Source organism: Bos javanicus, chromosome 11 (assembly GCF_032452875.1).
Source record: "Bos javanicus breed banteng chromosome 11, ARS-OSU_banteng_1.0, whole genome shotgun sequence".
NCBI lineage: Eukaryota > Metazoa > Chordata > Mammalia > Artiodactyla > Bovidae > Bos > Bos javanicus.
In genome coordinates, this window is record NC_083878.1 from 18711585 (window position 1) to 19254172 (window position 542588).

Here is a 542588-nt window from a genome sequence, read left to right on the forward strand (position 1 = left end):
TGTGGAAGGGACTTATAGGCAAGACCAAACTATGAGCAGACTCCAATATATTGATATTATTTTTCAAAAAATAAACTTGTTTTAATTCTACAAATATTGTTGTTTAGTGGCTAAGTCATGTCTGACTCTTTTGTGACCCCATGGACTGTAGCCTGCCAGGTTCCTCTGTCCATGAGATTTCCCAGGCAAGAATCCTGGAGTGGGTTGCCATTTCCTCCACCAGGGGATCTTCCTGACCCAGAGATCAAATCCATGTCTCCTGCATTGGCAGGCAGATTCTTTACCACTGAGCCACCTGGGAAGCCCTCTGCAAATATGAGAGCATCTTTATATGCAGACACCACTTTTCTAGATGCTACAAATACAGATGGATAAATAAAGCTCTTGCCTTCATGAACTTGCTTTCTGGGTTGGGGTGGGTGTGGAGAGTGAGAAGAACAAAAAAATGATTAATAATATATCTTACAGTTGCAGCAAATAGATGCTAGGAAAAAGAGAGAATCCGAGTAAAGAGAAAGAGAGCAATGGCAGGAGGTGGAGGGGCTGCTATTTGATACAGAAGTCAGGGGGGAAAAAAGACCTTTCTAAGGAAATGACCTTCTGGGCAAGACCTGAAAGAAAAGAAGCATCCCTGTGAGGGAAAAATTAAGCATGATAGAAACAAGGTGGTTGTGTTTGAGGAACATGGGAGGGGCTGAGGAAAAGATAGTAAGAAATGAGAATCATGAAGGATTAGCCTTGCCATGGGAATTTGTTTTGGATTTTCTTCTAATTATGATGGCAAGCTTTGAATGCTTTTGAGCAAAGAAAGTGACTTGATTACATTTTTTTTAAATGTTGGCTGCATTGGGTCTTCATTGCAGCATCTGGCCATCTCCAGTTGTGGCGCATGGGTTCAGTTGCCCCTCAACATGTAGGATCTTGGTTCCCTGACTAGGGATGGAACCCACATCCCCTGCATTGGAAGGCGGACTCTTAACCACTGGACCAAATTTTTAAAGGTTATTCTAGCCATTGTGTAAGTACTAAACCTTAAAGCTAAGAGTTGAAGCAGGAAGGCAATTTTTCCAGCTACAGCTGTGATCCAGTTGAGAGATGATGGTGTCTTGGACAGCTGTTGTGGAGATGATGAAAATTGGTTGAATTCAGGATAAATTCTGGAGTATTGCTAGCAGTGCTTTCTGGTAGACCAGATGTGGGATTTTAGGGAAGGTGTTTGAAGTGTTAGTTGCTCAGTCATTTCTGATTCTTTGCAACCCCATGGACTGTAGCTTGTCGGGCTCCTCTGTCCATGGGATTCTTCAGGCAAGAATACTGGAGTGGGGTGCCATTTCATCCTCCAGGGGATCTTCTCAACCCAAGGATTGAACTCAGGTCTCCCCTATTACAACAAGATTCTTTATTGTCTGAGCTACCAGGAAAAGGAGGACTCAAAGATAACTCCTCATTCTTAGGCCTGATTCCTTTGTTTATTATGCTATTAATTGGATGAGGAAAACTGAGGAAGAGGCAGTTTATAAGAGCACAAAGTACAGAATACTTTTTTGGACATAGTAAGTTTGCAATGACTGCTAAATATCTAAAGAGAGACATAGATGTTGAACTAAAGGAAGAATTTGAGTCTAGAAATATTAATTTTAACATCATTAGCGTTTACTTAATTCTTAAAGCCAAAGGAGTAGCAAGACAATTCCACATAGAATACACAAGGAACGAGTCCCAGGACTTGCCAATGTTTAGAGGGCTGGAGAAGAGGAAGGTCCAGCAAAGAGCCTGACAGAGAGTATCCATGGAGAGAGAACAATCTGGATACTGTGTAACCTAGAAGCCAAGTGAAGAAAGGGTTTCCAGAAGAATTAATGATGCAAAAATTTGTAGGCGTTTTAGTAAATTGTTGTTCAATCACTAAGTCATGTCCAACTCATGACCCCATGGAGTGCAGCATGTCAGGCCTCCCTGTCCTTCACCATCTCCTGGAGTTTGCTCAGACTCGTGTTCATTGAGTCAGTGATGCCATCCAACCATCCTCTCCTTCTCCTCCTGCCCTCAACCTTTCCCAGACTCAAAATCTTTTCCAATGAGTCGGCTCTTGGCATCAGGTGGCTAAAGTATTGGAGAGTAGAGATCTCAGAACTGACCAGTGGATTTTAATAGATGGAGGTACTGATAATATTGCCAGGAACAGTTTTGATTCAGGAGTGGGGAAGAAAACGTGATTGGAATGAATTTAAGAGAGAAGAGATTAAGAAGTGAAGATAGCAAATACTGGCCACTCTATTAAGGAAATGGACTATTTTTAAAGATGGGAAACATTTCAACATGCTTGTGTGTGAAGTAAGTAATCCAGAAGAGGGGTTCATGTTGAGGGAAGATATAACCACAAGGGCCACACCTTGGGTGGATGAGAGTACACAGCTCCAACATACCAGGTGGGACAGAGTTCTCATCAGGAAAAAAAATGTTATATTTTTTCATTTTGTATCTATGTGTTTGTATGAGATGGTGGATGTTGAGCAAATTTATTGTGATAATCATTTCATGATATTTGTAAGTCAAATCATTATGCTATACACCTTAAACTTATACCCTGTTGTATGTCAATTACATCCTAGTAAAATTGGAAGAAAAAAAAAAACTACAACCTTCACTCTGCCCCAGAGTCTCTCCCAGACTTAATTATCTCTAAATTAATCCATCCATTCAGTGAGATACAAACCTTCAGAGGAGCTAGTCAACTGTCAGGATATTTAGACTCTTCTCAACTCCAGCTGTTTCTCTTTTATCCACACATCTAAATGCCACCATCCTCATTTGCCTCCAGCACTGCTGTAACATCCTCACGTGAGGTGTTCCTACCTGTCCCTTAAGTTGTACAAGCTATATACCATGGTCAATTAAATTCTCTAAATCACCATGTTGATGTCGCTGATGAAAAACATTCATTAGTTCCCCAAAACTTATCAAATAAAACTCTAATACACCTTTACAGGCTGTTGAATTGTTAGTACCTGGAGCTCAGACCTTCTCATAGATTTTAGGACCCTACTTTCCACCTAACAGGGTGATTATAGAGTAGGTACGTAATAAGGGTTTGAAGAATGAATAACAAATAAAAAACATTGCTACTAAACCATCAGTGCATAAAATGAAAATAAAGCTCTCTTCATTAATTATTAATTAATAATTATTTTAATCAGAATTTCTTTATGTGATCCAAAACTTCATTTTCATAAATGCTAAAAAAAAAAGATGAGATCAGTTGACATTATATTCTGAACTAACTAGATAAATGCCATCCAATTAATGTAATATACATAGGAGCATGGCTTTAAAAATGAGCAAATGGATTCATTTGTATAAACAAATAAAATGACTTTTTAGGCGATGACACTAGCTAGCACTATATAGATTTTCATTAAATTATTTAAGTTAAAACCATGGTTATTTCTAAAAAGGGTACAAAAGCAGGAGCTTTATATACGTAAAGAAGTTAGACTGCTTGAAACAGATAGTTCAAGACTTTAGATATTTCTTGTATATGTGTCTGAACTTTGAGAAAAATGATTGACAGGATGGCCTCAAATTACTTCTACTCCCATAAAAAAGCACATATTAAACAATAATGGGAAAATAATCTCAATGCACCAACTCTACATGAAAACTAAGCTGAAATCAAAACTGACAGCTCAGTCCCAAAATGCACATTCAATCTAATGGGAGAAAATGTCAGCAGAAAATAATTACCCATTACTTTCACTATATTTTCAGTAAAATTAACATGAAAATGTTTCAGGTTGTTGTTGGAGGAAAATTCAACACACAGGTTAATCTTATCTTTAATTATAAAAAAGCAGTGCACACATTTTTTTAACATGCAAATTCAACTGTATATTATTCGGTGTGGGGAAGGTTTGCCATCAGGGGAAAAAAAAATCTTTCTTTCAGAACAATGGTACCAGGTGCTAACAAATGCATTTCTATTTTTGGGTGTAATTTAATTCTACTCACAAAGAAATGTGCAAGACAGAAAACAATGATAAGAGAAAATTATGTCTACGTTCTGTTTAGTTTTAACATTAACTAACTAGACAGATACACCCGAACATTTGTATAAAAAAGAATTATAATTTTAAAAATAGGTTATAATAGGATGTTTAATGTTAACATTGCATTTTGCAGTTTATATAAGCATTTTAAAGATATTGCCACATTCTCTTTTATGAACTTGCAGAAGTTTTAAAGTCTATTACTCTGATATGAGACATGATGATTCATCAAAAAGGATGTTGTGAAAAATAGTTAGGGCAGATATTGAAATTAAAGTCAATCACACAGAGGTTTGGGGCTTTCCAGGTAGCGCTAGTGGTAAAGAATCCACCTGCCAATGCAGAAGTAAGAGATGCAGGTTTGATTCTGGGTGGGGAAGATCCCCTGGAGGAGGGCACAGCAGCCCACTCCAGTTTTCTTGCCTGGAGAATCCCATGGACAGAGAAGCCTGGTGGGGCTACAGTTCATAGGATCGCAAAGAGTCAGACATGACTGAAGAGACTTAACAAAGCACAGCACAGAGGTTTAATATTAATTGGAGTAGGGATGATATTGTAGAGTGGCAGAGAGCTCTTTAGTTGACTCTTTCCCAGCTTTTTCTGCTGCCTGCCCTGACAGTATCTTCTCTAAGAAGAATGACAAGGCAACACAAGACAATTGCAGAAGAGTTTTGTTGTTGCGTTTGCTGTTATTGTTGTTCCTCAACTAGTTTTCATAGAGTAAATTCTGTGATTTCTCCCCAAACTCACAATTTAGGTAACTGTTCCTTGAGGAGACAACATAGTACAATGATCACGTATTCCAGCTAGAGCCATGATGCCTGAGTTGAAACTTAGCTCTACCACTTACTGTGTATCCTTGGGCAAGTTACTTAACCTCTCTCTATAAATATTTGAAATGGGGATGAGAATATTTCCTTCCTCAGTGGATCGCTTAGAGTATTAAATAAAATGATGCACATAAAATATTTAGTGACTGGAAAATAATAAATAGTCATTTGGGATTTTTCTTTCCTTCAAAGTACAATGTCAAATCTGTTGGTGGCCTCATAAATCATGGATTATAAAGACAGACAGTGCTCTTCTGTTAAAGCAACAAGGAACCTCTCCCCAAGTCCTTCTTGTTCTGGGTGTGTTTAGGAGGGGCACAATTGCACAGAGTTAGGAATAAATGGAAGTGTCATGAACATTCCAGTTCAGTTCAGTTCAGTCACTCAGTCATGTCTGACTCTTTGCAATCCCATGAATCGCAGCCCGCCAGGCCTCTCTGTCCATCACCAACTCCTGGAGTTCACTCAAACTCACATCCATCAAGTCGGTGATGCCATCCAGCCATCTCATTCTCTGTCGTCCCCTTCTCCTCCTGCCCCCAATCCCTCCCAGCATCAGAGTCTTTTCCAATGAATCAACTCTTCGCATGAGGTGGCCAAAGTACTGGAGTTTCAGCTTTAGCATCATTCCTTCCAAAGAAATCCCAGGGCTGATGTCCTTAAGAATGGACTGGTTGGATCTCCTTGCAGTCCAAGGGACTCTCAAGAGTCTTCTCCAACACCACAGTTCAAAAGCATCAATTTTTCAGCGCTCAGCATTCTTCACAGTCCAACTCTCACATCCATACATGACCACTGAAAAACCATAGCCTTGACTAGACAGACCTTTTAAAGATCATGAAATCCTTATTAAAGCTTCTCTCTTTCACAAGTGGAATGAGGTTTGGACCAAACCAAGGCCAGGCAGAGCCTCCCTCTCATGATATGATAAATGTCATATGGCCAATACAGTTTGAGATTCTGCTGACCAATCAGTGTCCCTCTAAGTAACCAAAGGATCTCAAAGAACCACAGTGACTAGGAAGAGGCAGGTGTCTTTCATGGTTCTTCCAATGGAATAATGTCCTAATATGCTGACAAGTAAAAAACCTGGTGAACCAAAATTATAGGATTTAATCTCACTTTTATAAAATAATTTTTAATGTGGACCATCTCTAAAGTCTTTATTCAATTTTTTACAATATTTCTTCTGTTTGACGCTTTGATTTTTTTGGCCATCAGGCATGTGGGATATTAGCTCACCAACCAGGGATCGAACCCATACCTCCTGCATTGGAAGGTGAAGTCTTTACCACTGGAACGCCAGGGAAGTCCCTCATTTTTACAAAATATTAATAGCCATTTTCAAGCAATGGGATTATGTGAAAGGCACTTTTTTTTTTTAAATTTTGGGACAACTTTAAATTTGTAGAAAAGTTGGAAAGATAGTCCCATGTACCTGTCACCCAGCTTCCCCTACTGTCAACATCTTTTGTAACTGGCACATTTGTTAAAACTGAGAGATTGATATTGTTACCTTACTATTAACTACAGTCCAGACTTCATTTAGATTCTACTAGGTTTTTCTAATGATGTTTTTTTTCTTTTCCAGGATTCCACTTTGCCCTTAGGTATCATGTCTCCTGAGTTTCTCTGGTCTATGACAGTTTCTTGGTCTTTTCTTGTTTATCAGAATTTAACTTATATGCAGAGTACATCATGAGAAATGCTGGACTGAAAGAAACACAAGCTGGAATAAAGATTGCCGGGAGAAATATCAGTAACCTCAGATATGCAGATGACACCACCCTTATGGCAGAAAGTGAAGAGGAACTCAAAAGCCTTTTGATGAAAGTGAAAGTGGAGAGTGAAAAAGCTGGCTTAAAGCTCAACATTCAGAAAACGAAGATCATGGCATCTGGTCCCATCACTTCATGGGAAATAGATGGGGAAACAGTGGAAACAGTGTCAGACTTTATTTTTCTGGGCTCCAAAATCACTACAGATGGTGACTGCAGCCATGAAATTAAAAGACGCTTACTCCTTGGAAGGAAAGTTATGACCAACTAGATAGCATATTGAAAAGCAGAAACATTACTTTGCCAACAGAGGTTCGTCTAGTCAAAGCTATGGTTTTTTCTGTGGTCATGTATCGATGTGAGAGTTGGACTGTGAAGAAGGCTAAGCGCCGAAGAATTGATGCTTTTGAACTGTGGTGTTGGAGAAGACTCTTGAGAGTCCCTTGGACTGCAAGGAGATCCAACCAGTCCATTCTGAAGGAGATCAGCCCTGGGATTTCTTTGGAAGGAATGATGCTAAAGCTGAAACTCCAGTACTTTGGCCACCTGATGCAAAGAGTTGACTCATTGGAAAAGACTCTGATGCTGGGAGGGATTGGGGGCAGGAGGAGAAGGGGAAGACAGAGGATGAGATGGCTGGATGGCATCACTGACTCGATGGACGTGAGTTTGAGTGAACTCCGGGAGTTGGTGATGGACAGGGAGGCCTGGCATGCTGCAATTCATGGGGTCGCAAAGAGTCGGACACGACTGAGCGACTGATATGATCTGATCTGATCTGACATTTTTGAGGTATACTGGCCAGACAGTTTGTACACTGTGCCTCAATTAGGATTTTCCCGATTTTGTTTTTCAGGCTGAGACTGAGAATATAGGTTGTTAAGAAAAATATCACAGAGGTAAAAGTGCCTTTCTTGTTGCATCAGCTCAGGGTGTATATGACAACAACATGACTTTTCACTGGTGATGTCAACCTAGACCTTTTGGTTAAAGTGCAATCTGCCAGGTACCTCCATTATAAAGTTACTGTTATTCCTTTTTCATACCAAAGTCTGGGGACAGGGGTGCTTATTGCTTTTGGGATGTCACTGCTTCTGGACCTGCTCAGAAGATAGAGTTGGGAAATAATATGAATGACTTTTACTTTGTTTTATTTTTCAGGTCCATATTTTCTAAATTTCCTGCTAAAAACGTTATATTAGTTTTCTGTTGCTATTGCGACAAATTATCACAAACTGAGTGCCTTAAACATACAGAACTTTTATCTTACAGTTTTGTAATTTATAAGTACCTAATGGAGAAGGAAATGGCAGCCCACACCAGTCTTGCCTAGAAAAAAACTCAACCACCAATGGGTCTCACTGGTCAAAATCAAGGGGTCAAGAGGGCTTGTGTTCCTTTCTGGAGACTCTAGGAAAGAGAGAATCCACTTTTTTGCCCTTTCCAGCTTATAGAAAATGCTTACATTCCTAGGCTTATTGCTGTCACTTCCTTTCTTCATCTTCAAAGCCAGCAATAATGAGTAGGTTCCTGTCATGTTGCAACTTTCCAACTTCTTGTTCTGCCTCCTTATTCCACTTTTAAGGACCCTTGTGATTACATTGGGCACAGTTGGATAATCCAAGAAAATCTTCCTATTTTAAGGACAGTTGATTTTAGCCATCTTAATTCCATCTGCAAACTCAATTCCCCTTTGCCATGTAAGGTAACATATCCTCAGGTTCTGGGAACCTGGACATTTTTAAGGAGTTGAGGGAAGATTATTCTGCCTACTACAAATGTGAATTGTTTAGTAACAAGAAAAACACATAAAGTAATGATAAATTAGTGTTTCATAAAACTTTGATCTAACCAGTAGCTTTATTTACCTCTGCAAATTAGAAAAAGTTCTCAACATCTATGAAATGTTGTCATAATATATTGATTTAGTTACTTCAAGACAGTAGTATATAAAAAGCTACAATGTCTGTCAAATTGTAATAAATATAGAAATCCACAATGACTATTACACCAATGGCATCTCCTGAAATGTGGTACCTTAATGCTGTGTATGACCTGCTCCAACCTCCACAGGGGCTAGCAGAGAATTAGGAGGACTATTGCAGACCAGGCCCCACATTAGATGCTTTTCAAACATTAACTCATCCAATGTTCTTAATACCCTGCTGCTGCTGCTGCCACTGCTAAGTCGCTTCAGTCATGTCTGACTCTGTGCGACCCCATAGACGGCAGCCCACCAGGCTCTGCCATCCCTGGGATTGTCCAGGCAAGAACACTGGAGTGGGTTGCCATTTCCTTCTCCAATACATGAAAATGATAAGTGAAAGTGAAGTCGCTCAGTCGTGTCTGACTCTTCACGACACCATGGACTGCAGCCTACCAGGCTCCTCCATCCATGGGATTTTCCAGGCAAGTGTACTGGAGTGGGGTTCCATCGCCTTCTCTATAATACCCTGCTCAATCTGACAGTCAGTTCAGTTGCTCAGTCGTGTCTGACTCTTTGCAACCCCATGAATCGCAGCACGCCAGGCCTCCCTGTCCATCACCAACTCCCAGAGTTCACTGAGACTCACGTCCATCGAGTCAGTGATGCCATCCAGCCATCTCATCCTCTGTCATCCCCTTCTCCTCCTGCCCCCAATCCCTCCCAGCATCAGAGTCTTTTCCAAAGAGTCAACTTTTCGCATGAGGTGGCCAAAGTACTGGAGTTTCAGCTTTAGCATCATTCCTTCCAAAGAAATCCCAGGGCTGATCTCCTTCAGAATGGACTGGTTGGATCTCCTTGCAGTCCAAGAGACTCTCAAGAGTCTTCTCCAACACCACAGTTCAAAAGCATCAATTCTTCGGCACTCAGCCTTCTTCACAGTCCAACTCTCACATCCATACATGACCACAGAAAAAACGATAGCCTTGACTAGACGGACCTTTGTTGGCAAAGTAATGTCTCTGCTTTTGAATATGCTATCTAGGTTGGTCATAACTTTCCTTCCAAGGAGTAAGCGTCTTTTAATTTCATGGCTGCAGTCACCATCTGCAGTGATTTTGGAGCCCAGAAAAATAAAGTCTGACACTGTTTCCACTGTTTCCCCATCTATTTCCCATGAAGTGATGGGACCAGATGCCATGATCTTCGTTTTCTGAATGTTAAGCTTTAAGCCAACTTTTTCACTCTCCTCTTTCACTTTCATCAACAGGCTCTTTAGTTCCTCTTCACTTTCTGCCATAAGGGTGGTGTCATCTGCATATTTGAGGTTATTGATATTTCTCCCAGCAATATTGATTCCAGCTTGTGCTTCTTCCAGTCCAGCATTTCTCATGATGTACTCTGCATATAAGTTAAATAAGCAGGGTGACAATATACACCCTTGACATACTCCTTTTCCTATTTGGAACCAGTCTGTTGTTCCATGTCCAGTTCTAACTGTTGCTTCTAGACCTGCATACAGATTTCTCAGGAGGCAGGTCAGGTGGTCTGGTATTCCCATCTCTTTCAGAATTTTCCAGTTTATTGTGATCCACACAGTCAAAGGCTTTGGCATAGTCAATAAAGCAGAAATAGATGTTTTTCTGGAACTCTCTTGCTTTTTCCATGATCCAGCGGATGTTGACAATTTGGTCTCTGGTTCCTCTGCCTTTTCTAAAACGAGCTTGAACAACTGGAAGTTCATGGTTCACGTATTGCTGAAGCCTGGCTTGGAGAATTTTGAGCATTACTTTACTAGCGTGTGAGATGAGTGGAATTGTGTGGTAGTTTGAGCATTCTTTGGCATTGCCTTTCTTTGGGATTGGAATGAAAACTGACCTTTTCCAGTCCTGTGGCCACTGCTGAGTTTTCCAAATTTGCTGGAATATTGAGTGCAGCACTTTCACAGCATCATCTTTTAGGATTTGAAATAGCTCAACTGGAACTCCATCACCTCCACTAGCTTGGTTCATAGTAATGCTTTCTAAGGCCCACTTGACTTCACATTCCAGGATGCTCTAGGAATGTGAGCTCCTAGAGCTCACATTGGCTCTAGGTCAATGATCACACCATCATGATTATCTGGGTCATAAAGATCTTTTTTGTACAGTTCTTCTGTGTATTCTTGCCACCTCTTCTTAATATCTTCTGCTTCTGTTAGGTCCATACCATTTCTGTCCTTTATCGAGCCCATCTTTGCATGAAATGTTCCCTTGGTATCTCTAATTTTCTTGAAGAGATCTCTAGTCTTTCCCATTCTGTTGTTTTCCTCTATTTCTTTGTATTGATCATTGAGGAAGGCTTTCTTATGTCTTCTTGCTATTCTTTGGAACTCTGCATTCAGAGGCTTATATCTTTCCTTTTCTCCTTTGCTTTTCACTTCTCTTCTTTTCACAGCTATTTGTAAGGCCTCCCCAGACAGCCATTTTGCTTTTTTGCATTTCTTTTCTATGGGGATGGTCTTGATCCCTGTCTCCTGTACAATGTCACAAACCTCAGTCCATAGTTCATCAGGCACTCTATCTATCAGATCTAGGCCCTTAAATCTATTTCTCACTTCCACTGTATAATCATAAGGGATTTGATTTAGGTCATACCTGAATGGTCTAGTGGTTTTCCCTACTTTCTTCAATTTCAGTCTGAATTTGGCAATAATAAGTTCATGATCTGAGCCACAGTCAGCTCCTGGTCTTGTTTTTGTTGACTGTATAGAGCTTCTCCATCTTTGGCTGCAAAGAATATAATCAATCTGATTTTGGTGTTGACCATCTGGTGATGTCCATGTATAGAGTCTTCTCTTGTGTTGCTGGAAGAGGGTGTTTGCTATGACCAGTGCATTTTCTTGGCAAAACTCTATTAGTCTTTGCCCTGCTTCATTCTGTATTCCAAGGCCAAATTTGCCTTTTACTCCAGGTGTTTCTTGATCCGACTTTTGCATTCCAGTCCCCTATAATGAAAAGGACATCTTTTTTGGGTGTTAGTTCTAAAAGGTCTTGTAGGTCTTCATAAAACCGTTCAACTTTAGCTTCTTCAGCATTACTGGTTGGGGCATAGACTTGGATTACCGTGATATTGAATGGTTTGCCTTGGAAACGAACAGAGATCATTCTGTCGTTTTTGAGATTGCATCCAAGTACTGCATTTCGAACTCTTGTTGACCATGATGGCTACTCCATTTCTTCTGAGGGATTCCTGCCTGAAGTAGTAGATATAATGGTCATCTGAGTTAAATTCACCCATTCCAGTCCATTTTAGTTCACTGATTCCTAGAATGTCAATGTTCACTCTTGCCATCTCTTGTTTGACCACTTCCAATTTGCCTTGATTCATGGACCTGACATTCCAGGTTCTTATGCAGTATTGCTCTTTACAGCATCGGACCTTGCTTCTATCATCAGTCACATCCACAGCTGGGTATTGTTTTTGCTTTGGCTCCATCCCTTCATTCTTTCTGGAGTTATTTCTCCACTGATCTCCAGTAGCATATTGGGCATGTACTGACCCGGGGAGTTTCTCTTTCAGTATCCTATCATTTTGCCTTTTCATACTGTTCATGGGGTTCTCAAGGCAAGAATACTGAAGTGGTTTGCCTCTCCCTTCTCCAGTGGACCACATTCTGTCAGACCTCTCCACCATGACCCGCCCAAACTGCGACCTGCACATTTAGTGTGGGCGGCTACCCAACATCAGAGGTCAGGAGCAGAAGCCGGGAGGATCCCATGCCCGAGAGGAGAGACCAAGAGGAGTTACCCCACGTCCGAGGTCAGGGGCGTCAGCCGAGAGGAGCTACCCAGCGTCTGAGGTTAGGGGCAGCTGGCAGGAGGAGCTACCCAACGCCCGAGGCCAGGGGCGGCGGCCGGGAGGAGCAACCCCACCTCCAAGGAGTGGTGGCTGCGCAGGTGCAGGAGGGCCTAGAGGAGCTATTTCACATTCAAGGTCAGAAAGGGCGGCGGTGAGAAAATACCCCTTGTCCAAGGTAAGAAGCAGTGGCTGAGCTTTGCTGGAGCAGCCGTGAAGAGATACCCCACGTCCAAGGTAAGAGAAACCCAAGTAAGACGGTAGGTAGTGCAAGTGGGCATCAGAGGGCAGACACACTGAAACCATACTCACAGAAAACTAGTCAATCTAATCACACTAGGACCACAGCCTTGTCTAACTCAATACCCTGCTAGGTGAGGATTAATATCACACTTAATTTAGATTACACTTCAAGTCATTTGCCCAACACCATACAACTACTGAATATCAAAATTAGAGTTAAACTGGTAGACCTAACACCAAACCAAAGTCTTTATTCTTTATAGAGTGCAGGGGTGCTCTTTACAGCCATCACCCTATGTCCTTTAAAGACAAAAGAAGGCAAAAACACTGGCCTCCTACAGAGCCTGGAAATGCAGGTTCGGGGAATTCTTGGTCTTTCTGCTAAAAGGATTGGCAACCTACTCCAGTCTTCTTGCTCAGAGAATCCCATGGACAGAGGAACCTGGCCGGCTACATACAGTTCAGGGGGTCACAGAGAGTCAGACATGACTAAGCGACTTTCACATGACTGCACATCACTGCTAAAACAGGAGCCTCAGCACCTCTCTTTCCACATCACCCACCATGCCACCACCATAATCTTAACCTTATTCAAAATAAAGACTAGATTTTTTTTTTCTATCACACAACAGAGCAACTGTTCTAGTGATGATGCTGCTACTGCTCAGTCACTTCAGTCGTGTCTGACTCTGTGCAACCCTGTGGACTACAGCCTGTCAGGCTCCTGTATTAATGGGATTCTCCAGGCAAGGATACTGGAGTGGGTTGCCATGCCCTCCTCCAGGGGACCTTCCCAACCCAAGGATCAAACCCAGGTCTCCTGCATTGCAGGCAGATTCTATACCACTTAGCCACAAGGGAAGCCCTGTTCTAGTGATAAATGGACATAAATTAGAGAAACCAAAACTATAGGTGGTTGGTAAATAAGCTTTAATAAGGAAAAGTTTAATAAACAGCAGGAGGAAAAATATTTACCCTTACTATTTCAAATATACATAAATTACAGAAATATTTATGAAGCATTTTAGAATTTTTTAAAAGTTGGGGTTTTTTAAATAGCTCCCATCATTTGGAGTATTTTCCCATGGAACTGATATTTTAGTTTACTGCTAGTGGCAATGGAAATTAGTACAACGTTTTTGGAAAGCAATGGAAAAATAGCAGGAACCACATGAATTTTCATTAATCTTTTGATCCAGACAATCCAGGAAGTTAAAAAAATAAATAAATTACTCAGCAGTATAGAAAACCTGGCTTCCCTGGTGACTCAATGCTAAGGAATCTACCTATAGTGCAGAAGACCCATGTTCGATTCCTGGGGTAGGAAGATCCCCTGGAGAAGGAAATGGCAACTCACTACAGTATTCTTGCCTGGGAAATCCCATGGACAGAGGAGCCTGGAAGGCTACATACAGTCCATGGTGTCACAAGAATTGAATACAGCTAACAACTAAACCACCACCACCACCACCATAGAAAATCTATATGCACAAGGTTCCCTGCTAAGTCGCTTTAGCTGTGTTCAACTCTTGTGACCCTATGGACTGTAGACCACCAGACTCCTCTGTCCATGGGATTCTCCAGGCAAGAATACTGGAATGGGTTGCCATTTTCTTCTCCAGGGGATCTTCTCAACCCAGGGATGGAACCCACATCTCTTATGTCTTCTGCATTGGCAGGTGGATTCTTTACCACTAGCATCACCTGGGAAGCCCCACACACATAAGGTAATTATTGACAAAAACCTAGAAACACCCTAAATGCAGAACAACAACAAAATGACTTAGTAAATTATAGGACATCAACTTGATGGAAGACAATATAGTTACTATAATAGTAAATTTAGAATGTTCTCAATTCTAAAAAGCACATTTTTAACATGTCAACAGCTATAAAATCAGGATGTGTCTTATAATCAATATTGTCCTGCATTTCAATTAGAAGCCCCTCCTTTTTTAGAGGTACATAAAATAATGATACATCTTAGATGCAATAAAATATGAAATTTAAAAAAATATGCCAGTATGAAACTATTGTGCTAACATGGAGAGATTCTAAGTGTTTCATTTTGCCTATGTTCAAAATTAAACAATTTTTCAATAATAACTTTAAAAGAACAACACATTACAAGAGCTTTGATGAGTGGTGGAAAATTTCTAGAGTACATTCATCTATAAGGAATTTTCATATGCAATGAATAATCCATCTTTTATAAAGAAAGAAAACTGTGGAAGGACCTCTGACAGAAAGAAACTACTTTTTGGTAAATATGAAGGAATGAAAGGGAAAGGGGTTCAAAATGTTTCCTAATCTACCTTATGATTTGTGGGATGCAGTTTTCTTTTATGTCTAACTTCAAAAGGATCAGGAATTTGGTGCCATGGAGTAAAATTTAGAAACTGAAAATAGCTAAGTAGCTGTCTTTCTTATCATCTTTCATTAAAAGTTATTCTGAATTAAGACATAATTAAACTTGGCATGGAGAATTTGAAGGTAAGTAGTTTTAATCTTACACAAAAATTCTTGCCAAAAGCAAAAAAAACAGTGATATAAATTCACATGAGATTGGAAGGAGTCCTCATTTTCCTAAATACAAGTAAATAATGATGATTATAAATGCAAAAAATGGGAAGCAATATTAGGAAAGAAATAAATATCATAATACTAAAAGCAGAATTTACTATAAGCATTCTGAGAATTTTTAAAACAACTATCATTAAAGAGTTAACAAAAGAAATGAGATGTCCATTGGTTCTTTTTCCTTTATTTTTTTCTATAAGAACATATGAGATTTATTTAGATCTGAGATGAAGAGTAGATGCAACCCAAAAAGAATGACTTAAGTGAGAAATCAATGTAAGTTGGGAAAAAACATCTAACTTTTTTTTCTGCTGATTACTTTTGATGTAATCATCAGAAACTAGAAATTCTAATTACAATAATTGACTCCAAATCACTTGTGGTATCTTCCCTTTGTTACTCACATGAGAAGCAGAACTTCCATTTTCAGTAGGGCAGAAACAGCCAGAAACAGTTCCCACCTCCAGCCAGGAACAGCCTTAGTTTTTCAGCTCCTCTGCAGCCTGTGGTCAAGCTCTCTGCAACGCAATATAAACCAAAGCTACCCACTTTATACTACACACTGGATTCCTCTTTAAGACCATTATTTACAAAGAAAAATGAGATTTCCATCCTCCTTCAGTTCCCTCTGCTGCCAGTTTCACAGGATATAATGAAGGCCTGGACACCCAAAAACAATCTCAGTTCACAGGCTGACACGGAGACTAGCAGCCAGTACTAGATTGGTGAAGCAGGAAGAATCTAGAATCTGATGACACCATGGGTCTGCTCTCCCAGCTTTGGAGGGCCAGTCCTAGATATCCATTGTACATTTTCTATCTTTCCTGTACATTTTCTTTCTACCTAAGCTATAATTATTTCTGGTGTTCGATATTTACAACCATACCTAAGTTGTAACTGATATATCAGGTAAGTATATGTCACGTGCTTCTTGCTTTGTAAGGAACTGTTGTAACATTCTTCAAAAAATAGGCTTCCTTACCTCATTCCCCAAATTGAAAAATGAATCTGTAAGTACCTACACACACTAGACATTCTCTCTTGTGCTCTACTTTTACAGACTGGCAAGAAGGAAACACAAATGAGAAGGAACTGCCAAATAAAAATGATATAGCTGGATAAGATGGTGAGGAGGAGGAGAGTTGGCAAGCGGAAAGTTTGCTCTTCCTTGTCTAACATTCATCAGCTTATAAATATATCTTTAGCAGACTTGAAAGGCAGAAGATAGGTCTCTTAAAGCTTTGGATGTGAAGTCAGAAAACATTCTTAGTCCTAGTCCTGTGAACCTGAGATCTTCATGTAGCCACTCTGGTCTCTTTCCATACATCGCTATATACTAACCTCTACTACGTAGAGGTCCTCTACTACATAAAGGACCCACTACGTGGGACAGTTTCAATTAAAATAAAATAATCATCATAGAAATGTCCATTTTAGCCATTTTGTGGGCTTAAGCTTCTGGAAATAAGGTTAAAATTGTTATTCCATACTAAATCTTCTCCAAAACATACACATATATATATAGACAGAGATAGATTAGAAGATTTTCTGACCATCCCTTCATCCATATTTTAAAACTTCCTGAAGTTGTACCTCATGGATACAATTCTTAGGATCATTTTACCACTGGCTTCCAAACTAGGAATTCCATGCTGATGCATTTGATTATGGAAAACTTTTATCTGTGATATATCTTTCATACTTAATGGTCAGTTTCTAAAGAGAAATAAACCTGGGGGTTATTTTCAATTGGCTGCTAGCACAGTTAATTCAAATGTTCATTAGTCACCAACTGTGAGCATCACCGACTCCATGGACATCAATTTGAGCAGCTCTGGGAGATAACAAAGGACAAATGTGCTGCAGTCCATGGACTGCAAGAGTCAGACACAACTTAGCGACTGAACAACAACAAATGTACATATTGCTGTGGGCATTAAAAAGATACTTCCTGAGGATGGGGGTGAGGTTGGTAGAAGTGGTAAAAATAAAATAATTCAATATACAACATGACTAAGGGCCACTCAATAATTAATAATGTACCCTCAATTAATAATAAAGAATCCCTCATGGGATCCTTGCAATCATAAACTCTATGGTTTTACCTCATGTCCAAAGCTCACTTGAAGAAGGAGCTATTTATGAAGGAAATTTTTATAGTCTTTCCATTTTTCCTAGCACTTCAGGTTTTACCCTCAAATTAAGCTAATCCCTCAGAAAGGTCTACACTAGTCCTGAGTTATATTGGTTCTTGAGATGAGCCTTGGATAGAATTATGCCTGCCATTTACTGAGGAATGATGCTAAAGTCGCACAGCTTTATATAATGTTGAGAATTTTTTCCACTGCCCTTAATGGACGTCCCATGTGAGCAGTTTAGTTTAGATTTTAATGTAATGAAATATTTGTTTCTCACCAAAACTGATATGATTATTTTTCTTAGACATCAAACCTATGTTCCAGACCAACTTTTGTTTTTACATTGGTTGCCAACGTGAGCCCAATTTCTTGCTCATCTTTGCTGCTGCTGCTAAGTCATAACAGTCGTGTCCGACTCTGTGCGATCCCGTAGGCAGCAGCCCACCAGCCTCCTCTGTCCCTGGGATTCTCCAGGCGAGAATACTGGAGTGGGTTGCCATTTCCTTCTCCATGTTCATCTCTAGCAACTATGAAAAAACTCACATAATGTGAACACTTGTGCTTTTCTCATTCCTCTCATGTTCCAACCCCCCAGACTTAACTTCCCTCTGACTCCAATTCATATTCACCCTGGTCTTATCACTTTTCTCTCCCTCCAATAGCTCACTGCTTTGATATATGAGTTGGCCATAAGCAACTTAAGATGAGTTCTAGAAGAAGACAAAGAATAGATAATAAATTAAATTAATAAATAAGGGTCCAAATTCAGGCAAAGAATGGATGTCCTGAAGTATTCTAAGGACATTCTACATCACACCTGCCTAGCCAGCTACACCAGTCCTGAAGGCGTATGTTCTTCCCAAACCACAGTAAATAAGATCCTCTACAATACATGGTTGGTAGAATCTCCCTGACTCCATGGAATTAGAAACATTAGCCAGAAAGAAAACCCTTTTTCTCCCAAGGAAACTGGCAGAATCCCATAGAGCTCTTGGAGGTTACTGACCTCTGGCTTCACCACATCACTGCAGCAAGAAAACAAGTACATTTGTACCTGAGCTTATTCCAGGAAAGTTGCCATATACAATGTAGGTAGCAGATTATAAAGTCACTTGCTTAGTTTTCAGTTTGTTAAAGACAATTGAAAAGTTGGCAACTGAATTCAAGTCAGTTAATAGCTGACTAAGGCCAACTTTGCCATACAACTGTGTACTCAATCAGCTAATAATTAATAAAAAATTAAATAAGCAACAAATATTTGTAAACTAGCTGCTATAAGGACAAAATATGAATTAGTCGATGTTGAGAAGCTAGAAAGCATTGAAAATTCCTACGGCTGAGAAGTATGCAAGTAAGTGAGAAAGACTAAATTAATACTCAAAAGTCTATCAACCTAGATGTCCATTGACAGAAGAATGGATAAAGAAGTTGTAGTACATATATACAATGGGATATTACTCAGTCATAAAAAGGAATGAATGTGAGTCAGTTCTAGTGAGGTGGATGAACCTAGAGCCTGCTATAGGTCAGAAAAGAGTCAGAATAAGTCAGAAAAGAGAAAAAACAAATATTATATATTAACACATACATATGGAATCTAGGACAAAAGGTACTGATGAACCTATTTGCAGGGTAGGACTAGAGACCCAGATATAGAGAACAGATTGTAGACACAACAGGGGAAGGAGCGGGTGGGATGAATTGAGAGAGTAGCATTGAAACATACATTACCATATGTAAAATAGATAGCTAGTGGGAAGTTGCTATATAACACTGGGAGCTTAACCTGGTGCTTTGTGATGTCCTAGAGGGAAGGGATGGGGTAGGTGGTAGGAGGGAGGTCCAAGAGGGAGGGGACATATGTATACTTACGGCCGATTCACATTGTTGTATGGCAGAAACCAACATAACATTGTAAAACAATTATCCTCCAATTAAAAATAAATTTTAAAAATTAAAATAAGTCCCAATTCAGAAAAAAAATAGCCTAAACTTTGAAAAATGGTCTTCTGCAGATCTTAGAAAAGCAGCCTATCTTACCCAATTACGCAAGTCAAAATGACTTTTTACAAGCTAACCATTAAATTTTGGCTTTGAATGTCAAAAAAAAAAAATTCATCAATATTATGCAGATAACCTATTCTCTAAATCCTATATAGGAAATACAAAGTGTTCCTACTGGAAGAGGCCACAAATTTTGAGATAATTCTCTCTAGATCATATTGGCAAGTGAACAGAAGAAGGAACAGAAGTATGAATGGTTAGGAAAAAAAGAATGAGCAAACAGTAAAAAATAATCAGGAATGATGCCAAATGTAAAACATTTGGACTGTCTCAATAAAGTTGGAATAAGAACAAAAACAAAACCACTTGGCCTGGCAATCTGTAGAATGGTGGAGAATAACACTAGGGAAGAACATTAGCACAGGCTGATAAATTTGTCCTTAACTTAGTGGAAAGGGAGACATCCTTGAACATTTCCAAAAAAGGGAGTGATGGCATCAGAGATTCCTTGACAGACAGAATCTAGAACCAAAATGAGGAATGGATTAGAGCTGGGGAGGAAGACATAGTTGAAAAAGAAGTAAGTAATCCTATTCTATTTAACACCTCCTTACTGAACAGCAAGTGTTGAATCTACTGATACATCGGTTACGTACGCTAAAGACAGAATCACACACAGAATTACTGCAACAACCTTTGGAATAATTTACTAGCGAGACTTAGCTTTACTGATATGCAACCATAAGGGATTCCTGGATAGAAAATCTATGATCACATCATAATTTAACTATCTCAATCACTTCAGTTTAAAAGAAATCAAAGAGAATGTCCAGCAGAGTCTCTGGATTTCTTTATTCTAGCAACTGAAGCAACAAGGGGTCTGGTTTTCTGAACATTATTGAGTAGAAATGCTTATTTCTGCAAATCTTGCCTTTGTTTTCAAAATTATAAGTGTATTGGTTCCCCTCTAACTCATTAAGTGTTTTTGTTCCATGGCTCCCATTTGAACAGCAGAAAAACCTTCAACAAGACAATTTCCATCACAACTGGGATCAATCTGAAATCTAAACTTAATGTAAAAAAATAATTTATTTCCTGCTTTTCAACTTCCTTTTCCTAGACACCAAAGGATAATTCTGTTAAAAATGCAATTAGCTGTGATCATCATGCATATCCAATTCAGCAAGTGTTTATTTAAAATCTTCTTTGGGCACACTGCTTTTTGAAAAGCTTTGCAGTTCCAAATGCATTTGAATGTGTTTGGCAAAGGGGTCACTTCTGGACATTGCTGCCCATTTATATCTCCACATTATATACCCTTACATGCCCTTATCCCAAATTCTTCTGAAGCCAACCCTCTGACACCCTTTTCAGCTCAGGGTACTCTCATCACACAAATACAGGAAGGTAGATTTATGATGTTTCAAATTCCTCCAGTTGTTATGAAATGGTGAACTTCATTCATATTTTTGAAAACTTCTGAAAATCTCAAAGGATAAAATAAAAACCCTATTCCCACCTCATACACACAAAAATTGATCATATGTTGACATTCTAAATTTTTGTGTTTTCTAAAGAAATAAGTCAAGTTAATATCTCCTTAGTCTCTTACCCTTTGACCCCGTTTTCTTGCTCTGTCTCAGGAGCAATTCCAGCACTTTGCTATTAAACTTTCCAATCCATTATAATACTTTGATACATATATATACACCTTCCCTGGTGGCTCAATGACAAAGAGCCGGCCACTCAGTGGCAAAGTGGTGTGCCAATGCAGGAGACACAAGAGATGCGGGTTCAATCCCTCAGTTGGGAAGATCTCAATATAGTTGGGAGAAAGAAATGGCAACCCACTCCAGAATTCTTGCCTAGGAAATCCCATAGACAGAGGAGCCTGATGGACTACAGTTCATGAGGTCACAAAAGAGTCGTATATGACTTAGTGACTAAGCAATGACAACAACATCCATAAATAATACAAACTGCTATTTTGTGTTACTTTTCACATTTAAATAAATTGCATCATAAAATCATATTGTTCTGTAGTATTTCCACTTAGCATTATATTTTTGAGATCTATCAATATATAACCTCTTTGATTGTGTCCACTCTTTTTCACCACTGGATTGTGTTGCATTGTGTAAGCAAACACAATTGTATTTTTCTATTTGGATATTTCATTCTTTTTTTTCATGTGGGCTGTTTCCAATATTTTACTTTCATAAACAATGCTGAATGAGAAGTAGCTTTGAGCAAGCAGGTCTGCTTATGCAGTTGGAGAGTTATCTCTTTGGGGTTTAAAAATGAGATGTGTATGCACTGTTAGTTTTTTGGGAAACTGCCAAATTGCTCTCCGAAGTGGCTATATCATTTATACCCCTCTGATTATTTCAGTCTTTTTAATTTTTACCAATCTGGTGGTGAAAATTGTGACTAATTGTTGTTTCCATTTGCATCCTCAAGATTACAAGCAAGGAAGGCCGAGTGAAATTCTCCAGGCTGTGACACATGGGGCGGGGGTGGTTGCTGGCCTTGGGTACAAGAGGTGACAGCACCGTCAGCAGCCTTGCCTTAGGGGTCTTATATTATGCTAGGGCTCCAAGCCACCACTTACAAGGCTCAGAGAAAGGCCTGAGTAAGGTCATCAGCTCCCCGCAAAAGGCCTGCAGTACACCATGCTTAGCAAGCCCTCCAGTGTTGCACAATAAGACAAAGCAAAATGCTCCTTGCTTCCTATGTAACATGGTAAAGAGCAGCCTAAGTGTGACAGAATGTTTATCCGAGAGTCACATTTTTTAAAGTAGAAACACTTTGTTCAAAGCAGTAAGGCCCACTGAGCGCCCCACTGAATGGGTGAGGTTTATAATTAGGGGTCTTATCATTGTCTTTCTCAAGTTCCTCTCCTCTTCCATTTTTCTATCCTCCTGAAAGCTCCTGAGTCCTCCTCCAACCTTAGTCTAGCAATTCATGGCAAAGTAATAAAGCACAAACTGGAAATCAGAAAACGTCAACTCTGGGCCCAGCACTGTTGATAAACTAACACAACACTTTGGGCAAATCATTTTTCTGCTGAGTCTTATCTTTCTTTGGGATGATGAAGTGATGCCAAAGGCCATAACCTAGGATTTAAAGCCTCTCACTTTCTAGCTTTCCCTTCAGAGGAACCAGAGATCAAATTGCCAATATTCACTGGATCATCGAAAAATGAGAGAGTTCCAGAAAAACATCTTTTTTATTTTTTTATTCATTTTAATTTTTTAATTTTTTAATTTTATTTTATTTTTAAACTTTACAATATTGTATTAGTTTTGCCAAATATCAAAATGAATCTGCCACAGGTATACATGTGTTCCCCATCCTGAACCTTCCTCCCTCCTCCCTCCCCATACCATCCCTCTGGGTCATCACAGTGCACCAGCCCCAAGCATCCAGTATCGTGCATCGAACCTGGACTGGCAACTCGTTTCATACATGATATTATACATGTTTCAATGCCATTCTCCCAAATCTTCCCACCCTCTCCCTCTCCCACAGAGTCCATAAGACTGTTCTATACATCAGTGTCTCTTTTGCTGTCTCGTATACAGGGTTATTGTTACCATCTTTCTAAATTCCACATATATGTGTTAGTATACTATATTGGTGTTTGTCTTTCTGGCTTACTTCACTCTGTATAATAGGCTCCAGTTTCATCCACCTCATTAGAACTGATTCAAATGTATTCTTTTTAATGGCTGAGTAATACTCCATTGTGTATATGTACCACTGCTTTCTTATCCATTCATCTGCTGATGGACATCTAGGTTGCTTCCATGTCCTGGCTATTATAAACAGTGCTGCAATGAACATTGGGGTACACGTGTCTCTTTCCCTTCTGGTTTCCTCAGTGTGTATGCCCAGCAGTGGGATTGCTGGATCATAAGGCAGTTCTATTTCCAGTTTTTTAAGGAATCTCCACACTGTTCTCCATAGTGGCTGTACTAGTTTGCATTCCCACCAGCAGTGTACGAGGGTTCCCTTTTCCCCATACCCTCTCCAGCATTTATTGCTTGTAGACTTTTGGATCGCAGCCATTCTGACTGGTGTGAAATGGTACCTCATAGTGGTTTTGATTTGCATTTCTCTGATAATGAGTGATGTTGAGCATCTTTTCATGTGTTTGTTAGCCATCTGTATGTCTTCTTTGGAGAAATGTCTATTTAGTTCTTTGGCCCATGTTTTGATTGGGTCATTTATTTTTCTGGAGTTGAGCTGTAGGAGTTGCTTGTATATTTTTGAGATTAGTTGTCTGTCAGTTGCTTCATTTGCTATTATTTTCTCCCATTCTGAAGGCTGCCTTTTCACCTTGCTAATAGTTTCCTTTGTTGTGCAGAAGCTTTTAAGTTTAATTAGGTCCCATTTGTTTATTTTTGCTTTTATTTCCAATATTCTTGGAGGTGGGTCATAGAGGATCCTGCTGTGATGTATGTCGGAGAGTGTTTTGCCTATGTTCTCCTCTAGGAGTTTTATAGTTTCTGGTCTTACGTTGAGATCTTTAATCCATTTTGAGTTTATTTTTGTGTATGGTGTTAGAAAGTGCTCTAGTTTCATTCTTTTACAAGTGGTTGACCAGTTTTCCCAGCGCCACTTGTTAAAGAGATTGTCTTTAATCCATTGTATATTCTTGCCTCCTTTGTCAAAGATAAGGTGTCCATAGGTGCTGGATTTATCTCTGGGCTTTCTATTTTGTTCCATTGATCTATATTTCTGTCTTTGTGCCAGTACCATACTGTCTTGATGACTGTGGCTTTGTAGTAGAGCCTGAAGTCAGGTAGGTTGATTCCTCCAGTTCCATTCTTCTTTCTCAAGATAGCTTAGGCTATTCGAGGTTTTTTGTATTTCCATATAAATTGTGAAATTATTTGTTCTAGCTCTGTGAAGAATACCGTTGGTAGCTTGATAGGGCTTGCATTGAATCTATAAATTGCTTTGGGTAGTATACTCATTTTCACTATATTGATTCTTCCAATCCATGAACATGGTATATTTCTCCATCTATTAGTGTCCTCTTTGATTTCTTTCACCAGTGTTTTATAGTTTACTGTATATAGGTCTTTAGTTTCTTTAGGTAGATATATTCCTAAGTATTTTATTCTTTCCATTGCAATGGTGAATGGAATTGTTTCCTTAATTTCTCTTTCTGTTTTCTCATTATTAGTGTATAGGAATGCAAGGGATTTCTCTGTGTTGATTTTATATCCTGCAACTTTACTATAATCATTGATTAGTTCTAGTAATTTTCTGGTGGAGTCTTTAGGGTTTTCTATGTAGAGGATCATGTCATCTGCAAATAGTGAGAGTTTTACTTCTTTTTTTCCAATTTGGATTCCTTTTATTTCTTTTTCTGCTCTGATTGCTGTGGCCAAACATCTACTTCTGCTTTATTGACTATGCCAAAGCCTTTGACTGTATAAAGTGAAAGTGAAGTCACTCAGTCGTGCCTGACTCTTTGCAATCCCATGGACTGTAGCCTGTCTGGCTCCTCCATCCATGGGATTTTCCAGGCAAGAGTGCTGGAGTGGAATGCCATTTCCTTCTCCAGGGGATCTTCCCGACCCAGGAATCAAACCTGGGTCTCCCATATTGCAGGCAGACGCTTTACCATCTGACCAACCTAAACAGCATATTTATTTGACTGTATGGATCACAACAAACTGTGGAAAATTCTTAAAGAGATGGGAATACCAGACCATCTGACCTGCCTCCTGAGAAATCTGTATGCAGGTCAAGAAGCAACAGTTAGAACCAGACATGGAACAATAGACTAGTTCCAAATCGGGAAAGGAGTACATCAAAGCTGTGTATTGTCACCCTGCTTATTTAACTTACATGCTGAGGACATCATGAGAAATGCTGGACTGGATGAAGCACAAGCTGGACTCAAGCTTGCCAGGACAAATATCAATAACCTCAGATACACAGATGACACAACCTTTATGGCAGAAAGCAAAGAAGAACTAAAGAGCCTCTTGATAAAAGTGAAAGAGAAGAGTGAAAAAGTTGGCTTAAAACTCAACATTCAGAAAACAAAGATCATGGCATCTGGTCCCACCATTTCATGGCAAATAGATGGAGAAACAATAGAAACAGTGACAGATTTTATTTTCTTGGGCCCCAAAATCACCTCAGATGGTGACTACAGCCATGAAATTAAAAGACACTTGCTCCTCAAAAGAAAAGTTATGACAAACCTAGACAGCATATTAAAAAGCAGAGACATTACTTTGCCAACAAAGGTCTGTCTAGTCAAGGCTATGGTTTTTCCAGTGGTCATGTATGAATGTGAGAGTTGGACTATAAAGAAAGCTGAGCACCAAAGAATTGATGCTTTTGAACTGAGGTGTTGGAGAAGACTCTTGAGAGTCCCTTGGACTGCAAGGAGATCCAACCAGTCCATCCTAAAGGAAATCAGTGCTGAATATTCATTAGAAGCACTGACACTGAAGCTGAAGCTCCAATACTTTGGCCGCCCAATGCAAGGAACTGACTCATTAGAAAAGACTCTGATGCTGGGAAAGATTGAAGGCGGGAGGAGAAGGGGATGACAGAGGATGAGATGGTTGGATGGCATCACCGACTCGATGGAGATGAGTTTGAGTAACCTCCGGGAGTTGGTGATAGACATGGAGGCCAGGCGTGCTGCACCCCATGGGGTCGCAAAGAGTCAGATGCGATTGAGCGACTGAACTGAACTGAACAGATCTCTACCCCATCCCCCTGTGTCTGTATCTCGGTGTCTCTGTGTCTGTCTCTGTCCCCATGTCTGTCTCTATCTCTGTCTCTCTGTCTCTCTCTCACACAAGCACACATACACCCTACCACTATAGACACTAAGAAATCACTGTTTTAATTTGCCTGTTTCATTTTATTAGCACATCCCACAGGAGGGGGATGACCCACCAAAGGCAGCAGAGCCAGAACTCCATCCAATTCAGCCAGTGCCTTTTCCCACCCCAAATCTGCTTTCTCCTGTCTTTAGAGCCAGGTCCCCTGCTCCTCCCTTGGTGTCAGTCTATCGACCTCATTGCTGATTCCTTTCTAGGGGAAGAAGGGTGAACTAGAGAAAAACCTCATCCATCCCCTCACCACCCAAAGTAGCTGGTGCTCCATCTGTCATTCATTCTACAAGGAATCAGGCTAGGGGATTTCTACCAAGGGAATTTCACTTTCTATCAGGCTTCCAATGTTACACTTATGTGGCAATCAAACCATATCCAGAGGTCTCTCTGACCCAGTGATCCAGGAAGAATACAAAATTCACCCAGGCATTACACAGGCAATCCCTGAGAATATGTGTGTGATGTTAAAGCATGAATAGCGTGGCAGATAGAATGGTTTCACGATCCCTGACTCTTGGTGTTCATGTCCTTGTAATAATCCTCTCCCTCTGATTGTGGACTGGTTACCTGTGACTTTATTCTAACCAGTGGAATATGGCAAAGATGATATGATTTAATTCCCAGGATTATATTATTCTGGACAAGACTCTATATTGCTAAGCAACTTGCTCTACCTTGCTGCCTATGAAAAAGCAAGCTGCTTTAAGTCCTACAGCCACAAGTAAATTAATTATTCCAACAACCAGCATGAGCATGGAAGCAAGCCTTTTCTCAGTCAAGCCTCCTGATGAGAATGCAGCCCTGGTCGACACCTTGATCAAATCCTTGCAGAGGACTCAACTAAGCCGTGTTCAGACTCCTGACCTAAAAAAGCTGTGAGATAATACATATGTGTTGTTTTGATCTGCTTTGTATATGGTTACTTGATACACAGCATGTAAAACTAATGCAGGCAGGTATGCTTCATATGGTGTTTTACACATTCAGTACATGGGAGAACTATCTCGAATCGTATGTACAGAAAGAGAAATGTCTTCATGAAACCAATTCTTTCTGCCCCATGACAACAGTTCGGGTCATGGCCTCTCTCCTCTGCTGAGGAGGAGAGAACCAGAACTCTCAGAGTTCTGACGTATCAGAACTCTGGATACGTCAGAGTATTAAGTCAGAGTAGCCAACGACAGACAAGCATCAAGGCTTTCCTGTCACCTTCAGCATCTGGGCTTCACAGCAGAGGTGAGTGGGAAAAAATCAAAGTAGAGTATTTAAAGGGGCAAAGAACCAAAGCATGATTCTACCCTTCAAGCTAGAGAGACTCCAGTCACTTGTCCCCAGCTACTCTTTCCGATTCTGATGCAACTCAACCAAGTTGGGCTACTTCAGGTGAGTCCTTTCTGTAACTAGAATTGACAGAATATTCATTCTGGGCTACACGAGACCTGCATAATCCAGATTCTTTCCCATATTTCTACACTCCCGTTGTGACCTTCTTTTAGTGCTGGACTTCACCTTGCTTCCTCTTGCCGTGGGGCATTTGCACATGTTGGCTCCTGACACATTATTTCCTCCAATTTTCACATAGTTCATTCCTTCTTCAGATCTCAGCTTAGGTGACACTGCCACAGAGAAGCCTGTCCTTAACTTTGTGACTGAGCCTAATGCCTAACGACAGGCCCTCAGGGTATGATAACTCTTACCTCCTCGACATTTGTCACAGGCTAACTGTGCATTGGCCTCTTTGACTATTTGCTCAATGCAAGACTCCCCCACTAGCCTGTTTCTGAGCCACAAGGACAGAACTAGGACAAGTTTTGACTTTTTGTTGACTTGCCATTATCTTATTGGCACTGAGCCTTGAACATAGTATGTTTCAATAAAAATTCATTCAATAAAGAGCTGACTAAAACATATCTGTCTAAAATAATTGAGGGGAAAAATGAGCCCTGGCCTGAGAGTCAGGACACCCGGTTGTGAACCAGCTTTGCACTCAATTTCAGCATGACATAGAGTGGGCCATTCCGATGCCTGTGAGTCTTCGTACCCCTGACTCGCTGAGAGCATCGTCAGCGCTACTGGTTGCTTGTTACTGACTGTGCTTTTTCACTTTGCCTCTTCAAGGAAGCAATAATGGGAAGACCTTTGAAATCCTGCTTCATTTCCTCAGAGCTCCAAAATTCTCAACAAAAAATTCTCAAAAGGAGTACAGGCTGCATGTAAACCAGAGAGTCCATTGGGGTCTGAAGTTAAAAGGTCATATTGTGTGGAATGGTCCTCATAGTCATCTGGGAACAATAACTGAAACATATAAATTACAGAACTGAGATGGCTGGCTGCTGTATCCATGGAAACAGATGTTGGCTTGGCCAAAGTGCTTTATAATGATTATGATTAATCATCCTTGAAATCACTGTTATTTATTGGTGTATAACTGATGGAACCATGTTGGAAGGGCTGTATTGTACAGTTTTACAAATTTCCTGTTGCCAGAGTTAGCACTCTGGTCATAAAATAGTAAAAATGTGCTTGAAAATATTCTTATTAAAATCAGAACAGGAAAATATAATGGCCATAGCTCTGAATAATAGTCAATAAAAAACATTGTGCCAACTCAAGTCACTAATGTTCAAATTATGCTTTCTTCCATGCTTCATATAAACTTAGTGTTAAAAAGCACTTCAATAAGTGACAACATTTCTTTTGTATGTTTTTCCTAAACACTGTTCACAACTCTGCTTTATCTGTATTTAAGTCAGAACTATTTGTTGTTGTTGTTCAGTCACTCAGTCACGTCTGACTCTTTGCGATCCCAAGGACTGCAGCATACAAGCCTTCCCTGTCCATCAGCAAATCCTGGAGCTTGCTCAAACTCATGTCCATTGAGTTGGTGATGCCATCCAACCATCTCGTCCTCTGTCATCCCCTTCTCCTTCTGCATTCAATCTTTTCCAGCATTAGGGTCTTTTCTAATTAGTCAGATCTTCACATCAGGTGGGAAAAGTGTTGGAGCTTCAACTTCAACATCAGTTTCTACAATGAATATTCAGGATTGATTTCCTTTAGGATTGACTGGTTTGATCTCCTTGCAGTCCAAGGGACTCTCAAGATTCTTCTCCAACACCACAGTTCAAAAGCATCAGTTCTTTGGTGCTCAGCCTTCTTCTCACAAAAATCTGGAAAAAGTTATGGTTCATTTATTGTTGCCCTTCCTTTAGCCAATCTTCCTTGTCACTAATATTTTTCCACCTTTATTTTCTGTTCAGATAAACTGAAGTTTGTACCTCCACCACTTAAGTGTGATTTTTTTTAATCTGGTCACATGCATGATTGAAGCATGACCAGAGTATGGAAACAGTCTTCATATAAACTCTTTTTCAGCTGAAGATAGGGGGCACTTTATGGAGACAGGGGGCATCTGGTTCTTTCAGAGCCATCTCAGCTTCCTTCTATCCTCCCATCACTGCCCATCCCCACCCTGATCTATAAGTCAACAGGCACCTAACAAAACATGCACAACATTACTCTCCCTCACATGAGACAGAGAAATACCAAGGGATGTGGCAACAGCCCACCATGGGCTTGGGTGTATTCCTAGTGCATGTTTTCTCAGAACAGATCCAACTCCTCGGATACATATGGCATTGTTTTCAGTGGAAACAGAAACAGAGGGCTGAGAGAGAGGCCAGAGCCTCAGGTGCTGTTGATACAAGTCTTTCCTAGGCACATCCACAAAGCTACTACCGTATCATTCTTGATCTAGTGCCACACATAAACAGCAACCCCTGGGCCCTGGGCTATGTTCTCTGAACAGCACCAGGATTGTTCTGCACAATGCTCTGATTGTCTGTGGGGCAGGGCAGCTGGAGAGCAATGGAGTGGGTGCTGAAAGTCTGCTCCAGCAGCCATGCTAGGAGATGTTCCAAGCACCAGGTGTGTTAGCCACTGTCGATGTGCAGAAAGGCCCTGAGATGTGAGTCACGGTCACCTCAAACCTCCTGTCCTACTCTATCCTATAGACCCAGAAAATGACCTAGAATGCTTTGTACACCTGCAAAGGACAAGGCAAATGTGGTACACAGGAAATTAATGAACAAACAATGCAAAAAAAATTTGAAAGGAAGCAATATTTATACCTATTCTCCATCAATTTTGTCTGGAGAGTCTTTATATAATACACCACAGAAGGGCAAACATGAAGCTCATATACTGTTTAAATGGGCACAAAAGCAGGGCTGCCCCAGAGGCTTGTGGAACTTCTGTATCTTCAATCCAGAGAACCGAGAGCTACATCAAAAGTTTCCAACTCTCTGCACATTACAGAATGGAGAATTACCATTCTTTATTTTTAATTGCCTCTGGAAGACTCCATGATCTTATTTTAAAATATATTCCATAGATTATTATAAAATGTAATAAAGAGAAGCAACTATTTGTTATGATCTATCCCAATGTTCTTTACCTGGGGATTATTTTGCTCAATGGGACACTTGTTACAACGTCTAGAGACATGTTTTATTGTCACAACTGGTGAGGCAGGCAGGAGTTACCGATGTTTAGTGGGTAGAGGTCAGGGATCCTACTAAACCCCTCTACAAGGCACAGGACACTGCCACATAACAAAAAACTATCCAGCCCAAACTGTCAATAGTGCCAAGTTTGAAAAACCCTTATCTAGACAAATAGCCAGTATGACTAAATTATTCCTCTCTGAAAGATTCATCATTTGAATAATTGGACTAATCATTAAAGGCGTCTCTGTATAGAATGCCTTGGTTTCAGACCACTGCATTAATTTCATTGAAGGATAATACTGGTAAGCATTCAAGTAAAATTAACAATTTCAAATTGCCTACCACGCAGGCACACTCTGCCTTTACAAGGGGTACTATTTGAGAGGTGAGTAGTCACAGGCCTGTAAAACACTAAATAGGTGTTGTAGAGAAGGAAGTACTCCATTCGACTTGGGCATCAGGGAAAATTTAATATAAGATGACTTTGAACTCTCAAGCAAATTGTGCCTTACTTTCTAACGCTATAATTTGGCCATAGTTTTGAACTCTTGATTTGAATTATACCAGGCACTCTTCTAAATACATTCATTATTTCATCACATTCTCAAAAAAATCCTATGAAGTAGGAACTACTATTCTCATCTAACAGATGAGATAGCATTCTAGTAGGGACTTGACCATCTCCAGAGTGAGTGTGCATCGCTGCAGAGCCATGTAATCTCTTAGGAATATGACTAAGTGATCTGAACCAGAGATATCACCTCCCAATGACTGTCCCCTGACCTCTGCAGGGAGGGGTTCCTGGTGTTTAAGGTCCTCACATCACCAGCATTCATTATTCTATCACCAACAGGACAATTATTTCACAAAACAATCATTCTGGGGTAGGCTCCAAACTGTGGAGGGAAACCAGGCCTTCAAGTAATCACTTGAATGGTAACATTTGAATAGCTATCAGTATATTAACTCTAAAAGGAATTTTACCTTAGTCTATATTCCCCAAATGGGTTAAAAGTTAAGTCCCTGTCATTGCCTCCCCAAGTTCAAATCAATTTTATCCCGATTGAGGCTCAAATTTACTGCTCTGTGACAACCTAGAGGGGTAGGATGGGGTGGGAGGTGGGAGGGACGTTCAAGAGGGAGGGGACATGCTGGCCAATGGCCGATTCATGTTGATGGATAGCAGGAACCAACACAATACTGTAAAGCAATTATCCTTCAATTATAAGTAAATATATTTTTTAATCACCTATTAAAAATAATTTCATCCTGACTGTACAAATATAGTCTAAATATTGCATTTCATTTATTCACTCATTCAACAAATATGTACTGATCATCTATCACATTCTGGTAAATGGGTTGAATACCTGGGATATAGCAGTAATCAACTAGACAAAAATTCCTTAACCTCATGGAACTAATCAATGAAAATGACACTTTGATATTAGAAGATTCCTAGGTAAAGAAAGTAGCCATAATGTTTCTTGTCTGTATTTAAATTATTGCCATCATTATTCAACTGAATTTCCAATTTACACTTAATCTTACCTTAAAATGTTTAGTGTTTCCCCATGTTGTTTCTCAAATAGATGTAGGCAGGATCTCTGGAAGGGATAATTAATGAAAAATGTCATCACCTAACTCTTTCTGAAATATTTAAATAAAAAAGGAAGATGTATTAAGCTAAAAGATACCAATACAATTTTCTTATCTCAATGTGCTTTATTTTCTGAGTGCTTCTAGGTTTCTTTCCAGTGTATAGCAACTGAAATATTTCCACAAATTTATTTCTGAAATAAAATATATCAGGCTGAGAGATTTTAAGAGCAATTCCATTTTTATATCATGCATCTCTTTTCCATATTCTAGTTTAGAGAGCTCAGTTGAGCAGGTTTGCTACATCATTTTTACTGTAATAACGAAGATTTTTATCAGATCCCTTGACAAAACCATTCACTTTACCTTTGTATGTCTGTCCATGTTGCTCCCTACATCTGAAAATCCCCATTTTGTCTCCACTAACCAATCTGCAACCATCCTTCATAACCTTATTTGATATTATCTTGCTTATGTATATGTGCTTATTTTCATATTTTTCTCTATTCTTGAAAAGATTTGAAACAGCCTATAAAACGACACACAGGAGATGTAATAGCAACAGTTAAAAGTAAGGCAAGAGAAGAAAGTAAAACCAGAGAGGAGCTGAAACACAGCAAGGAATGAGTTTAAAAATGCATATCACCGCAACTTGCACATGTGCAATAGGTGAACATAAATCTAGCCCTAAATTTTCTGGCAGCCAACATGAAAAGAGAAACCTCATCAGTCACTCAATTCAGTGTCCATGCCAAATTTCCCAACAAAGTGTAATTGTTCTTGGTGCTCAGAACAGTCAGAAACTTTCCCGGGGATCTTCAAAATAGATGGTGTAATTAGCAATCATTATAACTTTGTTACCATTCATACAACAAGATACACAGGACTGCTTATTAAAATGAGTCTTGACGCAAGCCCAGTGGTACATGCACAGACACAACACAGAGAAAAGCTGCCCTTCTGAGAGGTAGAAAGAGAAGGCAGGGATGGCCGACCCAACAAAAGAGTGTTCCAGGCTCACTGATCAGTTTTGACTCAGAAATTTAATTCAGAGTTTCAGGAGGTGGATGAACTTGGCAGTCCTCTCTAAATGTTGTTCCTCCCAGCTTTTGATTAATGTTGTGTGGTGACAGCAAACGCATCGAGAGAAGCATTCTGTGTGCCATTGAGTCATCCTCTGGTATCCAAGCAGAGCCCAGAGCTGGGGCTAGAGTTCGTATCCTTTCCAGAAGGTGGGGACTCTGCAGACTTGCCATCAAGACAAATGTCTGATGCACAGCCAGGCCACTTGCCCCCCAAAAAGGTGAGCAAAGGAAGCGCTAGCAAGGCAGGCCAGGATGATTCCCAGAAAATTCTTCTGAACCCATTGTAGAGCCAGATGAACAGGCAGATGATGTCCCAGTTCCATTAGCATGGACAAAATAGCATTAGTCTGAATTAGTTGAAGATAACCAGACTCCCATTTCAGGCAAAATAAAACATGCACAAAGCCCTGAAAGCATTTTTAGCTTTGAGCAGACTACTTCTGTGTGTTCCATGACAAACCATTATGAAATGCACATCTAGGAAATAGAAACAAGTTGTAGGGGATTATTATTTATTTATAAATCCGCAAAAAGATAAGACTATCCAGCAAAGACAATAACTTGTTTGGAAAGAGAAAAAAGAAGAAAAGGCCAAGTGGCCTTTCTTTTGGACAATAATTGGCCAGTGGGGTCAGAGGCTTGTTCAGGCCACTCCTTATTTGAAATAATAGAGCTTTAATATTCATGTAAGAGTGTTTGCTTGTTTTCTCTATAGCCAAGAGAGAGAGGGGTTGAAGTCAGCCTAACCGGATCATTATGAGCCAAGTTTTAAAGAAGGAAAAACTAAATACAATCCTTTATAATCCCAAAAGCTATCGTCTGCCATGTTGAAAGACTGTTCCTATTGGCTCTGATCTGAGCAGAACCATAATAGGGGAAGTTTTATAAAATTGCTCTTGTACTCAGAGCAGGCAGAAACTTTCCCTGAGATCTTCAAAATAGATGGTATAATTAGCAATCATTATAACTTTGTTACCATTCATACAACAAGATACACAGGACTGCTTATTAAAATGAGTCTTGACACAGGCTAGTGGTACACACACAGCCACAATACAGAGAGGCTCTGTCTACACTGAGCTATTCAAACAGCCAAATCTTATATACAAGGATAAAGAGCAAGGGATTTTCAATAAGTGCACCAACAATTCAATATCTCTAACATATCTATTTATCTAGGAGAGACTGAAGAGGTTAGCGGTGGTCTTTAAAGGAATAAACTTTGCTTAATGTTTACTGTTCCACATATAAAGCATTAGTCTATGAAAACTAAACTCTTAATTTGATAATAAAATACCTGGCATACAGTTTAGGGCTATTGTCCAATAAAGGATAGCTATAACTTATTAAGCAGTGACAGATTTTATTTTCTTGGGCTCCAAAAATCACTGTAGATGGTGACAGCAGCCATGAAATTAAAAGATGCTTGCTCCTGGGGAAAAAAAGCTATGACAAACCTAGAAAGCATATTAAAAAGCAGAGACATCACTTTGCCCGCAAATGGTTTTTCCAGTAGTCACATACGGATGTGAGAGTTGGACCATAAAGAAGGCTGAATGCTGAAGAATTGGTGCTTTCGAATTGTTGTGCTAGAGAAGACCTTGAGAGTCTCTTGAATTGCAAGATCAAACCAGTCAGTCCTAAAGGAAATCAGCCCTGAATATTCATTTGAAGGATTGTTGCTGAAGCAGAAGCTCTAATACTTTGGCCACCTGATGTGAAGAGCCAACTCACTGGAAAACCCCTGATTCTGGGAAAGATCGAAGGCAAAAGGAGAAGGAGATGGCAGAGGATGAAAAGGTTAGATACCATCACTGACTCAGCGGACATGAATTTGAGCAAACTCTGGGAGATAGTGGAGGACAGAGGAGCCTTGTGTGCTCCAGTCCACGGGGCTGCAGAGAATCAGATACAACTTAGCGACTGAACAATAACAAAACATAATTTAGGACAGGAAATACAATCCTCTTAGAGTACAAAATAAACTATACTATTCATCCAATCAAGTGAAGCTGTACCTATAGCATAAATAATGGTGGAAAAGTTGAGGAGAAAGGCCCTTGAATATCTTTGGAGGAAAAAAATTACTTCCCTAGAATCTAACTATACATTATTTAGTACAGTAGCCTAACACAGATTCTGATGTGAACTGTTTTTTAAGTAGTGATAAAATTTGAAATAAGTTTTCAACTGTATGAAGTTCTAATCTGTCACGTGAGATTTTTAGTACATGTGATAGCTCATTAATCTCCCTGTGGAGGTTTTAAGTTGTTCTACTCTCTATATGCAGAAAGTGGATCCCCTCTTGAGAGTTTAAATAGTTCTCAACTAATAGGATGCCACATCAAATATCTGAAAACCACTTTCAACCTGTTCCCTAGACCTGCCATAACAAAGTAAATTTGTTACCTCAGCAATGTCCCTATCTACAAATAAGGTCATATTCTGAGATACTGGGGGTTACAATTTCAACACATCTTTTCAAGGGAACACAATTCAACCCACTATACAGTCCTAACGTATTCTAACTTATACAGTCCTGAACTTATTCTACAGAATTGAAGGCTCTTTAAAACTGGCAGCTTTAAGCAGTAATGAGGATACCTTGCCCATCCAACTGTAAGTGACCTTGTACCTAAAGAAGTGACCTTTCTATTCCTCATCATGAGAAAGGGACAGCTCTCTTATTGTTTGAGGAGCCACAACATAAGCCATGGAGTGTGTCTTTCTGTTGTTCTCCACTGATGAGAGGCTGTACAGATTGGTGGTTGATTGCGCAGAGCCCGGGGCCCCACTGCCTGGGTTCAGACTCTAGCACCACCACCTCTAGCTGTGGGACCTTAGACAAGTCTTTTACTGTCTCTGGTCTGCAGTTAACTAGCCTGTAAATGGAGATAATAATAGAACTTCCTCATGGAGATGTTTTGAGATTCAAATGAGCCAATATGTATGAAATGCTTAGAACAGGGCCAAGCACCCAAGGAGCACTATTTTAATGTTAGATATTTTAAGCTGTTTCAAAGTTAAATATTTAAAATAAATGTATTGTTTTTCAATATGAGGAATAAAATGTTCACGTCTCAATAGAAAACTATCAAGGAAGCTAGGTTTCCCACAAGAACCCCCTTTATGACCCTCATTCCATATTCTCTCTACCTAGTTGTAATTTCTTTTATTTTTAATGTCTTTTCTCCATTAATAATCATGTACCAAGAAGCCTCTCAGTCTAGTGTTGGCTCCACTTTGATCACTCTGTCATGTCGCTCGATTTCACCAATGTATCAATAATAGAAGGCAATTGCTTCTTGGATAACATCTTCATCTCTGGACAACTGACCTCCTCCAGGTAACTATAGACAAGTTCCATGTTTTCCATTTCTTCTACATCCTATAAAACTCAGAACAATATAAAGAACATAAGCAGGTTCTGGATAAACCCCAAATGGTTGAAAGGTAAATACAAAGTAAACCAAGACACTAAGAAGAGGATCCTTTATTGCAGACTAGTTTGCATATCTAAAGATCATTGCTGTGAACCATTTTTGTTCACAAATGCTCAGAAAACTCCAGCAAAGGCATAGAGTACAAAACCTAAGAAGAGATTACAGCTGGGAAGAATTGGCTTCAGGCCTAACATTGCTTTATCATGGTTCTGGCAGGTAATCAATAGGAAATTCTGTTGCATAGACATAAATCATAATTGAGTTTTCATCAGTCTTGTGCCAAGTGTGTGCCTGTATGAAATCCAGGATCTCAGTGCCAAGGTGCCTTATCAGTCCATATGCAAATATGCCTTTTGATGAAATCAAAGAATAGCAGAATTCAGAGGAGACTGCACCTCGTGCTGCCAAAGTCAGGTAGACATTTAACTCTTCATATTGGCCAGTGACTAAAAACTGCCTGCGAAGGGGGAGGCATTTCTCATGCAATGCTGCTCTTTAAATGCTCAAGGGTATTCAGAAATGGGAAAAAAAAAAATCAACTCACAATGTTTATTCCCCCTAAGATAGTATTCAAAAAAATCTCTTACCAAAATCCCTAAAAACTTAATCAAAATTTATTAAAAGACCATTAACTAATACTAAAAATAAGTTTTATATACAGTTTTCTCAAGGCAAAATGGAAAAAAATAGTATTAGCAACTATCTCCTCTAAATGTCAAAAAGAAGACAAAATTTCCAGACTTTCATCCCTCTCTCAAAGATAACACATCTAAAACTCAAGATGGTTTAAATTGAAAAGCTTTAAATCTATGTTCATTTATTTTGAGAGTTGATGGCTAGATTAAATCAAGCTTATAGATTTATAACAATCTGAACTTTTAAAATTCTTTCAAACACCTTCAAGCATACCCTTTTTTTGTTTAGATCAACCACCAGAACTTTTTTTTAAGACACTAAGGACTAACTATCCGAGATAATATTTTACCTAGATATTTGCTCAACAATTCAAACTGCTTCCCATTGCTTACAACATACACACAGAGAAAGAGATTTTCTAGACCAGCACTTCAGTACAGTAGCCACTATCCATATGTAGTTATATAAATTTAAATCATTCAAACATAATTAAAATTAAAAATTCAGTTCTGCGCTCATACTGGCTACATTTCAAGAGCTGAATACCACATGTGCCTAGCAGCTACAGTATCCTATGACATAAGTATAGAACATTTCTATCATCACAGAAAGTTCTATTGGACACTGCTGCAAGTCTGTACCATGCTTCTTACATCCAGAAAGATCTGCGCTTTGTATCATGACAGAGGGAAAGGCCCCTTTTCTCTCTGCATTCTGCAGAGAATCCAGATCTCACTACAGCCACATCTGTTATGAAGAGTGTCCAAAGAAAGGGCCACTATTTCCCACCCTGAGCCCACATGCATATGGGAAGAACTAAGAGGCCTCTCCTCCCAGCATGGGAGAGGAAAAGCCTATCAAATTTGCTCTGGGGAAATACAGATGCAGGATGTCAGCAAGATGGCAGAGTAGGAGATTCAAGCCCTCATACTCCCAAAGAAACATCAATTTTAGTCACCATTCATAGACAGGAATACCCCTGTGGGAACCTGGAAGTCCAGGGGAGAATTTAGAGCACTTCCTTTGAGGATAAAATAAACAAACAAACAAGGATAGAGGCACTGAAGAATAGAAGAGTTTCACATTCCCTGTGTCAACCATCCTCCACAGCTTCACAGCTCAATGCCAGGAGAGACCCCTCAACCCATGATTTTACCCACAAGGAAAAGTAAGAGCAGAATGAGCACCCATCTTCCCCAGCCTAGTGGGACATAGGCCCCAAAGCCCACTTCTACCTTACCCTATCCAGAGCATCAAGGGGATCCGCCTGGCCGAATGGTCTTGGGGGGAGTAGGAGCAGGGCAAAAGGGCTGGGGTCACAGAAACCACTGTGCAGATCTCAAAAACTGACCACAGACCCTAGAGGCTGGCCCCCAAACCCCATCAGACACCCCACTGGCAGCCACCCCCCAAACTGGATGGCATGTGGCCCAGCAGGCTACTTGTATCCTCCCAAGACGGTGCACGTGAGCCTCCACAGACCGTGTATGGGAGCCTCTGCATAGGGCATTACAAACCCTTGCAGATAGCACACGGATATCCCAGGTTGGCTTGACGTTACAGGACTGGGAGAAAGTGTACAACCCTGAATACTCTTCAGAGCACAGACCTGGGGTAAATAACAAAACCAACCCACAGCATGAGAAAAAAATATTTGTTAAATCATATGCAGTGTGTGTGCTGGAGAAGACTCTTGAGATCAAAGAGATCAAACCAGTCAATCCTAAAGGAAATCAAACCTGAATATTCACTGGAAGGACTGATGATGAGGCTGAAAATCCACTACCTTGGTCATCTGATGCGAGGAGTCAACTCATTGGAGAAAATCCTGATGCTAGGAAAGATTGAGGACAAAAGAAGAGGGTGACAGAGAATGAAACGGTTGGATGGTATCACCAAATCAATGGCCATAAGTTTGAGCAAACTCTGAGGGATAGTGAAGGACAGGGAAGCCTGGTGTGCTGTGGTCCATGAGATTGCAGAGTCTGACACAACTTAGCAATTGAACAACAATACAGTATATGACAAGGGATATATTCAGCACCCATAAAGAATTCTTAGAGCTCAACAGTAAAGCGACTTATAACCTGAATGAAAATGGAGAGAATATTTGAACAGTCATTGCTCAAAAAAAATTAACCAATAGCAAGTGAAAACATGCTCAACATGGTTACCCGTAGTGACATTCACTTGAAAAACAACGAGAAACCACTGAGCACTCACTGAGATGGCTATCATAAAAAGACAGAGCATCAGAAGTGTTGACAAGGTTTCCCCATGAAGCAGGGTGTGTTGACCCATGGCAGAGCACACTTGCTTCTGAGGGAGAGGCATTCCCGATACAGACCAAGGAGAAAGTGCAAGTCTGTGCGAGATTGCATTATAAATGCCCACCTGAGTGTTCTCAACTTTGTCAGCATGAAAAAGGGAAGAAGGGTATTTCTGGACTCTCTGATGCTTTCGTGCCTTATCACCTGGGGCCCCAAAGAGCTACAGAATCCACAAACTTTTTAATCTCTCTAAAGAGGATGATGTCCACCCCTGTGTTGTGAGAAAGCCCCTAAACAAAGAAGAAACTTACAACCAAAGACCCAACATTCACCGTCTTGTTACGCCATGTTATGCAACGTAAACATTGGTGTATCGCTCTGGAGAAACAGCACATTAAGCAAAATAAGAAAGAGGCTGCAGAACATGCTAAACTTGTGGCCAAGAGAATGAAGGTAGCCAAAGAGAAAGACGGGGAACAGATTGCCAAGAGATGGAGAATGTCTTCTCTGAGAACTTCTGAGTACAGTCAAAAATGAGATGTTCTAAGAGTAATAAATTGTTGTTTCTTCACTAAGTTGTGTCTTTGCAACTCCATGGACTGTAGCCCACCAGGCTCCTCTGTCCATGGCATTTTCCAGGCAAGAAGACTGGAGTGAGTTGCCATGCCCTCCCCCTGGGGATCTTCCCAACCCAGGGATTGAACATGGGTCTCCTGCACTGGCACGTAGATTCTTTACCACTGAGCCACCCATAACAAATAAATAAAATCAGATAAAAACCAAAAACAGAGTGTATAATGAAAAAATATCTCTAGATAATTTTCTGCTTCTTCAATTTACAGTGTAATATGGGGTGATTAATAAACTTGCTATATTCATGGAACACAGGAGTTATTAAATTAATGTCACATTAAAAAACCAGATAAGAGGTAGCATACTTATTAACATGGAAAGCCATTTCACTGTTACATAAATAACTACTTTATAAACACTTACAAATATGTTTTCCATGCAATGAAAAGAAGTGAAAGTATTAGTCACTCAGTCACGTCCAACTCTTTATGACCCCATTTACTATGGCCCCCCAGGCTCCTCTGTCCATGGAATTCTCCAGGCAAGAATACTGGAGTGGGTAGTGATTCCTTTCTCCAGAGGATCTTCCTGACCCAGAGGTTGAATCCAGGTCTCTTACATTGCTGGCAGATTCTTTACCATCTGAGCCTGTAATGCAGGAGACCAGGTTTGATCTCCTGGCAGGCTACAGTCCATGGGGTTGTGACATGACTGAGCAACTAACACTTTTCATGTAACATCACCAGAGAAATCCTGTCTCACAGAGAAAAATCAGAATGTTTAAAATTACCAAAAGCTTTGAAGTCCAGTGCCAGGTATAGCATAAGTGTCCAATTAATATTTATAGACTGATGGGGGGGAGGGAATATTTATGTATAAATAAGAATATTGACTATAGGAATACACATGATTTTTTCACACAGTATTTCAATACCATGTTCAGTTTGGAGCCTGAAACTTAAGTGAATAGAGAACTTGGAATAGTTCCAGAGAAAAGCAATGAAAATGATTAAAGACTTGGAAAATGGGGCCTATAAATCATGAGTACAGGAACTGGGGCTTATTTAACCTGAAAGAAAAAGCTACATGACTGCACCAGATTCTTATATCTGAAAGTGAAAGATGGGTGAGATTTGCCATCACCCGTCCATACAGCGCTGCAAGCAGAAATCCAGAAGTGGCAAAGATATTTTCCAAGTATTAGTAGTATTTCTGTGAACCTCTGTCTCTTTTCTTGTGGTTTTTAAAACAACCAACAGCGGCCCTGGGACAAGCTGGGTGTGCATTGATTAAACCCACAAACATGTATCTAGTGCCACCGTGGGCCAGTTGCCTTGCTGGGTATTACGGAGAGACAAGAGTAGGGTAATGTGTGACTCCTAACCTCAGGAGTGTAGAGGATTAGTCCAGGAGACAACCATGTAAAGACGGTTGCTGGATGTCAGGGAATCTCCTCTACAGATGATACACAGTGTCTCTAAGAAAGGCACAGGAAAGTTCACTTGGGAGGCTGGGGTAAAAAAAAAAAAAAAAAAAGTTTCTTTACCAGGGTCTTAATGCTGCAAATGAGTTTGTTGAGCAGAAGTGGGCAGGAGAGCACTTAGGACATTCTGTGTGAACAGACATCAAGCACAGGAAAATCCAGGCATGTGAGATGGACACGTGAGAGCTTGAACCAGTCAGGAGGGCCGGAGCAGATAAGGGAAATGTTATCACATCCAATTTGCAGATGAAGAAACTGAGGGTCAGTGTTCTCAGTGATTTGGGCAAGGTTATCAGCAATCAAGATCAGAGTTGGGACTTGAACTCACAAGTCCTGATCTCCAGTTGTTACTCCTTTAGCAATTCTAAGGTGCCATGGTGTGTCAGATAAATATTTCTTTCCATTAGAGCTGAAATTATTATCAACAAAAAATTCATCTTGTTGAGTAATTTGAGGGGGAGATGATGTTATCATGGTCATATGGTGAAAAGTCACTGGATTCTGTGTACACACACACACACACACACGTTATTTATAAATAGAGTTTAATTTAGCCAAAATGTCATTTACTAATGAATAATGCATCTCCACTTCATTTGTTCAGTTATACCCCACATAGTAAAGATGAGAGATGTGAACTAGAATTAAATTATTTTCAATTTTTTATTTTAAACTGAAACAAAATGTACCACATACCTGAGCTGCAGGAAGACAGCTTTCTATTATCACTCCTGCTGCAGCCTCACATCTTCTCTTTTCCTCATGTTTTTAATGAAAATCTTCAGTCAATCTAACAATAATCAAAAAATGATTCTGGATCAACATACATAAAATGTGGGGAAAGAAGCAGCTTGCTGGAGTCCAGGCAAATCACAAAATAAAACAGAAGTCATTGGCGAGTTAGAGATTTAGTTTATTTGATCTGTTTTCTCTATAATTGGAAGCTAGCAAAATTACTTCTGAAGTTTTGGATATTAAGAATATAGAATTCCTGAATCTGAATGTTTCTGTCTCCATAATTGACTGATAATGAAGGAAAAGTGCACTTCCTATTCTCTTTAGTCTTTGTGTACAGACACAAGGACCTAACTGCAGATAAAAGGCTGCTGAAGAAGACCTGATTGTCCAAAAAAAATATCAAGACTCAAACATACAAAACATCATTACTTCATTCATTCTAATGTTTCTTTTTTTCACATAACCCCAAAATATAATGACTATTGTATTCATTTTCTACGTGCAAGACAGAAATCCATCTTAAACATATCCCTCTTCTAAAAATCCACTGTTTATTAGAAGGTTCCTAGATAAACTCCCAATTAAATAAGTTGCCCTAGAAAACCTCATACCAATATTCCTATGTGATCACAGTTTCAGAATGACCTTTTTTCTTGCCCCATGCCTGGAAATCACCTTAAAATTCAATATCGGAGGATGAACTTTCCTGGTTCAATTTCCCAAGTGTCCTAATCGCAATTATATCCAGTGTGTTGGTAGTTACTCTCAGGAAGTGTTCAAGGACACGAAAGCTCGCCTCTCTATCTTGGTCTTCTAGCCCCCCTCTCCTAGCATGGAAATGCTGTATTAAGTAAGGAAGATGCAACTGTGCTGGGTGGTCACAACGGCTGTGATTACCTCTATGCGCTTGCCTTACAAAGGCACTGAAAAGTCACTGAGAAGTGGGGCAATTTCTTAGCCATTAATTTGGGAGAATCCTGGCTGCCCTAATATGGTTTAAAACATGAACATCATGACCTCAATGTTCTCAAAAGGTGTTAGTCTCCCTGTCTGTCTTTCAGGGAAGTCCTGAGTTATTTTGCTTAGAAAGAGTGGATGCATTTAAAAGCAAATAGTCCTGAGTATAGCTTGAGTACATGTCTGAACTCTTGGCTTCAGGTCGAGCTAACCTACAAAAGTGAGAAATATAAGCTTGGCCTATTAGTGAGCCCTGATCGGCTCTGACACCACTGAGGAGAGTGACTTCGGGACTAGCTAGTACGCATGCACTGGCTGGGAGTCCACACAAGCTGGTTGCCCAGGGTGATGGCTGGAGGCAGAAGCCCCTCTCACCTAAACCTGCAGGTGCAAAAGCCAGAGGAGTCATTTAAGCTCCTGTCCTAAATAATATGACTCGGGTTAAAACTAGAGAGATGCATTGGCATAGGTCTTTATATTGATGTAAAGAGACCCAGAGGTAGGAAGCAGGGCCTGAATTGAAGGTAAGCAGGAAGGTGTTTGAGGAAACTGCATAATGTATTGGGTGGATGGTGGGATTTATTTTAAAGTCCATAGATGGAGCTGACTCACTACAGGAGAATCCCTCCCCTAGCCAGGCTGAGTGCATTTGCCCAGGCTACTGCTGCTGCTGCTGCTAACTCGCTTCAGTTGTGTCTGACTCTGTGCAACCCCATAGACGGCACCCTACCAGGCTCCCCCATCCCTAGGATTCTCCAGGCAAGAACATTGGAGTGGGTTGCCATTTCCTTCTCCAATGCATGAAAGGGAAAAGTGAAAGTGAAGTCGCTCAGTCGTGTCCGACTCTTCGCCACCCCATGGACTCAGCCTACCAGGCTCCTCCATCCATGGGATTTTCCAGGCAAGAGTACTGGAGTGGGGTGCCATTGCCTTCTCCGTTGTCCAGGCTGGTACACTCCTAAATCAGAGGTACATTCTCAGGTATGTTCTGCAGTCTCTACCCTTTACTGCTGATGCATAAAATGAAGCCAATGGAGCTGAGGAACTCTTTAAAGCACATTTTGGCTGTCTTGGGAAAATCAGCACTAGTTACTAGGTTCTAGTGTAGTTGACAGAATTTCAGCAGAGAGCCCAGGACTGGTATGCAGGCATGTGAGGAAGACGATGGAGTGGATCGCCACAAGTACATCCCACTGTTCTCCTCCCAGGCAGGTGGTATCCATGGGTCAGATGAAAGAGATTACAGGGTGAGCTGAAATTCTACCAACTATTAGAATAATAGTGGTACCAGGAGATGCAGAAAGAACTGGACATGGTATTTCAGGTGGAGGAAAGCAGTGGAATTTTATTTGTTTTATATCCACATTGGCTGCTGTGTGGATCAGTTGTGTAGTCTTTAAAAGATCCAGTTAAGAGTGTTCTTCTTTCAGAACAGACTGATATGCTCGCTCTGCTGCTGCTGCTGCTAAGTCGCTTCAGTCGTGTCCGACTCTGTGCAACCCTATAGACGGCAGCCCACCAGGCTGCCCCATCCCTGGGATTCTTCAGGCAAGAACACTGGAGTGGGTTGCCATTTCCTTCTCCAATGCATGAAAGTGAAAAGTGAAAAGTGAAAAGGAAGTCGCTCAGTCGTGTCCGACTCTTAGCGACCCCATGGACTGTAGCCCACTAGGCTCCTCCATCCATGGGATTTTCCAGGCAAAAGAGTACTGGAGTGGGGTGCCATTGCCTTCTCCATATGCTTGCTCTATTAGTCTGTAAATTTTCAAAAGGTAAATGGAACTATAGATAGACAGCATCCTCCAAACTGGGATTTAAGTGGTTGTGCTATATCAGATCCTAGCAGATTCCTTGATGAATAGGGAGGGTATCAGAGAATGGTGCCCTGGTGGGAAGGATCAGGACTGGGAGTAAGCCCTAATTTGGTTTCTCCTGGAGGACGCCCATATCAGTCAGGTCAGGCTAACATCTGCAAACCCTCTTTCACTCCCGTAAGATTGCTGCCCAAATGTCACCTTATTGAAGAGTCCTTTTATGGCCACCCCACACAAGATAGAAGTCCCATACTTATTTTTCTTTATTTTTCTTCTACATCATGACCATTGTCTATAGCACTATATATTTTACTGAGTTATTTATTCTCTGTATCCTCTCACTAGCACTTAAGTACCATGAGGCCAGGAACTTGACCTGTTTCATTCACTGTTGTACCCCTAGCACCTAAGTCAGCGCCTTCGTATTAGCCATTTAATAGTTATTTGTGCCGTGACTAGTACATGGTGGGAGGGATAAATTGAGAAATTGGGACTGGCATACACATACTACAATATATAAAATAGATAACTAATATGAATGCACTGTAGAGCACAGGGAACTCTACTCAATACTCTGTAATAACCCATATAGGAAAAGACTCTAAAAAGAGGGGATATATGTATATTTATAGACTTCGCAGGTGACTCAGTGGTAAAGACTCTGCCTGCCAATACAAGAGATGCAGGAGACACAGGTTCGATCCCTGGGTCAGGAAGATTCCCTGGAATAGGAAATATTAACCCATTCCAGTATTCTTGTCCTGGAAATCCCATGGACAGAGAAGCCTAGTGGGCTACAGTCCATAGGGTTACAAAGAGTCAGACATGACTGAGTGACTGAGCACACACACACACACATATCTGCCAAATGTAGCAATTTAATCATGTACTTGAGGTGTCATTATTCTTTTGGGGGTTCCTGCAACCCAGCAAAACAAATTCATTTTTGAAAAAAATTTTAAATTAAATAAAATTATTTTCTATTTCTTGTATATATATAATTACACAACCAGGAAACTTAACAATATTAAAAATATAGCCTAAACTAAAAATAAAAATAGTACATGGTAACTTCATTCATGATAACATATGCTCAGTAGCACTCTCTTTCCTATTTATCTAAGTCAATAAATTCAATCATTCACTTCCCCTCTTCCCTATCCATAATTTGAGTTGCACTGCCCAAATGAAAAAAAGATCAGATGGTCAGCAAGTTCTATCTTAGAGCATTATATCACACTGATGTCTCTTGTATGAGGGGATGAATGCCGAATAGTTAGCAGATGAGAGGTTGAATGTTTTTACTAAGTTGATTTAACATAAGTATGCTCTCCATATAGCTCTGGAAGATAAAGATAAAGACAGAAATTGGGCATGGCATGACACAAGGCACTTGACATGCATTATCACATTTAATCTGTACAGCCATCTTGCAAAATAGAGGAAACTAAAGCTATTTCACCTAAGAGAAAACTATGTCTCAGTGATATTAAGTTAGTATCACAGTAGAATTCAAAACAATGTCTGTCTGACTCCAAAAGTCTATGGTCATTTTACCACATCACTGGAGTGAGACAATGAAATACGCTTAACACAAGTGCAACTTCCTCAGAATTTAAGCATCATTTTAATGGTCACAGTTTATAAGAAAAAAACCCTAGGTTCATTTCCAAGAATACTTATTTCATGCTGTTATGAAAATACTTGACAATTAGAGTCAACTCTTGCTATTTTTAGACATATTATGCAAGATTTTGGCTCACCCAGGGCAAATCTTTGTTTAAAGCCCGTTTATTAACCAATAGCACCTACTCTGTTTAATGAATTGTCTTGTTGATATTATTGGCATTTTGTACCCTGCCTACTTAATTGCTGTGCTCTAAAATAATCGATGTCTTTTGCCTCACCAAAGCCAAAGCCAAGGCAAATTATGAGACAGAGAGATGCTTCTGGCTCCTCCCATCCCTTCCTTGTTAGAACCTCACTAGAGGAGATCAGAGAAACAAAAGAATATAGGCTGCAAGAATTGCTCACTTAACAGTAGGTCTGACACGTAAAGGTCAATAACCAGAATCCTAGTAGGCCATCCCAATAGCCAATGTTCAGCTGGCTTGGATGGTGTTTCTAATCTTAGAAGTCAACAAGGTAGTAATCACTTCTGTGTGCACCATACTGAGTGTCTTCTAGATTATTATATAGTGCTCACAATATGAGAATTTACTGTTGGCTCTAATTTACAAATGAGATGTTGAGAACCTTCACTAAACTTAGATATAAAGGAACTAGAATCCACCCAGGTTTATCTGACTCCAGGGCCTGTGTCCTTCTCCACCAAACTATGGTACAGACCAGGAGCGTTCCAGGTCAGAGAAGCCATGGGCATCTCAAATCCCAGTGCCCATCTGCGGAAGCAGGACCTTTAGCTCATGGCTAGATAGAAAAGGGTCATGGGACCAGGCTTAGCTAAGCATACCAGGGCCTGATACACATACTATTAATACATGTGACATAAGTCAATGAGGCTCACTTCAGTTCTCACGGAGAAGGTGATGGCACCCCACTCCAGTACTCTTGCCTGGAGAATCCCATAGATGGAAGAGCCTGGTGGGCTGTAGTCCATGGGGTCTCGAAGAGTCAGACACGACTGAGCGACTTCACTTTCACTTTTCACTTTCATGCATTGGAGAAGGAAATGGCAACCCACTCCAGTGTTCTTGCCTGGAGAATCCCAGGGATGGGGGAGCCTGGTGGGGTGCCGTCTATGGGGTCACACAGGGTCGGACACGACTGAAGCGACTTAGCAGCAGCAGCAGCATGGCATCTCAAAAGTTTTTGGATGGAAGCATACACAAGGACCTAACTGCAGATAAAAGGTTTCAGAAGAAGACCTGATAGTCCAACAAAAATTATCAAGACTCTTAAACATACAAAACATCATTTACTTCATTCATTCTACTCATATTTTTCATACAACCCCAAAATATGATGGCTATTGTATTAATTTTATACATGCATCTGTTATCTACAGATAACACCTTAAACATATCCCTCTTCTAAAGCTATAATTCTGAACTACAGATGAATTAATCAAGGTACTTCCCTGTTATAATCAGCTTTCATCATCACCAGATTTACCCCTGAACAGGGTACTTCTCTAGTTACTCTGCTTGGGTCCTCCCATTCCGGCCCTTGCCTCACAGGTACAGGTGAAATCAAGAGGATTTCAAGGAAAGCAAAGAAATGCTGTGATCCAGGTAGCCCTAAGAATCAATCAAGTAGTTCCCCCATGGAGCGACCCAACCCTCAGTCTGAACACTGGATAATATAGCCTAGTCAGGCCACAGGTTTTTAAAAAATATTTTATTAAGGGTCTTTACAGAGCAACATCCAAACTCCAGATCCTGCCAAGGACACCCTATTATAGTTGAGTACTGGCTGGAGCATGGTAGGTGGCTCCAGCTTCCCACTCTTCTGTTCAGAGATGGGGGTGGAAGGGGCTTCTTAGGGCCAGTCTTACCACTTGGGTCCTCAGGCAGCATGACTTCACTTTGATGCCCAGCATATCCTGTCTGAGTAGCACATGGCACACAGCAGTGTCACCATGGTATTTAACAGAGTCCTGGATTATTAGGCCATCCACAAACTTTGTGGACTTAGCCCTATGTCCTCAGAATTTCCTAGTACTGTGACCTCACAGGCTTTGACCCCACCCTTCATAATAGGCAGCACATCTTAGCAGACCCTCCTCTGCACAGCGAGTTCTTCTAGGAGGCTGTAACGGAGAGACTTTGCCTGAGCAATGGTGCACAGAACTCTTGTGGCCACATTTTCAGTTTAGAGCTCAATACTGCCCTCAGGGAAGCCGAATCTCTTCTGAACCACAGCAGTCAATTTGCAGATGTGCTGGCCCTTCTCACCAAGAACGTTCTGCATCCTGGTGGCCAGAATAATGATTTCTGTCCTGGTTGGTGTAACTCAGACCTTCCCATTCCACAGTAGTCATCTTCAGTCAGTTGCTGAATGTGAAACCCATTCGGTTCAGTTTTGAAGATGCTATCAGTGACAAACTTCTCCACCTTGGAAATCTGTACCACTGTCTTGCTGCCATGTGTCACCATAAGAAAAGGCTACTAACATTTCTTGAGCTCATACTATGTACCAGATACTTTTTTGAGTTTAGACTTTTGAGGTTCAAATTTGAGTAGTCAAAATATGTAGTTTTGTTTATCTCTCCATATTTGCACTTATTTTTAACTACTCTATCTCTGAGTTGTGTTTCCTAAAACTTCACTGCAGTAGAAGTTTTTCAAGTAAAGAAAGGAAATTCAGGCCAGGAAATAAGTGGCATGAATAAATGACTGGAAATGTGAAAGGTCTCTACCTGCTTTGGGAAAAGATGAGAAGATGGGTGAAATACAAGACAGTGGACGTGGTGGGCGATGAGGACAGTCACAACTTTATTTTACTCTGTGGGGGAAATTTCAGGAGGGAGATTATAGAGAAATAATTGGAGGTGGATAAGAACCTTGTAACATCCAGTCCTTTATAACACCTTTTATTACCCTATAACATCATACTCCTTTCGTCTCAGTCACTTCAGCACTCAGTCCATCTCATTCTCAGGAGTAATGTGCTCTGAAATCTAACCATTTTAACTTAGCATCTGTTCCACGGAAAGCTTGATTTCTGCAAGAAAAATCAGGATGGATTCCCAGTTTCTCCTTAATCCAACCTTCATTCACAGGGCTTTCCTCATTCTCTTTGATGTGAATTTTCAGAATATCATTGTGTATAATCAGTATTCAAACATAAGTTCAATAAGCCCATCAAAAATCAAGTTCAAGTGTTTATGATACTTCTTACCAAAAAGAGAGTCCTCTCTTTCTGGCCATCAGAGTCACCACCATAAAGTATATGGGTTGGCCCTGCAAAGAGCACCAGGCTGAGGGGACAGGTAGAAGCAGAAATCTAGCACCAGTCTGCTCTCAAAGTTGAGGAGATCAGTAGGAGGTGGCATCACCCTCAAAATAAAACACTTGGTTTTTCCCATTCAAATAAATTACTAAGGCTATTAGTAGCAACAGAAAAAAAAAAAAAAAAAAAAAAAAACAGGCCTATATAATACATTACTGTGTGGATCACAATAAACTGTGGAAAATTCTGAAAGAGATGGGCATACCAGACCACCAGACCCACCTCTTGAGAAACCTGTATGGAGGTCAGGAAGCAACAGTTAGAACTGGACATGGAACAACAGACTGGTTCCAAATAGGCAAAGGAGTACATCAAGGCTGTAATTGCCACCCTGCTTATTTAACTTGTATGCAGAGTACATCATGAGAAACGCTGGGCTGGAAGAAGCACAAGCTGGAATCAAGATTGCCGGGAGAAATATCAATAATCTCAGATATGCAGAGGACACCACCTTTATGGCAGAAAGTGAAGAACTAAAGAGCCTCTTGATGAAAGTGAAAGTGGAGAGTTAAAAAGTTGGCTTAAAGCTCAACATTCAGAAAACTAAGATCATGGCATCTGGTCCCATCACTTCATGGCAAATAGATAGGGAAACAGTGGAAACAGTGGCTAATTTTATTTTTCTGGGATCCAAAATCACTGCAGATGGTGATTGCAGCCATGAAATTAAAAGACGCTTGGTCCTCAGAAGGAAAGTTTTGACCAACCTAGACAACATATTAAAAAGCAGAGACATTACTTTGTCAACAAAGGTCCATCTAGTCAAGGCTATGGTTTTTCCAGTGGTCATGTATGGATGTGAGAGTTAGACTATAAAGAAAGCTGAGTGCTGAAGAATTGATGCTTTTGAACTGTGGTGTTGGAGAAGACTCTTGAGAGTCCCTTGGACTGCAAGGAGATCCAACCAGTCCATCCTAAGGGAAATCAGTCCTGGGTGTTCATTGGAAGGACTGATGTTGAAGTTGAAACTCCAATACTTTGGCCACCTAATGCAAAGAGTTGACTCACTGGAAAAGACCCTGATGCTGGGAAGGATTGGGGGTGGGAAGAGAAGGGGACAACAGAGGATGAGATGGTTGGATGGCATCACCAACTCAATGGACATGCTGCAGCTGCTGCTGCTAAGTCGCGAGTTTGGGTAAACTCCGGGAGTTGGTAATGGACAGGGAGGCCTGGCGTGCTGCGGTTCATGGGATGGCAAAGAGTTGGACACGACTGAGTGACTGAACTGACCTGATTTCAGTGAGAAAGAATAATGACAAAAGATAGATAATTTTGTCTAGAAGAAAATGAGTTGAGCCCTAGAGGAATAACAAAATGTGACTTTTTATAAAATAATACATGTAAATAAGTGCCTGTCATAGAGGAAGTAGAGTGATAATGTCTATTTGTTACTAATATCAGTAATAATATTTCACATTTATTATTTTTAGGGCATTGAGAGTGTTTATGTAATCAATTTTTAAAGAGTTACCAAAAAAATCCATGGCTAATGTGCTATCATTTCAGTGTAAATTAAATGTAGTGGTTCTGATCCATAATAGAAGACAAACTATATTATGATATGTATTTTAAAAGCTGATGCAAATATGGCAATGTTTTAAGTTTTGACAACTGCATGAGAAAGTACTCCAGAGTTATATTATTCTTGTTCATTTTCAAGATGTGTAAAATGTTTTAAATTTTTATATATTATATAATATATAATTATTCTAATCTCCCAAATAGAAAAGACAGCCTTGATACTTGAAGTGGGGGCAAAGAACCTCTCACACTAGATGAAGTGGCTGAGATGTGGTCCTATTTACTTCTTATACAACCTTGAGCTGATCAATTTATTACCTCTCTGAGCAAGCATTTTCTCACATGTAAAATACAGGAACTGAACTAGATCTCTCAGGGTCTTTACTCAAATTTTATGACCAAGTCTACTCTTTGGCAGCTAAAAAAATGGGGCTAATTTTAATGCATATTGTCTGTTCCCATATCCTGCATGTAATAACTGATTGCTTAGAAGGGTCAAAGAAGTACCATCTGCTTCTATTACTGATTACATTGTAAAGCTACCTCAAGTTTGAAAAAAAAAATTTAGTGAAAAACAGAAGTTGGCAGGAAATGTGTTGTAAACAATATCACCCCCACATATTTGCTGAATAATTCATAACCAGTACCTAGTAGAAGCATAATTTTTAAAATGACATTTCCCCCAAATACCTGAATGTTCTGACATCAGTAACAAATCATTTAGTTGACATTACTTTTTAAATTACAGTGTTAAAGATTGACATCTCAGATTTAAATTTATTTTGTTCTTATCAATTTCCTTTAAATCAACTTTGCTGTATTATATTGGAATGAAATTTTGCCATACTTGACTATCCCTCATTATTGTTCACATATCCTTTTTTAATATTCTTTAGCCAATGTTTTTTCTTTTGAAATATCCCATTTTTCCTCACCAATGAGACCTTTGTTTCATTCAAACTGCAAAAAATAATTTTGCAATCTGATAAATTAATATAAGAACATTCTATTTAATTCTGTAAGGACTAGTATGTTAGTGATTTCCAATCTGATACAATGAAAACATATTTGTTCCATCTTATCTGACTCACCATTAGCTTTTATCCTCTCTACCATTATCTTTTATCCTCTCTACCATTTTCATTGGCCTCCTCAAACTGCAATTTGCTTCCATTTGCTGCCCAAATTTTTTTTCAGGTAGGATAAGATATACTTATGTCTTCTACTGCATCACCAAATCACAAAGCACTAACAGAAAATGAGATTATATGAGAAATTTTGCATAGCAGTAGTTATACCAGTTATAATTTACAAGGGACATTAGTAACAGCTGTGTCTCCAAACTTTAATGCAATGTCAGCCGAGCCTCCCAAGTGAGCCAATCACAGCCCTTCCAGACTTTAATCACAATCTCATAATTGCCTCCCCTTGAGAATGCAAGGTGCTTCCCTGATAGTTCTCAAATCTGCCAGCACAACCTCCAACCCATTCAGGTAATATATACTTCTTAGAAGAATGCAAGGGCCCCCCAGATTTTCTGAATAGGAAGGGGTTCTGGGCAGCTCTCTGATTTGAGAAGGTAGTTGTACAACTTGAGGCCAGCATACATAGAAAGCTTGCTATTGTTCTTAGATTATATGAACATTCAGATTGTTTGGGGGTTCCCCTCCTTTTAAAACATCCCTTGGTTCCTCAGCTGCAACAGTGACTTGACTTTTCATTTAACCAGGAAGTCCTATTACAATGAAAGTTCCAGAGTGTGGGAATTGACTTTACTTCTTTATACAGACTTTCAGATGTTAACTATGCTGTGGGATACCATCTGGCTATAAGTGACTTTGTGCAAAAACAAAGTCTGCCTTTTATTCAGCCTGAAAATTTTCTACCTACTGGACAACTGTCATGATTGGCCATCCAGGATAACTCTTTTTATTGGGTCAAAAGTATAATGTGTTGAATTTTTTTTAATTTGATTCATTCTTTCATTTATTCAACAACCATTTACTGAGAACTCACTGCTGCTGCTGCTGCTAAGTCACTTCAGTCATGTCCGACTCTGTGCGACCCCAGAGACGGCAGCCCACCAGGCTCCTCTGTCCCTGGGATTCTCCAGGCAAGAATACTGGAGTGGGCTGCCATTTCCTTTTCCAATGCATGAAAGTGAAAAGTGAAAGTGAAGTTGCTCAGTCATGCCTGACTCTTAGCGATCCCATGGACTGGAGCCTACCAGACTCCTCCATCCATGGGATTTTCCAGGCAAGAGTACCGGAGTGGGGTACCATTGCCTTCTCCGAGAACTCACTATATTAAAAATAAAACCAAAATTAGTATTTTGGGTAAGGTTTTTTGTGCTTATATCAACCTATGAATTACAATATTCTTCAAAATTATAGCTTAAGAGTAAATAAAGAAGGGCTAAGTGACAGACCCATGGATAATTAGAAAAGATATCTACCTAAAAGTCTTCATTTGAGCTCACCACCCACACGTGTTTATTCTCTCTTTCTCTCTCTTTCCCCAGCACCCTCCTAATGTTTCTGTTCATATTTCCCACTCTGTGCTTAATGACAGAAACCTTCTGTCAGTGAGTAATGTGTTACCACAGATGGGAAGCACACCAGTCTCCTTAAACTCATCTCTGCCTTGGATAGATCACTCAGTTTAGTTGTAGTGCCAGCGGGTCCCCTAGAAAGTGGGCACTGAGATGAAGTTAGGAGTATAAGAGGTTTATTGGGTTGTGATTAGAGAAGGAGTAGAGTCATGATTATGAGAAATAAAAAAGGAGAGGGAGCACGATGGGACAGAAAGAAAATCAGATCACCACACAGATCTGACAAAGTTTTGCCAACCCAGTGAGGAGCAGTGGAACATAACTTATTGGGTACCAAAGGCTGGGTTCTAGTACCTCTGTGCTCAGTAGCTGGCTAGTCATTGCCCAGGAAGAGCATAGCTTCATCTAGAAAACTGAAGTGGATCCTATAGTCATTAGCAGCTGGAGGCTATCACTGACCACACTCCCCATAGCTGAATATCAAGTTCTACCTTGAAGGAAAATCCAAGCCCAGGCAACTGAAGTGTTTTCAAGCACAAAGCCCTAAGGAAATGGGGTAAGACTCTCCTCAAACTCAGTCTATGAACAGGGGCAGAGAAAGAGCTGCCTAAAAGGAATGTAGGAGGACTGGGAAGAGTAATCAAAGGAGATACCCAGAACATCTCTCCAGCACCTGAGTCACAGAGGACCCAAAAGACTGTGAGAACCCAGGATGTGAAGACACGAACCTAGTGCTTCAATCATCTGAATCCAGACCAGGAATCACTCCTAACTCTACCACTTAAGAGCCTGGTGACATTGGTTATTACCCAGTCCCTCCACATTGTAGCCCCCTTATCAGTACAATGTATGAACATAAGAGGAGTATTGAAAGTTAAAGATAATGATAAAATCACTGTAACATATTAATGCTCAATATTAATTAAGGTATGACCTAAATAAAATCCTTTATGATTATACTATAAAAGTGATAAACAGATTCAAGGGATTAGATCTGATAGACAGAGTGCCTGAAGAACTATGGAAGAAGGTTCATAACATTGTACAGGAAGCCATGATCAAAACCATCCCTAAGAAAAAGAAATGAAAAAAGGCAAAATGGTTGTCTGAGGAGGCCTTAAAATAAGAGAAGCAAAAGGCAAAGGAGAAAAGGAAATATATTATCCATTCAAATACAGAGTTCCAAAGAGTAGCAATGAGGAATAAAAAAGCCTTCCTCAGTGATCAATGCAAAGAAATAGAGGAAAATAATAGAATGGGAAAGACTAAGGGTCTCTTCAAGAAAATTAGAGATACCAAGGGAACATTTCATGCAAAGATGGACACAATAAAGGACAGAAACTGTACAAACCTAACAGAAGCAGAAGATATTAAGAAGAGGTGGCAAGAATACACAGAAGAACTATGCAAAAGAGATCTTAATGACCCAGATAACCACAATAGTGTGATTGCTCACCTAGAGCCAGACATCCTGGAATGTGAAATCAAGTGGGCCTTAGAAAGCATCACTATGAACAAAGCTAGTGGAGGTGATAGTATTCCAGTTGAGCTATTACAAAGCCTAAAAGATGATGCTGTCAAAGAGCTGCACTTAATATGCCAGCATCTGGAAAACTCAGCAGTGGCCACAGGACTGGAAAAGGTCAGTTTTCATTCCAATCCCAAAGAAAGGCAACACCAAAGAAGGCTCAAACTATTGCAAATTGCGCTCATCTCACAAGCTAGCAAAGTAATGCTCAAAATTCTACAAGCCAGGCTTCAACAATACATGAACCATGAACTTCCAGATGTTCAAGCTGGATTTTAAAAGGCAGAGGAAAATAAAAATAAAAATAAAAGGCAGAGGAACCAGAGATCAAATTGCCAACATCCATTGTATCACCAGACTTCCCCGGTGGCTCAGACAGTAAAGAGCCTGCCTGCAGTGTGGGAGACCCAGGTTCAATCCCTGGGTCAGGAAGATCCCCTGGAGAATGAAATGGTAACCCATTCCAGTATTCTTGCCTGGAAAATCCAATGGACAGAGGAGCCTGGCAGGCTACACTCCATGGGGTCGGAAAGAGTCAGACACGACTGAGAGAATTTTTCTTTCTTTTCTTTCTTTCTTTCTTTCTTTCTTTCTTTCTTTCAATGGATCATAGAAAAAGCAAGAGAATTCCAGAAAAACATCTACTTCTACTTTATTGACTATGCTAAAGCCTTTGTCTGTGTGGATCACAACAAACTATGCAAAATTTTTAAAGAGAATACCAGACCACCTGATCTGCCTCCTGAGAAATCTGCATGCAGGTCAAGAAGCAACAACTAGAACCAGACATGGAAGCACAGACAGGTTCCAAATTAGGAAAGGAGTACCTCAAGGCAGTATATTTGTAACCCTGTTTATTTAACTTATATGCAGAGTACCTCATGAGAAATGCTGGACTAGATGAAGCACAAGCTGGAATCAAGATTGTTGGGAGAAATATCAATAACCTCAGATATGCAGATGACATCACCTTTATGGCAGAAGGTGAAGAGGAACTAAAGAGCCTCTTGATAAAAGTGAAAGATGAAAGTGAAAAAGCTGGTTTAAAACTCAACATTCAAAAAACAAAGATCATGGCATCCAGTCCCATCGCTTCATGGCAAATAGATGGGGAAACAATGGAAACAGGGACAGACTTTACTTTCTAAGGCTCCCATATCACCGCAGATGGTGACTGCAGCCATGAAATTAAACGACACTTGCTCCCTGGAAGAAAATCTATGACCAACCTAGATAACATACTAAAAAGCAGAGACATTACTTTGCTGTCTAGTCAAGGCTATGGTTTTTCCAGTAGTCATGTATGGATGTGAGAGTTGGACTATAAAGAAAACTGAGCACCAAAGAATTGATGCTTTTGAACTGTAGTTTTGGGACTCTTCAGACTCCCTTGGACTGCAAGGAGATCAAACCAGTCAATCCTAAAGGAAATCAGTCCTGAATATTCATTGGAGGACTGATGCTGCATCTGAAACTCCAATACTTTGGCCACCTGATCCAAAAAACTGACTCATTAGAAGAGACTCTCATGCTGGGAAAGATTGAAGGAAGGAGGAAAAGGGGACAACAAAGGATGAGATAGCTAGACGGCATCACCAACTTCATGGACTTGAGTTTGAGCAAGCTCCGGGAGTTGGTGACGGACAGAGAAGCCTGGCGTGCTGCAGTCCATGGTGTCCAGGGTTGGACACGACTGAGCAACTGAAATGAACTGATTAATTAAGCATTATTACTGTTGCTGTCAGTTGTTGTTCTATTGAAGACCTTGTTAATTTACTTCAGATTTGCCCCAGGACAGGGCTGCTAGAATAGAGAGCATCTGGTTGAGTGGATAAGGCTCTGGAAATGAACTGCCTGACTTCAAATCCCAACTCTACTATCTATAAGCTGTGAACACTTGAGTAATTATTGAAATTCTCAGTGCCTCAGCATTCTACTCTACAAAAGGAGGGTAGTAACAATACCTATTTCCTGGGTTTATTTCAGGAAAGGTATTAGTGCAGGGCCAGCCACTTAGCAAGTGCTCAATAAACCAGACCTATTTTCACTAAAATTATTTTTGCTTTATTATAACATTACTAACTTTATTATAAAACATTTCAAAATAGATGTTTAAAACTAGAATAAAACAAACAAAAAAATCCATTTGTTGTATGTAAAAAGACAGCTTCAGTTCAGTTCAATTCAGTCGTTCAGTTGTGTCCAACTCTTCATGACCCCATGAATCGTAGCACGCCAGGCCTCCCTGTCCATCACCAACTCCCGGAGTTCACTCAGACTCACGTCCATGGAGTCAGTGATGCCATCCAGCCATCTCATCCTCTGTCGTCCCCTTCTCCTCCTGCCCCCAATCCCTCCCAGCATCAGAGTCTTTTCCAATGAGTCAACTCTTCGCATGAGGTGGCCAAAGGACTGGAGTTTCAGCTTTAGCATCATTCCTTCCAAAGAAATCCCAGGGCTGATCTCCTTCAGAATGGACTGGTTGGATCTCCTTGCAGTCCAAGGGACTCTCAAGAGTCTTCTCCAACACCACAGTTCAAAAGCATCAATTCTTTGGCACTCAGCCTTCTTCACAGTCCAACTCTCACATCCATACATGACCACAGGAAAAACCATAGGCTTGACTAGACGAACCTTTGTTGGCAAAGTAATGTCTCTGCTTTTCAATATGCTTACACAATCCCAAATAATCTATATGCAAGGTCCCAAAGTTCTCTATAGCTTTCCACTAGCACCTAGTATGTTTTCAACATATATCTAAATATTCCATACCCATTCTTCAATGATTATCTTGCAGGATACTGTAAGGAAAAACCTCCATCATCTCCACAAATTCTGAAACTTTCTTCTTATTCCAATTCAAGAAGCAAAAATGCATGCAGTGGACTGAAATGGAAAACTGTTGATGCACATCACTCCTTGGTCTACATTTTCAGTTTTGATTCTAGATACATCCGTAGACTATATAACATCTGGTTGGAAATATTTTCAGTAATCTAGGCCTTTGGCATTATGTTGACAAAACTGGATGACTGATTGTTCCTGACATATTTTTTAATCCAGATGTTTGGATTTCCTGAAGGCCTGGCCCAAGTGTTGGTTTGTTCTTGGAAAGATATTACAGTGCAAACATCTTAAAATTCAGAACTCTACTTTATAAACCTATTCAGCAATGTGCCCTATACACTTAATCCCACAAATGCTACTTGATTTGTTATTCAACCAAATTGTTAATTGAAAAGGCATTTTGGGGGGAGAATGGATACATGTATTTGTACCACTGAGTCCCTTTGCTATTCACCAAAAACTATCACAATGTTTTTAATCAGCTATACCTCAATACAAAATAAAAAGTATTTTTAAGGAAGAAAAAAAAAAGCATTGAGAGGATACTAGAGATGCAATATTCAGGAAATGTGTTAACAATAGGACACAAACATGAAAAAAATGATCACTAAAGGGCACTAATACATTTTAGGTACAAACTCCAGACTTCCATAGACTGATCTCTTGGCCTGAAAATATGTGGTTAAGTTACTATAACTTATGGGTGAATTTTCTGAATGCCCTGTTGGTAGTTAGAATGAATTTACCCATTAACAAGAGGAAACTGAAAAAGCTGGCTTAAAACTCAACATTCCAAAAACTAACATCATGGCATCTGGTCCCATCACTTCATGGCAAATAGATGGGGAAAAAATGGAACAGTGGCAGATTTTATTTTCTTGGGCTCCAAAATCGCTGCAGATGGTGACTCAGTTCAATTCAGTTCAGTTCAGTAGCTCTGTTGTGTCTGACTCTGCGATCCCATGAACGGCAGCACGCCAGGCCTCCCTGTCCATCACCAACTCCCGGAGTTCACTCAAACTCACGTCCATCGAATCGGTGATGCCATCCAGCCATCTCATCCTCTGTCATCCCCTTCTCCTCCTGCCCCCAATCCTTCCCAGCATCAGAGTCTTTCCCAATGAGTCAACTCTTTGCATCAGGTGGCCAAAGTACTGGAGTCTCAGCTTTAGCATCATTCCTTCCAAAGAACACCCAGGGCTGATCTCCTTCAGAATGGACTGGTTGGATCTCCTTGCAGTCCAAGGGACTCTCAAGAGTCTTCTCCAACACCACAGTTCAAAAGCATCAATTCTTCGGCACTCAGCCTTCTTCACAGTCCAACTCTCACATCCATACCTAACCACAGGAAAAACCATAGGCTTGACTAGACGGACCTGTGTTGGCAAAGTAATGTCTCTGCTTTTGAATATGCTATCTAGATTGGTCATAACTTTTCTTCCAAGGAGTAAGTGTCTTACTACAGCCATGAAATTAAAAGATGTTTGCTCCTTGGAAGGAAAGCTATGAGAAACCTAGACAGCATATTAAAAAGCAGAAACACCACTTTGCCAACAAAGGTCCTTATAGTCAAAGATATGGTTTTTCAAGTAGTCATGGATGGATGTGAGTGTTGGACTATAAAGAAGGCTGAGTACCAAAGAATTGATGCTTTCAAACTGTGGTTCCAGAGAAGACTCTTGAGAGTCCCTTGGACTGCAAGGAGATCCAAACAGTCAGTCCTAAAGGAAATCAACCCTGGATATTCATTGGAAGGGCTAATGCTGAAGCCAAAGCTCCAATACTTTGACCCTCTGATGCAAAGAGCCCATTCATTGGAAAAGACCCTGATGCTGGGAAAGACTGAAGGCAAAAGAAGAAAGGAGCAGTAGAGGATGAAATGGTTAGACAGCATCACCGATGGACATGAGTTTGAGCAAACTCCAGGAAACAGGGAAGGACAGGGAAACCTGGCACCCTGCAGTGCATGGGGTTGGATACAACTTGGTGACTGAACAATAACCCATTAACAAAAATTATAAAGGATGGTAAAGTTCCAAGTTTAGTCCACAAAAGTCTATTTAACTGCATGTTATTAACTGACTCCAGAGTTCTACCTTGAGTCTTCTGGGCTCTGCATGTTCCAGGACTTTAAAGCCATTAGTTATAAGTAATTCCTAACCTACTCTAAGCCAGGGTCCTCCTAAGCTGTAAACCCTGATCTCAACAAATCCATCCTTAAAAGAAAAGATTAACCAGCTGTAGAGAGTGGGCCTAGTGGTGCCTCTGTTTCTAGACAGCTTCCACCTCAGGAAAGCAAGATTGAAAACATGTGGACACACGAGTCATATTTTCCCTCCACTTTATACTTCCCAGAGTCTAATTTCATAACACTTGGTATTTCCCACTTCTAATTCTTCCTAGTCTTATTTTTCTTTCTTAGTCTTTCAGTGGCTGGTCTTTCAGAGACCAATCTGAAGAATTACCACAATGGTCCACAAATTCGATTCCTCCTTTCCTAACACCAACAAACAGGGCTCTGGAACCACCAATAATTGACCAAAAAATGAAAAATGATGGTGATTCAATATGAATTTAAAAAATTAAAAAGTAAAGAAGACATACATATGAATGTGATATCATCTTGAAAATGTACACATCATATCTTGATTCATTATCTTCTGGCTCATTCTCAGCTCAGGCATTTATTCCCAGAGCCTTCCCTGATCACACCTCCATCTCAAGCCTTGTTCCATGTCTCTCCTCTGTGCTTCTAACTTCCTTATGTCTCTCTTTGTGAGTGCCCTCACCACATTGCACTAAAAATGTCCATTTATATACCTGTCTCTCTGATTAGATTGGAACCTTCTTGAAACAAGAACTTTGACTCACCTGTCCTCTCATCCCCAGCACCAACGAAATATGTGTATGCGGTGTATGTGCTCAGGAAGTTTTTATGAACAAATTACCCTCTATCAGGCACCAAACAATATGCAAGATATTTTATAATTATTTGGGTATCTAATGTAATAGTATAAATATTTTAAAATTATAGGCATTATCACATGTAATTCTAGCAAAAACCTTATGAGATAGGGATGACTGTTGCCAGTTTAGAGGGGCTGAGTCATGCAATCAGACAGGATCAAAACTGGAACTGAAAGTTAGGGGAAAGGATTTCCAAAGCCCTGTGTCCAGCACTCTTTCTTACTGCTTGTATGAGCTATTGGCACTACAGAATGATGCATTATTCACTTTTTTCCCCAAAATAAACCATCTGCTTGTTCTCTCCCATTAATATGTAATCAAGAATTAGTAAGATTTGTTTGCAATAATTTTGTCTTAGACATTATACTTCAGAGTCTAATCAAGTACACATTTTTCTATTAATGTCCAAGTGACAGCATTAATATGCAGTGTCAATGTAATAACTGAAAGATAATGCCAGCTGAAATCTCACAGACACTGGGTATGAGCTGCATGGATTGTATATGGAAAATACTATCTTCTTTGTTACTTAGAAGATCTGATCTTTGTCAGCTGTTAAAAGGGCTTGTAGATGATGTGGAGATTCCTCTGGCTTTGTAGGCACCATATCATGAATTAATGGATGAAATACAGCCTGCACACACACTTGGAAAACACTGCTGGCTTTTATTTTTGCATAGTCTTACATTTTCCACTGACAGGTTCCAGGATCAGAGAGGAAGTCTGGAATCATTATAATCAACAGCTTTTTAAAAAAAAGGCAGAAAGACAGAGCTCACTCATTTCCTAATGGCAACAAAATGATTGAGAGAACAAGTTCAGGACCCCTGTGCCTTGCTGCAAAAAGTGACAAGATTAAAAAGGATAAGACATTGCTGCCAAGATGCTAAGGAGCCATCTCAAAGAACTTGGAAGGTGACTCCAAGACATATGGTCAGAGCATGGACTTCCAGTCAATCCACGAAATCAGATGTAAGATGAAGCCTGCCCTCAGGGATCAACATGAAGGCTCCAGATTGGCATATGAGTGTGGGACACCTGGAAAAAGTAGGGCAAAAATCAAAGAGATGAGCTTTGATTTTTGAAGTGAAGAGGAAATCTTGCATGATATCAGCTAGGGAAGGAAAGATACCCTGGATTACTGCCCAGGACAAAAGATGCTCTCATGGTATCTGAGATCAAACTAAGCACTTATATCCTCAGAGACCTAAGTGTATTCAGTATATTTGGATCATTGTTAAAAAGGGACTCACCCATGTCTAGCAATTTTAATCCCTATGGATTTTTGCCTCCAGCATTCTCTGTGGAATATCATGGCCTGTTCTGGGAATATATGGAAAATCCTATGTTCCCAGGTGACCTAGGGACCTCATCCAAATAAAAGGATACCACCCTCCTTCTCAGATAATTTAAACTCCTTTGACAATTTCTCTGCTGCTCTTATGTACATATTCAGAGCTCAGTTAAGGAAGCTGTGCCTGTCTAGTTCCCCTGCCTAACTGTAAACCTAAAACCTTACCCTACCAAAGAATAACTGGGAAATGAACCCTCCAGAAAAACAAAAATTCTTTGTCTAAAATCTGATTCTTTAATGAAAAGCAATGTTTCCTTTAGACCAAGAGTAAAAACTCACTCTTTCCTTCTGCCCCCATCCCTGTTAGTCTTTTTGCTAATGTAAGTGACAACAGGTTACAGGTATCCTATCACATATCTACAGCTTCAGTCTGTAAAAATTCAAGCAGTAGAAGAGGTTTTGTGACCACTGAGAAGCCAATAGGAAGAAATAGTTAAAAGACCTAAAAAGTCCTACAAGATGTAGATTTTACTCAAATTTTCTGAATGCTTAGTATATTATGCAAAGTGCTGACATGCTCTGATAGTTTGAGTTTCAAATCATGGCAACTAATTTGAACTAATATATGCAATGCTAGGACTTCTCTGGTAGTTCAGACAGTAAAGAATCTGCTTGCAATGCAGGAGACTCGGGTTCAACCCCGGGGTCAGAAAGATCCTCTAGAGAAGGGAATGGCAACTCACTCCAGTATTCTTGCTTGGAGAATTCCATGGACAGAGGAGCCTAGCAGGCTACAGTCCATGAGGTTCCAGAGAGTTGGACACAACTGAGCAACTAACACTTTCACTTTCATGCAACTTAAAGGGAATTCATTAGAGGATTTCTGCAGGGTTGCACCAAACCCAGAGTGAAGATCAACCTAGATTCAGGAACGGAGCTGGCACTGGGTGTCCTATCCCAGACTGAGACAAAGGCTGAACCAGAGTCCTTTAGTCCTGTAGGGAATGAGAATCATTCTGAGACTCCATCTCTCAGTCTGCTTTTCTCTGTCTACCTGATTCTTCTTTCTCACTGCTGTCCTTCTTCTGCTCATGAGTTCACAGTACAGACCACAGTCACCAGTAGTTACTCAGTTTTCAATTCTACCATACAAATACTCAGAGGGAGACATCTCCCTGTTTTCTGCTTGCCTCAATCTCTCTCCCTTAGAAAGTAAGCTGAATTAGGCTTGAAGATATTGAACTGCCAATAATATAATTTAACTGATTTCAGGTAGATACACAACAAAATTTCCATGATGTCATTAAGCATAATATAGTGCAAGAAAACAAATATTACAATAAAACCACAGGGCTTGTATCATTGAAAAGCACAAAGATTTGCAAACCCATGACTGGAATAATAAAAAATTATGAAAAATAAGGACAGTGCGAAAATAAAATGTTATTAAATATATGTGCCATGCATGAGTAAGCTGAGCACTCTGGGATGCAGGCAGACAAAATGAGGAGCTCAAGACATTTGGGGCAGGATGAACGCAGATAAAAGATTAAAGAAGGAAGCAGCATGATTGGGCAAAGTAAAGCTCAGATCACCATGCAGATTTGACCAGGTCTGAGACAAACAAAAAGCAGCTCCAAAGTAATGAACCCCTATTAGGGGAGGTCAGTGTTGGACAGAAATAGCCACGCCCTAGTACCCCTGCCACATCACTCATTGGCGAGAAGCTGCCCAGAAAGAGCAGAGCCATAGCATGAAAGCTGAACTGAATCCTGAAGTCAGTAACAGCAGGAAATGGTCTGCTAACTGCACTCCTTGCAGCTGAATAGCAAATTTTTTCTTGAAGAGAGATTTAAGTGGCACAACTCCACTTCAGCAGCGTATAAAAGCAGAATGATAGCCAGGTGGATAAAAGCCTGCATTCCCACCAGCAGAGAGAACATGCTCGTTTTCTTGTACCTTTACCAACACTGAATATTACATGTGGTTGATTCCTTTTTTAGATTTTCAAGTCTTCTGTACATAGTATTTTCTTGTAATTAAAAAAAATTAACTTCCATAACTACGGTTACCAAAAAAAAGGTAGAAAGACATTTATCATTTTTTGCTGCCTTGAATCCATTCCTCTTTGTAGAATGCCCCAATTTTATTCTGGGAGAGTCACTTCTCCTGCACGCTGGACTGTCAGTAGAAGGGCAATGCCAGTGTCATAGGCTATACTGCACCTCCCCCCCACCACACATACACACAAAAATCATATGTTGATGTCTTAAACTCCTAGTACTTTAGAAGGTAACTATATTTGGAGATAGGGTCTTTAAAGACATAAATTAAAATAAGGTCATTAGAGTTGGCCCTAATCCAATATGATGTTTTCTAAGAAGAGGACATTCAGACACAGACATGTACAGAGCAGAGACTATGTGAAGACATGGGGAGAAACTTTGCTGTTCAATCGCTCAGTCATTTCTGACACATTGCAATCCCATGGACTGCAGCACGCCAGGCTTACCTGTCCCTCAGTGTCTCCCAGAGTTTGCTCAAACTCATGTCCATTGAGTCGGTGATGCCATCCAACCATCTCAGCCTCTGCCATCTTCTTCTCCTCTTGCCCTAAATCTTTTCCAGCATCAGAGTCTTTTCCAGTAAGTTGGCTCTTCGCCTCAAGTGGTCAAAGTACTGGAGCTTCAGCTTCAACATCAGGCCTTCCAATAGATATTCAGGGTTGATTTCCTTCAGGATTGACTGGTTTGATCTCCTTGCTGTCCAGGAGACTCTCAAGAGTCTCCTCCAGCATCACAGTTTGAAAGCATCAATTCTTAAGCACTCAGTTACCTGGTCATCTACAAACCAAGGAAAGTGGCCTGGAAAAGATTCTTCTATTACAGCCGTCAGAAGGAATCAACTCTGCTGAAACATTGATGTTGGATTTCTAGCCTCAAAAACTTCAAGAAAATTAATTTCTGTTGCTTAAGCCCCTACCCCAAGCTATAATATTTTATAACTACAGCCCTGGAAAATTCATGTAATCAGGTTTCTACTTCCTACTATGAAAGAAGAGAAGAACGAATCCTTCTTCAGGATATAGCTGGGAGAAAGCTCATGATACAAGCTGCAGGGTTAGCAGTAGAAGCAGTGCTCTGCCCTGGTCACTGTGCTGTGGAGAGTATTCTATGCTCCTTGATTCTTTAGAGAGCATCCCTACCTAGCACTCGCCCCTTTTTCTCATGAGTATTTCCCTCCCCTCCAATAGCCTTGCAATAATTTCACAGTCAGGTCTGACAGCTCATCCAGGATTCCTAACTGACATAGAAAGTTTTTCTATCACTACTAAATAAATCAGTTTGGCAGCAAAACCCAGTGTGGAGAAACTGTTCATCATTCAGGAAACAAACATGTAAATATATCATTTACATCCATCCAGAATGTAGGTATAAAATCATCTTCCTCAGTGGTTCAAGAAGCAAATTTTGAGACATTACTGTTAAGATAGATTTTTCCCAGAACTGTCATGATAGAGAAAATATGCCTGCTTTTTCAAATTTTTAACCATTTCTTATAAACTAAAATTTTACTACATTCGCCTCCCTACTGTGACTTTAGCAAATCACAGGTAAAGATCTGTGAAACTAAACTACACTTTTCACAGTTTGCTGTGGCATTTAAGTGGTTGAGTATTTGGGGCCCAGGTCTTCTAGTCCTATTTTGAGAAAGAATGGCACAAATAGATCTTTCTGCACTAGCTCACAGGGCAAGGGCCAGAAAGGTAAAATCACATTATCTCAGAACCTTGAACTGATATAACTAACTGCATGATACCTAGATTTGATACTATTTAAATAACTGTGTGTTAATAATATTGATTAAGGATGGAGTAATACCTGAAGTAAATCTCTAATAGTGGAACTACCCTTAGTCTAATTCTGGTCAATATTTCTCTTCAGTGACCTCTGCAAAGGGTAGGAGGTATGCTTTTCAAATTTAACAAGTACAAAACTAAAGGAGATAATCAATATGTTAGACACAGAAGTTAAAATTTTAAATGATACTGATTGCCCAACCAGTGCTGTCATATCATCTTCATTGACAAAATGAAAACATAAACAGATGGCATTTTAAAATGTCTTGAATTTAGTACCAAAATTTTTACTCTAGTACCAAACTTTCAATAACAATGTATGTGGCTTTAAAATGTTCCAGGCAAACCATTTAACTCAGAAAAGTATAAGGGAATTAACTGAGATGTAGAAAAAAACACCCAAAGCAATATCCTATTTTTATAAGACTACAAATGTATATATATATTAATACATATATACACAAACAAGTATGTATGTGTGCATACTTAAATACATAAAATAAGGACCTAAACTGTTGAATGTTTATCTCTTGGAAAGAGTATTTAGGAGAGAGGAGTGGAAAGAAGGATCTCTCTTATTTTATTCTACATATTTATCTATGGTATAGAACTTTTACCAAAATAACTTACTCATGTATTAATTGTATAATAAAAGATTAATTAACCAAGTATATAAGGCACAGGTTAAAAACTTTGCATTTCACCTTAGGCTTCAAGATAAAATTTTTATGTCTAAATTACAGGAAGAATTAGTTCTAGGCCTCACTAGTCCAGTCAAACAGCATCACAAAAAATGCATTTGATCCTCAAAAGTATGTTTACCATAATAAGTGTACACAGGGGAGGAAAAACATAGTACCTAGTAGTTTAATATCCATTTCATATATTGGAAGAGATTGAACTGATTAACCAATAAAGAAAGAAAAATAAGAGGCAACTTAAGATTTTTAAAATATTTCAAAAGACATCAAGAAAGAGGTCAAGACATATTAAAAGTGAAAGAAAGTGAAAGTATTAGTCGCTCAGATCAGATCAGATCAGTCGTTCAGTCGTGTCCGACTCTTCTCAACCCCATGAATCGCAGCATGCCAGGCCTCCCTGTCCATCACCAACCCCCAGAGTTCACTCAGACTCACGTCCATCAACTCAGTGATGCCATCCAGCCATCTCATCCTCTGTCTTCCCCTTCTCCTCCTGCCCCCAATCCCTCCCAGCATCAGAGTCTTTTCAAATCAGTCAACTCTTCGCATGAGGTGCCCAAAGTACTGGAGTTTCAGCTTTAGCATCATTCCCTCCAAAGAAATCCCAGGGCTGATCTCCTTCAGAATGGACTGGTTGGATCTCCTTGCAGTCCAAGGGACTCTCAAGAGTCTTCTCCAACACCACAGTTGAAAAGCATCAATTCTTAGGCGCTCAGCCTTCTTCACAGTCCAACTCTCACATCCATACATGACCACAGGAAAAACCATAGCCTTGACTAGACGAACCTTTGTTGGCAAAGTAATGTCTCTGCTTTTGAATATGCTATCTAGGTTGGTCATAACTTTCCTTCCAAGGAGTAAGCGTCTTTTAATTTCATGGCTGCAGTCACCACCTGTAGTGATTTTGGAGCCCAGAAAAATAAAGTCTGACACTGTTTCCACTGTTTCCCCATCTATTTCCCATGAAGTGATGGGACCGGATGCCATGATCTTTGTTTTCTGAATGTTGAGCTTTAAGCCAACTTTTTCACTCTCCACTTTCACCTTCATCAAGAGGCTTTTTAGTTCCTCTTCATCTGGAATGTGAAGTCAAGTGGGCCTTAGAAAGCATCACTATGAACAAAGCTAGTGGAGATGATAGAATTCCAATTGAGCTATTTCAAATCCTGAAAGATGATGCTGTGAAAGTGCTGCACTCAATATGCCAGCAAATTTGGAAAACTCAGCAGTGGCCACAGGACTGGAAAAGGTCAGTTTTCATTCCAATCCCAAAGAAAGGCAATGCCAAAGAATGCTCAAACTACCACACAATTGCACTCATCTCACACGCTAGTAAAGTAATGCTTAAAATTCTCCAAGCCAGGCTTCAGCAATATGTGAACCGTGAACTTCCAGATGTTCAAGCTGGTTTTAGAAAAGGCAGAGGAACCAGAGACCAAATTGCCAACATCCACTGGATCATGGAAAAAGCAAGAGAGTTCCAGAAAAACATCTATTTCTGCTTTATTGACTATGCCAAAGCCTTTATTGACTATTGTGATCGACTGTGTGGATCACAATAAACTGTGGAAAATTCTGAAAGAGATGGAATACCAGACCACCTGACCTGCCTCTGAGAAATCTGTATGCAGGTGAGGAAGCAACAGTTAGAACTGGACATGGAACAACAGACTGGTTCCAAATAGGAAAAGGAGTTCGTCAAGGCTGTATATTGTCACCCTGTTTATTTAACTTATATGCAGAGTACATCATGAGAAACGCTGGACTGGAAGAAACACAAGCTGGAATCAAGATTGCCAGGAGAAATATCAATCACCTTAGATATTAGGCGCTCAGTTGTGTCCAACTCTTTGGGACCCCATGGACTGCAGCATGCCACTTTTCCCTGTCCTTCACCATCTCCTGGAGCTTGCGCAAAGTCATGTCTATTGAGTCGGTGATGTCATCCAACCATCTCATCCTCTGTTGTCCCCTTCTCCTCCTGTCTTTAATCTTTCCTAGCATCAGGGTCTTTTCTAATAAGTCAGCTTATCGCATCAGGTGGCCATAGTATTGGAACTTTAGCTTCAGCATTAGTCCTTCCAGTGAATATACAGGGTTGATTCCCTTTAAGATTGACTGGTTTGATCTCCATGCAGTCCAAGGGACTCTCAAGCACCACAGTTCAAAGGCATCAATTCTTCAGTGCTCAGCTTTCTTTATGGTCCAACTCTCACATCCATACATGACCACTGGAAAAACCATAGCTTTGACTATACAGATCCTTGTCAGCAAAGCAATGTCTCTGCTTATAATATGCTTTTTAAGGTAACCTTAAAAATGCATTCCAATAAATATTAGTGTGTTAGTGTTAGTCACTTAGTCGTGTCCGATTCTTTGCGACTCCACAGGCTATAGCCCATCAGACTCCTCTGTCCATGGAATTCTCCAGACAAGAATACTGGAGTGAGCTGACATTCCCTTCTCCAGGCCAACAAACATTAGGTACAGGCTTATTAATTCCACTTATACAAGGTACCTAGAATATTCAAATTCAAAGAGTCAGAAAGTACACTGGTAGATGCCAAGGGTTGGAGAGGTGAGGCTGTGAGGAGGAAGGATGAGGAGTTAGTGTTTAACGGGGACAGTTTCCGTTTAAGAAGGTAGTTGTTTCAGTCCACCTTATTTTGGTTAACATTCTTTTGAAGAGCAAATACATTTTCTGTGATCAGTTTGACTAGACCAGTGAAGTTTGAAGCTACTTCTTCCTGTAACTTGGGCATAAAAATTTTTTTTTCTTGAAGCTTAAGGTGAAATTTAAAGTTTTTAACCCTGCACCTTGTATACTTGGTTAATTAATCTTTTGCTATACACCCATCAGGAGATAGATGATGATGAGAATTGCACAACAATATGAATATACACTGGACTATACACTACACTATACACTCAATTATATATACTGAAGGACAGGGAAGCCTGGCATGCTGCAGTCCGTGGGATCACAAAGAGCTGGACATGACTTAGTGACTAAATAACAACAAAAACACTGAACTATACACTGAACTGTATAGTTAAGTATGGTTAAAATAATATGTTTTATGTTATGTGAATTATATCACACATTAAATTTTTTTAAAAAGGGGGTCAAGAATTTTAACTAAAGGAAACAACTAGAATCAGTAGAAGTATAGGAAAGCAGACATTAGGTCACTAATTCTAACAATTAGAACTTCACCCAAATGTAAGCTTTCACTTCTGGATGGGGTTAGGTGACCATCTATTCAGTTCAGTTAAGGCGCTCTGTCGTGTCCGACTCTTTGCAACCCCATAAATTGAAGCACACCAAGCCTCCCTGGCCATCACCAACTCCCGGACTTCACTCAGACTCACATCCATCGAGTCGGTGATGCCATCCAGCCATCTCATCCTCTGTTGTCCCCTTCTCCTCCGGCCCCCAATCCCTCCCAGCTACAGAGATTTTTCCAATGAGTCAACTCTTTGCATGAGGTGGCCAAAGTACTGGAGTTTCAGCTTCAGCATCATTCCTTCCAAAGAAATCCCAGGGCTGATCTCCTTCAGAATGGACTGGTTGGATCTCCTTGCAGTCCAAGGACTCTCAAGAGTCTTCTCCAACACCACAGTTCAAAAGCATCAATTCTTAGGCGCTCAGCCTTCTTCACAGTCCAACTCTCACATCCATACATGACCACTGGAAAAACCATAGCTTTGACTAGATGGACCTTTGTTGGCAAAGTAATGTCTCTGCTTTTGAACATGCTGTCTAGGTTGGTCATAACTTTCCTTCCAAGAAGTAAGCGTCTTTTAATTTCATGGCTGCAGTCACCATCTGCAGTGATTTTGGAGCCCCCAAAAATAAAATCTGACACTGTTTCCACTGTTTCCCCATCTATTTCCCATGAAGTGGTGGGACCAGATGCCATGATCTTTGTTTTCTGAATGTTGAGCTTTAAGCCAAATTTTTCACTCTCCACTTTCACTTTCATCAAGAGGCTTTGAGTTCCTCTTCACTTTCTGCCATAAGGGTGGTGTCATCTGCATATCTGAGGTGATTGATATTTCTCCCGGCAATCTTGATTCCAGCTTGTGCTTCTTCCAGTCCAGCGTTTCTCATGATGTAGTCTGTATATAAGTTAAATAAGCAGGGTGTCAATACACAGCCTTGACGTACTCCTTTTCCTATTTGGAACCAGTGTGTTGTTCCATGTCCAGTTCTAACTGTTGCTTCCTCACCTGCATACAAATTTCTCAAGAGGCAGATCAGGTGGTCTGGTATTCCCATCTCTTTCAGAATTTTCCACAGTTTATTGTGATCCACACAGTCAAAGGTTTTGGCATAGTCAATAAAGCAGAAATAGATGTTTTTCTGGAACTCTCTTGCTTTTTCCATGATCCAGTGGATGTTGGCAATTTGGTCTCTGGTTCTTCTGCCTTTTCTAAAACCAGCTTGAACATCAGGAAGTTCACAGTTCACATATTGCTGAAGCCTGGCTTGGAGAATTTTGAGCATTACTTTACTAGCATGTGAGGTGAGTGCAATTGTGTGGTAGTTTGAGCATTCTTTGGCATTGCCTTTCTTTGGGATTGGAATGAAAACTGACCTTTTCCAGTCCTGTGGCCACTGCTGAGTTTTCCAAATTTGCTGGCATATTGAGTGCAGCACTTTCACAGCATCATCTTCCAGGATTTGGAATGGCTCAACTGGAATTCCATCACCTCCACTAGCTTTGTTCATAGTGATGCTTCCTAAGGCCCACTTGACTTCACATTCTAGGATGTCTGGCTCTAGGTGAGTGGTCACACCATCGTGATTATCTGGGTTGTGAAGCCCTTTTTTGTACAGTTCTTCTGTGTATTCTTGCCACCTCTTCTTAATATCTTCTGCTTCTGTTAGGTCCATAACATTTCTGTCCTTTATCGAGCCCATCTTTGCATGAAATGTTCCCTTGGTATCTCTAATTTTCTTGAAGAGATCCCTAGTCTTTCCCATTCTGTTGTTTTCCTCTATTTCTTTGCATTGATCGCTGAGGAAGGCTTTCTTACCTCTCCTTGCTATTCTTTGGAACTCTGCGTTCAGATGCTTATATCTTTCCTTTTCTCCCTTGCTTTTCACTTCTCTTCTTTTCACAGCTATTTGTAATGCCTCCCCAGACAGCCATTTTGCTTTTTTGCATTTCTTTTCCATAAGTTGCAAAAATAATGCTTCTGCTTCCGTTTGATACTAATTATATTTTGTCTACGCTCATCTCTCTAATAAATTTTATCTGGAGTACACTTTCTTAATAAGTTCAAATTATCATGTTCATATATTAGTTTCCTAGGTGTCCCATAACTACCACAGACTGAGTGGCTTAAAACAGAATATTATTGTGTCACGGTTCTAGAGGCTGGAATTCTGAAATCAAGGCATCAGCAGGCCCATCCTCCCTCCAAAGGCTTGAGGGAAGATTGTTTCTTGTCATTGCTGTCAGTCCTTCATATTCCTTGACTTGTTGGTCCATCATTTAGATCCTGCCTCAGTCGTCACACTGCCTTCTCTCCAGTGTGGCTCTGTCTCTTTCTACTCTTCTTACAAGGCCCCCAGTCACTGAAGTTACCGTAATCCAGTATGATTGCATCTTAATTTAACCAACTACACCTGTAACGACTCTATTTCCTTTACAGTCTGAGGTTCCAGGTAGACAGTTGGGGGTTGGGGACACTATTCAACCCTGTACATGTTTAAATTATCATGAATTCTGAAACACACTAAATTGGTTTGCTCTATACTTGCAGCCCAAGTCTGTGCTCATAATTCTGAAGGTAATAAAAGAACCATACAGATTAGAGATGAAAGGGAAAGTGGAACTGCATATAGGCAAAACAGAAGAGCCTGAGGTCTGGACAGGAATAAATTAATATAAAGGAAGCAGAGTACAAAAACAATGACCTTCTATAAAATTAGTATGATTTTTTTATATTTGTAATTTTATGTTCTTAAATGTCCTGGTAGCATGTACATGGTATGTGCATGAGATATCTCTGCAAATATATATAATAGCAGTAGTTCACTTTCTTTATAATCAAAGATAGTGCTACCAAGAAAGCAGCTACCTTGTGTGTATGGACATGGACTTTGGGCCATCTCTCTGTGAACAGCCACTTCCTGGCATCCCACTGTAACAGATTATTGAGAGCTGGAATGATTCCCAAGAAAGTATATTGAAATTTACTTTATTTTCTCATTAAAGTCAGGCAATTGCAGTGTATAGTATAAATTACACCTCAACTTAAATTGCATGTTTTCCTTTAGCCAAGGGAGGATTGTTTTCAATTGCAATCTTCACAAGTATATCTATAAACCCATAAATGAAAGAGGAAACTTTTCTTTATATTCCCAAATAAATATCAGCATGAGGTTTTGCAATATGCTAACATTTAATCTTACCTCACTGAGAAATGTAAGTGATTTTTCTAGTTAATTGTCAGAAACTCCTGATAGAGTTGTTTTTCTCTGAAATTTTAACTATATTAATGAGACTACCTCATAAATGTATTACACTTGCCTGCACTGGTGAATAGAGCATAGTAGATTATATTTAGCTTTTTCCCTTATGATTTCTATTGAAAGTTACACATTTGTAATGGGCTGAATGGTGGCCCCCAAAAGATATGTTCATGTATAGTATGGGCTGAATTGGGCCCCCTCACATTCACATGTTGAAGCCCAAACTTCCAGTATGTCAATGTGACTATATGTGGGGATAAGGTCTTTAAGGAGGAAAATAAGTTAAAATGAGGCCTTTAGGGTGAGCCAATCAGACTAGCATCTATACAGCAAAAGGAAATTTAGACACACCAAGAGACACCAGGGGCACATCTGCAAAGAGGAAAGAACACAGGAGGATACGATGAGAAGGGGGCTGTCTGCAAGCGAAAGAGGGAGGCCTTGGGAGGCACAGAATCTGCCAACAGCAACTTCCCTGGTGGTCCAGTGGTTATATTCAGACCTCCCAATGCAGGGGCTGTGGGTTCCATCCCTGGTCAGGGAACTAAGATACCACATGCTGCAACTAAAAGATACTGAGTGCTGAACCTAATATCTGGCGAAGCCAAAATAAAAACAAACAAAGAAAAAATCTGCCAACACCTTAACCTTAGGCTGCTAGCCTCCAGGACTATGAAACAATAAAATTCTGTTGTTTATGTTATGTCATCTGCCATATTTTGATATGGCAACCCTAGATGTAAATCAATACAACATCCTAATCCCTAGAATCTGTGGATAGCACCTTACATGGCAAAAGAATCAGAGATCAGATCAGATCAGTTGCTCAGTCATGTCTGACTCTTTGCGACCCCATGAATCGCAGCACGCCAGGCCTCCCTGTCCAACACCAACTCCCGGAGTTCACCCAGACTCACGTCCATCGAGTCAGTGATGCCATCCAGCCATCTCATCCTCTGCCGTCCCCTTCTCCTCCTGCTCCCAATCCCTCCCAGCATCAGAATCTTTTCAAATCAGTCAACTCTTCGCATGAGGTGGCCAAAGTACTGGAGTTTCAGCTTTAGCATCATTCCTTCCAAAGAAATCCCAGGGCTGATCTCCTTCAGAATGAACTGGTTGGATCTCCTTGCAGTCCAAGGGACTCTCAAGAGTCTTCTCCAACACCACAGTTCAAAAGCATCAATTCTTGGGCGCTCAGCCTTCTTCACAGTCCAACTCTCACATCCATACATGACCAATGGAAAAACCATAGCCTTGACTAGACAGACCTTTGTTGGCAAAGTAATGTCTCTGCTTTTGAATATGCTGTCTAGGTTGGTCATAACTTTCCTTCCAAGGAGTAAGCGTCTTTTAATTTCATGGCTGCAGTCACCATCTGCAGTGATTTTGGAGCCCCCCAAAATAAAACCTGACACTGTTTCCCCATCTATTTCCCATGAAGTGGTGGGACCAGATGCCATGATCTTCGTTTTCTGAATGTTGAGCTTTAAGCCAACTTTTTCACTCTCCACTTTCACTTTCATCAAGAGGCTTTGAGTTCCTCTTCACTTTCTGCCATAAGGGTGGTGTCATCTGCATATCTGAGGTTAATGAACATTACTTAATATGGCAAAAGATGTGATCATGTTAAGACTCTTGAGGGAGAAGAAAAGGAGTTTATCCTGGATTATCTGGGTAAACACCAAATGCCATCACCAATATCCTTACAAGAGAGAGGCAGATGGAGTTTAGAGACACACAGGGCAAAAATGATGCGAAATGATGCAGCCAAAAGCCAAGGAATGCCAACAGCACTAGAAGCTGAGAGAGACAAGGAACAGTCTCTCCTAGAGGCTCTAGAGGAAGTTCAGCCCTGCCAACTTCTGGCCTCAAAAACCATTATGGCAGTCTCAGAAAACAAATATAACATACTTGGTTTTAATACAGTGATGTTCTCATGGCTCTTGGTATATGGAATTTCGAATTGACTACTCTATGATTATACTGGAAATACTTGCTCTTTTTCTGATAGTAACAAAATAAACATGCTATTTGCATTCATTCATTTAACATAACCTCATGCACCACAAATTATTTTTGAGAATCAAAAGGTATTATGAACTTCCCTATCCCCCACTACCTTTGTTTCCTCAATTCTTTTATTTTTTCTAAAATTTATTAAATAACGGTCCATATGTTCAAAGTTAAAATTAATTTGTCTTAAAATAATATTAGGTCATTAAGAGCAACTGTATGTACAAGGGCTTCCCTGGTGGCTCAGTGGTAAAGAATCTGCCTGCCAATGAAGGAGATGCCAGAGACATGGGTTCAAACCCTGCCAGGAAGATCCCCTGGAGGAGGGCATGGCAACCCACTTGAGTATTCTTGCTGGGGAAATCCCATGGACAGAGAAGCCTGGAGGGCTACAGTCCATGAGGTTGCAAAGAGTCAGACACAACTGAGCAACTGTGTGCAAAGTTCATGGCTTCATAATTATCATTTTCTTTTTCTGACATCAGTTCCTTTAACTTTCAGATAAATATTACATTATTTACCATATTTGTGAGGTTTTCAGAACATTTCCACAAGTTTGATCACCAACTGTGTAAAATTATCAAATGACTTCCTTAAAAATATATTTTTATTTTATGTTTTCCCAAAAGGAAATTTTATCCTATAACTGCTATTTTGTATTAATATCTTTGTTGAATCTTTCAGACCTTGTTTAAGATCTTGAAAATCTCATACAATCCTTTTGACTCATTTGAAGCTAAAGAATGGAGTTTGGATTACCAATAAAAAAATACATGTTCATGAAAATAAATTTGCTTTGGCATAATTTTAACTAAACACAGAATTACAGTGCTTAACAAAGAAAAACTCATTTGGAAAACATAATAGCTTAAAATTTTACTATGGTAAGTTAGTAACCAAGTTCATAACATAGTCAATCAACCTCAATCTTATAAGTATTTAATATATGGCTTATGACATACATTCTGCTAGAAGCTAAGTGCTAGAGATTCATATATAGATAGATAGATTTTTATTTATTATATAAATATTGGGTTGACCAAAATGTTCATTCAGGTTCTTCCCTAAGATCTTACAGAAAAAACCCAAATTAACTTTTCAGTTCAGTTCAGTCACTAGGTCGTGTCCGACTCTTTGCGACCCCATGAATCGCAGCACGCCAGGCCTCCCTGTCCATCACCAACTCCCAGAGTTCACTCAGACTCACATCCATCGAGTCAGTGATGCCATCCAGCCATCTCATACTCTGTCATCCCCTTCTCCTCCTGCCCCCAATCCCTCCCAGCATCAGGGTCTTTTCCAATGAGTCAACTCTTTGCATGAGGTGGCCAAAGTACTGGAGTTTCAGCTTCAGCATCAGTCCTTCCAAAGAAATCCCAGGGCTGATCTCCTTCAGAATGGACTGGTTGGATCTCCTTGCAGTCCAAGGGACTCTCAAGAGTCTTCTCCAACACCACAGTTCAAAAGCATCAATTCTTAGGCGCTCAGCCTTATTCACAGTCCAACTCTCACGTCCATACATGACCACTGGAAAAACCATAGCCTTGACTAGACGGACCTTTGTTGGCAAAGTAATGTCTCTGCTTTTGAATATGCTATCCAGGTTGGTCATAACTTTTCTTCCAAGTAGTAAGCATCTTTTAATTTCATGGCTGCAGTCACCATCTGCAGTGATTTTGGATCCCAAAAAAGTAAAGTCTGACACTGTTTCCCCAAGTATTTCCCATGAAGTGATGGGACCGGATGCCATGATCTTTGTTTTCTGAATGTTGAGCTTTAAGCCAACTTTTTCACTCTCCACTTTCACTTTCATCAAGAGGCTCTTTAGTTCCTCTTCACTTTCTGCCATAAGGGTGGTGTCATCTGCATGTCTGAGGTTATTGATATTTCTCCTGGCAATCTTGATTCCAGCTTGTATTTCTTCTAGTCCAGCGTTTCTCATGATGTACTCTGCATAGAAGTTAAATAAGCAGGGTGACAATATACAGCCTTGACGTACTCCTTTTCCCATTTGGGACCAGTGTGTTGTTCCATGTCCAGTTCTAACTGTTGCTGCCTGACCTGCATACAAATTTCTCAAGAGGCAGATCAGGTGGTCTGGTATTTCTATCTCTTTCAGAATTTTCCATAGTCTATTGTGATCCACACAGTCAAAGGCTTTGGCATAGTCAATAAAGCAGAAATAGATGTTTTTCTGGAACTCTCTTGCTTTTTCCATGATCCAGTGGATGTTGGCAATTTGATCTCTGATGCCTCTGCCTTTTTCAGCCAACCCAATATAAAATATATGAAAGAATTTCTGTTGCTTCGGAGTTCAGGAGTAGAAGTTAGCAGAAGTAACCCAATGTCTTCAATTCTAGTAAAAGAGCAGAAGTGTCTCATGAATGATAGACCGAACTAAGTCTCACTGCTTAAAGCTGAGACTGGAATGGAGGTCCAATAAATATGAGAGGGATCTGGAAAAAACCCGTGAGTGAAAACTACCTGAGGCTATAATTTAAGTAAACTTGTGATCTAAATGAGACAGACTGACCTCAAAGTCATGAGCAGGAGCAAACTATACTCTGAAATAAACTCACAGACATAAAGAATAAACTACTGATTATCAGTGGGGAAAGGGTAGGGAAGAGGGCAAGATAGGGCTAGGGAACAAAGAGGTACAAACGACAATGTATAAAATAAATAAGCTATGAGGATACACTGTACCACACAGGGAATATACTGAAATATTTTATAAGAACTTTAAATGGAGTAAATCTATAAAAATTTGAATCTCTATGTTGTATACCTGAAACTAATCTAATATTGTAAATCAACTATGCTTCAGTAAAAATAAGCAAAGAATACATTAACCTAAAAATAAATTCATTTGATATTTTTATAACCTTTATATAGACATTTCCTACATTTTAGCATCTATGATATGGCTTAAACGAGTGAAAATTCAAATATGCCTTTCTCATTCTTTATTCCATTCCTCAACATTATCCATATGTTGGTATTTCATTAATTAAAATAGAAACTGGATATTTAAAGCCTGCTGCCAAGTCTGAGATCAATTCCACTAGACCAATCATTTTCTAATCTCATGAAATCTTTTCCAATTTTATGCCTTAAAAACATAATAATCCACATTCTAGATGGCACCCAGAGACAAAAGCATTGACCAAAACGAAATAAGCCCACCACATAAAGTTCTTTTGTACTCTTATGAAAATTTTGAGTTAACATAACACTTTTGAAAAGCACAGATCAAATGGTAAAATTAGACTAAGAGGGTATCATCATAGAAATTGTAATTTCATCCTTAGTTCTGCTATTTTGACTTCCGCCCTCTTATTAGTAAGTTTTATGACTTAAAAGCTCATCATAAGATTTCAATCCCAATTTTCTTGACTTTAACATGCCCCAGAAGCATGAAGTTCTTTCTTTTTTATTCCTACTGGTTGAGTGTAATAGTTCTATTATTCCTAGTGAGTTTTCCCAATATTAGCATTCAATCTGAGTCAGTTCAGATAACAAATCTTTGTGCTACATTTACACTCAAACTAGACATTTAATTTTCAGGATACCATATTTTAATCAGTCATCGGGAACTCTTATCTGTTTTCAGTCTGGCTGTTTCAGAGGTAATTGGCATTACCAGAGTACTGAGGTTATTCCTGTTCTAATCTCAAAGGTAGAAAATTAACGTATCTGAAATTGCAGATATAAAATGACCCTGAATGTCTAACCCGAGAGGTGGTGGAGCCAAGATCCAGCTTGCATAACTTATGAAGGGAACCCTTCATAAGGACAGAAAGAAACCCAATGCTTCTACTTTTCATAGGAAAAATAACAAAGAGCCATTCATATCCTCTAGATAATTCACTAATTCCAAAATTCCACCTGTGATGAAAATACATCCATCATGGTCAATTTCAAGCTTCTAACATAGAGTTGGGAAGAGATGCTAACAAACATCTCTTAGGCCCATATGAACTGAGCTGGTTGCAGTACTCCAACTGTGACCAGGACACACAAAAAAGAAGATAGTCAAAATACGTAAGTGCCTGTGAGGTGCCGGACTATAGCTTGGACAAATTAATACAGGGACAAAGACATGTCTACTTCACTTCCATATTTTCCCAGAATGTCAACTTTAGTGTGGCCTACACAGTAGATGCTCAAAACACACGTGTGAACAGCACTAGTAAATTCACTCAAAGTTTGTGTTCAGCGTCTATTGTGCATGATTACTTCAAGATTCACCCGAGTTCACAGAAACCTCAGCCTACATTTTTCAGCATACTAATATTGATGCCCAACCAAAATTCCTGTCTTCTTCTGGTCCTGCCAGACTATTACTAAATTCATTTCCTCTTGTTTGTCAATCTGGAGTCCTTTCCTGGCTACATTTTTACCTCTCTCCCAGTTTCCTGGCCCTCTGTGGCTTCTGGGTCCTTCTGTCCTGTATGCTACCCTAGGTAGCTCCCTAGGTCATCAACACAAGCAGGAACCAGAGACTTAGAACATTCTTTTAATATTTATATTTATTTATTTGGCTGTGCTGGGTCTTACTTGCAGCATGCCGGATCTTCAATCTTCATTATAGCCACATAGAATCTTCTAGCTACAACACATAGGATCTTTAGTTCTAGCTGAGTTGTGGATGTGAGATCTAGTTACCAGGTATTGAACCTGGGGCCCCTGCACTAGGAGCCTGGAGTCTTAACCACTGGACCACCAGGGAAGTCCCTAGAATACTCAATATATCTTTTTCTGATTCTTCTTGATATTTGATTCTATCATCTTTGAGTATTATTCTTTGGACTAGTATAATTCATCTAACTTTTCTTGATTCTAATCTCTGACCTTGAGTCTCATTCCCCAAGGTTCTTGCTGATACTAACCACAACTTCTCCCTGAATTCCCTTAGCGCTCCTAGCTCCTCAAGTGCATTTGCCCTTTAATTTGGCATTATGCTGAGCTACTCTTGGAAATTCCTTTTAATTAGTTATATTTGAATCAGACTTTATGTGAATATTCCCTTAGGTGTCATACTGACTGACTCTTTTTTATGAGCCAAATTAATGAAAAAGTCCATTGATTTGATTTGCCTATATTACTTAGTGAGCCACCCAGTGTCAAATGAGGTCCCAGTCAAAGCCACATAGTTTCACATCACTGGGCTTCTTCACAGCGATTCTTCTTTTCCTTCATTTAACCACTCTATTCCATTCTTTCCCCAAAATTTAAAGAGCAAAGATGTCACTCTATCCTGTCAGTTAAAACCTTAAAAGAAAATTAGGAAAGAAGCTGCAATTTAAGTAAACCCAGTAACAAATATTTAAACTAAAGACTAAGAAAATTTCCTCTGGTTCGAAGAAACCAGAATTGAAAGAGACACATGTACCCCAGTGTTTATCGAAGCACTGTTTACAATAGCCAGGACATGGAAGCAACCTAGATGTCCATCAGCAGATGAATGGAAAAGAAAACTGTGGTACATATACACAATGGAGTATTACTCAGCCATTAAAAAGAGTGCATTTGAATCAGTTCTAATGAGGTGGATGAAACTGGAGCCTATTATACAGAGTGAAGTAAGTTAGAAAAACACCAATACAGTATACTAATGTATATATATGGAATTTAGAAAGATGGTAATGATGACCCTATATGCAAGACAGCAAAAGAGACAGATGTAAAGAACAGTCTTTTGGACTCTGTGGGAGAAGGCGAGGGTGGGGTGATTTGAGAGGGTAGTGCTGAAACGTGTATATTATCATATATGAAGCAGATCACTGGTCCAGATTCGATGCATGAGACAGGGTGCCCAGGGCTGGTGCACTGGGATGACCCTGGGGGATGGGATGGGGAGGGAGGTGGGAGGGGGGTTCTGGATGGGGAACACATGTGCGCCTGTGGCTGATTCATGTCAATGTTTGGCAAAAACCACTACAATATTGTAAAGTAATTAGCCTCCAATTAATATAAATAAATTAATTTTTAAAAATTAAAATAAAATAAAATCTAGTAAGGATCAAAAGGAGAAAAAAAAAAGAAAATATGTAGGTGTTATTGACTATACCAAAATTTTCACTCTCAGAGTTCTCTGGATCCTCTCTCCTCTGCTTTCCATAGCTTACTTTTTTAATTCCTGGATTGTGACCATAAAGGGTTTAGAGTTATGTGCTCATGGAGTTTTAGTGAAACTAGGACACGAAGCATAGCCAACTCCAAGCTTAGTCAAGTCAAGCAGTGGAAAAAAAAAAAAAGAATTCAGGTCCAGACACATGTTGACCTGGGAAATCCGGTCTTTGGGATCTGAGGTAGAGCTGATGTAGCAGTTTCAAGATGAGTATAGGAATCCTATCCTAGAAGTCTGGCTCATGTCACCAAGTCTAAGTCACAAGTACAGGATGAAAACAAGGAATTAAGAGAACACTCCAGGTCCAGCGTCAGAAAGAATTTAAAATTGGAGAATCAAACCAACTACAGAGAGGGTACCTGAGGGTCTCAAAACTTATTGTGCTTCTGGTGGGTGTCTTCTCAGCCATATACTTGCAATCAGGCTAAAACCTATTACCCATGGAGTCCTTGCAAAAACAAGAATTTCCTGAGGCTGACTGTATTAACATTTAGCTTTACAAATAAGGGTTTATATTTTTGTGTTTGAATTTCTGTGCAACATTTATGAATCAGCTCTTTGTTTTTGTGTGGGAGAGGCTTACATGAAATGATAAAGATCTGATGGAATCTGGCACTCAAAATAAATTTTCACAAGAAATAATGGGAAATCATGTCAGTAAAATGATAAGAGATTGGAGATCTTCTAAACAGGGTTTTTAGGCTTTTTTGTTAAATAGTTTAAGTTTTAGAAAAATCCATAACATTTGAGACAATGTTTTAAATCAAATAATGTTTAAAACACTGTATTTTTTACTGAATGATATTTTATAATCAAAATTTGGAACTTATAATCACATTCCAAATCAGGAGTACAGTTTTTCTAAATTTACATTAATATTTAAGCTAAAGAGCCAAGTGTTGTCAAATACCTAAAATGTACCACATGGATGTACCAGCAAACCAAAGCACCCACTGGAGGACCTGATGTTATAGGGTTCCTAAACCATCATGTATATCCCCCTTTATGAAGTCACAAAGTTCTTGGTTACCTCATTGTTCCTTCAAGTTACTATAATGATAGGGTCTTTAAGACTCTAGTTAGGAAAATTATGAATTTTGGTTTTTACCTGTCTGTTGGCATCAAAATAATACTTTCCAAAGGGTCAATATTTTACAATCAGATACAGAACATCAATAAATTAAAACTTAGAGGAAAACTACACCAAATCTTTTGATTATGGAAGTTACAAAATAAAACTTTCCCATTCTAGAGATGACATTGCCAGCCTGTATTTTTAGTCACAAACATGTCACATTTCAGCTTTTCACACAAATCTCCATTGTTGTTCAGTCACCCAGTTGTGTCCAACTCTTTGTGACCCCATGACTGCAGCACGCCAGGCCTCCCTGTCCTTCACAATCTCCCAAAGTTTTCCCAAGTTCATGTCCATTGCATCGGTGATGCCATCCTGCCATTTCATCCTCTGATGCCCTCTTCTCCTTCTGCCCTCAATCTTTCCCAGCATCAGGGACTTTTCCAATGAGTCAGCTGTTTGTGTCAGATGACTAAAATACTGGCACTTCAGCTTCAGCATCAGTCCTTCCAATGAGAATTCAGGGTTGATTTCCTTTAAGATTGACTGGTTTGATTTCCTTGCTGTCCAAGGGACTCTCAAGAGTCTTCCCCAGCACCACAGTTTGAAGGCATCAATTCTTTGGTGTTCTGCCTTCTTTACAGTCCAACTCTCACAACTGTACCTGATCACTGGGAAGACCATAATCACCCTTTTTTTCATAGAAGGACAGAATTGGTCTGCCTTCCCTTTCATAGGAATGTCCCTAAGAGGTCTACTGTGATTAGGTACTTGTCAGGAAAACAAGTACCCCAGGTGTCAGTCATGAGCAAAGCATCAGGAGAGGTGGAACCAAGGATCACATGTCAAAGACGCTGCCATTTTCTGCCAAGCCCCCGGAAACACACAAGTCAACACATCCCTTGTTCACTCCGTGACTAAGACCACAACTGCTTCAAGGACATTCTACCAGGTGATCAGGTTTGTCCCAGACTGCCTTAGAGAAACTGAAGAAGAACAAAATAAATAGACCACCTGGACAAGAGAAATTACCATTTCCATGACCATTCCTAGCCCAGAGGGTTAAATTTTTCTTGGTTAGGTAGGAACATAATATATTTAGTAATGAGATACTGTGTTCATTTAAAAATACTTGGTCTACCTCTTTTCCCACAGCCTCTTGCTTATCAACACTCTTTAGCCACCAAGTGATAACATTAACAGTGGTAGGACTACAGAAATATTCTCAGATCTCAGTATCAAAGTATGTTTCTTGGGCATGTACATGGGGGCGGACTGTCAGTTTTACTTATCTGCACCTCCAGCTCTGGGTAGGAAGTTGTTCATTCTTAAAACAGACCCTCAATGGCCCCATGCTGCCTTGCAGCAGACATCAGCTCTGTCTCAGGATTTTTTCTTGTTTTCAGTGTAACTTCAATGAGACATTATTTTTAAGCAATTCACATATTTTGAAGCAGTTTTCACTCTACCACTGTGTGAAAATTTAATGGGCTTCTATTACTAAAAGTAATTTGAAGTCATGAGGTCTCAAAAAAGGGTATGGCCCATTTGTCCTAACCTGACTCTGTCTGTTTCTCACTGGCCTTTTTTCTCATACACATTTGCTTTACTATCTATGGAGCAGACATAATGAACAAGTTCCCGTGAGCCAGTTTCAGGCAACCTGATGTAATGCAGGCAGTGAGAAGCAGAAAGTCTCTGTAAATTCCATTCAGCAAGAACACACTGAGAACTTAATTTCCCTACTCTATGCTAAGTATCTTGAGGCAAATAAATTCCTAAAAAAGATTCTTTGACTTCACATTGCTTATCATCTTGTTTCCATAATTCATACATCAATCGGCAAACAACAGGGGTAGAATGTGATTGATATAACTAAGAAGTCCCCCTACACACACATGCTCCAGCTTCTGGAATGTGAAGGAATGCCAACACTGTGAATTCCATCTTCCCTCTCTTCTTCCAAAAATGGCCCTATGCTTTCAAAATATACTGGTCCTTCAAACTCTTAAGGAAAAATGCTTAACATTCCAAAGAATTACCCCCACGTTTCCCTCACATCATTGGGCAGTTGGCATTCTTCTTCATATATGGAGGAATCAGGAGGAAACTAGAAACGGGGTCCATGTTGTGGAGTTCAAGTGAAAGGACTTTGAGAAGCATGAATTCTATGAAAGTACTGTAAGAAACTGTTGGAGAATTGACTGAGGCAAAAACACGAGAACACCAGAAGGCTCATTTTCCTGCTCAGAAAAAAGTCAAAAGAGCATGTGTCTGATGAGACCATACTGGAAAATTGGCCCATGGAGTTATAAGGTTGGTAAAATAACAATATAAAAAAAAAAAAAACTCATCTCATCTATCAATCATTCTACTTGAGCTGTACCCAGCATGCTGCTAAGTTGCTTCAGTCGTGTCTGACTCTGTGCGACCCCATAGACGGCGGCCCACCAGGCTCCCCCATCCCTGGGATTCTCCAGGCAAGAACACTGGAGTGGGTTGTCATTTCCTTCTCCAATGCATGAAAGGGAAAAGTGAAAGTGAAGACGCTCAGTCGTATCTGACTCTTAGCGACCCCATGGACTGCAGCCTACCAGGCTCCTCCATCCATGGGATTTTCCAGGCAAGAGTACTGGAGTGGGGTGCCATCGCCTTCTCTGTACCCAGCATAAGCATAGCTAATTGTGTAAAAGGATTAAACATAATTATCATTTAATCTGTAATAGTGTTTTTCATTTTACTTAGTGGATAACCATAGTACACACGAACACATTATCAACTTAAATTATAACATACATAAATGCAGGAGAGAACATTTCTAACATCATGATTTTTAATTAAAAAAAAAAATAGTAGCCATACGGAACCATCTCCATAAGCTACATCACACAGTAACTACAACCATTACAAACTTTCGTTGAGGAGAATTAATCAAAATCTAGCATCTTTAAATCACCAGAACCAGAATTTGGTTAACTGAGATGTTATGTCCAGGCTAACCTTCCAAATAACATGTACTATGAATCTATCACATAGATAATAGCTATGTAGGTAACTTAAGTATTTCATGGCAGCTTTATAACCTGATCCAGTAGAGAAGGGATATAGACGGGGCAGTGGAAGAGAAGACTACTAACCTATAGGTATAGTATATAGTAATAGGTTTCTAAAACTTAACTTCCTTGTACTTCACTTCCCTGAATCCATCCACACACATCACAAGATATGCGACATCCACACACAGAGCAGTAGATTCCTGGGCTTCCCTGGTGGCACAGACAGTACAGAATCTGCCCTCAATGCAGGAGACCCAATTTAATCCCTGGGTTGGGAAGATCCCCTGGAGAAGGGAATGGCAACCCACTCCAGTATTCTTGCCTGGAGAATTCCACGGATGGAGGAGCCTGGCGGGCTACAGTCCATGGGGTCGCAAAGAGTTGGACATGACTGAATGACTTCACTTCACTTCAGAGACTGAGAAGAGTTAAATGAGCTGCCTAAGGTCACACAGCTAGTAAATGATCAAGATAGGATGTAGACCTAAGCATAAAGTATATGCACTCCATCCACAAACACAAGCTATACAGCAGGTTGTATTGTTGTTTAGTCTCCAAGTCGTGTCCAACACTTTGCGACCTCATGGACTATAACCTACCAGGCTACTCTGTCCATGGATGTTTCCAGGTAAGAATGTTGGAGTGGGTTGCCATTTCCTTCTCCAGGGGATCTTTCTGACTCAGGGATCAAATTCATGTCTCCTGCATTGGCAGGTAGATTGTTTACTGCTGAGCCACCAGGGAAGCCCAATACAGCAGGTAACAGAGAACAAGAGGATACAGAAGTAAGATTCATCTGTAGGCCAATTTGTCCTGGATGACAAACTCCTAGAGGGCAGGGAAGCATCTGTCCTCACCTGCTTCTCCTTTTACAGCTGTGAGCTATGTAAGTAGGTCCTATGGGAATTCACTTTGGTAATGAGAACAAAGAGGCACAAGAATGCAGATGACAGAAGAGCCTAATTCTCTGTTTTGCCTCTGAATCTATAAATGGTCTTATGAATGATTTGCAGGGAACAGAAACATATCGTCTCTGAGCCTTAGTGACAACATACAACCTTCCATGCATCTACCTGTCTATGCTGCTCCATTAATGGACACATGTCTAAACAAAGGAGGCATCAAAGCACTGCAAGAGACCACTTGCCCCAAATTTCACTGCATTGTAGGAAGAGAAAGGGTAAACTTCTAAGTGTCCCACCTTCCTCAAACCCAATGTGCCTCTGCAGTTCAGACGTTATTAATCTTGGAGTTTTCTGTGAAGCAAAAACCAAAGGTAAAATAAATGCCAAACAGCTATTGCTGTCACTGCCTTCCCTGTAGTCACTTCGCTATCAGCTGTTGGCAGAGCAGACCGTGTAGGATGACGAGATCTGAGAAAGGGTGAGGGATGAGGTGTCAAGTCAGGGAACGAGGCCGCCCATACCAAGTGGCTCTGACACATGCAGCAGTGCCCGTCAGCACACTGCATTACAGATAGATAGCCAACAAACAAACCTAACTGCAGCAACAGAAAGGAAGAGAAAGCAGAATTCAAGAAATGATCAGCACACCTCCTTCCAAGCCCTCTCTTCCTCTCTCGCCCCAGACACACGTTCCTCAGTATTAACAGTGCCAGAAATTGCAGCAGTGATCAGGTTGTCAGGCCGAATATTCCTTTCCAAAGAAGATCCTGGTGGGTAAGCAGCCACCTAGGCACTCCCCTCATTGTCTACAGGGTCAGAATCTTCTCCAAGGTCAGCAGCCTTGCAGCAATGTCTTATCCTTAAGAAGTGGGAGTGCCATTTCTAGTTTCCCAGGAAAGCAACAGAACATCGTGGGACTTTTCAAAGTATGAATACACACACACACACGCAATCAAAAAAGATACTAGGCCTAGTGTATGATGTAGGGGACAGTCTCCTATTCCTCTTGCTTGAAGCCCTATGCCTGCTACCTCCGCCTTGCTTACCATGACCATCTACACAAGCATTTAATCACATCATCATATCCTTGACATGGTTAACATCAGTTTTGATGTCAGAGAAATATGTGTCCAGGCTATATTGAAAAAGCTTGAATTCCTAACCTGTTCTCAATGAGTTGTTTGTTTGTTTGCTGCATAAGGAGTCATTTATCCCATCCATGGAGAAATATGACCACCACCCACTCCCACCAGTCCACTTCCCAGGTTAGGATGGAAACATTTCCCCAGGAGACAGAGACAGAGTTCCTTCTGAAGACTGATCCATCCTAACCCTAAGGTGAAGAAAAATAAATATTATCATATTGAAATGTGAACCCCAATCTACTATCTATTGAAATTCTTCCTGATGAGTCTTCCAGGGCTGCCATGGACAAAAGGAAAGAACGATATTTTCAAGCTGGTGGACAAGTGTAGGTAGGACTGGAGGACAATAAAGAAAAATACTTGCTCAGACTCTACGATCTCTAATATCACTGAATCATGATCAGAAGAGTTATTTAGCCCCAGAGATTTGCAGCTCTGGGTCCAGGAGTGCCAGGGTCAGGGCACAAGGACTAAGAGAGGACTGCTGCCAGGGATACCACATGATGGCCCAGGACAAACCAGGGGTCTGGGCAGCCATTCAGGTTGTAAGTCTAACTGTCAGTACCCAGTACCTCTGCACTGAGAGCCTTGGGGGATGGCAAACCTCCTCAATGACTGCAGATTCAAACAAGGCACCAGAGGCAGGCATTTTTGATAGAGAAAGAGGGCTGGAAACCATTCAGGGCCTTGAACACATTCTTCTCTATTTCCTACTCTACTAAAAATAAGAGGAGACTCATGTTTCCACAACAGTGGGCTTTGTTAACAGGGAAAAACATGTAATTCTCAGAAATTTTGGCTGGAAGTAGCCTTATACATTTTCCATTCCAGGGGCTTTCAAATTTAACCTACAACAAAATCACCTGGATGCTTGTTAAACCAAATTGCTGGCCTTCCATAGGTCTAGGGTGGGGCTGAGTAATTTGCATTTGTAACAAGTTCTTTCAGCCTGTGTTCAGTTGACTCTTTTCGACCCCATGGACTGTAGCCCTCCAGGCAAGTTTCCAGGTGATGGTAATTATTATAATAGTCTAAGAGATTCCACTGTAAATTTTTTTAAAGGAGACAACTAAATTTAACAAATATTTATTAAGTACCTACGAGTGAGATTTTAGACCACCTATTAGAGACAAAAAGAATTTTACTTACTAATTCCAGAGTGATTAAAGATTTAAATGTTTTTAAAAGTTTATGAAACTGCAAGAATATAATTCCAGAGTTACTTTTAGGAAATGACAGCAAAGATAGACTCAATAAAAGAATATTATAAAATAAACCTAAAAAGGAATTTTTTTCTATATAAAATTATTAAATGTCTTGTTGTTGTTCAGTCACCCAGTCATGTCCGACTCTGCAACCCCATGGTCTGCAGCACACTAGGCCTCCCTGTCCTTCACCATCCCCTGGAGTTTGCCCAAGTTCATGTTCATTGCAATGGCGGTTAAATGTCTAAGCACCAAAAAAATAAAAATTATGATAAAATTTTAAATTTGAAAAAGAATTTGCAATTCATATGACAGATAAAATTCTATATTCTTAAAATGCAAAGAATCATCAGGAAATACAAACATCTTCAGAGAAATATTAACAGAGAAACAACTGGGCAATTTACAAAAAATAAATACAAATGGAAAATTAGTACATAAAAATATCACTATTTACTACAGTAATAATGAAAATCAAACATTGCTTTTCAGTAGTGAGTTGACATATAAAAATATTAAATGCTGGCATGGTGGTGGGGTTCTATGCTGACTGGTGGGTGGCAAGGCCTGAGAAGTCAGAAATGTCCCAAACACGGTGCATTGCAAGAGAAAAATCCTAATACCAGTTATGAATTCATCCATGAATCAAGAACTGAGTAACCACATCAGAGGTTAGAGAGAAACCAACATTATCAGGAACAATGAACAACTAGGTTCTCACTCTAGGTCTATGAAATACCTGGGTTAGAATGTAAGACTAGTATGGGGGCTTCTAATAATTATTCATGCATTAAGCTATTATTGTGTGCCTACAGTGTGCTGGGGAGAAGGCAATGGCACCCCACTCCAGTACTCTTGCCTGGAAAATCCCATGGACAGAGGAGCCTGGTAGGCTACAGTCTATGGGATCGTGAAGAGTCGGACACAACTAAGCGACTTCACTTTCACTTTTCACTCTCATGCATTGGAGAAGGAAATGGCAACCCACTCCAGTGTTCTTGCCTGGAGAATCCCAGGGACCGGGGAGCCTGGTGGGCTGCTGTCAATGAGGTCACACAGAGTCAGACACAACTGAAGCGACTCAGCAGCAGCAGCACAGAGTGCTGTGTTCTGTGATCATTACTGGCAATGCGAAGATGAATAGGGTACAACCTTTAAGTACTTTACCATGTCTATTGGGAGACACATTGAAGAGCCAATGCACTAGGAATTCAGTAAGGAATTCTTCTTAAAAGGAATGAGAGCCTTAACTAAATTTTGGAGGGCCAGGGTGCCTATAGTCAGCAGAAACTGATAACTTATTTTCAAATCTTCCTAAAGTCTACCCTACTTTGAATATAATTCTCCATTTTTAAAAAACTGGGAAACGTTAAAGGAAATGTGAATGAGTAATTGTATTATGCAAGTCAACCCCACAAACAGCAATATAAACATAAAAATATATCATAAATAGCCAAGCCCATCCGCATTTATTTTGTTTCCTCCAATAGCACGTCACAACTCTATTTCCATGGCTCAAAAACAGCAAGTCAGTTTGGTCAAGTCAGTCAAATAAAAGTCAAATAAGTTTTGAAAAAAGACACAATTGGAATATTTGATATTTTCATCCTATTATAGGAATAGCCTAAAACTTGATGTTTTTTCTGTTCATTAGCTGCTTGTTTTAATACTGATTCCCAAATCCCTTTCCACCACTATTTTATAAAATGCACAACTTTGCCTGAGTTAAATTGTGCACAGTATCTTACTACATCATCTTCCAATCATTAATTTTCATCAGAGAATGTCAGCAGGGAATTATGTCAGATTACTTGGACCTGATATTTTCTCATAAATCCATTCTAACCTCTATATACCCTTTCATTCTATCAGACATTTTCCATCTCTCTTGGAAGCTTAAATTTTTTTTCTTGAAATTAAAGCTGGCCTTATCCAAACTGTTCCCATCTTTATTTTTAACAAAGGCTTACTAAGTTCCAATTATTTGAAAAACACCGAATAAAATGTTAAGAGTTGGGGACAAATATTGTCTCTAATTTATAGTTAAAGTGGGATTTTCTGTGTAATTCTGGACAAAAGGCAGAAGTTATCCCCTGCTGACAAGGAGCTGTCCTCAGCTGGAGCTGGAGCCAGCCACCCCACAGCAGGACTTGTTAAGAGGCACAGTGCAGAGTTTTCACCAAGTGGTCGATCCCCCACTCACTAATCCTCGTATCCTGAAAGAAGAGAGGGGAGCCATGTGAGATGGGTGTTGCAGTATTTGTGAAGAAAAGATAGTGGGATCAGGGATGTTCCTCTCTCAAAAGCCAAGGTTGCCATTCATGAAGACTGGAGTTTCCAGAAAAAGCTAAAGACATCTAGTTTTCTGGCTGGAGGGTAGCTGAGCCACAGAGTCCTCAGGCCCTTGCTGGTGATGTCCTGAGAAGGAGCATCATACTAAGGGATTCTTGAGGGAGAGTTCTTTGGAGAACTCTAAAGGTTTGTTGTATTACCATTTTTGGTCTGCTTCCCCTACTGTGGAGAGGAGGAGGCGGGTGCTTCACCGATTTAAAGTTTAGAGCTTAATCTTGAACATAAAGGATGACGCCTCCTTCTGGTTTAGAGATCTGAATGATGGAGACCCCTGGAGCAGCCTATGCCATGGGAGTTTAAGGGTTTGGTATTTTAGACACCTTGTCCCAGCTCCCCACAACCCTCAGAGAAGGAAGATAAACATCTCAGCTCCACAGACAAGGGCAGAGATGGGCTGGGAAGCCCAGGCAGTTGCTGAACCAGTAGATGGGATGTCCAATCCAAAGAAGTGGTTGAGGTAGCTACTGCTGGAGAAGAAAAGATGAGACACATCTGCTTCTCTAGGGGATGCTTCAGTGACAGAGAGAGCGGGGGTAAAGGTAAATGCCACTCAAAGCAAACCAAGCACACCATCTGGATGGAAATATTTATGCCAGCAGGTACCACCAGTATCAGCTAGAACCTGTCTAAGCCTAAGGGAGGACACCGATCCACCTCCAATCTGACACATGGGCACGACAAAAGATCTGCCTGCCACAGGCTTCCTTCTTGTCCACAACACCAGAGAAATTGGATTGGTGGGAAGGGAAGACTCAGAACTGGGTGTCAACCTGAGCCTCCTCCACATCCAGCTGCCAAAGCCACAGCTGGGGAGAAGATGAGATCCCATCAAGAGTAAGAGAAAAACTTTAAATACATAAGTCTCCAACTGCAAGCCATTATTCAATAAAATAAAAAGATTTATTTTATAGGTCAATGAGGCAATATCTATACACACAGAAACTTTAACATTTGCATCAAATATCTAGTTACTTCTACACATTTACAAAGTTGGCATTTCCCCCCCTCATTAAATTGTTCATCACCACCCCCATTAACCAGTGAATACAACTTGTAACTCAGAAAAGAGCATACAGCCTATTTTGCAACTGTTGTTGCTGTTTAGTCCCTAAGTCTTGTCCAACTCTTGTGACCACAGGGACTGTACCCTGCCAGGCTCCTTTGTCCATGGCATTTCCCAGGCAAGAATACTGGAGTGGGCTGCCATTTGCTTCTCCAAGGGGTCTTCCCACCCCAGGGACTGGACCCACATCTCCTGCACTGGCAGGCAGATTCTTTACCACTGAGCCACCAGGGAAGCCCATATTGGAATTCCTAAAAATAAAAACTGATCTTAGAAAATCAATATGGATCAAAGTATTCAAATGTATTTTGCATTCAGTTTTCCAAAATTTTATGTCTTTAATGTATCCTTTAAAATTATTCACACTAATAATAAATGTTGTATATCAGGAAAAATGTATTTTCTGTAGAAGTAAAATGAAGCAATGAAATAAAGAATGTGAAAAATATTGCTTCTTGAATGCATCCCTGCAAAAGTTATTTGTGTTTAAGTAAAACAGATTGCTCTAGTATGGCTAGTTTGGCTGCAAAAAGAAGAAATAAAATTGCAAGTAAAGTGAAATGTACTTTAAAAATACAGTATCTTGAATCTCAGGACTGATGGTGTATTTTCAAGAGGTTTCCAGATACTCAAAGCAGAGAAGACCTATAATCTCTCCCTTAGGGCATCTCATTTTCTCTGTGGATGCTTGCTCCATTCTCAGCTCTTCACTGAAGAGAAGCCTCATGGTTTGTACTGATTCATATGTTTGCTCCAACTCTCAGGATCCTCACCCTTTGACCTCAGGAGTAACTGGAAACTTCCCTTTATGTTTCTTAATTCAAATAAACAAGTGAGAAAAGTGTATTGGTTAGTGTTTTTGTTCCCAACCTTGTGATAATAGCCAAAGCAGACATGGGCTATCCTTGGGTCCCCATCCACCAGTCTTTTCCAGCAAGAGGGGGAGATGTAGTACTTAAAGAAACTAAGTTTCCAGTGACATTTGGGTTCCCATGAGATATATTACATAAAGGATTCTGATTCTTTTGGTATATGATGCATGGTTTTATTGTTCACTGAATTTTTTTACAGGTAAATCAGCCTTTTAAAAATCTTATAAGTTCACTTTGAGGCAGAAATTGAAGTCTTTTTTTTTTTTTAAGAAAACATTTTCATTCATATGTTGGACCATGGCATCATTCTCATTAAAGGTCTCAAAGACACCACAGGTCATCTACCCCAACTTTTCTCACTTGCTGCTGCTGCTAAGTCGCTTCAGTTGTGTCCAACTCTGTGCGACCCCATAGATGGCAGCCCAGTAGGCTCCTCTGTCCCTGGGATTCTCCAGCCAAGAATTCTGGAGTGGGTTGCCAGTTCCCCCAATTTTACCATGGTTCTAAATTTTTTTACTTACAAGCAAATCAGTTATCCATGCTGCACTGTGCTCAGTTGCTCAGTCGTATCTCTTTGAGACCCCAGGGACTGTAGCCCACCAGGCCCCTGTGTCCATGGAATTTCCCAAGCAAGACTATTGGAGCGGGTTGCCATTTCCTCCTCCAGGGGATCTTCCTGACTCAAGGATCGAACCCATGTCTCCTAATTGGCAGGCAGATTCTTTCCCACTGAGCCACCTGGGAAACTCATGTATCCATAGTAGAACCCAGATTACAGACACTATCATATTACTGATAAAACAGCACTTAGGTCACCTGAAGAAACTGCTCGTGGCTCTACATGCTGAAAACCACTTCCCTCATGGAAAAGAGAGCCCAAAAACCACAAAAGAAATCCCAGTCAGAAGGAAACTCTTTCTGTCATCTAACCTAACCACATCCCTTCATTCTTTACTCAGAGAGAAATAATCTTTCTTGAATGAGTAAAAAAAGCAACATCCCCTTTCTTACACAGCTATCAGTTACTGAGTGCATACTGAGTTCAAACTTCTTTTGTTAAATATTGCTGGATTTGACTCAAATTGTAGAAGTCCTCTTGAGCTCAATTCTTCCCTATCTTAAACAGTGCTCAAGATCAACTACTAGAGTCCCATTGCTGCTAAGCTGCTTCAGTTGTGTCCAACTCTGTGCGACCCCATAGACAGCAGCCCACCAGGCTCCCCCGTCCCTGGGATTCTCCAGGCAAGAACACTGGAGTGGGTTGCCATTTCCTTCTCCAATGCATGAAAGTGAAAGGGAAGTCGTTCAGTCGTGTCCGACCCTCAGCGACCCCGTCGACTGTAGCCTACCAGGCTCCTCCACCCATGGGATTTTCCAGGCAAGAGTACTGGAGTGGGGTGCCATTGCCTTCTCCATTAGGAGAATCCAAAACGCCTGTCCTTTTGGACACAACCCTTTTGTTTCATGTAGCACTGTTGACTTAACCTCATGAAATAACTCTTAATAGGAAGACAAGAATCCGTGGCCTCCAAACTTAAATGTAAGTTTGGGGGTTTTTTTGTTGTTGTTTTTTCCATATGATTAGCCTGATTGTAACAGATCAACCAAAATATAAGAATGTGTTTTTATTCCTTCTAACTTTAGAGGGGAAAATGACCAGACTGTGAACTATATTTAATTAACAATGCCATATTTATTTCACAATGGTATTTACCAACTGACACACAAAATGAATACGCATCAGGAGAATATTAAAGATGATTTACTTGCAATCTGTTTGAGGTAATGAGGCTCAGTAGCAAAAAGACTGTGGGAATGAATAACACACATTCTAGAATTTCTCTACCAATAGGTAGTAGTTTCCAAGGGAAGAAAGACTGATGGGGAGGACCACATTACACAGTTGGGTAGGTTCTAGAGAAAGACCAGAAGCCAATAATCGAACTGCAGGTCACTAACTCAGTTTTAATCAATTTGTAAGTGAAATAAACCCAAAGGACAGACCAATCCAAGGAAAAAGTTGATTTTAAAAAGTGAGAAAGATTCTGTATTCTTTACATTTATAAAAGAGATACATTACTTTTCATGACTAAAATAAATGTTTTTAAAGAAAATTATCTAAGATTCTTGTTTTCCCTGGGGATACTGTTTAATTCTGAAAGGTTGTTGTTGAATCACGCGAAGACACCGGGATTCTTGGCCCCCGGAGAAGAATTCAATCCGGGGCCAGAGATGAGGCTTGATCGCTCAGAGCTTTTGTGTAATAAAGTTTTATTAAAGTATAAAGGAGATAGAGAAAGCCTCTGACATAGGCATCAGAAGGGGGCAGAAAGAGTACCCGCTTGCTAGTGTTAGCAGTGAAGTTATATACTCTCCAACGAATCCAAAGAATGTCTGGAGGTTGTAAAGACTTCACCAGACCTACTCCCATAATTTACATTTTAAGATAACAGAATTAGCCAGAAGGTTTAATCCAGAGACTGTCCTCAAATAGGATACATTATTGTTATATAATCCTAAGGAATGTAGAGAAGGGAAAAAAAAAAAGTTTGTCCTTTCTTCCTCCTTGAGAATTCCAGACCCCTCTCTCCTTGGGGACCCCTAGACTCCTTATCAACCTGCCTAGGAAATGACTCTCTCAATTCCAAAAGAATATTCAGACTGTACATCAGAAAGCATTTCTGAGACATTTCCTTCCAAGTTTAAACATCTGTGATTTTTGTGGCCTTTCACCTGGAGAAATCATATAGCTGATTCAGCTTTTCCACTTCCTATGACACCTGGCCATGTCTCAGATTTAAGTCATACTTGGGCTTCAACTATTCTGAGTGATTTCTGGTCTTATATCAATGTTACCCCTTATTCAGTCATTCTTAAGTCAAAGGTAAAGTTCTATAAATATGAGAATCAGGCCAGCATTTCAGAAAATCAAAGACAAGAAAACCCAGGTGGGCACAACATGGGCACATTCCTTCCCTGTATAACCAAATGTGCTGTCCTGTTAATTTCCCTGCTGTCACCTTCTCCAACTCCACTTCACCTCCCTTCTTAGGTCTAATACACCCTCTCAATATTGTTTGGATTAAGCAATCACTCATAAAAAGAAGAATATGATCTCTTTTCTGAATAAGAAAAAATATTACTATATATAGCTCTCCTCATTTAAAAAAAAAAAAGTATTTCTCTACATTTTTTAGACGTGCATACTTTTTTATTCAGAAAAACTGCAGCTAGGAAAACATAGAGGTCAGAAAGTTAGACTGCTACCAGTTTGCCAAACATTGCTCTATAATCTCGGGATAAAGTGTGTTCATGCACCCAGCCTACTACATCTATGGCAGCGGCCAGTCCAGGAAGCAAATAGGAAACGCTTTATGTATCGGTCTCATTGACCTCCATCTGAATAAACAGAGAACCTAAGGAAAAACTAAACCCTTTCTACACAAACACATCTTCAACAGAGAATTCCAGACCCTCATTTAAACCCTATTGCTGCTGCACCTAAACTCTATCCACATAAAAATCACAGAGCACTTGTGGCTTCTGTCCCAAGGGCATGAGAATGTCTTTCTTCAGAGCTAAAGGACCAAAAGGCCATAATAAAACAAAAGGGGTAGGATGAACCAGAGCCAGTAATCTAGACAATCAAGTCACCCAAAGAAGCAGAGTCTGAGGCAGTCCTGAGAAATGAGACCATAATTTCAAGTGATACAACAGCCAAGGAAATAAAAAGATGATGGCAAGTCTAGCGAGTAATCTGAAGCCAGTCTAGGTGACTAAAAACCACAGGATCTTCTCCAATACATGGTTTTGATCTGCTCTCAAGGACAGGATGCCCAGGTGAGGGACTTCTCTGGTGGTCCAGTGGTTAAGAATCCACCTTGCAATGCAGAAGACATGAGTTTGATCCATGGTTGGGGAACTATGATCCCACATGCCACAGATCAACTAAGCTCACACACAGCAACTACTGAGCCCCCAGCCATGAGTCCCTGCGCTGCAACAGAAGATCTTGAGCACCGCAACTAAGACCCAACACAGCCAAAAAAATAAATAATCAAAAAACAAATAAAGAGAGCCAAGTGATCCAATTGCATTTGGAAGACTATGGTTAATGCAGAGATTATCTGATTTATCTCACTATTAATTTAGACACAGTTGTTGTTGTTTAGTTGGTAAGTCCCAACTGTCCCTCCTTTAGTTGTCCCTTGTTTAGTTGGTAAGTCCCAACTCTTTTGCAGTTCCATGGACTGCAGCCTGCCGGGTGCCCATGTCCCAGGATTTCCCGGGGAAGAATACTGGAGTGGATTGCCATTTCCTTCTCCAGGGGATCTTCCTGACCCAGGGATCAAACCCTCATCTCCCAGTTGGCAGGTGGATTCTCTACCACTGAGCCATTTGGAAATTCCAGTAATTGGTCTAATTCTCAAATAATAAGAATGCATCTACTCCTGCATTTATCCATAAGCTTTTGTGTGACACTGGTAGCTGTCTATCCAAATCCTTTCCACCATCTAACCTGACAAAATGGCAAAATAAAAATACTCATTTTCTTGTCAGTCAGTTCAGTCGCTCATTTGTGCCTGACTCTTTGCGACCCCATGAATCGAAGGACGCCAGGCCTCCCTGTCCATCACCAACTCCTGGAGTTCACTCAGACTCACATCCATCGAGTCAGTGATGCCATCCAGCCATCTCATCCTCTGTCGTCCCCTTCTCCTCCTACCCCCAATCCCTCCCAGCATCAGAGTCTTCCAATGAGTCAACTCTTCGCATGAGGTGCCCAAAGTACTGGAGTTTCAGCTTTACATCATTCCTTCCAAAGAACACCCAGGACTGATCTCCTTTAGGATGGACTGGCTGGATCTCCTTGCAGTCCAAGAGACTCTCATGAGTCTTCTCCAACATCACAGTTCAAAAGCATCAATTCTTCAGTGCTCAGCTTTCTTCACAGTCCAACTCTCACATCCATACATGACCACAGGAAAAACCATAGCCTTGACTAGACGGACCTTTGTTGACAAAGTAATGGCTCTGCTTTTCAATATGCTGTCGAGGTTGGTCATAACTTTCCTTCCAAGGAGTAAGCATCTTTTAATTTCATGGCTGCAGTCACCATCTGCAGTGATTTTGGAGCCCAGAAAAATAAAATCAGCCACTGTTTCCACTGTTTCCCCATCTATTTCCCATGAAGTGATGGGCCCAGATGCCATGATCTTCGTTTTCTGAATGTTGAGCTTTAAGCCAACTTTTTCACTCTCCTCTTTCACTTTCATCAAGAGGCTCTTTACTTCTTCACTTTCTGCCATAAGGGTGGTGTCATCTGCATATCTGAGGTTATTGATATTTCTCCCAGCAATCTTGATTCCAGCTTGTGCTTCTTCCAGCCCAGAGTTTCTCATTATGTACTCTGCATAGAAGTTAAATAAGCAGGATGACAATATACACCCTTGATGTACTCCTTTTCCTATTTGGAACCAGTCTGTTGTTCCATGTCCAATTCTAACTGTTGTTTCCTGACCTGCATACAGGTTTCTCAAGAGGCCGGTCAGGTGGTCTGGTATTCCTATCTCTTTCATAATTTTCCACAGTTTATTGTGATCCACACAGTCAAAGGCTTTGGCATAGTCAATAAAGCAGATAGATGTTTTTCTGGAACTCTCTTGCTTTTTCCATGATCCAGCAGATGTTGGCAATTTGGTCTCTGGTTCCTCTGCCTTTTCTAAAACCAACTTGAACATCTGGAAGTTCACGGTTCACATATTGCTGAAGCCTGGCTTGGAGAATTTTGAGCATTACTTTACTAGCGTGTGAGATGAGTGCAATTGTGCGGTACTTTGAGCATTCTTTGGCATTGCCCTTCTTTGGGATTGGAATGAAAATTGACCTTTTCCAGTCCTGTAGCCACTGCTGAGTTTTCCAAATTTGCTGGTATACTGAGTGCAGCACTTTCACAGCATCATCTTTCATTTGTTCGTAGTGATGCTTTCTAAGGCCCACTTGACTTCACATTCCAGGATGTCTGGCTCTAGGTCAGTGATCACACCATCGTGATTATCTTGGTTGTGAAGATCTTTTTTGTACAGTTCTTCTGTGGATTCTTGCCACCTCTTCTTAATATCTTCTGCTTCTGTTAGGTCCCTACCATTTCTGTCCTTTATCGAGCCCATCTTTGCATGAAATGTTCCCTTGGTGTCTCTAATTTTCTTGAAGAGATCTCTAGTCTTTCCCATTCTGTTGTTTTCCTCTATTTCTTTGCATTGATCACTGAGGAAGGCTTTCTTATCTCTCCTTGCTATTCTTTGGAACTCTGCATTTGGATGGATAATAACTTTCCTTTTCTCCTTTGCTTTTTGCTTCTCTTCTTTTCACAGCTATTTGTAAGGCCTCCCCAGACAGCCATTTTGCTTTTGTGCACGTCTTTTCCTTGGGGATGGTCTTGATCCCTGTCTCCTGTACAATGCCACAAACCTCCATCCATAGTTCATCAGGCACTCTATCTATCAGATCTAGCCCCTTAAATCTATTTCTCACTTGCACTGTATAATCATAACGGATTTGATTTAGGTCATACCTGAATGGTCTAGTGGTTTTCCCCACTTTCTTCAATTTAAGACTGAATTTGGCAATAAGGAGCTCATAATCTGAGCCACAGTCAGCTCCCAGTCTTGTTTTTGTTGACTGTATAGAGCTTCTCCATCTTTGGCTGCAAAGAATATAATCAATCTGATTTCAGTGTTGACCATCTGGTGATGTCCATGTATAGAGTCTTCTCCTGTGTTGTTGCAAGAGGGTGATTGCTACAACCAGTGCATTCTCTTGGCAAAACTCCATTAGCCTTTGCCCTGCTTCATTCCGTATTCCAAGGCCAAATTTGCCTGTTACTCCAGATGTTTCTTGACTTCCTACTTTTGCATTCCAGTCCCCTATAATGAAAAGAACGTCTTTTTTGGGTGTTAGTTCTAAAAGGTCTTGTAGGTCTTCATAGAACCGTTCAACTTCAGCTTCTTCAGTGTTACTGGTTGGTGCATAGACTTGGATTACTGTGATATTGAATTGTTTGCCTGCAATTCTAAATGGCTGCATGACACAGTTACAGTGACTGATATTCAAACTGAGGATTTCTGTTATTGGAAAGAAATGATTCCCAACTCCATACAAGCCACACAACACTGTTTCCTCTTCATACTGCCTGGAATGCTGAAGTGAGAGTCACTTAGAGACCATACATCCAAAAGCATGATAGCAAAGCCTATACACCAAAGACGTGCAGATGGAAAAGAACAGGACTCTGCTGGCATCACAAGGGACCATCCCTGGACTTCTTGGTACCAGAGACAAATAAATCTTCATGTGTTTAATCCAGTTTTGAGGGGCTCTCTGTTGCTTGTAGCAGAACACCTTTCTCACTGGTCGTAATTAGATACCAGTGTTTCAGTAATGGCTATGATCTTTGAAGTTGCAGAAAGTTCCATACTCAGCATTTACCATTCTACCTGTGCCCTGTGAATGGCTAAGAAAACACAGTTCACTCAACCAAAGCACATAAGTGCAAATATGATCCTAGAGCTACATAGATCCTTAGTATAAGAAAAAAATCTGGAAGTTATAGTTTAAAAATGTCCCTAAAATCTCATCTGACTGAGGCTGCCAACAGTGCTTTAAAGAACCAAACTGCCCACGTGTGGAACTGTCTTTGTCCAGTATCAAGTGTTTATTAGATCCTGTGAGAGTAAAATATGTTTCTTAATCATAATACCAAAAGGGAAAAAAAGATATAAAAAACAGCATTAAGTCAATAGCAAAATTCAGATAACTAAAGCAATCTGCTCTTGCCTGGCTGAATTCTTCCAGGACTCTGGCCCATCTTCCCTCGTTCCATTTCACTCCCAACGTCTCGCCAGCTCTCATGCCCCTATGTTAGCTATCTTTGCTCCTCGGATTCCTTTCTGCATTGACATTTCTGTCTCCGGCTTTTGATCCCTCATTGCTACTGAGGCCTCAGTTTTGGAATCTTCCTTCTCTTCATATTCAGTTTCTAGTTCTTAGAGTATAATAGTTTCTCTACCATCATTCTTAGAGGTCACCTCAGATTCTGGGTGATTTCTTGGGCCCAAAGGCCAAAAGGGTTCTACTTCAGGTGCTGCCTCCCTGCAAGCCCTCCAGCCTGAGGCTTCCAATTCTATTTACACACAACCCCATCAAGGGCATTAAAATCCATCGCAAGCCCCTAACCCAGCTTCTCTTTACCTACACAACCACTGGCCACACAGCAGGCTCTGAATTTCAGTTTGATTCAGTCACTAGGTCGTGTCCGACTCTTTGTGACTCCATGAATCGCAGCATGCCATGCCTCCCTGTCCATCACCAACTCCCGGAGTTCACTCAGACTCACGTCCATCAAGTCAGTGATGCCATCCAGCCATCTCATCCTCTGTCGTCCCCTTCTCTTCCTGACCCCAATCCCTTCCAGCATCAGAGTCTTTTCCAATAAGTCAGCTCTTCGCATGAGGTGGCCAAAGTACTGGAGTTTCAGCTTTAGCATCATTCCTTCCAAAGAACACCCAGGGCTGATCTCCCTCAGAATGGACTGGTTGGATCTCCTTGCAGTCCAAGGGACTCTCAAGAGTCTTCTCCAACACCACGGTTCAAAAGCATCAATTCTTTGGCGCTCAGCCTTCTTCACAGTCCAACTCTCACATCCATACATGACCACAGGAAAAACCATAGCCTTGACTGGATGGACATTTGTTGCCAAAGTAATGTCTCTGCTTTTGAAGAAAACAGATGCATTACAAAATTTAGGCAGAAGTTACAGTGTAATTACAACTATGGGAAGTAAAAAAAAAAGGGGGAGTCAAGTTGCAGTCTGTATCCCCACCGTTCAGAATTAAGCTTTTAATATTTTATTGCATTATTAAAAGCAGGTTTAGAGTTTCACAGAAGCTCTCATATAGTTGAATAATATATCTTCAAGGTATTTCTTTGAAAAATTTGTAGAATTTTTTGGCAACTTAGAGGCCTCCCTCTCTATATCCACTGCTGAATTAATCCAAAGGGCAAGTGGTCAAAAATTTGGTGTCTTCCAATTAGTTCCCTGTGCTCAGTCACATCTGACTTTTTATGACCCCATGGACTGACTGTAGCCTCCTAGGCTCCTCTGTCCATGGGATTTCCCAGACAAAAATGCTGCAGAAGGTTGCCATTGCCTACTCCAGGGGATCGAACCTGCATTTCTTAAGTCTCCTGTGTTGGCAGGCAGATTCTTTATCACTGCATCACTCAGTAAATCAAATTAGTCCCCTGCCTCTCTCTAAAAATGAGGGCCTACAACCTTGCAGCAGTTTCTGGAGTGGTAGCAAAATTTATATTGGATTATTCTTTCTTGAAAGAGTGATTTTTTTAAAAGGCACCAAGTAAAGAATCAGCATCATTTAAGAGTCCCCTGTGTGGAAGCATTTGTCCTAGTTTATGTTGATTTGAAAGGGTGCTTGAGAAAGAATGGGAAAATGAGAACAGGAGATCAATATTCTGAACAATTAACCTATAAACAAATAAATAACACAGTTTATGGGTTACTTAATGTCACATCTCTATAGACAGACAACAATAAGTTTGTAGGTGAGGTTGACATGATGGATATCACTAGATTAGCAACACACTTGGCCAACTTCAGAAACAAAAGCACATGCATTCTTGTTCATTGTGCCAATTGTAATCGATGCCCTCTGCCTTCCCCACTCTTCAATCCCCTGACATTGATTTTCATCAATAATTTGGACATTTCTATTTATTCTCAAAGGAACAGCATATAGTAACCATGTGAATGAAAAAGCAAGAACAAACTTAACTATTGTGGCATCAGAGTTCAAGTCATCTCCTAGGACTCCAAGGGATACACCAAGAAACAAAGGTGTTGAGAACCCTAACCCTAACCCTAGTGCCATGAAGATGTTTTCACACCTGCGTGTACATCCACAGTTTATCAATCTGATGAAAAGTCAATGGTTCACAATTCCAACTGCATGTTAGAATCAACTTAGAAACTTTCTAAAATACTCATTCCTTGCCACCTCCCCCAAAGCGAACAGAAATTAAATTTCTGAGAGTTAAGCTCTGGCGTCTTAGTTTCTGATGTGTTTATGGGGGGAGTGAGCTCAGTGCACTTCTGCACCACCATCTTGATCCTCCTTCCTGGCATCTGTAGTTTTTATTTAACTCTCCAGATGGTTCTGAGGCACAGGGATAGTTGACAGCAACTACTCTAAATAAATAAATTTTTTGTTATTCTGGTCCACACACTATGTCAACAAGGTCAAAATATTACAAGTCATTAATATTACCCTTTTCTGTCTGCTGGAAAAGTTTTAACAAAATTAATATAAAGATAATTTTGTTGGATCCTAGGAAGGTACAGAGTCAACAAAATACCCAATTATGACACAAACAAGAGCTATAATGAAAACTAGAATAGAAAACCTTACTGGCCAAAACTTGTAGATAACACATTGAGATGATGTGTTCTAGAGATAACCCCACTGCTATTTTGAAAACAGATATTTTTTATATTTTAGGAAATATAGTCTAATATTATTACCACTTAAATACTTAGTGCTAAGAATCATATCAATACAGATTTAAGGCATTTCTATAATATTTGAAATCTTACACAATTGTCCTAAATAAAAAGAGAAGGAATGCAATAGGTGAAATGGTGTTCTCTTCCTCGCTTATGATCTTTCTCCATTCCTTATGATATTTTCCTTTCCTATGGGTGGTAGGAATTCACAAAATTCTGTGAATTTACTGTTTTCAACATAAAACAAATCATAGAAGAGAGAGACATTTCTTTTTAAATAACAAAGACTAGATTAATTATTAAAGGGAAATATAAAGAAATTTACAAGAGACATTTCAAGCAAAATAGCTATCTGTTCTTTGAAGGAAAGAAAAGGTGTAGCATATTCTTTATCCACTAGTTTCTCCTCTGGGGTAAAACAGAGGTGAGTGCGTTGACAATATTTACATGAGCAGGATGAAATAAAGGAGACAATGCCAGCTGCCCACAAGATCAAATTCAAGGAAAAGAAAAATACAAGTAGTAGGTTTGGGGAAAAAAGAAAGACATTAAAAATTAAAAGCCAGACATTAAATGCAAGAGAGAATTTTACATCTGAAAAGACTTTTGAACTACAGATAGTACTAACAATGGAAGATGCATCTCCGGAAAGTAAAGTAAGAGAAAGAGCCAGCTAAAAGTAGAATGAAGAGTGAAAAGGAAAAGAAAAGAGCAGAATAAAAATTACCTCATCCGGTTTTATCATTTTAATGAACATAAGCCAAACAGTAAGGTCACAGACAAAAGTTTTTTTCATCTCTGTCCTTTCATCAGTTCTCAAGTCAACAGATATTTGGGCAGACAATAAGAAAACCTTTAAACCTAGAAATAGAAATGAGAGGAAAACTAAATGCATATGTTGTTGTCAACATTTTTAACCTTTACTTTCAGATCTATTTCTAAATACTTGCTTCTGGCACCTAGTATCTTAAGCTATAGTATATTTTGACTCTACAATCACATGTTGTCCAGGCTTATCCTCAACTTCTTCAGTTCCTCGTGGCAAGGGGACCATTTGGTGTATCCTTCCTTGTGAAGGGAAGTCCAATCCGGCAAACCTTGCTCTTGCTTTCCGGGCTGCCTTGGGAAGGGGAAGATGGTGGGGGGGTGGGGGTGCGGGGGCGCTATTAATGAAAAGAATAGAAACATCAGTGGGGACCCCCTTATTCTGCAAATCAATATTATAGTAGAATTCTGCCTTCAGATAAAGTTGTTGCTAAAATAAAATGATGCTAATAAATAATACTAGCATCATATGGAAACTTGTCAGAAGTGTACATTCTTGCATCCTATTCCAGACTTAGCAATCTGGTGGTAGAACCCACCAATCTGTAGTTTAACAATCCCTCCAGATGAGTCTAATAGAGGCCAAATTTGAGAACCACTGCATTAATTCAAGCACTATGGCACAATCAACATACTATGGATAAATACTGATGTGTTCTTAACTCCCTAGGAGCTGCTGCTGCTGCCGCTAAGTCACTTCAGTCATGTTCGACTCTGTGCGACCCCATAGACAGCAGTCCACCAGGCTCCCCCGTCCCTGGGATTCTCCAGGCAAGAACACTGGAGTGGGTTGCCATTTCCTTCTCCAATGCGTGAAAGTGAAAAGTGAAAGTGAAGTCACTCAGTCCTGTCCAACTCTTAGCAACCCCATGGACTGCAGCCTACCAGGATCCTCCATCCATGGGATTTTCCAGGCAAGAGTACTGGAGTGGGATGCCATTGCCTTCTCTGCCCTAGGAGCTAGTTCCTGGTGAAGAAAAGTGCTCTAGTGCTCTTGAAGAGGCAATTTTTGAGAGGTGAAAGGTAAGGCAGGTGAAATGGAGCTTCCAGGAAAAAGCAACAGCATAAAGATCTATAAAAATTATTTTGCACAGAAGTTTTAAATGTTAGATGTTATTTAAACTTTTTTTTTAACTACATCCTTAAATCAGTTGATTTTTCAACTCCACGCCCTAAGACAACTTATCCTAGGTTTGTAGTTGTTGCTGAACAGATATATCCTATATGACAGAAGAGCAAAATTCTACTAAGTTGCCTCCATGCGTTTTGCTCAGTGGACAGCTTACCTGGGGCTGAGAACACTTCTAACTAATGAAAAGTTCATCATGATCCTAACATGCCACTAATATGCAAGCATTACACCTCTGTTATTCTCATATTTTGGCTTCTGTCTTCTGAAAAAAATAATTGATGGTAAAGGACCTCAGAATATCTGTTTTTATGGCATACTAAGTGGTCAAGTGTTAAAAGCAGTATTCAGCCAAAGCCAAGGTTGATGCCAGATATCTTATCATAGCCCTTGGATTTGAGAATAAATCCTGAACTCAATCAAAAAAAAATTACTAGTATAAGTTTATTATTAACAGCTTAGGAATCAAAACACTTGATACAGTGCATGAATAATCATTTTTTAGCCTTGTCAACTGCTGAAATGTATTTGTGGTCATAGTATTGGGAATTCATGATACCAATAGATACTTAATTTCAACTGAGATATGTGGAAGAACAAGGTATCTCATTTTTCACTAGCACTTTCTTCTTTTATTCACACTGTTTATATTCTTTACTATTCTGGATCAAAGATGATTTATTATAGCTGTTGCATCAGATTTTGAAGATTTCTTCCTTCATAAAATATTGAGATGGCCAAGTTGACATTCTGCTTTAATTCAATCTCAGATGATGTGAAAAATAATCAAATAGTACTTTTTCTTGAAAGACTCAGGACTACTTTACACAGTTACAAAGCAACAAGACAGCAGAGGTTTGTTGCTCTCACCGATGTTCCCTCCCACTTCCCAGGTGGCACAGTGGTAAGAGAATCTGCCTGCCAGTACAGGAGACTCGGGTTCGATCCCTGGGTGGGGAAGATCCCCCAGAGAAGGAAATGACAACCCACTCCAGTATTCTTGTCTGGCAAACCCCATGGGCAGAGGAGACTGGTGGGCTACAGTCCACGGGGTCACAAAGAGTCAGACATGACTGAGCACGAACAGATATTCCCGAGTATATAGAAAGTGACCTGAGCACATAGTAAATGCTCAAGGAATATTAATAAAATAAAAAGATGATTAAATAGATTTTAATAACTACAAACTAAAAATAATTCTTAAAGCTTATTTTGCTTAATGTCATAATTACAAGTACACCAAATGTTTCCATAAGTATTCAAATCATGGTATACAGCCATGAGAACTCTGAAAGAGACAAGGATGAAAACAGACCTCATTTCAAGCATAATCTAGAGCCACAATAATTAAAACCATGAAATAGTAGAAGATTATGTGGACAGACCAACAGAACAGACTAGAAAAGCTAAGATTAGCTCCAAACATATGGGATTTTGATATCTAATAAAGATTGAATCTCCAATCAATGGAAGTAAAAATGGACTTTTTAATAAGCAGAGTTAGAGCCTCTGGGTACCTATCTGGCCATTACCATACCAGGCCAAACCCCAATTGATCAAAAATATGCTTGGAGAAAACATCAAATCCCTTATGGTCTTGGAATGGAGAAAACATTTTAACTTTAAAATCTATAAGCTATAAATAAATTATAAATTCAAATGCATAGATCATGTAAAAGAAAAACCTCTAAATGGCAAAAAAAAAAAAAAGCTGGAAAATAAATAAGAAACCGTATATATTTAAGATATATTTAAAGTACATATCACAGTCAAGAGTTCATCTTCCCAAAATATAAAAAGTTCCTAAAAATCTAAAAGAAAGGTATCAAAAATCTAATAGAAAAATGGGTAAAGACAGGCTCAGAAACCTCACAAAGGAAAAACACACACACACACAAATCAGTCTCAACCATAAGAGATATCATTTTTCATCTACTACATTGGCAAAAATTCAAAAATTTGACAACACATTCTGTTGATAAGGCTTTAGGGTAACAGGAACTCACATGTCTGCATATCTTGGCCAGTGGGAATGCAGCACTGTACAATCTCTAGGGAGGGAAATTTGACAGTGCACATAAAACTTATAAAAACTTTGACCAGGCAATCAGTTCAGGGAATTTATCCCATAGATATTCCTGAACACATATGAAACATATAAGCTCATAGCATTATCTACTTTTGAAAGTTAGGTAAAAGTTCAAATGTCTATCAAAAGAAAACTGTTTAAATAAACAACAAAACACCATCCAACCATAAATAATGAGAAAGCTCTCTTTAAACTGATGTGGAAAGACCTCTAAGTTATATTGTTTAGCAAATAAAGTAAGTATGAAAAAGTCTTTACAGTATGCTACCATCTGAGTAACAAATTTAGGGAAGGTAAGTATATACTTGCATTTGCTAATATCTGCAATAATAAATACTGAAAGTATATGCCAAAAAATATAAGGATGGGACTAGACTAAACAAGCACAGAAGTAATGACATCACAAATTTGAAAACTTATTCTTTTTTCTTTTTTTTTTATTAAAGTATATAGTTGACAAACCTAGATACTGTGTTGAAAAACAGAGCCATTGCTCTGCCAACAAAGGTCCATATAGTCAAGGCTATACCAGTCCATTCTGAAGGAGATCAGCCCTGGGATTTCTTTGGAAGGAAAGATGCTAAAGCTGAAACTCCAGTACTTTGGCCACCTCATGCGAAGAGTTGACTCACTGGAAAAGACTCTGATGCTGGAAGGGATTGGGGTCAGGAAGAGAAGGGGAAGACAAAGGATGAGATGGCTGGATGGCATCACTGACTCGATGGACTTGAATCTGGATGAACTCCGGGAGTTGGTGATGGACAGGGAGGCCTGGCGTGCTGCGATTCATGGGGTCGCAAAGAGTTGGACACGACTGAGCGACTGATCTGATCTGATGTTCTTCCCAGTGGTCACACAGGATTGTGAGAGTAGGACCTTAAAGAAGGCAGAACGCCAAAGAATTGACGCCTTCGAATTGTGGTGCTGGAGAAGATTCCTGAAAGTCCCTTGGAAAGGAAGGAGATCAAATCAGTCAATCTCAAGGGAGATCAACTCTTAATATTCACTAGAAGGACTGATGCTGAAGCTGAAGCTCCAGTATTTTGGTCATCTGATGCGAACAGACGACTTGTTGGAAAAGCCACTGTTGTTGGGAAAGATCAAGGGCAGAAGGAGAAGAGGGCATCAGAGAATGAGATGGCTGGACAGTGTCACCAATACAATGGACATGAACTTGGGCAAACTCCAGGAGATGGTGAGAGACAGGGAGGCCTGCTATGCAGCAGTCCATGGGATCGCAAAGAGTCAGACAGGACTGGGCAACTGAACAACAATAGTTGATTTACAGTGTATAGCAAGGTGATTTGGTTATGTGCTTAGTCACTCAGTCATGTCTGACTCTTTGCAACCCCATGGACTGTAGCCCACCAGGATCCTCTGTCCACGGGGATTCTCCAGGAAAGAATCTTGGAGTGGGTTGCTATCCCCTCCTCCAAGGGATCTTCCCAACCCAGGGATCAAAACCAGGTCTTCTGCATTGTAGGAGGATTCTTTACTGTCTGAGCCACCAGGAAAGCCTGATTTGGTTATACATAAATATATGTACATAAATATATATCTATATGTATGTATGTGTGTATATATATATATATATATATATATATATATATATATATATATATTCTGGAAGTCAAGTAGTCTTTAGCTTACTTGACTTCTCAACAGCATTTGGCAGAATTGATCTCTCCCTCCTCCTTGAAATTTTTTTCATTAGGTTTCAGAATACACTCCCTTTCAAAAAAAAAAAAATATATATATATATATATTCTTGTTCAGATTATTTTCCATTATAGGTTATTATAAGATATTGAATATAGTTCCCTGTGCTATACAGTAGGTCCTTGTTGTCAATACAAATTTATTCTTTTTACATAAAGAACTATAAACAATAAAAAGAATTATGATATAATCTAATCTATATAATTCTGCTTTGTACTATTACTTAAATGTTTCCAAACATCTGTTGGCTCAAAATGACAACTTTTCTTAAAGTTATCCTGCTAATACACTCCCTTTAATATGTCTTAACCATGAGTTCCTCGATTTCAACTCTAAAGCAAAAATCCTTTCATAGTCATTATTAAGACTATAGTGTTTATACTACAATGACCACTATGTCAATGATCCCTATGACCCACCTTTAGTCCTCAGCTTACTTTACTTCTCAATAACATTTGGCAGAATTGATCTCGCCTGTCTACTTGAAACTCTTGTCATTAGGTTTCCAGAATACACTCCCTTTGTTTCTTCTTGCTTCACTAGTGGTTCCTCATATTCTTTTTTTTTTTTTTTTTTACTTAACTGGAGTATAAGTGCTTTACAATATTGTGTTAATTTCTGCTGTGCTGCTGCTGCTGCATCGCTTTAGTCATGTCCGACTCTGTGCGACCCCGTAGACAGCAGCCCACCAGGCTTCCCGTCCCTGGGATTCTCCAGGCAAGAACACTGGAGTGGGTTGCCATTTCCTTCTCCAATGAATGAAAGTGAAAAATGAAAGTGAAGTTGCTCAGTCGTGTCCGACTCTAGCGACCCCATGGACTGCAGCCTACCAGGCTCCTCCATCCATGGGATTTTCCAGGCAAGAGTACTGGAGTGGGGTGCCATTGCCTTCTCTGAATTTCTGCTGTACAACAATGTAAATCATCCATATATATACATATATCCTCTCCCTCTTAAGCATCCCTCCCACTCTCCCCACCCCTCTAGAAAACCTATCTGCAGGGCAGTAATAAAGACAAAGAAGCAGAGAATGGACTCATGGACACAACAGAAGGAGAGAGTGGGGCAAACTGAGGGAGTAGCATCGACGTACATATACACCACCCTGTGTAAAAGAGACAGCCAGTGGGAAGCTGCTGGATAGCACAGGTTCCTCATACTCTTTGCTGATTCCACCTCTCCTGCCCAGCCTCACATTGCTGGGACATCTATGTTCACTCCTTTTGTGATCTCATCAGGTCTCATGGCTTTAAATACTCATCACATGCCAATGGCTCCCAAATTTAAAACTGCGGCCCTAACCCCTTCTAAACTCTAGATTTGTATTCCTCACTGCCTAGCTGAAGTCTCCAGTTAGATATCTGACGTCTCAAATTTAAGCTATCCAAAACTGACCACCTAATCCTCCTTCCCAAACTGATCACCCACAGCCTTTATCATTTTAATTGATGAGGAATTATCTTTGACTTCTGTCTTTCAAATTCCATCAAGTACTGTTGGGAAATTCAGACAACTCCACTCTCAAATTCACCTGCTGGTCACCACCTTCACAATGACACTCATTCAAGACACCACCATCCCTGATCTGCATGATAATAATCTTCCAAGTTGATCTACCCCTACAATCTCTTCTCAGCACAGCACTCATTCAACACATAAATCAGATCCCATCATTCTTTTTTCAAATTCTCCAAGGGTTCCCCATCTCACTCAGAAGCCATAGTCATTCAAATGTTCTACAAGGCCCTGTATGATGTGGCTTTCCATTATTCATCTAACTTCATCTCCCATTATTCTTCTTTCATTCCTCAGTCCAACTACACTGACCTTAAACACTCTGCATGTCTGCTTGGCTAACTCCCTCTTCTTTAAATATGTTCCCAGATGTCACCTTCTCAATGAAATCTGTCCTAATTATCCTGTGTAAAACTGTAGCATTCTCCTCATCTCCAGTGGTCCAAACACTGTTTGCCTTGCTCATTTTTTCTAAACCACTTATTGTCTTCCATACAATTTGCTTATTTATTGTAAATTTTCTGTCTCCCTTCTCTATAACATAAGATCCTTGAGGGAAGGAATATTGTATGCAAGCACCTCAAACACTGCCTACCATGTGGTAAGTTCACAGTATAAAACGTTAAATGAATATATAAATTCATTTTAAGAATAGAACAGACAGGTATCCTGTTCAGAAAGGGGAGAGTTAATTATCATATAGGAGAAGTTTTTACTTGTTGTTAAATTTAATTAACTCACAAAACTAATACCAAAGGGGTAAATCTGGGAAAAATTTAAATTGAGTTTGAAAATAGTATTATCAGGAAATATTTATTTATTAGCACACTTCTATTGATAGATGTTTATGTTACCTATAGTTTAACAATGTTTCTATTTTCATATTCATTCATAAGTCTTTGTCTATACAAGCTGAAATCAAGACTGCTGGGAGAAATATCAATAACCTCAGATATGCAGATGACACCACCCTTATGGCAGAAAGTGAAGAGGAACTCAAAAGCCTCTTGATGAAAGTGAAAGTGGAGAGTGAAAAAGTTGGCTTAAAGCTCAACATTCAGAAAATGAAGATCATGGCATCTGGTCCCATCACTTCATGGGAAATAGATGGGGAAACAGTGGAAACAGTGTCAAACTTTATTTTTGGGGCTCCAAAATCAGTGCAGATGGTGACTGCAGCCACAAAATTAAAAGACGCTTACTCCTTGGAAGGAAAGTTATGACCAACCTAGATAGCATATTCAAAAGCAGAGGCATTACTTTGCCAACAAAGGTCCATCTAGTCAAGGCTATGGTTTTTCCTGTGGTCATGTATGGATGTGAGAGTTGGACTGTGAAGAAGGCTGAGCGCCAAAGAATTGGTGCTTTTGAACTGTGGTGTTGGAGAAGACTCTTGAGAATCCCTTGGACTGCAAGGAGATCCAACCAGTCCATTCTGAAGGAGATCAGCCCTGGGATTTCTTTGGAAGGAATGATGCTAAAGCTGAAACTCCAGTACTTTGGCCACCTCATGCAAAGAGTTGACTCATTGTAAAAGACCCTGATGCTGGGAGGGATTGGGGGCAGGAGGAGAAGGGGAGGACAGAGGATGAGATGGCTGGATGGCATCACTGACTCGATGGACGTGAGTCTGAGTGAACTCCGGGAGTTGGTGATGGACAGGGAGGCCTGGCGTGCTGCTATTCATGGGGTTGCAAAGAGCCAGACACGACTGAGCGACTGAACTGAACTGAACTGATACATACAAACATGTCTAGAATGAATTGCTGGTAACAGATTCACTAGGTCAAAAAGCAGATATATTATAAATTTTGAAACATGTTACCAAACTACATTTGATGAATGCATAGACACAGTTGTATATTATGAATATTGATAATATGTGACGGCGCACCAGCGGGGCCGAGAGGAGCTACCCCACATCCAAGGTCAGGGGCAGCGGCAAAGAGGAGCTAGCCCACGTTCAAGGTAAGGAGCGGTGGCTGCGCTTTGCTTGACCTGCCATGAAAAGATACCTCGCGTCCAAGGTAAGAGAACCCCATGTAAGATGGTAGGCGCTGAGAGAGGGCATCAGAGGGCAAACAGACTGAAACCACAATCACAGAAAACTAGCCAATCTGATCACACGGACCACAGCCTTGTCTAACTCAATGAAACTAAGCCATGCTATGTGGGGCCACACAAGACATACGGGTCATGGTGGAGAGGTCTAACAAAATGTGGTCCACTGGAGAAGGGAACAGCAAACTACTTCAGTATTCTTGCCTAGAGAACCCCATGAACAGTATGAAAAGCAAAAAGGATACTAAAAAAGGAACTCCCCAAATTAGTGGGTGCCCAATATGCTACTGGAGATCAGTGGAGAAATAACACCAGAAAGAATGAAGGGATGGAGCCAAAGCAAAAACAATACCCAGTTGTGGATGGGACTGGTGATAGAAGCAAGACTGAATGCTGCAAAGAGCAATGTTGCATAGGAACCTGGAATGTCAGGTCCATGAATCAAGGCAAATTGGAAGTGGTCAAACAGGAGATGGCAAGACTGAAGATCGACATTCTAGGAATCAGCGAACTAAGATGGACTGGAATGGGTGAATTTAACTCAGATGACCTTTATATCTACTACCGTGGGCAGGAATCCCTTAGAAGAAATGGAGTAGCCATCATAGTTAACAAAAGATTCTGAAATTGCAGTATTTGGATGCAATCTCAAAAATGACAACATAGCTCTGTTCATTTCCAAGGCAAAACATTCAATATCACAGTAATCCAAGTCTATGCCCTGACCAGTAATGCTGAAGAAGCTGAAGTTGAATGGTTCTATGAAGACCTACAAGACCTTTTAGAACTAACACCCAAAAAAGATGTCCTTTTCATTATAGGGGACTGGAATGCAAAAGTAGGAAGTCAAGAAACGCCTGGAGTAACAGGCAAATTTGGCCTTGGAGTACAGAATGAAGCAGGGCAAAGGCTAACGGAGTTTTGCCAAGAGAACACACTGGTCATAGCAAACACCCTCTTCCAACAACACAGGAGAAGACTCTACACACGGACATCACCAGATGGTCAACACTGAAATCAGATTCATTATATTCTTTGCAGCCAAAGATGGAGAAGCTCTATACAGTCAGCAAAAACAAGACCGGGAGCTGACTGTGGCTCAGATCATGAACTCCTTATTGCCAAATTCAGACTTAAACTGAAGAAAGTGGGGAAAACCACTAGACCATTCAGGTATGACCTAAATCAAATCCCCTATGATTATACAGTGGAAGTGAGGAATAGATTTAAGGGACTAGTTCTGATAGAGTGCCTGATGAACTATGGACTGAGGTTCGTGACACTGTACAGGAGACAGGGAGCAAGACCATCCCCAAGAAAAAGAAATGCAAAAAAGCAAAATGGCTGTCTGGGGAGGCCTTACAAATAGCTGTGAAAAGAAGAGAAGTGAAAAGCAAAGGAGAAAAGGAAAGATATAAGCATCTGAATGCAGAGTTCCAAAGAATAGCAAGAAGAGATAAGAAAGCCTTCCTCAGCAATCAATGAAAAGAAATAGAGGAAAACAATAGAATGGGAAAGACTAGAGATCTCTTCAAGAAAATTAGAGATACCAAGGGAACATTTTGTGCAAAGATTGGCTCAATAAAGGACAGAAATGGTTTGGAACCAATAGAAGCAGAAGATATTAAGAAGAGGTGGCAAGAATACACAGAAGAACTGTACAAAACAGATCTTCACGACCCAGATAATCATGAAGGTGTAATCACTCCCAGTCACCTAGAGACAGACATCCTGGAATGTGAAGTCAGGTGGACCTTAGAAAGCATCACTATGAACAAAGCTAGTGGAGGCAATGGAATTCCATTTGAGCTATTTCAAATTCTAAAAGATGACGCTGTGAAAGTGCTGCACTGAATATGTCAGCAAATTTGGAAAACTCAGCAGTGGCCACAGGACTGGAAAAGGTCAATTTTCATTCCAATCCCAAAGAAAGGCAATGCCAAAGAATGCTCAAACTACCACACAATTGCACTCATCTCACACACTAGTAAAGTAATGCTCAAAATTCTCGAGGCCAGGCTTCAGCAATATGTGAACCGTGAACTTCCAGATGTTCAAACTGGTTTTAGAAAAGACAGAGGAACCAAAGATCAAATTGCCAACATCCACTGGATCACGGAAAAAGCAAGAGAGTTCCAGAAAAACATCTATTTCTGCTTTATTGACTATGCCAAAGCCTTTGGCTGTGTGGATCACAATAAACTGTGGAAAATTCTGAAAGAGATAGGAATACCAGACCACCTGACCTGCTTCTTGAGAAACCTATACGCAGGTCAGAAAGCTACAGTTAGAACTGGACGTGGAACAACAGACTTGTTCCAAATAGGAAAAGGACTACACCAAGGCTGTATATTGTCACCCTGCTTATTTAACTTATATGCAGAGTACATCATGAGAAATGCTGGGCTGGAAGAAGCACAAGCTGGAATCAAGATTGCTGGGAGAAATATCAATAACCTCAGATATGCAGATGACACCACCCTTATGGCAGAAAGTGAAGAAGTAAAGAGCCTCTTGATGAAAGTGAAACAGAAGAGTGAAAAAGTTGGCTTAAAGCTCAACATTCAGAAAACGAAGATCATGGCATCTGGTCCCATCACTTCATGGGAAATAGATGGGGAAACAGTGGAAACAGTGGCTGATTTTATTTTTCTGGGCTCCAAAATCACTGCAGATGGTGACTGCAGCCATGAAATTAAAAGATGCTTGGTCCTCAGAAGGAAAGTTTTGACCAACCTAGACAGTATATTAAAAAGCAGAGACATTACTTTGCCAACAAATGTCCATCTAGTCAAGGCTATGGTTTGTCCAGTAGTCATGTATGGATGTGAGAGTTGGACTGTGAAGAAGGCTGAGCACCGAAGAATTGATGCTTTTGAACTGTGGTGTTGGAGAAGACTCTTGAGAGTTCCTTGGACTGCAAGGAGATTCAACCAGTCCATTCTGAAGGAGATCAGCCCTGGGATTTCTTTGGAAGGACTGATGTTGAAGCTTAAACTCCAATACTTTGGCCACCTGATGCAGGGAGGTGACACATTTGAAAAGACCCTGATGCTGGGAAAGATTGAGGGCAGGAGGAGAAGGGGATGACAGAGGATGAGATGGTCGGATGGCATCACCGACACAATGGATATGGGTTGGGTGGACTCTGGCAGTTGGTGATGGACAGGGAAGCCTGGCGTACTGTGGTTCATTGGTCGCAAAGGGTCGGACACGACTGAGCGACCAAACTGAACTGATGTTCTTTAATACCCTCTAATTCCTACAATAAAATAAATAGCTGCACATAGAAACCATTGCATTTTAATTACTGGTACTTTTACAAAATATTTCAATAAAGTATAAACACAGTGTCCAAAAAGGAAGTGAAGATTGAATGATGGATGATGACTGATTTAATTCATTAAAAATGAATTAATAGCTAGATGGATTAATGGATGATTGGATGGATGCATTGGACAGATGAATGAATGAATGGATGGATGGATGGGTACTGAGTGAGTAGATATCTAGCAAGAGATGTTTAAGAGAAGCAAATGAGTAAACAAGGGTACCTGGTTCTATAGAATGATCAAGGCACCAACTAGAAAGTAACTCAGCTTTGAGAGTAAAAAAAAAAAAAAAATTCAGGGAGACAATTGGAAATCATATGTTGTTTCTCTTCTAATTAATTTGATGAGAATAAAAATAAAAGGTTTTCTTCTTGCAAAACAAAACACTCATGATGGCTCAATAAAATAACCATCTGTGTGAGGCTGGCTGGGAATAAGATGGTAATGTTTCTGAAATTAAATTGTAAACTATATTCTAACTTCCCACCTCCAAGCATAGTTAGGACTTCAAAGATGCAGAGTAACTCAGAAGATCTGAGCGTGAAAAGTAATCTCTAATCTTTAGCACAGTGAACTCTAAGAGCGGGAATGTGTCCATAGACATCAAGGATGATGTTTCAAGTCCATAACTCACTCTAGAACACAGCAGACTCCTCCCACACTAACTGGTCACTCGCCACTGGCACATCTCAGAGTCCTTCTCCTTCCCAGAAAATCTGATCCTTGGTCTAGTGTGTTCTGATCGGGCACTAACTTCTTAAGGATATATGACAATATAAAGTCCTTTTTGTTTCTATAAAAGCCCCAGTTCTTTCTTTTCTTAATCAGCATCAGTAATCTGAGGTAATTAAGAAGGACTTTCATGAGTCCCTTGAACAGTATATATCTTAAGAGAATATTTCCTACACATTTGTTAGAAAATTTTCATGGAATTATGCACAGCTGGTAGGGTGCTTCATGCTCAGTCACTTCAGTCTTGTCTGACTCTTTGTGACCCCATGGATGGTAGCCTGTCAGGCTCCTCTGTCCATGGTATTCTCCAGGCAAGAATACTGGACTGGGTTGCCATTTCCTTCTCCAAGCTGGTAGGGTAGGTAGGGATAAAATGAACATGTGTTTTGAAGTCAGAGAGACTTGAGTTTGAATATTGACTCTGCTATTTCTAGCTTAATGACCTTAGCATCACTAGGCCTCTGGTTCTTCCTCTTTAAATGGAAATAATAATACTTATATTGATGGGTTATAGATTAAGCTAGTCTGTAGAAGCACCAATTACCATGCATTATAGCCAACACTTTTTGAATAATGGTCTTCAAGATAAAACACAAAGGAAAGATGAACAGGCCTGTGCAATCTGCCATTGTATATTGATTATTGATTTGAGGAGTTGAATAATTTGTAATTTATTCAAAGAAATTTAATGGTCAAGGAAGCAAAGTACTTATATCGGTTGTTGCATATGCCGAGAGCATTTAGGTGTTCTTTCACTGATAGGGAAGTGCAGGGTATCTTCTAAATTTATGAAACATCTGTTAAAGCAGCTGGTTCTTCATTAAATAAAAATAAAAATGTACACTTTTCCTTGGCAATGCTGATAAATGAGAACAGGTGATGAACCCAGATGAGATTATGATTATAAATGAACCTATTGAAATTCTTTGGTATTTTTATAGAGGCATCAAAATAAAAATATATGAGAAATGAAAATAGACTTCATGGAGCCCCTGAAATACACTGGGGACCACAGGAGGAGAATGGCTTTCTCATGCCCTAGTCAACTTAGATTACACTTTCTAAATGGAAATTCAATAGGATCAAAACTGATACTTTCTGGTGGACTCCCTAAATCTACCACCTGAAATTTGAATTCAGATCATAACTATACAAAAAGAAAAGGCAATGTTCCCTGAAAGCTGTGTTGAGTAGTCTGCCTTTAACAAGTGGGCACCAAGCAGTAATTTAGGATACTTTATCCTCATAACTTCTCTGTGAGATAGGAAGGATTATGCTAATTTAATAGATGAGAAAACAGATTAATTAACCTGTAGCTCTACTCGCACTTGTGCTAGGTCATGTCCGACTCTTTGCCACCCCATGGACTGTAAGCCATCCTCTATCCATGGGATTTTTTCAGGCAAGAATACTGGAGTTGATTGCCATTTCCTCCTCCAGGGGATCTTCCTGACCCAGGGATAGAACCTGCATCTTCTTCATTGCAGGCAGATTCTTCACCACTGAGCCACCTGGGAAGCCTGTAGCTCTACTAAGCATTTATTTTTAAAATTATCATATTTAGCTAAAAATTTGCGATTCAACCTCCAGCTTGCCATCAGTCAATGCTTTTTTATTAAAAGGTACATTAGAAATAAGAAAACAAATCAGGTCATCTGAAGTTGTCAGTGAAACAGCTGGGAGATGATTCTGACTTTGTTCCCTATTCGTCTCCTTACCCAAATGACCAACAAACTTTTCCAAAGCACACCACTTTCTGAGCAGGTTCCCACCATAATCACAAAACTCAAAAATCCCAAAGCCCCAGAGGGTAAAGCAAGGTCAAGAGAAGGGACAACACCCTCGTTGTGAGCCTGGCTCAACAGAGTTGCTTTTAGAATTTAGGAGCGAGACATGCTCAACTTGTTATGAGTTGCTGTGATGATGCATAATTAGATGGTGATTTAACAAAGAACTAAAAAAAAAAGAAATGACAGTAATCATGGGGGGAAGGAAGAAAAGCAGTTAAACGAGCCAAAGTACCTGGCATTTTTGTGATGTGTATCGGTTAGTAATTTGTCAGATGGTAACAATAGAGGTAATTTCACAAATAACAGGAGTTCATCAATTCACAATAGCAGTCCCTGGTATTTAAGATGGAAGAAAAGGAACTGTATTTGGCTTATCAACTTTAAAGAAATAGTGATCAGATTTAGACCTAGCATAGCAATTACAAAGTGAAATGGAGAAGTGGTTGTTGATCAGAAGCTTCAAAGCTGTACAAATCTGACTTTGGATGACTTCTAAGGTAGACAATTGCTTGGGAGAGATTTCACAAAATTAAAGAAAGGTTAATAATGGTTTTTAATGGATAGAACAGAAAGACATGAGACATGGGCTTGATCCCTGGGTCAGGAAGATCTCCCAAAAGAGGAAATGGCAACCTACTCCAGTATTCTTGCCTGGAAAATCCCCATGGATAGAGGAGCCTGGTGGGCTACAGTCCATAGAGTTGCCGAGAGTCAGACATGACTGAAGCAACTTAGCACACATGCATGCATGCACATTGCTTCCCATCACCTTTGAACTTTATTTGGCTGCTATATTTCTCTCTGGTTTCACCTGCCACCCCTCAAAGGCATCTGAAGTTTAAGCCATGGGAAGCCCACACATTATCCCCAAGGAGCTTATCTTTTCCACACCTGTGCACATGATTCTTCCTAACTGAAATACCCTATCTCTTTGTTCCACACAGTTAGCAATTTATCCCCTAATGTTACATTCAAATACTTCCCACAGGACACTCACCTGACTTGTCTCCTCAAACCCTGTAAGGCTCATGCACTGTTGCCCTGAATTCCATTCCACACCAATATATTAATCACTCCTGATCATAATACTTGGTTTGCATACAAGGTTTTGCTTGGTTTTGCTACAAGGGCAAGTTTGCATTTCTTTACTACTTACCCCTTCCTATAAACATCACAGATATTCAACAAATGTTGATAAGCAAATAACTGAATGAACAGTAGATGTAAAGCATGATCAGTAAGAAAGATATATACTGAATCTCCTTTCTTCAGTACCTATGAAATGCACAAAATAGGAGAGTCTATAAATTTGTCCTAGTCTAAGCATTGCTTCTAACTCAAGTAATAATTTTAAAAATCTAAGAAAATATTGACTCAAAATATCCCTGCAACTACAATGAATTAAAAATAAGAGAGACAGAGAAACATATGAAATATGACTTATTTAAATCTGGAATTTGAAAATATTCAGATGATACTCCAAGATAAAATGAGAGTAGCAAAGTAATCCTAGCTAGAGTTTTCCTTTTTTCTTTGTTATTCAGCTGTATGACAATATACCATACATATCCAATTAAGAGTTGCTATAATTTAGGGGGGAAAATCTCAAATGGCTTAAAACACATAAATATGAGACTTTCACCGTTCAATTTTTCTAAACCTCAAAACATTTTTTATCTTTTTGTTGATTCACAAACCTGGACAGTCTCCCAGGTGAAACCTGAAACTAGCCCCCATACAAGGAGGGCAAGGAGAAACGAAAAAGACACAGCACTTCAGATTGGTAGATGGCAATACTAATAAACAAGGGAACTTACATAGGAGGCTTGTCTTGGGAGACAGCGGGATGGATAGATCATTGAACATGCCCACCAGAATCTCAAAGGTTAGGGGCCTTAACTGGGCTCAATCACATATACTGTTCAGTCTCAACAATACAGTGCTCTCAAGGCTGCATCCTTGAAAACAATTCCCACTGCAGGAAAAAAAAGTGGATTCTAAGGATAGGGGGTAAAGAGCTCGCAGTTACCTGGGTCCAGATCAAAGATCAATGGGTACTCATATCTTCTCGATGATAATTTCAATATTCCTGTAAACCAACACCACCTTGAGTTTCTCAAGGAAAACATAACGAGATGGAAACATAAGAACCTATGTAAATAAAAATCAAAATACAAAATAATATAAATAATCTTCTTACCTTTTAAAAAGTCATAAACTAGTATGTTTACTTGAAGGGGAAAGGATATCTTATGGTGCCACTATCCTTCCTTCACTATAGGAAGTACAACTTACAATTTATCAATATGGGCCATACAGAAAGATAAACAATCCTACACTGATGCAAAATGATTATGCAAATAGAAAAGCTTTTAAATTATTGACCAAAATCTTTCAACATAAGATAATTGGCTTTTTCCCTTTGCCTTAGTCATCTACACTCAAGTAACTGTGTTTCAGTTTTTCATCTTAGTCATAACCTGTTTATCTTTTCAGGTTCCTTTTTAAGTATCACCATACTCTTTATACTCACTTAACCCCAGTGGAATGATGGGATGATTACCCAGGTGAATCAGTTTTGGATCAAAGAAATAATTTAACACTTCTTACAGGAAAGTGAGCAAGATTTTAGAGGATGGGTTGAGAGAGAACACAGATTACTCGAATAAGGAGCTGAAACTCCAGAGATTCCTTATACACACAATAGGAAGTACATAAAATTCATAGTCTCATAGAATAAACTGACAGCTTCCTGGTGCAGTAAAATGGCATTATACCACATTTACTATAACCAAGTTTCTTTTTTTTTTAATAAGGACAGAAAACTACAGTAGGGAAATTATAATGTAAGAAGATAAAATGTTTTATGTGCCATAACCCAGAAAGTACAATTTATCCCAGATTTCAGCACACAAAATGAATACTTTATATTATTTATAGGGCTTAGATAAGTACCAAAGCAAGATCTTTACAGTTCTTTATGATACTAAGGGAAGTACTGTGAGTGCTTATGTTCCACCCAAAACAAGATCAAGCAAACATTACCAAACTAGCTTTGGCCTCTGAGGAGTGTATTGTTTTTTCTGCTATTTGCAACAAGTATATCATGGACACTTTCTGTAGCATATGCCCTGCTGCTGCTGCTGCTAAGTCGCTTCAGTCGTGTCCGACTCTGTGCGACCCCATAGACGGCAGCCCACCAAGCTTCCCCGTCCCTGGGATTCTCCAGGCAAGAACAGTGGAGTGGGTTGCCATTTCCTTCTCCAATGCATCAAAGTGAAAAGTGAAAGTGAAGTCGCTCAGTCGTGTCTGACTCCAGCGACCCCATGGACTGCAGCCTACCAGGCTCCTCCGTCCATGGGATTTTCCAGGCAAAAGTACTGGAGTGGGGTGCCATTGCCTTCTCCAAGCATATGCCCACAATTCCCTAATTCTTCTCAACCCGTTCCACTCACATGGGCCCCACTGGATCTGCTATGTTCTTACATAGTAACCGTTGATAGTCCAAGGATAGCCACCTGAGCAAGTTGGGCCCCTGAACACATTCCCTTGGATGTTTAAACTTGGCACCCAAGCGAGAGCCAAAGCCCTCTCAGGAGACAGAAACTGTCAGTGCCATGTTTTTATCCACGTGGGAATAGCTGCCATGATAAGAGAGATTAATAAATGTTAAATATACAAAAGAGACATTCCTTCATTGTCTCCAAGGAGGAAAACCACAAGACGGGATTTATCTATGTAGGTCACTAGCTTTCAGATCGAAAGACAACAACAGTGGCCTTCTTTTAGGATTATTCCGTTCCTCTATCATAGCACCTGCATTCATCCAGTTGTGGTAGTCAGGAAACTGGAAGTTCCTTGGACCTCCTTTTTTTCTAATTCCCTGTACCCAATCCAATTAACCATAGATTATAATGATCTTTGGAGTCAAATGTCATCTCTATTGCTACCACTCTGATAAAGCCAGTCTATTTCTTCTTGACTTCAACAATAATCTCCTAACTAGTTTCCCTCAACCAATTAGCAAAACTGAACCCCACACTCATTATATTAACCACACACAGCCAAAGTGAGCTTTCCAAAGTATATACCCAAAATTATGAGACCTTCTGCCTATACCTTATCACTGTATCTAAAAGTCACCAGTGGCATCTTGTTCCAATAATGTAAAGAAAAAAAAATCTTTAATGTAGCCTACAACATGCTAATTTTCTGAACCCTACCTACTATTGGCACCATCATGCCCATCAACTCCACACTGCCCAATTCTACAGACACTAAGGAAATATTTCTATCAATCAGCCTTTCCAGATGAGTTAGCTACTGTTTTTTTACCTTTTCTAGCTCCTTTTGCTTCAAAGAATTGTTTAGCCTGACCTGTACGACTGACTTCAAATGATCCTCCAGTCCTGGTAACAACCTGTATCCATCAAAAGGAGAAAGGATTTATAAATAAATCCACAGTGGAATGTTATAGTGAAGTAAAACTGATTAAATTACAGCTACATGCTGCAATATGGAGAAGTCTTAATATAATGTGAGTAAAAAAACTGAGTTCTAGAAGGCTATTTAGGAAACAGTCTTTGTTTAATTTTTAAAATATTAATAATTAATATCTAATATTATATATTTCAGGCCTCCATATTTATTTGCTAAAATTTTTTAAGGTAAAGAAAACAATATGAACTATCACTTTGGTCACTTTGAAGAACTTGGTCACTTTGAAGGATAAAGAAAGCAAGGGGTGGTATAAATAAAGACCATATAGAGATTGAATGAATATCAGTATTATAGTTCACATATATTTATACTATCTCTATTATATGTATTTATTATATTATTTAAAAGTAAATCCATGGGTTTCATTTCTGGCAGGAGAACATGAAGAGCTACATGGATTCATCCCTCCCTAACTCCCAGAGAAGCTGGTAGAAAATTATGTAAAAAGAACAACATTTAAAGTTGCTGGAAATGGACCGAAGAGCATACAGCAAGTAAATTAATATCTAGTTCATATATCTGATGAAGGGTTAATATTCAAACTAAGTAAGGAATTCATATAACTCAATATCAAAAAATGGTAATAACCTGATTAAAAATGAGCAAGACTTGCATAGACACATCTCTAAAGAAGATATAAAAGTGGCCAACAGGTATGAAAAGATGCTCAACATCACTAATCACCAGGGATATGGGAATGAAAACCTCAATAATATATCCCCTCACCCCTGTTAGAATGGCTATTATCAAAAAACAACAGAAGACAAAAAATGGTGAGAATATGGAGAAATTGGAGTTCTTGTACATTATTGGTGAGAATGTGAAATGATACAGCCACTATTAAAAAAGAGGATGGAGGTTCCTCAAAAAGTTAAAAAGAGAACTAACATATGAGTCAGAAATTCCACTTCTGGGTGTATAGTCAAAAGAACTGAAATAAGTACATTCAAAAGCTACTTGCGCCCTCATGTTTATTGTAGCATATTCAGAATAGCCAAGGTAGTTCAGTTTAGCACTCAGTTGTGTCTGGCTCTTTGCGACCCCATGAACCACAGCACGCCGGGCCTCCCTGTCCATCACCAACTCCCAGATTCTACCCAAACTCATGTCTATTGAGTCAGTGATGCCATCCAGCCATCTCATCCTCTGTCGTCCCCTTCTCCTCCTGCCCTCAATCCCTCCCAGCATCATGGTCTTTTCAAATGAGTCAGCTCTCCCCATCAGGTGGCTAAAGTATTGGAGTTTAAGCTTCAACATCGGTCCTTCCAATGAACACCCAGGACTGATCTCCTTTAGAATGGACTGGTTTAATCTCCTTGTGGTCCAAGGGACTCTCAAGAGTCTTTTCCAACACCACAGTTCAAAAGCATCAATTCTTTGGCGCTCAGCTTTCTTTATAGTCCAACTCTCATAGCCATACATGACTACTGGAAAAACCATAGCCTTGACTAGATGGACCTTTGTTGACAAAGTAATGTCTCTGCTTTTTAATATGCTGTCTAGATTGGTTATAACTTTCCTTCCAAGGAGTAAGCATCTTTTCATTTCATGGCCTGCAATCACCATCTACAGTGATTTTGGAGCCAAAAAAAAATAAAGTCAGCCACTGTTTCCACTGTTTCCCCATCTATTTCCCATGAAGTGATGGGACCAGATGCCATGATCTTCGTTTTCTGAATGTTGAGCTTTAAGCCAACTTTTTCACTCTCCTCTTTCACTTTCATCAAGAGGCTTTTTAGTTCCTCTTCACTTTCTGCCATAAGGGTGGTGTCATCTGCATATCTGAGGTTATTGATATTTCTCCCAGCAATCAGCTTGTGCTTCTTCCAGCCCAGAGTTTCTCATAATGTACTCTGCATAGAAGTTAAATAAGCAGGGTGACAATATATAGCCTTGACATACTCCTTTTCCTATTTGGAACCAGTCTGTTGTTCCATGTCCAGTTCTAACTGTTGCTTCCTGACCTGCATACAGGTTTCTCAAGAGGTAGGTCAGGTGGTCTGGTATTCCCATCTCTTTCAGAATTTTCCACAGTTTATTGTGATCCACACAGTCAAAGGCTTTGGCATAGTCAGTAAAGTAGATAGGAAATATCCTAAATGTCTGACAATTGGGAAGAGGAGAAAGAAAATGCGGTATATTTATACAATGGACTATTATTCAGCCTTTAAAAAGAGGAAATTCTCCCACATGGAACAACTTAGATAAACCTGGAAGACATTATAGTGAAAAAAGTGAAAAAAGACAGTCACATAATGATAAATACTACATGATTTCACTTAACAAAGAGTCAGATTCTCGGAAGCAGAGAGTAGAATGGTGAGTTGCCAGGGAAAGAGGTGGGGGGATGGGAAGCAGCTGTTCATCGGGTATAAAGTTTCACTTGTGCAAGATGAATAGTTCTAGCAAGCTGCTCCACAAGAGGGCCTATGCTGCTGCTAAGTCGCTTCAGTCGTGTCTGACTCTATGCGACCCCATAGACGGCAGCCCACCAGGCTTCCCCGTCCCTGGGATTCTCCAGGCAACAACACTGGAGTGGGTTGCCATTTCCTTCTCCTGGAGGGGCTATAACCAACAATAATATATTGTAAACTTTAAAACTTAAGAGGATACGTTTCATACTCAATGTTCTGAACCCCAGTTTAAAAAAAAAGAAAGAAAGAAAAGAAATAAATTTAAGGATAAGTTCAAGAACTGGGAGGGAAAAAATAAGATAAAGCCAGTTTAATCTCTAAGGGCATTTGCTGAATACAGGCGCACTTGAGTTTGGTTTTCTTTTTTTTTTTTTTTTCCCCAAGGACTTTAAGAGAGTTGAGACAGAAGTTCACCAAAAGATGGGGAGACTCTGTATAAAGAAGAGCCTTCAATTAAAATAAATAAATTTATATTTAAAGAAGAGCCTTCAGACCTCAGAAAAAAAGTGAAGTAGAAATGTCTGTCTGTTCCCACTCATGGCTCCAAACAATAGCAAGTTAAACCACCCATCTTGAACCTTGGCATTGGGTGAAGAAGAACAAAGAGAAAAATTTCCTGGAAAATTCTCAACCAAAATCAGCCCTTGTATGAGTTCCTAGTCTAAATCCATTCTTCCTGGATAATCCAAAACTCCTCAAGCCAAGAATTTAAATTCAAGTGGTGTCAGACTTGAGGCTTTTAAAGAGCACAGAATATAAAGTAATTGTGCTTAATATATCTAAGGAAATTTTTTGTTTTGAAAGTATGAACAAGTATGAACAAAAAAACAAAAGAAATAAACAATGAGATTTTAAAATAAATAAAATTTCAATAAAAGAAAAATTCAGTAACTGAAATCTAAAACAATGGATAATGGATAGGTTTTAATAACATATGTGACATAGCTGGAGAGATAGTTACTGCATTGGGAGATGAGTAATAATACACAAACAGATAATGTTTAAATACTTGCTTACTATTCCAAACACTTTAAAAGTCTTAATTCATTTAATCATCAAAACAATCCTACAAGATGGGCACCATTAATTTTCATATTTTCAGATAAAAAAGAGATATAGATTAAATAAAGTACCTGATATCACAAAACTAATGTCTGGAAGAGCCACCACCCAAACAAGTGTAAAAGATTCCAGATAAATCATTTAACCTACCTTCAAAATTATTACCTTAAACCCTTAGGTTAATTGATAAGAATTAGCTTGTGAGTCTGTTTTATATTTTAAATCATATTCTCAAAGAATAGCTTGGGTATAATTATTCAATGTTTTTAAATTTACAATTATCAATTAGGTTATTTTTCTAGATAAGGAAAAACTTGAATGGCATTAGAGAGATCTGACCTTAAAGCTATAATCCATTCAGCATCATATCTTATGCATATATTATATGTTAAAATTTATTCATAAAAAAGATATGAAATAAAATCAAAATATTAACATATCAATAAAAATGTCAAGACCAAGAAAATCTAAATTAGGGTAAAAGTCCAAGACTCAAGAGAGAGGTAAAAGCTTCTAGGCTTCTAGGAGGAGTCACTTTGAACAGAGTCATGGAGAATACGTGGACCAGTAGTAGCCACATTACCAGAATAAATAGAGTAAACACTGTAAAACTTCCTCTTAATCATATACGCCAATGTGTTATGGAGGTTGTTTTTAGTCTTATTTAGAGATTTTTTCCAAACTTTTTGATGGCATTTTTAAGTTGTTTCTCATTGACCCCTGATAGCTGGTTTCCCCATTTTAAGCGTCACACTGGTTATATCAAGTTTGCTTTTCTGAGAGTCTTTATGGAATCAGTTATGACAATATCATTTCTCTGATTTAATGTGCTTCTCAAAATATGTTTTTCTGTATTTTTAGTACATTTCACCATTGTTTATTATCCAGGGGAAAACCAATTCTAAAGTTACTTTATACAAAATTGTCTGGTTTTTGGAACTCAATACATTTTATAGTGCTTGAAACATTTCATTGTCCATCCTGGTCATTTTGCTTTCCTCAAAAATAAATTTATATTGATTCATGATGTACCATACTTTTCCATTATTCTAGCTAGACACATTTTCAGATTATTTCTTCAAAGTTTACTCTTTATAAAAGTATTAAATATAGCATAAGATGGGGTTTTATGATTTCATCAAAAAAAAAAGTTTTCATCTAAAGATGTAGTTTCGGGTTTTATTACAGTTAACGTTCTAAATATTATATGTGTAGATTTATGTCAAATTTCCCTATGAATTTTTTTTAGAAATATTTACACACAAATGTTGACAACTTGCAATTCTAAAATTGTAAAAAATATTTTTGAAGAAAAGAGGTATGTGTCACCTTACATCATCCTTAAATGGGGACTTGATAAAAATATACCAATTGGTGAATTAAGCTTTAAACTTAAAGATGAAGAACAAAGTGATAAGAATAAGAAAGAAATTATTTCTCCCCCAGGATATTAAATAATTTGACTTTAGGTCAGCCTTTTGGAACAGTCAGGAGAACCAAAATAAGAAATGAGATGCAACTGGCAGGAAGACAAAAAAGACAGTAAAAAAAATGGCTCAGTGACTCCAGAGTAAGAAGAGGATAAAGGAACACATTGCCCCTTTATTACATGGAGAGAAAAGTAATAACAGAGGATAAAAAAAGCCACAGGTTTAAAATTGTTTTGTTGAGGATATTATTTTTTTCCAAATTGAGTCAAAACTTCACAGCTGAGAGGAGGGGATTAGAATGGCTAGCACATTGAAGAAACTCAAAATGCTTTCAGTACTGTGACTTCCTATCATACTTGTCATCTAAACACCACATTTTACAGCATAACCATATATTATGCTGTATTTATCTGATTGTCTCATGTACAAACATACATACACACAAACACCTATTTATTAGGATATTCTAATTAGACTGTAAACTTCTTGAGTGGAGAAACTCTTATACTTACTTCATAAGGCCAGTTTCTAGCTTGGAATAAAGCAAATAATAGATAGTCTAAAAATATTTGTTACATTGAATTAGGATTAGTAAAATATCTGACGAAATTTATCAAAAGTGTCTTTCAAGGGGAGCTGACTTTCAGAAAAGTAAAATACAACACATGGTAGCAGCGTGAATTGAATCTTGATTATTTAGATGACACCTTAGATACTTATTTTCATTATGGTATGTGCTTCAGGTTTAATTTTTATGAATGTGCGGAAAAATGCAGAAATAGTAACAGAAATGTCTTTAATCAAAACATTATAGACAATCCAATTTGGATGGTCTGCATTGTTTTAAAATCTACATTCATTGTGTAGCTCACACAATTCATGGACATTAAATGATTGAAAAGCAAGTATGTTAGTCACTCAGTTGTGTCCAGCTCTTTCCGACCCCATGGACTGTAGCCCACCAGGCACTTCTGTCCGTGGGGCTTTCACAATTCTTGAACATAAAATGATTGAAGCACAGAAACAAAAGCTGCTATATGCAAACAAAGATTTTAGCTGCATTCCACAAGAGCTGTGATGGCAACCATTTATTTTCAGCTTTGGTCCAACCTAGGAGAGCCTCTCCCCTCACCACATCCTCCCCAACCCCAGCCCAGGCAGGCAGAATGTTGACCAGGAGGAACTCGAGGACAGCCACCAGGGAGCTCAGATACAGAGAGAGATCTTTAGGATCTTTAAACCCAAAAATAAGTCACTAGCAGAGTGGTAGGTGCTGGAGGCCAGGAGATAACAGGAAGAAGGCATAGGAAAGAAAGAACTGCATCCCTGTTGAAGGGATGTATATTTACATTGTGAAATTTCAAGCTATTCTAGACCTAGAGAGTGGTCATTTGTTTGCAGTTAGAAATGAGGGCCCTGATATAGGGAAAGGAGAGCCCCATGAAATAAGACACTGAAGACAATCCTTAAAGTTACCTAAAACAAAGACACAAATTTGAACCCAAATTTGAACTTCAAAAGAGATGAAAATATAATTGCAATAGTGTCATTTGTACATCACACATATAAAGTGAAGTGGGTGTAGAATAAACTGAGCAAATACTTGTCTCACATCCTGGCATTTTCTGTATATTTGATCCTGGGAACAGGAAACTAACCACTCTGAGTCTCAGTAGCACTTACTTGACACGTTGTGAAAATGGCCACACCAAGCAACTCGAAAGATCTTTGTTCCCGGACCAAGGATCGAACCCAGGCCCTCAGCAACAAAAGTGGGTAGTTCTAACCACTGGACCACCAGGGAATTCCTGAGATTATTTTAAAAGTCCATGCTCTGGCAGTACGAGTAGCATATATTTTTACTATTTCTTTCTTTTGTTGTTCTAGTTATTCTTCTTTTTTAAAAAATGGACACTTTCATGATTCTCACTCTGTAGAGTCATTTCAATTATTTTTAAATGATGCTATGTTTACGTATCCAGAGTTAAAGAAACTCCTTCAGACAAGGTCAAGAATCGAAATGGATAAATAATGTCAGCTCTAGAAAGAAGGCCTTAAAAAGTCAGTGTTTGGCTTGTTTTTTTCAGGGGGCAGGGCTCTAAAAAATAATGGGGCTTTCACTATTTTTTAAACTTGTATTTTGATAATTATGAGTTCAGGAGGCAAGAGATGGTTGTTTTGCAGGGTAGCAAAGTACTATTCTTTCACCACAATTTTTAGATCTGAGGGCACTGGGCATCAAAAAATCTTCGACATTTACCTACAGAGGGTTCAACATAAAGTATGTCACCACGCTATGTACATAGCACATGCTATTTTGTCTTTAAAAGCAAAGGGAAAATACCATAGCTTTACCAATTTCACATAATCACATGTTAATTATTAAATGAAATCAGGTACTTGTTTTTCTTCAGATGCTACTGAGTGAAGCTAAACACAGACTCTAAGGAAAACAGTATAATATAAATTACAGTAAAGCATTTAGGATCAGGATTTGACACTTTTAAGTCTCTCCCTGACATACCATCATCTAATACATGAAATTGCTGAATTGTTACTTTCCTTGACCTGTACTACTTCAGAAGACATGATTACCAGGAACCCAGTGTCTCTATCACCAAGAATGAATGATTCACTTTTTAGAAAAAGGAGAGTTGGAGGATCTGGAGTAGAGATGACAATCAGCATTGCTGAACTCCTCTCCTACCTCCATTCTATCCTCACCTGCTTCAACTTCATCCTCTGCCAGGAAGGAGTGATGTTGCTGCAATGAGTCATTGGGTTCAGTGCAGCAGCAGCCCTAAATTCCAGGAAGAGGCTTTGTCTTCTTGATTCATTTGGACCAATGCTGCTAAGTCACTTCAGTTGTGTCCGACTCTGTGCGACCCCATAGACGGCAGCCCACCAGGCTCCCCTGTCCCTGGGATTCTCCAGGCAAGAACACTGGAGCGGGTTGCCACTTCCTTCTCCAATGCATGAAAGTGAAAAGTGAAAGTGAAGTCGCTCAGTCGTGTCCAACTCTTAGTGACCCCATGGACTACAGTCTACCCAGCTCCTCTGTCCATGGGATTTTCCAGGCAAGAGTGCTGGAGTGGGGTGCCATTGCTTTCTCCGATTTGGACCAATATGTCTATCAAAAACAAAACCAAAAAATAAATTAACATAAGTTCCAAGAATTAAGACTAGACCACAGCTATAGTAAAGAAGAGTTCTGTTTTCTACTGTGTGTGCATGGACATGTTTCTTATTGGTGATTTCACTGCTCTATCTGTGAGTACTATTCATTCAGACTAGCACAAGGCGTTCTACTCTGAGTTCAAATTTGTTTATACACAAAACACATATGTTCAGATTTATTTGTGATGTACTTCAATAAGCTTTATCAAAATGATCGGTTAAGTGCCAGTGGTTTGATCACTTACTGCCTAGTTACATAATTTCAGCTATCCAAGGCAGAACTACCCTTTATGTTCCTCAAAATAGAGTTGGGTACATTTTTTTAAATGTACCTATTTACAAAAAACAAAGAGTATTTTTTTTAACCATACCAAGTGTGACTCATTAGAGAAGATAACCCTTGGTTTCAGAATTTCTCAAGTCTAGCAACAGTATCCATGAAACCCTCCTAATGACTGGATTAAGAGCAAAACTTCATGCAAAAACAGAACTAAAATAACTTATGTCCATACTTTCCACAGATTTCTTGCAGAATGTTGAACCAAGATTTCCCCTGCAAATTATTCACTTGAGAAAGTTTAAACAATTGAGTGGACGCAACAATTGACAGAATGTTTTCTTCAAAATAAGTGATTGCCACCTGTAGCTCAGTGCCATTCCCATGGAAAGGCTTCAATAATTGCCCACTGATGGACGTGTATGTTTCATGCACACACCATTAGCAGTACCGACCCACATTCTTTGTACTATGACGCTTTAGTTAAATATAAAGTGTCAGTGTTTATAATTGTGGTTTAAGTTTCAGTCAGTCAGCAAGTCAACAAACATTAAGTTTCTGCTATCGTTCATTCAACAGATTGTACTCAATGCTGATAATATGCCACATACGGGGCCTTATCTTGGGATATTCAACAGTGAATCCAATTGACAATTTCCTTTTCTTCCAGACAGTTGCAGACCACTGATGAGAGAAGGAAAATAAACAAGGAAGCAAATAAATATGTAAGTAAATAAGACTGGTGTTAAGTGCTTAAAATGGTGTAATGGGATAGACAGAGTTTGACTTAAAGGAGAGAGAAGACTTATTTAGAGAACCAAAGAAAGACTGGCTACTGAAACAAATGTGGCCATTCAAATAGAAAGAAATATCCAGGCAAACAGAAGAGTTAAAGCACAGAAATGGGAGTGGATTTAGTCATTTTGAGGAACAAAAACTGATGTGACTGAAACAAGAAGAATAAATATTTTGATTTTATCTTAATTGTAATGAGAAGACATTTGGGCAGTTTTTAAAACCAGATCTAGAGGGATGGTATAGGGAGGAAGGAGGGAGGAGGGTTCAGGATGGGGAACACATGTATACCTGTGGCGGATTCATTTTGGTATATGGAAAAACCAATACAATATTGTAAAGTTAAAAAATAAAATAAAATTTTAAAAAATAAAATGAAAAAAAAATAAAACAAAAAAGAAAGCCTGAAAAAAAAAGAATAATTAATTCAAACAATTTGTGTGGAAAAATTTGCTCATTTTAAGGATGTAGTTCAATAAATTTGTCAAAAGTGTATAATCATATAACCATCACCCTACCAACATCATTAAGATATAGAAGATTCCCATCACTCCATAAAGTTACCTTGTAGTCAATCCCATCCCCACCACAAGCCACTGGGAATCATCATAACTTTGTCACATAAATGAAATCACACAGTATACAGTGTGCCGTCTTTTGCTTCTGACATCTTCCACTTAGCACAATGCTTTTGAGATTCATTCACAAAGTTGCATGCTGATTTGAAACCCCAAATATCTGAGAAGCAATGTTCACTCAACAGTTAGATATACAGGTCTGGACTCAGGGAAAAGATCAGATCTAGTGTCTCAAAATCGAGGTGATATTTAAAAGCGTGAGATTAGATGGTATCACCACATAGGAGAACGAGGGAGTGACATCTGGGGCCCCGCAACATTGAAAAGTGGTGAGAAAGCCAAGGAATTATAAAGAGAGATCTAGTGAAATAGGAAGGAAATAAGTGCTTATCCCAGAAGCCAAACTAAGGTATTTCAAGAAGAGAATGGTCAAATGTGTCAAATGTCAAGTAAGATGAGGTCTTATTATGGATTTGAAAATGTTGATTACCTTGATAAGAGCTATTTTAATGGCTCTGTGCCAGACATTGAAAATGCTTGGTGTGACACAGTAAACAAAGCAGAAGTGATGTTCTCTCTTAGAATTTACTGACTAATATGTGTGCCTTCAGTTTGGTTCTTTTATATAGCTAGCTATTAATATATAGTTAGCTATTTAACAGAAGAGTTTAGACCTTAGAAGAAAATTGGAATTCTTTGATTCTTATTATTTGTTCTCTCAACAAAATTTTGATACAACTACCCTAAAGAAGAATAAAACATTATAATGTTAATGCAATCATGAGGGAAGGATATTATTTCTTTATCTTATATAAAGGAAGAGATTTACTCCTTTGTAAATTAATAATTCAGTAAATGTTTGAAGACACAACAATTAGCTGCAGTAATTTGCATTTTATGCACTTTCATTAGTTCCCCAAGTCCTTTTCTGCTGTTTCCGTAATGAAAATGCCATCTTTCAAAGGTGAATGACTTTTTTTTTTTGTATTTGCTTGGTAATGAGCTTTCTTTAATTAGCGATTGACTAATTTCACAGATTTCAAAGTAAACATAGCTGTTGCTGTTGAAAGACTAGCAAACTCATATAATATTAAGCTTGCTTCTTTAACTTGGTGTGCAAATTATTTCTCAACTACTGTTGCAGAAACCAGTAATCAAGAAACCAAACACCACACTCAGAGAGTTGGAGAACTCTGGTTTATTACACCGACAGGCCCAGAGGAGTTAACACGCCAAGCTCTGAGCCCCAAACAAAGGGGTTACAGAGTTTCTATACACAGTCAGGCATGATTAAGTGGGTTTGCGGGTTTGCAGGGGCTGGGCAAATGCAAAGAGCACCCTTGCATTTGCACCCTTGTGAGTGCAAACCCGCTCTCGGGGTGAGTGAGATAAGCTCCAGTTCCTAGTATTGTAAGTCTCCACTTTCTGAGACTATGCGACCTACGTGATCCAGACTTTGTAAGGAGCAAGCTGAGTTACAGAGGCAGAAGCAGCAGGAGGTTATGTAAAATTTTAATATTTCCTCTTCATTCTCCCCTCCTGATGCTTCTATCACTCATTGTAGAACGCATCATCTCATGTTTTGGTAGGACATTCAGAGCTCCCCATCGTTTAGGGGGCTATCTTGAGCTATTACCATTTGTAACTTTATGGATTCAATCTGAGAGGTTATGAACTGGGTAATTGCATTGAGGATACAAAGGGCAAACAAAAGTGTCGCTGAGACCATGAAGAGAGGACCTGTTAAAGAGAGAAACCACGATAACCAGGTCCAGATATTGTTCCAATTATCCCAGGAATTAGCTAGTTTTTCTCCCCTTTTTATTATTTGTTCCCCTACCTGTTGGGCCATGTCTCTGATTATTTCTGATTGGTTTACATAAAAGCAGCATTCTTCATTCAAGAAGAGGCAGAGTCTTCTCTTTTCAGCTGTCAGTAGGTCTAGCCCTCTCCTATTCTGTAAAACCACCTCAGGCAGGGAATCTAGTTGGTCCTGTAAAGCCACTAAAGATTTGGCTACTCTCTCAATGTCGTCTGTGAAGTCCTTGGATAATGTATAATGTATATAATGTATGTAATGTATATAATGTATAATGTATATAATGTATATAGAAGGTGGTTGATGAAGCAATTCCTTCTATTTCCATACCTATTTCAGCCATAATTCACAGACCAGCTAGGAGAGGTATAAACTGAATGACTCTTTTTGACCACATATGTGTTGTCAGAGGTACAGTGAGAGTCTGGCTGTTGGGGACAATATTCATCCGGGGAGTGAGGAAAGCTAAGGAGCAGATACCCATCCAGTTGACTGGTAGACATAAGTAAGCATCTGTCCCACAAACAAAGAAAAGGCCTTGAAGGGGGCGGCCCCATACTGTGTTTGTGGGAGGATGAGTGGGCCACTCACCTTTTAAAGTTTGATTACATTCGTTCCTGGCTAAATTGCCTAAGGTTCAGTTCCTCCATCATTTGTAAAGCATTCTGGAGCCTTTTGAGTTAACTCAATTATCCTTAAGACTGGCCCTTGTTAGGGTGGCTCTATAGGAGTTCCCATGGCTGTTGCATTATTTTGGTGCTGGTGTAACTAAGTACTGTGGAGCTCCTAAGCATAAGCAGAGCCAGCAATCCCTGGCCAGCTGGGGGTGGTGTCATTAAGAAGGCGATGAGTTACGTTGAGAACCTGGAGCAGACGGGGCCCTAAGCAGGGTTAACTCTGTAACCTGGGTCATGCCACCAACAGGCAGAGCCTGATTCTCTAGGGCAAAGTTGGTCCATGATTTCACTTGTCTGCATTACTGTCCCTGTCAGGTAGGCTTTCCATGTATTTGGCAGACAGACACCTGTTCTGGGTTCATGGCATTTGGGGTAGATGGAAGCACAGGGGCATGATGGCAATGCCATGGTGTCGGGATGCCACCCAGGGTTGGATCCTCTGGTGGGGGAAAGGTAGCAGCAGCAGGGGGCGTGACTAGAAAACATTTTTGGCCCCCAGGCCCCTGGACATACATCACATGGTTATGAAGGCAGTAGGTGACTGGCCTATAGGACTGGCTATCTACACACTGTTCTAGCTGATGGTTAAGTAAGCGATTTTAAGGGTTGACTGTAATGTTGACAGGTGCTTGATGGATAAGGAACAGCACCATCTGTTACAGCAAGGGCACCAAAAGGCTGCAAAGCAGCCTGCACACAGCAGATAAATGAACACTAGCAAAAGGTTTTCTCCCCATCTTTGGGTTGTCACAGCTATAGCAACTGAGCCTATTGTGAAGGGGGGTCAGCAGTGCTGGGAGCGATTTAGTTAGGGAGAATCAATCATAAGAGACATCTAATAAGAATGAGGCTTCCCACTACAGTGAGATAACACAGCTAACCGCAGCTTCTGACCCAAATCCCAGTCCTGCGGTGTGACTGAAGCTAGTCCTGTAGTGTAGAGCACAGCAATAATACCAATCAGGGATAGAGGCCAGGGTTGACAATGAAATCCATTGGTATTTTGACAGCCAGATCCTCAAGCTTCCGTCATGTGTTGACCAGCCAGCTGCTGGAGCACGGCTGGAGCAAGGCTGAAGAATCCTCTAGCTTCTGCCGTGTGCTGACTTCTGGTCAGCTTCCAGAGTGACTAGAGCAGGACTCATCATCCTTTGTGGGTGAGGGCTATTGTTTTTGGAACCAGACCTTGAGGGGATTTTGGAGGTCCCAAACTGCTTTCCAGGTATCCTCATCACAGGAAGCCACTACCTTTTTGATTCTGTTGTGGTGGATCCAAGGGATGACGCCTGTAACTTTAACAGCAGTAGGGGTTGCCAGGACGACCTGTCCAAACTGGCTAAAGTGGTTCTTTTTTCCAATCTTTAACCCATACCTTGTCTTCTGGCTGATAGGGATGAACCCAACTGCCCAAAGGAATGGGTGTCCTTTCTAAGGTTTCTCAGGCTATATGGCAAAAGACTTTTCCAGGGCCTGGAGGTGTCAGGACATCTCTAGGTCAGCTAGTTGCTGGTGGTCTCCCTTGAGCTTTTTATCACTGGGGTAGTCTCCCATATAAGATCTCAAAGGGAGAATAGCCTGAGGACCTCAGGGTGCATTTAAGGAGGGAGATGAGAGCCCACAGGATGAAAAGGCAGCTTGTTCTAGCGTTGTCTGGGTGTTGGCCAAGGGATGTTCTTGTTGTACTATGACTTGGAGAAACAAACTTAACAATAAAATTAAAGATTTATGGCCCAAAGATTAATAGACGTAGGAAAGCTGCGGCAGGGCCAGCCAGGAGAACCAGGTCCAGACATTAGTGTTTCTCTAGGTATGAGAAGATGCAAGAATTTGGATTCATGAAAATCTTTACCTGAAAATATCTGACTATCTGAAGGCCTGGTTTGTTTGTTTGTTTGTTTTCTTTTTTTCCAGAGCACAGAGTGCCTTATTTTTTGTCTCCATCCTGAACTCCTTTCAAGGGGGTATTGAAGGTCAGCATCTTGTAGTGGCCATGATTTAATCTTTGTAGATTGGCAAGGGCCAACTTTCAGTCATCAGGGCCCCTTCGTAGTCACATATTTGACCATGTTCATCTCATGGTCATTGTGTCCCACAGTGCTGGGAAGACTCATTCCCAAGTCTGACAAGGATTCCACTGACAGGCCACTCAATGTGTTGTCACTAGACCAGGCCTTGTAAGAAGAAAATGTCTCTGGACCATACCTGTCTTACTAGCCTCTTGGTCCAGGAAAATTTTTCCTCTTGTTGCTTCTTCCCACATCTGCTGCTGCTGCTGCTGCTAAGTCGCTTCAGTCGTGTCCGACTCTGTGCGACCCCACAGACAGCAGCCCACTAGGCTCCTCTGTACCTGGGATTCTCCAGGCAAGAACACTGGAGTGGGTTGCCATTTCCTTCTCCAATGCATGAAAGTGAAAAGTGAAATTGAAGTCGCTCAGTCGTGGTGGACTCTTAGTGACCCCATGGACTGCAGGCTACCAGGCTCCTCTGTCCATGGGATTTTCCAGGCAAGAGTACTAGAGTTACATTATTACAATTATTGATCTCATATGGAACTGCATATCAGCATTTTATCACAGGCTCAGTCACACATTTGGTAAGGTAAGAAATAGTCTTCTGAAACAAGCTACATAGAAAATAATATAGCTAGCAATTATTAGTAAGGTCACAAGCAAGAATTTAAGTGAAGAACGGTCACTGGGTAGAGCCTGGTACACCCCAGGTCATCTGATAAAGTTAAATGATTATAGCCAAGTGTTCATCTCCTGGTTGTACATCATGGAGCATCTGACCTTTATCCAAAGATTGGTTAATGAGATAAGCTTTAGAAACAATCTTACAGTGTCCTTTTTAATAACTTAATTAAACATTTTAGCAATATAACATAACAAAGAACTACCTCAGAAGTGAGTCTTAGTAAACACAGACCTTAATTAACAAAACTAGAACTTAATATTCAGTGAAACATCATTTTTTTTTCTTTTCGGAGAACTCACTGTGAGGGCATTAACACTGTAGCCAGGGAAGGCTTTAACCCATCAAATAAAATGAGGTCTGTCAGGGACCCGGGGAAAGCCACGCAGCCATCTTGGATTTCCCATAGCCCTGGCTCTTTGATTTTCAGCTGTTGTTTATCCATTTTTAATTTCCTAATTTAGGAGCAGACTATTGTCATGTTTTCAGGACATTGGGATGGCAAAAGTCTAACCGTGAGGGGTTATTTTTTGTTGCTGAAGCAGAATGAGCTTTGTCTACATGTACCATAATCTTAAATAATGTTTATTTACTTCACCAAAGTAACAAAAAGATTTTAAAAACAAGTGTCAATCACTTAAAGGCAAAGAAATTCACAATCTGTTATCAAAAGCTGCATTCTAAGAAAACTTTATTCTCTAAACAGGGAAAAGACCAAATTCCAGTCTGGTACCAACTTACTGTTAATAACAAAAGTTGCTTATCTGCTTAATCTTAGAAAGTCTTTTCCATAAATTTTGAAGAACTAGCAGTATTCTTTTAAAAGCATTAGACTAAAACCATAGAAGGCATGTTTAAAATCTGATTCTATTGCAATTGACAAAGAAACCTGGTCCTAACACTTTAATATGATAACTAGAATTATAATTGATCATATTTTATCAGGGCATATAAAATCTATATGAATTTTACATAATTCTAGGATATCTATATTAGTAACATCAACCATACAGTATATAACCTGAAAATATTTATCACCCCTTCAACATTACTTCTAATGTAATTTAACATGTACAATGAACCCTGGTAGCAGCATCCCAAAGTAAGATAGAAGTCAAGTTATTTAGGAAGTTTTGTCAATAAATGTCAAAGGGTTTATAACCCTCAGTCAGGTAGGATCATATAAGTTACTATGAAATAATAGTTATTCACTTAGCCAAAGTTAACAAAAGATTTCAAAGGTAAATATAGAACAGATCAATTAAGAGGTAAAGAAACTTAAATCTATTATTAAAATCAGTTCAGCATCTGAAGAAAGTATGTCCTCTTAACAGAGAGAAAGGCCAAATTGTACCAGCTTACTTTAAACTCATTTGCTACTGCTACTGCTAAGTCACTTCACTCGTGTCCGACTCTGTGCGACCCCATAGACGGCAGCCCACCAGGCTCCCCGTCCCTGGGATTCTCCAGGCAAGAACACTGGAGTGGGTTGCCATTTCCTTCTCCAATGCGTGAAAGTGAAAAGTGAAAGGGAAGTTACTCAGTCGTGTCCGACTCTTAGCGACCCCATGGACTGCAGCCTACCAGGCTCCTCTGCTCATGGGATTTTCCAGGCAAGAGTACTGGAGTGGAGTGCCATTGCCTTCTCCATAAACTCATTTAGATAATATTAAATTTAGTCAGTCCTAACCATGCACAAAAGTTTTTTTCAGGGTCCACTTTCCACAAACTTTTTAATCACTTTCTATAACAGCCACCTGTAATTCAGACCTACTTTCTTTTTCCTTTATAAAATGTAATTTTATTTTTTATATCTTCTTTATTAAAAACATACATCCTACTTTCTTACTAGATTAGCAAACAAACATTAGTACTGGATATTTAATATTGAATATTTCCCAGTTTATGTGAATCTGAAATTTATTTAGGTTAATTTTTCTTGTATTTAGAATTGTTTAATTTGTAAGCCTTTACTTTTTTAGGCCAATTAAATTAGACTTAATTTAAAACTTCAACAATATTATCAGGAAAAAACAAAAGACATACACTGAGACATACATAAATCCAGACAGAGATCATACAGTTTTCTGTTTGAGATTAAAAATATCTCTTTGACCCCTGCCCCCCTTTTTTTTTCTTTGCTTGAAATTCTAATTTGCCCAAGGCTGAGGTCTCAGGCAAAGTTGGCTGTGTATTTCAAGGACATGGAAAGGGTTAATTTCAACCTTTTCCCTAGGCAGGCCTTTTAACAAGCTAGTTGTTTTTAATTGCGTATGCAAAAACGAATTGGCTTTGCAGTTTCCAAAAAGAAAAATTTTTTCTCACTCTGTTCAATCAGCAATCATGCACTCAACAATCATTCAGAGACTATCACAATGCCTCTCTTTTCCTGAGCCCCCAGGTTTCCTTAACTGTTGCTCCTTTCCTGGGAGCTCCAAGGAGGTTATCAGTCACAATGCCTCCCTTCTCCCAAGTCCCCAGTTCTCCCTATCTGATGCTCTCTTCCTGGGAGCCCAAGGAGGTGATAGTCTCCTCTTCTACCCGCTGGGGTAGGTCCTGACTGGGGACCAGCCCCAGGGCCTTACCGTATCCTGTGGCCATTCCTGGCGAATTGGTCCGTCCGTCCAATGAGTCTGGCAGGGGCTTGGCCATCAGGAGAGTCAGAACACCGGTCCAAGAGAGGACCCGGAATACCGTCAGGTGACACGTCTCTTCGTTCGTCTCGGGGTTCCTCCACTCCAGACTGGCCGAGCCACCAGTCTGGCAGCTTAAGGGGCTGGAGTGGTCGGAATCTCTCTGGAGCCTCCAGAAATGTTGCAGAAAGCAGTAATTGAAAAACCAAACACCACACTCGGAGAGTTGGAGAACTCAGGTTCATTATGCCAGCAAGCCCAGAGGAGTTAACACTCCAAGCTCTGAGCCCCAGATAAAGGGGTTACAGAATTTTTATACACGAACAGACATGATTAAGCGGGTCTGTAGGTTTGCAGGGGCTGGGTAATTGCAAAGAGCAGGACAAGGGTGAGTGAGATAAGCACCAGTTCCTAGTATTGTAAGTCTCCACTCTCTGAGACTATCTGACCTACATGATCCAGACTTTGCAAGGAGCAAGCTGAGTTACAGAGGCAGAAGGAGCAGGAGATTACGTAAAATTTTTAACTTTTCCTCTTCACTACAAATGTACTGGGTAGCTTTTTGTTTCTGTGGTTTGTTGTTGTTATTTATTTTACTGTTCATGCAGAGTTCTTTATATGAATTTGATTCAGACCAATATTCACCAAACATAAAACTCCACAAAGTACTGTATATTTGACTTGTTTAATCTAAATCTCAGTGGTATATGCCCCCCACAACACTACAGGAAGACAAATAACAAATGAACATAAGACACCATACAAGTTAAAAATCCTGTATCATAAATTATTTCTTCCTCCAAACACATACAAATTTTTATTCTCAGGCCTAACCCACCAAGGGCAAAAAGGACTGAGACAGATGTGTCCGGTATATTTTAAATCTAACTGACAAGCTTTAAAAACATAAATCCAATATTATCATTAAGTCATCATAAAGTCCACTTTATTTAGTGGACTACAAAGCACAATATCCAAAGTGGTGTCCTCTCCGCTGTCTTTCAGGGCTACCTTAGAATGGGGTCGTAGCGTACCAACAGCGGACGTGGATATTCACAGCAGTCAAAAGTGACATTCACAGATATGCCAGACCAACCCATTCATGAACAAAGCTTGGATTTTGTTTTCCTTCTCTGCTCTCTAGTTACAAGGAACCCCAGCCCACCCCATAAGACCTAGGTGTGAGCAAAATTCAGGGTACTGGCACAACTACAGTGGGTGATATGGGAACTGGAGCACCTGTTCCTATAGTTTACCTGTGTCCTCCATACCTGCTCAAGCCTGCTCCCAGATACACTACTTCAAGACCCACCAAGTTAGATTACTGATGGATCCAGTTAGGTGGATGTGACAGTATCTAGTTTATGATGGGCAGTGAGCAGCCATCACATTAAGTCTGCTGGGGTAGTATCATGGCAGGATCTGATGTTCAAATACTATCTAGCTCTTTGCTGTAGATGGCACATACTTACTCCAGGAACTTAGGAGCTTACTCTCAGGCTCTCCTATTGTGACTTGGCACAGGCTCCATGGCAACATTCTTCTCTCCCACTGATAATCTCTAGTACTACAGGATTTACCAATATCATCAGGTCCAAGCCACAGGACTGCTTGTATCAGTCTAGATATGCTACAGAGTACTTTCTGGGCCTCTCTCAAAATTAGCAGTATTTTAAACACAGCATTACTCAGCAAATGATTAAAGCACTATTTCCAAGTGTAAACTGTGCTACCCCTCAAACCTTGAGGAGGTTTACCAAGTATCTATAAGGGTTTATCTCCCAACTCCTGGACCTCACATCTCTTAGGAAGGCTTTCAGAGTACTTGCCACTTGGAGCTCCTCAAATAGAATTTATCAAAATAAAATGACATTGACATAAAATATTGATATGGAAATACATATTGATGTAATCAATTTAAAAGAGCACTGTGATATTAACTGGAGAAGGAACTGGCATATGGAATTTAGAAAGATGGTAACAATGACCTTATATGCGAGACAACAAAAGAGACACAGATATAAAGAACTGACTTTTGGACTCTGTGGGAGAAGGTGAGGGTGGGATGATTTGAGAGAATAGCATTGAAACATGTATATTACCATATGTGAAATAGATGACCAGTCCAAGTTCGACGCATGAAACAGGGCACTCAAAGCTGGTGCACTGGGACAACCCTGAGGGATGGGATGGGAGGGAGGTGGGAGGGGCTTCCAGATGGGGACACATGTACACCCATGGCTGATGCATGTCAGTGTATGGCAAAAACCACCACAGTATTGTGAAGTAATTAGCCTCCAATTAAAATAAATGAATCTTTTTTAAATTTAATAAATAAATAAAAGAGCACTGTGATGTCTCACAGAATAGCTAAATGTTCCAGGTCCCTTGGACCATATTATGACAGAGAGGAAAATTCACACAGCTCCAGGGCAATATCCTGATGGTATAATGTCATTATACATGGGAACTGCTTCTAATAATTCTTTCTGATGAATAGGAAAACACATTTGATGGGTCAGTAATCAGATACCACATACCCATGGTTGTGTTAATTTGCTCTATCAAAGAGACCACCTCCAGGTGGTCTGACAGTAAGTGGTTAAGAATCTGCCCTGCAATACAGGAGTCACAGGTTTGACCCCCTGGTCCAGGAACTAAGATCCCACACGCTGCCGAGCAGCTAAGCTAGCGTGCCACGACTACTGAGTCCGCTAGCTTCAAAGCCCATGCACCACAACTAGGGAGCCCATGAGCTGCAACGAAAGATCTCGGGTGACGCGAAGACCCAGCATGCTGCAACTAAAACCCAACACAGCCAAATAAAATAAAAAGTCAGTCAGGATATCAAAACATGATGGCGGAGGAGAAAGGACCCTGAGTTTATCTGCTCTCAGGAGCACACCAAAACCACAAGTATCTGCAGAACAATCACCTCTGAAAAAGACCGAAACCGAGCAGAAAAGATGTACCACTGAAGACATAAGACAGGTAGGTGGGGGCAGACTCCGGGTACAGTGGAGTCCAAACCCCGCCCCGGGTGGGCAACCCACTGACGGGAGAATACCTATGTGCAGGGCTTCTCCCACCAGACCAGAGTTTTGAGCCCCACATGGGCTCCCCAGCCTGAGGGTCCTGCACCGGGGAAACCAGCCCTCCAGTTTTTGGCTTAGCGGGCCGTGGGGCTTAATTTCCGGAGTCCCCAACAGACTGCAGGAAATAGACTTTACTCTTAAAGGCACACCTTACCGTCATGCGCACTGAGACACAGGGGAAAGCCGTCATTTGATAAGATCCTGGGCCAGACCTACCTGCCGGCCTTGGAGAGTCTCCTGCAGTGGCGGGCAGGAGGCTGCAGCTCCTGTGGGGCAACAGTATTCAGGAGCTCATGCTGTCTCAGGAAGCCGCAGAAAGCTGGTACCAGCGGGCGCCCCGGGGGGCTCCTCCCTCTCACTCTTGACGCCCAGACCCGCCCCGCCCAAAACTGTAGCAGCTGGAGCTGGGGCCTGAGGCCAAAGAACTAAGGAGCAGCGCCGCAGGCCCACTCAGTTCAGTTCAGTTGTTCAGTCATGTCCGACTCTTTGGGGCTTCATGGACTACATCACGCCAGGCTTCCCTGTCCATCACCACCTCCCGGAGCTTGCTCAAACTCATGTCCATTCAGTCGGTGATGCCATCCAACCATCTCATCCTCTGTCCTCCCCTTCTCCTCCTGCCTTCCATTTTCCCCAGCATCAGGGTAGTTTCTAATGAGTCAATACTTCGAATCAGGTGGCCAAAGTATTGGAGTTTCAGCTTCAGCATCAGTCCTCCAATGAATATTCAGGACTGATTTCCTTTAGGATGGACTGGTTTGATCTCCTTGCAGTCCAAGGGACTTTCAAGAGTCTTCTTCAACACCACAGTCCAAAAGCATCAATTCTTTGGCGCTAAGCCTTCTTTATAGCCCAACTCTCACATCCATACATGACAACTGGAAGAACCATAGCTTTGACTAAATGGACCTTTGTTGGCAAAGTAAGGTCTCTGCTTTTTAATATGCTGTCTAGGTTTGTCATAGCTTTTCTTCCCAGGAGCAAGCATCTTTTAATTTCATGGCTGCAGTCACCATCAGCAGTGATATGGGAGCCCAAGAAAATAAAGTCTGTTACTGTTTCCATTGTTTCCCATCTATTTGCCATGAAGTAATGGGACCAGATGCCATTATCTTCGTTTTTTTGAATGTTGAGTTTTAACCCAGCTTTTTCATTCTCCTTTTTCATGTTCATCCAGAGGCTCTTAGTTCCTCTTCACTTTCTGCCGTAAGAGTCATGGCATCTGCATAGCTGAGGTTATTGATATTTCTCCTGGAAATCTTGACTCCAGCTTGTGCTTCTTCCAGCCTAGCATTTTGCATGATGTTCTCTGCATATAAGTTAAATAGGTAGGGTGACAATATACAGCCTTGACGTACTCCTTTCCCAATTTGGAACCAGTCCGTTGTTCCATGTCTGGCTCTAACTGTTGCCTCTTGACCTGCCTACAGAGTTCTCAGGAGGCAGGTAAGATGGTCTGGTATTCCCATCACTTTAAGAATTTTCCACAGTTTGTTGTGAGCCACACAGTCAAAGCCTTCGACACAGTCAATAAAACAGAAGTAGATGTTTTTCTGGAACTCTCAGGCCCATTCAGGAGGCCTAAAGACTTCCTGAGCCCACAGCCTCCGGATCCCAGGGTTGCTCCTAGATGAACCACTGTGCACAGCCCTGCCCACCTCACCAGAGGCCCAGGACCCAGCTCCACCCACCAGAGGGCAGACAACAGACCCAAGAAGACCACAGTTCCACAGTAGGCCAGACCCTGCCCACCAGCAGGCCAACAGAAGCTTTGGGATACCCCAAACCCCATACCCAACTGTGTTGGGAACTCACACATACACTCCAGCAATCTGATACCAGCTCTCAGATCCACGAGCACTGCGGTTTCCAGGACCCAGCCCTGCCAACCAGTAGTCCAGCACTAGCCCCATGACCTGGCCGCACTCAGCAGTGCAGGGGTAATAGCCTCAGAGTCTTCTGGACCCTGACTCCACCCACCAGTGAGCAAGCATTACCCTGCAGTCCCTTGAGTTCTGCAGACAGCCACCTAGGACCCACCAACCAGCAACTAGCAGCATTTACACAAGACAGGGCCTGGCAGCCAACCAAACTAGGGGCCAACCAAGCCTATCAGATTGCCCACACAGTCAGCCAGTCGCAACAGAAGGACCACACAGCCTTCTTAGGGGAAACCCCTGGAATATTATAGCTTGAGTGACAAAAGATGAGTGCGCTGCTGCGATGCATAGGACATGACCTACGGAAGGCCCCTTCTCCAGGGTCAAGAAACATAACTAACCTGTCACATACATAAAAATTCACATAGCAACTTGGATAAATTGAGGCAGCAGAACATGTTCTAGATGAAGGAACAAGATAAAACCCCAGAAGAACTAAGTGAAATGCAGATAGGCAATCTACCATGAAAGAGTTAAGAGTAATGTTTTTAAAGAGGATGAAAGAACTCCGGAGAAGAATGGCTACACAGAGAAGTTAGAAGTCTGTAAAGAGTTAGAAAATATAAAGAACAGCCTTCAGAATGGGAGAAAATAATAGCAAATGAAGCAACTGACAAACAACTAATCTCAAAAATATACAAGCAACTCCTACAGCTCAACTCCAGAAAAATAAATGACCCAATCAAAAAATGGGCCAAAGAACTAAATAGACATTTCTCCAAAGAAGACATACAGAGGGCTAACAAACACAGGAAAAGATGCTCAACATCACTCATTATCAGAGAAATGCAAATCAAAACCACTATGAGGTACCAATTCACGCCAGTCAGAATGGCTGCGATCCAAAAGTCTACAAATAATAAATGCTGGAGAGGGTGTGGAGAAAAGGGAACCCTCTTACACTGTTGGTGGGAATGCAAACTAGTACAGCCACTATGGAGAACAGTGTGGAGATTCCTTAAAAAACTGGAAATAGAACTGCCTTATGATCCAGCAATCCCACTGCTGGGCATACACACTGAGGAAACCAGAAGGGAAAGAGACACGTGTACCCCAATGTTCATCGCAGCACTGTTTATAATAGCCAGGACATGGAAGCAACCTAGATGTCCATCAGGAGATGAATGGATAAGAAAGCTGTGGTACATATACACAATGGAGTATTACTCAGCCATTAAAAAGAAAACATTTGAATCAGTTCTAATGAGGTGGATGAAACTGGAGCCTATTATACAGAGTGAAGTAAGCCAGAAGGAAAAACACCAATACAGTATACTAACGCATATATATGGAATTTAGAAAGATGGTAACAATAACCCCGTGTACGAGACAGCAAAAGAGACACTGATGTATAGAACAGTCTTATGGACTCTGTGGGAGAGGGAGAGGGTGGGATGATTTGGGAGAATGGCATTGAAACATGTATAATATCATGTATGAAATGAGTCGCCAGTCCAGGTTCGATGCACGATACTGGATGCTTGGGGCTAGGGCACTGGGACGACCCAGAGGGATGGTATGGGAGGGAGGAGGGAGGAGGGTTCAGGATGGGGAACACATGTATACCTGTGGTGGATTCATTTTGATATTTGGCAAAACTAATATAATTATGTAAAGTTTTAAAATAAAATAAAATTTAAAAAAATAAAAAGAAAATATAAACAACCAAATAGAGATGAAACTTTTTATCAACCTTTCTGTCCAAGAATTATCCAACATAAAATTCTATCTGCATGACTATATGTACAAAATTAACTTCATTTTCTACTCAAACTTCACTTCCCTGAAGGTCCAGAGCTGTGTGGATAACACCTCTGCCCTTCCAATAACCCACACTCAAATCTCAAGCATCTCTTTTGACTCCTCAAGAAGTAAAATCTATCCTGCAATTTTACACTTCCATGACTGCCATTCTTAATTCCTCACTTTCGATTTTGCAATTCCTCATTGTCATCCTCACTTTAATCACCCCATCACTCTGAGCTATGTTCCCTGTTACGGATTTTAACCTCCTAACTGCTCTCCCTGCCTCTCAACAACCTTTATATCCATCTTGTACATGGCTATCAGATTAGCTTCCCTGTGGCCCATCTATTTCATATGCTGAGGCATTTCAAAAACTGTCAATCATAAAAAGTAAAGTACAATCCCTCTAGATATCTTCTCAGTGCTCTCCGTGGCCTGACTCTAACCTAAAGTTACATAGCCTTCCCTTTTCCTGTTTATGATTACTTCTCTTCATGTGCCAGCCACCCCGTGCCCTCCTTGTCCTTTCCTGAGGCTGTCTCTCTGCTTGCTCTTCTAGCTCCATGTGAGGAACCACTCCCATCCATCCTGGCACAGGCTGGTAAATAGAGCTGTGGTTAAATGATTAGCCTCTAAAGTCAAACTTCAGGCCACTTGCTAGTAGGTCATTTAATCTCAATGACTTAGTTTCTTTTCCTGGAAAATATGGAGTTGGACTATGGGGGCAGATTGCATCTACCTCATAGAGCTGTTATGAGCATTAAATAAGTTAATATATGCTTAAGGCCTGGTACCTGGTTAGCAATGAAAGAGGTTAGCTATTAGTAGTTATTGGGCTTCCCTGGTGGCTCAGTGGTAAAGAATCTGTCTGCCAATGCAGGAGATGCAGGTTCCATCCCTAGGTTGGGAACATCCCCTGGAGAAGGAAATGGCAACCCATCTCAGTATTCTTGCCTGGGAAATCCCATGGACAGAGGAGCCTGGTGGGCTACAGTCCATGTGGTTGCAAAGAGTCAGACAGGACTTAGCGACTAAAATAGCAACATTAATAGTTATTATCACCTTCTTCAGACTCCCTGATTCCTCCAGTGAAAATAACCTGTTTCTTCTCTCAAATATTATGATGACATCTCTCTCCTTCTCTAATGACTTTTATCATTTCTCACCACAGGATATTTATTTGTATAGACATCTTATATTCCCTACAGATTATAAGCTTCAGTATATCATTATGTATCCCAACTCAATACATTTTATATATTTAACATTACATTTAATTAGTGAATGCTGGGTTGTCAGACTGACTATAGTTATAGTGATAGCAGTAGGGTTTTTTCACTCTTTTTTAGAGATTATCATCACTGTCACAACCTGGAGAAAATATCAATAAAATCATGGAGTATCTGCATGCCCCACCTCTGCCTACATCCTTATTTGCATTAATTATTATTTCTCACCAAACATGAGCTGTTTGTACCAAATGGCAGTGATAATGAACCATTGAAAGGTGACTGACAAACTCTCTCTCTGGTTCCGCCCCCCCCACCATAAACTACAGCAAAAAAAAAAAGAAAAAAAGCCAAATCTCAACCAGGATCCAAAGAGGAGAGGCTTCTGTGGTTGTCTTCTCCTTTTTATAAATTCCTGTCATGGATTATCATGATGTTACTTTTATTCTGCCTCATAGTGTAGACATTTTCATGCAGTTTTTATCATGCTCACGCCTTTGCCATTAAATGGAACCTCATAAGATTAGAGGCCTTGGCTCATTTAATTTTGTATCCTCTACAGTACCTTACACTGTGCCACAGGTAGGATGGTCAATATTTTATATTTAGAATACAGAAAAGGGACTCTTGATTTGTGCAGAGACTGAACAATGCTGAAATTGCCTGAGAGTGTAGGAAAGAATAGTATTGTCTGGCAAGACAGCCAGATAATATAAAAACAGTATTGGCATCTACACGAAATAATCCTGCACTCAATAGGCAAAGTTCTTAGGCACCATAGCCTACTGAAGGAGCATGGAATTTATAGTTGAACTGAATTAGTTGCAAGTATGTGTGTGTACCACTCAGTAGATGTTTCACTCTGAGAACAGCATTTAAATTTTTTGTTTCACAATCTCCAATTGTAAAAGGAAGTAATATCTGCCTTATGGTCTTGAGACAAGAATTAAATGAAATAACATATGTAAGGTTTGTTGAACAGCGCTCAGTATACAGAGCATATATAGTAAATGCTTGATAATGGTAGTTCCGTTGAGTATGACTTCATATGTCCTATGGTGGCTCAGACGGTAAAGCGTCTGCCTGCAATGCGGGAGATCCAGGTTCAATCCCTGGGTCGGGAAGATCTCCTGGAGAAGGAAATGGTAACCCACTCCAGTATTCTTGCCTGGAAAATCCCACGGACAGAGGAACCTGGTAGGCTACAGGCCATGGGGTCACAAAGAGTCGGACACGACTGAACAACTTCACTTTCACTTTCAGAATGTCAAAAAGTAAACAAGGGAAGGTTAACCACACTTTCAGGAATAGCCAAAAGAGATGACATCAGCAATTAACTGAACAAAAGAAGACAAGATAAATGGTACAAGTCATAATAAGCCTGAGCCTTTGTGAGTATGGGGGTAAGCCCAGACTTGTGTGTGTTAGATACAACGCAATGCTTTTTAGCCTATTCTTCTAGGCTGTACAAAAATTTAAGATATAAAATGGAAATAAATTTTATCAGATCAGTTTGCAGAATACATGAGCCAGCAAATACCCATTTTACTTTTGCAGAGATATTTTTTATAATGTTTATAGCTAAAATCACTGTAGAAGGTGATTGCAGCCATGAAATTAAAAGATGCTTGCTCCTTGGAAGGAAAGTTATGTCCAAGCTAGACAGCATATTAAAAAGCAGAGACATTACTTTGTCAACAAAGGTATGTCTAGTCGAGGCTATGATTTTTCCAGTGGTCATGTATGGATGTGAGAGTTGGACTATAAAGAAAGCTGAGCGCCAAAGAATTGATGCTTTGGAACTGTGGTGTTGGAGAAGACTCTTGAGAGTCCCTTGGACTGCAAGGAGATCCAATCAGTCCATCCTAAAGAAGATCAGTTGTGGGTGTTCATGGGAAGGACTGATGTTGAAGCTGAAACTCCAATACTTTGGCCAGCTGATGTGAAGAGCTGACTCATTTGAAAAGACCCTGATGCTGGAAAAGATTGAGGGCAGGAGAAGAAGGGAACGACAGAGGATGAAATGGTTGGATGGCATCACTGACTCAATGGACATGGGTTTGGGTAGACTCCAGCAGTTGGTGATGGACAGGGAGGCCTGACGTGCTGTGGTTCATGGGGTCGAAAAGAGTCAGACACAACTGAGTGACTGAACTGAACTGAACTGAATTTGAATAATGTAAATTTCTATTATGGATTATAATCCTAATAATGGTACTTTTATTCTGCCTTGTATTCTCTCCCATGAGATTCCCTCATGGAAAGAATAACCACCAACATAAAAATTTTTATCTATAGCCACAGAAGGGGGAGATTGGAAGAGGAGTGAATGCCCATTCAAATTAGTAATATCAAGGCTGTTATTTAAAAAAAAAATTCCTGGGACTTCCCTGGCAGTCCAGTGGTTAAGACTCTACTCTTCCAATGCAGGGGGGTGGGTTTGAGCCCTGGTCAGGGAATTAAGATCCTACATGCCTCATGTCAAGGCCAAAAACCAAAAAAATATTCCCAAGTGCCTCCAGGACAGTAGGAAAGCAAATAGAACATAGGGAAGACTCACATTTCTATGTATTCCCTTAGCTTACCCCCTTCCTGCCTTACATCCCTATCTTTTAATTCTTAGACTGCTCTGGTCATGAAAACTGGGGGCTTCATCCAAAAAAGGTATGTTGTCAAGAAACCACAGACACTACATATTCACAGCCTGAGTGGTCTAACCACCCAGATCCCACTGACACACCTCACTTACCTTGCCTGACTTCATTCCATGCCTACTCTCCCTCCTACCCAGCTGTGACTGCTATAGCAGAGAGAGCCAGACCTTAGAAACCACATCCTTGAAGACAGCACTGTTTCTATTCACTGGTTTTCCAATGGCTTTTTGGTGGCTACTGCTAAAGTCCAAAAATCATAGACCAAGAGATTTTCTTTTAATGAAAGCCTATCAATTCAGTTCAGTCACTCATTTGTATCCAACTCTTTGCAACCCCGTGGACTGCAGCACACCAGGCTTCCCTGTCCATCACCAACTCCTGGATCCTACTCAAACTCATGTCCATCCAGTCAGCGATGCCATCCAACCATCTCCTCCTCTGTCATCGCCTTCTTGTCCTGCCTTCTGTCTTTCCCACCATCAGGGTCTTTTCCAATGAGTCACTTCTTCACATCAGGTGACCAAAGTATTGGAGTTTCAGCTTCAACATCAGTCCATCCAATGAATATTCAGGATTGATTTCCTTTAGGATGGCCTAGTTGGATCTCCTTGCAGTCCAAGGGACTCTCAAGAGTCTTCTCCAATACCACAGTTCAAAAGCATCAATTCTTCGGAGCTCAGCTTTCTTTATAGTCCAATTCTCACATTCATACATGACTACTGGAAAAACCATAGTTTTGACTAGACAGACCTGCTTTGGCAAAGTAAGGTCTCTGCTTTTTAATATGCTGCCTAGGTTGGTCATAGCTTTTCTCCCAAGGAGCAAGTGTCTTTTAATTTCGTGGCTGTAATCACCATCTGCAGTGATTTTGGAGGCCCAAAAAATAAAGTCTGTCACTGTTTCCACTGTTTCCCCATCTATTTCCCATGAAGTGATGGGGCCGGATGTCATGATCTTCATTTTCTGAATGTTGAGTTTTAAGCCAGCTTTTTCACTTTCCACTTTCACCTTCATCAAGAGGCTCTTTAGTTCTTCTTCACTTTCTGCCATAAGGGTGGTGTCATCTGCATATCTGAGATTATTGATATTTCTCCTAGCAATCTTGATTCCAGCTTGTGCTTCATCCAGCCCTGAATTTTGCATGATGTACTCTGTGTATAAGTTAAATAAGCAGGGTGACAATATACAGCCTTGATGTACTCCTTTCCGGATTTGGAACCAGTCTGTTGTTCCATGTCCAGTTATAACTGTTGCTTCTTGACCTGCATACAGAGTTCTTAGGAGGCAGGTCAGGTGGCCTGGTATTCCCATCTCTTTCAGAATTTTCCACAGTTTGTTGTGATCCACACAGTCAAAGGTTTTGCCATAGTCAATAAAGCAAAAGTAGATGTTTTCCTAGAACACTCTTCCTTTTTCTATGATCCAACGGATGTTGGCAATTTGTTCTCTGGTACCTCTGCCTTTTCTAAATCCAGGTTGAACATCTGAAAGTTCATGGTTCACATACTGTTGAAGCCTGGCTTGGAGAATTTTGAGCATTACTTTGCTATCGTGTGAAATGAGTGCAATTGTGCAGTAGTTTTAACATTCTTTGGCATTGCCTTTCTTTGGGATTGGAATGAAAGCTGACCTTTTCCAGTCCTGTGGCCACTGTTCAGTTTTCCAAATTTGCTGGCATATTGAGTGCAGCACTTTCACAGCATCATCTTTTAGGATTTGAAAAGCTCAACTGGAATTCCACCACCTCCACTAGCTTTGTTTGTAGTGATGCTTTCTAAAGCCCACTTGACTTCGAATTTCAGGATGTCTGACTCTAGGTGAGTGATCATACCTTCGTGGTTATCTGGGTCATGAAGATCTTTTTTGTATAGTTCTTCTGTATATTCTTGCCACCTCTTCTTAATAATTTCGGCTTCTGTTAGGTCAATACCATTTCTGAAAGCCTATAAATAAACATAAAAAATATTAGAAACGCTATTTGAATGATGCCAAATGAAACTGTACTTCTCTTGTACTATTCTCTTTATTGCTTTAGACAATATTTATTCTAGCAGGATGACTTACAATATAAGGGGGTGTCTTTGATTTTATTAAACATATCCTTCATACATTTACTTTTAATATCCAGTAAATCCCTAATCAGTGTATGCTGCTGCTGCAAGTTGCTTCAGTCATGTCCGACTCTGTGCGACCCCACAGACGGCAGCCCACCAGGCTCCCACCGTCCCTGGGATTCTCCAGGCAAGAACACTGGAGTGGGTTGCCATTTCCTTCTCCAATGCACGAAAGTGAAAAGTGAAAGTGAAGTCGCTCAGCCGTATCCGACTCTTCAAGACCCCATGGACTGCAGCCTATCAGGCTCCTCCGTCCATGGGATTTTCCAGGCAAGAGTACTGGAGTGGGGTGCCATTGCCTTCTCCAATCAGTGTATAAGATATGTTTATTCCAAAATTCAAATATTTGTTGGTTAAATTTATTAGGTAGGGAACATAGTCTTTACTTCATGCAATAATTACAACATGTAGTAAGAGATTTATCCAGGTATAGTTCAGAACTTTAGTTTTGAACTTGAGTTCTGAACTTGAGTTCAGAAAATAGTTTCAATTTTGTTTGATTTTATTCTGTTCTTAGTTAATATTTACTGGATGCTCACTCTGTGGTAGGCACTTCATATGCCTTATCCCACTTATTGTTGGAAATCTCTCTCAGGGGTTGGTAATAAAATTATCTCCATTTGACTAATGGAAACTGAGGCACTTAGGTAGCTTGCCCAAGGTCATGCACTAGTAAATGGCAGAGTCAGGACCTAAGAAAAGACAGTCTGACTCTAGAGACCCACCCATCCCCACCCCCAAAGCTCCCTCTGCTGGATTGAGTCAGAAAGGCTGGGCTATCCTCAAGTAACACTATCTCAGTTAAGTGTTTCCCCTACATCAGAGCATTATTTCTGTATATTAAACTGTTAAATGAGTTGTATAATATTCAAAAATATTTATGAAATCCAAACAGTTTCATCTATTAGTGCCTGGCTAATGGCTTGTAATTAAAGCACAATCTGTTAAGCCAAACAAACGAAAAATTAGCTTATTGGTTTGGAATGTAAATAGAGAATTCATTAACTGACTACAGTCTTTTCCTGCTGCTATATTTGGTCTTTTGTTAACACATGGAGTGTATAGCAGGAATTGAGTAGATTGGTTTTCCTGATAGGAAAATGTACCATACTTTCAACTTTGACCATTATTAAATCCTCCAAATCTCTGATATCCATGTCAGGTTGAGAAAATGGGTTCATTCCTTCTTAGGAGCAGAAACCTGGCTCTTTTCCTTGACCACAAAAATACCAGAAGATCTTGGCTATCTTTTTTTTGTAAATGCCTGCTACTGATTATTAGTAAAATGAGGAAAGAAGCTATGAGTAACATTGCCCAAATACATCAAGACTAATGGAAAAACACTCAGAATGTGTGTCAAGTCTAATGGTGGGTTAGTAATAACATTTTGCACACAAACAGCAGACAGTTATTATTTGACTTTTCGTTCATTGATGACATTATAGGAAGCCACTAGATACATGTGAAAATAAATATTTGCTCTCATCTACAGTCATTTCTTCTTGCTTTTGATTGCATTCTCTTCTAACATCTGTTTCTAAAACAAGGGTAGGTTTTAGAATTATAATACAAATGCTTAACAGAAATCCATTCCTCAGAGAAAAACAAAAATAAAGCCTGAGGGTTCCGATTAGCATTCTTAAAATATCTGGAAATAAGAATGCATTACTGGAAAAACGCTTTGAGTTACTGCTCTTTGAAACAGAATTATTAGTATTTGAAAGAAGAGAACCATGCTGTCCTTTTAAATATGCACTCCAGAAATTTGCAGAAAATTGTAAGACCCAAACTCTGAGGTCTTCGCTGTGATGCTAGGTTGTGAGTTCAAATATAGTGTCTCATTTGGAAATGACCAATCATGGTGGACAAACTCTTGGACATTAAACTCCAGCTAAATGTTAAGTCTTATAAGACTTATCTCCATTCAGTAATTTCCTTATCTATCCTGTCCTTATCATCTTTGTTATGGTCAGTGGCAAAGATATCCCCTCCTGCTTTTAGGAACGATATCCTAAAGTTGACACATCCTAGCCAGGAAGCTTGTCAAACTTCAGAAATGCCTCTACAGGAGCAGTAACGGGATTTAAAAATTAAATACAGATTGCAATCCTTAACTTGCCTAGAAACAGCACTAACACACTATGTTTTAGGAACATTTACTCCACATGGCAACACCACCAGGCTCGCTTGCTTGGATAGACAAACTGGCCCCCTCTGAGCTTGCTAAGGCACCCTCTCTGGTGCACCAACTTGACCAGTCTTGGCATCGGCAAAGGAGGGAGCTGACCGAGTGCTTTGTGGGCTCCACTTTCTCTCCTACCTCGTCCTGAAATCTCCACTATTAAAGAAAACTGAAAGATCATACAGAAGAGGAATGGCAACAATAAGCTCCAAGGGGCTCTAGTACAGTCAACCTGGGACACATTAAGTTAGCACTAGGTCCTAGAGGGGTGTCTCAGGGGAAGGTTGGGACAAGGACCCTTCTCAGAGTCGGGAAATCCATTTCAGGAACCTGAGAGCTGGGTGGTAGAAGGAAAAGATCTAGGAAGATAGTTTAATTCACAGAGTAGCTTTTATGCTATCAGGAAATTTGCAAACATGATGCCCTTGAAATGGAATTGCCAGACATAGCAAATTAAAATGCAGTATACGCAGGCACTCCAGTTAATTTAAATTTCAGATAAGCAACAAATAATTTTTAATTTAAGTCTGTCCCATGCAATATTTGGGATGTACATTAAAAAATTATTTGTTTATCTGAAATTCATATTTAACTGAGAAATTTTACTTTATCTGGTGATCCCTCCCCTTTTACATGACCTATGTTTCAGCCCGAATTACATCATTAAGCCTGAGAGCTTTAAGTTACCAGAAAACAGTTCACAAAGTGTGATCCCTGCATCAGCAGCCTCAGCTGCATCTGGGAAATTGTTCAAAATGCAAATTCTCCTCCCTCCCCTGCAGACCTGTGCTTCCCTGGTGGCTCAGTGGTAAGCAACTGGCCTGCCATGCAGGAGACCTGGGTTTGATCCCTGGGTCAGGAAGATCCCCTGGAGAAGGAAATGGCAACCACCTCCAGTATTTTTGCCTGGGAAATCCCACCAACAGAGGAGCCTGGCCTTCTACAGTCCCTGAGGTTGCAATGAGTCGGATACAACTTAGAGACTAAACAGCAACATCTGCAGACCTACTCCATCCCAGAAATTATTAACCGAGACTGCCAGGAGATTCTGTCACATACTCAAGGTGGAAAACCAATTCCTAGAGCATCTGAAGGCTGAGGGACAGTAGAGGTTTGGTGAGATAATGGATAAGGGAGGAGAACTTGATGGTGGGGAATCAACGAGAAAATGTCAGAAACAATACCAGGTACATCAACTGGATTGAAGGCCCTGAGATTCTTGACCCCTTTGCATTGTGACTGATTCCTGAGATCTGGTTCCTATCATTTCCTAGTCCTGTTACAGAAAGTGGGGTCTGGCTGCTCATTGCTCAAAAGCCAATAAAGAGGCCAAGTTGGTGAAAAAAAAATTTGCTATATTTTGGATGCTGGCAACTGGGAAAAATATGGGTGGGGGCAGATGAGAAGGGGGAAAAGCTTCTCCAAAGGCCAACTCCACCCCTACCTCCACCCCCAACAATCAGTTGGCAAGGACTTTTATAGGCTGAAGGAAGGGGCTACATGTAGAACAAACACAGCTCTGACTCATCTTGTAATTTGTCATGCCCTGGTCTGACCAGCGTCATCTTGATTGTTTTAAGAACAAACTTCAGTTCCATGGTCAATTTGTTCCCATTTCCCTGGGACCAGTTCTCGGAACTATGGCAGCTTATGTCATGGCTGTAGTCTGCTCATCATGTAGTTAACTTCTTCTACCTGGTGCGGGTTTCAATATCTATAAGACAGCTCACAGGATATGGCTCAGAATATTATCTATAGCCCTTGAAAAGGACTAAAGGTCCTTGACTTTGCAAAATGACTAAACTATTATTATTTGGTCTCATTTGTCTGTTTTCCTTTGTTTCTGCATTTTCTCACTTCTCTGATTAAACTTATTCATTGGCTAAAGTTTTTCCACAGAAAAAAGGCAGGTTGAGGACATGGGAGGGGGGAGGACCATAGGTACTGCTCTGCTTCTCTTCCTTTTATTGATTGTCAATAAAACGGGTTATAATGAAAACTGTGTGTTTCAGGAACACTGAAGTTGGAAATACCCACCATTTTTTAAACTGAAGTGTAGTTGATTTACAATATTATATTCATTTCAGGTGTACGACATAGTGATTCAATATTTTTATAGATTTAGATTGTGCTTCATTTAAAGTTATTGCAATATAATGGTTATATTTCTCTGTGCTATATAATGTATTTCCAATGTCCATCATTTCTGAAGGGAAAGTCATGTAATAGGGAGGAAAAGGGAGTTTTCGGCGCTGGGGCTTCCAAGAAATGGCCCCCAAGGCCTGAGAAATGATATGTGGGGGAATTCCAAACAGGAAATTCCTCGTGCTTCCTGACAGGAGTATAGTGCTGAGCCTGGGAGACTAGTTTCCCTCAGCTCACAGTCATGCTCTGAGGAGCTAACCACAGCACAGATCTGCTTTCCCCAGGATTCCCACAACACGCCAGCGCATTACGGTGTGATCGGAGAGGGCCTCCAACCACCGTCCAGTACAAACGACCTAATGACACTGTCCCAGGACCATGTGCTGTTTGCCAGGCCTCTCTCTGTCCTCAGCACTCATCTGCCCAGAGGCCAGCCTGGCTCCAGACCTGCCCTTTCATCCCAGTTAGCAGGAGGCTCACTTGAGGCTCATTTTAGTTGAAGTGGTAAAGCCTTCTTGCGTAAGTACTCTCTGTACTTAACAGTGGTGCCTAAGTGTTCTCCCTGTAAAATCTAGATGATTATAATGGCTATCTGTAAGTATTGCTCTGAAGATTAAGGAGTTAATGTATTTAAAGTTTAGAACAAGTCCTGGCTCACAGAAAGGGCTCGGTAAACATTGTTATTAATACTATTAGTAGTGGTACTTCCACTACTGTTGCTACTAGAAATCATAATGCCTGAGCTCAGAGCTCGGGCTGGAAGGAAGAAAAGAGTCACATGACATCAGGACATCACCTGTGCCCTGCAAGCGGTGCTTTCCCAAAGTTGGTCCATGAACAAATGCTTCCCTGGCTTCCTAAAAATCAACTCAGGAGCTTATCGTATGTTCTGATTCTTCACCCCCGAGGTCTGATCTGACAAGCAGGGCAAGGAGCTCTTGAATCAACCCGAATAACAAGCACCCTGAGAGTTTCTGGTGCTTTCTGAGGTTTAGGGACCACTGCTCAGGGAGACTGCACCCCTCAAGCCACCACTGCCCCACAGCTTTAAGAAAGACCTTTCTGAAGTGACTCATCCACTCAATCAATTGCTTCCTTCTACTTCAAGTAACCCCTTCAAAGTTAATTGATGGCAAGTGTTAAGTGATTTATTATGAGACTCAGATCTCTTGGCATCAGGAGAAGCTATTTCTTCACAGGGATGCATGAGTAATAATAGCAGCTATTACACGTTACATGTTTACAATTTGCCAGGACTACAATAGGTGGTTTTTATATATGACGTCCAATCTTTCCAGGAAAATACTATTATTCTCGTTTTACAGATGATGAAGCCGGAACACCAAGAAGTTAAGCATCTGCCTGAGGTCATACTGTTACAAAACAACCGCGTCAAGGTTCAGGTCTGACAGACAAGGAAATTTAGGCCTTTTGCTCTACTCCAGTAGCTCTCAAATATTTGTGAGGGAGGGAAATGGAAACAGCAGCAACAGCAACAACAAAGAAAAAAACTTTAAAAAATCTATTTTAAAATTTTCTAAACATTTGGATTTATGGGCCCCAAAAATACAAAGACTAATTTTTAAGGCAGTTTCAGGCTCATAGCAAAATTGAGAGGAAGGTGCTGAGATGTCCTATATCCCCTGCCAACCCCTCACACACAGGTGTAGCCTCCAGTATCAACATCTCCCACCAGAGGGATATATTTATTATAACTGGTGAACCTGCCTTGACACATCCTTATACCCCAAAGTCCATAGTTTATTTTAGGGTTCATTCTTGGTGTTGTACATTCTATGGATTACACACAAAGGTACAATGACATATTCGTTATTGTTGTTCAGTCGCTAAGTCATGTCTAACTCTTTGTGACCCCATAGATGGTTCTAGATGTTCAAGCTGGTTTTAGAAAAGGCAGAGGAACCAGAGATCAAATTGCCAACATCTGCTGGATCATGGAAAAAGCAAGAGAGTTCCAGAAAAACATCTATTTCTGCTTTATTGACTATGCCAAAGCCTTTGACTGTGTGGATCACAATAAACTGTGGAAAATTCTGAGATGGGAATACCAGACCACCTGATCTGCCTCTTGAGAAATCTGTATGCAGGTCAGGAAGCAACAGTTAGAACTGGACATGGAACAACAGACTGGTTCCAAGTAGGAAAAGGAGTTCGTCAAGGCTGTATATTGTCACCCTGCTTATTTAACTTCTATGCAGAGTACTACATGAGAAATGCTGGGCTGGAAGAAGCACAAGCTGGAATCAAGATTGCTGGGAGAAATATCAATAACCTCAGATATGCAGATGACACCAAGCTTATGCAGAAAGTGAAGAGGAACTAAAAAGCCTCTTGATGAAAGTGAAAGTGGAGAGTGAAAAATTTGGCTTAAAGCTCAACATTCAGAAAACGAAGATCATGGCATCCGGTCCCGTCACTTCATGGGAAATAGATGGGGAAACAGTGGAAACAGTGTCAGACTTTATTTTTTGGGGCTCCAAAATCACTGCAAATGCTGACTGCAGCCACAAAATTAAAAGACGCTTACTCCTTGGAAGGAAAGTTATGACCAACCTAGATAGCATATTCAAAAGCAGAAACATTACTTTGCCAACAAAGGTCCGTCTAGTCAAGGCTATAGTTTTTCCTGTGGTCATGTATGGATGTGAGAGTTGGACTGTGAAGAAGGCTGAGCGCTGAAGAATTGATGCTTTTGAACTGTGGTATTGGAGAAGACTCTTGAGAGTCCCTGGGACTGCAAGGAGATCCAACCAGTCCATTCTGAAGGAGATCAGCCCTGGGATTTCTTTGGAAGGACTGATGCTAAGGCTGAAACTCCAGTACTTTGGCCACCTCATGTGAAGAGTTGACTCATTGGAAAAGACTCTGATGCTGGGAGGGATTGGGGCCAGGAGGAGAAGGGGATGACAGAGGATGAGATGGCTGGATGGCATCACCGACTCAATGGATATGAGTCTGAGTGAACTCCAGGAGTTGGTGATGGACAGGGAGGCCTGGCATGCTGCGATTCATGGGGTCGCAAAGAGTTGGACACAGCTGAACGACTGAACTGAACTGAACTGAACTGAAAATAACTAGCAAAATCCTTTAACTATTTGCAGTGCAGACAAATAGAAAGTTATTATATGTAAGACACAGCATACAATGATACCAATAAAGAAATGCATGTAGGGAACCAGAAAAACAATGACTTTTGTTTAACCTCATAATTCAGACCTGATCTGGACATGACTCCCTTGTACATGGTGATAGTGGGTAGGTGCTCCAGGGCACTAAACATGAATTCTCTTTCTAGAAATCACAGGCCATGGGTCTGACCCATATCCCGAGGAAAGCAGAGGAAGTCCTGACCACAAATCTGCTGAGTGAGGAAAGAACTTGTGGTGTGACCAATGGTCAAATGGAGGAAAGTCAAAATATCTCCCTCCGAAGGTGAGTGCCAAGAGATTGTCCCCTTCCGTATGCTGTTACTGCTGCTAAGTCACTTCAGTTGTGTCCAACTCTGTGCGACCCCATAGACGGCAGCCCACCAGGCTCCTCCATCCCTGGGATTCTCCAGGCAAGAACACTGGAGTGGGTTGCCATTTCCTTATCCAATGCATGAAAGTGAAAAGTGAAAGTGAAGTCGCTCAGTCGTGTCCGACTCTTCACGAGCCCATGGACTGCAGCCTACCAGGCTCCTCCATCCATGGGATTTTCCAGGCAAGAGTACTGGAGTGGGGTGCCACTGCCTTCTCCGCTGTATGCTGTTACTACTGTATAATTGCAAAAGCACTAAACTGGGCAGGCTGGCCAGACAGATGGAAAGAGGAAAGACCTTAGTCAAATCTCTTCATCTTTCTCAGCCTGATTTCTTCATAAGTAACTTTGGGCAGGGAATTTCCTTCCTCATAGAGTTGTTAAAAGAATTCAATGACATCATTTTTATGGAGTCCTTAACACACCACCTGGGACAATGGGGTGGAAAAAATACTTTAAAATTTTGCCATTATTATCCCTCCAACAATAAATTTAAAAAAAACATTGAAAAGGCTACTGGGCATAGTAAAAAGGAAAGGGAAATAGTTAACTAGTGTTCTCTGCTAAGTCACGTCAGTTGTCTGCTAAGTCACGTCAGTCGTGTCTGACTCTGTGCGACCCCTTGGACGGCAGCCCACCAGGCTCCCCCATCCCTGGGATTCTCCAGGCAAGAACACTGGAGTGGGTTGCCATTTCCTTCTCCAATGCATGAAAGTGAAAAGTGAAAGAGAAGCCTCTCAGTCGTGTCTGACTCTTCGAGACCCCACGGACTGCAGCCTACCAGGCTACTCCGCCCATGGGATTTTCCAGGCAAGAGTACAGGAGTGGGTCGCCAGTGCCTTCTCTGCTGCTGCTGCTGCTGCTGCTAAGTCGCTTCAGTCGTGTCCAACTCTGTGCGACCCCATAGACGGCAGCCCACCAGGCTCCCCCATCCCTGGGATTCTCCAGGCAAGAACACTGGAGTGGGTTGCCATTTCCTTCTCCAATGTGTGAAAGTGAAAAGTGAAAGTGAAGTCGCTCAGTCCTGCCCGACTCTTAGCAACCCCATGGACTGCAGCCCACCAGGGTCCTCCGTCAATGGGATTTTCCAGGCAAGAGTACTGGAGTGGGGTGCCATTGCCTTCTCCGAGTGCCTTCTCTGGAAACCTTTTAACAGTCACTACCTTGCCCACGTTATCAAAGTGCCTGCCTTTAAAATCAATAGGTGCACAATATGATCAGATAGAAGTACTAAGGTCATTTATACAGGAAGCAATCTGATGAGTGTACCTTTCATTAATGTTTCAGGCAACAAATTTTACCTAAATACAGATGAGTTCACATCAGGCTCGTCCAAACTGCCAACATTCTCTGCTACAGGAAAGCTAAGAAAATCTGTTTATGTTTTTGTTTTGTTTTGTTTTTTTATAACAAACACCCAGTAATAAAAAGTAAAAGACTCTTCATGGCCCTGCTTCCTAGGTACAAAGCACTATTGCTCTGATTCATGACCCAGGTATCTGCAAGAACCGCAATGTCAACATTCTCTGGTTCTAACAGTCAGCTGCCTCTGCCCAGGTGTTAAACCTATGCCCGCATACTGGGGGGCATTTGGTAATTAGCAGTGCCAGCAGGTGTTTGCACTTGCCACTGTTTCTGGTAGTTGGGCATATGAGTCAGGTCCCTGTTGGAGGGAAGAAAGAGGGTGAAATAAGGCCTCACCCCAGTTCGCGCAAGGTCAGCTTCTTAAAGAGAGAAAAACCTAACTTTCTGCCTCAGTATCAAGCTCTCTCCTTGTTCATCTGCTAAAACCTCAACTAATTTGAAGTTCACTTTGGCACTTTCTCCTGCTCCCATTTAACAATACTTCCTCATGTTGGCAGTCTCCAAATACCTCCTAGGAATTTTCTGTACTCTGGGTCTTTATGACCTGATTTTCTGCAGCTGAAACCTCCCTGTCCTGAATCCCACCACATTTTCTCTGACTTGACTTCCTGACTTTCAAGGGAATGCTTAGCTAGGCTGATAAAGTAACTCCTGAAATACAATGAGTGTCCAAGTGGTGCCTTAAAAGAAGAAGAGAATGACACGGCAGCTCAAAAGAAAGACAGAATATTTCCAGCTTAAGGGAAGAATTGGGCTGCCAAGGCTGCCAGATAAAGCACAGGAGCCCCAGTTAAATTTAAATCTCAGTTAACCCAAAAATACTTTTCTTAGCCTAAGTTGTAAACATGACCACTGAAGGGGCTGGGTTTTATAGAGCATGTAGAGTCTAAATTACTCTGGAGCCTGGGGATAATGCATTCCAGGCAGAATGGGAAATACAGTTCATTTTTTAGTTTAAATATCATCTTCTCAGAAAGGTGTTTCTTACTGCTTTGTTTAAAATTGCAACTGACCATTCCTAAAGGATTTTTCTCCATAGCACTTATCACCATATGGCATATCGTGCATTTATCTATTTGTTTATCTCCTCCTTCTAGAATGCTACATCAGGAAATTTTGTGCTCACTACTATGTCTCTATGTCTACAACAATGGATGCCATGAACTAGATGCTTAATGCATATGTGTTGACTGAACTAAAGACAAATTAACTTTAAAATGGATAACCAACAAGGACCAACTGTATAGCACAGAGAAGTCTGCTCAATATTACGTGACAACAGAAATGGGAAAAGAATTCAAAAAAGAATAGATACGTGTATATGTATAACTGACTCATTTGCTGCACACCTGAAACTATCACCACGTTTTTAATCAACTATGCGTGCTAAGTGGCTTCAATCATGTCCAACTCTTTGCAACCCAGTGAACTATAGCCTGCCAGGCTCCTCTGTCCGTGGGATTCTCCAGGCAAGAATATTGGAGTGGTTTGTCATGCCCTCCTCCAGGGGATCTTCCCAACCCAGGGATCGAACCTGAGTTTCCTGCATGGCAAGTGGATTCTTTACCACTGAGTCACCAGGGAAGCGCAATGCTCCAAATAAAAGTTGTTTTTTTTTTTTTTAAAGACACAATTCAAGAAGTCTGACCTTACAGTGCTACCATTAAATAAACATGGTGAATAATTTCATTTTTTAAAAGAGAAATGAACAAGTAAACAGATGAAGGAAATAGGTGGGAACTGATTTTCTTCCTCTTGTGACTCAAAGCTTGGTTCATATTTGTTAAAATGTGAAGACACTAAAAGAATCCCAACCCTGAAGTAGTTTTAAACTAAATGAGGAGAAAAAGACAGTAACCAAAAAAACATGGTCAAAAGAAACATGAACTTCACTGAGAATCACAAATAGCGTATGCGAAGCCGGGACTGGTGCAGTGCTGGTCGCTTAGTCATTCAGTCATGTCCGACTCTTGCAACTCCATGGACTGTAGCCCGCCAGGTTCCTCTGTCCATGGGATTCTCCAGGCAAGAATACTGGAGTGGATTGCCATTTACTTCTCCAGCTGCAGTGGTGGAAGGACTCAAGTAGGCAGTGGCGGTAGCACAGAACAGGGGGACCTGCTCAATGTACTTGCAGGCAGAGGAGGAAGCAGAGCCTCCGGTGCCTCTGGGCATCAAGAGCAGTTGAATTCCTTACCCTTGGGCCCCTTTCTTCGACAGGTCATGTTTCCTCCAGAAGCAAACACACAGCCTAGCCTCCTGCTGCGCATCTCCCTCCATCACGATGCCCAGTCCTGCAGATGGACTTCAGAGGCAACAAAGGGACCAGGTGAAAGGAAAATGTGCTTTCTGAGTAGAAAGGTATGACGACTGAAAACCAGAGATCAGGGATTGTATTTCTGCATACCGCCTGGGGTAGTCAGGGATTATAGGATGAGTTCTCAGAATCAATCAGCCCTGCAAATCATGTCCATGTCCCGTCCCCCCCTGACCCACCCACCTCAGGAGAGGCTATACAATAGCAACATCGCCCACAATTAAAGTCAGACCTGGTCCCTGTCAATCCATCTCCCCATATAACATGGTTTCTGTGAAGAAAGATGCATGTGTCTGTAGATGCTAATTGACAGCCAGATTCAATTCAGGAACATCTCAGAAAGGAAGGATCGGCCCTTCCATTTAACAGCCTCTGCATCTTTAAGAGCATTTAGGTGTTTTTTGCATGAGTGTGCATCCTATTTTTCTACTTTCCAGTGACATCTCAAGGCCGTAATTCTCTGTTATTAAATTGTCAGTCACTGTCTTATATGTGCTTGTGACACTTAGACATACGTTGCCAGGAAGAGAAAGAAAATAAGGAGAGAGGGAGGTAGGAAGGGAAAAAATAAAAGAAAAGAAAGGAAGGGAGAAGGAGGGGAAAATCTAAGATAGATAGAACTAAGTCAGTGTTTCTACAGGAACAGAAAACAATAAGAAAATAAACTAAAACCCCATTACATTGTGACTCTGCTATCTTAGAACCTACATATCTTTTTTATTGAAGTATAGTTCATTTATAATATTCTATTAATTTCTGCTAAACAGCAAAATGATTCAGTTATATATATATATATATATATATATATATATATACACACATATGTACATTCTGTTTTATATTCTTTCCCACTATGGTTTATTACAGGATATTGAATATAGTTTCCTATACTATACAGTAAGACCTTGTTTATCTGTTCTATTCTATATATAATGCAATAGTTTGCATCTGCTCACCTCAAACTCCCAGTCTATTACTCCACCATATCCCCTTTCTCTTGGAAACAACAAGTCTGATCTCTCTATCTGTGCGTCTGTTTCTGTTTCATAGATAAATTCATTTGTGTCACATTTTAAATTTCACATATAGTGAGAGCACGTGGTATTTGTCTCTCTTTCTGACTTACTTCACTTAGATTCTTAGTATCAGTCATCTCTAGGTCTGTCCATGCTGCTGCCAATGGCATTGTTTCATTCTTTTTTGTAGCTGAGTAGTATTCCATTGTGGAGAAGGAAATGGCAACCCACTCCATTGTTCTTGCCTGGAGAATCCCAGGGACAGGAGCCTGGTGGGCTGCCGTCTATGGGGTCGCACAGAGTCGGACACGACTGAAGCGACTTAGCAGCAGCAGCAGTATTCCATTGAATATATGTACACATCTTCTTTATCCACTCATCTGTCGATGGACTTTTAGGTTGTTTCCAGGTCTTGGCTATTGTGAATAGTGCTGCTATGAACACAGAGGTGCGTTGCCTTTTTGAACTACAGTTTTGTCCAGACATTTGCCCAGGAGTAGGATGGCTAAATCAAATGGCAACTCTGGTTTTAGTTTTTTGAGGAACTTCCACTCTGTTTTCCATAGTGGCTGCACCAACTTACATTCCCACCAGTGGTGTGAGAGGATTCCTTTTTTCCCCCACACGTTCTCCAGCATTTGTTATTTGTAGACTAAATGATGGCCATTCTGACTGGTGTGAAGTGATACCTCATGGTAGTTTTGATTTTCATTTCTTTAATAAGCAACGTTGAACATCTTTTCATGTGCCTCTTAGCTACCTGTCAGAGCCTACATATCTTTAAAACAGTTGGAATTTTACTTAAATAAACCTGAATTAAAGAACTCTAAAGAGCCTCTTGATCAAAGTGAAAGAGGAGAGTGAAAAAGTTGGCTTGGAACTCAACATTCAGAAAACTAAGATCATGGCATCCAGTCCCATCACTTCATGGCAAATAGATGGGGAAACAACAGAAACAGTGAGAGACTTTATTTTGGGGGGCTCCAATATCACTGCAGATGGTGGTGCTGAAGAATTGATGCTTTTGAACTGTGGTGTTGGAGAAGTCCCTTGAGAGTCCCTTTAACTGCAAGGAGATCAAGCCAGTCAATTCTAAAGGAAATCAGTGCTGAATATTCATTGAAAGGACTGATGCTGAAGCTGAAGTTCCGATACTTTGACCACCTGATGCAAAGAACTGACTCATTGGAAAAGACCCTGGTGGGGAAAGACTGAAGGCATGGGGAGAAGCAGATGACAGAGGATGAGATGGTTGGATGGCATCACCAACTCAATGGACATGAGTCTGAGCAAGCTCTGGAAGTTGGTGAAGAACAGGGAAGCCTGGTGTGCTGCAGTCCATTGGGTCACAAAGAGTCAGACACAACTGAGCGACTGAACCGACTGACTGAAACTGTTTAAAGACTTGCTCATTGGCATGTCCCTAGGTCCTAGATGAGGATCTGGCACATAATAGGCACTCAATAAACATGTCTTGACTGGATCATTGAATTAATTGGATTAATTTACATATCTTGGTCAAGAAAACTATCACAAGGCATTATTACTACTTGAAATGTTTATTTAAGTGGAACTAAAAATGAAACAGGTAACTATCCTTTTAATTAAACTAAACACTATGACACAGAAAATTGTTTAAAAAGTCGATCTTTGTGCACTCCTTAGCTCAGAATGGAGCTTGACACTCATAACTTGGGATGACACCACAGGCTGGATACTCACATCATTGCACAGAAAATAAAACCAGCTCCTAGTCAATACTGTGGAGAAGGTGATGGCTCCCCACTCCAGTACTCTTGCCTGGAAAATCCCATGGACGGAGGAGCCTGGTAGGCTGCGGTCCATGGGGTCACTAAGAGTTGGACACGACTGAGCGACTTGACTTTCACTTTTCACTTTCATGCATTGGAGAAGGAAATGGCAACCCACTCCAGTGTTCTTGCCTGGAGAATCCCAGGGCCTGGGGAGCCTGGTGGGCTGCTGTCTATGGGGTCCCACAGAACTGGACACGACTGAAGCGACTTAGCAGCAGCAGCAGTCAATACTAAGTCCCAGCCAACCCCTTACAGTATGTTCCTTTTGAAGGGACTACCCATGTGTTCTCCATTCAATGGAGAATACAGCGCAGATGGTCCTTCCCATTGACCAGCCACGTTGGCAGCATGACACCACTACAGTTTTGGAAAAAGATGGATACATTTCTTATTCTGATACTGTAGGCTTAACTAGGCCAGTGAAACCTTTGGGATTTTATATGGTTATTTCACTCCTTACTCTTTCCAGCAATTATTAACAGAATTCTAAAAGGACTTCAAAGCATCCATGAGAATCCGGCTGTCTGTGATATTCCAAATATTTGGCATTCCTCAGAAAAAAATCAAGTTAGCAGGAGATGTAGCCTGGGTGATGTGGGGAGGGAGATGTTATGGAGTGAGGATGAGCAGGGTGTAGTGGTTATGTGTCATCCTGCCTTCTGCCAGGGATTTCAGTCTGCAAATCCCAGGGAGCTTGTCCACACAAGTCATCTTATTAGGACGAAGAATGGCACTTTGGGGAAAAGGACACCAAACACATTTCAGAGTGCTTCCTGCCTGGGTGGCATTGTCTGGTAGCATGAACCTGGCTGATGGGCAGCATGGTGTCTTCAGGGCTACATGTGAGAGCAGGTCAGAGTAGCAGCTGTTAGAGTAGAGGCTGAAAAGTTAGAAACTGAATTAAGAAAAAAAGGGTGGGGAGCTTCCCTGGTGGCTCAGTGGTGAAGAATCCACCTGCCAATGCAGGAGATAGGGGTTCTATCACTGGTCTGTGAAGATCTCTGATACCACAGAGCAACTAAGCCTGTGCACCACAACAATTGAGCCTGTGCTCTGGAGCCCAGGAGCCACGACTACTGAGCCCACTGACCAAAACTACTGAGCCCACCCACCCAATGCCCTAGAGCCTGTCTCCACAGCAAGAGAAGCCACCACAATGAGACGCTCTACAGAGAAACCCCTCTTGCCTCAAGTAGAGAAAAAGCCCACACAGCAATGAAGACCCAGCACAGCCATAAATAAATAAATCTTTAAAACAAACAAACAAGAAAGATTCAGAAACTGTGCATTGTAAGAATCTGTTGAGACCCTCACTTGCTTTTCCTTTCTCTTTGTCAATAAAAATAATACTTTTATCTGAACATTCAAATTTCATGTACTCTACCTTTCAGGGTTATACAGTTAAAATAAAATGCTGTTCATGAAATATTTCCTGAGTGTCTCCTCTGTGCCCGATGTGGGGCAAGGCCCTGAGGACTCAGAAATAAATAAGATACAAACCTTCCCCTCTGGGACTTCCCAGGGTGGACAGAAATTCAAACCCACAATCTACAGACTAGTTGAACATGAATCCTGGGCTATCACTTCTCCTCTCAGAACATCCACATGACAAGTTAAGAAGGGATTTTCTGTGATTTATGGAATCTCCAACCCAGAAGCTTAGTTTTGGACTAGAAGCTCAGAAGACAACTAGATAAAGTTAAACATGTCAGTTGGCCATATTAACTAACGGTTGCCAATCAATGGGCTAGAGAAGCATAAAAAATTTCCTGGTGGAAATGTAACCTAAGCTTTTCCAGGCCTCTTAAATCTATGGGTGCAGATGGCATCGCCAATGCAGCAATAATGCACATCTCATTGGCTCTTAACTACATCTACTTGAAAAGGGATCAATCCTCCTGGGCTTGTATCTGGAAATGCCCAAGTGTCTCTTGGGGTCAGGAACCTGTCTGTGAAGTACATACCCTTGCCACATTCTTCTTATCTTCTGCCCTCCACTTGATGTCCACTTCATCGAAAGTGTCTATCAATGGTCCTCTCATGTGAATACTCACGTCTGTGACACATGTGCCCTCCCAAAGATGCCAGCCCTTGAGACTCCAGAATGACCTTGGGAGCAATGAGATGATTGTCTCTCATCCACTTGTGTCCTAGACCGTACGTGTCCACATGACTCACAGAGTCCTCATGGGGGCCATATTTTCATTCCTCTTCCGCCCATGCACATTAACTCAGTAAAATAAATGTAGATTCCAGTGTACTTTCCACCCTCCAAAAAGAGTTCAGATGTGTCTGAACCTGGCAACTGACATAACTCAGGTTTAAAATGGAGCCCTTGATGAAGGTGAATTCTGGACTTCTGTGAGTCACTGAATTTAAATTTGGTTCATTTATTCTTTGAATAATACAGAATACATTAGGTATTGGATATTGGGAATACATTGATAGAATTTTTCTGAAGATATACTTAGAGACTTCCCTGGTGGCAAAGTGGATAAGAATCCACGTGCCAATGCAGGAGACAACAATTCATTGCCTGGTCCAGAAAGGTTCCACATGCCGCAGAACAAATAATTCCACATGCCGTGGAACAAGCAAGCCTCAAACAACTACTGAGCCAGCACTCCAGAGCCCATGCTCTGCAACAAGAGAAGCCACTGCAGTGAGAAGCCCACACACCCCACAAAGAGTAGCCCCCACTAGCCACAGCTTTAGAAAGCAACGAAGACCCAGCACAGTTAAAAATTAAATAAATAAATAATAACTGGCATTAAAATCATTAATAAAAAAGATATACTTGGTCTTGTGCTTATAGAACAAGTAAATCAACAAATAAATTTATAATTGTTAAGACAAAGTGTTATGAAGGAAGTGAACTGTCAGGGAAAGGAGATTTTCATAGGCCTACTAATACACAGCCAACATCCTGGAGCCAGTTTTTGAGAGATAATGCTTTATTGTCTATTGTGTGTCAGCTAACACAAAGCTGTTGAGTTCGAACAAAATGTCAACCAGGTAATTCTTACAGCTCAATAGGTTCTATAGAAGGTAACACCCTGTACTTTCTGCAGTGATAAGCCACAGACTACCACTGTATCACTGAAGAGGATTTGGAACTGCTCTCAAGCTCCTTGACTCAAAAGATTACACTGTGCTCTTTGTGTGTGAGTTTTGAGGTGTTAAGCCCTTCCATCTTGATGCTGTCTGCAAACTTGATGATGCTCATAATTGCATTATCCAGGTTAGAGATTAAAACAATAGCATACTAATTTAGTGTCATCTATTGACAGTGTCAACCCAGGTGGATAGATAGTAAGTGAGTACTACTTAAAAAAAAAAAAAAAACCCACTTCTTGTTGATGTTAATGCCGTGAAGGATGGAAATGAAACCCTTTAAGGTCGGAGAAGGCAATGGCACCCCACTCCAGTACTTTTGCCTGGAAACTCCCATGGACGGAGGAGCCTGGTAGGCTGCAGTCCATGGGGTCACTGAGGGTCGGACACAACTGAGCGATTTCACTTTCACTTTTCACTTTCATGCATTGGAGAAGGAAATGGCAACCCACTCCAGTGTTCTTGCCTGGAGAATCCCAGGGACAGGGGAGCCTGGTGGGCTGCCGCCTATGGGGTCACACAGAGTCGGACACAACTGAAGTAACTTAGTGAATGAGTGATGCTGTCTGTATTGCCTTCTCCCTAGGTACACTCCCCAAGGGAAACTGAAGCCTTCTCACATGATCAACAATTCCCAGAATGATTGGGATGGCCATGAAGTATTTTCAGACCTTACCCATACTTACCAACTCAAGCATTTCCTCACTTACGATCCCTCATCACAGGCATGTAGTTTTACTTCTGCCTTTCTGTGTCAAACTCTGTATGAATCAAGTTACTGCAGGCTGGTTTCACATTTAACAACACTGTAGCCTTGGTGCTGCATTATATTGCATTCAATATTTTCCTGAGACTTTATGTAAATCAATTCCTTTAAAAACTAATAACGTATCCCAGTGACTCAATTATAATTTCCAAGAATGTTTCCCACCGGGACTATGTTGGCCACAATGCATATAACCTTCACATTTAGAAAGCAGCCTGTCTTTACCAGTGCATGATCTATATGCATTTAGTGGCCTGCTCTATAATGTGTTAGGCAAATGGACAAATCAATTCATATGGTCATTAGTCATCAATTGATAGTTCATCTGTTATAATGTGTCACATTAAATCAGCATTGCATTAGATGCTCTTACTGATCTGGAAAACCTGAGTGTTTAAGAAATCGCAAAGTTCAGGCTATTGTTCCAGATATTTTATACCACCCAAAACTTTCTTGGCTGAATAAATGTTCTTTTAAGCAATGCTCAGAGTATGCAACAAGATGTTACTGAGCATTTTAGTGCAATTATGTAGTTATTTTTAAATTGTTAAATATTAATTGACCATTTATTTACTGATTGATGAACTTCATGATCAAATTAAATTTCTAATAAAGTGTACTGATGAGTATGTTTCCATCTGGAAACAGCAACTGTTTAACCAAAAAAAAAAAAATGCATTTAAAGAAGCACACAGTGGATGTGGAAGTCAAACATGTAAACAAAAATATAAGTATTTCACATATAATGTGAAAGTTACTGATGAAATATCGATTAATCTTGGTGAGAAAAAAATATAACCAGAAATAAAATTAGCACTTTATCAGATTATATATTGTCACAGTGGTTACGATAAACCCTTCTCCAGTGGCAGATGGAAGAAAAGCCCACAAAGATGAATACACAAACACACACACACACACACACACACACACACACACCCCTGTGTGCAGAAGAGCTACATGTGGTAAGTTTAGGACAGGAAACTCTTTAGTAGCAGATTTTGAATAAGCACTTTTCAATGCTGTTCAGATCCCTCTTTTAGTACAAGTTCATTCCAAGAGAAAAAAAAAAGATTCACAAGCTGATAGAGGAACCGGCTCTGAAAATTCTGCTCCGTGGATTCTTGAAATGAACAAAGTAGGCAGTGATCTTTTGCAGGCTAACAATACCCCGTTGTTCACCTAAAAAAGTTCTTACTCATCCTCAACACCCTAGCCCCTCACTACCTCTTCTGTGATATCTTCAGTGTCCTTGATCTGCAGTCCCAGCAAAAACAAACATTTTATACACATTTTACTTAAATTCATATTACTCCTTGTAAAATATCCTACCTCCCTCAGTGCTCTTAAGAGACTGGATTGTGCTTGCTTATAAATCTGTCTCCCCACTGCTTCAAGAGCCCGTTAGGACTATGAATTTTATCCATGTATTTCCAACTTCTGTCTCCAGCATCTCTCTCAATACCTGGCATGGAATAGACAAGCATTCAGTAGTATTTGTTGAATTTGTTAAATAGATAAATTAAATTAAAATTGATGAGAGCCTCATTTCTCACCTCTGCCAGAGAGAATCGAATGGAATTGATCAAATACTTCCACCCTTGACTTCCCTGAGTTGTTCTATATTTCTGTTATAGTTCTCAATTATTTTTGAATACTTCCCCTGCCATTACCATGACCTAATCATGCGTATTTTTATGAAAGTGTATTCTCTCTCATCTGTATGGATGAAGTGGAGTGAAATGAAGAGTGGGGGATAGTATCATTACACGGCTATAGGAATGCAAAACGCAGGCCAAAGAACATCTTTCAAACGTTGGCGTCTGAATATTCACAGGCAGGTCGTTTAAGTTCTGTGATCCTCAGTTTCTCGATTTGTAAACTGAGGATGAGAATACTTCCCTTTGGGTGTGGCCGTGGGAATCAGAGCTATTATATAAAAAGCCATGACAGAGCCCCTGATACATAAGAGGTGCTCCATAAATCACAGAACTATAATGTATACGAAAGTACTTTGTAAAGTGTAGAGCTTGATACAGATGTTAGTTACAGTGTTACCCCTCATCCTGGTACTTCAGTGTTCTCCAGACTCGTCATCATTGTAATATATAGAAAAGTATCCGGGACAAAGCCATAGTAAAGCCCGGTCCCGTTGTCACAGTAACCAAAGAGGGGAAACCAGAAAAGAGCACAATGCACACCTGATTGCTTTTTGTTATATTCATGTCCTTTATGGATGATCAAAAGCCTCCTCCCCTTTACCACCTAAATGAATCCTGTGACACTTTAACAAGTCTTTATATCACTAGAAGTCCCAAGTAATTGTCTCCTTCTGCTTCTACAATGGCCATCACTCTGAAGCAGAGACTCTTCTGCTATTTATCTCCATGCACATGATCACCCTGGCATCAGCTGGTCCTTTCCACTCCTCAGTCCTCCTCCATCAGCCAGAATTGGAGCTTCACTTAGACATTTTGGGACACAAACCACCAAACCCAACTCCAGCTAGTGTCTCAGGAAAGCAGTCAAGCCTCCAGACAGAAGTGGAACCAGAAACTGGAAATACTGTGGGACTCTCAAGAGGTATCATCTTTATCAACTCTGCTTGTCTTTTCTTGCCTGATTTGTTCATTATTCCTTCTCCATGACCTGCTTTCTCTGTTTCTCAATTCAGTTGCCAACCTCCCTTCCCACACTATGCCTCTCTCTCTTACCAGTGCTCAATTTTCTCACTTCTCTTCATTCCCGCCAGAGAGAAATTAACCAGCTTAACTAAATGGGGCATGCACTCTGTTCTCATCAAAGTGGAGAAAGGATGGGAGAGTTTCACATGCTGTGAACATAGGGGTCAGGCCAGCCCGGGTGGATGGGCAGGCAATTCTCACAAGTCGTGATGATAACAGAGGAAATTCATGTGTACCCAGAGAGTGTGGTTCACACAGGATAACATATCTGAGGGTCCAGAGCATAGGCAACTAAGTGATATCAGAATCAGTCCATTTAAGTTATGTAAATTCTAGTATCTTTGACTACCACTCCATTTCCCTGACCAATGGCAGCTCAGTAAGTTGTAGGACAGGCACCCTTTGCTTTTATTCTTTTTAGACACTATCTGTGTGCTGCTAAGTCACCTTGATAGACCTGCTTCTGATCTATAGAGGAAGACTGTACAGTAGAAAGTCCAAGCCTGCATCTGAGTTCTGATTCCATGACCTGAGTAAGTCTCACTGCTCCTCAAAGCTTCAAGGTACACACTAGTATGATGGGATGATAACATCTGCCCTGCCTCTGCTTAGAATTGTTAGGATAGTGTCTACAAACAGGTGTTAAGAAAACTACTATATATAACATTGATAACTAGTAAGGACCTACTGTACAGCCCAGGGCACTCTACCCAGTACTCTGTAATGGCTATATGGGAAAAGAATTTAAAAGAGTGGATATATGTATATATACAACTGACTCACTCTGCTGTACACCTGAAATTAACGTGACATTGTAAGTCCACTATACTCCAATAAAAACTGTTTTAAGATGCAATCTTTTTATTTTTTAACTTTGTTTATTATTTTTTGCTGCACTGGGTCTTCGTTGCTGTGTGCAGACTTTCTCTAATTGTGGTGAGTGGAGGCTACTCTCTTGCTGCAGAGCACAGGCTCTAGAGCATGGGCTCACCAGTTGTGGTGCATGGCTTAGTTGCTTCGTGGCAGTGGGATCTTTCCAGACCAGGTACCAAATCCTTGTGCCCTGCATTGGCAGGCAGATTCTTAACTACTGGACCACTAGTGAAGTCCCAATAAAAATTTAAAAACAAAAACAAAACTTTGAAAACTATGAAGCATTTTATGAATGTCAGGAAGAACTGAGGCTAAAATTCTGCCTCTGGGGTCCCTCTGACCTGAATTTAAATCCTGGCTCTACCACTTATTAATGTGTCACTTTGAGCAAGCTATCATAGCCCTTGGAGCCTCCATTTCTTTATCTGCAAAATTGGTATTAAAAAATACTATCTCATAGGTTTATTAAGAGTTAAATGTGATGATGGGAATAAAGTGCTTTCAAGCCAAGAGGATGCTTGCAGACAGGAGGGAGGGGTCACCACCTGTTGCCAGCACTAGAGAGTCAAGTAAGACATGAGATCTTTCCATTGTACAGAGCCTGTGATTGTCTAAAGGAAAACCTTTATCAGACCCCTTCCAACAAACTGCAAAGATAAGCCCTCTCTTATTTACATACAGACATATCAGAGGTGAAGTGAGATCCTGGAAATACAGAGAGTGGTTGAGGTGTGGAGGGGGAAGAGTGTCTGTGGCCTGTCTTGGTGAGATTTTTGCTCAGGACAGAACAGTGATTAAAATATACCCCTGTTACATGGACATTAACTTAATAATCCTGCTAATATACAATTACAAACTGAGATAAGTGCTCTGAAGAAATTTTGAGAGCACTTAAGAAAGAGATGTGACCTAAAGTGGAGGGTCAGGAATGGGTTCCCCTGAGGAAATGACATTTAAGCTTAATTTTCAATCAGAAGTGGCAGTTAATTAAATGAAGAGAGTGGGGAAAATGCATGGCAATGGCCCATGCTGCTGTTGCTGCTGCTAAGTCACTTCAGTCATGTCCAACTCTGTGCAACCCCATAGACGGCAGCCCACCAGACTCCCCAGTCCCTGGGATTCTCCAGCAAGAACACTGGAGTGGGTTGCCATTTCCTTCTCCAATGCAGGAAAGTGAAAAGTGAAAGTGAAGTTGCTCAGTCGTGTCCAACTCTTAGCAACCCCATGGACTGCAGCCCTACCAGGCTCCTCCGTCCATGGGATTTTCCAGGCAAGAGTACTGGAGTGGGTTGCCATTCCCATGATGTGTTCTAAAACCCGGACAAAGGTCAGTGTGTGTGCAGAGGACAAGGGATATTGACATAGAGTGAAGCTGGAAGGATGATTCAAACCATGCAAGAACTGGTAAGAATGTTGGTCACTGGCCCAGGAAAGATGGGAAATCACTGAAGGAATTTAAGTGGTAGAAAGATCACTCTGGTTGTAACATGGAAAATGAATGAAGAGGCACCACAGTGAAAGCAAGGAGGCTATTGCAGAAATCCAATCAAGAGATAACAGGCAGAATAGCTATAATCCCCACTTTCTATAGATAGTTTCATTATTATTGTTGATGTAATTAATTTTTTAGGACCTTAGCATCTGATTTTATTTTTTAAGCATATATTTATTTGGCCGCACCAGGTCTTAGTTGTGTGGGATCTTCGATCTTCATTGCGGCACGTGGTATCTTCAGGTGCGGCATTTGAACTCTTAGCTGCAGCACGTGGGGTCTGGTTCCCTGACTAGGGCTCCAACCCGGGCCCCCTGCACTGGGAGTGCAGATTCTTAAGCCACTGGACCACCAGGGAAAGCCCAGGACCTTTTCATTTTAATTTTGTCCAGTATTACTCTCCTTAAAAAAAAAAAAAAAATCTCAGAATTTCTGGGTTGGTGAGCATGTTGAGGTTCTAGGAGGGTAGTGAGCCTGCAGAGAGCATCGGAGCCTCCCAACCCTTCCCCCATACCTTGCCCTATGCATTTTTTCCACTTAACTGTTCCTGAGTTGTATCCTTTTACAATAAACCAATAATCTAGTTTCAGAGTGAAGTTTAATAGGTATTAAAATATCAAAGGGTTTCCCAGGTGGCGCTAGTGGTAAAGAACCCAGCTGCCAGTGCAGGAGACAAAAGAGATGCAGGTTCAATTCCTGGGTGGGGAAGAGCCCCTGGAGAAGGAAATGGCAATCTGCTTCAATATTCTGGCCTGGAAAATACCAAAGCTATTGTCAGAAACATAAAGGTTTAAGTTGAATTGTAGATTTCCCCAAGATCTATCCTGAGGGCTTCTGTCATTCCAGATGCAGTAGTAGCTGAACTGGGAGGAGCTAGTTCCATGGACGGAGGAACCTGGTAGGCTGCAGTCCATGGGGTCGCTAAGAGTCGGACACAACTGAGCGACTTCACTTTCACTTTTCACTTTCATGCATATGGAGAAGGAAATGGCAACCCACTCCAGTATTCTTGCCTGGAGAATTCCAGGGACAGAGGAGCCTAGTGGGCTGCCGTCTATGGGATCCCACAGAGTTGGACACGACTGAAGCGACTTAGCAGCAGCAGCAGCAGTACCAACAAAGGGAAGCATGGAAGGGCAGTTTAATTAATTTTGCTTCTTAAATTTGCCATTGATACAAACCAACCAGCACAGAATCAGCTGCCCAAGAATGGACCACACCAGCCCACTGGTACCCAAGTACATTTCCTGCCCACTGAGGAAATCAGTTCTTCCCCAGCATCCATTATTGTCAATGGCAGCTAAATGTGACTATTGATACTTTTCAAATCTCATTCTACCTCTGTATTTATAACAACCATCTTGGATTTTGAAATATACACTAAAAGAATATAATACCCAAGGATTACTTACCAACATGTCTGACCCCATTTTATTCTAGGTGATTTCACCTTCTTCTCAATCTCTTATTCTTTGAGGATTTGAGGATTTGGTTTTGAGTACTAAGATTTGTGGATTATTAGAAAACAAGGTGTCCAGAGGATAATGACCAAGACAGGTTCAAACTATGACACAGAAGATTCTGAAAACTGGAAATGGTTTTTCCTTACAAAGGGAAATCTTTGGAATTGACATAACAGAAGCCTTTCAAATGTATCACTGTAAATAAGCAGTAATTTTTTTCCTGTGTCACCCAAAAAAGTCAGAAATAGGACTGATAGGAAGATTCCAAATAGGTGCAGAAATCTGCATAAATAGAGCAAAAGTTAAATCTTTCTACTATATTACCTATGGGTAGAAGAGGCAATATTTAATCCCTGGAAATATTGAAACAGAATCTGGACAAAGTTGGGGAGAATCAAGCACCATATGGAGGCTGGAGCTCAATGATCTTCTAGGTCCATATTGAACTTTCCCCTTTAGTCTACCTATTGCCCCAGCAGCAACACAAATGTGGGAGAGGATAAAGGTGGGCATGATTCCCAGGTTCAAATGGCAGAGGAGAGATTACACCCTAGAGAGAGGCAGGCTGGTGTTTGCATAGTGTGAGTCTGTGTTTAGATGACTGCATTTCAAAAATATGTCTACTTTTTTTTTTAACCATTGGTTTGTCATCTAAATCTTAGTCCCTTCCACTATCATGGATTTAACTATAAGGCATATTCCCTGCTGCTGATTTGTATAAGACAGCTACACTTAAATCAATTCTTTGGCGCTCAGCCTTCTTTGTGGGCCGAAGAATTGATGCTTTGGTGGTAATAGAGAAGACTCTTGAGAGTTCTTTGGACTGCAAGGAGATTGAACCAGTCAATTATAAAGGAAATCAACCCTGAAGATTCACTGGAAGGACTGATGCTGAAACTGAAGCTCCAAAACTTTGGCCACCTGATGCAAAGAACTGACTCATTGTGAAAAACCCTGATGCTGGAAAAGATTCAGGGTGAAAAGAAAATAGGGCAACAGAGGATGAGATAGTTGGATGGCATCACTGACTCAATGGACATGAGTTTGAGCAAACTCCAGGACATAGTGAAGGACAGGGAAGCCTGGTGTGCTGCAGTTCATGAGGTCACAAAGAGTTGGACACGACTTAGTGACTGAAAAACAACAACAACACTTAAATCAGTCATAATTTGTAAAAGTGAAATTGCTATTTTTCCATTCATTTTTCAAGCAAAATTTGTCAGGAAAAACCTATAGGGATCTTAATTTCTTTTAAAAACCTATGTTTTATGTGCTTCAGATGAGCAGATTTTATAATAGCTATTTAAACCTGGCATGCTTAGCAATTAAAACATAATATTTGGTGATGAGGAGATTCTAGTTACAAGTTTCTTTTCCAACACCCGGACCATTTAGTTTAAAGGAAAAAAGCAAAGAAGAACTTGGTCATGTTGACATGACCCACATCACTGACATGACTAATGCTTAATTCAGTCATTGTATTCTACCTTTTCCTCATCTCCCCAGGCACAAAAGAACAGTACTAATTATTGCTCTTGAGATGTGGTAAATCTCCAATGCGCCTTCTGTATATGGAAATGGCCTCAGCAACCGGATGAAGCAGAAGTTGGTCAGTGGTCCTACCTCATCACTCCACACATCCATGCAAGCTCATATTAAGAATCTCTTTCCTCATCTCCTACCCTTACTTCCTTCACTTCCAATCAACGTTTTTTTTTGTTTGTTTGTTTGTTTTTATTTTTTTTAATTAATTTTATTTTATTTTTAAACTTTACATAATTGTATTAGTTTTGCCAAATATCAAAATGAATCCCCCACAGGTATACATGTGTTCCCCATCCTGAACCCTCCTCCCTCCTCCCTCCCCATACCATCCCTCTGGGTCGTCCCAGTGCACCAGCCCCAAGCATCCAGTATCGTGCATTGAACCTGGACTGGCATCTCGTTTCATACATGATATTTTACATGTTTCAATGCCATTCTCCCAAATCTTCCCACCCTCTCCCTCTCCCACAGAGTCCATAAGACTGTTCTATACGTCAGTGTCTCTTTTGCTGTCTCATATACAGGGTTATCGTTACCATCTTTCTAAATTCCATATATATGCGTTAGTATACTGTATTGGTGTTTTTCCTTCTGGCTTACTTCACTCTGTATAATAGGCTCTAGTTTCATCCACCTCATTAGAACTGATTCAAATGTATTCTTTTTAATGGCTGAGTAATACTCCATTGTGTATATGTACCACCGCTTTCTTATCCATTCATCTGCTGATGGACATCTAGGTTGCTTCCATGTCCTGGCTATTATAAACAGTGCTGCAATGAACATTGGAGTACACGTGTCTCTTTCCCTTCTGGTTTCCTCAGTGTGTATGCCCAGCAGTGGGATTGCTGGTTCATCGCAGCACTGTTTACAATCAACGTTTTAAGAAAAAAAAATCTCCTGCTGTTATTACACGTCATTTTTATTCTCTTTTCACTTTCATCGCTTAGCTTCTCTTCCTTCCCTCTTTGTGTGTGTGTGTGTGTAAGATGTGTGTACACACATACATACACATGCCTGTTTCCCTGATACTTGGGTGCAACACTTCAAATGTCTCTTCTCACAATGCTACTTTTCTTTCACAATCAGAAGAGAAGTAAGTAGAGAACAACAAACAAAAATGGACCCAAAGATATTCAAACAATAACCTAGCTTTTAAATTTGGGTAAAGTAATGTCTGGAACTTTGGAGTGTTTGTATTTTTCATCTTTAAAAACATTATCTTTGAATATCTTCAAAACTTGGATGACTAAGATATCATTTAAACATAGTAAGAACATGAATTTTAGAGATAGTAAATGGGTTTTAGAGTAATATGACAATTATACAGTCAGATAAAAAGTACTGGGAAGACCCATCCCACACTGCTTTGAACATGCTATGTGGTATAGCCATTCCAGAATCAATCAGGCAGTACTTAGTGAAATTAATTATGATATTACACATAGCCCAGCAATCCCACTCCTATGCATATACCCCACATGCCCACATTCCATGTTATGATATTTGCACAGATATTCACCAAGACATTCTTGCAATAGCAGAAAAATGGAGGCAACTTGGGTGTCCATTACTGGGGAAAGATTATGTAAAGTACAGTGCACGCATTTCATAGAATACTAATCAGCAGAAAGAAACTGAACTCATATACAACAACATGAATAGATATTCTAAACCTTACCTCCTGGACTTCCTTAACTTAGACACCTACTTCATCAAGATACAAGAAGTATCTTTAGTTCCAGTTTACTAACAAAGTTATGTTTAATGTATCTTAATCAAGTATAATCATTGGAATGACATCGCATCACATTTGCCATAGACTACTAGTTAAAACCCAGTCACAGGTCCTATCTACAGTCAAGGGAAAGAGATTACACAAAGATGGGAATGCTAGAAGAATAATAATTAGGGGGTCACCTTGAGGTCTGTCACCACACCAGGCAATGTTCTAGATAATGAGATTACATCAGTGAACAAAAGAGAAAAAAGTCTGTCTTCATAGAGAGTACAACTGTGTGTGTGCACCCTCGTTTTAAAAACAGTAGGATATTGTATATAATCCTTTGTGTCTTGCCTTTTATTTTATAACCTAGCTTGGAAATTTTTTCCTTCAAGTACTTATAAGATCAGGTTATTCCTTATAACAGGTGCATAATGTATTCAACCATTTTCCTACTCATGGACTCTGAGGTTGTTTATAGTTTTTCCACTTAACAATGCTACAAAAAATGCCCTCATACGTGTATCACTAGATTCTTATGCAGCCTTATCCAGTTTATTTCCTTAAGGTCAAATGAAGTTTCTACTATGTTCTAGCCTTGGCTCTGCTTCATCTAGGTATGGGAATTGGGAAAATTACTTAAGACTTTGTATTTAATTTTCTTACTCTTTATGGAAGGATAACTGAAATGCACTCTCATGTTCAAAATGCACAAAATAGGCACCCAGAGCATGGTAGACAATTTATATATTATTCTGCTTTTTTTTTTTTTTGATCACTATATCAACTACTTTATGAAATATAGCCCAAATCTTTTGTATCTTCCAAATTAGACAAGAGAAAAAGGGTGTTCATAGAATGGATGATAATGAGAAAAATAGACCAGAGTGATGGAGTGTCTTTTGTATAATAAGGTGACTGGGAGTCTCTAGATAGCTTCAAGATGGGGGTTGTTCCCCCAAAAGACCAAGATGTGATTAGGCAATTGAAACTTTCAGTCTCCATTGACCCTGGACCTCAGGGGAAGGGAGAAGGGCCGGAAATTGAGTTAATCAACAGTGGCCAATGATGTAATCAATCACAACTGTGTAATGTGAAAGTCATTCAGTCAGGTCCAACTCTTTGCAACCCCATAGACTATACAGTCCATGGAATGCTCCAGGCCAGAATACTGGAGTGAGTAGCTGTTCCCTTCTCCAAGGGATCTTCCCAACCCAGGAATCAAACCGTGCTCTCCTGCATTGCAGGCGGATTATTTACCAACTGAGCTATCAGGAAAGCCCCAAATGAAGATTCCATAAAAACTCTAAATGACAGGGTTCAGAGAGCTCACAGGTTGGTGGGCATGTCGAAGTGCTGGGAGAGTGGTGCTCCTGGAAAGGGCACGGAAGTTCTGCATGCCATCCCCATATGCTGCTCTACGTGTCTCTCCCATCTGGTGGTCCCTGAGTTGTATCTTAAATGCAGTTTTTATTTTATTTATTTATTTTTGGCCTCACCACACGACACTTGGGATCTTAGCTCCCCAACCAGAAGTCAAACCTGTACATCCTACTGGAAGCATGGAGTCTTAACCACTGGACTACAAGGAAGTATCCCCTGAGCTGTGAAAAGGTGAGGGGAAAAAAGAGAGAGAGAGAGAAGTAACTTTGAAACAAGGATCGATAATGTCCCTCGATGCTCCCTGATCAACTTGGCCTTGATATTTGCTATGGTCCAGGCCTGTCCAATTTAATTGTCTTAATCAAGATCTATCCCTCCTCCCTTTCTCTTTATTATTTGAAACATACACCTTCAAATATATACTCTCTGTGCCTCTCAAAAGGACATGTAGATTTTAACTTTGACAATATACTTACATAATTTAAAGCTGGTATGCTTGAGAGGGCACCATTGAATGCATATACATATAAATAATAGTGTTCTTTACTTACTACAATGTGCCCAGCCCAGGGGTAAGATTTCACTGGTGCAAACTTCACTCCAGATAGGAAGGACTCACCAGTGAAGTGGATATTTGAGGAAGGGGAAATGCTTGCAGTCATAGCTTCAAATCACACCACAAGAGTGGTCGCCTCTCTTAAATCTTGCTCTGTCCAAGAGGGCTGATGCATCTGAGGAAATGTTTCACTATATGACCCCCCAAAGGAAGACCTTCACAATGCTCATATAATGTGTGAGTCTTTAGCCTTCAACATGTGTTTCTTCATTTTTTTATTAAAGAAAAAAATAAATAAATAAAGGGCTTTTCCTTAGCTTTAAACTCAAGAGGGAAAAAAAAGATTGACTTGAGGGGAAAGAACTCAAGAAAGTTTTCCTTCAAGATCCAAACAAAAGATAAAGACCTCCTCTGATTAGAAAGGGGGAATGAACTCATTGTGGCCAGAATCTTTTCTCTGTCTCCTAAAGAAAAGGAGAGAAGTTTTACCAAGGAGTCAAGATCTTTCTTAGCTTTGCATCTGCAAGTGGAGGGATCTGTCCAGAGCGACACCTAGTGGTCTCCAGACTGCCTTTAGCAGCAAGAGTCATGAAGAATATAAAGGTGTGTGGATTCAGCCTTAGTAAAAGAGCCCTTTCCCTCCCCTCACATCCATAAGCTGTGAACAGACTGAGCTGTTTATTGGTTTTGATTCCAATACCACTACTTTCTGGCCACATAACCACTTATTGTTAAATCATAGGGAAAATTAATATTTAATATTTGAGGATTGGGTAGAAGTCACAGAGTAGAAAGGAATCGTGATTCCAATGTGCAAAAGAAAAAAAAAATGGCCTGTCTAAATCTGAAATCTGCAAGGCAGCAACGAAGCACAGTATCCAAACCAATAGATGCCAAAGGAACAATGGGTTTTGCAGTTAGATTCTTCTGACTTCATGCCAGAGTTTATTCCCACATGGTTCCCACTCTGCCATTAAAATCTCACCTGGGTGGACCTCTCCAGTTGCCCATCTGTATTCCAGATTGGACTAGGGGATTTAGGGAATGAAGACATTTCAGCTTATCCTGATGATATGTTGCTATTCAGGAAAAATTTAGAACTCCTCCTTGATGCTGTGAGAAAGGAATTTCTACTTTCTCCTCTTATCAATAGATTCTCTCTCAAGCAGGCTGCAGAAAATTTTGGATTTGGATTCTTATGGCTTGAATTGACAAGGACTTCTTTTTACGGAACCTGCCAAATAAAAACTGAGGGAAGCCATTTAGAAGTTATCAAATTTAAACCTTCTTAAAACTCCATTTTTACATATATATGTATGACTGAGTCCCTTTGCTGTTCACCTGAAACTGTCATAACACTGTTAGTTAATCGGTTACACCCAATACAAAATAAAATTTTTTTTAAAAACCAAAACAAAAAAAAAACCCTTCTATTTTGAGAATTTTAAAAGGTGATATATAATATGATTTAATTTGGCCACCAAAACAGATAATGATAGAACATTCTGGGAAATAATAACTGAGGGAAAGAATTTAGTGGAAGAGTTTTGAGTAGCTCAAATTCTAGTAAAACCTTAGATAACTGGTTTTCCCAACTTGTAAACAAAGGTTAATTGGCCCCAAAATTTGTAGGCTACTTTTTTATCTGGCAAGAGATCATTTCATTATACTTTCTAGTTGATTTTAAAAAACTATTTCCAAAGAGGATCCACAGAATATTTTCAATCACAAAACTGGATGATGGACCCTAACGATTTGCAAATGTGTTTCCCTTTGTAATTTCCACAGGTATGACTCTACCTCATTGGACTTGAACTATACCTCTCCTGACCCACTACCTTATAAGTTGTCCAACCCCAATTACGTTAGTTTCCTTCTTGATGAATGTCAAATGAGCAAGCAAGCGTTATACACATTTCTTCCTCTACTATCTACAGTTTTGTGTTCTCTGTCACCTTAAAGTAAAATCTCTTTAGAACAGCCTACAATTTTGTCTGTAGAGCACTTTTGACTCCAAAATCAGCCAATTATGGCCTATGCTGCATTACCTCAATAGAGAGTCCCCACTTTAAAAACTAATACAGGCACTTTGGCAGTCCAGTGGTTAAGACTTCACCTTCCAATGTGGGGAGTGCAGGTTCGATCCCTGGTAGGGGAGCCAAGATCCCACATGACTCATGACCAAAAAACCAAAACAGAAAACAGAAACAATATTATAACAAATTCAATAAAGACTTTAAAAAAATCATTAAAAAAAACTAATATGGACCCTGTATTTGATCACATGGTTAGGGCTATAGTTGCTGGCAAAATCTTTTTAAGGAAATAACAGTTTCAAATAGGGTAAAATAAGAACATATCTGAACTTCCTCGTTTTAAATCAGTAACTTAATAAGGTTTTTTTAAATGACTTGGGTGCATACATTCCTTCACCCTCATTCTCAGGTTAATTAATTAAATAATAAAGACAAGCATTTTCACATATGTAAATGGCTTCATTTTATTGTCATGCATTCAGTGGTCTTAAGAAACAGTTGGCCCTACTTTCTACACCAAAAGTTTACAGTCAAACACAAGCCTACAGTCATTTTTGAAAGAGGTCCACAGCACCAACATTCACTGGCTTAAGGTTATAAACCTAAAACATCATCATCCATTCAAGTATGTCGGTATACACTTTGTAGGTAATACTTAGATTGCCAACACAATACATTCTTGGGTGTTCCATTGAATTCTTTTGTGTCCCATATGGGGCATTTGATTACAACTCCTATAAAATATTTCTAGACTATTGTGGCTGTAACTAGAGACCAAAGTTTTAGGGTCTTGAAATATCTAGTTCTTTAATAAACTAGAATGAACCCAAAACTGCTTCTTGAGGGGAGTTTTGGCCTAGCCAAGGGATGCTGTCTCTCCTTATCCTGATGTGCATGGTTCCAGCGAAGGCACCTAAGGAGGAATAGTCTTTTACTCTGGCCTTTCTCAGGTTCTTCTACTTTCCTCAGAGGGCATAAACCCTACACCCAGCTCTGCCCAGTAGAAGAGTACACAATTCCCTTCTCCAGCAATATATACAGAAAAAGAAACTGAAGAATGTGATTAGAATGAGGATTAAATATTACATTAAACTACATTTGAAAATATTGCAAAAAAACACTAAATCTTCTACCTTTTCACATTAAAGATAAGCAATTTGATCTCAAAGCTACTCAATATTTATCAAAAGTTTGGTTGAGGATAATATTACTAACAGGAAAATCTTTGGGAAACTTATGGTCCACTTCTTGAATCAAGAAAGTAAGTTAGAAAAAATGAAACTGAATGAATTTAGTAAGTATAATTTTATAAGAGGGATTAAAAATATAAATCAATATAAGGAAAGTTTATATATATTCCCAAAAATTTTTACCAGAAATTTTGGGGATACATCTCTAATATTCTGAGAAATAAAATCATGAAAGATATGCATAAGTACATATCCATGAGAAAAATCATATCTTTCATAGGTCATATTCACCTCACATATTCATCTGCCATTGACAGGTAAAGAATCTTAGTGCACCTGGAAAATATCAGATCCTGGAAGACAAGTGCCCTGATTTCCCATACTGACATGCACTGGCCTCTTTAGGATGATTAAGCTCAAGGTTCCAAGGTAACTGAACACACAGAAGTTCAAACAGCCTTATAGCTTTGTGCACTATAGCTTCCTTCACTTATCCATGGATGTTATAATACTGTGTTCCATATATTTTAATAGAGAGTATAATTCTGTCTTCACTCCACCCACCTCCCTGGTTCTTTGCTCCAACCTGTCTAATTCAAACAGAGAATTGATGGGTGCTTACCTGGAAACTTGTCTAACTGTTGACTAACACTTTCCTAAATGGAGACACAGAAGCAGAAAAACCGACTGTTCAAAGGACAATGGGGCATGTGTGTGAGTGCTCACACATATGGTCATGTATATATGTGTGTTGGGGGATGGGCATTTCCTGATGTTCTTTAACCCTTAAGATTCCTAAATCACCAGGCCCCCAAATACATGCATGAACAAAATCCCACAGAATTGAACAGAAAATACACAATTTATTAAGAATATTTAGAGGCTTTAATACCTTACTTCTAATCGAGGAAAGAACAAGACAAAAGATGGACAAGGAAGCAGAAGACTTGGAGAATTCGGTAAACCAACTAGAACCAGCAGGCATCTTAGAACACTCCATCCAACAACAGTAGAATCTATTTTCTTCTTAAATGTACATGGGACATTCTTCAGGGTAAACCATATGTTAGACCATCACATAACCTCAATAAATCCAAAAGGAGAGAAATATTACAAAGTACAGCCTTCAGCCATGATGGAATGAAATTAGAAATAAAAAAAAACTGGGAAATTAGCAAACATGTGGAAATTAAATAACATAATACAAATGTGCATACATAATAATAATAAATACATACACAAATAATAATCATGTACCAAAAAGAAGTCACAAGAAAAATTAGAAAATACAGTATATTGAAATGATTAAAATGAAAATATCAACATTCTAAAATTATGGGAAGTAGTGAAAGTAGCACTTAGATGGTTATTTATAGCTCCTCTGTCCATGGAATTCTCCAGGCAAGAATACTGGAGTGGGTTCCCATTCTCTTCTCCAGGGGATTTTTCCCAACCTAGGAATCAAACCTGGGTCTCCTGCATTACAGGCAGATTCTTTACTGTCTTATTTATAGCTATAAAGTTCTATATTTTAAAAGAAAATCAATAACTTAGTCTTAATCATGAGAAACTAGATAAAGGACAGCATATTAAAACGAGAGAAGGAAGGAAATAATGGAAATTGAACTGAAAATGAATGAAATAAATAACAGAAAAATAACAGAGAAAATAGAATTAAAATTCAGTTCCTTGAAAAGAGTAACACAATTAACAAATGTTGATCTAGACAGGACCAAGAAAAAAACAAGAAGACTCAAATTACTAAAATCATAACTGACATAGGGAGTCGTACTATCAACCTTACAGAAATAAAAAGCAGTGGTTATACAAAAAAATTTATGTGCCAGTAAATTAGATAGCCAGATAAAATGGACAAATTCCTAGAAAGACATGAAGTACCAAACTAATTCAAGAAGAATTAGGATATCTGAATAGACCTGTAAGAAGTAAAGCGATTGACTCAGTAATAATATATACATACATACACCTTCCTACAAAGGAATCCCAAGATGAGGTGTCTTCACTGGTGAATTCTACCAAATGTTGAAGGAAGACTGAACACAGGTCGTTCACAAATGCTTCCACAAAATAGAAGAAGAAGGAATATCGCCTATCTTGCTGTATGAGGCCAGCATTACTGACGCAAAACTAGACAAAGACATCACAAGAAAGGAAACAAGAGATCAATATTTCTTAGGAATATAAATGCAAAAATCCTCAACAGAACTAGCAAAGCGAGTCCAGTAACATACAAAAGTACACCACAACCAAGTGAGATTTATCCTAGGAATGTGAGGTTGGTTCAGTATATAATAATCAACCATGTAACATATCATACCAATAGAAAGAATATTGAATAAAACCCACATGATCATCTCAATAGACAGAAAAAAGGTACTTGACAAAATCAATCACCATTTCATGAATGAAAAGTGTCAACAAGTTAGGAATAACACTGAACTTCCTCAACCTGATCAGGATCATTTATGAAAAATCCATGGTTAACATTATACTCAATGAAAAAAGAAGGAAAGCTTCCCACCTAAATCAAGAAAGAGGGGATTCCATCGCAGTCCAGTGGTTAGGACTCCGAGCTTTCACTCCTGAGGGCCAGAGTTCAATCCCTGGTTGGGGAATTAAGATCCCACAAGCTGCACGGCATGGCCAAAAATTTTAAAAAATAAAATAAGATAAAGATATCTATTCTCTACACTTATATTAAACATTCTGCTGGAGGTCCTAGCCAGGACAAGTAAACAAGAAAAGGAAATAACAGGCATACTGAAAAGGAAGACATAAAACTATCTTTATTTGCAGATGTCATGATTTTGCACATAGAAAATCCTAAGGAATCCACATTTAAAAAAATTAGAACTGATAAATTCAACATTTGTAAGCTACAAGAGAAATACATAAAAGTCAGTTGTATTTTTATACACTAGCAATAAATACTCTGAAAATGAAATTAAGGAAACAGTTTCACTTAAACAGTATTAAAAACAATAAAATACCTAGAAATAAATTTAGCAAAAAAATAAAAAAGTACAAAATACTGTTGAAAGATATTGAGAATATCTAAGCAAACAGAAAGAAATCCCATGATCATGAGTTGGAAAGCTTAAAATTACTAAGATTACTCTCCAAATTGACCTACAGATTAAATGAAATCCCAGCTGACTGTTTTGCAGAAATTGACAAGCTGATCCTAAAATTTATGTATAAATGCGAGAGATCCAAAATAGGAAAGAATAACTTGAAAAAGAGCAACATAACTGAAGAATTCAAATCAAATTTCCTGATTTCAAAACTTACTATAAGTCTTCAGTAATCAGGAAAATGTGGTAGTAGCATAAAGTGGACAAACATCATGGAATACATTTCAGAGTCCAGAAATAAACTTTACATTATGGTCAGTTTATTCTGAGAATTCAGCTGAGAATAGGGAACTCCACGGAGACCGAAAAGAGACTAGTGGTTGTCAGGGGCTAGAGAAGTGGAGGCGGGAAAGAGGGTAAGGAGGAATGGTCTTCATGGCTCTTCTCTTTCTCTCTTTAGTCTCTAAGTCGTGTCCGACTCTTGCAACACCATGGACGGACTGTAGCCTGCCAGGCTCCTCTGTCCCTAGGATTCTCCAGGCAAGAACACTGGAATGGATTCCCATTTCCTTCTCCAGGGGATCTTTCTGACCCAGGAATTGAACCCAGGTCTCCTGCATTGTTGGCAGTCTTTACCGACTGAGCTATGAGGGAACTGGGCTCCTTTTTGAATGATAAAAATGTTCTGGAAATACATAATGGTAATGGTTGCACAGCTGATTTTCATACTAAGAAATGAATGGAATGGATGGGTTAATATTCTAAATCATTCTTATATTTCTGGACTTTTTAAAAAATGTGTCCTATTAGATAATTATTCCTGAACATACATATTCTCCCCATATAGACTGTGTGATCCTTCAGGACAGGAATTCCATAATATCACTTCTGTACCAAGCAAAACATTCCCACATATTAGGAGATCAGTACACTCTTTGTAAATAAATTGTTGTCCTCGACACTTCAAGCTTTCCAAGTTTTCCCTTGGAGATTTCAAGATAGACTCCAAGACCTCCAGTGTAGCTTCTCCCACTCACCTTTGAGATTTGCAGCTATTGTTTGTCCAATAGTTAGAACCAAGAACTTCTTTATATCAATGCTGATAGTATTCTGCTTCTCACCTGAAGAGCTAATTTACTAGAATGTTTTTCATCGGAAGTCCAATCTCTGTTGTGTCAGCCTTCCCGGTCTCCCAGCCCCTCCTGACGAGTATATCCAGTCTTTCCTGTTCTTTCCCTTCCTGCCACCTCTGCCTCTCCTCCCTTCTGCATCTCCTGCTTTCTAAACTGGGAGCTCTATAGCCAGACAATGAGCACTTCCTAGTACCAGACTCCCAGTTACCTCCACTTTCTGCCTAGGCCTTCATTCGTGTTCATATTTGTTCAGTAAATACAGATGGGAGAAGGAAATAGCAATCCACTCTGGTATTCTTGCCAGGGAAATCCCATGGACAGAGGAGCCTGGCGGGCTATAGTCCATGGGGTCTCGAAAGAGATGGACACAACTAAGCAACTAAACAACGACAACCTAGTACATACCCCGAACAGTTCTAGTTGCTGTCGCTCTGATTATTTTTTTGCATTTATTTATTTTGGCTGTGCCAGGTCTAAATTGTCACATGTGGGATCTAGTTCCCTAACCAGGAATTGAACCCAGGCCCCCTGCATTGGGAATGTGGAGTCTTAGCCACTGGACCACCAGGGAAGTCCCACTTTGATTATTTTTTGTTTATTCAACCACACAGAAGTGAAGTGTTTGCTTACACAACTAAAGGAATTTATGCTGCATAGGTAGGAACATTAGAGGGATTCGTGTTCATAGTGCTGATACCTCGTGATAAATTAGCTGACTCACTGAGTAATAATTTCCACATTTGAAGGATCTTGGGAAATGAAGCAACTCCTTTTCATCTACTATAGGCACTAGTATTTTCATCAGTCCCAATTTCAAATCCATCTTGCAATTTAAGCAAATTGCCATCTGCTGCTTGGGTTGTACTGAACATGGCTTCAGCGCTACTGTTACCTTCACAGAAGAGGAAGAAAATTCTTGAGCATTAACATCTTGCTTATATATGTATTCATGCCGTGTGATTACTGGCAACTCTCCAGAAAATTTGGCCTAGTTTCTGAAAGCCTCTTCAGTCTGTCATATTAAAAGATGCACCATAATTTAATCAAGTCAAGAATATGATTATCTGCATCTAATACTTTTTCTTTTTAATAGTGCAACAAAACCCTTCATTCCTGTTTTAAGAATTCCTCAGGGAAGTCAGGGGAAGGACTTCAGAATAAGGTGAGTTCAATCAGCCCAGAAGGGCCCGTGTGTTCCCACTGCAGGACTGCTGGAGTAGAGAAGGATTAGAAAAGCAGGACCCCCAGCTCCCAGACTGACAGTTTCCGTTTCCAAAGAGATGACCTCTGTATAGTGCTTGCTTTGGCCTGCCTTTTTCTCTCACTTTTCCTTAAACCACCATTAGTCCCATTTAATAGCAACTGCCTACAGAGAAGAGGAACTAAAAAAAAAATTTTTTTTTAATCATGTCTCATTTGGTCTTGATGCACAGCTGCCAACTTTGCTGTGGTGCCTCTCAAGTTGAAAGTTTGGTCTGTCAGGAAGTGGACTGTGTCCACCTACTCAGACTTCTCTCCAGTCTGGTAGCTGAATGTCTTCCCCTGAAGGTTCAAAGGTTTTTTAAATCCTGAAAATGATTCAGGTAATCTTAGAACTGGAAGTCCCCTTAGAGTCTTGTTCCTCAAAATTTAGTCCATGAACCAGGAGTAACAGCATCCCACGGGTACTTGTCGAGATGGCAGATTATTGGATCCTACTGCAGATGTTTATAGAATCAGAATTTTTGGGGGTGGGGCCTGGGAGTCTGGATTGTAACAAGCTTTCTGGGTGATTCTGATGCACACTAAATTTTCAGAAGCCCTGGCATGTTTATTATCTGGTGCCATTTTAAAAGTCAGACCTCTTGCCTAAACCCTGATCATTTCTCTCTAAGACCCTCTGGTTTGGATACCTGTTCCGTTGTTTCTTGTCTCTCTCATTGTCTTTTCTACTGGGTTAGGTTCTTGATTCTACTCTCCATTGACCTCTCTGGACCAGACTCCATTCCTGCATACTGCTTTCTGCTTTTACTCACTTTGCTGGGCTTAATCGCTGACCTGTTTACTTATGATAGCCACCATTATATTTCCTTTCTAACCTACCTTCCTGCCTACAGTGACTCCTGACCTGACTGCAGATGGCAAAATCTACACATGAAACCTTTAGGCATGGTGCCCATTAGCACTGGTCTCCACACTGTTCTCTGTGCCACCTGCCTTTCCCTCTTGCTGCCTGTCTTCCACACAGCAGCCACTTATTTTCCTAAAGAACAAAATTGATATTATCCTCTGCTTGATAACTCTGGTAGACTTCCAGTTTTCTGCAGGATAAAGTCTAAACTTCTTAGCATGACATTCAAAGTGCAGCATAGGCTGAAATAATCTATATCCTGAATTTCATCAATGCTGTCCCCCTCAGCCCTAGTCTCACTCTTCTGCCGATTTGCTTGTTGACCTCAGTGCCTTAGCACCTGCTATTTCCTCTGCCTGAATCACTGTTCTCCCTACTTCTCCAGCAGGTAAATGTCAACTAGTCCTTTAAAACTCAATCCAACTACTTCCATGCCTCAGTAAGGCTCTTTCTACCTCCTCCAGCCTGAGTTACCTTTACTTCCCTTTAGGTACTTCTTTGCAACTCTTATTTCACCTCTAGTGATGTTGTGTTGGGATAGCTCCTCTAGGCCCTCCTGCGCCCGCGCAGCCATGGCTCCTTGGACGTGGGGTTGGTCCTCCCGCCCGTTGCCCCTAGACTCGGACTTGGGGCATGGTGTATCTCCTCCCGGAAAAAGCAAGAGAGTTCCAGAAAAACATCTATTTCTGCTTTACTGACTATGCCAAAGGCTTTGACTGTGTGGATCACAATAAACTGTGGAAAATTCTGAAAGAGATGGGAATATCACATCACCTGATCTGCCTCTTGAGAAATTTGTATGCAGGTCAGGAAGCAACAGTTAAAACTGGACATGGAACAACAGACTGGTTCCAAGTAGGAAAAGGAGTTCGTCAAGGCTGCATATTGTCACCCTGCTTATTTAACTTCTATGCAGAGTACATCATGAGAAACGCTGGACTGGAAGAAACACAAGCTGGAATCAAAATTGCCGGGAGAAATATCAATAACCTCAGATATGCAGATGACACCACCCTTATGCAGAAAGTGAAGAGGAACTAAAAAGCCTCTTGATGAAGGTGAAAGAGGAGAGTGAAAAAGTTGGCTTAAAGCTCAACATTCAGAAAACGAAGATCATGGCATCCAGTCCCACCACTTCATGGGAAATAGATGGGGAAACAGTGGAAACAGTGTCAGACTTTATTTTTCTGGGCTCCAAAATCACTGCAGATGGTGACTGCAGCCATGAAATTAAAAGACGCTTACTCCTTGGAAGGAAAGTTATGACCAACCTAGATAGCATGTTCAAAAGCAGAGACATTACTTTGCCAACAAAGTTTCGTCTAGTCAAGGCTATGGTTTTTCCTGTGGTCATGTATGGATGTGAGAGTTGGACTGTGAAGAAGGCTGAGCACCTAAGAATTGATGCTTTTGAACTGTGGTGTTGGAGAAGACTCTTGAGAGTCCCTTGGACTGCAAGGAGATCCAAACAGTCCATTCTGAAGGAGATCAGCCCTGGGATTTCTTTGGAAGGAATGATGCTAAAGCTGAAACTCCAGTACTTTGGCCACCTCATGCGAAAAGTTGACTCATTGGAAAAGACTCTGATGCTGGGAGGGATTGGGGGCAAGAGGAGAAGGGGTCGACAGAGGATGAGATGGCTGGATGGCATCACTGACTCGATGGACGTGAGTCTGAGTGAACTCTGGGAGTTGGTGATGGACAGGGAGGCCTGGTGTGCTGCGATTCATGGGGTCGCAAAGAGTCGGACACATCTGAGCAACTGACCTGATCTGATCTGATGTTGTGTTAGACTTGTCAGTTTATGCATCTTCTTCACAAACCAAAAACTGTTTGTGGGTAGAGATGGTGTCTCATCTTAAAAGAAATACCCAGAGTCTAGCATAGTGTGGGGCACATTGTAGAAATGAAATAACTATTGTCAAATATTGTCAATGAATATTCAGATGCTTAAGAAGTATGCCCCAAGGAATATTACAGACCAAGTCTTTTTATCACTGTATTAAGGTATAAAATAAATCCTTTTGTAAGTAAGAGTCTAATTTTCTATTGTAAAGAATTGTTTTGTCTTAGCATCTTGGGCTTCCACCAAAGACAAGGTGGCTTAAACAACAGACATATTTTTTCTGGAGCCTGGGAAGTCTAGAATCCAGGTGCCTGCAGATCTCATTCTTGGTGAGGTCTCTCTCCCTAGCTTGCATACAGCAACCCTCTCACTGTGACTTCACATGGCAAAGAGAGTGCTCTGCTCTCTTCCTCTTTACAAAGGCACCAATTCCATAATAAGGGCCCCACCCTCATGACCTCATATAAGCCTAATTACCTCCCAAAGGCCTCATCTCCAAACACTATCACATTGGGAGTTAGGGCTTCAGCATATGAACTGGTGGGGGTGGGGGGAGGCAAACATTCATCTACCACACTTTGTAATATCAAATGATCAACCCCTTTTCTTCCTCTATGAAATGTTTTCATATATCTAATTGTCCTAATAAGGCAATTTGCACATTATTTTTTAAAGAATATCTGAAATTCTGTTGTCTTTCTAATTCAGGAGGTTCTTTGCCAAAATCTGAGTACCACAGGATTGTTTTATTATGACTTCTGATAGAATAGGGTGTCTTAGAAAAAGTCAAGAGGTGATATGTAGTTGTGAGTTTGTAAGTATATGGAATTTTTAACTTTTTAAAAAAATCTTTAATGTAATAAATAATATATGAAATAAAACTTTGTAGGCTTTTATGAAGAAAAATATCTTTTAAATATTTTAAAGTACTATCCAATTAAAGTTATTTAAAGAAAAACTCCATGTTGCCTAAAATATATTCATACCTTCACAAGTGATTTTACTTGAGGCAGCCAGCAACGTTGTGGTTTCTAGGGAATGGATGAAGGGTGCCTAGAGTCTTTGTGACCACGTGCTGTCTAGGGCTGTGCAAAGCACAACCTGTGCAACTGTTCTTGATGGTCTTGTTGCAAAATAAAGGGTCTATCCTTTTGCACAGACAGACCCTTCCTACTTGGGCTTCCTCCATACTGATGATTTAAGCCTGGCTGCACATTAGGTCAATTAAACAGACTCTTTGGAGTCTGGGACTCAAATACCAGCTTTTCAAAATTTATGGGTATCATTTTTGTGGCTCCAATGATTATAAGAGTGTGTTGCTCCTGGTATTCAGTAGGCTGGACCTAGGGATGATATGTCTCCTATACTTCATGTACCAATCTCTTAAACAAACAATTGTCTTGTATTTTGCATTATTTTTTAATGTCTGATTGGATTTTTCATGTTGCTAAAAAGAGTTGTTTATTAAAGATCTCATCCTGGAAACTAAATCTGTATTACATATAAACATATGTAAATATATGTAAAAATATGAAAGCATTTTCATAGTTTTAATCTATATCGAGTTTTTTAGGAAGCAGCCATTCATTAATCAGAAGACTGTTCTCTTTTAAGTTCAGAACTTTACCAAGAGCTCTTAGACATTTTAGAAAAAAAATTAGTTTACTCAAAGCAATGCTATTCCTGGAATTTAAGTCGCCAAAATAAAACACCTGTATCAACCTGCATTTGTATCTAGATTCACAAAGAATCCTACATATATGTCTGTTTTACTGTCTTCTAATATAATTGTGTCTGTGCAAGTGTGTTAGTCACTCAGTAATATCCAACTCTTTGCAACCCCATGGACTAGAGCCAACCAGGCTCCTCTGTCCATGGACTTCTCTAGGCAAGAATACCTGAGTGGGTTGCCATGCCCTTCTCCAGGGTATCTTCCTGACCCAGGGATCTAACCCAGGTCTCCCACATAGCAGGCAGATACTTTGGGTTTCCTGGGTAGCTCAAATTGAGCCCCAGGGAGCTCAAATTGTGTCTAAGCACTAAGTGAAATACATAGTATCATATTGTTTTCTTATAATTACTCCTTGTATTTTAGTTAGAGAATTATACTGAGTTTTTAAATTATGTGTACATGCATGTTATCTACAATTCACCCACCAAGAAAATAAAGACAGCCTTACAAATTATTTGTTATTAAAAGGGGCCCTGGGATCTGAAATGGTTGACAATGACTGCCATTGGTTGTACTTTCTCTCTTCAAATTGTTGCCTCATAAGAAATGATTTTTTGGAGAAGGCAATGGCACCCCACTCCAGTGTTGTTGCCTGGAGAATCCCAGATGGGCTGCCGTCTCTGGGGTCGCACAGAGTCGGACATGACTGAAGTGACAGCAGCAGCAGCAGCAGCAAGAAATGATTTTTAAAAAGCCCCACCTTCACTGGTTCAAACTCACACCCTTTTCAACTTTTGAATTGAAATTAATCCCCAAACATTATTCCCAATTCTTTTTTGATGCTAAACTACAAAGATCCTGAAGACAGTAGCTACCAATTTGAATGAGGGTTTGTTTGCTACCTATCATTATAGAGTATACCATTGTGTCGCTTTAAAATACCTTTTAGGAGTTCTTAGTTGACTGTTCCAAATGAGGTTTTTGTTCATTTTTCTAAATTTTTTTCTTAATAGATATTGGGCAACCAATTCAGTTTTAATAACTTCTTTGAAGCAAATGATCTATTTATCCAACCCCTCTTCAACCACTCACTGTTATGTTATCCCCTTGACCTGGTCATCACTACAGCTCCTATGAAATCTTAATTTCAAGCATTCTAACCTCTGCTCATAACCCTCTATCCTTATAGTCACCTGCTCTAGAACACCCATCCCAACAGTTCATTGAGACCTCTAATCCATTAAACTTGTTGCTTCCTCACTATATCCAATTTTCCCATTTTTTCCCCACATTCATCTACCCATCCCCCACAATGCCCTTGAGTCTTCAAGATTATTCTCAGTTTGGGAACTGACAGTAGCTGTTTCTTCTGCCAGAAATACTTTAATGTCTCATACTTGAATGACTCACTTGGAGTCATTCATATTTCAGCCTAAAGATTACCTGTTCAAAGAGATCCTCTCTAACTATCCCATCTAAAGCAGCCACTTGGTCCAACTGAGATCACCATCATATCATCTGTTTTAAGTCTCTGTAAAGCACTTACTACCAATAAGAATTTTTCTTGCTGATTTATGATATGTCTCCATTCATTTCAGTATATGCTACGTAAAAGCAGAGAGCTTGTCTGTCTTAATCACTGAGAAATTGTGCTTGACGACAAAGTAGGTATTCTATAGATATATAAAGATGTAGGAAGGAAGGAAGGATGGAAGGGAGTACGAAATGAAAGGAGGGAGGTTAGAAGGAAAGAGAGGAAGATAGGAAAAATAAAGCAAGTGTTAATAAAGAATTATTCCCTTTTTAAAAGGTGAACACATGAGGACTACATGAAAAAAAAATTAAAAACATAAAAGTAACAATGATGATGGTATGATAAGCTTTGACTTCCCTCATCCCCGTTCAGGAAAGCTGATCATCTCACCTTTGCACCATGACAGTGCTTTTTTGCAAGTCCATATAATAGCACTTCTCATCTTGTGTTATAATTATTTATTGACGTTGCTGTCTCTCCCAATAAAATGTGATCTCCTTGTGGGCAAAGAATGTGTCTGATTCATATTTATAGCCCTACTGGCTGACACAGGAAAATAGTAGAAGCTTAATAAATACTGAGAGAACAAATGGGTGAAGGAAAGAGAGAGAAGAAAACACTAGAATTATAAGGCAAGGGATAGAAATTATAACAAATTTCTCTCTTTTGGATGCCATATCTCCTCTAAGTCATTGAAAATGAACACAGGAAAGCATACTCTTAAAAGATGTACACTTGCAGGACAGCATGGCAGAGGTTAAGAGCATGGATTCTAGATCCAGTCTAGGATTCACATTCCAGTGCAACTGCTTCTCAGCTAAGTGACTTTGGACAAAGTATTTAACCTCCCTGGACCTCAGTTTCCTAGATGATAAAATAAAGATAAAGATGAAATCCACCTCACAGTCTTGTACAAGAAATAAAGACATAATATATATGTATTGGTTAGCTTTGGATGCATTAAAAGTGACCCAAAATGTAAATATTTATAACAATAATTATTAGCTCATTATTCCTTAGGTTGACAATTTGCACTGGGCTTAGCTAAGCAGTTCTGCTGGTGCCCCCAGGCACTCAGCTGGCAGTCAGCTGGGGCTGGTTGGCCTCACTTGCATGTCTTGTACTTGGCTTGGACAACTCAGTTGTATATCTCTAGCATGCAGCAGGCTGGCCTGGACTTCTTCATGTGGCAGCTGAGTTCTAAGGCTGGAAATTTGAGATCACACATAAGTACCCAAGCACTTTCTAAACCTTTTCTTGTGTCATGCTGCTGCTGCTGCTAAGTCGCTTCAGTCGTGTCCAACTCTGTGTGACCCCATAGACAGCAGCCCACCAGGCTCCGCCGTCCCTGGGATTCTCAAGGCAAGAACACTGGAGTGGGTTGCCATTTCTTTCTCCAATGCATGAAAGTGAAAAGTGAAAGTGAAGTTGCTCAGTCGTGTCCAACTCTTCAGGACCCCAAGGACTGCAGCCCACCAGGCTCCTCCATCCATGGGATTTTCCAGGCAAGAGTACTGGAGTGGGGTGCCATCACCTTCTCCGTTCTTGTGTCATATTTGCTGGTATCTCTTTGGCCAAACAACCCATGTGGCCAAGTCCAGAAATAAGATGTAAAGAAATAGTCTACTTCCCAAAAAGAGGAGCTCAAATATATTGTGGTATGTCTTGAAAAATATGCAAAAAAACACACAGAAAAACACTTCGGACAGTGGCTATCACATAGTAAGTAGTATGTAAGTACTAGTTAACAGTATATATGGCAATACTTGTTCAGATATTTAGAATCCTGCTGCTATAACACTTTAAGTAAAAATGAAAGGGAATTACAAAATTAGAAGTAGAGACAGGAAACAGAACCAGAATATGACATAGTCTCAGCCAGTTTTATCTTATGGAAAATAAAATGGAAATTCAACAAAACTTCCAAAACCTAACTCCACTTCTAAGAGGCTGTTCAGTATGGCTTAGGGAGGCAGCATCCTGAGTTCTGGGAACAAATTGCCTACTTCCTGGCTGGCTAATTTGCAACAAATTACCTGTCGGCATCTGTAGCATTGGGGAAATGTTTAAGTTTTAACTCCTATGCTCCCTATGAGGATTTCATGAGCCAAAATATGTGAAGTACTTCTGGCACTTGGTGAATATGGAATGAAAGTTATTATTTTTCTTATTATTTTAGAATAAAAAATTATCTAGTACTGTTTAGAGATTTCCAACCTCAGCAACACAATGGAATTACCCAGGGAGCATAAAACAACTAACACCTGTCTCACTCCAGAGATCCTGATGTAAATAATCTGGAGGGAGACCCAAGTAGTTCTAACATACAACCAAAATTGAGTACCACGGGTCTACCATAGAGGATGTTAGAGATGATCCAGAGCAAACACTTTACTGCACAAATGAGAAAACTGAGACCCAAAAGAGGTGATAGGAATTGTTTAATGACCCCAGGTAGTTGATGAGAAAACTGGAAACCAGTATCCATAGACTCCTATCCATGGCTCTTTCTCTTTTATCTGGTAACTGTGTGGACAGGTTAGCCCAGGTCAGCTGGGAAAGAGGACGCTGACCCCCTGTTAAGGCTACCCAACGCCAAACTCAAGGTTCCAAAATTAACTCCAAGGCTGATTTGTTCTCCCTTGACTATACAACCTTCTCCCTGAACTTTCAGGTCTGATTCAATAGCATTCAGATTCTGCTGTTGGCTGTTGGAATTACTTTTATTTCATTAATTAGTGAAGAAATTCCACTGTATTAATAAATACCCATTCCTGCAAGCTCAGAGCTATATTTCAGAGAGGGCAAGTGAAAGTGTTAGTTGTTCAGTCACGTCCGACTCTTTGTGACCCCATGGACTATAGCCTGCCAGGCTCCTCTGTCCATGGAATTCTCCAGGCAAGAATATTGGAGTGTGTAGCCATTCTTTTCTGCAGGGGATCTTTCCGATCCAGGGATGGAAGCCAGGTCTCCAACATTGCAGGCAGATTCTTTACCTTTTGAGCTGCCAGGGAAGCCCATTTCAGGGAGGGGGGCAGACATCTCTTCATTCCGGTTTTTCTTCTTTCTTCCCACCCTGCCTTCTCTCTCTTCCTCTTCCTCCCCTCCTTCCATCCCTTCCCCAGCTCCACCCTACAAAGGACAGTTGTCTTAGATTACTACCTTTCTCGATCCTTGTGAATTATCTTTACTGTAGAGAATTTTCTCCTCCTTCTAAATTGTTTGTGGAAATAGGAATGCCCCTCAGTTCATAATAGTGATTCTGTTGAAATGCCAATAATTCTCAGAATCAGAGGACCAGCCTCCTTGCGAGGTCAGGAAAGATGCAGGGAATTCTATGACTATTCCCTTGGTAAAAGGCTGACACATGAGGGCTGAAAGAAATAGGGCTGGTGGTGTCAGGAATTCCAAGGAACAGAGTATTCAAAAGAAAATTATTTTTCTTTTTTCCTCTCCAGCTTTAGCATATACAAAGAGTAACCCTTTGTCATTTTCTTAGAGTTCTTAATTACTAAGATTGAAGGGAACAAATTCAATGAGTAAGAAAAAGGTGAGTACAGAACAAGATTCTCAGAATCGTGGCCTTTAAAAAAAAGAAGTATTCTTACATTATTAAAGTTGGATAAAAAATTGAATATACAGTATGATCTAATTTTTCATTTATTATATATATATGTATATATGATTATCGTAGAGAATATTTTTTACCACTGCTGATCTGAAGCTTCTGTTTCTTTTATGATGAATATGTATTACCATGTATCAGAAAAGCAATAAAATCATTATTTTAAAAACAAAACAAATGCTAAACATTGATCTTAGAATAAAACCCTGAAGTATTTTTTTTTAATATTCATTATTCCCTAACTGTTTTCTTATGATGTCAGGATCTTAGGAGAGTCATAAAATTAACTGATTTCTTTAATTGCATATTGATTCATGCGTGCATATGTGTGTGCATGCACGCTCAGGTCTGTTGTATTTTTGGCCTTTCTTCCAATCCCCGCTTATCACTTTAGGCCAATTTGTATCATTTCCCAGGCCTTCTCAGCATTTGTGACATTTCCAATTCCATCTGCAGATTTAATTAACGTGCTGCTTCTTCATTCTTTCACATCACTGATAACAAGAGACATAAAACTGGACCCAGCACTGAATGCTATGCCATCTCGCTACCTCCCATAACTGGACAAATCCTTCTAGTTTGCCTAGTTTTGGAGCCAAGCTGATTGAAACTGATTTTGCAAGTAAGATTCACTCAGACATTGCATCAAATGATTTATGAAGTCCATGCAGCCGTGTGGTATCCCATTAATCACAGACACTACAATAATCTATTTGTGTGCAGCAGTCCTCATAAATCGGAATAAAGTAAATTCCACAAGTGCATCTTCAGCTTTTGTGACAGGGTACATGGTATTATTCAGGGCACAATCCACATAATGCAATGTTAGCAGAGTTGCAGATTCCTGAGCTTGGTCAAGCAAGTAAAAATATGCATTCATTTACCAATGCATGCCAAAGCTAAAGAAATTACAGCTTGTTTATGCACTGCATGAGACAGTTTCTCCAGGGCTCAACTGTCTCAAAATTTTCATGAAAGCTGATGTAAATAAGCAGAGTGTAAGAGGCATAACAATAAAAGTGGTGAGACGATTTTGTTAACAAACAATCCAGAATTATATCTTCAAATATATGTTGAGGATTTAAATGTCATCACCATTTGGAGACTTATTTCAATGATATTATGAAACAACTTTGTAAATTCTCTCTTGAAATTGATCTGTGCTTCACATAACAAAAGAATGTCTTTAGCTGAGACAAGCTCACTTTATCTGTGAGTGTATTTCTTGTCTTGAATACAGTCCAAAATTATTGAATATCATGTCTGGTAAAGATGCTGAATGATCCAGCTAGGTAATAGTAAATTTTTTCAAAACATAGACAAATCAATTTTTCACAGAACTAGAACAAAAAATTTCACAATTCATATGGAAACACAAAAGACCCCAAATAGCCAAAGCAGGCCTGAGAAAGAAGAATGGAGCTGAAGGAATCAACCTTCCTGACTTCAGATTATACTACAAAGCTACAGTCATCAAGACAGTATGGTACTGGCACAAAAACAGAATATAGACCAATGGAACAAGATAGAAAACCCATAAATAAACCCATGCACCTATGGGTACCTTATTTTGAACAAAGGAGGCAAGAATATACAATGGAGCAAAGACAGCCTCTTCAATAAATGCTATTGTGAAAACTGGACAGTTACATGTAAAAGAATGAAATTAAAATACTTCCTAACACCATACACAAAAATAAACACAAAATGGATTAAAGACCTAAATGTAAAACCAGAAACTATAAAAGTCTTAGAGGAACATAGGCAGAACACTCGATGACATAAATCACAGCAAGATCCTCTATGATGCCACCCCCTAGAGTAACAGAAATAAAAACAAAAGTAAACAAATGGGACCTGATTAAACTTAAAAGCTTTTGCACAGCAAAGCAAACTATAAGCAAGGTGAAAAGACAACCCTCAGAATGGGAGAAAATACTAGCAAATGAAGCAACTGACAAAGGATTAATTTCCAAAATATACAAGCAGCTCATACAACTCAATGCCAGAAAAACAAACAACCCAATCAAAGAGTGGGAAAAAGACTTAAGTCATTTCTCCAAAGAAGACCTACAGATGGCTCACAAACACATGAAAAGATTCTCAACATCGCTCATTATTAGAGAAATGCAAATCAAAACTACAGTGAGATATCACATCACACCAGTCAGAATGATCATCATCAAAAAGTCTAAAAACAATAAATGCTGGAGAGGACGTGGAGAAAAGGGAATGTTCTTACACTGTTGATGGGGATGTAAATTGATACAGCCACTGTGGAAGACGGTATGGAGATTCCTTAAAAAACTAGGAATAAAACCACTGTATGACCCAGCAATCCCACTCCTAGGCATATACCCTGAAGAAACCAAAATTGAAAAAGACACATGTATCCAATTGTTCATTGCAGCACTATTTACAATAGCTAGAACATGGAAGCAACCTAGATGTCCATCAACAGATGAATGGATAAAGAAGCTGTGGTACATATACACAATGGAATATCACTCAGCCATAAAAGGAACACATTTGAGTCAGTTCTGATGAGGTGGATGAACCTAAAACCTATTATACAGAGTGAAGTGAGTCAGAAAGAGAAATATAAATATCATCTTCTAATGCCTATATACGAAATCTAGAATTTACTTACAGGACAGCAGTGGAGAAGCCACTCCAGTACTCTTGCCTAGAAAATCCCATGGACGGAGGAGCCTGGTAGACTGAGCAACTTCACTTTCACTTTTCACTTTCACACATTGGAGAAGGAAATGGCAACCCACTCCAGTGTTCTTGCCTGGAGAATCCCGAAATGGCAACCCACTCCTGTGTTCTTGCCTGGAGAATCCTAGGGACAGGGGAGCCTGGTGGGCTGCCTTCTATGGGGTCGCACAGAGTTGGACACGATTGAAGCAACTTAGCAGCAGCAGCAGCAGCAGTGGAGAAGCAGACATAGAGAATAGGCTTATGGACATGGGGAGAGGGGAGGAGAGGGTGAGATGTATGGAAAGAATAACATGGAAACTTACATTACCATGTGTAAAATAGATAGCCAACAGGAATTTGCTGTATGGCTCAGGAAACTCAAACAGGGGCTCTGTATCAACCTAGAGGGGTGGGCTGGGGAGGGAGGTGGGAGGGAGGTTCAGGAGGGAGGGGATATATGTATACCTATGGCTGATTCATGTTGAGGTTTGACAAGAAACAACAAAATTCTGTAAAGCAATTATCATTCAATAAAAAAATAAATTTTAAAAAAATATATAAAAAATGTAGACAAATCAATTTTTCCTAATTATATAAAGAGAATATTATAAAATTAAAATATAACAATATAAATACATTGTATTAAATAATAATTAAATTAAAAAGAATTGCTTTAAAAATCCTAACACACAAAGATAAGCACTCTTAACATATTAGTAAATAGCTTTTCTAAAATATTATCTGTATGTGTGTTTGTGTCTTTATAGATGGACATGGAGATATAGATGTAAATAAAACAGGATAAGATGAGATTCCACCATAATTGTTGTATTATTATTTGCTTTAAAATAATCAACACTACATTGTGGATCTCTCTCCAATACAGTAAATATAGAACCACACAATCATTTTAATAACTATAATTTTCCATTACATAGGTTTATTTAATCAGCACTCCATTCAAGGACATTTAGCTTATTTTCAATATTTCAACTATGAATCATACTATTATGGACATCCTTGTTGTTAGATATTTGTATATTTAACCTTAGCCTCTTCTTAGAAAAAGAGTTCTTAGAATGATAAATTTTCTCAGAATAAGAATTATTTTCTTAGAATAAACTCTTAAAATTGTGATATCTGGATCAGGGATATACCCAGCTAATATTTTGCAGTGTATTGTTAAACTTCCTTCCAGAAAAATTATACCAAGTTATGCTATCACCAATAATTCATGAAAGTTATTTCTTTCTCCCATCCTTGTTAATCTTAGATATTGCCAATCTTTAAAAATGTTTGTCAATCTGATGGAGTGTGTTTTCTCACTATTTTGATTTTCATATATTTGATGATATTTAGTTGAACATCTTTTCATATGTTTATTGATCATTTATATTTCTTTTTGGGAGTTACCTGTCACATATTTCCATCTGAAAGGCAATGTTCATCAATTTTACTGATTCGTGGCATGATTTTTATATTAAGGTAAGGCTGCTTTTAATCAAAATCAAGATGTGAGCCTAATGAATCTAGTCTCCTTATAGAATTGTAACTGGATCAGAGGTCAGTTCCAAAAATATTTTGAGAATTGACAACATTCTTAGAAATTGGGTTTATTTTCCCAACATGACAGCATGAGTGCATTGAAAAATAATACTCCTCTGTATATCTGATTTCTGTATATTTGTTGAAGAAAAATATTATAATCCTTAGGCTTGATTAAATGCCTGTGCTCTGGAATCAAATTGCTTGTCCTCAAATTCTGACTCTTTCATTCAGAATCTGGGTGACCAATCATGTTATCTAACTATTTTGTGCCTTGGTTTCCTCATCTATAAAATGAAGATAATAATAGTCCCTACTGCACAGAGTTGTTGGAAATTTAATGAGAATATGTGTGTAAGGTATTTAGAATTGAACTGAGGACATTTTAAGTGCTCAATAAATATTCAGTTCAGTTCAGTTCAGTCACTCAGTCGTGTCCGACTCTGCGACCCCATGAATCGCAGCACACCAGGCCTCCCTGCCCATCACCAACTCCCAGAGTTCACTCAGCCTCATGTCCATTGAGTCAGTGATGCCATCCAGCCATCTCATCCTCTGTTGTCCTCTTCTCCTCCTGCCCCCAATCCCTCCCAGCATCAGAGTCTTTTCCAATGAGTCAACTTTTCGCATGAGGTGGCCAAAGTACTGGAGTTTCAGCTTTAGCATCATTCCTTCCAAAGAAATCCCAGACCAAAACCTTTGACTGTGTGGATCACAATAAACTGTGGAAAATTCTGAAAGAGATGGGAATACCAGACCACCTGACCTGCCTCTTGAGAAATCTGTATGCAAGTCAGGAAGCAACAGTTAAAACTGGACATGGAACAACAGACTGCTTCCAAATAGGAAAAGGAGTACGTCAAGGCTGCATATTGTCACCCTGCTTATTTAACTTCTATGCAGAGTACATCATGAGAAATGCTGGGCTGGAAGAAACACAAGCTGGAATCAAGATTGCCAGGAGAAATAGCAATAACCTCAGATATGCAGATAACACCACCCTTATGGCAGAAAGTGAAGAGGAACTAAAAAGCCTCTTGATGAGAGTGAAAGTGGAGAGTGAAAAAGTTGGCTTAAAGCTCAACATTCAGAAAACGAAGATCATGGCATTCGGTCCCATCAGTTCATGGGAAATAGATGGGGAAACAGTGGAAACAGTGTCAGATTTTATTTTTGGGGGCTCCAAAATCATTGCAGATGGTGACTGCAGCCATGAAATTAAAAGACGCTTACTCCTTGGAAGGAAGGTTATGACCAACCTAGATAGCATATTCAAAAGCAGAGACATTACTTTGCCAACAAAGGTCCATCTAGTCAAGGCTATGGTTTTTCCTGTGGTCATGTATGGATGTGAGAGTTGGACTATGAAGAAGGCTGAGCACCAAAGAATTGATGCTTTTGAACTGTGGTGTTGGAGAAGACTCTTGAGAGTCCCTCGGACTACAAGGAGATCCAACCAGTCCATTCTGAAGGAGATCAGCCCTGGGATTTCTTTGGAAGGAATGATGCTAAAGCTGAAACTCCAGTACTTTGGCCACCTCATACGAAGAGTTGACTCATTGGAAAAGACCCTGATGCTGGGAGGGATTAGGGGCAGGAGGAGAAGGGGATGACAGAGGATGAGATGGCTGGATGGCATCACTGACTCGATGGACGTGAGTCTCAGTGAACTCTGGGAGTTGGTGATAGACAGGGAGGCCTGGTGTGCTGCAATTCATGGGGTTGCAAAGAGTCGGACACGACTGAGTGACTGATCTGATCTGATCTGATTAAATGCTGTTTGGTTTCATGACCTGCTCAAACTTAAACCACCATTCTTCTTTAAAACATTTTTTAAATGTATGTTTTATTGTTCTCTTTGCAGGTAAACCGTCCTGATGATGTGCTTAGACTCCTCAAATTTCAGTTTAGGAACTTAAAAGAGAGTTTTAGTGACTTCATTGGTACTGTAGGGGTTAAGAATCTGCCTAGCAGAGACGGGGGACCCTGGTGGGCTGCCTCTATGGGGTCACACAGACTCGGACACGACTGAAGCAACTTAGCAGCGGCAGCAGCAATGCAAGGGACACAGGATCGATCCCTGGTTGAGAATTCTGAATGATCCAGCTAGGTAATGGTAATTTTTATCTAGATTTAATCTGTTACCTAAATGTATTTAATCTATCACCTAAATAGATTCTGCATGCCACAGAGCTACTGAGCCCACACACTCTGGAGCCCACAAACCACAACTAGAGAGCCCGTGGGCCACAACTGGGACCTGATGTAGCCAAATAGAGTTCTACAGTAAGAAACAAATTAGAAACCACAGGAAACTCTCTTCTTAGTTTTCTAGTGGCTTTTAGGATATCACAACATGAGACTAAGGAAAGACTTTCAAATCCTTGCACAGGTCTGAATGACATACACAGTTTGGACATCACCCAAGTGGGATTTAGATAGCTGGGGAGCAGGACCAGGGTGGGCTTCCCAGGTCACATTAGTGGTAAAGAACTCATTTCCAATGCAGGAGACATAAGAGATGCAGAGTCAATCTCTGGGTCAGGAAGATCCCCTGGAGGAGGGAATGGCAACCTACTCGTGTATTCTTGCTTGGATAATCCCATAAACAGAGAAGCCTGGCAGGCTACAGTCCACAGGGTCAAATAGAGTAGGACACAACTGAAGTGACTTAGCATGCATGCAGGACCAGGGTGACTTGGTTGCAGAGGTGGTGGGAAAGACCTAGAAGCCAGGTTTGAAGGCTTGGGCAAACTCATAGGTAAATGAGTTCTCAGGAGGTAAATGGCCACTGCTCTAATCTGCAAGTAAGGACATGGTAGCACCAAGGAGCCTAGCCAAGAGGTTCTGATCCCAAAATAAGTCAAGCAGAACAGACTCAGTATGATGTGTGGTAAGTTGGTACTGGGTAGAGGGTACATAGAGCATCATGGGCTTCCCTGATAAAGAATCTACCTGCAATGCAGGAGACCCCAGTTCGATTCCTGGGTCAGGAAGATCCCCTGGAGAAGGGATAGGCTACCCACTCCAGTATTCTTGCCTGGAGAATCTCCATGAACAGAGGAGCCTGGTGGGCTGCAGTCCACAGGCTTGCAAAGAGTCAGACAGAACTGAGCAACTAAGCACAGCACAGCGCACAGCATAACATCATAGCGATGCAGGAAGGAAGTCACTGAGACCCAGATCTAAATCCTGACTCAGGCACATGGCTTATGTCCTTGGTATATTTAGGTAATTTTTCTTACCTTCAGTTCCTTTTCTGTAAAAGTATGTTTGATTATACCCTATAATGAGATTGCTATAAGGATTAAAAGTTAAGATATCAAAAGCATGTCGCATCTACTCAATTCCATGTGCTCCATTAATGGAACCTAGCAAGGAAGCAGAGCAGATGTTAAAAATGTTTAGGATCTAAACTGTGTGAACACTGAATAATCAGAACAAATGACTGAGCAATGAGGCCAATGAGAAGGGATCCCCAGTGAATAGAAAAGTTGGTCCAACCAAAAAGAAAGGATGCAGGTCCACACATATGACTGGTGTTTTATAGGCTCCTTGAAGATGAGAAAGTGGTTTTCATACTAAGTAAGGATTTCAGAGTTTGGAGCTTGGAAAAGGAGCAAATATTCAATGGGTCTGCTTGGCCAATAATCTGTAGTCAGATGGAGGAATAAAACAAAGTTGTGGGGAGTTCTGTTTTCTAGAGACTGTACTTTGGGACTAGGTAAAGTGCCTCAGGGTGGGAGCAACTGGTTTGCATAAAAGCAGGTGGTGCCCATCAGAAGCTCAGACACCAAATGCCCAGGCAACAGAGACATCATTACTCATCAACAGAGGTGAAGAGGCAGACAGCCAGGTGTTTAAACAAAAGAGATAAGACTGCAACTGTACACGGAGTCAGAAAAAAGAGAGGGGAACTGATAAGAAATTTATTGGCTCTAAGTTGTGGCAGTTGGAGGCAAAATGTCCTTTCATACTGTCTGCTCCGTAGTGGAACTGGAGTCAGAGTAAAAGCAGAGGGAAACAAATAAACGGCCGGTGTCAAGGAGCATGGTGGAGGGTTCCATGCTAGACTCACCATGCAGGAAATGGCACAGAGCCAGCAAATTTAAGATCATTAGCAGCCAGGACCTCATTTTCCTCATTTATAAAATGAAGGCGTTGTACCTCAGGATCTCTGAAGCCTCTTCCAGTGTTAAAAGTTTCCTTTATTTCTGTTAGAAATATCAAGAGGCCTCTAGTTTGAATGGTCTTATACCTTCCTCACAAAATGTTGTTGCCTGGTAGATGCTGAGTAATACTATTTATGCTTGTTATTCATCTGGGAAAATATGGTTTTAATGAAAAGCTAGAAGCTTGTTCTCAGGTTCTAACCATGTGGCAAATAACGAAATGGAAAGCCGAAAGCTAAGTCTAACCCATTAAACTTAGGAACTCCTCCTTTATTTTGGAATTTCAAAATCTACTTTGGCATGTTTGGCTTTGTGTCACAGCTCATTATCACACAGCTCTGCTGTTTGGTGCCTCTCCTGACCAGTTTTCTTGCTTCCATTCATTGTTCCTCTCTTACTCTGCTGCTATAATGTCAACTTTTTATTAAATATAAGGTGCCATCACTTGTAAGCAACCACATTGTTTTATATATTTCTGAGAAAGAAAATAACTGCCAATTAATCTATGACATATCAGTTGTGGGATGCCTCTGAGTTTCAGAGTTATTAAAGTTTCTAAAGTGTGTCTTCAAGTCAATAATACATTGTATGCCTATAAAATAGGAATCAACTAAGGTCCCTTGGCTCTGAAGCTTCCAAACACTGCCCATAGGATGAACTCTGAACTCTGCAACAGATTTGGGGCCTTCGCTATCCTACCCAACCTTACTGGACTTGTCTCCTAACACATGCCACCAGCTATCAAGCTGCCTCCAACCTAACTTGTTTTAACTTTTTATTTTGCATTGAAGTACAGCCAACTAACAATGCTGTGATAGTTTCATGTGAACAGCAAAGGGATTCAGCCGTACACACAGATGTATCCATTCTCTCCCAAACTCCCCTCCCATCCAGGCTGCCACATAACATTGAGCAGAGTTCCCTATGGTATACAGTAAGTCCTTGTTAGTTATCTGTTTTAAATATAGCAGTGTATACATGTCGATCCCAAACTCTCTAACTATTGTTGCTCCTATTTTCCCCCCTAACAACCTTGAGATCGTCCTCTAAGTCTGTGAGCCTGTTTATGTTTGGTAAATAAGTTCTTTTATATCATTTCTTATAACTGCAAAATCATATGTTCTCTTCCTTCCTTCTACATTTACTAAACACCTACTGTATACCAAGTCCTATTTTAAGTATATCACTGTTTTCTTTGTTTTGAATCTCCCTCTCTCAACCCCTGAACCAGATTTTTCTATTTTTCCTTCAAGATCCAAACCAACCATCTTCTCACTCATGAAAAAGTTTTGTGAAACTTTCTCCAGTTTTTCTCGTGTAGACTTAACTTTGTAAGCTTCTGTTACACTGTGTTGAAACAGTTAATGCACCAGTTGCCCATCCTAGACAGCGGGCCCCTCAAGCACACAAAAAAGTGACATTTATTTTTGTAATCAGGACAGGGATTAAGAATGTAGAATCCTGCTTACTGGCTTCAAAGTCCCTTTCCTGCCTAGTGGGAAATCATGCACCCTAAGTGGGGAGACAGACATGAAAAGTGACATTTTGGGACTTCTCCCGTAGACGAGTGGTTAAGGCTCCACACTTCCACTGCAAGGGGCACTGGTTCAATCCCTGGCCAGGGATGTTTTGCATGTTGTGCCTTGTGGCAAAAGAAATAAGTGACATTTTGAGGAAGTACAGACTGCTAGGGAGTACAGTCACTATGAGGTGAAGTTCTTAGGTTTGAACCTCATACAGACCATAACTATGTGCTATGAATCACAGACCATAACCCATCTCACAAGTTCTGCAAGTAGCAAACCTTTAGTGAATATCTTAACCTATTACAGGTTAAGAAAAAAAAAACATCATTAAAGACACTAGAAGATTTATTAAGTACTTACTATATGCACTGAATCCTGCAGGTGCTAACTTCCTAAGTGACTGGTGAGAAAAAATGAAACTCTTACTAAATCACACATTCAAAGTCACGCAGACAGTGTTAAGCATGATCTGAATTTGATCCTGGGCCAATCTGATTACCAAGATTAAATTCTTTCCATTAGAGTACTTTATGGCATAGTACCTCATCATCACTGAGGAGATTCCTCATTTGGCTAATAATTTGTCAAGGAAAAAAAATGGATAGTCTTCTTCAATCACCTGTGATTGGTGTTAATTTGTTCTCCCTGGCAAATCTAATAGGAAATACAATGTGATTTTTGGCAATAATCAATTGATGATGAACACACTCTTGGTATCTTTTTCCTGTATTTTCTTCCTGCAAGGTTTCATGCCTTATCTTAATTTTCCAATTTTCTTGCTAATCTCAGACCAGTAGTCATTTACACAGTCACAGCCTACTAGTAACTAGCAACTGGTCAATGAACTTGATTTGTCCCATGAAATGGAGACAAATCCATTAGTTGGAGTTGAAAAAGCTAGTGAAGAACAAATAATGTAGGCAGTAAGATGATCAAGATCTCCAGTTGGAGTCCCAAACAGAATAAACCCAAGGTGAAATACCCCGAGACAAATATTAATCAAATGAACAAAGATCAAACACAAAGAGCAAATATTAAAAGTAGCAAGGGAAAAGCAACAAATAACACACAAGGGGATCCCCATAAGGATAACAGCTGATCTTTCAGTAGAAACTCTTCAGGCCACTAGGGAATGGCAGGACATACTTAAAGGAATGAAAAATAATAATCTACAACCCAGATTACTATACCCAGAAAGGATCTCATTCAAATATGAAGGAGAAATCAAAAGCTTTACAGACAAGCAAAAGCTGAGAGAATTCAGCACAACCAAACCAGCTCTTCAACAAATGCTAATAGAGCTTCTTTAAACAGGAAACACAGAAAAGGTTTTTAAACTCGAACCCAAAGCAACAAAGTAAATGGCAACAGGATCATACTTATCAGTAATTATCTTAAATGTAAGTGGGTTGAATGTCCCAACCAAAAGACAAAGACTGGCTGAATGGATACAAAATCAAGACCCCTATATATGCTATCTACAAGAGACCCACCTCAAATCAAGGGATACATACAGACTGAAAGTGAAGGACTGGAAAAATATATTTCATGCAAATGGAGACCAAAAGAAAGCAAGAGTAGCAATATTCATATCAGATAAAATAGACTTTGAAATAAAGATTGTGAAAAGAGACAAAGAAGGACACTACATAATGATCAAAGGGTCAATCAAAATACAAGAAGATATAACACTTATAAATATATATCCACCCAGCATAGGAATATCTCAAAACATAGGGCAAATGCTAACAAATATGAAAGGGGAAATTAACAATAACACAATAATAGTGGGAGACTTTAATATCCCACTCACACCTGTGGATAGATCAACCAAACAGAAAATTAACAAGGAAACACAAACTTTAAATGATACAATGGACCAGTTAGATCTAATTGATATCTATAGGACGTTTCACCCCAAAACAATGAATTTCACCTTTTTCTCAAGTGCACATGGAATATTCTCCAAGATAGATCACATCCTGGGCCATAAATCTAGCCTTTGTAAATTCAAAAAAATTTAAATCATTTTGAGCATCTTTTCTGATTACAATGCAGTCAGATTAAATGACTACAGGGGGGGAAAAAAACTACTAAAAATACAAACATATGGAGGCTAAACAACACAATTCTGAATAACCAACAAATCATGGAAGAAATAAAAAAGGAAATCAAAATATGCATAGAAACAAATGAAAATGAAAGCACAACAACCCAAAACCTATGGGATTCAGTAAAAGCAGTGCTAAGGGGAAGGTTCATAGCAATACAAGCTTACCTCAAGAAACAAGAGAAAAATAAAACAAATAACATAACTTTAAACCTAAAGCAACTAGAAAAAGAAGAAATGAAGATCCCCAGGGTGAGTAGAAGGAAAGAAATCATAAAAATTAGAGCAGAAATACATGAGAAAGAAACAAAGGAGACCATAGCAAAATGCAACAACACTAAAAGCTGGTTCTTTGATAAGATAATTAAAATAGACAAACCATTAGCCAGACTCATCAAGAAAAAAAGGAGAGGAATCAAATCAACAAAATTAGAAGTTAAAATGGAGAAATTACAACAGACAACACAGAAACACAAAGGATCATAAAAGACTACTTTTATGGCACATATCAGCAACTATGTGCCAATAAAATGGACAACTTGGAAGAAATTGATGAATTCTTAGAAAAGTATAACCTTCCAAAACTGAACCAGGAAGAGACAGAAAATCTTAACAGACCCATCACAAGCATGGAAACTGTAATTATAGAAACTGTAATAAAAAAAAAATCTTCCAACAAACAAAAGCCCAGGACCAGATTCACAGATGAATTCTACCAAAAATTCAGAGAAAAGCTAACACCTATCCTACTCAAACTCTTCCAAAAAATTGCAGAGGAAGGTAAATTCCCAAACTCATTCTATGAGGCCACCATCACCCTAATGTCAAAACCAGACAAAGATGCCACCAAAAAAGAAAACTATAGGCCAATATCACTGATGAACACAGATGCAAAAATCCTCAACAAAATTCTAGCAAACAGAATCCAACAACATACTAAAAAGATCATACATCATGACCAAGTGGGCTTTATCCCAGTGCAAGGATTTGTCAATATTTGCAAATCAGTCAATGTGATACACCACATTAACAAATTGAAAGATACAAACCATGTGATTATCTCCATAGATGCAGATAAAGCCTTTGACAAAATTCAACATCCATTTATGATAAAAACCCTCCAGAAAGCAGGCATAGAAGGAACATACCTCAACATAATAAAAGCCATATATGATAAACCCACAATAAACATTATCCTCAATGGTGAAAAATTGAAAGCATTTCCCCTAAAGTCAGGAACAAGACAAGGGTGCCCACTCTCACCACCACTACTATTCAACATAGTTTTGGAAGTTTTAGCCACAGCAATCAGAGAAGAAAAAGAAATTAATCCAGATTGGAAAAGAAGTAAACTCTCCCTGTTTGCAGATGACATGATCCTTTACATAGAAAACCCTAAAGACTCCACCAGAAAATTACTAGAGCTAATCAATGAATATAGTAAAGTTGCAGGATATAAAATTAATACATAGAAATCCCTTGCATTCCTATATACTAACAATGAGAAAACAGAAAGAGAAATTAAGGAAACAATCCCATTCACCACTGTGACAAAAAGAATAAAATACTTAGGAATAAATCTACCTAAAGAAACAAAAGACATGTGTGTGTGTGTGTGTGTGTGTGTGTGTATAAAACACTGATGAAAGAAAACAAAGATGACACAAATACATGGAGAAATATACCATGTTCATGGATTGGAAGAATCAATATAGTGAAAATGAGTATACTACCTAAAGCAATATATAGATTCAATGCAATCCTTATCAAGCAACCAATGGTATTTTTCAGAGAACTAGAACAAATAATTTCACAATTTGTATACAAATTAAAAAAAAAAAAAAAAAAACTCAGAAAGCCAAAGAAATCTTGAGAAAGAAGAATGGAACTGGAGGAATCAACCTGCCTGACGTCAGACTATCCTACAAAGCTACAGTCATCAAGACAGTATGGTACAAGTGCAAAGACAGAAACATAGATCAATGGAACAAAATAGAAAGCCCAGAGATAAATCCACGCACCTATGGACACCTTATCTTTGACAAAGGAGACAAAAAATACACAGTGGAGAAAATACAATCTCTTTAACGAGTGGTGTTGGGAAAACTGGTCAACCACGTGTAAAAGAATGAAACTAGAACACTTTCTAATACCATACACAAAAATAAGCTCAAAATGGATTAAAGATCTAAATGTAAGACCAGAAACTATAAAACTCCTAGAGGAAAACATAAGCAAAACACTCTCCGACAAATCACAGCAAGATCTTCTATGGCCCACCTCCCAAAGTAATGGAAATAAAAGCAAAAATAAACAAATGGGACCTAATTAAAATTAAAAGCTTTTGCACAACAAAGAAAACTATAAGCAAGGTGAAAAGACAGCCTTCAGAATGGGAGAAAATAATAGCAAATGAAGCAACTGACAAAGAATTAATCTCAAAAATATACAAGCAACTCATGCAGCTCAATTCCAGAAAAATAAACAGTCCAATCAAAAAATGGGCCAAAGAACTAAACAGACATTTCTCCAAAGAAGACATACAGATGGCTAACAAACATATGAAAAGATGCTCAACATAACTCATTATCAGAGAAATGCAAATCAAAACCACAATGAGGTACCATTTCATGCCAGTCAAAATGGCTGCTATCAAAAAGTCTACTAACAATAAATGTTGGAGACAGTGTGGAGAAAAGGGAACCCTCTTAAATGTTGGTGGGAAAGCAAACTAGTACAGCCACTATGGAGAACAGTGTGGAGATTCCTCATAAAACTGGAACTAGAACTGCCATATGACCCAGCAATCTCACTGCTAGGCATGTGCACCAAGGAAACAAGAACTGAAAGAGACATGTGTACCCCAATGTTCATCGCAGCACTGTTTACAATAGCCAGGACATGGAAGCAACCTAGATGTCCATCGGCGGGCAAATGGATAAGAAAGCTGTGGTAAATATACACAATGGAATATTACTGAGCTATTAAAAATAATACATTTGAATCAATCAGTTCTAATGAGGTGGATGAAACTGGAGCCTGTTATACAGAGTGAAGTAAGTCAGAAAGAAAAACACTTATATACTATATTAACACATATATATGGAATTTATAAAGATGGTAACGATGACCCTATATGTGAGACAGCAAAAGAAACACAGATAAAGAACAGACTTTTGGACTCTGTGGGAGAAGGCATGGGTGAGACGATTTTAGAGAATAGCATTGAAACATGTATATTACCATATGTGAAATAGATGACCAGTCCAAGTTCGATGCATGAAACAGGGCACTCAAAGCCAGTGCACTGGGACAACCCTGAGGGATGGGATGGAGAGGGAGGTGGAAAGGGTTTCAGGATGGGGACACATGCACACCCATGGCTCATTCATGTCAGTGTATGGCAAAAACCACCACAATATTGTAAAGTAATTAGCCTCCAATTAAAATTAATTAATTAATTTAAAATGAAGATCTCCAGTCATTTCCATTCTATTGTTTTCCTCTATTTCTTTGCATTGTTCACTTAAAAATCTTACATTTCCTTGCTATTCTTTGGAACTTGCATTCAGTAGAGTATATCTTTCCCCTTCTCCTTTGCCTTTTGCCTCTCTTCTTTTTTTAGCTATTTGTAAGCCCTCCTCAGACAACCACTTTGCCTTGTTGCATTTTTTTTCCTTGGGGATAGATTTGGTCACCTCTTCCTGTTCAGTGTTATGAACCTCTGTCTATAGTTCTTAGGCACTCTACCAGATCTAATCCCTTGAATCTATTTGTCACCTCTATAGTGAATAGTCAATAGTCAATCTATTTGTCACTGTATAATCATAAGGAATATGATTAGGTTGTACCTGAATGGTCTAGTGGTTTTCCCTACTTTCTTCAATTTAAGCCTGAATTTTGCAATTAGGAGCTCATGATCAGAGCCATAGACAGCTCTAGGTCTTGTTTTTGCTGACTTCTGACAGAGCTTCTTCAACTTTGGCTACAAAGAATATAATCAATCTGATTTCAGTATTGACCATTTGATGATCAATAACCTCAGATATGCAGATGATACCACTCTAATACCAGAAGATGAAGAGGAACTAAAGAGCTTCTTGATGAGGGTGAAAGAGGAGAGTGAAAAAAAAAAAAAAAAAAAAACTGGCTTAAAACTTAACATTCCAAAAACTAAGATCAGGGCATCTGGTCCCATCACTTCATGGCAAATAGATGGGGAAACAATGGAAACAGTGACAGATTTTATTTTCTTAGGCTCCAAAATCAATTAAAAGACACTTGCTTCTTGGAAGAAAAGTTATGACAAACCTAAATAGTATATTAAAAAGCAGAGACAGCTGACAAAGGTCCATATAGTCAAAGCTATGGTTTTTCCAGTAGTCATGTATGGACGTGAGAGTTGGACCATTAAGAAGGCTGAGAGCCAAAGAATTGATGCTTTTGAACTGTGGTGCTGGAGAAGATGCTTGAGAGTCCCTTGGACTACAAGGAGATCAAACCAATCAATCCTAAAGGAAATCAACCCTGAATGTTCATTGGAAGGACTGATGCTGAAGCTCCAATACTTTGGCCACCTGATTCGAAGAGCTGCCTCATTGGAAAAGACTCTGATGCTGGGAAAGATTGAGGGCAGGAGGAGAAGGGGGCAACAGAGGATGAGATGTTTGCGGGGCATCATCGACTCAATGGACACGAGTTTGAGCAAACTCCGGGAAATACTGAAGGAAAGGGAAACCTGGCACGCTGCAGTTTATGGGATCACAGAGTCAGACCCAACTTAGCAACTGAACAACAGCAACAAGATGATCAAGATGCATTAAGCTATCAAAGATAACTAATGACAGAGAATATAGATATGATATCAATATATTAAACATAAAACCAAAATATTAAAATATTCCTTAAGATTCATTGAGAAATCAGAAGAGGTGCTGATTTAAAGTCTGTGGATGTAATGAGGTTGATGGTAATGCGAAGGCTTCAAACAGGAGCACACACAGGCAGTCTTGACAAAGAGGTTTGGAGAGGAAGCAGTATGTTCTGAAGGACTTGGAAAAAAGAAGGAAATTGAGGATTTGAAGAGCTTCATTCTTTAATGAGTTGCACAGGACCCAGGGCCTTGGTGACCCACAATAAAGTCATGAGAAAGAGACTGTGGAAACTCAGGAAATAAAACTCACTGGGTAAACATAATATATTTAGATGACCATCCTCTCATTTGAGTAAGTGGAAAGTTTTGATATCACTTATTTTATTGCCACTAATCAGTTCTAACAAAAAGCTAAGGTCTTCTTGGAACACCATAATATATAAAATATTTTAAATGCCAGGATCAGTAACCTAGTCATTATATATTCATTATACAGTCTATTGGCAAATGCAAGTTAGTAATAAGTGCACGTCAAAATTGCATCTTGTCTGAGAATGTATAATAATAGCAAATGTAAGAATAAATGGTTAACATTATTTCTGTTTAAAATAACAGGTTAGGCTAACTGCTGTAACAGATAAGCCCCAAATCTCAGTGACTTATCACAGTAAAGATTCATTTCTCACTCAAATTACAGGCTCCTGAGATTCTGTGAAGTAGGTATATGTGAATTTTTCTGTATATAGGAGATCTGCTTCATGCAGTCATGCAGGCACCCAGGATGTACCACTTAATGGTTTGAGATTCTTACAGGGTTTCAGGATCCCCCGTGGTATGCTCTGCAGCCAGCTAGCTGAGAGAGAGAAAAAAATACATAGGATTGTGGAAAACACACAGGAATAAAGGCAAGCCTGGACAAGGTCCCCACCACATCTATTTATGTTCCAGGTGCCCATCTACTGCAAAGAAAGTGCTAAGTGTTGTCTAGTTGTGTGTCCAGAATGAAAGAATACGGATATTGGTAAGCACTATCATTATCCCCAGAAAATAGGTAATAAATTCTCATTTCAGTGACAAAACAGCTGTATGATATATAGCCTATGAATATAAAAAAATTAGGATTCTGATGAACACTATCATGTCAGAATTTACATTGAGATAAGTGATGTCTCCTTTCTGTTGTTACTTGGAAAAGCTGTATGTTTATTGCAATGAAAGCCACTGATGACTCTCACTTCTTAAAATTGAGATATAATTGACATATAACATTATATAATTTACAGGTGTACAACATAATGATTCAATATTTGTATATGTTGTGAAGTGATCACCATGTTTTAAACTCTTTTTAAAAAAGATTTTCTCTGGAATATGTGTTGGTTCTTTTAAACATTCACAACAAATATCCATTCTTAGAGGATGAATTTGATATCATAAAAACTAAGTTACAATAAGTTGGGTCAGATGCAAAGATTAAACAATTGAGTTTTATTTTTTCATGAGATTCACAAGGCAATTCCAAAATAAACACTTTTAGAATGCATTGAGTAATGATATCCCTGTTGAAAAAAATATAGCTGTATTTCTCAACATGGATGCCATTTTTTGTTGTTGAGTCACTAAATTGTGTCTGACTCTTTTGCAGCCCTATGGACTATAGCCCGCCAGGCTCCTTTGTCCATGGGATTTCCCAGGCAAGATTACTGGAGTGGATTGCCATTTCCTTCCCCAGGGGATTCTTCCCAACCTGGGGATCAAACCTGAGTCTCCTGCATTAGCAGGTGGATTCTTCACCACTGAGCAACCAGGGAAGCGCAGATGGCATTTAGATTTGGGGAAAGGCATCTGCAACTTGCATCTATGAACCTTAAGGCTGTTCAAACCAGGAAACAGAACAGGCGGCTAGGTAGTCAGAGAATATGGGGAGGTGCGTAGCACTGCAAGAGTGAAAATCTCTTTCTCGCCATAGGTCAAGAGTCTCACCTCAATTTCCTCACTCTTATTTTTTTCCAGACATTGAGAAGAATGCTCATAAGCAGAGAATATCAACTAAAAGACCTTTACCTTTTGGATGGATCTCAATCATTTATTCCCTTTCATTAGTTTGGTTTTATAAAAAGTCCTTTCTTGGGAGAAAATTTTTAATTAAGGACATAACACTGTCCTTTAAAATCCTACTGCATACAGTTTATCAGGCTACATGATTTGGTAATATGTAATATTAACATATTTGATGATTCATAGTTCAAGCCTCCAAATATTGATCATCTTAAAGCATCTAATAAAACAATGACTGCAAACCAAAAAAAAATTTTTTTTAAGTTAAAAAAAAAAAAGTTTTGCAATGTAATGTGCTTTCCAAGCAACAGGGAAAGGTTTTTAACAAGGCCCTCTACCCTGGGGAGATGAGCACTTTCACTAAATGTTGGAGGGAATGTGTGCTGATAAGAGTTTGTAGGAGGCATTCTGGCAATGCATGTGAAAAAACAGCCTACTTTTGGACCCACAATTATCAATTCCAATTTAGGAAATACCTAAAGAAAATCACTAGGCAATTTGTAAATCTGGCTAAGTAGGAAACCATTGCAGCTTTGTTTATGACAGTGGAAATGTAAAATAAACAAACAAAAAATCCTAAAAGTATATTATGTCATGATTAAATATAACATAGTATACCTATTCAATGAAATGGTATTCAGTGATAAAAAGGATGCAGTTATTGACCCTAAAGATCAATATGACCCTAAAGTCAGCTTCAGCAGTACATGAACCATGAACTTCCAGATGTTCAAGCTGGTTTTAGAAAAGGCAGAGGAACCAGAGATCAAATTGCCAACATCCACTGGATCATGGAAAAAGCAAGAGAGTTCCAGAAAAACATCTATTTCTGCTTTATTGACTAAGCCAAAGCCTTTGACTGTGTGGTCACAACAAACTGTGGAAAATTCTGAAAGAGATGGGAATACCAGACCACCTGACTTGCCTCTTGAGAAACCTATATCCATGTAAGGAAGCAACAGTTAGAACTGGACATGGAACAACAGACTGGTTCCAAATAGGAAAAGGAGTACGTCAAGGCTGTATATTGTCACCCTGCTTATTTAACTTATATGCAGAGTACGTCATGAGAAACGCTGGGCTGGAAGAAGCACAAGCGGGAATCAAGACTGCCAGGAGAAATATCAGTAACCTCAGATATGCAGATGACACCACCCTTATGGCAGAAAGTAAAGAGGAACTAAAAAGCCTCTTGATGAAAGTGAAAGAGGAGAGTGAAAAAGTTGGCTTAAAGCTCAACATTCAGAAAACGAAGATCATGGCATCTGGTCCCATCACTTCATGGCAAATAGACGGGGAAACAGTGGCTGACTTTATTTTGGGGGGCTTCAAAATCACTGCAGATGGTGATTGCAGTCATGAAACTAAAAGACACTTACTCCTTGGAAGGACAGTTATGACCAACCTAGAGAGAAGGGGACGACAGAGGATGAGATGGCTGGATGGCATTACTGACTCAATGGACGTGAGTCTGAGTGAACTCCAGGAGTTGGTGATGGACAGGGAGGCCTGGTGTGCTGCGATTCATGGGGTCGCAAAGAGTCGGACACGACTGAGTGACTGAACTGAACTGAGAGAGCATATTGAAAAGCATAGATATTATCTTGCCAACAAAGGTCCATCTAGTTAAGCCTATGGTTTTTCCAGTGGTCATGTATGGATGTGAGAGTTGGACTGTGAAGAAAGCTGAGCACCGAAGAATTGATGCTTTTGAACTGTGGTGTTGGAGTAAACTCTTGAGAGTCCCTTGGACTGCGAGGAAATCCAACCAGTCCATCCTAAAAGAGATCAGTCCTGGGTGTTCACTGGAAGGACTGATGCTAAAGCTGAAACTCCAATACTTTGGCCACCTCATGCGAAGAGTTGACTCATTGGAAAAGACCCTGATGCTGGGAGGGATTGGGGGCAGGAAGAGAAGGGGACGACAGAGGATGAGATGGCTGGATGGCATCACTGACTCGATGGACATGAGTTTGAGTGAACTCCGGGAGTTGGTGATGGACAGGGAGGCCTGGCGTGCTGCAATTCATGGGGTCGCAAGGAGTTGGACACGACTGAGCGACTGAACTGAACTGAACTGAAAGATCAATATGCTATGTATATGGATATGTAAAAAAGCAATTATAAATTAGGATGACTAGTCCATCTTTCATTTTATACTGTATAGGGGGAAAAAAGCCTTCAAGATGTATAACAAATGTTATTAGAGTGGTTTATGGGTAGTGTTAAGTTTTTCCTTTAAAAAAAAAAAACCTTATATTTTCTCAACCTCCCCCTCAATGGGCATACATTTGTAAAGAATATGTACTATGAGTAGAATTGCATAATGTGGATTCTGGAGCCATACTGCCTGGTTTTGCATCCCATTTTTTCCTTTCATATAAATATTCTATTGAGCATATAATCTAACCTTTCTGTGTCTCTGGCTTCTCACTGTAAAATGCAAGTAATTCTGTACCTACCTCATCAGGCTGGAGTGAGGATTAGAAGTGGTAATATGCTATGTTGTGCTAAGTCACTTCAGTCATGTCTGACTCTTTGTGACCGCATGGACTGTAGCCTGCTAGGCTCCTCTGTTCATGGGATTCTCCAGGCAAGAATACTGGAGTGAATTGCCATGCCCTCCTCCAGGGGATCTTCCTGACCCAGGGACTGAACCTGTGTCTCCTGCATTGGCAGGCAGGTTCTTTACCACTAGTGTCACCAGGGAAGCCCCAGAAGTGGTTATTACCCAGAAGTGGTAATATACCCAGGTAATTAGTCAATATGCATGAAGCAAACACTATATAAATATTGCAATTCAGTAATTACAAAACTAATCGAGCTATTTCCATTTTTAGAAAAATATAAATCACTATTTTCATATGCAAATTAGTGAAGAAACCAAGATATCCTCACAGATACTAACAATTTTAAAGTAGGTTCAAAAAATACAATAAGACTGCAAAGGAAAGCAACCTGCCATTCCTCAAATTACTGCATAAGGCAGTTAAGTACACTAGGTTCCAAACAGGAAAGTCATGAACACAGTTCTGAGCCCTTGCAAATCACACAACCTCCTGTGCCTCCAATTCCTCAATTATGAAGTAGAGATCATAGAGGCATTGGAAATTCTATAAGGCAATGGCCTTATAGGGCTATTCTGTAGATTCGTTAAAATAAGACATGTGAAGTGCTTATTAGCAAGCTCTCTGTAAAGGTTAGCTATTATTATTATCATTATTATTAATGAATATCCTTGAAAATAAGTCTTTGACTGGAATGGGTCCAGGAAAATATCACAAACACCCCAAGATTAGACAGAGTGCCAAAGTGGGACCAAACGACTGATCAGTAGAAGAAGAAAAGCAAATTTCTGGTCTGGCAGATGCTGCATAGAAATAGGTGCTGAGATATCACAGAGCAGGGATCCCAGCTCAAGTATAAAACCCAAGGAGACTCTCAAGTGGAAGGGCTCTAAAAATAAAAATAGAAAAAGAGAACAACCATTTTATCCACACTGTACCCTGGGTGACTGGTCCTCTGCATTCCAGTCTCCCTTTTACAGAGGAGGAAACAGATTCAGAAAAGATGAATACTTTGTTCAAAATGGTGTGTAAACAGCAAAGGGAGGTGTGTGTGGAGGTGGTGGAAGACAAGATCCTAGGCTAAACCTTACAGAGAATCTGTGCTCTGTGCACATGCTTGCCAACTCTGGAGCAGCAGTCATTAACAGGCAGGACACATAAGACAGGGACCACTTCCTCCCTTGGTAAAAATGAGTCCAAGTACCAAGTTCAGAGTCCAATATCAGACACTTAGTCCCCAATCTAGGGATCCTCCTGAGTCACTGAAATGGCCCAAGCCTAGAAGACTGAGAATCCACGTGAATGAATCCAAGCTGAGGGGGAGCAGAGAGATGGGGGAAGAAGGTGAAAGGAGCTAGGCTGCTTGTCCTGGTTTTGTCAGATTTTTCTTGTATGTATGCAACATCTTTATAAAACAACGAGACTTTTCCCACAACTCAATTCTAAGAGTCTGTCTGACTCAAAAGATAACTTCTACATTTCTATTTTCGTCTCAAGAACAGAAAATCCGCACAGCAACTTCCCAGAGCTGACTACAATAGAGAGGCTAGGCTAGATAGACACTGTATCTAGGGAGGAGGGCCCTAACACTAAGTCTGCCTATTACCGTCTCATTTCCACTTGCTGCTAGGCCCCCAACTGGGCACTTGATTCTCAGTCATTTTCAACGATGTAGCAAACCCCTCCCCTCCCGCATCGGCCAATAGAGGGCGGCCTGTCTCTTCTTCCAGAAGTCTACCAGCCGCATACTCTGATTCCTTTTCCTTTCAGACCTGTTAGGTCCCAAACCCACCCCACCCCAGTTTATAAGACTCTCTCCTTCCCCAACCAGCCCTTTCAAGTGCTTTTTTTAAAAAGGTATTTCCTAAAATCTAGAGAGGGGGCAACAGATGGAAAAGTTCAAACATCCTTTTGTCTGTAACCCATCCCTCTCTTCCACTCCTGTACTCACGCATTCTTAGAAGTTCTGGCCTCTCCAATGAGCTGACAATCTAATGGGGTGAATCAGAACTATTTAGAGAAAGGTTTATATTACAACATATTTATTTACATATTTAATTTATATATATAATATAAGCATTTGTAATATAACATGATAAATGTAAGCAGAGGTGATTACAAAATGCTATAGAACAGCTAAAGGAATAAGCTCAAGATGCTTCCCAGAAGAGGAGGCATTAAACCATATTCCGTGTATGCTTCTAACTCTTATATTTGTACATGTCTTTCAGGGTCTGTATAATCCCCCCCAGCTCCCTCTCTCCCTTGACCCCCAGTTGTCACCATGTTGGGCCCACCTAATCTCTTTTGAATCCTTAAGTCTGTTTTCTGAAGATGAGGGAATCCTTTTGTGTCTGAGCCCCAATCTCATTGCCTTGGCTTCTGGCCACCTGCTGTCTCTCCTGGATCCCAGAGGGGAAACGGCTATTTCATAACTGAGCTCCTACTTTACACGCTGTTTCAGATAAGCTGCCAGGCCCTTGCAGGTTTCTTATTTGCCACTAGTTACAGGCTTTAAGGAACTATGCTTGTTTTCTCTTTTGTTTCTCTATTAAGGCTATGGTAAAGGACCAGGTGTAAGGAATTTTCTCAGCTGTTACATCCAAATTTGTGTACATTTGACTTCAATTCCCATGAGGAGTCAGACTATCACCTGTGTTGACCTACCTTCCAGAAGTTTCTACCTCTGGAATCCCAGGAACGATGTCCCTTGCTTGTGATCAATCTCTAGGTTTCTCTAACTTTAATATATTGCCTTTAAAAATAAAATAAACAAACATAAAAGCAAGACCGTGGCAATGATTCTCTTTTCTTTCAACTACAGTAGCTTTCTCACTTCTGTATTTTTTTTCCATCACCTGACCTTGGCTTTTCCTCTTAAGTCCTACAATGTTACCTGCTACGTTTTAATAATGTCTTTATACTTGCATTTGAACAGAAATATAGATAACCTCCTCTGCAAGAGTGGAAAGGGCCTTTTAACACAGCTCAATGATGACAGCTTGTTGGCAAATCCCACGGTAGAGTACTGGTGCCTCGTTGGGGTCCAAGAAACAATCATGTTCAACAGCGTTGTATGTTTTATTGTTCTTGAATTTTGCTAATGGAATATCAAGCATATCTGAAATGATTTTACCACTTAATACTTATAATTATAGAACCTTAGGGTATGAGGTCCTTTGGAGATCATCTAACCTGACCTCCTACACAACTATAGGAACTGTCCCTACAACATCCCTGGAAGCGAGTCATCTCAACAGCTCTTTAAATGCTTCCAGAAAATGGTATGCTCACTCCCCACTTTCCACTGCTAATAATCAGTGATAATTAATGCGACTCTTCCCCTTCTCAGGACAAAGAACTATGATTGGAGAAATGTTTAGTTTTCTGATTCCAATGACTGGGGAATATTCCACTGGTACCTTTGGCTTTTCCCTTCAGGATTAGAGTGGTTAAACCAAAATGTTTATAAGAAGTATAAATTTGTTCCGCAAACAGAAGATTTCAAAGGCATCTTTGTTTCTTCTCTCCTTACACTGCTCTGCTATTAACTTTGGGTTCATTAGTCAGGATTTTCAGATCCACTTGGCTGCCACCTTCCTGCAGCCAGACCATCTTGGATCAAAAGGTCAGCAGGCCATTCCCATCTCACACCTGCCACAAGATCTGATTTTTCTTTTCCCCCACACTGATCCTAGTCACTTTCTGTTAATTCACTAATTTTATTGACCCTGTAACACATTCTGGGAATGGTGGGCCATTACAGAGCCTATCACTTCGAGATGCTTTTTCTGACAGCTACAGATGAGAAACAACCTCCACACGACGCATTCTGCACCATTTCAGCTGCTTCTTTACCTGGTTTAACACAAAGAACATCTTCTTTATTAGCACATTCACAGAAAATGAAAAAAAATTAAAACCCACTTTTGTCCACCACCTTGGGGAAAAGGGGGCAATGACAGACGATATTAATGATGCATGAGATATGCAGGTTTAGTCATGTCAAGACTTGTAGTAATTCAATTCGGCCTTACTCAAGGGAGAAAAATTCACCTCTACTTTCCATCCGCCCCCTCCTTTAATGAAGCACCTCGGCACAGACGGCAGAGCGACAAAACACACCAGGATGTGGACAGCTAAAACGCACTAGAGCTACAGCGGCCCCCAACAGTCTTCCTCCTATCCTCCGGTATATTTACCTAGACCTTTTAAAGCACTTAATTAATTCACCAGCAGCTTCGCTGGAGGCGTCTCGAGCGTTCCGAGACTCCATTACATGATATCGTTTACAAACTCTATTCCCAGCTCGAGTGGAAGATGGATTCTCATCCAATTTTGCAGAGGTTCCATGCGTTTTGCTTCCCTTTCCCGGGTTTCGATCCGGCGGGCGCACCAGCCAAGGGCTGCAGCCTTCCCCTCCGCCCCGAGCTCCGGGTTCCCCGCCACTCTCCGAGCTCAAAGCGTTTCCCGGAGGTGCAGTTGCCTCGCCCTCGGGACTCCCAAGCTAGCCACGGTGGCCCCGAAGGCTGGCGGGCGCTCGGGGACGCCGCGACTCTCATGGCTCGCCGGTGCGCCCGAGCCGCAGCGCGCCGGAGATGCCGTAGCGGGAGAGGCGCGCGAAGACTCGGCCGCAGGGCCGGCTCGGTGCGCCGGGCTCGGGGAGGCCGAGGGGGAGGAGGAGGAGGCGTGCGAGGGAGGAAGGGCCCGGCCGCCGGGGAGGGAGGCGGAGGAGGGGGAGGGGGCCGGCCGGGCCAGAAGGGGTGGGGGGGCAGCCAATGAGCTGCGCGCGGCGCGGGGCGGGGGGGGCGCGGGTTGGGGGATGAGGTAGGATGGGGGAGGGCGCAGCCCGAGCGGCGGAGGCTCGAGCCATAAACAAGCGCCCGGAGGAGCGGCGCAGGAGTGAGGCGAGCCGGGCGCGCGGAGCGGACGCCGCGGACCTTCTGCTGCGCCACCGCGCCCACTCGGCGGCTCGGGAGGCGGGGACCGGCCCGGAGGCTGCGCCGCTGCCGCCGCCACAACCACCGCCGCCGCGGGGTCGGCCGACGCGGAGGAGGAGAGAGGGAGGAGGCGCCGCCAGCCGGGGCTGGAGCCGAGCGCAGCCGCCGCCGCCGCCAGAAGTTTGGGTTGAACCGGAGCTGCCGGGAGGAAACTTTTTTTCTTTTTTCCCCCTCCCTCCCGGGAGGAGGAGGAGGAGGGGAAGCCACTGCTGGCGCCAACGCTAGTGGGCTCCGGGTCGGCGCGGCCCGCAGGGGGAGCGGGGGCCTCGCCCCGCGAGGGGAGGCTCGCCCCGGGGGCCCCGAGGGGGGCGGCGAGGACCGCGGGCTGCGGGTGCGGCGGCGGCGCGTGTGCCCCGCGCAGGGGAGGGCGCCCGCCCCGCTCCCGGCCCGGCTGCGAGGAGGAGGCGGCGGCGGCGCAGGAGGATGTACTTGGTGGCGGGGGGCAGGGGGCTGGCCGGCTGCGGGCACCTCCTGGTCTCGCTGCTGGGGCTGTTGCTGCTGCTGGCGCGCTCCGGCACCCGGGCGCTGGTCTGCCTGCCCTGCGACGAGTCCAAGTGCGAAGAGCCCAAGAGCTGCCCCGGGAGCATCGTGCAGGGCTTCTGCGGCTGCTGCTACATGTGCGCCCGCCAGAGAAACGAGAGCTGCGGCGGCGCCTACGGGCTCCACGGAGCCTGCGACCGGGGGCTGCGCTGTGTCATCCGCCCCCCGCTCAATGGCGACTCCATCACCGAGTACGAAGTGGGCGTCTGCGAAGGTACGGCCGCCCGCCGCGGGCCCCCTCCCACCTGGCCCGCGCCGCCCCCTCGGCACTGGTGGCGCCGAACAAAGTTTGGCCGAGACTTTCCCGAGGAGAGAGGGTTCTTCGGAAAGGAGGGGCGCCCGCCACCCCCGGGAGTGAGCCCTGCGTCCCTGGGTTCCCAGTTCGCTGCTTCCCCGGATGCCTGGCCGGCCGCGGGAGAGGTTGGGTTGCGTGGGTGGGGGCCGGCGGGTGGGAGATCGCCCCCGGCCGCGCACAAACGCGCACACGTGTGGCCCATCGGGTTGGGGTTGGGTGGAGTGGCCAGGCTTTGCGCCCGGAGGTGGGGGCGCCGCGGGCAGGGGGCACTGCGGAGGCTATGGCGAGCCCCTCCGGGAGTCCGGCCCCTGCCGCCCTCCCCGCACTAGCGCAGTGTGGAACCGAGTGCTGCACTACGTCCACTCAAGTCCATTTTCTGCTGGCGGAGGAGACGTGTCTGCAGCTCACACTCCCTGTGTGACTCTTGTATTATTTTTTCCTTGCGCTTTTCCTTCACCCCCTTCCTCCTCCTGCGCATATAAATCAGTTTCAGCTCCGGAATATGTCAGCCCAGGGGAAGTTACAGACGGTGGTTACTCATTTATTTGCCTATTGAAAGTGGTCAAAGGCTTTCTCTCCTGAATGAAGGGAGGGGTGGGGGGCCGGGCGGGGGGCTTGCACCTAGGAGTGAAAAGTTGTTTCTGTACTATTAGTGGCTGCTTTTTAAGAGCAGATATCCGCGTCTTTCCAGTCGTGTTGCTTGTTTTTTTGTGTGTGTTTAATAACGAGGATTGTTCTGCTGGTTTCTCCAGTGAAGTATTGTGCACCATGGTGTCTGATGGAAGGAGAAGGATTGGGTTAGCGGAGCCCTCCTTCTTGGGAGAATCACTGTTGATGGGTGTTGGCCTTCAGCCCTGCCCGCCGGCCTCGGGGTGCCTGGTCAGGTTTGGGGTCTAGAGAGACGCAGTGAGTTCCTTTTATTTGGCTAATGCCAAATAGTGAGCACCAGTGAAACGCAGGATCCCTGCTCGGGCTGACGTTGGGGCGGTGGTGCTGTTCTGGGGCATCCTGGTGTGCGAGCAGAGCGCAGCAGCCTTACTTTGGAGGGGCGGAGGAGGGACAGGCGCCCCTGCTCCTGTCTTCGTCAATACTCAACAGCCTGCGCGCAGGAGACCAGGGAGGGGTTTATTCTGAAGCATCCTTCTGCGTGTCTGTTTATTGTGCTGGGAAACAGAGGGGAAGTAGATGCCTCAAGGGTCTGTTGAAAGGCTTCCATTCTGTGGTTCTCTTTACATACGTGCGTGCTTATTGATTATTGTTGTTTAGTTACTCAGTCCTGTCCCACTCTTTTGAGACCCCATGGACTATAGCCCGCCATGCGCCTCTGTCCATGGGATTTCCCAGGCAAGAATACTGGAGTGGTTTGCCATATCCTCCTCCAGGGGATCTTCCGACCCAGGGATGGAACCTGCGTCTCCTGCATTGGCAGGCGGGTTCTACCACTGAGCCACCAGGCAGATTTTAAAGTTTGGACAGTTTTGGAAAATCAGGATGGCCTTTCTGGTTTGGAAGCTAGTGGGCAGTAATGAGTGAAGGGAACACTTGCAGGGAGGTGCACCGATGCACCCTGAGGACATTGGGATACAAGAGTTTGTTTACCTCAAGTACAAAAGCCTCTCACCTGGTGTTAAGTCCCACCCTATAACATGTTTTTGTTTCTCACAAAGAAGAAAAATGGCCAGGAGATTAACTTCTGATACAATTTTATGTGTTTGACTTTGGGAATTCTGAATGAGTTGGACCAAAAGATGCAGCTTTGAACCCTGCTACTTGAAGTGTGTAATTTACTTAAGCCAGCCTCCCATAAATCTGAAAAGAACAAGCACCCTGAAACAAGGTTAAATGTGGTGGAAACTGCTGTGCTCTGAGAAGGACTTGGGAAGGTTCTAAAGATTCTAACCTTTGTTTTGTTACTTCATGATAGATTTCTGGTGAAGAAAATGTGGAGTTCAGGGAACATTCACGCTAATCAAGAGCTTTGGCACCAATGTCCTGGTGTCATTGTATAGAGTTATTTTGGCAGTTTGTTGGTGAGCCTTTTATTCCTCTGAAATGAGGTGATCCCTCATAGCTTCGTTTCTTCTGTTAACACTCTACACACTTGGTATTCATCTTGAAAATGCTTGGAAGTATTTATTGGCATGATGATATCACATTTAGTGTTCTTTAACAGTACTTTCCATCTAGCCAGCCTGTTTTCAGCTACCAATTTTGTGTGCTCAGGGCATTTTTTTACTTTATTTTTTTATAGAACTCTAAAAGCAGCAATCAGGTTGCAATCTACGGACCCGAAGTAGAAAGGACAGTGTTACCTAGCATGATGATTGTATTTAGACAGCTGTTTCAATAGGGTGTCTAAAATTTCAAGAATTTTCACGTGATTACAAGATTTATGGAAACAAGATAAGTGAGTAGCCTTTTTTCTTTCTCCTTTTTAAGAATTAGAGGAGTCATTCTATGGCAGTAATTACCCTAGAGGATGCTGACATTCTCTTGTTTTTCTCTTAGTTGGCAAAAAATTTCTGAATGGCCAGTGTTTCCCTCAGTTTCCATTTTTATTCAGAAATTTGCACATAATTATCATAACTAACAAATAGAAATTGATACATTTTGTTCATGAGGAAGTCTTTTGCTGCAATTTTTGCACTAAAATGACCCCTACTGGTTGTATCTGTTAATGAAAACTCTTTTGAAACTTGTTTAACTGACTATACTGAGAAAAACATATTACATGGTATAGAAATGTTATCATGACTCACCTGTTTTCGTTGACATAATTTAAATACAAATTACATTGCTCTATCTGCCAACTTGCGGTAATTTTTATTTATATCACTCCCCATACTAGCTTTATGAGAGAAAAAAAAAATCAGGTTTTTAACTTCAGTTCACAAAGTAAGTAGATAAAGTAGGGTCTGAAATTGACCCCTTCCAAATTGTGGTTCCCTGCCTTAGGTTTTTAAGGCATCCTGAGTCATAGTAGGCTCTCAGTGAATGTGCATTGAATACATGGAAGAACAGTTTTTTCCATAGAAAGAACACTGAGGGAAAAATATTTTCTGAAAAGGTTAAATGATGCGAAGAGTGAATCATGTGACACAAACACCTGGACTTCTTTTCAGCATCATTTAGACTGTTAACTAAGTAAATCCTGACATACTTGTTCCTTTAAAAAAAAAATCTTTGGCTATGTCTGTATTTAAAGTTGAGCAGAGAGCCAGATACCTCCATTTTTCTCTACTCTGTGAAGTGCTTTCTGGCCCCTGGGAAGATCCCTTTCCCATTTCCACTGATTCAGTGAGTCTTCCTGTTGCCCTTTGCAGCTTCCTAAGTGGCCTGCTCCTTGGTTAGGGTGCCTGCCTCTAGGTAAATCGCTTAGAAGCCATAGAAATAAGTTTGGAGTCTGAACTCCTGAGAAGACAGGGTAGGAGACCTCTTTGGAACATGAAAGACAGGGTTGAAAAAAAATACTCAAATGAGATTTTCTAGGAAGAATGTTTGGATTGGCCAGTGAGGTTTATGTTTCAGACCACGGGGTGAGGTCCATTTTTCCTCCTCTGTGAACTCGTATAATATGCTTCTGTAAGGAAGGGGTGGGTGGGGGGAGCATGACCAGCCTTCTCTAAGTAAGGAAAGGGCAGCGATGGCTTAAGCTTGACGGTTTGTGAGGGCAGAGTGGTGAGGAACCTAGTGGACACTATAGAGTGCTTTGCTCTGAGAACTTTGCCTTAGAGCCAGGCGATCCCTATCACAGAGAAGCACTTTTTTCCCACCTGGTGATTATTTACTCAGTGGTTCGTGTTTATGGAATGGAACTGTGTTTTCACCTCTGCCATGTGAGAACTGTCTCTTTCAAAGCTCAATCCTCCTTTGATTTCCCCCAGGTATTTTAACTTTTCTTTCCACCCACTTGTCACGGGGCAGTAAGTAAAACCGAGGATGTGGGGTGGGTATTCACAGCAGAGAATGGAATGTTTTCTGAAACTATTGACGTTAAGAAGGTTATGGTTTTTTTTCACTCACTGGAGATGACGACTCCTTGGAAAAAGGTTTTTGGAGGATCTGAGGTGAGGCCTAGGGAACAGGCTCTAGGAGGCCAGGGAACAAATCAAACCAGTCGGTTGCACACTAGCCACAGATCTTCTCTCATCCATCTATAATGTAGGACTCAGAGTTAAGAGTCCATGGATTTGGATTTTTACCAGTTAAATAGAAGAGGGGATGGGCAAAGTTAATATTCTTGTACTGATGTTAGAAAAATGAAAACACCCAGAGCTCCTTGTTTTTGAGGAAGGTGTTTCAGTTTCCATCTCAAAAGTCTTTAGGTAAAGTTCTTAGATGCCAGAGACAGAAGCAAGCAGAGGGCCTATGAAATCACCTTAATACAGCATGGGAAGAGGAACCAATGTAAGTAAACAAGGAAATAATTAGTTCTTCCCCAGAGTAAATATTGACAAAATGTGGAGAGTCTATTCACTGCACATATTCAAATGACAGGACTCCATGACTTTGATTTTGACTGTCAAGCTTACAGAACCCTCACTGCCGTCAAGGAGTCCAGTCACATAAAACACTTGGCAAGGGGTGGGTTGAGTGGCATAGCACTGGAAGGGCAAAAACAGCACGTCTGGGGATCTTGCTGCCATTAACACGCATTTACTCTCCAAGTGCCATGACGAGCATACAGGTAAATTTACTGTAGTAAATATTATTAACTTATGAAGAAAACCATCTGAATAATCCTTAGACTTTGGGCGTTAAAACCAGTTGTGGGAGTTATTGGGCTTCCCTTGTGGTTCAGCTGGTAAAGAATCTGCCAGCAATGTATTCTGCCTGCAATCCGAACTGCAAGACCTGGGTTCGATCCCTGGGTTGGGAAAATCCCCTGGAGAAGGGAAAGGCTACCCACTCCAGTATTCTGGCCTGGAGAACTAGCAGTGCGGTGCAGGTTTCTGTGTTTATGGCTTAAAATGTGATGATCTGGATGAACAAGGGGATGCTTCAGGGAATCATGGGGCAGGAATTACAAAGTTGGGGGGAAATGGATAAAACAGATGGCCCAAAAAGATAATGGAGTGGGAGGACTAAAGAATGACAAATGGGAGGGGAAAAATACTGAATGCATCTTAGGGCAACTATGTCATCCTTTGAAGAATAATCCAAAACACATTCCAGACATTAATTGTGAAATTCCTGAAAAATGTGGGTGTGTTTAACGGCGTTCAGGCTAACATGCACTAACTAACACGAGAGATGGCAGTGCTGCTTTCGTGTGTAAATACCATCAGGGAGATGATGGTAAAATGAGTGGAAGGTAAATACATTTGAAGCAGGTTCCTATGACACTGTGTTCCACAGGGCACATGCAGGATGAGGGTTTTGGAGACACCCCAGTAAAGCTCAATTAATTATTTGAGGAAGAAACAGTGGACTAGCCAAGCATGAATGAATAACAAACTGAAATCCTTCCTTCTCAAAGATTGAATTCTCCAAAGCTGAATTTTTAAAGTTCTGGCTTGTCTCTGCATAGAAATCAATCACTCATTCATTGATCTACTCTGTACAAGGCTTTCTCCTGGGGTGGCAGGAGAGGAGGGGGAGCTGGGAAGCCTGGGGACCTCTCAAACCTGAGCCCTACTCCAGCCACTCTTATAATCAAGATAAGGAATGAGGCAAGACCTTCAAAAGTCTATATCATAAGTTCAAGCCAAGTAGAAGTGATTTCTCTGGTCTCTATATGATTAGTTGGTGAGTGAGATATGTGGTTAAAATTTGTTGTAGGAATCGCAGGATCTGAGGTGATCTTTTCAGGCTCAGGTGGCAAAGCTGAAAAGGAGAATTCAAAGTCCAATAAGGTACAGAAGCCTGAGTAAGACCTCTGTTGGCGGGGGATGGGGAAGGGAGCCTACCCATTCTCAGAGTTCTTGTGATAGGTATCAAGAGTGCTTCCCAACATGTTTAATGCTCTATCAGCTGTTGTTCAAAGTGGCACTTTCGTTTTGGGAGCACTTCTCTCTGTGTTCTAGCTTCTTCCACCAGGCAGGTGAGTGTCATCGGCAGTGAACTGAGAACTGTTTGTTTATCAGCATCTCCTGATTTCACCACTCTCTGCTGCTTGTCCTGGCCAGTTAGTCTGATCAAATCATGGAAAACCTCCAAGTTTGGATAAGACCTCATTGGTCTTCTGGACAGGACAGAGATGTGGTGAACTATTCTTAAGAATGCCCTCAAGGTAAGCATTGGTTCATTTGGGTCCCACACTTAAAAATAAAAAATCAAGAGGTTCCTTTTTCTTCTGTAGTTACTGAGTGAACAGGGTTCAATTCCTTATCTCCCTCTCCCAACCCCAATTAATTCCTTGTGAGAAATACTTATATCTTGATCCAAGAGTGTAATGGTTAGAAACTTGGTTTCTGGGGTGAAATCTACACTCTGCTTCTGTGCATCTACATTTTCTCCTCTGTTTAGTGGGGTTAATAATAGGGTTTCTGTAAGGACTCAGTGAACCCTGTGAAGCACTTAAAACAACGGGCTTGCATATGGTAAACACTTAAGGACAACAAAGCTACTAAGCAGTAGAAGTAAAATAATCTGATACGGGCTCATTCTCTTGTTCTGTTTAACTCTCAGCCATCGGAGTATTTCATCACTGGTGGTTAAGGAGTTTGGGCTCTTAGAAAGGGAGCAGATTATTATGGAATTATTATGGTCCCCTCGTATCCCAGCACCATAAATTCATCGAGTTAAAAAACTTAAAAGGCCTCTGAAGCTATTTGCTACCTTTCCTCCTGATGCCCATTTGTTATACTTGGTCTAAATAGTTTCTGTAAAATTTGTATATTTGGAGTAAAAATAGAGAGGGAGGAATCTGAAATTTTTTGCATTGTGCTGAGTCGCTTCAGTCATGTCTGACTCTTTGCGACTCTGATGGACTAGCCCTCTAGGCTCCTCTGTTGATGGGATTCCCCAGTCAAGAGTACTGCAGTGGGTTGCCATGCTCTCCTCCAGGGGATCGTCCCAACCCAGAGGATTGAACCTACGTCTCTTGTGTCCCCTGCATTGGCAGGCAGGTTCTTTGCCACAGGTTGTAGGAACCATAAATTTAGCCATTTGTCTGTGGGCTAATATTTGGGGAAGGAGGAACACTTACTAGCAGTGTGCATTTTCTATTGTATTCTGGAAGAAGATTTTGCTCCTAGCTCCTGGGGTGTCCACACTGGCGGTCAACATGGGATTTCGCCTGGCTTGAGCAGAAGAAACAGCTTGTAGAGCTGCAACTCACCTGCAAAGGGGCCACAGTCTCACTTGTCCCTGAAGTAGGTGCAAACGAGGCAAAACCAGAGGTCAGGCTTTCAGCCAGGCCATGCCTCCATTCTTTTTGCAGCCCTACCTGTTTCCTGGCTCCCCTCTGCCCGTGAGTATTTACTGAGCAGCTGCTGAAGCTCTGGTCTTCGTGATACCACTTACCGTCTCTAAGCTTGAGTTCCCCCAGCTGTTAATAGTGACAGGTACCACCTAGGTTTGCTCTGAGGATTAAATGAGCTAAAACCGCGCCTTTGAAATGTTAATGTGCACACAAATCACCTGGGGATCTCATTAAGCATGCAGGTTTGGATGCAGTAATCCGGATAGGGCCAGAGAGTCCGCAGTTCTCATGGACTCTCAGGTGATGCCAGTGCTGCTGGGGACCACTTGAAATAGCAGAAAGATAGTGCATGTAAAGCATGTAGCATGAGTATGGCGTGTGATAGTAAGACCTGTGTAATAATTAGTTTTCAACCAAAATAAATGAGATAGGGGCCCAACTTTCTCAAAGGCTGTGGTCTGAAGGTAGACAGTGAAAACTGGGACCATCTGTTGTAGCCCAAGACAATAATTTACAGCTAGTAAGGCCTGAGCTAGGAAGTGCTAGGCATCTCAGGGGCAGTTAAGAGGGGCCCCAACTCCACCTTTGACTACTAAGAAGGATTTAGGGGGGTGCAGCAGCAAGCCAGGCCTGAGGGGGTCTCTTCCCCTCCTTCCTCCTGCTCACTCATCTGTGCAGGGTGTGGTAGGGAAAAAGCAGGCCTTGGGGCCAGACAGACCTGCGTTTAAATCAACTATGTTCAACTGTGTAAGCCACCAGTTTGCTTAACTGTTTTTGAGTTTGTTTCCTTACCTGTGAAAATGGAATAGTAATAGCTTTTATCAAATAATTACAATGAGGGTTGGAGAGAATTATTACATGTATTAAATGTATATGATTAACATGTATGTGTGTTATGTATATACTTGCATAGACACACAAAAATATGTGTAATGGCCAGTAGAGTACCTGGAACTGAAAAAGATAGTTAATATTTCAATTTCCATTCTATTTTTTGTCTTCTCTGTCTCTCTTTGTGGACTTCCCTGGTGGCTCAGATGGTAAAGCATCTGCCTACAATGCAGGAGACCCAGGTTCAATCCCTGGTTTAGGAAGATCCTCTGGGGAAGGAAATGGCAACCCACTCTAGTACTCTTGCCTGGGTAATCCCATGGACGGAGGAGCGTTGTATACTACAGTCCATGGGGTCACAAAGAGTCGACTTCACTCACTTCACTCTCTCTCTTTAATTTGTTAGCTTTCTCTCTGTATAAGTTAAAGAAAATTTCTGCTTTGTGGATTGACCACACTTAACTAAATCTCTTTAACAGGGGATTCCGACAATTATGGTCTCTTGATGTTTGTCAGAGAGAAAGGGACAGTGAATCCCCAAGAACGAGGAGTATGAGTTGAAGGTCTCTGTACCAAAAGCACCTTCATGTGTTCTTGCCTGGAGAATCCCAGGGATGGGGAGCCTGGTTGGCTGCCGTCTATGGGGTCGCACAGAGTCGGAAATGACTGAAGCGACTTAGCAGCAGCAGCAGCAGCAGCAGTAGCAGTACCAAAAGCACCTTCATAGGTTTGACCCAATATGATTGTAATTCTCAGTTCCTTTGCTTCAGGGAATGTGGCCATCTGCTCTATTTTGCGGTTTGAATGCTTACTTCCACAGAGCTATTTCAAATTAGTATTTTTTTAAAAAGGTGACCTATGTTAATATGGATGGCATATGGACTCATGGAAGTGCGTTAAATGGTATTTTACTGTTAGAAGTTTTCTGTGGGTTTCCAGACACAGCACCCCCAGGAGCATTGCCAAGGCAAGACAGGGTCACTGGGGTTCCAGAAGAAAAAGCAGCAGGCCCGCTGGCTCAGAGGCCAGGGCAGCTTGGGATGAGCAGGAGGTGGTGCCCAGGGTGCATGTGCGTTGCTCTGATTGATCCGACGCACTCCATCCATCTTCCACGTGGACTGATGCTGCAGCTTTACTTTGGGTTTGCATTGTGGTTTCTCTGGAGAGTCTGTGCTGCAGTGGAAGGCTAGAAAAGAACAGCTAGAATTAAAACACCTGACGTTCTTGTCTCTCTGGTTCCGACTGTAGGTGAGGTCCCACTTCGGAACTGTGACTTTTTTCGAGTCCTCTGTTTATCCAGTAAATATGGGCTGAGAACTTACAAGGCAAATACCTTATATTGGCTATTATGCAACATGGAGAAGGAAACACAATGATGATACAGTCCTTGAAATCAGTAGTTTAAAACTCTTTATGTTCTTCATGACAACCAAAACATATTACACAGTCAAAATTGGTTTTTTCTTTTTACTGAGACACTCTAGTACCTATCATTGTAGTGCTTCTTTCATCACAAGTGTGGATGTTCAAATATGCAGCCTATAGGCAAGGTGAGAAACTTCTACATTTTAGAGTTCTGCTTAAGTATTTGTTTGTCAAATCCAAAAAGAACACCTTCATTTTGAAATATCCTGGGAATATTTGTTTTATGAACGTTTAAGAAAGAAAGCTAAGGGTTCATTGTGTTTTCAGGTGTTTTACATTTCAAGTCCCTGAGAAGAGAATCACAAGGGTCTGCCCTTTGGAAATTTTAGCCATGTCCTTAGCAACCAGCCGCTCTGGCTGTGGCAAGGTAAAAAATAATGATAATAAAGGTATAGGCTGTAACTAGAGACTGTGCCTATCTTATTTAGTATTTCAAAACAAAAAAACAAACATCTCAGATTCAAAACAGAAAGGAATTTCTGGCAGGGCACAATGAAACCTGAGCCTGCAAAATCTCGGTCTGCAGGAGGTAACTTAGCATCTTATCCAAAGGCCACAAGCGAAACTTTTCACAACGGATAAAACAAAAGGCATCTCAGTATTGGAGACTTGTGATACCTCCTCTTTTTTTTTTTTTAAAGACTCTAAGAGACCTGCCAAGATAAGACAAACCTGTCTTGAAAAACTGTAGCCAGAACTGGCCTTTGAATATTGAGGATTCGCTGGACTACTTGAGCCCTGTAAGTGTGAGGAATCCTGTACAGAGGTGTGGGCTCTGTCCCCTCAGAGTGTGTGTTTATGGCTCTGCAGAGGCAGGACACTCCATCATCTTGTCAGAGGCACATCTTGAAAAAACTTTCCTTACTTTCCATAGTTGGAAGCTTTGCCCCTTTTCAAGAAGGGCATTTACATTCTGAGGGAGGAAAGGGGGGTAGATTTTTAGACAGTTTTCTCGCTGAAGGCCAGAATCTTTGAAGGATTGTTAAATGATTTGAGAAAGATTGGGTGTGCTGTGTGTTCAGAAATAGTGAGTTCTTAGATTTCAGACAGATTTTAGAAAAATTTATTACCGTGTCCATTAAATTTAAACATTAAAATGAAGGGCCAAATACATGTCCATATTTTAATCAAAAGAATGAGTGGATTTGTATAGATTATTATTTGTTGCCGGTAGGATTTAGGGCTGCTCGGAAAAGTAGACTTTGCAAAATTCTTGTACATGAATCTAGTATGATTAAGGAGAAAAAATGTAGCCCTGGCTTCCAGGTCTTCCTCCATCCTCTAATCGCCGGTAACTGAAATAAAACCTTCTCAGTTTCCCTTGACTTGACTTTGCCTTGATTTATCCAAAGAGAATTAAATAGTTACCTACCTGAAGGCAGGAGAACTGAACCAGATGCTATCTTAAGGCCCTTCTGGTCATAAGATCAATGTTTTTATGACCTAGAAGTCCTGGGCAAGAGTCAACTATTACCTTGTGTCTGCAGAGCCAGAGAAGGAAAAAGCAGTAGTGTCTACATGACTGTATGCCAAATGCCATAGACGGAAGGACTTGGAGCAAGAGATCAGGAGTTCTCCTGTAGTTATGTTTATTGTGAGGTGGCGGAGACAGCAAAACACAGTTACTGGGAAGTCAGTGACATCTTTTCAACGCTGGTGATCTTTAAGCCGTGTTAACTGTGGTCTAATCTGGATCCGAGAGAATTTACACCTCTTTTATGTCTGCATTGGTCTGCTGCCTTCCACTCTCTTCTCCATCTTCTCATTTACTTCATTAGTTATTATGACTGTGAGGTGGGTAGGTGACAGATACTGCAAAGGCAGAAGCTTGAGCAAAGACAGGCCAAAACTTGCCCAAATTCACATGCTCGTTTCTGCCTCTGACACTCGGAGAGAGTTGAGTAATTGCTGTTCTTCCTAATACTGCAGGCAGCAGCCAAATTCTCAGCATTCTTTTACCTTTGCTGCTGTTTTCACTTGCCAGGGAGTTTCCTTAAGCAGCAGCTGAATTTAAAGAAGCATAACAGTGATCATGCACAAAAGGAGGGGCCCGGGCTGCACGGGCTCTTGCGCCTCCTGTGGGGAGGGTGAAGTGAATGAGGCTCTGCGGAGGGCCCTGCCACCCCCACGGGGAGGTGCTCCGCACGTGTGCGAGATGCAAATCTTCAGTGAAGATTCTCCCGTCCAGGTCAACCGTGAAGCTTGGAAAGTTGTCTATGGGGTCTAGAAGCTTCACCCTTCCTTCGCACGTTGTCCAGCGACAGGGCATTGAGCTGCTAGGTGGTGTGGACCCCTGGCCCTTAACTTGACGTCATACGTATGGCTCTGAAGAATGCGATGCTCAGCCCAGCCCGTGGTGTACACTGTAGTCAGCCTGCTGTGCCTTGTGAATATTACATTTTTGCCAAGAGCAGCCTTCCAGAATGAGGTGCTAGTTAATTCCAGTTGGACATTTATTCGTTAATAAGTCTGCTGAGCGCTAAATACTCCATTTGAGAGTATTCGACAAGAGAAAACTCAGCAACTATTATGTAGATCTCTTCCATGAAGCAGTGTGAACTTATTTTACTTCTGGTTTTCTATGACTGCTTTATACACCCAAAGATGATTTTTAACTGAGTAGACATTTTATGTTGTTAAATGGAGAACACTTCTAGTGGAGTACTATGGCTTGCTCTGTCTTTCCTCCTTTTCTTTTTTGAAGATAATATTAAAAGTTAAATCCTTTATCCTCTCTCTTTCAGGGTAGATTTCTGGATAGCTAGTAGTGATGGCATCTGAAATAGCCATTGAGGGGTGGGTGGTATTCATTTAGTAACCCGAGCTTTTGCCTGAAGAGCTTCTGCTTAACTCTTCTTTGCTGTTTCAATAGGTCTTTATTTGGTTTTCTTCCTGCTAGGTTGATGCATATTAGCTTAAGAACTTTTAAATTGTGGGGGCAGTAAGAAAACTTTGAATGCCTGGGGCCCTACACTTCTCTCTTAGAAGCAGCCAGAGGGTTTAGTGTGTATCTGTTAGCAGGAGAGTCTTCTAGAAGGTCCATTTGGTACCTCTCACACCCACAGCTTTGTGCTATGGTTTGGCCCTCCTCCTCTCCTGATGAATCCATGCCATGACCCAGTGTAGCTGAATCTCATGTGCTCTGAAAGCCATTGGAAAGGCACGTGTTGCAGCATCTTCCTGTTGCCTCCACCTCCTCCCCAGCATGGCTGCATGCAGCTCCCTCTCTGGCTGTACATAACCGACCTCTGAAGAGAAGTTGCTGCCAAGGGTTGCATCCTCAGTGAGGACCCTTCGAATAATGGTGTCCGGGCTAGTAGACTGGCAGAAGAGTCTGTAGAAATGTTTGGGGGAAAAGCAGTGTTTGCCAGTACATAGAACTCATTTGACACTGTGGAATATGATACTGTGGATTAGAAAGTGCTAAAAACATAAAAGAATCTTTATGAAGTTGTGGTAGCCTTGCTGGCTTAAGAAGATGTGTCCAGGATGATAAAATGTATCCGTAGCATCAGCAACTGGCCCCTGGTCCAGTTACAGATGTGACTTTGAGAGACAGGAAGTTGTGATAATTCCTTCTTTGTGACTTTGCATATAGAGTGTGTGCGTGTGCATGTGTGTGTTCAGCGGCTGTGGCACAACACGAAGAATACTTTGCATTGTATTATGGACGTGCTGAGAACAGCTTCCATGCTTGAAGCAAATTAAGTACTATCTACTCTGTAGATCAGCAAACTGAAAATGACTCCTTAATAAATAAAGATGGTGCATTGTTTTATGACATTAAAAAAACAATTTAATTAAAGTACTTTGGCTTTTAAACTGCCTGGTTAATTGGGATACCTATCTGGACAAGTGGAGCGCAGGAAAATGACTGACTTCATTTCTTGGTGATGGGGACCAAAGTTTTACTATCCTTAAGGCAGTGTGGGCTGATTTATAGTAGATTATCACTAAACATAACTTCTGGCCTTACATGGGAATTTTACATGTGATAGGAAAAGTAGAAATTTAGGGGGAGAATTGGAACACCTCTGGGAGCGGGGGGGAGGGGGTGGGGGGTCACGGGGAGAGAGGTGCGCAGAAAGGGAGAGATACAAGAAGCCAGAGGTGTGTTTTGTTGGAAAGAGATAAATCATTTCCAAAGACTGTGCTGGGAAAAGGTGCGCCCTTAGCAAGCAAGTTAAGGAAATTGTATCTGATGCTTTGGAAGGAGAAAGGAAAAAGACTCTGCCAATAGAGTTCTGGAAAACTTGAGGGAGATAAAGTATTTACATGCTTTAATAACATAAAACATGTCCAAAAGAAATATATAATTACAGCTGCATTTGGCACTGAAAATAGTCCATGTATTATATTTTCTAAACTGTGTGTGAATATGTGAGCCTGTGCCTTTGCATCAGAAAAGTAGAAGGTGTCAAGGGTTGCAGAGAGAGAAACAGGAAGAATGACGGCCAGGAAGGAAGGAACTGGGAGCTTTATTTTTTTCTTGTCCTATGCATAAAGATCCCAACAGTACTTTTTAAAATAATCTTAGTGTAATAAGCATTTAACTTCCCTTAGAGCCTTAGTAATTTGCATGTTATTACTAAAAGCCCACAGGTAAAGGAAAAGTAGGCTCCTAAATTCATTCGGTACCTGACTATGATTTATTTCAAGATTATCTTGGACAAACACTCTTTGAGAACTCAGAAAATTAGGAGGTATGTTTGATACATACTTCCTAGTATCTGTTGCCCTCAAAGGTGTGGAGGCAAAGTAGCCACTGGAAAATCAATGTGGTGTTGACTTTCAGATTCCCCAGAGTTATCTTCACATATCCTTCAAAATGTATTCTCATCCTCAGCCTCTCTAATTTTATACTGCTTCCTTTGTGAAGCCTTCCTGCTCTGCTGGGAAAAAAATAATGCCATCCTCCCTGTCCTCCCCCTGCCCATAGATAGCACTTTCTTCTTCCCTTGTTATAGCATTTTTCACACTGTGTTAGGGTTCACATTTCAGTCTCCCGGCCTCGTTGTGATCCCCTTGAGTGCCAGGATAGTGTGTTATTCTAGAGCTTGGCGCACAGGAAGACCTCAACGAGCATTTGTTGACTAAATCTCGATGCAAGGTCATCCAAGATATCCTACACAACTTTTCCATCTGAACAGTTTGGTCTGTATTGTGGAAACTAAAATAGATGACACTTACCTGTAAAGAGAATCCTAGGGAGAAGTCTCATATTATTGGCAGAAGACAACTTGAGACCATCTCATGTCCTCCCCTACCCCCTTTTTCCCCAAATCATTCTTTTTCTAAATGTTTATTTTTAATTAAGTAATTAATCTGGCTATGCTGGGTCTTAGTTGCAGTGTGCGGAATCTTTAGTTGAAGCATGCGAACTCTTAGTTGCCACCTACAGTATCTAGTTCTCAGAGCAGGGATCGAACCCGCCCCCTGCCCCACGTTGGGAGTCTTAGCCACAGGACCACCAGAGAAGTCTCCCCCAAATCATTCTTAGAATTAATTTTTTTAGAGTTTGCTGCAATGGGTCAGTTTCAGCTATATTTATCTTGGCAAATATTTAAAGGCAATTTTTATTTGTGGGGACTTTTCTTCTTGCCAGTTTGTCGTACAGGTGTCATCTTTCATTCACCAAGCCTTCATCCATTGGTAGGAATTATCCTTGTGGGTGGCTATTTATAAGGTCTTTACCACCCAGGGATCTTGTGCCTGTAGCGGTGGAGATGCTGTGGCCATCAGCTGCTTAGAAACAACTGATAAACAAGTACGAATTAGTTCCAGGTGACCATATGAATAATCGGTGATGATGAAACAAACTTCTGGATTCTCAGCGAATCCAAGATTGGGTCTAAGACGACAATGTCGACACATGAGGGAGTTTAACAAACTGCACTGAATAGTCTGAGTGCTGTGCCAGTGAATGACACAGCCTGTTTACTGCCCCCAGGTGATCTGCACGTGTCCTTAGGAATTTAACTGTACAGCTTCTTTGAGGAAGGAACAGGAGGGTTGGAAGTGTATGACTGTGAATAATAAAAATGCCGCACAATGGTTTTCACAGGAAGTCCATAGGAATGCAATATAAGGAATTTAAAAAGCAAAATCCCATTTGGATTCACTCCAAGCCCTATGACTTCAGAGATGGAGGAATTCTTGATGACTCATGGCTAGAGTCCCAACTTGTTATTGAGCAGTGTGGAGTTGTTTTTTCCTTCACAGTTAGCCATGACCCCATTGCTTGTTTGTTTGTTTGTTTATTTTTCTGAAGGTCTGAAAGTGGTTTGCAAATTCAGACAGTGCAACTTGAGACACTTAAGGACACAACAGTAAGTTATGACCTTTGGGTCACATATTTGGCGCTAAGCTTTTCAACTGGGAAAGGAAAGCGATTTGGTCAAGATCAGGTATACAGGTTCCTAGACAACATAGAACCATCCTGGATATAGCTCAGGCACCCAGACTCTTTTATCACTCTGGTGAATGTGCCCAGCGAGCTCCATTGTCTTAGGCTAAGTTTAAGGGCAAGTTTAATTTTGATGTCACCGCTGTAGCGTGTCCCTTCAACTTTCCTGCCTTAAAGAGCCTCGTCTCGCAACCTGAGGGTGATTGTTCATAGTGTGGGTGTCATGAATTGGTGGCTTTCCAGTAACTCACTTTAGAGCCTTTTATTCTTCACCACTGGTTGTTAGACAGTGGTGGGAGGAGGGCAAGCTGGAACTGATTGCTAAGTGAAGTTATTAATATAATGCTTAGCTGGCAATGAAAGGTGAAGGTTCTAAGTGAGATAATTTTTGAGAGTCCATTTGATGTTCCTCTAACTCTTTAAAAATACTCTTTTTAACTTTCATGTGGTTTCGTTACTGTTAAAAGTTTTAAAGTCAGCTCTCAGACCCTGGGGGCAAGTGTGTTCTCCTCAAGTGTTGTCTTGTCTTCCTCCTTATCAGCAGGGGGAGTATCTGACTTACATGGTGGAGGCTGCTCAACTCAGACACGTGTGCCCCTCAAACCTGAGCTTCCTCAGTTTATTTAAGGTGGTGGGTGAAGGTCCAGAGCTGTTCTTGCTACCGGAACAGCACATTTTATCCTGAGACTTTAATAAAATAAATGAATGGAGGCAGAGGACTGGGAAACACACTTGAAGGAGGGAAGTGCCCCTTAGGTCAGAAGCCAAGGTAAACAGTCCTTGTAACTGAAAAGTAGACTTCCTGGAAGCCAAGGACCAGCCGGAGAGGGTGTGAAGTGTGACCCGCAAGTACCGTTTACCGCTGTATAGATAGCCGTGTTGCTCTGAGTCCGGAAAGCTACCTCACAGAGCTATGAGAAATCGGTTTCTTGAACCAGACTCTTACTGGCTGTCCTGCCTACAGCCACCCCAGTGAAAGCACTGGGGGGAAATTTCATGCTCATGCCAGAGAAAGCAAGCACATGGGGCTCTCTGAGGAGTAAAGACTGACTCATCAGTGCACTAGGGAAGCCTTGCAGGGGAACCAGTGGACTGGCAGCGGGCAGTGGGCAGGCTGCACATGTGCCTGTGTTTAGAGTGAATGGAAGCACAGACCCTGTCTTTTCCAGTAGAAAACTCTCATTGCAGTGCACAGCTGTGCACACGTTGCAAATGACATGTGCACACACATCTATATACGCAACGCGCAACCGTGGAAAAGTTCCTCCTGGTGTCAGTGCGCTTGTCTCCGTTCAGAGACGGAGAGTCCGTCTCTTATGTCCATTTCTCTGTGATGATAGCATTTTCTTCCAATTGGAGTGTTGCTGCTGCTGCTAAGTCGCTTCAGTCGTGTCCGACTCCCAGCGACCCCGTGGACTGCAGCCTACCAGGCTCCTCCGGCCATGGGATTTTCCAGGCAAGAGTACTGGAGTGGGGTGCCATGAGTGTTAGGTTCTGTTAATTCCAGCAACAAAAAAAAATTCTGTGTGTGCCATTATTAATCTGTATAGGTAAGTACATGTAGATTGACTCCTAAGCAACTTACATAAAGCTGTGGGCATCTCGCTCCTGCACCTTGTCTGCTGCAGTTAAGAAGGTCCTCATCAGATCTGTGGTGGCTAATGTCCTACCCTGGCCATGTGTCAAAAAGGGTAGACCATCAAAAGGACTGATACAGAAATTCCCTAGAAATTTTCATACTCAGAGATTCTTGGAGCTTAGTTACATGTGGGGAAAGGCCTTGCCTTGTAAAAAGAGACCCAAATCCCTTTAATGATCAAAAGTGTTACCTAATTTCCCTCTCTGTAGTTGTATTTCTTGAATATCTTATTTCCCATAACAAAGTATTCGTCCTGAGGCCAAATACTAGGGGTTCTGCCTTCTTTTTAAGAAAACTATTATAATAGTAACATAACTTTACTAGACAGTTTGGAAAACAAGAGAAACAGTGACCCAAAATGCTCATATTCCAAGGGCAATCAGTTGTGTGTTTTTATATATACATCTTGTATAGGCTTTCTCTACATGCATATGTTTTTGTATCCTACACCATACATCTTGCTTCTTTCCACTTAAAACTGTCTGGTATCTCTCTCTCTCCTTCCCTCTCTGTCTTTCTCACTCTCTCTCTCTCTCTCTATATATATATATATATATATATATTTTTTTTTTTTAAATCACATCTCATATCTTCTTTCCACTTAAAGTTACACCAAATGCATCTTCCTATGTTGCTCCATAGTCTCTATTGTGATGTCAGCAGATTAATCCAGGTGTACTGACTGCAACTTTCCACTTCACTTCCTCTCCCCAGGACAGTGTAAAAGGCAAGAAGTGAAAAAAAATCATCATTCAAGGTGGATTTATGGGAAAATTCTGTGTAGTCTTAATTTGTTTCCATGAGTGCCTGGGCTGTCCAAGCAGATGCCCATGATTGTCTCCTGTCCCCTTACTAAGGATCTGACCACTTGTGTCTGGGACTTGTGGTGTGAGTTCTGTGGCCCTTCATTGTTCTGTCTTATCTTTGCTGCCACCAGAACTGTACTGACGCTGAGGGCACTGAAGCTCTGTAATGACTTGTAGGGTTTGTGCAAATAACCAGCCCACTGGGTAGAGACATTTTAATTCTGTTGCTTTTTGGTAGTGCATTATTGGATTACAAATGTTTACTTAGTATGAAAAATGGATATAATTAACTATGCCCTAAATAAGGACTAGATATTTACTCCAAGATGAATTTGCAGCCTTTGTGCGTTGCGTGCATGTGACATATGCTCTTGTTACTGATGTTACCTGTGATTCTGAGGATTTGAAATAGTTGCCCTCTTCTACCAGAGGACTAGGAGTTATCCAGCAAGGCACACACCTAACACTTCAAAAAACCTGGATCATTTTTGCAATTAAGTTTGTTGAAATTCTATCAGGGAAACACTTTTTTTCCTTGTATTATTATTGATGATACAATATTAAAAATGGTTTTTACAATTCAGATGCCAGTTTTACATTCAAAAGATACAGATATTGTTTCAGATTCATTTCTGTAATTTTTTAAATTAAAATACAGGTTCTCAGTTGTGCAAACTGTGCAGAATCAAATCACCAGGCTTCAGAGAGATTTTTTATAAATTCCAATCAAAAGGAAGACCTAAATTGTATTACCTCTTTAATATTACAATTTCTGAATCATGAATCTTTGAAGATTTGTGAATCATGTATGATATATACCAGTCAACATATTTCAGTCCAGAAAGCGCTGGGCATTTACCTTACCTGACTTCTTGTCGGTTGGAGAGAGTACCTGTTCAGTCTTCTTTAAGCCATAGCATACAGCAAAGCAGTGCATATGCACAAGTAGAATTTAATAAATACTTTTTGTATTGGCATATTGATTTAAAATAAGAGTACACTTTGTACTGAAAAGGTAATTTGAAGGTGAAGTCACATCAAATGTAATAGTTTAACCTTGGATATTTGTGGAATTTTAGTTCTTTCATGAGACAGTAACATTAAAGTCAACAAGTCTATTGTTAAGGTTTTTTCCAAATTAAAGCATAAAGTTTAACAGATACTTACATTCAACAATAATAAGCAAATAATTTGACACCTGCTACCAACCACCAAAATATGTGTATTGAAATTGTGTCTCCAGGATGAATATAAAGAGGTGTGGGAAGGCGACCACTCTTTGGAAAAAAGTGTGACACGGGGGAGAGTGCCTGTAGCTCCTGTTGTAATCAATTTATACAACTTTATTTGAAAGTGGGAGTCAATAGATTGCTTCCAGTGCAGAACAGTTAATAATTAATCAGTTGATCTTTATTATGAACCCAAACTGCTTGTATTTTCTTTTCAGAACCTTCCTAATAATGTGATTACGAGTGTTTAAATCAATGGAGAATGCAATGGACATGTGTGTTCCTTGTCCCATGGTAGAGAATAAGCTTCTGTGTTCAGAGGAACGTTCCAGCAGCGGCTGAGTGCTAGCACAGTGTCGCTGGGCTGTGTTTCCTTGCTCACAGAGCCCTGGAGCTTGGCCAGCTTGGGTGAGGGGGAGGAGGAAAGGTTTGGGTTTGAGAGCCCTGAGTTTATTTCTGGCTGTTGAGATGTGAGACTGTGGAAACAGTCATAAATAGAGTTTGAGGGAGGTTGTAGACTTGGAGGTTCTCGCCAGGGTAAGTGCTGGATGGATTTGTTTGTAGATGGGTCTGCTTTTAGCTGCTTCATGCTTTACCTCTGAGCTGGTGCTTCCAAGGGGTGAATGAAGCTCAGTGTCTGGGTCCCATCGGTATGGGTGTCTCAGAAGTCTTCCCGCAGTGGACCCATCGTGGCCACTCTGTTCCCTTTCTTTCTGCAGTTGTAGTGAAATAACTTCCCAACCTGTCGGGAGACTTTTTTGTTTTTTTAAATAATGAACTCCAAGCGTCTGCATATATAGCATTTGGGGCAGGAGTGGGGCAGGGTGTGTATGTGAGGCTTTCTGGCCCTGTGTGTATCTGGGTATATATTACCGTGTACAGGGGCACTCAGTGAGGGCAGCAGCTCTGAGCCCCTGAGCTCCCCCGGATCTCTGGTGTCTTTGTGATCACTGCCTCCCCATGTGCAGGTTCTGAGTCCTTTTCCACTGCTTCCCACCCATGTGGGTTCAGGAAGCCTCATGTCCAGTGCCTGCCCTGGATCAGCCCCATCTTGCACACAGGTGCTCTCTGCTGTCACGAGCTTGGGGACACTGCCCAGCACGCCCGACCACAGCCCTCCTCATCTTGGGGCAACTCGCCTGCCTTCAGTGGTGGCACTGGCCTGGCTCCCAGTGCTGGCCCTGTCTCCTCGGCTCTGTTGCTTGCTCGCCAGACCGTGAATCACCCTGGACTTGGGGCATTTTACCCGCCTGAAGGGCTCAGAGGCATTGCCAGGTCGCTTTAGGGTTGTGGTCTTCAACACTGCCCAGAGGAAATGACTTCTCAGGAGAAATGTAGATAATAAGTTCCTTAAGGAGAAACCATGTTTTATTAATGAGAGGCAGTATTGTATACTAGAGGGCGTCCTGGCTCTGAAGTCAGTTCATTGTCGCGCCCAGCGACTTGCCTGGTGCATTATCCTGGCCAAGCTACTTGACCTCTGTGTGCAGTTTCCATCTGTAAAATAAGATTGTTATGAGGAATCCATAGGGTTGTTAGGAGGAATGACTTAAGTTGACTCATTTGTGTAAAGCACTTGAAGAGTGGCTTATACATAGTAAGTGCATGCTAAATGTTGTCGTTTTTTCTGAACACCGTGGTTTATACATAATAGGTGCTCATTAAAGATTTTGTTGAATAGTTGTAACATTCAGAAGATGGAAAAATTATTTCCTCATCTCTTGCCTTGAAAGTAGTAATATTTGGTTGCAACAAAACATTGTAGGCATGGAGACATTTATCCTGTGGTTGGGGATAGGGTAGCAGAATGTTCCAGATTCATTATCAGTAACCATGTGCCTATGATTTGTTCATCAGACCTAACATACTCAGTATGGCAGAAGTTTGATTCCTGTTCACAGGCTCCCAAGGTAATTTTGAAAGGTCAAAACAGCTTAATCAGGGGATTTGTTTCCAGTGAGCATTGTTGTTGGAAGGTTTCAGACTCCAGCATATTTGATAGCTGTATTGAAACAAGGCTCTGTTCGCTCTTTATGGGTTCACTCTACATTCTAACGTATATTTGCTTTTGAGGTGGAGATGGGTAGCAAGGTGCCCTTTCATTGAATAGGCTCTTGCTTCTTTGTAGCCCACCTAGCGCCTAGCGTGGGGCCTTGAAAGTGGCAGTTGCTCAGTAAATAATGTTTTCAGTTAATAAGTAAATCATGGGACATTCTTCTCTCCCTTACATCACACCAGTGCCTGGAAGGTTCCTTTTAGGAGGTTTTGTTTATGATTTTACCCTTAGGCAGTTGCTGCCTGATATGAGTGTTTCTGTCTTGCTGTTGGGGTATTGAGTTGAGGGCTTTTCTCAAAGTTACTGCTCATCTACCAGGAGAGGAATAAATAGTCTCCAAATAAAATCTTGATGAAATAGTGGGAAGAAGGGCACCATCGCTCATCTTTGATGAGGCATCTGGGCCGTACTCAGGATGAAGATCACAGCTCTAATAGAAAGAGGTAAGTCATTGTTTTTTAAGTTAAGAAAGTTGGTTTTAAAAGTTTATTTTGATAATTGCTGTGGTGAGAACTAAAGAGTATATATCCTTGTGTTCTCTTAGTAGGGACAGTGATCACAAGGACAAGAGCTTTTGACCAGGACCTAGAGATTACAGTTTGGAAAAGATGATTTCAAAATACCAATCATACCCATAAAGGTGACAAGAACATAATCCTGAAGTCCGTTGTCAGTGGTTTATGAGTGCTTATTTCGTTCTAAAACTATTTATGGATTCAGAAAATGATTTATGCAACAGGATTGCAACAGCCCTTTTTCTTTATGAAGAAATTGGAAGAGCTTTAAACAAACATACACACATACTCATTCAGACCAAAAAGCTTGCCCTGCTTTTTAAAAATGCCATTTCTGTTGCTTGTCGTCATTTTTTAATCACGGTTCCCTGCCCCCCACCTTTTTTTTTTTTTTTTAATGTTTCATTGTATTCCAAAAACAATTTTTTTAACTGTTGAATTCTCCCCTGGTACCCAACTTCAAAAAAATAAATTTATTCCAATGTAGATATGTGTAGTATGGTTCTTGTATGGCAGGATTATTTCACAGGTGAATCATCTGGATTCACCGTTTTATAAAAAGAACAGGAGTGTGTGATCGCCATCCCTCTGCCTCTCTCACCCATATTGAAGCGGCCCGTTTAAAACCTGGTCTTCGTGAAAGGATGCGCTTCCCAGGACTCACTGTGTGGGCCCCTGACTGCTTCTGCTGCAGCTCCCCGCTGTGTTCCTGTGTGGCCATCAGCCTGGCAGCACAGGGGGAGCCGTGACGTGCAGCGTGTACTGAGCAGAACTCTGAACTATTTTCCTATGAAAGGTAGTACCTTCGTGGGGGGGAAAGTCCAGGTTCTAGTTAGTTCCAGATGATTGACCACACAGAATGCGTACTCTCTCACTAGTGTTTGGGTCTTAGTAAATAAAGGGAGTGTTCTGTGTGGAATCCTGGCTTGACCAGAAGAAACTGATCAGGGAATCTGTTTTCTCTTTTTCTTTTTTTTAACTAAAAGCAGTTGCTTAGAGTGAGATGTCTTTACATCAGGAAACCTTTTCACAGGTTTGTTTTTATCATCTTATCCACAGAGTTAGTCTTTGCTGTCAGACTTTACTCATAGGGATTTATTAAAAACTGCTTGGTTTAAAAAAAGAAAAAAAAAAACAGGGAAAGGTAGACAGTTGGTTGAAGTAGTTGGTAGATTTTGACCACGTAGGAGTGCGTTTTCCACAGAGCATATTACAGAGGCAGAACCCGGCTAACAAAAGCTGTTTATGACTTTGTCTATCACATGAATGGCAGCCCTCAGTGGGTTCTTTTTCACTCATTTCTCCTCCCCACTCTCCTCAGCACCATATCTTATTTACCTTCCCTCTCAAATTCTGTTCCCATCTGTCAGGTAGCTGATGAGCAGGCTGGCTCCTGTCTTGAGGAGGCTGAATGCCAGCCCTACACCCCCATCCTCCAGGAGAGGAAGTCACCCTGACCGTCCTTGGGAGGGGTTAGGAGTTCCCAAGCCCAGACTGGAGTGGGCTTATTTCCTCCATTCACATAGCGATCGCATTGGGCTCCCAGCGTCTCATTCCTCCCCAGCTCATTGTGCAGTGGAGCTTCTGTGTTTGAGGTTCTCAGCAGCACTGGGTGCCAGGCCTCCCAGTGCCCCCGACCCCCACCCTCCAGACCTGGTGCGGGTGGTGTCGAGTCCCACCACTCTGCGGCCTAGGATGCAGAGGGTGCCCTCGATGGATGCACATCCAGGAGCCTGGTTTCTCCTGGGGCTCTGCAGAAGTTGGGAAGCCTTTGAGAAGGCAGGGCTTGAGTTGAAACCCAAGGGGCCCAGAGATCACAAGAAAGACACCGAGGGACTTTGGGAGATGCAGAGTTGGAGGTGGAGGAATCCAGTATTGCCAGAGGAGAGTTTTACTTAGGGAGGTTAAAGAGGTTTGGTTGCCCTCTGAATGAGGATGGCATTCTATTTGTAGCTGAAAGTACATCAGACCTTGAAATGTCTGAGGCCAGAGAACCATTGCTGTAGCAGGGGTCAGAATCACAGGCTTGGAAGGGCCCTTGGAAAAGGGCTCTAGGCCAGCCCCCTCATTTTACAGATTAAGGAACTGAGGCCCAGCTTTTTATGTTCTCTGATTGCATTTTACAGTTTCTGCTACTCCTGCCTCTTCCAAGCCCAGCGAGGTTGAGGGTTTCTTTCTTGCCCACTCTGGAAGGAGCTGTGGGACTCCTGTTGCCCTTCCCACCCCTTGACCTTGGTCTCAGGGTAATGGGCACAGTGGCGAGTCAGCCTCTGCTGAACAGTTCTCTCCCTGCCTGCCGCCCTGCCCCACCCCTACCCCCCATGCAGGAATCCCAGCCCTCCCTGTGGGGGTGTGAAGCCACTGGAATGTGGCACTCTGACCCCTGGCAGTGAGTGTCCTGGATGGACCTGGCCTGGGAAACAGGAAAGACTCAGGGGAGGGGTAGACTGCCCCTTGGCCTTGGGGTGGGACGGAGGGAAAGAAAGTGCTGGCCAACGTTGCCTCCCCGCGTGGACCCAGCCGGCTCCCCAGCATGGGCGAGCAGGTGGCGGGGGCACCACGTGGCAAACTGAGCCGGCAGGCTTCCTCATTGCTGGGTCAGGGCTGTGCTGCCAGAGCACGTGGGGCCAGGGGGAAGGGGTAGAGGCGGGGAAAGGGAGGAGCAGACCAGAATGAGGGGAGACTCGTAGGAGCTGGTGGACGTGAGGGTGGCATATGGCAGGAAGGGATGTCCAGTCCCTGTTCAGACGAGACACAGTCTCACTTTAGAAACCAAATATGTCAGAAGGTGGGAAAGACCCCTCTGAAGAAGCCACTGCCTCATTTGGAGACCCTGGAGCTTTTTCACATGCTCTCCCTTTGCATGACAGAGTTGGTCAACTGGCGGGGCAAGGGGGTGGGGGTGGGGTGCTGTCCATCCAGGTGTGAGACTGATTGGCACTTAGTTATCCCTTTCTGTTTTCTGTCAGGGATGGATGCGCGCCGCCCTGCCCCCCCTCACCCCCTGCCCAGCCCACTCCTTTGCACACACTCTGGTCAGTTACCACCCTCGAAGAGATTTTCAGAAACCATGAGGTCAAGCCTCAGTGATGATGTCCACTTGACTGGACATCAGCTCCTTGACTGGCTCTGGGGTAAGGGCACCTCATATCCTCCACTTCCTCCCTATTAAAGCACTTTGTGGGATGCACAGCAAGGACTTGGAGATGCCCCATGTGGGCCCTTGTGAAACCAGGAGCATTGCACTGTTGCCAGACTGCTTATGAGGTCTGCCAGGATGGCAAGCCAGTTTTTCGTGGGGGAGTGTTTGCAGTTAAATTCCATGCTTGTGGGAAAGGAATAGAATCGAGAGGTGGCCGAGTGTCTCCGCAACACCCGTTTAAGAAGAAAACCCTCCTGACTGCCGACATACCTGAAAGGGTTGGGTTTCCTCTGCAGCTGGAATCTCTCCAGGCTGAGTCAGTTCATTCTTCCCATGCCCAGGGTTGTCTTGAATGATAATTAGTGTTCTGTGGTCCCACACATCCTGCTGAAGTGAGGGCACTCGTGTCTCCACAGAGTCCTGGGAGTAGTGGCCCTGAGGCTAAGTGGAGATGTCTTGGTTTTCAGTCCTCACTGGTATGTGGCTCCTTTCCTCCACCTAACTGATACCAGAAGCCACCAGGTGAGGCCCGTGGGGATGCTGCAGGCAGTGCAGCAGGTGGGCAGGCCAGTGCCTCACTACTCAAGGTGTGCATCTTAGGACTTCTCTGAGAACCTAGCAGTCCTCTAAACTTGAAAGTTTAAAACAACAGAATTATTAAAGAACATGTTAAGTGCTTGTATGTAAGTTCAAAGCTATGTATCTCTGTATATTCTAATCCTTTGAAAATTTGTGATCCTTATTAAATAGGTTATGAATGTGAGCAGAGCATCCTTTGGGAATGGTCGACATTTAAAGTTTTCCTTTATATCCTAATAACCATTGGTTCTTGAAAGGTATCTTGAACCTAATAAAATAGACAATAATTTTTAACCTTTCAGGTAGGAGTTAACGTAGATATATTTCCATATATTCCAAGAAATTATGAGTTTTATCATTTGACCTTTTTTTTGATGCTTCTTTTACTCTATAAAGACTAACTTTGAATAGAATAACATTACAGAATCGAGATCTTGCAAAACCCACCTACTTAATTGCATGTGGGAATACATGGTGTTGTAGCATGTGAAAAAAGGACTGGGTGATTTATGTGGGTTTTATGTTTCGTTTTGGTAGCAAATTAGTTATTCTCTAAATGTGTATGTTTATGCATGCATGTGTTTAAATTTGAAATGCAGAAAGAAATTTATCAACTCTTTTTTGACTTTGAAAGAAAGTTTCTTGGCAATATTTTAAAATACCAAAATGATACTTGCTTCCTCAGCCTCTGGTAGTCATGAATTATTATAAAGCTTATTCTTTTGCACTTAAAATATTCCAGAAAGGTATGAAATATAAATGCATAAGGATTGAAGAACATAAGTAAACCTGAATCTTACATACCCACAGAATATCTTTAAAGCTGCTACTTCCTGCCCCGCCCCGCACCCCCCACAGACAGGATATTGTTAACAGAGTAGTCCACTAGTCCAATTTCCCATTCATTTTCACCATTTATCAAGTAAGGATTGGGATCCTACGCAACACAGCATGAAGTGGCTCTAGAAATAAGATAGACACAGTCCCCCACTCCTCCAGCAGCTCGGAATCCGGCTGCAAACGCACAGCCGCCTTGTCTTTGGATAAGTGAAGTAGGTGGGAGAAAATCAAGTTAACTTCAAGGAGAAGACATTTAAGCCACACACAGGAAAATGGTCGCAGATTTCCAGTTAGTGTAAGAAAGCCCATGCCTCGCAGAGGGAGTGGAAACAGCAGAATACTCAGAATTGATTTAGTAAGTATTTATGGAGGACCTACTGTGCTAAGCCCTATTCTAGGTATGGACGACAGAACTATGACCAAGAGAGACAAAAATTTCTTTCAATCTGGAGCTTTCTGGTAGAGAGAGACAAAATGAGCAATATTATAAATAGTACTTAAGACATGGACTGTGCCAGAGGGATATGCAGTCTGTGCAGGAAAATGAAGCCGAGAAGGGGAACAGCCGTGCGGAGGTTTGCAGTATGAATGGAGTGGTCGTGGAACTTCTTGGCAAGTAGTTGAGTTTGATTGGAATCCTGAAGGGGTGGGGCAGTGAGTGGGCACAGAAGGGGCAAGGGACGTTCTGGGTGGAGGGGACACAGGTTCCCAGGCCCTGAGGCTTCAGTGCTGGAGGTAAGAGGTACTGGCCACTCAGTAGGGGGTAGGTTTATGGGAGGTTAGTTGGACCCAGGCACAGGCCCCATTTATCAGTCTGAGGGGTTAGGCTTAACTCTGGAATCAAGTGGGAGCCATTGAAGATGGTGGGGTAGGGTTGATGTCGTCACCGATACCCCCAGGGTCTCAGAACTTGGCATCCATGAGGTTTGGAGGTTCGAATACTACACAGAGGAAACTCCAGTGTTGAGGGAAATGTGCAAATGTATTTTTCAAACATGTTCTTAAAATTGCTTCGTTTTTTTTTTGGTCTTGTTATATTTGCACTTACGGTCTGTTTCATGTGAATCTTAGGGATAAAATCATTGCTGTATAAAACACAGACCTCCCAAGTGATTAATGTTCATTTCTTGACATACCCTAAGCATGAGTCCTAACCCGCCCTTCCCCAACCCCCCACATATACTGCACAGCCTGTGGGATCTTAGTTCCCCCACCAACTCATGCTCTCTGCATTGTAAGTGCAGAGTCTTCACTACTGGATGACCAGGGAAGTCCAAGAGTCCTGTTTTTCATTGCCCCCTTATCTACATTTGCTTCTAGGAAAAGAGTTCCAGGGTAAATTTCAAAGACTTGATGACTTGAAGAATCAGTGTATCAGAGAGGCCCTGTGTGGTGTGAGATTTCTTAATCGACCCCAGTTGTCACTCTGATTCTCATTTCTTTTTTTTGACCACACCTTACATCTTACGGGATCTTAGTTCCCCAATCAGGGGTTGAACCCAGGCGCCCGCAGTGAAAGTGCCAAGCCCTAACCGCTGGACCACTAGGGACTTCTCTGATTCTCAATACTAATTTCTAATACTTCTTCCCATATAAACATACAGTAGCAATGTGGATTTTAATTTTTTTTTTTAAGAGAAAAGAGATCTGGACATATACACCAAACGTTCACTTAAAATGAAACCAGGCACGTTAAAAAAAAAAAAAAGAAAAGAAAAAAGTGTTCATTGAATATTGCTGGTGAATTGTGTTTTGTTGCCAGGACCAGGTAGCTGCAGATCCATGGAGTGTGTAGGGATAAATAAGATCACACATAGAAACTTGCTCACAGAGAAGTTTAAAGGTTTGGGTGCATGATATTCAGGGATGATATTTCTTTGTAGAATAGTATTGGGAGTTAGTGGTAAGGATCAGTTAGAAATACAGTTGTTGGAATCAAAGGTGATCACTCTTTCACTTATCATCTTCTACTTGGTTTACTTTGAAGAAACACTAAGTTGAGGTTCACAGCAGTGCCCAAGTTGATTTTTTCACTAATTCATTATCCTGAAAGGATTCCTTAATGCTACTTACAGATCATTACACCTCTTAGAAATCATTACTTTCGCCTCAGGAGTATGGCTTTATGTGGAGGCATTATTACTTTCACAAGGAGACCCTTGTTTCCTGGATGTTAGAATAGTTGAGATCACGCTCATACTGTCGGGTTTCCAGAGGTTCCCAAAGGCACCAGCAATCTCAGCCATCGTCTTGGCTGAGAACATGTCGGAGGCTCTGCTGGCCCCTCGGGTAATGACCATCGGCCATGGACCATCATGTTCACTTGAGATGGGCTGCTCCAGTGTGAGATGAAAGAATAACAGTGTTCCTCCCTTTCTATGGGGCTTCCCTTGCGGCTCAGCTGGTAAAGAATCTGCCTGCAATGCGGGAGGCCTGGCTTCAGTCCCTGGGATGGGACCATCCCCTGGAGAAGGGAAAGGCTACCCACTCCAGTATCCTGGCCTGGAGAATTCCATGGACTGTATAGTCCAGGGGGTCGCAAAGGTTGGACATGACTGAGGACTTTGACTTCCCTTTCTTTTCCATGGTGCTCGGGTTCTCTGGACTCTTGGCCTTGACATTTTGTCCAGCTCTTGACCACCTCACTTCCCTGTTCTTCAGCTCCTCCCGTTGCCTGCTTGTGTGGAAGTCGATGGAAAGCACCTAGTAAGTCCTGGCTTAGGAAATGTTAGCTGTTATCAGAAGATTGACTGAAGGGGTGGGACATGTTGTGAAATGTGTTTCATTATCTGTGTTAATTGTTCAGCTAGTATAATGAAACATTAATAGCCCTCAGAGTGCTTATTTTCAGAATAGCATGCTCATTTTGTTGTTCTTGTTTGAATTCTGGTCACATTTCTTCTTTTCCCTGTTGTGCTTTATACTTTGGGGTGAGTACAGTCAAGTAAAAATGGCATTCTCATATCTAGTCTTCTGTTTGATTCTTGATCATTTGACTAACAGATTTTAGGTTGGAGCATACATTAATATTTATAAAGTAGTACTGTGTATTATTCATACCCACAAGTACCTTTCTAACAAGAAGCATTAACTTGTGTCACATTATCTAATTATGGTCATGATAGACAAAAGTGGTAGGAAGGGAGATAACAAGAGTTTATTATTATTTATTATTTATTTATCCAGTGTTGGTTGAGGAATATTACATTCGTTCACCCCTTCAACATGACATAAATATTATTGATATTTGGAAGTATTGGGTAATAAAATGTTGAGGCTGAAAGAAAACTTGAGTCAGTATTAATGTTTCACAGGAAATGTTTTCAGTATTAATGTTTCAGCAGAAAAACTGGGATCAAAAGGTGTTTCTCAACTATTTCTGAATAATTGTCTGTCTTTCCTACCACCAAACTTACTTTCCAAAAACGTTTGGCACTTAAAGATTTGGATTGCTTTGTTGAAATTCAGGTCCTCCTGTTCCTGTTTATTCCTTCTGCAAATATTTATTTTGCTGAGCTACTATTTGCAAGGCCTGTGATAGCCCAATGACAAAAAAGAACCTACTTTTCTGGTGGAGATGAGATGAGCAATTTCATTATACTGCCATAAATGAAATAATTCTAATGGATATGTAGTAGAACTCCTACAGAGGAGATAATTCTTGATTTAGTCCCTATAGAGCAGATGAAACCTGGAGAAAGTATTAAAGATTAAATAGGAGCTTTCAAAGCAGGTAAAGAGAAGCAGCTTTCTTAGCCAGAGAGAATGGCTTTGCAAAGCCGGGGGTCACGAACAGTACGGGTCCTTTGGGAGCACGCCATTATGAAGTATTGCTGCAGTGAGTGGGGAAGAGTGGGAGAGATGAGGGTGAAGAGGTGGTCTGCGATCAAGTCTAAACAAGGCTTTGTGTTCCGTGCCAGAGACTTGAACGGCCAGATGTTGGACTTCATTTGGAAATTGCTGTTTCCTGACTCCACATCCTTAAGAAGTTTGATAGGGCAGTTCTTAGAACACCCTTACTAGGTGTTATTTACACCAAAGCGCTTCTGTAGGAAAATAATCATCTGGCTTAAAGGATGACTTTTAGAGAATTGAGATGAAAAGAGGAAATGTGAAAGAATTAAGTACTTCTCCAAGATAATTTTTCCCTCAACTAAGATGTATTAATTTGTAAGTAACGGTGCATTTGATAACAGTACCAATGTTCTTTAAAGCTGGTGAAACAAGGAAATTACATGTTTTAGTGGAGATTCGTGCTCAGAGAAGCCTGTGTGGCTTAATAATGGCCTGTGCCTGACCAGCAGGTCTAACGCCGAGCAAGCATGGGCTAGTGGAGAGGGCCTGAAGTTTTCCTTTAAAAATACTGGGATTCAGTCTCAAAGTAGAAGAAATGTAGGGGGTTGAGTTCTACACCACTGGGTTCAGTCAGACTAATTGTAGAGCTTCCATGAGTAATGAAGTATCTTGTTTTTATTATTTAAAAAAAATTTCAAAAATGTAACCATTTAATGTCTAACTTCCTGGTAAAACCACTGAAGAGAAACCTATTGAAAACAGTAGTAATATATGTCCAAGTACCTACCTGGATGAGGTGGCATACATAGATGGAACTGTTAGTCATAAACCATTTATGAGATATCATAATAATCTTTCTGAAGAATCAGTTTTTATTATGTTAATCACCCCTGTTGCTTTTATCTCTATGGCATTTTCTCCATATACTATCTTTCTTGTTTCTTTTGATTTGCTTTATTGTTCTTTTTCTAATTTCAATTGAATGCTTAGCTCATTTTTTTTTTACCTTATTTCCTGTGAAATTTCCCTTTAAACACTGCCTTAACTGTGTCCCATCAATATCAACCTGTGCCATTTCTATTGCTCTTCATTTTAAGTATTTGATGAATTTTCCTATAGTCTCTTCCCATTAAAAAACATTTTTATCATAAAAATTTCCAAATATATACAGAAGTTGAGGCAACTGTGTAGCGACACAGTGCTTTAGTAGTTATCAATTCAAGGCCAATCCTGTTTTAATCTGTTGAGACCTTAGCCAGTAAATCCTCTAGGACTAGATGTGCTGGAAAGGTCCTGCAAAGTGATATTCGTTATATTAAAAGCACCCTTGGCCTGCCTTACGATGCATAGTGATTGGTTTCCAAACCTTAAACTGGTCTGATTAAATGGGAAATTTTTTTAAATTTAAATTATGACCACCATAAGCATGTGGTTCTCTGACACTGTGTCTAGTAAATTGAACTGTACAATTTCAACAAAGGTGCCAGAGTCGAGGAAACACAAGGATGAAGTCTAAAGGGACCTCATGGATTATCCATTACACTTCCATATTAGTGATGACATGAATTGGAGCTGAGAGGACTAACTGCCTTGCTCAGAGTTACTCTAATGACAGAACTAAAGTTGTGATTCCTTTCCATGAGGACAGAACTCTGGGCTGTCTGCTTTTCCACTTTCACTTGAGGGTAGACAGTCCCAGCTTTAGGCAGGATTGTGACATAGAGTTGTGTTCTGCAGCCCTGATCTCTCTTTGCTCATCTTGTTTCATGAATTCCTTGTTTCTGGAGATACTGCTTATCTTCTCTTAAGTTCTTCTCTGTCCCCACCAGCTTCCTATTATCAAAAAGGAAATTATCCTTTCCTTAATCTTTTCCTCTGCCTCAGGATTCCTAGGAACATTTTATTCACATACTTGGTATGGTTTTGGTTAGAGTGGTGGGAAATTGTACGGTAAACTCCTCTTTCCTAGTGTTTTAAGTTCTTAGTAACTTCCTTGTTCAGTTCTTGATTTTTAATAGAATACCAATAACTGTTTGAGGAATGAATGTTTGAAAGGAATGATGAATGGATGAATGAATGACTGTACATGGCTGTAGTTCCTCTGTGGTTGTCATCTGATAGTTGTATTGCTGTGGTGTCTGACAAAAGTTACAGCAATAGAACATTACTTTTCGTTCACAAATGTTTGACTATAAATTGATTTAGTCAATTGAATCAGCATTGTTTTCCAAGACTTCCCTACTTGGACATAATATGAATCAAGCTTGTTACATGTTTATAGAGTTTGTTTAAGAATCTTTGAAATTGGTTTAAGAATCTTTCCAAAAAAAATGTGTGCATATTTTAATATTTCCATTGTTTTAGATTCAGACTTTGTCCACTCTGGTACATAGCTACATATGCCTAACATAGTTTTATTCTGTGAAAATGCCTATAAAACAAATGTTTATAACGTGAGTCATTTCTGTTGATAACCATAATTTTGCCCTTCCTGCTTTGCGTCGATTGCAGCATGCAGAAGAGAAGGAGAGGGAAGCACCAGCTTTTGGAACATAACGCCGTAGGCTGGGAGGAGAGAGAATGAAAGCTCGCTATGTTAGATTCCTCCTTGAGCAGAACCGAATGCCTGATAACAGCCAGCCAGAAGTTGGGGGAGTTAAGAGCAGCAATTTTACATTACAACAGAGTTTCTAGGCTGGCATGGAAAGAGATGCCAGTATTAGCTATTTGCATCTTACTGTAGCCACAGGGATATGTGAACAGCTGGAGAATTAATCTGATATATATTCCCGGCAGGCTTTCTTCTGCCAACAGAATTCCATTACTGTGAGCTTCTGAGTGTGTACTATGAATTTGTGTCTTGCTTTTTAATAGCTGCTGTAGCGTATTTCTGGCAAGTGGAATACCACATAATGGGGTGCAGTTGTATCTGCGTTTGGTAAACCGCGGCACCCTAAGCTCTTATGAGGTGGGAAAGGTAAGGCTCTGAGTCTGGGGATGCTTTGTGCCCTCAGGAAGTTGGAGATTTCAGATGAACACACAGTACTTTGTCCAATATGTGCAGTCATACCTGAAACATTTTTTTCCATGTTAGTGGAATTTCAGACTCCAGCAAGCAGATGGAAAGATATTTTTGAAGAGTAGAGAAGTGGAATCTAGGTCCAGTTAGGCCAGGGTTGCCATGGCTGGTTCCTGAGCATAGAGCGGATATAACCCCCGAGGCAGGCCACAGTCCATGGGGTCACAACGGAGTTGGACACAACTTAGCAACTAAACAACGACTGCTGCTTCCCAGATCTGCGGCTGATGAGTCTTCGTACATCTTCCAAGATTCCTCCTCTTTCACATCCTTTTCCCCTCCCCTACCCTGAGGATCACAGCTCCTTTCTCACTAGCCTTTGCACTTAGAATCTGTTATATCAACTGTGGGAAGAAGGAATTTCAGGCATCATCAAGAATGTTGGAAAGTAGTCCATGAAGCAGAAACACCAAGTCCAGAATAAGACAGGGTGGCTCTTGGACGCACAGGTGTTTTAAGTGTTTCTGACTTGGCACCTCGTGTACACTCTTAAATTTTTTTTTTGTAAAATCATTCATTAGACTATAGAGAGCTGTTGGGGACAATAGGGATGGCAGGTCATGCAAAACCTGTGGAACTGCATACACAGAGGACAAATATAGACAATAAAAATCCAAATAAAGATCCAGACTCAATTAAGCCACCCTTTACATTTGCATCTGGGCTCTAGCAGCCCATCTCTGCAGCCTCACACACTCCTGAGTTCATGCTGCTTCCTCCAGGGGGTGGGGCCTTGCAGACACTGGTTTCATCAGAATTAAAGATCCAGGAGTAGTTTCTTCATCATGATTTTTAAACACAGAGGAGAATATCTCTAGCTTTTTCATTCACAACCTCCCCAGACAGTTGAATGTAGTGAAAAGTTCAGCCACTGGAGCAGCCATTTCTTGCATTAGAGGAAGGAATTTAAATGAGATTATAAGATATTTTCTTAACATATTCATTAACTGCAGACTTTTCCTTTTATTGTGAGAGAACTTGCTCGTAATCTTTTTATAACATTAATGTAGCATTAAAATCACACATGAACAGCCCACCTTCTACTTTATACTGACATCATTTTGTTCCAAATTATATATTAAGTAAAGTTACATTAGTGAAATGTGTTTTTATGATTCAGCAGTAGCTTTTAGGCCACTCCAGTACTCTTGCCTGGAAAACCCAATGGATGGAGGAGCCTGGTAGGCTGCAGTCCATGGGTTCGCGAAGAGTCAGACACGTCTGAGCGACTTCACTTTCACTTTTCACTTTCATGCATTGGAGAAGGAAATGGCAACCCACTCCAGTGTTCTTGCCTGGAGAATCCCGGGGACTGGGGAGCCTGGTGGGCTGCCATCTCTGGGGTCGCACAGAGTCGGACTCGACTGAAGTGACTTAGCAGCAGCAGTAGCTTTTAGGAGAAGAAGTAACCAGTGTCCTTTTGTTCTTAAACCTGACTCCTGTGCTGTCTTGGCCTAAGTGTACGAGTGAGGCATGCTGCTTTTTAGAACAGCAGTTCACAAAGTGCGGGCCACAGACCCCTGGGGGAACCCCAAGAGACCTTTTCAAGTAGTGCATGAGGTCAGAGTTATTTTCACAGTAATACTAACATATTATTTGCTTTTATTCTGTGTGTCAACATTTGCACTGGTTCTACAAAAGCAATGCTGGTAAAACTGCTGACATCTTAGCCTGAGCAGAGGCTGTGACCCCAAACTGTGTTAGTCAGTTACTACCATTCAGTTGCAGTAAACTAATACTAATAACCAAGTAAAAAAATCAGTTTACATTAACAATGCCTGTTACTGAAGTAGTACATGTTATTAACTTTATTAAGTCTCTTTTAAAAAACACTTTTATTTTTAAATTATTTTTGGTTGCACTGGGTCTTTGTTGCTGTGAGGGGGCTTTCCCTAGTTGGAGTGAGTGGCGGCTACCCCCTAGCTGTGACGCATGGACTTCTCATTGTGTGGCTTCTCTTGTTGCAGAGCACAGGCTCCAGACTCGCGGGCTCAGTAGTCGCGGCACACAGGCTTAGTTGCCCCCTGGCACATGGAGTCCTCCCAGATCAGGGATCGAACCTGTGTCCCCTGCGTTGGCAGGCAGATTCCTAATCACTGGACCACAAGGGAAGTCCTAATTTTCCTAAATTTCAATCATTGGTTACATATCTTATGAATATTCTGTGGAATGAAATGGAAAGTACACATGAAATAATGCTGCCTACTGAAATCCCTCAGTTGTCTCGAGGAAAAGCATCACATTGTCTTATAAACATCCCAGTTGGAGATGTCAGATTAGCCATAGTTATAATTGACTATTCACTACAGTACTCAAATGTTTAGTTATACTTGAACATGCATGTATTTTAATTCATACATGAAATTATAAAATTTCTCTCATTTTATATTTAGAAAAAATAGCATTTGGATTTGGTGTCTTGCGGAAGTTACAGTCTTAAAAATACATTTGCAGAGGTATGTCAGATATCTTGACCTCTCGGTCTCAAAGACTACTTTTTGTCATATGGAGAACACCAGAGAAAAACTACTTGATATAAATGAAGGGCAGTATTCCTGTTATTTAGTTCAGTTTAGTCGCTCAATTGTGTCCGACTCTTTGTGACCCCATGGACTGCAGCATGCCAGGCTTTCCTGTCCATCACCAACTCCCAGAACTTGCTCAAACTCATGTCCATCACATCAGTGGTGCCATACAACCATCTCATCCTTTGTCATGCCCTTCTCCTTCTACCTTTAATCTTTCCCAGAATCAGAATGTTTTCCAATGAATCAACTCTTCACATCAGGTAGCCAAAGAATTGTATCTTCAGCTTGAGCATCAGTCCTTCCAATGAATATTCAGGACTGATTTCCTTTAGGATTGACTGCTTGGATCTCCTTGCAGTCCAAGGGACTCTCAAGAGTCTTCTCCAACACCACAGTTCAAAAGCATCAATTCTTCCATGCTCGGCTTTCTTTACGGTCCAACTCTCACATCCATACATGATTGCTGGAAAAACCATAGCTTTGACTATATGAACCTTTGTCAGCAAAGTAATGTCTCTGTTTTTTAATATGCTGTCCAGGTTTGTCATAGCTATTCCTGTTATTAACTCCTTTTTCCCCCCCTCCCTTCTAACCCTTAACTAGTCCAAGGAAAAATGAAAAACTGAATCAGAATCAGAACCTTGATCCTTGTGCTGTATACATGGATTTACTTAAGAAATTTTAAAACATCAAATTTGCCAAGTGCTGTCAGCAGCACTGTTGGGCTCAGATTTGATTTCTGTATAATCAAACCTCACTCAGTTTTTGCTTTTCAGTCCCTGTTGGTTGGCTGATAAATTATTTTAAAGTATAATGTTCTGTAATAGAAAAACACAAAAGCATTTGTCTCAAGAGCATGTTTTACTTGATCCTATGAAGCAGCGGTTGCTAAGGAAACTATTTGCCAAGAAGAAAAACAACGTATTGATTAAGATGGGGGCATAGAATTGAAAGGGTTTCCTCTCAAGAAAGAAAACAAAAGCATATGACACTTCTGGCTTTAGAGTCAGATGCCTCCTGACTGGACACAGTGGCCATGACATTTCCTGCGGGGGTGGCCAGGCTTACCTGTGCTCCATTAGGTGCAGCCTGTCATTTCTGCCAAGAGGCTTCTGCTGAGAAGAGTAAGGAGCTGGGGTGGGTATTAAGGGAAGTTGCCTTTTAATTCTGACTCCACTCTCAGGGAAAATGGTCTTTCTGTGGGGAGGCAGAGAAAAACATCTGGCAGTGAAAACAAATTGGCCCTGAGATGGACTCCTTGGAAGTGCCCTTGATGCCAGCCAGGTAATAAGGCTGAAGTCTAGAGCTGATCTGGAAAAGAGATGATGACAGATGATGCCTAAAGGTACCAAAGGATGTCTGAAAATTTTTTCAAAATGCCTGCCTCATTAACACTTTACTAATAAGCTTTTTGAATAAGATTTTTATTGTGTAAACAAGTTCATTATAATGAAACAGTTTTCCTTGGTATATATCTATACATTTTTTTACAAGACATTTTCTGTGTGTTTTTTTTTAAAGCATAGACAACAGTATTAACCGTATCAGTGACATGAGAAATATGGTTATTGAATGTTTTACTACGTCAGGGGTTAAGGATGTTCAGAGTTGGATAAGACCTGGCTCTTGTGCATGAGGACTGTTTGTCTAATGGGGAAGTTTGACTTATATGAAGCCATTACTAGAAAGGATAAGAGGTGTGCACAGGTATTTATAGGAACATGGAGGATAGAGCAGCTCAGAGCTGGAGAAGTCTTCTCAAAGAAGTGACATTTGCCTTGGGTGTTTTTTTTGTTTGTTTTTTTAATTTAAAAAAAATTTTTATTGGAGTACAGTTGCTTTATAATGTGTTAATTTCTGCTATACAGCAAAGTGAATCAGCTATGCATATCCCCACTTTTTTGGATTTCCTTCCCATTTGGGTCACCACAGAGCATTGAGTAGAGGTACCTGTGCTACACAGTAGATTTTCATTAGTTATCTGTTTTACGCATTGTAGTGTATATAGGTCAATGCAGTTTCCCAGCTCATCCCACCCCTTGACTTGGGTCTTGGAATGAATAGGAGTTATCAAGAGGAAGGGGAGAAGGAGGTGTTTTAGGCAGATGATACTCTGTGAGCAAAGGCATGGGAGCGTTCCTTGAGGGTTTGTGGTGAGAATCTGTACTTACTGGAGCATTAGGTTGTGTGAGAGATTGGTGCATGGTGAGTCTGTACAAGTAAGTACAGGCTGTATCATAATCGTATCTACAATAAGAAATTTGGACTTTGTCTTGTTGGTGAGAGAAAGCCAATGAGCAAGTTCGTCTTTTGAGGAAGGTGATTCTGCTGACAGAGTGAGTTAACGGGGTAACGCAAGGAGACAGATGAGAGGATGCTGCAGGATGAAGAGTGATGTGTCAGGGAACTCCAGTTACAATGGAGGGAAGGGATGTTTATTGTGAGGGAAAAATCTGCATCAGAATCCCATCAACACATTGGTGATACAGTAACTATACATATTTAAAATGACAGTGATAAAAATTTCTTCTTGGAATGAGATAGGAAAGAGGAGAAATACAGTTTTCCAGTGGTTTGAATGTTACTTGAGTTTCTTATTAGCTTTTACATTCCTAGGGTTGAACTAACTTTGAATTCCAAATTTGAATGTTCAGTCAAACAGTTTCTTCATGGTAAATTTCACAGAACTGGATTAGGCTCGTGGTACTAATAACATGTCAGCAATTAAATATAGAGATAAGAAATTATCTACTTGAGCCATTTCATCATGTATTATAACTGAAGACAAAATTATCACCTATTCATTTACCTTGTGGAATTGTTTCAGTGTATTTTTCTGGTTTTCCATCTTGAAGATAGGAATGTCCCTTTGTGTACATGTTATGTACCTGTTATTTCTAAAGGCCAAAGACAGACTAAATAGGAAAGCAGATCTTCAAACGGATAACTTTTGTTTTTGTTTAAACTTCTAAAATCATTCTGTTGAGAGCTGAAGGTTTGATCAAATCAGAGAGCCTGATCTTCTGAAATCAAAACACAGATTTTCTGTTCTCCCTTTTCAAAGAATCACCCTGAAGCCCTTTGTTTTGTAAATGATATCCTTCTAAAGACACCTTGACAAGAAAATTATTTATTTCAGTGAGGGAAAACAGTCTTTTCCTGACTTAGTAAGTCAACAGTGTCACCAGAAGGAAAAGTTAGCCTTATAAAAATCATACCCATTTGTTTGCACTGTCTTCTGCAATAACATATTCTTAAGATGGCTTTGTACCTGCCTTACTTTGAGCAACAGGTTTAAGTACCTTAAATTCAAGCACTTTAAAAATATTCTCTCAAGATACGGTTATCAGAAACATGTTTACTATTTAATAGTCAGTACCCAGTTAAGGTGTGATAAAGTATCCATTAAAGATAATGTTAAGAGAGGGGGACACTCATATAACATACCGGAGACTCCGAGAAATAGTCTGGTTTCCTAAAGAGGTGTTTCAATTACGAGGAATTCAGTTAAGGACTGAGTCTGCCTGTGGTTCTGTCATGTTTGTCTCATTTTTCTGAACTGGGTCCCTGAAAGTTGGTTTTAAAATCTATTTTAGGGTCTTCCCTGGTGGCTTAGCTGCTAAAGAATCCACCTGCAATGTGGGAGACCTGGGTTTGATCCCTGGATTGAAGATCCTCTAAAGAAGGGAAAGGCTACCCACTCCAGTGTTCTGGCCTGGAGAATTCCATGGATTGTGTAGTCCATGGGGTCGCAAAGACTCAGACACAACTGAGTGACTTTCACACTGGTGGCTCAGTTGGTAAAGGTTCTGCCTGCAGTGCGAGAGACCTGGCTTCAGTCCCTGGGTTGGGAAGATCCCCTGGAGAAGGAAATGGCAACCCACTCCAGTATTCTTGTCTGGGGAATCCCATGGACAGTCCACGGGGTCACAAAGAGTTGGACACGACTGAGTAACTAATACTTTCACTTTATTTCTTACAGTCAACTCCATTCCTTGACCCGGACATTGATTTGGTCTCAGCTTCAGAACTGGACGGCTTCAGCCTCTCACTAGGCTGTAGCCCTTAGTTTTGTTTGTTGTTTTTCCTGACCTTGGTTGTCGGCAGTGATGGGCCTTAGCATCTGAACTGAAGTGCATTCATTGGAGGGTGGTGTCTGTTTATATTTATTAGCACTGCCTTGATGTATGAAGTTTCAGAACTATTTTAAACCCGAAACTAGTCTCTATCAGATGCGGTAAAAAAAAAAAAAAACTGGAGTTTTTTGGAATAATTTTGTAGATTGACAGATGCAGCTCCTATAGTTTTATTGAACATGGGAAAATCTTGGAATCTTTGTTTAAAATGAAAAACTTTAAAGGAATCTCAATTGTTACTGTAATAACACATTAGAGGAGTAGTCGTTTTTGATTAGAAATGTTTGTAGATATAGCTAACTAATGTTGATGCAACTGGCTATATTTCAGTCTTCTCGTTTATTAGGAGGTTGGGTTTCATTCATTTGTAAAATTGGAGCCAGACTGCCTTTCCTGAATTGAGGTTCAACATTGGATGTTAATCTTGACAACTTCACACATTTTTGCTTGCAGACAGGCCTTTGAATGAAGCTAACAAGCAAACATTATGTGGTTGTTAATTGTTTTCCAGATGAGAACTGGGATGATGACCAACTGCTTGGTTTTGAACCATGCAATGAAAACCTTGTCTCTGGCTGCAATCTAATCAATGGGAAATGTGAGTGTGACACCATTCGAACCTGTAACAATCCGTTCGAGTTTCCAAGGAAGGATATGTGCCTTTCAGCTTTAAAGAGGATTGAAGGTGAGTATTCATTTTCGGTCGCAAGCCTTAGCATCACATAACTCTGAGCAGTGATGGTATTTGAGCTGGAAAAGGCAAAGACGAGCTTACAGAGATGGGTAGTAGCTTTGGTCTCAAACAAAATTCTGAAAGTTGACCAGGTGCAGATGTGATGGTGTATACATATGTGTGTGTCTGCGCACACATGTGTTTCTTAAAAGCCATGGGATGGTGATGCTGGGGCAGTACAGGCAAAGTAGTTTGCGCCTGCCTGTCTAGGTCACCTCTGCTTAATGGATGATATTACACGAGGCGTTTGAGATCAGCATCTGTTGTCACCATGTCCATTCTGCTTGATTTACCGTAGGGTGGTGCTCCAGGAGGAGAGTGCCGATTAGAAATGCAGTCTGGCAAGAACTTGCAGTTTAGAGGAGGTGGGAGCCTTGTGCAGTGACTGTTAGAGGCTGAAGTGGGCTTTATCATGGGGCAAAACCACGTGGGTGTGGACAGGTCATTGGGTGCTTTCCTTCTGGAATGAAGTCAGAAATCACATTAAAATAACAAGAAAATTATACTAACGTGGCCTATAACTTCTGTACATTCATGCATAAAACCTAGATGAGGGATGGAGGACTTGAAGGTATGATTCATGACTGCAGTAATCAGGAGTGACATAGCCAGAGCTGGGTGCCGTGACTCATTGCTGGAATTCACAGAGGATGAGGCCTGGGCTTCGGACTCAGCCGTGCCCCTGGGCAGCAGTGAACTCTCTCAGAGCCCCAGGTTCCACTCAGCGGGGAAAGAGGGCTGAATGAGACATTCTCGTGTTTGTTTGTTTGTTTTCTGTAATTCTTTTTGTTGGTGTTTAGTTGATTTGCAGCGTTGTGTTAGTTTCTGCTGTACAGCAAAGTGAATCAGTTATACATATGCATACAGCTGCTCCTTTAGATTCGCTTCCCACGTAGTTCATTCGAGTATTGAATAGAGTGCCCCGTGCTATACAGCGGGTTCTTCTTATCTGTTTTATATACAGTAGTGTATATATGTCAATCCCACTCTCCCAGTTTATCACCCCCTTTTCCCCTCTTGGTAACCATGAGTTTTCTGCATCTGTGACTCTATTTCTGTTTTGTCAATAAGTTCATTTGTAACCATTTTTTTAAATTTCACATGTAAGTAATATATGATATTTGTCTTTCTCTGACTTCAATCAGTATGACAGTCTCTTGGTTTACCCACATTACTGCAAAATATACTTTATATCTCTATGATGATGGAGAAGCTGGTAGTACAGTTTGGAATACTGAGGATTTTTCAAGTTCAAAATCAAGCTCATAAAAGCAGTAGAGCAGGACTGAAGTTTTTGAATTGTATTGTTTCGAAGACATATTAAATGGTTGTAAAGAGTAAGAAGTGTATATGAATGTGAAAGTCACTCATTCATGTCCGACTCTTTGCGACTCCATGGACTGCAGCCTGCCCGGCTCCTCTCTCCATGAAATTCTCTAGGCCAGAATACTGGAGTGGGTAGCCATTCTCTTCTCTGAGAGATCTTCCCAACCTAGGGATCGAACCCAGGTCTCCTGCATTGCAGGGGAATTCTTTACCGTCTGAGTCACCAGGGAAGCCCAAGAATACTGGAGTGAGTAGCCTATCCCTTCTCCAGTGGATCTTCCTAAACCAGGAATTGAACTGGGGTCCCTGCATTGCAGGTGGATTCTTTAGCAGCTGAGCTACCAGGGAAGCCCATTAAGAAATGTATAGTAGCCTCAAAAATAGCATTTCTGTTTGTATTTTCCAGTGCTGCTGGATCATTAAAATAAAAGAGTAGAAAACAAATAAAGTTTTAGAACCTCAGGAATCTTAGATAACATTTAGTTTAGTCCTTCAGTTTGAAAATTGAAAACTTGAGCTCTACACAGTGGATGACTGACAGGCCCGTCAAGTCTTTTTTGAACCATATCATGCCATTGACAACAGTTAACCAAGCTCGTTCGTCTTGTCTCGAGGCTCTTTGCTCACCCCTGTCCTCACCTCTATTGCCTGCTTTTCAGTATTTTTGCCAACTAGTGTATAAATCTTCAGGGACATAGATGAAACGGTCAAATATCTATTTAATTCATTTAATTATTCATGCATATTTTAAGTCACATCATATAGCAGTTTAGAGGATTACTTTTTGCTCTTCTTATATTTTACTGAACTGTTTGTCACATCTCAAGTGCATTTCCGTCACTGTCATTGTCTTTGTTGGAGCTGTTTTCTGTGTCATTTGACACCTGTTTCTGAGCACACCTTCCTCATTGCCATTTAAGTTGTTGGAGATACAGCTGATTTGGAATCCAGGTTATCACAAGTTTTGTTCCAAACAGGGTGTCTTTGCACATAGAACTAGGACAGTTGCATGTTTAATTAGTGAGGTGTGTGTTTATGATCTTTACAATGTGGCGATTCACTGCGTTGATTTTTAAAGTGTTTCTGAAAAGGCTGTTTATGAGATCTACCACTTCCAATTTTGAGATTATTCCCTCAGGAATAATTACTGTGGCTGATTAAATTTCTTTATGCTCGCGCCCCCCCCCCCCTTTTTTTTAACAGATTCTGTCTGGCCTCTGTATAAAAAATCCAAAAGTAGGGTTGGCAGAGGTCATTTAAGTTAATGTATCTTCCACAAATTGTGTGTGCATGCTCAGTTGCTCAGTCGTGTTCAACTCTTTGCGACCCCGTGGACTGTACCCCTCCAAGTTCCTCTGTCCCTGGAATTTTCCAGGCAGGAGTACTGGAGTGGGTTGCCATTTCCTACTCCAGGGGATTTCGTGGGGCTTTTTTGTTTTTTGTTTTTGTTTTGTTTTAATTTTTATTGGAGTGTAGTTGATAATGTTGTGTTAGCTTCAGGTGTTCAACAAAGTGAATCAGTTATACATGTACATATATATATGTATATGTACACATATCTTTCTTTTGAAATCCTTTTCCCTGATAGTCCATTATAGAGCATTGAGCAGAGTTCCCTATGCTATACAGCACATTCTTATTACTTATCTATTTTATGTATGGTAAGCATATATGTCAGTCCCAGTTCCCATCCCCTGATCATCATAAATTTGTTTTCTATATCCAGATACTCTACTTCTGTTTTGTAAGTAAGCTCATTTGTACCCTTTTTTAGATTCCATATATAAGTGGTATTATATGATATTTGTCTTTCTGTGTTGAGTCTTCACTCAGTTTGACAATCTCAAAAATGAAATTATTTTGTTCTTTTTATTGCTGAGTAATATTTTGTTGTGTATGTGTACCACATATTCTTTGTCCATTCCTCTGTTGATAGACATTTAGGTTGCTGCCATGTCCTGGCTATTGGAAAGTAGTACTGCAGTGAACATTGGGATGCATATATCTTTTCAAATTATTGAATTATGGCTTTCTTCAGGTATATGGCCAGAAGTGGAAGTGCTCAGTTATATGGTAGTTCCGTTCTCAGTTTTTTAAAGAACCTCCATACTGTTCTCCATGGCTTCCCAGGTGCCTCAGTAGTAAAGAATCCACCTGCCAGTCTTTGAGGAACACATAGGCAGAACATTCGATGACATAAATCAAAGCAAGTTCCTCTATGACCCACCTCCTGGAGTAATGGAAATAAAATCAAAAGTAAACAAGTGGGACCTGATTAAACTGAAAAGCTTTTGCACAGCAAAGGAAACTATCAGTTCAGTCGCTCAGTTGTGTCCGACTCATTGCGACCCCATGAATCTCGGCACGCCAAGCCTCCCTGTCCATCACCAACTCCCGGAGTTCACTCAAACTCAGGTGCATCAAGTCGGTGATGCCATCCAGCCATCTCATCCTCTGTCGTCCCCTTCTCCTCCTGCCCCCAATCCCTCCCAGCATCAGGGTCTTTTCCAATGAGTCAACTCTTTGCATGAGGTGGCCAAAGTATCGGAGTTTCAGCTTCAGCATCAGTCCTTCCAATGAACACCCAGGACTGGTCTCCTTTAGGATGGACTGGTTGGATCTCCTTGCAGTCCAAGGGGGTCTCAAGAGTCTTCTCCAACACCACAGTTCAAGAGCATCAATTCTTCGGCGCTCAGCCTTCTTCACAGTCCAACTCTCACATCCATACATGACCACAGGAAAAACCATAGCCTTGACTAGACAGACCTTTGTTGGCAAAGTAATGTCTCTGCTTTTGAATATGCTATCTAAGTTGGTCATAACTTTCCTTCCAAGGAGTAAGCGTCTTTTAATTTCATGGCTGCAATCACCATCTGCAGTGATTTTGGAGCCCCCAGAAATAAAGTCTGACACTGTTTCCACTGTTTTCCCATCTATTTGCCATGAAGTGATGGGACCAGATGTCATGATCTTAGTTTTCTGAATGTTGAGCTTTAAGCCAACTTTTTCACTCTCCTCTTTCTTTCAAGCAAGGTGAAAAGACAACCCTCAAAATGGGAGAAAATAATAGCAAATGAAACAACTGACAAAGGATTAATTTCCAAAATATACAAGCAGCTTATATAACTCAATGCCAGAAAAACAAACAACCTAATCAAAAAGTGGTAAAAGGACCTAAACAGACATTTCTCCAAAGAAGACCTACAGATGGCTAACAAACACATGAAGAGATGATCAGCATCGCTCATTATTAGAGAAATGCAAGTCAAAACCACCGTGAGATATCACCTCACACTGGTCAGAGTGGCCATCATCAAAAAGTCTACAAACAATAAATGCTGGAGAGGATGTGGAAGAAAGGGAACACTCTTGCACTGTTGGTGGGGATGTAAATTGACACAGTCGCTATGGAAGATGGTATGGAGATTCCTCAAAAAACTAGGAATAAAACCACCATATGACCCAGCAATCCCACTCCTAGGCATATACCCTGAGGAAACCAAGGTTGAAAAAGACACATGTATCCAATTGTTCATTGCATCACTACTTACAACAGCTAGAACATGGAAGCAACCTAGATGTCCATCAACAACTGAATGGATAAAGAAGTTGTGGTACATATACACAATGGAATATCACTCAGCCATAAAAAGGAACCCATTTGAGTCAGTTCTGATGAGGTGGATGAACCTAGAATCTATTATACAGAGTGAAGTGAGTCAGAAAGAGAAAGATAAATATCGTATTCTAATTCACATATACAGAGTATTAAAAATGAATTTATTTACAGGGCAGCAGTGGAGAAACAGACATAGAGAATAGGCTTATGGACATGGAGAGAGGGGAGGAAAGGGTGAGATGTATGGAAAGAAGAACATAGAAACTTACATTACCATGTGTAAAATAGATAGCCAACAGGAATTTGCTGTATGGCTTAGGAAACTCAAACAGGGGCTCTGTATCAACCTAGAGGGGTGGGATGGGGAGGGAGTTGGGAGGGAGGTTCAAAAAGGAGGGGGATATATGTATACCTATGGCTGATACATATTGAAATTTGATAGAAAACAGCAAAATTCTGTAAAGCAATTATCCTTCGATAAGAAAATAAAAAACAAGAATCCACCTGCCAGTGCAGGAGACACAGGGAAAGCAGATTTGATCCCTGGGTCAGGAAGATCTCCTGGAGAAGGAAATGGCAACCCATTCCAGTATTTGTGCCTGGGAAATCCCATAGACAGAGAAACTTGGGGGTCTACAGTCCATGGGGTCACAGGGAGTCCAACATGACTGAGCATACACACATGCAATACTGTTCTGCATAGTAGCTGTACAAATTTACATTCCCAGCACTAATGTAGGAGGGTTCCCTTTCCTCCACACTCTCCAGCATTTATTGTGTATAGATTTTTGCCGACGGTCATTCTAACTGGTGTAGGGTGATACCTCATTGTAGTTGTGATTTGCGGTTTTCTAATAATTAGTGGTGTTGTGCATCTTTTCATGTGCTTTTTGGCCCTCCACGTGTCTTCTTTGGAGAAATGTCTGTTTATATCCGTGCTTTGTTTTTTTAAAATAAAGCACCCTGTAATATTTGAGGTCTTGTAAGAAGTCAGTTCTGTGGGGTTTCCTTTCTTGAGAGACAGTGTTGAAGAAAAAACTCTATATTCAAGTATATTGCAAATGAAAAAGTTAGTGATGGTATATCACTGCATATAATTAAATCATTAATAGCGTGAGGACTTGGAATGCTATAAGAACTTAGGGCCAAAAAAATGTTACCTGGAATTATATGATAAAGTATTGTGGAGGAGTTAGAGTCTGAACAGTTTAGAATTTGGATGGTGATGGATTCCAGGCAGAATGATGTGGACAGAACAATGAAATGTCCAAGTGAGATTTGCATGACTTATATGTAAGATACTTGGGAAATGAATGTAGGAGAGCAAGTTTTTATGTCTGTAGGTAGATAGGAACTAAAGATGAGGAGTCAGGACAGGACCAGATGATGAAATGTCCTTCACATGGTGCAGGGAACTCAGGCCCAGTGATAGGAGTTATCAAAAGTCACTGTAGGTTTATGAGCCAAGAGAAGCAGAGCGTGAAGAAATCCATGTTAGGCAGTTTGGAGTTGCAGGGGTTGTGTAATGTATTAGCAGGGAAAGATTCTGCAGTTGAGGCTTGTAGGAGAGCTCTTTACATTATTTAGATGTAATGCCACTAGAGACGGGTCTAGGGGATGGCAAGGGAAAAGCAAGGAAGAGCAGATGGATGCACGTCATTTTGATGGAAGAACATGAAGTATCTGCTTATAGGTAAGGGAGGGATGAAAATATACAAAGGTGACTCTGGTTTCCTAACCTGAAATAGTAGAAGAATGATGGTACAAGTAACAGCAATGGGAAAACATCTCAAAACTTGGAACCGACAAGTGAAGTGGTTGTTTCAGAGGGATCTAAGGTCAAAAAGGGCTTTAAAAATATGGCAAGTGTCACAGCATGTTTGATGACAAGAATGATCTAGTAAAAAGGGAGAAACTAATAATGTGAATGGTGATGATTATAGAAGCAGAGGCATTGAGGAGGGAGAGGAGCAAAATTGTTCCTGTTTCTCAGAGGTTATAAAACAAGGTTGTCAGCTAACGTTGAGGTGGAAGAAGGGTGTGAAAAATTGAGGAGGGAGAAGAAATGGAAAATAGACAACTCAGAGAGAAGAGGAGTGCACTAAGTAGGGAAGTGTATTAGGGTCATCTGCTAGTGCTGACAGCATGCTTGAGGTTAGTGGCTATAAATTTGAAGGGAGAACAGCCAGCACAGTTGTGTGCTTTTCTCTGGCTCTGGCGCATGCAGCAGAGGTGGAAAGGTAGATTTAACTAGGGTAGGGGTTTTTCATAGTGGGTCCTATAGAAAGCGAAGGGCCCTGACATTGAGTTATGCAGGAGAGTACTTAGACAGTGACCAGCCAGGCCATCACTCCTGGCAAGGAGGAAGCAGCAGTGAACAGGGAATGGCCAAGAGGCAGAAGTTCTGTAGGAGGATAATGCAACACTTGCATGGAGCTGGGACAGCATCTGATTGCATGTGCTTCATGCAAACAAGGTGTTTTTTGTTTTTTTTTAAGGGGAAAAGGAAGAATGGTCTGAAAGTAGTGACAAAAACCAAGAAGACCCCTTCCCTACCCTCAGGACTTATGGCATGTGGAAGGTGAAGCCATCCCCACTTTGGAGGATTTCAGGGGGCAGAGTACAGTCAGGGAGGACGCAGGTGTTCACTAGAGCACAGAGGTGAAGGTGCATCTCGTGGGGAGAATGACAGCAAAAGGGACGTTGGCGATGACAGTCTGAGTTCTAGAAGGCCCAGTAGATATTCAGGAGGGAGGGTTGTGCAGAGCATGGGTGATTTTTGCAGAGCCAAGTGAGATTAAGTCTCAAGATGATGCATGACGTGATAAATTTAGACTTGGCTTTTGCAGTTTCTTATGAGAAGGTGATTAGTTAATGAAAGCCTTCCTTTAAGCACCGGTCTCTGGGGCATTCTGTAGTGTGAAGGTATGTATGTATTTAGCGATAAGGAAGAAGGTCTAGTGTTCTTGCCAGAGCATCATGCTAAAAAGCATGGGTCTTCATTTCTGTGTTTTGTGAGTGAATTCTGAACATGAATTGAATTTTAAGCATAATTGCAACAACATTTTAAAAAAATGCATGAAAGTCAGTTTAGTCAGTAAAGATTTATGAAGAATAATGACGATTCAGGGTATTTTTAAAGAAAGGTTCCTGGGTATTTTATTTGTTTAAAAGGGAGGTCATTGGTCCTGGATTTTAATAAATACAACATCATAAAGTTTGTCACAAATTTAGAGGAAATACCATACTGGATAACAGCCAGTCTTGCCTTATGTACAAAATGATTTGTCAGAATCATCTGTATTTCTCTGAGGAAGGAGGGACAGGGAATGACCTGCAAGTCTTCCCACCTTGATCTTAACAAAGCTTGTAGTTTTATGCCATGCTACCTATTTTTATTGTCTTGGTGTATGCTGTACTGAGCTCCCCAAAAGTTAAACTGAAAAACCATCAGAAGAGGGGACCACATTAACAAAGACCATCAGAAGAGGGGACCACATTAACAAAGACCATCAGAAGAGGGGACCACATTAACAAGAGCAGTACCAGCCTCTGCAGCTGTCCCAAAGGTTTTCTGGAGGGACCTCTCTGGGCTTAGTAATGGAAGCTAAAGTTGATATGAAACGGTGATGATAACGGTGATATCACCATGATAACGGTGAATAAGTTTGACTTTTAAGCTTGCATATGACTCCAGATTGGGGTAAGTAGCTTTTATTTTCCCAAAAAAATGTACTGTAATTCAGAGTGGTTGAAATAAATTTGAGAAGTAATCAGGAATATGAAATCATGTCCAATTCAGAGAAGGATGTCAACCACACTAGAAAACATTCGTCTATATTGTTCCATCCAGCAGATATTCACTGAGTGCCAAGTATACTAGTCATAGTTCAGTTGCTGAGGATACAGCTCCTGTGGAGCTCACATTCAGAAAGGGAGGGGTGACAGCAAACTCAGAAGTGAGAGGAAAGTATCACAAGTGTGATAAGAGCTACGAAAAGTAATCGCCGGGATGATGTGGTAGAGAATTACTGGGCTGATTAAGGAAATTGTTTTAGATATGGATGTCAGTGTCAGGGGAGTTTTCTTGAAGGAAGAACATTTGACCTGAAATCCAACTGTAAGAAGGAGTCGAACTGGTGATGATCTGAGGGGAGAGAAGTCCATGTACAGGACACTGCAAGTGTGAAAGCCCGCAGTGAGCGCAAGCTTGGTGTGCTGAAAGAATGTCAGGAGAAAGCAGGAAAGGTCAGTGTGGCTGGGAGGCCATGAGCGAGTGAGACAGGAGTGAGGGCCAGATCGTGCGCTGCCTTGTAGATGATGCTAAGGATTTTGTGATGAGTATGTAGGAAAATGGCTAAAGGATTGTGAACAAGAGTGTCATGTGATTTGATACATGTTCTCAAACATGCTGGTGGTGAATTAAGACTTGTGGGGAGACTGGGAAGATGCAAGAATGGGAAAGTGTCCACAGGTAAGATAAGTTCAGATAAGAGATAACGGGGACTCAGACCCGAGAGAGCTGGAGATGGAGAAGAGGTGTGGATGGGAGGTGACTTGGTCCTAGGCTTGTTGATGGATTACATGTAGGGCTGAGAGAAAGAGAAGTCCAGGAAAACTCTTAGATTTGGAGTTTAAGCAAATTGTAGTACTTTTTACCAGGTGCAAGAGCAGATTTAAGGGGGAACTCCAGAGCTTTGTTTCAGATAAATTGAACTTGACACCCAAGTAGAGCTGTTTGTCGTTTAGATAATTTTTATGTAATTAAGTCATTAAGTAGCACTCACACACGTGTATGTTCATGGTAAGCATGTTAAGGACTACAAAGATAGACGCACATCCTTGAGGAAAAATCTGCCCTTTCTACATGGAGGTCTAGCCTTGTGGGGAGCTTCTGGAGAAAAATAAAATCAACCCAGTTCACACTGCTTTATCACCAGGCAGAGTCTAGCCAGAGGGATATCTGCGTGGGGTCCATAAGATGTGTTCCTAAAGTCACATGTTTGGCACTGCTGTATCGTGTGTCACGTGGCTTACTGGAATAGTATGGGTTCTGTGAAACTCATTCCTGTTTGGAGCTACACAGTGAATATTTTGCCAAAGGAGGAAGACTCTTGGAACTTAAGAATGTCCTCCTTTGTTTTAGCTGAAAGCCCTTAGAGGTAATGTTTAAAGTTTTTAATTTTAGGCTATGTTATTTTTTTCTCTGTAAGATGTTTTAAAGAAAAGATAGTCAAAAATTGTCTTGAGATACTTTATATCGTTGTGTTATGCAGGGTGGACAATAAGAACTGCTGTAGGGAGGGGTAAAGCCAGGAAGGTATTGTGGAGGAATTGGGGATGGAGTCCAACTCAGAGAGACATGTCAAGCAGCTCAACAGAAGGGAAAGGAGAATTTAAGAAGAGCCTTGGAGTAGCAAAGAGAATGGACAGAGGGGGCCAGATGGGAAGGATAAAGTGGCAAGTCAATGGGCTTTAGCAGCTGACTTTGGAGAATGAGGAAGAGAAAGACTCCCGGAATTGAAAGTGAGGGGTGGTGTTTAGATCCTTGGGGTGGGCACAGTGGTCAGGCTGTTTAGTGGTGTCGTGTACTAGGATGTGGAATACAAGGAGAGCAGCTTTATGGGAGGTAAGATAAGGTAGATACTGAGTCTGCATTGTGATGTTTGAGCTCTTTTTGGAGGTTTTTTGTGGTTTAGTCGCTTGGTTGTGTCTGACTCTTCTGCTTCTCTGTCCATGGGATTTCCCAGGCAAGAATACTGGGGTGGGTTTCCATTTCCTTCTCCAGGGGATCTTCCTGACCCAGGGATCAAACTTGTATCTTCTGAATTGGCAGGCGAGTTCTTTACCACTGAGCCACCTGGGAAACATCTATGGAGAATCAAGGGGAAAATGGGAGTTAGGAGTCTGGAACTCAGAGATCTGGGCTGGAGATAAGGATTTGTGAGTCATCCTCCCAGGGGGAAGAATATGGTGCTGTCAGTGACCTTGGAGTTTATAGGTAATGGGAGGAGTATGAGCATTTTTAGGAAGATTAATATGACGGTAATATGCATGATAGAAGAAAAAGACTATCAGTGTTAACACACCAAAAGTGAGATGAAATGACCTGTGTATTGGTGGTGGTGCAGGAAGCATTTGAGTGCTCTGTTTGGTGGAAGAAAGCCTCAGGACCACTGATGGCAACTGACTGAAAGTTAACCTAGAACACAGACTTTGGCACGCGTGATAGTGGAATGTATAAAACTATATCATTTTAATTAATCGATTGGTTAATTCATTTGTATACCTTATTTGAAGAAGCCTTTAAAGTGTCTGAGAGAGCTGGTCCGGTGCAGCTGAGGTTAGAGCCATTCAGAGTAGGAGCACTAAGATTAAATAATGGGATAGGAAGATGAAGAGATGGCAGTGTAGTTGTAGACTCTTTGAGCCCAGAGCAATCCATCCTCAGCATTCTTTACAGGCGCCCTCTGAGGCTACTGCTTTCACTTTAGAGCAACTTTAATTCTTCATTCATTCTTGTGTATGTTAGTTGCTCAGTCGTGTCTCTTTGCAACCTCCTGGACTGTAGCCCACCCGGCTCCTCTGTCCATACAATTCTCCAGGCAAGAATACTGGAGTGGGTTGCTATTTCATTTCTCCAGGGGATCTTCCCGACCCAGGCATCAAACCTGTGTCTCTTGCATTGCAGGCAGATTCTTTACTGTCTGAGGGACCAGGGAAGCCCACATTCATTCCTTTGTTTATTCAAAAGGTAAATATTAATATTTAGCACGTGCTGTGGGTCACTGCACATCAGATGCTACTAGTTTGACTTTGTCTTGCCTTTGACTGAGGGACCATTGTCTAAAGGGCCTGAAAGATGCAGGATGCATAAATTGACACACATTTTAGATCCACTATGGGATTTTGACTTTTTTTAAAAGATGTTTTATAGGTGTCTTAAATGATATTTTTAAGTATTTGTCTATCTCCAAAACTTACATTGCATGATATATATGCTTTGTTGTTGTTCAGCCACTAAGTCATGTCCAACTCTGTGTAACCCCATGGACTGCAGCATGCCAGGCTTCCCTGTCCTTCTCTATCTCCTGGAGTTTGCTCAGACTCATGTCCATTAAGTTGATGATGCTATCCAACCATCTCATCCTCTGTCACCCACTTCTCCTTTTGCCTTCAGTCTTTTCTAGCATCAAGGTCTTTCCAGTGAGTTGGCTCTTTGCCTCAGGTGGCCAAAGCATTGGAGCGTCAGCATCAGTTCTTATATGCTTAGGCAAAAATTAAAGGTTAGAAAGAATATGTGGGCTTTCATATCTGTATTTTTTCTGCTGCTTAAAGCAAAGGGAAGTTTGATTTTTCACACTGTAAGTCTATATTCTCTGAAGCTAAACTAATTTTGATACAGACAAATGGCTTCTGATTAATAGACTTTTCTTTCAGTTTTTAAAAATCCAAATAGCAGGTGTTTCAGAGCCTTAAGTTTTATTAATTATTCTGTGCCCTAAATTCACTGTTTCAATCCTGCCTAAGGAAATGGTGATGTTACGTGAGCATCTTATTCCATTTTTAGTTTTCTACATTGCACTTACTTTTTTTACACAAGTAAAGTGTAAGTGCTAAATGTTATTCTTGGTTGGTATCTTTTTCTTGGTCTGTAGCTTACAGTACAACCTGTGCTGTGTGACCTAATCAGATATTCTAGCTCTTGAAGCCATCTGTAATGTTTATCAGTAGACACACATTTCATTAGTATTTAGAAAGAATTATGATGCCATTTGCTTTTATTCACAGAACTTTTTTTTACTCAGAAGTTCTTGGGTTTTTTTGTGGGGGTAGTAAGATGCTCACCAGAAAAGCACCCCAAGAAAATGTGATCCAACAGAGCTCAGCATGTTAATTAATATCCATTCTGTTTTTGAGAAGGTACAGTGGAGTTCCCTCCTGACCCTCTTCCCACTGGAACAGTGCTGGATGGAGACACTCATCTTCAGCAAGAAGACTGAGCCCATCCCATAATATAAAAAGAGATAACATACGCACCCAACTCTGCACCAGCCTGAGTTTCCACACGGTCCTTGAGGTCCATGGCAAGCCCTGGGTATCATGCAGAGGAAATCGCATAGGTTTCTTTTTTAAAAAGTAGTTTATTTTGGTGGTTGTGCTGGGTCTCCGTTGCTGTGCATGGGCTTCCTCTAACTGTGGAGAGCGGGGGCTACTCTTTGTTGTGGTGTGTGGGCTTCTCACTGTGGTGGCGTTTCTTGTTGCAGAGCACAGGCTCTAGGCTCTAGCATGAGGCTCAGTAATTGCAGACAGGCTTCGTTGCTCCGTGGCTTGTGGAATCTTCCCGGACCGGGGATCAAACCCTTGTCTCCCACGTTGACAGGCAGTTCTTATCCACTGTACCACCAGGGAAGTCCCAGGTAGGTTTCTTAAATTTGAGAGAGCTTGACCGTCACACAGATACTCTCATTTACCAGGACTGGACCAGGGCAGAGGAATCTGTGTTTCCAGTCAGCCCTCAGGAGGAGCTGTTACTGCTGGTTTTTACCACACTTTTGAGCAGCAGAGTCATAGAGGGATCATATGAATCTGTGTCCCTGGATTTGCAGTGCTGCTGTGAGAGAATATCTTGTCTTTAAGTAATCACTGGACTTACTTTCTAATACTTTTTGTTTTTAAAAACAGAGTCTGTATATGAATTACTTTACTTCAAGTATTAATACATGGTAATAGTTTCATTATATGACTTTTTTTTAACTTTACAATATTGTATTGGTTTTGCCATATATCAACATATTATATGACTTTAAAACTTTTTTCCAATTAGTATTAATAGAGATTAAAACCCCACTGAGACATTTCATGGTGCCTGTGTAGAATCTCATAGTGAGGAACAAGCAAATCCCCAAATGTGGATGCTGGGGAGATTGTTTTGTTTTTAGTAGAGATGATCCTCTCTGTAATTTTACCTGTTCAATCTTTGCTAAACTTTAGAAATATGTTTAGGCCCTTATGTCTATGGATTTTCATACAGTTGTATTGATCTGCATGGTATTAAATATCATTGCAAAATCCTTCATAATATAGTATTGACCATAGTAGAAATAATCCAGTGTAACTGTTAACTCACAGACTCATACATACAAGAGTCAAATTACATGTTCTCTCAAAATATAACTGCCATGCACTGTAAGATTATGATAGAGCAGCATTAAACTTATAAGATCCTTACAACTTAGCAGTATGATAATTCTCTTGGAGGAGAATTTAAATGGGAGTGACTGTTGTACATTTTATGAGGTTGATGAAGTTCAGGGAACTTGGGGAAGCACTTGGCCTTTCAAAACTGCTGTTACATAATCCTTTATAATAAAATATATATACTGAACTATCAAAAAAAAAAAAAGAAAAACCAAAAGAGAGAGCCTCTTCCACTCTGGTTCTTATTCTGAAGCCAAGCTTTCTATGTTTGAAGACTCTGCCGTCTCTCTTCCAGACCTTCAAATGTACCAATTCACAATTTTTAAGCTGGTCATTTTTTAGTTCATTAAAATTACTCATCACAGATTCTGTTTTTCTTAGACTAGGTTTATCTGAAATCAGTGTTATGTTTGTGAATATATTGCTCATCTAAATTGTTTTAAAAATATATTTTTGAGGAATTCAGTTAACATTGCTTACCAAGTTTGGAAGCACAAACCCTCCCCTTGACCAGATAAACATATTTAACTTACCTTCCAGGTGGATAAGGTACCTCCTTACCATCAAGGTCTCCCTGATTTTGATTTTTGCTGAGGCTGCCCAAGTACCATTAAGGATACTTGTTTAATTAAGGCAGTAAGGCTTTTAGGCAGCTAAATCTGTACTGCTGTTGCCCTCTGTAAAGAAGGCAATCACAAGTTGATAATGTGATATGTCTTTCTTTTTGGGGTTCATTTATGTAAAATGATTCTGAAATCTAAATACATGTGTTTCACTTTAAATTCCAGCAGTGTCCTGGGGAAAGAAAGTGTAGACAGTTATTTATTTTCATAAGTATTTTTATTTAGGTTGACACCTAAGTCAGTATTTTATAATTTTATGTTTTAGGTACAAGCTGTTGTTCTGATGTCTTGATAACTGGCACGGGGGCGGGGGAGGGAGAAGAAAAACCAAAACAGCTACCAAGAGGTGGAAGCCAGTTTTGAATATCTGGGAAATCAAAACAGGAAACTTGGGGAACTTGGCATAAACCCAGGTGGAGAGGAGCAGTTGGCTGAATATTTATACCTGCATTTTAACTGTTGGAAGTTATACAGTGACCTTCTGGTTGTTGTGATTTCTTGTGCCCAGCAGGAAAAAAAAAAAAAAAGTCATGATAAAAATGTTCCATCCTTGTGCTAAGAGAGGAGTGTGTGTGTGTTTAGAGGGACATTTCATTCAACCGCATTGGGGTTACTATAAACGGTGTAAACTTTTTTTCAATCTGACGCTCAGAAGGATGCTGTGTGCAGTTGTACATAGCCAGTCGTGCTCTGTTCCGTTGATTCACATCCTCCCCCTTCCTTTGTCTTAGCTCTTTGTACTTTCAGTCCGTCTCTTCTGTCCCAAGTTGTGTTTAGCACAACCATCTGTCTGTCCTATACCTTCTCCCAGGTTGACAGGAGTCCCAGGAATTATAGGTGAACAGTTTTTATTACAACCGTATGCTTGTTTCAAGATTAAATACCATATGCTTAGTAATACTGCTAAAACAAACCAAAAAAAAACACATTCCTTGTTAAAAGACCAAAAAAGCAACCTGACACCTTCAGCCAGAGAAATGATGTTTTTTGGGGGGCCATGCTGAAAACTTTGTATTTCCACCTACCAATGATGCTTAGGAAACACTGGTCTAAGGCCGGCCTTCAGCAGGTTAATGTTTTAGCTTCTGGGTAGCGCTGAGCAGTCCCTTGCGGATTTGTGGTTTCCGAGTTGGCTGTAGGTGACCTCTGTTATTCCCAGGGTTTGGCGTGTGCTCTATCACTCTGAGCTGCTGAGTTGCTGCTTTGCCCAGCTGTGTCCATCTAACTGCTGGCCTCCACAGAGGCTCTTCCTGACATGAGCGAAGGGTCTGGAATCCTAGACCAGGAGGCCTTCGAGCTTCTACAAAGGGAGCCGGGTGGGGGCTACTCCCCAGAGCAGGGCCTCTCCCTCTGCAGGGAGTTAGAGCTGCCCCTTCTGTGTTCTCCTGCCCCAGGCCAGCTGTCTCCATCAGCTTTGCAGAGGGTGTGGACCATCAGGAGTTGTCATTCCCAAACTCACGCCATTAAAACCTCATTAATTAGTGTAATCAGTTTTCCCAAACCGTAATCTGGGGTTTTGTACAACTCGGGCAGGCTCGGTGGTTTGCATTAGTTCTGCTCATGGAAAAAAAGAATCTGTTCAAAGGGAAGTTCAAGAAACAGTTTTGAGAGCATAATCACTTTAGCAGGAATTTGCATTCCATCAAAAAGTGATTATTTCAGATGTTCTTAGAATTTTATCAATATAGATAAGGATTTTCGGGTAGATAGTGTGCTTTTCCCATTTTCTAGCCTTGGCAATATTTACCTAGTACCTTGATTCAGAGATCCTCCAGGCAAAAAACAACAATAAAAAAACTTTTTTGAATAAAAGGAGTTTTAATTTTTTAAATACTTACCTCTTATTGATAGATTACACTCTAGAGTGTTGCTTCATCAAGCATTCATTCACATTTCCTTTCTAATTGTGGAATTCCTATCGAAGGGATTCAAGGACCCCTGATGTTAATCCTGGCCCTTTCTGACTGTGTCCTGCACACCTGGGGAGTGTGGGCCTGGGTCCAGCCCAGCTGCCCCAGGGCATTCGAGGGGACATGGAAAAGGCATCACCTCTAGTGGGAGAGATAAGACGGGCACACAGAGCAGAGTGGCCATTCCCAGTCTGCACAGTTTTACGTGGTAGGCAGTCAGTTTACATGCTATTTTGTGATGCATAAACATACTGTGTTTACTTCCAGAGCTGGTGCTGCATTTTTTGTGAAATGCATAGCTTTCTCAAGAAAGGTATTTAAGAGCACTAGCAGTCAGTATTTGATTTTTTCTTTTTGTAGAAATGCTCTAATAAAAATAAAACCTAACTCATTCCCTCGTTCATATTGATCACTAAAATACTGTTCTGAGCATTTGAATAATTTATTTTGAAACTTATGAGACCTTTGTTCTGATGGTACCTGGTCTCTGAAATAAGGATAGTGAATTCACATTGGTTGTTGAAACATCGAAAGCCGGGGAAACACCCTTTTATAGGGTGACTTCCTGCTTTCGGTTTGCGGTCTCTGTTGCTAAGTGTTCTTTGCATCAGGAGGAAGTAGCAGTATAAGCAGTGCCTGTAGTTGGAAGAGGGAAGGAATTAACACGTGATGAGTTAATATTTGTGTGGTTTTTTCAGAGACTGGAATGTTCCTTTAAATTGTGAATGTGTTTTTCCTTTCTGGCTGACAACTTCCTGGTTTTCCTACACTTCATTATTCTATTCTCTGTCACTGGGATTTTTTTTTTAAATTTCCCGAAAAGCAAGTAAAGTGCCTTCTCCTTATCAGTAGCCTTTCTTTTCCTGTTGTAATAACAAAAGAACAATACAGGAGTTTAATAATGTTAAAAATTGATACCCCTTTTCTGAATATATCCATATATTTGTCTGTAGATAAAATCCAAGTTTTATAGACATAGATAAAAATTGCATGTCAGTTAAATGAGATCATATTTTATCAAGTGCTTCTTAGTCCCTCCCCGCCCCCTGTCTGCCCATTTATGCAGTTTGAAAAATGAAATAAGGGATTTTTTCTTTTTCCTTTTTAAAATCTGTTCCCATGGTCTGTTGTTAAGAGTCAAAGTCCTGAAAATTAGAAAGATAAGTAAGACCAGTTGTTGTCCCCTTAATAGAAGGACACTTTTCAAAGTTGTCTAGAATACATTCTGATTTATTTATCTGTTCTATAGAAAAAATTGCTGTTTACTGTTTCTGCTGTTTGGGCACAAATAAAGTCCAACTGCTTTGTAGAGCTTTGTTAAATATCACGGGTGTGTTTTTGCAAGAGTGGCCATGAAAGGATTCTTGTTTCAGTGTTTTGGTGCAGTTTGAGTTCATGGCAAAGGTGGGTTTACAGTGACTTCCCTAAGAAACCATATAGAGCCAGGGTGACCTGTCCCGTGGGGTCCTGCTGTGGCATTAGAGGACCTGGCTGCCTTCCCTTCTAAGGCAGGGAACGAATCTAACCATCTCTGTTGTGTCTGAACCACATTGGGGCAATTAGTTTTTTAAAGTGAAATTTTATCTCTGTGGCAGTAAAAGGAAAGTATGATCCCATTTATATGTTCCTGATGCCCTTTGGCATTTGGGTTGCTAATCGCAGTGGAACCTTCTGAGTGTTTTCTGATCGAGAGCCGACTTGTTTCTGTTTTCATTAGGAGTTTTTCAGACCAGTTAGGCTGTCATGTCACACCTCAGTGCAACATGGAACTCCCAAAAATGTTATCTTTGCGTTCTTGCGTGCCTCCTGGCCTGGCTTTGTGTCTCCCTAAATTCAGGGCTTATTATAGTGTTTTCCTGGAGGGTCCTTTAGATACATCAATAACTAAGCAAACATCTTTAATCCGGAGAGTATATCCCATATGGATTATAAAAGTGTGTGTTCGTGTGCATAGGAAATATGGTTTGCCTATGAAAAAAAATACACATCACATGTGCATTGTGTATTTTCTGTGTCAGAAAGTGTAATCTATATATATAACATCCATGTGCATGTACAAATCTATAACTAGATGTAGGTAAGCAGTTACAGGCATGGTGGCATCATAATTAATCCATGGAAATAAATGCAATAATAAATTAGAATAATAATAAATTATCTTTCCTGATATACATATGTCCATATTTACTTATGTTAATAAATATGACAAGGCTGATAATGGTGGTACATTCTCTCATTAAGAGTTTTCTGAAAACTTTGTTCATCTTTGATGGTAGAAATTAGTCATAGAATCTAAACCCTGGCTCTGCATTCTAACAATTCTTCTTAAGAACTGGTGTAATATTATGCACTTTGTGAATAGCTTATAAAGGAAAAGGCAAGACTCTTCAAATAAATATTATTCAAACTCCTTCCACTTTCATTTCCCTTGTCACCATAACAACCACACCCCACTTTGCTATTACACTGTGCTGGCTATCTGCTTCCCACACGCCAGCAAACCTGACCCTTTGAACGGCAGAGGAAATATGAGAGATAACGTTGAAAACTGTCTTCCTTTTGTTGACATTTCTAGAGCAACAAGTCAGAAAGCTTGTCTCCCTCTGGGTAGACAAGAGGCTACAGGTCATGATTAGATGGTATGTCCATTAGTAACTCTGATGACTCCCAACAGAATTATTTAAAACATTCCAATGAATAACTCAGAATTCTGGTAAACAAAAGGGGAGTGGTTGTTAACTGACAAACGGTTCCAATTTTCTATATATGGGAAGCGGACTGCTAGGGAAGAAGGTAAGGATCAACAGAAAATAAAAGTCTCCACATTTCTGAGGTTAGCTCATTCGTGGATCAGCCCAAGTGAAATAGTGTTTTTTCAGAGCATCCGTATATGGCCATTCAGAGCCCTGCAGTGGGAGCTCTTTGGTGTGTTTTAGTGCTCTGTTGGTTAATGCGAAACCCTTAGAACACCCTTGCCACATCTTATAGTTGTATCACTGCTCAGTTCAGAGAGATTTTAATTAAATCACATACTGACTTGATGCTTTGTGGTTTTTTGAGTTATCCATCTATTCCTCAATCATATTAACCTTTCCATCAAGTTTTGTGTGTTGGTTTTTTTTTTGCCAACTTCTAAAAGAATTCCATTCTTTCAGATATGCTTTGAAGACTTTGATATGAGTCATATCACCAAATGAGGTGGCCCATTTGATATATGTTTTCCCAAACATGATAAAACATGGTTGATTTTGTTATATTTCCCATGAGCTGAGATACTGTTTTCTATGACCAGAAAACACATTTGAAGTCTTTATAAAATCTGATGTCAGGTACCTCCTGAGAAATAAAATGATTATATCTTGCATTATTTACTATTATCTGTAGCATCAAAAATAAATGTCCCCAGAAGAAGAGGTTATGAAATTAAAGCCCATAGACATATTAAAGGATTAGGAGGTAGCAAATGTGGATTGGGCTTTAAAAATGACTTTATTCACTTAGTGGCATTTTGGAAAAACTCAGGCTGTCAGGGAAATGAACCAATCTGTATTAATATAAAGCATTAGAAATTTAAATAAATCGTGTTTGAGAGCAATACCAGGATTTCCCTTGAATGCTGCTGAATAAATTCTGCTTGTTAAATGTCAGTTAAATGTGTGTGGCTGGCATGCAGAAACTGAGAGGGCCACAAAAATACCCACTCGGGGCTTTAAAATATCAAAGTCCTTTCATGTTCCTTTGACCTTCAGTTAAAGGACATAGTCACATAGCAGAGGAAATGCCTCAAATTCTAGCATCTGGGTTTTGTTTCTTTATACTTTCTTGGCACAGTTACAACAGTAGGGCTTTTCTTTCCTTCCAGTTTTTTCACGGTGCAGTCAACACAGGCTTCTCACACAAGCGGGAAAGGACAGTGGCGAGGCCAGGAGTGATGTGTTTCTGCTCGGCGCTCCACGGCGGGGCCTCGCTGAATGGCTTGTTGTTTCAGAGGGAGCCTAGAACCAGAAAGCAGACAAACAGAAGCCCACACAAATGTAAATGTTGTATAAAATTAGATATCTACTCAAGACTTAACTATGAACAGTCAGTGGCCTGTGTATTTTTTGAGCTTCTGGAGTCATTGCCATGTGTTCAGGGTATTTCATCTGTATCTGGTTTGAGGATCTTCATCTGCATTTTTAGCTGCTTGAAGCTGTTCTTTCCAAAGTTTCTTCTGTAGCTTGAGATGAGAACCTAGTTTAATAGAAGTGCATATAAAGTCTGTGTGTTTTGACATGGATACTTTATTTCAGCTCTGTTAGTATTTCAGTCATGTTTGTCATTTATCACTGAGGAAAGGTCCCTTAAAGCTTTAGGAAATGATTCTGTGACATCTGATTAGCCATTAATTTAATACTCCATCAAAACAGTAAAGCAGGAGCATTTTCATGTTTTCTCAACTTTACATCCAATAAGCTTCTGTGTGTGTGAGCTTTTCTTGAGATCTTAAATAATATGGAGCAGCATTCTCTAAGGTGCTCTTTTTTCAGAGTTGGTAGCCTGTGTCTTTCTTTCCTGTGGTCACTGTAGCCACTCACTGCTGCAGACCTTCAAGCTTTGACATCACCAGTTCTTGTGGGCTGTTTGTGTAGTTCTTTTTTTTTTTTTTTTTTAAACTTTACAATATTGTATTGGTTTTGTCAAATATCGAAATGAATCCGCCACAGGTATACATGTGTTCCCCATCCTGAACCCTCCTCCCTCCTCCCTCTCCATACCATCCCTCTGGGTCGTCCCAGTGCACCAGCCCCAAGCATTCAGTATCGTGCATTGAACCTGGACTGGCAACTTGTTTCATACATGATATTATGCATGTTTCAATGCCATTCTCCCAAATCATCCCACCCTCTCCCTCTCCCACAGAGTCCATAAGACTGTTCTATACATCAGTGTCTCTTTTGCTGTCTCGTATACAGGGTTATTGTTACCATCTTTCTAAATTCCATATATATGTGTTAGTATACTATATTGGTGTTTTTCTTTCTGGCTTACTTCACTCTGTATAATAGACTCCAGTTTCATCCACCTCATTAGAACTGATTCAAATGTATTCTTTTTAATGGCTGAGTAATACTCCATCGTGTATATGTACCATAGCTTTCTTATCCATTCATCTGCTGATGGACATCTAGGTTGCTTCCATGTCCTGGCTATTATAAACAGTGCTGCGATGAACATTGGGGTACACGTGTCTCTTTCCCTTCTGGTTTCCTCAGTGTGTATGCCCAGCAGTGGGATTGCTGGATCATAAGGCAGTTCTATTTCCAGTTTTTTAAGGAATCTCCACACTGTTCTCCATAGTGGCTGTACTAGTTTGCATTCCCACCAACAGTGTAAGAGGGTTGGTTCCCTTTTCTCCATACCCTCTCCAGCATTTATTGTTTGTGTAGTTCTATGAGATGGAGAAGTTAGGAAGCAATACTATTATGCAGAGATGTTAACAGACTTAAAAGTAGTCTTAAAAGTAGTTTTCAAAGCCATCTGACTCATAAAAACTTGTTTTATCTGAAGTTTATGTATTGAACATATTTATCCTGTAAACTCAAGTTTAAGGGGATAGTCATCTGCCCTTAGCAGATGCCTCCTTAGTTTTCCCTAATTCATTCATTCATGCATTCATTTTACAAATATGTGTGGAACCCTCGTTGTGTCACAAGACAGATAAGGTCCCAGTCCCCTCAAGCTTCCAGTCTTATGGGGGAAAAAAAAAATAAATAAATAAATAAAAGTATAATAAAGGGCTTCCCTGGTGGCTCAGAAGGTAAAAAGAATCTGCCTACAATGCCAGAACATGCATGCTAAGTCATTCAGTCATGTCTAACTCTTTGCAACCCCATGGACTGTAGCCCACCAGGCTCCTCTGTCCATGGAATTCTCCAGGCAAGAATACTGGAGTGGGTTGCCATTTCCTTCTCCAGGGGATCTTCTTAACCCAGAGATGGAACCCCTAGAGAAGGGAATGGCAACCCACTCCAGTATTCTTGCCTGGATAATTCCATGGACAGAGGAGCCTGATGGGCTTCAGTCCATGGGGTTTCAAAGAATCAGCCATGACTGAGCAACTAACACTTTCACTTTCTAAAGTATAGGAGCAGTTGGATAACAGGTTGGAAAGCAAGGTAGGATGGGCTGAGAAAGTCTCTCTGAAGAGATGATGTCTAAGTGGTACTGAAAGTTAAGAAGGAAGCAGCTGTGCATGGAGCCTGAGGAAACACATTCTAGGCAGGATGAACCACCTCAGTGAGGGAACAAGCTCTGTGTGCTGGGAGTGAGAGGTTTAGGGGCTGTAGTGGAGTGAGAGGTGGGGAGAGGAAGTGAGAGATGTAGGGAGGGATTAAATCACAGAGATTCTAAGGTAAGGAGTTTGGATTTTATTCCAAGTGTGATCAGAAGCCATCACACAGTTCTGAGCTTCAAGTGGAGATAACTGGATGCCCTCCGATGGTGATAGGATGGGTGAGCTCTGGATGCTCTGAGGAAGGGGTCTTGTCACAAGAGGGAGAGTTGAACGGGGCTGGTGAGGACACAGAGAGCGAGCCTGGAGGGTGCTACGAGGTCAGACAGGAGTTTTGGCAGAGGACTTGGAGATAAAGGTGTGGATTCTGTGTGTCATTTAGAGGTATGGTTAAAAAGTCTCAAGACTTCTCTGGCAGTTCAGTGGCTAAGGCTCTGGACTGTTAATGCAGGGGTGCAGGTTCCATCCCTGGTCTGGGAACTAATACCCCACATGCCATGTCGTGCTGCCATAAAAGCCCTAAAGTTAAAAAACAGAAAAAGAAAAAAAGTCTTCGATTGATTGGATTTGAAGATCAGGTTAGGAGGTGGGCTCTAGACTGACCCCACACTGCTGGCTTCAATAGTGGGTCCTCTTTGCTGAGATGGGAGAAGACTGGGCAACAAGTGGGTGGAGTCAGAGTTACTCTTTGAAATGGAACAAATATACCAAAGTAGAGGTGATTTTGAATCCTTCTCTCTACTTAGTGATGATGTTTGGAAATGAAGTCATTAAAGTGTATCACTGTCTGCAGCACAGGAGCAAAATCCTAAGACTCAAGGTTGGTCACAGGTCCTCAGCTTGGTATACCACTGTCTCATCCTCTTCCTTTGCCACAGGCAGTGTTTCTCTATGATCTTTGGTGGATGCTTCTATTCCTTCCCCAGGAATGTCAGCAGAACCCACACCCCAGTCTGCTTAGCTTTTCTTTAAAATTGTTCACAGATTCTCTAGGTTTCTGACAAAATGTATCTCCTGACTCAGGCATGATTTAATCCTACATGATTTATCTAGGGGGAACCAGGGCTACTTAGGGAAATGCAAGTGCGTATGTGTTCCTTCTCTTACACACTGCTGAACTTAACAATGAGGCCTTATATTGTTTAAATCATTTTTTCCTGATCCCCTGTCCAAGGATCTGTGTTTGAATGTGGTTCATTTTAGTCACTCAGTTGTGTCTGACTTTTTGCAGCCCCATGGACTGCAGCACACCAGTCTTCCCTGTCCATCACCAACTCCCAGAGCTTGCTCAAACTCATGTCGATTGAGTCGGTAATGCCATCCAACCATCTCATCCTCTGTCGTCCCCTTCTCCTCCTGCCCTCAGTCCTTTCCAGCATCAGGGTGTTTTCCAGTGAGTCAGCTCTTCACAATAAGTAGCTAAAGTATTGGAGCTTCAGCTTCAGCATCAGTCCTTCCAATGAATATTTCAGGACTGATTTCCTTTAGGATTGACTGCTTTGATCTCCTGCTGTCCAAGTGACTCTCAAGAGTCTTTTCCAACACCACAGTTCAAAAGCATCAGTTCTTCGGTGCTCAGCCTTCTCTATGGTCCAACTCTCACATCCATACATGACTACTGGAAAAACCATAGCTTTGACTAGACAGGCCTTGGTCAGCAAAGTAATCTCTGCCTTTTAATATGCTGTCTAGGTTGATCTAACTTTTCTTCCAAGGAGCAAGCGTCTTTTAATTTCATGGCTGCAGTCACCATCTACAGTGATTTTGGAGGCCTGAAAAATAAAGTCTGTCACTCTTTCCATTGTTTCCCCATCTATTTGCCATGAAGTGATGGACTGGATGCCATGATCTTAGTTTTTTGAATGTCAAGTTTTAAGCCAGCTTTTTCATTCTTCTCTTTCACTTTCATTAAGAGGCTCTTTAGTTCTTCTTCACTTTCTGCCTTAAGGGTGGTGTCATCTGCATATCTGAGGTTATTGATATTTCTCCCAGCAATCTTGATTCCAGCTTGTACTTCATCCAGCCCAGCGTTTCTCATGATGTACTCTGCATACAAGTTAAATAAGCAGGGTGACAACATACAGCCTTGACGTATTCCTTTCCCAGTTTGGAACCAATCTGTTGTTTCATGTCCGGTTCTAACTGTTGCTTCTTGATCTGCATACAGATTTCTCAGGAGGCAGGTCAGGTGGTCTGGTATTCCCACATCTTGAAGAATTTTCCACAGTTTGTTGTGATGTATACAGTCAAAGGCTTTGGTGTAATCAATGAAGCAGAAGTTTTTCTGGAATTCCCTTGCTTTTTCTATGATCCAGTTAATGTTGGCAATTTGATCTCTGGTTCCTCTGCCTTTTCAAAATCCAGCTTGACATCTGGAAGTTCACAGTTCGCATACTGTTGAAGCCTGGTTTGGAGAATGTTGAGCATTACCTTGCTAGCGTGTGAGATGAGTGTGGCTCTTGAATGTGGTAGGACCTTGTTACACTTTCTCAGGCTGTGTACTTGTACCATATCTTGCTTTCCTTCCTGCCTGGCCCTGTCCTCTGAAGGCAGAAACATTGCTTTGCACCTAGTGGGTAATTAATATCTGATGATTCTGAAAACATGGATTAAAACTAATTTATAAAAGATCACTCATGATATCCTTTAAAAAGTTGAACTTTAGCTTGTAGCCAGGTCACACAGTTGACTGAAGCATAAAAGGAGACTGTGGATCCATTGTAGGCTTGTAAGAAGAAGGGTTAAGAATAGAAAGTCAATAAAGAGATGGTATAAATAGGGTGCATATCAGAAGGTATCCTCAAATGTAAAACATATTCAGTATTCAGAAAAATTCAAGGTTGTGATCATGAATATTGTCATTGACCTGATAAGGAGAGAAGTATGTAATTATTGGAGATTTCCAGGTGATGAAGACAGGACACCAATTCAACACTGTAATACTCTTATTTGTCCTCTGAAAGGAAGAGACATACAGGTTTAGTATTTTTTTTTCACCCATCACTTGATTTTACTGATGCCTGATTTCACTGAAGCTTATTACCTTTTTGGCCCTGGTCACATTACTTTTTGTTATTATTGCTGCCAATTTTTTCAGATACAAAGGCAAAATTATGCTTGCTGTATGCAGTTGGAGGAAACCCTGGCATAGATCCTGCAGAAACCAAGGAGAGAAATTATTAGCAATATCCAAACCAGTAGCTGACTGGCTCAGATTCTTTCTCCCATGACCATTCCTGATTAATGGGAGAATCTGTTCTGTAGTTGAAAAGCCTCTTTCCTGAGCCCAGTCTGTCCTGGCTCCGGAGTGTGGCCAGCTGCACAGCAGAAGCCATTGCCAGGCCTCTGCTTCTGATTCCATCCTCAGCGCCTCAGACGTTGGGGTTGAGAGCTGGGAGAGCAGAGAGGTGGGAAGAGCAGCCAGATCAATTTAGACATTTCAGCTGATAACAGAAGCACAACAGCCTCTAATCAAAATCCCTTTACTCACACTGGACACCGTGTCCCCTGCAGAAGCATGTTGTTCTCCTCCATGTAGATGTTGTAATTCTTGCTTTATTCTTTTGTCCTTGACTCCTATCCAGGCCACTTAGCTTCTATGTCTTCAGTGATTAATTTGCTCTGTAACTTTTCCTGACATCCTTTTCCTCACCCGTCTTCTTTCTTCCTTTATCATCTCTTCCTCCATACTTCTAATTCATTTCCCATCTCTACCCCCACCATTGCATTTCTCCCAATACAAAGGGGTTGCCTTGTATGTTGGCCTAGTTCCAACAATATTAATGCATCTCATTTTTTTTTTTACCAACTTAAAATATTTGCTCATTTAATAAAGTTAATGCAGTTTATGGAAGCATTGGTAGCCTGAAATAATAAAATTCTGTTCCAGCAGATCATATATTCTATTTACCTTTCTCTGTTGTTTTCCTTGTTCTGGATAAAAATTCTGTTTTATTTCAGAAGATTATTATTTTAGTTGTTGAAGTTTGGGATCCTTCTAGGGTATTCAGAGGTAAACAGTCTCCACTGTATCTGTGATATCTTAAAAACAGTAATAGAAAGATCCAAAATAAATTTGTCACAGTTAAGTTCTTACCAAGATTTTACTGCATTCAATAAACATTCACATATACAACAGTGAATAACACAGAGCCCTAGCTCAGGGTGCTTCCGGTTTTCTTGGGGAGGCAGACATGAAGACAATCCAGTAGAATGAAATAAGTACTTTTGTAATTTAAAGGTACAAGAAAAAGTCTACAAGGATGCTGAGAAAATAGCAATATTCTGATTGGGAAAGTCTCTTTCCCAGAGAAGGTAGCGTTTTATTTGAACCTTGAAGGATGGATGGAATTTCAATAGATGGAGAAGGACAAAGGGCCCTCCAGACGCAGGAGGCAGGGTGGAGGGTGTAGACAAGCACCCCTCGTGTGCAGGGGGGTGTGGATGTTCCCATGGGGCTCACTTATGGGGGGCTGCTATGAGTACTGACTCTTACTTTCTAAATGGTGAGGAAGGAAACAGGAGCAGCTTAGAATCATTGCCTTGAAGGTATCTAAAGGCAAATTATTTTCTAACTTTCTAAATTTTAGAAATTTAAGCATACTTACAAACAAAAAGGGGAAGAGCCAGCAAAGGGGGAGGAGGTCAAGGCACAAAACAAGAGTATAAGGCCCCAGATGGCACAGCACTCTCCTTGAAGTACTGATTTTTAGATGTTGGCTCTTGTTCTGCTGTGTCCAGGCTCCCTTGACAGTGCAAAGTGGGTGAAGCCACTGAGCCAAGGAATCAGCCCCCAAATGAGGTAAAGTTGTTCAGTCACATCCGACTCTCTGCCATCCCATGGACCGCAGCACACCAGACTTCCCTGTCCTCCACTATCTCCCGAGTTTGCTCAAGTACACGTCCACTGAGTCGGTGATGCTATCCAACCATCTCATCCTTAGCTTCCCTCTTCTCCTTTTGCCTTCTCTAAATGGGAAAGTTACCATGTCTAAATAGGAAATCACATCTACAACTGTGTTGGCAGGATTCAGAAAACCGAGGCATGGTTGTCTTGATTGAAAGTTTTATTAGTTTTATTTCTTACGGGTGTTGGTCCTGAGGTCTTCGTGGATTTGTGACTTGGGTCACAAGTTGACCCTCTTGGAGCCTTCCTTGCATTTATCTGTTAAAGCAAGATGGTGATCCTGGACTGTGTCCTAGGCCACCGCTGTTTAAAGTTGGATACAAACCCAAGCTCTAGCCTTTCTACCTCATCTCTCATCCTCACTTCTGTTCCCTTTCCTGCTATAATTATTAACCTGATTTTATCCTGTGATAAATATAAGTGGATGTTCCTGATTCAGCACTCGCATATTTAAAGAAATTCTCTAACAGTTTAGCAAAGTGGCTTGAAGTGTTTAAGCAGAAATTATCCTAAAGTTGAAAACAAAAGTTCCAGGCATACAAATACCTCTTTATTATTTGGACGACATCATGATTTTGTGGAGAGAGGACTTAATTGACTCCTTGCAGTATTAAAATATATGCATACTTTAGTTAGATTCACTAGTAGCCTTGTCCTTTTTATTTACATCGAGCACTTGTTTGGAAAGTTGAGACTGTGTCAGGACACACACATGGTTCAGTAAAAATCGCAGTTTCTTGAAGTACTTAGGTTGGTGTTAGAGTCCCCTGTTTGCATTATCAACAAGAGTATATTTTATTGCCACTTGAAATGGACTTGTTGGTATCCCAGACTAGGTAGTTTTGATGTTGGCAACTTGTTAAAGCTGTACCCAGGGCACTGACATTCCGTGTTCTCTGTAATGTGCCAGGTTCTTTGCTTACCTTATTTTTCACGTGGAAGAGATTGAATGCACTGATTTTAAGATAGAGGTCTCTGGCCAGTGGAGCTGTTAGCTTTTTCAGTATTTCTTTTCTTACTCCTGAAGCTTAGGTTAGAATCTGAGCATAAGGTTTCATTTTATTTTCTCTGGAGCCAATTATTATTTAAAGATGAGAAATGCATGAGTAAATAAATCAGAGAAGGACTGCTGGAAACATTCCGACGTGGGTGCTCTGTACAGCATGTTTAAAATACCTGCCTTGTGGTCGTATACAGTGGTTGTATCTGGTGGTGAGATTAAGAAATGACGACAGCCCATAAAGAAATTCATACCAAATTGATAGCATTAAGGCCCAATGAGGTGATTGTTTTCTTTGTTCTACTGACCCTGCAACTTTAAAATCCTGTTCCGTTCTCTGCTCATTTTCAGTGTTCATCACTTACTTTTGACTCTTATTTCCTGTCTTATTGTTTCCTGTCTTTGTATTTGTTTGAGGCCTTAATTCACACATACTTAATTCTCTCTCCAACTTCCTGCCCTCTTTCTCCTTATATCTTGTCTTTCAGATCTTCCATGGTTAAAATGTTCTCTTACCTATTTGTTTAAGAATAAGCCTCTTATATCTGAGAATGGCACTGTGATGTAATAATAACTAACATTTCTGGCATACTTACCATGTACTGGCTGTCATGTGTGGCTTATTTATTTAATATGTACAAGAACCCCATGAAATAAGTTAAAGAGGTGAAGTAAGTTGCCCATGGTCACACAGCCTACCCAGTGTCATCATTCTGGATCCCATGTTCTTAATTAGTTGTTACTTTGTCACAAATGTTAAGTCTGTCGAGATTTAGCAATCACCAGTACTCTTGCCTGGAAAATCCCATGGATGGAGAAGTCAGGTGGGCTGCAGTCCATGGGGTCGCTAAGAGTCCGATACGACTGAGCGACTTCCCTTTCACATTTCACTTTCATGCATTGGAGAAGGAAATGGCAACCCACTCCAGTGTTCTTGCCTGGAGAGTCCCAGGGACGGCAGAGCCTGGTGGGCTGCTGTCTCTGGGGTCGCACAGAGTTGGACACGACTGAAGCGACTTAGCAGCAGCAGCAGCAGTGAGATTCAGCGATCACCACTGATGTCACTGTACGGTTCTAAACACACAGACACTAAACTGTAACAAAGACCCCCCCCTCCTCTCACAGGACTGGATCCTAAGTGTCATTCGAGAGGCAAGTGTGGCTACTTCACTTGTAAGATGAATACAGAGATGTTTTCCAAAGCAGTTTTTATGTAAGCTTAAATGTATGGCTTTTATCCAGTTGTGGTTTGTTTCCCAATTAAATTTAAAACATTTTGGAGAAATTACACATTTAAGTAATACTGTGAAGAAGCATTTGAACTTCCCTGATGGCTCAGACAGTAAAGCGTCTGCCTACAATGCGGGAGACCCAGGTTCTATCCCTGGGTCAGGAAGATTCTCTGGAGAAAGCAATAGCAACCCAGTCCAGTACTCTTGCCAGGAGAATCCCATGGATGGAGGAACCTGGTAGGCTATAGTCCATGGGGTCGCAAAGAGTCGGACACGACTGAGCGACTTCACAAAGCTATAATCAATATGTTTAAATGCTTATTCTGCTAAATACTGTTTAAACGTAACCTTCATAAAGCTAACAACATATTTCTTGATGGCATTTTTTTCAAAAAACATTTTTATTAGTCAGGTTTTTTTGGTCTTAGAATGATTAGATATGAAACTAGTTGGTTGTTTTTTTTTTTTTTTTTTTTCATTTAAACCCCATTCTCTTCTGCTTTCAGTCAGAAAACTGAAGGGAAGATAAACATTTCAATCAGGGTGCAAAAGTATTGCCTTAGCTTATTCAGGGAGAGAATTTCCTACTGGCCAAAAGAGTAGAATAAAATGTAGTAAGATATACCTCATATTAAGCTTCTTCAGTTCAGTTCAGTCACTCAGTCGTGTCCAGCTCTTTGCGACCCCATAAATTGCAGCACTCCAGGCTTCCCTGTCCATCACCAACTCCCGGAGTTCACTCAAACTCATGCCCATCGAGTTGGTGATGCCATCCAGCCATCTCATCCTCTGTCATCCCCTTCTCCTCCTGCCCCCAATCCCTCCCAGCATCAGAGTCTTTTCCAATGAGTCAGCTCTTTGCATGAGGTGGCCAAAGTACTGGAGTTTCAGCTTTAGCATCATTCCTTCCAAAGAAATCCCAGGGCTGATCTCCTTCAGAATGGACTGGTTGGATCTCCTTGCAGTCCAAGGGACTCTCGAGAGTCTTCCCCAACACCACAGTTCAAAAGCATCAATTCTTCGGCACTCAGCTTTCTTCACAGTCCAACTCTCACATCCATACATGACCACAGGAAAAACCATAGCCTTGACTAGACGGACCTTTGTTGGCAAAGTGATGTCTCTGCTTTTGAATATGCTATCTAGGTTGGTTATAACTTTCCTTTGGTGGGGACTATTTGAATCAAATTCCAAACATGCTTTAAAATCTAGAAGATGTTCACAGTCAGTACTTTAGAAGCCGTTGTGAGGCTTCCTTTGCACAAGGGTGATGTCTTCTTCTCTCCTTTCTCTCTTCCTTTTCTCCCTTCTGTCTTTTTTGTTTTGTTTTATTTTTAGTTGCTTTCAGCATTTGTAGCTTTTTTCTTTTGAATGTCTTTGGTAGTGCAACTTTCATCCTTTGTAAGTTGGATTTTTATTTGGGGAGATAATCAAAAGGCGTATGGAGTCATTCCTGATTAATAAAATAGGTGAGCACTTTGGGGAATTCTATTTTTGTTAAAATATAAGGTAGAACTATTAGACACCGAAGCTGATCTTGTTGTAATAAATCTTATGAACTGCCTTTAAAGAAAATGTCAAAAGGAACTCTACAGAAAGGTGTTGAGAAATGGCAGAATTGGAATAACTATATAATTTCATAAAGGTGACTTTGCAGAATAACATGATTTGAATGTGTAAGTCCTATTATTTTGTTTCTTGGGGGCTTTATCCCTTTTTTTGTTGTCATATCCTATACATTAAATATTATATCTTTTAATTCAAAAAGAATGTTAATTAGTATATTACTGTATATGTGTGGATATACTTGCACCAGATGGCAGAGGTTTCAGCAGATAGAACTAATAGAATATGATACGGCAAACCTTTTTTCCCCTGTGTAATTGAATGGTTGTATCATTTGAAAATCTGATTATCCCCAAAACATTGTTTCTGAGAATCTGAAAAGCTTGGCTCTCAGTAACTGCCAGGGCTTATTTTATACAACTTATTTTACCACTAATTCATCCTCCAGCTCACCCTTAATATAAGTAGTTAACTTCCCCATCTGGAAAGGGGTAAGCTTCTGCTCCTGTAGCTATTATTATGATACTAAAAGTGTGGCTTGTCAGTGATCATGATGTAATACTATAGTAAGTGAAGTGAAAGTCACTCAGTCATGTCCGACTCTTTGTGACCCCATGGACTGTATAGTCCATGGAATTCTCCAGGCCAGAAGACTGGAGTGGGTAGCCTTTCCCTTCTCCAAGGGAAAAATTTTAAATAATGTGGTACTTGTCAGCCTCTTGAATTAGATTATCTGCTGCCTCTCCTGTCTCCTCCCCCCAGATTTAATGATGCCAGTTTCATCTTTGTCACGTACTCATTGCAGCTCCCCAAATGCTCCACTTAATCCCTCCAAAATGGTTGTTCTCAGTGGGATCTGTCTGTCTTGTTACTGCTGAGTCAGTGCTGGTTCTGGGGCTAAAGTTTGTTCTCCTGATTCTTGTCCATTGTCTCCTCTTGTCATATTTTCTCAGCTGCCTTAAATATGTCAGACCCAAGGACTAGTTACAAAAATACCACAATGTGTTATCCAGACTAGGCCTTTTTTTCTTTCAAATGAGCTTTCAAGCGCATCAATAGTATGTGTAATAGAAACAATATTTAGAGTCCTTGGGTGAGAAAGGAATTACTTCCATGCTAGAGTGTTTTACAACTCTGACCGTGGAATCTCTTTGTATAGTTCAGAGATTTTTGAGTACTTTAGAATTCAGGTCAATGCACTATAGCCTTCTAAAACTTATGAATAAATTTAGGTGTTTGTTTTCAGAACTGATTTTGAGAATTTTTTGGTATTTCTCAGAGTAACTAGTGTCATATTAGGGGGCCCCTAAGCTAAATTCTCCCAAGACTCGCTGAATTGCATGTCTGTGTGAGGCTTTTGTTAGAGCATGTTTTTAACACTTTAAAATAATTATCAGGCTGGATCTGGAGACCTTTGAAAAGTCCTTAAAGTTAATTACATCTTGAGAGACAGCCTCTGTTCAGTCACTTAATTAAGTACTGTATCAATTTTACAGGATTCCTTTGTTAACAAAAATCAATGTGCCTGAAGTACAGTATTCTGGTAATGTGTAGTTCATTGTATGCAGACATTTCTAAAAGAAGATAATAGTAATAACCACACAGTTATTAAAGAGACCAGGCCTTTTGCTATTGTATAGCTAAAATCGGAAAGCTTATGGTTTGGGTTCGGCCACCAACTGTTGTGCTAAATTATTTGAGTCCTTTGCCCCTGTATCATTTGATGCTTTGACTTTACATTGTTGATTTGGTTCCATGTCTTCTAAAAAGATCCCAGAACCTTTTGTGCCTATTTTAAGGCCAGCAGTTAATGATAATCGGAGCTAACAAGTGGGTGCTTATAATACTTAGGTGCCAGGTATTAGCGTAAGCTCTTGACATATGTTCCTTAAACCTCTCAACAAACCAGTGAGGTAGAAACTTTTATTATCCTCATCTTACAGATGAGGAAACCAAAGCCATGAGAGGTTACCCAGGGTCATACACTAGCAGTAAGGAGTGGAACTCCGTAAGTGTAGGTAGGTAGGCAGTAGATAGACAGCTGCAAGAAGGAAAGGCCCTAGAAGTACAGGGCACGTTGATGAGCGAGAAGAGTTAGTTGGCTACCTGCGGTGGTCTCAGCATGATTTTAGGCAGTAGGAAAACGAAGAAGTACAAGACTCAAGTCCAGCCCTCATGGAAATCACAGTTGGTCATAGAATGCCAAGATTTAAGTAATTAATAATGCAATGTGAAAATTTTGTACACCCATACAGAGTCTGTGAAAATAGAGGAAGGAATCAGACTTGTGGGGGAAACAGAGGTGAAGAGCTGTTTCACAGAGGAGGTGACTTTTGCTTGAAAATGACTGGATGCTCTGGGAGAACAAGGACTGTGTATTTTCACGATATAACTCTGAATCCCTAGCAAAGTACGCAGGATGTAATGAGTGCTCAGTGAGCGTTGGATGGACAGATGGTGGCATCTGGCTAGCTGTGAGCCTGGGGAGGGGACATTGGAGGGTCTGGCTGCCCCAGGTGAGAAAACAGGGCAGGTAAGGGCCCTGGTATTCGACAGGGGGGCTGTGTGTGTGTCACTGGGAAGTAAGCGGATGGAGTGTGGCTGGCAGCTACATCAACGCCACTGTCTTTTCTCCGCGACCACGTCCCTCTCTGGCCAGCAGTGGTCCCTGTGCCCCACGCCCCCCACACATCCACATTCCATCCTATCTGTATTTCAGGGCCTTGATTAAAAAGTGACACTTCCTCCAGGAAGCTTTCTCCACAACTCTCAGGAGCAGTAGCTCTCCCATGTCTTAAACCACAGCCCATTTTGTCTGCAGGACTCATGCACACTTTATAATGTATTGCCTTGGGTCATCTCTTTAACTACAGTTTAACTAGTTTTGTGTTGCTTTTTAAACTTCTCCTGTATTGTTCTCTGCTTCTTGGAGTGAAAAGAACCTTGGAAATATCTGTTAACCTTCCCACTGATAGAGGAGGAACTGGGAAGCTCAGAGAGAGGCAAAAAGTTATATGAGATCCTATAAGCAGTCAGTGACTGGCTCAAGTCTGTGGCCAGAGCCAGATCTGTGCTTGTTTTCTCCCACACCCCGTTGTGAATTTCTGGAGATGAGGAACCGTGTATCACACTGACTGGGGGTCACATAGTTGCTCTAGAAGCTTTTGTAAGTGAAAGAGTGAGTATCACTTTGACACTCTTGCTGATGTGAGGATGGTATGATTCTCAGCTTAAAAATATGGCATCTATCTAGTACATTAAACGTATAGAGAATAGGCCTTAACTGTAAGCTATGTTCATTCAGAATTAGTTTGAGAAGAGCAGCTGCTGGGCGGGATTTTTGTTGTTGTTAATTTCACCAGGATACTCTTAAACATGGCTGTTTGATTCATCACTTAAAACTCACTTGAGTGGCTCAGCCAGCTTTCTTTATTTCTGTTAGTTTAAACTTAGTTATGTTTCAGTTGTGACTGTAAGTTAGTCTAAGTTATTTTCCAGTACTAAAAAAGCAATTTTCTTAATAATATTTGCTTCCTATCGACATAATTAAGGAGGCAAATTAGACCTCACAGTGCCCTTGAAATTGCTAAATGAGTAATTCTTCTGTGACTGGAAAGGAGGCTTACTGGTGACAAATTCTATTGTCCCCAACATTAGAAGTTCAGATGAGGAGCAGCCTTCTGAATGCGTTCTTAAGTGGGTGTTGGGGAGGGGGAAGCTAGGTACAAGGTTATTGCTAAATAGAAACAACCGCGACTTATGCAAGATTCATTACACAGAAAGCGACACAGCAGATTCATTGACTTAACATTCACGAATTCAGTTATCCATGAAACAATGACCCAGAAGGTCCGGGACATACAGTCATTTGTAGTTTGAGTCAGGTGTGCTTGAAATACCTATGCAAGGGCAGGTCATTTAGCTGGCGACAAGCTGGCAGTCCAGTTGGTTTTAGCTCATTGTCACGTATGTAGGAAGTCTTGAACTGGTCAAAATTTTTTTTTTCTTTATAAAAGAAAGCCAGTTGGTAGGGCTCATGTTAAAGACTGAAGAGTGGTAAAGAGGTCCTAGAAGTCAGTTTTTTTAACCAGAAAACAAACAGAAATCTGGGACAAATTTATAAGCTGGTGTGCTGTGGTTGGCAGTAGATTGAATCTCTGAAATGTATGATTCAAAAATAAGAGCAATTTCTAGGTATATCTTAGGGATTACACTGGCCAGTGTGTAAGATGGCACTTTCTGGGACACCTGTAATCTGTGGCATCCATCGTGCACCCATCAGTGTTTATAAAGACCTTGGGGATTCTCTTGTGGAATTCTGACTGTAATATATTTCCACCTAATTTTTTTTTATGGAGGCCAAGTAGTGATATGGTGACCGAATAAGCTTTTTAAATTACACCATTAATCTTGTAGGTCAGCTGAGATGTCTTTAATCTCTTGTTGTTGAAACCTTTAAGATCAGGTAAAATTCCTAGTGTATATTATTAGCCACTTGTATTAAACACCTGGCTCTATTTTCCAAAAAGAATATCTGGCTGATCCGATTCTGCCAGCCTCCTAGGAGGAAACCCTCCTGCAGAGGGAGAGCAGTGAAACAGTGAGTCTCCAAGTAGAACTGGCGATTGGGACAGTATCCTCCCTAAATCCTGGAGGTCTGAGATTGCGCATTAGATCAGGGAGAAAGGGGGCATCTTACTGTGTTGTTAAAAAGTGCTTAGAACAGAAATTCACGTACAGCAAGCCACCAGGCTCCCAGTGTCTCTATAACCTGTGGGATTACCTTCGCCCCCTGCCCCACCTTGTTCATATCTAGTTTCCTTCCAAGGCAAGTTTTTTAACTCCCAGTTATAACATGGACAAAGGATAGTATTGGCGTAAATAAACCCTGAATTTTAAAGAGTGGCTTTCCTGGGGATGAGGACAGCTGTGATTTTTAAACAGGAAACTAGTAAGGAAAAGAAGAGAAAAAGGCAGGGAATAGGGCAGCTGGCTCTCTTCTCATTGCTGGATGAGGAACCCACAGTGCTCTGACACTGGGCAGGCAGAAGCATACCCTCAGTATCAAGACTGAGTCTCTGTACATTGTGGGTTATGCGTATCTGTAGGGTTGCACCAGGAGCAGATGTACAGATAAGTCTGTGCGTGCACGCATGCTTAGTCACTCAGTTGTGTCCAACTCTTTGCAACCCTGTGGGCTATAGCCCGCCAGGCTTCTCTGACCATGGGGCTTCTCCAGGCAAGAAGACTGGAGTGGGTTGCCATGCCCTCCTCCAGGGGACCTTCCCAACCCAGGGATCGAACCCAAGTCTCCCGCATTGCAAGCGGATTCTTTACCGTCTGAGCCACCAGGGAAGCCCATTCTACCACAGAACCAAGGGGCAGAACTAGAGCAGAGAGTGGTCTCTAGCTTCCACATGAAGCTTTCTACCATCTTCAGTGCTGAAAGACCCTGTCTGGTATGACCAGCTCCTCTGGTCTTAGTTTCCACTTTTTTCCTGGCTGGACCTCATATTCTGAATGGGCTGGGGAAATTGCCAGAGCTCTAAATTTCCTGGGGATTGAATTGTTATAGAGAAGTCCCTATGGTTTGAAGGCACTAGAGTGTTCTTCTTGGAAGTCGTCTCCCTTCATGGCCCAGTCCCAGGGCCTTTGGTGTGCACATTCCCCTGTAGTCCCCCTTGGCAGGCTTGCCATCCCTCCCATTCCCAGCATATTTGTTCTCTGTGTCTGAGGGTGAGGCTCTGCGTGTGTGGGTGTGTAGCCCATCAGCACCTGGGTGGTGGATAGCACCCCAGGCACCCTGTGACCAGAGGTTGCTCTTCTGACCTTTCTTAGCCATTCTGCTTACAAAGGTTATTTTTGGTTTGCTTTGCTTTGTATATTTAGCTGATGTCATGATAAAGTTTTATGATCAGATATTTATTAAGCTAGAATCTAAGCAGTTTTTACTATTAAGGAAGAGATGACTATCAGACTTCAGACTGAAAGATGAGAAAGTTAGGATGATGATGGTGTGTCTTGATGGAACCACTGTGGGATTCTCCAGGAGACCTGGCTTTTGGCCATTCTAGGTCCAGTGATCTGGGCAAGTCACTTGGCTTCTCTAGGCCACTGTCTTCTCTACTTAGATATAAGAATTTCTGATGAAGAAAACTTTTTTTCTTCAACAAGTAAGTCCTATGGATAGAATCATTCCCACGTTTTTATGTAAGAACAAGTACATTCCTCTATTCTTTTGCAATTAAACCTTCAAATCTCCAGTCCATCATTTTTTTTTAATATACTTTAGTTAGAAAAGATCTGGAGAAGGCAATGGCACCCCACTCCAGTACTCTTACCTGGAAAATCCCATGGACGGAGGAGCCTGATGGGCTGCAGTCCATGGGGTCTCGAGGAGTTGGATGCGACTGAGTGACGTCACTTTGACTTTTCACTTTCCTGCATTGGAGAAGGAAATGGCAACCCACTCCAGTGTTCTTGCCTGGGGAATCCCAGGGACGGCGGAGCCTGGTGGGCTGCTGTCTATGGGGTCGCACAGAGTCGGACATGACTGAAGCAACTTAGCAGGTTGATTTGTCAAAAATTGTGAGTTACAGAACATTTCAAAAAAGCTCAGGCTTTCTGCTTGAAGTTTATATGTGTGAAAAATCTAGGCTTACTGATAGCTAAGGGTTTATTAAAATATATAACTGATTACCATGTCTCATTCATGGTACTTGATTATTAAATATCTGTGGAGTTGCTGAATGAATAAGCATCCTGCAGGTACTTTTAACATCTAGGTGTAGATCTTTGGTATGAAGCACATGTATTGCTTATTTGAATGTTTCCCAGGTGATTTTTCAGAATGCTTTTTGTACTTTGATTCCTCAAAGGGTAAGCAAGATACTTCCCTTATTTATAGAGTTGACTTTCCTAGGAAACTTGCTGTCAGAGTTTCTCGTCCTCATATCAACGTGTCCAGTCCCCTGTTCTCCCATAGATATATGTTTTTAACTAGAAAGATGGCCAACCGGAATAAAGATGACATCTCCAGACTCCCTTGCAGGTCGGCATGGCTGTGCGACTCAGTCCTGGCTATGTAAAGAGAGAAGCAGCAATAGTGTAACTTTTCACATTACACCCTTGAGAGCTGTGCCTGGTTTCCACTTTTCTCCCTTCCCACTGGTTAGAAGACTCTATGAACACGGGCTAACACAGCAGGGTTTGTTTTTTGTTTTTCCCCACCATTAAAAATTTTTTTTTTCTTTTCTGACCACACAGCCTGTGGGATCCTAGTTCCCAGATCAGGAGTTGAACCCCCTGCAATGGAAGCACAGTCTCAACCATTGGACTGCCAGAGCAGTCCCCTAACACAGCAGGTTTTGAAGAGCCAAAAAATAAAGGAACTTAGGTCCCAAGCAACTTCATGGAGCCCATAATACATGTGAAGTTAAATTTCATGGCACTCTTATTCCAGATTGCCACAAATTCCCAATTAGTAGGGTATGCATTTGTGAGAATTGCTTCATCGTAAACCACTGTGTGCCCTTTAATTTGTTCTGCTTAGACTTATTAATGGAATCATTATGTCCTTTGTTGTATTTGAAAATATTTGGAAATAAGCTATGTCCCTGAAGTGGGGAAGCAGCTCCAGCACTAAGCATGGTGTTCATTGGCAGCAACACAACCCGCTCTGGCCTGAGATGGTAGCTCCATGCGAGTTGCTATTTAATATGAAACTTGGTGAGATTGGCTAGGACCTCTGTTGTTCAGTTTCATCAATTTCATCCAGCATGCCTTACTGTCCTTTTGTACCTAAAGCAGGCTCTACCACATGCCTTTAGAGACAGAAACCAAGGTAGAGAGACAGCTTTGCCTAGGGGCAGGAGAGAGGCAGGCTGAGCTTTGTTGCTGTTTAGCTGCTGAGTCCTGTCCAACTCTTTTGCAACCCCATGGACTGTAGCCCGCCAGGCTCCTCTGTCCATGGGATTTCCCAGGCAGGAATACTGGAGTGGGTTGCCATGCCCTTCTCTAGGGGATCTTCCTGACCCAAGGACCAAACCCGAGTCTTCTGATTGGCAGTCGATTTCTTTACCAGTGAGCCACCTGGGAAACTTGGCTGAGTTTACAAGAGGGGAACAGATATGGTCCACAGCAGTGGTTCTCAAAGCTTGGTACTCAGACAGCAGCATCAGTAACTTGTCAGAAATGCATATTCTCAGGCCCGAACCCAGCAGAACTTAGCCAACAGCTCTGGAGGTGAGGCTCAGAGCCTGTGTTTCTGAAGCCTTCCACTATGTTTAAATGAGACTCTAATGAATGTGGGAGAGCTGAGTGTTGGTAACAATGGCTGTCCTGATGAGAGTTACTGTCCAGAAAAACCGCAAGTGGGGAATGAGGTGAGGAAACATCCTCTTCAGAGAGAGGAAGAAAAATAAGCTGGGATTCATGTGCTGCTCCTAAAAGGGGTCTAAATACTGTACCTCCTGAATGGGGCCACCTGCTTCCACATCTGTCCTCAGCCACTTGTGCAGACGTGCCTTTGTATCACCCAGTGTACAGACTTTGCTCCTTTCCATTGCTGGTACTTTTAAAGTGGCAAGAAGTGCTATAGCCCCTTGCTGACTGCACATGAAGAGGGAAAGCTCTTCAGCCACTTACCTCTCAGCCTGCAGGCTGAGTCCCACATTAGTCTGGAAGAGGGTTTTGAGCCAGGAGCCAAGCCCTTTCATGGCTATGAAGAAAAAAAAGTGGAATTTCCATGTAAGGGCTACCAAGAATATAAGTGCCTATTTAATAAATTATTTTTTGAGATGCCTTTTCCATTTTGGTAGTTGAAGTTTGAAAAATGTTTGGAGTACTATAATTATCATTTCTGGGAAAAAATACACATTGCAGTATTTTTGTTTTTGCTGCAGGTCAAGTTGTAGTTCAGGATGGAAAGTAAACACATCCCTTTGCTCAGCTGCAGCTCACATATTTGTAGTCTCCGGGTGCCGTCGCAGTGGACGAGGGTTTACACCGTGGGTACACAAAGAATACAAAGACGGCATAGAAACGGGGGGCCCTTGCAGGGGCTCAGCCCGGCGCATGTCTGATCAGAAAGTTGGAGCTGGAGCCAAAGGAACGGTCAGAGAGGTGGAGAAGTCTTCACAGAAAGTCGTGGGAAGGGAGTGAGGCTGCTGTGAGAGGTGCTGACCATCAGAGGTGGTCTGCAGTGAAGAGGTGGTCTTTCCCACTGGGAGAGCCTTCCTTCAAGGCACGGGGTAAATGTCAGGAGGCCTTTGCATGGGGGAGTCACTTGTTACCACATATGCTGTCTTGTCAGTCAGGTCGCTGTGGAAGCAGGGCCCATCCACACATGCAGAATGCAGAAATAGCTGGGGAAGACTCTCCAGGGAAAGCTCCATGAATAAGCCAGCTGCCTGTCTTCTCTCCAGAGTGAGGAACTAGTCTTTATAAGTAACCTTTACAAAAAAAGGAATGAATAAAGTAGTCGAAGCTGACAGAGAAACAGCACTTGCGCACAACTTTTAGCACAGTAAGATGACGGTGTGTGTTGGGCATGCTAAGGTATGTATGTGTGTGGGGGGTGATACATAGCATATTTATGTGTGTAATGGTCATCTTAACCTTTGTCTTTCCTGAGCTTCCCTAGTGGCTCAGATGGTAAAGAATCTACCCGTAGTGCAGGAGACCTGAGTTCAATCCCTGGGTCAGAAAGATCCCTGAAGAAGGGAATGGCAACCCACTCCAGGATCCTTGCCTGGAGAATTCCATGGGTAGAGAAACCTGGTGAGCTACTGTCCATGGGGTCGCAAAGAGTTGGAAACAACCGAGTGACTAACACTTACCTTTGTCAATAAGAGCAAACATTTAATGATCTTATCTGTGTTCATTATGCCCAGGCATCATATTGGGCGTTAGGTTGAAAACAAACTGAGACAGAAAGTGAGCTAATCAGAGAGCCTACTAGTGTTTTGTGTGTGTGTGTTTATACACATACATATGCATACATATAAAATATATGAAATATTCTTTTATATTTATATAATATTTTATATTTGAAAGAATGTGTGCATTCTTTTAGTCTCTAAGAAGACTTGTAAAGTTTTTTTTTCTTATTATTTTGTATTTTGTATTGTATTATATTGTATTTTGTATTGTCAATTGGAACAATTGACAGTGTTGTGGTAGCTTCAGGGGACAGCAAAGGGACTCAGCCATACATACACCTGTATCTGTTCTCCCCCAGACTCCCCTCCCATCCAGGTTGCCACATAACATTGAGCAGAATTCCCTGTGCCATCTTAGACAGTTTCACAAGAGTCCTTGTGGAACAGGTATTTTTATGCCCTGTTCAATACACAGGTGTACTGAGTATTCTAACTCAAAGCCCAGACTTCTTCTAATAATCAGTGATGGGGATGATAAGAACTATTAGTTGGGCAAGTAGATGTGCCCACTTGTAATATTTATCTCCTTGACACTTACAACAACCCTGAGGAAATTATGACCCAGAGAGATCACACAGCTAGTTGTAGAAGAGTCAAGATTTGAACATAGTTCTTTCTGGCTCTCAAACATTAGTGGTAAACCCATAGCTTAACTGACTCCCATGTAAAGAAGATTAAAAAGTAACTACTGTTAAATGACAAGTAAGTGATACAGACAAGTAGTTTATCTTCAGTAAAACAGAAATAAGAAAAGTAGGAAGAGGAAGGAAAAAATAAATGGCCAAAATATGTTTTCAAAACTGTTTCTATAGTTTTAGGCACATGTGTTTTTTTTTCTCCCCAGAATGTGCAAACTCTCATGAGAACTACCAGTTGAACAGTCAGAGAGCTTGCTGTTCTTATTTGCCTGCTCTTGTCAGCAAAGATAGAACAGCAGCAGTGTTCTGTAGACTCTGCTGTCTTTTATTCATCTGCCTTTTGTGGTTGATTTATCATTTTAACCACATAAATATAGTCACTTTGAGGAACCTCTGAAGATGTTAGGTTGGCACGTAATATTCTTTGGAGTCCTTCTAAAGATGTTTGAGATCCATATACCACCTCTGGGACTCAGGAAATTATTGACAATATTATTAACAGAGCCCTTGGTTTACAGTTCTTTGATTTTTAAAATCACATATGATCACATTTCCTACTATACTGCAAAAGCTCTACAGTGATAACAAATATTAGAGTTCTTAAAAAAAAAAAAAAAGACTGGCTCTCCTTTAATCCCACAGTTAGTTTTTTGTTGGTCTTCCTTAAATAAGCAGAGGCCAAGAGCCCCTGGAACCTGATTGCAGAGGAAGGGCTCACAGGGCTTCTGGTTGGAGTAGGTTCATTAGGCGCCCACAAAGGCCAGTGCCTCATTTTACAGATGGGACGCACCAGACAGATCCTTCATTTCACCTTTTAAACATCTGGCATTTTAGTCTGTTTTCTCAAATCCATGTCACATTTACACAAAGCAACAACCAAGTTAGTAGCAGCATCCTTTTCCTCTGGAGGAAAATTTGAAGTATGGAAAGTGACCCACCCAAAAGTCTCAGAACCACTCAGCACAATAGAGGCTTTGTTTGTGTTTGATAATGGATGTTGCCTTCCATTTACGCCACCCTGGAGAGTTCTTCATTTCTAATGTTTATGCCTGTGTGACATTTTCAAGCTGTTATGAAGATTCCTCTTAAGATGTTGCTGAACTGACTGTACAAATTTAGTTCATTTAAGTCTTTCCTCATTAGTCATTTGTTTTATTCTCTGATAATTTTCATTCATTTTTTGTGGGCTCGTGTATATGGCAACAAGGAGACAAATATTCAGAGAAGGCTATATAGTTTATTAGGTAAAATTAATCTTTTTGAAACCAATCTTCAGTTCTTTTACATTTATCTAGGATCTCCTTAGGCGTTATTTTATTGCCAGAATTTTGAAAAAATGAATTCATTGTTACATTTTGAAAACTTGTTAGCATATATGAATATATGAATGTAATTATTTGAATGGCAAATCCTTCTGGGAGTAAATTCAATATATGTTCCTGGTGTGAATTAACAGATGATGAAATAAAATGTCTCTGGACTCAACAACTCTAATAAACTTCCATAAACTATGATTTAAAACCCTGGCAGATGCATATGGGGCCCATTTGGGGTCTCTCTCTCCTAGTCCCTGCTCCCTCTTCCCCAGCACCTACCACCTGAAACAGATCCTGGAAACCTCTCCAAGCTTTTTTCATTCCTCCCAGGAAGCTCTGACCTCTTTCAGGAGGATTCCAGAGAAATTGTTGATTCACGTTTCCTAGGATTGAAAGCGGCTTTGAATCTCCTGGGATAATAAGGGATGGGAGTGCTGTGTGTGTGCTAATAAAAAAAAAAGTGTTAGTCACTCAGTCGTGTCCGACTCTTTGCAACCCCATGGACTGTAGCCCACCAGGCTCCTCTGTCCATGGAACAGGGGATGGGAGTGGTGTGTGTGTGTGCTAGAACAGTGAATAAATCCTTACTGTACATTGGAGTCACCTGGGAGACTTTTTAAAATGACTGATACTGGGGTCCCACTTCTAGTTATTCTGACTTAATTGGTTTGGGATGTATTCTGAGCTTTTGAACCTTTTAAAGTTCCACAGGGGCTTCTGATGTTGAGAATCAGAATTCTAGCACTGCGGTTCTCAAAGGATAGCACGCGTGAGAATCCCCTGGAGGTTTTGTTCAGACAGACTTCGTTCAGCAGAGGGTTTGTTCAGGCCCTACGCTCAAGATGTGGGCCTTAGAATTGCCTCTCCAGCAAGGTCCCAGGAAAAGCCGATGTGCTGGTCCATGGACCACTGTTAGAGAACCACCCATCTAGAGCACTTGATCGCATCTGGGCATCTTGCTCCAATGCAGATTCAGACTCAGTAGGCCTGGCATCGGTGGCGCTTCTGAGCTCTTACAAGCGCCCAGCTGATACTGTTGCAGGTGCTTCAGGCCCAGCCAGGCTCTAATTGAAAGCATCGTTTACAACTCAGCTCAGTAATATCCTGCTTAGAAAAGATGTGTGGTCTGGAAGACTCCTGGAGGTACCAGGGGCTCAGCATACAGCCTGGACCACTCAGTGGCAGGCAGACATCTGGACGGCTTCGTGCTTCTTTGGCATTTGGCCAGCTGCCATTTGCCAGGATGTTTGAACATGCCTCTGGTGAAGCTTTGTTGTCAATAGAGAACTCCATTGTAAAGATTCTCATTTTGCTGGAAGAAGTAATCCCGTGATTCTCAACCCTTATCACAGGATAGACTCACCCAGGGAGCTATTGAAACAAATAGAAATTCTCAGGTTCCTCCCCCAGAAATTCTGATGTAATTGATTTGAGAAGGGCTCCAAGACAGTGGCATACTTAAAAGCTTTGTAAGTGAGCCTAATGCACAGCCAGGGTTGAGAACCACTGAGTTTAAGAATCACATGTTGTGGTCTTACAGATCATTTAATTATTGTTCTTTATATTGGGCTAATTTATATTCCACTATGGTACAACTTTATTAGGTATTTGAAAACAATTTAATATGGCATGCTTAACAAACCACCAAGGAAAGGCTCTGCGTGGGTTCCATCACTGTTAAATTCTGAAAGAAAATGCTGGGAAAGTACAGCTGGTGTTTCCGAACGAGCTGAAATATGAAATATTTCTGGGACTGTATCAACAAGCCTAATTTTTTCCCCTTGGGGTTATGATTGTGTGGAACAAGTCTTCACTGCAGAGCTTGCCAAAAAAGGTTATGATAAAATCATGGAATGTGAATGAAAAGAATTCACAGTGTAACTTTAAAGGAGTCGGTCTCTAGATTTAAAAGCATAGAATGACATGTCTCTTGCATTTGTAATAGAAGCTTTCAAAACAAAATAATGCTGGATGTAAGAAAGCCCCTCCTTTATGTCTGTACGGCCAAGGAGCAAATGAGATGGGGAGAATGGCCAACCAGAAAGTGATGAGGACACAGCCGAAGACCCTGAACCTCTTTACCTTTGCAAGTGACCTTCACATTCTACATGTGAGCAAAACTGTAGCCATTGACTAGACATGCACATATCAGGAAAGTTGAAGTTACTCTTGCTTTCCGCATTGTGCACTAGTGTGAAGACTGTGCTTGGGAGGCTCTGCCACTTACTGTGTGACCTCCACCAAGTTTCTTAGTCTCTCTGTGCCTGTCTCCTCATCTGCCAAGTAGCGATGCTGAGGTTGTCTCCTTCACATGGGAGGGTGAAGGGCTGTGAGCACGAGGCAAGGCATCGTGCCTCCTCTCCCGGAGAAGGTGTCCAGTGGGCAGATGCTGCTTTCAGTGCTCTAGCCTGACAGTGAGAATTGAATCCTTATTAAGAACTGTCACTCATCAAAATATTTTTCTTGTCTTTACTGGTATTTTCTACTTGTGAAGTGTACTAATTCAGATTTCTTCTTAACTATCATGAGATAAATATTTTCTGCATGGAGAGTAAGCTTGTTCTTGCCTTAGAGCCTTTATTCTTGCTGTTTCCTATATCTGGGACCTCCCCTCCTCGGCCCTACATTTGCCCACCTTCCGCCGCCTTTTATCCAGGTCTTTGTGCAGGTGCCATGTCCTGACCTCCCCTACCTGGCCAGTACTTTATACCCAGATGGCCAATTCTGCTTCCAAGAATTTGTTGCTGTCTGGCATGATGCTGTGTAGTTCTCTGTTTATTATGTAACTCCTCTGGAATGGTAAATCCAGGAAGGCAAGCAAGGACTTTGTTTTATTGCCTGCTCTAAGCCCTCTGCCTAGAACCCCTGGTGCATGGAAGTCACTCAGTAAATATGTGTTGAATGAATGGATTAAAAAAGGATTCATGGATTGCATCTCAACTGGTACAAAGATGTGTCTCCCAGGACCACCTGGTGGCCCCTGTGGTACCCTCCATCGATGCCATAGCTACTCTGGGACTTTGGATTATAAAGGAATGAGATTACCAGTGAGATGTGGGGAAAACAGTGATCCCAGACTCTTCCCTTCTTAATGCCATCTTCTACCTACTACATTATTTTAATCCAAATTTGGGGTCCCTTGAAATATCTCCATAGTTAGGAATGCCCAAGGATTGTCTCAGAATGATGACGGGTTCCCTGTGTGCATGTATGCTGTATATATATGAGAAGCAGGATAGACTTCAGCAAAGCAGAGTGCCCAGAAGCATCGGCTTTGCAGTTGCCAGTCTCAGTTTACTAGTCCATTTTACGTGGCCTAGGGCTTCCCTGGTAGCTCAGATGGTAAAGAATATGCCTACAATGCAGGAGACCGGGGTTCCATCCCTGGGTCAAGAAGATGCCCTGGGGAAGGAAATGGCAACCCACTCCAGTATTCTTGTCTGAAGAATTCCATGGACAGAGGACCCTGGTGGGCTATAGCCCATGGGGTCGCAAAGAGTTGGACACGACTGAGCAACTTTCATTCACTCACGTGGCCTGTTTTCCATTAATAAGTGTACAGAGTATCTGCTGTTATTTTTAAGTGACCATTTTAAGAGATTTTGAAAAAGGAAGAAGGCTTCAGTGTCAGATGTGTGAGACTCTACAGAAATTAAATAGAATGAGGATCTGGCAGTAAAATTTTTCTATTTAGTCATTTTTCTTATGGCTTTGGTTTAATTAAATCTGTGTTTAAAGCAAAAAAATAAAACCTTGAATGCATTTGCTACTTGTAGATCATGATTGTACTTTTCCTCCTGACATATGGACCTGGAGAAAGTTTACAAATAGCCAAGATGCAGGCACATGGGTTAAAGTGATGAGGATTGATAGAAACCTGCCATTATTATTGTAATGTCACTTTAATACTGGGAGACTCTCAGCACTTTGAGGACTCAGCTCTTAAAGGAAGATTATTAATATGATGTTAATGTGATGAAACCAGCTTATTTCCCTAATTATCTCTGTTGTAAGTGATACTGTCACTTTAGTTTTTCTGTATCTGGGGAAGTTTTTTTTCGTTCTTTTTTTTAAGATGCCAGTTGCAAAGTGTTGCCAGGGGAACCAGACTGAAAAGCTTGTTAATTAAGTTAAATATTATATGTTGATTAAGAGTTAAGAGAGGCTTCTGTTCAAATGGATAAAACTTAAAATTCAGAGGTAATGACATAGCCACCTTCTAAATGATAGAAAAATATATGGTGCGTCTATAGTTTAGAGATGGAGGAGAGACAAATGAATAAATGAAATCTACTGCAGGAATTATTTAGAAACAGGCTGAGAAAGAAGGTATTAGAAAGACAATTCCTGGTGCTATGGTAACCATAGTTGGGTTTAAGTGACAGACGACTGGTTGGAGGAAGGGAAGGATGCTGGATGAGTAAGTGTTCTAGGTAATCTATTGAAAGGTGAATAGAAGGTAGAAGAAAAGAATAAAGCTAAGAACATTAATGATTACAAAATAAAAGAGTTGTATCTTAGAAATCTAAATTCCTTGAGAGCATCATCACTTTACAGTTTTCCAAGTCAGTATAACAGGCTTGAATCTTATGCCACTAGTCATGAAATTATCAACACAGCCTTGAAAAATAAAAAGTGTTAGAAATACAAGGAGAAGTTGATGGTTCATAGTGGGAGATTTTTGTAGATACTTCTTGGAAATCAGGTAAAAAGTGTAAGATCTGGGTAAGCTGGGGGTCATAATTAAGCTTGATTTAATAGATTTGCAGGTTTGTATTCAATAAACAAAATATATGTCCTTTATGAATACTCATATATTTTAAAGTTGGCCATCAGCCATGTAAACATACCCCCCTGCCAAAAAAACAAAAATGGATAAACTTAAGAAATTAACAGAAGTAGAAGATTGTATAGCCTAAATTCTCTGACAATAGGGCAGTGAAACTATAAATTAAACTCATAAAGAAAGCCAAAGACAATCTACCCATGCTGAAATTTGATAACACTGTTCTTAAATGTCTTTAGTTAAAGAGGAGATCAAATGGAATTAGAAATGATGAGTTACATTAAAGTACTACATATCAGAAATTAAAACAAAAACAGCATCTGGCTAAAGTATTAAAATCATAATTAAAATTATTCACACTTCTGAGAAAATAGAAGAGAAAGTGAACTAAACATTAATCATTAAATTTAGAGGAAAGCCAGTTAAACGTTCTAAAAATCAAAGAAGGAATAGATTTGAAAACTTCAAAGAACCCTTGAACATATAAATAAAGAAAGCTTGGTCCATAAAGCCTGAAGTGAATTTGAGAATCTAGGTGAATGAGATATTTCTTAACTAGTATGTGTTAGTACAGATAATTCTAAAAGAGGTGGAACACCTGAATAATCTAGTAGCCAAAGAAGAAATCTGTTCTTTCCTTCTTTAAACAAACAAACAAACAAAAAAAAAAAACTCCTCTGAGTTCAGGTAGTTTCATAAGTGAGTTGTATGAAGACATCAAAGAATAGATAAATCTTGGGTTACTCGAACTGCTTTATAGCCGAGAAAGAGGTAGAATGATAAACATTTCATTAAGAAAGTTCTAAAACTAAGACTGGATGAGGCCAGCATGTGTGCACACACACGCACAGAGAGCTCCGAGCTAGTATTACAAACTTATTAATCTAGAAATATCAAAATGTTGGGAAGTCAAATCCAGCTGGGTATTTAGAAAGAAGGTTTATCCTCAGACTGGTTTGAGATCTACTAATTGATCATATTAGTAAGTTAAAGGGAAAGTCAATATGAATCTTGACAAAAGTTGAAAAAGCATTTAGTAAGATTTAATCCTTATTTTTAACATTCTTAAGTCATTTCAGACTGTGCTTCAGACAGTGTTAGTGGTGGTCTACCTTAATCCCACCTGTGTGACCAAGGCAGGTCTTAAGTAAATCTCTCAAGGCTTGAGCTGCAAAATATATACCAGTAGGTGACAATGTTGGAACTGTTAAAGAGCAGAATAAATAGGAAGATCTAATGTGTTGGGTTGTATTGAAGCATATGTTTGAGAAGTCTGATCATACGTAACAAATATTTTGCGTGATTAGAATGTAGTAGAATGTGATAGAGAATACGTCGATGACAGCACATTAACAAGAGTAGAAATTAAGTGCTAGTTGCAGTTAAAGTCATAGCCCTCTTATTAATTATGAGACCATGTGTTTGTATTTGCCAGATCATCCATCAGTGTACTTTACATGCTTCATCTCCCATACACCCTTCTCCTCCTCAGCTCTTTGATCTGTTCTGCCCACACTGATGGGGATCCAGGAACGGAATTCCTTTTAATTATGTTCTCTTCTCAAGGCAGTTGCTCAGGGTTGTGATGTGAAATCAGGTATATGCATCCTCTGTACATCCTGTTGCTGCCACACTGGCCTCTTGCTCTTCTTGGGACACGCAGAAGTACCATAGCTGTGCCCTCTGCTGGGACATGCTTCTCCATGGCCCACCCCTCACTTCTGTAAACCTGTTCAAATCAGGTTTACAGAAATCAGCTTCCCAGTGATGCCTATTCCAACCAAATTGTAACTGGGCCCCCCGCCCCCGCCACTTCTTCCATGCACTCTGATTCCCCCTTGCTGTGCTCTGCTCCCCCCACACACACCTAGCACTTACCACCTGCTCCTCCTGTATAGTTTGCTTATTTATTGTACCGATTATTTTATACCACTCTCTCCTGCATTGTAAACTATATGAGGGCAGGGATCTGTGTTTGTTTTCCTTGTGGAAACAAGGCTGCTGGAACAGCAGGCACTCGAGAAATATCTTTGCATGAATTTACTAGAACTATGAATATGAAGATGCATGAATTTACTAGAACTATGCTCTTTTGATTAAATAAGAAATAGACAAGGGAGATGGACAGTAAAATGAAAGATACAGTGATCAAGGTTGAAAATGACCTGAGGGACACTTAGATTTTGTAAATAGACCTACTTTTGTAATGTAAAGAGCTAAGTGGACTAGAAGTGAGGAGGCCTGGATTCTTGCTATATTTTTACCACTAACCTTAGATAGATCACTTGAATGTTAGGGCTTTAGGTTCTTTATCTGCAAAACAGACTGAAATTTTTCATTTAGAAGGATAAACTGGGAGACCTCTTGCACCTTACCCAGCTTTGTGATTCTTTGCAGGTTTTGTTCTAGGGAAGACGGTTTATGAACGTACCCCAGTACCACGTGGTGTGTTTTCCCCCAGCAAGTCCCAAACTCTTTTCCCCCAAAGGTCATGGGGCTGTGATGATGTGCTTTTGGTTTATTTCAGGGTTTTTCTCCAGGGCCTAACATTGCTGTAGGTTTCTTGAAAGCTTAAACCAAGACTGAGCTGTAGTCTGGGGCTTCATAAACTCAGTCTGTCTTTGCTTGATTTACTTATTTATTTACTCTCTAAAATGGAAGTGCAGCAGTAGGTTGGTGACACAGTAGTGGAGAAGGGAGAACGAGGTACATCTGATGGACCTCTGCTAGGGATAGAAACACTCTAGATGTCATTTAGGGAAATGACATGGGAATTGGGCTCAATATCCATCTTGCTGAAGCTTTCATATCATCTTAGTACTTCATCGCCTCAAATTTCAGAGCAGGGAGGTCAAATTCCTCCATGTTAACTGCCATGCACCTTGTCTCCAGACCCCAAAATAGCCATTAGGTATTTGTGGGTCTGTTTTTGGTGTTTAAATGTACACTGTTCACAAAGAACAGCCCTTAAAACTCCTTTCAAACTAAAGATCTTTTCGTTGGTCAGCGGTTCAGTCCCGTTTTCAGAGTCTCCATGGCACATACATATCTTCCCTTGGTCTTTCTTCATCTGGTCCATGTGTTGGACATGGATTGTTCAGCACAAGGAAGGGGGATGGAATGATGGAAGAGGCAGTGTCCACCTCTCGCCCTGTGTCATGAGCAGGTCTCGGGAGAGAGTCCCACGAGAGGCTCAGCTGCATTTGAGGTTCTCGCTGGGTATCTGTCTGTCTCCTCCTCTTGGCTAGTTAGATCATAAAGACTGCCAGCACTTCTGGGGAAAGTGCTCCGCGCTGCCCCCTTGGGCCTGTGCTAAACTCTTTCTCTCCCATTCAGAAGAGAAGCCAGATTGCTCCAAGGCCCGCTGTGAAGTCCAGTTCTCTCCACGTTGTCCTGAAGACTCCGTTCTGATCGAGGGCTACGCGCCCCCTGGGGAGTGCTGCCCCCTCCCCAGCCGCTGTGTGTGCGACCCCGCGGGCTGCCTGCGGAAAGTCTGCCAGCCAGGATACCTGAACATCCTTGTGTCCAAAGCCTCAGGGAAGCCAGGAGAGTGCTGTGACCTCTATGAGTGCAAACCAGGTATGCACAGGTGTGGTCCCAGCAGCCTCGCTGCTTTGCATCAGAGGGTAGCAGCAGCCAACCACCACCTCCCCTGCGCCCCCCCCAAGCCCTGCCCCGCACCCCCCCACACACACACACAGGCTATGCTGATGAGCTCTGCAGACCTGCTACTTTGAGCTACTGGCAGTCTGACTTCTGCCCTCTAGTCAGAGGACCAGATAATTAACTGGTACATAAGAACCTTCAGAGAGGGATCCTGGCTTTTTCTCCTCTTCTTTTTTTTTCCTTCAAAATTTGCTTGATAGGGGCAGTAGGGTTAAAATTTATGGTCCTGTGGCTGCCTCCTTCATTCCCCCAGAGAAGGTCATCATCCTCATTTGCAGATATAGCTGTCATTTTAAAGTATTACATTTAAAAACAATCATCATACATAAAACAGAAAGTTATTTTTAAATAAATACATGCATCAAAGTGCCAGCCATCTTATAGTGAAATACCCAGCCCCTGTCTTTCTTCTTGCCAGCTCCCCACCATTCCTCGACTGACTTTATAGCTTGTGCTAAGTCATCTTTGACTATTTACTCAACTTCTCTGCCACATTCGTTTTGTTGCCATGGCCCAGCTGTTCCTTGCTCTATGGCATTTCTAACATCCTTGTTCTTATGACTGCATTGTGGTCTGTGAATAGGTCTGGACTGGAGTGATTGCCTCTTTGAAAGTTTCTAACCATCGGTCAGATTTTTTTTTTTAACTGCTAGTTAAATGCTCAAGCCCCACAATCCCTTGCTCCTCTCTTGAACTGTTCCATCTGAAATACCTCTGGCTGATCGTCACCATCACAGAACCACCATTGCTCTAACTCTCCGTCTTTCTCTGTGTCTGCATCTTAACTCTTCAGTGTCCTATTCCTTTCTTTTCTTGAACAGAAAACTTGAGTCATATTATAGTTCTCTCACATTGACTGAAATGAGAATGCCAGTGCCGAGACAGGGTTTTCGGGAAACAAGGAAACTACAAAAATTCAAAGAGCCAGGGTTTCCATTTGGGGACTCGTAAGTGCAAGTGAACGTAACAGTGACCCGTGCCTCTATTTGCCCCCAGTTTTCAGTGTGGACTGCAGCACCGTGGAGTGCCCCTCCTTTCAGCAAACCGTGTGCCCCCTGGACAGCTACGAAACCCAAGTCAGACTCACAGCGGATGGCTGCTGCACTCTTCCAACAAGGTCGGTCTGTTGTCTGTCATGCTTTCTCCTCTCTCCAGTGTGGGTGCATCTAAAAATCAATTTCAGGCATGCAGTTTGCGTTTCCCAAGTGCTAGGGGACCCTAAGATCCTCCTGTTTGTGTGGAGAAGTCACTGAACTGTTACTGTGACTTGGTAGTTCCACGTATGGGCCAAAGGCAGGTGTCCTCAGGATAAGTCCCTAATCTTAGAGGGTCCTCAGGCTGGGGTGCCTGTGCACTTTCTAGGCTGGGTCCTGAACAGGCACGTGTGTCCCTCAGTATGTAGCCAGGTAGGCAGCGAGGTATGGATCCATGGTAGGCATGTCGTTTGATCCTCCACAGTGGATCTTAAGGTGTTTAACTGTTGTGTCCAATGGGACGAAGCACTGCCTGCGTCATAGAATTGCTCCTCAGGGATCCTTGACGTTTGTTATTACACATCTACCCAGACCCATAACTTGCCTAGGCCACAATGAGTTTAGATTTCTATAATGCTTTCTGAAGGCCAAACAAATCTCTCTTTGGCTTGATAGGGGAAAAGCTGCTGTCAGTTTAGCCTTAGTAGCATGACGTCTCCTTAACCCTGTGGGACTGGGCTTACTCTAGAACTCAGGGGTGCCCAGACCCATCCTTGCTGGGATTCATAGGACCACCATAGAGCTGGCACTTTGTGCTTTGCTTCTGGAAAGACTGGGCTTGGACACTGGGGGCTTACATGCTGTTCCCCGGCTGAGTTGCCCTTCCCTTTTCCCTGCCAGGCCCTCCCCTCCAGCTTTCCCAGGTCACTAAGTCATGATTTTGACAAGTCATCTGATTTCTTTCAACTTCTGGTCCACAGTTAACATGCAGAGTTAACACGGTGCCTTCCTTGACCCAGTGTCTAGCCTCTTTCTCCCCAGTGCCAGGCACTTAGCATCTACATCTGTTGCATGAGTAATTGTGATGATACAAATGGTTTGCTAAGATAGGAATGTGTATGGTCTCTAGTTAAGGTAAGTATCGGTGATTTGTCTGTGATTGGAGTAGACATCCAGAATTGGTTCTTATTACTGGTTTCTTCTTTCTTCTCTTAAAATGCTTTAGTTCTTTGGCATTTCCTAATCATTGACCTGAGAGAAACCATAGGATTCTCTCAGACATATTTTACAGGACTTGCCCAGTCCTTTATAGTGTATCATAAAACACATGCAAAGATTTTTGTGACCTACAAAAATGCAGTGGTGCAGCATTTTCTTATGACATTACAATGTGTTAATTTATGTGAAATGCTTGGAAAGGGTTGAAGTATCGTGCAAACGTATTTACTTATCAGTAAAGGAAGAAAATGGAGCATTGCTACCAGCGACAGATGTCCCTTCAAGGTCTTTGTGAAAAGAGGTGGCACATGATATTAGATCACTTAATCAAAACTGAGCCAGCTGTAGATTCACAAGACCTGTAGAGAGGAAAAGGGACGAGTCTCAGTGCACTGTTACAAACATAATGTAGCACCATCTGCATGTAGGAGGCGCAGTGGGCTATTTTTTCAGTCGCACTAGGGGGTTGAAATGGATAGAAGCCACAGGAGGACATATTTAATCTCAATTTAAGGAAAAAATAATTTTTCACAACTAATGGTGTACAGTCATGAACTTGGCTACTTCCGGAGATAAACTGAGCTCCCTGTGGCTGGAGAGCCTTCTCTCCCTCTGGGTGGCCACCTTCCAGAGATGCTTAGGAAAAACATCACTTTGGAAAGGAGGTTTGAGTAGAGGCCTTTTTATCCCCATGCTTCTGTGAGTCCTGTAAACATAAACCTTGGGATAGTTATTAAATGTTGACATAGTTTTTACATTGGCATTCAGAACCAAAGCGTGGTCAGTTAAAGGTGACTCTAATGTAGAGTTGGAAATATGGAGAAGGAAGCCATTCAGAAATCCCACGGTACATTATTTGCAGGGAGGGCGTTCTCACCGCTCTTCGGTTTCCTGTATTTTAAATAGTCAGTGACCCTTCCTCCCCTGCTGCCCCTTGTCCACGTGCATCCTGTGTTCCCCCCTGAAATAGCCCCTCTACCTCCCCCGCACCCCGCCCGCCCCTCCCCCTGTCATGCTCTCAGGCTTCGGGCCCTTGCATTTGCCTTCCCCTTCTACAGGCTTCTCCTTTTTCAGGACTACATTTCCTTCTCTTTGAAGCGTTTTTCAGTCTTCAGCCCCTAAAGATGACAGGTGTCTCTCCTCTACTCTTATAATGTATTCATAATAATAATAATTCCCATGTATCTCTTTATCATAGCAGTTTTCATAATACATTGAAATCAGTGATTTTGGGGGGGCAGTCTCTCTTAAACTCTGTGTGCTTCTCAAGGGATAGGAGTATTTTATAGTTTTCCATATGGTATAAAATGTGAACCTACATTTATGAATGAATGAATGAACAGGCCCACTATTGGCCATGATGACGTATATTGCAGAAGAGAAACGTTACATTTCTGCCATTAGGTAGTAATAATCCTCCTTGTCTCACTATAAAACCCTTGCAGTTTTTCCCCAACTCCCTTCTTTATGGCCAGTTCTTAGTACTGCAGAAATCCTCTGCTCCAAGCACTGGGCTCACCTCTCAGTTAAATTCCACTTTATCCACAAGGTCTTTGTTCTGCAGCCAACACCCAGCTCATTCCCTAGGTGCTCCCAACATATCCTGTCCATGTTGCCAATTAATCATATACTTCCTTGCATTGTTATGTAACTGTTAACATGGATAAAGTCTTGTCTCACCAGCTAAAAGACATTTCTACAGGTCAGGAATTGTGTCCTTTCTTTTCCTCTGCATATGCGTTAATTTCAAATGAATCAGTAAATGCAGAATAGACTCAGATCATGACTTGACTTGAGCATATTGAGCTGCCTACTTATTAAGGAGGATGGCATTCACGTCATTCTTTGTCAGGAGAATAAAAACCCAAACAATCACGTGAAAGTGGAAATAGAAAGAAAGCCTAATATGTTGTAATAGTGATAGTATTTTAAGGGGAAAAAGGCTACATAACTTTATCCTTGTGTGTGATCCGCATCAAAAGTTTTCTCTTTGAGACCATGAGTAGATGTAAAGAAGATCATTTTAGAATATGCAAAACCCTGTTACGATGACTTGACCTTTACCAGCATATGTATAAAGAGCATTGTTAAGAAGTTAAAGCCATTTGAGATCAGAACTGATTATACGGAGAATTCTGGGGGAGAAGCCCTTGACAGTCGGGATGGAGTATAAAGTATTGGAAGCTTTAGCAGAAGAGGTCTACTTTAGGTAGAAGTCACAGACCCCTTTTCTGTAGGATTTATGGTACTTGCATAGACTAGAAAAGGAGTCTGTGGACATGTTTCCCCTCATCTTGAAGAATAAATTCCTCCCACCTTCATTCCCTCCGAATGGAATTGCCATTCTCAGTGAGCCTGTCGCCCATTCAGGCCACTGGCTGCCCTATTTCAGTACCTGCTCACTTTGTGAATCTTCTTTTGAGTTGCCTATTTTCAGTTCATTTTTTTCATTCAGTTGTTCATTCACTCATGGAACACGAGCTGAGCTGAGCTCTTCCAGGTGACAAGACACGCCCTTCCAGGTGTCCTAATCATGCATGGATATCTCTTTCCACTTCCATGCCTGCCAAGTACTGGTTCTCCCACCCATCCCTGCCCTTTCCAAGGATGGGTTAGTCCTGCTCTCCTTGCTCCATATCTGCATTTTCTTAATGCCCCATTCTCCATTGTCACCTCTTTTGTTGTCTTTTCTCGTGAACTTCATCCTATTTAGGGCTCTCCTGGTAGCTCAGCTGGTAAAGAGTCCGCCTGCCATGCAGAAGACCTGGGTTCGATCCCTCGGTTGGGAACATCCTCTGGAGCAGGGAATAGCTACCCACTCAGAATTCTGGCCTGGAGAATTCCATGGACTGTATAGCCCATGGGGTCGCAAAGAGTCAGACATGGCTAAGCAACTTTCACTTTCACCCTGTTTAGACATTGTTCTTCTGTGTGATATAATTTTCATGGTTAATTCTTCCTTCCCTCAGCTTGGTTTAGGCTTCAAGCACCTTGCTGGTACTTTTCATCCTTTTCTGTTCTATTGGAGCTTGAATATGTTGTGAGGTAAATGGCAGCTCATCATACCTTTCAGGAATGAGTCTTAGTGGCTCTGGTCCTGAACCCTGCATGATTACAAAAAGGAAAAATGGGACTATCTGTGGAGCTCACAACACTTCATGGTTCATAAGGCCATTTGTACGTGTGCACAGATATACTTGCCAGTGCCTCCATGAGAAAGAAAATTTACAAAGAGAAAGCCGTGTCAGATGCATTGATCAAATGATGTCTTTGCAAGGAAGGGAAAAACAGGAAAGTCTTTAAGTAACATCTAGGTGCAGTAATACCGATAGCTTAACTTACAATGTGCCTTGTCGTTTACAAACCTTTTTTTTTTTTTAAGTTTGTTGTCTTCATTTTGTCTTTCTGACTCCATGAGGAATTTACAGATATGAAAACAGAGGTCGAGAGAATAAGTGACTCATGCAAGATCACAAGCGTTGTTTGGTACAGGGGACAGAGCAGGTCCAAGTCTTTAGCCAGAGTTCTTTGATTTAAAGCCCTGTACTCTCCTCTGCATTTTAAAAAAACAATACTTTGTTGTTGTCTTAAAGCTCAGGAAACACATCAATGAATATGAGTTAATATCTCAACCATCATATTTGTTTATAACAGTGTAGGACATATTAACACAACATACATATGTTTCAGGCCACCCTCAGAAGTAATTGTTTGAAACAGTGAAGCTTTATTATTTCTCATGCCTCAGTGTGTTAACTGGGAGGTTCTTCTGCAGCTAGCTGGTGGTTCACCTGGGACTGGATGCTCCAAGGTGGTATCGCTCACATGTGTGGGCCGGAAGGGCCTGTCGCCCACTGTGTGGTCCTCCATCCTGGCTCCTTCATGTGATGGCAGGAACAAGGGAGGAAGCAGCAAAGCTTTAAAAAGAGACCAGCCTGGAAGGCACACAGCATGACCCCACTACATTCTGCTAGTATAAGCGATTCACAGGGCGAGCCTTGGTTCAAAGAATGGTGCAGTGGATTCTGCCTCTAACTGGGAGAAACTGCAGAGAATTTGAGGCCATTTTTAAGTCACCATAACATACATATCGCCAAAATAGGGACTCCTTTAGTTTTCCTTCTCTGATGGTGGAGAGTTGGTGGAGTGCTACAGCTCTGTGACTTCCTTTTCCAATGACCAGTGTCCTTTTGGCCTGGGGCTCTTGGCCTCCTTCCTCCCAGCCACTCCCTTCTTGTTTTTTCCTTCCCTGGCTAGTCAGCAATTTACCTGGGAGTAGATACATGATTTAGAAGCCTCTGAGCACTGCCTAAACTTTAAGCATCATTTAGCTGAACATTATTTTTAACTCTCCTCCTTGCGGAATGTTGTGACTACCTCGTTAAACTTAGTTTTGCCCCATCACACAATAGGAAATACCATTTTTGGACACCACAGGATCTGCCTGGTAAAACCAGGTCAGTTTTTAAAACATCTTACATCTAACAGAAGAGTCTGAAAGAATTTTTTGGCCAACCCAGTACATAGTCATTCTCTTCTAGTCTGGTTGATTATAGAATGATTGAGAGACCTGGACCCACAGGTGTGGTTGGAGTGTGGAGCCCGCCCAGGCTGTGCCTCTGTGCATCCCGTGTCCTGTGTCAGCCAGCTTAGACTGTCTTAAGGAGAAAGCTCCTAGATCATGATTTTTTTTTCTCTATGCTCTGTATTCTTTGCTGTCCCCAGTGTACATGCCTCATTTTACAGTTTTTCCTTTGCCCCTGTAATTTTTCACCAGGATTTTTAGGTACAGGTTCACAGGAGAGAAGTTAACTAGTTAAAAATATAAAAATTAATACCTCTCTTCTCTTTCCTTTTTCTGTACTGTATGTTAAGTGAGTTTTTTAACATCATTATGCCTCTTCTGCTGTGTTATGTGACTCTTCTTATGTTTTTATTAAGAAGATGAATGAATGTGTTATTTATAGTCAGCCATTCTGAATTTATTTTAATGAGATTTCTCCCCAATTTATTCTGAAATGTTCTGTTATCAATTTCTGTCTCTAAATATGCATTCCTTAATCGTTATTGAGAAAAATCCAATCCAGTTATTTTGAGGTGGAAATAAATGAAGTCATTGTTTATAACATTCAAAAACTTAAAATAGAGTTTCTCCTGGGTTGTGTGCAGTGTATCACGCCAGGTTCCCAAGCTCCCTCCTGGCTCCAGCCTCTCTCTGACTAAAGGGTCTGATTCTCTTCCAGAGCCTATATCCAGAACATTTATATCACTTGCTTTCTGAGACTCTATACTGAAAATCCTCTTTTATTTTTAAATTAAGATTTGGAATCATTGGGCTAAGCATTACTTAGTCCAAAGTAATTAAGATTTTAGAGTATCTGTTAGTTACAGTGTTGACTAATATGTGACTTTGGTTTTCACTAAAAAGCTTAACAGAATGTCTTGAGCATGTTAAGATTCTGAGTACAGTTCCAGTGAAAATGCAGCTGAGCCTGAATCCCAGTGTTCCTCCACCCACCCAGGAGACAGGCTGTATGGCTCTTTGCTTTTAGGCAGGGTCCTACCTGCTGAGTGGCAGAGCACTGCTTTGTGAGCATGAGTCACAGGGCAGCACCGGCCCCTGTGGCCCTGAGTTCACTCCCCTCTAGCTCCACCACTCAGGAGACCTAATGTTCCATGTCCTCCACTTGCCTTTACATTGTAGTCTGTAAGCAAATGTATACATGTGCGTAGACAGCTAAACAACACTCCTCCACAGATGACCTGGTGCTGTGCAGAGAGAGCCCTTGTCTAGATCTGAGTTCTAGAATCCATGTCCACTTATGCATGAATCTGGATAAGCCTCCCGACGTCATCTGGATCCGTTTTCTTACCTGAGAGAGGAGGAGACGAGGAGGGATTTGATGATCTCAAAAGTAACTTCTACCTTTAAACTCTTGGACTTCCCCCAAACTCTTTCGAATAGCGGGGGGAAGAAACCCAACCTGCTGGTGATCAGAGACTTCTGGGAAAGAAGACAAGGGACTCAGAAGACAGTGAGAGAGTGAGAGAGATGGTTTTCATCATGATAGGAAGAAGGTAAAGTCGAAAGGAAGTCATGAAAGAATTAGTTACTTTTTTTTTTAGTTTTCTTAAAAAAATTCGGTAAGGCAAAATGAAATAAATTATTAGTCTAATAAAAATATTACAGACCAATCATTTAAACCAGGATAATCAGAACTGGTTGAATTGTGAAGGCTAAGTGGTGATCCAGCAAAAGAGATTGCCTGTTGGTTAATGGCTAGCTGGATATCGCTAGTTGCTTTTTCTTTTTCTACATCTATAAATAGATAGCCCCTTATATAGCAGGAACAGAGACTGTCTGGCCAAAGGCTGAATCTATAAGATAAGGATTTACTCTATTAAACTGCTTTCTAATAGAATGTGGATATCTCTGCCTGTCAGCCTGCCTTGATGGGTGCATTGTGGGGAGGGTGATGTGTGCAGCATCATTATAGCCCTGCACACTCACCGGTGTGAGCTCCATCAACCTGTACATGTCTGCCGACTGGCTCCCACAGCCATATTCGTATCTGTTTGTGCCCAGCTACTGCTGCCCCACTTTCTTTAAGGTAAAGTCTGTCTTTGTTTCTCTTCCCTGTCACACCTCTTTATCTAGGTTCTCCATATTTTTATTGCATTTTTCTTTATTTCACACTAAGTTGTGTATACACACACACACAGAGCATTATATTTGTGGAAGAGTTTTAGGTTCTCTGGCTTTATGATTACACCATTGTTTTTCTATGTCTCTTCAAGTAAAAAATGGTCTATTGAGTTACAGTCCCTTCTTTGTTTGAGCCTCAGTTTTATTTCTGTCTCATAAGACATTGACCTTAGAAGACAATTTCTCACTCATTCCCTGTTGTATATCATAAAGCTCCAAACACTGTAATTCCAGGAAGGGAAATAAGATAAAAAGAAGGATGCCCCAACCCTGTTGTATAAGAAAGATACATCAGATATACAGCCCATGGCCAGAATGAAGGTCATGAATTTTGCTACAGTATCTAAATAGTCATATGCTGCTGCTTCAGGGTGAAAATCCAGGATGCTTATTAGTTCCCTTTGCTCCATCCTGATCTCTTTGGACTCTCAAGAAAACTTGCCCTGTTGGTACTGTATTGTATTATGATAATAGAGTCTTGGAGATTGCTGCACACTGGTTTTTGTGACTGGTTGTAGATATTTAGAAAAGAAGCTTTCTGGGGTTTCAGAATTTACAGCCTGAAATTGACTCATCCTAGATGAAGCCAGCAGAATGGAATCTTTGGCAAGTTGTCCTTTCCCTTCAGAAGTGCTTGAGTTACATCAAAATTAATCTAGCCACAAAGCTGCAGTGAGCAAAAACAAGGTGCAGATTTGGAAGTGCTCAGTTAAATAGCCAAGACTCATCGAGAACCTCGTGGAAGACAGAGAACACTGGGCTTGGTATGGGGTGTGGTGATGCATAAGATAAGGCTGAGGCTTGAAGGAACTCAACACCTCACAAATACCACCTCCACCAGTCTCAGAAAAGTTTCAGACCTTTGGAAGGTAATAAGAAAGGAACACACACACACACAGAGGTAACCTGCCTTCCAGGAAAGAGTCAAGTCATAGACTGGATTTCTACCAAATAATGAAAACTGCATTTAAGAAAAAGCAATAAAGCAACCAGCAAGCTTTAAATCCAGATTAGGCAAGCCTTAAATCCAAACTACGAAATCAAGGACCTCAAAAAGCATACCACAGACAGAATCACTGATGATCTTTTTTCATATCCCTCCATATTTGACTGTCGTTTCAAAGCTTGGAATCTACAGGTCCCAGCTTATAGAGAAGTCACAGTTCACTATTCTGCATCAGTTAACATCTATCCACTTCTGAGTAATTGGAAAAGGAAATGGCAACCCACTCCAGTATTCTTGCCTGGAAAATCCCATGGACAGAGGACCCTGGCAGGCTGCAGTTCATGGGGTCGCAAAGAGTCGGACACAGCTGAGCACTTTTGAGTAATAGTCTTTGAGAGTCAGTGTCAGAAGTACCTTAACTTTCTCTTGGTTCCTACACGTGCATTTTGGTGGTTCTGTTTTCTAGAGCTCCCCAGTCACGTCTTGACTCTAGAACCTCAGCCTGTCTTCAACTGGATGGTGCAGCAGGGACCAGGGGGTAGGCGGGATGATTATACAAGGGTCAGAACATGGAGGACAGAACTAATCACGGGCACATCAGCCCAACCAGACAGGGACGTCAAAGCCAGAAACTTCCTGCAGGGGGCTCAGAAAAGCCAGGTTCCTTCTCAAAGCTCAGGGAGCCCCTCTTAGTCCTCTGAGACAGTGTTAAATTTTATATCATCCAGTAACAGTTTCTGTAGATCCCTGTGTTCCTAACAGTGTGCTGGGTGATTAAGTTGCTTGTATGATGCTTACTGAAACTAACCAGTCAGAATTATCCCTGAATATTCATTTTCAAAAGGACTTGATCAAATTAAAGCCTTGTAATTAATTATCATGTCCATCTGTTCCCAAGACCTTGTCTTGAAGAAGATGGCACTTAATAACAGTTTTTCTTAGATTAATCTATTAGTAGACAGATTTCTCTAATTCAGTTCATATTTTGGTGGTTCCCTTTCATTTGAATAATTTATCCAGCTGCTTTGGGGATAAATAAAATTAACTTACACAGTATGTAAAATATGCATTAGCATAGGGCAGATTTAAAACATTCCTGACTCTTGACACGCTATCATGCAGCATTCTGTTTTTAAATACATGCAGAAAAATTTGGAAATATATTTGAAGCCCTTCTTTCTCAACTAAGAAAAGAACTTCTATTCTCTTGCCCTCTGTCACAGTAATTTTTGGCCCAAAGGAGCAAGTCGACTCATGACTAAAAAAGCCAGAGTCTATATTAAACTCTGATGTTTGTAAAACAAAATAATTGTAGGAATTCCATGTTATTATTGGACTTGTCCCCAGAATGAAGAAAATATGCTTTCCTAGAAGTAAAACCCTTGCCCATTGGAGATGAACTGTCTCCCTAATAGAGAGTTTAATTTGTCAATAATTCACTTCAGATGTGTAACCCTGTACTTCCTATACTAGTGTCTTATGCCTTTTGTGTTGCATTTGACCAGTGTCTATTCTTATTTTGTACTTGTTTCACTCCTGAAACAACAAGCTTTAGGCTGTCACTCAGGAGCTTTCAGTTTGATATGAGGGAGACTGGCCATCGCCAGATGATAAATACATGGCCCTCTGACTGTTACTGAAAGAAAGTCACTCAGCTGAATTCTGTAAGACTTTCATTAAAAATGGAAAGAAGAATCCACAGCCTGGATAATACGGAATCTCGGAGGGCTTTCCACACCCACCCTCATTTGATATCATCATCATGATTCAGCCTATTGGAAGAATAGCTTCAGACAGTTCTACAGAAATGTTTTGTGAAGTTACTTATGAAACTAACAAGCAAATCTAACCTGTTAAAATCCTCCCTCTTTTAGAAATGCCAAAAGCAACACCCAGTACTGTGGACTGTATTTTACTCTTCATTGCACCTTTACATGGGCTGTAGGTGATAAGACTCATCATTGTGTAGACACAGTTTGCAGAGGGTTGAGAGTTATATTAGCTTAGCAGACATTTAACTGCTTGACTGCAACCCTGAAGATAGAGACAGCTGGTTTCTTTTGGACTTTTGCTCAGTCTGTTGTGAATGTATTATCACACAGACAAGTACATGTTAAATGATCCTTTCCTGATTTTGCCTTTGTTTGTATGCTATGGCTCTTGTGATAAGAGGACAGAGTGCTTTGATCTCCATTAACTAGATCATGGACTCTTGAAGACTCTTATGACACTTCCTAAGACGTTAGATTGTGTACTTTTTTGAGGACAAGGATCCACCTTGTAAGTCTCAATGTCATCATTGTCTTTCACAGGTAAATACTCAGTATATGCTTTTAGTTAAATTTATAGGTAGTTAAGCTGTAGTAAGTCCTAGCACCAGAATCCCATAATGTTTTTAGTCTGTGTGGAGAACAAATATTTGAGTGTTTATCACGTGCTGGATGTTTTGCTAACCTTGTAGGAATAAGAAGTAGAGACTGTCAAGGAGCTTACAGACTAAAGGGAAGACAGATGTAATAATTGGAGCACTTTAAAGTGCTGTGTGCTTTAGGAGTAGAATTGTGCAAAAAACAGTAAGCTTATAAAGAGATACTGATTTTGATTGGGAATTTGACTGTTGGATTTGACTTTTGAGCTCAGTCTTTAAGAATGAGTCAGAGTTCACCAGATGGAGAAAGAGGAAAGGGCATTCTAGGCTATTGTGGTCATCAATTTTTATATTTTTAATGTGTCCTGCAACTTAAAAAACACCGATACAGTGTATTAACACATATATATGGAATTTAGAAAGATGGTGATAACGATCCTATATGCAAGGCAGCAAAAGAGACACAGATGTAAAGAACAGACTTTGGAACGTGTGGGAGAAGGTGAGGGTGGCATGATACGAGAGAATAGCACCGAAACATGTATATTACCATATGGAAAATAGATGACCAGTGCAAGTTCAATGCATGAAGCAGGGCACTCAAAGCCGGTGCTCTGGGACAGAGTGATGGGGTGGGAGGGAGGTTCAGGATGGGGAGACACATGTGCACCCATGGCTGATTCATGCCAGTGTATGGCAGAAACCACAACAATATTGTAATTATTCTCAAAGTAATTATTTTAAAAAAATCAGCACTAATCCCACCATGCAGGTAGTGCTGCTGCTGCTGCTAGAGCCTGAGACGCAAAGAGATGCAGGCTCAATCCCTGGGTCAGGAAGATCCCCTGAAGTCAGAAATGGCAACGTACCCCAGTATTCTTGCCTGGAGAATTCCACAGACAGAGGAGCCTGGCGGGCTACAGTTCATGGGGTCGCAGAGAGTCGGACACAACTGAGCTACTGAGCACACAGCACACTTGATGACTCAAGAAAAATGGAATTCATGCCCATGTTGTTTTTTCTTTTTTCCTTTGATAATCATCCCTTTTGCAAAACTACATCACTAGATCTAGGTATTTTTTACTTTCTTACTGCTTTCAATTAAAGGTACTTCTTAGTATGGTACACCAGGCCCCTTGTTACCCAGCTCTGGCCTATCTCACTAGTTCATGTCTCCCGCAAGTTTTCCCCACAATATCCCCTGGTTCTCCAGCCCAGCATACAATATCCTCCTGATGACTTGAACCATTTGCTCCAGCCTAAACACACTATTCTTTCTTGCCTCTGTAAATGTGGGTAGTTTCTTCCCTCTTCCAGGAATGCCTTTCCCTCCACCCTCTCTTCCCCATGTGACATGAACACTTCCCATCTGTGCCCACTCTCACTACCCTGCTCATACGCACACATACAAACAGCATCGGCTCTTTGTGGCTGCAGTTGGAAGAATGATCTTAAGGGTTGAACAGAGGTCTTCAGACACGTGAGGGACTCCAGGGTTGAAGATGCAGAACAGCTACTGCCAGAAGTGTGATTTTTTTTTCCCTCCACCAGTCATCAACAGCTTGGGTATCAGCACTAAGGAAGTCACTGATTTGAATTCCAGTTTGCAACTGGCTGCCTTGGAGCTGAATTTGACCCCAAGACATGTTTTCTTGACATTGCCCTTTTTTTTCGTCCATCTTTAAATTAGTCATCAACATTTAAAACCTGGGATGCTTCATGTAAAAATCTGGTGTCTCTTGAGCAGTTGGAAGGTATAGCAACATTGACTTATACATTTCTGCATGGAGTGAATAGTGAAGCCCCCTCAGAGGGCACAGACCCTCTAGAGTTGTCCACAACACCCTTCCACCCTTTGAAAGAAGACAGTCATGTTGGCCATTTCAGGGTGTATCTGACTTGGGGTTGATGGTCAAGGGACAAGATATGGATGAAGTTTAAAGGGGCAGGGAATTTAGAAGCATCATGAAGCTGGTGGCTCAGGTAAAATGCCATGGGTTTGGGGGCTGTTTTTTGTGAAGAGGTACCATCAGATGAGGCCCAGGCTTAGAATAAAAGGGAACCATTTAGCAGTAGAAGTCTCAGTAAGGTTGAGGAGTCAGTGTGGTGGGAGCCTGGGCCTGAGACAACGGAAAGGAAAAATGAACCATTATTCTGGAAATGCCAAAATCAGCCCCCAGTGTTGTGGACTGTAGGAAGTCTGATTTGACGTTTGAGAGAACTGTGTCTGGTGAAAGCAGATGGCTGAAGTGGAGGGGCAGCAAGGGTCACTGGAGTCCCAAAGACCAGGTGAGGGGGTCAGGATGGTGAAGAGGCTTCCTCTACATAGGGCTGGATGCTTCCAAATGATAGTGATATGAAATAGTTCACCGGTGTTGAGTGCTTCTACATTCCAGGCACTGTGCTGGTTACTGTCACACATCGGTGTATTGAATCCACGTCGCCATCCCATGAGATAGGGAACTTGAATCATCCTTGTCCTACATGTGGGACAGGTGAGCTTGAGAAGGCTGATGGGGTGCCCTAGGTCATACAGCTCCCACGCGGCCAGATTCCTGCATGTCAGAGCACATTCTCTGAACCTCCACCCCTCTGTAGGAAATGGGCAGGAGATAAAGCCCCAGGGGGCCAGGGGGGCTTGCAGGGAGGCTTGAGGGAGGAAACAGCAGCCACTGTGAAGAACAAGCCCAGGGGAGAGGTGAGTGTGAGGACATTCATGATCTCACCTTAAGGAAGTGGTATTTTCCAGTGAGCCAGGTAAGGGTTAGACCAGATTTGATGGTGCACTTTGTGATGATGATCGGGCTCTGGGAGAGGAAAGGGTTGGGGGGGCAGAGCAGTGGGCACGAAAGGATGAGTCGTTCCTGGGAAGCAGGGCAGTCTCTGAGGATGTGCACTCCCTTGAGGATGGGAGACCAGAGGGCCTTGCACTTTACACTGATGACAAGGATGAGAGGTCTGGGAATCGACAGCCCCAAGGGATCCAGGGGACGTGTGCCCAAAGTCAGCTCTTTCAGTGCCAGCTCAGGCCACAGGCAGCTCCGAGGGCCTACAGAAGCGTTAGCAGCCCAGGTGGTGGAGGGCCTCCACATTTCCAAATAGTCCTGATTTTGGAGTTTGTTCTTCACGTGATCCAGGGGGGAGACAGAATGGTCCCCATCCGCTTGTGTTCTGGTTTGTTTATATATATTCGATACCTCCCTAAACCACACTTCTTGAACCAAGCACCAGGCCCTGTGTATCCCGAGCCCACCCAGCTGAGTGCCTGCTGCACGCACATACTCGGCAGAGAGTTCCAGGATCACTGCATGTTCACCAGCAAGCTGCTCCCATGTCCTGAAGCATCCATTCCTAAGGCGGTCAGCGAATCCAGCCCTGAACCGGGTACACCTGATGTTGCTTTATTAGAACATACTGTCCCCACCAGACCCACTCCTCCTCCTTCCCAGAGTGCAGCGTGCTGGTGTCCCCTCTTCCTGCCTGGGTCTCCATGCACCTCTCACTCATGTCCCCTCTCAGCAGCCGTCCTGCCCGCCATGGAAGCACACGCCAGTGTCTTGCTCCAGGCCTGGGGAGGTGAAGGCAGAGAGCTTCTTGTCCTGGGTTGTGGTAGTTATCAGGTTGTTGGACCACGCTGAGTTCAGTTCAGGACCCCCACCAGATCCGAGGTCTCGTGCTTCATGGGCCCTGGGGTGCTTCCCAGCTGCGTGTCTGTGCCTCTGGTTCCCCGGCTGCCAGGAAGAGTCTCTTGGAACAGTCCCAACTCTTCCTGTTCAAACAGTCGCGCGGGATAGAGGACCTGTGCAACGTACACTGGCTTTCTCCTGACCTCACCTGCTTACTGTGGAGCTTGGCTCCGGAAGGTGATTTCCAGGAATGGCGTGAGCCCACAGCTCCTATTGTCTTACGATTTATACCACTTTTCTCTCAAACTTAGCACCTACAGTTAAGTTCCTTGAGCCACAGGCCAGCATTGAGAATCCAGCCATAATCATTGGCCCCTTGATAAAGCTAGGAAGAGGGTGGTCATAATGCCTGTGTCATTAAAGGCTTACAGTGAACTTTACTGTTGTTACTAGTACCATGTAGCGGCAAGTGCAGAGGACTGTTTTCTCTGTCCTCCGTTGATACTGTCCCTTTACCAAAGCATATCCTTCCGCTGCTCCCCACAGAAAAATGCAAAACACAACAGTGACCAAAAAGCACAGAGTGATTTTTCTGTGTCTTTGAAGGTAAAGTGATGCAGAATGTGGGGTTTCTGGTTTTACAGGTGAAAAGAGGAGTGAGGAGGCCTCTGGGAGGAGGCGTGTGGTCCTTGGAGCCAGGCCCTGTGCTTGCTGCTATGGCTAAGGCATGTGCTGAGCCTCCTGGGTGGTGGAAATGAAAGCGATGGTGGAGGAATGGGCTGGGGATGGCGTGGGGTGGGGGCTGTCAGTAGTAAATCTTACAGATGAAGCTGGAGAAACATGGTGAGAAACATACATAGGGAGGGCAGTTTCCTGTCAGGTTAGGCAGGCCCTCAGCTGGGAAACTCATTTCTTTTTGGAGGTTTTATTTGCAGTCTTCTTTAAAAAAAAAACAAAAAACACAGAACTTACACATAGCTAGAAAGAGGTTAGAAATTTAATCAGTAGAAAGATAGTAGATAGATCAGATTTAATTAAAGTTGAAACTACTTTTTATAAACTAGGACTGTGTTTTATGTGTCATTATAACTTCCATTACTGACAGTTATTTTATTGTTACGGGGTGTAGAATCCTAGCAGTACACATGCTTTGCCCTTTTAATTCCACGTGTATTCTTGTTTCCTGTGTAAAGACAACACTGCCTCCCACCTAAATAGAGTCATTTTTTATTTATAGACAATGATTTTCTCCTTGCTAAGGGCTCAGCGCTCAGCTTGGATGTGGAATGCATCCAGGGTTGGGAGACATGTTTGCAGGGGCCTCAATAAGTGGTGTTTCCTCCAGGAACAGGTAGGAATGACGATCTGCTAGGGGACAAGGAGGAGTCTGATAGTTTGCTGCTTTGTTGAGTGGTGGGAGGAGGGGCCAAGAGGACCCTTCTCCCCACAGCGTCTTCTGCCATCTCCCTGTGGTTTAGCATCCTTTACAGTTCCTGTCTGTTGATTCTTCCATGTAGTTATGAAGACATGCCTGGTAATACGGAGATGCCAGCATTGAGTGTATCATTCCTTTTCCTGCACTCTCCTTGGGCAAAAAAGAAAGAGACAAGGCCCATCAGGAGCCAGGCCTGAAGGTTGAGGTGCTTGGTGAGGGGGGAGTGGGGAAGGGAGAGAGTGTGATGTGCTTCCAGAATGAGGTGCAGACAAGGAGAAGCTGCAGACAGGGATGAGCCAGGATCAGACTGTGATGGGAATGCCAGTGTTGGAATCCTGTGATTTTATAGTTAGAAGAAAGCTCATGAAGGTCCAACCATCTCGTTTTAAGGAGGAGAAAACTGAGCATCCCAGAGTTTAAGTGGCTGGCTAGCAGTCATCCGTTTTCTGATGGGTGATGGTATTGGATAGTGAATTCAGTTATTATTTTCTTCATTCCAGGTCTCTTAACTCATAGGCTAGCTATGTTCAGGCAGGAAGGAGACTTAGTAAATGATGGAGAGCAAGTGCTGCTGATCAAAATATACTGCTCAGTAAATGACAGAACTAGTTGCACACGGCTTTTGCCCCTGGGAGTGCAGCCTACGTTACTGAGACACTGTGCCTTGGTTGTCGTGCAGTCGCTTGGCCGTGTCCGACTCTTTGCCACTGTGTGGACTGCAGCACGCCAGGCTTCCCTGTCCTTCACCATCTCCCAGAGTTTGCTCAAACTCATGTCCATTGAGTCAGTGATGCCATCCAATCGTCTCATCCTGTGTCGTCCCCTTCTCCTCCTACCTTCAGTCTTTCCTAGCATCAGGGTCTTTTCCAGTGAGTCAGCTCTTTGGCATCAGGTGGCTTCAACTTCAGCATCACTTCCTTTAGGAGCAAATTGTTCAGAAAGTGGGCCCCAGATTCCCAGTGGAATCTCCTGGAGATCTTATTATCCAGGCAGCTTCTAGAGCCCTGCCCCAGACAGATGCTCAGAGAAACAGTCCTTGATAATGGTACCCTGGAATCTGCATTCTAAACAAATTCCATAGTCTTTCCGTCCACACACTGGTTTTGAAAAGCACTGCACTGAATAGCTCTGTGTCTAAAATTTATAAAAAATAAAAATTTTAAAAACAATGCATGGTCTAACCTATGACTTACTAGCCATGGGGGAAAAAAAGTCTTATTCCAGATTATTGTTTGGATGTCTTTATATCATTCATGTTTTTCATTACGAGACAAATAAGACATGTCCCTGCACGAGGGGAATTCACAGGAGAAGCAGTAGGATTTTGATTTTGTACAAGGAGCAGCTCTATACAAGGAGAGAGAGCTAACTAATCCCGGTTGCTTATTTGATGAGAGAAGGCCTTGTGGAGCGAGCAGGTGGCCCTAAGGCTGCATGGAATTTGCCTGGGGAGAAAGAGGCAGGCATTTGAGACAGAGTGGTTGGCAGAGCTGTGGCACTGAGTGGTGGAGGTGAGGAAGGAGGATGCAGTGAATCGCAGATTGCCATTGTCACTGTCTGCATAGATATGTGTCACATATGTGCATACACTGTGTCACATATGTGTGCGGACATATTCTACTGTCTCCTCCACACGTCACAGCATATGGAAACTAGAAGATATGTAGAGACTTGACTTGGGAGCACCTTGAAAGTTGTACTGGGACTCTGGCCTGCCTGGGAGTGTCTGTGTAGATCAGGAAGTAAATGACACAAAGGGAAGGCCGGAGTGTGCACTGCTTTTCAGCCCAGAGAACCAGCCCACACAGGCCTCCTAAGGAGGGGAGTGCCCTCTAGGGGCTTAGATGATTTTTCTGAGTGCTGTTCATCTTTGTGCTTGCCACTAAGCTGGATCCATTACCCACTGGAGAGGGAAGAAAGACAGCTTCACTAACCTACCTGGCTGCAGCTGTGATTACATTATGCAAACATTTATTAATGTGGTACCTTGATTGATGATTATCTTAATACCGAGGATAACATTAAAGGCTTGATTTTGCAGGCAGACGGCACATACAAGTTGGTTCTTGTTGGAGGTTAAAAAGCCCTTAGCCTATGATTCCTTTTATATGAGCTGACCAGAATAGGAAGATCCGTGGAGAAAGAATAAAGACTCGTGATTGCCAGGGGCTGGGAGAAAAGAAATGGGAAATACAGGGCTTCTTTATGAGATGATGAAAATGTTCTAAATTTAGGTAGTGGTAATGGTAGCCCAACCCTGTGAATATAAATACCATCGAATTGTATACTCAACAGGGGTGAATTTTATAGTATGTGAATTGTGTCCCAATAAAGCTGTTGTTTTATTTATTGGTTTTCTTTAAAAAGCCCTTAGCACTTCTGCTCCAGGTGTCCTAAGAGAAGTGTGGTGTTTAGGGTTTCAGAGAGGAGTTATTATCTAAAGTGATCTAGAAAGACAGATGGTATCTAGGACAGACAGTGGGAGATGAAAGCTAGATAAGGAATGTTCAGCAGGGAGCAGAGTAGAAGGCAGTGCAGAGACAGCAGAGGGAGGGCTTGTTTGGAGAAGGTGGAGAATGAAGAGAACTACTGTATTTGAATAAAGATATGCGGAGGACTTGAGAGTGTTGAATGCTAGGCTGACAAGTTTATCAGTTAAATGAAGAGTAACTGAAGGCTTTTGACTACTGGAGTACAGGAACTGAACCATAGGTCGAGTGTGGCATGAATTGGGAGAAGGAGAGACCTAAGTGAGGGGAGACCAGGTCAGAACCTGGAAATTGGAGAATGGAAGGTTTAAGAAGTGAGGAGTAAGTGTGGGCATCAGTTTACTTATAGGTTAGTCTGTTTCCTCAGCCACTAACCCACATGTTTTCACATTCCATTGCTTGTTCTTTATCCAGGCTTTGGGGTTAAGGGTAAGAGGGAGATTGGGAGGAGGGACCAAAAAAGAATAAGGATGAAGAGAAATGGTGATAAGGGCAAGATTCTGCTTGTGTACTTCAGTTGCTCTGTAATTTTGCATTTCCTCCTCATGACTCACTATAAATAACAGGATAGGAAACCTTATTTGATTTCAGATCAGTTGACGAGGCTGCCTGCCTCACTGTTCCCATCTGTGGAAGGGAAGACTACCCACCTCCAGTGTAGGTAAACCAGAGAATCTAGAGTAATCTTACTAGAGAATTTTGATCAAGCTGCCTTGAACTCAACATTACTTATAATGTAATAGATTTCCTTGGGAAAAAGGTTCCTGATCGGCCCTCATTTGTTACTGGAGACAGTACAAACTTTATCCATCACAAGAGAACTCACGTGAGTTGTATTTTGTTGAACTATGTGAAATTGCCATTTGACTATTTTTGATCTGCAAAGAAGGCAGTTTTGTAAAGCCTTAACCTAATAGATACTTGCTCAATAGATATCCTATGTGAGCCCAGATTTTCCCTTTTTGGTTTCCTTCATAAGTTCCTTCTTTTTTAAGGTGCTAGTGGTCTTGAACATCTACTAGTTTCAGATTCTGAGGAGTCAAAGGTGGCGGTAACTACGGAGGGCTTGCCTAAGGGCTGGTCAAGAAGGGGAAGGAAGCAGGAGCAAGCCCAGCGGCCAAAACCAGGGCGTCAGAATCCTTGGTGCTGTATTGCACAGTCCTTCTGGGTTAAGAAATAAAAATTCAGCCTAAAGGGTTTTCCTTTCTTCAGTGGATTACTAGGCAGTCATGCAGTTTTAGATCTTCTGCAGCATGCCAGAGACAACCCATGTGGGTCTCTAAAAAAACGAGAGAAGTATTTTAAAAAATGGGAAATAGGTTAAATGTAAAAATGGGGATAGGTCAAATGTAAAAGCGGGGGAAGCAGGTTTCCGTGGTGGCTCTGTGGTGAAGAATCCACATGCAATGCAGGAGACACACGGGTTCAGTCCCTGGGTCTGAATGATCCCCTGGAGAAGGAAACAGCAGTCCACTCCAGTATTCTCATCTGGGAAATTCCACGGACAGAGGAGCCTGGCGGGCTACAGTCCATGGATCACAAAAGAGTCAGATAAGACTCAGCGACTAAACAACAACAGAGGGGGGAGAATAGACTTAAGGCGAACTTAGGTTTTTCAAGTTGGTGTCATTTCTGACAGCCTAGCACACAAGTGCACGTGCATGTTCAATAAAGATCTCTGAAAGGTCAAAAGACATCAGATGAGGTATTTATTGGTTGGTCGTATGCTCCCTGGTGTTTAACTTAGAGTGATTTCCTAGAACCCAACAGTGGGAGAGAAGATACCCAATCCCCAAAGATGTGGAAGGTTGGTCAACTGTTCTTGTAGGATGCTTTCATTGTCATTACATCCAGATACTGGAATCAGGGTGGGGCCTCTCAGTGCTCTTTCCCCATTAGTCTGTGAACTCTGAAAAGTTAAAGTTGTACAGAGTGTCAAGTGCAGAAAATGTAAAGGATATATTGTTACTATAATGTCACAGGAATATGATCATCTGTTTAAAACTGCAGTGGCCACGCACATAAAAATGAGAGACGGTCGCATAACCTTTCCAGGGACTAAAAGCTCAGTTCATGTTTACTCAGCCGTGGAAGGTGATTGTCCTGTAGGAATACAGATTATGAATTGAGAGCTCCTCGCTCTGCTCACACCAAACAGCCAAACATTTATTCTAAATCACAGTCAGAAATACCACTGCAGCAAAACCTTAATTACCTAACACCCTCAACTCCATTCTAAAGCATATATAGCCATTTCCCCACAAGGAAGAGGCCTCAGAGGGGTCACTCACACCTTTCCAGTGGCTTTAATGATCTTTGGTGCAGATATTATCTGAATTCATTTCTATTTTAGTTCTACACTTAACTAAATTGTCATTAAGTCTCTGGGTCTGATTATGGAAGTACTTGTGGAAGACAGGCATTTTATTTTAGAAAAGATCTGAAGAAAAATAAAAGAACAAAACAATCAAATAAGAAGAGAGAAAAAACAGAATTAATGAATTGAGGTGTTAATAGTTCTTCCCTCCTGGGAATGTTACCCTCCCCGAATCTTGACCTCTCTGGTACATAAATACCCACATGCTTCCGGCAAGGATGCCTCTTTTTAGGAGGCCTTCCCTTCACTCCTGTCGACCTGGGAACTCCCTTAGTCATCCTCTCCACCTCTGACCCACGTTTCCATTGCCAGGGGAGTCCCGGCAGAGCCTGGCTGCTCCTCCCTTGTGTTACATTCACATCCTGACGCCCTGCTGCACTGGGCTTCTCATTTCCTGCCTCCAGTTTCATTCTGACACATCAGCATCGGGCAGTTGACAACATCTTTTTCTCTTCTTTTTTTTTTTTTTTTTAAACCTGCCTCTTATTTTCCTGCAGTCAAGCAAATTTTGCGGGAGAATTAAAGTTAAGGGTGAGAGCCAACAGAGGTAGTTTGCATTCAGAAGAATGTACACATGCAGCTTAGAAAATCTAAAACATTAAAACTCTCAGCATCCAGATAGCTGTCACAAAATCCATTTGCTACAGCTTATACCCTTTATTTGTAAAGAGCTCCTCAGTCTTCAATCAAAATCTGTATTTTTTATTATATAATTATAAATTAATGTAGCTCCAGAGGAGGGTGCTACTAGGCACAATCACACTGATTAAAAAAAAAAAAAAAGCTGAAAAACTAATGACCTATTAGTTGAAAGAAGAGTCAGAAACATTGCTGAGAAACACCTAAAGGTCAACAGCAGCAAAGCAGCATTATAGAATCATTAGAAAATGCAGGAGCACCGTTCTGTGTCAGCCCGTCCAAGCATCACTGATGTCTGGAGAGACAGAATAATGTATATGCATAAAAAGATGGCCCTGAGTCATCAAGAAAGTGTCTGTTATGCTCAATACCAGTCTGGTTAAGTAAGAAATGAAGTAATGCATTTTAGGAATTTTTCTGTCCAAATGGTTAATGTTAAATTTCTGGGCGTATACTAAGGAGGTGAGCCTTAGTTGTTTGGAATGCTGGTTATGTTAGGACCCACTCCCCGCTCCCCGGTGATGCCAGATACACAGGACAGTGTCGTGGAGAGGGGCAAAGAGTGTGCCGGCCACTCTGTGGCCTCCCAACTTCTGTGCTGTTTATTCACGGGGTTTTCCTTCCCTTTTCTCTGGTTTCAGATGCGAGTGTCTCTCTGGCTTATGTGGTTTCCCCGTGTGTGAGGTGGGATCCACTCCCCGCATAGTCTCTCGTGGAGATGGGACACCTGGAAAGTGCTGTGATGTCTTTGAATGTGTTAATGGTACGTGGGGTTTCTCTTGTTCTCAGCGAGTATACATTTGTGCAGGAGGAGGAGGAGGGAGGGTTCAGTCTAGCCACTTCTGTCTTTTTAAAAGACAGACAACATGCTCAGGGAGTTGATGAAACTCAGAATAGTTGCTCAAGATCCCACCACGCAGTAGGGAAAGTTAGGAAGGGAATCCTCATTCCACTTTGTAGAGAAGGCATTTTTGAAAAGGTCATTGCAGACTACACGTGGCCGTCATACTCTGCTGTGTGTCAGTAGTTGAGAAATTCTAGGGTTGCAGGAAAAGGACCACAGAAAACGTGGCCGTGTTCTCCCAGTCAGAAGACCTCATCCCGTGGCTCTTGGAGGTAGTCTGTGTAACTAATGCCACACTGCGTTAGGTCACGGAGTGACCACAGTTTGAAAAGAGAAAGGACTGTATTCCTCTAGTTCATCCTTTTTCTGCCTAGAGGAAACACCTCTGGCCAGCCCCTAGTCAGTAGTAGTGTCCTCATTAAAGCTGGAAACTTGGGGGCCAAAAAAAGCCATTCTTCAGTCCCAGGATTCCTTCACATAAAACCCACCTCTCTCCCTCTCACCTTTCAGCAGAGGGCTTGGTGTGTGACAGCCTGGTGTTTATTGAATTTAGATGCTAGAAGGGAAGAGAGCCTAAATCATGCTCCTCCATCAGAATTTTCAGAAAAGTAAAGAATAAACTCAAGCAAGTGAAATGTCAGTGATTTTTAGAGAGCATTATTTAGTCAGTACTTAGACACACAAGGAAAATGACTTTGAATGTGGACAAATACAACCAAATTATACAGATAGAAGCATCCATTTTAACTGCTGCCTATAAGAAATCAGGGTTCAGAAGATTTTCTGCCCTTCTCCCAAGCTGCCCCTCCCCAACAAGAAAGGGTTATATGAAAAGTCCAGACTTGTTTCACAGAGTCCTGTAGTTTTTAGGCCAGAGGCTACATGTTTTGTTCTGGTTTTTTCCCACTTTAAAGAAGCACTGGCAGTATGACTTTGTGGTTAAAAGAGAACACGGACTGGAACTGATTGACTTCAGTTTGAAAATCAGTTCCTCCACTTAGTAGCTGTATAGCTTTGGCCATCCCTTTGGTCTCTGAGCCTCATTTTCCACATCTGTCAAATGGAGAGAATAACAGTACATGCAGTGAGGTTTTGTATGTGAAGCACTAGAAACTGTGCTTCGAGAGCAAACAGTCTCTATGATTCTGTGTGCCTCCTTCCTGCTCACCGTCCTGGCCACTGCAGGATGCTGCTTCTTGGCTTCAGGCACGCAGGGAGAGGCACAGGGCAGGCTCCATGCACATAGACTCTTCTCGGTACCTCTCCCCGCCTGCTTTATCATCCAGCCGGTAGTGATGTCTTCACCGCCAGCAAATGGCCAAGCCTCTGATACTTCCTGCTGAAGCTAATTGACTGAAAGTGATATTCTGTGAATATTTAACTCATACCATTGGGACCGAAATAGTTGGTCCTTGTCCTGGCCTCCAGCATCTCAGATGTGCTTCCTTCTAGTACTCACCCCACTCCGTGTCTCTTTCTCACCCTAGAATCTGAACTGCCAGAAAACAGAGAATCTATCCTTGTGTCTGTGACATTAGCACATCGCCTGTTTCTTGTGGGGCACCTGGGTTCTGACACGTGGCTGGGTGAGCAAGCAAGTGATCTGATTCATATCGTCTGAGTTCCCTCTAGAGTGGCTGTTAATTGTCAGCCCATAGAGGAGTTACTTTGTGAGAATCCACTATCTTTCACTGCCCCACACTTTAATCTGAAGTCTCTTATACCCTGGAAATAACACCTCTAGTAATACAACTTGCTGTTGTATCCGCTGGTTGAGAAACTGGAGTATCTTTCTTCTTTCTTTCTTTGCTTCTTAATTATAGAAACCCAAGTGTCAGGCCTTCTCATCAGGACATTCACTTTACATCTCACCCCTATGTGATGCAGTTTGGGCAGCTGATTACTGCCCCTATTTAACTTCAGTGGCCTTGGATAAATCTCCAGGGCCTGCTCCCATTTATAGAGCCCTGAGTTCAAGAATAGGCCTTCTACTGTGGGAAAATGTGGAGACAACAAAGCAGTAACAGAATTTCTGGTGTTTGCCTCTTTCTTGCCACCATAAATTAGTTGGGTGATCTTTGCTTTACTTCTTGTCCTGCTATAGTCTGTCTGTTACTGCATTAGTCATTAATTGTAGGTGAAGCTAGAAACTACAATACTCTGAAGATTTAAAATTCCATAGGATAGTATTTACGGAATTCCATCTCAAAGTCTGTAATTCACTTTTTTTGGCATACATACACACACTTCCCTTCCATACACATATTTGTGTGTGTGTATGTATATATTTGATTATTTGGCACCCAGTGCCCTGGTGAAATCATACTATTGTCATAAGATCCCCATTAGAAGGTATTACCTATCAAAAATTCATTATCCTTGCCCGGAAGAGCAGGGGTCTATTTTATGTATACATATTTTTTAAAGCCTTATATGTATATATATATATATATATATAAAGCCTTACTTATCCACAAAGAATTTGAGGCAGTTTTACACTAAGAGCAGACACAATAAAATAGTGGTAAAATATTCGTGAGAAAAGAGAGTCAGACTGTACAGTTGTATGTAAAAGTTGAAAAGCAAAAAGGAAGTGCCCACAGGTGTGCAGGCCATAGCGTCTGTCTGTGTAATCGCTGGAGTTAAATGTCAGGTTAGGCCCCCGGCATCCTGGCCATCAAAGTGGAAAGGGAGATAGAATCGGACCCACAACTCTTATTTTTAGACACAAGAAACCTGCCAGACAGGGCAGCATCCTCCTCGTACGGAAACTTTTGAAAAGAGAGCACCAAATGACGCAGTAAATTGTGTCCTCAGTTGCTTTACTCCCAATTTCCTCTGGCTGCTTTTCTCAATAAAAAGTAAAAGCAAAATATTAAAATACACCTCCGTGAAGGCAGTTTTCAGGGGTGAGTTGAACACCCATCTGAAACCTGGATGCCTGAAGATCTGTTTCTTGATTTTGAGAATGCTGCCCAACCCCTTAGCCTCCACCACCGCTGTACCCCCGCAACATGTAGGAAGGTATTGGAGTAGATCTGGGAACCCCAATTCAGGAGACAGTGGGCTGCTGTCTAACCCCATGTGAAGAAACGGAGCTTACCTGCCAGCACTCAGTCCCCTCCCTAGCTGCCATCCAGGTGATCCATATGCTTACATTATTTTTTTTAAGATGAGCATTATAGTGAAAACAGAAGATTAAAAAGAGGGAATTCAAGAACTCCTGAGTTTTGAAAACATTGGCCTAGATGAATGGATGGGAAGAACAGTCTCCATAAATGTTACTCCTCTTTTCTGTTGGGTTTGGTTTTGTATGGGTGGGGGGATGGCTGAGTTGCCCATCAGATTGTGGCAGTCTGTGACCGAGGGCTGGAAGGAGGACCAGCACGGTAGTAGCTGAATGAGAACCCTGTTGTTTAGAGACCAGATGAGCAGGTGGTGAGCTTGTGTTCCTATTGTGTGAACTTGTGAGACATCAGTATCATCACCTGGAAGGATGACCTCCACAGCAGTGTTGAATAGTCCCACATCTTCTTGGGGAAATGGTTCTGTGTCTGCTCTGGCCCAAAAACATGTTTTTTCATCCGTCACCGGGGGTTGAGTGACGACCTCTACTTTAGATGGACGTGTGTCCTCTTCCATTTGGTAACAGTACATCTTACTGCCTTACACTGGCCCAGCTCACTCGTTTCTAGAGGCATTTGGGTTTGAATAGGGAAGTCATCCATGCTCAGAGTATGGAAGCGATCATTTGGTTGCTTAGATATGATCAAGTCTCCAACATACAAAAATGCACAGAAATCCAAACTGGAACACCATGGTTTGAGTGTCATGGCCATTTGAGTGTTGTAGCCACTGACTCTTCCAGTATCAGACACTAACATGTAAAATCAATCAATCACAGGAGAGCCAGACCCAAAGTCAGCTTCTCCTTGTGTAAAATTTGGGCCTAGAAAACTCAGACCTTGGGTTTCCCTTGTGGTCCAGTGGTTAAGAATCTGCCTGCCGATACAGGGGACATGGATTCAAACCCTGCGCCGGGAAGATTCCACAGGCCTCGGAGCCGCTAAGCCTGTGCACCACAGCTACTGAGCCTGTGCTCTAGAGCCAGGAGCCACAACTCCTGAAGCACTGAAGCCCGAGTGCCCTAGAGCCTTTGCTCCACAACCAGAGAAGCCACCGCAGTGAGAAGCCTGACCACTGCAATTAGAGAGTCACCCCCACTCGCTGAAACTAGAGAAAGCCAGTGCACAGCAACGAAGATCCACCACAGCCAACATAGATAAATCTTCATGGAAAGAAAAAACTCAGACCTTCAGTTTGTTAATAAAAAAGTTAATATGAAAACATCTGTTGAGAACACATTGTATAGCAGTGATGCTCAATAATGTTCCTAGGGATGCAAGGTCTCCTTCTACAGTAGTGGAGAGTATATAGCACTTTGAAAGGAATATTCCATGCAGTATGCATTTATTGAGCATCCATTGTGTTCTGCAGGCCTTACTAAGCTAATTTTGAGTGATACAGTGTTTTGCAAGTACTGTTCCCCTTCTCTTATCCTGAAGTACCCTCTAGCAGTATGCTCCAGCACACACGCCCGGCTTCCCCCACACAGAAAAGGTGGTTTCTTCCTTCACGTATCTAGAAGCTCGTGTACCCTGCCTTTGTGATTCCATCAGTTTGTGGTTGGTTTATGGAGAAATTTTCAGACATTTCTCATTTGTCGTGCGGTTATCTCTTTTTTGACTTATTAAGTCTGCCTACTTTGTTCCTGTACCATTCACCCCCAGAGAAAGAAGACCAGAGGCAAGACATCAGCCATTTTTCACTGAGATATTACAGAGAAAAAGCAACAGAAGGATACTTCTGGACTTTTTCCCTCCATTTTCACATTTGATGTGAAGTTCTACATTTTAGTCTTTTCCTTTGCTAAAATTATGTATCTATCACCATCTGCCAATCAGCATGATTTGGCCAGGCCATAGAACTTACTAGCAATCTATACTATAAAATTCTTTTTCAGGAGTTCTGGAATATATTAAAGAGGGAAGAGAAGATTCCAGAACGGAGAAACATAAAATTTAATTGGGAAGACACAAAAAACATGCAAAAATCTTTAAAAAGACACTCTGTGCATCTCAGTGCATATGCACTTTTATTCATTGAGAAGTACAAGTTGCATAGTAAGTTATTCTGTTTGTAATATTATTCTTTTCTCCATCCACGGAAAATGTCCTCTTACAGAGGTAGTGGTACCCTCCCTATAGTGCTGAAATTCACCTCTATCCCCAGCAGGTGAAGAAGTAATTGGTCATTGCTCCTCAAAGGATACTGCCAACCATTTTTATTGTGCACTTTTCTGAAGAGCTTCTCTAAATTTGTCTCAGCAGCAAACAGGGATTTCATTATATCATGTGATTTTTTTTTTTTTTTTTTAATCCTGAAGAATCAGTTGTGTTTTCAAGGCTGTGTTCTCTGGGACTCACCATCTCTCTGAGTTCCACGCCCTTGCTCTCTGCCTATGCTAGTGAAACGTAACTGCCCTGCCCTAGCCTTCTTGTCAGTCTCATCTCCTCCCACTCAAGCTTCTGCACAACCCGCCATAAGAGCGAGTTCATCTGGAGCCACTTTGTTCACAACCACAACCTTTCCTCCTCACTTCTTCAAATCTCACACCAAGATTTGTGGCTTCACCCAGATGGTCGTTGGGTTGATGAAGGCAAATAGGTAATTAATATAGATTGGTTTCTTAAAAAATGTTTTTCTTCAATTTGAACGGAAGCTCAGCATTTTGATAGAAGGCAGTATTTTGCCTCCTTCCACAGCATGCAAATTTGATTGGTGAAAAGTGCTTCATTTCCTGTACTTTGGAACTTGGGGTTTAACTGCCCAGTTCCTTCCAATCCCAGCTCAGTTTAGTGTGTTAGGTAAAAGCATATAGACTTCTTAGCTGTAATAAGATGATTCTTTCTGACATGAATTTTCTGGGGGGAAAAAAAATAGCATATCCAGCCAGTGCTAGGGAAGAGGTTCAGACATGCACATTTACTGCCTTTGTGAAAATACATGCACACAGATCATCTCACACTAATGATGAGACTTTAGGCAAGCTGCCTCATGGCTTTAAATTTCTTTTTCCTCATTGAAGAAGTAGATGTTAATACTTGTTCTCTATTCTCAACAACATTGTTACAAAGTCAAATTAACACTAGTTTGTCTAAGTACAAAACAAATGTAAATGTACTCAAAATGCAGTGGAAATCTCATGTATTTCAAACATGCAAAGTGACATGTGGAGAAATGATGTTAGGACAGAGAAGCCCATGGCTTATGTATGTCATAATCCAGTTTTTCCTACCTTATTAAATAGGTTGCATTAGCTCAGGAGAACTTTTCTTTTTTACCTTGGAATTACTTTTATTTTCCCAGCTTTACAGAGACACATACCAGAAGACACTTCACCAAGTGAAGTTGCACAATTCCATGATTTTTAATGTATTCGCAGAGTTGCGCGATTGTCATCACAATTTTAGAACACTGTCATCAATCCCCCCAGAATTCCCAAGCTCTTTAAGTCACCCGCTATGTCCCCCAGACTTTCCAGCACTAGGAAACCACTAATCTACTTTCTGTCTCTGTAGATGTGTCTATCATGGGCCTTTCACATAAATAAAATCCTGTACAACATGTGGTATATTTTGACTGGCTTCTTCTGCTTAGCGTAATGTTCCCCAGGTTCATTTATGTTGTAGTATATATCAGAACTTCATTCCTTTTTATGGCCAAGCAATATTCCATTACATGGATATACCACATTTTGTGTATCGTACATCAGTTGGCTGATGTTTAGAATTTTTCTGTCTTTTGGCTACTGTGAATAACATTGCTGTAAACATTTGTGTACAAGGTTTTATGTGGGTAGATGTTTCCATTTCTCCTGGATGTGTATCTAAGAGTAGAATTGCTGGATCCTCTGGTAATTCTGTTTCATATTTTGAGGAACTGCCAAACAGTTTTTTCAAGACACCTGCACTCACCAAGATGTATGAGAGTTTCCATTTCTCCACACCCTCATAAATATTTGTTATTATCTATGTCTTTTTCATCTTAGCCATCCTACGATATGAATCAGTGTCTCATTGTGGCTTTGATTTGTATTCCCTTAATAAGTAATGATGTTAAGCATCTTTTCAGTGCTTATTGGTCATTTCTGTATCTTATTTGGATAAATTTCTGTTCAAATATTTGCTCATTTTTCAATTGGGTTATTTTTATTGTTCTTTCTGGATACAAGTTCTTACATATGTCAAATTTCAGATTGCACCATTGTTAAAGGTCACAAAATATGAGAGTTTATTTCTAAACTCTTAATCAATTCCATTGAACTTTGTATTTATCCTGATGTCAAGTACTACATTGTCTTGCTACTGTAGCCTTGTAGTTTGTCTTAAAATCAGAAAGTGTGACTCCTCTACCTTTGTTCTTCTTTTCAAGTTTGTCTTGGCAATTCTGGGTTCCTTGAATTTCTTACTGATTTTAGGATTCACTTGTCAGTTTTTGCAAAAGAAAAAACTAGAATTTTGATAGAGATTGAATGAATATGTAGATCAATTGGGGGAATGTTTTCATCTTGCCAGTATTATCTTTCAGTCCATGAATATGGAATATATTTTCATTTACTTAGGGCTTCTATATCTTCTTTGAACAATGTTTTTTAGTGTTCAGAGTACAAGTATTGTACTTTATGTTTAGACTTATTAAATATTTTATTCTTTTTGATGCTACTGTGAATGGAATTTTTTAACTTTATTTTCAGGTTGTTTATTACTAGTATGTAGATATACAGTTTATTGGAATTGCAGTTTTACCCTGAAATCTTGCTAAACTTTTTGTTCTAATAGTTTTTTAGTAGATTTCTTCTTTTTAAATTCAAAATCATGTTGTTGGTAATTAGAGTTTTCCTGCTTTCTAATATGGGTGCTTTTTATGTCAGTTTCTTGCCTAATTACCCTGACTGGAGCCTCCAGTACAAAGTTGAATCATAGTGGTTAGAGGGGACATCATTGTCTTAATCCTGAGCTAAGTAAGGGGAAAAGCATTCAGCTTTCACTATTAAGTATGATGTGCTAACATCATAGATGCCGTTTATCAAGTTGCTGTTTAACACCTCTACTGCTAAGTTGTTGAATGTTTTTTTATCATGAAAGGGTGTTGAATTCTCTCAGATGTTTTCTCTTTGTCTGTTGAGATGATCCTATGGTCTTGTCCTTTATTCTATAGACATTACATTACATTATAGTCAATTAATTACATTAATTGATTTTGGATGTTAAACCAACCTTGCATTCTTGGGATAAATCTCACTTGGTATATGATATTTTTTATATGCTGCTGGATTCAGTCTGGTAGTACTTTTTTGAGTATTTTTATGTTTATATTTATAAAAGCTATAGATCTGTAGTTTTCCTTTTCTTCTGATGGCTGTATCTGGAGGGAGTTCTTTTAAGTCAACCAAAATTAGAGTTAAGGAGTAGATTTAGAGGAGAGTGTTTTTGTGCAGAGAAAAATTTTAAATCATTGATATCATTATCATTCTAAATGCAGGGTTTTGAGTACTTAGCAGAAAGCATAGTCTTGAAACACAGTGGGAAGAGTACAAGATTTTAGTTGAAGAGCTATAGTTTTGGCTTCTATCGTTTGCTAAATATGTAACTTTGCACAAATTACTTAGGATTTCCTCACTTCTACACTCAGGATAAGTATTTCTACATCAGACCTTTGTTTTGGGGATTAAGTGAAGTAATGTATGTAGAAAGTGTTTTTTAAAGGCCAAGCACTATTATAATTATTGAATATTAACTAAATAGAAGAAAGAATTTCAGAGAAAACACTGGAGAAACAGAAACATAACCTAACAGGCCTAAATAAATTTTTTGAGGCAGAACAAAACGTAATGTGAATTCAGAATCGTTTACTTGAGATGGTGATTTAGCAAAACACACATTTTGTTTAACAAAACTAAATCTTTTTAAAGCACATATCAGAAATGTCAGTTTCATGGTCAAATAATTACTTTCATTTGGGGTAAGGAGAAGCCAGTATAGATTTTACTAAGGGGAATTTTGATTCCTTGTTATAATGGGGATAATGATGTGTTTTGTTTATTTTATAGTACTTTACATAGCTTTATTGCTTCTGTTGTAAAAAAATTATATTGAGTTTAATAAAATTCCATTAAATTTTAACCTTGTGCAGTATTTTCTAGAGGCTGTTTGAAAAACATGAAAGGGCACCACTCAGAAATGACTCTGAATATGCTTTGTTTGTTTTAACTCCTCTAGAAACAAAGCCAGCCTGCGTGTTCAACAACGTGGAGTACGGTGACGGAGACATGTTTCGAATGGACAACTGTCGATTCTGTCGATGCCAAGGGGGTGTTTCCATCTGCTTCACTGCCCAGTGCGGTGAGCTGAGCTGTGAGAGATACTACATGCCCGAAGGGGAGTGCTGCCCTGTGTGTGAAGGTAAGGAAAGCTGCCAATTAGAGAATAATAAGAACACGTTTCCCAGCTGGCTCAGTGGCAAAGAACCTGCCCACCAATACAGGAGACCCAGGAAACACGGGTTCAGTCCCTGGGTTGGGAAGATCCCCTGGAGGAGGGCATGGCAACTTCCTCCAGTATTCTCGCCTGGAGAATTCCGTGGACAGAGGAGCCTGGTGGGCTGCAGTCCTTGGGGTCACAGAGTCGGACACGGCTGAGCGACCTAACAACAAAGCATCAGATCAGATCAGTCGCTAAGTCGTGTCCTACTCTTTGCGACCCCATGAATCGCAGCACACCAGGCCTCCCTGTCCACCACCAACTCCCAGAGTTCACTCAGACTCACGTCCATCGAGTCAGTAATGCCATCCAGCCATCTCATCCTCTGTCGTCCGCTTCTCCTCCTGCCCCCAGTCCCTCCCAGGATCAGAGTCTTTTCCAGTGAGTCAACTCTTCGCATGAGGTGGCCAAAGTACTTGAGTTTCAGCTTCAGCATCATTCCCTCCAAAGAAATCCCAGGGCTGATCTCCTTCAGAATGGACTGGTTGGATCTCCTTGCAGTCCAAGGGACTCTCAAGAGTCTTCTCCAACACCACAGTTCAAAAGCATCAATTCTTCAGCACTCAGCCTTCTTCACAGTCCAACTCTCACATCCATACATGACCACAGGAAAAACCATAGCCTTGACTAGACGAACCTTTGTTGGCAAAGTAATGTCTCTGCTTTTGAATATGCTACCTAGGTTGGTCATAACTTTCCTTCCAAGGAGTAAGCATCTTTTAATTTCATGGCTGCAGTCACCATCTGTAGTGATTTTGGAGCCCAGAAAAATAAAGTCTGACACTGTTTCCACTGTTTCCCCATCTATTTCCCACGAAGTGGTGGGACCGGGTGCCATGGTCTTCGTTTTCTGAATGTTGAGCTTTAAGCCAACTTTTTCACTCTCCACTTTCACCTTCATCAAGAGGCTTTTGAGTTCCTCTTCACTTTCTGCCATAAGGGTGGTGTCATCTGCATATCTGAGGTTATTGATATTTCTCCCGGCAATCTTGATTCCAGCTTGTGTTTCTTCCAGACCAGCGTTTCTCATGATGTACTCTGCGTATAAGTTAAATAAACAGGGTGACAATATACAGCCTTGACGAACTCCTTTTCCTATTTGGTACCAGTCTGTTGTTCCATGTCTAGTTCTAACTGTTGCTTCCTGATCTGCATACAAATTTCTCAAGAGGTAGATCAGGTGGTCTGGTATTCCCATCTCTTTCAGAATTTTTCAGTTTATTGTGATCCACACAGTCAAAGCCTTTGGCATAGTCAATAAAGCAGAAATAGATGTTTTTCTGGAACTCTCTTGCTTTTTCTGTGATTCAGCAGATGTTAGCAATTTGATCTCTGGTTCCTCTGCCTTTTCTAAAACCAGCTTGAACATCAGGAAGTTCACAGTTCACATATTACTGAAGCCTGGCTTGGAGAATTTTGAGCATTACTTTACTAGCGTGTGAGATGAGTGCAATTGTGTGGTAGTTTGAGCATTCTTTGGCATTGCCTTTCTTTGGGATTGGCATGAAAACTGACCTTTTCCAGTCCTGTGGCCACTGCTGAGTTGTCCAAATTTTCTGGCATATTGAGTGCAGCACTTTCACAGCATCATCTTTCAGAATTTGGAATAGCTCAACTGGAATTCCATCACCTCCACTAGCTTTGTTCGTAGTGATGCTTTCTAAGGCCCGCTTGACTTCACATTCCAGGATGTCTGACTCTAGGTAGATGATCACACCATCGTGATTATCTGGGTCATGAAGATCTTTTTTGTACAGTTCTTCTGTGTATTCTTGCCACCTCTTCTTAGTATCTTCTGCTTCTGTTAGGTCCATACCATTTCTGTCCTTTATCAAGCTCATCTTTGCATGAAATGTTCCTTTGGTATCTCTGATTTTCTTGAAGAGATCCCTAGTCTTTCCCATTCTGTTGTTTTCCTCTATTTCTTTGCATTGATCGCCGAAGAAGGCTTTCTTATCTCTTCTTGCTATTCTTTGGAACTCTGCATTCAGATGTTTATATCTTTCCTTTTCTCCTTTGCTTTTTGCTTCTCTTCTTTTCACAGCTATTTGGCCTCCCCAGACAGCCATTTTGCTTTTTTGCATTTCTTTTCTATGGGAATGGTCTTGATCCCTGTCTCCTGTACAGTGTCACGAACCTCATTCCATAGTTCATCAGGCACTCTTATCTATCAGATCTAGTCCCTTAAATCTATTTCTCACTTCCACTGTATAATCATAAGGGATTTGATTTAGGTCATACCTGAATGGTCTAGTGGTTTTCCCTACTTTCTTCAATTTAAGTATGAATTTGGCAATAAGGAGCTCATGGTCTGAGCCAGTCAGCTCCTGCTCTTGTTTTTGCTGACTGTATAGAGCTTCTCCATCTTTGGCTGCAAAGAATATAATCAATCTCATTTCGGTGTTGACCGTCTGGTGATGTCCATGTATAGAGTCTTCTCTTGTGTTGTTGGAAGAGGGTGTTTGTTATGACCAGTGCATTTTCTTGGCAAAACTCTATTAGTGTTTGCCCTGCTTCATTCCGTATTCCAAGGCCAAATTTGCCTGTTACTCCAGGTAACATGGGAGTAACAGAGATGGAGCCAAAGCAAAAACAATACCCAGCTGTGGATGTGACTGGTGATAGAAGCAAGGTCCAATGCTGTAAAGAGCAATATTGCATAGGAACCTGGAATGTCAGGTCCATGAATCAAGGCAAATTGGAAGTGGTCAAACAAGAGATGGCAAGAGTGAATGTCGACATTCTAGGAATCAGCGAACTGAAGTGGATTGGAATGGGTGAATTTAACTCAGATGACCATTATATCTACTACTGCGGGCAGGAATCCCTCAGAAGAAATGGGGTGGCCATCATGGTCAACAAAAGAGTCCGAAATGCAGTACTTGGATGCAATCTCAAAAACGACAGAATGATCTCTGTTCGTTTCCAAGGCAAACCATTCAATATCACAGTAATCCAAGTCTATGCCCCAACCAGTAATGCTGAAGAAGCTGAAGTTGAACGGTTCTATGAAGACCTACAAGACCTTTTAGAACTAACACCCAAAAAAGATGTCCTTTTCATTATAGGGGACTGGAATGGAAAAGTAGGAAATCAAGAAACAACAAAGCATAGACATGGTTTAAAGTGTTAACGTCAGAATTGACGTAATTCAGTCTCACTCAAAAATAGAAAAGAATTCCCCGTTTTTGTCACATGTTTTACCTTTTAGGTAATGCCAGGAAGGCGATGTGGAAACACTTCCCTGAGGGAAATTATCCCCTGGGTGTAGACCGCGGTTGTGTTTCCACAGGTCGACATAAGGTCTCCCGGAGGCACTCTCTGTTCCTCCTCTGCAGTTCCAGCAGTTTCTTGGCAAGTCCTGGGACTTTCTCTTCATCCTGAGAGTAGAATTCCCCCCACTCTACTCCCCTCAGAGTGGGTGGGGGCAGGAGGACAGGACAGCTCTAGTGACTGACAGGCCCAACCAGTCCGCTCAGAAAGGACCCGACCCTGCCTCCTTTCTGGTACTGGTGCCCCTCCAGGTGAGAGCAGGTCTCCTTGGCCTTTGCAGCTGGTGAGAGTGGGGCCATGCTGTGGCACCAGGTCAAGGCCCAGACAAGTGTCCAGGGTAGCCCTGGGCAGAAGGATCCCCAATGTCTGCTTTTTTATTTTTTTTATTCCCCTTTTCCCTCCAAGAAATAATAGGTCCATGTTCCTCCAATAAGCTTGACCCTCCTGTCTCTGCTCTCCAGAAATAACAGATATTTCAGAATGATAACTGAATATCACATGCTACATCCCCCACATTTTAAGGATAAGGATAGTCAGAAAAGTAGTCACTTCTCTCCTGAGTTTCCGGTAAAGCCAGGAACAGTGCCCAACTGTGTCTCTGGTCTAACCACACTACAGTTTCCCCGGAAAGGAGGGTCTCATGAGTACCTCTTCTCTGCCTGGGCCACAGACCTCCAGTCCAGAGTCAGGCATGTCCACCTCACGTCTGACGCTCATGCCACCCTTAACCTCCGCACGTGAAATGAGAGGACAGAATTTCATGTCGTGTCCTATAACTTACTCTGTTTTCAGAATCCCATCTCTTTTCAGTATCTGAGCTTTATTTACCACAGAATCTGAAGATCTGAAATTGCTTAGATTATACAAACTGTTGTACATTCCTAACAGGGAGGCCCACTCACCTGTTAGAAATTATTTTTGCTAACATAGGAGAAAGATGGTTCACTTTTTAGGTGTCATAGGGGATTTAAGAAAGTCACATCAAGCTTTTAACCTTCCCAATTGATTTGTCCCCTCACTACAGCCAGTGTATAATCGTCCCTGAAATTGGTGACACTTGGTGGTATAAAAGCATAGATGTGAACCTCTGTGTAATAATTATAACGAGTTGTCTGGCCAAGGATCCAGTTATGTCTCACTTCCTGGAATTCAGATCCAGTCTCAAAGTAGAAATGAAATACACAGTATAATATTTTTTTTTAATAAAGAAATTTTATGAAGTCTTATCTATCTCAGGTCTCTTGGCTGCTTCCGTGGCTGACAGACTGCCTTTCTGAAGCTGTGACTGCATGGCCTTCAGTTCTGGCCTTCTGACTCTCTTGTAACTAAACTTTCCTCTTCTTCGAAAGAAAGAGGACCAAACTCAGAACTGCCTGGACTTTACTCCCAGCACAGAAGCACTTGCTTCTCTTGAGGCCAGATTTTATGTGTCTGAAAAAAGAACGTTGAGTGATTTATCTAATTACTTTGATGTATAAGGATGTTTGGGGATTTTGTATTTATGTGCTTATCAACAACCTCAGAAAACTCTTTCACAGTAGCCTTGGTTAACTACGTCCCACAGCCTCAGTTGCTGCTTGACCACTCAGCTCAGGTGGAGAAAAAGCTGTGTAGGTCCACGGCGTTCCCTCCAGGGCACAAGCAGTGCCCTGTATTTAGACAAGGTCTATCTGCCCTGTCCTGAATAAGCCCCTCAGGGGCCTGCCTACGCCTCAGTGTTATCTCAGGGACCTCCAGGCTCCATGAGGTAGACTCCAGTTAGCCCTAGAAATAGCAGGCTCACTGTAAGTTAGATGGGGCATTATTCTTTCTACTTTACAGGGAGCTGAAATTGAGGTATAATAAACTTGTAAATTGACAACTCGGAAGGCATCCGCAGAGCCTAAAATGGATCTGCATTTTTTGTTTTTTCTGATTACCACCCCACAGCTCTATCCATGAAGTTTTGCACCTTTAAGAAACAGTAACACCTGCACACTGGCTTGTATGCCTCAGGTCCCCTGCCCTGTGAGCCATGTCAGGATGGGTGAACATAAATTCTGCGTGATGGCTGCCTTTGCATGTCCCCCTAGAGACACCTCCTGCAGCCCCGAGCTTCTGCTGAGCACAGCTGGAAAAGAACTGCTGATGAGGAGAACCTGGGGGGAAAGAATGTTTCTGGGTGCAGGCAGAAATAACATGTAGAATGCCCTCAGTCTTACTTGGAATTCACGTTTTAATTTAGATCCTGTGTATCCTTTGAACAACCCCGCTGGCTGCTATGCCAATGGCCAGATCCACGCCCACGGGGACCGATGGCGGGAAGACGACTGCACGTTCTGCCAGTGCATCAATGGGGAGCCCCACTGTGTGGCGACGGCCTGTGGACAAAGCTGCATGAGCCCCGTCAAAGTGCCTGGGGAGTGCTGCCCTGTATGCGAAGGTAAACCTTGTGGATCCTAGTGAGCCCCTGGTGAATGTCGTGTCAGAGCAACTTCCACCAGTGTGTGCCTGCTTGCGTTTTGTTTCCTCAGGTGTAATGTCTGCTTCCTGCTGTTAGTTGCAGATGATTTTATGATACAGCCCAGACTAATCATTTGGAGGAGATGCTGCAGATTTACAGTGAGAGCAGTGTGGTCTTTATTTTACCACTGCAGATAATGCTTAACTGAATACTTTACACTCGAAGAATATATGCATTCAAATTCAGTTCACCACAAGCCTAATTAACATCTAAAGGTCAAAACAGGGAAATGAAATTGGAAATAAGACCCATACTCAAAGCATAGTTTGTTCAATTTGTAATGCTTCTATAAGCCCAAGAGTCCTGGCAGCTAGAAGAAAGACCTGGAACCATCAAAGGCAGTTGTCACTGCCCAGAGTCCTCCCTCTGAGTGTCCATTGTTTCTAATATCGTGATGGCTGTGGCTTTGCAATTCCTCTCAGGCTTTCACTTATGTCTTGGTTACCTACATTCATGACCTCTCTTCCTTTTTAGTGAAGAGGTGCCTGAGATATCCTGGACTCGTCTTTCCATCTCAACCCCTAAGCCAGGCCATTTTCACCATCCTGGGAAGATTCTTTGCACATTTATTCAAGTCAGTCTTAATCCCCGGTCCATATATGTTAATAAAAGAGACTGAATGTGTATGCTGATAGATCTAATAGAGAGTATCCATCACTAAGAAACACGTTTGCATAGTGAAATGAACCAAAGTGGGTCGGAAATTAATCCTTGTAGAAGATGGATCCTTCTAGAATTTTTAAAAACAGCTGTTAAAGAAATGACCAGTTTTTTCAGAAATTCAGTCAAGTAGACTGAGTCCTCTGTGGAGAAGGCTTTTGCTTCTACCTCAATTTTAATCAACTCAGTCTTCAGAATTTGCCTGACTAGCTTCATTAACCTCTGAGGGGTTGGAGTTATTAAAGATCTTAAATGTCATATAAAAATTTAAACTGGAGGATTCTGGTTCTATTGACATCACCAATTCCCTCACCATTACTCTACTTACAATGCAGCTGCCACACTCCAAAACTTTATAGCTTCCAGATGACCAATTTTATGGAAATCACGCACCACCCCCCACCCTCGCAATATACTCCTCCTATCCCCTAAAGGAAGCATTTCAGTGCTGGAAAATGGAGTGCACAATAGTACGTATGGTGGTATACGGTCAGCTTTACAAGGAAGGATGCCTTGCTGGTGCAGATTAAAATGGGACTATCTGTTCCTAAGAATTAGAGACAATCTGTTGTTGATTTGCAGTGTTTAGTATATATGTATGCATGATAATGAAGAAGAATTTTTTAATTTTAAAAAGCATAAATATATAACCCAAAGCACTAACCTTTTAACTTCAGGAGTCTTGAATCATAGATTGAAAATAATACTAAAAAAAAAAAAAAACTTGTAAAAAAAAATATATAAGGCTTCATTTCTAAAAGTAAAGAATGCATATCGTTTCGCATTCATCTTTTACAGTCATTAGCAATTCCATCCTGGTGAGCAGAGAAGGGAAGCAGGTGGTGAATAGAAGGAAAAAAAAGTGTATATGAGAAAACTGATTTATTCTTATGTAGATGTTCGATCACTTAGAGTTTGGTCTCTATAACATTTGAGTCAGGTTGTAATCTTATCTTCCACTGTTTGAGAAGAGCGACAGTTTGAGCCAGCCATTCATTCCAAAAAATGTACTAACCACCTTCCGTAATCCAGACACCACATTGGACACAAAGATAAATAAAGGACATCTCCTAGTAAACTTAGAAACTGTTTAGGCTGTTTTAAATTAAACCAGGAAGAAAAAGGAATGTCTACACATTCAGATGCTATGGGATAAGTGCTTTTTATGTATACCTGATTTCGTTAAACCTCACATCACCACTGTAGGCCTTGTGATCCCATTTTAGAGATGAGGAAATTAGGTTTTGGAGAGATGTAGGTAAATTCTTCCAAGGTCAGTTGCCAACATGTGGCTGAGCTGGGGTCAACTGAAGTCTGTCAGATTCAGCTACATTTGTGTCTATTTTCCTTGCTCCCAGAGGTCATCTCAGTCTCCTCATACCCCTATTTCTGGTTCCTTTATATCTGTCTCCATCTCTGGCTTTTGGCCCTGTGTTGGAGACCTGGAAGTCAGTTGACGGGGAGGAAGTCATTTGCAGTTTGACAGCTACTCCAGGTGTATTCCATGTGATCTCCTGAATCTGAGGGCCTTGGGGGAAGGACGCCTTTGAGACTCAGCCTCGATCTGCTTCTCAGGCCTCGCGCCCAGGCCGTCTCCGCCCCCCAGACTTGGCGTGTGTATTCCAAGCTGTTAGGCACTGCGGCCTCAGTTCCTGTCTGTCTGTCTTGTGCCCCAGCACTTCTGTCCCTTCACCCAGGCTTTCAGGAGTTTCCATTATCTAGGTCTCGGAGAACTACTTTGCCTTCTGTTTCTTGTTTTTGTCTTAAAGTCAGTTAAGTAGTGAGTTTCATATAATATTGTGTTTACTCTTCAGTAATGTTCTGATTTTAAGATGTTTTCAGAAGACCGAAAGATTCTTCTGGTTGTGGTTATTCAGTCGCTAAGTCGTGTTCGACTCTTTGCGACCCCATGGACTGTAGCCCACCAGGTTCTGTCCTCCATGGGCTCTCAGTTTGCTCAAATCCATGTCCATTGTGTCGGTGATGCTCTTCTTTTGGTATGAGGATCAAAAAACAGTGCACAGCTTAGGATAATGATTGTAAAAGTTTATTGTTTATGAATAATAGTAAATTTATTTATTAATAACAATAAGCTTAGAAAATTATGCAAGGCAAATAAATCTTACTGCTTAGTTTTTAGGATCCAAGAAAGACCCTGAAACTATTTGAAAATATTTTTCTCAGCAGTTATTCAATAGCATATTTAAATAGAATTTTCAGTGATTTCAGAAGAGCCAAAGGATTAGACAAAATAAGAAGAAAGCAAGGTGTTGTTGTTTAATGGATAATCAGCCAGAATTATTTGGAGGAAAACAGAAACACTGGTATTTATTCAATTTATACACAATAAATTTCTCGGCACGCAATTGTGTAACAAGGTTGGCTCTCACCCTTCTTAGCTGCAATCCCAAGGTCCATAGTCAGGGTCTGAAATTTGATGAAACAGATCCCACACAAGGATTGTGGGTTTAAATGCTTCCTAAATAAATTACTGCATCAACAAATATGATGTGTTAGGTCCTGTAGGGAGGAAAAAGCCTTGTTGTGACTGCTGCTGTTATTAGAGATACATACCTTCCAAATGACAGCATAATGTGCTTGGTTACTCCTGGAGGACTGGGGATGTGAACTTGGGGACCCTTAAAGACTATGCTGTTAACTTGACAGCTACCTCAATTCACAAGTACCTAAGTGGTTTTTAAATTGGCACTTAAGTACTGTCATGATTAAGTCTTAGCAAATTAGTGTCAACAGCCAATTCAGGTATACAGATAAGCCACCTCATTCTTCTTATGTTTTGTTCTGTTGGCTCTCTGTTTCTCCTCTTATTCATCAATCACATTATTTCTATTTTTTTGGCCCTTGTAAAAACCTAGAGTGGAAATACACAGAACAACATGTAAAGTTTGCAGTTTAAGCGTCCATGTGGGAGATATGTCCATATTGTCTTAAAAACAAACAAAAATGAAAAAGAAGGGCAGTAGAATTGTCTTCCTCAGCCTCTAGCACTCTGCATTGTCTTATTGTATAGCCCTTAATGAGGGTAGCTACTACCTCTTGTATACTGACCGTGAGCCAGACCTCAGTGCTTTAAGAGCATCAGCCAATTTGATACTCACAACTTCCCTCTGTGGCAGGTTCTGCCATCCCAACTTGTGATTGCAGAATCCAAAATTCAAAAGTTGTATGACTTGTCCAAGTTCCTACAGCTTGAAAGTTGCAGAGCAGTATCTCTAAAGCCTTGACTGTGGACCCCACGGGAATGCGGCCTCTGAGACAGAATGCTCTGCATCCTCTGGGTTGACCAGTAACCTGAAAGAGGCTACATCCCCCATGAGCTAGGATTTTACCATATGTTTTTGAATCCTTAAAATGGCACCTGGCATGTAAAGTAGGTGCTGAAAAGTAGTTAGTTAATGGATGATGAATGAATGAGTGAGGAAAAGAGTGGAGTAAGGCAGCAGACTCTGATCTAGGGTTTCCTTAACCAGTGCTGTTAAAGAGGCCAGATGCTAACCTCTGGTGAGCTGACCAAAGAATAATGTTTAAATGCTTCTGTTTGACAGTGTGCTCTGAGGACAGAAACCAGAGTGCTGCATGAAGTGTGTTTGGCACACAGTGGGTCCAGATATCTGCAGGTGGGTTGACCAGTAAGCTCAGATTGGCCACTCACCCTCATGATGAGCACTTAGTTCTCCCTTCCCTCCCAGGAACAGCCTTCCAAGCCTGGTTTGTAAACTGCAGTTCATCCTCTTTCAATTCATCCCCTGCAGTCCAGAACCACAGAGTTCAAGTGGGCTTCTCCAGACCCTCCAAGGCTAATGCTTACTGTCACATTTTACATACTGCTTTTTGACCAGCTTTTGAGAATGTATAGAGGCCACTACCTTGTTTCCAGCTAGACTTTTTAATATCACTTTTAGGTATTGAGAATAATTTGCTTGTTTATTTCCCAGTAATGCAAGGTATAAATGCTGTCTTGGTTGATTGTTAACATCAGAGAGACCCTAAGGACAGAGTGCCATTTTCTATAAAAAAAAAACAAAACTGTTTGTTTTATCACTAAAGGTAAGATAAGGTGTTGGGGAGGGGAATTTGGCCGCATGATGTAATGACATGACCTGATGACTCAACAGAAAAATGCAGACTATGGAGACAACTGTGAGGCTAGCTTGGCTGTGACACCTGATGCAGGAGATAAGGATTTCATCATCCTTGGTGAGCCTTGATGTCAGATCTCATCTGCTGTCTCATCTTGGTCTGTGGCTGGACCCTGCCCTGGCAGCCATTATGACCTGAGTGTGCCTTAGGCCCCGTGTGTGCAGAGTCTTCCTGCTGGGAGGAGTTGACGATTTCCATGACCCTGGGGATTTCAGAGCCAGTGCCAAGAGTCTCACTTTTCAAGAACTAGAAACAACATAGGTAACAGTTTACTAGGTAGCATTCAGTCTTAGGCTTTGAGTTGCTAGTAAATAAATTCCCTGCTTGTGGTTGGGTACTTTCCAATCACAATGGGTACTTTCCTTTCTACTATTTATGTTTTTCTGAAACAAAGGCAAAATCTGTTTCCAGATTCACTCAGGAAATCAAGTAGTCATAGATTGCTGTGGCTGAGTAATACATGTGTGAGGGTCCATCATATTATTCTACCTGCCTCGGTATTTAAAAGATTTTTCTGTCATTGAAAACTTTAAATGAATGTTATTTGCAGAGTTATTGTCTGCAACTGAACTGAGTTTCAGGCAGGCCTTGTAATTTTGCTAACCTGGACTTAACCAGCTCTTGAAGTGGAGGAATAGGATTGATTCCCTGCCCATCGATTCTTTCTAATTCTCTGGACTTAGGATGGAACCAGCCATTGGCTTTCTTCCTGCTTACCTGGCTTTCTTGAATCCCTTATTTTGGAAATCCTGGTCCTACTTGGGACAGTTTTGAAGCAAGGACATTAGGTGTTTCTTGACCTTGTTGTGGATTTAGTGAGCCACTTCAGCATCAGCACACTGGATAGATCACATGCTAGACTCCTCTAAAGAGCTGGAGGTTTTTGAACTGTCAAATAGAGGACTGTCTTCCTCATCATCAATCCTGATTTTATAGGCGCACTATATTCTTCCCTATAAATCCTGATGATATAGTTTGAATCAAGCCATCCTTCAAATGCGATTTCTACTGGCCTGCCAGAAAAGTCTGTACCAGGCACATATCTGGGTGGGAATTCCTTGAAATAAGAAAAAATGTTTCCAACCCTGCCCATAATACTTCCTCACCAAACAGTATCTCAAATGATTGAGCTACTGCTTCTGTGGCAAGGAATCAGACATAGTTTGGCTGACCCCAGAGTCTGTGAAGTCAAAGATGCCACAGGTCACATGATATTAATGTTCTGGTACATAACAGGGATCAAAACTGAGTTGATGGGTGATACTGCTTCAGTGCCATATACTAGGCTATTATTAGCAGGCCAAGAATAATAAAATAGTCGTAATATCTGAAAGACTGTTAGGCATGTTCTTTCATCCTTTAACTCTAAGTGTCCTGGAAACTAGTTCCATAAATGGAGATTAAAATATAGCACAGTGTGTTTTTTGGCTTGTCCAAATAAGGTCATATGCGGGGTAACAAATGCATAGCAGATGACCTTGTGTCAACCTCGGTGGCCTTGAACCTAAATTATTCATGAATGAATATCATAGTATTTTGATTTTTCTCTGGGAATTTAAAAAAGCTTTAGGTATTTCAAGTAACTTTAGAATGTTATGGTTCAGAGCTGATTCTGAAACACTTGACTAGAAACCCCTGTCTCTGATTGTCCAGCCTTCAGCAGTCCTCGCTCTTAAGTATTTCCCTGTAGCAATGGTCTTGGAAGGGGCTGGTTCCTCTCTGCTTCCTCTGCTATTCACTTCCCATCCCTAAAAGGGCATTATTGCCAGGAGTCTCATAATTTTCCTACTAAGATAATCATCGAATCTAATAGTTCAGACTTGGGCCTGCTAATTTTCATCTAATCAACGGAGGCAGGAAAACATAGTCTGGAATGCCAGCTATGTGAATGAAAAATATTTAGTCATTCTTGAAATGATAGGAATGTTTTTCCAACAAGCTTAAATAAACACAATCTCTACTGAGACTGTGTTAAACTTTTTTTGGAAAAGAGACAACTCTTAGGCCAAACAGAAGTTAATGAAGGTTATTAAGAGGCATGCCCTTCAGAAAAGGCTTGTGGACATTAAAAAGAAAGATTCTCTTTTGTTCATGGTACAGCCATTGACCAGAAGTAGCAGAATTCCTTTCCTTTCTGCTTTTGTCAGCCCGACAGAATTTAATATTTTAACTGGTGATGATGTTGTCCATCTTTCCGAGAGATATCCTGCTTTAGTAGCCATGCATCTTCATCTCCTTCCACTGTTTGCCTCAGTTCTAAGGAATAGATTGGTCTCAACACATCTGTACTTAAAGCACGTGACAGCACTTTTTATATGAAGCTCGTTTATTTGTTTCTAGTCATACAAGATCCAACCATAAAGTAATAAAATTATTTTTAAACATAGTGACATTTTTAAACAAACCAAGGTTTACATATCCAAGTGAAGTGTTTCTCCTTTCAAGATAGATACATGGGGAAACGGTACAGCTCCTGCAGGAGTATAGTCGTTCAGAGTATTTTGGGTGCTTCTCTGTTGAAACTGACGTTACAGCTTGCAACACATCCTTTTGAGCATCTTTAGCTTTGTAAACCCCTGACTTCAGAGGTTTTATTAGGCCCTTAGAAATAGTCAAAGACATTCACACCTAAGCCTGATGGAAAGGCTGGGTAATCTAGCTGGGTAAAACTGTTCAGAGGAAGCAAAAAGTGACAGTAAAATAGAAGCACTCTGTCTTATATGACATAGTAATCTCCTCTGGCAGCAACTCTGAAGAGAAATTTGAAATAGAATTTTAGCATGAGCAGCATTTTAGTACAAGCATATAACCCCCAAAAGTGAGCATTTTTAGCAATAACACTTATTTGTAAGTACAATTCCTGGTGTGTTTATTGGAAAAAAGAATCAATCCACTTACCACATAGTATTTATATGACTTCTGGGGGCTAGAGGCACATATTTAAATGGTGATCTATTATACTTAACTTTTTGTGGGATTGCAAGAGCTCCATTCAGACTTATTTTCAAATAAATTATTAGACTAATTCCCTATATGTATTGTGCCATTTTAAACTGTCTCATGGTATAGTCTTAACCTTAAAATGAGCAAAGTGATTTCCATCTTTTAATACATGAGGGTTAGAGATGGTGAGCTACCCAGTGAACTGTTTATAGAAACCCTATTGAAGTATTTTCTGTGCTGTGTCTGTCTGATTGTTGAGGATAAAATATCTGCTGCAGTGTTGCTATAAAATAACAGGGCAGACGAAAGGAATGAAGTTGTCTGTCAAAGAGCATCCCTTGCCCATTGATGGATCTCCCGTCACAGGTGGTTGCTGAGGTGACAGGGAGCTGGATCACACCCACCTGTCACCCTCTCCTTTTGAGACTCCTGACATGCTCACTCTCCATCATTGTGCAGACTGGGACAGCTGTTAACAGGGGTCTTGGCAACATCAGATCTTGATCGAGAGGTCATAACCATCAGTTTGATCCAAGTTTGATATGAGATAAGCAATAAGGAACCATTAGTACTTTTTTGAAATGTATTAGAAACATGAGAGAATGGTGATGCATTGCACATGATACATTTTTCAATTTGATTTGAATTATTAGCTGCTGCTGCTGCTAAGTCGCTTCAGTCGTGTCTGACTCTGTGCGACCCCATGGACTGCAGCCTACCAGGCTTCTCCGTCCATGGAATTCTCCAGGCAAGAACACTGGCGTGGGTTGCCATTTCCTTCTCCAATGCATGAAAGTGGAAAGTGAAAGTGAAGTCGCTCAGTCGTGTCTGACTCTTAGCGACCCCATGGACTGCAGCCTACCAGGCTCCTCCATCCATGGGATTTTCCAGGCAAGAGTACTGGAGTGGGGTGCCATTGCCTTCTCCCTGAATTATTAGCAGTTTGACCAAATTTAAATTTTCACTTGCCATGTATATTTACAAGATGGCTGTTTACCAATCAAGTGAATTTTATTTTCATATGTAAGAGATTAGCTGGATTTAACACACTTGCCTGAAACAGAGCCCGGTTTAGGCGTTCAGACCACTGGAGACCACAGAATTTAATATTTGCTGTGAGTCAAAAATAAGATTCGATTCAAATAAAAAACAAAATGCTTTTACTTTGCAGCATCATGAACCAAGACTGTGAATCCCCAAGAACCTTCTAAGACCAACAGGGGGACCCTGAGAGTCATGTAGTGCTCTGGGTTTGATTTTTCACCTTGGCTGCTGGAACAGACTGAGCGTTAAGTCTGTAAGCCACCTCCCCAGCCAGGCAAGACCTCACAGCACGTGCTCAGGACCTCATTCATCCCTGGCTGCAGTGTCTTCTTTCTACTGAAAAGTTACCTTGGTCTTTGTTTTCTCACTTTAATTACGTATACATATATGATATGGGTTTCCCTGGTGGCTTAGTGGTAAAGAACCTGCCTGCCAGTGCAGGAGACATGGTTTGATCCCTGTGTCAGAAAGATTCCCTGGAGAAGGAAATGGAAACCCACTCCAGTATTCTTGCCTGGGGAATCCCATGGACAGAGGAGCCTGGAGGGCTACAGTCCATAGGGTCACAAAAGAGTCTGACACAACATAGCAATTAAACTGTGATCTGTGATACAATTTGAGCCTGCCTTGGGTCTGCTTTGGGATCCAGCAGAGTAGATTCAATGCTTGTTTGTGTGCTTGGTGCCCACCATCGCCTGTGCCAACACCTTGCACTATGGTCCTGCCACCCATAGTTTGGGTATCTGTAGGAAGACACGAAATAATATTCTCTTTTACCTTAATTGGCAAGTTATATGTGTTAGTCACTCAGTTATGTCCAACTCTTTGTGACACCGTGGACTGTAGCCCACCAGACTTCTCTGTCCATGGAATTCTCCAGGCAAGAATACTGGAGTGAGTAGCCATCCCCTTCTCTAGGGGATCGTCCCAACCAAGAGATCGAACCCAGGTCTCCTGCATTGCAGGCAGATTATCCATCATCTGAGCCACCAGGGAAGCCCCACATTGGAAAGCTATTGCCCTGAAAATCAGCCTACATTTAAAGCAACTCAGGGATGTCTATTTTATTAGTGAAACTATAAAAATAACTAAAAAAATATTCAGAGATAATAAACTGTCAGCTGGGGCTAGCCTCAGGCCTTGCATGTTAAGAGAGGACAGCAAGCTTAGATCTTTTCAAAACTATGAGTCTCGTGCTTTTTGGGAACCAGGTTTTAAAACATCCCAGGGAGATTTTACGCCATAGGAATTCAATAGGGGTGTTCCACATTGCTGTGACAAACACTGAGAACATTATTATTTGAAACACAACTACCTCCCCCGCAACTATTATTAAGAAAGTACTGGTTGATTTATCTCTTAATATTGATATGTTTCATATCACTGACTTACTGAAACTAAAATTTGCTGATCAAAGACATTTTTTAAAGTTGGGACTTCCATACCCTCTTTCAACTTGAGAACAGCAGGACTACTGGCAAAGCTATACCAAAACAGTATACATTGTCCTCTGATGAATTTGCCCTCATCCCCGAAGATCCAGCAAGGCCCCCATCATGAGAGAGGAAGTGCGGGGTCAGCCAGGCACACAGGAGCATTGTTTCAGCTCACACTGGATAAGCTGATTATGAAGAGATTTCTCTTCTCTTCGAGACACCATGGACACAGTCAAAAGTCGAAACAATGATGTTCAGACTGCAGCTCAGCAAATGTGAAAGGCGCCAGTGGCTGGTCACTAACACGCTCCAAAGCTTACCAGACCATATGAAAGGATGTCATGGACCCACCCACGACCCAGATGCTTTTCATGTTATCAGTGGAGATAGAAATGATGCTTAAGTTACAATAGACAGTGTTCAGAATGCCAAGCCAGTTGTCAGACCATTTATCAGCTGAACATTTGAGCCCTGCAAAAGAGCTCGTAATTCATCTACTGAGCCATCATCTGAGACCATTTCTGACTCTGAGCCGGCTGGATAGTCATTTCAACAATAATTATAGCAACAGGTAATATTTTTGTCACCCTTTAAGTTTACGGAATAGTCCGTTCTTTATGATCTTACTGGGGTCTTATAATGATCTTGTGAGGTAGAAATAGGGAAAATTCCTACTTTATAGAAGTCCAGAGAGGTTCATCATCACATGTAAGATAATGAATGAACACAGACTCACGCTGAGCCTTCTAACCCCAAGCGCATGTCTTTGGGGAGGGAGAAGAAGAGGAAAAGAAGTCAGTGGACATGAAAGTGCTTGATTGCCGTGGCTCAAATTCAAAACCTTTTTGCTCCTGGCTCCGTTCTCATTGCTGAGACCCAGTTGCTATTATTTTGACCTTTGGTGACCTGCCTTTGATCTGGGTTCTTTTCCTGAACCTCCATCTGGAATTTTGACCTTGCCTTTAGACCTCTTGGAAAGCCTGCTCCCCCAAGTAGGTTCCTGCCTCTCCCACTTGGAGAAGTGGCTTTCCCCACCCCCTGCAAGCGCTGAGTTGTCTCCCCAGATGTCTTTATCCTCATGCTTGCCATGGGCCCAGCCTCATTCACACCTGCCAGGCTGAAGGCCCTGGGCGGTGATGCGCAAGTCTCCACTGAGTGTGCCCAGCACCGAGATACTATCCTCAACACTTGTGCATCCTGACCTGCCCGCTTCCCTTATCTCCCTCTAATTCCTGCCCAACTATGCTTAATCAGGAGGCAGATTGGCTGAGCCTTCAGCACAAGCACCCGTCCTTCATGCAGGATGAAATGAGTCGCGGGGTTGAGCGAGTGCCCAGCTATTTTTGAGACTATGTTAATAACACTTTATTCATTTGGCACCATCAAGGAATGAGGTCATCACAGAGTGAATTCCCCAGATGAGTGAAATTTGGGGTGTCAAGTTTTATGTTCAGCATTTGGAAGGCAGGCCTTCTACAGTGCTCCGTGTACTATTGGGCCTTGTTAGGTCAAAGGTGCAGATCATAATTTAAGCATTTCATAGGCTTAAGATGCTTAAGATACTCATAGGCTACTGAGTATCTCGTTTGGGACTGTTTGGGTTTGGGGATGTGCATTTAGTTTTCATTGTTATTAGTGTGTTGGGTTGACAGCAGACTTCTGATCTAGCTTGCTACTTCAGTGGAGCTCATTTATTGAGTATCTACTATGTGCAAGAGATCCTGCCATGATGAGGATCCTAATACAAAAGTTAGGAAATGAGAGATTCAGCCAGTAGAGGACAATATTGAATAGGGCTCTTTCTCAGAACATGTGTCCCGACTTTCAGTTGTCAGATGTCTTTTTGTCCTCTTTGTTCATTGATTAAGCGCTCCAGTGGACCAAGCACTGTGTTAAATGCTGAAGTTGTAAACACTGAATAAACCATTGCCCCTAATGGCAAGATCCTTCCCCCCTGGACCTCATCTATTTCCCAGAGGATTGGGGTGAGATACCAGAATTCTGACCCATCTGACACCCCCTCCCAGCTCAATATAGCTATTAAAATGTACAGACACACATATACACATGTACTTATAAATATGGCACATTTTTTTCCAGTTAAAACTCACCAAGATATAGTCTCCATGAAAATTAACAGTAAAAATATATATAAGACAAGTATAAAAGATTATTCTTGGAATCCAATCATTTTGTGAGCTCTCTCAAGCTGAATTCCTGGAAAAAGATATCCCATTCTCAATTAGAGGGTTTTTTTTACTTTTTTCTTTTTGTGGTCTTTTAATAATCACATAATCATAGTACTGTCTTTTCCTATTAAATATGAGATTGGTAAAGGAAGAAAAACATGACTGACAGCCAAGATTCCTTGGAAAAAGAATACAGAGTTAATAAATAGGCCTAAAGTAAATATAATGCTTCCCTATCTGCCCATAAAATAATACAAGTCTTGGGAACATTTTCACACCATTCATTTTTAAAATAAAGAAACTGCTCTGAGATAAGTACTTTAGAAATTACAAGGATGTAGGTGTTGTTATGAGAAATATATACAAAGGAAAAAAGGATAACTAAGTGTGTGGTGGCTGAAAGAATTTGAAAACTCCAACTGTAGGAGATTTTTTTCCATGACTTAATGAGACTTTCTTAAATACACTCATACCCCATGGAAATTCCCACTTCCAGATTAGGGAATTTTTGTATCCTCAGTTTTTTGGCTTTTTTTTTTTTTTCTTTCATCGTCTACATTAATAGAGTTTTCCCCTCTAACTTCATTTGTAAATATTTCACCTTTATTATACCTCTTCCCAGGCTGCAATTATGTTGACAATTTGCTGATTTATTTGAATGGTTTTCTGACTAGTTATGGTCACATTTGAAAAGCAACTGTGGTAACAGAATGACATATGACGACACAGTAAAACAGATTAGCTGTTGTAAACAGCTCCTTCGGTTCTGACTTGGCCAGCTTTATCTCCAGTTTTATGAGCCCAGACAGGCTGCCAGTAATTGGTGGACTATAAGGAGGGCTGATATATATGGCCATATAAACCAAGTGAAGCTTTGGAATTTTCACATTTATTAGATGTTCACATGGCTTAACCAAGTCAAGCCACCACCACCACCCCCACCACACCCTGGCGAAAAATCTTAAGGAACAAAATGCCTGAATTAGGTCTGAAAAGACAACATCATTAGTCATCTTTGTCTCCCATAATCAAATAAGCAGGCTTGTGTATTGATATGGAAGAGCTCCATAAGGTAAGCAAATCATTAGTAAATCCTCAGAGGAGAAGTAATGAGACAGATAAGAATTAGCTTTGTGTATCTTATCACTTCTATATGAAGGTTAACTCATAAAAGAGATATAGGAACATATCTGCCATAGAGAACTACCCTACCTATAGTGAGATTTTTCCCCGGAAGACTTTTCTTGGTATGTGTCTGTCTGTGTATGCATGTGTGCACTTGTATGGATTTGTAGGAATCTAGGATGCTGGTAATTGGAGAAGGAAATGGCAGCCCACTCCAGTGTTCTTGCCTGGAAAATCCCAGGGACGGGGGAGCCTGGTGGGCTGCCGTCTATGGGGTCACACAGAGTCTGACCGACTGAAGCGACTTAGCAGCAGCAGCAGGATGCTGTTAGGCAGCTGCTTCCCATGCCAGGCCTTCCAGGCCTGCCGCTCGCCCGGAGCACACCTCAGGGAAGGATCAGCACACCTGGAGACAGTTGGGATCTGGAGCCTGAGCTAACTTTTATCCTCCTAATAGAGTCGATGCTGCAGACAGTCCTAAGCATGCTGGCTCTGTATGCTTTACACGAGTGTATTTTTCCAGGGTTACCCACCCATCCTCAAGAGCTACTAATGGGCTGTCAGCCTTCCCAGGGTTGCTCATCAGAAAGAGTGCTTCCCACATTTCTCAATGGAGATAATTAGTATTATTTGCAAGGTAAACAGCTCGTAGTAATCAAGGTAATGAGAAGAACCTTGTGTTTATTCAAAACCAGGCACTCACTGGAATAACACAGTTTAGACACCAAGTTAAAAAGAATCTATGAACATTTTCACTTAAGCTATATCTATGTGAAATTTAAAGATCAGTGATGATACATATTGTTCCAGAAGCAAATTCACATTATTATTGCACATTTTTTATTGGTAGTCAAAATACATTCCCTTTTGTTCTGTTGTCATTCCAAATATGTTGAACTATCCAATATGATGATGATAAGACTGATATTAAAACTTTAAATCAAGATCTTAAAAGGTTGGATTGGAATTTCAACTTAATTCCCTTTCCTCTTTTTGGAAATTTTTCCTTAAAATAAGCAAGAAAGTTTAGAGGCTTAGATTTGCTTAACACATTTATACCTCCTAAATAGTGAAATGTATGTTACTTTCTGGTCTAGTGCTGTGGCCTTGGAGTTAAAAATAATGATTTTATTTCAACTTTATACTCTTAACCAAACTCATTGCAATCATATTGCCTTAATATCCTTACTGAGTGGATTAAATTGCTTCTAGGAAATACCTGAACTTCAGTGCAGAATGTTGGTGGTGGTCTTCAGAAGCTCAGTGTCTGTGGCTAAGTCTTGAAAAATGTGATTATTTTCCTGGAAATATTTTTACTGATAAGAGGTTTGTTGGACTTCCTAGAATATGAAGGAAATTTTAATAATCTATAAAGTGAAGAACCGATATGTGTTTGCTTATGTTACTGCATGCTATAATAATTTTTTTTCCAGAATTTTGTTTTCTGAGACTTGGGATAACAATTGATAGCTGAACATCTGCACTCCTGACACAGTCCCAAGAGTTCTTGTGAAAAATAGCTCTTCTGGACAGTGTTAGGTATAGGTACCTGGAAAGTCTTTAAAAATCCTTCAGGAAAAGGACAGGTCAAGGAAAGTAGAGATTCCCACTCAGATGCAAGGTAGGAAACAGCAAACGGATATAGACATAACAAACACCCATTTTTGTTCTTTATTGCTTCTAGGCTCAGAAAATATTTCTAGAGTTCTTCTCCACAAAGAAGCGGTTCCAGGGTTCCCTTTAGAAATAGTTGTAGCCAAAGACAATGAATTCCTGCTGTTTCAAGCCTTCTTCCTTTGGAGGACTTTAAGGTATTTCTTTAATTCCTCAGCTGATTCAATACAAGATGAGATGGAATTTCAGGGTGATCCTGTAAGCAGTACTTGATTGAATTTCCTCTTGCCAAATCCATCTTTGTGTGAGCTTTTTCCCATTCTCCTAAATAAGGAGATCTAAGAGCATTTCTTGCCTCTGAAAGAGGCCCACTGAAGACATCTCTGCCCAACCAATTTAAAGGAACACTATTTTATTTGCTTCCCACAATAGGCAGATGCATTAATGTCTCCAAAAGTCTTAGTCTTTGTTCAGCTGATACCCTCCAAGGACACAGCATCACCATCATCCTTCTAGAAAGGCATCTGCTCTCTGGCATTTCATGTCAGTATTTTACCCCCATGGTTGGATGGCATCACTGACTCAATGGACGTGAGTTTAAACAAACTCAGGGAGATGGTGAAGGACAGGGAAGCCAGGCATGCTGCAGTCTGTGGGGTCACAAAGAGTCAGACAGGACTGAGTGACTAAACAACAACAACAACGACCATCTAAGAGCACAGAAAGATAGGATTTAAATGAGAATCATCTGGTCTTCAGGCCACGCCCCATCTGGATATCTTCCATATTCAGAGCACTGTTTCATAGACTAAAGAAAGAGTGTTGTGTGCTTTGTTGCTCAATTGTGTCTGACTCTTTGCAACCCCATGGACTGCAGCCCACCAGGTTCCTCTGTCCATGGGGATTCTCCAGGCAAGAATACTGGAGTGGGTAGCCTATCCCTTCTCCAGGATATCGAACAGGGATCGAACCAGGGTCTCCTGCATTGCAGGAGGATTCTTTACCCACTGAACTACCCGGGAAATAACAATTCCCAGTACACAAGTTTCAGATGCTCTAATAAGCCCAACAGATGTTTCCTCAAGCTCCTTTGTTTACTTGGATTAGAAACAATCATACCATGATAACATGATTCTAGATTCTTCAAACTTACTTCTTCCCCCACCAAGAACTTCCTTGTATCGAAACTATACAAAAAGTCTAATCAGCTCTTGGTTATTCACTAAGGACTATACATGTTTCAAATGTTGATTTGAAATACTCTAGTTCAGGATGGTGTCAAATATGTCTCATTTCAGAGTTCATTATGCAGAATAAGAAATTGGGTTTCAGTAGCTTTGTAGCACTTCATTCTCAAAACACTAACCCTGATGTTAGTAATAAGACCAATTCTGAGATTACATATTAATATACTGGACTGAAAGCAGACTCAGATTCATTTATGATAATGTCAGCATTCCACTGGACAATTTATAGTTGAAATTTATAGTTGCATGTTTCTGTTGTAGTATTGTTCTTATGGAATTCTGAAATAGAGATGGCCTCACATGGTGGGAAACAGCACTAGATTGTTGAGAGGATGCCGAAAGGGACTAGATCGTAATGTTTGCATTTAGATAAAATGTTGGGAGACAGCTAGTTACCTGTATGTATCTAATGAAAGTGTTAGTTACTCTGTCATGTCTCACTCTTTGCGATCCCCTGGACTGTAGCCTGTCAGGCTCCTCTGTCCATGGAATTCTCCAGGAAAGAATCCTGGAATGGCTAGCCATTCTCTTCTACAGGGCCTCTTCCCAACCCAGGGACTGAACCCCAGTCTCCCACATTGCAGGCAAATTCTTTACCATTTGAGCCCCCAGGGAGGCGGGCATGTGTGTGTTACAAATCAGCAGTTACTCCGGTGACGAAGGACGGCAGCAGGAAGTACCCCAGAGACGTGCGCCTCCACCCTCATGAGGCTCTCGAAATTTGTTCCACTTTGTATTCAAAAGCAAAAACAGTAATTATTTGTTTAATGTAATAAAATGAAATGACTAGTGTTAAAACGCTTCTTAAAAATAATTTAGACATCTGTCTATATTTAACATATCACAGTGAGTGTTGCGTTCAGCCTAATCTGTTGAGGGGCAGTTGAATAGTTTTAGAGTAAATACGTTCTGTTGAATAAGTGGTTTTGTTGAGTTTTTCTGTGTTTTAATAGTAAATGTTGAGGGAGTCAGAATTTGAGAGTTCTGTGCTTCACAGTTTCTTCCCTCTGATGAACATCACTGATGAATGGGGAAATATTGATTTTAGAGGCACAAAATCATGTTTTGCTTCTTTACATTCTGCCACATTGTCAAAACCTGGAAGACACTCAGTAGGACTTGTTTTGCCTAAAATATTTACAATGCAGCATTGTGGAACCAGCACCTACTTAAATAGCCCTTCTATGCTTTTTTTTTTTTTTTTTCATTTGGTAAACTAAGCTAAAGTTGTTATCCTGAATGTTATAGGGACGCATGTTGAATGTATTTCCTGTACTGGAGAAATGTGTGCTTGATATGCACCTGGCACCTGACTGCCTAGCAGGTGCAGCCATTGGATAACGTGTGAGACTGTTTGAGTCAGTGTTGTGGTTCTGATCCTTAATGCCGGGGTTATTTTTTTTTTTTCTTTTACTTTCTAGCCACAGATCACATTCCTCATCTCATCCATTAGTCAGGACATGGACCAAAAATAAGATGCACATCACCAGTGATACACATGTACATCACCATGTTTCTTAAATCCCTAACACTCATTGAAAGTACAATCCCATACTGCCCTGGGATTATTCTGCATTTTCAGTGTCGGTGTCATCTGCCCAGGTATATATTTTTCCATCATACACTTTCTGAAGGCAAAGTTTCTCATAAACCTAAACATCAGTAAAGAATACAAGCTTTGGGTCTGTGTGGATGTGCCCAAGACATTTCTTACCCATAAGCCATTCACTGAAGCGCTAGCCAAAGAGTTTAGAAGCCACCCCTGATCCTTAACTCTCTGGAATGTAGACCTAATTCCTCTTTTGATGGGATTGTCTGTGATGTGGTTTACTCAGATGTGATCCTGGTCCCCTGCTATATCTTATATTTGTGGTTAGAATAATTTTGACAAAACCTCAGCAGTCTTATGGCTAAAGGCTGATATAGAGTTATCTTGGATGGGTAGGAAGACTGGTGATAAAGCAAAGCCTGTAGGTTTAAAAACTGAAGATGTGGGACTTCCCTGGTGATCCAGTGGTTAAGAAATCTGTGTTCCTCTTGCAAGGGCACAGGTTCAATCCCTAGTCATGGGACTAAGATCACCACATGCCATGAGGGGCGACGTAGATAGATAAAGCAACTGGTCAACAATGTTTACAGTAAACTTTAAAAGAAGAGAGGAAAGCAACACTACTGTATTTAATCCACTCATTCTTAAAACTTGCCTGAAAATTAAACCACTTTTCGATATTTATATGTCAAAATAGATACTTTAAGTCATTGAAGACAATTAGAAGTTTTATAACAGCGGAACTTAGATAAAAATTTCAGGGAGATGTTCTTCAACTGCACTGTAATAAAAATAGAGAATGTGCTATACCGTCTTCATATGTATTTTTGCTGGGAGAATGCTGATGAAAGCATCTCTTTAATAAAGCCCTAGTTGCTCACCACCTGTGAAGAGTTGAATCACTGGCCTCTTTTAGCAGGTGGATAAAAACGTAGAACTCTTGATCTTAGCAGTGGCAGCTAAAACACTTATTTTTGGTCTCTCTTCCATGGTAACTGGAGATGAAACTTGAGAAGACAGTGTGGACTAATGGATAGACTGTTGGACAGGAGGTCAGGAACCTCTGTTCTGTTCTATTCACAGCCTGCTACTGGGTTGCTATGTAAACTTAGATAAGCCACTTACCCTCTCTGCACCTCATATTTTCCATTTGTGAAAACATAGGTTAGAGACATTCTGTATTTAGCGCTTCCCAAAGATATTGTGAAAACTAGCTTATTCTGAAGAAGTTCATAGCATCTTTGGGTTGAAAAGAGGCCACGTAAATATGTCATTGTCCCTGTTCCCTTGGACGGCACTCTTGCCATGGACTGAGGTTGTATAAACTGTCCATTATCAGTCACCGCCAAACAGGTACCCTTGTAAGGTGCTTTGTATCGCACAGAAGCTGAGCGTGTGACTCGACAGCCAGAACACCTGGATTTGAATCTGGGATCCACCACTTACTAACTCCATGACCTTGGGCAAGTCAGGATGCTAGATTTCCTCATCAGTTAAAATAGGGATAATGATAACACCCATCTCATTGGTCTGTGATCTGAAATGAGAAAGCATTTATGAAGAGCACCTTGGACACTATGTAGATATGTAATACACTGTATATATAAGTGTGTGATTACTGTTATCACCCAGAGCAATCCTTCATTATTAACACAGCAGGGAAAGATCGCCTCTGGCCTTGGTTTTTTCTGTGCATCTCATCCCAGGATGGTTGCTCTCTCCTCCAGAATGCGTGTGTCTCACTCCCACTCCCATATGCCCTGGGCCCTGAGTATAAGCTCCTATAGCTGATGTTATTTGCTCTGTCATCTATAATAATTGAGAGAGTGTCACATAACAGATCAAAGAAATCCAGATGTTTTAAAGTCTCAGAAACATCTCTGATTTAGTAACTTGGAAAAAAAAAAAACTCAAATAGATATCAGAAGTATTGCAAAATGGAGAGTGAGATAATTGACTCCCTGTGTCCTGATTATTATTTTAAAAACTCAGAAAACATCAGGAAGAGATAGAAGAACAGTTAAAAGTTTACATTCATTTTAACCTTTCTTGCCTGCTTTCTATTGAAGGTACCCAATGTATAAATTGCTCAAACATAAAGAACTAGAGGGTCGGATTTTCAAAAATCTAAATAAAAATATTTCTTTTTCAGGGGTTAACAACATTATGAAGGTATAAAAGTTTAGGATCTGATGAAAATTATTGATGAGGTTTTTTTTCCTATAACTTACCATAGTGTGGGATTTCAAAGATTGAATAGCATTTAAGAGGTAATCATATGTTTCACTGATTTTTTTTTTTCTCTCTCTCTCTGTTATTAGAACCAACCTACATCACAATTGATCCACCTGCATGTGGGGAGTTATCAAACTGTACCCTGACAGAGAAGGACTGCATTTATGGTTTCAAACTCGATCACAATGGTTGTCGAACCTGTCAGTGCAAAAACAGTGAGTACATGGAAGCCTGTGTTTTTTCAGAGCCTAATATGATATTGTCAAAGCACATTATGTGATTGAATATCCTTTTCATTCCTGTTCATGTCATTGCCTTAGCAACCTGAAAGAGGGAAAAAAGTGTACTTAATGTAAACACACAGTCAGTTGCAGAAAAAGAGCTGCCCTTTATTCTGCTTTTCGCCTTCATTTTATTATACATCAGGATACTCCTTATTGTCCAGCTGCTTCGTGGGTGCAGCCTTGGGAGCTCTGGGGCACATGATTCCAAACACTCCGGACGCTCTAAGTACCATCCTTGTCTGGGTCATCCAGTGACAAGGAGGTCACTCACACAGAAGTGTCACATTCCACACGTGGGCACCATAATCTTTAGAATGCGCTCCCCTTTGTTGACCCCAACTCTTCTCCATGTAGATTCCAATCATGTCTCCACCATGATCTCTGAAAGAAGATAGGGTATATTATATTGCATTTCTTCCTGGGGGAAAAAAAAAATTGCCCTTCATGTTTAAAACGATTTTGAATTCCTCTAAATCTTCTACCAGAATAAACATTTTTAGTCATTCTCCAGGTGACGCAGTTTCTAGAATTCTGTTGGGTCTTTCCATCTTTTGATACACTTAAAAATATATCATGGTTTTCATATAAATGTATGGCCTGGAAACAAACAGAATACTCCAGAATTTGGTCTGATCACTGTCCTGCTATTGTGTGGCCTAAGTGCTTGTTAGCTCTTTGGATTATACACTGTCAGCTAACACTGAGTTTATAAGGATCTGGAACCAGTTGGTGCTTTTTGCATTAGCTGCTATTAGGTGGTTCTCATCTGTTCTGTACTTAGACATTTGATTTTTTTTGTAATGACATAAATGCAGGGTTGGATTGAACAAGAAATTTCCCTGAGCATTTTCAACCGTTTACGAGCTAGTTGGGAAATTTTTGAATCTTGATGATATGATCTCATACTTTATCTGTGTCTCTCAGTTTATATTAAATGAGCATAACTTACATGTCCTCATCTAAATCACTGCCCTAAAATAAGTTGTACAGAACCAAGGACAGGGCCCTGTTAGCACCAAAGACCTGCCTGTGAAATGACTTTGAACACAATCTTCACTTTTTCTTTGGAGTTACTCAGCTAACATCATAACAGCTCCATCTCCACAAAGAAATCTTGAAACTCTTGGCCTGTACCTTATCTAAGATCAAAATACATTCTATTTGCAACACTTCTTTGCTGGAAACCCTACTTTAAACGTGATGAAGTTGGTAGGGTATGGATTGTTTTTCACAAACCTATACTGCCCTGTGGCTCAGCTGGTGAAGAATCCGCCTGCAGTGCGGGAGACCTGGGTTCCATCCCTGGGTTGGGAAGGTACCCTGGAGAAGGGAATGGCTACCCACTCCAGTATTCTGGCCTAGAGAATTCCATGGACTGCATAGTCCACGGGGTCGCAAAGAGTCGGACACGACTGGGCAACTTTCACTTTCAGCATGCTGCCTCCTGGTAGTCGTTGGTTTCTTTCCTAAATGTCGAAAATCCCACGTTTAAACGTTCATTCTGCAGGATTTTCAGTTGTCAATGTCAAGCTTAGTTTCTGTAGTGTTAGTCCTTTGTCCTTTTGAATCGACAGTTGGCCTCTTTAGTTTTCTGAACTTTTTCTTTTTGCTCTGATGTTTCCAAATACGGACAGTGCTTCTATAATCAGCAGGTTCTCTGTGAGCCTCTAGGTATAATTACCCTAGGCACAGAGAGTTGGAATCAATTAATGTAGAGAGATGATCACCTTCTGATTTATCAGTGTTCTTGGACTCTGTATTCCTCTTCTCCTTAATTGTTCAATGCTGTTCTTTGTAAGGATATTTTTGATGAAGACCAGATACTCAGTAGAAGTTGCATAATTCAGTTTTCTCAGTTACTTGTTACCATCATACTGTCTGCCAGATGGAGTTAGTGCTGCAAGGGAGATTATCAAACTACTGTGATGATGGTTGTTCCTACCTCTAAATTTCCCATAAGCCTCAACCAATCAGGGACTGTCTGCCTTCCTACACTTGTTTCTGTTCAGAGGAGGGCAGGTCCCTATTATACACCTATCTGCCTTCTTTATCTCCCTGTGGAAGGCCAAGTTCACTAGGCACCTGCTTTGGCAGCTGTATCTGTTGGCTTAAATGGTCAGCTTGAATTTTTTGACCCCAAAATAATTAGTGATTATATCACAAAGAGTTTACATTTTAATCCTTCTCTTGTATCTCTTGAGCTATATACCCATTTTGATCATGGGAGCATACCTAATATTTTTCCCTGAATTTTTTGAAGTCTAAAGATTTGTGTTTCATTGTGCCTAATCACCCCACTCACAGTCTTCACCTGGGCTTTGGTGTTGTGAACTTGTGGCCACATGGGCCCACTTACATAAGCACCCAGCTGATTCACAGTGAGCCCTTTGTAAGTCAAATCCAAAGAAGCAATTTCCCTCAGTTGTCAGTGGAGCCAGTCAAAAACATCTGACTGGCTTTTCGCAAGTTGAGACTATCAGGAGAATTCTGCTCTGCCTGGCTTTGTCAAAGGAACAGCCCCACGTCCTGCTTGCTTTGTGCCTTCATTTCTTTAACACGTAGGAGGAAATAAGTACAGGAGACCGTTGCATTTTGTGTCAACTGGAATTTGTCATTTTGTCTGCATCAAACAAGCAAAAGTACACGGAAGGTACATGACAAAGCCATAGAGCCTTCCTGCTGTCATCCCCTGCCATTAGCAATCCTGACACCTTTTGATAGGTGAGTCAAATTAAACCAAACTGCCACATCCTCAGTTGTCAGATTCTTGTGATTGTATGGACCCAACTCCCCACCAAGCCTCTGGCATCAGACTGACTTGTCTCTGGGTGGTTGGGTAGGTTGCTTTATTTCCCAGAGCCTCTATGTCTGCGTCTATACAGGGCAGGTAATAATACCAAATTAATGGGTTATTTGGAGGACAACTAATTAATGAATGCAAAGCTAGCTTTAGTACCTGACATACGGTAATTGTTTACTCTGCACAATAGCTGTTTTATAACATGCTTTTCTGAGTCAGCTGGAGCTGGCTGACGTGGAAAGCCCCCAGCTTCCCCTCCTCTGCTCCGACACCAGCCTGCCTCGCGTTCTGCCTGTCCTCTGCGGGCAGACATGCAAACAGCTTTCCTTTCGCCTTTTCATTTTAACCCTTGAATATTCTCAGTCTCTTTCACCTGGTTTTGAAAAATGAAAGTCCTTTGTACTGAAGGATGGCTAAATATGTTCTTTTGCCCGTTGCAGCTACATGTTAAGTATGGATTTTGTCTAAATCTCTCCTTTACATTATTTTTCTGCATCCCACCGAAGTCTGTTTCATATGCATTGGTCCTAACCATCTATACCCAAGTTTTCCCTTAGGAGTTAGACTATATGTATAGACCACTGGTGTCAAGATTTCTTTCTTAAAATTAAGACCAGCACCAAATGACTGTTTCTCCTCTGGGGCTGGTTGGTTGTTTGCTGGCTCATTCCTTTCATTCATCTAGCATTTATTGAGTGCCTACTATATGCCAAACCCTAGGAGTACGAAAAAGATAAAAATGGACCTTATCCCTGACTAGTATTGGTAATGTGTTGGTAATATTGGTTATATGATACTAGGTTGTAATGCTATTACATTATAGTCAAGCATATCATAGATAGTCACTGAAGATTGAAATCAAAGCCCAGAAGAAACACATCCTTAAAAACAACATAGAGGGACTTCCTGGTGGTCCAGTGAACCTTCCATTGCAGGGGGTTGCAGGTTCAATCCCTGGTCAGTGAGCTGAGATCCCAAATACTTCAGGGTCAAAAAACCAAAAAGATAAAACAGAAGCAATATTGTAACCAAGTCAATAAGGACTTCAAAAAATGGTTCACATCAAAAAAAAAAAAAATTCTTTAAAAATAACCTGAAAGGTATATGACAAAGGATGATTTTATTTGAACATGTTGTAACTTTGCTTTTTTAACCTGTAACAAATAACATTTCTTATAACACTCTCAAGCAAAGTAATGCATCAGGAGCATACAGACAATTTAAACTGTCCCTGACTCATTTTTTCAAAGACAGATTTAGAATAAAGAAAAGAAACATGGTGGAAAATGTTTAAGAATGCTCAGTAGAAACGGAGGTCAAAATCAAAATCATTTGGATGAGCTACTAAAAATAACTTTATTGATACCAAGCTGTTAGTAGCATTACTTTAACCAAAATGTTTGCCGTCATACATTATGCACTTCCGCTTACTATAGGTACTGTATATAGTAAATGACATCCATATTAATTAAATGGTGTCAATCTTTTAGCATCTCATTTACATTTTAAAATCAAGTGGATTTCATCAAATTATTTGTAACTTCTCTTCCAGTTTTTAACATTCTGTAATTCTAGGGATTAATAAAAGCTTTTAGCTAGAAACTAATGCAGACATAGAAAACTAATGGTAGCAGGAAGAGAAAAAGCTTTCAGCGTTTTCATGAAATAATATATCTGAAGCAAGCATCTAAAGAAGCTTGCAGCATCAAGTGCACAGAGGCAGGCTCCTGTTTTCATGTCATTGTTACTCTGAACAGACACTTATCAGGGGCAAAATTGGGACCACTGTTTGCAGGGTTACACTTCTTAATTTAGCAGCCTTGGGAGCTCTGTCTGCAGTATCCTTAGCTGCTTGCAGATGGGCAGGAACTGCCAGAGCCCCAGAGCGTGAAGCCCTGTGGGGAGAAGCGCAGCGCAGTTCTGGGGGCGCCGTCACACTGTTCTGTGTGCAGCCCCCGTGGTGCTCCCTTAAAGCAAAGTACAAACCGTGCTCCCCACAGCTGGGGCCACGCTGTGCCCCTGGGAGCAAAAGCATCTTTTTTTCTCCCAAATAAACAAAGTTTACTGCATAGCTGCTGTCAACCAGCCATATCATACAGGCTCTGTAGTTCGCCATTATTTATCACTTCTCTTCAATGGAAATTTTCCCCTCTGGATTGGAAGGCATTTTTGGATCACAGTGAAGTCATACCATTGAAACATTATAAACATAAAGGTTTCCCTGGTGGCTCAGACAGTAAAAGCGTCTGCCTACAATGCGGGAGACCGGGGTTCAATCCCTAGGTCAGGAAGATCCCCTGGAGAAGGAAATGGCAACCCACTCCAGTACTCTTGCCTGGAAAATTCCATGGATGGAGGAGCCTGGTGGGCTATAGTCCATGGGGTCACAAAGAGTCAGACACGACTGAGCAACTTCACTTTCACTTTCACCATTCTTTCTACTGAAGCTTTTGAAACAAACCTATAAACCCTACCCATCTATAAATAAGATGTTTCTAGTGTATCTGTTCTACTCTTCTTGTAAAATGTTTGCCTTAAAGTTATACTTCTCTGAAGAAAAGTTCATAATTGATACATGGATCTAGGAATACTTTGAAATCTTTAATGTTCCCTATTTCTGAGTTAGATATTTGGAGACATTTAGAATGGCATCCCACTCCAGGACTCTTGCCTGGAAAATCCCATGGACAGAGGAGCCTGGTAGGCTGCAGTCCATGGGGTCACGAAGAGTCAGACACAACTGAGCGACTTCACTTTCACTTTTCACTTGCATGCATTGGAGAAGGAAATGGCAACCCACTCCAGTGTTCTTGCCTGGAGAATCCCAGGGACGGGGGAGCCTGGTGGGCTGCCGTCTATGGGGTCGTTCAGAGTCAGACATGACTAAAGCGACTTAGCAGCAGCAGCAGAAAAAACTTAGTATCAAAAAACTTTAACGGTATTGTTAAAGTTTTTTGATACTAGGTTTTTTCATCCCATTATTTTCTATGAGCATGTCAGTCTTGATGAGAGTGGAGGAGTAAATAGCAAGAATTTTGACGGGTTCATTCCCTTACAAGTACTTGTTGAGTGCTCACTCCATGGTGAACACCATGATAGCACCTGGACTATAACTGGGTCCCTGCCCTAGAGCTCCCTTCTTCTGGGGAGGGAAATGAGATAGCAGGCTGATGAGCTATCCCAAGTCAGGGCAGCACAGTGGCAACCTGCTCAAGAAGTCACAGCCAGTCTGAAGACCATGAATGTCCTGTGTTTCTGTTTAAACGTAGCAGCCTTTGCTTGAAGTTCCCTTCTTCTGCAAAGCAGAGGTAAAGACAAACTTAGTTTCTTTCAAAACTTTTAAGCTTAGTTGATGCAACAGCTTTTATTAAGGATGAAAGCCCATTCTGCTGGGTTGGCCAGAAAGTTTGTTCAGGTCTTGCCGGCTAAACCTGAACAAATTTTTTGGCCAACCCAATAAATTTAAGATCTGTGGGAAAACTCCTTGTCTTTACAGGACCACCAGAAAAATGAAAGCACAGAGGTGCTCAGACTTAGGGTTTCAAGGAATTCAGTCCCCAGGGGTGTTCTCAGGGTGTTTTTAATTCCCAACATAATGTACTTGATGTCAAGGTTTAAAATTTCTGCAAATAAAAAAAAAAATGGATTCACAACTTAGATCTTGGTGTCAGAGAAAGAAGTGTGGCTATGAAAGTCTTCTCCCTCCTTCATCATCCCTGTAATAATGGGGAAGCAATGATGACCTTTCAAGCCATATAATTATAAAATTTTAAATGAGCCATTTAGAATATTGCTTTTAAGGATGCAAATTAGTAATCAGTTGCTTCACTGTGTGATACAGACCCATGAGGTTACATTAAATATGTGTAATGAAAGGTTTATGATGATGACAAACTAGAAAATTATACCATAAATCACATTATCCTTTTTAAAAGATAGCATATTAAATATCAAGTGTTGCCAGCTAAGATTCACAAAAGATGCTATCTTAAAATATTTATGTAAAACATGAACCCATTTCACCTATTTAATTGTAGTTAAGGTTTAAATTTGGGGGCTTCCCTGGTGGCTCAGTGGTAAAGAATCTGCCTGCAATGCAGGAGACCCTGGTTCGATCCCTGGGTCGGTACTATCCCCTGGAGGAGGGCATGGCAACCCACTCTCTTTCTCTTGCCTAGAGAATCCCATGGACAGAGGAGCCTGGCGGACTGCAGTCCATAGGGTCACACGAGTCAGACACGATTGAAGCAACTAAGCAGCAGCAAGGTTTAAATTTAGATTAAAGGATTTGTGTGTGGAAGCGACGTGTGTTCTGTTTTTCCCAATGACGTGTACATTATTTACAATGTTTATGCTCAAAGGATATCCACATAAATGCATTTATCCAACAAAAGTAGTCCCTGCTTCCCATTTTACCGTCCACACAGAACACTGATGAAACATGGCCGCACTTTCGCCATCATCATATCTGCTTCTTTAAATTTGATTATCTTTCAAATTCTGCATTTAATTTAGACAGACATCAACTTTCTTTAGTTACATCACCAAGCATGCTTTTCTTATTTACCTTAACATTTTTATTGCTTATGTTACTCTTGTAATCCCTGTGTCACACCTTTTAAATTTCTTTAGAAGATTTCTGTTAAGCTAATAGAAGTTTCTTGTGCCAGCCACCATCTCGTCTTCCCTCTTTTCCCCTCTTCTACAGTAAGTTATGACTGAGGACAGTTAGCCATCACTCCAGGTTCTGCCAACAGGGGACAGTTTGAACATTTCAAATAGGGGATAAACGTTAATCTAGATATTTCTTTGGCACATACATTTTTTGTCAATTAGCCAAGTATATCTAAATAGCTGAATATTTTTCAGCAATGGGGAAAAAGTATCTAGGTGAAACACTGATTATTTCACTTTGTATTAGTTATTAGAAACATACCTCTTAAGGAAAAGGTAAGCAGTCCTTTATGCCCCATATAGTACACAGTATTATACAGTAACATCTAAAACTCTTAAAAGTAAACATATGTGAATGTGCTTCTCATGGGCATGCAGTAGGAACAAAATGCATAATGAAATTTGAGGTGTAAGCTTCCAGTTCTCACATTTGAATAATAAATAGTAATCAGTGGTTTGAAGTGACCGATAAGAACAAATTAAATAAAGAAACTTTATTGAGTATCGTCAATAAAGTTGAGCTTTATTCTGTATATTAGTACCAAAACGTGAAGCTACATTCCGATAACCATGATAAACGTGAAATGGCACGTTTTTAACCATTGCTGATGCTCTGGTGGAACTGAGAACTTCACATCTGTGGAAGACTGGAAGATCAGGGAAGGCGAGGGTGTGTTCTGGTCCCTTCATCTTTGGAAGAAACGTGCTGTCCGTGTGTCTTCACAGGGGAGGAGCTCTGCATGGGCCTCAGGCGAGGCTGCACCTTGAACTGCCCCTTCGGCTTCCTAACTGACGCCTACGGCTGTGAGACCTGTCAGTGCCGCCCGCGCCCCCGGAAGTGCAGACCTACAGTCTGCGAAAAGCATTGTCCATTCGGATACCTGTACGTATTTCTCAATCAGAAGAGCTCTTCTCGGTTGTCTGTAACTTGAGGAAGTGTGTTACCTGTTTCTGGAGGCTGTTTTTGTGTGTTTGTGAACAAATCAGTGATGTACTGAAGTCCGAAGTATCTGTGCTGGTTTTGTTAGAGGAATCGGAAAGTGGGGAGAGGAGGTATGTCCAAGGATAGGAATCAGGTTTTACTCTTTTGGAAGACGGGCCAGAGCCTTGTTATGACACTGCCCTTTGGGCCTGTTGGGTGAAATCTCCTCATAGGCAGGACCTTTGGACACTGCCAGAGGGAGTGGACCTCTCATGAGGTCCCAGAGATGTAAGCCCTTCGACTTTGCACAGCTGTCCCAGCAACTGTTTTGTGATAACCTATTCAATCCATACCTTAGGATGAATCAGTAGCTGTCAAGCTGCTGATTTGCAATATGGAGCATCCTTACCTGCCTCCCTATCTTACCTTGATGCTTTTCTACAGTTTACACTATGCTTTTTTTTTCAGTAGCAGTAGATTTTATGAATTTCCTTGGAGATAAGAATTATGACTTAAATTTTCAAATATTCTTGATTGACTCAAACCCCATGAACATTCAGATTATTCTTGGGGGAAAATAGATATTTCACATTTGTTACTTTACTGTCTGTCTTAGCATCTCCTTCTGCATGTGTCAAATTGGTTCCTTAAAAATAGCCTTTCAGAATTTTTCTTTCTCATTCCTGCCTTGGTTCCTTCCGTTTTAGTCTGTCTCCCTTTCCAATATGATATGTTTATATAATGCTGGTAGTATAAGGGACTTGGAGCCATCATCTCTTGCCCAGCATCTTACAGGCATTGTTTTTATTATTCTCCCTGAAAATTCATGTTTAACAGGGAGAGAGGAACCTTAATTTTAATTGGATAATTAAGTTGGAGACATTATTCTTTTAAAATTCCCCAAGTTAACTAATAAATCATCATTATTCTTAATCCTAAAATGTGAATGCAATACTAATAAAAGTAGAGTTATTTCTTAGCTTAATTGCTAATGCAGAATAAAGGATTATTATCATAGTAGTACCTACAACCTTTTGCTACAGCATTATAACAGTTCAGAATGCAGGTTGCACTCAAGTCCAAACTTCGTTTTGGAGAGGAATCTCTTAGAGGATTGTAGATTCCACTTGATATTCCTGTCATTAAACACATTCAAGGAGGACCAAGTTGAGTGCTGTAGGCAAATGAATGGCTAGCACATGTGTTTCAAGGACAGCCTCTGAAGGAGAAATCTTGGCCAGACACCACATGGGAGTATTAGGTTAATGCTCATGTACACCTGCTGAGTGGATCATTACTGTGTTTATGCAGCAAATGCTTACACGAGGGAGGGGGTTGGAGAGAAGGAATGGACGGGTGAATAAATGAATGTACAAACAAATCCATTAAAGACTTGTTAGGGCTCAGAAATGGCACAGTCCATGACATGAGTATGAACCATTCATTTAATTCATTGTTTTCATTATATTGACGTAAATATGTAAACCCTGGTGTTAGTTCTCATTCCACTTAGCAGATTGTAGTTTGTCACTTGGGCAGTTCTATACCAACGTTTCCCACAGGGCTGTCATCTTTTAGAATCTCTTAATTTGTCCAACATAAGAAAAAACAGGGTTTATTTATTTGTTTGTTTTTAGTTGAGCACCACTGTTGCCACTTAGGGCTCCCTGGGATGGAACTTAAACGTAGCTAGACTTAACTCCTTCTCTGCTGCCCAGGAAGCCCAGCTAGGGGAAAGCGTGTGGAGGAGATGTTAAGTCTAAGAGAGGACCTGGAGCTGCAGATAGTGAACAGAACAAAGAGGAGAGCAGATGAATGCCTTTTGTAACAGAGAAGATCATTCTCCTTTTAGAGAAAACCATTCTCCTTTTAGAGAAAACAAGGAATTGTTGCTAAGAATTTTTTGGTCCTTGAACTATGGTGATATTTTAATAAGCACATATTTATTATCATCTTCCTGATGATAATTTAGGCACAAAATTTAGGCACTCTAGTTTATATTCTAGTTTATATTCATCCAGCCATTTTCCTTTATTCTCTGTGCTTCAGTCATGCCCCATAGGTGGAGCATTTTTCAATTGGTATTCTTTATTGATGAATGAAATAATTATCGGACATTGACTGTAGAACTTCTCAGATGTTTTATTCTTCATCATGTCTGTGTGTCCTTTAGCTCTCTGTCTGTGTACTACAAGATTCTATAGATATCTCAATAAAATGTTTACTGGTATCTGAAATTTCTTAAGAGAATGTGGTCATGTGAGGAAGGCAGTGACCCTAACAAAAGGAGGACTTCTGCCTTTAATGCTGGCCTCCAATATTGACCAGCCATATGTCCTTCACCTTCTTATTCATGGAGTTCCACATTCATCCTTTTTTGTACTTGGTACCACTTTTCCTAATCAAATCAACAGTCATGTCATTGAGATTCTGATAGTCATATCCTAGAGACACCTCAGTGCTTGGGCAGTTCTAACCCTTGGCCATGGGTGGATGGTGGTCATTGCCCCAGAGCGCTAATTACTCATCACTCCAGGGGGTCATGAGAGAAGAAGGTCAAATCATTCTGCTTAATGACAATACCACTTCCATGACCCTGGGGTGAGCACTCGGGCGTCATTTGAGACTTTCAGATTTTCTGACCTCTGACAAAATTTTAATTACCCAGGAAGAATAAGCACGGCTGTGACATCTGTCGCTGTAAGAAATGCCCAGAGCTCCGGTGCAGTAAGATCTGCTCCCTGGGTTTCCAGAAGGACAGTCATGGCTGTCTCATCTGCAAGTGCAGAGGTAAGTGCCAGTGCATGCCCTTGCCCCAGAAACCAAGAAAAAGACAGCCTGTCAGTGAAACAGTTTTGCTGGTCATTGTCCGCTCTGACAGCACCATCACTTTCTAGGGGACCATCTCTTGCAACTCCGTGGACTGTAGCCCCCACTGCCCACCCTACTTGGTTTTAGAAAATCCCGTGAATGGAGGAGCCTGGGGGGTTCCGTCCATGGGGTCTCAAAGAGTTGGACAGACTGAGCACATAAGAGAATGTAGAGTGAAAGGAGGAAAATTCAGTTATAAGCCTTCCAGAAGGAGAGACACGGATTTGTAAGGGTTTTTTTCTCCCATTTTTCAAAATTGAGGGCATATTTACATGAATTCTTTTCATGATCCTTTCCCGTATCACGAACTGTGCTCTGTAAACGGGATTTTTTGGTGACTGGGTAGCGCTGCCTGTGAAGACACTGCAGGCTGTTTCTCCTGTGCGGTAGCTGCTGCTTTACCAGGCTGCCTTCTGTCTGTCCAGAGGTCTCTGCCTCCGCCGGGCCACCCGTCCTGTCAGGCACGTGTCTATCCATGGATGGCCATCATCATAAAAATGGGGAGAGCTGGCATGATGGGTGTCGGGAATGCTACTGTCACAGTGGACGGGAGATGTGCGCTCTGATCACCTGCCCCGTGCCTGCCTGTGGCAACCCCACCATTCACCCGGGACGGTGCTGCCCATCATGTTCAGGTAAAGGCTGGCTGACGTCTCGTTCTCTCCCTAAGCAAGCGACTTCTGCCTCCTAGGGCTTCATCACATCTCTAACTCTGGGGGGAGCGCAGGGGACGACCCCTGGAACACACTTCCAACTCTCTGGTTTTCATCAGCAGTAGCCACAAGCATCAACAGGGCATGATAAATGATTAGCCAGAAACCACTAGACTATTCTAGAGCTCTAAAAGCACTCTCCTAAATTTTGAAGGTTTGAACTCCATTTTACTGACTGGTCTTTGAACTCCATTTGTATAAAGGTTTGTGGGCTTACATACTTAAAATTAAAACTTCAGCCCTCCACTTTATGGATAGTGTATTGAGGCTGAATGTGTTAATTTATTGGAGGGGCTTGGTGTTGATTTTATCTCATGAAATCTTCTTATTTATAAAGTAATAATCGAGAGGGAGAGAATTACTGAAGTCTGTGGCTATTGCTTTTTTTTATTCCTAATTAATAGATATATGGCAGTCTTGTCAAATGGAGATGTTTAGAGTGACCACATATCCAAAACATTTAAAATCATAATAATGCTCATCAAAATAAGTTAGTAGAAGAACAGATTTATAATTCACAGTGCTCCAAATTATGGTTGTCCATAACAGTAATTATTACGGTAATACCTCATCTAGTGCCTTAACAAGCAAAGAGCTCAGCACGGTTTTATATTTATTATTTCTTCCACTAAGTGGAGGTCATTGAGTTAGGGAAAAATAAACTCAGGCAGATTTTCATTTGGAAAACAGACACAGAGATTAACTCTCTTAACCAAAGTAAAATAGTGTGTCCGCTGGCTGGCCAGAGAGACGTGAAGTCTCCTGAGTCTTGCATCAGATTTCTTTTAAAGTTGAAATGTACTGTTTGCGTTTAGAGTAGTGATGGTATTTCCCCTGGTCAGTCCTGGTTCTGTATCTCCCTCTGCCTGTGCAGCAGGTACACTCAAGAACCTGAGATCTGGGCCTTTGGCAGCAAGGCAGGCTCAGCCTGGGAGGGAAGGTACCACACACTAGCACCTTGGTCTGCACCTGCTTTGCCTGCCAGGGTGGGAGTGGGCAGAGGGGCACTGGAAGTCCCTTTCAGCCCTGAGATTCTATATACCTGATAACTAAGGAAAGTTCTAGGCAGCCTCCATGCCCCTTTAATAGTGGGCCCGGTGACAAAGTTTGTTTTGTTTCCCCTGGTTAAGCCAGATGTGCTCTGTATCTAAACTGTTTCCTGGTTCATGTTTTGCTAGTTAAATATGAAAAACCACCAGTGTCTACTGAAACAGAAGATAAGTGAACAAATCTAATGAGACAGAACTGATTTGACTCTTAGGGGAAAGAAGAATCATTTATTCCCATGAAGACCCCCATGCTTTAATTATGAGCATGAGAGTGTAGAGTGTGGCCTGCATCTGGGTCTTTGCTAAACTTGGTACTCAATGAAGAACTCTTAACTGGTGGAAATGCAAAGATACTACTGAGAATAGATGACTGACTTGAGTATGGAAAGTCAGAGAAACAAATGTAGTTTTGTCTATTACAGAGATATGGAAAGTTCCTATGCAAACACACTCAGAATTATTAGTGTGTAATTGTGGATGAGTGACTATCTAGACATACACATACAAAAACATATAGGTATTGACATACATAAATATGTAGGTATGTTTTCTTCCAAAAATCTTCAGTGAGTTGCCATGTATGGATCTTTCTGAATAGATACCTCAGCACTGATACATTCACAGACTCCTACTCCTACTTTAAAGAGTATTTTCTCCTATCTTCTATTCAGAGATCAGCTATTTTTCCTTCTGCGATAAATGAGCAACCTCTGAATCTTCTGATAGAAGATTCGCTAGATGATATGGTTTCTCAGATTTCTTTCCCCTATCTCTCTTACCTTCTATCTTTTACTTTTTCTACCTTTCAGTTTTTCTGTCACATCTGATCACTCATGTTTTGCCTTGAGGCACATGGATGTATATAGCAAAGGAAATCACAGTAAGGCACCTGCACACACATGTCATTTTTCATCTGACCATTTTCCCTAGTCATCCACGTTTAGAAGAGCAGCAATTCTCAACCCTCTGCAAGTCCTTTCCAACGGGAGCCTCTCTCCAACATTAGTGCGATGATGCTCTTTGGAACAATTTTATCTTTTCCTGTAAGCCATGAGAAATGTACTTTTATCTCATACCAGCCCAATTTTTATCCTAATTATCTTCCTCTCTACTTCCCTCACATACTAGAATGTCTGGCCCAGTTGCTTATGCACATAAGTGCTAGCTGATATCAGTTTTCTGTGGTATGTACACTTGGTCAAAGTTTTAGTCTTTACTAGCTCCCTGGAGATGAAGCTGTCTTAAAAGTTACCTTCTTAGCTGGACCCGGGCCCACACCACTGTATCTCCGCAGTATTGCTAACTCTCAGGCTGAACACTGCTTGGAAAGACACAGCCCATGAGTGCTGAGGAGATGTCAGCTCTGAGCGTCTCTGCACAAACAGAGTAGATCTTCTGGGGGCCGATTTCCGCTGAGCTCCAGGCGTGAGCCCGCCGCAGTGTCTGCAGACAGCTGCTCCGCGGGGTGCCCCACTGTCAGCACCTTCTTGAAACGCCTGTTGTGTTTGGATGATATGAACACGGTTAATATCTTCATACTTCTCGTTTCCCCAGCACAACTTCAGGGCAACTCCCAGTGCCTCTTCAGACGTTTTCAGCATTAAATTCCCTCTCTATCTTTATCATCTCACCAGGAGCTCCAAATTCCCCCTCCACTGGGGAGAAAGAGCTCATACTTACCGTCAACCTCTGAGCGTTTACCTCTCTTGATCATATCACCAAATGTTTAGTCTCAAGTGAGGTTTCACACTGTAAATTCTGAAAAAGCAGTCCTGCTCACTGGGCTGACAGCTGGTCTATAGTGGGGTGTGTCCTGCTTAAGAGCAGGACTTATTTCTGAGCCTAAAAGGACCCAGGGCCCCAGAGATAATGAGGAGGATGAGGCACAAATCAGTTGGCAATTCTGTTTAATCTGTAGGCATATTCATGATGCAAAGAAGCATAGACTTAGGTTCGAATGCCTTGTCTCCCCTTAATATTCTGAGTTCTCAGTTTCGTCATAAGTAAAATAGGATAACAGTACCTGTTCACACAGCTGGTGTAAGGAATAAATGAAGTAACACATGTAAAGTGCTAAACATGGAAACTGGACCATAGTGAGCATTCAGTTGGTGAGAGATCTTTATTCTAGACAATCCTACTCATTCACAGACATCCCCTAAGAGGCTCCTGTTTCCTTCAGCAGTGAGGGTCCCTGTAATTTAATTGTCTCGACAGATTCTGTCATTCCATGTTGACAGGCTTGAACCACTTCCTGAAAAATAGCCCTTCTGCCTTATATTTCTGTGCATGGAATGTTTTCTCCCCTGTCCTCCGGGCAGGAGCCACCAGTTCGTCTCCTGTGTCCCTCAAAGCCCACAGCACCGGGTTCTTCACAAGCTGGTGAGACTGCAGCCCGATCATTTCCTGTGTTTGGCTCTTCTCTCGTTCCGCAGATGACTTCGTGGTGCAGAAGCCAGAGCTCAGCACGCCGTCCATCTGCCACGCGCCCGGGGGAGAGTACTTTGTGGAGGGAGAAACGTGGCACATTGACACCTGCACGCAGTGCACGTGCCACAGCGGGCGGGTGCTGTGTGAGACGGAGGTGTGCCCGCCGCTGCTCTGCCAGAACCCCACACGCACCCAGGACTCCTGCTGCCCACAGTGCCCAGGTAACCGGCGTTGCGTCATGGGGAGGGCCAGGGCCACAGCCCGAGCCTCGTCATCCTGCAAGACCAGTGGGCTGGGTGGAGCCCATGGGGTAACAGGCCAGGCCCAGTCACCAGTATCCCAGACAGGAGTGACCCGGGCAACTGGCTTCCTGAATGCACTCCCTTCTGTCGAGCACATGTTTGTGCCATATGCCAAGTATGCTTTGCACCAGAGGTGACTGTAAACAATAACAGAAAATTGTTTCTACCTTTTTTTCCCTTAACCCTAAATTTCAGACTCAAGAGAGAGTCCTGCTGCACCAAATTATTCCAAATGATTTTGCTATTGTGAAGTCATCTTTGTCATTACAAAATGTGAAGAGCAGTTATTGATAAAGAATGTAAAATTATTTGAGAAACGTAAGATATATGTGTTTGATGAAGATACTTTGTTAAACAGAAGAATTGCTAAAATATGCATAACACCCACATTTTCAAATCTGCAGTGATTAAGATCCGAAAGTATTAAACGACCAGCACTGCATATGTCCAAAGAGCACTATTGTTTTTTTTTCTTTTTCCAGTCTTCAGATAATCTGGCCTTAGCAGATGAATTTATAGTCATGTAACAAATACAATGAAATTTTGTCAGACTTTTTAAGCATAAATTGCTGATCTTGCAACTAAAGTAGCAATTCTAATTAATACCAGAATATATAACTTTTTTCCAGAAGACACTTAATTTGTATAATTACCAAGTAGATAGCACACTAGTGTAGTTTTGCTATTGCTCAGTCTGTTATCTTTTCAACTTAAATCAATAATCATTTATTTTCTAAATGTATATTCTTAGAGCATTTTTGCTCAGTAAAACATAAACCCTTGCATTTGATTAGTTTCTTTACATTGGATTGTCTAGTCAACCAACTGGAATCTATTATTCTGTCATTATGTAACCAGCGTAGTTGATGTCCAAAATCTTCCTGGGTTCACATTGATGATATTTTTAATTGCATCAGATGAAATTGTAGGGATAGCCACATTTTTGCTGTTGTCATCATGCCCTGCTGCTTAGGTATTATCTTAGTACAGAGTCTTTGGTGTAATTTTCAACCATGTTAATCTGAAAAGCTTAATTAGTATGACATCTTTTCTAGTATAATAGTTCAGATGTGTTATGTTGTTATGATATACCCTGGAAATGACAGTGTTAGTCGCTTAGTCGTGTCCAACTCTTTGCAACCCCATGGACTTAGCCCACCAGGTTCTTCTGTCCGTGGAATTCTCCAGGCAAGAATACTGGAGTAGGTAGCCATTCCCTTCTCCAGGGGATTTTCCTGACCTAGGGATCGAACTCAGGTCTTCTGCATTGCACATGGATTGTTTACGCAATATACGCTAGTCCCTGCTATATTATATAACATAACTCTTTTACTTAGATACAAACCCTACTAATGTTTCTCTGTTAATGTATGACCATGACTATTCCCATCCTCCTGATGGAAACTACTTTGAGTGGTCTTTTCACTGGTAATCATGAATTTAAATCCATTTATAGCTTCATTTTACAAGTGCTTAGGGACTGCCTGAATTGAGCCATGGGGATCCTGGGGTTGATGAGAACAGACACAACTCCTGTCTTATGAAGCAGTAATCCAGAAGAAGAGCTGAACGGTTTTTTTAAGTAAATCACGACAGAGTGAGAGGAGTGCCTGGAAAGGAAAGCACTTTTAAAAAAGCACATGTAGGAGCTTCCCTGGTGATCCAGTGGCCAAGACTCCATGCTCCCAGTGCAGGGAGCCCAGGTTCCATCCCTGGTCAGGGAACTAGCTCCCACATGCCACAGCTAAGTTCAAGTGTAGCCAAATAAATAAATATTTTAAAAAAATTAAAAAGCACATGTAACCTAGGAAGCTTTAGCTAAAGTGAGAAGTACCTCAGTTGCTGCTTGTCTTAGGATCTGAGAAGAAATACAGAGGTTGGTCTAGGGGACGGGACATCTCCACGACCACTGGCCCAGATTTAACCTCTGACTGGATTCAGAGGTTCAGCCCAGGCAAAGAACAAGAGGTCCCTAGAAATGGGACTCCTTTGTGTGCTAGGGACTGATTTCTTAGAGCCAGGCCTCAAGGTCAGTGCACGTGAACAGAGGCCCTTCTGATTCTACCAGCAAATGGGAAGAAGCACCCCCTGTATACCTGGCTTTGACCTCTCCTTTATTAACGTATGCCTAGGTGACTCTTCCTTTCTTTGCATATAATTTGAGGGATACTTCACTTTGTTTCCTAGATCAGTATTCCAAAGGCTACACTTACATCTGTGAATAAGCATGTCCCTGGAGTGATCTTAGATTTTAAAATCAGTCACCTACCCCATCATTGATCTTTCAGAACTTGCCATTCATAGTTGTGTTGTAGTGATAAAAAGTCTTAAAATTCAAGTGAAGATCGACAGCAGCACTGATAAATGGAGTACTTCACAGCTAGAAGAATACCATCTCTAATCTTAGGATCATGTCATGCCGAGTCACTTCAGTTTTGTCCAACTGTTTGCGACCATGTGGACTGTAGCCCGCCAGGCTTCTCTCGAGATGGATTCTCCAGGCAAGAATACTGGAGTGGGGTTGCCATACCCTCCTCCAGGGGATCTTCCTGACTCATGAGATCAAACCTCATCGCTAACACCTCCTGCATTGGCAAGTGGATTCTTTACCACTGGTGCCACCTGGGAAGCCCAGTCTTAGGATACTTGTATTGTAATATTGTCCCAAAATGATATATAGGTACTAAAACTAGGAGAATTGCATCCCTGTAGTGATTGGGAGTCCTCTGATGCTGTTGGCCCCTCTGTCCTTAACTTACATTCTCATCTGGCCTGGCTTAGAACAAGGTCTAGAAGTAGACTCATGAAGAAAGATTGACCATCCCTGTAGGTGACGGTAAAGGGAGAAAATAGAGCACTTCTTTTTTTTTCACACTTTTTTAAAATTCTCTTTTCATTTTTGATATTTTAAAGTTGGAGAGAAGCATAGCACAGAAGAGAGAGGGAGCTGGAATAGAAATAAAAAGAATGAATGAACACCAGCGAAAGAACTGGTGAAAAACAGAATAAGTTAGTTAACACACTGTTGACTGGGGGATTTTCGTAGAAACTAACGCCTATGACTGGCAATTTGTTATGTAAGTGAATATTGAAACATCTCTAGTCAATAATATTTGGGTCACAGAAAACATACTTATATGTCTGTAGTCAGTAACTTGTTAATATTTGGAATCAGAGGTATAAAAAGGGGTTCTCCTTTCTTCCTAAAAATGGAAAGATGCCCAACAAAGGAAGATACCGTGGGCAAGATACCAGATGACACCTTCATCAGGCTTCAGTTAGTCTCCTGCCCGTGGGGCAGACACTGCATCTCAGCTGCAGGTCTCACTCCAGCTCTGCTGGCACACCCCTGTGTCCCCTGAGGTCCCCTCCAGACTGTAGGATATTCGTTTCAGCTGCTAGTTCATGATTTCATCACTGCTTCCTCTTCTGAGTTTTCAGATACCAGGTTGGATGTTGCTTGCAAGAGCTAAGCTGTCATAACCCACAGAAACCTCGTGCCAGCTTGCAGAACCTCACGTAGACTAGTGTGAGTTGCCCTGATTGCCAGCCAAATCAAAAGTTAACGTCAGTCAGTCTCTTAAAAAGAACTTAGCCCTCAACATGGATGACCAGAAAAGGTCCCTGAGAAAGCAGTCCCATCTTCCCATCTTTAACTCACATGCATGTGATCCAGTTTTCCTAACTGAACCTGGAGCACTTTTGGAGCAGTGGAAACCAGTGGCTGTTCTTTCTCTATTGCTGCCTTCAGGACTGGCAGTAGGAGATACAGTTACACAATTTGGTCTCAGAGCCCAAAACAAAGCAGCTACCCCACTTCTCATAGAGACTCTCCTTGTCCAGCCATACTTGTTGCCAGAGGGTGTCTTCATGAGGGGGACAGAAAGTGGAACGCTGAGAGCGTCTGCAGGACTGTGATCACTACATGTTTATTAAAGAGCAGACTTCATGAAGTTGATTCTGAGAAGAACAGATGATACTTCTGTCACTGTGTCCACTGAGAAAATGGGATTCTCTTCAAGAATTGCTGGGTGGGACCATCCTGCCTCTTCTAGACTCTCAAGCGCAGAGGTTGTTAGAAGTGCTCCCTTGTCAGTGACGTTACTCAACCAGGAACCTCACCAGCTTGTACTTTCCTTTGTTATAGCCCATCAGCTTTCTGCTTGAGTTAACAGTTCTCAAGTCATTTCAGTGAATGCTAATACCCAAAGAGATATCCAGGGTTTTCTGGCAACGATCTTTTCTGTTAAGTTGTTGCAAGATTTCGAGACCCTCTGGTCTGTCTGTACATAGGGAAAACATACAAGACTTGCAGCTAGTTTCTCTGTGGGTACATCCTCAAGAGTTACTACATTCTGCATCACCTTTTAGCCATTAATGTGAATGCCTGAACATTGAAGTGTCACATGAGGTTTAGAAGTCTGTTTGGGTGTTGGTTGGCTAGGACTGCATGGGGCTGCAAATAGGAGAAACCCCAGCTCAGTTTTTAAACAAGTAGAGGTTTCTTTTCCATGCATTGTGGGAAGCTTGGAGCCAGATGTTGACCACATCGATTTAGTATCTTAGTGATAGCAAGGCCTGTCTTTACAGGTATGAGAAGGATATTACAGCTACAGGCCACAGGCTCATAGTCAAGGCTGGAAGGTTAAGGGTCGCTTTACATCTGCCCTTCTTTTAAGGAAGGGAAAGTTGGGACTTCCCTCGTGGTCCATTGGTTAAGACTCCACTCCCACTGCAGGGGGGTCAGGTTCAGTCCTTGGTCGAGGAACTAAGATCTCACATACCACATGGTGTGGCCACAAAAACAAAAATAAAAATATTTAAGAAAAAGGGGGAAGCAAAAGCTTTCGCAGAGGTCCCCTGATTACCAGTAAATCCATTAGCCACAGCTTAGTGACACAGCTGCCTCTAGTTGTGCAGGAGAAAAGGAAGGAGCAGATTGTTCCACCTGACGTATCAACCTTGTGGTCCAAGTCCTCAGCCACCCACCTCCCATCCCCCAAATCAGGATTTTGTTATGCTAAGGAGAAAAGGTAGCATGGATGTTGTGCAAACAACTAACAGAATCTCTGCAACAGACCTTTTGTGTCTGTTGTTTGCTTAAAAAACCCAGACCTGGTCCTAGTCAGACGTGCTCTTTTGTTCCTGAGTCTGTTTTAAGGAGATACACGAATGCCTGGTGGGCGAGCGCGCTTCGTGTGGGGCAGAGTGAGGCTCGCTGTGTTGCACAGTGGGTGCCTTGCAGCATCTTCTTTCCACTGCTGACCTTCTGTTCACTTTTGCAGATGAACCTCTCCAGCCTTCCTCATCCCACAATGACAGTGTGCCTAGTTACTGCAAAAACGATGAAGGGGATATATTCCTGGCAGCTGAGTCCTGGAAACCCGACGTGTGTACCAGCTGCGTGTGCATGGATAGCGTCATTAGCTGTTACTCTGAGTCTTGCCCTTCTGTATCCTGTGAAAGACCTGTGTTGAGAAAAGGCCAGTGTTGTCCCTACTGCATAGGTAAGACCAAGAAAAAAATCGTTTCTCCTGCCCAGCGACCACTAATTCTCTATTGACAGCTATATGCGTAGATCAGTTAGTAATTTTGAAATCCGTTTTTCTGGTTGACATACCACACAGGCCCAGTGTAGGTCACAACAGGAGGAGCAAAGATGTGAAAGGTGTATTCCCGAGGTAAAACATGTTGAGAGTACAGAAATGCTTTCTGAGGATATCATAATGTTACAATGCCATCAAGTTCTACTGGGCTCCTTTGCATTTGGGGATTTTCACTATTAGAGTTAGAACTCTCCTCCTTCACCTTATTATTGTCTGTGGTCTTTTTGTCCACAGACCCACCATGTCTCATATCAGAGTACACTTCGTGCCTGAAGCTTGCCACTACCTTAAGATCAGCCAAATACCAGATACTGATTTAAACTCCCAGTTCTTCCTCTGTCTGCTGACACTTAATTGATCCTATTTAGACCATGCGGTCGTCCATGTTGAGGACCTAGGGACACAGAATGAGACCTGTGTCACGTCAGAGCCCTCTCCTTCATGTGACCCACCGGGATGCGTCTTACGATCAGAGGACATACGTATATTAGCCCCAGACATCTATACCAAAACTGGTCCTATGCACACAAGCCAGATGCTGTTCTGGAGTCCCGAAGGTGAGGCTCAGACAGCTGGCAGCTCTAATACAGCACAGTCCCTACTCCCAAGGCTCTCACTCTCTCTGATTGCTTCTGTCTCAAGTAAAACTCATAAAGTCAAGTGAAAGACAATGACGTATCTCAGTCCAGTTGTGAACCTATAGTCAGAGTTAGCAGGTGAAAAATTAGGCAAGCTGTATTAATGGCAGGCATCACGCATTTATTGTTGAAGGTATTTGCATGCTTTCTAGATGCAAGTCAGTGCATATATTTGGGGTAAATGCGTGAGGAGGAGGGGAAATCCTCTGGCCACAGGACTTTGTAGCAGCCCGTGTAGATGAGTCAGTAAATGGTGCTCAGGTGCCCATCGGCCACCACTCAAGCTTCTCAGGATAGCTCCTCCGGCCACTCTGTGGGGTCACGCCCTCTGAACACTTATTCTGCACATTAGTATACGAGAGATGGAAAGATTTCAAAACACAATTTCTGGTCTCAGGAATTTTACAGAGCTTGATTTTATCCATGTCATGGTTAGGGAATGTGTGAAAATGGATTCTCTTCTTTTCATAGGGTGACTGTCTATCCAGTTTATTCTTTAAACTGTGCTTTTGTGAGTGAAGTGGGGACTGTTCATAATTTTGATGGGACCATGGCTCTAGACCAGGAGTGTCCCAAGCCAGTGGGGACCTATGGTTGCCCCACCTCTTAGTGACAGGGATGCTAGATCTGCTGTAATACCTACAAAGCTGGCTTTGTAGCTTGTAAGCGGAAGCCAAAAATGTATCAAGGCATCCATCCAGCTTACTGCTACATATCTTCTCAGAGAGTTGACTGGCATTCATCTTGTTAAAAATGGCATAGTCTTTGATGAGATCTGAATGAAAAGTGTAACCAGGTCACTATTTCAGACCAGGGCATTGGTAGAGGGGGCGGAAATGTACAGCCAGGACCAACATACTGAAATACCAAAACTTCTGTCCTAAGGAGACAATTTATAAATCAACCAGGAGTACTTGGATCATAGTTGGAAACCAAGGCCCAGGAAACCTGAGAATTCTGTAACCTTCAGAGGAAAAACCCAGCTGTGAATTTCTCATGTGTTGAAATGCTCTGAATTTTTTTTTTTTTTTAAGATAAAAATGTTCCTGTTGTGTTTTGCTACTTAATGGTGAATATGTGATTAGTAAGTTGCTCAACTAATTAATGTGTTTCCATGTGATAGTAGTAAATCACTTTACTGTCTCACAAAACCAGTTTAACAAATCAATACTTATGGAAAGAAACCTGCATATCCTAGAATTCTGTGTTCTTTGTCTTTTTTTTTTTTTTTTTGCTTTTGCTTTCATATTTTCCTATTCCAATTCCTGCATCTAGACTGTACATTCTTCTTTAGTGTGGGGAGGAAAATACCAGTTTGGCCTCAATTTGTGATTTTGATTTCAAATTAGATTATAGGCACTTTCACTAAATTGTGGTTCACATAAACTCATAACGACAGAGTAGAAATTTTGATTCTGTTACAACAGTCCCCACCCCCACCGCCCCAGCCACATTGATGCAGGTATAACTGTATAATATAAACCTATGAGGTATCTTCTGCCAAACATGTTTGGGGTCTTTAACAGTTGATGAGTAATACTGTGTGCTGTTATCCTCACATTCATCTTAATTTATTCATACATGTTTTATTTCTGAAATAGTCATTGTTGTTATCATTTAGTTGCCAAGTCATGTCCAACTCTCTGCAACTCAATGTTGGACTGTAGCCCACCAGGCTCCTCCGTCCATGGGATTCCAACAGGCAAGAACACTGGAGTGGGTGACCATTTCCTACTTCTCCAGCCCAGGGATGGAACCCAGTTCTCCTGCTTGTTAATCCAAGCAGATTCTTTACACTGAGGCACCTGGGAAGCCTTGAAATAGTCATTAGTCTCTGTAGGCATCATGCTGCTGCTGCTGCTGCTGCTAAGTCGCTTCAGTCATGTCCAACTCTGTGCGACCCCATAGACGGCAGCCCACCAGGCTCCCCCGTCCCTGGGATTCTCCAGGCAAGAACACTGGAGTGGGTTGCCATTTCCTTCTCCAGTGCATGAAAGTGAAAGTGAAGTCGCTTAGTCGTGTCCTACCCTCAGCGACCCCATGGACTGCAGCCTTCCGGCAAGAGTACCGGAGTGGGGTGCCGTTGCCTTCTCCGCTGTGTGCGTCATACTTTCTTGCAATTAGCCTTTCAGATTGGGCTTCATTCTGTCTCCCAGCTAATACTCAAGCACATGAAGTCAGATTCAGTTCATGACTACGATTTGAGGATTTTCTGACCCTCCAGTTTGCTCCCTTCACCTCTCCAGACTTCTTCTCTTGTCAGCTTCCCATCAGCATGGTCCCTCTGTAAGGGCACCAAGCCTAGGCAGCCGTAGCATGCCTATGAGCAGTTGTCAGCTGTGCCGCACCGGCAAAGTCTTCATCCCCATCCACATCACTGAGCAAAGGGGAAGAGTGGGCATGCCATCATTCTGCATGGCATAAAGCTCCCAATGGCTTCTCAGCAGGCTCCAAGGACCAGTGCTTTCATTGTCTCCTGTTCCAGGCTTTCTCACTGTGAACCCAGCTCCTTGTTAACCCAGGCAGTCTGGTCCCAGGGTCACGTGTACCTCCGCCAAGCCTACGGCGCTGACCTCACCATGACTGCAGATCACCTCCCTGGGTGCATTTTCTTCCAAATCAATCAAATACAGATTTCTAAAAAACCGGATACCTGCCTTTGATCTGACTTCTTTTTTTAGTGATAAAATCTCTGAAGAAAAGTGTTCTTGCTTTCATCTTGTAAAGTAGCCTTTTTTTCTTACCACAAGAGAACTGAAAAGGGTGATCCTGCTAAACATAGTATTATTACAAATGTTTGGTGTTCCTTTCAGATAAATTATCAAGTCAGTAAAGTGCAATGATAATGCTTCTCTCTAATGTGTGAAGGCCTCATATTATGTGTACTAATTTAACAGAATGTGTAATACAGACATAATTAAAAGGATTGATGATTAATTTTGAAAAGTGAACAGCTTTGTCTAATTACTTATAATACCCATCATTAAGGAATTCATCTTTGTACTGGAAAGAAGCTAAGTAGTAATTACCCAATCATTTTAGTGGAACATCTTCAGATTCTTGAATTTTTTCTATTCTAGCTTCCTACACAAATACGTACAAACTTAGAGATTTTATTCTCATAGGCTTTTTGACTGTCATGATGGCTTAAAGAACGGAGAATGAGAATCAAGAGATGACTTGAATGTAGCTCAGGTGGGGATAAAAGGCCTGGTAGGAATTTTAATGTGTGATGGCAGATTTGACACATGGTTCCTTAGAAAGAGCAGATGCCTTCTTCATGTCAGACTTGCAAGGTAGCATCTGGGGCCTTATCACTGACTACATGCTACGTGCCTTTTTGGAACCTTCCTGAAGAAAAAAATTATTTCAGTGCTTCAGTGATATCTTTATCCCATCACTGCTAAAGGGCAGCAGGTGGTGTACCACCAGCACTTCCTGTGCCTGAGGGGACGCTTGTCCTGACACATTACCATTGCTCTGATGTCTGTGTCGGTGATGCTTCTGCCAAGGGCCAAACTGGCGTCTTCTGTCAGCAACCCAGCAGGTCTGCACCATGTCCAGGAGCGCAGTCATTCCCGAGTGTTATATTCCCAACTACTATATTTGCATTATGTAATATAAAACATTATAAGATCGATGATATCTATTACTATAGATATTATCTGTAATACTATAAAATATAAAGAAAGGGCACTACATTGATCATAAAGGTCTCTCTTCATTTAGTCTTTGGGGTCTTCAAGCCCATATCGCTGCTGCAGCATACCTGATGACTTTGGAAATGTAGGTGTTCAGGTGTCCCCCCTGACCCCCCCACCAGATGAGGAGCTGAATAAGCAAATCTTGTGTGGGCCAAGTCATAAGTATGACTCAGTGCAGAGAATGCAGTAAGTCCCCAGCATATGAACCTTTAAGCTGCAAACTTTCAAAGATGAAAACATGCACTCACGTGTTCAGTCACGTCAGTTAGCATGTCTGGCATACATTGTCACATTCATGTGTCCTCTACAAGTGGCTGTGTTCTTGTGTACTTTACTGTATAGGACTGTACAGAGTACAGAAGTACAGTGTATTTATTTCTAGCCCAGGATGTCCAAAGACAAGCACAAAAGCAGCAGTGATGTAGCTGGCACTGTACTGTACTTGCCAGGGTAGTGTACTGTAAGATTAAAATGTTATCTCTGTTTCTTTGTGTCTGTTTTTTATGTATTATTTGTGTAAAAAGCATTATAAACCCATTATGCTATAGTACTATATGCGTGCTTAGTTGCTCAGTCGTGTCTGACTCTTTTGCCACCACAGGGACTGTAACCCACCAGACTCCTTTGTCCAAGGGATTTCCCAGGCAAGAATAATGAAGTGGGTTGCCATTTCCTTCTTCAGAGAATCTTCCCGATCCAGGGATCAAACCCAAGTCTCCTGTGTCTCCTGCATTGCATATGGATTCTTTACCTGCTGAGCCATCAGGGAAGACTATTTAGCCGATTGTGTTAGTTGGGTACCTAGGCTAACTTTGCTGGACTTATGAACAAATTAGACTTAGAATTTGCTCTCTGAATGGAACTCGTCCATATGTACAGGACTTGCTGAATTGTCTTGAAATGTAGCATTGGCAAGCATTTTTATTTATTTGTAGCTGTATGTTATTTTATAAAATATCTGAGGTCAGATATTTAGAGCCAAGTTTGTTGGCTGGAAATCCCTGAGTCACTACATCTTTTTCTTTTGTGTGTTTGTCTACACACACACATATTTATTTCATAATTTGGTGTGAACAAAATTATATTCTGATTACATGTCTTCAAGTCATCAGTATCTTTTAAGTGTCTTTAAGTATCTCATATCTTTAAGGATCTGTGAAAATGAGTTCTAGTATAGATGGTACATGAAAAAGTGGTTTTCTTGTGGGTTATATCAAAACATCTGTCTGATTAGAGATTAGCTACTTTTATGTTTTTATATGTCTTATGTTAACATTTGAGTTGGAGCTTTCAAGTGGAGTCCAGCTGTCTTGGCACTCAGTTGTACTGGTGTCATTATATTTCCTCTCCACAGTGATCTTAACTAGCAAATGATTAATAATATTTCTCCTTGGTAAGGAGACTTACCAAGACTTACAACTTGGTAATGACTGTGCTTTATATCAGTCTATCATACTACATTCGTTTTTGCCTAGATTTATGTTTGTTTGTTTAGGTATCTTTTAGAGATAAATATAAATACTATCTCTTTGGAACATCTGTTGATTATTGTGTATTTAACTCAGCCCGAGAATCAAACGGGAAATAGTTAATACGGCGTCCCTAAGATATACAATCCATAGGACTAAATGTTGTGCATTTTTAACCCATCATGCTATAATATTAGCATCTTCATTGGAACACTTTCATAGCTATTTCTCCAATATGTTTTGCTAAAATTAAAAACTTCTGTGTGTTGGGAAGAGAATGTACTTTAAAGCCAAGGTGTTACGACCCCATCTCTGGCACATTCTACCTATAGGTCTTGGTGATAAGACAACTGTTGCTCAGTTTTCTCATCTGTAAGATGAGAATAATAATATTGTTCTATACTTCACTAAAGTTCTGTGAAAATTAAGTGATACACATATGTGCATGCATGCTTAGTCACTCTATTGTGTCTGGCTTCTTTCTGACCCCATGGACTATACCCCATCCGTCTCCTCTGTCCATAGGATTTTCCAGGCAAGAATAATGGTGTGGGTAGCCATTCCCTTCCCCAGGGAATCTTCCCCATCCAAGAATCGAACCTGGGTCTCCTGCATTGCAGGCAGATTCTTTATTGTCTGAGCCACCATATTTATGAAAAGTCCATACATATGTGAAGTCTGTTTGTTGCTCAGTCATGTCCATCTCTTTGTGACCCCATGGACTGTAACCTGCCAGGCTCCTCTGTCCATGGAATTCTCCAGACAAGAATACTGGAGTGGTTAGCCATTCCCTTCCCTAGGGGATCTTCCCGACCCAGGGATCAAACTCAGATCTTCTGCATTGCAGGCAGATTCTTTACCATTTGAGTCACCAGGGAAGCCCAGTATGTGAAAGCTCCTTAAAATGGTAAATAGGATATGAATATATATTGGCTCAGAGTTACAGCTCTTTGAACACATGGTACACCTGACCTAGGTGACAGACACCACAGGGACTCTTCATATCTCACTCTAAATACAGCACCCACCTTTCTGCAAGAGAAACTGGATATCGCATCCCAGTGATGAATTGCTGAAGGACGCAAGTATCTGAGAAAACACTTTGGTGATATACTTCATCCTGCACACTTCTAGCTTAAATAAATAGCCCATGATGCCCTCAGTCACCTTATCATGACCCCAGTGGAAGCAGCGTGCTACCTGAAGGTCTGTTTTGCAGCTGGGTGGTAGCAGTGCCTGGCCCCCAGGCCTCAGAGCTTCACTTAACTTCCATGCCTCTGGACATCACACAGAAGAGAGAGGGAGCTCCTTTATTTTTCTGTTTGCATTGAGAGGCTAGTCCATGTGAGGCGTCCACGGACTTGTTGTACAGGATCCGCTGTGATTACTGGAAGCAAAAGATGTTGTGTTTACTATCAGGGGAGGCACCCAAGTGCTTCCTGCATGTTCTTCAGAGCTCTAGCTCCCTGGGGCCCCTGCTCTGCGACCCCGGTGGTCACAGACAGTGCCGAGTGATTTGAGCAAAAGGAAAGCGGGATGCTTTTCTGTGTATTGTTTGGAGGGTGTAAGACGGGTAACATTCGGTTGTCATGCACTATACTAACTTTGGAACTGGTCTAAAGTTGTCGTGACAAAAATAAACAGGGTTTGATTTCAGTTTGTTTAGATCGTGCCCTCCACCCTAGGAAGCATCTCATCTTGCTTATCCCATAGGCAGCTTTCCCCTCTCACTTCTGTATCCTTTCCAGGCCCCTGGCTGTGTAAATAGAAATTCAAGTTGTTCTGGTTAACTTGGGGGAAACTTCTGAGTGGCATGTCTTTATCTCAGCTTCGGCTCTGTGTTCTTATTTTAAAGATGTCTGTTGCACAGAAGGGAGACTGGCACTGGTCTTTGCAGAATATTAGTAGGTGCCTTTTGCCTCTGATTTCTGCCCAGGGGCCAGCCCTGATTGTGCACCCTCTAATGAGGGGTGAGTACCCCCTTTAACAGGATTATATTTCAGTGACAAAATGCAATCAGACCTGAAGTCAGTCTGCAGACTGACCAAGCTCAGGCTCTAATGGGATGAAGCACCTCCTGTAAGTACAGAAACTCCTCTGGTGCAGAAACTGGCCACCCTGGGAAGCCCACTGGCTTCTACTTCAGAGTTTTCTTAATCTAGAGAAGAGTCAATCTTTATATTCTTTAAAGTTCGAAATGGAATGTTTCCTTGAACTTCTATCCAAGAAGTGTTTAATCAACCTATAACATGCTTATACAAGGATGAATAAGTTCTATCGCTGAGAAAGTCCCTCCTCTTTGCATGCAGCAGGAATCAGAGATCGCTGCGTTTATCAGTTTGGTAGGAACTCAGGAAAATTTATAATTTCTCTGTTAACTTGGAACCCTATGTCAGCACCTATTCTTTCCAATATGTTGAAGAAACCTGAAAGCCTTTTTTGGCCTTTATAAAGAGACCTGGACTCTCATCCCAAGAAATAAAATAAAAGCAGAAAATGGGCCTTTCAGGAAAAGTCCTAAAACCAGGAGCAGATCTGTCTTTCCAGTAGTGAAGACATTATAGAGATCGGGACCTTTAAGTACAAGCCACCATTCTCCTTGCCATAACCTTTCTCTGCCCCCCATCCTCCACCAAAAAAAAAAAAAAAAAACCCACCAAAAAACACAGTATATGGAGGTAAGAGTCAGCCTACATGGCAGTGCTGTGACCAGTTGTCTCAGTTTTTTCTTTCTATGTAAGTGAATTAAGAGCAAGTATTTTGTTAGAAGCTAAAAGTTACAAGCTAAAGTACTCAGTTTTTGAGATTAATCAGTAAGTTTTATTTTTGTATTTTTAGCCAAAAGCTTTATCACTTGCTGATGGAGTAACTGTGTTAGATCTCTGCCTCACTGAAATTGTCTAGGCTGCTTGCACCTGCTTTCAGTAAGACTTGATTGAGTTCCGCTTCTGTGCTCCTTGTCAGTCTTTGGAGCTCCAGCAGACCAGCATGCTCAAAACCAGTCTTCATCTTCTGTGCCTACAGATATCTCCACTCCTTAGTGACCTGCTCATTTGCTCAGGTTCCTTTTTCGTTATGATTTCTGTTTATCTCCACTTTATGTAAAAGCAAAAAAAAGCTAGTTTCTCCAACAGGAGGCACCTGCATTCCACTGATTCTCCATCATAAAGTGTGCCCAGCTTGGGATATAAAAATGCAGAGTATATCACAGGGCAGGGATCACAGTGTCCTGTCAGCTAAGGGAGAGTGAAATGTAAGGTCATAGTAGGTTCTCGGCGCTTTGTAAAAGTTAGCCAGCAGTTTCCACCTCCTCTGTGCTCCCCTAACTCAGCCATGTCAGTGGAAATGCTTGCCGACTTTTCCACTCTCACTTCTCGTCTTACATGACGCGCAGTGTAACCGGTACCTTTCTCCACCTACCTAAATGATTACACTAAAGTTTTCTTTAAATTCCTCGAACCTTAATCTTAAGAAATCAGTTTGAAGTGTATTATTATTAGCAGGGCCTGGAGTTGGCACAGTTTTCTCCAAGTCATTTGGCACATGTGTTTGGACCTGAAATCACATAAAGCTGCTAAGATCCCTGGGATCCAGGAATCTCCCGGAGGGCAGAAACGCCCCGCCCCCCGCCTCCCGGCCGTGTGCGCTGCGTCCCCGTCCCTGGTGTCTAGCATGGCGCCCTCCACAGTGAGGTGTGGGGAGCACAGGCACCCACTGCTCCGCTGGGCTGGATGCTTCTGATGGGACTTCTTGCTCCAGAAGCAAGAGCTGCATTTAGCTTCTTGGCCACGAGGATCCCAGAGTAAATTACTTTTCAGGTCTCTAAATAGTACGCTGGAGATTTGAAAGAACTGATGCCATTTCTAAAGCCACCCAACTTCCTCCCAGGAAGTTACTCCCACACTGAGACTCTGACTTCATGACCTACCACAACCAGATTTAGAACCTGAACCACCTATGTAGGGAAGTTATCTCCTGGCAGAAATGGAAAAGTCCAACTGTCATACAGTTTCTAGCAGATTTTACTTTTTAGAACCTTTGCCAGAGGAAAGGCAGTAGGGAGTCTGAAACTCCTTTCTTTTCACCATGGTCAGATTCAGAGCAGCACCTGATGCTGCGCCAGTGGCTCCTGAGAGACTAAATTGGACTTTTAGAGAGGAGGAAAAGGACCCAATTTTAGTATCTAGGTTTCTCCCCAGCTGTTAATTAGCTTTATGGTGTAATTAGTCAAATAGCTCAAGAGGAGAAGCAAAATCCAACTTTGAATGGCCTGGGAAGCCTTTTTTCTTATCTTAAAAAGAAGTGAAACAGCAAGGGTCAAGCGGTGGGAGCGGTCGGTTCAAAAGGAGTTCACATTTCAAAATCTTATCACTTCTTCCTCCTCTCTTTTCATATAACCAGAATCAAGAAAAAGGGGAAAAAAAGAAAAACCACACCGAATTTTCCAAACTCTATCACTGAAAGAGATCACATGTCTTTTATTGTAGTCAGAATGCAAGATAATGTTGCTTCTGTTTGAATCCAAAAATATAAGATGTATGTCTGATCGTGCCGTGAGTTAAACACCCACCCTGCGACTCACAGTGCTGATACTGATGCAGAATTAGCCTCCATCCTCTAGCAGGGAGGGACCTTTCTTTCTGATAGAGGCTAAAAGTCATTTCAAACCAATCTAGTGGATAAGGCAGAGGCCAGACAGACCTAAGGAACCAAATACCAAAGCTGACCTCAACCAAGGAGTGGCCATAAAATAGTAACAGTCTTCCTTGCTTGTTTCAAAATTTGACTCTGGATGTCCTTGCAGAAGAAAAATTCCAAAGCCATATGGAGCGAGGGCAGTACTGCTGGAGTATGTTTGTAGCTTTTGACAATGACTGTTTTAGAAGGGCATCACGTTTGTTTGAGTATATAGCTCCTAATGTGTTTGTTTTAAAAATAAGCCTTATTATACTAGTGTCATACCTCACGCTTTCCTTGGAACATTCTTCTCTAATCCTCTTCCTTGAGAGAGAGAGGAGTGTTAAATAGGAACTACCCTGAAAAGAACCACGAGTCCTCAGTAGCCACTGTATCTCCAATCTTGTCAGGACTGTGCCGATGTCTGATACAGTCGGTTGAAGGGTAATCTGCCTTTGAAGGCAAAGACATATGTACATGCTCAGTCAACTCTTTGTGACCCCATGGACTGTAGCCCTCCAGGCTCCTTTGTCCATGGGATTTTCCAGACAAGAATGCTGGAAGAGGTTGCCATTTCCAGTATTTCCTCCTCCAGGGGAGTTTCCCAATCTAGGTATCGAACCTATGTCTCCTGCATTGCAGGCGAATTCTTTACCTGCTGAGCCATCAGGGAAGTTATAAAGACCTCTTCCAGCCTCATCAGATGTTGGGGCAAGAAGCCTGTGCCCATTCTCCAGAGTCATGAGCAGTAGCCACTTTTATTTGTGTGGCCCAGATCCCTGCCCAGGAGCATGCCCCCCTGAGGTTATCCCACTGGGGACACGGCAGGCAGACGGTACGCAGCTATGGAGGTGTGTGCGGTTCCCCTTCTGGCCCTGCCACTTCCTAGTCATGCATCCTGCACAAGTTACTTATTTTTTCTGTGCCTCGGTTTTCTGTGGAATTCCAACATACCCTGTTCCATTGGGTTGTGGAAAGCATGTGAAATTGACTCGTAAAAAATGCTCCATTAGGGAATTCCCTGGTGGTCCAGTGGTTAGGACTCTGTACTCTCACTGCCAAGGGCCTGGGTTCAGTTCCTGGCGAATTAGGGAACTGGGATCCCCACAAGCCTTGCAGCACAGCCAAACAAACAAAAAACAAAAAGCTTGGTTAGCGCCATGCCCAGGACAGAGTAGGCGGTCAGTGAGTGGAGGTTATGATTATTATTAGGTATAGAAGAATAAACCTAATGTGACTGTCAGCATAAGCAGCTATTTGGAGTCATGAATACAACAGAATGAACTGGCACAACCCACTCGATAACCAGATATAAACCATTCGATGCTTTTAGTTGGATAGGTCCCATGTCTCTATTTCTATATCCCTCTTCAGTCTTAAAACTTAAAATGCTTTGATGTGGACTTTCAATTAGGCTGTGTTGTTTTCCCCCAAAAACTACAATGACTTGATTGATTATTTATAACCTCAAATCGGGTAAATTAGCCACCATATCTCCCTGTAAATCACGTCGTTTCTAAAATTTATTGACAGAGCTTTTCTCAAATTGACCCAAAGGTGCCGTGGGAGAACGTGATCCATCCAAGAAAAGAAGTGAGCATGTGAGAAATAGGGACATTTGCAGCAACATGGATGGATCTAGAGATTCTCATACTAAATGAAGTCAGATGGAAAAAGACAAGTTTATGATATTACTTCTTTGTAGTATCTAAACTCTGACACAAACGAACCTGTCTACGACACAGAAACAGGCTCACGGACGTAGAGATCAGACCTGTGGTTCCCAAGAGGGCAGGGGCTGGGTGGGGGGGTGTGAGGGGGTGTTGGACTAGAATTTGCAGTTGGTAGATGCAGACTATTACATTTAGAATGGATAAACAACAAGCTCCTACTGTGTAACACAGGGAATTAAATCCAATCTCCTGGGATAAATCATAATGGAAAAAAATATTTTTTAAAATGAATGTATGTATATGTAAAACTTCGTCACTTTGCTGTACGGCTGAGATTGACACAACGTTATAAATCAGCTATACTAAAATTTAAAAAAAAAGAAATAGCACCGGGATCCATCAGTGACACTGAAATTCACAACATATTTTCAGGCCTCTGTTTAGATCATTGGCTTTTCAGATGAAATTTGGTCTAAAGAAAAGATGTTTCTATAAAGCCTCATTAACCAAAATCTAATTAACTAAAATCTAAGCTAGTCTAATCTGGGCCACATAGCAGCCACCCTGGAAAAAATTAGTCAAGGCTTTTTTCAAAAACAGGAGTCCTCATTTATTTCACATGAAAATTCCACAGAGTGGTGACCAACCCACATCCTAAGTGTAGCTTTGTTTTAAAGTATATTTGAAGAAACAAACAGTACTGTTATGAAATATATTGATTTTGTACTTGAACTGATCAGATTTGAGGATATCACAGAAAACCACCCGCTGCAAGCATCAGGGGGAACTTTTTTCTTTTGAAAAAAGAAAACGGGGCTTGTCCTGGACTGAAGTCTGCATCCTCAAGCCGGCCGGCCCTGATGTAAACTGTCCACTGCTAACCATGGCTCACCCCGGGTCAGCACGTTGGATTCAGCTTGACCTCCACCTGAAAAAGCTGGAAAGCCCAAAAGCCGTCCACTGTTCAGAGAGGCCCAGGCATAGTCAAGACCACAGGAAGAGGACTCTGTGTGTTCCTGGGAGGGTAAGAGAGGGAGCTGTTAGGTAGAGCTCCCAGGCGGCTCAATGGTAAAGAACCTGCATGCCAATGCAGGAGACCCAGGAGACGTGGGTTCAACCCCTGGGTTGGGAAGATCCCCTGGAGGAGGAAATGGCAACCCACGCCAGCCTTCTTGCCTGCAAAATCTCATGATCAGAGGAGCCTAGTGGCTACAGTCCATGGCGTCACAGAGTCGGACACGACTGAACATGCATGTAGGCAGGGCAGGGAAAGAGGTTTGCTTTGCAGTCAGATGGAGGCAGGAGTAGATTCAGGCTCCACTGCCTGCCGCTTGATTACATTAGATTCCTTCCTGTTGCTGAACCTTAGGGGCTATTGAGTACGGTGCCTGGGTACCACAGATGCTCAACAGTTCTCTTCTTCAGTGCTTGGCCCTAAATCCTCCTTTCAAAACCCTCTGTCTTATCTCTGCCATTTGCATCCTCGGACTTGCAGTCTGTAAGGAGATCAGCTGTGAGAGTGCTGGGCATATGGATCTTAGATCTTGCTGTGTGGCCCAGCTGAGTTCTGCACACAAGCCCGAACACTGGTTTTAGACTTCTGGGCAAGCCTTGAGACATCTCGTTCCTGCAATCAGGTTCCTCTAAAAGATCTTTTTTGGATCCATGTGTGCGTGCTCAGTCGCTCCGTTGTGTCCTACTCTCTGATTCCCTGGACTCACCCGACAGCTTCTCTGTCCATGGAATTTTCCAGGCAAAAGTACTGGAGTGGGTTGCCATTTCCTTCTCTAGGGGATCTTCCCAACCCAGGGATCGAACCAGGGTCTCCTGCATTGGCAGGTGGATTCTTTACCACTACACCATCTGGGAAGCCCCAGTGAGAGATGCATTCTCAGCTCCTGCTTTCCACCAGCAGTTGACTGGCATCTGCCCACCCCTCGCCTACACCCATTGTTTGAACCTAATAAGAGAGCTTCCTGACCTCAAATCAAAGTTAATTCTGTTGAAAATGAACTGAAGTTGAAGGTGAGATGTTTCCAAGACAATGTGCTGAGAACTTGAATGGAATAGAGATAAATTGGTAGAAGCAACTGGATATTGGGTCCATGGTAGTCAGCCCCCTCCCTGGAGGGGAAGAGCTTCATTATGACCCCTGAAACTCTTGGGGCTCCACCATCCTGACTCTGCCTTAGCACCTGTGCATAGAGCCTGCTGCAGCTTCAGCGTGTTGGGTCCCAATCAGTGGCTTTCACTGTTTTGTTGTCATATTGCTGCTGTGAACTCTTCATCTTCCTTGAATTTAGAAAAAGACTTATTTTTGTAACAAAATCAAATGAGAAAGTTTAGTTTCATCTAATATGTAGTCAAAATTCTTCATTCATTCAACCCATTGCCTTCCAAAACAGCCAGAGTAGTTTCTCTGCTTTTATCATTTTATGAATACTCCTTGGGACAGTGATATCATACAGTAAGTTACTGATTGAGTAGTTACAGAGACACCAAGTTATGCTGCAGCTGAGCATTTGATCTCTGGCATGTCTTCCATGGTTTCATTTCTTTTCTTGCAGTCCATTGAAATTCCTCAGAGTGGGTCAGCAGCCTTCAGAAAGCACCACACATGTGACCATATTCTTTAGAAGCAAGCTTAGACTAAGCTCTTTCCTTCAGTGTGTGTGTGTGTGTGTGTGTGTGTGTGTGTGTGTCGGGGTGGGAGAGGCGGTGTTGGGGATGAGGGGGCAGGTGGGTAATGCATGGACATGTCTGTTTGAGATAGTTTAATATTTTTGCCTTTATCAAGAGTAACTCATAACCATTGCAGGAAAAAAAAAAAAAGAAAAATTCACCCTTGGTTCTAACGGTTACTTACTGTTAACATTTTTCTTTCTTTCTAGACAATTCTATATTTTTCTTTTTGTGATTGAGCTTATACTACACATGATGCACTTTAATAGCTGCACAGTATTCTTTCATATCTGGTTGTACCATGAGTCATTTCAGTAGTCCCAGGTTGTTGGACACAGGTTTTTTTTTCACCCCTAATTTCTTGCTATTATAAATAATATTGTGATGGACGTCTATGTAAACAACCCATTTGAAGTCTTTTCTGATTATTTCTTTGGGACAGCTGACTGAAAATAGAATTATTTGATCAAGGACGTTTAAGGTTTGCAAAGATACATGAGGGGTACTGCCAGCTTTGCCTGTTACCCCACATCTTCACCACCGGGGACTAAAACGTGCCCCCTTTTACTTCAGGTCAGGCAGTCGCTCAGTCATGTCTGACTCTTTGTGACCCCATGGACTGCAACACGCCAGGCTTCCCTGTCCATTACCAACTCCAGGAGTTTGTTCAAACTCATGTCCATCGAGTCAGTGATGCCATCCAACCATCTCATCCTCTGTGGTCACCCTCTCCTCCTGCCTTCAGTCTTTCCCAGCATCAGGGTCTTTTCTAATGAGCCAGCCCTTTGCATCAGGTGGCCAAAATATTGGGACTTCAGCTTCAGCATTAGTCCTTCCAATGACTATTCAGGACTGATTTCCTTTAGGATGGACTGGTTGGATCTCCTTGCAGTCCAAGGGACTCTCAAGAGTCTTCTCCAACACCACAGTTCACAAGCATCAATTCTTTGGTGCTCAGGTTTCTTCACTGTCCGACTCTTACATCCATACATGACCACTGGAAAAACCATAGCCTTGACCTTTGTCGGCACCACTTTTACTTGTTGAGCCCCAAATCAGTTCTGCCCTAGAGGCAGCTTCATGGTTGCGTTCATACAGAAAAGCAGAGAGTTTGAAGGTTAACCGCTGCACCGCTGATTGACCCACTGGAATATCTGGTTTGATAAGGCTTGACGAGGTCCTTGACAGGCTCACAAGCTGTTTATTTCTTAAAGCAGGAAAGTGACTCATACGTTGGAATTACTTCTGCATCACTTCCCATTCAGGAAACAGAGTCATCCTTCACGCCTCTGTCCCCCCACCATCCATATCCTGACCACTGTTTCTTAGAAATCTCTCTAAACCTCGTTTTGCCTCTCACCATCTCTGTATCCGCATTACCATCTCTGTCTCCACATCACTCCAGGCCCGTAGAACATCCCTGTCAACAGTGTTCCCATCTTCCTAATCCCATTTAGGCTTCCGTACTGTCATATTCCTGGAGAAGGCAATGGCACCCCACTCCAGTACTCTTGCCTGGCAAATCCCATGGGCGGAGGAGCCTGTGGGCTGTAGTTCATGGGGTCTCAAAGAGTCGGACACGACTGAGCGACTTCACTTTCACGTTTCACTTTCATGCATTGGAGAAGGAAATGGCAACCCACTCCAGTGTTCTTGCCTGGAGAATCTCAGGGATGGCGGAGCCTGGTGGGCTGCCGTCTATGGGGTCACGCAGAGTCGGACACGACTGAAGCGACTTAGCAGCAGCAGCAACTGTCATATTCTAGGGTTCTCTTCTTGAAGACAAAACTGATTAAGGCCCCTCCCCTGCAATGCAGGAAGGATCTAAATCTGTCATCGTTCTTCGTGGCCCTTTACAATCTGACCCCCACTTCATCTGCAGCCGTCCTGCCTGCAGCCCTGACACCTTTCACTGTCCTTCTAGTGGGGCAGGCTCTTGGGCACACCACTGTCTGCTTTCAGTACCTTTCCTTCCAGCTTCTTCATCTTCTGCTCATCTCTCAAATAAAACTAAAACATCAAATCCTGGGCAAAGCCTCTCCCAGTTCTCCCAGCAGAGTTAGTTGCTCTGCCCCCTGAGTTGTGTTCTCCAGCTCCGCGTTGAATTCATGAAACAGTGGCTGCTGCGTGGTACCTGGTGAGGAGTCCCAGTCACCATAGCCTTTCTCCCCCACTTTTGCTCAGTCCTCTGGCTCAGGGTCCAGGTCCTGTCTTTTTTCCCATTGATGATATATGTTTGTAGAATAAACGAATGAATGTCTTTATAATGTTTACACAATTACTATTTTAATATCTTAATATTATAGATAATTTTAACCTGACTTGTATTAGCGTTAATTAGTTAAATGTCTTAAGATGTGATGGGTGTTTTTGCCTCGATCTTAAGAAAATACAGACCAGTGCTTGGCCTTGAGATGAACTTCTTTTATTAAAATGACTCCTCATCCTTTCTGTGGCTCTTTCTCATTGTCTTCTGCCTCTTCTCTAAGAAAAGAACTAGCAAAACACCTCTAGGAGGAGAAACACAAAGTAGATAAAGTGATGGATGAGATGAGGTGAGCATTGTAACCTTCTCCTCGAAGGTTCTTGCACAGTAATGCATTACTCAAATTTTATGCAGTGATATTGGTCCATCGTGTGAGCTGTTGCAAGGTGTATGGAAAATGTAATCAGTAATATTGCTTTATGAAGGAATGCTTCCTTTCATAAAGAATCCTCTGCATAATAGACTCTATAGATTTGATGGCGAATTTAATGTCCTCAATCAGGTGTTGGCTCGAGGTCAGTGTATTACTTGGATTAAGCTCATTAAGTGATTCTGCTCAGCCATTCGCTGTGTACATTTTGGGTATCTTAATAAAATCACCTCCTCTAAGGATTTCAGATTAGTGAAAACTTCTGCGATGAGTTTGATATGAAAGCCTCCAAATGAATTTTTAAGCTTAGTGGTCCATGGACCAGAGCCCTTTCTATGGAATATTCCCAGATACAGTGAAATACATTTTTAAAGAGATATTGAAAAAGAATTTCTGCTTACAACTAGAACTTTTATTTTTCACACAATAGCAGGATACAAAATCAAGTTCCCACAGACTGTGAACTAGAGATACTGGAACATATCCAGGGATTAAAACAAAGGTACAAAAAATTCATGGTCTAAAGATATTGAAATCATACAGAGTCTCTTCTCTTATTGCTGTGGAATTTTTACAACTAGAACTTAACTGTCTCCCTTACTGAACCTCAGGCAACAATAATGACAGAAATAGTGAAAAAGCATTGGGAAGCAGAGAGATCATGCATTTAAATACTTGACAGACTCATTTCCACGATTACTTATAACACTCCATTATTGACCGAAACTTCTGTCTTTGGCAACACAAAATATTAGAGTCATGAGACATTATTGGTGCCATCCATCAGGGGCATATGCTTGAGGGATTGGTAAGAAGAGGATATGGATTCCAAAGACATATTTCTGCCTGTAATCCTTCTCTGGAAGAGCTCCATGGGAAGCTTCCTGCTGGCTGTTCACAGAGCGATTCCAGCCGCCCGGGAACACTTGACTGCAGAGGGTGTGGGCCTGGTACCCTGCACAGAAATGTCCCTCCTTGCCCTCAGGCATTGTGAGTTCTGTCCTTTGTGCCTGGGCAGCAAACACCGCTCTGGCCAGACCTTCCTACACGCCTTCCAGGGAGAAAGTGAGCTCCCCACCCCACTTCTTTCCTAAGGAACTTTCCTTCCAGATGCTTTTATAGTTTTTCATTAACTAGTGACCAGTGGTGATGGGCTTCCCAGGTGGCACTAGTGGTAAAGAACCTGCCTGCCAGTGCAGGGATGTAAGAGACATAGGTTTGATCCCTGGGTCAGGAAGATGCCCTGGAGGAGGATATGGTAGCCCACTCCAGTATTCTTGCCTGGAGAAGCCCATGGACTGAGGAGCGTGGAGGACTACAGTCCATAGCGTCACAGAATCGGGCATGGCTGAAGCGACCTAGCATGCATGCAGTGGTGAGTGGAGCTACCAGTAGAAGCTGAGCATAGAATTTCCCCAGGTTAGTATAAGTCGTCCCATTATCAGCCTGGCCAGTGACAGGGAGGGGCTGCCCCACCCCATCCTGTGTCTCTCCATTGATTGACCCCATCTCTGCTTTGCTGGTCATTGGGCCCCACTCTGAGTTCTGGAGGGAATGTGACCACTAGAAATAAGTTCAGATAAACCAGGAGAAGGTGTTGAATCAAAGAGAAAGGAACTTTCAAGGAAAAGGTTGGGGGAAGGAGGATACAAGGACAGCCGGGAGGGACAGAGGAAAAAGCAGAATGTGTTACACTGTAAATTCTTACATCACCCTGGTGGCTTAGATGGTCAAGAATCCGCCTGCAGTGCAGGAGACCTGGGTTCAGTCCCTGGGTTGGGAAGATCCTCTGGAGAAAGGCATGGCAACCCACTCCAGTATTATTGCCTGGAGAATCCCTGTGGACAGAGGAGCCTGGTGGGCTACAGTCCATAGGGTTGCAAAGAGTTGGACATGACTGAGCCAATTTTGTGTAAATTCTTATATACAAAAACTGACTCTTAAAAAATGTATTGTTTTCACAAACCATGCTTTGCTGGAAATAATAGATTGAGATAAGGTTGTTTTTGAAGTAGGAATGTCCTGGTTGATGAGAGGGAAAAGCATCCAGCATTCCTGTAAAATGAAGGAAATGGTTATCTCAGTCCGAGTTCCCTGCGGGAGAGCGCAGGAAACCTGCCGGCTCCCTGGGAGAGGCCATCGTCATTCCTTCCCCTCGCCTACATCATCTCATTGCAGAGAGTAACTAGAGATGGAAGTTGTTTCTATAAGGATACTCAGCTGGACTTTTTAATCTCTTTCCACCTGGAACAAAACCTCTGAACACGTCTCCTTACCTATTTGTGTTTTAGTTTTTTCACGTGGCATGTCCAGCCATACAGTGATTGAGTTTGTATGTTTTGCGATGGCAGTCCAGTGACTCTTGGCCAGTGAGCACGTTTCCTGGCTGGTTGCTGTAATTACCACCCTGCGTCAGCCTGGATGGCCCTTGAGCAGGTTTGGGCCACAAGATGAGTGTTCCAACGAGTCTGCTGAACCAGGGGACTGGGGAAGCGGAGCTTTCACCCAGCGCTGGGCCTCCCAGAGCGTGCCGTGATTGCGTGGTGCTATCCCCTTTACGTCTCAACTATGTTGAAAAGTTGTGCTTGTCACATGGAGTGACTCCACCGTGTGTCCTCTTTTTTCCCTAGAGGACACAATCCCAAAGAAGGTGGTGTGCCACTTCAGCGGGAAGGCCTATGCTGACGAGGAGCGCTGGGACATTGACAGCTGCACGCACTGCTACTGCCTGCAGGGCCAGACCCTCTGCTCCACCGTCAGCTGCCCGCCGCTGCCCTGCATCGAGCCCATCAACATGGAAGGCAGCTGCTGCCCCATGTGCCCAGGTATCTTAAGCTGCCACCCTGCCACTTTTCATCCTGTGATGTTGATTTTAAGAGCAAACTAGAGCAGACTGAGAGCCTCCTGGACCCAACGCTATGAAACTAATTCCTTTGGCCCAGAGAGAGACATAGAGGGTAGCTTGAGAGACTGTGACCTCCACGTGAGCCCCTGATTTTGGTTCCATGCCGGAATTGCTCTGGTTCTTCTGATTGGCGTTCTCTAAAATGTCAGTGGCAGGCCTGATGGTTATACCCTCGTGCATATTAATGACATCTGCCGTATCCGAGCAGCACAGTTTGAGGGCAGTGTTGGCTGAGCCTAGTGACAAAGGTCCATGATCAGACACAGTAGGGGATACACTTGCCAGCTCTTCTAAGGTGACTGTCTACCAAAACCAAAATGGAAGAGCTGCATTTAAAGAGTACGATCCTGGCCCAGTCTCTTTAGTGCATCAGTTCCGGCAGTCCCAGGCTGTCTGCCCTGAACTTTCCATCTCTTCCCACCGAGGACAGGAACCACAGGGCACACCCCCAGCTGGCTGTCGCACACAGATCACTTGTCTACATCTGTTTCCACATCCCACCGTTCACATCAGCCCAGTAATCCGCCTCCCAGTTTAAACCTAAGCCCCCCTCAGCTGCCCAGATCCTCCCCCAGGCCTTCTGGATTGCCTGCCCGTGTCTCCTGCCAAAACAGCTCCTTTGTTTTCTGCCCCTCTTCCCAGCAACGCAGGGCCTGAGCCCTTGTCAAGACAGTCTCTGGGCAGTGTTTCAGATCGAAAGCCCTGGACACACAGACCACGCAGGCAGTCCAGACCACACAGACCGAAGAGAGGGTTCATTCTAGGAGCCTAGGGAGCTCCTTAGCGAGGCGAGAGCCCCTGCATCTTCACCCCGATTCTGTGTTTCCTTGTAGTACTGCATTAGAGACTCTGGCTCCGTGCAGCACAGTGGGCTAGAGGTCACGGCAGCTTAGAAGGGCATCAGTGCTGCGCACTTGTGAAATGGGACAGTCAGTTAAATCTCAAGGGTTTCATTGAGGTCAGCACAGGTTTGCCTTTTGTTTAGGTGCTGTGTAAGCAAGACAATTCTAAAAATGTCCATTTATCCCCTAAAAAGAAGGGGATACTTAAAAAGGGTCAGGAGACTGAGCCCTTTTCAGATCCCTCCGTTGGGTGCTTTTCATGGTTTAGTCCCCTTGGCCTTGTTTATGATGTAGACCAATGGTCAGAAGGTCGCTTCCACGTTGTATCGATAGATGTGCACATTGGAGAAACAGAATCTGCAAGTGTTTTGCATGAGAAGTATGAGGAGAAATGTATTTCCCATCCAAGTTGCTTTATCTAATACGTTTCACCTGATTCCCGAGTTTCATACCAGTTTTCCTAGTAATAGGCTTTTAATGATCTAAATGGTAAAACTTGATCTTACTTATTGAACCAAGATTCATTTCATGCCTGCTCAAGTAAGCACTGCTTGAGGCCTGGGGAAGACAAACAGTGAATCCAACAAGTCCCCATCCATACAGAACTGAGGTTTTCTTAGGGAGACACAGGCAGCAAACAGGGAACAGACACATGATGAGGCCACGGGCCGCAGAGCAACTTGCAGCCAGCCCGGTGTGGGCCGGGGTCTGGGCAGAAGGGGCGGGGTGTTTGGATGATCCAGAAACCCCCACAGATTGGAGGACATTTATAAGGGACCCAGAAGGATGGCAGGAATCATGGGTTAGGGGAGAACCTCTGCACATAAGCAGGATGAGAGCCCGGTGGGTGGGAATATGCCATGGATGCTCGGAGAGAGACAGGGAGGCTGTTTGGGTGGGACCCCTTGAGCAGGGAGGGTAACCAGAAGCAAGCAGAGAAGTAACCATGCACCAAAATATGAGATCTCATGAGCGATTTTAGAATTTTATTGAGGTAAGATAGAAACTCTGGAGGGTTTTGAGTGGAGCAATGATGGGATGTTTCTTGCAGAAGTGGAAGCCGAGACCAGGGAGTAGATGTGAGGTGGGAGAAGTGGCTGGGTTCTGATTCTAGTAAAAGAGTAGATTCCATAGGATTTGAACACGATGTGAGGAGTAAGAAGAAGAGGAGAGACACCATGAACAACTGTAATGTTTTTGACTAAAACATGGAGTTGCAGCTCTGGTGTAAAATCAGTTTTATTTGGGCATTTTTTTAGTTTGAAATCTCCATTGGACACCTGAGTGGAGGCAGTGAATAGACAGTGAATATCTAGAGCTCAGGAGAGAGACAGGAAATGTTTCTATAAACTTGAACATTGTCATAGATGGGAGGTTTTTAACCCTTGAGACTGGACGAGGTCACCCAAGAAGTGAATGGAGATAGAGAAGAAAAGGGAGTCTGGAACTGAGCCCAAGAACCCTCCACTTTTGGGATCTGGGCAGGTCAGGGATAGAAAACAGAAAAGGAGCCCCTGCCCCCTGGGGAGACACCAAGAGCTGTGACCTGGGAGCCACCTGGAGAAAGGGTGGGGGAGTGGGGTGGGTGACATCAGGTGAGAAGTCGGGACTGACCATCGTGCATTTAGCGTCACCCAAGTCATGGCTCAGACGGTAAAGCGTCTGTCTACAATGCGGGAGACCAGGGTTCAAGCCCTGGGTTGGGAAGATCCCCTGGAGAAGGAAATGGCAGTCCACTTCAATACTATTGCCTGGAAAATCCCATGGACAGAGGAGCCTGGTAGGCTAGTCTGTGGGGTCGCAAAGAGTCAGACGTGACTGAGCGACTTCACTTTCCCTTTTTAAGTCATTTTGACGAGCCATTTCCCTACAGTGGTGGCAACAAAGTCTGCTTAGATGGTTTCAGAAAGAAGGGGTGGGTGGTGAATTGGAGACAACATCTCCATGATGCTGTCTGTAGCATGACACATCTCAGCTACAGACCACGGTGCTCAATTCACAGACAGGATTTTCCTGTGGAGTAGAGGGGTCTGTCTGGGTGGCTTTCACTTGAAGAAGGACTGAGCTGGGCCTTGAAGGACAGGCGGGCTCTCTTCATTGGAGTGAAAGAGTCACCTGATCAAAGACCCTGAGACGGAGGCCAGATGCCCCTGGAATAGGGAGTTCTAGTAGCAGGAGGTAAGGACAGAGAAGACAGCTTTGGTCAAGATGCTTAGGGCTTCAATATTCAAACATAGAGGTAGATTTTGTCCTTTATCCTTCTCGGGAGGCTCCTTTTTAAACAGATGAGACACAAGATCATGGAGGTGCTCTGGGGAGCCTCACGGCATCTGCAGGAGGGGCTGAAGCCGGGAGAGACCCCGGGCCAGGACAGCTGTGACCTGCCTTATAGACGCCCCAGGTGTGTGATGGGAGGACCCAAGTTCAGGTGATGGTGGCAAGAATAGAGGTAGGTCCAGTCTGCTCGACTGCGAGTGTGATAGAAGAGGGAATGCAGGTTTCACTGGCATCTGTTCACAGCTGGAGGTTTCTCCAGTGACTTCTCTGTCAGCGTGCACTGTTGGATTGGAACTTAATTTCTGTTAACTCCCCTTTCTGCTTCTGATGTATTATTGATGACTCATTTTTCCATTTTATCTGCACACATTTTGTAGTCAGTTGAGCTCTGCCGCTTCACGTTTGACTAAGTGTGGCCTGCCAGGAAGCCTGGGCGCCTGTCCCAATTTCTCGTGGTTCAGGCTACTTGGCTTTGCCCCCTGCACACATCAGCTGACATTCTGAACAGCCCTGCCCTTACCAAGCATTTCTTCCTTTTGCCACCCCTGGACATGAGTAAAAGACTTGTGAACTGGTTTGCTGGTCCCATTTTATAGAAAACTGAAGGTCAGAAAAGTTAAGCGAATGATCCAAAGCCATGCAGCTCGTTAGCAGACCTGGGAGTCCTGGACCTGGGTTAACCTGGAGTTCCATCCCCACAAAAGTGGTGTCCTCACCTTGCAAGTCCCAAGCACCCTGCCCCATATTCCAGAAACAGACATTTTAAGGAAGGTAAATCTTACAATGGGCCAGGTCGGTGCATCTGAATTTAAAATATGTCGCCACTAAGTTGTCTTAGGTTCCTCTGAAGTTCAGAGCAAACTGGAGCCCAGTTGTAATTCTTAATTGTGACTGAGTGCCGTGATCTGGGCCTCTGGCCAGGGGAAGGTGTGTGTCACTCCTCTGTCATCGACAAGGCCAGCAGCTTTATAAAGGGCTCTTGCAGTAAATGTCAGAAGGGTTCTGTTTGAGAGTTGGGGTTGTTGCAGTTTCTGGCCGTGGCAGGCCTTGGTCTCAGCATAGAAACACAGCAGCACCCACACTTGTTTTTGTTTCTCCAAGCATTTTTTTTTGGAAAGATTTATCCTTTTTGGCAAAAATGCTCAGAGGTGGCTTCCCTCTTAAATTCACATTAAAGGAAATGACCCTCTCCCCTTAGACCCAAGAGCTCTGAACTGAGCTTTGAATATTTGGTGATAGAGGAGGTGGTATGGGTGGATTTTAATCAGAGCTGAACTGAGTTTAGCAGAGCAGGTTGATCCAGAGGACAGGCTGTGAGCTGCCCAATGGGGAGATGGAACTCATCACGGGAGGCCCATGAGGGCAGAATTGGTCTTGATCATGACTATGTGCCCCAGACTTAGCCCAGTGCCTGCCACGTAGGAAGTTTTGATGAAATGTTGGTTGAACGATGGTGATTAAGTAACCACAGAGTAAAACAGTCCTCCTCCATCCTGGGCAGATCCTTCCAACATTCCCAGCCATCGCAAGGTAGAGCCTTTCTAAGCACCTGGTGGAAGAGAACGCACACTGTCAAGCCTGTGTGGTGTGGAAGGTTTCACTGAAATCTACCTCCAGGCAGGAAGGAGGCACAGGAATTTCAAAGTTGCTTCTCTCTGCTGCTGTCACCCAGGAAGGCTCTGAGCTGACCCCAGCCCTGGGGGACTCTGCAGAAGTCTTTGCTACTTCAGTTCAGTTCAGTTCAGTCGCTCAGTCGTGTCCGACTCTTTGCGACCCCATGAATCGCAGCACACCAGGCCTCCCTATCCAGCACCAACTCCCGGAGTTCACTCAGACTCACATCCATCGAGTCAGTGATGCCATCCAGCCATCTCATCCTCTGTCGTCCCCTTCTCCTCCTGCCCCCAATCCCTCCCAGCATCAGAGTCTTTTCAGTGAGTCAACTCTTTGCATGAGGTGGCCAAAGTAATGCAGTTTTAGCTTTCGCATCATTCTTTCCAAAGAAATCCCAGGGCTGATCTCCTCCAGAATGGACTGGTTGGATCCCCTTATAGTCCATGGGACTGTCAAGAGTCTTCTCCAACACCACAGTTCAAAAGCACCAATTCTTTGGCGCTCAGCCTTCTTCACAGTCCAACTCTCACATCCATACATGACCACAGGAAAAACCATAGCCTTGACTAGATGGACCTTTGTTGGCAAAGTAGTGTCTCTGCTTTTGAATATGCTATCTAGGTTGGTCATAACTTTTCTTCTAAGGAGTAAGCGTCTTTTAATTTCATGGCTGCAGTTACCATCTGCAGTGATTTTGGAGCCCAGAAAAATAAAGTCTGACACTAGCTGCTGACATTCACAGGTTTTCTGTGAGTCTCATGATAGCCCTTTCTCCTGAGGCAGCCCCTGGGGTGATAAGGCAGCTCAAGTCTGTGTGTTGGACCAGGCAGGGCAGGGGCTCAAGACACCATAGCAAAGATGTCATGTAAATGTCAAGGGGCTTTCTTCCCAAATTCCTCCAGGAAATTCATATCGTATTTCAAGATGTCTCAGTGGGCAAGCTAAACACCATCCCCACATACAGCCTAGAACCACCAAATCAGGTCTAGCCCGGACCTACCAAATCAGGACCTGTGAGCAGGTTTTATAAGGCCTCGGGTGACTCAGATATGATAGAAAAGTTTGGAATCACTAGTTGATACTCAGGCCCGTGCTTCTGTAAATGAAAATGTTTTCAGTAAACTCTCTTTTTTATTTCAGTGAGTTGTTGAACCTTTCAAAACTCTTAAGAGTGAGTAGTTCTTGTCATGTCTGAGTACATGCATGCTAAGTTGCTTCAATCGTATCTGACACTTTGTGAGCCCATAGACTGTAGCCTGCCATGCTCCTCTGTCCAGGGGATTTTTTAGGCAAGAACAGTGGAGTGAGTTGCCGTGCCCTCCTCCAGGGGATCTTCCCAACCCAGGGATCAAACCCATTGCTCCTGTGGCTCCTGCATTGCCTGCAGACTCTTTACCACTGAGCTACTGGAGGAGGTCTTGAAATTTAACTAAGAAAGTTAAAGCCAAAGTGACTTTATTCCTGGGGACAGTAGGAAGACCTGGGTTTTGGATTCACAGGACTGCATTTGAAGCCTGGCTGTGCCGTTCCTGGATGCATAACCTTGGGCAGTTAATGCACAGTGGAAGCTGAGTTCATACTCTCTTCTCTGTCACTTTTCACTTCTCTCAAATCTGTCTTTTTTAAGGTTCACTTCTTGAAAGACTAGTAACTTTGGGATAGCCATCGATCACTCTAAGCAGAAATATTCTAACTTATAAAAACATATTTCATGTATTTTGGTCTAAATAAGGCTGTTTATTGGGCTTCCCTGGTGGCTCAGATGGTAAAGAATCTGCCTGCAATGCCAGAGACCTGGGTTCAATCCCTGGGTCGGGAAGATCCCCTGGAGGAGAGCATGGCAACCTACTCCAGTATTCTTGCCTGGAGAATCCCATCGACAGAGGAGCCTGGCGGGCTACAGTCCATAGGTTCACAAAAACTCAGACACAAGACTGAGCAACTAAGCACAGCACAGCACAAGGCTGTTTTATTAGTATTGAGTATCGCCAGTGTTGGGTAACCTTATTATAAAAACCAGTTAATAATACGGCAGGACTTGGCCAAGAAGAGTGTTTGATGCAGATTTCTGTTGTCATATGTTGGAAAAAGAGGTTCTTAAGAATTATTTCTTTAAAAAGTTGGCTAATTATTGTTAGCCAGATGAAGTTAGGAATATATTCCTGATATTTGGGGTTAACAAATATATCATTCTTCTCAGTTTTGTTTCATGTTGTAGTATCTTGTTGATCAAAGTGTCTGTATGATTGAGTTAGATAATATAAGCATATTTACTCAAGTTCAGTTTCCAGTCTACATGGTTCCAGGAGTAACAGAGCAGACATGTAAGACTTAAATCAGGCAGCACCGTATGAGGTCTGCTGACGTCCATTCCTTTTGAGGGGAACAGAGTGAAGGGGAAATGAATAAAGAATGAAGGTGCTTTAACTTTTTCACTTCCTGTGACATATTTCATATAAATGATTCAACACTCATGGATTAAAGAGCAACAGTTATTAAAGTATAATTTAGCTGATGGAAAGTAAAAGAAATCCTTTCATTTCAGCCAGTGCCCATCAGCTTGCACAAATCTGTAGTCAGCAGCATTTGTTAGGAAAAAGCAGAGCTTTGGAGTTTGGTGGAGGAGTAAACTTCTTCTCCCCCTTTTAAATGGCTGTAAGACATGTTTCCCACGCCTGCAAAGGCAGTGAGTCTTGGGCATTAATGCTGTCAGTGCAGAAGCTGCATCTTCTGTGTCCCAGGACGTGTTGTATTGTGTTGTAGTGAACTGAATGCACCATCTACCTGGGTTGAGGAGACAGAAGTTAATAAGGCGCTCCCCTCTAATCATCTCTTACAAAAAAAAAACCTTCCCTTCTTTTTAGAAATGTATGTCCCAGAACCAACCAATATACCCATTGAGAAGACAAATCATCGGGAGATTGACATGGAGGTCCCCCTGTGGCCCACACCCAGTGAAAACGACATTATCCATCTCCCCAGAGGTGAGTGCCAACGCCAGCGGATATCAGAGTCTATTTCACTGCAGGTGCTCAGTTAATGCACAGTGGAAGCGGAGTTCGTACTCTCATCACGTTTCACTTCTCTCAAATCTGTCATGTGTATGATTTACTTTTTTTTTTTTAATTTTCAAAACTTCTTTTGAGTAACCTATTAAATCACATGTCCAAGTAATCTCAAACAACCAGTCCAGGAAAGACCTGCTTGGCTGTAACATATTTAACAGCCTGGGATGATGAAGTAAGTCTGCAGATAAAATGCCTCTTTTCCGGCCCCACATGCTCAGAGACTTAGTGATAATGGAAAGAAGTATGTTCCTGGTCATAAAAGCTTGGTATCTGGAATTTCTAAGCCATCTCTCAAATGTATGTATGTGAATAAACTTTGTAAGCGTAGTAGTAATACATTATTCACCTGCCCCTGTGGACCCTGTAAGCATTTATGCATTAAGATTGCCCTCTGCCTCTGGGCAATTTTCACTCTGAGAGTTCAGTTTATTACTGATAATGTTGGTTTTCCCACTCATCAGGCTTTTCCATGCTTCTTTTTTTCTTGCTCTGTGCTTTTAGTTGTGTGCAATAGAGATGTTATTCTGCCTCTCAGCAGCTAAGTGGCAAAGCACGGCCAAGTTCCTGTCAATCTTAACCTTCTATCTAGAAGTAGGTCTCTTGATCAAAATAGAGTAAGCTTGCTCTTAGCCATGACTGAGTACTGCCTCCTGTCTACTCCAAGGACATTTTCAAAATCATTGTTAAGACAGTTTTTGTTATTTCTTTTGGAAGAAATTAATTCATTGCTTGAGAGAGTAATGATCGCTTACTTTAGATGTTGTGTAAGTGTTATGCTTGGATCCAGCCAGATGACCAGAGAGCCAAATTCCTGGACCCATGTTTTGGCTCCTTATATAATTGCTGACTGAAAGGCGCTTTCCCATTATGTGTACAGTCAGTCAGTTAGTGCCTGCTCAGTGCCACATACTGCTCTGGGTGCTGAGTTTTGGCCACAAGAATAGCCCTTAATTATTATGTTGAGGACTCTGAGTTACATAGTGGTTGTGCTATAAAGACCCTTAGGAGAAATCCCATGTGTTGGTACCAAGGAAATCTATGCTTCTCCTAAGCAACTGCTTTGTTTTCATCTTAAAGATAGTGTGAATCTTATTGATGGTGCTTGTTTCCATTTTTGCTTTGGCTGCTAGAAAGCTTAAAGCTAAATTTTATGGCCTGCTTTTAGGCCGTAAAACAATTTAAAGACAAATTTTTTTTTTTTTAAACAGAGCTCAACTGAAACTTCATTTTTCTTTCCCCAAGCCTCAATTTACTTTATAATCTTCTTATATGTCATATACTCCTAAAAACACTTCCAATATCGTTTATATTGTGGGAAGCTAAAAGTTCATTCTTCATTATATATTTGCACCCTGAATTCATCAATAGATGTTTATCTTTTTTGCATTTTTTTCATGCTGATAAATACGTTTGCTTTTTTTCTACCTCCTATAAAGTATTACCATCTATGGTGGCTAAAATGACTAGGAAGGGTTTCTTCTTTCCATCCCCCCACAAACACACAGAAGTATATTAATAAAAATCTGAGTTTTAAATTAAAGACAGTATTAACATCACAAAACTGTGCCGCTTCATGAGCTGAGTCTTCAAAACAGTTCAAAATCAGGTCCTTTTGATTGTATGTGTTCCGCATCTTTCACTAACCTGATCCTGACTACAGTGGTTTACTTCAGACAAAATAAGGACATTTTCAGAGTGCTCCTGATTGCTGTATATTTACCTTTGTTAAAGAATGGTGATTTAAAAGAATGAAAAGACCCATCGTCTATGAGAGCGAAATTAAATGTCCCTTATACAGGAAAATGATCTAACAGGCCCAGTGAATTTTTATTGTTTATGAAAAGTAAGGCATTTTTGCTTAGAGCTCAGTAAACTGAAATATCAACCAACAGACCAAGCTTTTGATCCTGGCTTGGTTTTTACAAGTGCACTAATTAGTCTTACCTATTACACTAAGTAGAAGCGTGTACTTTGTCCTCGCCTCCTGTTTACTAGTATAAATAAGCAGGGAGGAAAGCTGATGTTTCTGTTTCAGAATCTTAGAAGGACCATAAAGGTTAGCATTAATCAAAATATTTTTAAGTCATTTTTTAAGTCTACGTAAGAACCTTTTCTTGACTAGCTAGAATCAGTATCATCCTGCCCAGTTGTTAAACCTTCTCACCCTAATATTTCCTTTTTTACATCCATCCTAAGAGTTCTGCCCTTTCATAAGAGCTCTATGGATCCACATTAGACTTTAATCATGTTTTAATCATGTTTTAGCCTTAAAGTACTGGGAAGCAATAAAACCAAGCCACTGATCTCTATTTGCAGTATAATTAAGATAAGCCTTAAAAATTCTGGTTTAGGTAATACATGCATGTGATATCTTTTTTCTCCTAGACGTGGGTCACCCCCAGACAGATCACAGAGAGAATACCAGGCTGAACTCAGAAGAGTCTTCGGTGGACTCCATTGCCTCAGTTGTGGTTCCCATAATAATAGGCCTCTCTATCGTAATAGCATTCCTGTTCATCAATCAGAAGAAGCAGTGGGTACCACTGCTCTGCTGGTATCGAACACCAACTAAGGTATTGTCCTGACAGTTTCAACCTCTTAAACAATCAAACTAGGAAAGCCTCCATGCTTGTGTTTTCTTAATTGCTGGATATCTGCTCTACCAGCCGAATTTTACTTTGCTCTTCACGGCCTCAAATGTACATCAGGCTGTAATGATCAGATATATAGTACTTGCCTGGGGCTAGATCAGTCACTGAATGAATTCTCCATCATCCATCGGTTAACGAACCCGACCTTTTTCACAAGTCCAATTTCCTGAATTTAAAGTTTTCAAATAGGAATCAATCCAGGGGTATTTGTTTAAGTCATTGTTGTTTATATTAGAGATTAAAACTTGATCACTTGGTATTTCTCAATCATCTATCAACATAGATGGTTGAGGGTAGAAGGTAACACTCAGAAGAGGGAAAGAGGAGAGCTGAAAGCTCATGAAGATGTACAGAAGTCCAAAGGACAGAGAAACATGTCAAAGGCAAGCAGAGAGGAGAAGGGCAGCAACAGACAGAGACATTGTGTGAAATAATACCAGACAGGGTGGAGAAAGAACATGTATTTGCTGTCAGTACAAAGGGCTTCAATCTGCCTGTTTTAAAAAGTAGGAAGTAATTCATTTACTCAAGAAAAAAAGTCATACAACCTTAAGAATTGAAAACAGCCATTTTATCATCCAGATAACCCTATCACAGAAAATTTATCAGATGGAATAGCCTGCCTCTGATTTTTTCCAACAAACACGCAAATTGCCGCTGGGTTGGGATACAGGGCTGTAGAGGACAGTCCCCACCTGCGTGTGGCTGGAGACAGAGGGACTGGCCCAAACCGGGATGCTCATTCTACAGCCTGAGTGATTCAAAATGGTCCATTTATCTTAACAGCTGCCTCCCTGGTACCTTCCATTCATCCTTCAACTCAAGGACTGATCTGTACTTCAAGGATTTGAAAATAATTAAGTCACTTCAGTATTTTCTCAGTGCCTTTATCTCCTCCTCGACATAATTTATTGGCATTTTACCTTTAAACACAGTTTTTCAGTATCCCAGTATAGTTGGTAGGACTTCCCCAGCAGTTCAGTGGTTAAAGTTCTCTGTTTCCAGTACAGGAGGCACAGGTTCAATCCCTGATCAGGGAACTAAGATCCCGTGTGCCATGTGGCATGCCCCACCCCCCTCAAAAAGAACAGGCTGTTACCCCATGTAGTCCGCTCATCCATGTACTGTGATGCTGTTATCTCACTTGAATGAGGCCTAGATATCTGTTGATTCAAGATACATAAAGCAGCTAATTCTTTATGTTTTTTTTTCCCCCTCCTCCTATGAAATAGCCTTCTTCTTTAAATAATCAGCTGGTATCTGTGGACTGCAAGAAAGGAACCCGGGTCCAGGTGGACGGTTCCCAGAGAATGCTGAGAATCGCGGAACCAGACGCGAGATTCAGTGGCTTCTACAGCATGCAGAAACAGAACCACCTACAGGCAGACAATTTCTACCAAACAGTGTGAAGACAGGCGGCACCAATGAGGTTCTGAAAGACAGAAAAACGACTCAGTCTGCTTTTTAAAAAGTAAACTCGAATTCGTGCACTTGCTTAGTGGATTGTATTGGATTGTGACTTGATGTACAGCGCTGAGGACTTCCTGGGCTGGGCTCTGTCGGCGGCGGCATGCAGAGCAAGCATTCCCACTCCTCCTCAAGATCACTGACCAAGTGGTGTCTTAGAACCAAAGGTTTCAAAGTTGCTAAGATGTATTTGCTTGTAATATAGCTGTAGAGAAACTTGGGGGCGGGGACAGTGAGTTTGGTTGGGGAGAATGGGTGGGAGGGGGGCGGTGGTGGAAAGACACAGTTGGTCAGCTCGGCTCGGGGAGAAGTCCAGTCCAGTGGCCCAGAGGATATCCTTTCCTGTTGCTTGGAAGACTGCACTGGTTGCTGCAAAGCTCAGGCCTGAGCGAGCAGGAAAACAGGCCTTGCGATCCTTCTGCCTGTAACCACCTTAGACTACCAGACAAAAGCACCAGACCCTTTTGATAGCCATCCCAGGCCTCAGGCCACACGCTTCTTTTCTATACAGTCACAGCTGCAGTAGGCAGTGAGGAAGCAGGAGGCGTGGGGTAGCCACGTTTCTCTAAAGCGGGTGATTAAGGATCTACACAGTTATACTTTTTGCTGCTTTCTTTTTTCTTCCGAGCCAATCAACCAGTTCCTAGCAGAGTCAGCAGATGATCAGGACCTGAGTCGTTTCTTGATGTGAGCACTGGAGCTTTTCTGCCGGCCACATGGCAGGAAGGAGGAGAGGGTGAGGTCACCAGGCGTTTCCAGGGCTACACTTCCTTGTTGTCGCTTTCTTCTGTTCTGTTGTTGGTTGTTCATAGTTTTCGTTGAAGCTCTAGCTTAAAAAGAAACTTTTTTTTAAAAAAAAAAGACTGTTTGGGGATATTTTTTTTTCCTTCTTATATACTGAATCTACAAAATAGAAACTACTTCATTTTAATTGTATATTATTCAAGCACCTTGGTTGAAGCTCAAAAAAAAAATATGCCTCTTTAAACTCTAGCAATTATAGGAATATTTATGTAACTCTTATGCTTCAGAAAAACAAAAGTATTTGTGTGCGTGTGTATATAATATATATATGCATATATATTTATACACATACAATTTTATGTTTTCCTGTTGAATGTATTTTTATGAGATTTTAACCAGAACAAAAACAAACAGGCATTCCATCACAAATTTTTGACTAACACAAAATCTCATTCTACCTGCAGTTTAGTTGGGAAGAGAAATGTGTGTGTGAGTGTGAGTGTATGTGTGTGTATGCACACGCCTTGAGCAGTCCGCCCCATACCTGCCATGGAGAAGGTATTCCTTTATTAAATTCTTCCTCATTTGGATTTGCTTTCGGTTTTCAATTCGCTCACTGGCCAGAGACATCGATGGCAGTTTTAGCTGCATCACTAATCAGCTCCTGGATTTTTTTCTTCTTTCAAACAACTGTTTGAAACAACTACTGGAATATTGTCCATAAGAAGCTGGAAGTTTGTTGTAGTTTGCCTCAGATATAACTGACTGTATACTATAGTGTTAAACTTTTCAAACAGCTCTTAGCACTTTTATACTAATTACCCATTTGTTGCATTGATTTTTTTTTCTTTTAAAAATGCTTGTTGTGAAAGACACAGATACCCAGTATGCTTAATGTGAAAAGAAAACGTGTTCTGTTTTGTAAAGGAACTTTCAAGTATTGTTGTAAATACTTGGACAGAGGTTGCTGAACTTTAAAAAAAATTAATTTATTATTATAATGACCTAATTTATTAATCTGAAGATTAACCATTTCTTTTGTCTTAGAATATCAAAAAAAAAAGGAAAAGAAAAAGGTGTTCTAGCTGTTTGCATCAAAGAAAAAAAAAAAGATTTATTATCAAGGGGCAATATTTTTATCTATCTCCAAAATAAATTTGTTAATGATATGCTACCAAAATAGATTTACATCAGCCTGATTAGTATAAATTTTTGTTGACAATTAACCATTCCTGGCATAAAAAGTCTATCAAAAAATTGTAAATGCTTGCTTTTTGTTTTTTTCAATCATGGCCATATTATGAAAATACTAACAGGATATAGGACAAGGTGTAAATTTTTTTTATTATTATTTTAAAGATTTGATTTATCCTGAGTGCTGTATCTATTACTCTTTTACTTTGGTTCCTGTTGTGCTCTGTAAAAGAAAAATATAATTTCCTGAAGAATAAAATAGATATATGGCACTTGGAGTGCACTGCAGTTCTACAGTTTGTTTTCTTCAAAAAACAAGGCTGTAAGAGGATTACCTGCAACTTGATTCTTGGCAGCAAATAAACACTTTGAATCCAAATCACATGATGTCGCTTTCAGAAAGATTCTGTCTGAGATGTGAAAGATGACTCATCCTTTTATTTTAAGGTTGCCAGTTCCATGAATCTCCAGCATCACAAACAGCCCCATTGCTTTGCTCAGAAGGCAGGCCTTTCCCAAGAAATACTTGTGAGACAAAAAAGGGGCATCCCCGGACCCCAGTGCCCACCGCCAAGTGTACAGCCCAGGGAGGCTGCTGTGAGGGAAATTTAAAACCTACCTGTTGTCAGTCACCAATCAAATATGCCCGTCTCATCATTAGTGTCATCCATCATGTGTAGGAGAAGAGCTGCAGTGGGAAACTCTAGGGTTTACTGCTGAGGAGTAATGAGGTTACCAAGCAAAATCAGGGAACCCTCATTAAAAAGGGACTTTGAGTTGATCATAAAAAATAGCATTCTTTTCATACAGTTCAGATGCATCAACTTAAGAAGGAACTATAAACAGACTACTGTTGAGTGGCTTCAGAAGACAGCTCTTTTGCATTTAGTCTGCCCTCTTGTATGGCAGTTCTATTGGTAAGAATCTTCATCAGTTCAAGAGCATGGGACACACTGTTCACATATTCACTATGAAGACACGAGTAAAACAAGGAACCGTCTCCACTTCCACACAGCCCTAGCGCAAGGCTGACATGCTCTGCTGGCATCAAACTCCAAACTGACCTGTTGCCGTCTTCCTGTTTTACTGAGCAGAGCGAGGAACACAGTGGGCTCTGTACACTCAACAGATGTTTTAAGTGGGATCTGAAAAGTCCGACGGCTAGTTAGACTCTACTTACATTCATGTTGGTGCTGGGAAGAGGCTGTCAGGAATGCTTCACAGACACAGGAAAAGACGAGACTTCTGTCATTCCACAGTAGCTTATCACTATCTGAAAAATGCCCCTCTCCCCGCCCCCGCACCCCCACTTAGCAGGAGGCTAATCAAGACCTCACCAGCTCACGCTCTGTAACAAGACAGTGTGGAACAGCAAAGGGAGGAATGCGGCATGGTTAGGGGAAGAAAAGTTTAATAGAAACCAAAACTCAGAATTCTCAAATGTATGCTACTTTTTTTCCAACATTTATTAAATGGAATTGACTTGACTGGAACTGGCAAAGGTGTTTCATGACTAGGGATGGATCCATGAGTAGCTGTTCCTAGAATTAGTGCTTGAGGAAAACACAGGCATGAATACAATACGACAGTAACAGGGAGCAGGCACTGCCGCAGCGTATGGTTTAAGCACCTTAAAAGACACCAAGTCCTTTTAAGGACACTTTTTCACAGACATGTGAAATGAAACATGGGAACCTCGAAAGTTAAACAATTCAAGATTCTGAAAGTGAATGTCAGCTTAATGGTTAAAACTTGAACAATGGTGAGACACGCAGCAAGCCTTAATATCGACCATCTCCAGGTGTTTTGATTTTGACAAAGTACTGAGCCAAGATAATGTATATTATGGTTTCCCTTCTTCCAGAAACCCCAGGTTTCAGTCTCTCTGGACAATACTGGTAGGTAATGTTTATACGGACAGTTCTCTTAAAAAAAAAAAAAAAAAATCAGTGTTGGTTCTTGCCATCACCGAAGAACAGCTATAGTATAAATCTCTCAATGCTTTAATCTAGTTCTTGAGTGAGTGCAGTTTAGATCTAGAAAGCCGTAAAAACTCAGACGTTCTGTCCGTTAATGAAAAATACAGCTGCGTGTGCACAGTGAACATCTCTCCCCCTTACGCTACAGAGCCGGGGAAGAGCTCAGAATTGTTAGTATTTAACAAAAAAAACTCCAGAATCCAAAATAGTGCCATGGTTCTCTCAGTTCAAGATACAAAGAATTAGAGCAGGCATGATCTAGTAATACTGAACCACAAACCCAAGTTCAAGTGTCCTGAGTTTCCAATCGCAGGAAGGTAATAGTAGCCAGCTTTCAGAATAATGCTATAGGAATTGTAGCTTGTTGCCCACGAAGGATAAAGCTGTTCCTGAAGTGATGCTGCCCTATGTAGGACACAGAACTAGAGGAGGAAGAAGAAAAAACTTTTGAATAGAAATGCATATTTTGTATACATTACAAAGATGTATATATATATATTTATATACATTTATATGTATATGCATTTTATATACATTCTATATGTATATAAAAAACACCATTAAACAAAATTAAACATTAATACATATCTATAGTAGCATTTTTTTAAAGGTATCAAAGGTTATACCCAACAACGAAAAGTTTTCTCAAGACACACTGATTAGAATTGTCCAGAAATGAGATGCCAAGAGGTCATGTCTCTCAGGGTACCACTTAGAGATACAAACCTATAACAGCCTTGTTGGAGGCTTGTAACACGGCAGACAGCTAACTGGTGAAGTCAAAGAAGGAAGCAAGTTTCTGCACACCACTTTCCTCCTATCTTGGATCAGCACAGTGGCAGCCAGAGCTACACTAGCCTTTGGTACAGCTGTTGAGGGCTGGGATAGAGCAGGCTGCAGTGGCGTGATTAAGCAGTTGTGAGAAAGAGAAGCTTAATAGTTCATAAAGCACCCACCCCATCTTAGGTCAAATGAGGCCACTTTTCTACCTTCTTTCACTTGTCACCTTCGCATTGAAATTAAGGTGGTATATGTAGGCAGCCAGGCTTCCCAGGTGGCTATGGGTAAAGAACCCACCTGCCAATGCAGGGGATATACGAGACGTGGGTTTGATCCCTGGGTCAGGAAGATCCCCTGGAGGAGGGCATGGCAACCCACTCCAGTATCCTTGCCTGGAGAATCCCCATGGACAGAGGAGGCGCCTGGTGGGCTACAGTCCATGGGGTCGCAAAGAGTCAGACACGACAAAGCGACTAACACACACACGCAACCCATAGTCACTGGTGTTAAAAACAAGGAGAAAGTCGCACCAAGAAAGGGGATGAAGAGTTTTCCCTTAAACAGACATGACCAAGCGACTCACACACAAACACATACACACGCCACCCATAGTCACCAGCGTTAAAAACAAGGAGAAAATCCCACCAAGAAAAGGGATGAAGAGTTCTCCCCTGAACAATACCCCCTTCCCAGGTAAAGTGTTCTACTGATCCCCAAGGAAGAGAAATCACTAACTGGCTGTGGATTTCCAGAGTGGGTGGAAAAGAGCATTCTGAATCGCCTTCTATCCTCACCTTCCCAAGCACGTGAACACCTCTGAGTGTGTTACCCTCCCCTCTTCATTTTCTTGGGCTATCGAGTCACTCCTTAGTCTGAACCCCAGCTGCTTCTCCACCCAGTCCTTACAATACAAAGCCAAGACCACAACACATGGACACAAGCAGCTTGTCAGCAGCTGGTACACTTTACCTAGAGGTGGGCTGGCAGGTGGGGCGGGCAACTGGGTCACCGGGATGGGGCAGTGGGGCAGAGGGGAAGCTTGAGGCAGGGCAGGGTCACAGTTACAGTCCTGGGTTTTCAGGGAAAAAAGCAAAAATCACTCCCCCACCCTGCCCCCGCCCAAGAGCACTCTGCTCTCTGGGTCATACAATTCTCCCATGAAGTCTGATGATAAAATAGATGGTGTTTGGGAAGCTGGTCTATCCCTGGCTCTCATGGCAGTACCCTAGCAACCCACTCCAATTGAAACTTAAGACATGTTCTTTATGTGCATCTCATTGCTGATTCACATCTATAAAGAACAAACCTCAGAACGATCCAGCTTTCATGCCAGTGCTAGCACAACACAAAAGCAGAGAGGTCAGGCTTTTGTTTTCAGAAAATTGAGAATGCAACAGGAAGAGAAAGCCCTCCATCAGAAAACACGGCTTACTTAAAAACACTATCATGTCAATTTAGTCTTTCCTACCCCCGTTAACCCGTGATACTTAGGTACTATTCGCTTTGTGCTAGCTCCTCCTATATCAAGCTGTGATTGAGGAATAGTCCCATCTGAGTTACTGAACATCTCACAGATCCCAAAACTTCTGTTCAGTTAGCAACTCCTGATGGAGAAGAGCGAGAACCCAGAGAAGAAAAGTGTGACCAGAGGAGAGGACTGCTCTGCTGCCCTGAAAACCTGTTACCTGAAAAACTGGTACTTTCAAAGAAATAACTTCATTCAAAAGTATTAGCTTTGCCTAGAATTAAGGAAGATCTTCAGTCCCTCTATTATCCAAATTTTGTTCTTTCCTCAGCAAAGTAGGTGATGTCATTGAAGTCTCACACAATCTTCTTTGCCTCATCATTGTTCCCATCCTGTGTGGTCCGGATCTCTCGTAAGATCTACGGCTCATTCTTCCCTGCCCTCAGTGTGTGCACATCCGTTCTTTTTCTCCTTCTCCCTGCTTCCCCTATCCCTTACCCTATCCCGTCCAGTCCCTTTGAGATGGTTAACTGGCTTTCATCTGTCCTTCTCCTTCTATTGTCCCCAAGATAGCAGAGGCACCTTTCTCAAATCCTCCCAGTGTCAACACCCAAGACTCACATAATTATAGCAATATCTCCATAATATTTTCTCCACTGCCTTCCTCGATGTTTATAATTTAGCTGTGAAAATTATTTCCAGCCCAGGACCTCAAATAAAAACTAAATTTTATATAACAATGCTTTATTATGCTGGGAGCATAAATAAGTTACATATCTATCCTCATGCTGTAAAATACAATAAAGAAAAGTTGCACATTTAGAAGTTACTTTTCAATCTATTAGCAAGATGATACATTTATTGACTAATCAAAACATTGCAACTACTGCACATATACTATTCTAAAACTCACCTTTTTACCCCAATATGAAATAAAAAGCTTAAAAAAAAAAAAGAAAAAACTCACCTTTCAGTATATAGTCTGTTAACAAGCTTGGGACTTTTTCACTATCCTCTTTCATGGCACGGAGAACTGTAAAATAAAAGGAGAAAGAAAACAATGATTTCAAATTCAGACAATCTCTATTATTCTAGCCTTAGTCTTAATTACATGGTATAACCAATTCATGCAAATTGATTATCTTCTGGATGAAAAACTTACAACTGCAAATGGACAAGAATTTATTATAGCTGAATAAGTCCTCATTCAGGTAAGAATATTACAGCTACCTGAGAGCTATTTTCTTGATTTAAAATTTCTAAACAGTGAGGCAGGAAAGGGTTTATTACACAGAGGCTCAGTTTTTGTCTTCATAAATACTGGCAAGCAAGTTACCAAAATGTGCGCTTCTATGAGCTCTGGGAAGGAGAACCTCGGTGCTGAGGTCTAATGAGCTGGAGAAACTTAGAAAAATGAAGAGTTAGCGGCACTCTCCAAGGTGCATTATCTGTCAGCCTCCTCAGAAACTTTTAAAGAAAAGAATAAAATGAAGAACAGACTTCCATCAAGCCAGCACCCTGCCAGGCTGCCTGCTCCTTAAAATGCCAGAGGGACCTGGGTGAGTCAGCCTTATTCGAAAGAGAATCCTTGACAATTTGATCTCTAAGCAAAGACATAATAGAAGACACAGATACTATTATAGTGGTTCAAAAGCATCTAGACCACCTGGGTTCGGATAAACCCAAGAAGAATACTGTCCTTTCACAGTGACTGCCAACTCAAACTCTCTCCGGAGCATCCCCACTGTTCTCCCCCAGACGTGTGACAAGGCAGCCCAGTGCAGCTGCCAGGTCAGCCTTCCTGGGTTTAAAGCCTGGCTCGGCCACTTCCTAGCAGTGGGACTGTGAGCTAGTGACTTAACCACCCAGCTCCTCATCTGTGAAGGGACAATAATAATTAATTTGTCTCCCAGGGTTATTGTGAGTATGAAGTTACCAATTTAGACATGAAGGGCTTCAAGTAGTGTCTGGCACATAATACACACTATGTAACATGACCATCATTACCATCATAACCAACAATGTTCTAATTCTTATTATAGCTATTATTGCACCTCCAATAGCTCTTATGAGGAAGGCTACATATCTAAATGCTGACTGTCTCCACAGGGCTTCCCCTGCAGTATATCTACAGGTAGGAATGGCAGAGGCTCAGATTCTCCCCAAAATTTTCAAGAGACAAACTCTTTTAAATGTTCGTAGTAAAGGTCATCCTTCCATCTACTATACTGATATAGTATACTAACTTGGACACTCATTACACACTGTACATACTCTCGCTCACCCCAAATGCCAAGTTGTGTCAGTCTACAAAGACACCGTCTAAGACTCTGTGCCTAGGGCATTTTGATGTGGAAATTATGTAGACTTTGGTTTGGCCAAGTATGTGCTAGTCCTTGATCTGAGAAGTTGAGATTCCTCAGCAGTTCCTGGCAGTATTTCTGTTCCCTTCTTAGAGAAATACTTATGTTCAGTATTTCTGTTTTCAATCATATTTTAGATTTGTTTTCAGTTCTACATAAAATCACACACCAAAAGCCAGCATTACTAAAAAGCACAGTGGACTGGGAATTACAAGAGGTGGCTCTATAATTAGGCACTCTCCTAGTAGAAGCACAGAGTCTTAACCACTGGGCCACCAGGGAGTCCCTGCTACGTGGCCTTGGACACTCGTAACTTCTTCCTGAAGCATAGCGGACTGGGCACCCACATAATCCGTGAATTCTTCTAGACAGACTGGCATCACATAAGCTTGAAATGTTTTGAAGTTTTGTTCAAAGGAAAGAATATGTCAATCCTAAAATTCCAATAAAAAATTCATTAATTCTAAAAAAAAAAAAAAAACTTCCAGTTGGCAGGCAGGCTGCTTGCAGATAACACACTTCTTTCCTCAAGGTCCCTCTACCTATGCCTCCATAGCCCCAAGTTCCAAAATCCAGATCACCATTAATATCCACTCCTATGATGTTCTCTCATATGGCTCCCTCTTTAATTTACAGTTACCACAAACATTTATGATTAGAAAAAACCTAACAGGTGAGCAAATTCAATCCTTTCAAGAAAAACAAGGCCAAGTGATTGACTTGTACCAAACTATTCCTTCTCCAGGGGATCTTCCCGACCCAGGGATCAAACCCAGGTCTCCCGCATTGTAGACAGACGCTTTACCGCCTAAGCCACCAGGGAAGTCCATTAATCTATTTGCTATGAGGTAAACAGAGCAAATATGTTAATCCTAATTTTTCACTGTGACCAACCGAGATGCCTGTAAATAACAGGGACAGAACCAGAATTTAGGGCTCATTTATAGCTATTATAGATACACATTATATTGAATGTCTCTTAAGTCTAACAAATTATTTTTTAAAATGCAAGCCCATTGAAGGTGGAATATTTTTGTCTGCTTTGTTCACTGTAGTATCCCAAGTGCCCACAGCATGGCCCAGGGTCGGCCTTCAGTAAATGCTTGCTTAGTGAATAAGTACTGAAAATATTATCATCAATTTATTTTCTACCTGTAACTACCTACCTTCATCTCTGCATTCCTAAGAAAGGAGTGTTTCAGGCTGCACTTCTAAGTCTTTCCTACTGAGATACTGTCAGTCATATTAATATAAGATCCATGAAGCACTTATTTTACTGAATATTCTTAAATATACCATAGGTGATGGAAAATTAAGTTACATTTTCTTCCCCAAAAAGTTCAGCTTGTAAATGTTTCAAAATTCTTCACAGAGCTAGAACAAATAATTTCACAATTTGTATTGAAATACAAAAAACCTCGAATAGCCAAAGCAATCTTGAGAAAGAAAAATGGAACTGGAGGAATCAACCTGCCTGACTTCAGGCTCTACTACAAAGCCACAGTCATCAAGACAGTATGGTACTGGCACAAAGACAGAAATATAGATCAATGGAACAAAATAGAAAGCCCAGAGATAAATCCACGCACCTATGGACACCTTATCTTTGACAAAGGAGGCAAGAATATACAATGGATTAGAGACAATCTCTTTAACAAGTGGCGCTGGGAAAACTGGTCAACCACTTGTAAAAGAATGAAACTAGAGCACTTTCTAACACCATACACAAAAATAAACTCAAAATGGATTAAAGATCTCAACGTAAGACCAGAAACTATAAAACTCCTAGAGGAGAACATAGGCAAAACACTCTCCAACATACATCACAGCAGGATCCTCTATGACCCACCTCCCAGAATATTGGAAATAAAAGCAAAAATAAACAAATGGTACCTAATTAAACTTAAAAGCTTCTGCACAACAAAGGAAACTATACGCAAGGTGAAAAGGCAGCCTTCAGAATGGGAGAAAATAATAGCAAATGAAGCAACTGACAAACAACTAATCTCAAAAATATACAAGCAACTCCTGCAGCTCAATTCCAGAAAAATAAATGACCCAATCAAAAAATGGGCCAAAGAACTAAATAGACATTTCTCCAAAGATGACACAGATGGCTAACAAACACATGAAAAGATGCTCAACATCACTCACTATCAGAGAAATGCAAATCAAAACCACTATGAGGTACCATTTCACGCCAGTCAGAATGGCTGTGATCCAAATGTCTACAAGCAATAAATGCTGGAGAGCGTGTGGAGAAAAGGGAACCCTCTTATACTGTTGGTGGGAATGCAAACTAGTACAGCCACTATGGAGAACAGTGTGGAGATTCCTTAAAAAACTGGAAACAGAACTGCCTTATAATCCAGCAATCCTACTGCTAGGCATACACACTGAGGAAACCAGAATTGAAAGAGACACGTGTACCCCAATGTTCATCGCAGCACTGTTTATAATAGCCAGGACACGGAAGCAACCTAGATGTCCATCAGCAGATGAATGGATAAGAAAGCTGTGGTACATATACACAATGGAGTATTACTCAGCCATTAAAAAGAATACATTTGAATCAGTTCTAATGAGGTGGATGAAACTGGAGCCTATTATACAGAGTGAAGTAAGCCAGAAAGAAAAACACCAATACACTATACTAACGCATATATATGGAAATTAGAAAGATGGTAACAATAACCCTGTATACGAGACAGCAAAAGAGACAGTGATGTATAGAACAGTCTTTTGGACTCTGTGGGAGAGGGAGAGGGTGGGATGATTTGGGAGAATGGCATTGAAACATGTATAATATCATATATCAAACAAGTCGCCAGTCCAGGTTCGATGCACGATACTGGATGTTTGGGGCTGGTGCACTGGGACGACCCAGAGGGATGGTATGGGGAGGGAGGAGGGAGGAGGGTTCAGGATGGGGAACACATGCATACCTGTGGCGGATTCATTTTGATATATGGCAAAACCAATACAATATTGTAAAGTTAAAAAATAAAGAAAATCAGGAAAAATACAAATCAGCTCTAGAGTGAGAGTTGGATTTGATGTCACAGCCATTTACATTTTCCTTCTCGAAAGAATAAATGATGAGATCCATCATATGCTACCCTAAATTGACAAAATAAAACATCAGCAACAATTAAAATAAGTGTTTAGAATCAGCAAAAGTAAATAAGGTAACAGTTTAATTTCATCTTTGCTTACTTTTTGTTAATATCTGAAGATCTTCAACAGATGGTGGTCCATTTTTTTTCTCATAAGGAATGACTGTTGTCAAGTACTGCCAAGTTAAAAAAAAAAAAAAAGTCACTTGAATCTGCATTCCCTTCTCTGTAAAAATGTGATATAGTTACTAGAAGGTTTGTTTTATAACATGAAAGATGAGCCACTTTAACAATGAACACAGGTATCTTACTATCTCAACCAGAGCTCATTTTTTTTGCCCACCTCTATTTCATACAAGCCCACTGTTTACATAAATATCTACTCTCCTTTCAGTTACTGAAAATTTCACAGAAGGAGGTGTGGGAGGGTGATCTGCCCAATTTGTTCATTGTTAAAGTGAAGTCTTATCTAACATTCTCCTTGCATATTTCAACACATTTTTGAAATGGTAATTTAAATGCAACTACATAACCATTCTGCATAACAAAATAGTTCCCAGCAGTTAAATGATTCTGTTTCAGACCATTTTTTCCTGGTTGAACAATACAGTCACATGGGTAAGTTGACAATTTTAAAAGTGCATTCCAGCTTTCTCCAAAAGCTAAAACAGAAAAACTCAAGTAATTTTAGAGATGCATTACTGTTATTTTAAATTATTGTGTAAGTAGTTATAAATGCGTAAAGGTATTAAAGGAAAAGAGCAAAGTGAAGAAAGAGAAACGGGCCTAATAAATAATGAAAATTCATGTCTGATATTGAGACAAACTCTCTGGTTCTCTACTATAAGGCTCACAAGTATCACTAATGTTCTATAACTATGTCCCATGAAAGCATAATCTAAAACTTATTGTCCAGATTCTCTTCTGACCACTCCACCAAAAAAAAATGTATAGCTCAATGTATTTTGCATGTGTTTATCTAGAGATCTGCTAGTTTGTTTTTTTTAACTTGGAATCTCCAGGTGCACCCAATATTTAGCCCCAGTCCTGACTCTCAGCTCTATTCCTAATCCTCTTTGAGCAATTTTATCCCATGCATAATCAAAAAACAAAATAGAACTGCTTAACAATAACTGCTTACAATGAATTAGTCAATATTTAAGAAACTTAATTTCCACCATCTTTTTGGTGTAGGCCTCTGCAAGGTGATGCCCAGTTGTATAACCGAAAACGTTTCTTTGTAAAGAATACCCAGGAAGCCAGAAACATGTCCTTCTGGGGCATCACTAATAGCATGCAAGTCAGGCCACTTGAAGGAGGACCAGGAAGCCACATGTGGCATGCATGCTGTCTGACCACACTTTCAGGCCTTCCTGCCCCACTCCCACATGCTGGGTCAGTTTGGAAGGTATTCTGCTATTTTGTGAGTTTGAGAAGTGAGAGGCATTAAAATTAAAAAAAAAAAAAAATCAACCGTCCCTTAATGGAGCCCACTTCTGAGTTGCAAATGCCAGTGTGAAGAATTATTTAAAGTTGGTTATTTCTCTTCTTGAGCAAAGCAGTTATTTCTCTTCTTGAGCAAAGCAGAACTATCTGCGGTAAAAGCCTAGGCTCAGATGCCTTACTCTGATAAACTGCCTACGAGCTATATACACTCTGCAGACTTGCCCAATCTTCACTTATGAAGTAAAGAAGTTTTCTTTTTAATGTGAAGGTTTCAATTGTGAAAGGTAATACTAAGCACACTCAATATAGATGTGTTTCCTATGCTCGTGACATTCCTTAAGTCATTATATTAAAAAAAAAAAGTTAATATAACTAACACTATAAATAACATTACACATTTTACTATATATTTATATCCATGGGTGATTTTATACTAATAATCTCTCATGCCTCATTCAGGGGACAATGGAGTTGACTGGCCACATGATACATCTTAAAAACAAATGAATTTCATTTAAAAGTAGGTAAATTCTAGACAGTTTGACCTAGAACTATAGTCTAAATGATACCAACATCTGGCTTTCCTTCCCCGCCGATGAGATCTTGTTTCTTTTTTTTTTTTTTTTAAACTTTACATAATTGTATTAGTTTTGCCAAATATCAAAAGAGATCTTGTTTCTTAAACGTTCAGAATTACAGTAGCATATTCTAGTTTAGTTATTTTCACAACTATATATTCTATGCATGCAATTCATTAAATCAATACATTCATATCTGTTTAAAAGTAAGAGTGAAAAATAGAGCTCTAAAACATGTATTAAGAATGCATTTATTGTCCAATTTGAAAAATGCTTTTTCCTAAAGGGAAATATTATGCTTTATCAAGGCTGTAAATATAATGAACTTTCATTTCTCTCGTTTAAGCAATAGTCTTAGTAAATTAGTAAGACTGCCAGCTTTCAGGACCTTAACTTACACAGAGAATGAAAAAGCAGAGAATGAGAAAATAAGGATAACTGAGCACCTGTTTCTCTCCACCTGAATTTCCAAAGGTGTGGCGGAGGCCATTCTGAATGACATTTGAGATCCCTTCCATGCTGAAGCGCTAAAGGCAGCGATAAACGGCCCGGAAGAAAAGGACAGGGAAAGAAGTTCAGAGACTATTAGTAAGAACGTCCCACGATGACTTATGCGCCCGAGAGGCAAGCAGTTAGAAAACGCCACCAACTCATTCAGATAAAGCAAACAAAATCATGCTTTTTTAAAATGCTTTTGCTTTCATCTTTGCAAGTCAAATGCAAAAGCAACTATGTTTATGCTACTATATGTGTGAAGATATGTCCTGAAGTAGCTGATCAGTAAATCTGCTCCAATACAAACTCTGTAAGTTGTACAGGTATTTGTTTGATGCAAAATTTGCCACATGACTTTAAAGATACCTTTTGATATTGTTTACCTATATTTTTTCAAAAGTCTGAAAACTTAACACTAACAGTATGCATATTTTCAGTCTAAGTTTGCATATTTCTACTACAGGCCTGGAGAAGAGTAACATAACATTTGGCAAATGGAAACGCTGTTACTCAGAGCATTGGTTATGGCTTCCCACTCACTCTGCAAGCCACCTGCCACTGCCTTGGTACAGAAAATGCGAACTGGAGGAACGCATATGCTCTCTCTTCCTGGAGAGCAGAGTGGATCCCACGTGCCAGCACAGCCCCCTAAGATTTCCACCGACTTTTCCATTCTGTTTCTAGAAAACAATTCTCGCTTCTTTCTCCCAGCAACTCCAAGACTTCCTAGAACCTGCTGTGCGGGAAAGGGAACATTGTTTCCCTACACTACTCATCTTGATGTGTAACCCAGTCTACAAACTCGTCAGACGGTGGAAAGAGTCCGGGGCACCTCTGTGGCTGCTGAGTTAAAGGACTGTGATGGATCCTCTTACAGCATGACTAATCAAGGAGAAAGGCATTCTGAAGCGGAAGCTCAGTCCTGATTCACCGGATGCTTCCTTCCCCTGGAATTTTATGGGGGTGAGTTGTGTCAGTAAATACATCTGAGGTGTCAACATAAAGAATATTTTACTAGGCCCTACGGACCAGAAAAAAAGGGAACCAAGGCAATGGTCTCTACCCTCAAGAAACGCAAAGTGTAGCTCAGTGATTCCTAAGGCATGGTCGAGGGCCAAACCCACCTCTATCCCAGGAAGCCTGAAGCCCTTTCAGGGGTCAAAGAGCTCAAAATTATTTTCTTAGAAAATACTAAGATATATATACTAAGTATAATATATATACTAAGATATAATTCTTACTCTCACTCTCTCATGATTTAAAGTACAATATTTAAAATGACAGACTAGATGCAGAAGCAGATTTGAGAATCTAGCTGTCTTCGATTAAGTCAGGTATTGAGACTGGAAAAAACGCATAGCCGTGCCATTTTTCTTAATCTTTTTACATAGTTATTTCTCATAAAAAATAAGCTATTTACATAAGCATGAGTAATTTTCTTATTTGTATTTTCCCCATTTTCCTGTTGGTTTTTTACATGGATTTTTAGAAGTCAGCTATGTATATACACATATCCCCTCCTAATGGACCTCCCTCCACTCCCCAATTCCCACCCCACCCCTGTAGGTCATCACAAAGCACCCAGTTGAGCTCCCCTTATTGGTATTTTTAAACGAGTTAATATGTTAAATTTTTCAGTTTTAACTTCTAATACAGTAAAAAGCAATATAATCTTTATAAACAAAAGGTCTTTGGAGTCTTCAGTGAATTTTAAGAGTATAAAGAAGTCCACACAACAAAAAGCTGAGAAATACCAAAAGGTTTCATCTTTGAAGAAGCTCAATGCCTTTGTATCAATCACATACTCGATGGTGTTTCTGAAAATCCAAGTACTTCATGTGAGTTTGTCCAACTACATCTCTCCTCTAACCCTGTCCTTCCAGGATCTCTACACTTCACTTTGTCTCAGTAAGAATCAAATGTCTGGTTAAGATACCCCCACTAAACATACTGTTAACTTTGCTGGCAGCATTAACTCTTCCTTTTGATGAATTGCTGCTAAGCTGCTAAGTCACTTCAGTCGTTTCCGACTCTGTGTGACCCCATAGACGGCAGCCCACCAGGCTCCCCCGTCCCTGGGATTCTCCAGGCAAGAACACTGGAGTGGGTTGCCATTTCCTTCTCCAATGCATGAAAGTGAAAAGTGAAAGTGAAGTCTCTCAGTCGTGTCTGACTCTTTGTGACCCCATGGACTGCAGCCTACCAGGCTCCTCCGTCCATGGGATTTCCAGGCAAGAGTACTGGAGTGGGGTGCCATTGCCTTCTCCATTTGATGAATTAGGTTAGTATTAAAGTGAAAGGCCCTCAGTCGTGTCTGACTCTTTGCAACCCCATGGACTATATAATCCATGGAATTCTCCAGGCCAGAATGCTGGAGCGGGTAGCCGTTCCCTTCTCCAGGGAATCTTCCCAACCCAGGGATCAAACCCAGGTCTCCCCCATTGCAGGCAGATTCTTTACCAGCTGTGCCACAAAGGAAGCCCAAGAATACTGGAGTGGGTAGCCTATCCCTTATCCAGCGGATCTTCCTGACCCAGGAATTGAACAGGGGTCTCCCGCATTGCAGGCGGATTCTTTACCAAGTAAGCTATCGGGGAAGGTTAGTATTAACACCTCCAGATAATCATGTCTGTAGATTTCTCACACTATCATATAATTTGTTCACATTTTTTTAAACAGATTATCAAAAGAAAGGACTTCTTAGGACCCAGCATCTATGATAAAACTCTTTTCAAATAAATTATGTCTATCAAATGTAGACATGTTCAAATGTTCCTTTCAAAAGCAACAAAGAGAAAAAATACTTAATTTTCTATATTACTTCACTCTACTACCTACAGGCATGTTAAAGTCAGAGAGAAATTCAGAAAACCTCAAGCAAAACATTTTAGAATCAATGTATCAGAAAACTAAGGTATACTTCACATTTAAACAGAGCATTCTAAAAACACTATCTTGGGACTTCCCTGGGGGTCCAGTGGTTAAGAATACACCTGCCAAGGTAGGCAACATGAGTTCGATCTCTGGCCCTGGAACTAAGATTTCACATACCACAAGACAACTAAGCCTGCACGCCCCAGAGCCCATGCTCTGCAACAAGAGAAGCCATCAGGATGAGAAAACTGCTCTTCACAACTAGAGAAAGCCTGCGTGCAGCAACAAAAACCCAACACAGCCCAAAATAAAGAAATAAATGAAATTTAAAAATAAAAACACAGTCTTTACTTTTCCAATTGGAAACCTAATTTCCATCCCTTGGTAGGAGGGGAAGGGGGGAGTTAGTTTATGCAAATTTTTAAATTCTTAAACAAAGTTAAATCTATTAAATGTCCAGTTTTGGATATTACTGAGCCATTTCAACTGCCAACAGCCTGCGTTATCTATGAAAGATGGCTTTCCTGCAACCAGGTTGAGTGAAAGTGAATGAAAGTGCAACCACATGAAGTCAGAGTAACTTAAAAAAATACAAAAATAACAGGTGATCCTGCCCAAAGAAGTTTATAGTAAAGGAACTCCCTGTAGAACCCTTGCCCTCGTGGCTGGTGGCAGCTGAGTCAGTAACTATGGGCAGTTAGGCCCCAGCAGACCCTGACCAAGCAGGCAACATTGCAGCCAGTAAGGCTCCACTGGGAAAATGACAGAACAAGAAAAATCAGAACATTCGGGGAAGTAAAAAGAAACTGTCTGAAAGATACACCTCCCCACCTCCAGCTGCCATCAACCCTCACCTCCCCAGGAACCACTGAGTAACAAATGTCTCCCCCGACTGCATGTTCAAACTCCACGTCTCTGCGAGCCCTTTCCCACTGCTGCGCATGCCTGCTCAGCTGTGTCGGACCCTTTGCGACCCCGTGGACTGCAGCCCACCAGGCTCCTCTGCCCATGGGACTCTGCAGGCAAGAATACTGGAGTGGGTTGTCATTCCCTTCTCCAGGGGATCTTCCTGACCCAGGGACTGAACTGGAGTTTCCAGTGTCTCCTCCATGAGTAGGTGGACTCCCACCATTACCACCTTTAAATTCTCAAACCCTCAACCTCTCTTTCCCTGGGGTTTCCAGAAACAACTCTTCCCAGCATCATTGCTCTGATGCTGAAGGCTGCGGACACCCTTTAGATCTCTTGGAGACATTCAGTAATTTCTCCTCCTTCTTCCGTGGATTTCTAGATACCACACTCTCCCAGGGTCCCGCTGCCTCTGGGTTGCTTCTTCTGTGAGAAGCCTCTTTTTCTGCTCACCTCTTACATACTGGTGTCTCCCCAGAACTGTGTCCCTGTCTTTCTTCTCATGCACACTCTGCTTTTTCCACTTCAACTTCTGCCTCTGGAGATCCACCACTCCACTATACCAAGTGCTTAGAACACAGTCTGGCACAGAGGAAGGCCTTGAGAAACACTAGCTGCCTTTATCATAATCTCCTTCCTGGGTTTATGTTTAGTGGCCTATTGGACATCTCTACTTAAACATTCCAAAAAAACGTGTCATACCCAAGACCAAATTCATCTTCCTCTCCCTCACCAAAAAATGTTTTTACTAAAAGCCTATTTTTCCCTCAGCATTCTACACCTCTCTCCTTCATTTACTCAATCTTTCAAAAAATATACGGAGCCACATATTATTCCACGTATTAAGGATTCAAAGTGAACACATCAGACAAGGTCCCTCGTACCCTTGTGACCTGACATTCCAGGCTAAGAGGAGCAGGAAAAGTTAACAGAAGTAAAGGAACCAGATGACGACAGATAATGCACACCGTGCCAATAGCTACAACAATTAAAAACTGGATGCCTACTTTACACTGAGAATGCAGAGAAAAGTTCTCCTAGGAGGTGATGTGTGAGCTGAGACATGAATTATACACCCACCCAGATGAGCTACAAAGGACAATGGAGAGGAGAGCCTCTCAAAGCAAAACCAAAAGGCGTCCTGTTATCCTCTCCAGCAGGATGTGAAACTGTGGCTACTGAGTGTTTCCATTCTCCTTTCCTTCCATAAGAAGGTGTTACTGCACTGGCCCTGTCCTCTCTCCATCCATGTGTGCTGGAGATGCTGGAATGGGAGGCTCACTCTTTGTACCCCAAGCGGCTGCACCATCCAGAGCCAACGGGAAGGACAGACATCCCCCAAGGGCTCTGCCTGTTGCAGTTCCTGTTGAAGAGACCTGCATGTCTGTGTCTATGCCACCGCAAGGCAGAAATCAACAACCCAACTCTGGTTCCTCCCTTCCCCAGTGTCCCGACAGATTCGAGCCCCTTAAGATCTGTACAATTCAACTATTCTCCCATCGCTGTCACTTCCTTGACTCATTTCTTACTCGATGATAGCAAGAGCCCCCAAATCAATTCCATAGCTCTAGCTGTCTCCTTCCAATCAATGCTCATTGAAACACCAAATTTAACGTTCCAAGAGACAAATCTGAACATGTAACCAGCAACTTAAAACCTCTCCTGGGTTTCTTACAGCCTTTAAATAAGGGCCAAATGCTATAGCGTAGCAGTCAAAGCCCTCCATTCTCTGGCTTCCACTTTGCTATTCCTCACCCTCTTTTTCTTGATTTACCTCCCTCAACTTCTAGCCACAATGAACAACAACCTTCAGTTCCCCAGGGGCTCCTGTCACCTCCTCCAGGGGGCTGTCCATACCACCCCCTCTGCTCAGTGTGCCTGTCCCCTCCTTCCCTTACCTGTCCTCAGGACTCAATTCAGACCTCTAAACCAAACTACAAGTGACAATAAAGTACGCCTCCACCACCGGGCAGTACCAGGCAGAGAAGCCACTAAAGACATGGAAGCTGTTTTGAACATAGCAATTAGCACCTATCCCTGGGTTTCTCAACCTTGACACTGCTGACGCTAGGGTCAGATGGGTGATTCTCTGCCGAGACAGCAGTCCTGTGGGCTGTAGGATGCTGAGTGGCATCTCTGGCCTCTACTCAGCAGGATGCCCAGGACACCACCCCCCATCCCCCCAAGTTGTGACTCTGCCAACGTTTTCAGACTTGCCTGATGTCTCCTGGGGGGCCTGGCTGAGAACCACTGCGTGTGCCTTGGATGGTTTGTCAGTAGATCCCCAGCACACAGGCAGCATGCCCCTAGACGAAAGGGTTCACTCTGCATCCTTAATACCCATGCCTGGCACATAATTAAGAGATCAATATATGTTTGTCTAATAGCCCTAAATGAAAAGATAAAAATTTATTTGCCACTCAGATGAACCTTGAAGGAATTATGCTAAGTGAAGTCAGTCTTTCTCTAAGACAAATACTATATGATCTCACCATAGAGGAATCTTAAAGTAAAAACCTGAACTCATAGAAAAAAAGAGATCAGACCTGTGATTACCAGAGATGGAGGGTGAGGGGTGAGGGGACTGGAGGAAAGTGGTCAACAGGTATAAGCTTCCAGCTGTGAGACGAAAGCACTAGCGAGGGAACGCACAACACGGCGGTTCTACCTAACAGTCTCACAGGGCACGTGAGAGTGAATCCTGCAAAAATGGAAACCTCTTGTCTCTTTTCTTTCCTTTCACTGTATCTATATGAGAAGACAGATGCTAGCTAATCTTATTATGGTAATCATTTCACCACATACATACACCAAACCTTCACGCTGTATACCTCAGCCTTACACAGCAATGTGTGGCCTTTATTTCTCAATAAAAGAAAAAAAGTGATTTTTTTAAAAAGTGAGGATGAGGCACAAGATCTAAAGAAGAAAGAGTGCAGAAAGAAAAAAGAAAGTTTGGGTCAAGTTTTCATAAATCACTCCATCTCACAGTCTTTAAGGAGAGAAACAATATCAGAGACACCTTCATGCCCACAAAGCACAAAGCCATCCTCACGCATGCAGGGGGCACCTGATGGACCGTCACTGGCTTCAACTGCAAAATTTTCAGCGATCACCAGTGAAATACTTCCAGATTTTATTTTTTTTTTAAATAAACCAGGAATCACACCTTAGTCAAAAGTATTTGGAATCAGAAAATTTTTCAACAGTGTTCTTGGATAGAAAAATGTTGGACTAGAAATCAGAGATCGGGCTCTTGCCCAGCTTTGCCACTAATTGTGTGACATGACAGCAGTCCCTGAGCCTACAAAGGCCTGTCTCCTCATCTGTGAAGCGGAGGATTAAAGATGTCATTTTTAAAGGTCTTATTTGTAACTTCCAAGAAGATACATGATTTTTTAAGAAGGCAAGTCAAAGCCATGCATATGCACGTACGCACGGACACCGAACAGTACGAGACTAAAAGACATAAGGCCATGACGTAAGCACTCCGCTGTGACAGACTGCCCAGCCAGATGACACGTTCAGAGCCACCAACTCCAGTGGCTTCCTTATTCTTCTGCAGACACGAGTACATTTTGGAGATAAATTCTAGGTCTTTAGGTTCTCTATTCCCATGATATGTCCCGCGCCTATGTCATGGCAAGCATTTATAAACATCTGCTAAGCCAAAGACGCAACACCTAAGACCAGTCTTAGAGCCTCGGATAACCATAGCAGGGGGCCTCTGGATTTCTAGCAGGAGAGAAACTTTTTTTTAAACAAGTTAAAAGGCAAAAGTAATCTAAAGGTGAATAGAAGAAAGAAGATATGACAAGATACAAGGTTATTTGTCAAAGGAGTGAACGGTGGAGTTCTGGCAAAGTCCACTGAAGAGCCTGAGAGGTCAATGTGAGATCAATGAGATAAAATCATCGTGTTGACATGGTTTGTAAAACAGTGGAGTGACTAAGAAATCTGAAATCCCTAGGATAATGAAAGAGTAGCAAGTAGAAGAAGATTAATAACAAGACTGGAGAGATACTGGTAAGACAAGAAGGAAAAGGGCAAGAGCCCCCACAGAGCGCACAATAGATTCTGCTTTACGGCTGCCCAATAAATTCCAAAAACAATACACTCTCTTGGAAGGCAAAATGAATTTTGAAAAAGATAAGACCTCAGAGGCAGATTAAATTTACTTTTGAGTAAAACATCACCTCATTTAGGAACACTGCATTTATATGCTTAAGAGCAGATGCAGTGTTATTAGGTACTTATGGTACTTAACTGGGCCGGTGAGAAGACTTTCTCTGTGCTTAAATTTTATAAGTAGGAAGAGGGAGGAGGAGAGAGATGGAAGGAAGGAGGAAGAGAAATGAAAAGAGGGAAGAAGAGAGGCATTTCTCTGTTGAACATTTCTCAGATGAAAGTGCAAGAGCCATGTCAAAGTATGACAAAAGTAAGTCTCAAGGTTACAAATGTTTGGTGAAACAAAGGACATTCAATAAAGGGCTGTTACAATTTAATTAAAATAAACAACAGCAGTGTTAAGATGTCAAAAATGCCTCCATGTAATCCACCATTTCTAGATTGGAAGGACCCAAACTTTCAAATTCAAAGTGAAGTGCTGGTGAAGGTTCTGTGAGTCTAAAATTATTTTGTAATCGATCCACCACATCTTAATGAAGGTGTAAATAGCTCTGTAAAATGCCCTTCTCAGGATGGAAATTTTGATGGGAGCCCATTTATAAGCAGGAAAATGATTAAGCGTTACAGTATTCACTTTATTGTTCCCCTCACTGCTGACAAAGTGCCAAAGTAACAAGGCAAGGACAGGAGAAGGGGTTTACCGAGTTCAGGGCCTTGGTCACATGGTTTATACTGAGAATACTCACGACTGCCTCATGACTGCTTCCTTCCTTGGCATGAGTATATACTAAAGTTTCAAAGTCAGTTTCTCTGGAAATTTTTCTCAGACGAAAACAGGAGCAACAAAGTGTAAACAAGATATAGAAGGTTAAAAAAAAAAAAAATCTGTAAAAATCTAAAAGACAAAGAAATGAGCCAAGCCCTCCAGGCCCATCCACATCACCCTGCACAGCTCAGAAGTGGAGAACCCAGAGCCACAGGTCCCCCACCTCTGTACAGTCTGTTCATCTGCACTCCAGTGCACACTGGTTCTGTGAGCCAAGTCCTCTGTTGAGCTTTCGTTTACCCATTTAAGAAATGGTAGCAATATGGCTCAAGCGGTAAAGAATCCATCTGCAATGCTAGAGACATGGGTTTGATCCCTGGGTCTGGGAAGATCCCCTGAAAGAGGAAACAGTAACCCACTCCAGTATTCTTGCCTGGAGAATCCCGTGGACAGAGAAGCCTAGCGGGCTACAGTCCACGGAGTCACAAAAGAGTCTGACACGACTAAGCACAACACAGCACAGCAATAATATCTGCTTTACAGGGTTGTTGTGAGGATTAAATACAATAGTTCATGGGAAGCACTTAGCGTGTTCAGCAAATATAAATGTTCAAAAAATGTTTGGGCTGTATTCCCCTTTAAAGGCTAGAACAATTTAGAAAAAAAAAAAGGGGGGGGGGTGCTAGAACAACATATGGGAAAAAACTCCCAAAGAGAAATAACCATACATTTCTACTTTCTTTCTACTTTTCTCCCAAACAGTAAACAAGAGTATTTCAAGTTATCCTCATATAAATAAAATAGCAACAGAAATAACCACCCTGATTATAGTCTCCAGCTTAAAAAGGACTGAAGACAACACAAAGAAAGATACTACTGTCTGGGACTGAGTCAGCCAGAAAACTTGAACAGAAACAAGTAACACTTTCAGGTAATTCAAGGTCTTTCTGAACAAGAAAAACAGCTAGACAACACCACATAAACTGAAAAGCAACACGGAATCAGATACAGCATTGTGGTCTGTTAATTCTTTTCCAGAGTCTTAAACCAGCTCATTCTCTGCACAGTATATCACCAGCTTAACTCATTTCACAGAAAGCAGGATCCAAGACAGAGAAAAACCAAACTAACCTAGAGGTCAGGAAAGCCAAACTATTCCCACTACCAAATTTTCCTAGCTTTTCTCTTAAGCTGACACCTCACGTGATACCCAGTGGCACAGACCTCTATCAGGAAAGCCTTAAAAATCTAAATATCAAAGCTCAATAACAGGAAAAAAGTTTGGGAGAAGCAATTAGGAAATGCTTTTCACCTATTTCTGACTCTTATTCTAATCCATGCTCTAACTCCATTAATATTCTTTATACTCAAAGTTCAGAAGAAAGTGAAATTCAAACATAATTACTGTTCTTTATAAATCACATCATTTGTAATAGTTTAAGTGACATGATTTTCAAATATTAATTTACAGTAAAGAACAGTGGTTAATTTTTTAGTTCAAATTCTCAAAATAATCAAAATACAAAAGATGAGAAAAGCATAGAATTGAAAGCAACAGTTAAATGTTAAAAAAAAAAAAAAGTAAAAATATTCAAATGATTAGTGAGCTATTACCTAAGATGTAAAAATTGATCTTGCTTGTTTTGACACTTCCTCAAATCAAATAATTTTAATGTGATTATATATCAGTTATAAATGCAAACTCTACCCAAAAATAATTTTTTAAAGATCCAAGTTAGAAAATGAGTTACACCAAAGCAGGTAAATATTTAAATAGATCTTAAATACTGAACTACTATTTTATAAATTCACTCTCAAAGCAGAAAGATGGGATATGAATAGGAGTAAATGGACTAGCAGCAATTTAATTGCTTGTATTTGAAGATCTTTTAAAAGTTTTATTTAATTTCATCTTAATATGGTAATTAAGTATTGGCAAGCATTTTCAAAGCTACTAAGTTAGAGTAAAATAACCCTGGCAGATTTATGAACTCTTTTCTAATACTTCTGGATACTCTAAATATACAGTAAGTTCAGAGGTTCCTGGAATATTATGGCTTTTACTTGAATTTGTATTATGTTAACAACTATAAACCTCTCCAAGACATAAAGGGGTCAAGAGCAGAATCCTGAGAAATACATGATTCAAAAGGACATACACACCTCAATGTTCACTGCAGCACTGTTTACAATAACCAGGGCATGTGAGCAATGTAAATGTCCAGCAACAGAGGAATGGATAAAGAAGATGTAGTACAATGGGATGTTGCTCAGCCATTAAAAAGAATGAAATAATGCCATTTGCAACAACATGGATGGACCAGGAGCGTCATACTGACATTTAGAAATGACTTCGTTCACACGCACTGGGGTTCATATATCCTTTTGGATCACATTTATATAAATGAACTTACTTACAAAACAGAAATCAGACCCACAGAACAAGCTTATGCTTGCCAGGGCAAAGGATAGGGGGAAGGGACAGTTAGGAAGTTTAAGATGGACATGTACACACTGCTGTATTTTAAAAAATGGATAACCAACAAAGACCTATTGTACAGCTCAGGGAACTCTGCTCAATTTCCTATGGCAGCCTGGATAAGAGAGGAACTTGGGGGAGAATGGAAACATGGATATGTATGACTGAATCCCTTCACAGTTCACCTGAAACTATCACAACAGAGGATGAGATGGCTGGATGGCATCACCGACTCGATGGACCTGAGTCTCAGTGAACTCCGGGAGTTGGTGATGGACAGGGAGGCCTGGTGTGCTGCAATTCATGGGGTCGCAAAGAGTCGGACACGACTGAGCGACTGGTCTGATCTGATACTCCAATACAAAATAAAAAGTTTAAAATAAAAACGAATAGACTCCTGATTTTTACTACAGTAACTGCTAAATCATGAAAGTTCACTATTACAGTCAGATACCAAAAAACCACTGCAGAAAACAAACAGTACATAATAGTAAGATAGCAAAAACTATCTCTAGATAACATTTCTCTAGGCAATAAAGTGAAAGTGAAAGTCGCTTAGTTGTGTCCGATTCTTTGTGACCCCATAGGCTATACAGTCCATGGAATTCTCCAGGCCAGAATACTAGAATGGGTAGCAGTTCCTTTCTCCAGGGGATCTTCCCAACCCAGGGATCAAACCCAGGCCTCCCACATTGCAGGCAGATTCTTTACCAGCTAAGCCACCAGGTACCACCAAAATACAAATTTGTTCCATATCTAAAGTAATTTTTAATTCATAGGTGTGAATTATTAAAATAATAAACATACATGACTAAGTTTCTCTCCACCCTATAATGACCTTCCATTTTATGCCTAATGCTAATTTTTAGGAATATTCTTTGCAATATATAAATGCAAAGTACTATAAAATATCATCAACAAACTATTGTTGAAAATGTGTTAATATTTACATTCAAGTATGTGTATAGAGCTGACTTTATCCTCTCAACTACCACTATTTAGAAAAGGAACAGAAACAGCCCTTTCCCACCTTCTCTACTACTCTGTTTAAACTATCTTTTATCACTGTGTATAAATACAGTATGTTCAACGAACGGTCAGTTTGTTTTCTGTTTTTTTTCATTTGTCCCCCAATCTGGAGACAACTGGTTTACCTGCTGGCTCTCTTCATTTAGTTAATGGGAAACTGGGATCAACCCAGTCAATCTTAAAGGAAAATCAACCCTGAATATTCATTGGAAGGACTGATGCTGAAGCTGAAGCTCCAATATTTTGGCCACCTGATGTGAAAAGCCGACTCACTGGAAAAGACCCTGATGCTGGGAAAGATTGAGGGCAGGAGGAGAAGGGGATGACAGAGGATGAGATGGTTGGATGGCATCACCAACTCAACAGACATGAGTTTGAGCAAACTCTGAGAAACAGAGAAGGACAGGGAAGCCTGGTGTGCTGCGGTCCCTGGGGTCACAGAGTCAGACACGACTGAACGACTGAACAACACCTGGGAATCTGATACAGCACACAGGTCTGTTATTAGGTGGGGACCCATGCCAAGTGACTTGGAGATGGACAGTATCACCATCTGTGGGCATAACTTAGGCTGCTGGAGGGGCCCTGAGAAAAGGAATAATTCAACACACTCTGAGAATAAAATAGGGCTATGTTTTATAGTAAATTTTAGTCACAACACAGTGATCTTTTATCTACACAAACTCACTTAAAAGGAGCTTACTTTTTTTTCTTCTAATTTTTAATTTTATCAAATTTTAGTCTAAATCAGGGGTTGGCAAACTTTTCCATAAAGGGCTAGATAGTAGATATTTTTGGATTTGCAGCCCACACAGTCTCTGTTACAACTATTCAACTCTCTACTTATAACACCAACGAAGTCATAGACCACATGTAAATGAAAGAACATAGGTGTGTTCCAATAAAACTTTATTAATAAAACTGGCAGAGGGTTGATTTGGCCCTCAGCCAATAGTTTGCTTTGCTAATCCCTGGGCTAAATTATCTTAGGAAATGTAAATTTTTTAAATTCCAAATTAAAAAGGAACAACAACAGAAACGCAGGTCCTTGTTATTTAAAGAGCACCAAATTCAAGTAGTTATGCCAGAACAATTTCTTCTAGGCTTTATTGCCTGTATAAACTAGAAAACTTCAGAATAATCTAATAGTAGCTGTCTAAATAAAAATAAATGTTTCTTAAAGTCAGTTTTGGTCAAGATTAAATGAAAAACTAATACTGGGCATTTTTGCATGTAAAAGAGAAATAAAATAGATTGACTGATAGTCATAATACAAGCTAAGTGAGTCATACAGACAGATGGAGCAATGCATCTGTGAAAGAAAAATACACACAAAAAAGATTATCTATCATCCAAGCCCTAGCTCCTCCTCATCCTTAAGCAGTTATCTCTCCAACACCAAAAGCAATAAATTAGGGTAGTATGATTCTTTTTACAATGGAGTCACCGATTACTAATATCTCAGAAGCTTTCAGAATAAACTTCTTTGGGATAGACTGAAGCAATTATATCGGGTTGGTCAAAGAATGTGTCTTACAGAAAACCCTGATGAACTCTTTGGACAACCCAATACATTTTTGCTGGTGGTGCCAGCAATACACTAGAACTCTCAACAGTTCCGTGCAACATGGACAACAGAAAAGATACTGTATACACTCCCATCGTCTCAGGCCTAGGCTTTGAATAAGAAACCTTACACATGACTTGTAACTGACAAACACTGGATTCCGAAGCAGGAAGAACATCCATTCTAGGCAGGCAAACACTAATGTCTTTACAATGTGAGATAACTCCAGATGACAACCACTACTAAATTAGTTTAATCTCTTAAATTACTAATGTAGAGACAGCTGGTGTACTTCAACCTGTTCTTGTACTCCTGTAAACAGCCACTGAAATTCAACGACCTGTGAATCTACTTGATAGAAGCAGAAGACTGGCCCCCGCCCCAAAAAATCCCTGACAGAACAATAATTCAAAGCACAAATCCAAATCCTCTGAGATTCCATCCTCTTTATTGTGAAGTTTCAATTTAACAAATGTGTATTGACAAATTAGGTGCAATGCTGGGGAAACAATGTGAGTGAATCCTCGCAAAGACTGCACTCCTTCCTAAGGAGAGACTTAAGCAACTGATCACCACAGAGTATGGTACTAAGACAGCAGGAGTATGTGTACCCTCAGCTCAAATGTGACACAACAGGCAACTCACAAAGAATACAAACAGTCAATAAAGCAAACCATTATCTGCCTACTGGATCAGTATATATAAGAAGAATAATAACCATCATCTGTTGGGGGTTTGGGGAAATGGCCACTCGATTTATGCTGTTACTGGGTAACATTTATGTAGGACACTTTGAAAAGATGGTTGCTTAAAACTGTATTTTTGACCTAAAAATCCCACTGGTTTTGGTGAATGGGGAGACTATAGTTTCACTACAGTCAAAAGAAATATATAAGGAATAAATTCACCTTCAGGAAAAATGGTGAGTTCAGTCTGATAAGATAAATTCCTGATACCCACAAGATATTCAGGGAGAAATGTCTAGTAAACAGCTGGACATATAACTAGCATTTACTCAGGATATATGCTACTCTTATACACATCATAATTTCACTTAATCCCTCCAAAATTCAAAGGGGTATGTACCCAGGGGCAGGATCAGGATTCAATCAGAGCTCTTAACCCAAAGTTCTTAATCAATATGCTATTCAGCCTCAATGTGTTTGGCACCTGGCAGAAAGATCTAAGGAAGAAATACAGATTTGCAAAAAAAAAAAAAAATTTTTTTTTTTTTTTTTTTTTACTATTTATTCATCAGAAATTTATTGAGGACCTAATGTGGGACATAGGAATAAGTTAGATAAAGTTACATTTTCTATCCACAGGGAACCATAATGGAGACAGACATGAAAACAAAAAATTACAATATGGCATCATGGTACTAACAGCAACAGTTAAGAGAAATAATACTAACCCCAGAAGGAGAGGACTGTCAATTTTGCATTGGAGTAAGAGTCATCAAGAAAAGGTCTAAGAAAGGAAGATAATGCCTGACCATTATTTTGAATAATGAGTTAAAAAAAAAAGAGAGAGAGAAGAAAAGAAATCTCCCAAGAGGACAGTGGAAGCAGGAAAGGAAGGAAGGTCACTCCAGAAAAAGGCAGTAGCGTAAATGGTCACGCCACAGCCCAACACAACATAGTCAGTTCAAAGAAATGCACGCGCGCCACCAAACCCACTACCAGTGCCCTTCAACCATTCCGATCGATACTCCCCACTCCTGGTTTTCTAGATGCTGAATAGGATAAAGGAAATAAAATATCTGACTCTATTAATCGACACTCTAGAACTGATGCTTTTGAACTGAGGTGTTGGAGAAGACTCTTGAGAGTCCCTTGGACTGCAAGGAGATCAAACCAGTTCATCCTAAAGGAAATCAACCCTAAATATTCACTGGAAGGACTGATGCTGAAACTTAAGCTCCAATACTTTGGCCTCCTGATGCAAAGAACTGACTCACTGGAAAAGACCCTGATGCTGGGAAAGATTGAAGGCAAGAGGAGAAGGGGACAACAGAGGATGAGATGGTTGGATGGCATCACCAACTCGATGGACATGAGTTTGAGCAAGCTTCAGGATTGCAGATGGACAGGGAAGGCTGGTGTGCCGCAGTCCATAGCGTTGCAAAGAGTCGGACACGACTGAGCAACTGAACTGAACTGACTTAAGTCTCATTAGCCAAGGAGAAGATGTACTCTTCCAACATCCCCTCCTAACAGAGAGCTGAAGAGGGGCAGGACAACCTGCCCAGCCCACCAGAAGAAGCAAGTGACAAGGTGACTACCACATTGGAAACAGCTCCCCATAGCATTGCTAGCAACTGCTTCAACCAAGCTTTTCCTTTTCTTGATGGAATTTGTTACGACCTGAAGTTACAATGTCTAGTCACACTTTTCTTTGTTTAGTGCCTGTCTCCCTTGTTAGAATATAATCTCTAAGAGGCCAGAGGCCTTACCTGTTTTATTCACCACTGTATCTTCAACAGTGCCTGGCACAAGAAAGATACTCTGCAAATGTTTACTGAATGAATAGTTTTATCTTATCCAACATGTAACAGATTAACTTTAAAAACTAAATCAACATTTTCACTTTCAGAAGATACTCAGAAATTTATTTAATATTTATGAATAGCTTCTCTAAGCCCACTAATTTTTTTTCACTGTAGCAAATGTTTCAAACAAAGTATGCGTCCAAAATGAAAACCTAAACTCTGCTCTATTCACACTCATATTTTATTACAGTCTCTCTGTACCAAAAGGAAACAAGTTGGCAATTATGGATAAAGTACTACAAATTGATGCTCTGTTTCAATGAAATGTGCTTAAGGGAATAATGAAGAAGTCCAAGTCTTTGATAGATATAAAACATATCTAAGGTAAAAAGAAAAAAAGTGACCAATGTTATTAGAAAACAAGTAATGCATGATATCTACAAAAGGGTCACCAATCCTTGGTGAGTCAGTCGGTAAAGAATCCATCTACATTGCCGGAGACTGCCTACAATGCAAGAGACGCAGCTCGATCCCTGGATCAGGAAGATCCCCTAGAGAAGGAAATGACAATCCACTCCAGGGAAATATAACTTGCTAGGGAAATCCCATGGACAGAGGAACTACAGTCCATGGGGCCACAAAAGAGCTGGACACGAATGAGCAACTAAACCACCAAACGTGATAGCCAATCCAGAGATCAGGCCTTGCCAAAACTGCATGTTATATAAAAGGCCTGGAAAGGTAGTATCTTGGAATCTGTTTCGCCACTGGCCATTTCACTTTAAAGTTCCTTTGAGCCACCGATCACTATTTTCAGAATCCTTGATAGGTTTCAGGCTCCTCGTGTCACAAATGGAATGGCTCTTCGCCATCCTTTTAAGCTTCATAACGATGGCGGGAACTAGTGCCACGAGCTTAGTGATGCCATTATTAGCCTAATTAAAGGTTTTGACACAAATAGCAGATCAGGACTCAAGAAGCAACTTCACATGTCCAAATATTGTGGGGAAAAAAAAATTTACTGTTCCTATGAATCTATTTCAAGGCTAATAAAAGTTCAAATAAGACCTAAACGTTGCCTTGTCAAATCCATTTCTCAACATAAATACCATGTAAAATCACACAATGAATCCACTCAAACCCTTTTTAAATGGAGTTAGAAAAAGAAGCATTTAAACTACTCTAGGGATACATTTATTTTCCTCGCCTAAGTGTTAACACAAATAAATGGAGGAATTACATGTAACCCCTAAAAGCAGATAGGCAGAAATTACCAACCATGCTATGACTTTTTAACTAAGCATTTTATTTAATCACACCTGCATAAAAGGACAATTTAAAGGGTATAATTTTAATTTGAGATATAAAATACTGTTCCTAATTAAAGCAAACTTTATCCAGGGCTCTATACTCAAACAGATGTTTTGGTTTGGGGAATGTATGGGTGGGGATTTTTTCTTTGGTGGGTGCTGTTTTCTTCAGAGTTGTCGCTAGAAGTCACTAAACACTTTAACCAATACCACCATTTCTAAAAAATATTTTGCTCCACATATCTGGCAACTTTTGCAAAGTCTGTTTATAAACTATGTCTTTTCAGTGTACAAACAACATTAAACCAAGAAAATGTTCATATACTCATAGGCCAAAGACAATATAATGAATGGACTAAATAGTAAGATTGTTTTTGGTTTGTATTACCTCTCATTGGTAGTTCCACATCCCAGAACTGCCATGCTCTTTCCTGGATTCTATCAGAGTCTGATCAATGAGATCTATTTCTCTGATAAGCAGTCTTTAGAAAGAATAAATCAGACTTAGTCAAAGACAGAATTTTTATAACTCAAGATGTAACGGCCAGTTTGATGTAATTTGCATTATCATGTTTTCACTATCGTGAATTTAAAAGGTACAATCCATTTAGAAAATGAATCCCTTTGCCCAACCATTCAAGTTTAAAACAAAGCCAACACTTCTTCACATAGAAACATAAAGGTGGCAAGATACAAGGTCTCAACTTATCAAAGAAAAATGAAATGTCCATAAGACCAACAGGAAATGTATCTCAAACACTTAATAGTTAAGGTTCATAATGAAGTTTAATCAAGTGAAATTAACAGCACCACTTATGAAAAATGAAAAGCAGAAAACAAAAAGCTTCGTACCAAAAGTCAAAGATTCAAATATCCTCGAGTTGTTTTCACCAGTCAGTAATAGTCTAGTCTGCCAAATGGGTAATGTCATGGAACTGCCTGTAACAGCCTCTCATTCCAACTTCACTCATAAATCAGGAGAAAACGATTTAAATGCCAACCTCTGCTTTTAGGCTCTGTATAGTTCAACTACCTCTAAAAGCACCCCATTTCTTACTATATCTCACAAGGGCTAAGCAAAAACAAGAGAGCAGTATCATTCAGTTGCCCATCAGCCAAATATAAATAGCCTCTGTTAACATTTTGAGGTACTGAAATGGTCACCTGCTAAAGCTTTTCCTTCAGACATTCTCTTTTATTCTCCCTCTCTTCCTTCTCTTTACCTCCCTCCTAAACATTTCAGCACTGAGTTGTCCAGATAACCATCATACCCTCACCCCAAGAAAACACCTCTCGGAAGGAGGGAGTACACTGGCAGTCTTGAACACGAGCCTTCAGCTCTCTGGGGAAGACCCCGCGCACGCCCTGCTCCTGCACACATGGGTCCTGCCCGCCTCTGCTGGCCTCACGGAAGCTGCTTCCAGCGTGTTTGTGTCACCCACACAACACCACTTACTGTGCCGGGCATGTGGCTTCTCTCATTCTTCCCGTTCTGAGAGCTGCCGTTCTTGAGTTTCTTTTTCTTTTTGGCTGTTTCTTTGTGCTCTTTCTGTTTGTTTTGTACTTCGATGAGAACAGAAATAAAGCTGTTCTTCACTTCTTTCTCAAACTCCAGTTCGTCTCGCAGGGCCAGCTGCTGCACCAGCTCTTCTGAGTACTCCTTGATGGTCGTCTCAATTTCCTCCAGCAGCTCATTTAATTCAGATACTGACAGCCTTTTCACCCCTGTGACCGAAAAGCAAAGCAGAGCCGACACGAAGACCAAAATGTTTCAAGGCAGCACAGCAAAGTGTTTCTTGCCAAAGAGCAAAAACATCATATTCTGAGCAATTAAACGGTTTGTGGTGGTCTCAGACTCCTGGTGGGCAGGTCTGAGTAGAGGTAGGTGGGGAAAATTACTTCTCAAATGGCTGAGAAGAAAAGTATAACAAAATTTTTTACTTGTCTAAAATCAATGGTTCCATGAACAGTACTTCAGTCAAGACTTAATAAGCTTGTGCAAGGAAAAGAACACGAAAGCAGAGAGAGAGTACAGGAAATCACTGTACTGAAAAGAAATCACAGGCCATTGAGCAGGGTTCTGGGGCGCTTCTGAAGAGACAAAAAGTCCAACTGAAAGAATTAAGCTAAATACATTCTTAAACATACATGCCCCAGTGTGTGAATCTTACTGAGAATTGGGAAGATGAAGGGCAGAAGATTTCCTGAAGACCCTTTTCAGGTTTTTCTCAGCACTTCCCTTTATTCTCAGGAAATAGTAGAGAAATAGGACATTGTTGAAGCCCTACCCCCCAGCACCTCAGAATATGACTGTATTTGGAGACTGCATTTTGAAAGAGATAATGAAGTTAAAATTAAGCCATTAGGGTTGGCCCTAATCCAATGTGACTGATGCCCTTAAAAATGAGAAGATGAGGACACAGATACACCACAGGAAAGTCCACGTGAGGACAGAGGAAGAGGCCTCAGAAGAAATCAGATCTGCTAACACCTCAGTCTCAGACTTCTAGCCTCCAGAACTAGCAAGAAGCAAATTTCTGTGGTTTAAGCCACCCAGCCTGTGGTATTTTGCTACAGCAGCCCAAGCGGACAAATACAGGATTCAAAAGTAAATATGACACAGTCCCTAAGCAAAGATAAACAAATGCCCTGAGTACCACCGGAGGGGAGTGAGGAGGGCAAGAGTATGCAACCCAGCCTGTGAGGACCAGAGGTTCCTGAAGGTGGTCACACTCTATGGCTGAGGTACACGAAAGCACAGACAGCACCAACGTAAGTAAGGTTTCTTACTCTCTTCATAACTGCTTGTGCTAGACCTCTTCAGAGTTTGAATTTCCTGGGAAAGCATTGAAAGCCGATCTGACTGGGTAGGCGTTTCATCGTCTTCTGGGTCTGGTGATTCCTGCATCATTTCTTCAATTTCTTCAATCACCTTCCAAAATATACAAACCACTGTTAGTCAACCACACACAGGTAAAACGGTCCATCTGTAACACGATGCTCAACTGCAGCAACCAGAGTAGAAGTCCCCTAATTCTATATTAACCAGCAGTGCGCAGGAATTGGTTGTCTGAATAATCAAAGGTTTGTAAGAGTACACCAGGTTTATCAAAAAAAAATTACAATATACTAAACACAAAAGTAAACAGCACATGATTTAAGACACTCATCACATATCAGTTGGCCCTATCAGATCTTGGAATCTCTGAGTTGCTGCTAAGAATACATGCATAGGACTTCCCTGGTGGTTCTGTGGTTAAGAATCCACCTGCCAATGCAGGGGACATGTGTTCAATCCCTGGTCTGGGAAGATCCCATATGATGAGGGGCAACAAAGCCCATGCACCACCACTACTGAGCCTGAGCTCCAGAGTCTGATCCACAACAAGAGAAGTTAACACAACGAAAAGCCCGAGCGCCACAACTTGAGAGTAACCCCCACTCGCTGCAGCTAGAGAAGGTCAGCACACAGCAAGGAAGACCCAGAGCAGCCGTGAATAAATAAATATTAAACACACACACACGCATAATCTACTTGAGACGTGCCAGAACTGGATCACAGTTACAGTTAAAGCAAGTGACAGAGAATTTACCGTATGCCACATCCAAGTACTCAATCTAAAGCTATTTAATAAAATTGACACAAAATTTACAAAATACAACAGTGTAAAAACCTTTACACATAAAGCAAGAAATTTTTGCTTTGGCAGGAAAGTTTTCCTTTAACAACAGAAAAAGAATTTCATATATTAATTCAAGGGGAGATAGAGGGATATCTAGGGACTTCTCTGATGGTCTAATGGTTAGGACTCCATGCTTCCACTGCAAGGGGCAAGGGTTTGATCCCTGGTGGAGGAGCTAAGATCCTGCATGCCACGTGGCCAAAACAAATGTTTGCCAATATAAAAGAAAAAAAACAAACTTATGGTTACCAAGGGGAAGGGGAGGTAGGATAAATTGGTAGTATGGAATTAACAGATGCACACTATCATATATATAAACAAGATAAAGATTCACTGTACAGCACAGGGAACTACATTCAATATATTATTATATATTATAATATATATACACTATAATAGGTTATAACAAATCTAAACAATAAAGATATATACATACATTATGTATAAACAAATCTGTTGTTACAAATCTGTTTATACTTTGCTGTATATCTAAAACTAGCACAATATTGTAAATCAACTAGACTTCAATAAAAATAAATTTCAAAAAAAATAGACCTAAGAGTTTTAAAAAAACTATTAGGGAAAAAATACAATATGAAGCAAGTTTAACCTTTTAGGACGAAGGAAAAATAGAAGCAAACCTGAAGGAGTGGGGATTACACTAATTTAGTAAGAAGAGTTTCCAAAATAGGCATTTTTAAACACAAAAACAAGACACTGAAAGAGGCAAAGAATCTGTTTCTGTCCGTCAAAAGCAGGGATAGCTCGGTTTTCAGGCACAGAACCGAGAAGGCGACGCACTCTGGGGGTCACACCTCTCCCCAGAGTATCAGGGTCTTCCTGCACTCAGTCGTCTAACTTACTATCCTGCTTTTTAAGCACTCTCTTCAAGCCTAGGATGATCCAACCACAAATATGATGGAGCATCAAGATGACACATTTTTAACGTACCCCTATCATACGTCTCTTTACTGACCTCATCTTTCCAACCTAAAAATACAGAATTCAGTTTCAGTAGCCGTGGAACATGATTTCAGGAAGAAGTTCATGCACCACAGTTTGACAATACAGCAGAAGTGGGAAGAGTATTCAGAAAATGAGAAAGCTGATTCAACAGGTTTTAAATGAATACAGGGTTGACATTATTAGAGCATTCCACAGGAATAATGCTCACTTCTTTCCTGGGTATACAATAAGGACTTCTAGTAAGGTGCTAATGACTTCTTCATAGGTTTTAGAGAAACTAGGTAATTTCTGCACAGATATAGTTTTCCCATGTCTGCTCAAATATAAAGAAAGAGGAAAAATTATAGTATTTTTTCTGATTCCAGTGGAAGCAACAGCCTTCTTTTAAAGTAACCTGCTATACTGTTTTAACAGTGCTTATCTTGGAAAACTGCATATATTGAAAGATGTTCCCAACAAACATAATCCATCTGCTTTGGATTACATATACTTTCTTCTTTCCTCAGAAGCTGTTAAGCCTCTATTACCAGAAAACACAGGGAAAAGTCAGTTCCAACAACCCGTCACTTAATGGCCACACTAAGAAATGGCTTTGCAGCCGAGGTTCCCTTTGCTTGATGGAGGGGACTGTCCTTTGTACCTGGTCTGCAGTGAAGAGGGGCTCGTCGTTAACGCAGGAGACGATGATTGAATGCATATCCAGCTGTTCTCTCAGCTCCTCATCATCTGAGGTATCAAAGAGCAAGCTGTCACTCATCTAAAGACAAAAACGAGCCACTGTTAAAAGAAGGGCCTCTGATCACAACAAAGTCAAAGTGTCTGGGTCCAGAGGGCTGCCAAGGGAGCATCTGCTGAGAGGTTCAAAAGGCAGAGCTCGTTACAGTTACTCTGTACCAGGCAGTATGCGAGGTACATTGCACAGCCACCTCGGACAGAAAGGAGAGGAATGCAGAATAAACATGAAATTGCTAGGGGACTGCACACATTCCCTTTTGCCCAAACGGACATATACTTCGTTGCTTATTTCATGGGGAAGAGGGTCCAGGAAGTACGAAAACATCTGATATTCTACAGCAATTTGTAGGGAATTATAGCAAACGGGGGTGGGGGGACAGACAGGGTTAGCAGCAAATGTTATTTAATTAATGATCTAATAGGAAGAACGGTATATGTCAAAATTCCACAGAAAACAAAGTGTGTTACTTGCAGGCTAACTTCTAATACAGTGAAAGATAAGCAATCAAATTCTTGGCAGAAGGGAACTGTCTACAAGGGTTATACTTAGCCCTTTCAGCAGAACCCTCTCTTCTTCCAAAAAAGTTTCCAGCTTCCAAAAATATCTTTAACTCTATCCTGGAGATTTTCCCTTTGCCTCACTACCAGTTTTCTCCCCACTCTATGCCCCAGGATACTGACCTTTATGGACTACATCAAAGGATACCCTTGGCTTTCGATTCCCTAGTGGCCTAACACACTAGCAGATACTAGGAGGAGCTGGAAGGTGGGGCAGGGGTCGGGGGAGAAGTCTGGGCATGTATTCCGCTGTCTGTCCCCACCAGACTCCAAAGGCTGCGGCACCTGTCGAGCTGATCTCACCTGCATGGCTACTCTCCACAGGTCCCGGTAGCTTGTTCCCCTCCTGACCTCTCTTCATGCCTAAGGCTCATGCTAAAGGGCTGCCTGCTGTTGGCATCCCCAGGGTATCTGACCATATCTAGCTCATTCGGTGTCCTCTACCCTCCCACACCAATTATCAACAGTCCCTATAATAATGGCCTCGAGTTTACTAACTGTAAAGGCCAAACGTGGAAAACCCAGCAGCTTAAAATGGACAAGCGATCATCTATCTATCATGAATCCATCATGACATGACCATTCAGACGATGAATAAAACTGAAATTAGAACTCTATTTGTCAGAAGCAGTGGAAACTGAGTTCTCAGAGAACAGATGGGCAAGGAATTATGTAAGAGGCAATCGTGTATTTTTTATTTTATTATTTATTTTTGGCTACCCTGGGTCTTCATGGCTACACACGGGCTTTCTCTAGTTGCAGCGAGCAGGGACTACTCTCTAGCTGTGGTGGGCGGGCTTCTCATTGCAGTGGCTTCTCACTGCAGTGGCTTCTCTTGTCACAGAGCACAAGCTCTAGACAGAGGGCTCCCACAGTTGTGGAGAATGGGCTCAGCTGGTCCACAGCATGTGGAATCTTCCCAGACCAGGGATCAAACCTGTGGCCACTGCATTGGCAGGCAGATTCTTAACCACTGGACCACCAGGGAAGTCCACAGTCATGTATTTCTAACAGATAGTATATAATTTAAAATGATAGTATTTTACTTGGGAAAATTATTCATATATATATATATATATATATATACACACACACACACACACATAAGTATAGACATATGCATATATATATAATTGTGTATATATGTATATATATATATAAATATATTATATATATAAAATTGAAGACACAATTGGATGGATGTAGGTCTCTACTACCTTGGTAGTTTCTCACAGGTCTCACATTTAACGGTCAACACACACCACAGAGTAAAAAAAAAAACCTGCAGGTGAGAAATACAAGGAAAAAAAACACCAGTGTGCTGCCTCTCATCACATTAGGCTGGGGAAGGAGCCACAGCGGCCCTCCCGCTCTGTCTGCCACCCCATACAGCAAGTACATGCTGCACTGCAGTGATGACACCCTCGTTGGCTTTCTCACTGAACCATCAGGCTGGGAAGTTCTCGAACAATTTACCTCTCATGTAACCTTTCTCAGAAAGCTACTCCAGAACGTGCTCCATTAAGAGCAGAAGGAAAACCAAAAAGGAAGCAGACACTGGATCTATCCCAAGAAAGAGGTGAAGGGGATTCTTGTAACGACAGTGAAGTAAAGATCCCAGAATGATGGCTATAGAGCTAAACTAGACAGTAACCGATTCAGATTAGAATTGTTACTGCAGAAGGAAACAAGAAAAACACAGGAGAAAGAAAAGAGAGACTGAGAGGTTGCCCAGTGTGTTTCATTTACTAAAGTGAGCTTTATGGCTCTGCTGCTTGCTGCTGCTAAGTCGCTTCAGTCGTGTCCGATTCTGTGCGACCCCATAGACAGCAGCCCACCAGGCTCCTCTGTCCCTGGGATTCTCCAGGCAATAACACTGGAGTGGGTTGCCATTTCCTTCTCCAATGCATGAAAGTGAAAAGTGAAAGTGAAGTTGCTCAGTCATGTCCAACTCTTAGCGACCCCATGAACTGGAGCCTACCAGGCTCCTCCATCCATGGGATTTTCCAGGCAAGAGTACTGGAGTGGGGTGCCATTGCCTTCTCCATGAATTAGTGAGCTAATGATAACCTAAATTAACCACAAAAAGGCAATTATTATGACCCGAAGGAAAAAAATTACAAGAGGAAACGCCATCATAAAATGTACTTAAATGTGAACTTTAAATAGTCAATACAAATGATGAAGATGCAACGCAATATTTTGACATAATTATATTGAGAAGATGAGGGAAAACCAAAGTTTTTGTGAGGATTATGGGTGGAGGGAGGGACGACTCTGAGACTGCTAAACCCTCATCCTTTGGGTTGAAAGTCAATGGATAAAGTCTAAAGTTGAAGAATAAAATTAAGTAACATGACAGGAGAATGCTATCTGCTAGAAGAAACAGTTGAAGTAGCTGAAAGTGGCTGCTACCGGTAAGTGGAAATCAAGGATAAGGTAAGTAGGGGACAGACTGCTTTTTCATGTTAAGTTCTGTAGCTTTAGTTTACTTTTTTAAACTAAGTTATCCTGTTAATAAAGAAAGGAGAAAGGTCAAGAGATCTGGCTCTTGATGAGAGAGGATGTTTAATTTCAAGATTGTAGAAGGAGAGATGAAACGGGCCACATAAGGATGTACGATGATGCAGAATAAACCTAAGAATTACATTCACTGATCCTGAAGTTTCAACACTCTCCTCCCCTCAAACCACGGTTCTGTGCTGTAACTCGAGAACCATAGTTCTGTCTTATTTTTTCCCCTTAAGAGACAATAGAAAGTTTTTAAATTAGTCCTAAAGAACACATTATTATCTTCTATTTCTACTCTTGAATATACAAAGATGCATTAAACAAAGTCCCTGTTTCTAAAGAAACACACATGGTAGGAGGAAGAATATGGCTCAGGAGATATTCCTAAGGCAAAATAATTTAGAAGCATTCTATCACATAAGCAGGATCAAGAACGGCACTGGATTTAGAACAGGTTTGCAGCTACTGCCAAAATACATGAGTGATACCAATAAGCCATTAGAATAAATTTCCATGACAACAGAAATAATAATCCCAGACCATCTTTCCAGAGAGGGAGCCAAGCCCATTCCCCACAGAGATGGCATATGCTAAGGGCTGGAATCCCTTTCAGGCTTTGAAAACTAACCTTGGCTGTCATGGGCCTCATTCTTCACGCTCCCGTTAGGCATCGATGTGCCTTCTCTTTGCCAAGCATTCCCATCACTCCTCTCTGTGCCACGTTTAGATACAGAGCCGTGGTTCTGTTTCCCTGTATGAAACAGAAGCTGCCTCAAATGGAAAAAATGTGCCCCTGTAAGAATTTGGAACATACCAGTTGCCTTCCTCTAGAAAAGACCTATCACATTTAGAAGTGTCCCATCTTGAACATCAATTTAAAAAAAAATTAAAAACTGAAATCTAGGGAGCTGTAGTTTCCTGTTTGTCTCATCCTAATGCAAAAGAAATCTCTTTCCCCTTTGTCAAAAAAAAAATTCATACAGACTCTGTTTTACAGTTGAAATAATCTAAAGAATGGCTTCAAAAGATAAATTTTGCATAACTCAGTTATGGAAATAATAGAGCACACAGTTGGCAACTTCCCAGGTTACAAACATTAATTACATGCTACCTAATAGAATAACATGGTTGCTTCCTACATAGTTCCTTGCTGTGCATTTGTTCTTCAGGAAATTAATATGTGCTACTCATTCCCAAGAACTAGACTTCTCATCTTAGTTGTATTCATCACCTGCATAATCATATGAAGATAGATGTTAAGACTTCCCTGGTGGTACAATGGTTAAGAATCCGATTGCCAATGCAGAAGACACAGGTTCAATCCTTGGTCAGGGATGATCCGACATGCCATGGGGCAACTAAGCTGTCAGCAACAAAGACCCAGTGCAGACAAAAAGTAATACAATTAATTTTTAAAAAAGATACTCAGATGTGAGATGATCATTTGTCCATTTTAACCTGCTGAGTTCTCCAGGTGAGCTTTTACAATGAGCAAGAGTACTAAACTCCAGGTCACTACTAATCACTATCTTTGCTTATACCATTGCTCTGGTATTGAAAACAGTCAAAAGGCAGATAAAGGGAGTGACTTCCCAAGAGGTAACCAAAGAACAATATTCAGTAAAACTGGATTAGAGTGTCCTGTTCATGTGACTAAAGTACTTCTCTTTGAAACTATGAAAAGATCTCCTCTACCATTTTTTATTATGTCAAACAAAGTACTCATTGCCTGGCTATTGTGGATTCAGCACTATGTTAAGTAACATAGAAAACAGTTTTAAAAACTTTCCACCATGGTCTCTGACCCTATAGTCTTACTGATGAGATTATTCGTTTGTTCACTCAACAAACACTTGTCTTAGTTCTCACCATGTGCCAGGCACCGTGATAGCTACTGAGAAGACACATGCAAAGATATCGACCAGGAAGTTACAATCTAATGACAGATCCACAAACATAATTAAGAGACACCAATGATGATTTAAGACACAGATCAAGTGCTGTGAGGACCAGCACCCAGGAGACTTGGGGGTCAAACTCTGTGGGACATGTAAGTCCTTTACAAATTTCACACCCTGACAAGTGTGACCGATTCCCACAGAGAGGAGTGCATTTTCCTTCCTTGCTGGGATTTAGTCTGTGGCTGAATGACCATCTGTCAGAGACGCTGTAAACGGGGATTCCCCCCAAGTGAGAGGTTGGATTAAGTGTCCTTTAAAGTCTCTTCCAACTCTAAAATTATATAATTCCATGAGATCAGCAAAGGCTAAAACAGTAATAGGGAGCTTCACAGAGGAAGGGAAACTTGAACTAAGCCCAGAATGATAGCTAAGATCCAAATAAACAGAAGACAGAGGATAAGATATTTTGCTTCATTCCTGCCCCCAAATGTATGTCAGGTCAGCCGGCAAAACAGCTTAAGGAGATTAATAACTGGAACAAATAAATCCTGTATGTACTAGAATACAAAGAAATATAGTCAGAATCCTATATTTTACTAGAAAATAGTAGGCAGCAAGCTTTTCTGAATCACACTTGTAAGAAAATCGTTTCAGAAAACATTAACAATACTATTTAAAATACAATCCTACTGCATTATACTCCCAGAAATTACACAAATACACTTAATGAAATATAGAACATGCCAAAAGAGCTGGCATGAGTTCACACTGCTATTTGATGAAGAATTTAAATAGTCCAGCCCTGAAACTTCCATTTGGCCTCCTTTCTCGTCAGCGTTAAACCACACCGTGATTTTCCACTTAAAGCGATTCTCTTCCCTTTTCTGTCCCCTTTGCTGTTCTTCTACCTGTGCTCACACGCCTTACTCAAGGTGTCTTCACTTTACAATTCCAAGACATACATAGCAGCCTCCAACAGTCAGCCAAGAACACATCAAAAAGCCAAGAACACATCAAAAAGCCAAGACTTGAATGAAATGTCTTTTAAAGGTTCTCCAATATTCAAACATGTTACATCCAGCATCAAATTCATCAGAAAGTTAACTCTCTGTAGACACTCCAGAATCCTCCATATATTAAATCAAAGCCTAAGGGTCTTACCGAGCATTCTCAACGTATCAAAGTTATGTTATTTAAGCTAGAAAAAAAAAAAATGCTGATCATTGCTGTTCATACACAGGTGATGAAAATTTACGTAAACATAAAAAAGGTGAGTTTGTGCTAGGGAAGAACTGGAGGGAAATGTTAGCAAGTGGACAGTAGCAAAAACCAAGATGGCAACAGAAGACCACTTCACTTGCCATAAGCTTGGAAATAAGAAGCAAATCAATGAACTGTGGTTAGATAGAAACACTAATTTTTAGTTCCATTATCAGAATCAGTTATTCAGAAACTATTGGTGCAAATCCTAACTTACCCCTTTTTCTGAGAGATTCAGAGTAAGCAAATGCAAGGTCCTAGTATGGGATGACTTCCAGTCTACAGGCATTACATTTCCGTAATTATCTGTCAGGGCATTCCAAATCCTTAAAAAAAAAAAAAAAACTACAATCAATGCAAGTTAACATTCTGTCTATCATTATTAAACATATCTAGTACTACAGTGAGAGAACAAAAAATATTACAGCAAAAGAAAAAAGAAAAATAGGAGGCCTACTGTTTCTCAGAAAAGCATGAACAAACCAGAGCCTCCTGAATAAGACTAAAGGAAAACCCAACCATTGGGCTGACAAGTCCTGAGGGAAGATGACATGGAGCAGAAAACTCACAAAGACAGCAGCTACCATTCCCACTGTCTTGCGTGCCAGGTATTACCTAAACCGTTTACACACATTCTAAGCAATTCACTTACATTAGCTCACTCAGCCCTCAAAAAGAGTACCATGAAGACCCATTATTATCCCCATTTTACAGATTAGGAAACTAAACCACAAGTCAAAACAGGTAGTAAATACACTGTGCTTTATAATTACTTTTCTTTTGTAACTTTCAAACATACAGACTATTCCACAGAGTGAATAATCTCTTTAACCAATGAGAAAGAATTGCCAGGAGAAGGTCAGCCTCAATATGAGACTAGGGCTTAATATCTAATTGATAGTGTAAGACTAAGATAAGATGAAAAGGGAAAGAAAGGGAGTTCACAATATAATACACAGATTCTACCCAATGCAATTACTCTTCCTTATTAACAACCAGAATTTTGAGGAGGCAATAGAGTAAAATGAAAAGAGCACTTGACTAAATTCAGAAAACAGACTCTTGTCTCCATTCGTCTTCAATCAGTCTCTGACCATGTACTTTAACTTCTGCAGGCGTTAGCTGCTCTTTTTAAAACAGGAAGCTTGGATAAGGATGGCTGACATGTCTTCCAGCTCTAACTCAAAGCATTCATTCAAATTAGTTATATTGATGAAACCTCCAAACCATACCAAAATAAGGACTGCAAACCAATTTCATGTCCAAAATTCAGTTTCAATCCCAAAGTAATAACAACCTTTTTTTCAAAAGGGATTATATGAAAAAAAGAGTTCAGAAATATAAATTAAATTAAATTTAATTAGTGTAAGTAAAGTTAAACATTACACAAATAAGCTATTTAATGGTCAGAGATACACACATACAATTCATTTAAAAAAAAAAAAGCTAATATTTTTAACAAGTATCTAATTGTAAATAAGCCACTAAAAAATTGGGTGGGTTTTTTTCTAAGTGTGTAAGATACTAGGATACAAAAATAAGACCACCGGGATTATAAAAATAAGAATGCAAGCTTCAAAACAGAGAAACAACATACTGATTTAATGAACTGGAATTTGTCTAAAAGAGAAGCAACGGGACCACAACGGCCAAAAACAGACAATCCCCAAATGACATTTGGCTGCTGAATGCATATTAGCCTCCATGAGTATGTGAACACAAAAAGCTCGAGAAAACTGGCTCATTTACCCAGAAAATCTCTCGTATGCATGGTTCATTCCTATCCTCCTCTCTGCTGGAATCCTCATTTCCTCTAATGCCAACATGCTCAAATTGCAAACACTCCGGGTTGCTAAACTTGCTGGCCCACCTTGTCCTGGGTAGAAGATTTTCAAATACTAAATGACTGACCATACACTGAACCCTGGTCAGGAACCACTAGGATACTCTAGTAGGTGAAGACAGTCCAGAGTTTTTGAGGTTTGTTTTGTCCGTTGTTCCTTCTTAATTGAGGCCATAATAAAAGGACAAGTGGAGTGGAAGATTTCATGTAGAATAATTGACTGTGGGTGAATTTGATCTCCCAAGAAAATGAAGGACAAGTCACAGTCCTCTATCTTCACCAAGGCCAGAACATTTGTGGTTGAAAGGACACAAGGCCGGACTAACTGAAAGATTTCCAGAATACTCCAATCAAGACAGGAACTGCCTTCGTCCTATCATAAAGCATTACAGCCAATCATCAACAACTAGCAGGGCGGCTCTTTTCCAAAGGAGGTCAAAGTCTCACTGGCATTCAATCCCTCACTAGACCCTTCTCAAGTAAAACTTCAGCCAATAAGCACAATCTGTATGTAACCAAAACTAAAACCGGGACTCAGAAAAGAATAAAGTGCTCTAAGGAAGGGCCCTATCTGAGTGAAAGAATTCTCAACTCTCTCTAGTTAAAGGAACAGGAATGAACTCCATCAAGTAATGGAGAGCATGTTTATGCAACAGAACAGGGACCATGAGAGTGGCAGGCAACTCCTGCTTAGAAAAGATTGATTTCTTATGCATTCCCAAATCAAGCAACATGCAAGACCACCAATGTAATATCTACGAAAAATCATTATCAAGAGTAACAAAAGTTTTGTATCAACCTAAGATTTAAGCAAAGGTTAAAATACACTCCTTTTCAGACAGTACAGGTGAATGAAAAATAGGGAATCTTCTCTGTGTACAAGCTACTAATTCATTTTGATAAGTTACTCTTGATAAACCCAAATATATAATAAATATGATTTTAAAATCCGGAGTACATCCTGAGTCTACTGATTCTGAGTATATAAATCTATGCATAACACTATCTTCTCTTTGGGAATAGACTGTTTAAAATGTCTTTTGCCACTGACTGCAGGCTCAGTCGTGTCCAACTCTTTGTGATCCTATGGATAGTAGCCCACCAGGCTCCTCTGTCCATGGGATTCTTCAGGCAAGAATACTGGAGTGGGTTGCCATTTCCTATTCCAGGGGATCTTCCCAACACAGGGATCAAACCTGTGTCTCTTGCACTGGCAGGGGATTCTTCACCACTGCGAGGCACCTGGGAAGCTTGCCTATCTGTGTGTATAATATCCAATCATAAACTCCTCCTTCTCTGCCGGGGCAGAACACAGCACAGAGGTACCAATGAAAAGACATAGTCTCTAAACAGAGCTGGCCCTGAACCACTGCTAGCTAAGCCACTGGCCTCCATTCCCAACTCCCTCTTCCTAATCTTCTGATTCACAGAGGAAAGAAAACCATCAAATGACAAGCTCCACCCTTTGCCCATGGAGCCTTCTCTCAAGCATTCTTTGTTGTTCAGTTGCTCAATCGCTCAGTCCAACTCTTTGTGACCCCATGGTCTGCAGCACACCAGGCTTCCCTGTCCTTCACCATCTCCCAGAGTTTCCTCAAACTCATATCCATTGAATCCATGATGCCATCCAACCATCTCATCCCTTTTCCTCCTGCCTTCAATCTTTTCCAGCATCAGGGTCTTTTTCAGTGCGCCGGCTCTTTGCATCAGGTGGCCAAAGTACTGGAGCTTCAGCTGAAGCATTCTTCCCTAACCTCTAATCCTTCCATCCCATCAATGCTCTGAAAATCCATCCCTAACCACAACCGCAGGAGGAGAAGGGGACGACAAAGGATGAGATGGCTGGATGGCATCACCGACTCGATGGACGCAAGTCTGAGTGAACTCCGGGAGTTGGTGATGGACAGGGAGGCCTGGCATGCTGTGATTCATGGGGTCGCAAAGAGTCAGATACGACTGAGTGACTGAACTGAACCCACAACCTCAGTGTTTACTCTGTAATTTTACCCTCAGGCTCTCCAGAGCTCCTCTCCCCCTACATTACAATATTGTCAAATCCCTCACTCTCATTCCTTTCAGTCTCTTTTGGAGGAAAACTATGGTGCATAACAACCCTCATTTAACTAAATTATAACTGGGGTTCTAGGAGGTTAAATAACCTCTGTCCCTCCTTTCTCCTAGCTCTCATAAATCCCGGTGAATTTCTGACCATTGCCCTGAAATAATTACTTGTTTATGCACCGATCTCCCTACCAGACTAGGTGATCCTTCCTATTAATAACCAGGTCTTTTCCTTTTTGCCTCTGAGGGGACTCGCACTCAACCTGAGCTCTCAGATGTAGCCAATAATCTCCTGTGGCATAAAGCCTGCTTCAACGTCAGTACCTTTGCATGCACTGTATCCCTGAGCTAGAATACTAGTAACATTTCTTCACTTGCCAGGCAAACTCCCACTCATCCATCAGGATCCAGTTTTCTCTATGAAGTCTTTCTTCACACACACATACACAAGATTCCCTGTGTTTTGCATATGTATCAGAGCGTTTGTAACATTCATAAAATGTTTGTTTACAAATCTAGCTTCCACTCTGGGTTGCGCTCTGCTTGACAGCTGTAATGTCCAGTCACCTTGGTATTTCCAGTGCGAAGCAGCACGTAGCAGGCGCTTAATAAATTTTAGTTGAGCGAATGAATGGCTACACATGTGCCCGAGGAAGTACTATCTGCAACTATGAAGCTCAGTACAAGACTCCTCTCGAAACCAAACAGAGGTTGGCTTCCAGGAAGCAGAAGGAGGCTTAAGGGCTCATAGAGGGGCAGGAGAACACGAGATTTAAATTCCCAGGAGTTCACAGGCCGAAAGCCTCAAGGAAGGAGGTGGGAGAACACGGAGGGGCGGGACTCCAGAGTTGGAGGCGGAAGGAGAGAGCGGGGAGGAGCCTGCGGTCGGAGTCCCGCCGAGGCTGCTGACCCCGGGCCAGTGGGCAGGGCGAGAGGGGCTGGACGAGGGGCAGGGAGGCTCCCGCCCGCTCCCCGCCTGGGCCCGCACTCACTCGTCCCCCTGCAGGAGGCTGCACTCGGTGATGGGCCGCACAGCCGCCCTCGGGGGCTCGGCGGCTGGACCCGAGGGGCGGAAACACAGGCTCAGCTTCTCCTCCAAGTGGCAGGCCAGCGCTGGGAAGCCGTCGCCACCCCCGCCCGGCCCTGCTCCGGCCTCGGGGCTCGCGTTACAGTTCTCTTGGTCCTGCAGGCTCCGGGCCGGCTCCTGGAACTCATAGAAATCCTGCCAGTCCCCGTCCGCCGCCATCGCCGCCGGGTGCCGTCTCGCGCCCCGCCCAGGCCCCGCCCCTGCCCCGCCCCGCCCCGCCGTCGGGCCCCGCCCCCGGAGCACCGCCCCGCAGAGGACCCGCCCCCGCCCGCTCTTGGCAGCTCGGACCTGGCCTGTTGCCTTCTAGCCTCGAGGTCTTCCCTTTACACCAGTCTTAGATTTCTGAGTTGAGCGCGGATCCCGGCAAAAAGGAAAACCTTGACTTCTTTGAATCACTTCTTATAGCATTTGCAATCCCATTGACTGCAGCATGCCAGGCTTCCCTGTCCATCACCAACTCCCAGAACTTGCTCAAACCCATGTCCATCCGGTCGGTGATGCCATCCAACCATCTCATCTTCTCCTCCCGCCTTCAATTTTTCCCAGCATCAGGGTCTTTTCCAATGAGTCGGTTCTTCGCATCAGGTGGCCAAAGTATTGGAGCTTCAGCATCAGTCTTTCCAATGAATATTCAAGACTGATTTCCTTTAGGATGGACTGGTTGGATCTCCTTTGCAATCCAAGGGACTCTCAAGAGTCATCTCCCACACCACACTTCAAAAGCATCAATTCTTCTAGCCTAAGTATGACTAAAATAAAGAATTTCTTTAAACTTGCACCCAGTGTCAGATTATTCCCAAAATAAATTTTCCCAAGGTAACTTTCCAACCAGAAGAACAGCCACAGTCACTTGGAAATGCTTCAGTTCAGTTCAGTCGCTCAGTCGTGTCCGACTCTTTGTGACCCCATGAATTGCAGCACACCAGGCCTCCCTGTCCATCACCAACTCCCAGAGTTCACTCAAACTCATGGCCATCGAGTCGGTGATGCCATCCAGCCATCTCATCCTCTGTCGTCCCCTTCTCCTCTTGCCCCCAATCCCTCCCAGCATCAGAGTCTTTTCCAATGAGTCAACTCTTCACATGAGGTGGCCAAAGTACTGGAGTTTCAGCTTCAGCATCAGTCCTTCCAAAGAACACCCAAGACTGATCTCCTTTATAATGGACTGGTTAGATCTCTTTGCAGTCCAAGGGACTCTCAGGAGTCTTCTCCAACACCACAGTTCAAAAGCATCAATTCTTTAGCGCTCAGCTTTCTTCACAGTCCAACTCTCACATCCATACATGACCACTGGAAAAACCATAGCCTTGACTAGACGGACCTTTGTTGGCAAAGTAATGTCTCTGCTTTTGAATATGCTATCTAGGTTGGTCATATCTTTCCTTTCAAGGAGTAAGCGTCTTTTAATTTCATGGCTGCAATCACCATCTGCAGTCCTTTTGGAGCCCCAAAAAATAAAGTCTGACACTGTTTCCACTGTTTCCCCATCTATTTGCCATGAAGTGATGGGACTAGATGCCATGATCTTCGTTTTCTGAATGTTGAGTTTTAAGCCAACTTTTTCACTCTCCTCTTTCACTTTCATCAAGAGGCTTTTTAGTTCCTCTTCACTTTCTGCCATAAGGGTGGTGTCATTTGCATATCTGAGGTTATTGATATTTCTCCCGGCAATCTTGATTCCAGCTTGTGCTTCTTCCAGCCCAGCATTTCTCATGATGTACTCTGCATAGAAGTTAAATAAGCAAGGTGACAATATACAGAGCCTTGCTGCTGCTGCTGCTAAGTCGCTTTAGTCGTGTCTGACTCTGTGCAACCCCATAGATGACAGCCCACTAGGCTCCCCCATCTCTGGGATTCTCTAGGCAAGAATACTGGAGTGGGTTGCCATTTCCTTCTCCAATGCATGAAAGTGAAAAGTCAAAGTGAAGCCACTCAGTCGTGTCAGACTCTTAGCCACCCCATGGACTGCAGTCTACCAGGCTCCTCCATCCATGGGATTTTCCAAGCAAGAGTACCGGAGTGGGGTGCCATTGCCTTCTCCAATACAGCCTTGATGTACTCCTTTTCCTATTTGGAACCAGTCTGATGTTCCATGTCCAGTTCTAACTGTTGCTTCCTGACCTGCATATAGGTTTCTCAAGAGGCAGGTCAGATGGTCTGGTATTCCCATCTCTTGAAGAATTTTCCACAGTTTATTGCGATCCACACAGTCGAAGGCTTTGGCATAGTCAATAAAGCAGACATAGATGTTTTTCTGGAACTCTCTTCCTTTTTCCATGATCCAACGGATGTTGGCAATTTGATCTCTGGTTCCTCTGCCCTTTCTAAAACCAGCTTGAACATCAGGAAATTCATGGTTCACATATTGCTGATGCCTGGCTTGGAGAATTTTGAGTATTACTTTACTAGCGTGTGAGATGAGTGCAATTGTGCCGTATTTTGAGCATTCTTTGGCATTGCCTTTCTTTGGGATTGAAATGAAAACTGACCATTTCCAGTCCTGTGGCCACTGCTGAGTTTTCCAAATTTGCTGGCATATTGAGTACAGCACTTTCACAGCATCATCTTTCAGGATTTGAAATAGCTCAACTGGAATTCCATCACCTCCACTAGCTTTGTTTGTAGTGATGCTTTTTAAGGGCCACTTGACTTCACATTCCAGGGTGTCTGGCTCTAGGTGAGTGATCACACCATCGTGATTATCTGGGTTGTGAAGCACTTTTTTGTACAGTTCTTCTGTGTATTCTTGTCACCTCTTAATAGCTTCTGCTTCTGTTAGGTCCATACCATTTCTGTCCTTTATCAAGTCCATCTTTGTATGAAATGTTCCCCTGGTATCTCTAATTTTCTTGAAGAGATCTCTAGTCTTTCCCATTCTGTTGTTTTCCTCAATTTCTTTGCATTGATCACTGTGGAAGGCTTTCTCATCTCTCCTTGCTATTCTTTGGAACTCTGCATTCAGATGCTTGTATCTTTCCTTGTCTCCTGTGCTTTTCACTTCTCTTCTTTTCACAGCTGTTTGTAATAGCTCAATGCTTACAAAATTCATTCCACAAATATTTTGTGTGTTCCACGTGCAAAGCACATGCTAGACCCTCTGCAACATACAAAGATGAATAATTATGCAAGCCAATATTTGCAAAGCACTTGGAACAGGGACTGACAGTAAGTACCAAATGTGTATGTTATGTAACTAAAACATAACTGCTCCATATAGGAGCTTACAATGTAGTTAGAGTGATAAAACTGTAAAGCATTCATACCAAAAAGTATAACTAGGAGTTAAGAGTTACTCTTTAATGTGTATTGAGTTTGTTTTTCAAGAGGAAGAGTACTGGAGATGGTTACTCAGGAATATAAACGTACTTAATACCACTGAACTGTATACTGAACATGGTTAAGATGGTAGTTTCATGTTCTGTATATTTTACCACAAAAAAATTTAGGAGTAAAGGTATAATCCTAAGGCAGCACGAATATGTAGAGACAATAAATACCTAGGAGTTGATAGAAGCTATCTTTGGACTATAGTCATCAAATAACTTCATTTAGGAACATAATTGGATCATAAAAGATGAATTCCTATTCTGAAAAATAAATACAAAGTTAATAATAGAAAATAACATTTTCCTGGTATGCTCTGTTCATTTCTTGACAACATGGAAAGCCTACCCTGAAGAATACATGTTAATATCAAAATTTCCTGTTTACTTTTCCAATGGATTTTTGTCTCATATTTCAATGATTTGTCTCATATTCAACACGATACTTTTATGAATCAAGCCTAGGGAACTGTTGATAAAGGCAATACCACTACCTTCCCATTTCCTTTGAAGCCGTGAAGGGAGCAGATATTGAGCTCTACATAGCCAGCGCTAGAATTGATTCCTCAATAGTTTACATCTTTGGGGTTAATGAGAAAACATTAGCTCAGCTGACATTCATCTATCAGAATACTACTCAGAAGTGATGCACTAAATGTAAAAATCAGTCTTTATCTAGGTAGACTTGACTCAAACTCTCCTAATTATGTACATAGCTAAGGCAAAAAAAAAAAAGTTTTTTTTTTTCTTGACCTGTATCTCCATTTGCCTGTGTGGCCTGTATATGTGTGTTAGTGGAAATAAAATTTAATTACTTTTAGGACCCAAAGGTAACACACACATTTTTCATATGCTTGCAAATAAACTGGTATTACGTTAGCTTTAATGGTCTCAATTTTATTTTAGTCAAAATTTCCACATATGACACTTTTTACTTTTAATTAAATGCAAATTACCTAGTATCACCCCAGACTCTTTAAATGTGCTCAGTCACGTCCAACTCTGCAACCCCATGCATGCACTCTATGCATGCACAACCCCAGGCTCCTCTGTCCATGGCAGAAACAAGATTTGAATCACTTTTCTTAATTAATTTATATTAGCACATCTATAGTATATTGTCACCCTGCTTATTTAACTTATATGCAGAGTACATCATGCAAAATGCCAGGCTGGATGAAGCACAAGCTGGAATCAAGATTGCCTGGAGAAATATCAGTAACCTCAGATACCCATATGACACCACCCTTATGGCAGAAAACGAAGAACTAAAGAGCCTCTTGATGAAAGTGAAAGAGGAGAGTGAAAAAGTTGGCTTAAAACTCAATATTCAGAAAACTAAGATCATGGCATCTGGTCCCATCACTTCATGCAAATAGATGGGGAAACAATGGAAACAGTGACAGACTTTATTTTGGGGGGCTCCAAAATCACTGCAGATGGTAACTGCAGCCATGAAATTAAAAGATGCTTGCTCCTTGGGAGACATTACTTTACCAGCAAAGGTCCACAGTAGTCATTCATGGATGTGAGAGTTGGACTATAAAGAGAGCCAAGCACCAAAGAATTAATGATTTTGAACTGTGGTGTTGGAGAAGACTCTTGAGAGTCCCTTGGACTGCAAGGAGATCCAACCAGTCCATCCTAAAGGAGATCTGCTGCTGCAGCTGCTAAGTCGCTTCAGTCGTGTCCAACTCTGTGCGACCCCACAGACGGCAGCCCACCAGGCTCCCCCATCCCTGGGATTCTCCAGGCAAGAACACTGGAGTGGGTTGCCATTTCCTTCTCCAATGCATGAAAGGGAAAAGTGAAAGTGAAGTCGCTCAGTCGTGTCCGACTCCTAGCAACCCCATGGACTGCAGCCTACCATGCTCCTCCATCCATGGGATTTTCCAGGCAAGAGTACTGGAGTGGGGTGCCATTGCCTTCTCCACCTAAAGGAGATCAGTCCTGAATATTCATTGGAAGGACTGATGATGAAGCTGAAACTCCAATACTATGGTCACCTGATGCGAAGAACCGACTCATTGGAAAAGACCCTGATGCTGGGAAAAATTGAAGGCAGGAAGAGAAGGGGACGACAGAAGATGAGATGGTTGGATGGCATCACCGACACAATGGACATGAGTTTGAGCAGGCTCTGGGAGTTGGTGATGGACAGGGAGGCCTGGCATGCTGCAGTCCATTGGATCACAAACAGTGGATACAACTGAGTGACTGAACTGACTGACATAGTAATCTCTTGGCACTCAGCACACTCCATAAAGGTGCTTCCCAAAAATGAGCCTAGGAGAAAACTGTGCTGTTTAATTGGGAAAGCAATGAGACAAGAAAGAAAGTACAGTACGGAACAAAATGTGCATCTTGGTGCTTCTGAAGATTTTACATAGTGACTGCACACATGGAAGAGTAACCACAGAAACGTTTAAATGGTGAAATTTCATAGCCAGGTAAAATGACAAAGTAGCAGTACTTCAACGTCTTCCACATACATCTCTCCCCCTGGGGTACTTGGGGGCTGCGCAGAGCTCCACAGCTTCAAGGACATCCAGCAGGAGTCTGCATTCCACCCTGTTGTGGCCTCGTGTCCTTATGCCTGCTCTTTCCTCTGGTCAGGTTTACAGAACCAGGTTTGTTTTGCCTGATGGGCAGCAAGCGAAATCTCTGAGACGGCAGGAAACAAAGAATTTACTCACAAGGCAGTCAAAGTAGAGTGAGAACCAGTTCAAACCCGCTTCCTGAAGGCAAGGGGCTCTGGGTGTTAATGACATAAAGACTAAGGGAGCAGGGTAGTCTGAGGTGTGGAGGGTGTGCAGATGTGGTAAATCTGCACAGGTGTAACTAAGCTACGGGCCTCTGCATGTAGAAAAGCAGAGGCGCTTCGTGCTGTCTGAGGATGGAGGTTTTAGCCCTCCAACATCAAAAGGTCACCCAGCAGACTCAGCATGCCTAGGTGGATGGTCCTATCCAGTCTAAACGAGCTCAGCTTGAGCTAGACACACCTGATACCAATTCCTAGAAAACAACTTGGACAAACATTTTACTGGCTGGACTACATGCAGCTCAGAGGACCTGGCGTCTTTTGAACAACAAGTAAAATGACCTTGTTAGCAAAGGCAGGTTACAGGTGAAATGGATTTAACTATGATTACCCAGTTTCACCATTCCCTAAACCTCCCCACTTAATAATTCCTGAGAGTAACCTTAGTCCATTTTCCAGCAATTCTTCTTCCACCAGCTAAATTCTAGCTTCCCAGCACAGACACAGATCTAGGAAAAACCACAGGCTTTCTGCCAGTCTCACCAGTTTAGTTCACGCCATCAACACGCAAAGATTTCCAATTAAGAAGAGCCCCCCTCCCTCAGTTCATTGTCTTTCACATGACCTAATTCTACTCATTTGTCCACTTAAATCTATTTCAGGCTTTTATTTTCTATAAAGCAGATGAATACCAACATGTGTAAACATTGTTGCTCACTCCATGTATTAAGAACAGTCTGTAGAATTAATTTTCAACACTTGATGCAAAATTAGATAATACAGAGTAACTTTTAAAGAGAGCTTCATGGCATGGGTATTCAGTTCAGTTCAGTTGCTCAGTCATGTCCGATTCTTTGTGACCCCATGAATTGCAGCACACCAGGCCTCCCTGTCCATCACCAACTCCCAGAGTTCACTCAAACTCATGGCCATCGAGTCGGTGATGCCATCCAGCCATCTCATCCTCTGTCGTCCCCTTCTCCTCTTGCCCCCAATCCTTCCCAGCATCAGGGTCTTTTCCAATGAGTCAACTCTTCGCATGAGGTGGCCAAAGTACTGGAGTTTCAGCTTCAGCATCATTCCCTCCAAAGAAATCCCAGGGCTGACCTCCTTCAGAATGGACTGGTTGGAGCTCCTTGCAGTCCAAGGGACTCTCAAGAGTCTTCTTCAACACCACAGTTCAAAAGCATCAATTCTTCGGCACTCAGCCTTCTTCACAGTCCAACTCTCACATCCATACATGACCACTGGAAAAACCATAGCCTTGACTAGACGGACCTTTGTTGGCAAAGTAATGTCTCTGCTCTTGAATATGCTATCTAGGTTGGTCATAACTTTCCTTCCAAGGAGTAAGCGTCTTTTAATTTCATGGCTGCAATCACCATCTGCAGTGATTTGGGAACCCAAAAAAATAAAGTCTGACACTGTTTCCACTGTTTCCCCATCTATTTCCCATGAAGTGATGGGACCGGATGCCATGATTTTCGTTTTCTGAATGTTGAGTTTTAAGCCAACTTTTTCACTCTCCGCTTTCACTTTCATCAAGAGACTTTTGAGTTCCTCTTCACTTTCTGCCATAAGGGTGGTGTCATCTGCATATCTGAGGTTATCGATATTTCTCCCAGCAATCTTGATTCCAGCTTGTGTTTCTTCCAGTCCAGCGTTTCTCATGATGTACTCTGGGTATAAGTTAAATAAGCAGGGTGACAATATACAACCTTGACATACTCCTTTGGGTATTACACTCAGGTTAATCATTCAAGATGGAAAAAGTTACTTCTCTTGTTTGACAACCCATTTACATTTTTCACAGGTATATCACAGTGAAAAGTAAAGAAAAATGGAAACGAAGATTATTCAACATATAGACCACCTAAGGATGTAATTAATCAGAACACATAAGAACTCCAAAAGAAACAAATGATTTAACACAGGATCAGAAAACACCTTGTTGAAGTTTCACATGCAGCAAATACTGAAGGCATTACAAAGCAAGAGTAAGACAAAAAGAATGGACATGAATGAAAATTTCTTGAGAAAAGCTAATTGCTAAGTTTATTCAAAAACAGGTTTAAAAAGAAAACAGAGCTGACAGAACAAAAGAACTGAAAAATCCATATGTTGACTCAAGAATTTAAGGAAATGTTGCTTGCTTACCAAAAAAAGGAAAGGGTGGGTTGTTTCTACTTTGTCTCTATTATAAAAAAAAAAAAAAATCAAGAAACTTTTGAGTAAACAATATTTGCAATGTAGGGTTTATTAGTAAAAAATATTTAATTCTAGTTACTCATGTTTATTAATAATGAATCTTCAGTTTTAATGATCAGATTAAAGTCTTGATCAGGCAGCACCTGATCAGGGGTCCGCAGAAGCAGAGCTACATCACCCAGAGAAGGAGCCTAGGTGAGAGAGGCTATGGCCACTCTCTTACAAGGTTATCAGAATAACTGAATAGGAAAGACATCAGCAAGTGTGCATCTGGTTGTGTTCTGGGTAATCGAATCCTGGCCTCGGCAATTAATGGAGCCACCTATTAGTTGTGGTTATTTAGCTAACATGACAGTTCTAGGGCCTTCCCAGATGGCGCTGTGGTAAAGAATCCACCTGTCAATGCAGGAGATGTAAGAGACACAGCCTGGATCCCTGGGTCAGGAAGATCCCCTGGAGTAGGAGTTGGCAACCCACTCCAGTATTCTCGCCTGGAAAATTCCACGGACAGAGGAGCCTGGCGGGCTATACAGTCCATGGGGTCATGAAGAGTCGGACACGACTGAAACAGCCCACGACACGGCACATGTCAGTTCTGACGCCTGAAAGCACCCCGTGAACAGTCTACACTGCCTAAATTCTCTGCTTTGAAATAGTTACTTTTCTCATCTGCAGTTAAGCCCATGCAGAGCTGAATATACCGCATTTTATCTTAGGCGTCTGAAGCTGGCGCAGCCCTCTCTGTTAGCTCTTTTCTACCACTGTGAGAGCTCCGTGTCCTCACTATCTGTCTTAGGGTGGACCAAAGAATGAGGAGGGGAAGCTCTTCCTCCCACGAACAAGAGGGAGAGGCTGCGCATGGGTCTTAAAATTTCTAGAAGAATATTCTTGCCTCCTCTAGGACATTAAGAAAAAATATGAACAAAAGAACTGTAACAAAGAGGACATAATATATTCTCTGCATTTCCTCTCTTTCAGAAAATTGTGATCTTGGTTTTTCCACATCAACATTCATCTGTAGCTTTCCCACAGGAAAGTTGGTCCTAACCTTGATCAGTCAAGGTGACATTTTTGTGCACAGGCCACACTGAGTGTGGTACCTGTGTCGCTGGCGTCCTCGTGTGTATTCCAATACCTTTGTCTCCCAGAGCCTATCTCACCCATATTTAATGAGCCCTTTATTCTGAATTCTTTATCTCATTACTAACCAAGATCTCTCAGGCCTAAAAAGGTCTCAAAACTAATTCACTGTGGCAGAAAGCAGATGGGTGGTGCCCAAGGCATGGGATGGTTTGGGGTAGGAGAATTAACTGCAGAAAGACAGGAGGAAAACTCCCGGAGTAAAGAAAATACTCTATAACTCCTGGAGTAATGGAAATACTCTATAACTTAATCATCATGGTGACTTTGTACATGTATACATTTATCAACAGTAAGCTTAAAACAAGTCCATTTTACTTCATGTAAATTATAACTCTGTAAATATGTGTTAAGGTGTGGCTTAAAAATGGAAGCAACCTAAATGTACATGGACAGATGAATGGATAAGCAAAAACACACAAACAATGGAATATTACTCAGTTTTAAAAAGGAACATAGTTCTGACGCATGCTGCAACATGGATGAACGCTGACAACATTATACTAAGTGAAGCCAGACACAAAAGGATAAATCCCATATGCACTTATATGAAGTACTTAGAAAGTCAAAATCATGAAGCTGGAAAGTAGAGTGGTGGTTGCTAGGTGCTGAGAGGAGGGGGAGATGGGGAGTTAGTCTTTCTCGGATACAGAGTTTCCATTTGGGATGATGAAGAAATTCTGGATAGTGGATGGACAGTGGTGATGACTGCACATAATGTGAGTGTACTTAATGCCACAGCATACCTAAAAATGTTAAAATGATCATTTTTAGCCACAATTTAGCCATCATATTTAGCCACAATTTTTTCTAAAAAGAGTGGCCATATTGAATCAAATGTTAGAATTCCCCTATACAGATATGCCCTGTTTATTTGACATTTGATCTTGTTAAAGTGGATTCAAGTCATACACTTAAAATTAGTCCATCCACTGTATGGGTTAATTGTTGATAGACTGCTAACCTGTTAATTATCTGTTCTAGTCTACTTTTTGATTCAAATGGTAGTATTTATACTGTAATTATATACATTGACTTCACTGGAAAGTAATGCAAGAATGAGAAAACTGACGTTGTCATTTGAAGATTCGACTTTGAGGGGCTAATTTTGAGGAGAAGAAATTCAGTGGAGATGGAAATCTCTCTGATCCAACAGAGCAAAAAAAAAAAAAAAAACCTAGGAAAAGAGTAAAAGCTTCCGTCAAGAAAACAGACCAACTCCACTTCCTATTGAATTGGAGGGGAAGGAGCTAAAAAATAAAAATAAGAAAGCGCTATCAAGTGCAACAACAGACTGTCAGAAGGTGATACTGGGGAAGAGAGACAGAACATTCATTCAGGGGACCATCCATAGCGGCTCTGCCAAGTACATAGTAAGACATGGACGCAGACAATTCAGAGGAGTTTGCAACTAAAGAGAAAGAAACCAAGAGACTTTAATCACATTTAGATGAGATAAATGGATTCTGTAAATGATTATATTTTTTGTCTGATCCAGGTCACACATTTATGTTCATCACGTGCATTATGTTCTATTTTCTGATATACTTATTAATATAAATTAAGAACCCACCTGCCAATGCAGGAGACATAAAAGACATACGTTCAATCCCTAGAGGAGGGCATGGCAACCCGCTCCAGTATTCTTACCTGGAGAATCCCATGGACAGAGGAGCCTGGCAGGCTACAGTCCATGGGTCACAAAGAGTCAGACATGACTGAAGTGACTTAGCACAAGAGTATTAGGATGGGAACCACAGAATCCAGAAATACTCCACAAAACTAGCTGGAGGAGTCCTCCAAAAGTTGATCATTGAGGGTATTATAAGAATGAGTATTAAAACTGGAGTGTTCTTCCTCTTTGAACTATTATTTTCTGTCTATGTTTTTCATGTTTTCCCTCCAAAATTTTGTTTCCAGAGATGCTGACATTTCTTTTGCTACCTTTAGAGAAGGGAAATTTCATTGTGAATAGGATACAGATGGGGTCAGACTAAGAGTGGAGAGTTCTGTTTACATATAACGTTTTAATTTTTTTTTTTAAGTTTAACAGGGTTCTTCTTTTTCCGTTTTCTTTTTAAAGAGTAGTCAAAATGTCTTGACGTCTAAGGAGCTTCACAAATGCTGGGGCATCAAAATGGTTTCATCAAAATGTTATGGGTCTAAATATTAATAAATAAACCACCTAAGTCAAATGGCGTGGCTCAAATAGTAAAGTGTTTGCCTGCAATGAGGGAAACCTGGGTTCGATCCCTGGGTTGGGAAGATAACCTGGAGAAGGCAATGGCAACCCACTCCAGTTCTCTTGCCTGGAAAATCCCATGGACGGAGGAGCTTGGTAGGCTACAGTCCACGGAGTTCCAGAGTTGGACACAACTGAGCGACTTCACTAAGTCAGATAGGGCTTGGGTCTACAAAAGCAAAGCAAAGCAGTCTATTAAGATCATTGTTTACATAATTTAAGCAAATACACACATAATTGCACAATTTTTTTGCTTGATTTGACTACAGTAGACACAGAAGTGAGCTAATTGTTTCTAATCTGGTACAAGACACTTGAGATTTGGCATCTTGGGAATTCTGTGTTGTTTTTTAAAGAAAGGTTATTTTTATTCCACATTGTAGAGAGAGAGTAGTTTTGTTATTGTGAAGGACTGATTAGCCCTTTGGAAGACTGAATGAGCATATACCCTGAATGTTCCAAGTCACACCAGACTGGGCATCATCCCCACTCTGGAACTCAAGACTCCAGGCACTGTGGCTGTCTAAAGTCAACAGGTGAGTGCACTGGAGAGGACAGGCACGCTCAGGGCTGTGTCTACCCAGAGGGACCAGCTAAGCCCAACCTCAGCCTTTTCCTCCTGTCATGGAATGAATTGTGTTTCCCCTAAATTCACATTGAGGGATTTCCCTGGTGTTCCTGTGGCTAAGACTCCACACTCCCAATGCACGGAGCCCAGGTTCAATCCCTGGTCAGAGAACTAGATCCCATAGGCCACAAGCTGAGTTCACAAGCTGAGCCAAGGATACCCGCACGCACAACCAAGACCCTGCCCAGCCTAAATAAATGAATAAATACATTGTTTAAAGATTCATGTTGAAGTCTCAACCCCTAGTACCTCAGAATGTTTTGGCACAGACTGTCCCCAACTTACCATGGTTCAACTTAGCATCTTTGGACTTTACAATGGCACACAAGCAATACACATTCAGTCAAAACCACAATTCAGACTTTGAATTTTGATCTTTTCCTAAGCTAGTGATATGTGGTCTGACACTCTCTTATGATGCTGGCCAGTGGCAGTGGGCTGCAGCTGCCGGTCAGCCATGTGATCACGAGGGTGAACAATCAATACTTTTATAACCATTCTGGATCCACACAACCACAACCATTCTATTTTTTACTTTCAGTACAATACTCAGTGAATTACATGAGATACTTAACATTTCATTATAAAATAGACTTTGCGTTAGATGGTTTTGCCCAACTGCAGGCTAATGTATTTATAAATGACCTAAGCATCTTTAAAGTTAAAGCTAAGTAATAATGTTTGGTAGGTTAGGTGAATTAAATGCATCTTATAATTAATATTTTCAACTTATAATGGGCTTATCAGAATGTAACCCCATTAAAAGTTAAAATGAGGTAGCTGGAGTAGGACCGTAATCCCATATGACTGGTGTCCTTGCAAGAATAAGAAGAGATACTCAGAGTACACAGTGAAAGCCGATGTAAAGACACAGCAAGATGGCAGACATCTGCAAGCCAAGGAGAGAGACTCAGAAGAAGCCACCCTGCCGACACCTTGATCTTTGACTTCTAGCCTCCAAAACTGTGAGGAGATAAATTTCTGTTGTATTAGCCACCCAATCCTTGGTCTTTTCTTATGGTAACCCTACCAAACAAATACAACTCCCCAGGTCATATCAGTGGTTTCTGGGAGTCCCTGTGGGGTACCCCACTTGAGCTCAGTACTGAAATGATTCTGTTCCTACTTCCAAGTATTGGTCTCTCCTAGAAATAACAGTAACAGAATGTTAAATGGGTGACTTACTAATAAAGAGCAGAGCCACACCTTTTCCCATTTCCCATTATCCATCCAGAGGACAGAAGACTAAAAAGTCTAAGGGATGAGAGTCATTGAGATGCAGAGCTGCCAGCCATGTAGTTAGGATGCTCTCCATTCAAGCCAAATGAGAGCGCTGCCTAAGAACCACAGAGTGGTTAGAGCTTGCGCTAAGAGTGAACAGCATCTTTCTCTCCAGCAAGATGGTTACTGAGATTCTGGATCCAGCCTCCAGTGCTCCCATGGGCCCAGAGTGGGACACCATGAATTCTTAGAAGAAAACTTATAAACTAGAGATTGCTCTTTCCTGGAGAATTCTTTGGCAGGAGGCTGGAGGAGCTGCCCATGATGACAGGGCAAGTGAGGGGAAGGAGGAGAGGGAGCAGCCACATGCATATTGTTTGTTGGGCAAAGGTTAGGATTTCCTCCTCTGGGCCAAGTGGACACCCCAGAAGGTAGCTAGACTCAAGTCACCTTGCACAGTCACCCCAAATATGAGCAGGGTTAAGGAGACTCTAGCAGGAGCCCTCAACCTGCAAGACAGGAGAATGCAGAGCAAAAAGGGCTGTGATGGAGACAGAGTGGAAGGACAAGCCAAAGCCTTTCCCTGCTGGCTCCTGGGTCAGCCCTGAGTAGGGGAAGGTGGACATTTTGACGTGAGTATATGATGAAAATGGTTATTTACATTGAATCATATTTTTTCTACTTGAGACTGTTCTGATTTGTGAAAGTGATGGGAAATCCACAGATCTGATCAAGATGCCTGTTAAAGGTGGGGAGGAGAAATTGGACAGAGCATGTTGGACAAAGACTGAGATGGGAGAAGAAAGAGAGACTTTTCCTCGTTGTACTCTACCAAATTCAACCCATACCTTATTTTAGCACATGTCGTTCAACAACTTTAGCTCTAACCACCTTGGACAGACACCGTGCCACCCCCTGGATTCTCATCTCTCTGAGCTGGTCCCTAATCCCTGTAGCCAATACACAAAGCCCTCCCATTGTCTTTCAGAAACAATGTCCCAATAAATAGTAACTTCAGTTCAGTCAGTTCAGTTCAGTCGATCAGTCGTGTCCGACTGTTTTCGACCCCATGAATCGCAGCACACCAGGCCTCCCTGTCCATCACCAACTTCCGGAGTTCACTCAGACTCATGTCCATCGAGTCAGTGATGCCATCCAGCCATCTCATTCTCTGTCGTCCCCTTCTCCTCCTGCCCCCAATCCCTCCCAGCATCAGAGTGTAATAGTAACTTACATTAACGCAAATGCTTGAGGAGTTTGCTAACCCAGTACAGTCTAACTCAATTTCCACTGAGATCACCTGGCACCACTCTGTGGGTAATTAATCTATATTTAAGCCACCAAAAAAAGACAATACCATGTGGAAACAGGATGAAGTACAGATGGGAACCACCTAAGTGAAAAGTCCTCCAAAATTCCAAGCTGCAGTCAGGATGCCATGCAGTTGCTTAAAGAGGTCACAGATCAGGGGAAAATCTACTAAATCTCTGGTCCCATCATAAAAAAGTGATGGATGGGAGGCATTAACTACTGGAAATCACAGAGGACCAAAGACACTAATTCTGTGGAATAAACGAAGTTTCCAATAAAATGCAATGCAGGTGAAAATGACAAGGTTACCTTTTGCTGTGAGATATTCTGACTTGGCTCAGCACATGCATCCATCATCCTTACCTCAAAGTTTAGGGTGTTAGTAGTTGACAAGTAAGGACCCTTTCTCCTCTGCTGAATATCTGGTTTAATGCCCATATATCATAATTTTTGTCAAAAACTTACTACTTGTTTCCTCTCCTTGGTTAATTGAGTTTGCTTTGTCACAAGCCTCAACTTCCAGCCCTTCAAACAGAGTTGCCTGTGTACAGATTCATGGAAAAAGTTCATAGAAATGAAAAAATAGTATATCAGAAGATTCTAAAACCTCTCACTCCTCAGAAGATTTGACAAACTGGGTAAAGAGAGCCAAAATTTAAGAAACCATTTTCTTTGTCATTCGCACCTGAGAAATGTTTTAGGCGACAGAGAACTGAAAATCTCTCTCCAGTTCTCCCAGGGAAATGTCTAGAGTCACAGTTGCACATGAACAGATCCTTGTATTTGAACAAGTAGCGACTATGAAACATGTGCTGTACTTACACACTCAGTCATGTCCAACTCTTTGATACCCCATGGACTGTACCCCGCCAGGCTACTCTGTCAATGGGGATTCTCCAGGCAAGAATACTAGAATGGTCTGCCATGTCCTTCTCCAGAGACTATCAGTTCAGTTCAGTCGCTCAGTTGTGTCCGACTCTTTACAACCCCATTAATCGCAGCACGCCAGGCCTCCCTGTCCATCACCAACTCCCAGAGTTCACCCAAACTCACATCCATCAAGTCAGTGATGCCATCCAGCCATCTCATCCTCTGTCGTCCCCTTCTCCTCTTGCCCCCAATCCCTCCCAGCATCAGAGTCTTTTCCAATGAGTCAACTCTTCCCATGAGGTGGCCAAAGTACTGGAGTTTCACCTTTAGCATCAGTCCTTCCAATGAACACCCACGACTGATCTCCTTTAGGATGGACTGGTTGGAGCTCCTTGCAGTCCAAGGGACTCTCAAGAGTCTTCTCCAACACCACAGTTCAAAAGCATCAATTCTTTGGCACTCAGCCTTCTTCACAGTCCAACTCTTACATCCATACATGACCACTGGAAAAACCATAGCCTTGACTAGATGAAACTTTGTTGGCAAAGTAATGTCTCTGCTTCTGAATATGTTATCTAGGTTGGTCATAACTTTCCTTCCAAGGAGCAAGCGTCTTTTAATTTCATGGCTGCAATCACCATCTGCAGTCTTTTTGGAGCCCAAAAAAATAAAGTCTGACACTGTTTCCACTCTTTCCCCATCTATTTGCCATGAAGTGATGGGACCAGATGCCATGATCTTCGTTTTCTGAATGCTGAGCTTTAAGCCAACTTTTTCACTCTCCACTTTCATTTTCATCAAGAGGTTTTTGAGTTCCTCTTCACTTTCTGCCATAAGGGTGGTGTCATCTGCATATCTGAGGTTATTAATATTTCTCCTGGCAATCTTGATTCCAGCTTGTGTTTCTTCCAGCCCAGCGTTTCTCATGATGTACTCTGCATAGAAGTTAAATAAGCACGGTGACAATATACAGCCTTGATGTACTCCTTTTCCTACTTGGAACCAGTCTGTTGTTCCATGTCCAGTTCTAACTGTTGCTTCCTGACCTGCATATAGATTTATCAAAAGGCAGATCAGATGGTCTGGTATTCCCACCTCTTTCAGAATTTTCCACAGTTTATTGTGATCCACACAGTCAAAGGCTTGTTTTTCTGGAACTCTCTTGCTTTTTCCATGATCCAGTGGATGTTGGCAATTTGGTCTCTGGTTCCTCTGCCTTTTCTAAAACCAGCTTGAACATCTGGAAGTTCACGGTTCACATATTGCTGAAGCCTGGCTTGGAGAATTTTGAGCATTACTTTACTAGTGTGTGAGATGAGTGCAATTGTGCGGTAGTTTGAGCATTCTTTGGCATTGCCTTTCTTTGGGATTGGAATGAAAACTGACCTTTTCCAGTCCTGTGGCCACTGCTGAGTTTTCCAAATTTCCTGGCATATTGAGTGCAGCACTTTAAGCCACTATTATTATGGGAAGTGTCCTACCTAAGAATTTCTTTCTAGGAATTGCTTTGAAGATTGTTTCTATAGTTTTTCTCCATTTAAAAATTGGTGTAAAAATAATCTCCCAGAAACAAAGGTTGACACAAGCCAAAAGCTTCACATTAATACTTCCTGAAGCAGGTAGTGGTTTTATATGTATTTACTAATAAATGTTGAATGATGCAGGAAATAGAGATCCATTCACAGTATCTAATAAAATAAACAATTTCAAACAAACTTTGAAATTAAATTCTTTCATTGAAGATCAGCTATAAGGAGATATGGCACTTACACCTTCTAAAAATGTCAGAAGAGCAAAGAAGGACGACCAGATTACTAATTTTTCCTACATATTTAATTTGAAAATAATGGTAGTTATACATGTATCAAGCTAATTTTGAAAAAAGAAACATACTTGTTATTGGTTTCATAGAGTCATAATATTTTCCTTTATCTCCTTGAATTTTTAATTAGGCTTTGAAGTTCTTTGAATGGTAAAAAGTACTTTCTTGTGGTTGGTGACTGTATTATTATATGCCTTATTTTGACAATTTAAACATATCCAGTTTTAAAACAAACAGTGAGTGAGACACACCACTAGATGTGGTTAATGATTATGATTTTTTTTTTTTTTTTTTGGCTGTACTGTGTTTTTGCTGCTCTTTGCAGAGTTTCTTTCCTTTCAGCAAGTGGGGGCCGCTCCCTAGTAGAGGTGTGTGGGCTTCTCATTGGGGTGGCTTCTCTTGTTGCAGAGCACAGGCTCTAGAGCTATAGTAGTTGTGGTGCACAAGCCCAGCTGCCCCAGGACATGTGGAATCTTCCTGGACAGGGATTAAACCTGTGTGCCCTGCACTGGACCACCACAGAAGTCCAGTTGTATGACTTTTAAGTCCCCATATTCCCTCATTCAGCTCAACTACAGCCTTCAGTTATTATTCCTTACCCAAAGCCCCTATCAGTTCAGTTCAATTCAGTCGCTCAGTCGTGTCCAATTCTTTGCAACTCCATGAATCACAGCATGCCAGGCCTCCCTGTCCATCACCAACTACCAGAGTTCACTCAAACTCATGGTCCTCGAGTCAGTGATGCCATCCAGCCATCTCATCCTCTGTCATCCCCTGCTCCTCCTGCCCCCAATCCCTTCCAGCATCAGGGTCTTTTCCAATGAGTCAACTCTTCGCATGAGGTGGCCAAAGTATTGGAGTTTCACCTTTAGCATCAGTCCTTCCAATGAACACCCAGGACTGATCTCCTTTAGGATGGACTGGTTGGAGCTCCTTGCAGTCCAAGGGACTCTCAAGAGTCTTCTCCAACACCACAGTTCAAAAGCATCAATTCTTCAGCGCTCAGCTTTCTTCACAGTCCAACTTTAACATCCATACGTGACCACTGGAAAAACCATAGCCTTGACTAGACGGACCTTTGTTGGCAAAGTAATGTCTCTGCTTTTGAATATGCTATCTAGGTTGGTCATATCTTTCCTTTCAAGGAGTAAGCGTCTTTTAATTTCATGGCTGCAATCACCATCTGCAGTCCTTTTGGAGCCCCAAAAAATAAAGTCTGACACTGTTTCCACTCTTTCCCCATCTATTTGCCATGAAGTGATGGGACCAGATGCCATGATCTTCGTTTTCTGAATGTTGAGAGCTTTAAGCCAACTTTTTCACTCTCTCCTTTACTTTCATCAAGAGGCTTTTTAGTTCCTCTTCACTTTCTGCCATAAAGGTGGTATATATCTGAGGTTATTGATACTGATCTGCATATCTGAGGTTATTGATATTTCTCCTGGCAATCTTGATTCCAGCTTGTGCTTCTTCCAGCCCAGAGTTTCTCATGATGTACTCTGCATAGAAGTTAAATAAGCAGGGTGACAATATACAGCCTTGATGTACTCCTTTTCCTACTTGGAACCAGTCTGTTGTTCCATGTCCAGTTCTAACTGTTGCTTACTGACCTGTATATAGATTTCTCACGAGGCAGGTCAGGTGGTCTGGTATTCCCATCTCTTTCAGAATTTTCCACAGTTTATTGTGATCCACACAGTCAACGGCTTTGGCATAAAGCAGAAATAGATGTTTTTCTGGAACTCTCTTGCTTTTTCCATGATCCAGCAGATGTTTGCAATTTGATCTCTGGTTCCTCTGCCTTTTCTAAAACCAGCTTGAACATCTGGAAGTTCATGGTTCACATATCTGAAGACTGGCTTGGAGAATTTTGAGCATTACTTTACTAGTGTGTGAGATGAGTGCAATTGTGTAGTAGTTTGAGCATTTTTTGGCATTGCCTTTCTTTGGGATTGGAATGAAAACTGACCTTTTCCAGTCCTGTGGCCACTGCTGAGTTTTCCAAATTTGCTAGCATATTGAGTGCAGCACTTTCACAGCATCATCTTTCAGGATTTGAAATAGCTCAACTGGAATTCCATCACCTCCACTAGCTTTGTTCATAGTGATGCTTTCTAAGGCCCACTTGACTTCACATTCCAGGATGCCTGGCTCTAGGTGAGTGATCACACCATCGTGATTATCTGGGTCATCAAGCTCTTTTTCATACAGTTCTCCTGTGTATTCTTGCCACCTCTCCTTAATATCTTCTGCTTCTGTTGGGTCCATACCATTTCTGTCCTTTATCGAGCCCATCTTTGTATGAAATGTTCCCCTGGTATCTCTAATTTTCTTGAAGAGATCTCTAGTCTTTCCCATTCTGTTGTTTTCCTTTATTTCTTTGCATTGATCTCTGAGGAAGGCTTTCTTATCTCTTCTTGGTATTCTTTGGAACTCTGCATTCAAATGCTTATATCTTTCCTTTTCTCCTTTGCTTTTCACTTCTCTTCTTTTCACAGCTATTTGTAAGGCCTCCTCAGACAGCCATTTTTCTTTTTTGAATTTCTTTTCCATGGGGATGGTCTTGATCCCTGTCTCCTGTACAGTGTCACGAACCTCCATCCATAGTTCATCAGGCACTCAAAGCCCCTATAAACATACCTTATTCTACCCTTCTCCTTAAAATTTTTCTGTTCCATTTGTCCCCTTCTTTATCTACAATTATTTTAAGTATTTCTACTTTCCCATCTCTTTCTCCATTCTTTCACTCTCTCATTTGCTCTCAATGATGTTCTCCACCTTACCCTAAATTCATGAGGCTTACTCAAGTCATTCATGTGTTTAGAACAATAGCCTTGCCCCAATTTCTCCAATCTTTTTATTGTCATTCAAAAAGACTTTTGGAACCCTCCTATCCAAATGGTCTTTTCTGGCTAAATCAAGCCTGAGCCTAAGTAACCCATTCACTAGCTCCCCGCCCCCCACCCCTTCTCACAGTCATATCCAGTGATCAGGCAGGTCAGGGCCTGGCCAACCAATGCTAACAGGATGGACACACCATGAGAACAGAGGGCCTGCAGCTAGACCTGCCACTGGAATTGAAACAGCCTGGGGCTGTGAGGTAGGGGGACATGCCCTGCTGCAGATGCTGAGGCTACAACCAAGTTGTTAACAGAACAAAGTCTTATTAACAGAATCAACAGTGCTAGACTCCATAGTGACCTACATCCAGTTCACCAGGCCTTCTTTATATTGTCACAGTTGAGCAAAGCATGGTGATGTGTGAGTCAGGAGGCAGCAATATCGAGAGATTCAGCCAGGGGGAAAATGGTCAAGCTTAGGGTAGTCTTCAAGAAAACAGCCAGGTCTCTCCAGGTCATCACTGGTCTTAGAAAAATGAGAAAAAAGTGTGCCCGTGGGAACTGGCATAGAGGTGGATTTACCAAGAAGCTAAGGATGCTTAAGTTTCAGGGATGCTTACTTGCACCAGATCCTTATAAGCCTGGGAGAAGCCCTACCAAAGAAATCAAAGAGTGATACAAGTTCATGGAGCATTAAACATTAGCCACTGCACAGAACATTCGCATTGCCCTGAAACTTAGAGCTTAGTTTTCTCAAGAAACTTGAGGGAAAAATTTCCAAATTTGACAATAATCTAACACATTTACCTGACAATATTACTTATGAGTCATAAACCTGAAACTTTTCTTAACTATCAACAATAGAGAAAAATATTTTGATAAATTATGTAAAGATTGAATTTTTCTTTGTTGTGTATGGAAAACGATGTTACAACATTGCAGTCCAATGAGAGGCAAATCAAGAATAACAGCCAAAATGTAAGAGAAGAGTATTACAGATATGGGTTAGAAAGTTACTTCTTTTAGGGAACCTTCCTACAGTGTTGGTGGGAATGCAAGTTGGTGCAGCCACTATGGAAAGCAGTAGGGATGTTCCTCAAAAAACTAAAAATAGAGTTGCCATATGATCCAGCAATCTCATTCTTGGGCATATATCCAGACAATATTACAATTCAAAAAGATATGTGTACCTCTGTTATAGCACCCACATTTACAGCAGCCATGAAAACTATATATGTTCACTGATAGATGAATGGCTAAAGATGTGGTATACACACACACACACACACACACACACACACATATATACACAATGGACTATTACTAAGCCATAAAAAAGAATGAAATAATGCCATTTACAACAATATGGATGGACCCAGAGATTAGCATATTAAGTGAAGTAAGTCAAAAAGAGAAAGACAAACATCATATGATATCACTTAATGTGGAATCTAAAATATGATACAAATGAACTTATCTTTGAAACAGAAACAGACTCATACAGAGGACAGACTTGTGGTTACCAAGGAGCAGGGGGTGAGGATGGGAAAGGCATGGATTAGAAGTTTAAGACTAGCAGGTACAAACTATTATATAAAGAATGGTCAAAGAACAAGGTCCTACTGTACCGCACAGGGAACTATATTCAACATCCTGTAATAAGCCATAATAGAAAAGAATAGGAAAAAGAATATGCACGTGCACACACACACACACACACATATATAACTGAATCACTTTGATGTACAGCAGAAATTAACACAACATTTAAATCAACTATACTTCAATAAAATAAATTTTTAAAAAAGAAAGTTACTTCTTTTATAATATGTTGTTTTTCTGGATTTTATGTTTGTGATATTTGCCACCTTTTTAGAAAATGTTATGTGCTATAAATTATTTCTCATTCTAAATAAACATTTAGTTTGTAGCTAATTTTGTACTTTATTTTCCTTAAGCAGATTCCACCAAATTATACAAGCTTCAGGATCCATAATATTATAATGGGTTTCCCTGGTAGCTTAGATGGTAAAGAATACGCCTGTAATGAGGGAGACCTGGATTCTATCCCTGGATTGGGAAGATCCCCTGGAGAAGGGAACAGCTACCCACTCCAGTATTCTTGCCTGGGAAATCCCATGGACAGAGGAGCCTTGCAAGCTACAGTCCATGGGCTCACAAAGAGTCAGACAAGACAGTGACTTTCACTTTCAGGATCCATAAAATCTGCATCTGCCCGTAATCAAGAGGCATCTACTAAGGAGGTGGGCGGAGTCAGCCAGATGTGGCCTGACATTTATCCTATTTCAGTTCAGTTCAGTCGCTCAGTCGTGTCTGACTCTTTGCAACCCCATGAATCGCAGCATGCCAGGCCTCCCTGTCCATCACCAACTCCCGGAGTTCACCAGGACTCACGTCCATCGAGTCAGTGATGCCATCCAGCCATCTCATCCTCTGTCGTCCCCTTCTCCTCTTGCCCTCTCCCAGAATCAGAGTCTTTTCCAATGAGTCAACTCTTCACATGAGGTGGCCAAAGTACTGGAGTTTCAGCTTTAGCATCATTCCTTCCAAAGAACACCCAGGACTGATCTCCTTTAGGATGGACTGGTTGGAGCTCCTTGCAGTCCAAGGGACTCTCAAGAGTCTTCTCCAACACCACAGTTCAAAAGCATCAATTCTTCAGCGCTCAGCCTTCTTCACAGTCCAACTCTCACATCCATACATGACCACTGGAAAAACCATAGCCTTGACTAGACGGACCTTTGTTGGCAAAGTAATGTCTCTGCTTTTGAATATGCTATCTAGGTTGGTCATAACTTTCCTTCCAAGGAGTAAGCTCTTTTAATTTCATGGCTGGAGTCACCATCTGCAGTGATTTTGGAGCCCAGAAAAATAAAGTCTGACACTGTTTCCACTCTTTCCCCATCTATTGGCCATGAAATGATGGGACCAGATGACATAATCTTCATTTTCTGAATGTTGAGCTTTAAGCCAACTTTTTCACTCTCCACTTTCACTTTCATCAAGAGGCTTTTGAGTTCCTCTTCACTTTCTGCCATAAGGGTGGTGTCATCTGCATATCTGAGGTTATTGGTATTTCTCCCAGCAATCTTGATTCCAGCTTGTGTTTCTTCCAGTCCAGCATTTCTCATGATGTACTCTGCATATAAGTTAAATAAGCAGGGTGACAAAATAGGCATGAATATACAATTTTTAAAGCTTTAGTTAAAACTGCAAAAAACTGGACTATACTTCAGTATGTACAAAGTGTGTCTTGCATTGAGATTTTATTAAAGCCAAACAGGAAGGGTATCTATGGTAGACACTGAGAGCCTATATTCTACTAGATTCCTCGTCTTCCTGGACACACATAGGACTACATTTCCCAGGCTCCCTTGCGGTTGGGTGTGGTAGTCATGTGAATGCATTCTAGCCAATGGAATGCGGATGGGAGAGATACATCCCTTCCTGACTTAGCCCATGAAAACCTCCCATGGAAAAACCTCTTCTTTCCTCTCTGTTGGCTTAACGCACATAAGCACAATATCCTTGCACGTTACAGTAGCAGGTAATAGAGCCTCTAGGGCTTCCCTCGTAGCTCAGTAGGTAAGATTCTGCTTGCAATGCAGGAGATCCGGGTTCGATCCCTGGGTCGGGAAGATCCCCTGGAGAAGGAAATGACAACCCACTCCAGTACTCTTGCCTGGAAAATCCCATGGACAGAGGAGCCTGGCAGGCTACAGTCCATGGGGTTGCAAGAGTCGGACACGACTTAGTGACTAAACCACCACAATAGAGCCTCTAAGCAGAGGGAAGCTAGATCCCTGCTTCACTCACTGCTTGGAAGAAAACCAAATCTAAACATCCATTTTGGTCTTCAAGTTAGGAAAAAAAAATAAACTTTTTTTGTGTAGCCACTGGGATTCAGGGGTTTATCTGTTAATGGTAGCTTGTAATATCTTAACTAATACTGTTTTCATTAGTGGAAAAATAGCACTTAAAAATTCATGTTATATATAAGTTTAATGAGATCCTCTTGTTTATAAAAATATGTATATTAATGTATACATGTTTTATGTATACAAATATGTCTGTAGTCACATTTTCTCTTGTGGGTCCCATTTTACATTACTAGTTAGTAACAGGTTATAAAGTACATGCTTAGCATTTCTGAGATTTGGATATTTTCTAACAGACATTACAATTTCTAAAGACATAAACTTATACATCAATGTAATAGACTTTTAAGAACTGTGACTTCCCCTTTATTAACATATTTAAGCTGAGAAGCTCCTTCAACGATGCTAGAGAAAGGAGCCATGCCCTGGGATTGAGGTTCAACTAGAGAACACTACCTTTACTTCCTGGGCCCATAGAACAGTCTCCAGAAGAAAAATAAAGTGAAACAGACTACTGGGAAAGTATGTTCTTCATAGTGGGAGGGGGAAAAGGCTTCAGAAAGGAACAGGAGAAAAATACGTTGTTTATTTATTTATTTACATATCAGCTACTTCTGTTTGCTAAAAAATTGTCCTACAGCCCAACCACTGTTCACTGCGCAGAGCAAAAGCTGCTATCTCCAAACTAACAGAAAAGATATATCAGTGGTGTCCTGATGTTGGAATGGAAAAGTATTTTCTAAGCATAAAAGTAAAGAAAGAAACCAATGGAGTAGAAAAATTACATCTTCCAGTGAAATATTAATTAGAACTTATTTATGTATAAAATTTTATAAATTATAGATATATATTCACCCAATACATAGTTTCATGTTCTTAAATTACAGCAGAGAAGGGCATTTTAGCTAAAACTGTAGAGCACCATTTGTGGCAGGAGGGAGTGCCCAGAGACGAAATCTCTGTGTACTAACAAAAAAATCACATTTCAAGCCTGGGGTCTAGAATATACAGATGAGAGTCCTGGCTGCGCTGACCCAGAGGAAGATCAGACAGCTAGTTCTTGAGGTCAGAGCTTCTGGGCATTACTTCTCATGCCACAGTGATACCCACAGGAGAGCGGTTCCATGGACCACTTCTCAATGGAATTGCGAGTGGACTCATTGGCCAGTGATAGAGAGGTGCTGTGATTCTGGGGGGAGCATCTCACTTCACTGTGAAGTGGCTGAGTACCGTCATCCCCTTTGCCCTCTGTACATCCCTCTGTTATCCAGACAAGAAGAGGTATAAAGGAGGAGAAATAAGAAAAAACCATCTTAAGCCATGAATTTCTAATTGTGTTATCTGTTAGAACCTTACAGATAATTGGTTAAAATTATGCTTCATGAAGGAAATTTTAACAACCTTAATTAAGCCTTGAAAGACCAATCCCAAAGCAGAAATCATATAATAAATAACTAGCAGAATTGACTTAATTTAAAAGAATTAATTTCCTTATAAAACACCATAAACAGAATTGAAAAGCAAATGACAACCTGGGATTATATTTGAAACATGAACAAGAGACAATGAAAGTCCTTATTAGATACTGATCTTTTAAAATCACTGAAAAATAGAGATAGTCCTAAAATAAGCGAAGATCACAAATGGTCAATTTATAAAAGAATACAAATTCTTGTGTTTATTCTAATAAACAGTCTCAATCGTAAATAAGGAAATACTAATTGAAATATGATAATTAGTGCCTATGAAATTAGAAGGTTATATTTAAACAATAATATCAAGTGTATTCTTTATGGTGAAGGTTAAAGGGAAGAGGTCCTTTCAAATATTTTGGGACAGAGTATGCTGCTGCTGCTGCTGCTGCTAAGTCGCTTCAGTCGTGTCCAACTCTGTGCGACCCCATAGACAGCAGCCCACCAGGCTCTCCCATCCCTGGGATTCTCCAGGCAAGAACACTGGAGTGAGTGGGACAGAGTATAAATTGGAACAAACTTGGGACTTCCCTGGTGGTCCAGTGGTTAAGAATCCACCTTGCAAAGTAGGGGATGCAGGTTCAATCCCCGGTCAGGGAACTAAGATCCCACATGTCGTGGGGCAACTAAGCGTGTGTGCTGCGGGTACTGAGCACACACACTCTGGAGCCTATGTGCCACAACTAGAGAGTCTGTGTGCAGCAACTGCTGTAACTAAGACTCAACACAACCAAATAAATAAATAAACTTTTTAAATTGGTACAAACTTTCTGGAGGGCAATTTATAATATACATTACAGCAGTTGTCCAGCCAGGCATTTAAACACAGGAAATTTAATATAAGGGTTGATCAGATAATAGTTAAAATGGCCAGAGAAACCAAAGGGGAAGATGATGCTACTTGGAGACCATTAACTTCAGAACTAACACCACCCCTTGGGCTTGAGAAGCAAAATGAAAAAGGTGATATTACCAGGGTCCATAATCCTCACCATAGGCCCTAAGCAGAAAGTCAACATTGGTGTTTCTGGACTTGCTGCTGCTGGAGCCTGTAATCACCTGCAATTGGCTCCCAAGGACACTGATGAAGCCAAAAGCAGGAAAAAACACAGCTTCTACCCAGCAGGCAACGGAGAAGGCAATGGCACCCCACTCCAGTACTCTTGCCTGGAAAGTCCCATGGATGGAGGAGCCTGGTAGGCTGCAGTCCATGGGCTCACTAAGAGTCAGACACGACTGAGAGACTTCACTTTCAGGCATTGGAGGATGAAATGGCAACTCACTCCAGTGTTCTTGCCTAGAGGGTCCCAGGGATGGGGGAGCCTGATGGGCTGCCGTCTATGGGGTCGTACAGAGTTGGACAGGACTGAAGCGACTTAGTAGCAGCAGCAGAAGCTACCCAGCAGGCAAAGGAGTCTGGGAAATGTAGTTTACAGGCTCCTAGCTACCTGTACACAAGACAGTATTAAAGGGCAAGTATGGGTCTGAGCACCAAAATTTAAAACTCTAGTGCATGCATCTGTAGCATAAAATGTTTATGTGAGATGTGGGTTTGATCCTTGTGTCAATAAGATCCCCTGGAGAAGGAAATGGCAACCCACTCCACTATTCTTCCCTGGGAAATCCCATGGACAGAGGAGCCTGGTAGGCTGCAGTCTCTGGGGTCTCAAAGAGTTGGGATGACTTACTAAACAACAACTAGCAATTATAATTTTCCTATATAAATGTTTAAGGAAATAAGTAACAAAACACAAACAGATGTATGACAAGGACGTTTGTAATGGTGTCACACTCGGTAAGATGTGCCATGTCTGGTTGTTTTTCCCTTCCTGTATTCATGTTGCAACCGGATTTGACCCACGAGTTCAGAAGTGGCATGTGTCACTTCCAGGATGCATTTCATCTCCCTCGTGAACTGCTCCAGAGTTACCTTTTCCCTCTGGCACAGTGACCAGTGACATTCGAGATGGCACTGCTGTTACACTAGGTCCCTATGTGACTGTGATGTGCAGAGGTCCCTTGCTAACCCTGTACATGAGTGAAAAATAAATCTGTTATTTTAAGCAATGGAGAGTTACTTGTTATAACAACATAGACTAGACAAATTTGACTCGAACACATGGAATGATTTATGAGAGCAGAGAATTACAACCAATGTGTTCAATAGTACAGGAAAGTGAAATAAATGACTATATATCCACGTCATGGAATATATTGTTGCCAGTGAAGAGTGCTTTTGGAAAATATTGAAAGAGATGAGAAAATCTTCACTATCAAAAATTAAGTGGAAAAAATAGAATATAAAACAATATATATTAAATGAGACTCATACATGAGATTATACAGTAAGTCCCCTACATAAGAACCTTCAAGTTGCAAACTTTCAAAGATGCAAACATTTGTTTGCATGTCCCATCAGGTAAGTTAATTCACGTGTCTGGCATACATTGTCATGTGTGTGCATCCTCTACAAGGGTTGTGCTTTTGTGCACTTTACTGTACAGTACTGTATCAAGTGCAGGAGTACAGTATCTCTAGAATGCCTAGGATGTTCAGAAGCAAGTGTAAAATCAGTGGTATATAGCCTAGTTGGGTACCTAGGCTAACTTTGTTGAACTTACGAACAAACTGGACTTACGAATGCGCTCTTGGAATGGAACTCATTCGTATGTAGGGGACTTACTGTACATAAAATGTTCTGCGCAGTGAATGCTGAAATGGTATGTTATTGTTGTATAATCAGAAACATGTAAATGACACAGTACTGGCTCAGTGGCCGGGCCACCCCAGATTCGGACACATGCTTGACGTTCTGGCTGAGATGGCCCTAAGCAGTGGTGTGTATTGTTCGTGTGGTGGTAGCATCAGGCAATGCTGCAGTTCCTCATGACACTCGTGGGTATGACCAGCCAGCGTCTTTCTGGGACTTCTCTCTTGCTGCTGAGACGTGAGATGCTGTGGGCTCCAGGCTAAATGATGGCATGGAACCCAGTGAACACCCATCCAATGGGGCCTCTGAGGTTGCACGTTGCCGGCAAAGATGTGGAGCATGCTGCTGACATACGTCTACACCTCGACTTGCCCTGAGGACGTGTCTACACTCTGGCTTGCCCTGAGGACTGTGCCTTACACTGCAGATGCCACAGCTGCTATCTTGGACCCAGCCTCCCAGACAGACAGCTTAGAGGGAGTAACGTCCTGCAGAGCAAGCTTTGATCAATGGAAATGGAAGTCGGTGGATTACACCCCCAGGATGGAGCTGTCACAGCTCCACAGCAGATTTCTGAAGACATCCTACAGGAAGGAGCAATCAACAGCACTTGTCACCACTTCATAACCTGCCCTCCTTCCTCCTCTGCCTCCCTCTCGCTTCCTGGGATTGGGCTCCCCAGTAAAGTGTTTTTTAAGATTTAGCCTTAGCACTGTTTTCTAGGGATTGGCCTCAAACAGTTATTTACGCTTCCGTACATATTTTATGGTTCCAAGTATATGAGCAATGCTTCTAACAGAGCTTATACAACCCTTCCCCACCTACCCCGTAGCAGCACACGGCCATGTCTCGCACAGGCTTCCCCTCCCAGTCTCCTGAAGGAGGACACAGAGGTGAGGATAAGGCAGAGACAGAACATACAAGGAGGCTTTAGTGCCATAACTGCTTGCATCTCAGCAAAGCTGTATGAATTTTAGATGTTTGATTACTTTAGAAATGCCAAGAAAAGAACACAGCAACATTTCATTTCCCAAGGGATGACAGCAGATGCAGGGTCGCTAATAAAAGCGTGTACAGCTCTCCCAACGCCTTGCTGTAGGAGAGTTCCATCACAGCGTGTTGCAACTAGCGCAGAAAGCGTATTTCTTCTTTCTCCCTATATCAGACCTGACTTTCCACGGCCTCATTCACCTACTTGTACCTGCAGGATCTAGACAAGCTCTTCTGTGATTGGCTTCTGCCCTGGAGCAGCTCAGAAACAGCTATTAGCCAGGTCCCTCTGACACAGAGGTGCACTTTGGTCTCCCTGGGCCCCTAGCTGGCCACCTTGAATTTCACAGCTTCAGAGCTTGCCTTGGTCTGAGCCTTCCTGTCTCGGGAGCCAGGCTCCTGGCTTCCTCTAACTCCCGATTCTGGGTGTCCCATTACCTGTGAGTCATCTCGCTCATAGACTCTTGGCCTGCTTTCACTTCCTGACACCAGAGCTGGTGCTGGTACCACTCACCTTTCAGGCACTGACCCTTGGCATATGGCAGACCCTGCTGGCCCCAACATTTGCCTTGACTAATCACCCACCGCCTCCCACATCTTGTAGCATAAAATGTGATCACTCATTTTTAAATACAAACTGTCTCTTGTTCACACTAAATAAATTGTTCACTACCAATGGTCTCCAACTTGATGAAAGCAGAAGCCAAAAGGAGTTATTTAAATAAGATCATGAAAGCTAAGAGAGGACTCTTTTATGAGAACAAATTCTCTTTATAAAAATATCAGTAATACTTTGCTGAGTACCTACTAGCTGCCAGGTACTAATCTAAGGAATTTTACAGCCATTAGCTCACTAAACCAACACAACAGCCCTATGAGGTAAGTCCTCTGATTGCCATTTTATAAAAAGGTGAAGAGTATACCTTCTATTTCATTACTTCTCCATGTTGTAAAATAGCTGATCAGTACCTTGAAGTCTCTCACCAGTCTTTTAAAAAAATATTTATTTTTTATTTGGCTGCACTGGCCTTAGTTGTAGCATGCGGGATCTTGAAGCTGTGGAGTGTGGGATCTAGCTCTCTGACCAGGGATCAAAGCTGGGTCCCCTGCTTTAAGAACATGGTCCTATACACCGGATCACCAGGGAATTCCCTCTCCCCAGTCTTAATGTATCTCTCATAACAAAAATTATGACTTAATAATAAATTTGCTATTGTTGTTCAGTCGCTAAGTCATGTTCCACTCTTTGTGATCCCATGGATGCAATACCAGGCTTCCCTGTCCTTCACCATTTCTCGGGGTTTGCTCAAGTTTGGTCTGTTGATAACGGATATCGATTTTAACATGGGCTCAATATCTTAAATTTCTACTACTCTTATTGGTTGTCTTCCAAGTAACCATAACAAACACGTAGTACAGTTCAGCATTATGCATCAAAATTTAAAATAGTCTTTCCTTTTCATCTTAAAATTTCACATCTAAAAAAAATAGAAGTTCTCCTGGTAGATAAATATATGTAAAAGAATATTTACCACAGTGCCATTTATAGTATCAAAAAACTGGGAACAAATTGACTATTCATCAGCAAGTGATTCATTCACTTAATTAAGGCATATTCATACAATGGCCTGCTATATACTATCGATTCATTTAAAAGGAGAAGGGTACATCTGTGTGAGCTAACATGGAAGCATGTCCAAGATATGGTGTCAAATGAAAAAAGATAAGACTACAGATTCTATTAATGCAAAAAAAGTATACTTATAAATTATACAACTTATAAATTTATAATAATACATAACATACATTTATATAATGTCTGAAACACTGAATTATTAATATTAGTGATTTCTCTGTGGCATTAGATCAGTTATGGGGGTAGCAGTGGGGGTTTTCATTTTCTATCTTATATGCAATTATATTTTTTACATTTGAAACGTGTATGTTTTTTATAAGAAAAAACATTAAATATACCAATTTCTATTCTGAAACTAAAATTTTCATGAAAGGCAAATATTCCATGTAGTTATTTTTTACACCAGTGAACAGAGGACTGACTGTCTCATGAAAACTTCAGGTCTTGTCTTCATGGGAAATGTGTAAAAATCCTCTATTCTTATTCTATGCTCGTCTGTTGCCAAGGTAGTGTTAGATAAATTTAATCTTTTTACACAAGTCAATATTTAACAATTCTAGCATGTTGTAAGTTACATATTTCTTTTTTACCTCCCTTCTGTTTTATTATATAGCTTTATTTTTATACCAGGGTGACGTGTTTGGAAATCATTGTGATGTTCGTATTACATAAACAGAAGCATATTGAATTCCATGGATTATCTCACATTAACTCGGTTAGGTCGGTGGCTAGTGTCTGTGCCCACAAGAGATGTCTTAAAAATCTTTAATGTATTTTAAGATAATGGATTCCTCGTTCCTTATACAGACTTGCTAAGTAAGGAAGATTCAAATGCAGAAAGATTTAAGTAGAAAAAAATGCACACCCTATGAATTCAGTTGTGTTACCCAACTTGTAATTACTCAAAGGTTTCTGAAGAATCAGTAATTGAAATTTAATTCACATCTGGGTTCCAAGTTTATGTAAGAAACTAAGTTATCTAAAGTTTGGGGTTATCAACTGAATAAACTATGCCTAGTGTTTCTAGCCTTAGCATTCTAGTCTTGCTTTAGGGAAAGCCTTCTAAGATATAAACCTCTCACTATAAAAATAGTAGTGAAGAACTTCCGGTGGTTCAGTGGTTAAGAATCCATGCTTCTGTTGCAGAGGGCAAAGGTCTGATCCCTGGCTAGGGAACTAAGGTCCCACATGCCATGTGGTATGACAAAAAAAATAAATAGTAGTAAATAGTAGTAGTATTATTGAACACATTTCCTAGTAACTTAGATTTATTAAGTGCTTTCACAGGTATAGACAAGTTCAAAACTGGTAGTGAGGCAAAGGGAAAATCTCCAGGATAGTTAAGATTTAAAAACACTTTTTTTTCCCCTGGTGGCTCAGTTGGTAATGAATCTGCCTGCAATGCAGGAGACTCGAGTTTGATCCCTGGGTTGGGAAGATCCTCTAGAGTAAGAAGTGGCAACCTGCTCCAGTAGCCTATAAAATTCCATCCACAGAGCAGCCTGGGAGCTACAGTCCATGAGGCTGCCGAGTTGGACATGATTGAGCAATTGAGCACATATCCACTAGAATGGATAACATTTAAAAAGATGGACAACACAAAAATTGGTAAGGAATGTGGAGAAACCAGCACTCTTATGCAGTGAAAATGTGGATATAAAATGGTACAGCCAATTGGGAAGTGGTCTCAAAATTTCTTATAAATTAAACATACCCCTGTATCATACCCTATGATTAATTCTGCCCCTGGGTACTGACCAAAGAGAAGTTTTTAAGCACTCCCAAAAACATGTGTACCCAAATGTTCATAGAAACTTTACTCCTAATAGCCCCAAACTGGACACAAAGTATGTTAATAAAAGAATATACAACAAACTGCCATATGCTCTTAAATGAGCTACCACTGAGTGACAAATAGGAATAAATCACTGATACAGGCAGCAGCATGGATGTGTCTCCAAGAGTTTATGAATGTCTTTGAGTCTGAATAAAATTTGAATGTCTGAGTGAAAGAACTCTTACTCGGTGAGTACATACTATATAATTCTATTTCTGTGATGTTTTTAAATGAGCAAAACTAATTTATGGTGGAAAAAAGTCAGAAGTTTGCCTTTGAGAGGTGAGTGGGACTTAACTGGGAAACAGCATGAGGGAAATCTGGGGGGTGGGAGGGGTGGATAATGGTAACCTTTTATATTTTGTTAGGGGTTGGGTTACACACATGCGTGTCATTTTCAAAACTTGCAGAGGTATACTTAAGATCCGGGTGCTTTATGACATTCAAATTCTACATCAAAAGAAAAATATGTTAAACAAATATTAAATTCTAGTTACCAATATGTATGCTGAGATAGTTAAAAGTAAACATACTAATGTCTGCAGATTACTTTGAAATGCATGAAAAAAAAGTGAGATGGATTGACAGATGGCTAGATGGGCACATATTGATAAAGTAAAGATATATGTTAATTATCTGGACAGTAGGCATATGAGTGTTCACCATAAAAACCTTTTGACCTCACTGTAAGTTTGGAAATATTCATAATACAATATTGGAGGATAAAAGGAAGGAGAGAATGGGTTAAGTAGAATAACATTAACTGCATCATGAGCAACAAGAGGGGTCATAAGCTATTATTTAATGCTGACAAACAGAACTGTAGATGCCTAAGAATACAAAGATAAACACTAAGAAAGATAATATTATTGACTAAAATTGGAAAGCAAACAAGAGATGAGAGAGGATGCAAGCTAATTTTATTTTGCTCAGAATGTGAAACCAGTGCACAGGAGAGACACTATTAGTATTTCTAATACGTCTTTAAAAATGAAAGAAATGAGATCAAACAAGAGGTTATACCGATAAAGTTATCTATCCTAGGATAAAAGTAGAATTCAGCTCTGTGCTGTATATAAAAGACTTGCCTAAAACAAAAGTGATTCAGAAAGGCTAGAAATAAAAGGCTCTGCAAAGTTGTGCCAGTCAAAAGCAAACAGAAAGAAAGCAGGAGTCAAGGCTCTGATATCAGACAAGGTAGAATTCAATCCAAAAATATTAATCAAGACAAAGAAGATACTATATAACCATGCTGTCCATTTCAGGAGCCATGAGCAACACATAGTAATGTGACCGAGAAATGAATCTTTAATTTTAGTTCGTTCATTAATTTATATAGTGCACAAACCATTTCCATCATCACAAGAAAGTTCTGTTGGGTAGAACTGCTTTATAATATTAAAGACTCCAAGTTACAATGAGGAGATGACAGTTATAAATATCTACATACCAAATAACATAGCATCTACTTTAAAACAGCAGAAATGATGAAAAGACGCATATCCACTACAAGAAAAGACTTTAAAATCAAATTTCTCCATTCAAGACAAACAAGTGAAAATATCTAGAGCTTAAGCATTGAAACTGAAATACACACACTGCAGGAAGACCTAATGAGCTGATCATTCTTTAAGTTCTCAGAATCTCTCTAAATACTCTCTTCTCCCAGCATATGGTTTGCATTTGCAGCCCTTGAAAACATTTGGTGATTTCTTAATAAATTTTCAGTGTTTCTAATGAATATGCATGGCTATAAAAGGAATTATGGGAACACATGAACTGCCCTAAAAACATATTTGCATCATAAGTGTACTAACCTTCAGGGTTGTGCTGTGAATACAATTTGTGGGAATTTTTGAAGTGTTCTGAATTTTTAGGAAGAAAGTCACTGCATAAGCATTTCTGTTTTGGCCTTTTAACTGAGTACATGGGTCCCCAAGGAAAAACCATTTTTGTCCTGCTTCAACTATTCACGCCAATTAAATCCTACAACAGTCGGGTCCATTTGAGAAACAATGCGCCTGGCTCAGCTGACATTTCCTCTGATAATAAGGTATTTGAAAAACATTTCTTGACTTCCTTTCTTAAGCCTACAGCCTGGTGACTGGTGGAATATTCTAAACTTTGTACTGTTACTGGAGCCCAGGTAGAAGGGAGAGTCATACTGGGCTTGTCTTCTCTTTTTTTTTGGCCATGCAGCTTGGGGGATCTTAGTTCCATGACCAGAGACTGAATGCCAGCCTTCAGCAGTGAGAGTATGGAGTCCTTACCACTGGGCCACCAGGGAATTTCCCCTGGTCTTGTTTTTAAATTGAAGACCGATCAATGGCCCATCCACTTCAGCTTCCCAACAAACACAGGGCGGAATTGTTCACCAGGGGAAGAGGTACAGAACAAGATGGAACCCCACCAAAGCCACAAAACCCACCTCTGCTTCCTTCTCTGATAATGACAGAGCCCCTCACAAATGGTGACCCCACACTCTAAGGCCATAGAGTGTTCAGTAGGTAGGTGTTATGGTAACACAGGACTGCCCGCACCTACTACAATTGCCTTTAAGGCTGCATAGGGTCAAGGATTACTTATAGGAAAAGGCTTCTTCCATCCTTATATCCTTTCTAGGAGTCATAAATTAAGACCTTTATTTTTAAAGATTTGATGAGAAGGGGTTTTCTCTGGTCTGCCAAGATGATATCACAGGTTACCTGTGTAGCAACAGGTAGAGCTGGGTCATCAGAAGTCCTGGTTAAATATGTGCATGGACTAGCTTGTGTTGCAGATGCTATTTCTCATTTCAATTACTTATCATCTTTCCTTTGAACCCCAGTATCACAGGGCAGCATAAAGATAGGAACATCCCGGGCTGAAGCCAAGGGCACTGAAAATGTTCCGGTGGCCTAGAAGTGCTTGCCCACCTTGACAACTCATTGGATGGCTTGTCCATCCTTTTCCCCAGAAGCAGCGTGTTGCCATTAGTCAGCTATGTGTGACCAGTGTGGATGTACCAGCTTAAGATGGTCACTGTTTTTATTTTGACCAGCCCAGTTTAGCTGTAGATGATGATGATAAAGTTGCTCTCGCTGGATGAGAAATGAAACACCATATCCACGTAGAGGTGCTTCATCACGAACAGTGTATTTGCCAACATCCAAGGGAACTTATAATTTGATACAACTTGATCATCTTCCTGTGACGTATATCAGAGGAGAAGGTCACCTTCAGTTCATCTTTGGCATGACTCCTAAAGTGGTGTGAAATATCAGAAGTGGCGAGTGTTGGGAGGACAAACATCATCTGGGAAGGTGACCACATCAGTGAAGGCAGCATGAACTCACAGGCCTTGCTGGGGATTCTATCAAACCTTAGAGATGACATCTGGGGCTCAGGAGAGGCAGCAGCTCTGCATAAGGCAGCCTTTAGGGAAGGCTTTCTGTCACACATGTAAGTTGGTGACTGGAGGACTGCTTCAGCAGGGACTCAAACTGTTTCAGTGTTTTTAGTATCTGTTTATTTATTTGGCTGCACGGGGTCTTAATTGTAGCACACGGGATCATTGATCTTTGCTGCGGCATGCAGGAGCTTTAGTGGTGGCATGTAGGATCTGGTTCCCAAGTGTGTATGTGTTAGTCTCTCAGTCGTGTCCGACTCTACCAGGGGTCAAACTCAGGCCCTCTGCTTTGGGAGCTCGGAGTCTTAGCCACTAGACCACCAGGGAAGTCCCCACACTGAAACTGTTTGGCTTAAAGAAATGAAGCAAATGCCTAAAGACATTTAGCTGTCCAACCCTTTGTGACAGCAGCGATGAAGCAGTCTGTTTTTGCAGGGGAGGTAAACTATATAAACATCCAGGCAAACTTCAGCCTAAAGGAAGCCCCACACACCCAGTCTGAAGGGTGAGTTAGCCTTGATAATGGTGGGTTGGATGAACCCAGTGGAGGAAGGTCCTTTTTGGATTCACTGTATTTACATATATGGGCATTTGGGTCTAGTCTTTCTCCCAAAAGGGCTACTTCACTAGTGAATCCTCAACAGAGTTCTCACAATATACAGGGTTTGGAGGATTCCTTTTTACACTTCTGAATCACAGAAGTCCAATCTTCTGGAATCTTACCCTCTTTCTTATCAGTCTTGGGTGGAGCAGAGAATTTGCTTCGCAGCTCATGTTCTGGAATCCAGGCTATGGTCCAAAGGCAGGCTCCTTTCACCCAAGATTGCAGACCATGAGATTGGCCAACATATAGTAGGGGTCTCAGAACCAGAGCCTAGACACATGGCCCCAGTGCATCAGCCAATCCAAGTGACTGTTTGGAGAAACCCAGAGAAACCATTTTTGTCTTCATTCATTTAAGAAATATTCATTGATAGTCAAATAAATGCCAGGTACTTGTTCAAGAAGGTAGGGGTTTGTCTACAAACAACAACAAAATATATATCCCTCCTTTGGGCTCCTTACATTTGGTAGGGAAGAAGACAGTGATGAAGGAAGACAGAAGCGGGCAATAGAAGCAAACTGGAAGGCGTCCCGGAATCAGAGGCAGGTATCTGCAGGTTCATCCACAGCCTGCATGGACCTGAGAGGCGCTTTCCTGGAGCCTGAAGCTGGGCAATAAAGCCAGCCGACGGACAGCCTCTCTCCATTCCTGTTTTTTTTCCATTTGTAAAACTGAGATTATGATATCTGTTTGCAGATGCTTTGAATTCCAGGTGTGCAAAACGATCCCTGATGTGAATGCAAAGTTATTCTCACTCCAACATGAAAGTTCTCTGGGCTTTTCGATCTTGTCACATTTGAAAGCCATGTGCTCCAGTAGAATGGCCCCTGGACTGCCCTCAGGGTACCCGTGTTCCGGTCCAGCTCTGCCCAGAAGATGTGTAACATTAGGCAAAGTGCTTAACCTCTTCGAATCCTAGTCTCTCTGCCTGTAATATGACTGTGTTGGGCCAGGTGATTGGTAAGCTCAAATTTTTTCATATCTCTGATGTACTTCAGAGCAATATAATCACCTGAACCAGTCTTACCAGTACAAATGGTGCTCATGACTTAGGAAAATTCCCTTGTTGTAGCTTATGGCCTGAAATAACTTTCTTTCATTTAAACCAACAATCTTATTCTTGTTGTTTCCTAGACCAAAATTGTGTGTTTTTCCTCCTTTTCACTTCTCTCCTGAGCATTTAATTAGCAATTTCAAGATCTCTTCCAATAGTTTTGCCATCATATTTAGCTTTTCGGTTGCTCTTATGAGCTTTTTTCTTGTTTTTCTTACTTCAAATCAATGTTCTTGTTGTTACTTACACACACGGCCGTGGCATGTTAGTAATATATAGTAGCAGCTAAACATCAAGTACTTACTATAAGCAAGCACAAAACATCTCATATACTCATCACAGTAACACTAAGGGAAGCACTGTTATCGTCTTTATTTTGTAACAGAAGAAAAGATGCATTGAGGGGTAGGAGGTTTCCTAGAGTTAAACAGCTAGAGATAGCCCAGCTTGGATTATCTGACTCTAGAGTTCAAAGTCCAGACTTCTACTCCAAAGGGACTCAGTTGGCATCTAAAGAGAGGAGAGCACAGAGAGATAAAGAGGAAGGGAGAGAGAGGGAAAGGAAGGAAGGAGGAGAGAGGAAGAAAGGGGAGAGGAAAAGAGAGAGAAGGAAGAAAAAAAGGAGGGAGGGGAATGGGGAGGGAAAGGAGAAGAGAGGGAGGAAAAAAAGAGAAGGAAAGGGAAAAAGAAAGAAAAGCAAAAAAATTAAAGAAAAATAATTTAAATGCTTACACTATTTTTTCATTGCATGGAAAATGCATTAATATTACACTTTAGAGTATCTGCTGTACTGAAAACAAGCATAACCATGAGAAAAATAAGACTTCTTATTTTAGCCATTACAATGTTGTTATCTGGGTCTATTTAGGAAGCCGCAAAATGGGGGCAGCATTCTAACCTTTGACTCTGAAATTAGATCCTGGGCCTGACAGCAAGGACAGAGCAGGCAGCATGTGGCCCAAGGTCAAAGACTGCCCAAGACCAACCCAAAGGCTCATGCCCTGATAGAGGTTAAAACGAATTCACAAATCCCATAACAATAAATAGGGACTCTTTCTGAGCCTCCGAATAACCCATTCTATTTTCAAATAAGGTCAACTCAGGAAGCTGAGGTTAGAACAACTAAGGGCCAAGAATACTCCATCGCTGGAAGGCCTGCCCTTCATCAACAGTTGCGTGCCTGTGATGCTCTCTGGCTTACCTACATTCATGACCATTTGGGGAAAGCTATGATATCTCACTAAAGCCTCAGCTTTGCTCCTAAAGGTCAGGTGCCCACAGCAGAGAGGCAGGCAGTGGCTCCCGCCCACAGGGGCAGCGTTCTGTTCCACTGTAGGGCAGGGCCTCCAGCACCAGCACAGCTGTTGTCAGAAGGTCCTTACACTCCATCATGTCTATTGACAACCTGCAACCAGCTAGGTCAGGCACTTAAAGCTTCACTACAGTTATTTATGAGTCACTGTAACTTCAGGGTTTTTTGTTTCATGCAAAGATCAGAAATACAAAAGTAGATCAATTTAATCAGAGAGCTAGAGAGTTAAGTGTCTTGAACCTATAAATTCTTAATCTCTATAGACCAGTAATCACCTCTCACTGCCTTCTAAAAATTATTTATACAAGTTTATTCAATCTCAACGATCTTATTTTCCCTCAAACCATTCATATTGGTTTAACAAGGGAGCAGGGAAGCCTGTGGGAGCAAATGCATTTATGTTCTACAAAAGCTTATAAAACATGTAAATCTAATAGAGACCAGTCTGCCTCTTATTTCGTTAAGGTATGTTTGCCTGAAACCAGAGAGGAGTATTTTTGCAATCAAAGCTATAAGGTTTCTTAAAAAATAACATCTATCTTTTTTTTTTTTTTACCATCTTGCTATGCTATGCTATGCTAAGTCACTTCAGTCGTGTCTGACTCTGTGCGACCCCATAGACGGCAGCCCAACAGGCTCCCCCGTCCCTGGGATTCTCCAGGCAAGAACACTGGAGTGGGTTGCCATTTCCTTCTCCAATGCATGAAAGTGAAAAGTGAAAGTGAAGTTGCTCAGTCGTGTCCGACTCTAGCGACCCCATGGACTGTAGCCTACCAGGCTCCTCCATCCATGGGATTTTCTAGGCAAAAGTACTGAAGTGGGGTGCCATTGCCTTCTCCGCTTACCATCTTAACCATTTTTAAATGTACAATGCAGTAGTATTAACCTTAAGCATATTGTTTTGCAATTTTTTCATACTGCAAAACTGAAACTCTATGTCCATTGAACAATAATTTGCCTTTCCCTCATCTCTTCTTAGCCTCTGGCAACCACCTATTACTTGCTGTCTCTGTGATTTTGACTATTTTAAGTACATTATGTAAGGTGTTATCATGCTTCATCTTTTTCTGACTGGCTTATTTCACTTAGCATAATGTCTTCCAGGTTGATCCAAGCTGTAGCATTTGACAGGATTTCCTTCTTCTTTAAGGCTCAATTATATTCCATTGTATGAACATACAACCTTTTCTTGATTCATTCCTCTGCCCATGAATATTTTGGTTACTTCTACCTCTTGGCTATTATGAATACTGCTGCAATGAGCATGAGTATGTAAATATCTCCTTGAAATCCTGTTTTCAATTCTTTAGGGTATATATCCAGAAGTGGGATTTCTGGATCCTATGGTAGTTCTGGAAGAAAAGCTATGACCAACCTAGACAGCATGTTAAGAAGCGAAGACATTACTTTGCCAACAAAGGTCTGTCTAGTCAAAGGTACGGTTTTGCCAGTAGTCATGTATGGATGTGAAAGTTGGACTCTAAAGAAAGCCAAGCGCCGAAGAATTGATGCTTTTGAACTGTGGTGTTGGAGAAGACTCTTGAGGGTCCCTTGGACTGCAAGGAGATCCAACCAGTCCATCCTAAAGGAAATCAGTCCTGAATATTCATTGAAAGGACTGATGCTGAAGCTGAAACTCCAATACTGTGGCCACTTGATGCGAAGAACTGACTCACTGGATAAGACCCTGACGCTGGGAAAGATTGAAGGCGGGAGGAGAAGGGGACGACAGAGGATGAGATGTTGGATGGCATCACCAACTTAATGGACATGAGTTTGAGTAAGCTCTGGGAGTTGGTGATGGACAGGGAAGCCTGGCATGCTGCAGTCCATGAGGTTACAAAGAGTTGGACACACTAAGCAACTGAACTGATGGTAGTTCTACTTTTAATTTTTTGAGGAACCTCCATACTGTTTTTCATAGCAGTTATACAATTTTAGGTTGCCACTGATACACAAAGTTTCCAATTTCTCCACATTCCTACCAACACTTGCTACTTTCTGTTTGTTTTTTGTTTTTATAGTGGCCATCTTTTTTTTATTTCTTTTTTTTTTATAGTGGCCATCCTAATGATATCTAATGATGAGGTGCTATCTCATTGTGGTTCCTCTCTGCATTTTATAAAAAGAAAAGTAACAACCAAGCAAACAGTTTTAAGTAGTTCAATTAAACACTCTATTCAATTATTCCTACCACCCTCAGACACTACCGTCTCTCTGGCTCTAATCTATTCTTTGTCCAGTGATAAAAAGCACTGTTTGGTGCAAAAAGTAGTCAGCCTACATAGATCCTCCGACTCAGCACTCCACCTCCAGGTACAGAGTCAACATAAGTAAGCATGCATGCCCACTATCAGACATGTATAAAAATGTTCATAGTAACTTTATTCATAACAGCCCAAACCTGGAGATGGCCAAAGTCCATCAACAGTACAATGGAAAAATAAACTATCGATGTTGACACAGTGGAATAATAAACAGCAGTGAAAAAAATGAACTTCTACATGTGCCAACTTGGATGAATTTCACATACATAATATAGAGTGAAAGAAGCAAGGTTCAAAAGAACGTGTACTATATGATTTCATTTGTATGAAGCTCAAAAAAAGGCAAAACTATGTAGACAGAGGGCTGACTATCACTTCCATTGGTGGAGTACTGACTAGTAGGATACACAGGGATTATTTGGGATTTTGTAAATATACCTTAATTAGGTACTAGTTATATGAATAAATACATAAATGAAAATTCATTAAGTTGCAGTTTACTTAAATCTGTATACTTTCCTTTATATAAGTTACAGCTATCTAAAAAAATAAGATTAATCTTAGCAAGAGGATACATTTGCAGTGATAAGATACCCTTCCTTTGCAATTTTTTTTGAGAGGCTACTACCCAAAACTAGTAAATGTGTTGGAGGAATGTGGGAAAGGGAAAAAAATGGCAAACTCAGCATTGCAGTGAACTTCAAAAAATGGGAGAGAAATGAACATAGAGATGAAATAATAAAGTTCATTTACCTTGCACCTAAGACACTTCTTGGCGGTAAAGTAGAAAAAATAAATTAACTTGGAGGGTATTCATAGTCCTCTAATTTACTATGGTATCCTCAGCACTTGAATGTGTTAATTTTTAAATGCTAAAATCCATCACTCAGTTGTCATTCACAACAATTAATTGTGAATCCACTGTGAGCTTAGTTCTGTTTATATGCAGTTGTTGCCTTGCATTGTTAGGCATAGAGTTACATTTGTTTGTGTTCATTCCTTATCGCCACAAAGCAATCCGGTGATGTAAATAGAGGGTTGAAAATCAAGCCATTGCTGGAAGATTAGTGCTCTACATAACTCAGCTCTAAATAGAGTTCCATTAACTCTTCAATATTAAAGGAAGCACTGCCTCATGAAGTCATCCTAATTTATAGCCAGGACTCTTTATTAGTAATAATAACATGGCAATATCTAGATTTTGAGATATAAAAGTAAACCATATAATAAATTCCAGTTTAATTAGTCTGTGTTTTCCACTGAAACAGGTCTTGGCTAGCAACACCTATACTGGGACGGACAATTAGGTGCTACTGGATCCCTCCAGGATTAGAAGTATATATAATTCAAGACAAACCTGCTTCTTGTGTGCGGAGCCACATGAAACAGTTACAGTTCCTCCCACCACCCAGTGCAAGCACTGTCCTCTCTCCCCTGCACAATATACCATCATCCCACCCAGAGTCTCTGCTTCCATCCTGTCCTAATCTACTCTCTGCACAACAACTGGAGCGGTCCTTTTAAAACCTAAGTCAGGCCAAAACCCTTCTTTGATTAAAACCCTCCAAAGTCCTTGCAATGATTACAAGGTCTTGCACTCTCTGGCTTCTCTAAGTCCTCTGACCTTCTTTACAACACACTCCCCTTTCACTCTCTACTCTCCAGCCAGCTGGCCCCTTGCTGATCATGAAAGCTCCTTTGCACCTATTTCCTGGATACCTGCAGAGCTTGCTCTCTGGTGGCTTTCTTGACTTAGTTCAACTCTCACCTCAGCTAAGAGACCACTGACGGCTCTACGGCTCTAAGACAGCCCCTTCAAACAACATCTATTTCTCTTCCTTCATGGCACTTATCAGCACCCTACTTGTTTTAAATGCACTTGCTTATTGGACTACTGTCCATGTCTCTCCTCTTGTATGTGAGCTCCCCCTGCTGGAGTGTAGGGACTTTGTTCACTGTTGCATTCCCAGAATCTAGTACAGTGCCTGGTAATGATAGGTGTTCAGTAAATACTTGCTGATTAATTATATAATGTATGATTTAATGCATATTCAGAGAGAATCTGTAGGCATTTTTAAGTTCAGAACTAGAAAATAATTTCTAAGCTGTATATTGTCTAAGTTATTAGGGTATCATCAGTATTCTTCTAACACAGGCATGTATAGATGTGTTGTTTATGACATTTAAAAAGACATTGATATATATGACAAACTGCACCACTCATTCCAGTGACATGATATAAATCGAGCAGAGAACTTCATGATACTGACTGTATCATAATGTTTGGCCATCATACTGTATCTAGCAGCAAATAAATCTATATCAGGGTTACAAAGAGCAAGAGATTTCTTATAGTCCCTTGATATATACCATCTGGTGCAGGAATACTGTAACTTCCACTCCTTCATTGTTCAATAGAAATATACAGACATGCATAACCACTCATTTCTCTACAAGAGTAAGCTGACTGTAGCCTGTGTACCAAATATAGGCCAGCAGCCTGTTTTTGTATTACATGAAAGCTAACAATAATTTTTATATTTTAAAGAGTTGTAAAATAAATAAAAAAGGATGCAACCAGGACCCTATGCGGCCAAGAAGGCCTAAAACATTTGCTTTACAGAAAAGTTCACTGACTCCTGCTCTACAAAATCAGGTTAATGGACATGATTTTTGGATTCTCAGGAAAAAGGGTCTTGAAAAAAAATACCTTGGAAAAAAATACCTGGAACATGGACGGTGCTGAAACATCTGGTTTGGCTTATTGAATCAGTCCATATTTCAAAGGCAATGCATTTTCTATTAAGAAAATGCAGTGAAAAAGACTGAGGAAAGTGATGCTGATCAGAAAAGCATACACTGCCCTGTGAACTTTCAGTCTTAAGTTTCAGAAGGGGAAAAATCTAGGTAAAACTAAATTTAAAAACTAGTATAAGGCAAAACATGAATGAAGGGGGGGAAAATAAGCTCAGTGACATTAGGGCCAAGTTCCTCTTTGGATTCCAAAATGCCCATGAACAACCATTCTCCCATCTTTTAAGAATGGAACTTCTAAATTTGAGCTTGGAAGAAGTCTGTCCAACTAAAGACTGTATTTCCCAGTCTCCCTTGCAGCTAGGCATGGCCATGCTCTGGTCAGTGAAATATGAACAGAAAAAGATGCATGTCATGACCATGGGGCTAGCTTCTAGGTTTTTCAAAGAATGAGACAGCCTGTTTCCCTTCCCCTCCCCTTCCCATTGGCTGGGAGATGGAAGATGCAAGTTAAGGGTTGCAGAGTCATCCTACCAACCTTAAACTGCTTAGCTAGGTAATTTTTTTAAGAGCAACGTAAGCTCCTATCTTGTTTAAGTCTTTGACATTGAAAGATGAGGGACAATAATGTTGCTAAGAGCATGAGGTTTTTATATACATCAATGCAAAAAATTTATGTGTGTTAGTTGCTCAGTCATGTCTGACTCTTTGCAACTGCATGGACTGGACCCCACCAGGCTCCCCTGTTCATGGAATTCTTCAGGCAAGAATACTGGAGTGGGTTGTCATTTCCATCTCCAGGGGGTCTTCCTGACAGAGGGATAAAATCCAGAGCTCCTGCATTGAAGGCAGATTTTTCACCTTCTGAGCTACAGGAAAAAATATATACTTCTAACAAAATTTTAGCGTAAGAGTAATTTTGTCACTATCATTTAGAATTGTATTCATGTATTAACTCATAAGATATATAAAAAACATTTGTATTTTCTTTATGAAATGTTATGGTTCTACAATTTAAATTTAAAACTTTGGTCAACCTTAAATTTATTTTTGCATAAAAAGTGGTTTTTGTTGTTGTTGTTCTAACCAAATATTATTTCAATAACCTCTCTGATCTGAAAGCCTACCTTTATTATTTGTGCATGCATTCCTTCTTTCACTCAACAAACATCAGTTGAATGCCTAGTGTGCCAGGCACTGCGCTAGAACCTGGACGGACAGTGATGAACAAAGCCTAATTCCTTCTACAGGGTGCCATACATCGGAGCTTACAGTATGGTGGAGGGATAATAATAAGCAAGTAAACAGTAACAACTTGAAAAAAGGAAACAAATACAGTGCAGAGAGAGAATGACGGGGCAGAGGGTAGGGCCGCTTCCTCTTATAGACTGCTTGAAGGAGGTCCCATTGAATTTAAATTGGAGCTCAAAGTATGAGATGGAGCCAGGCTCACAAGGAGCCTGGGAACAAGAATGCCATGTGGAGAAAGCAGGCATGCATAGGCTCCAAAGGAAAAAGCATCTGACTCTTTGGAGGAAAAGAAAACTGGCCAGTGTGGCTGAGACCTTCTGAGCGTGGAGAAATGTGCTGAGAAATTAGGTTAGTAGGACTAGTGGATCCCAGGATTCAGGGTAGGAATATGGATTTAATTTCAATTGCATGGAAAACCATCAAAAGGTTTAAGCCAAAGGTTTATGTATTCTATTATGATTTGAGGCCATAACTCTGGATGTTTTGAGGACAAAGGCTAGAAGGAGGCTAATAAAAGAAGGAGGAGGACTATAATAAAGAAAATTGGGAAATTACTACAGTAAATTTGGGAAAACAAAACTTCTGTGTACCTTGGAGTCTATTTCAGACCTCAGTTCTGTTCTACTGATCAGATTATTTATTCCCACACCAGTAGCACAGTGCAAACATCTTTATAGCCTCATAACACATTTTATAACATAAATTGTTATATTATATAAATTTTAGCTTCATCATATATTTGTGGTAGAGCAAGTTTTCTCATTCCTTCCAACTCAGAATTTCCTAAATATCCCAACATGTTTATTCTCCCATCTGATCTTTGAGATCATATCAAATTTCACAAACAATCATGATGTGATTTTATTAGGATTGAATGAACTTTACTATTTAATTTTGGGGGAATTAACTTCTTTGGAATATAAAGTCTTCCTGTCATCCAACTGAAAGTCATCTCTCTACATTTATTCTTCTTACCTCAGTAGTTATTTCTACAATAACTTTCTGTAGGTTAGTCCTGTACATTTCTTTTGAAGTTAATTTCTTGATAATCTTTGTTATTGTTGCAGTTGTCATTGGGATCGTTCTCTTGCTGTATTTCTTAATATAAGTTAAGAAAATATAACATATGTTGTAACACAAGTTATAACATATAACTTGTAGTGGAAAGAGGAAAAGATATGAGGGAGAGCTGAGGTGATTGCCTCTTTCTTCTCTGATCCCTTGGTCTCACACCTGGATTATAGTTTTTTAAATTAAAAATAAAGAATTTACAGCCTTTGTTATCTGGCTCCATCCTGACAGCCTCCCACAAAGCAAAGGAGGTCCTGTCTCACGTGAGGAAAGGTGACAAGAGTAAAAAGAAGTATAGGGAGAAAACACTCATCAATTAATATCTCAAAATACCATCCCCTTATAGTATATGTAGATTATACATGTTTCTATGGAAACAGAATGTTGCATGGGATGTTTTACACGGCCTCATATTCTGCTGCTCTCACAAAGACAGTGGTACAGCCACTTAGAGAGAGGTTCAAAGCATGTTCTCAGAACACACAACACATAAACACAGACATATACACAAAGACACACACAGACACACAAACACATCCACAGTGCGAAACACAATCCTCTGAGGGACACAAATACAAATAGTTGGGTTGTTTTTTTGTTTTTGTTTTTTTTTGGTCAGTACTCTTTCTGTATTTTCCAAATTTTTGCCAATGAACCAATTGTACTTTTATAATCAGGGAAAAAGTTGTTTGCAACCTGAGAGAATTTCAAATAAATCTGAGTAAAGAGGGGGAAGATTCCATGCTTAGTTAGATATTCTCCAAGAGTATGTGGCTTGAAAGTAATACCTGCATCTGAAAACTGAAATCAGACCATAAGACCCTCTGTAATTCCAAAAGGACTGAAGGACTGAAGTGAAGAAAGAAAGAGAAGAAGAAAAAAGGGAGAGAAACGGAAAAATACAAAGTATGACTCTACAGAGAACTCTTTGAAGACTGGGAGAAGCCAGCCCTATGGGGACTCTGTGTGGTTGCTTGTTCCTCAGTTCAGTTCAGGCACTCAGTCGTGTCCGATTCTTTGTGACCCCATGAATTGCAGCACACCAGGCTTCCCTGTCCATCACCAACTCCTGGAGCTTACTCAAACTCATGTCCATTGAGTCGGTGATGCCATCCAACCGACTCACCCTCTGTCATCCCTTTCTCCTCCCACCTTCAATCATTCCCACCATCAAGGTCTTTTCAAATAAGTCAGTTCTTCACATCAGGTGGCCAAAGTATTGCAGTTTCAGCTTCAGCATCAGTCCTCCCAATGAATATTCAGGACTGATCTCCTTTAGGATGGTCTGGTTGGATCTCCTTGCAGTCCAAGGGACCCTCAAGAGTCTTCTCCAACACCACAGTTCAAATGCATCAATTCTTCAGTGCTCAGCTTTCTTCACAGTCCAACTCTCACATCCATACATGACTACTAGAAAAATCAAAGCTCTGACTAGATGGACCTTTGTTGGCAAAGTAATGTCTCTGCTTTTTAATATGCTGTCTAGGTTGGTGGTAACGTTTCTTCCAAGGAGCAAGCATCTTTTAATTTCATGGCTGCAGTCACCATCTGCAGTGATTTTGGAGCCCCCCAAAATTAAAGTCTACCACTGTTTCCCCATCTATTTGCCATGAAGTGATGGGACCACATGCCATGATCTTAGTTTTCTGAATGTTGAGTTTTAAGCCAACTTTTTCACTCTCCTCTTTCACTTTCATCAAGAGGCTCTTTAGTTCTTCTTTGCTTTCTGCCATAAGGGTGATGTCATCTGAGTATATGAGGTTATTGATATTTCTTCCAGCAATCTTCATTCCAACTTGTGCTTCATCCAGCCCAGCTTCATCTAGAGTACACTCTCATGATGTACTCTGCATATAAGTTTAATAAGCAGGGTGACAATATGCAGCCTTGAAGTACTCCTTTCCCGATTTGGAACCAGTCTGTTGTTCCATGTCCAGTTCTAACTGTTGCTTCTTGACCTGCATATAGATTTCTCAGGAGGTAGGTCAGGTGGGCTGGTATTCCCATCTCTTAAAGAATTTTCCACAGTTTGTTGTGATCCACACAGTCAAGGCTTTGGCATAGTCAGTAAAACGGAAGATGTTTTTCTGGAACTCTCTTGCTTTTTCGATGATCCAAAAGATGTTGGCAATTTGATCTCTGGTTCCTCTGCCTTTTCTAAATCCAGCTTGAACATCTGGAAGTTCACGGGTTCACGTATTGTTGAAACCTGTTCTTCAGCAAACGGATTCTTTTTCAAAATGGAAAACACGCCCTCCACAGGCAGAAGGAGGTAATACGCCAAATGAATTGATTTCAGGCTCAAATGACCAGAATGCAGAAGAAATCCATCAGTGTTCACAGCAAAGCCACTTGAGGTAAGAGTTAGAAGATCACAGACACTGGGAGGAATGTCTCAGGCCACAGACAGACAGGCAGCTTGAACTTCAAAGAGAAGAACAAAAGGTTGCACAGAAGCAACAGACAGATGAGCTTGATAGTAATTCCAGGAAAAGTGTAGTTTGGATTATTAAAAATTGGCCTTAATCTTTTAAAAGTGCTAGCATTTCAGCTTTTAAATCCCTGAAAGAAAAACCACTGGCTCTCTTTCTACCCGTTAAATTATCTCTGCTTGGCATATGCATGTGATGGTCTTTAAGGAATGCTCCATTGTGCTCAGTTGAGAAGAGGGAGATAGCAATGACAGAGAGGCTGGAATTACAAGCTGTTACAGTCCCCAGAAATATTAATGCAGCAACCAACATTTCCTCAGGGGCTATCATTTTCCGAGCATTGTGCACCATCCTGTCTTCCGGGAGGCAGCATTGTAGAGGGAGATAAATGGGGAGAGCTATTGCACCTATGGCTTCCCAGGTGGCGCTAGTGGTTAAGAACCCACCTGCCAATGCAGGAGACTTAAGAGATGCAGGTTCGATCCCTGGGCCAGGAAGATGCCTAAAGAAGGAAATGGCAACCTGCTCCATGGAAAGAGGAGCCTGATGGAGTACAGTCCATAAGGTCGCCAAGATTCGGGCACGACTGAGCATGCACACACACACACATCACAGCTACGATGGCACTCAGAGATCAGCATATCTCATCCCTTTTGAAGCCAAAGGGATAAGACCTTTGAGAATCCACTGTTTAAAGTGGTTGCCTTGGCAGGCAAAGCATTGTCCTTCCCTGGGTGAAGGCAAGTAGGAGCCAAATGACTTTCCTTGGGGATGCAAGTTTGCATCAAATATCCTCTGAAACTCACCATTCCGCTAAATACCATACTCTGTAAGCTCAGTAAGGACTGGAGGAAAACATGCTTTGCATAACACATTAATTTTCCCCCTTTCTTTTCAAAATTGCTGTTTTATGCAAGAGCTATTTCATCTAAAAGAAAAAAACATCATTAAGAAAAATACATGCCTAAATATATTAACAATGACAAAAGAACAATCTTAAAAGAAAATAGAACCCCAAATTAATCATTCAGTCCACATACACAGTGCCAAACAATAGGTTTGCTGTCTCCACCAAATTACCTAAACTCACAGGTTATTTATATATCATATCAACTCAACTGAAAATTGGTACACAGCATTATATTTGAAAAGACTCAAAGTTGATGCGGTTTAAGGTCATTTGGAATACTTAACAATAATCTAATAACTGAAATAATTCACAAAAGCAAAGCCTAGAAGAGAAATTTTCCTTTAGCACACCACTTGCAAATTCTAAAATTTCCCTGTGCTTGTTCACATCTCCAAAGAATTCTGGCACAACTGATACCTTTTAACAAGAGATTGCGGCACTTCCAAGCAAGTTTATACAAGTATATACTTTTTGATGAGGACTTATTATTGTCATTTAAGAAAAATACATAATTCATTTATGGGAAACCAAAGCATTACCTTTTAGGTAATCATTTATATCAAGGTTCCCTTTCTGCCCATTGAAAGGGCAACTTACAAAACTCAATAGTGCCCCATTGTGGAACTTTAGGACAACTGACATCTGATCAGGTTTTGCTACTTTCCTTTCTACTTTTTTTTGTTATGCTTTCTTATAAGGGTTTCTTTTTACAAGAGAAACTTTCTCTAGTTTAGAAACTATAACCAAATTTCTTTAGGAGTTGACAAAAACAAAGAATTGGTCATATTCATGTGCATTAACATACATATTATAAATGAATTTGTAATTCTTAGAAACAAAATACCCTCCATATTTTCTAACTTGTATACTTCAACGTCCAATCCAAAGAGAAAATAAAAGCTGCTTGTCCAGTGTTGTCTTATTCTTCCACACATGAAGCCCCAAAGGTAAGAACATTTAAATCACAAAAAGAACCTTAGAAACATCACAGAAAATTATTTTTCCCGAAAGAGCAAAAATGGGCATAAAATATAATGGCACCCCATTTCCAAGCTTCATCTCATAATTAAACCAGTTAAAATTCAAGAGAACAGGTTATATAATTGACACACTTCTTTTTTTCTCCCTACTATGGAATGTGTCTAGTGCAGGTTGAAAAGGAAGCAAAATTTTGGTCTGGGCTTGAAGCCCATGCATGATTCCTCAAACACTACTGACAAAAAGCACCTCACCTGCAATGACATACCTGTTTACTGCAAGATTCTAATTAACATTGTCTTCTGCACAGTGAAGCTAGAACTTCTTTCTTGATTATTCTCCCTCTTATTATTCTGATATTCGGGGACCACCCTCTGTCTTTCCTGGGTTCTCAGAGCTTTTGAGGTTTTTTTCTTTTTTAATATTTTTAATTATTTTGTTTTATTTATTTATTTGGCTGTGCTGGGTCTTAGTTGCAGCATGTGGAATCTCTAGTTGTCATATGCAATCTCTTAGCTGTGGCATGTGGGATCTAGTTCCCTGAGCAGGGATTGAACTCAGGCTCCCTGCACTGGGAGTGCAGAGTGTAAGCCCTTGGACCACCAGGAACGTCCCGGTTCTCAGTTTTTCAGATGGACCGTCTCCAGGACCTTAAACACCCTCTCATAAGACATCATTTTGCAGCTTCTCATTCCCCTTGCTGCCACCTGGGGGACTACTATTGTGGAGGACACCACCTCCAAAGCAGAACTTCAACCCAAAAGTAAAATCATCTGAAAGAACAAAAACAAGACTATCCAGCCAAATGAGTTTTTAAAGCAACGGACAAGTCTTCAACTAAAAATAGAGTTTCTATTAAAATATGTAGCACTCTGCTGAAGAAGTACAAGTCAGCAGAGACCTAGAGCGGAAAATTCCAAAAGCAGTAGTAGTCTTGTCACAAGGATAACAAGTCAGGGATGAAATGCACTAACGCCTTTAAAAAATGATGATGGTTAAAGCAGGATGTGCTATGATACCCAAAGAAGGTGCAACATTTTTAAATACTAACAGAAAGCATAGATGGAGCCAGTAAAAAGTTGAGCGGTGCTACAAAGAATTCCAGATATACTGGTGGGTGTTTACAAACCCAAAGTGCCAGGCAATTAGTCAAATAAAAGATGCCGATAAAAATAGGAGGACATTATAACACAGGAAATATAGCCAATATACTATAATAATTCTAAATGGAGTATAGTCTTTAAAAAAATTATTAATCATTATATTGTACACCACCTGTAACTTATATGGGAGAAGGCAATGGCACCCCACTCCAGTACTCTTGCCTGGAGAATCCCATGGACGGAGGAGCCTGGTGGGCTGCAGTCCATGGGGTCGCTAAGAGTCGGACACGACTGAGCGACTTCACTTTCACTTTTCACTTCCATGCATTGGAGAAGGAAATGGCAACCCACTTCAGTGTTCTTGCCTGGAGAATCCCAGGGACAGGGGAGCCTGTTGGGCTGCCGTCTATGGGGTCGCACAGAGTCAGACACGACTGAAGTGACTTAATGCTATAGCAACTGATACAGTATCAATTATACTTCAGTTCAAAAAATAGGAGAACCTAGAACTACAAACAATGGGGTAATCATAAAATGCTTCTGAACCTGGTGATTCTAAGAAATTTAAAAAAACATTCCTACCTTGGGCTCCTCTAGAACTCAGTATAATTTGGACCCCAAACCCATATGAATTATAAATTTAAAAAAAATTTAATTTAAACATTTATAAATTTAAAAATTATAATTTTTTAAACATTTAAAAATTATAATTTTTTTAATTTAAACATTTATAAATTTAAAAATTATAAATTTTTAAAACGAACTTATTTTTTCTACCCAGAGACTGTCTAAAATGAGAGCGCTCCATGCCACTTCTGCTGCTGAGTGGGATTTTGCCTTAATCCCCCTTCTTGAGGTTGTAGTCCTTCGAGGCGTCTGGCTTACACCGGGCAGTCAGGTCTCTGCGAGTGTTCCTACAGCACTAGACTAGCAGTGCGCCCCGCCCCGACCCTTTCTCCTCGGGCCTGCTACAGCACCAACTCACCTGTTTATCACTCTGGTTTTCATTTCCCTTTTATTTATTTATTGTTGTTTTCTTTTGTTTTGTTTTCTGGCTCTTGGAGATTTCTCATACTTTCTGAATGTATTATATATATATTCTCATAAATGTATTTTTGAATCATTTTAAATGAATGCCTAATTATTGTATGGATGTATGGCAATGTATTCACCTACCTATTGAACTGTTTGATTTTTCACAATTAGAAATAACATTTGGGTAAACAGTCATGTATCTAAATTTTTGTGGAAATGTGTATTTATTTCCTTGGGATAGGTTTCTAGTAGTGGTTTGCTGAGTCAAATGGTAAGCCCATTTTGAAGGCTTTCCCTTCTCCCATAGATAGCACTTTAATGCTTTTCTCATGATATTTACTTAATTCTTCCTTATTTTATACTTATTGATGGACTTGTATACTCCATTAGATGTCAAGTCTGAGGATAAGTCCATAATATTCCACTAGTTGAAGCATAAATACCTCGAACACTTAAAGTCTATTAGCTTGAATTAAATTAAAATTAGTCATTTTGATGGTTCAGAATCAATAGTAATGAACTCGTCCTTGGGTTTCTGTGAGAGAGACTGTCAGCATGAAAAAATCCCCTCTAGATTCAGGTCCTGCCTCCCCTGATTTTGTGCTGGATCTTTAGAGGAGAGGATGGAATTTGCCCATAATGAATGGATAGTGAATGAATGTGTGTGGCAAGAGAGACGGGAAAAATGGCTAATAGGTACATGAAAAGGTGCTTCATTAGTCATTATAGAAATGCCAATCAAAGTGACAATGAAGTGTCATTTCATATCCAGTAGATGGTTACAATCCAACGATAGACAATAGCAAGCATTGGTGAGGATGTGAGAAACTGGGACTTTCATCCCTTGCCGGTAGAAATGTAAAATAGGGAAATCACTTTGAAGAACCGATAGGCAGTTCCTCAAAATGTTAAACAGAGATGCCGTATGACTTAGCAATTTTCATTCCTAGGTATCTATCTAGAAGAAATGAAAACATCTGTTCACACAAAAACTTGTAGTTGAATGTTCATAGCAGCATTATATTGCAGGCAGATTCTTGACTGCTGAGCCACCGGGAAACCTATACTCAACTTGCACAACAGCCAAAAAGTGAAAACAGTCCAAATGCCCATTAATTTATGACAGGATAAACAGGAAGTGGTTTATCCATACAATGGGCTATGATTTAATCATTAAGGGATTCATTCCACTGATACATGCCACAACATGTAAAGGTTACGCTTAGTGAAAAAAGCCAGCCACAAAAGACCATATATTGTATGAAATGCCCCAAATAAGCAAATCTGGAGCTCAAACGGAGACAAATGGTTGCCAGAGGCTGGGAGGAGGAGGGGTGACTGCTAACTGGTACTGGGGTTTCTTTGGGGGATGATAAAACTGTTGTAAACTTAGATTATGGTAATGTTTGCACAACTCTATAAAAACCACTGAATTGTACTTTAAACTAGTAGATTTTTTTTAGTGGAGTGTAAATGCTTTACAGTGTTGTGTTAGTTTCTGCTGTACATTGAAGTGAATCAGATGGTATGTAAATTATAAAGCTGTGCAGAAAAAAAAGAAGAGCTAAAGGAAAAGAGATCTGAACTCCAGCTTACTTGCTTCACCTTTCTTGTAAGACTCCCACACTTCAGTAATTGTCATTCTTAGTCACAGCCATTTCTCTCGTTGTCTCAGTGATTGTTAGACACCTTCCCCCAATGACCAGAGCTCATTAAGAGTTCAGTGCATGCTAACTTTTCTCCTTACCTCTTTCTTCTTTTTCTTTTTTTTTCACTGCTGTTGACTCCATCCTTGCTTTACCCATTCTCCATCTTACTCATTACCCTGTTTTCTGGTTGGGCACTATTTGCTTTCCAGAGAATTTATTGCAAGTGCCCCTTAGACTTTCATTGTTTAATGACCTCTTTCTTTATGCTTCCTGCCTCTTTACCAAAGTCTTTGCAAGCAACAGAGGGAAGTTTTTACTCTCATATAGTGTATTAATGTGCCTTCACATAGAGCTCAAAGGGTATTAGCTCACAGATTGTGTCTGTAATATACAAAACCTGAATGATAAACTGATGTGACCTGTTGTTTTGGAGACAATGTTGCATGATCTTACTTTAGAAATGCCCTCTCCTTCCTTTATTCACCTCCCAAACGCACCTCTGCAACTGGGAAATAGGCATAATGGAGACATTTTACAGAATATGGCATAAAAACTAGAGTTTCTTAAAAGGTGCATCAATCCCTTCTCCCCAGTAGTAACTCCCACAATGCTATCCTTCCCTGCTCTTTGCCCAGAGTCCCCTAGCAATCTTGTGGTGATTCATAATCGTAGCTCTTTTAAACTTTGTTTTGGAGAAGGCAATGGCACCCAACTCCAGTACTCTTGCCTGGAAAATCCCATGGATGGAGGGGCCTGGTGGGCTGCAGTCCATGGGGTCGTGAAGAGTTCGACTTCCCTTTCCCTTTCTAAACTTTGTAGTTTCTATGTATGCGTGCTGCTGCGGGAATTTCTAGAGTATTATCTAGGCATTTGGGCAGATGTGGTGGGGGAGGGGAGAATTTCTCCTTTGCTCAGGAGGGCAGAGTGGCAGTTGCAGGCAATGAATGAGGGAGACTTTGCTGAAGAAGTCCTCTAGACAAAAGGACCGATTTAAGGATTAGACCAATTGTCGAAGGACACAGAGTTAGTAGCAACCTGAATTCTCTAGAGACTGGGGAGCTTGACGGAGAAAGCCCATTTAAAAAAAATTCTCACCAACTTATTCTTAGAGATGCTAAAAATTTATCTGGCATGAGAACTACATAGATCAATTTACTTTTTTTTCTCAGTAAATTCTCACGTAGCCCTCTCTTCTATTTTTATGATTCTGTGCACGCGCTTTGATATTTTTCTACTTCTTTGCTCCCTTTTCTCTCAAAAGCCTACTCTTAAGCATGGAGTGTAATGACGAGAAACATACATTCATTTGAGATAGCATAAGAAATGGTTTACATTTTTGCTTCACTTTGCCCAAAGGGGAGTTATTTTTCCTTTTAAGGTGTTTCCAACTACAAAATTAGGGAAAGAAGGAGGGCAGGCCACACACAGAGATTCTGTACTCTGGTTGACTTGAGCTCGTTTTTAAATTTAGAGCCAGGAGGCTTGAAACTAAAACAAACTGCAGTATATTTAGTTATGTGTGGTAGGAAATGAGTTTTCTCATGCTGAAATCATAAAATAATTTACCATAAGAAATATCTTGAATGATACATAGAAATCTTCTCAAATCATATATGTGTGTGTGTGTATGTGTGTGTATATATATATATATATATATATATATTGGTCTCAAGTCAGATCTTAATTTGTTAACCAGTCACGATAGTAATGGTTGTGGTCAAGGGGAAAAGAGTGCACTGCAAATCTACCACCCACTCTGACACTGGCATCAGAAATCTAGTGCTTGGGGTTAGAGACTCTCATATGCAGAAGAAAGGCTATTGGCATACGAGTGAAGGGAGAGTCATGGTAATTAATAGATCACTTAGGAGGGGAGTAAAATAGAGAAAAGGGACCAGGACTAAGCCCTAAGGACACAACAAGTAGAGGGGAAACAAGGGAGGAGATGTCAGCAAAGGAGATGGAGAAGGAGAAGTCAGTGAGGTGGGAGAAAACCAGAGAGGGTGCCATCCTGCCGTCCGAACAGCCACGAGAAGAGAAGGTTTCAAGGAAGAGGACCTGTCAACGCACTGAAAGGTCAAGGAGGAAGTGAACAGAAAAGTGGCCCTTGCACTTGACTCTGTGGAGGTAACAGGTGACCTTGGCAGTAGTTTCAGGACCAAATCCCATTAGAAGAGGTGAGAGAACACATAAGAAAGTGAGGACTGGGAACATGAACCACTTTAAAAATGTTTGTGTGTGAAGGAAGCGAAAATTGGAGACAGTAACTAGATGGGAAAAAAGTTTTTCCCATCTGTTTTTCAAGATGAAGATTTTAGAATATATCAGAAGGCTGTTAAGAATGTTCCAGAAGAGGAAAAATTGCTATTTACAAGACAAAGAAGATATTGTTCCATAACTGGAGTATCTGAGATAATGAGTGGGGAACGGTAGAGAGGCAGATGGACTTTCTGAAACAGAAAGGAAAGGTGAGGCTATACGTGCAGATTATTTTGTAGACATGGTTGTGGGAAGATGAGGGATTCCTGCTGGACTGATTCTTTTTTTCTATGGAAAATGTGAGGCAATATCTACAGGTGCTAGTGGAGGTTACAGGAGAGATTGATATGGACAGTGAGAAGAGAGGGCCAGGTGTGAGATAGCCTTTTGAAGAGTGAGAGAGCAGCATAAGGGGGCAGAATGAAGCAGCAGGTGGTGTGGCCTGCCTGTGAGACTTATGGCTGTGAATTTGCTGCTGCTGCTGCTGCTAAGTCACTTCAGTAGTGTCCGACTCTGTGCGACCCCATAGACGGCAGCCCACCAGGCTCCCCCGTCCCTAGGCTGTGAATTTAATAGGACACAAATTAGAATAGTATGTGTTCTTTGCAGGCAGCCTTCAGCAGCTCAGGTACGGGTGAGAATGAAGTGGGTAGCCGGGGTTGAATTCCATGATTGGAATCCTGCCTGACAATTATGACGGAGGAAGGGTCAAGGAGTTTAGGAATGCATGACCATAGAACCCTAAGGACAGAAATGCAGACCTGAGGGCAGTGGGACATGAAAAAAAGGTAGGGTCATTGAGATTGAAAATCTCAGTGATCCCTTTGTGGGGTTTTCTAGGGGGGGGACTGGTTAGTTTTTTGGTTGTTTTGGCTAGTTTGTTTTGTTTTGAGGGGGTACACCAT

At 41.2% G+C, this 542588-nt stretch overlaps 2 protein-coding genes, 1 non-coding gene and 1 pseudogene across 7 annotated transcripts; 2 read left to right on the forward strand and 2 right to left on the reverse strand.

The window, feature by feature from the left end:
- Positions 1 to 36694: 36694 nt before the first annotated feature.
- Positions 36695 to 49952, reverse strand: LOC133256498 (small ribosomal subunit protein uS3-like; annotated as a pseudogene).
- Positions 49953 to 229607: 179655 nt separating this feature from the next.
- On the forward strand, positions 229608 to 438708 carry CRIM1 (cysteine rich transmembrane BMP regulator 1). Of its 3 annotated transcripts, XM_061432066.1 has the most exons (17): positions 229608 to 230041; positions 271006 to 271179; positions 322902 to 323144; positions 324228 to 324348; positions 346651 to 346772; positions 356195 to 356377; positions 361953 to 362150; positions 382521 to 382649; positions 390919 to 391075; positions 393783 to 393904; positions 394411 to 394620; positions 398183 to 398398; positions 403765 to 403986; positions 424195 to 424389; positions 432067 to 432186; positions 434656 to 434843; positions 436154 to 438708. In XM_061432066.1, the coding sequence occupies exons 1-17, from the start codon at positions 229711 to 229713 to the stop codon at positions 436328 to 436330; spliced, it is 3108 nt and encodes a 1035-aa protein (XP_061288050.1). In that variant the 5' UTR covers positions 229608 to 229710; the 3' UTR covers positions 436331 to 438708. The 3 variants fall into 3 exon arrangements, with proteins under 3 accessions (XP_061288050.1, XP_061288049.1, XP_061288048.1); XM_061432065.1 differs by lacking the exon at positions 424195 to 424389 and having other exon boundaries at positions 229666 to 230041; XM_061432064.1 differs by lacking the exon at positions 271006 to 271179 and having other exon boundaries at positions 229666 to 230041.
- Positions 238511 to 238582, forward strand: TRNAC-ACA (transfer RNA cysteine (anticodon ACA)). Its single transcript has one exon. It is a non-coding gene; the product is annotated as a tRNA-Cys (tRNA).
- Positions 438709 to 439769: 1061 nt separating the features above from the next.
- Positions 439770 to 484908, reverse strand: FEZ2 (fasciculation and elongation protein zeta 2). 3 transcript variants are annotated; one of them, XM_061432067.1, is made up of 9 exons: positions 484612 to 484908; positions 479933 to 480041; positions 473391 to 473507; positions 470892 to 471033; positions 469558 to 469826; positions 450500 to 450580; positions 448130 to 448205; positions 443518 to 443583; positions 439770 to 440727 (listed from the first exon to the last, which is right to left on the reverse strand). In XM_061432067.1, exons 1-9 carry the CDS (start codon positions 484863 to 484865, stop codon positions 440711 to 440713), a joined length of 1131 nt encoding a protein of 376 aa, XP_061288051.1. In that variant the 5' UTR covers positions 484866 to 484908; the 3' UTR covers positions 439770 to 440710. The 3 variants fall into 3 exon arrangements, 2 of the variants coding, with proteins under 2 accessions (XP_061288051.1, XP_061288052.1); XM_061432068.1 differs by lacking the exon at positions 450500 to 450580 and having other exon boundaries at positions 484612 to 484900; XR_009739324.1 differs by lacking the exons at positions 448130 to 448205; positions 450500 to 450580 and having other exon boundaries at positions 484612 to 484900.
- Between the last annotated feature and the right edge of the window lie 57680 nt (positions 484909 to 542588).

What these genes read in the sequence shown, in the direction of transcription:
- CRIM1 (XM_061432066.1), top strand. Translation starts at nt 229,711, where the DNA reads ATGTACTTGGTGGCGGGGGGCAGGGGGCTGGCCGGCTGCGGGCACCTC. An exon ending in TGTCTTTGAATGTGTTAATG is followed by an intron (nt 346,773 to 356,194) that starts GTACGTGGGGTT and finishes TAACTCCTCTAG; the next exon opens with AAACAAAGCCAGCCTGCGTG. An exon ending in GTGCTGCCCATCATGTTCAG is followed by an intron (nt 394,621 to 398,182) that starts GTAAAGGCTGGC and finishes CTCGTTCCGCAG; the next exon opens with ATGACTTCGTGGTGCAGAAG.
- FEZ2 (XM_061432067.1), bottom strand. Translation starts at nt 484,865, where the DNA reads ATGGCGGCGGACGGGGACTGGCAGGATTTCTATGAGTTCCAGGAGCCG. An exon ending in TGAATCTCTCAGAAAAAGGG is followed by an intron (nt 473,508 to 479,932) that starts GTAAGTTAGGAT and finishes TTTTGTCTTTAG; the next exon opens with ATGAGTGACAGCTTGCTCTT. An exon ending in CCCTCTTCACTGCAGACCAG is followed by an intron (nt 471,034 to 473,390) that starts GTACAAAGGACA and finishes ATATTTTGGAAG; the next exon opens with GTGATTGAAGAAATTGAAGA.